The 571,341-nt window shown below is 49.7% G+C and overlaps 8 protein-coding genes, 2 long non-coding RNA genes and 2 pseudogenes across 31 annotated transcripts; 7 read left to right on the forward strand and 5 right to left on the reverse strand.

The window, feature by feature from the left end:
* Positions 1-404: 404 nt before the first annotated feature.
* On the reverse strand, positions 405-48,948 carry MRRF (mitochondrial ribosome recycling factor). Of its 2 annotated transcripts, none has more exons than XM_016155956.2 (7): positions 48,845-48,948; positions 43,390-43,601; positions 40,259-40,414; positions 36,142-36,260; positions 30,251-30,342; positions 10,390-10,549; positions 405-2,714 (listed from the first exon to the last, which is right to left on the reverse strand). In XM_016155956.2, exons 2-7 carry the CDS (start codon positions 43,571-43,573, stop codon positions 2,637-2,639), a joined length of 789 nt encoding a protein of 262 aa, XP_016011442.1. In that variant the 5' UTR covers positions 43,574-43,601; positions 48,845-48,948; the 3' UTR covers positions 405-2,636. The 2 variants fall into 2 exon arrangements, with proteins under 2 accessions (XP_016011442.1, XP_016011441.1); XM_016155955.2 differs by having other exon boundaries at positions 43,390-43,598; positions 48,845-48,902.
* LOC118615027 lies at positions 27,166-29,112 on the reverse strand (annotated as a pseudogene).
* RBM18 (RNA binding motif protein 18) lies at positions 48,936-68,434 on the forward strand. 4 transcript variants are annotated; one of them, XM_036238970.1, is made up of 8 exons: positions 48,951-49,063; positions 51,321-51,428; positions 51,910-52,038; positions 58,955-59,081; positions 61,144-61,170; positions 61,879-61,965; positions 63,619-63,704; positions 66,509-68,434. In XM_036238970.1, exons 3-8 carry the CDS (start codon positions 51,926-51,928, stop codon positions 66,666-66,668), a joined length of 600 nt encoding a protein of 199 aa, XP_036094863.1. In that variant the 5' UTR covers positions 48,951-49,063; positions 51,321-51,428; positions 51,910-51,925; the 3' UTR covers positions 66,669-68,434. The 4 variants fall into 4 exon arrangements, with proteins under 4 accessions (XP_036094864.1, XP_016011444.1, XP_036094863.1 ...); XM_036238971.1 differs by lacking the exon at positions 51,321-51,428 and having other exon boundaries at positions 48,936-49,063; XM_016155957.2 differs by lacking the exon at positions 61,144-61,170.
* Positions 68,435-77,704: 9,270 nt separating this feature from the next.
* LHX6 (LIM homeobox 6) lies at positions 77,705-102,242 on the forward strand. 4 transcript variants are annotated; one of them, XM_016155974.2, is made up of 10 exons: positions 77,705-77,935; positions 79,120-79,191; positions 79,576-79,758; positions 80,102-80,223; positions 88,973-89,193; positions 91,765-91,865; positions 92,079-92,174; positions 92,380-92,554; positions 95,609-95,712; positions 100,126-102,242. In XM_016155974.2, the coding sequence occupies exons 1-10, from the start codon at positions 77,852-77,854 to the stop codon at positions 100,144-100,146; spliced, it is 1,179 nt and encodes a 392-aa protein (XP_016011460.1). In that variant the 5' UTR covers positions 77,705-77,851; the 3' UTR covers positions 100,147-102,242. The 4 variants fall into 4 exon arrangements, with proteins under 4 accessions (XP_016011460.1, XP_016011461.1, XP_036073639.1 ...); XM_016155975.2 differs by lacking the exon at positions 95,609-95,712; XM_036217746.1 differs by lacking the exon at positions 79,120-79,191.
* A 2,226-nt stretch (positions 102,243-104,468) lies between these two features.
* On the reverse strand, positions 104,469-130,748 carry MORN5 (MORN repeat containing 5). Of its 2 annotated transcripts, none has more exons than XM_016155970.2 (5): positions 130,642-130,748; positions 127,349-127,496; positions 125,520-125,631; positions 122,121-122,252; positions 104,469-104,670 (listed from the first exon to the last, which is right to left on the reverse strand). In XM_016155970.2, the coding sequence occupies exons 1-5, from the start codon at positions 130,686-130,688 to the stop codon at positions 104,591-104,593; spliced, it is 519 nt and encodes a 172-aa protein (XP_016011456.1). In that variant the 5' UTR covers positions 130,689-130,748; the 3' UTR covers positions 104,469-104,590. The 2 variants fall into 2 exon arrangements, with proteins under 2 accessions (XP_016011456.1, XP_016011455.1); XM_016155969.2 differs by lacking the exon at positions 104,469-104,670 and adding an exon at positions 116,729-116,994.
* A 128-nt stretch (positions 130,749-130,876) lies between these two features.
* NDUFA8 (NADH:ubiquinone oxidoreductase subunit A8) lies at positions 130,877-143,878 on the forward strand. Its single transcript, XM_016155971.2, has 4 exons — positions 130,877-131,031; positions 136,514-136,677; positions 139,766-139,931; positions 143,558-143,878. The coding sequence occupies exons 1-4, from the start codon at positions 130,879-130,881 to the stop codon at positions 143,693-143,695; spliced, it is 621 nt and encodes a 206-aa protein (XP_016011457.1). The 5' UTR covers positions 130,877-130,878; the 3' UTR covers positions 143,696-143,878.
* Positions 143,879-147,533: 3,655 nt separating this feature from the next.
* LOC118601289 lies at positions 147,534-147,652 on the forward strand (annotated as a pseudogene).
* A 27,615-nt stretch (positions 147,653-175,267) lies between these two features.
* On the forward strand, positions 175,268-386,731 carry TTLL11 (tubulin tyrosine ligase like 11). Of its 8 annotated transcripts, XM_016155919.2 has the most exons (9): positions 175,268-175,852; positions 219,526-219,622; positions 225,802-225,935; positions 257,268-257,843; positions 269,365-269,460; positions 270,238-270,353; positions 343,987-344,235; positions 353,256-353,362; positions 378,595-385,581. In XM_016155919.2, the coding sequence occupies exons 1-9, from the start codon at positions 175,424-175,426 to the stop codon at positions 378,876-378,878; spliced, it is 2,088 nt and encodes a 695-aa protein (XP_016011405.2). In that variant the 5' UTR covers positions 175,268-175,423; the 3' UTR covers positions 378,879-385,581. The 8 variants fall into 8 exon arrangements, 6 of the variants coding, with proteins under 6 accessions (XP_016011405.2, XP_036094290.1, XP_036094291.1 ...); XM_036238399.1 differs by lacking the exon at positions 225,802-225,935 and having other exon boundaries at positions 175,775-175,852; positions 378,595-386,731; XR_004956197.1 differs by lacking the exons at positions 353,256-353,362; positions 378,595-385,581 and having other exon boundaries at positions 270,248-270,353; positions 343,987-344,090.
* Positions 194,114-196,474, forward strand: LOC118614960 (histone H2B type 2-E1-like). The gene has a single exon (XM_036238402.1). The coding sequence runs from the start codon at positions 195,077-195,079 to the stop codon at positions 195,392-195,394; it is 318 nt and encodes a 105-aa protein (XP_036094295.1). The 5' UTR covers positions 194,114-195,076; the 3' UTR covers positions 195,395-196,474.
* Positions 257,945-276,399, reverse strand: LOC118614961. Of its 3 annotated transcripts, XR_004956199.1 has the most exons (6): positions 276,319-276,399; positions 275,110-275,284; positions 270,229-270,330; positions 264,735-264,827; positions 258,908-259,059; positions 257,945-258,207 (listed from the first exon to the last, which is right to left on the reverse strand). It is a non-coding gene; the product is annotated as an uncharacterized LOC118614961 (long non-coding RNA). The 3 variants fall into 3 exon arrangements; XR_004956201.1 differs by lacking the exon at positions 264,735-264,827; XR_004956200.1 differs by lacking the exons at positions 257,945-258,207; positions 258,908-259,059 and adding an exon at positions 263,688-263,764.
* A 14,194-nt stretch (positions 386,732-400,925) lies between the features above and the next one.
* Positions 400,926-518,163, reverse strand: LOC107516304 (DAB2 interacting protein). 5 transcript variants are annotated; one of them, XM_016155920.2, is made up of 17 exons: positions 518,034-518,163; positions 496,789-496,892; positions 477,240-477,385; positions 428,637-428,790; positions 426,918-427,016; positions 425,479-426,033; positions 422,244-422,388; positions 422,012-422,156; positions 419,450-419,686; positions 417,604-417,805; positions 415,521-415,699; positions 412,783-413,671; positions 411,915-412,067; positions 409,492-409,685; positions 404,975-405,062; positions 404,043-404,113; positions 400,926-402,970 (listed from the first exon to the last, which is right to left on the reverse strand). In XM_016155920.2, the coding sequence occupies exons 1-17, from the start codon at positions 518,155-518,157 to the stop codon at positions 402,961-402,963; spliced, it is 3,495 nt and encodes a 1,164-aa protein (XP_016011406.2). In that variant the 5' UTR covers positions 518,158-518,163; the 3' UTR covers positions 400,926-402,960. The 5 variants fall into 5 exon arrangements, with proteins under 5 accessions (XP_016011406.2, XP_036074177.1, XP_036074179.1 ...); XM_036218284.1 differs by having other exon boundaries at positions 400,926-404,113; positions 412,783-413,605; XM_036218286.1 differs by lacking the exons at positions 400,926-402,970; positions 496,789-496,892; positions 518,034-518,163 and adding an exon at positions 496,674-496,759 and having other exon boundaries at positions 403,946-404,113.
* On the forward strand, positions 442,594-443,680 carry LOC107516305. Its single transcript, XR_001598265.2, has 2 exons — positions 442,594-443,135; positions 443,348-443,680. It is a non-coding gene; the product is annotated as an uncharacterized LOC107516305 (long non-coding RNA).
* Positions 518,164-571,341: the final 53,178 nt, after the last annotated feature.

Raw genomic sequence — 571,341 nt, forward strand, 5'->3', positions numbered from 1 at the left:
TTAAAGGGGTATCAGATTTGGGAACTTTGAGGAGTTTCTTTGAAATTTTAACATACTACTTTATTTTGTAATTTCACACACACACACACACACACACACACACACACGTGTGCATGCATGGAAGAAAGAAAACGACAAACAGAAAACAAATTCTTGAATTCTCTTTGGCCTGTGTTTTTCATGGGACTCTGAAAGCTGTTGAACTGAACAGAGGAGGTGGTCACTTCTGGCAAGTGTGAGAATTTCCATACCCGGCTTTCCTTTTTGAAAATGAGAGCGATTGAAGGAGAGAGGGAAAATGAGTTTCAGCATTACTCATTACTCAGCACATCCAAACAGGTAGTCATACTCTCATCCCTGCCACCACCGAAGCCATGACACACAGAGTAATGGAGAAACTTTGATAAATGTCAACTGAAATAGAGCAATCAGCTGAAAGCCATTTGCTGAGCTGTCTGACTGCCCTGGGCCTGAGGTTTTCCTTTATTCATTTATCATGATATACGGCTTTGGCCAACATACACACAGGAGAGAAATTGTTGACATGTGGAACCCAAGTACAGAAAATCTTTCAATTTCCCCCCCGTCTGTTCACCAAATAAGTTTTTGTTTATTTAAAGACTACAGAGGATTTGGCTGTTAAGAACCAAATGCCTTTGGAGTGGAGTTACAACATAATTTATCATTTCCTCTGTTTATTAAAAAATCCTGCATCTTTGAGAAGCACATTTGCAGTGAGTGGGGGATTTCGGCCACTCAGGAAAGACTGTTGCAAAGCCCTCGCCATGTGGTTTACCCCAAAAGAGGCTCCTTGACTGCTCTTTCCATCCCTGTTCTTCCTCTAGCTGACCTCCTGTCATGTGATGGCCACTCAGGGCCGGTGAAAGGAGTCTGACCAAGAAGGACAGGTAAGCAGGGCAGGAGATTGTCAGCTTCTTTCATCTTCAACCTAATTCTGACCGTGAGTGTCCATTAGCTGTCATGCAGCACACTCCACCAGTCCAAGCGGAGGGAGAAGTGCATCCCTTATTACCTCTAGCATGGGACAGAGCCGTTGAGGGGTCAACCAGCAAAGAGAAACTGGATGTTGCTTCGAAGGAACGCGGCCAGGCCTGCTGCCACCAAGGTAAGTGCCATTCTGAAGGTAGACATTTGACAGAACCAGAGCGAACTTTCTCCCTTTCACCTGAGACATAAATAGCAACTTAGTCCAGTGCACCACACCCCCCTCAAAGACAGGGGTCATGTCTTACCCCTTTTTGTATTCCCAGCATGTATCATAGTACCCAACACACACTTGGTGCTCACTAAATGTTTATGAAGTGGCCAGGATGTAGTGGGTAGGACACATGCTTTAGATCAGGCCTCAGTCTGAATCCTAGCTCTGCTACGTGCTAGCCATATAACCCCAGGCAGGAGACCTCACCCTCTCTGAGCACTTCCCTCTCTGTAAAATGAGACAATGAATAATGAAACTCTCTTATTAGCTTTGTTACTTTGGGCAAATTATCTAATATTGTCGAGTCTCAGTTTTCCTATTTGTAAAATGGAGATAATATACATCTTGCAAGTTTACTGTGAAGATCGAAAATATTGTCTAGGATTTTATCTAGTTCATGTTGGCTATATTACAAATGAATGAATGAACTAATAATGAACAAATGAACAAATAAAAGAATTATTATTGTACTAATAATTTGACCTAGTACTCAAAAAATGAGCCACAGCAAACCAGTAACAGGTAGACCCTGGAGGAAGAGTCTCCCATAACCAAGTAAATGTTGAGGACAGAGGCAAAAGCAGAAAATGACAGAATGGCAGCATTAAGACTGGAAAGAAAGGAAAAGCAGCCAGCATTTGTTGAGTAGCTACTATGCATAATTCATTCACAACACATTTGAATGCCTACTATGTTCCAGGCATCATGCCGAATTCTGAGGCTACTAAATATATAGACAATTACCAAAAAGAATAATTAAGGTTCAGATAGAAACAGTAGACGGTGCTATGAGAGCCAGTAATAGGGGTCCTTAGTCGGAGGGAGAAGGAAGACTTCCCAGAGGAACTGCTGTCTCAGCTGAGAGGTGAAGGATGATCAACTGGTCCAGGTAAAGGAGAAAGTCTGTTCTGGTTGCTTTACGCACAGGTCCTCAGAGGGCATTAATCCAGACCGACTCTACTGTTTCTCTTATGGTTATTATTCTTTCTAATTCATTTTGATTTTATTGATGGTAAAAATGGGCCTCTAGCAAAGTTATCCAGTCACAGGCGAAGGTCCACATCAGTCCAAGCAAAGTTTAAAGTTGGGGCCCTACTAGACATGAGGAGCCGTTGAGGCTAAGCCTGCAGTGGTCCTAGTCATTTGGCAACGTTACAGTCACGGCAAATGCCCTAATATCAGCAATAGATATTCTCCGAGGGCTGCCCATACCAGAAGACCCAGAGCAGACTAGGGGGGACAGGGGAAGAAAGGAAGAGAATGAACAAATCTGAGTGTCCCACTGGAAGGCTGGGCCTCACAAGGACTGACAAGTACAGCGATGGCCTTCTGTGTGGACGGGGTGGAGAGACGCCAATTCGCCACCCAGGGAATGCACTAGAAACTGGGCTGAGGTACTGCTGGCCCCGGTGGACTTTCATCCAAGGAGTTCCTTCGTCTTCACTGCCAGATGCCTGTCCAGCTCTGCAGCCGTGGCGTCGGCCATCTGGCTGATCTGCAGAAACACAAAATGAGACAGCCTGATAGCTGGGGCTGGAAAAGGCTGCAGGAGAAATATTCCAGAACAACGGGAAGGTTATCTGGGAAACAATAATGGTGACAAATGCTAACATTCGCTGAGCCCCAGACAGGCACTGTACTAAGAACTTCATAATCGTTCTCTTATTTGATTCCTAACAACGACCTATGAGATAGATATTATTATTATTTCCATTTCAAAGATTAGGAAAGTGAGGCAATTCGATTTCTTATTCAGGATACACAACTAGAAAGTAGCAATGACAAAATTTAATCTGGCTAGTCTGATTCCACCACCCCAAATCCTTAACTATTATTATAGAATACTGAGAAGCCAGTCTTATCTGTCCCTTAACGAACCTCTAGTATCTCCTATGCCTCTGCTATATAAAGCCCTAATTGATAAGAAGACTATTCAGATCCCAATTGTTAGGCAGAGAAAAAAAAGTCTTGAAAAAAGATGAAGTACATCTGGTTAACAAACATGGAAAATTCAATAGACACTGAAGAAATGGAAATTAAAACAAGATATAATTCAGTCATCATAGTTAACAAAATTTGATGTCGTGGTTTTTAATTATAATATTCAATGCCAGGAAGCTATGGTGAAATGGATAAGGTCACATATCATCAATAGGGATTCAAATTGATGCAAATGTTCATACCGTTTTTTTAACCCCAAAATCTCTCAACTGGGAAATTACCACATGAATGGAATCTGAAAAAATTTTAAGTTCTATATACAAAGGTATTTATCCAAGCTTTATTTTTAATAATGAAAAATCAGAAAATCTAAAATGCTAGAACAGGGAAGTAGATGAATACAGACAGCCATTAAAAATGGTTAAGATTATCCATTTGTTATGGAGAGGGTATAAATATGAATAACATTCCAGTATATATTTCTGAAACGTTTGAATGTTTGAATGTTTGATAACAAGCATGGGTTGCTTTTGTAATCAGAAAAAAAGAAATAATGTTTCAAGATATTATTTATAATATCGTGGAAACATGTTCATATTACCCACGCAGTATATAAAATTGTGTATATGTAGCAGAAATGATCTCGAATACGATTTTAAAAAATGCGTATTTTTTAAAACTAGAAGGAAACCTGTCAAATTAACAGTGATTGTCTTTTAGTGATGGAAAGATAGCTAATGTTACTTATGTCACTATCTGTCACATGTCACAGAAGACCTAGTACATAGTAAGTGCTCAAGAAATACTAAATGAATAATTATTCATGTTTCCTATGCTTTTCTATATTTTCCAAATTTTCTGAAATAAACAAATACTTCCTCTGAGAATGAAAAACACAGAACACTTCAGTGAGGGTTGCGGACTTCCTCCCATGTCTAAAAGGGACATTCGGTAGAAGACTCGGGCAGGAAGCTTTGAAGGGGGCAGTGTGGAGCCCAGGACCTGTGTTCAGCAGCACAGCGGCTGCCTGACATCTTTATTTGCAGACCACAGGCTTTGGCCAGGAACTGCAAAATAAAATGCACTGGAAAGGGCAGAAACTAAAACGGATTTGGAGCAATTGGCCCCAGGCACGGAGACAGCCAGGCTCTCGCCATAGCAACAGCTGCACATTTTTTTAGCTGGAAAAGCAAAGCTCCTGGGGCTGCCGGGCACTCTGGAAGAGCAACTGGGCTCAGAATGGCTGCGTGGTCCCTCCTCACGCTGCCAGCAGCAAACCCTTGATATGCTTCTTTTGCCCCCACATGAGAAGCATTCCAGCACCCCGAGGCTGGCAGCCTGGGACTGACAGGAACGAAGGCAGCAAGCCTCCTGGAAAAATGGCACTTGGCATCAATGACGGGGACTTGGGGGAGGAAGAGCACACCTAGGCTAACAATCTGATAATGTGGTTTCGGGGTTAAAGTCTTCTCAGTGCTATGACAAAGTGCAAGTCACTTACCTACTTTAAGTCTCAGTCTCCTTGTCTAACAAATAGGGATGCTTGTCCCTTCCTCAGAGAGTAGTTGGGAGGGTTAAACAAAGCCATGAATATGCAAGCATATTTTAAATTGGTTATTTGCCCTGCAAATACTGCTTGTTTCTCTGATTTTTATATCACTTCCTGACTTCTTTTAAAATCAATTAATGAAAATATTTACTTTTTACCATATTACAGGCACAAAGTGCCCTTGGGGACAGTCTGCCTGAAAGTTCACCTTTTCCATCTTTATCAGACCTCTTAAAATGATGATGATTAACAACAATGACAAGGACATCCACAACATCCCGCACTTATTACCTTCTGGACACTGGGCTAAAAACTTTACCTGCATTATTTCACATAATCCTCAAAACATGAAATACTATTATCTTCTCCCTTTCATATATTGTGAATTTAATTATTTCACCTGACAGTTACGAAGTAGTTCATACTACGCAAAAGTGTTTTGTTCTGTTACTTCGTTCCAACCCAACAATCTCAGGTAACCTCTACAGATGGGTGGGACAGGTACTACACCCATTCTCAGAGGAGTAAACCAAGGCATCACATGTTAACCACCCTGCCCGAGATCACACAGAAAGTCAGTGGTGTGACTGGGTCAAGAACTCAGCCTCCCCAGTTGCCAGCCTGGTGCCACTTACTCCCTCCGGGTGAGTTCTCTGCAGCACCTGGCCTAGTCCTTGCTCCTTCCAGCTAGGCTGTTGGTCTCATTAAAACGGTCAATCCCAATCCCACATTCAAAGTCACAAGGCGGGGAGAGAGAAGTGGGGTGGACGACTAGGCAACAACTACTGAGGACCAGCAACCGTACCGGCTACTTTTAAGTAAGTCGTGTCATTTGGTCCTCTCACTAATCCTGTGCGACAGGCACTACTGCTACCACTTCACAGTGAGGAAACAGAGGCCCAGAAAGGTGAAGCCCTTTACTGAACTTACCAGATGACAAATGAAAGAGCTAGAATTTGAACTCAGGCCTGTCTGACTCCAGAACGAGAGCCCTTTCCCTTATAATATGTGCCTCAAAAAGGTTATAACACCATCATCAGCATTATCGTTGTGGTCGTCGTTGTCATCATCATCATCACATTTGTTCCTTACGAGTTCGGGGAAATAAAAGGCAGACAGAGGAAAGGGAGATGGCAGGAGAACACCCCTCGGGCAGGCCCAGGTCGCAAGGCATCCCTTCCGAGGTCTGACGCAGAACACCCACAACGCCCCTGGGCGCTCCCGCTGCTCGCTCGGCCCGGCCCGCCCGCCCGCCTGCCTGCCCAGGCTGCTGGGAGCCTTCGCCTCCTTCGGCCCCACCAGCACCCAGCTTCACTTCAGAACAGTTCAGTTTCTGAGAAACAGGCAGCAGTGAAAGGATCTTGGCCAGATTTACTGGTGGTTTCTGCCAAGTGCTTTAATGTTCAGCAGGCTCATTTATAGCAAGCTAAAGCGAAGGTGAAACAGCAGGCTGACAGATGTCAGGGTCCTGAGCGGGAAGACCCCGGGCCTTCTTCGGCAGAGCTGGCCTGGGCAGGCGTTTGGGGAGTTGGGGGAAGAGGGTTTGGGGGTCAGATGTGGTTGCAGGGCTAGAACCTACAACAGAATCTCTTCCTTCTTATACACCAAAAATGAAACATTTTTATAATACAGTTTTTAAAAATCTGACCTCAAAAGACTTTTGGAAAAAAATTTTTTTAATTAAGAAAATCTCACAAATTTAAATTGTTCATAACCTTATTACCTTAAATGACTGCCATTAACATTTTGATGTGGATAAGCTGCCAACCTTTTTATGTACATGGAATTCTTCTCTATAGAAATGAAACATTATAATACTATTATGTAATCTACCTTTAAAATATAAATTCCATAAAAAATTTCCCATGCCTGTGAAATACTGTTATAACTGTCTATATATATAGATTCCGGTAAACAGATATAAAAGAACTTATTTTCTCACTGTCAGAAATTTAGACAGTTTCCAGTTTTCTACTATTATACATAATACATCAACAGATACTCTGCAGATAAGATTCTTGACAATTTATGTTGGATAAATTCCCAATTCACTGAATCAGAAATGCATGGACTTTGGTATACACAGCCATACTATCCTCTAGAGAAACTGTTTGGATTTATATAAAGAATAGCTTAATCTTTCTTGTGGAGCATGGAAGTAAAAGCAATATTCCTAACATAAGCAAGATTTTAAGCTCACATTAAAAATTCTATGTTCAAATGTCAGGGATTAGAAAAGGCAAAAAAAGAAATTTAAAAAACATACATATTCTAAAGACTCTGGGAGTGATTTAGAAAGTTCGTACCAAGAACCTAAAAAATATGTGTTCCCTTTGTGCTATAATTCCACACTCGGGACTGCATCCTAAGGAAATCATCACAACAAAGACGTGTGTATAAAAATATTCACTGCAACCTTACTTATAATAACAAAAAAGTTTAAACAAACTAGATATCCAATGAGAGGATTTATGAAAGTGAACTATGGTATAACCACAAGGCGGACTATTTTACAACTGTTGGAAATGACTGTTTACAAAGAATTTTTTAAGACACACGAAAATGCTAATGGTTTTAACACTGAACAGAAAATAAAAAGCTGGATACAAAATCGTATGTACACTATGTGTTCTTAGATCATGTCAAAAACCATGTAGTTTTTTTATTTTTAAAGGGGGGAAAGAATAAATATCTCCAAAATGTTAAGAGCAGTTGCTTTTGCATGTGGGATTATGGTGAATTTTCCCTCATTTTTAAAAACTGTCTTCTGAATTCTACATTTTCTACAATGGGCATATGATATTTTGATAATTAGGAACAAACTAAACACATAAACTTTTAAAAACTGCTTGATAAAGCAACAATCAACTCTTGCCTTATTTATTTAAACAAAACACACACTAAAAACTCCAGATCTGTGCTTTGTGTCAGAAAAAAGAACAAAATAAAGTGTGCACGAGGTTGTCTCTTGAATATTTTCTTACTCAAACTTTAAACCACGACAGCAAATTAAGTTATTATCAATCATGGTAACTAATATTTAAATGATAATACCTTAAATAACAAAGACTGTTGCACTGGATGTATCATGAACTATATAGCGTATGATCTTTTTTCTTGTAATACTACACATATGCTTACAGAGATAACATGAATGGTAAAGATGGCATCTCTGGGTAATGAAATTTCAGTTACTTCTTAATTTAAAAAAATTTATGCTAAACATCGATCAGTTTCATATCAGAAAAAAAGAATAGTTATTTTCATTTTGAAAAAATAATTTAATAGCAATAAGCACTGAATAAGAAAATCTAATATGAAGAGGAAAGTGAAAAGCCAGGTGCTACTGAGCGAAGGCTTCCAGCACAGTCTTTGTCAAGTGGGTTTTATCAAGAGAACTGGTTATCTGATCATTTTTCCTTTTTCAAGGAGTGTGGGCTCTGGTTCCTGAGGCAGATGCCCAGACTTGCTAAGTGAGCAGAGCCTGGCAGCTCTTCCGCAGGCTTACACCAGGAAGCAGTGAAGAGGCCGCAGTCAGCTACAGAGATGGAACCCCTGGGAGATGGACAAGGAGCTAGCCCAGCTGGGGCCCGGGCTTGGACTCTTCCGAGGCCTGATCAGGGCTCCGAAAAGGTCAGCCTAGTCTCTGAACCCCTTTTAGCTGATGCAGGGAAAGAGGAGAGCATGAAGATGGCGAGACGGGAGCTCTGAGGGTCTAGATGGCCGACACTCTAACGGTGCTGCTGGCTGCCCCAGGGCGACCCTTCGAAGGAGAAACGGACTCGGGAGGAGTCAGGTAACCTCCCCGAGGTCACAGGACATCAAGTGCAGAACAGCCCCTTCCTAACTGGTGCCCTTCCAGGGGCACACCGGAAGGATTTTACTTTCTGTGTCTGCTTTTGCAGAATTATCTACTCAACTTTTTAAAAATATACATTCCTGGGCAGACCTACTGAATCAGAGAATGCAGGAGGGGAGCCCAGGAATCCATCTGAAATTCTCCCCTGGGTGATTTGTTTCCTGGCCTATGACTAACATTCTATCTGCCAGTCCAGGAGAAGGGGAGCAGTTAGTAAATTTATGGCTTCCTCAGGTGTGGCCCTAATGGCTGTCCTTGCCTTCTGCTTCTTACCTCTTTACTCCCCATCCTGCTCACACTCCTGTTCAATCTTCCTAAATACTGCTTTTATTGTGGACGAGGTGGCTTTGGCTAAGCCTTTCATATTTATAGTACACTGAACGTTATAAATTCGATCTCCTCAATACTGGTAAATTCATCTCCCTATCTCAATTCTACTTGTACCTTTGAGGTCTGGGCCATCATTTCCTGGCTGGATTTCTAAAACAGCCTCCCTGGCCTCCCTGCTTCCAGTTTTGACCCCTAATATCTGTTTTCTACCCAGCCACATTGTCATTTTTCATAAACACACATGTGATCTCTTCACTGTCTGGGGAAAAAAAATCTTTCGACGTACCGACTCTAAAAATTCAGATCCCTAAGCTCCACTTGAGACTCACGGACTCAATCCCTGGGAGTGGGGCCTCAGATACTTGCATTTTAATAAGCTCCTCAAGTGATTATAATGCTGCGGCAGATTAGATTGTTGTTCCATAAATATTTACTCCCTCCCCCAGACCTGCGTGAATATAAATACTTCCCTGCCCATGTGATTTGCTTGGCCAATGGGATGTGACAGGAACAAGTACTTAAAATGTACTGGAGTGGTTGGGGTTATGCTCTTGGTGTCTGCTGTTGCCATGAAAAGATGCCCTGGGAAGCCTGTTGACTCCAGAAGATTTTTTTATTTCGAAAAAAATAATAATTTAATGGTAGTAAGTAGAGATATATAAAGCACTTAAATCCAATCAAAGATATGGAGCCCAGCCCACTGAGACCAACACAGAACAGATATATCCCAGCTGACCCACAGATATGAGAAAAAGAAATAATGCTTGATATTGTAAATTGCTGAATATTGAGGTTATTTGTTATGCGGCATTATTGAGGCCAAAGCTGACTGATAAAGATGCATAGCCAGCATGGGACTCTCTGGATCTGTTAAAGTCCAAACTCCTCGACCTGGTGTACAAGACCTGCGATGAACTTGGCTGGCCACTCTCTCTTCTCTAACCATTCTGCGGTCTCCGCCTAGGTTCACGATTATCTAATTGCAATGTTCCCTCGCATCACCATACCTCCGTAGTGCCACTCTGCCTTTCCCCTTTGTCTCCCACTATCTCACACCGACAGCTCCTTTAAGACCTGTTTATGCGCCACTACCCAGCACATTAAGAGCGCTGTTACGTCCTCACCTCTCAGCACCCAGACAACCAGCCACAGACAGGAGAGCATTAGCATAGAGGCTCTGATCACTCTGCCTGTGTGTGGATCCCACTTCTACCATTTATGAACAGTGTGACTTTGGGCAAGTTATTTAGCTTCTACGTACATTGCACGGCTTGTAGTGACAAGGGGAAATGAAGTGATGTGAATGCTCGGCACAGAGACCTGCCACATACCGCCTCCACGTGCCCAGGGTGAGACCTGCGTGAGGCCCGGGACAGACCCAGTCAATGAAGAGCTGACCAGGGGTACGGTGTTTTAATTTTCATACCTTCGACATGAATGAGTGAACCCCCGGGTGAGATACGTGAATGCTACATCTGTCGGGGACAGTACCTGTTTTTCTATGAGCCGAATGGTGTCCTCCGAGGCCTTGTCCTTTGACTTCTTCAGTTTATTCATTGCGCTGGTACGGACCTTCCGTAAAGAGTCTTTGGCTTTGTTGGTGTTCTGTTTGGCCAGTTTCACCAGCATTTCCCTGTGCTCCCTGGTTACTCTAATAAGACAAACAAACAAAAAACAAAACAAAAGAACATTCAACAAAATCGTCCTACACATTAACTGCTAACTGAGGATTTAACATACTGTCCACTAGCTCAGTGTTTTGTAACCTTACTCTCCGTCAGGGGATGATGTTCGCATCCCTAACACATGGCCCTGAGTGAGCTCAGGGCCAAGGAAAGTTCCCGGCGAAGTGGCTGAGGAGAGGGCACTGCTTAAAAGCATGAGCCGGGGAGCCTAGGCGGACCTGGGGTCAACTCCTGGCCATGCCGCTTAGGGCAAGCAGAACTGATCTGCTTTCCCCAGAGTTCTCATCTTTACAATGGGGGTTGTCGGTACCTGCCTCAGGCGGTGGTGTGAAGATCACATGACATGATGCTTGCAAGTCATTTAGCTCAGACCCTGGCACATTTTAGTGCTCAATAAAAGGATGTGATAATTAGCTAGGACGCTAGCCCCTTCTCTCCCACTAAAGAAAGCAATGCAAATGAGTGACGATGCGATAGCTCCCTCTTAATCACCACAAATAAGTAGCAACCTTCAGAATCTTAACTATTATTATAGCCCCAAAATAACATGTGAAAACCACTGTACCAGTTACTTTTCCAGCAAGTATCCATGAGAGTGTCTGGCATGTTATAAATGCTTGATGAGTGTTAGTGATGTTTACTATTAACATCATAATCATAATAACAACAGCGAGCACACTGAGGGCCTACTATAAGCCACAAGGAGCGGCACCTTGCATGCTGATCCTTACAACTGTATGAGGCAGTTTCTATTATTCCTGTTTTACATTGAATCATCACGACAACCCAGCTGAGTAGCCCGTGTTCGTCCTGCCTTCATTGCTTCATCATGTGCAAACTGAGGGCCTACAATCTGTCAAAACCGGTGTTGGGCACGAGGTTGCTTCGGTGAACATGACAGACCTTTGTGCTGCTCTTAAGGGGCTTAAGTAGGGAGGGAGAGGAGAGAAATTTACAGCAGAGCATGAGAAGTGCTGAGGTGAGGGAAGTGGGGAAGTGGAAGGTGTCACAGGAACACAGAAGCAGCTCGGCTAACTCGCCAGGAGCTGCCCGAGTTCGGGGAGGGGCCATAAGGAAAGACCTGCCCAGAGAAAGCACACCTTAATGTGGCAGTCATGAGGTCCGCTCACTAGTATTCTGGTTTTAATTTCTTCCCATAGAAATGCATTTCCCCATCTTCTGTCAAGTTCTGTGTGGCTGTATGACTTGCTTTGAACAATGAAATGTGAGCAGAAATGACGGGTGTCACCCTAGGGCAGAAGCTTTAAGAGCCAGTGTGTGCCATACATTTGTTTCCATTGGCCACAGTATAAGTGGAGTGTCCAACAGCTCGGGTCCCAGAGCGACTATGATGAACAGCGCTCTTCATGCAGGATGAGTAAGGAATAAATTTCTGTTGTTATAAGCTATGGAGATTTGGAGGCTGTTTGTTACTACAGCACAGCCCATTCTATCCGAACTAACACATCACACTAGGATCTGAAGAATGAGTGCAAGTTGCCAGTCCTGGCATGGCAAGGACAGACTTCCAGGAGGAAGAAAGAGCATATAAAAAGGCTTTGAGCTGCAAAGAGACCATGTTGAAAAATTGACGGGAGCGCAGATAATGAAGAGAGCGGCAAGAAAAGATGCTGGAAAGCCATATCACGGAGGGTCTTGTAAGATCATCAACTGCATTTTCCAGATTGAGAAATGAGGCCCAAAGAAGTTTGGTACCTTACACGAAGTCAAACCTAGACTGACCTGTTTCAGAAGCCAATGGTCTCGGTCTTACAAAATTCCTCTGCTCCTGGGGCCCTGAAATAGACACCCTTGGCATATGGTTCCTCACATTCAACCATTGGGGTTCTTGCTTAGCAAGGACAACCCACAGACATTCCACGTGAAACAGTGGTGAGCAGCTGTTAAAGATTTAGTGGCATCTACCTGATATTTTTTTCCCTGATAGGATGAGAAAAAAATTTTTATGTTTTTGAGAGGCTAAGCTCTGAAAACAAAGTGGACAGCTGTGTTATAAATAAGTTCTCCTAGATTCAGCTAATTGAAGATGTATTCTCAAGATAAAAATGATACTGATTGCTGCCATTATTATGGCCCTCTATGCCAGGTGAGTACTTTAAGTGTATTATCTCACCGATCCTCATGACAGGTCATCAAACTAGATTCTCATACCCCTATTCTGCCATGGGGAAACTGAGGCACACAGATGTTACACAACTTGCCCATGGGCTTGAGTGGGAGAACTGGGATTCGAATCCAGAGCTTTCTGGCCTGTATTCTTTCCACTACTCAGTGCTGCCTACCCCTTGTAATCTATTTCAGATAAATTATGCACTGCTGCCATTACTTCTGCTTCCAGGCAGAAAGCTTTTCAAAGTCAGTAATTTGAATCTTGGGACTGAAAAGGACAAAACCACCATGTCAGGAGTTTAGGGATTTGGATCAGATCTTGTTACTTTTATGGTTTTTAAGTCATTGAACGAAAATCACGCTGACATGTTTAGGTCTCTTTTTTGTTCTGCCAAAGCATATGTCAGTATAAGGAAGGAACAGGAAAATTAAAACTTGATCCACTGATTCAAAAAACTTAATCCTGCTGAAATACTAGGAGGGGCAGAAAATAAATGCATCTAAGTTTGTAAGAAACCTCTTAAACTTCTCTAACAAGAAGTATTTCATATATAATGAAATCTTACATTTCATATATAATTTGAAATAGGTATCCTACTGTTTAGATAATCTTTAATAAAAAATTTTACCTAATCAACTTCCTTTTCACATTGTTTTATTTATATTTTGCATGAAGAAAAAGCCATAGGTTTAAAAAAATACAAACTGAGGGCTCAAAAAATCCTAAGAGTTAAAGGCTTTATAAAGAAAAAATCATTATATATAAATTGGCCTTAATAAAGTATACTTTGTATTTATTAATGTAAATGTGATGCTACTACACTATTAATACCATATAGTTTCCGTGCATAATAGTATCCAATTATTGATACTGACAAAAATATTTTCGTTTCAGGATGCAAAGACAGAGGCAATAATCTAAAGAAATGGAGAGGGGGATATGGGGGGGGCAGGGAATGGAGAAGGGAGGAAGGGGAGGGGACGCCTGGTGCAGGAAGGGTGGAGTTTGGGGTGTTGAGCTGAAAGGTATCTAAAATCCAAGATCAGAAGCAGTTAGGGTGATGGCAAGGGACTGGTTTTGAAGTCAGACAACCCTGACTCATTCCTGGATCTATCACTCAAGAGCTGACTGTCCTTGGGCAAGTTACTTAATTCTCTCTGAGCCTCAGTTTTCTCACCTCTAAAATGAAGATAATAAAAACACCTCACAGGGTGATTTGGAGAAGCAGACAGAACATCTATAAAGTACCAATAAAGATAGCAGCATAGAGTAGCCTTGAATAAATGATAGTTTACGAATGTTTTAATCAAACACTCTTAATTAGTTTCTCATGAAACATAGGCACATCTGTTTTAGAAAAGAAACATACTATATTATGGAAATATTTTAATTCCTTTCCAAACCAGTGATTAATACATCTGATCATCTCTCTCATTCATGGGGTTCTGAGTACATGCCAGCTTGTATTCCAGGCTTCTTGACTCAACCAGTTGGTTCTGAACACCGCTCTGTGCTTAGCGTGCATTTATTTGTACATCGAGCGCTGGCTGAGGCCCCTGTGTTCCATGCCAGATCCTGGGCCAGGCCGAGGAGCTCTAGAGAGAAGGCAGTCCTGGTCCAACTTCTCTAGAGGCTCAGTCCAGTGCTGGAGACAACTTGTCAGCCACTACTTAGAAAGTGTATGACTGCTGCTAGGGCAGAGAGGCGAACCTGTGAAAGGCGCATGTGGAAAGTACAATTCACCCACCATGAGATCTGGAGAATATCTAAGGGATGCAGAGTAACTTGTCAGCTGCAGAAGAATGGAGAGGGCATTTCAGGGAGAAGCATGGTAGGAAATATAATGGCAGGAGGGTCTGAGGCTTAAAAGGGTGCATCAGGGTCAATTTGTTCTGCAGGCCTGGAGTTTTCAAATTCTTCTTTAGCCACAAAACTCTGGCTTCAAACAAAACCAAGGCAGGGGCCTCATTTATACAACAGATAAAAAGGGAGCTATTCCAGTTAATGAGAGAAAGGGCACAGGGGTGGGGGTGGCCCTCTGCCCCAGGCCTGTGAAGCTGAGCCCCACCTTGACTGCCCTCCACTTCTGGGCCACCGCTTACTGGCTGAGCGACCTTAAGCAAGCTATACTAAACTCTCTGCATTTTGATCTTCTCATCTGGAAATAGAAACTGAAAACAAACAAAAAACAGCATCTACCTTTCAGAGTTATTATGAGAATTAGATGAGATAATACACGGAAAGTATACACTACAAAGCTTGGTAGAGAATAAGCAATCAGAAAATATGAGCTGCCTTTGTTGCGATTGTTATTTATGTTTTGGCAACCACTGAGGCATCTTCAAATCATGAGGAATTTATTCATGCAAGATTTTGTCAACAGAGAAATGACAGGGCAAACTATGCTTCATCAAGATGACATTTTGAGATCTGACTAGTAATTTAACATCTGATGCACGTTTTAAAAATCCAAATGCTCCCAGCACAGAGTCCTGACATTTCCTTTTTAAAGTATTCCTTCCTTCCTTCCTTCATTCATTCATTCAGCTTATAGTTTCATTTACTGGACATCTATTATGTGCCGCTCTGTCAGATACTAGGGATATGGCATTAAACACACGAGTTTACAGTCTGGCAAGGAAGGCCGTCATTAAACAAACGTATACACAATTAATCAATATATCACAGTCATAACAAGCACAATAAAGACATATAGAGTTCTATGAACATAATTAGCAGGAGAAGGGAGCCTGACTAAGCTTTCCTTGCAGGTCTCCAGGGACTAAATGAGAAGATATTTAAGCTAAGTGATATTTAAGTTGAGTCAGAGTGGATGGGCTTGGGGAAGATCATTCCCACCAGCGGAAATGGCCTGTGTAGAGGCGCTGTTCCAAGATGGTGGGTACTGCTCTTGAGGGACTGAAAAAAGGCAGTGTGGCTGCAGTACAGAACACAGAGAGAAAGACTGTCCCCAGCGAGGAGGCTGGAGAGGCTGGGAAGGGCAAGCCCGCATATGCAGGTGCTTCAGCGTCATCCTGAGTCTTAGCAGATCCATCTAGGGATGAACAGACATACAAATGTGGTACATACATACAGAGGAACAGCATTCAGACATAAAAAGGAAATTCTGATCCATGCTACGACATGGAGGAACCTTGAAAACATTAAGCTGAGTGAAAGAATCCAGACTCAGAAGGACAAATATTATATGATTCTACTCATATGCGGTACCTGCAATGGTCAAATTCATAGAGACAGAAAGTAAGATAGCGATTATGAGGGACCTGTGGGGTCGAGGAAAGGGAGGTTAACGGATATAGTTTCAGTTTTGCAAGAAGTAAAGAGCTCCAGAGATGGCTGCAAAACAATGAGAACGTACTTAATGCCACTGAACTGTACATCTTACAATGGCTGAAATGGTAAAATTTTTGTGTTATCTTACCACAATAAAAATTGGGGAGGAGGAGAAGTCTTAGCAGATTGTTCCTAAGAACATGGGATGCCATTGATATCTGAGTGAGGCAGAGGAAATGTGATCGGATTTACATTTTGTGCAGACGGTAGCATACGAGCCAGATCTAAGAACATGGCAAAAGCTGGCCCTGGAGCCTCTAGGCAGACGCATGGGGAGTGAAGACCCACCCTGGAGCAGCTTCTTGGCTGGGGAATGAAGACAGCAGCCTTTTCCGCTAGGGTCAGAGAGCCTCCTAGCACAAGGTAGGGGTTTTGGCTGAGCTGGCAAGGTCACACTTTGTTTGTACAAACTCCACCAGGCAGATCTTCCAGTAACATCCTGGATGGGGGCCTTCCTGCAAAATTCCTTGAGCATGTTCCCATGAACAATAAGAGGAGGGCATGCCCCGCTGGTAACTCACACAGCAGAGAATCCCACTGACTGAAATGATACTTCCTATTGTTTCGGCGAGGATGGGACACACGGACAAAGCTATTCACCAGGTATGTATCAGAGGAAGCTATCTGCTCAGCTTGGCCATTACAGTAAAAATCTGTTATGTCAGCACTTGACTTCAAAAGGATCTCTGGTCACTTAGAGGAGTCTCTAAAAAATAGAATGGCACGCTTTAAAGCCAGGAAGACCTAACCTGGAACCCAAGCTCTGTCACTATTAGTGTCAGAACTGTGAGCATGCTACTCGACTTCTCTGACTCAGTTTCTTCATTTATGGAATGGGAGTAAGAATGTTACTAAGGGTGGAAGGAGTAAGTGAAACAATAGTGTCCAGGGCCTGACACCATGCCAATGTCTATGCGTTAAAGCAGCTCAGTACCGGGGGCTGCATTCTTATTGTTTCCACAGGATCTCCAGGACTTGAGGATAACAGGATGTGAGTGGTGAGAGAGAATGACCAGAAGGATTTAGCTCTCACTCGGAGCCTGGTCTTCTGGGTGGGTGGTGAGCAGAGAGGGAAAGAACGGAGCAGGAGGCCCGAGTTCTGCTCCAGTGGCTGTGGGAGATAAGTTAAGGGAGAAGGGAGCTGCACTCGCAAGGAATGGCCCCTCAAAACACACCACTGACAGCTCCACTGAGAGAAACCTTGCCACCTCCTCGCTGGACTTCAGGGAGACTTCCCCCCAGTAGGACTGTCAGCCTGCAATCAGCAGCAGACACATGCCTCGGTTTATTGTTTATTATTTGCTGGTGGTGTTGCCCAATGCCTTGGAGCTGCTGGCCTAAAGGAAATGTTTTTGTTTGTGTAGCCCAGCCAGACTTCCTATGCTTCTAGGTACACAATTCCCTCTCTCTTTCCTTGAATCTCCACCCACCTTTGGCTCACAGGCCTGTCTGACAGATACTAATGTCTCAGAAGGACATCAGGTGTCCTTTTAGCCCAAAGAAAATCATACACGCAATTTGGAAGGACTTCTATCACCAGAGTAACTGGTTCTCTCTGGTGACATAACTGGCCATGTGCTTTCAAAGGACTGTCCTGGACTAAGGCCAGGCTAACGCCAGCATACCATCCTGAAACACAGCCTGGTAGGATGGACAGAAAGATGGCTGAGGTCAGGGATTACAGCTCCACACTCCCGGCTGAGTGCCCTTGATTAATTCCCTCATCTTCTTCCTTGCCGCCCTAGAAGGATGGAAGTCCAAGTCCAGGCAGTGGTGGAGGCAACTCTTGCCTCAGCTCTAATGTACAGGGAGAGAGCACGGGCTTGGGGGTGGAAGCAGACTTGACTTCCAATTCTAGCTCTGCCACCCACAGAGTGAGTGGGTAACTGTGAACAATTAACTCTTCCTCCCGGAATCACAAGGAAAGATGTCTAGTAAAGCATTTAGGAGAAGTCCGTGAAGACAGACTGCCAAGGTTTGAGGCCCAGATCAAACACTTCTTAGCTATATGGCCCTGGCATGTAATTTTACCTCTTTGCTTGGTTTTCCCATCTGTCAAATGTGTATAGTACCATTAACTTAGTGAGACTGTTGTAAGGAGTAAGAGTTACTATATGTGCTAGCACGCGATGATGTGCTCAATAACATTAGCTGTTATTGACTTTGACCATCAGATGGGGTGGGCAATGAATGTTACCTCTTCCACAATTAGGAGCAGATGAGAGACGGTTAAAGAACTCTGCATTTATGGGTATTATTTTAAAGCTGCTAACCGTAACAGTAATAAAAATAATGGCGATGTCTCCTACTGAGACAGAACACGGCTACAAGCCCAAGCTCTGAGAAAGACTGCCTGATCTTCCACTTACTAACAGAGTGACACTGGACCATTTCCCAACGACTCGTTCAGGGGTAATAACATGTCTACCTCAGAAGACTGTTGTGAATATATTAGTTAATATACAGATAGCATCTGGAACAGCAGTGGACACGTCGTGAGCGTTCACGCTCACCGATTCCGTAAACACTGGCTGCATTATTGCACACTTACTACACGCCAGGATTTGTTCCAGAGGCCAGGGCTACAGTAATGAACAAAAGTGACAAAGCTCCTCCTATTCATATGCTAGCGAAGGAGAGTAAACAAATATAGAAAATAAGGCAAAAGAGGGAGATAAGGAGGAATCTTGCTATGACAGTAGAGGCCCATTTATATCTGCCCAGACATCTGACTCCAGTGTCACCTGCTCCCCCTCAAAGAGTAACATTCGCAGAGCTCTTTCCACGTGCCCGTCTGAGCTGCCACACTCTCCACACATCAGCTCAGTGAATCTGCACAGCACTTCCACACCTGGGGTGCTATTGCCCAGATTATATGGACTAGAAAAGGGAGGCTCGCACAGATGGAGTGACCTGCCCAAGGCCACACACCAAGTTCCCAGTAGAGGGGATGTGTGCCCAGAGCAGTCTGATTCTTGAATTCCAGACCTCCCTTGGTGCTAGGCAGATCTAGGCGACTATTCTTACTCGTGGTAGTAATAAGAATAGCACTGCTCTGACACTAAGGCCTGCTTAGACATGTAGTTTGCTGCTACTCCTCCAGCTCCCCTACAAATCCCAGTGCAGTGGGGAGAAAGGAGAAAGGGAATCTATAGAGGGCTGCAATGGACTAGTGATGTGGCCCAGAGCTGTCAACTGCCAGGTCCTATAGACAGGTGCAGGACACAACGTGTGGAGAACAGAGGAGGCGCAGGGAGAGGAGGAGCCCGTCGTCCTCTTGGATGTAGCTTTTGCGTAGGTGTTGGTGGCGACTTTCTCCCCAGCCCATGCTCTACTCTTGATTCCTGACTGCACTTTCATGTGTTTAAACCAGAACATCTGTGCTGGGAGGGAGGCCCCCCATTCCACACCCTTGGGACCTGAAATAGTAGGAGGTGCTCCTAAAAAGCCACAGACCAGGTGAGAAGCAACACTGAAGAGAAGGCAGGCATCCTGTACGCGCAGGGGCTCACGCAGGCCTGGAAGGCACCAGGGCTCATCCGGCAGTATGACTGGCCCTGCGAAAGCAGTGAGGCACCAGGCGGCGGGAACAAAAGGGCTGGAAAAGCAGCTGCCGTGGCTCAAAGGCAGTTTGTGACTGCCCCAGCCCCAACGAGGTATTTAGGCATTCTCCTGATTTCTTTTTTCTTTCAAGATGGCTAAAGTCTGAATGTATGTGGGTGTTCTAAGAAAAGGGTATTACCAGCAGTTCCGGGAATGTGTACACTACACACACACGACCCCTGGTACGAGATCCACTAGGCAACACAGCAGCTAGATGGGGAGGCTGCAGAGCTGGACGGAGGTAGGTTCCAGGTCAGCAGCCCAAGGAGCAATGCGCTGATGCAGCAAGAGTAGGGGCTTCAGAAACAGCAGACCAGATGGGACTAATGACTCCTCCGCTACTAATCTGTGACCTTGAGCAAATTAGACTGATTCCCAGTTTCCTCATCTGTATTGTACACATCTCGAAAGAGAGTTTATCTGCAGCCACTAAAACAATGAGGTCACCGTGAAAAGATGTATATAAGATGTCGTTATGCAAAAAAAAAGCAAGTCTGCTACTGTAGATATTTAATCTCATTTTTGTAAACTAAATGTGTATGTGTGAATGTGTTTGTATGCACATCTTTTTACATCTGGTAGAATATATACTAAACTTACCAACAGTTACTTCTGGGAAGAATACTTGAGGAACAGTAAAGAATTTTTTATTTTTCTGTGCGATAAATATGTATATGATTAAAAAAATAGAGATGAAATATATCTGATAAGATTCCAGTATCCAGAATACATAGAACTCTTACAATGCGACAAAAGGACAAATAACCCAATTAAAAAATGAGTGAAGAACTTCAACAGACATTTTTCTAAAGATATACATTTGGCCATTTGCCATATGGCAAACAAACAAATGAAAAGATGCTCAACGTCATTAGCCATTAGGACAATGCAAATCAAAGCTATACCACTTCATCCCCAGTAGGATAGCAGTAATAAAAATAATAATAACAATTAAAAAATAACAAGTGCTGGCAAGGAGATGGAGAAATTGGAGCCTTTATATATTACCAGAGAGGATGCAAAATGTGTAGTGCCTGCGGAAAAGTATGGCAGATCCACAAAAAGTTAACAGAGTTATCATGTGACCCAGCAATTCCACTCATATGTATATACCTCAAAAAATTGGAAAACATGTTTGTACAAAAAAACTGTGCAATGATGTTCATAGCAGCACTATTCAGAATGGCCAAAAAGTGGAAACAAGCCAAATGTTGACCAACTTACAAATTGATAAACAAAATGTGACCTAGCCATACAACAAATTTTATCTGGAATAAAAAAGACTGGAATACTGACACATGCCACAAGACGGACGAACCTTGAAAACACTAAGGTAAGGGAAAAAAGCCAGTCCGAAAAGAACATTGTGGTTCCCTTTATAGGAACTGTTCGGAATAGGAACATCCCTAGATACAGAAAGCAGATTAGCAGTTGCCTAGAGCAATGCAGGGTGAGGGAGGGTCAGGTGGGTAGTGAGTGCTGGTGGGTATAGGGTTTCTTTGTGAGGTGATAAAAAATGTCCTAAAACTGATCATGGTGATAGCTGTACAACTCTGAAAATGCTGAAAACCACTGAATTGTACACTTTAAATGGGTGAATTACATCTTAATAAGGTTGTTAAAAATGTCATGTGTCGCTCTGGTTCCTGCCCTCGAACAGTGCTTGTCTCCTAGACGGAGAGCTCGATGGCAGGCAGCATGCCCTTCGCGTCCTCACCTGGGGAACGGCAGAACTGCCCTCCCACGACAGGCAACAATCGCTGCGCAGGAAAGTTCACAGGATCACTCAGTAACAGCAGCTAACGTGGTAATGACAACCTAACAACTAACATCATCTCTCACTGAGTGAATTTCCTTCCTTTCTTCACCAGGCTCAGACCTGTGGCGTGGTCTAAAGGCTCTGGGTCTCCTCCCGCTCCCTCTCCCCTTCATCCTTCACAGGAGTTTCTCCCAGCAACTCTCCACAAACATAAATGCTGCTATTATCCCATTTTACAGATGTGGACACTGCGAGCGTTAAAACAAGCCTAAGATCACTTAACTCTTTTAATCGGTTTTCTTTTTGCATTTTTCTGACTGTAACCCTGGCTCCTCCCGGCATCGAGTCTGGCTCCCCCCGGGCTGCAGAGCCACTATCCCTTCCCATCTAACTAGGCCTGGGACCTTCCTCCTGCCCAACCCAGCTAGCTTTCCCTGGAAAAACCTGATCATCTATGTGGTGGGAAAATACATTTGAGGAAGAGAATTTGGGCTAGGAGAAGTATAACGCAGGGCTCCCTGGTCCCATCCTAAGAATTCTCTTCCAGGCTGGCACTCGGAACAAAGTGTGAGGGAAGGAGCCTCATCCAGGCATAAGGTCTATCATCCGCAACAACGCCCAGAGGAAAAGTGGGAGATGACGGTGGCCATTATCCAACCATTGTGAGGCCGGGGGGAGTGGTTCACGGGGCCAACCAAGGTTGTCTAAAAGAGCCGAGGGCTCTGGGCCTTCCCAGAAACACAAAGCAAGCGTCACGGCCCAGGCAGCACTAGTCATCAGGTCTTACCTGTGAGACACCTTCCAGGAGGTCTCGTTCACCACAATTCGTATTGGAAGAACCAAGTGCTCATTAACAACCAAACCAGTGTTCCTGAGCAGCTTAAATGCCAAGAAAATTACAACATAATGACTCAACTCCTCCCACCCCTAAAAACAGAAGAAAAGATAGAGGAAGAAATGAATGAACATAGGGATCGGGGAGGAGGTTAGCGAGGAGGAAGAGAGGGAAAGAGTATTTAGTGTGAGCTTCCTACCCAATCCTCCTCTTCTTCGCTGGTGGCACACCTGCATCCTGCCTCTTTCCTCCAATAAACCTCCTGCGTGTCTAATTGTCCTGGCATCTGCTTTTCAGAGGACCCAACCTGATGTACTCAGAGTGACAGAACAGGAATTGGAACCTAGGCCTGTCTAACCCCTAAGCTCTTGTGCTTTCCTTTATATCCAGAAATTAACTGATAAATAAATCAGGTTGCTAAATCCAATGATCAAGTCTCAGACCTTTTCTTCCTTGACCTATCAGCCAATATTCATGTATCTGTCAAATATCATCAAAGTATGTCACCTCATATGTAGACAGGTCTATTCAGGCAAGATCCAGTTACTCATGATTTTAGATGAAAGCATAGAGGGCTCTAGACTTTTAATAGAACAGGTATTCTGGAAAGTGTTAAGAACTTTCTAGAATCACAGCATAACTACAAACAGTTTATTTTTGTGACCTTGATCTAAGATATGCCCTGGTTGACTGTATGTTGGAGGAATGCTTTGTTAATTGAAATTTGGAGTTACTTAAAGGTAGTCTGCCCTTTCTGCAAACATTTTAAGAAAAAATTTGAGGAGGGTGAGGCATGTATAGTTTTGCTGAACCTGGTGATGTTTTGGACATTTTCCCACAGAAAGTACAACAAATTTATTTGCAGTGCTTGCCCTGGGAGAGCTGCATGGATTAAAAACTCATACATGCTTTTAAAAAAAACATCCTCATGTACACTTGTAATGGGCTCATTTTTTATATAAGTTATACCTCAACAAAGTTGATTAAAAACAACCAAACGCCTTACATTCCAGAATACCTCTTCCATCAAAAAGTGGCACATAAATTCACTATCAGATTACGCATCCCGATTTGAGCTTTGGAAATTCTGTTCTACATGGTTTGGATTGATATATCATTCATTTTTAAAATACTCCTTACTACAAAAACAAACAAACGGACAAAACAAAAACAAAAAGTGCTAAGAAGTCCCCAGGTGAAGGAATAGACTTTGAAGTCAAAAGGACCCATATGTAAATCCTGCGTGACCTTACTAGCTAAATGAACTTGAAAAAGTTATTTAAACTCCCTTGGACTTGCTTAGCTCGTGTCTAAAAAACATAAGGAATAAGAGAATGAAATGGGTTGAATAATATCGCATAGAGCCTAGAATACAGTTTGCACTCAGTAAACAGTCACTTTGCTTAATATGATTACTGCCATGCAATGAGCCAGATGATCCAGCAAATATCGATGAGATTTCCCATGAGGAGGATGTCAAGTTTGGGTCTGAGGACCACTGGAGGCATCGTGTGGGTGTGTTGTGGATGGCTGTCTGGCGCTGAAATGTCCACATCACTCAAAAGCTCGGCAACACGCAACACGTGGTCACAACGAGCACTGAGACAATCAATGAGCACTGAGACAACAGGTACGCCGAGGCCCCCATGTTCTCTTCACTTCTTTTCCAATTACAGCCCCTCTCCCAGCAGAACAGGAAGTAAGGGTTTAGAAAATCATCATAACACTGTTAGCAAAAGAGAAACATTTTAAACAACCAAGATATTCAAAAATTATGAACTAGTTAATGCTATACATTAAATGCAAACACTATGTATCCTTTAAGAGTGAGGAAGAATTCCAATCAGAAAAAGCAATGACATATTAAGTTAAAAAATGGTGCCGAACTGTATGTATAATATAAGCTCATATCATTACGAGAAAAATGAAGGAGATAAAGACATGTGTTTGAATTTGCATAGAAAAACATCTAGAAAATCAAGGTAGCAAAGTGGTTCCCCATGGAGAATGGAATGGGATAGTAATTTTTTTATTTAATTCTACTTAAGATAAAACCAATGCGGACATTAATCAAAAAAAAAAAAAGCAATGAAAGAGGAGGACAATCAAGGAAGGACGCCACTTCGGTGGGAAATGAGTCATTCTCACGTACTTTTATTTCTCCAGTGAATTCCGGATTCCTTACAGATTTATTTAAAGCTGGACATGAACTCAGTGCTCTCGAACCAAAGCAGCCTCATTCTACTTTGAGTGCTGTTCTCACTGACATTTGGTAAAACAATGAGTAAGGGACTGCGTTTGCTTGTTTGGGGGCATAACGAAGATGCAAACAGGGTAGAGTCAAAAATCTGTCCTGATCAAAATGAACTCCGGCTCAAAACTTTTCAAGGTCCCTGATTCTGATTAAGAAATGAAAGGCTGGAATTCCAGAAAGAACTGAACAGGAAAAAAGGCAGTAGAAAGACCTCAGTTCGAATCCTACTTCTGCCACTTAGTAGCTATGACATTGGGCATTAACCTCTGTGAGCTTCGGATATCTCATCAAATAGGCAGAATAGTTTCCTGACTTCTTGTGACCTCACAGTAGTGTGAGAATTCGGGGAAAAGCTGTAAAGCACTTAGCACAGCACCTCCAGCCACTACACTGCTAGTATAGGCAGTTAATAAATAGCACCCCAAATCTAACCACATAAATAGAAAAGAAAGGTAGAAGGAACTCTTTCAGTGAATCTTTAATGGGAATGTTCAAAGACTCCATCCAACTGACTGACTTCTCTAAATGAAAGAACACTGGTCAAGGAATAAAACAAAAGCTATACATTTGTCAGTGGGGATGAATATAACCAAAGCTTCTGAGGCTCGATGGTATTTTACTAAGAGGAGTCAGGAGAACTTAGCCACATAGAGCTAGATTCCCAGAGGCTGTGAAAAGAGGACATGGTGATAAGGACCACTCAGACCCAAGCCTGACCTGTTATTGATTTAGGATATTATTTTCTGCCCACTTCTTAAAAGAATCAGAGGCAGGTTACAGTAAGTTGCCTACTCAGTACACTCATTTAAATGAGAATATAAGATTCCGAGGAGTGTGACGAGGGCGAGATCTGCTGCAACTGAAAATAAAACTCAGCTCTGGGCATCCAGAGTCAAGGCAGAAAAGCAAACTCGCAGACTATCATTAGGCAGAAGAAATCACAATCAATCAGGAAAGGCAAATTTTCCTAGAACTAAACTCGACATTTTATAATCAGAAACTGATCCTAAGAATTTATGCTTCTGATTCCGTCCCACCTCCCAGCATAAGCTTTGGTGCGTTATTTTTCTCCCTACAGCTTTGCCAATTTCCAGCTGTGTGACCCGGAGCCAAGGCCTCACCTCCCTAAATCACAGTTTCCTCACCCTTAAAATGGAATGATGCTCCTACTTATTTCGGAAAGGGGATGAAAGAACATTTGCTGGCATTAACTGGGTGCCTGCTAAACATCAAAAGCTTTTGTATATATTATCTCACCGAAATCTCCCAATAAACGTATAAGGCAAGCTCTGTGAATACTTCACAGATAAGCTGAGATTCAGGGAGGGGGAGGCAGTTGCTATTGTCACACAGCTAAAAATCAGATGAGCCAGAATTCAAATTCATGCTTCTGTGATACCAAAGCACATATTTAACTGTACTTTTCTAACTTTCCCGAATACGTTAAGCACTTAGCAGTTCCTGGCACATAATTGATAACAAATTAGTTCCCTTTCTCACTCCTTCCTTTTCCCCCAAAGTAAAATTTTACACATATATAAAGTTTACTGAAATAATATTAGTATCTTATATTTATAAAGCTTCTTTTCTCTAAGGAGATAATACAACTTAATCTACTTTCTCTACTAATCCTAAAATCTCTACCTGTAGTTCGGTGTTACTTTACTTACTTTACAAATAAGGAAGTAGAAGGCAGCAAGCTGCTAGGGTGAGTGCCCAGAGTCATATGGAAGTCACTGCCAAAACCAAATAAAAATCTTGGTCCGTTTTACATCTGAATCAACCTTTATCCTCTCACATGACATAGCCTCCATAATAAAGAACAGATCATTCATTTTTTATCTGGAAAACTACCAAATGTATAATTCAGTACAGGGCCTCATGACCTTACCACCTTGTCAAAGGGAAGAAAGTATATAAAAAATGAGGTTTGCAGGAGCAGAGGGTTTTGGTCTATCAACTTTCTCTTGGATTACGCCCATTAACCAACATAAAATGATGTAAAATATAATGTAACAGATTCCCATGTCTTTGGAAATTCAAGTTAAGTTAAACTCACTGATCCTTCAAACATGTACACTGCACCAAGGGCAATCATTTAGTCCTGTGGGGCCGCAGAGGTGCACATTATGTCAAATAGATCTTTGAAAGAAAAATATGATACACAGTCAGGCCACTCTCAGAGGAACCGAAGCCAGCAATGAGCATTTAGCAGCATAAACTCATAGCATCACAGAATCTGGGGCTCCACAGGGACCTGGCAGATCACTGAGAACGACCCCTTCATCTAGTGTATGAGGAAAACGAGGCTCAGGGAGGTTAAGTGGCTTTTCCAAGATTTTACAGACAAGAGAGCAACAACTAAAAAATAAACCTACTGATCACCATCCATTCCACTTGCAAATCTTGCTTCACGTGGCACTTTCCAGAATTACACATCTATTCAGAGAGCGCAGGAGAAAGAGTCTGTACTTTGGTAATAGAAAAACTCAAGATTCAAATCCTGACTGCCACTTACTGACCATGCAATCTTGGGAAAGTCTCTTAATTTTTCCGAATTTAAATTTTTTCACCTATAAACTGTAGGTAACACTAAGTTCCACATATAAGCTGCACGTAATACCAATAAGGGGCCTGGCACGTGAAGGTACACATCAGATCTGTATGGCCCCAGCACCCAGCATCAAGCCTGGCACATGATACAACTGCAGAAAATTTGCTGAGCAAATGATGAACCACCAAGCAAACAGGTACTGGACTTGAACCCAGGTCTATCTGGTTCTTAAACAGTAGGCTATATAGCTTTCAAGTTATATGATTTCAAGGCAGAGTTAATTCTGACTTACAGAGTACTGAAAACACAATGGAATAAGATGGCAATTTTCTGGTCACTAAACAGGAAAAAAGTTCAGCAGGAAAAGTTTCTTGACTCTTAGTGTTGGGATTAATTCTTATTGCTAGCATGGATGCACCATGAAGCTCTGGAAGCAACGAAACCTTGGTTTAGGTCCCAGCTTCAGCATAAGCTCTGTGACCTCAGAGATATTACTTTACCTCTCTGAGCCTAAGTCTCCACACCTGGAACGAGCCCACATTATGGGGATGGAAGCATCTGTAAAGGAATACAGGAATTTGTGCGGCACAAAAAGATTCTGACTCCTTTTCCCTTCCCGTTATTTGGCCACTTCATTCATTCCTTTCACATAGGTTTCTGTTCAGATGTCACTTCCGGAACCTACCTATCCACAATAAAACCCCAATGGACTCCCTCTGTCCCTTTACCCTGCTTGTTTTTTCTTCATAGTCATTATCACTGGACATGATGTGTATTTCTTCGTTTTTGTGTTTACTGTGCCTACTCAACTATGAGATAAGCCCCAGGACAGGGGATTTTTGTTGTTTGTTTTGTTTACTGCTACATTTCAACAGCGAGGAAAGTACCTGGCATGTAGTTAGTGCTCAATAAATATCTGTTGAAGGATGGAATGAATTAATTCAACTCTTACTTGGAACTTGCTATCTATGAGGCACTGTGTAGGAATAGGGACTTAAAGGTAGTTAGGAAATGAGATCACAGAAGGAGAAACTGATTCTGCCTGCTACAGAATCGGGAGAGGATCGATATCTCACCTGGACTACTGCACTTGCCTCCCAACTACTTTTCTTGTGCCTGCTTGGTCCCCCTACCTTCCATTGGTTAATCAGCAGCCAGAGAGACCCCCGAAGTCACATTAGACCAGGTCATTCCTCTGCTTAAGTCCCTCCAATGGCTATATTCTAATTGAATAAAGCCTAAACTCCTTTCCATGGCCTGTAAAGCCGGAACCATCAGCCTCTCCTTACTAGCCCGACCCCCTCTCCTATCATTCTCTGCCCTCCTCACTGAGTTTCAGACACACTCACTGGCTTTCTCTTTCTCAAACATTTCAAGGTCCTGCCATTCCTTTCCTTTCCTTTTTTTTCTTTTTTTCTTTTTTTAATCCAAAGTGTGTTTATTGGGATGGTTCCTCACTCGTCTTGATTCGGGGTGCTTTCAGTGGTGCTTCCTTCTGAAGGAACACCCTTCTGTAAGCCTTGCTTTTCCTTCTGTAGGCTGACAGAAAATAGTGGAGCATCCAACACAGAACACTACCATTTGTGCGTGACTAAAAGCGGTGGTGGTTTTATAGCATCCTGGGCATTTCGCATCCATGCAGCAGACTTGGGGCTCTGCACCAGGCGCTTCTTCTTGTGTTTCCTCTTCTCCTCTTCTGGAGAGGGATGGAGGAGGTCCTTAGCAAGAGGCATGTACTCGTGGGGAGGTCATTACCACAGGAAAGGCCATTTCTTTCCTTTTTTAATTTAAAAATAAACATACAATAGTTTCCCCTTATATGCAGGGGATAAGTTCCAAGAATCCCCAGTGGATCCCTGAAACCACCGATAGTACTAAACCCTATACACATTGTTGATAAAGCTTAATTTACAAAGTAGGCACAGTAAGAGATTAATGACAATAATCATAAAGTAGAACTATTATAATATACTGTATTAAAGTTATACAAATGTGGTCTCTCTCAAAATATCTTATTATATTGTACATACCCGTCTTCACAATTTTTTTTTCCTTCTTCACAATTTCATGGATAGAAGATTTGTTCTTACCATAGATCTTAGCAACTTCAGCATCTAATTTTTTTTTTTTTTACTTACTTTTGAGAACTTTCATCTTTTCACTTAAAGGAGCACTTTATGGCTTCTCTTTAGCATATTAAAATTGCCAGCATCACTAATCTTGTATTTCAGGGCCATTACTAAGTAAAATGAGGGTGATTTGAACACAAGCACTTCAACACCACAATAGTCGATCTGGTAACTGTGAAAGCTACTAAGTGACCAATGGGTGGGTAGCATACACAGCATAGATGTGCTGTACAAAGGAATGATTCACATCTCAGGTGGGATGAAGCGGACGGCTTGAGATTTCATCACACTACTCAGAATGGTGCACAATTTAAAACTTATAAAATGTTTATTTCTGGAATTTTTCCTTTAATATTTTCAGACCACAGCTGGCCTTGGGTAAAAACCTCTAAAAGCAAAACCATGGATATTCATTAAAAACTCTAAGTTCTATATATTTATATAATTAACAATATTCTGTTCTTATGCTTAAAATTCTTCAATAAGCATGGACTAATGCAAAAATAACTCTTCAAAGAACATGGATTCGAGATTGCAAGTATCAAGGTCTTTGCTGACTTGGGACCTTTGTGCTGGCTCTTCACTCTGCCTGGAAAGTTCTTCCCCTAGGCTGGTTCTTCCTTACCATTCAGCTCTCAGCTTAATGGTACTACCTTAAAGAGTCCTCTAAGGCTAAAGTTGTCCCTGACATCATTACCCTCATCAAGTCACTCTCTGTTGAGACCCACTGCCTTTTCTTTCCAGGTAGCATGATGTTATCTGAAATGATGTTATCTGTTTGTATCCTATCTTCCCAACCAGAATGTAAACTACATAAGGACAAGGATTTTATCAGGTGGACTACTGCATCTCCAGCCCTTAGTACATACTAGGCACTTAATAAATATTTCTGAATCAGTAAACTGGACCTCAAAAGATGTTGGCGTTTACCAGGATGAGAAGTACAGGTAAAGTATGCTATCAGCCTAACAACTTCATGGGTATTGGTTTCCTTACAAGGACAACTGCTCCACTGCATCCAAAATATGTAAATTTCAGCCAAACTTACTTGGGAATGGGTACCCGAATTAGCGTCCCTTCCACTTCTGGGTTCAGATTCATTCCACTTTCTCTTATAGCCTTGATAGCTGCAGCTGTACACTGAAAACCAGATCAAAAGGTAAACAGAATTAGTAAATAATTATTACCAGATGCAAGCCCTCTGCCGATAACTGGCAACCCATCTTGCCAGAACATGGAAACATTTAGTTCTGTTACCAGTAAGATCAGGAAGTTACATTGGTGTAGAGTGCTTTGATCAAGCTGAATAGCAAACTATGTCCACTCCTGGTACCAGTGTACTGTGGGGAGGAAAAAAAGCAAAGAGAAGGAAAAAATAAAAAGAAAACAGCTCTGCTTCTTTGAAAAGATTTCAATGGTTTGAGGCAACACAGATCAAAACCACAATAAATCCTCAAGGGAGGGGTCCTGGTCTGTGCAAAGATTGGTGTAAAGACAGATGAAAGATTTTATACGTTAAAAATTCCAGTTGACATTTTACACTGAAAATATACCAGTGCTGATTTAGAATGAGTAAATAAATTTAACTCATTCGCATCTATACTCACACCAACCTCATTCATGTTTTAGAATAAGCAATGAATCTCTGCTGGCGTGTGCTCCAGGATAAGTACCGGCTAAAAGCATGAGGTTTGGAGTCAGAAGGATCTCGGTTCAAATCCCAGCTCTGCTTACCATGTGACCCTGGGCCAAAAGCCTGACCTCTCTTGAGCTTCCCTTTCGTAATCTGAGACCATGGAATCTACACCGTAGAGAGGACTGAATGAGGTAAGCTTGAGCAATGCATCTCACTCTGTGCCTGGCCACAGTAACACCCAGGCAAGGGGAGTTATTATTTACATTTAGCATGTAAAGGTAAGAATGCACAAAACCCCCAAACGAGGCTGAGTTGATGCCATCTCTTAGCTGATGCACTGCTGTCCTGCCTGACATCCTCCAGGGTCTTCTCCACACAGTCCTGGTCTCTACTGTGCCAGGTGGTACACTGGTTTCCCAAAGTGCCTCACTCACCTCAAGCAATATTATAACCCCACCTTGAATGCCATCCTAAAGGGTGAAAGACCAATGTAGAAGAGCGATACTTTCACTGGCATCACAATGTGGAATCCATGAAAATGTGGTCTCTGACATTTTCCTAAGAATTTTAGGTTTGACCAGAGCCAATCCACATCACTTGGATTCAAAGGGCCAATTCCCAGCATTAAGTTCCTCCTCAGACTTTCTGGTTTAAAAGAATGGGGTTTGTTGCATACCTTTTTTATTTTTCCAGGGTTTGCTTTGTTTTTTTTTGAGGGAGTGCCTAAAAAGCTTATCTATTTCATTTTAAAATGACCTTAATTCTACAGGGACATGGGTTGTTATCATATGCGAACTTCCACGTGCAGACGAATCATCTCCTTGGAGGGCTCTGTACAGAATCTAACAGTGTGGCCGCTGCTTAAAACAGTAAATTCCTAAAATGATACCTCTGACCACAGACTATTGGAGCTGGAATGGATCTCTAACATAACCAAGGACACTCCCTACCTTACATATACAGGAACCTGTTGGATAAGGTCACATCCCTAAACACAAACATGGTCTTTCTAGAGAGTCAAGAGCGGTGGAGTGAGGACCTCACCCGTCATGCTTTCGCTTCCCGGCAGAGTTAAGCGAAGACACTAGGCTCCTCAACTGAGTCCAATGACGTCACCGTCTATACTTTCTTCCAGACCCGCTAGCTCAATGTATTTAGTGATTATAGCAGAAGAAATGTGATTTTTTTTTTAATCACTAAAAATTATTTGGAATTAGGTCTGGTGTATAAAGAGTATGGCCAAAGTAAATAAAAGAGCTGGATAAAGAAAAGAAATTTTCCTCTGCAAGAGACCTGCCATCTTCCTGAATTAAAATGACACACAGATTTCTAAAGTTAACGATAAGAGGAAAGTCTCCACTTTGAAGGGGTGGCCTGATCTCAAGTCTCCCAATCCTTTCCCACTCCTCCTTTCCTGACGCTTCTCACTGAATGACTGATAACTCATTGTGGTGACCGACCACCATCACCTCCCTCTCACAGTCAGACCCAAGTGTTTCCATACCACCTTCCCCTACAGGCACAGGAGCTGATACCAAGCTAGGCAATCACCGTTTCAATATTTACATCATCCTAACACAAGGCTCAGTGCCAGGTCCATGGTAAGCACTCAGTAAAAGCTTGTTGAATGAGTATACTAATGAACTGGCTCAGATCTATTAGAAAAACTTATCTCCTTATTTTTACTTTATGTATATAACCCTCTAAAACCTTATTTTAGACTTACTTGTTCTGTATCCTTTCATGTACAGAAAAAAATGTAAATCAAGAGAGGTTTCATTCTGCAAAGAAAACTGCTGGAAGACATAGTTCTAAAATATTCTAAAATATAGATTTTAGTTTGATAACGCTGGATGTAGAAACTCGGGGAATTAGTCATTTTCCCAACATCACTTCTGAACTATTCATGGTTCAGACAAAAAGGCATATATTTCTATCACATTTCCATCTTTTATCTTAGCTTTTATACCCTCACTGAAGGGATGCTCACCAGTATTCCAAGGCAAACAGGCTGTTCTCAAAGGGCAACACTGACCAAGAGGTCATGGCTGTTTGGAGTACTATGTTGAGAAAGATCACAGACCTCACCTGGGGTCAGGCAGAAAGTGCTGTCATCAATTAGCAATGTCTGTTACTGCCATTCTTAAACTAATTTATGCTAAAAGACAAAAGATGCTAAAACTTTTGTTGGCAGGTAAACAAGTCCTTGATAATTTGCGTTCAAGCCAACTTCGTTAGAGATATTTCAATTACTGGTCTTCCATTTTCTTTATGCCCCAATGTCTCCCTGGAATGTAACCTCTATGAAAGCAGGGACCCTGTCTATCTTACTCATTAGTGAATTCTGGCACTTCAAATAAAACCTAACAACCTGCAAGGACTGAAAAAATATTTGCTGAATTAATAAATGAATGGTAAAAGCAGCACAGGCTTTAGTGTCAAACAGATCTATGTCCAAACCTTGGTCTACCATAACGGCGTGAACCTCGGGGATATATTTCACTTCTCTGAGCCTCAGTTTTCTCATCCACAAAACGGAACAAATAATGTTCAGTTTTAGAGAGTACCTGTGTTGATCACATGAAACAAAACAGAAAGTAGTGAACACACTAGACACTCAGTGCACATTAGCTTTTTTCTTCCAGAAGGGCAATAATAAAGCCTGCAGGGTTATTTTCTGGTTTTTTCTTGTTTTTTGTTTTTTGTTTTGCCTTGTTCAAATAATGCTGTGGGTTTTTACTCCCTTCTTTTCTTTCCCATCATTAACTCTAGCTGCAGGCAAGTTTATGGAAAGCGGCAACTGGGTAAATCATTTATCAAGCAGGACACATGTTAAACAAATGCAACAGTTTTCTGTCTTCAATGCATTTGAAAAGATTATGCATGTAAATCTGCATCGTGTCACCACAGTATGACACAGAAATGCGTAGGTTTGGAAAGAAAGCCAACCGCATGTGAAACAGAAAGGAATTACATAAACACAGAGAGGATTAGCTCAGCATTTTGAAGTTATGAACCTGGGTACTCTATGGGCAGCTTCTAAAGGGGAGGAAGGAAATGTTTAGTTAGGGCTATTTGTTTAATATATATGCCAGATGAGATAAAGGAATTCAAAAGACAATGTAACTCACACTTCCTCACTCTGTCCTTGTAAAGAACCTCTCTGAGATGCTGGTAAAGGGTTGTGTTTTTTTTTTTTCCTTTCAAAATTTACAGAATTTCAATTTGGAGAAATGGCAGAGATGCTCTGGTTGAAAAATGAAGACATACTCCAACTTCCTAAGAAAAAATTAAGCTATTAATACCTCCTCCTGCCTCATGAGATGCTCTGATGGCCAATCAGGTGCTTCTTCTGTGAATGCCATTTGCTATTTAATAACAGAAGTGGCTAGCTCTGAAAAGCAATCTGTCTGATGAGGTCTTCAAGCTGTGTAATTAGGAGGCTATTCCCTAAATTGGCCTGCAGTGCCTAAGGGTGTAGACGAACCAGGCTAGATAGAGGCCTCAGTGGTTCAGAGGGAGCCAGAAAGGGAAAGCACCAACCGTTCCCGTTCCCTTTCATCCGTCTCTTTGCTCTTCAGTAGCACCAGGAATGAGTGTCTCCCTCCCATCAACCTAATAGCAAGTATTCATCCATTTGAGGAAAATTTACTGAGTGCTTCCACGTGCCAGGCACTGTTTTAGGTGCTCGACACAATGAACAAGTTAGATGATTTCTACAAGCTTAGATGATTCTAAGCTTACAATCTAGTGAAAATGAGATGCAAAATAAAGATGTAAATAAATATATAACTATTAATAATGTTAAGTGCAATGTAGTAAAAGAACTGTGCTCTGTACGAGAGGTTAATGTGGAGGAATAATTTAGATTGAATAAATTAGGGAAGGCTTCCCTGAGAAACTGACATTTAAGTTATGATCCAAAATACAAGTAGCAACTAGCTAGACAAGTGTTCCAAGCAAAAAAAACACAGGCAAAGGCCCCAAGGATGCGAAGGGCATGGTGTGTTTGAGGAAAGCTCATGTGGCTCGAGTGGGGTGCAAGGATGACGGTGGCACAAGAGTGGGGAGACTGGGACAGGCAGGGGCCACAGCATGCAAAGCCTTCTATGCCACAGTAGCCTTTTTCTTAAAGATTACTTGAAGCCACTGATAAATGTTAAGCATGGGAAAAGCCATAGTTCAACGCCTATTTTTAAAAGTTCACTCTGGCGGCAGTATGGAGAATGAAATGGGGCAGTGGTGAGCAACAGCTCCCCGACAAGTGTGCCTAGCATAGCAAATGAACTATAAGAGGCCTCATATCTGCAAGTGTTCATAGCAGGGGCTTTTCTTTATTCATATCTCTAACCCCGTTTGTCAAATCCAGCAGGCTCAACTTTGTTCTATGTCTTTGGGATAGAAATACTGAAAGAGACAACGGGAACAGATGAAAAAATGGGGGTGCAGAGAGTGAAGCAACTTACACAAGGTAAAATAGCCAGCTGGCAGCAGAGTTGGGACCAGATTCCAAGCCCTCTAGGACTCCCGATCCAGGTCAATTCCCACTGGGCCAACAAAAAAAAAAAACCATGTATCTTCCTCAACTAGACTTACTATCAGACTCAAGGTTGCAATTATCCAATGCAACCCACCTTCCAGCCTTGGAAGCACCGTGCTCTGTGCAATATTCTGCAAATGGTCAGTCTAGTTTGAAAGGAATGTGAATTCTAGGAGGATCTATTCCAAATATTAATGCAGAGGTCACAAACTGGTGGCCCACAGGCCAAACCTGGCCCATTAATGTGTTTTGTCTCGTAATCTTAAAAAAAAATAAATAAAGTGAATTAGTTATCAACATTTAACAAAGATCTTACATTGGATTACTGGCTTCTTCTGGAAATAAAAATCTTAATATCTGGTAACAACGACAACCAGGCCTACATTTCTGCTTGGCAGTGATCAGCAGGAGCTGGGCACAGGCTGCTCCCTGCAGGCAGGGCACAGGCTCTCCAGGCTACCACGGTTCCCCTCTGTGTTGGCCAAGTGCCAATCGCTGCTTCGTCACTGTTTTTTCTGAGATGGGGCCTGTTTCAGAATCCAAATTAATTGCCTGGCTTCTAGTGTTTGCATTTAACAGAAAAGAAATTTAGCAATAAGAAAAGAGTTTTCCCTTATCCTTACATTCCCTTTATTGTACTTTCCCTCTCGTTTCATCCCCAGTAGAAGGAATACTTCCTACTGACTTGACCCAGCCACCTCCATTAAAAAAAACAAAAACAAAAAAAACCCCACAAAGGACCCTTGCAGCAAGGCCACCTTACCTCTGGGAAGCTGGCCATATTCACCAAAATCAGCTGTGGCGACTTCATGGAGATCTGGCCAATCTGGTTTAAAGCTAGCTTCCCATCAGCAGTTACTACAGTGATATGATCTAGGGATCCTAAAAGAAAAGTTATAAAGTCTTAGAATTCAGAAGGACCTTAGTAGCCCCACAGCTAAGTCCCTATCTAATTCAGATTCAGCTAATATTTAGGGGTCCCTTATCAATGTGACAAGACCATTTCAGGGGCTTTCATTGGGGCAGCAGTGTCACGTGATGCAAAGAACTTTGAAACGTTGACAGAACTAGGTTAGAATTCCTTACCAGCAACCAGGGTGGCCAACCATCCTGGTCTGCCTGGGCCTGAGGGGTTTCCTGTGACACAGAACTTTTAGAGTTAAAACTGGAAAGAGCTGGTCACCCATCCAACAACATTGTCATTTACTAACCATGAATCCTCAGGCAAGTTACTCATCTTCTCGTTTCCAACTCAGTCAAAAAATAACTACCTTACAGGATTAAAGCAAGGATTATAACTAACTATAAACAACCAAGTATATAATAAGTACCCAAAATGAGTCTTAAAAAAGGGTACCTCTTATTAACCCTTTAGTTCTTATAACTACTCTAACATTGTATTATTATCTCCATTTTACATGAAAAAAAAATGAGAATTGGGGAGTCTAAATAGGGCAAGATCATAGAGCTAATAAAAGGAAAAACACGCAAGAGCTCTAAGCTCAGGTGCACTTGATTCTGATTCTAATCACACTTCTCCCTTATACCAGTGGAACTCAAATTTGGCTGAGCATCAGAATCACCAAGGAGCTTTTCAATTTAGATTCCTGGACCCCACCCCAGAGATCTCGATTCTGCAGGGGTTTGGGAGCCTGTGATCTGGGGGGAGTCTATAATTATTTTTTAGTATCACCACACAATTATGATGCACAGCCAGGTTTGAAACCATTCCCTTATACCTGCCATGATTTTGGTACTTAGATCTCCTTTAGAAAACAAACACACACCAACTGTTAATGCTTAACTGTTGGCCCGTATCTGATCTTCATCCATTTATGAATTCTAGAAAACCCTGCGCAAAATTTTCAGAAACCCAACAAGGCAAGCAAATAAAGCCACAGTTATGGATGGAAGAGGGGCATTATTCAAACTTTCTGATTTCCCATTCAAATGCGAGCTAGAAGCAAAAACATACCTTTGATAGTAGGAACCACTAGTGGATGGCTCATTCTGAGACACAAAAAGAAAGAGGGGCTGGGGAAGAAAGTGGTCTTTTAAACAAATTGGGTATTGTCCCAGCAAACTGTTGTTAGAATAATACAGTACCATATCATGGCCCACAGATCTGATTTGAACTACTAAAGCACAGTACTCAAAGTCATCCCAAGAGAGAACATGGCTGACACCAATGGCCTCAATCTGGAATAGTCCAGGAGGTATAATAGCAAAAGTTCCCTTGATTCTGAAGATAAATGACCTGGGTGCAAATATCAACTCTGCCACCTCTTGATTGTGTGACCCTGGGCAGATTCCCTCAACCTTTTGTGCATCTGTTTCCTGATCTCTAAATGGGGCATAAAAATTGTACTTATCTCATAGGATTATGATGAGGATTAAATAAAAGAGTTTCTGGAAGGCACTTACAACTGTGCCCTGGCATATCTAAGTGCCCAATAAATGTCAACTATTATTATTACTTCTTGACTTTCTCCTATGTTTTAACCAAACTAACCTATTTACAATTTCTCTGGTAGTTTGAACTTCCTTGCCTCAAGACCTTTAGCGTGTATTTTTCCTTCTACTGAGAATGCCCTTCTCTGTTCAGATAACACTCAGTTGTAACAGCATCTAATCTCAGAAATCTTACCTGACCTCCTAGGCTGGATTATAAACCCTCTCGTGAGCTCCAGAGCATCCTGTGCACATTTCTATAATATTATGACAAATATTTGCTGAACGCTTCCTGTGAGTGAGACATTGTGCTAAATGCTTCTATAATTTATTTGCTTTCATTATCACAATAACCCTGAGATAGTTCCACCACTTTTCAGATGAGGAAACTGAGGCACAGAGAGTAACTTTACCAAGGTCACAAGAACTCTTAATACACAGAGCATGAATTCAAACCCAGGTCTGACCAACTCCAAAGCAAAGGTCTTCACCACTCTGCTTTACTATATGACTTCGTATATTTTGGTTTTCTTGTCTGGCCCTTCACATTAGGCTCTAGGCTCTTAAAAAGTGGGGAGAATGTCTTTTCTCGCTGTATCTATTGCACCTATTAATCAGCACAAAATAAGTGCTCGATAATGCTTTGATGAATAAATGAATATACATATGGATAGATGAATGAGAAAGAACAAGAATGAACAAAGGAATAAACCCATATCTTAGACAACGACTAAAAACAATCATGTACCTTGGAGACAGAAGCTGCTGGTAGACAGATGGAGGTGTAAGAAGAAAAGTGCCTGCTGGTTTAGATAGTAATGAAAGATGATATGGAAGAATTTGGCCAAAAAAGACTGGCTAAGTTCAGCTTTTTTCACCCAGTCTCTTTATGGCCCCAAATTCTACATAGAACGTTACACAAACATAACCCTAAAGAGAAAGAAGCAAAGAGGAAATACCAATGGGAGGCCTTATGAAAATGGATCTTAATTCAGCCTCCCTGGTTTGCCATAAGATCCTCTGCTGCAGAAGTCCCAACATGGGCATCCCAGTATACAACTGTGGTGTTCCCATTCCCTAAATCCATATCGACATAATGCATCAAATCCCTTCCCTCAATCTGTCCCCAGCGAGAATCTCCCTCAGCCTCATTCCTGCCCCTCATTTTCTCAGAGGTTAACATTTAACAAATTACACTCCCAACCTCTTTCCAGGCCCATCATCTTTTTAAGTTCAACAAGAGTGGAGCTTGCTGGCTAATTTTAAGTATCACATTTCTCCCTGAGCTCCTCTCAAACTGCTCTCTGGTTTCGGCTGCAGAATGTTAACAGGCCAGAAAGCACAGGGGAGACAAAGCACTTTATCAGTTTCATACCTAAAATAATAAGCAAGTTTAAAATAAACAGTTGGGAGAGATTGAATGGCACGCTCTACTGTCAGCAAAGGCAAAAATGCCCCAGTCTAAAGGTTGACAAATGATGGAATGGTTTTCTGGTTTCACATCGGATCTCGTCTCTGAACTCAGTATGTTTCTGCTGGTGTTTATAAATGAAGCTGTATATTTTTCACTTGGTTTTCTTAAGAACAAGTTCATGAAATATTTTCTAGTTTCCTTACAAACTATCCAAACCAAAATGTGAGTGGGAACAGCCCAAGCTCCCACAGACACCTTCAGAGGGGGTCCCAGGCTTGACTTTAGGATGATGACAATTTCCAAAAGGCCAATTTAACAGCAATTGGATTTTTCCTGCCTGCCTGCCTGCACCATTAGCTGACAACTCACTTCTTCTATCACATCTGCAAACAGTTTTCCTAGACAGTTCTGACATTTCCCACTTAGAAAAGCCACTTTCAGGAAGTTATTAACCCAAAAGTAATCTTCCTGGTCAAGCTCAGGGGTACAGAAATGCCTCAGGTGGGCAGGTTTGCAGCCAGTTGGTTTCCAGTAAGGGATAAGAATGGTCAAATAGGACAAATTGGAAAAATCAGACCAAAGTTGTCAGTTACTGTGAGACTAAATATCTAGCAGTATATCTAGTAGTTATTATAGTCATAAAAAAAAACTCCCATTATTGAGAGTATAATTCTATGAGAGCAAAGACCATGCCTGTTTTTGTTCACCACTGTGTCCCTGCACAATGCTTGGTTCATAGTAGACAAATTTATTTGATGAATGCACAAATATATGTAGTGTTGACTATGTGCCAGTTACTGTGCTAGAACCATTACACATGTTACCTCACTTATTTTAATAACCACTCCAAAGCTTTAAGGTAGGGATTAGGCAAGGAAACTGAGGACCAGAAAAGTACAGTAACTGCCCACAGTCACCAGTTACTAAGTATCAGCACTGGGATTAAAACCCAGATATAGCAATGCCATTATCTTTCCACTATGCCCTTCCCTAAAATATCAGTGCAGTCACTAACCTGGCGAGGTCCTTATATTGACAGTCTTATTGAAATTATCCTTGAGTGCTTCCATCACAGACTTCATTTCTTCTTCCACCTCTTCCAAGCTGATTATGTCCTCAACCAAGGCAGCATTAAGATTCACTCTGGTTTGGGGCTGTCCTTTCCCTTTGGCTAGAAAGTAAACATTCAATGACTAACAGAACAGCAGCATAAACGGAGATAATAAACAACTAGTGAAGAAGAGCCTCTTACGTGTAGTGCAAAACACCAAGTGCTAGAAAATTATAGAACATTATCATTGCCCTAAAAAAAGGCCTGCATTTACTGAGTACTAAGTACCCAGCACTTTCTCGGATACTAGTGAAGGCATAAGCTTTATCAACAGATACCCAAGGTGACAATCCTGGCTATGATGCAAACTAGCTTTATGACCTTGGGCAAATAAGTCTACTTTTCAGGTTCCTTACCTATAAAATAGAGATATCTATATTGCTAGGTTGCTACGAGAATACAAATCAAATAACTCAAACACCTAAAAGAGCACTATCCACATAGCAGTAACTCCATAAGTGAATTAATCCCTTATTTTGCAGAAAAATAAACAAAAGATAAAGGTTAAATGACTTGCCCAATGTCACAAAGTCATGAAATAGTAAAGCCAGGATTTGGTCCCAGATCTGCCATGAACATTCTAGTAGACTATCTCCATAAAATCTAATTGGAGATGAAGGAACTATATTAATTCATTTTAAAATGAATACTAAGATAAGGAAATGCAAAGTATCTGATGGCCAGTACAGGCAAACGGAACAACAGCAATTCAGAAACATTAAACGCCACTAGTGGTATTGACAACAGCTTATATTTTAGAAAGTCAACAGCATTGGGAGCTGAATAAAATTATATTTTATGTCTAAACCACCATGATGACTTTTCATATATATTCCGTAATATGTATATTCAGTAATATATATAGAACATATATATTCTGTAATATATATAGAACATATATTCTGTAATATATATAGATCACTCCAGTAGGTAATACAAATATTCTTGCATTTCTTTTTGGAGTGTGGGGGAAGGAGAAAAAAAATAAAAACGTTTAAATAATACTATCTTATAGTTGTTTACTTATTAAATGTTCAACAAACATTTATTGAGACTCATTTACAACAAAGTTTATTGAACATCAATAGTGAGCTAGATCCTGTGATATTTGTATAGCATGTTATAACCTGCAATGCAATTTCAAGTATATTCCTCTATGATATTCAAAGCAGCTCTCTGAGGAAGGAAGAACAGAGATTATCATTGTCCACTCTGTACAAACGAGAAATCTAAGACACAAGCCGCTTAAATGTTTTTCCCAAAGTAACCAACCAGTAAGCAGCAGAGTGATTTTTTTTTAAACATTTATTTGCTGTCACCACATGCTTGAAACCTCATTGCTCTAAAGTTAGGCTAAAGGCTTAAAATTTTCAGAACCAATGAAAGATATAAATCTTCAGATTCAGAAACACAAGTTCCAAACGGGATAATAAAAGTAAAATCAGACCCAGACATCTTGCGAATGCAGAAAATAGCTGACCAGAACATATTATCCCTAAAGGATCAAATTTTAGCATAATAGCATACTTTCTAAGAGCAACAATAAAAGCCAGAAACAATGGAAATAATTTTTTCAGCTTTATTTTTAAACCAAGTATGCATGCTAAAAATTTATAGGTAAGGAATCTGATACAAAAGACACCATAAAATAAAAAGCACAGTAGATACTTGTAACACATATGATCAACAAAGGATTAATATTCCTAATATAAAAAAAATTCAAAAAAACTAAAAGAAAAAGTCAAATTTGCACTTTAAAGAGGCAATCAAACGAGACAAAACCTAAACGGCCAAGTAAATATGAGAAGATGCGGCTCACAGGCTGCGGCGAATGTCGCATAACCGAAGACTGCAATGCTGTGGGCGTCAGGAGCCCCCAGTTTCCACCTCTGCCACTAACTAGATATGAGCGTGGGCAAATGTCTCACACAAGTACCCCAGTTTCCTCATCTGCAAAATGGTGAGATCTGTGTTTCACTGGATAATTATAAGAATTTCTTCACTGGGCAATTATAAATTCCTTCGATGGATAATTATAAGGATTAAATTATTAAATGTATGTGAATTTAAGAAAACTTAATACAATACAGACCAAAAGTCATCACTATTGTCACTGTTAACAGAATATAAGTCTTCTAAGCATTAATGCTCTTTTGGCAACTTGTTAATTTTCCTATTAACAGTAAAGGAAAGGTCTGCATGAAACGATAAAAGGAAAGTCAATAGAAAAAATATTCGGCAGCCTATTTCTAGCACCATCTTTGAGAGCGGACGCCCTGACCCACCACTGCAAATAGCAGGTCGGCTTGACAACTTTCTGTTATTCATTCATTCAACAAAATTTTTCGATACATACTATGTGTCAGGTCCTGTTAGGTGCTAAATAAGAAAAACACAGACCCTATCCTTACTGGGTCTGGCATGGAAGATATATAACAAACAATAATCAAACCTACAATTAATTAACTAATTAATGAGTGCTGTGCTAAGTACATCAAAGGTAAAATAACAATGTGCACGAGTGCATGTAACTAGGGACCTGACCCAGTCTCGGAGGTCAGGGAAAGCTTCCCTGAGAAGCGACATTTAAGCTGAGACCTGGGGTATATCAAAGTCTCATTCTTGGATGACACAAACCATTAAGATCATCCATCTAAATCCATGGCTCTAATATCCCCTACCCAACAACCTTCTGGTTTTAATTTTACTTCCAACACAGATCCTCCTATAAAGAGAAAATATGTTGATCCTTGCCTCGAGCTTTCTGGCTTGCTTGGCACTTATATCTCTAATTCTAAATCTAAAAGAAAGAAATTAGGCATGTTGTGAAGCATGGAAACATATGAGGCAGCATGGTAATGAGAAAACAGACCCCAGGTTCTCTGTCGCTGTGACCGTTTAAGCTAGTTAATTGTACTTGACACCATGTCCTCATGTGCCAAGGAGAAAAATTCAGTACATCTCTGAGATCCTTCCAGCTATGATAATTCAAGGGCTGAATATAAGAAAGGGGTGAGGAGGTCACACATATCTACCTTTGGCTTTCTTGGTAGCATAAAGACGAGTTGGTACAGCTGGAGAGGCCATGAATTGCCCATGGATATTTTGTCTTCCACTCACTGCCTTCAGCGTAATTTCTGAAACAGGTCTGGTCAAGGCTGCAAGGGAGCTGCAAAAGGCAGGGTGGACCAGTCGGAAGCACCTCAAACCCAAGGCCATGACTGAAGACAATCCTTGTGAACATCTACTAAAAAGAGTAAGACAAAAAGTAGATCTAAGTAAAAAAGACTCCATTACAACTTTAGAAAATATTTTGTACTAATTATCAAACAACTCCTAGAAACTAAGCTATGTGCCATCCAATCTAAAAACATTATCTTTAATTGTCCCCACAGCTGTACAAGGAAATACAATTAGCCATATTTTACGGGACATTTAAGTAACTGGCCCACTGCCTGTGTCTGTAGGATTCCCAATCGCCATGCTCTTTCCACTGCACCAAATGCTGCTTAATACACAAGGAACACAGAGTTAAGCAAATGTGCAGCAGCCTAAATCTTTAATGATACTAATTAAATCCTTATATAGGAGATAAGGAACAAAATCTTGATAAAGTTATGTTGCAAACAGGGAGGGCAGAGCACTAGAAGAGGACTTTAAATAAGAAAAACATTTCAACAGGCATAAAATGACTGGAAAATTCACATAACAGCATTTAATTAAAAATTTCTTTGGTTCCTTATGCACTGATTACCAATTATAATGCACTTTAATGTGAGTCTGAAGCATGGTTGAGGTTTAAGGTCTTCTGTGTTATAGAACTGAAGTTCTGGAAAATGCCCCCCCTTCTCTGTGTTAACACAAGTTACAACTTCTGAGGTCTTTGACTGTGGAAAGATGCTTGAGCCTACAGCTACTTTGGAGATAGAACACAGTGTTAGCTGAGTGACCAGTGTAGCTCCTGCTAGGCATCTGGCTATTACTCAGGTAAAAATGAAGAACGATTAGCCTCAAATACCTGAAAATTAGTTGCCTACCTCATTAAAAAAAAAAAAAAAATCCCATCCTAAAATTTTGATGCAGTATAATGGACTAAGTAAGAGCATGCTCTCTGTAGCCAGGAAGGCTTGGAATCCAGTTGGCTCTACCACCGACTAAATGCCCCTGAACATTTCAGCACCTTAATTTCCTCAAATGTCAAATGGGGATAATAATAGTTATTCCTTAGGGTTGGGAAGAAGAAAGAAGTTTATGCAGGTAAAACACGTGGCACAGTGGCTAGCAGCCACAGCTCCCAAAAAGGATATCTATTGATAGCTTCGACATCTTTCCTTCCAAAGACTTCCATGACAGGGTAAGACACAATAAACAAATTTTGCATATCATTACTGATGTATAAGTAGCCTAGAGTCAGTCAGATCTGGATGTAAATATCAATGTTGGACAATTCACTCCACTTTTTTGGGCATTACTTTCCTCATCTGCAAAATGAGAAAGATAATCCCAATCTTAAAATGAGATAGTGAATACATGCAAAACTAGTACACTGCCCAGAACATAGCACCTGCTTAATAAAAGCTAGCTATCACTATCATTATCTTTTCAAAGAAAAGCAAATGAGTAGGACAAAGGCAAATTTCTCCTGATGAGATTTTTAATAGCGAGGGATGCTAGGAGTCAGTGATTAGTGTATGAAAGTAAAAATAGATTTGGATTTAAAAAATGAAGGAATATTTCTTCCTATTCTTCAATTATTATCAATAGCTACAATTAATTTAGGTCAGGCCTGAGCTGCTTGCTTTACCCATATTATTTCATTTAATCCTCTTAATAATGTCACCATACAGTATAATAATAATCTCCATTTACAGATGTAGAAACTGAGGCCCTCAGAGACTGTCGCTGTCCCAAGGGCATGGAGCTAATAGCTTGGCCCTATTTCAGTAAAACTGTTCACAAAAGTTTGGCTCTAAGTGGGGTTTCTATATCTAGATTTTCACCTAATATAGCCAATGTCTAACCCACACTTATATCCAAATATGGCTGTGTAATAATGTGGAGGTTTTTTTTTTTAATCTACGGGGTCTCAATCTGGCTACTCCATTTAAGACAGGTTTCCTGGTGTTCCTGTTGCTGGTCATAATACCAATCCACAAAGCAACAGGAAATCAAAATGGGTTAGAAATAAACAACCTTTGACAGAAAATGCAGCACCCAAAAGCAGACCCAGTACACGTGAACCGGAAGCCAACTCTATAAATAAACCACATTGCTGAAATGCTTAAGGCATAGATTTTAATTGCACAGAAGTCAGGAAATTTCAAAGTGGAAGTTCAATAAAGGCAGTCTCTTGGACCCCTTTACCTTAAGGACATGCATGTTAACACTCAGTTCAGCACAGAAGAGTAGAGGAAAGGAACTGTTAGGGGAGCCCAAGTATTATCCAACAAAATTAACCCATGCTCAGAAAAAACATGGCAGAAAGTATGTGGACGTTGTACATAGTCTTGAATTAGAATCTGGGTTCCCTAACTTACTAGCTGTGTGGCCTTGCATAGATCATTTAGCCTCTCCGAGCTACATTTTCCACCCCACACTACATCTTTCTCATGGTGATATTGAACCTTAAAAAAAATAATTATAACAGTAATAATGAAATAATAGCTAATACTTGTATAGTGATAATTATGTGCCAGAAGCAATTCTAAGTGCTGTACTGTATACCTTAACTCATCAGCGCCTCAATGATAACGCTCTGAGATAAGTACTATTATTATACCCATTTTATGTATGAAAAATCAGAGACACAGATAAATAATTTGCCCAAGATTTTACTTCGGGCACTCTAGCTCCAGAGTCTGTGCTCTTAACCACTATATTAAACTGTATACACTGAAACACTCAGCACGATTATTGGCATTATTATTCAAAACTGTTATTTTTTAAAATAATTATTTTAATTAGTTTCAAGTACATTGGTTACACATCTATATAGTTCATAAAACAATCCCCCCAATTGCTCCCTCCCCCCCCCCCCTCCACCTAGCTAACATATTAATGCTAACTGCATTCCCTCTGCCGTGCTCCCCATCCCTATGACCATCTATCAACTACTAATTTGTATTTCTTTAACCCTTCACCCCACTCTCCCAGCACATTTTTTTCCAAAGTTGAGGTTCTCAAATCTTGGATCTTCTTCCTGTTTTTCATAGAAGGTGCATTTTAATTTTGGAAAGAACTAGATGAGGAACACAAAGCCCTGGCTTATCCATTGTCCCAGCAACCTCTGCCAATCCAGCTGTATATTGCTCATAACATGTACATTTCTATAAATGTAGGTGTGGACACATGCAGGCCCTTGTTATATATAAAATACTTTCATATTGTGGACTTTTTTGAAGAAGTGGTTCTACTGAAAGAACTTCACAGGGTGATTTGACCATAAATTCCTAACTGGGCAAGTCATGTGTGTAGTCACATCCAAGGCATATAACTTCTTTAGTAAGTTTTCTTTGCTGTAAGCAAGCCCTGCCCATTGCTTCAGAGCATCTAGGTTAATACATCTTAAAAATGCCTCTTTTTCAAAGTAACCACTCTCAAAAGAGCACATCATCTTAACTATGCTGTAATCCAATCGCTGCCTTGCTTTCTCCCACCCATGTATTCTTCTTATGTTGCCTCCTTAACTCCAAATTCATAAAAGCTGCAATCTGCCATTCTTCAGAGCATCTGAGACCCTGCTTCTCAGCAACTATTGTCATGTCAGTCTTGGTGCAAATAAATTCTGATAAAAATTCTCTACAAGTTTGGCCATTTCTTACATCAACAACATGTATTACCTGATTCCTACAAAAACCAGAGTCATGATTACCACCATTTTACAAATAAGCAAACTGATCTTTCATTTCTTTGAATACTCCTGCTCCAGGGTCTTCTTCAAACATACTGTTGAATCGGCTTGGAATGATCTTCTCGCGCCTCTTTAATGAACTATCTTCCATTTTTCTTTTGGATCTCAGCTTAAGTATCACTTCTTCAAAGGATTGCCTTCCTTGGCCATCTCCTCCAGCCTAGCTAAGTCAAATGTCCTGCAACCCAACTTCAAAACACCCTATACTTTTTTTTTTATAGCACTTACTTTAATAATATCAGTTAATACTTGTGTAGTTATTTGATTACTAATTCCTCCCATGAAACTATAAGCACTACGAGGATTGGTCTATGGTTGTCTTGCTCACTGCTGTATCCCCAGTGCCTAGCAGACTCCCTTAAGACAAAAGACACTGAATAAATGTGATATATACAGGAAAGTCTAGAAAGATTAACCCTTTGCCCAAGGTCACAATGTTGGCACCAGAATTGGAATCTAAATCTAAGAAGGTAGGTCCCGAGCTCTACTTCCCAACACTGCTTCAATTATCTGTTGGTTTGCCAAATTTTCACTTAATGATAACAGGTCATTCTCCTAGAAATTCAGTGCCATGTAAATGTATTTATAGTATCTGACTATACACACGTCCCTGACACAGCCAAAGGAAGGATGAGACACTTTAACAGGTCGAGAAAGAGCCTTTGCCTAAGAGCTTGTTCTGGATTCCAATATCCCTATCTCATCATTCCCAGCCGACCACCCTCTTTAGATTCCTAACCTTCCTGCATCCAAAAAGCATTTGTGGCAGCTATGCCACTGACTTGTGACTTGTATCATCATTTCTCCTACCTAGGTTTTGCTTCCTCAACTATAAAATGAAGGTTCAGATCAGGTTTTCACTCTCTACAACTATAAAACTCTCCAAGATTCTGAGAAATGCAGTAGATTGTGGTGACAGGAAAAGGCACCAAACTTGGAGAAGACGAGAAAGTGTCTTAGTTCCAACACTAACTAGATATGTGAACCTTAACTAGGTCAAACTCTCTGGATCGCAATCTCAACTGTAAAATGTGGATGGCAATGTCATTTGTTGGGATTATCAAGATGATCAAATGAGATGACGGCTGCAGAAGTACTCTGCAAAGAGAGAAGGGCTCTGGAGGTGACAACTGTTTCGCCATTGGACAGCAGCAATTGTTAAAAGTTGAGGCTTTGGAATTTAAGCTCCATGAATTAGCAGGCACGTGACTCTAGTAAAGTTATTTCTCTGACCTCACGTTTCTTCATGGGGGGGGGGGATAATAATACCTACTTCATGAGAATGTTCTGAAAATTAATATTCCTGCCAGGTACTGGGCTCTAAATACTTGCTACAATTTAGTAAGCGACCCGCCCTCCCACCCTGTAAGTTCCTAGCAAAGAGACGAGCCCCGCCCCCAAGCCTTGAGACCCGCTGATGCGACAGGTTCGGCCTCCAGCCTTAAAGGTCAAGCCAGATTCGCAAAGAACTTGTCAGGGAGTCATGGTCAGGCTCCCTAACGTCCCTCAGGACTCCCTGAGTAGACGTCTCCAGCACCAGGATCGCTCGCGCGCCTCAAGGCCATGCGGAGGCCACTCACCAGCTATTGCCCAGGATATTAAGACTCGTACGAGCGCGGCGACGGCGATGGCGCTGACGTCGTGACGTCACGGGGGCGGTGCGGCGGCGCAGGCGTAGTACGTCACCGGCGACCTGGCAGCCAGCAGTGTTGAGCCCGACGCGTCTAGACGCGGGTCGACCGCGGAGACGGTACTTGCCTTGGGGGCATGAGCTGAGGGGAAGACGCCGAGGCCACGAGGTGAGTCTATGCTCCTGCATCACAGCGTCGGCCCCGCAAAGGGCTCCTAGGGGAGGCTGCCCTAGGAGACGGCTTCTCAGGCCCCGCCCCGGATTGTCCCGCCGCTGGCCCGGAAATAACGATCCGAGTAGTGACCCATCGTATCTGGAAATTCGCGGCCTGGATCGGGAAGCTCGGGTTCCAGGCTTGACTCCGCCGTTATTGGTAGCTTTTAGGAACAAGTGCCTTTGCTTCTCTGCACTTCAGTTTCCCCAGATTGACTACTCCTAGCTTCCAGAGTAATTGCAGCTCAGATGGGAGGATAGATGAAAAAGCATTTTTGTGAAAACTCAGTTAACAATCTCAGGAGCGTTCGTCATTGCATACCCAAAGGATTCGGAGTCACGTGCCATCTTGATTTCTTATTACACTTTACCATTCCTCAAAAAGCGCTGTGCTGATCTGTCACAGATATTGTCTTACTGAAGCCTCATAAGACCCATGAGATAGGGTAATTGTGTACATTCTAGGAAGAAAGAAGAAACTGAGGCTCTGAATAGAGGAAAGGCTTGCTTCATTGATTCATTCATTCAGTAAATACTGAGCACCAGCCATGAGCCAGGCAGTGTACTAAGCGCTGGAGGTAGAACCATGATCAAAATTGGCAGTGCCCATTCCCTTAGCAGGTTACATTCAAGTGAAGGAAACAGAAGATAAAACAGTAAATAACACAATGAATTAGTATTAAATGGAAAGAAAAAGGTGACTTTGATGGAGACAAGGAGCTCTGCTCTATCAAGGAAAGCTTTTCTGAAGAGAAGAACCTGAGGGGAGATCATGACTTACTAAAGTTACGCAACTGGGTACAGAAGCCAAGATTTGAATGCATTTCTTTTGGCCACATTTTCTGTGCTCTTCCCACTAAAGATGGCATCCTCCTGTGATACTAAGTAGCTATTGATATTACTGTCATTTTTGATGAGGAAATCAGAAGGGCAATCATTCAAGTCTCATCTCAAATGTCATCTCTGTTAGAGGCCTTTCCACTAATTCTAAAGTAGTCCAACCCCAGGTTCCACATCAATTCACCTTGCTTAATTGTGTTTGCAACACTTATCACAAATTACATCTCGTTTTTTTGTTTTGCTTTAGTCTTGTTCTGTTCCTCTTCCAAATATAAGCACCCTGAGGGCAGAGACCTTGCTTGTTCCCTGCTCTGTCTCCAGTACATGGACAATACTTAGAAAAGTAGAATCTCGATAATTTGTTTTTAAATGAATGACCTGTAAGAAAGTAGAAGTAAAGCAGGGAGAAAACAAAAGGTTTCTCCTCCCCTGTCTTTACTCCTGGGAATCTACGTCTTTTTCACCTTTCTCGAAGGAGGTAAAAGCAAGAGCTACGGCTTATTCGTTTCTCTGTTTTCAGCACATAGGCCGGGGTTTAGCCATTGGTCGTTGTTTGTCACACATTAGTGAACAGATTAAACATGGAGGAAAAGAAGAATACCCTCATGTGCGGGGGTAGATAAACATGTTCAACACTTACCTAGGGGGTACTGTGTGCTAAACTATAGGTTGTGCTGAAGTAAGAAGTGTTGTCAGTTTTCAATGTATGTCAGCTGCTGTTATTAATTAAGACATTCTTGCAGCACTAACCTCCAAGGCACTTCTGGTTATAGGACACGTGTTTTCTCTAGCAGGGAATTCTGAAGTCCAGCACAGTCTGCCATCCTCCCAGCCCCCCTTTTTTTTCTCTACCACGTTAAGTATTTACTAGAGCTTTATTTTGCATCTGTCATCTCCTTCGTGGTCATCTCAGCAACCTGAAGATTTAAGCAGGGCACAAGCTTAGAGACAAGTGGCTTCCAGGGGAAATGCTAAAATTTCAAACCAGGTCTTCTCACACCCAGGTTTTTGCTCTGTCCACTCCTGTCTCCATCATAAGCCTCATCCTTGTTTTTTGGCTGTGAAATGAGACATTTAAGGAACTGAGACTAGTAATCATTTACGCTAATGTTAATTGAATGCTTCTTAGATGTCATGTATTGTTTGATTGCTTTAGGTGTGTGAACTCAGTGAATCTGCACAACTTGTATGAGCTGTTCCCATTTACAGAAGAGAAAACTGAGGCACAGAGTGGTTGAGTAATTTGCCTTAGGTTACAGAGCTAGTAACTGGTGGAAATGGAATAACTAAGAAGGAAGTTAGTCTCTTCCAGTTTCTCCCCAAGTATTAAATATGATAATAACTAATATTTATTAATTACTTACTGTTGTCAGGTGCAGTGCTTAGTGTTTTTTTCATGCACTATCTTCACATGGCCCTGTAAGAGAAGGACTGTTATTTCCGTTTATATATATGAAGAAACGGAGACCTAGACTGTTCAGGTAATATGCCAAGTCATACAACGTACTTTCAACCCCAGTTCTAACTCCAAAATCTATGGCCTTAAGTCTCTTTCATGAGGAAGAGATGTACTGCTGCCCTTCCCTGTCCATCACCTTTAGTGTCATTAAGACTCCCTGGTGGTTTCCAGGGCTTATTTTGGGTGACAGTTGTTGCACTGGAGTGTCATGTAGTAGGAAAGACTTTGGCCTTCTGCCCAGTCAGCCTCTGGCTTCAAAAGAGGAAAACTTTAGTTTCTACACACAGAGCCACGCCCCTTTCACCTTACATGGAAGTTTTTGCCTTCTGGCTGCCAGAGGATCTGTCCCAAGAGAACTGGTGCTGGGGCCCTGGTTGTGGAATAACCAAGGCCTTTGAAGGACTGCCTAGGGCATGCCCTTGAATAAATGTTTGTTGAACTGGATTTGAAGTCTCATTCACAGTGTTGCTTCTCTCCTGTCTGAATGTTCACATTTCCTTTAGTATTTCGTAGAGATTGATGGAAGCAGAAACCAAAACTCTTCCCCTGGAGAATGCATCCATCCTGTCAGAGGGTTCCCTACAGGAAGGACACCGGTTATGGATTGGCAACCTGGACCCCAAAATTACAGAGTAAGTTGAAGTCATCCTGATTCATTACCTATAAATTGGGATATTTCCGATGATGATGATGTTCAGAAGGATTTTCAAGGGATAGTCTTTTACCCTGTCATGATATTTTTCTTACATTGGGACTCTTCTGCAAGGACATAGACTTGGATATCCTTTAAACCTATATACTTGTTTCTACTTGTCAAAGATGTTCTGTTGTCAGCTATTAGAATCCTTGTACCCAGTGACCAGGAAGTTATTCTCTAAAATCAGCTTTGGGCATAATTCCCCCAACATGAAGGAACCAGCGGCAGAAGTCCGAAGTGTCAGTCCTTCACATATAGACAGAGAGGTACCACTTGACGCCGTTCCATGTTAAACAGCTCTGGAAGGTCAGAGCTGGAAGGGATCTTAGTGATAACACCAATCACCTTGGTTTTCATTGATTCATTAATGGTTTGAGTGACTATTGTATGCCAAGTACCATACTAAGCAGTTTTCAAACTTCTTAACTCTGAGGAACCTTGCCTTAAAGTAATTGGGACCTATGTATATAAAATAAGAGCTCAGAGCTGCTCTGATTAAAGCGAGGAAGAGATGCAACCAAGCCTTTTGGCCCCTGCTTTCTCTGGTAATCACTTACAGGGCTCCATGGAGCACACTTGAAAACCTCCAATATGTTCCAGCTCTCTTATCCTACAGTATAGGGAACTGAAGCACAAGAGACAAGTGCCTTGCCCACTGCCACAAAACTAATTGAATTGTCCTGACTCCCCACTCTTTCCACTGTGGATGTTACAGTGGAAAGGAATTGTTTAGCAAAGAGAATTGAAAGGTTTTTTCCTTCTCCCAGTTCAGTAGGGGCAGGCAAGGTGGTGGTTGGTGGCAGAATAGTAAAGGATGACTGGAATGAGCTGTATGTGGTCAGTGCTTAAAGCAAACGAGGAGGATATCATCCGTCCCAGAAGTTACTCCCTTTGTAGTAGTGTTAAAGGCAAGGGGAGAAAGGACAAGAGAACCTTCAGAGTCCGGGATGAGAGGAGATGTATCTAAGGGTTGGGATTAAGAGAGAGAAAAAGGAGTGTAAACTAATGAATCAGGAACGTGACAAAGTTTAATTCCTTAAAACTGCTCAAGCTCAAATCGGCTAAATGTAGATACTATTGGATCCCTCTAGAAATTAGGATGCTGTTTTAGATGTTTTGCTCCATGTTATGCCAGGTTGGTCCTGGGAGCCCTGGAATAGAGACTGTGCATTGATTTTGGTTCTATTTATGGCTCCTGGCTCTGAGGATGAACGTGTAAATCTTCCCAGCCTCTCAATTAATGTTTGTTGATCAAAGAAACTGTTGCCATCATCCAAACCCCAAGCTGTGAGGGGATGCTCCGGAGAGTGTTTTCCGTTCCCACCTCTGCTGATCCGAATGGAAATCTGGAGCATGGAAACAACGTTCATTGTTTTGGCTGCAATTCTCTGTAATGAGACACTTCTAATAGTGTCCTGCTGCTTGACGGGAAGGTTCAAATGGGCATCTGCTACCTCAGTTTATGTCGTACATTGGAAGAGTGTTTTCTTCAGTTAGAGCATTAATAGGAACATTGAATCAGAACTTTTCCAACTGGTTATCTCTGCATTTTTTACATCAGGCCAAGAGTGGATATTAAGTAATAATCTGCAGATTGGGGCCTTGCTGGCTCTTCGTATGGCTGCCCACCTCTATATCACCAGATATCATTTTTATTCTTTTTCCTCTAAGTCCTTGTTTTAAAACATCTTTTCTGTTAAACAAACCAATTTATTAAATGGTAATACATTTATTTTTAAGAACATAACTACTAGTCACAGCTTATGATTAGCGTGAAATGCTTAGTATTACCTCATTTAGTTTGCTTAACCATAGCAAAGAAAAGTAACATTTTAGTAAGGTAGGTCTTATTTGTGGAAATATATAATTTCCTTCCAAGTTTTTGAAATATATAAACTTATTAATCCTGTTTCTCTCAAGGTAATGGTTGACCTAGACTAATTATTAAAATATGGTCATTCCAAAACATTGAAGGATTACATGATAAAACTTAGGGGAACCTGTGGTATCTGGCTTATAGTCCAATTTCAGAAAGTATTATTTGAACCCAGATCTCTAAACTTCTAATGACTTGACAGAGTTTACAGAGCACCTTCTAGTTTTCATAATTAAACTTTCCCCTTTCAACAAAACCTTTCTTATCCCTCTTTCAAGCACATATTCATACTCTTTACCATCCCCCCTTCCTGATATCTTTTATAAACTAATTTCAGTGCCCATCCTATATCAATGCTTTCTTACCTCTTGGTAGAAGACAAAGTATAATATGTATTTACTGTCATTAATAGTTACAGAGATATGTAAAACAATGGCAGTTAAAAACTTTCTCACTCAGTTTTTCAGTTTATTTTATTATTCTAGTCATCCCGTGTGTGTGTGCTTGTGAGTTATTAATCTGTGTCTGGCTCAAGTTATAGTAGGGTGTCCATTCTCTCGACAGCATATGCATTGCTGACTCTCTAGCACTCTATTCTGCTGCTTTTTTATATGCGTTCACTTTGTGTTTGTACTACTGACCATTTTAGGGCCATCCTAGAGGCCAGGAATATGTTATCTGTATGACTAAATAGATTGTAAGGATTGGGTTTTAGGGGAGTGATGATGTACTCTTATTTATGGAGGTAGCAAATGCCAAACCCTTGTTCTTTCTAATGTGTTCTGATTCCTCTCAACTCCATTAGACCTCATGTTTCTTACCTTTAAAGTGAAAATAGTCAACTAAATGATCTGAATGTTTCTTCTAGCTCTAATGTTGCATTCGCTCCTCTTATTTAAGCTCATAACAACCTTGTGAAGCAAGTATAACAGATAATATTTTCCTTGTTTTATAGGAAGAGTTAAGTGAGTTGACTCAGTTTCCTGGAGTAGTTAATGATAAGACTTATTTCCCACAACCTAAATTGGTGCTCTTTCTACAAATATTCTAACAGCCCACATAATAAATTAGTGCTCTTTGTACAATATTCAAATAGCCCACATGATTAAATAGTTATAACCTAAAGTGTCCTATTCTAAATTTTAAAATGTAAGGACTTCTTTTAAATTGTTATGGGACCCAGTCTAACTGTCTAACTAAAGGTAAAACAACACCTCTGAATATTATTAGTGCCTTCAACAGAGAAGTTTAAAAAATTTATGTCCTTAGATAGTTTCTATTTTCCACGTTGTGGTTTCCTCCAAAAGGATTAATACTGTTTTCTTTATCAAATATTAAATATGCTGTATAGAAAGCCAAATTAATAGCCACTGCACCGTGCATAAGTTGAAGTATGAGGAGGAACAAAGCCAGGAGAAAGTCTAAAAGAAGGGACATTCCAAATGGAGGGTGAATCATAAATAAAGTTGTATAGTAGGAGTCAGAAAGATTGTTATGTGTGAGCAGAATGTCAAGAAGACCTTTTTGACTAACGGAGAGGTTGAATACTAAATGATAATGAAAATAGTTGGATAGGATATTATCAGGTTAAGACAGGATCTTTAAAATTTATTCAGACAAGCTTGAGTTTCATATAGAAGAGACTCATTGTAGGTGTTTAGCAGGAGACAGACATCATGAAAGTGATGTTTTAGTAGGGAAGTTGGACATCAATATGTAGGGTGAATTAGAGGAGCAAAGACTGAAGATGAAGATAGCTACAGACCTGCCATTAATATCACCTAGGTCGAGACAGTGAACTTGGAGACCAGTGGTAAGTCTGAGAGATGAAAAGAGTGATTGAAGAGAAGTGGAGAGTTGAAGATGATCCTAATATTTCTTCCCCGAGAAATGTAAAAGAATTATGTTCACATTGACCACTGGGGTAGCTAGAGAGGGGCAATCAGTTTGTGGAGGGAAGGTCATTTTGAGGAATGTTAAGTAAACTTGTAAGCAGTAGAGAGCTCTCCAGGTGGAAATGTCCTTCCGATATTGAATTTCATGGATAAACTAGAACACATGAAAGAACACTGTTAACACCTGAAAAATCCCTTTTTTCTGTCAGCCCATTCATTATTTTTCCTTCGTTGCCTGTGCTCTTCATACCTTGGTTTGCACAAAACAGCCTCTACTGTTCGTTTACATTTAATTAAATTTGAAACACAGTAAGACCAGTCCATTGCATACAGCATAGAACATAAAGACCCGCACATAAAATTTTTTATAAGTTCGGAAAGAAAGTTTTCTTTAGAACAAATCTTGCACCAAAAACCATCTTAAATGCCATTTCGTTGGTTTCCCATTGCCTACAGCATCAAATTAAAATCCCCTTCCTAAGCATGCAGTATCCTTCACAACCTGTCTCCTACCTGCCTTGCAGTCGCATCTCTTACTGCCTACCCCCATTCTCTTCCAGTGGATCAGACTCTTTCCACCCTTATGTTTGTGCATGTGGTATTCACTAACCATCACCTTCCCTGCACAACTGGTCTTCTTCATCTTTATGCTTATGTATATACCTGTATGTGCAAGCATGACCCTGTTTTGTAATTGTCTGATTACATATCTCCCTCTAACCAGAATGTGGGGTCCTTGATGGCAGGACCCTAGTTGTCATCTGAATAGTCCCAGTGCCTAATATAGTTCGTGACACATAGTAGGTGTCTCTTTTAACATTTGCATAGATTTATTACTTCTCTACTATTAGGCGGGAAGGCCATTTTACTAGTGATTAAGTTGCAGAAATATGTATGGAACTGGAGGACTAATTCTCCAGCTCCTGAAGGCCGCAGGGCGCACATTTCCTTAAGTGAAGCAAGGCTCTGATGTGTAGTGAGCTCTCCCTTACTTTAGCAGCAGATGAAAGTGCTTGCAGATGTGAAAGCAAGAGTCTTCAGGCTTTTTTCACTATCAGAGCTTGCAGTCCCCATCTCCAGGAAGCAAAATAGTAAACATTTCATTCCTTTTGTTTCGGTGTTCCGATAATTTTAAGAAATTATCAAACAAGAAAAGTAATCCTGGAGAAGTTGAAAGAAACAGACCTAAGCAGATGTTCCTGGAATCTTAAGGTCGCACTTCTTGGGCAGAACATATTTGTTAGCTTTTCAAAGAATAATCTGCCGGCAGTTTTTTTCCTTGAGTAAATTAAAATTCATTTCCTAGGAAATGCCGATCGCCTTACCTTCCTGCTATTAAGCAGAATGGAGCTAATGAAAAGATGACCAGCCCATAGTAGCTCTTAGATTATTTTTAAAAAAACGGATTTGCCCACCATTCATTGCAACTGGTGCAGTGTTAGGGTTTGAATGGATATAGTAAGTGGAAGATGCAGCTGGGGGAAACTCTTTTAGCCCATCCATCTGTGCATTTGAGAGACTCACCCTTGCTGCAAGCTATTCAAAAAAATCAAGGAAAACCAGAAATTTGCCTTTGAGGTCTCCCTTTCCCTTGAAGAATCACCTCCTACATTCTCACTAGCAGTTTAGGTCTCCTAATGGGAGTTGAGAGTTTGGAAACAAGAGGGTTACAGTGCTCTTCCTTTCAAAACAGGTTTACAGACCAGGCGAATATCCACAACATGCCCCAGGATCTGTGCATCCTGCCCCAGGGTAGGACCTGTATTATGTCTTCCTTGCTCCACCGTGTCAGGCACCTGATCCAGGATAAGGGGCTTGCTTGTTGATGTGCATTAGTGTCAAATTTAGTATAGCTTATGATCCGTTTTATATATTTCTGCCTCCCAAAGGAGATTTTTACTCCAGAATAAAATCTTGATGAGGTTACTCCTAGAAAACAATGTGAATAAAAATGTGGCTATAAAGACAGCTTTACTGACTCCCTGTGGGGTAGAATTCCCAGTAATAACAGATTTAGCATGTGGGCTGATACCTTTTTAGTATCACAGGGACAGCATTGTTTAGAGAAAGCCTTGACTCCGTTTGAATAGCACGGAGGATGCCAGGAGGAAGGCCAAAGGAAAAGGAAACGGGAGAGCTGTTGGTTTGTCTCACCCTTACATCAGATGACAGGAAGTCGGAATTGAGATTGGCCACAGCAACCTGTTAAGGCCACATCTGTTTGAATAACTTAAAAGCTCTATAGAAACCAAATAAGTTTTAGAGAAAGGAATCAGGAAAAGAATGAGGGGCAGAATGGCACACGGAGCTCGGAGAGAACCTCCTGCCAGGAATAAATTTCTTCCTTGGCCATCAATATTTTTTGTTCAGCCATGCTCCAGAGTATAAACTGTGTTAAGCAACTAAGGCTGCATGATTTATGGGACTGGCCGGGTTCCTTTGCCCCGTGTGAGACCAGACTCAGTCATGTTGTGGTTCCACATTGTCTTGACATTCAGTCAAATCAGGAATTGTAACTCTCAAGCCACTAGCTGTGACTTGGTTTTGGGCAGAATTTCTCACAAGTGCAGTTTGGGGTTAATGACTGTGAAATCTAATAGGGAAGTCTTCCAGGGTTGTTTTCTTTGTGTGACTGTATGTGTTTGTTACTTTGTTTATTTTTGAGATAGGGTAGGCTTTGGCTTTTGAAATGTGGGTGTGTCTGATGGAGTTGTAGTTATTCACAAATACTATTTCATTGCCAAGAAATTAAAAATAAATAAATCGACACTATTTTTGAGCTTTTCTCCAAAAGAAAAACAAATGGTGCTTGTGGGCCAGACAGCTGTTTGTTAGGTGTGGTTTTCTGTTTGGTATTTTTGTGCTGGACAGACGCATAGCCATGACAATTCTAGTTCCCATTCCAAATAGAGGCAAACAACTCTGTTTGCCAAATAAACTAACAGTGCAGTTTGGAGGAAGGCAGGGGGCGGGGGCGTGAGATTTTATCCCTGGGGTAAATTATCTCCTGCTTTTATCTCTCTGAAGTCAGGCCGAGTGGCCAACAGATTCCCAGCTCATGGGCTGTTCCTTGTCCACAGATACCACCTCCTGAAGCTCCTCCAGAAGTTTGGCACCGTGAAGCAGTTCGACTTCCTCTTCCACAAGTCAGGTGCTTTGGAGGGACAGCCTCGAGGGTACTGTTTTGTTAACTTTGAAACTAAGCAGGTAACTGATACTTATATTCTCATACTCTCTCATGGTATTTGTTCATCTCTCCTTAACTACTAGAATAGTGGTTCCTCATGGGCAGGGACCATCCATGTCTGATTCGTCTCTCTGTGCCTTGTTCTGTGTCCTAAAGGAGATCCTTGGTAAACAAATGAGGTAGTGAACAGCTTCCAAACTCTGCTCGCCGCCCAGGCTCTCAGACTAGGGCCGCTGGCCTGCTTTCCTGACCACATGCTCAGGGATGCCACGTCCAGCACATGGGCACCCTCCTCTCCGTTCCATTTTGCTTTTCCCTTTCATAGCTGACCAACGGGGCTTCCTTTTTTTATCAGTTTTTCCCGCGGGTGCAGAAGCCTTCCCTGTCTGTGGTGAGCCGCCCACAAACTCTTTCATTTTGATTTCTTAAAAATGTACCCTTCTCAGTGTCTCAGAATAAATGTATATGAATTTAAATATATATGGAGGAAGAAAATGTCCAACCTCAACCACGTTACATACATGTATCTTATATTAAAATTTAGTCCTTAGAATAGATTGCATTAATAAAGGACTTGAATTTGAATGTTATTTAATATAGAAATTCTGCTTAATGTTCTATAACTTTACTGGTTATATGTGAGAACATTGCCTAGTTATTATTTTATTCATAATTATATTTGGATGTTGCTTCTTTATAAAAGTAAAACATCTTTAATTAGGTATCTTTCTAGTCTCTTCACATTCGCACAAACAAAACAACAACCCTGGAAGACTTCATACACACACACACATACACACATCTGTAGTTTATAACACAAATAGGGTCATATGGTTCTGTTTACCACCACTCAGAGTGTACTCAATTTTTTTCTATCACCTAATACCCATCAAGATAACAGTCCGTGTCATGATATTATTGGTATAGATATATATATATATAAAAATTCATTGACCTATATCTTTAATATTTATACATTTTGTTAGATGTAACGGACCTTGGTTTAAATGCTAGTCGACAGGACTTTTGATGACTGCATAGTACTTCATTATATGAACATATAAGTTATTTGACTAGTTGTTAGCTATTTCAGTTCTTGCCAATGATTCATGAGTATAAGTTTAGTAGCAAATATATTTATAGCTGTATGTGCATATTTACTACATTCATGAAAATGGAGTAGTGTCAACAAAGGCCATACGTATTTTTTCTTAATTTGACTGCCAGATTGTCACCGAGCAGTGATGTATCAGTATTTTCTGAGACTGTATGAGAGTGTCATTTGTCCTGACCAGTGCTGGGTTGTTTTTTTTTTATTTCCTCTAATTTTTTACAGATGTGATAGGCAGTAAGTGATACATTGCTGTTCTTATTGTTCAAGTTTTTTGGGGGAAACCGAAGGAATGCCCAATATGGTTAGCATTTTTAAATACTTTATTCTTTCTCAGTCATAGAATGTGATGAGGATTCTTAAAGACAGCTGAAATTAGTGGTCATGTGGGGGCTAGACACTGGTTTAAAAACACTGGACTAGGAGTCATGAAGCCTAGCTTCTATTTTTGACTCTTTTATTTATTAACTTTGGGCAAGTTTCTTAACCTCCTTTGACCTCGGTTTTCATCTGAAAATGGGAATTAAAAACACACATGCCTTTTACCTTATAGAAAGTTGAGAAAATAGATAAGGGTACATATGAAAACATAGTTGGCATTTAATAATAATGTTGAATACATGACTTTTGACACAGGGCACAGAGATAGGAAATTATCTTTTAAAGCATTTGTCTCTTTATGGCATCTTATTACCGCTGATGCTACAAAATTAATAGTGCTGTGTATATTCTGATTCACAAAGAATGAAATGTCTCTCATCTATCCCTTTAACGTCATGTGCTGTAGTGAAGCAAGGATGCCAGTGACTAATGCCTGACACATAGTGGGTACCCAGTGAATATTTGTCTAATGTTATGCTGGCGAGCTCCAGAGGAATAAGAGAATCATCAGTAAAATTAGATTGGAATGCCTGCTAGTCTTATTCCACAGTCTCAAATAGGTTCTCCTGTTTCTCTTCCTGTTCCTTTAGGGCTTCTTCACCTCCAGTAAACATGGGGTACGCTTGGCCAGATGCCTCATGGCTACAAATGGAGCAGAGAAGGCTTGGCAGGATGGAACAGTACAGCCAGGCTTCCTGGGAATGTCCTAGAGTGCCCGTTACCCAGTTTCAGGAATTCCTTTCAACCTTGTTGCTTCTATATCTGATAGGGAAGGGGGAGGGAACTTTTGGCTCTGAAAGCCAGGTGCATAGATTGGCTCACACAAATACCTTGCTCATAATTTCTTTGACTCACTTCTGCTTTTTCCGGCCTAGTTTCCTTCGCTCCCATGTCCTTTGAAGCCATTACTGTTTCTCACTATGGATCCAGGGAGTAGAAGCCTTAGTCCGGGCTCCTTGGTGGGGGAAGTACAATTTCTTGCTGCAGTAGGTGCTGCCCTAACAGAAGTAAGAAAGTTATTACCTAATAGGAACAATATTATTAACTAACACTGGTTGAGTGCTTACCATATGCTCCATGCTTTACATGTACTCCTGTGCTTCTCACAACAACCAATGAGGAAAAAGTAGTAGTATCATATTTTACAGGTAAAAAAGCTAATATTCAGAGAGATTAAGTGTCCTGCCAAATACTACACTGCCCGTAAATGACAGCCAGAAGTTAAATTTTTGTTTTACTGACTGAAGAAAATCATACCCTTTTTTTTATTCTCCCTTTATTTTATTGTAAGCCTTTTGACTAACTGTAGTCCCTTTCCTGGACAGGAAGCAGAACAGGCCATCCAGTGTCTCAATGGCAAGCTGGCTCTGTCTAAGAAGCTGGTGGTGCGGTGGGCACATGCTCAAGTAAAGGTAAGTCTGACATGCTAAGAAGACAGTATCAGCTCTTCCTAAATGAGTCTTTCAAGAGACAGTTGTCCACTTACCCATTTGCATCTCAGTCTCTTCACATCTGGAACAGCCATACTTTGGTCTCCTGTTCGTATTTACCATGTGTGTTGCCAGATTTTTCTTTTGAGAAACATCTCAGGAGGGATTAAGTTCCTTTATTGTTTCTCTCCACATACCCACAGATTCTGTTTTTGATTGATTTTTCCATGTGGCTGATGTGTATACTCAGACCTCTATCATTTTTTTGGTGGGGTGGTTCTTTTGAGGAAAAAAATGTATTTATTTTAAAAATTAGTCGCTTTAGGCATTATTAGACTCTTCCCAGCCTCTCCATTCTGTGAAGAATTTGAATATGTTTATTCTAAATGCTTGGGAAATGGGTAGTTTGCATGAGCACTTAAAGCACTGGCATCTCATTATGCCAGTGATTTTTAGTTATTTTGGGGACTTTGCAGTGTCTGTATTGTCTTCAAGGCCTGAGAAGTAGCACACTGCGTTATGTGTCCCAAGAGAAAATGCACTGGAAAAGCAATGACCATGAAAAAAAAAAACGAATGGCTCTTTGTCATAGGTGGTACAGGAGTGGCGAAGTAGATGTACTGGAGGAATCCCAAGAGTGATTCTCTTCCTTCTGCAGTGGAGTCTTGACATACCTGCCTACGAAAAGATTTGTGACAGTTAAAATGGGAGCTTCATTCTTTAGCTACAGGAGCATGCGGTTTTGATCAGAGACTCCCTACCTAACAGGCTTCCCAGTAAAGAGTCAGAAATTAAACACTTGGGCTCAGTGTCCACGCTGAAAAACTGAGTTCAGATGCTTTGGATCCATATGAGTATTTCAGGTAGTCGCAGAATCTTCTCAATTTCTAGGACACATTGCCTTAAAAATAGAAACAACAAGAGAATTACCAAGTGCTTTTTTGCTCAAAAGAAAATCAAGTCTCATTTGCCAAACTGGCTGTCATTTTCTCATTCTGCATCTCATTGAAAAGGCACGCAAGAGAAATTCCTGTCTTTCATTTGAGACTCTCTGTGCCTCACAGTTCTCTTCTCCTACAAGTCTTTTTGACCAGAGGCTCCTGATTGCTCTTTAATATTATATTCACTTTTTACAGGAAGTATATAATTATCTGACATCAAATTTAACTGCACTTTTACTGGAAAATGTTTTCTATGTCAGTGGCTGCAAGCTGTTTCTACTTTTCTTCTCCACTCAGTCTTGTTAAGAGTTGACTATTGTGCTTTGGTACTTTGCAAAAATATAGTAATATTTTAAAATGTTTTGGAGGTGGCAGTTAAAATGAGAAGGTAAGAGGGTAGTCCTGCTGTGTATCTGTGCCATCTGTGAATTTGAAAGTTGAAATTCTTTCTCTACCCAATAAGGAGGACTAATAGCTAGATGGGAGGTTTCTTCTAAACTCCTTTTTCTAAATTTATAGCTTTTAGGCCAAAAAAATTGGAGTTTTACATTAATTATAAATGTAAAGCAGTCGTAAAATTGTCTAGAAATGCACTGACAATACACTGATGGGGTTGGAATTCATGAACCCACACTTCACAGTAAAGAGCTGGTTTTTGCCCAGGTGAAATAATCTCCCTTTTTCTTTCTTTCAGAGGTATGATCATAACAAGAATGATAAGATCCTTCCAATCAGTCTTGAACCCTCCTCTAGCACTGAGCCCACTCAGTCCAACCTAAGGTAAGATGGTGTACTGTAGAAAGACACAACAGTTATTCAGGAGCTTGAGCCATTTCTTCATTCCCAGCCTTCATTCATACTCTGGTAAATCTTCCGACCCTTAATTTAGGGTAGAATCAACTAACTTTTGACATGTTGAGAGAGGTACTAGCTTTTGTGCTTGGCACTGGGAATACAAAGATAAAGCAGACACAGTCTTTACCTTAAAAACAAGCATTTTAATGAGGCCTTATGTCTCTTTGGTATTTAGCATTGTACAGTCATTCCTCCATGAGTTCCTTTATTCAGAATTTTAGTTTGCAGCACTTTGATTCTATGTACCGTTTTAGCAACTATAACAGTTTTGGTACTAGTAAGTACAAATTGTCAGTTACTTCTTCTGGAGTTAATTCAAAACAGAAGGAACTAAAGGTTGGGTAGAGAAAGGGGAGGTTAAGTGGATGGTTGAGCAGAAGTAGAGTTTGGATAGGAGATGTTTGGGGTTTTGTTTTTTGGGTTTTTTTGCATTGTAGCCTAGGGAGAAATTTTAACAATAACAATAGCCAGGATTTATGGAGCTTACTGTGAAGCAGGCACTGTGCCAAACACCTTACCTGCCATATGCCATTTAATTATCATAAAAGTTCTTGTTAAAGTACTGTTACTCCCATTTTACGTACAAGGAAACTAAAGTTTAGAGAGGTAAAATATCTTGGCCAAGATCACACAGGTAGCAAATAGCAGAGTCCACACTCAAAGCCAGTTCTACCAGACTTTAAAATCCAGTCTTTCAGCTACTCCTTCAGAGAAACTCCAAGCTGTAAATGCAGGAATACAGTTCTAAAGCCCTTTCCAGGGGAGGCGGGGAAGATATGTGAAGTGTCAGTGATTTATAAGGATTTGAAAGCAACACTCAGTCATAAAGGCAGGAACGTAGTGCCAGTTTGGATGGAGGGCCAGACAGAAAACAAACAAAAATCCTTTCTTGTGTATTACCCATACCAAACAAAACAGAGTTACAAGCATCTCATTAAACTATGGGGGAAGGCGATCCTGAGATGTTGTCAGGAGGGGTGAAATTGGTAAAATAGAATTAATATTTTAGTTACTAATTTAAGTTTAATATCATTGATATTTCTTAATTTTGTGCTGCTTTATCATTTTGTTCTACCAGAAATTTTTTTTAAAAAAATTATGATGTCTCTAGATTCACTAGGAGTTTATATCCACTGTGCTATTTTCCCCATGAGACTGAACCTCCTTGATCACAGATTGGTGTCTGTGGAAGTTTTCATAAATCTTAATTCCTATTGGGAAAGGAGTAATGTATTTATGCTTGCTAGTCCTCATGTTACAGCGAAGGTGTCTTTAGTTTCTTATTTTTAGTGTTTGTACTTTTTCCTAGATAACCCAGTGTTTTCTATTTATTTTTTAATCTAGAGAACCTCATAACATATATGATAACATATATGTCCAGTTAGAGAAGGTGGTTTCCCTGTGGCTCACACAGGACGAATGGCTGGCTGTCCCATTAATGAAAGAGTTGCTGGAGTGCATCTTAGTAATACCTCAGTGTTCTTTTTTATTGTAACTTAGTTCCTTAATTTACAGTGCTCATTTAAAATTATGAGTATGTGTGACAGATGTATACCTTTTGAGGATGTCTAAACGACCTTGTATACATTCCCTTCTGAGTGTCTCACTCTGGCAGTAGACCATCGACAACATCAAGAATGGAAAATAAAGGGAACCATGAGCCAAAAAATACCTACTGCCAGAGTGCTTTGCATCCTGGTTCAGGGATAGCAGTGACCTTAATTGGTTGGAATTCTCTACAATTTTTCAGTGTCTCCTCACCCCTTCTCCCTAATATTGGGCTGCTCAGCTCCCATCCTGATGGGGAGGGAAGAGCAAGGGCTTTGGATATAAACAAATTGGGCTTGAATCCTGGCCCTGCAATGCAATAACCGTGTGAACCTGGGCAAATCACTACCTTTCTGCATGTGTTTCTTCATAAAATGTGGATGATAACTCTGGCAGTATTGGTGCAAGGGTTTGAAACAATTTAATGCAAATGCTGGGCACAGTGCCTGGTTCTTTTTAAGCACTTTGTAAATGATAGCCTTTATAACACACAGTTGTCAGGAAAAAGTAACTTTACACGATTTCCAGGATGCATTTCATTATCATTCAGTGATTCAAAAGATAGTACAGTGTAATATTTACTGGCATGGGCTGTGGAGTCAGGTTGTTTTCAGATCTCATCTGTACCACATACTGGCTTATATAACATTGAGCAGAGTAATATTGTGCCTCAGTTTCTTCATCTGCAAAATGAGAATATAACCTATCTTAAAATCATTGCTTTCAATCCTACATGAATTATTTTTTTCTAGTTTCTAGGTATATAGTTCAGTGATATTAAATACGTGCATAATGTTCTGCAACCATCACTAGCATCCACCTCCATAATTCTTTTTGTGAAACTGAAACTATGCCCATTAAACAATAACTCCTTATTCCCACCTCCCCTCTAGTCCCTGACAACCACCATTCTACCTTCTGTCTATGATTTTGACTAAGTATGTCAATTAAGTAGAATCATACAGTATTATTGTCTTTTCGTGACTTTTTTTGTGACTGATCTGTTTCTTAAAATGGCAGCAGCATTTTTTGTGTATATTTTATATGAAATGTTTGAATGTTCATATTTGAGTGTCTTCTTGCTTCTCTGATACACATAAGGGGCACAAGGAAGATGAAATACACTAGTATTTTCCAAACACACCCAGGCCCACTCTGATCCTCTACTATCTTTTTTCCAGTGTCACTGCAAAAATAAAAGCCATTGAAGCAAAGCTAAAAATGATGGCAGAAAATCCGGATGCTGAGTATCCAGCAGCACCTGTCTATTCCTACTTTAAACCACCAGATAAAAAAAGGACTACTCCTTATTCTAGAACAGCTTGGAAATCTCGAAGATGATGGTTATGAATCACGGTAGCAGCAAAAGCAAAATTGATCTCCGCACCTGAAATCCTCTGCCTTTGTACTTTTTCGATGTGACTGGTACTATCCAACAGCGCACAATCAGATGTTAGAGTTTGGTAACATAACATTTTTGGATGTTCCTATGGATGTTTCTACTCTGAAGTATGTGTGGAATTGAGCATCATCCAGAATAAATAGGATTGTATCCAATTGTGATTTGAACACTGGGATGCTCTAGTTGGCTGGTTTGTTTGGATTTGTAACTTCTCAAACATTATATAGTGTGCCAGAGAGAAAGGCAAACATGAAAAGTGTTATTATTCAAATCAGGAAACTAAATTTATTATCGTCTGTCTTAAAAGAAATAGAGCATTTTTCTGGGCTCCAGTGTCTGCAACATAAAAGAGGCAGGGAAAGAAGTGAGATTTTGAATCATGTTCAGAACTGTCCCTCCAACTGGACTAAAAAGGAAAAGGTTCTTGGCAAAAGGGAACTGGTTCGTTGAGCAAATGTTGCAGTTGTCTTTTTAAGAATTGTGCTTATTGTTTTAAAATCCCAAGTAGGAAAACACAGTGTATGTCTTAAAATCGTTTGCATCGACAAAACTATAGAATCAAATTTAGCATTTTATACCACAACAGAAGTTCTATTTGGAAGTCCAACTTTTATTCTATAGTGATCATTTTTAAAAAATCAAAATAATCCTGCCTTCGATAACACCAAATGTTGTTACTAACGTGGAGCTTTTGAAATTGCACTTATTGCATGAGATTGTTTTTATAGCATGAGAGTGTTCTATTTGAAATTGTATCATGGTCAATCTAAATAGAAATGCAAACTTTCTTTGAAAACGTAAACATTTCTATATTGATCTCTATCAAACATATTTATTAATCATTGTTTAGGGTCTGAGTAGAAGAAATTGAATTGTCTTGTGGGGGGTGAAGTGGGGACATGCAGTGGACACAGTCAATGGAGCAGGCACTACCCTGGCACCAAGATTGTAGTGACCTCATGTTTTATGTGGTTTTTAAAGGCTTGAAAGTCTGCATGACTTATAATAATAGGAAAATAAATCGTATTTATTTGGGAGCGTGTTTCTCTCGGCAGTTTTGGTCATTTTGGTGCCAGGTTGACGGACTGTTTCATTGAGCAGGGCCGTTGCTTCTTTACCAGGTAAATAATTTTTTATGCCCTAGGTGCCATTCTTAGTGATTACAGACTTTTTACCATTATCATTCCTAGCAAGAGAAAGCTTTCATTGTAAGAACTTAAGTCTTCCTGTGAGCATAAATAAATTTAGGACACTTGAACCAAAACCTCAGCATATAGCAAGGTTTCAGAATTCACAGAACTGGTTCAGAGAAATTCATATCACCTTTCCCAAGGTAAATCTTTTTAGATATCTTTAGATATTAAATACTTTCCGCATTTATTAGCTCTGTCTATGATGCAAGTAACTCTCCTTCCTTTGGGGGGATAGTACAGGGAGGTGGGAGCAGCATCTCCCATTTTTCTGGTGACTTCTTAAGAGTATAGAATTCACCATTTTATCCTTAAGTCCTCAAAGGGTTGTAGTGGAGTAGGACTTACTTAATGCAAAATAGTCTTCTATTTTTAATAGGAACTTAGGAAATACTTAACTTTGAATTATCTAGAGCTGTTTCCTTTAGAAACCAGAACTATTTATTTGTATTTAAAGCAATGTTTATTATTTGTACTGATTCTTATTACTCTGTGTGAATAAATGTAAGACAGTGTCTGTGTGGTTGTGTCTTCTCTCATCCATTTTCTGGAATAAGGACCGTAGCTCTCTGGTGGCCTGTTTCCCTTCAGAACTGGGGCCAGTGCGGGGGCGAGGGGAGGAGGACTGTTTCCAGGTGCTTTCCCTACCAAAGGCTCTGGCTAGAGGTGACCTCTCGGGCAATTCTTCCCACCTTTATGCCTGCCCACTTCCGTCGTTAGAGGAGAGAAGTGAGAGGAGCTCTTCTTGCTGCAGCCTCACTATCTGAAAAGAAATGGTTAATGCAAGTCCCTGAAAGCTTCATGTTGTGTTTAGTCCTTCTTTCAAAGTAGAGGTTTCAAAAGAATAAATGTTCATGTCATAAGTATGATGAAAAGATGATAAAATATAAGTGTTAACTTGGTACTAAGTTATCTGTACTTTAAAATTATTTGTTGGCCTGCTGTTTTGCTAAGATTATGTCACATAATTTCGATTTATACAAGAGTAAAAAATTGAAGGAAATATTCAGGACAGGTATGAACCGTCTTCTTAACCTCAGTTCCTGTTTTATCAAATGCAAAATGTAACCCTAACCAGTTGATTTTCTGTAATTGGCATCTCAGTTTTGGGGAAGAGGATTGCGTGAGGAAAGACCTTCCAAAGCATGTCAAAAGTCAACAGCAAAAGTTTTTTTTTTTTTTTCTTTAAATACTCTGGAGCCCTGCACCTTGTTTGTTAAGGTGTGCACAGTTAATATTTGAATCATCAAATATCTTATTTTTAGTACTATATAAAAGAATAGGTGCATTCTTGCCTTATAAGTTAAATGTTAACTATTTCCTGTATGTAATCATTTTCTTAAAATCTGATTTGATCCTGTCGTTTTTATTTATGATTTCTCTTTTTCTCTCCTGCTCCTGTATAGTCCTTCAACAAATCCTGTCAACGTTACCTTCAGAATACATCTAGAATCCCAACACTACCGTCCTTGTTCAAGCCATCGTCATCTCTTGCTCGGACTACTCCAGTACCTTCGTAATTATCCCCCTGCCTTCCACTAGTGCCGCCTCAGTTCCACGCGTTCGCCAAAGCAAACGTTTTAAAATCTGAGCATGTCATCCCCTCCTCAGCAGCTTTCCATCACACCTAGAATAAAATGTGAAGACCTACAAGGCCCTATATGGCTCCGCCCCGGCTGCCTCTCTGACCTTCGAGCCTCCTGTTATCCCCTTGCGCACTGTGCTCCGGCCACACTGGCCTTGCTGGTCCTTGAAAACGAGGGAGTTCCCATCACATGGCCTTTACGTTGGCTATTCCACAGAGCCCTCACTTGGTCGTGTGTTTTCAAATATCAATGATCAAGGGGCCACCAGACCTCCCTTTCTTAAATCGCAGCCCTGTCCTGTCCCAGTCTTTTTCCCCTTTTTCATTTTTCTGAACAGCACTTACTACCCAACATTATAAATTCCCTTTTTTTCCATTAGAACGTAAGTTCCATGTTAGAAACTTTTATTCACTGCTATATCCCCAACATTTAAAACAATACCAGGTATACAATAGCGGCTTATATTTGTTGATGAAAAATCAGAATTGTGGGACTTAAGAGAGGAAGGGCCTGGAGGGGCCCATAAAGCCCCCTCATTATCCAGATGGGGAAAAAAAAAAAAACCCAGAGAGACAAAGTGACTTGGCCAGGATCACATAGCTAACGGGAGAGAATTAGGTAGAACCAGGCCTGCAAACACCTGATCTGGCGGGCACTGGCGACAGCCAAGACCAGTGCCCGCTCTTTGCACAGCCCACAAAGCTAAGAATGGTTTTTACATTTTTAAATGATTGAGGGGAACGTCAAAGGAAGAACATTCTTCGGTAGCACGTGAAAATGACATGAATTTTGAATTTCAGTGACCATAAACAAATTATTATTGGAACATAGCCGTGTCCGTTCACTTACATATTGTCTACGGCTGTTTCCCACCTACAATAACAAGAGTTGAGTGCAGCAAAGACTGTGTGGGTCACAAAGCCTAAAATGTTCACCATCTGGTCCTTTACAGAAAATGTGCTGAGCCCGGCTCTAAACTATACTCCATTAGTGGAAATGTCTTTCTAAATCTCTGTGGTATCAAAAAATTCCCGTGTCAACAGCAGAGAATAAAAGCAACACAGAGGTGATGGAATGGTGTGCAGTGAGTATTGTCAGCTCCTTACCATGTCTCTGACCCCTTATATGTCTTTCAAGATAGAGATCTGGCTCGCCAAGCCTACAAGCATCACTGTACTAGGGGAGAAAAAAAAAAACAAAAAACAAAAAAAAACTACCCAAGTGCAAACTAAGGCCCAAAGAGCTTTAGCATCAGGTATGCCTCTGAATTCTGGCCTCAGCTTCGTTCAGATGACAAAAACCCTACCCTACTCCAACTGGCTCTTGGAAAGAAATGTATTGGCTCCTGTAACTGAAAAGTCCAGGTGTTCAATGATATGGTCAGGAATCTGTCTCTTGATTGCATTTTCCTCTGGGTTGCTTTCATTCTCGGGCAGGTGCTGCTTGGTGGTCTCAGGGGAGAGACTTAAATCCCAGGTGAAAAAAACCAGATCTATCAGAATTTATCCCAGGATGTGGTGCTGTATCTTCCTTCCTCTGCATCCAGTCTTACTTGGCTAGGGTTACTGATTATAGTGAATGCCATCTTATTTTTTTATATGCCCTGTAACCTTCTAAACTAGAAATAGAATTTAAAATTTTAGCCTTAAAAAATAAGACAAATCAAGTTTTCCTCTTTTGAAAACAGGCCACTCCCCTTTGAGAAGCTTTCTGGTGGGGGGCCTCGTTAAAAGGAAAGTGGTTCATTCCTCAGACATATAATGAGCATCCGCCATGTGCCAGGCATGGAGGGTGTAAGAGGCTAAGGCGTGGTCCCTGCGCACCATCATGTGCCAGGATAAAGGGAAGATTCGAGAGCTGCAGGAATGCAGAAGATGGGCACCTAACCACGCTGGAAACAGGTGAAGTAATAGATGATTTCCCTGGGGAAGCAATACCTGAGCTGAGTGCTGTAGGATGTTTAAACACAAGCCAGGCGAAGGATTTAAGGAAAGTGTTGGAAGAAGAACAAAGCCCAGTGAAGTGAGCTAATCAGAAGAGGAGTTAAGATCCTTCGAATACCTACACCCATAGATAGAATAAGCCAGATGGACGAGGCATTCTACAATCTGCCCCAATACACTTTCTTCCCTAACCAGACGGAATTGCTTGTCCACCCCAAAAGGATGCAATCTCCCAGCTCCCTATGTCCGTGCCCAAGATGTTCCATCTACCTGGAAAATCCCTTTTGCACGCCTCTACCCCATGCATCTAATAGACATCTTCCCACCCATCCTCATCCCCCTCACTGTAGTTAATCACCTTTCTGCTTCATAAATTCTGTTTTAGCCACGATCACTATATATATGCTTTGTAATTTAAAAAAAAAATGATTTTCATTGAAAATAAGATGAGCCTCAGGGACAAGTCGCTTCCGCCTAAAATCAGAGAGCAGACAAGTCAACTCTCGTGCACGTGAAGTTAGTCCTGGATGCTGTCCCACGGCTTCCCCAGCCATCCCTGCACTGCTGTCTCTGATTTCTGTCTCCAGCTTCAGCCTCTCTTTCAAGCTACAGACCTGTACATCCAGTTCACTCCTGGGCACCGCCACCTGAATATTCCCTTGCTCCATTGCATCAAAACTGAGCTCATTATCCCCCTTTGTCCCCTCCCTTCTAATTGCTCCTGGTTCCATGTCTTTGGGAACAACGTAACGAAGAAAAAAATAAGTAAATAGAAACCTGGAGTTATCTCTGATATTTTCTGCTCCCCAACTCTCCACATTCAGACTCCTAAATAATCAACTTTATATATTAACATTATGGATGATGTTACATAGAATCAATCATACATTGCATATGTGTTATGCATAATATATTATGAATACTAGAATCATATATAATGTTTGAGTCTATATATAGCTTTAATACGTAAAGATGATTTAGGACACTGGATAAGTGTTGTAGATTACATGTAGTTATAAATGTAAATAAATAAAAGATTAATAGGGATTTACTTCAAATAGTGTGGTCAGGGCAGAGTTCTCTGAGGAGGAGACATCTAACCCCTTGAGGACTCCTCACTTAGCTAGTGCCTCCTGTGCCCCTATTATACCCTCTTCTTACAGATGACTGTGGCACCAGATGACAGCACTCACCAGGTCAGTGCCAAGCTCAACTTAGAGATGCATGCTGGTCTCTTGGAATCATCACAGCACTTGTGAGCGGGTTCTCCGTTAAAGCCTGTTTTGGAGCTGAGTAAACTGAAGCTCATAGAACAGGTCTTTCTCCTTATTACACAAGCAGTGTGTAATAGTCAGGCATCAGCTCAGGTTACCTACCTCCAAACCCAGAAGCCCTAACCACCACCGTGCAGCACTGCATCTGCAGAAACAGGGTGCCGCTTTCTGCAGAACTGTTGACTCATAGACCCAGAACTTTCAAGATGACTCCAGACTCCTCAGCTCAATGTTCAGCCCTCCACAATCTGTCTCCTACCTACCTCCCCAGCCTTGTCACCTGACATTGCCCCAGCAAACCATTAACTGGGCACCCACTCTCTGTTCTTCTCCAACTCCCCTCACACTTACTCATCCCCTAAGATTTCACTGAAAGTTCACCTCCTCTAGGCTGCCTTTCCTGATACCTACCATCAGCCAGGTTAAATGCCCCTCCTCCTCACTTCTCTAGCACCTGTGTAGCACCTGTCACACTTTCCTCCCAGCCCACTGAGCTCCTCATGGCCAGGGACCAGGATGGCTTACTCTGTGTTCCCTCTGCCTAGCCCGAAGCCTGGCGTGGAGTAAGTGCTTCATAAATGTCCGCTGACATGAATTGACACAGTGGACATCAGAACTGGTAGGGGATTTGGGATGACCATAGCCGCTCACATTTGCAATATGCTTTAAAGTCTAAAAAGTCCTTTCGCACTGATTGTCTCGTCTACCCCTCTGATGTTGATATTATCCCCAAAGTTTAGGAAACTCAGGTTCTAATACGTGACTTTTCCAAGTTCACTCAGCCAGGAAGTGGCTGAGCTAGGGCTGGACCTCAGGTTTCTCTGACTCCAAGACTAGAGCTCTCTCCATCACTTCCCCAATCATCCAATTCAAACGACACACACGCATTTTACCGATGAGGACACTGAGGTCAGCAGAGGTCAATTTCTTCCCGAGGGTCATGCAGTTATAACCCCACTCCACGCTCTTTCCTCTAGTCAAACAGGAAATGCCCAGGAAGGTGACAGAGTGAGGATGGAGTCCCTAGCAAAGAGGGGTATGCTGCCCGTGTGTCTTCCCACTGTCCCCTTCCCATTTGTCACAACCCGAATGTTTAAATGTTGTATTTAGTATTTACTCTGAAATGGCTTTCATCTGAAAGCCCCCCTTGCTCACCAATTTAGCTGTCAGAGTAAATGAATGTAAAGCTGGGTTTCCAGCCTCCCCCAGCTCACATTACCTTCCTCGAATTACTCCCTGGCGGGGGCAAGACCACTGCTGGGGGCGCTCCCACAGAATTATCCAGTTACTAATGAAGTCTCCTTTCAAACCCAAACCTTGGCCCTAGACTCAGGTGGAGGAAGAAGACAAAATTCACCTCCGAGGATGAGATGACCGCATCCTGTGTAGTGATCGAGAGAGGGATTGAGCTGAGAACTGGATGACATTGTACGTGTAGGATGCTGATGACATTGCATATGTAGACGACTTATGACATTACACATGTAAGGTACTTTTACAGTGCCAGGAATAGAGGCAACACTTTTTAAATATTAGTTTTTAATATATAGTTAATTGTCATCACAATCTTGAGAGGTAGCTGTTGTTATCTCTATTTTGCGAGTAAGGAAACTGAGGCTCGGGGAAGGTAAGTGACTTGCCCAGACTCCTGTAGGAAGAAATCAAGTATCCCGATGTGGTGTAGTAAATCTGCGAATCCCGATTTTGCCAAGGTCACTCCTTCTGGATTCTCTTTCCCGCTGGACTCTGTTGTTGGAAGAGAGATTTCTCTTCCGAAGTAATTTCATTTCTGTCCTCTTTGAAGTTAGGCAAGCCCTGGGTTGGAATAATGGTTCTGCGGCTTCCTTAGGTAAGTTATTCAGGAAAATATTTGATTATTTGGTTGATTTATGTCCTGCCTTCCTCCATAAAATATTTAAAGTGGCACCTAGTGGAATACTAACGGAATAATGCGGCCGGTCCACATTGTAATGATGGCTAATATTTATTGGCCGCTTTCAGCATGCCAGGGATGGTTCTGAGCCCTTTTACATGGATCATTTGCTTAATTTGCACAAGCGTAAGAAGTGAACTCTGCTATCTGCACTTTACAAACTGAGGAGGCTGAGACTGAAGAATGGCTGAATAAACTGTCCATCGTCAGAGCAGAGCCAAGATGGGCACCGCGGCATTCTGGCTTTAGCGAAGCATCTTCGTGCTTCACCACTGGAGTTTAATGCCTCTTATTCCAATTTTGATTTTCTGAGCCCCTAACCAAAATTGAGGAGCAGGATTGTACAGCAGGTAAGAGTTTGGGTTCTGGAGTATGAGTGCTAGAGCTTGAAATGAGGCTCCTATAAGCTTGTTTCTCCAACTATAAAATAAGTATAGTAATATAACGTCCTTGCAGGGTTGCTGGGAGGGCTAGACGATAATGCAGGTAAAGCAGTGGTTGGCACATAAATGCTCAAAAAATGGTAGTTATGTTATTGTTATCATCATTCAGAGGGTGCATGCTTCACAGTCCTTCTCATAGGAGTGCCACAGCTTTTGTCTAGCCTCTGAAACTTTGCAGTCATCTCTTTACCTGGAATACTTCCTTTTCTCCCCTGAATCCATCCAAAGTTCATCTGCCCTCTAGTTACAGCTCAAGCCTCTTCCACATCCCCTTCCTGAGTCGTTTTGCAAAGCTAGTACCATCCTCATGGGCTTCTCCTTTTCTGGAATTCTTCTGCACTCACACATCTGGCAGATGTGCAGCATTGAATATGTCCAATGACCTCCCACCTCCTCCAGCCGCCCAGAAGGGGAGGAGAAGAAGGAGATAAAGGTCGTCCTATGATTATTCCTATTTCGCAGACGAGAAAACAAGCTTGGCCCATAAGTGGTGAGGCCAGAAGTCATACCTAGGTTTTTTGACAAATGAAAAGAAAAATGTGTGTGCACACCTGTGTGTATATACAGAGAATATACATGGTCGTATATGTAGCCTAGAATTCAAGAGTCTAAGGTCTGATGTTAGATGAATCTGGTTTTGAGTTCTTGGCTCTGGTAATTAGCCGTGTGGCACCATTTTGGACATCTCACACGATCTCTCTGAACCTCAGTTTCTTCATCAGTGAAATGGGTACAGCACAAGATAACATTTCATAAGATTATTGTGAAAAGAAAACGAAGTCATGTTTGTAAGAGGCTAAGCCGCTCATGGATTTAAGTACTCAGGAACACTCACAGAGTTTATTATGTGCAAAAGAGACATTTGAGGGGGAAGAGGTTGTTTGTCTGTGGTCATGTGGATATTTGAGGATGTGTGTGCATGTGGATGTGTGTGCACGTGCATGTGGAAATGCACACACTTCATAAGCTTCCACATTGCAATTGTGCTCAGTGTAAAAGATCAGGGTTCAGAGAGAAAGTTCACTCTGAATTTCTGTGTCTCAGAGTCATAAATGACTGAAATGCAGGGGGTGGGGGATGCCATTGGCTGGGGCTGGGGCTGTTTCTGTGTACCTTGGTGTCTGTAAGGGAACATATATCTTTCAGGGATGCTGATGTGCAGACGCCCATGTCTACCTGTGTCTGCTAGGATGTGCCTATGTGTGTACATGACTGAGGCTGTGACGACCGGGACTCCTGTGTCTGTGGATATTGGAATGCCGTTTCTGCCTATAAATGGTTATTTTGGCCTCTGTAGGGGTGTGTGTGCATATCTGTGGGTTTCTGAGTAGGGGACAGGAGGTTTTACATGGCTTTAGAGCACTGTGAGAGTCTGTGCTCTCAAGTATGGATGTGTGTACAAGTGTAAGAACGCTCGTGCGGGGTGTTTACATTTGTAAATGAGGGCAATTAGGGAAGTAATGGTATGTGTGATGGCACAGAGGTGGAGCGTTGTGGTATCTATAGGACGGGATCTGAGTGTGCCTATTTGTTTTTAGAAGAGGATGTATATTTATGCATGTCTCTCTAGGCTTGGTTTGTTTGTGGAGAAGGGGGCTGAGGTTGTGAGTGGCCACTTGTGTGAGTATGTTGTAGGGTGTTAGTGTGTGTAAGGCTCCGTCTTTTTGAGTCTGAGAGTCTCGTGTCTCTGCGTTTGGGGGTTGTGTCTCCTATCTAACTGCCTGGGCCTCCCTGCCTTTCCCACCTTTTTCATTATCAGTAGAACCCTAGAGAAGGTGAGATGGACATTAGACTGGATGGCTCAGGACATCTCAAAGGGAAGAAGGGTGTCTCAGGCAATCCCTCCCGGAAGAATTCAGGGGAACATTCCACCCACCCCCCAACCCCAGCCAGGAACCCTCTTCCCTCACCCAGCCCAATCCCATTCATTGAGTAGGAGCCGGTACACCCTCTGGTTGTTATGAAGCAGAGGTCTCTGTGCAGGTGTGTGAAGGTCTGTGTGGATATCTGTGCTCCTGCAAATGACATGAACGGGCCATCATTCGCCTCAGCGTGTCTACAAATGCACCTACCAGGTGTGGGATTGCATCAACACAGCATCATGTGTGACTTTGTAGGAATCCATCTCCGCTGATGGTGTGTGACCATGGGTCCATCTTGTATCTGTGAGTGGGGCCGTGCCTGAGGCCTGTGGGTGCCCCCTGAGGGATGGGCAGGGTGAGAGCTGCGTGGACGTGTGCCTGCTGGTGCCTTTGTATGTGAGCGTGTCTCAGTCTTTCTGTCAGCGGCTCTGAGTTTCTGTGTGTCTATATGACTGCGTATGAGTCTCTGGGTCGCTGCCTCGCTGTGTGTGTCTCGCTCTCCCTTGGCGGGGAGGGGATTGGTCACGCATGACTCATCTTGAACCGAGCGGGGCTCCAGCGGCAGGGCGGCCGCCGCCGCAGCTGGAGGGGGAGGAGGAGGGAGAGGAGGAGGGGGAGGACTTCAAGGAGGGGGAGGAGGAGGAGAAGGAGGGGGCGGGGGCCTTTCCAAGTTTGTCGGGACCTTCTTCCGAGGCAGCCGCGGCGGCAGCCAGGGAGGCCGGGGCTGCGCGCGGGCCGGGGGCGGGGGCTGGGGCCGGGCCCGGGGCGGCGGGGCCGGCGCCTCCGCTCTCCTCCAGCTCCTGCTTCAGCCTCTGCTGCCGCTGCGGCCGTGGCCCCCCTCGGAGCGGCTCTCTGCGCTGCGCGCCCGCCGAGCCCGCGGCTCTCCGGCCCATGTATTGGAAGCATGAGAACGCCGCCCCGGCACTGCCCGAGGGCTGCCGGCTGCCGGCCGAGGGCGGCCCCGCTGCCGACCAGGTGAGCGAGCCAGCAAGTGGTGGAGCGACCCGGGCCAGGGTCCGGCCGCGGCCGAAACCCAGCCGGGCCGGGCCGGGTGGCGCGGGCGGCCTGGGGGAGGAGGGGTGCGGGGGTGCGCCTGTGAGTACGTGTATGTGAGTGTGTGAGCGCGCGCGAGCACTAGGCGAGGGGGGGGGGTGATGTCGCGGAAAGCGGGAACACATTATGCAAATGTTGGAGGAATTTCTCAAAAAGCGATTTAGCAAAGACACAGGCGAATCAAGAGGAGGCGAGGCGGGCATTGTCCGTCTGAATAGGCGCTGATAGCGCCGATGCGCCGCGTGCCGGGCGGACGCAGCGCCGAGGATCCCGGCGCGGGGCCGAGCCCGGGCGCGCCGAGGGGCTGGAGGGCGCCTCTTCCTCCGCTCCGACTCCTCTGTTTCCTCTTTCTGGTCCCGCATCGCCCCCCGCCCCCGATATCGCCCCCGTTTTGCTCCGGGTTTCTTCCCTGGTGGCCCTCGAAAGGCGCCGGAATCCGTGTCAATATCGCCGCGCCAGTTTCGCCGTGCGCGCCGGGCTTGCGGGCTGATGCTCCCGGCGTTCCGCTTTTCATTTCCCTCGAACACTGCCCCCCCCCACCCATCTCCTTTTTCTTTTCTTTCTTTCTCTCTTTTCTCCTTTTTGCATTTTGTGTAGCGAGGAGGAGAAGGGAGCGAGGAAGAGGGGTGGGGGGTGGGTGGAGGGAGAAAAAATTCGATTTTTAATTACTACCATTAAAAAATCAAATTTGCAATTCTTTGGGCGGCCTGATGGATCTCACTGATTGACAGTTGGAATTGACACTCTGGCTACCTCTTATCTTGGGCATTCACGACAATTTCTAATTGCAGGTAGTTTGTGTGTGTGCGCGTGTTTTTTTTCCCCCTCAGAGGCTTGGATTGCAAGGGAACTAAGCGATTACTTCAAGAGCCACGGGTTAAGTGCAGGGAGAGGGGGAGAGAGAGGGAAAAAATCCAATCCAAATTCAAATTGCTTCATTAGAGAGACACCGCTTTTGTGGGGAAGGGCTTTAAATGCCCACTACAAAGTTAGGACTCATTGTTCGGCGCCGGTTTATATAACTGGCGCGGGGAGGCGCTGGGCTCAGGCTGCGCAGAGCCAGTTCTGCAGCCGCCGCCGCCGACGTTCCCTCCCCCCTCCCCCAGGTGATGGCCCAGCCAGGGTCCGGCTGCAAAGCGACCACCCGCTGCCTTGAAGGAACCGCGCCGCCCGCCATGGTGAGTCCACTCGGCCCTGTCTTCGTACGAGGTCCGGCCCTGGGGATCGGGCCCGGCTTTCCGGCCCCGAACTGCTCGCTGCCCTTGCGGGGCGACTCGCGGAGGGCGCCGCCCCTCTCTGAGTCTTGGTTTTCCGGCCAAGGATGTGGGTTTTGACCGCTCCCGGCACCCAGGACGCGCATGTTAAAAGTTGGGGCCGTCCCTTCCGCTTCGGTAGTCGGTTTCATTCCTGTCCCCTAGCCCATGGCGCGGCGTCTCGGGAGGATTTCGTTGTCAGTTGGTGCGCCGGGGCCCCAGATTTGTCTCTGAGGTCGCCGCAACGCCGGGCCCCGGGATCGGCGCTCACCTCAGCGCTCGGCTCTCCCTCTGTCCCCCGCGCTGCAGGCTCAGTCGGACGCGGAGGCCCTGGCAGGCGCTCTGGACAAGGACGAGGGTCGGGCCTCCCCCTGTACGCCCAGCACGCCGTCTGTCTGCTCACCGCCCTCTGCTGCCTCCTCCGTGCCGTCCGCCGGCAAGAACATCTGCTCCAGCTGCGGCCTTGAGATTCTGGACCGGTATCTGCTCAAGGTGAGACGGGGGGCGGGGTGCTGCGTGTGTGCTGGCCGGCCCTGGGCTGCAGGGAAGCAGCGCCGCACCAGGTCCACTTAATTCCGAATCCTGGTTCAGCCTGTGCCTGACCGCGCGGCTTTGCGCAAGCCTTCGCGTCTCTCTGCGGCCCCGGGGTCCCGTCTGAAAAATGGGAAGGGTTTATTTCTACCTCGCTGAGCCTCACCGTTACAGAAGAAAAGCGGGGGAAGTCACATGCCCCGCCAGCGCTCCAGCGTCTCCAGCTGCAACTGGAGCCGGGGAGGCTGGGGCCCCGCGTGAAAAGAGGCCCTCACTGAGCCGCCCCCACCCCAACCCTCCCCAGGTCAATAACCTCATCTGGCACGTGCGGTGCCTCGAGTGCTCCGTGTGTCGCACGTCGCTGAGGCAGCAGAACAGCTGCTACATCAAGAACAAGGAAATCTTCTGCAAGATGGACTACTTCAGGTAGGCTGCGGCCGCTGGGCCAGCAGTGTCGCCGCAGGCAGGCCCCCGGCGCGCGCGCGGAGGCCGGCTTTGCGACGCGTGGTGTCTGGCTCCGGACTCCCGCGTCTTGAGTGTACTCCGGGTGCGCCGCGAGGGCCCCGCACGCCGGCTCTCAGCGCCATGAACCAGGAGCTCCGGGCTATGAGCCCGGGCCTGAGATCCGCCTCCGGTTCCTGCGGCCCACTCGGTTTCGGTCGCGACTCTGGCTCCGTCTCGGGTTCTGCCTGAGTCTCAGGCTCCAGTTCCGACCTCCAGTGCCTCGGTCGAGCCCTGATGTCCCGGGCTCTGGCCCCAACCCGCTCGGATCGCAGCCACCAGCCATATGGCTGCATCTCCAGTGCGCTCCGGCTCTGGGTTCTAACCCTGCTCCGACTCCAGCCGTGCCAGCGTCTCTCCGGGGCCGGACCCTGAGCTGAGCTCCAGACTTAACCCCGGCTCTGACCCCGGTTCCGCTCGAGGTTAGAGGCTGGTCGGGCCCCAAGCACCAGCCTTGCATCGGTCCCAGATCCGATCCCACATCAAGCACCTCGTCCTAAACCCCAACCTCGATATCCGGCTGCGCCTCAACTCAGAGCCCGGCGTCGCTCTAATGTCTCATTTCGAGTCTGGGGTTCCGTCTGGGTCCCAACTCCATCGTCCTTTCGGACCCGGCTTCAGCCTCTTCCGGGTGTGGGCTCTGACTGTGGGCCGCCGGGATGGGGAGGGAGAGAGCCAGGCGCCGCAGCCAGATCCCTTACTTAGCAGGATTACCCGGGACTTTGCTCTCCGCACCGCAGTGCCGGTCCTGGCGGCTGTTGACCGCAGTGGGGCTCATCCTTCCGCCGCACCGACGTGTCTCCGCCGCCTGCTCGAGCCTAGATCCTAAACACTGCGCGCGGCTTTGGCCCGACCCGGTCATGGGGTCGAGGTCACTGCGAGGTCAGGGGCACAGAGGTCGCCTGCCTGATCACCTCGGGAAGCTTGAACCACATCTGAGGGGGGTCCGCTGGGCCCACGGAGTTGGAAGAGAGTGGAGTGGAATTGGTTCCTGGGAGGGATGCCCATTCCCATGGGCTTTCTCAGAAGCGGAGAATGCTACTCCCCTATAACCCTCTCCCCAACCAGACATCCTTCCCATCCTTGCCTCTGGAGGGGCCATGGCTTCAGTCTTCTTGGAAAGATGCCACCTCAGAAAGATCCCCTGAGAGTCAAGGAACGTGGTGGAAGGGAATTCCAGACACGCTCCCCCCTGGCATTGAGTCTTCTTAGACTTGGAAAGAGAGGACCTTGACTTTAGGGGGGAAGTTAGCAGCATTTTGGGACTGGGTACTGTGGGGAAACCATGGGAAGCATGGTTCAAGAAGCGGACCCTTCTTTTGTGCATGGGTGTGGAAGGGTGAGCATGGAAGGGAGCTATACAAGTGGCTTAAGACTCAGTGTGCAAGGAGTGTATGTGTGCCTGTGTTGTTTAGATCTGTGCAGAGGCACTGAGGGAATGTGTCACTGAGCAGGGTCAGGGGTGTGTGGACAGTGTGTGTGCCCCTTTATGACAAGCATTTGTCTTTTAGTTCATGTATGAGAGTGGAGTATGTCTATGTGTGAATGTTGGGACTGTGCGTGTGTGTGTGTGTGTGTGCGCACGCGCACGCGCAAGGAGGTAAGGACAAGATTACACCTGGACAGGGATCTGGAGGTGAAAGGGTGAGGATTCTGAAATCCTGTCTTTCCTCACTCTACCCCCGGCTCCTCTGAGGGGGCATTCCTGCTTCAGGCCTTAACCCACAGAGGGCTCAAAAATGTGCCACGAATGTGGATTTGTGGGTGTGGACTGCTGTGTGTGTGTATGTCAGAGCAGGGTTATCATTGTGTGGTTCATAACCAGAATGTGGTATCTTCCCTCACTGTTCCATCTGACTATTGGCTGGCCAGGACAGGAAATGGAGATATAGTCCCTGTCTAGCCACCTCCTCACTCTAGGCCTGACTCCAGTTGGTTAAAAAGAAGCCAGCTACCTTTGGGGGGCTCCTTGGGCTCATCGGCTAGCCGGGAACAGGACTTTATGTCTTGCCTGGGGAAACCAGCAGGTCGATATCTCAGCCTTCTTCTATAGAGGAGGGCAGAGCCGAACTCCTCTCTTGGCTCTCCTGGTAACTACAGACCTGGCAGCCCTGTGAGCCACGTGCCCACATTTCTTTGCTGCTTCTCTAGCCCCAGCTCATGCCCAGGCTGGACTGAGCCTCCTTGGTTGCTGTGCTTACTAGATCTACAAGGATCAGTCAGAATCAGATCCTGACCCCACTGTCCAGTGCATTCACTGACTCTGAGTCCCTCTTCCCCCTGCAGTAAGGTAGAAGATGGATGTGCAGCTTTGTCAGACAAACACCAAATCTCTGCATGACCTTGGGCAAATCACTTCGTCTCTCTGCCCCCAGTGTCCTACTTCCAGGGTTGTCTCTCTGAGTTGCCAAGGAAGGATTGAAGGGAGGAAGGCTTGGTAGAGGCTCCCCAAATGGCAGATGCTGTGGGTACCTCGATGATCACCTTTGTCACCATGGCAGAGTGGATGCTGGGTATCATCCTCTGATGGCATTTCCTCAGGCAGTTTGAGGAGCAGGGTCTGCCTGGAAAGATGGGGATGGGACATTTCTGGGTTGCAGGTTCTGAGCGCTAATCCTTTTCCAGTGACAAGAGCCCCCAAAGCAAAACTAAAACAGATTTTTGGTTAAGGAAATGGAGGGAATAAAAGCTCACATTCCCCTGGAGGAGGGAAGACTTGTGGCTTTTTTGATCATTTCTCCCCCAGCCAGGTCTCCCTGCAGGCATAACCCATCCCTGGCAGCCCCACCTGTAACAAAAATAATAAAACCCACAAAAAGAGAAAGGAAAAGCCGGCAGAGCGCCAGGCAGGGACTATTGTCTGCTCTGAGTAGCAGCCTGAACTCCGGGTGCCTGTTGTAAGGGAGGTCTTCCTGGAGAGAGCATGAATGGTGGCTTCGGAGGTACAGTGCCCCTCTCAAGAGCTGGGGCTGAGATTCTCTAGCCCTCTGTTTCCTGAAGCCCAAGGTCAAGGGTCTGGTGAGATATGGACTGGAGCTCTCAGCCTAAGAGAAGCTAAGACTTCGCCACAGGAAGGAGGGAGGAAGTGGCTAAGACCTTATGGAAGGGACAGTGGGGTCGTATCCCTCAGTGAAGGGTTTCTTCTGGGTTCCATCCCCCATCTTGTTCCACCGTGACGTCATCCTGCAGACCCTCTTCCAGTCACCTGTGGCACAGCTAGAAATTATAAGTTAGAAAAGCACTCCAAGTTCACCAGGGAGCCCTGAGGTCCAAATCTGCCTCTGGCTCATTTGCATTATTGGGAAGGGTTGGTTTTCCACTGGCTGTTTTTCCCTTGGCATACAGATTGCTGGACCTTTCTGCCTCAGTTTCTCCAACTCTCCTTCCAAACAGGGACCTCACCAGCCTTTGTGGGTTCAACCAGATTCCCACCGCCCCTCACTTTTTGGGCCCTAGCAGAAAAAAATTACCACCAGGGAAAGATGATATCACTCTTTAATTTCTTTACTTTTTGTTGTTGTTATTGTTGTTAAGACTATTTTTTTTCATTTTCTTCCAAGAAATAAAGAAAAGTCTTGAGGAAAAAAAATAGTGTTCCTTTTTAGGGTATTGATATCTCCACTGCCCTCAGCAACCACAAGCCCAGACAGCTTCCTCTCATCCACTGACCTGTAGCTGCTGCCCCCTAAATGGGGTGTGGACTGATCTTCAGTGCCCTTCTGGCTCTCTCAGACTTCTGAAGCATCACGTCCATTGCATTGTAGGGGAGACTGATGTCCTGGGAGAGTGGCAAGTGAAGAGCCCAGGGTCACACAGTGAGAGTGGAAGAGGACACTGGTCATCAGAATGTTTGGAGCTCATCCCTAAGCCAGAAACCATGTTAACCCTTTACATGCTTCATCCCATTGAATCCTCAGGTACACGCCTGTGATTATGATATTCTCATAATCCCCACATTATAAGAGGAAAAACTGAGGCTCTGAGAGATGAGGTCACACAGGTAATAAGCGGCAAAACCTAGATAAACCCCTTGGCTACCTGACTGACTCCACCATCTTTGAGTCTAAACATTCCATAGGCTTCTTCTATAGGTGAGATATGTCAGCAGTCCCTCTCTACTAGGTGGGGCCTGTGAAATGACAAGGACCCCTCACCTGGCCTTAAGATTCCCTGCCCAGTTTGCTTGTCTTCACAGAAGGAGCACCCGCTGTGTGCTCTGATGTGTGACTCTCCCTAGGTGGGATCTAGGAGCACTGAGGCAGGAGTGACCTCCTCAGAGGCCCTGACTGTATTAACTTTGCCAGGTTCAAGGTCACTGTGGTTCCTGGCCTTGCATCCTGACCATGGGAGTGGGGAGTAAAGGGTTAAGTACTTCTCCTGGTGTTTATGGGGTGAACTTCAGAGAGTGCCTTGGGCTGGGCCAGGGGTCTGCTGCCTCAAGTTCTTGTCCCCTGCTTAGCCCACATGACTTAGGGCAAGCCCCCAACCTTCCTGGGCCTTTGGCCTAGAGCCCAAGCTCCGACCCAGGCTCCAGCGGGAGAGCTCCATCCCCTCCCCCAGAGCTGGGGGTCCCCGGGGAGGCTCGGAGCTGGGAAGCGGCCCCCCACCGCGGCAGAAAGCGGCCCAGTGGCCGCCAGCTGTTGGGGGACAGATGTTGGGGGAGCTGAGAAAGGATTTCGGGGGAGGGGCCTCCGGCCGGGACCTCCGAAGCGCGGGGTGTTTTAACCTCTTAATTGCTGGTTCTGTTTTTTCCGGCTGCTTCTCCTAAGAGTTTGCTTAAAAGAAAAGGAGCGGAAAGGATAGACAGGGCTCCACCTTCAATCCCCCTTGTCTGGCCTCCTAGAGTCTAAGGCCATCCAAGGGAGCGTCGTGAAGATAAAAATGAGTGAACTCGGGTTTGACTCTCAGCACCCTGGCTCCGTAGCTTCGTAACTGACAGGAGCCTTCTCATTCCGAGCTTCGGTTTCCTCATGCAGAAAAAGGGTAGCTTAATAATAGGAAGTGGGGTCTTAGTGAAACTCCGATGGGCTGTTTCGTTGAGGCTCATTCTTGCAACAATTAATTACCGAGCGCCTACTGGCTGCCCAGGGAAAGTAGGCCGGGAGAGTGAGCCTGACTTCGTCAAGGGCGCACAGCTCCTCCGCGCAATCACGAGTACTCAGCTCTCACCGCTCCTTGTTCGGAGGAGAGAGGAGGGCAAGGAGGTGCGTGAACCCCACTCTGCTCCTTCAGCAGTTAGGATGCGCAGCATCTGTCGGACACCTCTCCATCCCCAAAGCGCCTTAGTCCTTTGCTCCTTTGCGCCTTTATCCCACGGCGTGCGCCTGGACCCTGGGAGGGGAGCGCACAAGGCTGGGGGTGGGGGGAGGAGGTAGCCGCGCCCCCTAATCCCTTTGGCGCTCCCTTCACAGCTCCCGAGCACCCCTTTCTTGAAGTTTCGTTGTCTCCGCCGCCAATTTCGCTGCTTCCGGAATCCGGCGGCTCGGGCCTCGCAGCCCGCCTGAGAAGGAGTCAGTCGGTTTGTCAGAGCCTCGATCCGTAAGCCTCCTCGTGCCCCTTGTTTGTGCCACTGACCTCTGCCCTGGGTGGGGAACACGCTTCAGGAGCGGCCCGCAACGCATCCCAAACTGCGTAATGACCCCCTCGCCCCCACCCGAGGATCCAGCGCGAGGAAGATTTCGTTGATTGGGCCGAGCTACAGCGAGCGCGGCGGCGAGATCCGAGGGCTCGGGGACGGCTCTCGGCATTTGGGGGTGACACAGGGGGTGTCGTTCGAGAAAGTTACTGAGAGATCATTCGCGGCGCCTGCTTAGGATCAAGAGGCTGGGGACACTGTGAGCAGCCAGTGTAGGCGCAGAATGCTCTCGGACGTCGCGGACGCGTGGAACCGGAAGAGAAGGGGTGCGGGAAGATAAGGGGCGTCTGGGACGCGTGTCTGGCGGAAGACGAGGAATCCGGCACAGCCAAGTGCGAAGAACACCCGGCGTCGTGCTCTCTGACGCGGCGCGCCGGCCGCAGCGCAGAGACCGCAGCGGGGAGACGCGGCCCCTCCAGCCTGGTCTCTGGAGGCCGGACCCTCCCCTGCCGCCGCGCACCGCGATCCCCGGGAACACACCCTCCAGCCCGCGGGGCCCCAGGACGTGCGCGCCAGAGCGGCCCGGACCGGCGGCCGGGAGTGGGCACGCGACGTGGTCAGACCAGAGCCCTTTCCGGGTCACACGCCCGCCATCCAGCTCTTCTCGTGTCCCGTCCGCTGCTTCTGCAGGTTCTAGGTCCTTTCTGCACCTCCAGGCGGATCTCAGCCCTGCGCCTCTCTCTTCGTGGTCTTGGGCAAGTCTCTTGCCCGCTCTGAACCTCCGATTCCACGTGTGCAAAGTGGGTGCCGGAGTCCCCACGTCACGTGGCTGCGGCGAAACTGAGGAGGCGCGGTGAAGGCGGTGCTTCCCAGGACCCCGGACCGCAGCAAGGGCTCGGCCTTTGGCCGGCCGCCCCCTCCTCTAGGAGGCCAGAAACTGCTCCCAGTCGGGACATTCCCAGACCGGGAACAGAATCTGGGGTCGGGAGTAGAACCGCGGTGGGCAGAGCAGTTTCCCCTCCCCCTTACTGAGAAGGACTGGGAACAGGGCTCACAGGCTGTGCTGGGCTCTCCCCAGGGGAAGGCGAGGTTACGGGGGCTGGGAACCGCCTCTGTTTAGGGGTCGTTTGACCCGACAAAGGCACGCAGCGTGGTTTGAGCGAACCGCTCCTGGTCGGCGTCAGTCGCGTTGCGGTTATGTAGGGGACCCGGGGCTGGCTGAGGCCTCGGTGCTCCCGCACTCGGTTCATTCCAAGACCGTTTATTCATATGACAGTTGCTTGTATTTGCCAAGGCAGGCGAGGCTGTAACCAGTGTGTGTGCATTTGCCGGACTGGTTACAAACTCACAGGCATTTCTAAATGCTCCTCCGGGTGGAAATGTGCCGGCCCTGTGGTCACAGAGGCAAATCTTCTTGGTCCTCTCCCAGGAATGCCAGGGGTGGAAGGGAGAGCCAAGAAACCAGACATCTGCAGACCTTGGCGATCAGTGGGGAAAGGGTGGTTCCCCGGACCTGTGTCACTCTTCCAGGAGGGCGAGGGGGTGGGAAGAGGCACAGTCCAGTGCAGAGGTTGGAGGTGGGAAAGTACTTCAGAGGGGGACCATACAGACCCGAGACTGACCTTGCAATATGGCCGACTGGGACTCAAGCTTGCATGTGGGGTGGATGATCTTGAGGAAAGTGAAGGAGGAGGAGATGAGCCGGAGAGGATGTGGTCTGCTGGGGTTTGTGAATTCCAGGATCTTGGACCAGATTTTAAGCAGGGCAGGACAGGATTCTGTGTGCATGCTGGAAACGCCACTGTGGCTGCTCTGTGGAGGATGGGTGGCCAGGGACGGCCCTGGAAAGAGGGAAACCAGGGTTGAGACTGGCAGAGAGGGGTGCTCGACAGGAGCCTGGCCTAGGAGGAGGGCAGTGGCAGCGAAGAGGAGGAGATGGGTCCCAGAGATACTTAGGAAAGGGACCAATAACACCTTGTGATTGGTTGAATGTGAGGTCGAGGAGAGGGAGGGGCATATGATTTAGGTGTCTAAGCTTGAGAGACTGGATGACTCTTGGCGCCATTCCCTGAAATAGAGCGCGCACCAAAGGAAACTGAGTCCCAGAGGGTTGGGGTAGGATCATATCCACTTAAAGAACAAACTCTCCCTGATGCTTAGGAGTCAGGCCTTCGGCTGACTTCTGGGACAGGGGAATTAGATTCTGCTGCTTCCTGGAGGGTGCCCAGTCCCGTGGTGGAGGCAGCCATATCCGAATAGCTACATTACAAAGTGAGAGGTTAAAAGAGAAAGAGACAAAATAAAAGAAGGCTTAAGGGGGAAGAGGGCATTTGATCTGGGCTTTTTTTTTTTTTTTTGTATTTTTAACATTTTCTATTGGACTGTCACAGCACTCGAGTCTGGCTGATGACTTAATAGACTGCAAAGCACTAACAAATAGTAGTAGTCATTACTGCTGTCATCTAGTTCAGCTCAGGGCAAGGAAAATGAGAACTCAGGTGGTTAAACAGTTTGTTCAGGGTCATCAAGCCAGTAAGTGAATATTTGTCTATGCTTCCAAGAAACTCTGAGCTTTTCTACTGCTGGGGTACAGTTTATTCATCTCAGGTTCCTATCCTTGCAAACCGTGTGACCTTGTGCAAGTTACTTGACTCTCTGGTCCCCATTTTCCTCATCTGCAAAATGAAGATTAATTGGGGTAATCAACATAAAACACTTAGGATCTTCCTGGGCACGTGGTAAGTGCTCAAAGATTTACCTATTATTATTACTATTATTATATATTACCTGATACTTTCGATATATTCAAATGAGCAGATTAATGTTATATACAAATGTAAGTGACCATTGTACAAAATTTGGGAAATTCAGAAAAGCGCCAAGAAGAAAATAAAAACCTCCCACCAGCTCACTTTCTAGGTGGGACTTGTCTACAAGGAGGTGGGTGTGGGGTGGATCCAGACAGAGGGAAATTCATGAGCGAGTGAAGACCCTGAGGCCGGGAGCCTGGGTGCCTGCGTGCCACCACTAGGATTTGGAGGGAAGAGGGGTGGCCTCTCTGAGCCTCGCCATCCCCTTCCCTGCCCTGGTGTCCCGCAGCCGATTTGGGACCAAGTGCGCACGGTGTGGCCGACAGATCTACGCCAGCGACTGGGTGCGGCGGGCTCGCGGCAACGCCTATCATCTGGCCTGCTTCGCCTGTTTCTCCTGCAAGCGCCAGCTGTCTACGGGAGAGGAGTTTGGCTTGGTCGAGGAGAAGGTGCTGTGTCGCATCCACTACGACACCATGATCGAGAACCTCAAGAGGGCCGCGGAGAACGGTACCCAACTCGCCCGCCCAGCACCCGCTGCACCTCTGCCCCCAGCCCTACCCCACAGCAGCACCCCAGGAACTGCCCTCACTCCTCTAGAGACAGGTGCTGGCTTTATCACCGGGAGGCTGCGCACGGAGCCCAGGCTTCTGGCTCCACTGTTTGCTTGAGAGTTGGATGTCCCTGCCTTTCCCTGCAACTGTATTTCCTTTTCTGTATAATGGGGCTAATGGTAGGACACCTACTCAAGGATAGACGAACTGGATGTGTTGTAAAGCCACGAGAGGCTCAGTGAACCCTAGAGATGATTCTCATAATGGGGCAGCCTACTCTACCTTTAGACAGCTCTGGTTGGCCAGAGGGCTCTTCCCCTCCAGCTGTCTGTTTTCCCAATGACCATACTAACAGCTCCAAGCTAGAGGTTTAGGGGTGGTGGTTCATTCTGGAGTGTAAGGAGAAAGGCCTTTGAGTCTGCAAACTGGAGCTTCAGCAGTTTTGCTTCTGGCATGCCGTGCTGAAATATAAAGTTTCCTTTCCTCTCTGGGCCTCAGTCTCCCCATCTGTGCAAGGTGGATGGTGGACGAGGAAGATCCCTGAATCTCTTTTGGCTCAGATACTGTGATTCCCTAAGACACACAGGTTCAGGGATAGGGTCTAGGTCTTCCAGGGATTGTGGGGGCTGAGTCACAGGCGGATTGGGAGCTGGAAAGGGTGAGCAGAGGCTGGGCTGTGGGCGGAGGCAGAGACCCTTTCCATAATTTCCCTATCTAGGTCTGTGAAAGCCGCTCACTTTACTGTAACATGGATTATTTTATGTAATCCTTACAATGACCCTAGGAAGTAGCTGTTAATCCCCATTTTATAGGTGAGGAAACAGGCAGAGGTTACCTACAGTATGTGACTTGCCAAAAGTTACATACTAGTCAGTTTGCCTGACTCCAAAGCCCCAGCTTTAACCACCATCTACCCCATTCCAAGCTCCAGGGTCCTTGAATCAGATCTCATCAAGCAGGGGAGTCTGCTGGGATATGGCTGCCTCTGTGAGTTTCACTTTCTCATTGAAATAAGGGGCACCCCAATCATTGTCTTACCTGCTCTCCTAGGAGACAGTAATACCACAGAGTGTCTGTCCCATCTCCATTTCTAGGCTGGGAACTAGTTGTGCATCCTCAGAGTATTCCCGGCTATGACCATACTAGGGCCATCACTTTCTCCTGCCAGGATTAGGTTAAGTGGGCTTAGGTAGGGAGGAAGGGAAGCTAGGGTGCTACGAAGTTACGAAGTTACTTGCAGTGGTGGCGGGCAAGTCAGCAGTAGAGCTGGCATGGAATCCCCACAACATGGCCCATCAGTAATCTCAGGCTCCATCTACACCTGCACCAACCGGGATCACCCCTATTCATAGCCTTGCCAATTACACTCTTGCTCTCCCATCTAAGCCCCACCCCAGACTTCTACCATGCAGGGAGGCTTGAAGGCTTAGAACCTTGGAACTCCTTTACTGAGCAGTCCTCAGTTTAGGCTACTGTTCTACTTTTAAAACTCACACACACACACACACACACACACACACACACACACACACACCCCACACAAAATTTAGAAAAGATGGTTCGGTAAAAAGAAGAAAATAAAGATCACTCCAAATGCCACCACCCCTCACATTTTAGTGTGTATCTCCCCAGATTTTTTTTATGTCTGTATGTTTGTTTGTTTGTTTGTTTTCCCTTAACATAGTGTTTTTCCTAATTTTAAAAAAACACAATAAATTTTGAACAGTGGTGGAATTGCTAGTGATTTTAATTTTTTTCTTTGTGTTTATCTAAACTTTTTGAGTTTTTGATAAAGAACATGTATTACCTTTGTATTCAGAAAAATGAGGTATTACAAATAAAACGGGAATATATTTAGTGTGATTGTAAAAGTAATATAAGTGGGAAGAGAATAGCTAACATACATCCCAGTGAACAAAATTGAACCTTAGAAAAGTGAGGTGATATGTGATTGTTGTAAAAACCTCTGAAGTTACAGAAATATTGAAAGTACTGTCTTCATAATCGCACTCCTTGGAGCAACCACTGCTAACACCTTCCAACCTTTATCTTCCATCCGTTTGAAAAAATTATATCCATCCAACCCTTTGCTTTCATAAGTTATTACAAAAGTAGGATCACAGTTCTGTAACCTGCTTGCTTCCTATCTCTACAAACCTTTGGTTTCCCCAGATTAGCTAGGAGGGAGCCCAGTTTGGAGTCTCGAGTCAGCCAGCTGTCAGAATACTGGTGAAAGATCTGGAAAAGGGGCCTCTCTCTGAGCCTCAGTTTTGCCACTTTAAAGAGAGGATAGCGTCATCCGTCCTCAGGGCCGTGAGACATAAAGCGTCTGGTACTAAGGGAACGCTCAGAAATGAAAGCCCCTTCTCCAAAGACTGAGCTCAGGGACTAAGGACTCTGAGATCCCCACTCCCAGCCAATTCCGCTCCTGACCCTTCCAGGGACCAGCTCCCCCCATCCCCCGTCCTTTCCAGGCTGCCACTAGAAGAGATGGGGACGCGTGGTCAGCCACTTCTGTCGCCCTCAGGGAACGGCCTCACGCTGGAGGGGGCAGTGCCCTCGGAGCAGGACAGTCAGCCCAAGCCGGCCAAGCGCGCGCGGACATCCTTCACCGCCGAGCAGTTGCAGGTACCAGGGCAGGCCAAGAATGGCCAAGTGTGGGCGGGGCGTCGGTGAGGGCGGGGCTGAGAGGTCCTTCTGGCTCCGCCCCTCCGGACCCGCGGGTGGCGAGGCGGGGCTGCAGCTGTCTGGGGCGTGGCCTGCAGGCCGGAGCCTCTGATTGGGCCAGGGCCCTGGAGACCTCCGCGCGCTCGTGCCTCACCGCACCCCCGCGCCCCGCAGGTTATGCAGGCGCAGTTCGCGCAGGACAACAACCCCGACGCGCAGACCCTGCAGAAGCTTGCGGACATGACGGGCCTCAGCCGGAGGGTCATCCAGGTGGGGCCGGAGGAGGGTGGGCCTTCGGGTCTGGGGAGGGGCCTGGGGGCGTTCCCTCGAGCGCAAGGCGATGTTGCGGAGCCACTGTCCCGAGCGCACGTGGCCGCTTTACTCTGGAGGCGACGAGGCAGATCCTCCTGGTATCTCTCGGCGGCGCGTCCGACCCTTTTCCGCGAGGCTGAGACTGCTGAGACTGTCGTTCCAGGTGTGGTTTCAAAACTGCCGGGCGCGTCATAAAAAGCACACACCGCAGCATCCTGTGCCGCCCTCCGGGGCGCCTCCGTCCCGCCTCCCTTCCGCCCTAACCGACGACATCCACTACTCCCCCTTCAGCAGCCCCGAGCGCGCACGCATGGTCACCCTGCACGGCTACATTGAGAGTAAGTGACCGTGAGCCCAGGCCGAGTGGGGCACGGAGGAGAGCGCGTGGGCGGCAGAGGCGTGGGAGGCCGGCCTTACTGAGCCTCCACTCATGTGGACTCCACGGTCACTCGGGCCTAGGGGTTGGGATGAGGCGTTAAATTCCCTGGTTCTGCCTGAGTAGGAGCAAGCCTTCCAGTCATTCAAAAAGTGTTTTCTAAGCACCCACTGCGTACCAGGGCCCGGACTAGGGAGAGAATAAGATGAATGAGTAAAATCCCCGCTCTGGTGGAGCCTGCTTTCTGGTGGGAGAGACAACACCGAACAATAACCAGATAGACGGGCGTGTGGTTTTACTTGCGCTGATTTGTGTAGGGAAAGGTGCTTAATGGGAGTGTCTGAGATGCTGACTCTCAGCAAGCTGAGACCGGAAGCATGGGTAGGATTAATGAGACACAAGGAATGGAGAAACAGGTGTGCAGGATGGCAGAGGAACCTTCAGCCTGCCAGGGGAGCATGATGGCACTGGGTGTATTTGGGGACTCTGAGGAAGGTCGGTGTGGTGGGAATACATACCCAAGGCTGTGGGGCCATGGGCAAATCACCTAACCTTGAACTTCAGTTTCCTTCTCTGTACACTAGGACATTAATGATGCCTACCTCACAGGGTTGTGAGAACCTACTCACTTATTCAGTAAATATATTTTAAGTGCCTTCTGTGTCCTAAGCACTGGGATACAACTTAGAACACAATGGACCAAACCCTGTTTTGCCCCTGGGGCTCATAATCCAGAGAGGGAGGTAGGTGGAGAGATAATAAACTAATGCGGAGTGGTGGGGGGGGGGGGGACAGGCATGTCAGTGGAGAATGAGCTCTGTGAAGAGAGATGGGGGTTGGTTGTGGAGGAGTGACCTTTGAGCAGGAGCCTGGAGGAGAGAGGGAGCAGCCTTGTGCATTTCTGGGGATGCACATCCAGTGAATCTGCTGTTGATCAGGTGCTTATTACAAATTTTCCTTCCCTTGGATTGATTTTCCATTGATTGTTTCCTCAAAGCTGAGCATGACCAGAAACTTTCTCCGGTTTCAAGTAAAAATAAAAGAGAAGGAAGGTCAGAGAGACACTGCTATTTACTTAGCCCTTGCCATGTGCCAGACCCTAACCTTGTTTCTAAACATCAGAGATCACAATCCCGTTATAATGATGAAGAAACCAAGGGTCCCAGTAAGTTAGTTGGAGCCAGTGTTCCTTAATGATTGACTGTGGGCTTTGATGTCAGACGGTCAGACTTAAAATCCCATCCCTGCTACTTCCTAGCTATGTGACACTGAGCAAGCTTTTCGGTTTCCCTGGATTCTAGTTTCCTTATCTGTAAAAACAAAGATAATAAGGACACTTATCTCAAAGCAGTGTTGTGAGCATAAAATGAGATCACCGACGAAGTTTTCAGCATTCAGTAAGTGCTGGAGAAGTATTAGCTGCTCTTGTGATGGTGGTGATGGTTCTGGTTTGCAGAACCGGGAGTGCAGAGTTCTGCCTGCCCCACCAGGCTGCCAGTTGGAAACTGTGTCCCTTTGTCCTTTTCCATTTCTGAACCATCTGTTCAGTAGGAGGGACTTTTTCTTCCTTTCTTTTCTAAACAATGTCTTATGTTCAGGCGGCACAGAGCCCGTTGAAGATCTGGTTCATCTGTAAAGGCGCAAAGTCCTCTAGGGGCTCTGTAGGTACCAAGAGTCTGGGCTACCAGCTAGCACTTGCTGTGACATTGGGAATGAATCTAAGTGATCCCCTTGGGAGTAGGGCCATGGCTTTCAGAGCTGTGCCAGGACTCTGCCTACATACTTTGACCAAGGCTAGATCTGTCTTTGACTTCTGGAGAAAGGGCTGAAGTGCCCTTTCTTCCTCACTTTGAGGTAGAACCCAGCTTGGGACAGGAGGTGTCAGGATATTTGGACCTGCTGCCTCTTGCTGCATGACTGAAGGTCCCCTCAGCAGTTTGCTTTTCAGTTAACTAAATCCACAGGATCCTGAGTTTCCTAAAGCCTTGGAGCTTAGAATATGATTAAAATTGAGATTAGAATATGATTAGAAAAAGACACAGACACATATAGTTTTCCATGTCATCTCAAGCTGTTCGTAGACTCCTAGAACAACCCAGGTTAAGAGTCCCCAATCATACACAACTGCTTTATTCTACAGAGAGGGAACTGTGGCTCAGAAAGGCACAGTGATTAGTCCCAAGTTACATGTCAATTATAAGTCTCTGTAGAGAGCTTTTTCCTTTTACCAAAGCTGTTGAAGAGAGAGGCTGTGGACTTCTTTCTTACTGTAGGGGTAAAGAGGCCAAAACATGAAAGATTTGGGTCCGACATACGGGTGGACTTCCCCTGCAGTTGTAGATGTCAGATTAGGGCACGGATATTCATTCAACAAACTTTTAAAGAGTACGTACTAGATGCCAGGCTTATTTTAGGTACTAGAAATCCACAAAGACTTAGAGTCTAGAAAACAGACAAAAATTCCCGCCCTCATTGGAGATTGCATTCTAGGTGACAAAGATAGATAATATCAAATAAACAAGGAAAATGTACAGTAAGTCAGATGATGCCAAGGAGGTAAAATAATGCTGGGAAGGAAGACAGGGAAGGGTGGAGGCGAGTGTTGGTATGGGGTTGTAACTGTAAATAGGGTGGTCAGGGAGAGCATCATGAAAAAGGTGATATGTGAGTGCAAAGTCCTCTTGGAAGTATGAAGGTAAAGCGTTGGCGGAGGTACAAGGCCTGGAGGGAGGATCCTCATAGATGCAGTACAGCCTTGTATATAGAAGGTGTTCAATACGTATTCATTTATGAGTGTTTGTCAGTGAGCTGGACGGTTAGCATATAGACTTTATAGATTATATAGACTTTCGCGTAGAGCATTGCAACCAACCCCACTGAGATTTTGGGCAGGGCCAGCCAACTGGTAAGTAGCAGAGGTGAAACTGAGCCCAGGGCTCCAGCCTGCCGAGCACAGGGAAGGTGGGATCCTGCATGGAGGCTGGCTATGGGCTCCAAGGCATCCTCTCGTCCACAGGTCAGGTACAGTGCGGGCAGGTGCACTGCCGGCTGCCTTACACCGCGCCCCCTGTCCACCTCAAAGCCGATATGGATGGGCCACTCTCCAACCGGGGTGAGAAGGTAAATGGAGCCAGGTTGGGTCTGGCAGGTCAGAGCCATCCTGCTGGGGATGGGTTTCCGGCAGCATTCCTCGTTGCCGAGAAGGCACCATGTCTCTTTGTGGCAGACCCTCTCTGCCAAGTGTCCTCAGGCCCCCACTGTGCCCCTGAGGCAGTTATACTAGCAGGTGCCAGTGTGCTCTATGTGCACAGGCACGCCAAAGGCCTCGAAGCCTCTGCACCAATGGCCGGCCTTCCCTTTTTCAGATTTGTGAATTTAGTTCCTTTGCTCAGACTTTGCAGTTCACACACCACTGTGCTTCCCACCATCCCACTGCTCCCTCCTCCTTCCTCCTTTTTATTCCTGTCTGTCGGGAGTGAATGTCCCAAGCTGGTGGGGCCCAGGGAGAGCAGGTCAGCAAGTGACCACGGTCAACCGGCAAGGTCTCTTTTGTGGAATCCAGGTCTTTGGTTGTTTGCAGCATTAGGACTGAATGTCCTTAAGGGTATTTAGACATCACCCAATCCAGTGGCTTGAAAGCTTTGTTTTTAAGCACTGGGATCCTTACTTGACTTTTCTATAACTCATAATACAGATGAAAGCAGATGGAGCTTCTCTGCATGAAACCACAGAAGGCGTCAGCCCCCCACCTCCCCTCTCAGCTCCAAGACACTGAAAGCCCCTGCTCTAAGACCCCCCTCCCCCATTTTAGAAAGGGGGAAATTGAGGCCTAGGTAGCTCAAGGTCACGGAGACTAAATGAGAACCCACGCATTTGTTAATTCACTTATTCACTCATTCAGCTGACGTTTGCTATGTACTCACTGTGCCCAGGATCCCCCAAGTCAGTTACCAGGAGCACTGAGATGAGGAAAGCGTGGTGCCTGTCCTTGAGGAAGCCACAGTCTGCAGGGGGAGGCACACCCCAACAGTTACAACACGGTGTGACCGAACCGTGGTGGGGGAGCCAAGGCAGCTGGGGAGTGGAGGCTGGGGGCGCAGGTCAGGAGACTCACAAGGAAGGCTTCCTGGAGAAAGGTGATGTCTGAGCCCAGGCCTAAAGGCTGAATCCCTGTGTGAGGAAAGGCATGGGCCACCACAGTTGTTGGGGACACTGAGCAATTTCACAGGCTCGGGAGAAGAACAGTGAGGGGTGGGGGGCCTTGGGCTGTCAGGTGGAGGAGTGTAGACTCTGTCCCTGGGCAGTGGGGAGCCCTGGAGGTCTCTTTCAGAAAAGTCACTGCAGCGGTCCTTGGAGAGGTAGGGAGCCCTGGAAGTCAGCAGAGGTGGTGGTCCATGGAGAAGGTGTCCCCCTCCCCAAAGACCCTTGAGTCCCGCAGAGCGTGATGTTGTTGTGATTCTCAGAATCACTTTGGTGGCTTGTAAAGGTGCAGATTCCCCAGGCTTGTCCCTAGAGAGCTGATGGGGAGGTCTGAAGCCAGGCCCGGGGTCCTGTGAGTGTAATACCCAGCCCACGAGATTCTGGCAGGCAGCCAGGGGTGGGGACCCTTCCTCCAGGACAGTCTCTTACTGTGCTTCCTGACTGAGCACCTACTGTGTGCTGGGCTTTGTGCTGGGCACGCAAAGGAAGGTATAGAATGGAGAGATATAGACAACTTAGCTGACCAGATAGGTTTCTAAGTAACCGGTAGTGCTCGAGGCAAAATCCTGCAGCACCCAGGGTGGCTGAGCACGCCCCAGGAGCTTCCGCTTTGGACTGTGATATTCACTGTAAGAGCTGCTGTTTGTTGAGCGAGTCCTCTGTTCACAGCAGGTACTTTATACGCGTTGCCTGAGTGACGCTTCCCAACCACTCCGTGGATGTGAACATGGCGTCCTCATGATAAAGATAAAGGAACAGAGGTGCAGAGAGGCTCAGAGAGGTGACACAACTTGCCTAGGGATGCAACAAGTCTGTGGGGCTCTGAGGTCTGCCTAGTTCAGTAACCACTTCCTTTCATGCAGCACTTTACAGTTTGCACAGTGTTCTCCCTGACCTCACCCTCCACAGCCTCTGTGGGAGGATGATTCTGGTTGACTCCGTTTCACATCTGCAGACACGGGCTCAGAGGAGTAGCTCAGCCAGGGCCACACAGAAAGCATGGCGGCGCTGGCCTTGGTCCTAGGGCTGCCTGCCTCGGAGCTGCCCCCCCTCTGCGGGACACCTTTCATCCCGTCACACCTGGCACAGGGACTGCAGAAGCCAGCTGGCATGGTCCCTGTCCTCAGGGAATGTGTGGCGTAGAGCAGGAGGCGGGCAGCTATACCCCAGGGTGACAGGACTTTTGAGGTGAGGGATAAACATGGCCTTCCAGGACCCAGAAGAGGGAGTGAGATGCAGGGATTGAGGAGAAGGGTGCTCCGTGTCGGGAGAAGTGGACATGCTAGGCACAGAGGCATGGGGGACCTGGGTTCGAGGAACCGAGGGGTGTTTGGTGTGGTCAAGGCCCAGGGAGGCGAGAGGGGCTCACAGGGGTCACATAGTGAAGGGCCTGGACCGCTGGGTGAGGGGCCTAGGTGATATCCGGAGGGCCGGGAGGGCCCTGGAAGTGTTTAGGGCCGGGCTCAGAGCTTGGAGACGAGCCCTCGCCTTCTGGTTACTCAGCTAAGCTTGTGGTTTTGTCTAGTTCATCCTGAAGGATGAGACAGGCTGGGATCTGGCAGCTTTGGCTGCAGGAGGTTTCTGGGTTTGGCTGCTGAGCCAGAGCTCTCTGGCTCAGCTTCACATCTAGCAGCTCTGCAGAAAACTGTCTCCCCCTCCTTCATGGCCTGCCCTCTCACTGTCAGGCCTTCCTGCCAGCCCCCGGGGACATTTTCTGTCCACATCTTGCCAAACCCATGGGGCCTGGTGGGCTGTGTGTGGTCATTTGGCACAGGGCTTTCTCCCAGGTCCCTGCAGGCCTGAGCCAGCTAGCTGTGAGGAGACTCGGTGCCCGCTGGGGGAGACCCATGAACCCACTCGCCAAGACCAGCACTGGCCTGGTCACGAAAGTAGGCTCTGAGCATCCGGGGGTAGCACCTTCTGCCCCCACCACATCATCATTTGGCCACACACGCCTGTGAGTTTCCAGAAACACATTTCTTCCTGGTCATGGCCTCTGACCCTACAATTTTAGAGCTTGGAAGGCTTTTAGAGATCAGGGCCAAGCTGTCATTGATCAGATAGAGAGGCCAAGGCCCACGGAGGGGATGGGACGGTCTTAACAGAGCCACCTCTCCCGAGAGAGTTTTTTTAATAAGAGCGCGAAGCCCGGCATGCCGGAAGCCGGAGGAGAGCACTGCCCGAGGCCGGGTGAGAGGGTCAGGCAGACTCCGGGGCCCAGCCCTGGCACCTTCTCGCTCTGAGACCGGGGAACACATCTGCAAGATGGAGATAATAGGTCAGGTCCCAAGCTTGTTGCTGAGAGCAGATGCAGTGACATAGGGAAAGAGGCCAGCAGAGTGCCTGCTATGTAGAAAGTGCCCCCTGGGTGGTGGTTATTGGTACGATTGCTCTTATGGAGACCATGACCATTGCTTTCCTCCATCTCTTCCTCATGGTAACCAGTCTGGGCAAGTAACATTCAGGATCAAAAAAGTGGGACCGTCCTTTGGCCGTACCCACTTGTTGTTCCTGGACCACTTGAAACCTCCTCCTGATACTTTACTGTGAGAAGGCACAGCTCATTGACCAGACAGCCGGTGATCCTTGACCTGAACTTCAGGAACTGGCTGTGTCTATGGCAATAAGAGGTTAGCCAGATGCTTTAGGTGGAAGAGAGAGGACAAGGGCAGATATTTCCTGATTGCTCGCCGTGTGTCAGGCACCTGGCATGTCTGAGCCATCTGCTCGCCTCTTGGCTTTGCGAAGACTAAGTGCACATGAAGCGCTTGGCCCATCTCCTGGTGCATAGGAAATGTCGATTACTGTTGTTACCGTGGCCTTGGAGAGGTAGAGGCTGTGTGATATAATGAGGAAAGCTTGCTCGGGACCTGAGCCTGGGCTACAGGGCTAGGTCCGCCTCTCCCTAGCTGTGTGATTGTGGGCTCACTAATTTTCACCTCTCTGAGGCCCGGCGCCCTCCCCTGTAAAATGGAGATAATGGCGGGATGCCCTCGGGTGGAAGCGAAGTTTCCGTGCCGGGTCACGTGTGCAGTGCCAGGCGCGGGGTGCGTGCTCAGCAGATGTTTGCCACTGCGCTCGTATCTCACCGAATGCTCCCCGTTCTGAGAGAGAGGTTTTGTTACCCTCATTTTACAGATGAGGAAACAGGCTCAGAGAAGTGAAGTGAGTTGCCCAAGGTCCCACAGCAAGTAAGTGACAGAGCGAGGGTTTTGAACCCAGATCTGGGCCCTGAGCCACCCGCATTCTCTGTGCCTTCGAGGACATCTTGGGGGGGCCACTGAGCGGGTCAGGCCCGAGGCTCAGCCGCCTTCCATGCCCCTCCTTCCGCAGGTCATCCTTTTTCAGTACTGACGCTGCCGGCACTTCCGCATCTGCCCATGGGCACCCCACAGCTGCCCCTCAGCCGCTGAGATCCAGCGTCCAAGCCACTGCCAGGGATCCACCCGCCTCTGCATCCACCCCTTATCTGCCATCCTGCCCACCACCAGCTGGGCCCCCGGGCCCAGCCACGCCCTCTCCTGCTGAGAACCAGAACTGGCCAGGAGCGCCGTGGAGTCCTCCTCTTGGAAGACAGTGCTCCCTAAAATTTGGAAACAGGGTGAACGCGACAGCTAGTTTTTCCCACTTAGACAGGACTCATCTTCAACTTAGGCTGATTCCAACAGCAAAAGGCCGAACTGAATTGCGCAACGCCAACAGCCTTCTAATTTACAGGTTTTCTTTCCCCCTACGTTGGAACCATCTCTGAATTCCAAGTAGCCGGCAACCCCCAATGTGATCCACTCTCTTGCTTTTGTCTGGAAAACTACAGTGTCTGTGGGATGTCCCCAAAGGAAAGCTATGTTCTAATTTTATCATTTCCATCTGTCTGGTTATGTCAAATTAATTCAGAGAGAGAAGAGACACTGACCAACCCTGAGAGGCCCAGCAGGGCAGAGATCGAAGCCTGCCCCAGACCAGGAGGCAGGGGGCTGAGGGCGGGGTGGGTGGGGGTGGGGGGACAAAGACCCCCATTGGTTTGGAGCTCAAGGAGAAGGATATGGCACATTGGGCTGGGAGAGGAAAGAGAAAACTCGGGGTATGTGTGGGAGACCCTCCTCCTCCATATCCAGCACGTATAGTATACAGGCGACAGAGCAGAGATGAGGTTCGATCTGTGCTATGACATTTCACTGTGTTCGGGGCCCTCGTTGGCTACTTGTCGACCCCTGGTGGGGGCGCTCGGGCCATGTCTTCCGTGGGGGAACCACTCATGGGGACTGGGGAACAGAGCCTAGGGAAATGCTTCAGGACACCAGAATGTTCATTCTGATCCATCTCTGAGCAGAGAGAGGGTGCTCGCTGCCTAGGTGAGCATGCCAAGCCCAGGATTCCAGCTGGCACCGCTGGGCTTCCCCACCCGCTCATGAGAACGGGCTCAGCTGCACTCACATTCACCCTGTCCTGCTGCAGCTCTCCACCCCAAACAAAAGGGCTTGGGCTATGCAAGACCATGACTTATGTCATCAAGGGAACGCCCATTTGTCCCATGTTTATCCAGTAATTTTATAAGTACTTGGTGTCCCGATGCATTTTCTCACTAGAGGCTGCTAGTAAGCATGTTTTAGCCCAAGTCCTCTTTCCTGCTCTGGTTAACCTGATATGTTGGCTTTCGAAGGAGACTCTAAGACAGGGAAAGCAAGTCCATGGCACATATGTATTGGCTGTCTCTATTTTCACCCATGGCAGACATTGCTAATCAATTAGAGCACACTCTATCTCACGAGTCTGCATTAAGTTTGCAGAATCCACATGCTTGAAAAGTTGGCACTTAAAGTGAAAGCCTCCATGTCATTCTTGCTTTGGGACCGGGCAAAACGCTAGGCAGCCCAAGAAGAGAACTCACTTCCTTTCCCTTCTGAAGACAGTTCCAGCTGACTCAGGCCAGAGAGAAGTCACCACTGAGAATGTGGTCAGTACAGCTTATTCGGTAAATAACATGTACCCAGCCCTGTGCTGGGGGTGATGTTAACAGAAGTGGCTTGGGCCTGATTCTAGGCCTTGGGGAGCTCTGACCTGACCTTTGATTTTTGCTCCTGTTGTCCCAAGTGCAACCATGTAATCAGTGGCCAGTCGAGCCCTGCCCAGGGTCACCCAGTGCTCACTCTGCCTTGAGCCTCCCGCCAGGGTCTGTTCCTCGCGTGGATCTTGTGGTCATAGCATGTTGCAGTTCAGACATGTCTCCACTAGCCTGTTAGAGCAGCCTGGGAACGTACAGGCCATCAAGACTATTTATTTAAACACAAAACAAAAGGGGAAAATACACACATGGAAAAAAAATGTAAGCACTTTTTTGTAAAACCAATGTCTGTTTTGTTACATACCTTTCATGTTGTGCTTTGTAAATGTCTTATTTGTGTAATAAATAAAGTTAATGCAAGTAGAAGTGCTGGCACTTAAATCCAGAACACGATGGGATTCCATTTCTTTCCCTCTCTCTGATAAAGGGGGCTCAGGCCCCCGGCGCCCAGTGCAGTCCCCTTCCTGGAAAATTGGTACTGTTTCCCAGTGGGTAAACTGAGCGTCATAAAGACACGATGCTGGGTTTCTTCTTGAATCTCAGCCTTGTAGGGAATCAGGCCCCTGTGCTCCCTCCCGCTCCTGAACATGTGGGACCCACCTCCGCCCTAGAGGAATTCTCTGTCTGGCAAACGCTGCAAACAGGCGGTTCCCTCCAAAATGCTGTGGGGGCGGGGGATCATTTGAGCTGGATCTTATCAGATTATAAATTCGCAGAATAGGTGCAAATGAGGAGGTGCTGGGGGGCCAGGCCAGGAAGGGAGGCACAGAGGAGCCTGTTTGGAAGATGAGGGGATATTTGATAACAGTGATGTGTGTCAGGGCCTGAGCTTTGGTACAAGTCTGGGTTTCATGCTGGCCTCGTTGGGTCCCAGAGCCACCATGTAATCTGGGGAGTGAGAGAGAGCACCTTTTTGCTGGTGCCAGATTTTTTTTTTTTTTTTTTTTTTTTTTTTTTTTTAGCAGCAGAAGAGTTTGTTCAAGCCAGAACTCTCGAGAAGGGCAGTGGAGTGGCCCTGCCTGGGGCAGAGGTGTCCCCACACCCTCCCACCTACCTCACGCCTGGCCCTGCACTGAGTTACTTGTCAGCCTCAGCTCAGGGTGGACATGGCCATCGCCCCTTTGGGGCCCCCCCCGTTATTTTATTAGCTGTTGTACCGCCCCCCATCTCTAACCCCATCTCTGCCCCTCGCCCTTCTACTCTTCCAATCCATTTATCAAATGTTGAGTTAGACATATGTGTATCTTTGAATATACTTTAGCTTTGGTTGTGTGTGTGTGTGTGTGTGTGTGTGTGTGTGTGTGTGTGTGTTTCTTTACATGAATGTACCTTCTATTTTCAAAACCCAGTTTGGAAACCCCTAGTGGAGCTCGCGCCTATCATTCTGCTGTTGTCTCAGAGGAGAGAGGTGACCCCCAGGACCCCTCCAGGGCACAGCTGGGTGGGCCCAGGCCTCCGTCGGACTCCGGCTCCCTAGTTTGAGGGCCAGTTTCCTGGCTCTGTAGACCTTGGCAGAGCCCTCTTAGGTCTGACTCCCTCTCCTGGGCAGCTCTTGGTGAGCCAGGGGACAAGGCATGGGGGAGGGGGGCCTGCAGAATCCTGTAGCCTCTAAGGAGGAACAGTTATGTAAAGATGCAGGATGATTCTGGCCCCAGTATGGCCCTAGCACATGTCACCACTTCCTCTTCCGGCTTTTAGTGGACACATGTGATCTCTGGGGAGTGATTTCGAGCTGACACATGTGCTCTCTGGGGTGTGATTTTGAGGAATAATGACTCTGTATGCACAGCTAACAAATTATTCTTTAAAACTTAGGAGGTTCATTGGATACCTGCTAAGTGCCGGCTCCTTGTGTTAGCTCGTTCAGTCCACACAGCTACCCTGTTGTTTTCAGCATCATTTTACCCTTTTTACAGATGAAGAAACAGGCTCAGGGAAGTGCAGTGATTTGCCTGAGATTACGTGATACCTGCGGTTGAGCTGGGATTTGAATCCAGGTTTGTATGGTGCCAGAGCCATGTTTGTTCAATGCACCGTACCGATTCTGTGCTTAGGGTATGAGGCTCAGTGCGGGAGCTGGCAAGGAGGAGAGGTAGTTCGGGTAACCATTCCCGGGCCTACCAGAATGTAGCAGCTGTGAGTGTGGGCAGGCATCCCATCCTACTGCCCTGTGCGACCAAGGCCGGTAAGGCGGGCAATTCGGTAAAAATAAAAAGTCCGGGCTTCGTTCTCAGGAAGACTCGGATGCAAATGCTGTGTGTCCTAGGGTAAGTCACGCAAGCTCTCTGAACCTCTGTAAAAGATGAAGCCAAGCCCTTTCTTGCAAAGCTGTTGTGAGAAACAGAGATAATACACATACACTGCCCACACACATTAGTTGTTCATTCGATTACATATACCTATGACCATAAGGTGATGGTTCTCCCAACTTCCACGTGCATAAGAAGTACCTGGGAATGCAAATTGCTAGACCTCATTCCCAGGGATTTTGATCAACAGGTCTAGGGTGGGGACCGGGAATATTTAGTTCACAATTTTGCCCAGGTGTCGATTCTGATGCAGGTGAAATGAGGACCCTGCTCCAAGAAACAGCCTAGGAAAAGTACACGTGAGGCCACTGAGAGCAGAGAGCCTTTATTACTGAGCCTAGAGTCACGTTCTGGAGCCACGGCCTGCCCCAGGGGCCAGCCAATGCCCGAGGCGCGGGAGGAAACCTGGGAGAGGTGACTGCAGCGCTCACAGCTTGGGCCTGCGACCCACGAACTCGTCCCAGCCCTTCCGACAGGTCCGGATGATCCACTGGTGCTCGTCGTCATCTGCAAGGGAAGAGGGAGAGCTGGTCGTGCCTGGAGCTTGCTGGGCCTCCCCTGCCCTGGGAGACCCCCAGGCGGGGTCTCTGGATGTGGGTGCATTTCAGCACAGCGGGGAGCTGGGGGGTAGCGGGGGTTGGTGGCCAGTCTCTTTAGCTCTGTGTCGGGAAGGAACAGACTTTTTGCTAAAACCAGATCCGTCAGTTGCCTGTGAGTGCCTGGCCTTGGGGAGATTGAACACAAAAGGGTTTATAGATGGTGGATGCCGACGATGGAGGCAGGCGTGACATTGTCTGGCCACGCTGAGCTGGGCACCCCTGACAGGGCAGCTCCTTCCACCTGTGCCCAGTCCGACATCCACAAATGGCACCCCCAGGATGGGCCAGGCCTCGCTGGCCAGTCTTAACTTCCTTTCTGGGCTTTCCATTCTGGACCCTTCCAAGTCTCCATGGTTCCCCAGGGGGCTGACACCGCCTCCCCCCCCAACCCTCCCCCCCCCCCCCCGTTTACTCAGGTCCTTTCAGTGGGGATTGGAGAGGAGCTGGGGTTCATGCAGGCCCTACATGCATTTCTCTCTCTTAATTTAATCCTCATGACTAAATGATGGCAACCATCTCACCATCATATGGATGGGCAAACAGGCTCAGAGAGGTCGAGGCACTTGTCCACAGCCACAGGGTTAGTATGTAGGAAAGCCCAACACTTGAACCTAGGCTAGAACTATAAAGTCTGGGCTGTTTTTCCAACCTCATACAGAGCTGAGCGAAACATTCTTCAGTCTACAGCACACCACCGTCATCTCTCTGTGCCAGGCCCTCTGCAGACCGACTTTATTTTGATTTTTGCCCCTTCTCCTCCAAACTCACACCCAGCCCCTCCCCCAGCCACGACAGAGACTCTAATGGTGGGCTGAATACCCCTAAAAATGCTCGCAGTTCTGCAAAATATGTACTGTTGCTTTGTGTGCAAATGTGGTTTTAATTTACAGAAATGGCATTGTGCTGTGAATGTCATTGTCTTACTTTTTTCACTCAATACTGCATTTTTAAAACCTATTCTTGCTGCTACATGTACATCCGGTTCTTTGCTTCTTACGTGTGTTATGTGCCATTGAGTCGGCTCCGACTCCTGGCAACCCTATGAGTGAGTGACGTCCACAATGTCCCGCCCTCGACAGCCCTGCTCAGCTCCTGTAGACTCAGGCCTACGGCTTCTTTGAAGGAGTCAGTCCATCTCGTCTTTGGTCTTCCTCTTTTCCTGCTGCCTTCTCTTTTCCCCAGCTCTGCTGTCTTTTCCAAAGAACCCTGCCTTCTCGGGAGGTGCCTGAAGTAGGACAGCTTCAGTTTCGTCATTTTCGCCTCCAGTGAGGTTTCAGGCTTAATTTGCTCTAGGACCCACTGTTCATCTTTCTGGTGGCCCGGGGTCTCCGTAGAGCTCTCCTCCAACACCGTATTTCAAGTGAATCTTTTTTTTTTTTTTCCTATCAGCCTTCTTTACTGTCCAACTTGCACAGTAAAGAATGCAAGGGTGTGGATGATCATAACCTTGGTCTCTAATGATACATCTTTGTTCTTGGTGATCTTTCTCTAATTCTCCCACTGCATAGCATTTTTTTTTTTTTCCCTGCTTCTTACTTTTGCCTCATATTCCATGGCGGACTTTTGTCACATTTTACTATCTATCCTCCCAGCGGTGGACATGCAAGTTGCCTCCACTTCCTGTTACCGGGAATAATGTGGGGACAAACGCTCTTGGGCACATCCCCCTTCGTTGATACATGGGAGGATTTCTCTGGGCTTATAGTCCAGGGGGAGGGTCACCAAATCATGTACATACTTCATGCACCAGGACTCCCAGCCAAGCCCAAGTTCTTTTCTTAGCACCACGGCGTCTGCCTGCGGTCCCTCATTCCTGCTTTCCTTCTGCGCCATACCCTGGGGACAAAGAGAACCAACCCAAACCCCTACCCTCGAGCAGTTCTCGGGGCTATGGCCCTGGAGGAGCCTTTGCCTCCTCTCCTTACCCAGTGCCACCCACCTAAGAGATGGGAGGATGGGACTACCCGTCCTTCTTGGGTGACAAGTAGCAGTAGCTGGAGAACGAGGGGGCTCCCTCAGAGCTGAAGCGAGGAGGACCAGCAGAGATCCTGTGCTCCAAATCAGATCCCCCACTGTCCACCTTCCTCTTCTGCGAAAGCACCAGGCCCAAGGGCAGGGAGATGGAGGCTTACGGACAGCCTACTGTGTGCTCCACGCTTTACAAACACCAGATATCATCGAATCTGTGATAGCCCAGTAGGGTAGAAGAGATCACCCCTATTATAGAGGGGATGAGCCTCGTCCCATGTCCACATCCAGGGGAATTCAAACCGAGGCTCACCAGACTCTGAAGCCTGACCTCCCACCCCAGGGCAGAGGTGATGGTGCCACAGCAGGCGAGGCCCCCACAGAGCTGGCCTCCTTCCGTCCCCACCCCCGCTAATTCTTCATGTGTGACCTAAGGAAAAAGGCTCGCTGCCGGATACGCTTTGAGGACGGCCCTAAGTGGCCAGCTGGCCTCGGTTTCCCCTGAGGAGGCTGCCTGGGAATCCGTGCGTGGCTGCCAACCCTGGGGGCTGGAGCGCGGTGGCACACAAGGAGTTAAGCGCTGGTGAAGGCCACTTTTGCCACACCGCGAGCAGCCTGGTTGATAATTACAGTTCTGAAGTCTCCCGGCTATTCGAATCAGTGCAGCTGCAACCTCTTCAGTGGTAACCCCTGAAACCAGACAAACTGGGTTTATTGTGCTGAACCAGTCCTCGGGCCCCTCCCTGATCGTTACAAATTGACAGCAATGGACTTAACAGCCCTCTTCACTACCCCTTTCACTCTCTACCTGGCTGCACAGCCACCAATTTGAATCACAGATGCCGCCCCTCCCCGCAGCTGCTCACCAACCCTCCCTCCGCCTCCCCTGGCCCTCAGAGCCGAGCCTCCCGAGCCTCCCGGCCCTGCCATGCCAGGGTGAGGCATCCGAAGCACATTTCATCAATATTTAAAATGGAATTAAACCTGCCGCTTTGATTAATGCCTCCCAGATCCCGGCAGTTGTGATTACTATTTTGCAAATTGCGATTGTTGGAATATGTTAATATGATTGTCTGAGAACATCTTCACCTTCTCAGATAATTTCTCCCCTTTCTGGCAGGAGGGGAGGGGGAGACGAGGTGGGGGAAAAGATGGGGGAAAAACACCCCACAAACTCTTTAATCAATTGTAAATTATTACTTTCGGCACAATTCTTGGTGGTTCAGAGGAGGAAGGCAAGGGAAATTTCTAGTTTGGTCCATTTATCTTGAAAAGTTTTGGTCCCTGTTGGCCCAGTAATTCCATTTCGGGATGCTATCCTAAGGGAATAATCTATTTGTCTCAGTACCATTTAGAATAATAAAAAAAAAATCCCAAAATAACCTACATTTCTAAAACAATGATTTTGTCAAATATTCATTCAGCAAATTATTTCTAAACACTGACTATGTGCCTGCCATTGAGCTAAGTTTTTTTTTTTTTTTTTTTTTTTTTAGGGGGGGAAATGTTAGCCATGTGAAGGAATATTTAGCAGCTATTGAAAAATAGTGTTATGAAGTCTATATCACAACATAGGAGAAATGTTTTTGATACGATAAGCAAAAAAAGGTGAGAAGAGGCAAGAAACAAAATTACATAGACAGTATAATCTGTGTGAAACTTGTGCACAGAAGGAAAATTAAAAATAATAAATGTGAATAATGGTTGACTCTGAGTAGTGGGAACTGGAGAGGTTCTTCTATTTTTGGTATTTCCCAAATCTCTCAATAGAAAAAATAAAAATAACTACTGGCTTTTTTCCTACCCTCCAATTTAATGCCTTGGTAATTTCATGCATTTAAGTAATTGAAATAAAATATTTCTAGGTTCCTAAAAATGCCAATAGGGTTCCTGAACTTCAAAACAGTAAAAAGACCCGGCATAAAAATTTTGATAAAAATGAATAAAGATCAGAAAACAGTAAAATCTCCTGTGCAGAACAATTCCAAATGATTCATGGGGCTACTCTGCCCTCAAGGAGACGGAGCATAACTCCCCACTCCCTAGGTGACTTCCTAAGTGACCTCCTCCCATAAAGGACACTATAGAAAGGAAGTGAAAAAAAAAACAAACAAAAAAAACCCCAGTAACTTCACAGTGGAGCAACCTGACGAATACATCTCATCCAGGTGATCAAGGTCAACGTCGACAGTGATCAGTTGTGTGGCTAGTGTTGCAGCCTTGATGTGATGAAAATGGCACTTTCTCTCTGTGGTCTTCCTTCCCCAAACTCTTAACCCTAGTCTGATCATGAGTAAAAACATCAGACAAATTCCGATCAAGGGACATTTTACAAAATACTTGACCAGTACTCATCGAAAACAAGGCAAGTCTGAGAAAACGTCACAGCTGAGAGGAGCCTGAGGGGACATGACGGCTACTTGTAAGGTGGTATCCTGGGTGGGATCCTCAGACAGAACGAGGACCCTGGGGAAGGACCGAGGAAGTCTGAGTGACGGATGCGCTCTGGTTAGCAGTGATGTATCGTGACAGATCCACCATACAATGGAAGAGGTTAGTAACAGGGGAACCGGATGTGGGCGTAACCTGGGCACTCTCTCTACTATCTCGGCAGTAGTTCTGTAAATCTGACATTGTTGTCAAATAAAATGTTTATTTAAAAAGGTGCATGAAAATCCAGCTTGCTCCCTAATAGGTGAGAGATTACCATGTCCTCTAACAGGAGTGGAAGCCTTTGTCACGCCTAAGCATCCAAAACAAAGTCCTGTAGACCTTTTCCTCTCTCCTGACCCCTGCACATCACAATTTACGAGCCTGTACTTATTCGTGTATTTCCTTATATGTGTTTCTCTTCCAATAGCCTGTGAGCCCTCAATGCAAGGACCATGTCTGCTTGTTGACCCCTGTACTGAGCATACAGTAGGTGACCAATAACTGCTTTGCCAGACGAAGCCTGGAATAAGCCCACTGTGTTCTGACTTGCCTCGATGGCCGCCAACAAAACTTCTCCCCAGCACCTATTTCGTGGCGCGCAGGTCTCAGCGCGAGCGTCACGTCCTCATCGACCCCCAGTCTAACTGCCTTCACTCCTAGTCAGTCCACCCTGTCTTCCTTTTATCTTCTTCACAATTTTCTTGTTTACGGATATGTTGTCTGTCTCCCCCCATCCAAACCGCAAGCTCCAGGGAAACCAGGAGCCTCGTCTGCTTGTTCACTATGGTGTTGCCAGGGTTTAGATGGTTGTCTGACACTCGGGAGGTGCTTAGTCCACACCTGTTGAATGAGTGAATGAGTGAATGAATGAATGAATGCATGAATCGACAAACCCAAGCCTGTGGTGGGCCCTGAGTGGAGGGACAGAGGGGGCTGAGACCCAGCCGGGAGCGTTGTCTGAAGGCGTGACTCGGGCACTCTTCAGGTTTAGGTCTACCTGCCTTTGGGGCAGAAAGATTTCTTTATTCTCATTCTGAAGCGTTTTAAACTGCCACCTGCATACCCACCTTCCACCTCCCACCCCCAACGGATCTCACCAGTCACCGGGAGAACTGGGCTTCTTACAGAGAAGAAAAGGAACTTGCTATGAGACCCCCGCATCTGACCATGCTCTCCTGCTGAGAAGCCGGCCCTGAAAACGCCCCCCACTCCTTTGCCTGGACTTCAAGGCCCTCAGGGTCCTCCCACTTCCCAGCCTGCCTCTGTCCCCTGCTGGCCTCACGCCGTGAAGTGGTCACCCTGAGGCGCTGCAGGGGCCGCAGGTATGAGCTCACCAGCGCCTCCGAGCCATTGTCCATGCCGTTCCTCTGAGGGGAACACCCTTCCTCCCAGGAGCTAGCTCAAGGGCAGGGCTTCTCGGAGCTGAGAGAGAGGCCCAGGGCCCCTCCCGTTTCTGGCCTCAGTGTGTGTTAAACGTGAAGGAAGGCCTTATACAAGAGCATAACACTGCAGCGTGTTTTAAACACGTACATTGGACCAATGAATGCTTTTAACACAAACAACCAAATGTTACATAAGTGTGTTGTTCCAGGATTTCTTTTAAAGAAGTATAAACCCACAGTGCTCTAAGGCTGCGTGGTCAGGAAAGGAAACTTTAGAGTCGTCTGGTGAGCATGTCTTCTTTCAGTCCTGTCACAGTCCAAACTTAGGGCCCCTCATGAATATGTGTGGCTGGGGCCCCCCGCTCGCCTGGCCGTCCTCCGCCCCCATGGGCCCTGCCTGGATGTCGCCTTCCCCAACCCGGGCCGAGGTCATGGCATCGGTCCCGGGCACCCCCACCAGCCTGGGGCAGCCATGTCTGATTCACATCAGGTCTTCAGGCCCCAGCATCGACCTGGCACTTAAGAAGTATTTAATAAATACATGGTGAACGAATGAATCAAGTAATGTAAATGTGAGTACATGAAAGTAATAGGTTTACCCTGTGGGATTTGGACAAAGAGGGAAGAATTTTTTCCCCTCCCTCAGCAAACGGAGCGCCTCAGAGGGCAAAGCACACATGCCAAGCGCAGGGCCAAGGCTGCCGGCTTCTGTTTCCCTTTCTGTCTCGGGGCCATGGATTGAGCAGCCCCACCACACAAAGGGGATGGGTTGTCTGGGCTCATACCTGGGCACCAACCGCACTCAGAAAGCTCAAAGCCCTGGCTGGTCTGGGGCCTGCCTCACAGTGAGGGCGGAAGGGGCAGGCCAGCACAGGCCACCAAGCAGGGCCCGGGCCACCGAGGGTGTCATTAGTGCAGTCTTCAGGTCAGTGCAGTGCTGGGGGAAGAGCAGATCCTGAAACTCTCACAGTAGATGCGAGGTAATGTTAGTTCCTGGGACAGTTGGCAGGGAGGCAGTGTGACTTGATGGTTAAGAGCACAGGAGTGGGTCTTTAATTCTCAAACTGGTTGCCTTCAAGGGTGAGATCTTGAAGGATTCACCCAGAGCACCCCTGGGACTTCTGGTTCCCTGCAGAGTGGAGGAGGAACAGGGGAGGCAGAAGCCTTTACACAAAGATCAGCATCATAAGGATCAAGGGCTGCAGCTCAGCTAATGATTTTTGTTCAAAGCCAGGTGGGCGGGCTGGGGCAGGCAAGCCCAGAGCGGGCAAACGGGCGGAATCAGGTTATCAGGTGCCCACAAGCTGGGTTCTGCTACCTCTTTGCAGGCCTTTGAGCCAAGCACACCTGCGGTCACCAGTGCTATGCAGCTCCCACCCTGGGGGGTGGGCAGGGAGCTAGGGTGGGGACTGGGAAAGGGAGGTGACCACATGGAACAAGCTGTCTCGCCTCAGGAAGCTCACTCTAGCTGAGTACTGAGGAGGCGCTCGGCTCTGTGGGCTGACGGCCATGTCTGACCTCTCCTCAGTGGGTGAGACGGGGCTGTCCCCCGTTTAAGAGGAGGAAACTGGGGCTTCATTCCACCAGGGAAGAGGGGAAGGGCTCACTGTGTTGGTGAGAAAGTCGCACTCAGTGAGGCCGTGTGCGCACAGGTCCCCATAGGTATGTTTTCATCTAATTGAGTGAGCGTATGAGAACCTAAGTGTGTGAATAGGTACATGCTGTGAGTGTGCAAGTGGCAGTGTCCGAGGCGTGGGGCGAAGAGGATATATGGGATCCTGCATCTATGGGAACGGTCAGCGTGGATGTGATACGCGGTGCGTGGCCGAGCGAGTACTTGAAGTCTGAGTGCGCGTGTGATCAGATGCCGAGGGATGAGATACGCCCAATCTGCGGAGACTTCCCAGCGCTCACCCAAAATGCCAGGCGGGCCAGGCTCTGGAGAAGGCGGCTCGGCAGGAGGGCTGCCCTCTCGTCCTGGGGTCAAAGCCCACTCCTAAGTCGGCCGCTGTGTGAGCCGTGGCTCCAGGCCGGGATGGGAGGTGCATGGCAAACTCGGCGCCCCAGCTTGTGGACAGGTGCCCGTCCCCAAAGCCCGGCCACACCCTCTGTGCAAACGCAGGGCTGCGTGAGCTGGTGGGGCAAGGCCGAGGCCCGAGCGGAGCCATGAACCGCAGTGCGGGCGGCAACGCCCTGTCACCCCCGTCGTGGATCCTGACAAGAAAGGGGCTTTGAACTTTGTTGGCAGTTGTGGTGGCCAGAGGCCAAGGCCATGGCATCACCCATATTGACTGAGGGGTGGTTGTCCAGGCAGATCCTGCCAAAGGGGAGCCCGCCATAGGGAATGGGGGCGGGGGGCTTGGGGCTGCTTTTGCTTTTCCCTGTAAAGGAGCATCTTCTGGGCAGGGTGGGTGGAGGGTTGGGGGTGGATGGGTGGATTACGTCAGGTTGCTTCACCCCTGGGAACTAGAGGTGCAGGACCCAGCACCTACAAGCTGTTCAAGGCCTCTTCAAATGTAAGAGGCTTAGGAAAATGATTGACTCCACAATATGAAAAGAAACCGTAAAGCCAAAATTAATAAATGTCATAATGAATGCATTCAGGCTTAATTAATTATTAAATTTAGAAATCAAAACAATTTTATTACACTCGAAACCAATTTGTAGGCTTGGTTTCCTCATTTTGCAAGAATTCTCCAGTGTGCACGTGGCTCTCCAGAAATCACAGCAATTGTTAAAGACTGGTAGTCAAACAATTTACCAAGCGAAGTTTTAAAAATCCTTTCAAAGTTTTTAAAAGCAAAAAAAAAAAAAAAAATTATATGTGTGTGTGTGTGTGCGTGTGTGTGTGTGTGCATGTGTGTATACACACTTAATGTGGGAGCGTGGCTATGTTTCACATGTTGAAACTGTTAGGGTGAGGCCTCCAAGGTCAGGCCGAGGGCTGGATTAGGGCAGTGACGGGGAAGGGGTGTGTCCTGGCAGGGACTCTGGCTGCCTGGTATTAGGACTCACTTTCATGTCCCAGGCGCCGTGCCTGCGCTCGGCACGCCTGATCTCACGTGATCCTCATACACGCCTCCGTTGTAGACATAGCTGGTGTTGTATCAGGCGGGAGGTAAAGGGAAAACCACCCATCGTCCTAATGGCCCTTGGGAATCTCTTAGGAAGTCCTTGTGCTGGAGGAGGACATCTCATTAAGTGCCACACATTCAGTATTCTGACATTGTTGGAACAGTTTCCCCTGCTATTGAGATCCAGATGCAAATCACATTAGTTAAAAAGTAAATAAATAGGACGCGGTTCCATAGTGTAGCGGTTAGCACATCTGCTTTACACGCAGAAGGTCCTGGGTTCATGCCCCAGTGGAGCCACAGTCCACGGTCTACGCCCATGATACCCTAAACAAGCCCGATGTCTGATCTCAGAAGCTAAGCAGGGTCGGGCCTGGTTAGTACTTGAATGAGAGGCCACCTAGGAAGACCAGATGCTATAGGCATAAATAATAATAATAAATAATAATAAAATAAATAAATATCCTTAAATAATAGAACTACCCTGTGTGTGGCAAGGTGCTCATGTGACAGGAAATACACAGGGCTGGAGACCAACTAATTCGCATCTTCCCACTCTCACTCGAGAGCGCGTGTGTGCTGAGTGAGGGGAGGATGCCAAATCACCAATATCTACACTGATATTACTACTCTTCCGTCCCCAAGCCCCGCTGTTATTTTTTCAAGCATTCATTATTGAACTAGCGTTCGCTAAACATGTTCATGATGCCTAGCCACTGCACACAGGCAGCTCAGGGGAGCAATGTGCCGAGGCCCAGTCCACTCGGGAGGCCTGACTTTCAAAAGTCTTTGCTCTGACCCTGCTCCCTTCTTTCCCTGATCTCCAGCTGTGTGTGTGGCCGATGGACTGAAGCAGACAGGCCTGGCAGGTGGGACCTCTGTCCTTCAGCTGGCAGGCAGATGCAGATGCTGAGGCTGAATTAAGCCTAGGGTAGTGAGACTGTGGTACTTGCAGGGGCTCGGCAAAGGCCTGTGTCTGGGGTGGATCTTGGATGGATAAGAGATGATGAGGATGATGAGCAACACATCAAAAACAATGCCAAGAGCAGGATTGAGAGATCAGGGACCTGCAGGCCTCCAGTCCAGTCTTGAGACTGACATCAGAAGCAAGTGGGAGGAGGCCGGAGGGCAATTTGCTAAGGTGACACTGGTTCCTCCCTCTGGGCATAAAATGATCCCAGCTGTGAGCGCTGACGTGCATTAAGCTTTTCATGGACCAGGCACGGCTCTTACTGTGTCCCCTGCATCAGCTGTAATGCTCACCCCAAACCCGGCAGGAAGATCCTCTCTCTACCCCCATTTTTCAGATGAGGAAACTGAAGCTTAGAGAAGTACGAGACTAGCTGAAGGTCACATAGCTGGCAAATGGCAGAGCTGGAATCTGGTGGCAAATCTGCTATCTCTAACCCTGGCCCCTAACCCTGCATGCCTCTCCGGGCTGGTGGTCAAGCAGGACTCTCGGCTGGCTGCCCTCAGTTCCAGAGCTTGGGCTGAGGAAGAGAGGTGAGAATCCTGGCCCCTGCACTCCGGCCTTGCCCTCACTTCTGTTAAAGGAGACAGAACAAACCGACTGAGGTGCCGGCCGGGGCTGACTCCAGCCACGGAAGGGGAAGCTGTGGCCTTTGGATGCCTCCAGGTGGCTGGCGTGGGGGGCGTGGGGGGCGAGGGACATATTGTTACCAGGATCTGATGTGCACAGGCTGGAGGGGGAATTTCCAGAACCTTTGGCATTGGGGTGGGGAGAGAGCAGGGCGACGGGCAATCCCTGAGGTCAGGCAGGGCGAGGCAGCACGCTGGGGCAGGCAGTTCTGCCTAGAGCAAAATTCTGTCAGTGAGCTCGAGTGTACTTCTCTGGGGAGAAGTCCACAGCTTTGCTCAGATTCTCAGAGAGGTTCGTGACTCAGAAAATGCCACAGCATGTCTCACTGGTTCAGAGCATGGCCTTTGCTGTCAGAGAGACCTGGGTTCACATCCCCATTCCTCCCTTTATGAGCTGCACCTGTCGGTAAATTACTTGCTTTCTGAGCCTCATTTTCCCCAATTGCCAAATAGGGATAATGATACACTCCTCATAGGACTGGGGAGGGATTAAGCCCCTGGCACAGGGGAGGCACTCAGTTCTCGGCGCTTCCCTCTGTACCCCTTTTGCTCGAAGCAGATGCCCAAGTCTCCTGGCAGGATGTATGATCTGTGCGGGCATTTTATTTGGCAGTGACGAGTGTGAGATTATCCCTCACAAGGCCTTCATTATGGTGCTGCTAACAATACCACAGATAAGGCAGGGATGCTCCTGCGTGCCAGCCTCCAGGTGATTATAACATTTGGGTAAATTGCCTTTTGTCTCGTGGAGAGACGATGGCGGGAGGGGCCGTGCAGGAGGCTCGCTCAGCCATGCTGCAGAACCCACAAGGGAAGCGTCATGGTCAGCCTGCCTGGGGCTTCGGGAGGAGGCCTGGCTGGCAGTAGGAAAGCCCCGGGTCCAGCCCTGGCTCTACCACAGACAGGCTGTGTGGGCTCGGGCAGGTGTTTTGTCCCCTCTGGGTCTCCGGTTTCTCACTGGTCAGGTGAAGGCAGTGGCTTCAAGACTAGAGGAGTCTTAGTTTGTCTGCGACATTAAAAAATTCTTTGGCCAGTTTTTGAGCAATAAGGCGGGCAGGGAATGCTCAAGAGAAAAAGAACCCTCACTGCAATCTTACACTCCTGGGGTAATTTTGCTTCTCTGAGCTACGAGGAAGGCCTTCGGTTCATTGTTCCTTTCACTAGTTAACCCCAGCTTTGAATTCAGAATCAGCTCAAATGTCATCTTTAGCTTTGCAGCCAGCTAGACCTGGGTTCCAAGTCCAGCTCTGCCACTTATCACCTGTGTAACTTTGGGCAGAGCATTTCGCCTCGCCTCAGTTTCATCACCTGTAAAGTAGAAATACTGTAATCAAGACCCCCTGTTTCACAGGGTTGCTGTGAGGACCAGAAGAAATAAAACAACATATGCGAAGTGCTCAAACCAGTGCCTGGAACATAGTAAGCGCTCAGCAAATGCTGATCATTCTTATTATCCTGCCTTTTCACCTGAGCTAAAATGGACACCCCGGTACAGTGATAGATCCATTCCTTCACTGCCATGTTAATGGCTGCACTGTATTTTATTGTAAGAAGGTACCATCTATTATTTAATTAGTTCCCTCCTGTTAGACATTTGGGATGTTTCCAGTTTTCAACTGTTTAAATAATCCCAGAGGAATTTCCCAAGACCGAGTGGTCTTTCATTCCTAGGTGTTCACGACGCAGCTTTTGCACAGGTTGGATGGGAGCAGACGAATACCCATGTCTGGGCATGCAGCGGGCCTGCCTCTGTGGACGGACGATCTTGGAGCTGGCCTGGCAAAGTAGGAAGAGGGAAAACTCCGGAAGCAGATGAGCCTGAGTGTGAATCCCACTTCCTGCCAAATGTCCTGGGGAGGCGGAATTCTTAAACCTCTCTGGAGCCTCACTTTCTTAATTTGTCATACAGGGGTCATGCGCATACTTCCTTCCCTCTTAGTCAAGTGTCTAGTGCACGGTAAATGCTCAGTCGGTGTGACCGTCACCACATCGTCACCTTCACCCTATCCGTCCTCATGCTGGCGAAGCCAGAGTCACCTCCCAAAGACTGCGGATCGCGCAGGCCAGGTCACTTTTTGGACCCCCAAATCACACCCCTTCTTCCCATTGCCCATTTAACCGAGCGTGCATTCAAATGAAGCTTGTGATCTTGATTTTTAAATTCTGTCTGGAACCCATAGGTTCAAATGCAAAGGGGCCCCCTCTGCAAATAATCACGGGTATGTGATATTTTTAAGAAGCCAAAGCCATTGTTTCTGATTGAAGGAAAGTTGGTGCTATTTTAAAGAGCAGCACGATTGAGCATGGCGTTATCTCTCTAACCACTGGGAATTATACGCTGTTTGAAAGATTTGTGAGCTCTAGGACATTTGCCAGATGTGCTTGATTCGACATTTCAGACAACAAAGGGGATAATGTTGGCGGGAATCTTGACGGCATTTCTGATGATCAGGATATTCTTTGAGGATGGTACTGAGACCTTTCGGGGAAGAATTTCAGCTTTCACATAAACTAATTTGGGATGCTCACTCTCTGTCTTCCACAAAGCAAATTTAGTTCATTGTTCGTTGTATATGTTAAAATGGTTGCGAGGGTTTTTTCCTTTGAATATTAATAATGTGCCTTTCATCTGAGACATTCGCCTGGGGTGTCATTAATTGCGGGGAGGGAGTAAGGATTAGTGTTGCGGTTATTTTGCACACGATTCCTGCTAGGAACGTTGAGGCAAGCAACAGCTACAGGAAGAGACACACGTACAAGCGGCTAGCGGCGGCTCTGGCTTATCCTGTCTGAGAGGACTGGGAGGGCGAGGCTAGGAGAGGGAAAGGTTGGTGTTATCTCCCAGTTTCCCACCATATTAAAAGCTAATTTTCCCATATATCTTCACAGGCTTCCTTATTGGCCCACGGTGTGTCAAGGACCCTTTATCAAATAAGGTAGCGGTTTGGGAACGGTGGCATTTTTGTCTTACGACTCTAAAACAGACCTTTTCATTTGTTTAGAAACATCACTGAGGTCCCTCTGGGTGCCAGGAACTGTGCTCGGTGGAGAAGCAACTGTGAATGAGGCAGCGCCCTGGCTAGGAGCAGAGATAGTGGAGAAAAGCATAAACTATGACACAAAGCGGGAAGAGGAATGAAGAAACAGAGTTTGGGCAGAGTTGCGTTCGACCCTGATTCTGTCGCAAGCTGTGTGACCAGAAGCAAGTTACTAACCTAACTGAGACCAGGTGTCCTCATTGCAAACTGTGGCTCCTAAAAGTGACCCATTTGGGATGGTGGGAAAGAGTAGAGGAGATGAGCAGGTAAGGCGCTTAGCGGGGACCTGGCAGAGCTCCCCCACAGTGGTCATGCGTGCCCCCTCCTTTGCGTCCCCTTGCTGTGGATGAGAGCCACTGGTTTGAGACCTGTGATGCGTAAGCTTTTAATCTCTGTGAGGTGCAGAAAAACACACCGTCTTGCACTGCATATCGGCATTTCAGTCAATTACAGACCACATCATCTGATGGCAGGCTCATAAGATTATAACGGAGCTGAAAACCTGCTATCACCTAACGATGTCATAGCCATCGTGAGGTTGTAGTGAAACAAATTATACACCTGTTGGTGGCGACGTTGGTATAAGCAAACCTACTGTGCTGCCAGCCTCGTAAGAGTATAGCACATACGACGCTGTAGCGTACACAATACTTGATGATGACAGTAACGACCATGCTACTACTGGTTTATGTATTTGCTATACTACACTTTTTGTCATTATTTGAGAGTGTATTCATGTATCTTGTGAGTACCGCGTGTCACGTTGTTTTGGACAGTAACCTGTTAGACAGGCCTGTAGCCTGGGAGCGATAGGCTGTACCATCCAGCTTAAGTGTGCAGTAAGCTGTACCATCCGGGTTTGTGTAAGTACGCTCTACTATGTTTGCACGATGATGAAATCACCTAACAACACGTTTCTCAGAACGTATCCCCATTATATAGCAGTGCGCGAATGTAAAAGACTGTTTTTATTACTAAAAATAATAAACCGTTTATTATGTGCCTGGGGCTGACTTTTGTATAATTTGTTGAAGAAGATGAAGGACTTGTGCGCAGGTTCTCTGCCTGCCTGCCCTCTTTTATAAACAGTGACTCAGATCTGACTTGTGGAACCTGTGTGAGGTGCAGGGGACCTAGTGACGGATCAGATATAGTCACATGGTCCCTGCACTCAGAAAGGTCTTAGTCTAGTGGGGAGACAGGCAAACAAAGCTACTTCTACTGTCATAGGCTAAGTGCTGTTAGGGAGGCTTGTCGGGGGACAGAGGAGGGATGCCTACCCCAGACAGAGCAGTGGAAGGAGGGGGAGAAGGAGAGGTTGGGGAAGGCTGCTTAGCATAACAAACCACCAATCGCTGGTCTAGACCCTTAAGAGGATTATGAAATCAACTTAGTGTATAGCAACCAGCATGTAAAACAATTAAATAGAATAGAAAATACCAGAGTACGTCATGTGTACATCCATACGAAGAATACATACATGTGTATGTGTGTTTGTGCGTGGTCTGGGTCATGATATAAATCTTTCCTCACTGCCAGCCAGAGTCCAAAAGTTTGAGAGCCACAATCTCAGAGAATTCTTTCTTGCCTGGATTCCCAAAGCCTGGCACATCGTAGGCAGTGAAAGACTTTTTGGTGAGTGGAAGGATGGATCCAGTAAGCAAGTACCATGCTCCCACTTAAGAAAGACTTTCTCAGATACCCAAGTCTAGGAAACCCAGGTTTATCAAGCATGTTTGTTTGCAGTTTGCAGCTTAGCAGCCCACGGTTTTCCAGCCAGGCCTACAATAGGCTTCCCTACCTGGGGAAAAGAAGCCAGCACCAGATGGTGGAGCTGAGGCTCCGAAGACAATCCTTCTTGGTGCCCCAGCCTGTGACCCCTCCTGTAAAACGAGCCTCTCCTGCTCTTGACCCACCAGGTGGCATGTGCTCCATAATAGCAGTGGCTCAGGCCACTGCGTTTACTCTGGAAAGGCCTCGGCCACTCACCTCAGGCCTGAACGGCTAGCTCCCCCGCGCCTTTGGGATGTCAACAGGAAGCACTATTTGTGGGGACAGACTGGAACGCGGGGAGAAAGGGCCCCAGGAAAATCACAAGGCGGACAGATGCCCAAATCAGTCCCTGGCAGGGTGAGCCGAGTAAAGGGTAATGACTAGGTGGCCATGAACAGAGACTTCCTTTTAGTGGTTTGCAGGACACTCTGAACTTGATCCGTCCTATAATATCAGGACTCCTTAGCTACCTTTCTCTGCTGTCACAGACTCCTCAGGTTGGAAGGACCCTAGAAATTATTCAGCCCAATGCCCTTACATCACTTCTGGGCTTTTTTTTTTTTTTTCTTCCTGACCAATACCCTCCATCTCAGCCAGGTGATGAGTTCCTCCTCCTCAATCCCCCCTCCTCCTCAATTTCCCCTCATCCTCCAGGGTGCCCCCTACCCCCATATTACATTATATTGTGATTGTCTGTTTCTGTGTCTGACTCCCCCATGAGACTGTGAATCTCTATGAGACCAGGATGTCATCGCAGTGAGAGGCAAGACTGGAATACAGTTCGAACCTAGAGAGCCGGAAACGAGTCTGTTGCATTATACTGCAATGAAAGAAAGATTAAACTAACACAAAATTCACAAAATTCATGAAACATGTTCCACGGAACCCTACTTCCACGAACATGCTCCGTGCTGCCCCATCTCCCAACTAATTTATACAGTGGGGGAAAGGGGACTCTGCCTTACTGCATAAGTTTCCCAACAGGGAGAGGAGGCTCTCAGCAGCCAGTACAGGCCTTCTGGTCTACCTAGTAGTGTCTTTCTCATTATAGAACAGCATTTCTTGACCTGGGCTATCAGGGGGACCATCCACCTCTTAAGATTATATGCAGCGTGCACGTGTTTGTGTGTGTGTGTGTGTACGTACATGTATGGTTGTGTGTATGCACGTGTGGGCTTTTTTTCTAGGATGGGGGTCTGTAGTTTTTGTGATTCCTAGGAGAACCATGACTCTAGGAAAGAGAAAGGTTAGAAATCACCATGTTAAAGGAAAACATTCATGCCCTTATTTGTATATTGGCTTCCTGTGAGTTAGGTCACTGTCGGTCAGCTTGTGTTCACTCACCAAACTGAGGTTCTGGAACCGCCACGGTGCCCCCCTGGCTGCGGGACCCAGCAGCCTTCTTGCATCGCGTGGTATATCATTCATATCAAGGCCTTTACCTGTGCTGTCTCCTCTGGCTGGAAAACCTCTCCCCATGCCTCGTGGTCAACTCCCAATTATTCCTTACGCCTCAGCTTCACTGTCATTTCCTTCTTGAAACCGCCTCTGAATGTCCAGTTCTGGATTAGGTACCCCTGCTTTGTGCTCCCACAGCATCATTCCCACCTCGCTAGAGGTGCCGTTCCTCCCCCCTCCACCTAGGGCCATGTTTTTCCCTTTCATTGTGCTTATTCTAGGATTTACTCAACTGTCCATAGTATTTGTCTGCTACCTGTCAAATATAAACTCCATGAAGGAAGGGGTTCGTGCCTAGCTTTGCCATGTTTTGGTGACCACATCAAGCATAGTGTCTGGCATACGGTAGGTATTCATTAAATACCAGCTAAAGGGGAGCATGCAAGAGGAAGTGTCATAATTTTTTCAGTGCTATATTCTGTGCTGTCACAGTCAGACCACTAATGCTATAACTAGATTGGACAGTCATGCCAATTCCAAATAGTGAAACCTGCAGATGACCAGTGTTTGTCTTTTATCAGCAAAAGCTTCTTTCTTACCAAACGCATGCATACGTGTGGCCACATGTGCACGAGCCCACGTGTGGATGAGAGAAGAGGAGACGTGTGCCACAGGGTGTCAGAATAAACATACCTGCATTTCTCAGGAAGCGATTCTTATAGTCCCTGACTACCCTCGTGGTCGGGTTATAGAAGCCATCTCCACAGTCATAACAGCCTTCAGGGATTATTCTAGGCGGGTCCACATTGGTGAGTTGAGAGATCCCTTGGAAGAATATAATGGATAATTAATTCACCACCAAGCCCAAAGTCAAACCAAGTCCCTGGCCAAAGTCCACTTTTGGCTGGTTGCTCAGGTGAACATTGGTTCCACTGTTGGACTAAATGCTCCCCACTGAGGGTCCAGAGCAGTAGCAGCAAGAGCAGTGCCCCCTGAAGGAGGCATCCTGCAAATGGCTCTGGGAGAAGGGTCTGGGGAACTAGACCTCCATCCTCTTTCTTTGACCCCCGTCTTCCATTTCTAGGGACGTGATGACCAGGGCACAGTTTCTGGAGTCGAAGAGAACCTGAGGATGCCTCAGAGTTGGCCATATAGATAGAAGGCAAGCCTAGGAGATGGATGGCATTCGAGGTGTGGGCACAGGACAGAGGTGTGAGCCATCGCACCTTACTCGGGAAACCTATGGAGCAGGGCACGTATTGGAAGAACAGTAGGAAGGGGATGGGTCAGGTGGGCAGGGATCGGGTAATGGAGAACCTTGACTTTCACCAAAATTTCACCACAATAGCTGCCTTTGATGGAGTGCTTATTATATGCCAGGTATTGTGCTAAGTGCTTGACTCCTAATATTTCACTTAATTCTCACAGCGATCCTCTGGCCCCATTTTACAGATAAGAAATCTGAGGCTCAGAGAGGTTAAGTAACTTGCCCAGGGTTATCCAGCTAGGAAGCAACTAGATACCCAGTTTTATAACCTGTATGTTAAGCTGCCAACATCAGGGGAGGAGAGGGCCTGGGCACCACCTCCAGGACAGGGGACATTAGAACCACCACGAGAGAGAGGAGTCAGTACGCCTTTTAGGCCATGCCACTCGGTGTGGTATATCTCGAAGTGCTGGGGCCTGCGTGAAGGGTACAGGTTAGAATAAATCACTTCTCCGGTTTTGCCTAATTTGTGGTTCCTGTAAGTCCCTGTCCTCTGGACCGATGGCTGGATGCCCCCTGCTCCATGCTCACAGCTCGGGGGCCTGTACACAGTAGGTGCTCTTATGTTGGCTCAGGATGATAACTAGGTACTCCACTTGATCACGATTACTGAGCACACACCATGCCAAGTGCTTTGCAGCCATTCTCTCCTTGAAGCCTCATGTTCGTGCGCATCTCACAGATGCACAGAGAGGTAAAGGGGCAGCCTTCACCCTCTCCCTGGCCTAACGATGTCTGCCCCAGGGCTGAGAGGTGGCTGTTGGGGAAATATGCAGAGTGCTGAGTGACCTGGGACGGAAGCGAGTGCTCGGGATCAAGTTGCTCTGCTGGGAATCACAGGAAGAGAAGGGAAGGGTGCAGGGAAGGTCGCTGCACTGCCTTCAAGTCTGGCAGAGGCCCAGCTTTGGCAAAATCAGCCACGGGGTGAGATCTCAGGGCCTGCGGCTAGGTGCTCTTTGCCTCCAGGCCTCAGCTGGGCTCAAGAGCTTACGTACAACAAAGCCCAGGCCCTGTCATAACTAACCCGGGGGGCCGTTCACCAGCTTCTCAAGTGGCATCCAGACTGGCAGCTTTCAGTAGGCAGAGACGTGTCCTATAAGCTCTTGGTCCAATGGGACCCAGCCAATGTCTGACGCAGAGCAGGTGCTCAGGAAATGTTAACATTATCGCCTTAACTCCCCTACGTGCACCCCATCGGCCCCCACTGTGATGTCAATATTATTGTCCTTGTCTGATATCAACTCTTTATTAAGCTACTACGTGCCAGGCAATGTCCTAGGCAGTGTGGACACAGTATGAATGAAACAGAGACCCCGCCCTCATGGAACTCACAGTCGGCTCAGGAAGAGAGGTACTGAGCACTCCCAATAAACTCTGGAGGGAAACCATGGCCGCTCTGTGACATGCCATAGGGAGGCCTGGCCTAGTCTGGGAAGGGATCTGAGAAAAATGGACATTAAACTGAGACCTGAATGGTGGAATGAGTTATTTAGGTTAAGAGAGAGGGTTAGAGCGTTCCAGGTACAGGGAACGGCAGGAAAGAGCATGGTCTCTTCGAGGGATAGAGAGAAAGCAGGCATGGCAAGGGAGGAGAGAGAAAGTCCTAGACGGGCAGGCAGTGAGGGATGAGCCAGAGAATGCAAGTCATTCTAAGACTCTGGAACCAACCTTACCTTCAGTGTAATGAAGAGGCACCCAAGGTAGGGCGTGTGTAGGGGGTGGGGTGGGGAGGGAGGGGGTTGGCAATCAGATTCAGGTCGTTCAAAGATCTAAGTGACTACAGAGTGAAGAGTGGCCCGGGGGTGGGGGGGTTGGGAGGGTTGGCGGGGGGGGGGGGGCGGGGCCGGGGTCAAGCATGGATCTTAGGAGACCAGATAAAGGAGGGGAGAGGATGGAGGTCTGGAATAGGCCAGTGGCAGAGAGGATGAAGGAAACCTGGCTTGGCACCTGGGGGTGCTCAGGAGACATTTGTTCACTGGACAAATGAGTGGACTATATATTTAGGAGGCAGAATCCACAGGGCCAGGTGATTGATTGCACGTGGGGGAGGAGAAGGCAGGCTTAGGCTTGTCTAGGAGGATGGGAGTGACAGTCTCTGAGGACACAATCACTGGGGGACAGTGGGCTGGTGGGGAGGTAGTGAATTCAGTGCAGACAAGTTGAGAGATGAGCAAATATAGGTGTTGGGGAAGCTGGATGCAGGAATCTGAGGCTCGGGGGGTTGACTTCAGTTTGGAAACTGATGGTACCTTATGGCTTAGAAGTGAATCAACTTGTTTAGGGAGAGAGTACAGAATGATAACAGAGGAGGGCCTAAGCCAGAGAGCCCTGGGGAACCCCCAAATTAATAATTGGGGGGAGGAACAGGCAAAGAGACTGGGGGGAGGAAGAAAATGGGAGAGTGAGGTTCCCCTGGTCCACTAACTGATCCAGGGTCACACAGCCTGGGTTTGAGCTCAGGTCGGCCTGGCTCCAATACTGGGTGCTTTCTGGTGGCTTCTACCCTCATGGAGGTGGGTGGCCTTGCTCAGGCTCTCCCAGCTATTAACTCAGACCTTCCATTTCTACGCCCTGTTAACCACACCACGGTATCTCTCAAGTCAGTATTCGTTTTTACAGTTTGCAAAGTCATTTTCCCATCTGCTATTTTGGATGTAATGTCTGCTCTTCCCGGCTCTAGAACCTGACTCTCGTGCATTTTGTGGCCCCTGCCCGATTCTTCCTCTCCTGTGGGTTACTTCAAAAAGCCATGGCCCATTTATTTAAAATTGTCTTTTGCTTCCCTCTCAGTTTGAGTGTGAAGGAAAGGAAGGGTGCTCAGGTACCTGTAGGCTTCAAGCCGTGGCAGATCTCGGTGTAAAACCTCCGATCATAGCTGTCGCAGTAATGCCAGTTCTTTCCGTCATACTGCAGCCCGTCCGAGAAGGTGTACGTGCCCTGGAAGACAAGAAGCACACAGGTGGGTCTGAGGAAGCACACAGATGGGCCTTCTTTTGCCAGGAAGGATAGATATCAGGGAAGAGGTGGCTTTCTCGCTGCCACAGTTACTATGGCTGTGATACTCAGAGGGAATGGATATAAAGTCTGAGCTCGGTGCCAGGCACTCAAAAAATGGCAACTCCCTGTGCGACCTTGGGCCAATGACCTACCTCCTCTAGCCCTTGGTTTCCTCATTTGTCAAATTAGGATAAAAATGGTACATATTTAATAGGGTTGATTCAATCAGAGTCGAGGAGATAGTACAAATAACGCATTTAGCACAACGCTTGGCATATCGTAAGTACTCAATAAATGTAAAGTTATGATCATCCTTTTAAGGTTATCATAGTTAAAAAGGTCAGAGTCATCAGTCACTGCCCATTGTCCAAACATGCACATTCTGCTTTTGCTGTCTTAGTGTTAGAGGAAGCCCAGGATGCAGACATCGCAGTGGCCTGAGTGACAGGAAACAGGGGTGGAAATTCCAATACTATTAATTCACAGCGTGACCTTGGGTAAGTCACATTCCCTTCCTGGGGCTCAGATTCTCCAAGCTGTAAAATGAGGAGTGTTTGTTTCTTAGCTTTTTTTCGGTCGTGAGCCAGCCCTGTGCACACTTTGTGAAACGGATGTAAGCTATCATCATTTCCCCGGAGAAATATCATCGATCATTTCCTCGGAGAAAACTAGCGTCCCATACATACATTTATATTTCTATGTAAATCAGGAGTTTTCAATGAGTTCCCAAATTCTATCCATGTCCCACAAATCTGGTTAAGAAGCCTTGGATGACTTATCATGACAGTAGCAGCAGTGGGGGCAGTAACTAAGAGCTGACACTTATTGTGTGAACTGAGCGCTCATGTAGACTGCCTCATTGGCTCTCACAGCCAACCTAAGAGATGCCTAGTACTCTTGTGGCAGGCTGAATAACGGTCCCCAAAGACGCCCACCCCTAATGACTGGAATCTGTGCGAACGCTGAGTATGCATGGCCAAGGGGACTATGTAGAGGTACAGGATTAAGTTAAGGATCGTGAAGCGGGAGATTATCCTGGATCATTCTGGGGGCAATGTAATCACAAAGGTCCTTATAAGAGGGAGGCGAGAGCGTCAGAATGACAGAAGATGCGGTGATGACAAAAGCAGAGGGAGAGGAGGAGATGTGATGATGGGGGCAGAGGTCAGAGTGACGCGTGGCCACGAGCCAAGGAAGGCAGGCGGCTTCTGGAAGCTGGAAAAGGCAAGGAAACGGATCCTCCCATGGGGCCTCCAGAAGGAATGCAACGCTGCTGACCTATTGTAGACTTCTGACTTCCAGAACTGTTAAGATAATAAGTTTCTGTTGTTTTAAGGTACTGGGTTTGTAGTAATTTGTTACAACGGTGCGAGGAAACTAATACAACTCTTGTCCCCAGTTTATTAGACAAGGAACAAGAGTCTCAGAAAGGGGAAGTCATGGGCCCAAGGTCATACAGTTACTGGTTTAACAATACTCAAACTCATCGTGGTCTCTCTAGGGGCCTTCTGGATCAGAGAGAGAGGACCCCAGAGCCCTCGATAGCAAGAGGAGGGAAGAACAGGGCGTCTGATAGAGAAGGCGAGGTGCCACGTGTCGGGAGGGCTCTTCCTGTCCGAGGCTTATCTCTCTGCAGCCCCTCTCCCAGGCCGATCACCTTAATGGCCAACCCGTTTTCCCAAACGGCATCATATCGGCTCCCGCTGGGGAAGTACAGGGTCCCTTGGCCGTGAAACATGCCGTCCTTCATCTTTCCGACGTATCTCGTTTCGGTAGGGAGGATGTATTCTGCATTGCCTTCCATCCTGTAAGGACAAAGGGAAATCACTGAGCCCTGCACGGCAGCTGGAGGATCGGAGCTGGCAGGCACGGGAGAGCAAGTGGGAATCTCATCCTCAGAGTCCTCAGACTTTATTGTCCCAGCAATATTCTGCTCAGAATCAAAACTTTTTTGTTTTTTTCCTCTCGATAGCTCAAAAATAAAAGGGGCTGTGTTGTTGAAAGAGGGTGGGCAGAGTTTGGCCTGTTCCTCCTTCCTTTTTCCTAGAGGCTGTCCTGGAGTCTCACGCTATCCCTGGGAACACCACTTGGTAGGCTCAGAAAGGAGAGGGATGTGCCCAAAGTCCCCCAGTAAGTACCCTGAAGCAGAGACTAGGGCCAGGTTTCCTGGCAGTCGGCTCTGTGTCTTTCCTGCTAAGACCATCCCCGCCTTACCCATTATACCACAAGTGGGATATCTGGAAAACTATGAAACCTGGACAGGATACATGGGTTTGAATCTTACTTCATCATGTCCTAGATGTATCATCTTGGAGACTTTCCTAAACCTTTCTTTCTTTCTGTTTTCCTTCCTTCCTTTGTTTCTTCCTTCTTTCCAACTAATATTTACATGCACGTGCCAGGTGTCTTGTTGAATTTGGTTTGCTGGATACAATGTGGACACAATGTGATTGAGGCAGATGCAGTCCCTGCCCTTGGGGTGGGGCTCGCAGTCCATTAGGGGACAAAATTAAGCAATTACATAAAGGGTGGTAAACGTCATGAAGAGGGAAGATAGGCCCGCACAAAAGCACTGGGCAGGGACACTTCAACCAGTTGACCAGTTTTTTCATGTGTGAAAGGCTGAGATTAATGCCCAAAATTAACCCAGATAATGTGTAACAGTTTCCTAGTCAATGCCCTGACATATAGAATATGCTTTCATTCCAACCTTCAGTAATTCTCCATTCTTCCCCACTAGCTGGAAGTCACGGCTCCTAACTTCTTTAGGCTTTGGTTTGTACTTCTGTTGGAGGCTTAGCGCTTTCTGCTTTGCATCATAATTATATATCTCCTCTCCTATATTTAAGCAACGCATCTTGAGAGGAAGGCTTTGGTATCTTCAGCAATTAGAATCATGTTTCTTCTGAAATAGGTGCTCTATGAACATCTACTGAGTAAGAAATGAAAAAAAACAAAGGCAAGGAAGCTGACCGAATGGATGACAGACACCTTGTAGCCCAAAGCAGGAGAGCGCTGTGGTTAAAGCACAGCTTCTGAGCCAGGCCTGGCCTGGATCCACTTTTCTGTGCCTGTGTGGCCTTGGACAAGCCCCTTCACTTCTCTGAGCCCGAGTTTCTCGCCTGTAAAGTGGGGATAACGACAATGACCCCCCAAAGTTGTTGAGATAATTAAATAAGATAATGGCTGTGAAACTATAGTGGAATACCTGGTATATACTAAGAGCTCAAAAATGATTTTGCTTTTAATCTACTGCAGAAAGAAATCTTTGTTTCCACTACCTCTGCTTGAGATCACATAATTTCTAAGCATAGTTTCTATCTAAACCCTTCCCTGAGATTAGACACCCCCCCCACCTTTTTCTTTACTGCAAATTGGTCATCATTGCCTTCTATAGACCTTCTACAGACATCTCCAGCTTACCCAAAATGGAACTCATTCTTTCCTCCTCTGAAGCAGCCTCTCTGCAAAGTTTTTGATTTCCATGAATAGTATCAGAATCCTTCAGGTTCAAAGCCTGGAGCTGGTCACTGGGCTGAGACTGGAAACGGTCTCTGAGTTAGACTGAGAGCCTAGCAGGTGCCAGGTTCTGGCCATGAAGTCCTCACATCCAAGGTCTACATTTTTCTCCTTCCTGCAACCCCACTGCCTCTGCTATGGCCCAGTGTCCTGCTGCCTCTTACTGAGACAAGTGCGATGGGCTCTGACCTGATCTCCTCATCTCCACTCTGCCTCTCTCCCTCCTTCCTTCCTTCCTTCCTTCCTTCCTTCCTTCCTTCCTTCCTTCCTTCCTTCCTCTTTTCTTCCCTTCCTCTTTGTCCTCCACTTTCATTTTTCTTCAATTTATTCAAAGCCTTCATTCTAAATTCAAGTTAAAAAGAACAAAAATAGAGCTACTTTACCATGAAGACTTCAATCCATAATGAGGATACAATGGTCATATCTCAAATATCATTCATTCATTTATTCTCTTATTAATTTATTCAGTCAACATTTACTGAGTGCCTAGCAGACATGTGCACTATGAGGAGGGATGCAGAGATAAAATAGATTTTCTAATGCCTAGCCCTGCCGAGGATCTTTCAGTGGCTCTTCCTGCCCACAGAATTGTGCACAGTATTGAAGTCTCCCTAGGCCAGAGCACAGGTCCGTCTTTCCAGCTTCCATTCCCACTCTCCTCTAGGCACACCCTCAACTCTGGCCAAACTGAACTGCCTGCTCTTCTCCTTACATGCCCTTTGAGTTATTGTTTTTGCTGTTCCTTCCACCTAGAAATATTCTTCACCTTGCATCTTCACATACCTAAATAAATCCTCCCAGGCTTCGGGGCCCATTTCAAATATGATCTCCTCCATGAAGCCTTCAAGGGTTGCCCCAACTCAGTGTGTCCTCTGTAAGAGCCCAGCAGGAGCACCTTAGAGAGCTCTGCCAAATGCCAACTAGGTGACTTTGGGCATATTATGTAATTACTCTGAGCTGAGCTTCATTTTCCCACCTGTAAAATGGGGATGGGGATATCTATCCCATTGGTTTACAGTGAGGAGGAAAAGATTCAGATAAAGTCACTATCTGAAACAATCATCTCGGTTATTATTTATTGGCAATATGTCAACTAGGTTATAACCTCCCTGAGAACAAGGACCTGGGCATTATTTATATTCTTATCCCCACATCTAAAACTGGCAGATAGCAAACACACACATGCACAAGGATATATGGAATGAGTGTATCTCAGCTATGCCGCTTGAGCAAGTTACTCCACTTCTTTGGGTCTCATTTTTCTGAACTGTAAAATGGGAATAAATTATTCTACCTGAAATTGTTGTTTTGAAGGTTAAAAGGGATAGTTTGTGAAAGTGTCTGGTGCAATGTCCTTTAAAAGGCAAAAAGACCGCTGTCTTTTCTCAGTCACAGATGTTCAAGACATAGTGAATCAAATGAGGCCCTTACCTTCCATCAACATATTCCCCAATATATTGGCTCCCCGTGTACTCCATGGCGCCTGCCTCTAGTTTACAGCAATTGGGATCCTGGAGTCTCAGTTAATAACGCCTCACTATGACAACCAGGAAAGATGGGCGGAGCCGAAGCGAAGCCCCGCCCACAGTCTTAGACTTTCCTGGCATTGCGCACGCTCTGTGGTTCGCAGTTGGTCAGAGCAGTGCGCCTGCGTGTTGTCAGCTGCGCATGCGCAGGCGCCTTGCGGCCCTTGGCGGTCGAAAGGGGAGTTCAAGGAGACGGGGGCGACGCGGCTGCGGGTGCCTCGTCCGGGTCGGGGCTACAGCCACCATGCCGGGGATAGTGGAGCTGCCTACTCTGGAGGATCTGAAGGTGCAGGAGGTGAGGCTCGTCCGGAGGACAGGCAAGCGGGGCATGGGGCTGCAGCTTCCTGGGCCTGGGCCCAGCCCTGCTTCGACTCAGCAGACCCTGGGCCCCGGAACCCCCAACCCGTGTACCCCAACAAAAACACAGGTCAATCCCCGGAAAGCCCCTTCCTCGGCGTCGGAATCGCCCCACCCCAGCCCGCAGTGGTTCTAGAACTCTTTCCCCTTCCCCCAACAGCGACCTGCTTTACATGAATAATAGTGGTACTTTTTACTAAGCACCAACCAGGGCCACTTTACCTACTTTATGTCACTTAATAATCAAACCTTCCTGCGAGGTGACTATACAACTCCGGGTGCTCACATTCGAGGGAGAGACAGTCACCTTAAAGTAGCATCATCGGTGCAGAGTGCTTTAGAGTGGAGCTAGGAAGCTGCAGAAAAAGGAGATAGATTTTGGAGCGTGAAATTGCTAACAGCCCAGGGAAGGTGTTTGTAATAGGACTTGTAAAGCATTCAGTTATTTAAGAGATATCATTTGAATAATTACCATATGAATATACATTGGAAAGTAAAAGATAATGTCCCCGCTCTCACAGAGTTTATAATGTAATCGGGACACATAAAGAGGCAGTGGCAGTACAGTGTTGTTAGTACTATAAGTGAAGACAGTACAATACTAATTATAGCAAACGTGATCAAGCCTTCTCTAGATGTCAGGCAGGATTTACATACGTCGATTCATGGAACCCTAGCAACGCTATGAGGAGGGATATAATTGGTCTCTCCTAAGGAAACAGGCCCTGAGAGAAGTGATTTGTCCAAGGTCACACAGCTAGTAAGTGGTAGAACTGGAATGTGAACCCAGTCTGATTTAAAACCCATGGTTTTAAACCACCGTATTAGCAGAAACTCAAAAGAGTGAGAAGGCTTAGCAGAACCTTCTGTGCTTAGGGAGGCAAGTGCTGTTGGGTGAGATTCTAGTAGTGTTGGTGGGAAACAGCAGTTACAGAGCCAGGAGAGGTACCTTGGGTTGAGGCAAGACTGGGATGCACATTACACAAGGCCAGACTAAGCAGTTTGAACTTTATTCTATAAGTGAGTTGATGGGGAGTGGTAGACGGATTTAAAGCAAAGGAGTGTCGTGGTAGGTCTGGATAGTAGATCAGGCTACACTGGAGGAGAGAGAGGGTGAGACTAAGAATCATGTGCCGGAAATTATATCCCAGGCGCTGTGTTAAGTGTTTTACATGCACTTCTTAATCTTATATGCCTGTGAGAATGGCAGCTGTTATTTTCCTCGGATGAAGAAATTTTTAGTTGTGTTCAGGGATTTTATAATAAAGTGACATTTACTAAACGTTAGGGGTTGGGTACTGTCAACAGTCTTGTTTCTTAGCACTACTGTGAAGCTGCAAGTATTCTATGTCTGGAATAAACTTGCCTTTAGGCTTCACAGAGTTGAGTTGAGAAACAGATAATTACATAAATAACTAAAATACAAGACAAAAGTATGATTAAATACTATGGAAAAGGGGCAGACATGGTTTAAGAAAAGAGTAGAATTTGAAGTCGTATCTAAATTCTAGGCCTCACCGCTCGGTTACCTTGACTAGTCACTTTTAGCATATGCAGACATAGTTATTTTATTTGTAATATGAAGTGATTCCAGTTATATAATTCTATGAGTCTATAAAGGGGACAGAAAGCACTTCTTGGGCATAATGTAAAAATTTATAGGCAGAGATGGAGAGAAGAGCTTTCTAAATGAGAGTAAGATCCAAGCAAAGGTAAGGAGATGGGAAAATGCAGGGGGCCCAACATGAGCTCTGGAAACAGTGAATTCAGTGTTCTGAGAGAGGAGTAAGAGGTCCCTTTTTGAGGTGTCAAGGGCAAAAGGCTGGAAAGGTAGTTTGGATCCAGAAGGCTTTGAATACCCTATAAGAAGTTTAGGCTTTGTGCTGCTATTAAGCCTGAATCTGTCAAGGGTTTTGTTGCTAATTTGTTTTAACAGCAGAGTAAAATAAGAATTGTCTTTTAGGACAATCACTCCAGCAACTCTGAAGAGAGGATTAAATAGAGGACAGGAAAAGCAGGGAAACTAGTCTTGGTGGCTGTTGAAATAATTGAAGAAGATATTAATGAGCTCAACACAGTTGGTGACTGCTTACAGAGAGGAAAGAAAAAATTTGCCTAGAATTGATCAGATTTAGCAACGACTTAGGTATCAGAATCAGGAAAGTGGAGGAATCGGTGTCAGATTTGCAACCTGACAGTGATATTAGTGAAACCAGAAAGAGCAGGTTTGAAAGTCAGGTTAAACACATCTTGGTCCTTGCTGACTCTGGAGTTATGACACTTCTCCAATGGAAAAAGTGTCAGAGCTTTGGCCTAGAAACTCCTTGTACACGTTGACAATTTTCAGTAAAAATAATAGCTAATATTTATGATGTGCTTTCTTATGTGCTAGGCATTGTTCACAATATATTTGTATATATTAACTTATTGTAAAAGTTCTATCATATAAGTACTGTGATTCCCCATTTTATATAAATTAAGTAAGATATAAGGTATAATATAAATTAAGTACTATACAAAGGTGCCGACATGGTTTAAGGAAGAGAACAAGACTAGGAGATTGGTTGTAGCTTGCAAGAGTCTTTGCCTCCCTTTCTACACCTGCAGACTGATTTAAACCTGCCGTGCGGTGAGACTTTTGTCAGGATAAATCAGGAAGGACGTTGAAATTCTGTGTTCTTTGAGACAAAGGGAGTGAATGGATTTGAGAGGGTGTTCACAGTAAGCAGCTGTCAGGGAGGTATCTGTTGGAATTCATCAGTCTCAGTGAAGAAGCAGGGGAAGGGACATGATGACATCTGACGTTCTTTGCCACCTCACTTGATGGTGACGTAATGGCAAGAGGCCCGATTGGAGGTCACAGTCTCTGGATTCCAGTTCTGTGGCTGTCACCTGCCGTGTCATCTTGAACATGGCTCTCTTTTTCCCTTGGGGTAGATTCAGTGTGGTTCTCAACCTTTATTTCCAGGTGACAGCAGATTTCATGTGTTCCCTAACATGGGTGTACCTAGATTTTGATAAGACCTCTACGTTTGGATGAGAGTAAAGCAAAGCAAGCCATAAGGTTTCTTGGGGCATGATAGCTATGAAGGCATTTAAGTTATTAAATCAGTTTGAGTCTTGATTTTTATTCTCCCAGCTTCTTATGGGTAATACAGCAAATAGGTACATAACCACTAATTAACCTAAAACTCTTATTATGGAAAACTAATACAAAATTTTACAGATTTTTAAACAAATTTATTAGAATTGTCATGGCAAATTTCACTTACATCATAAGTTCACCTTTGGTAATTATAACAGTTGTAATATTAATAGACATAGTCACAACTTTATTCTCTTCTTAGTATGTGTAAATGAATTACTCTCTTCATCTTTCCTTTCCTTTTAGTAATAATTCAACCTAAGCTGTATGGAATTCATGAAAAATGAAATTACAAAATTCTTTATTATAATAAAAATAATTATAAAATTGTTCTCACAAAAAACTTATAATAAAATATTTGCAAATCAAATCCAGCGGTATATTAAAGCATAATACACAATGACAGGCTAGATTTTATTCTGGATACAGTGAGTGAGTCAGTTTTAGAAAGTCCGAAAGTGCTCTACATTACATTTACAGGTTAATGAAAAAGAAACCTGAACACTTCAGTCTTTTCCTGGTGGAGAAAACAACAGTAGTAAAATCACTTAGGATTAGAAAGAAACTTCCTTAATGAGGAATATCTAAACTCTGTCCCAAACACCAGCAAGAAATGTCATTGCAAACCATGCATTAAAGATTAGAAAAAGGGTTGCCTGCTGCCATTGCTGTTCGTCTGTCTTATCCTGGAGGTTTTGGTCAGAGCAATAAGATAGGAAATAGAGGAAGAAAAAGAAGAAGATACAAATATCAAAAAGGAAGGGTGGCAGTTTTTATTTGTAAATGGAAGTTTTCCCATTAATTCTCTTAAGTTTCGTATCAGAACTAACAAGAGTTCAGTAGCTATGGCTAGAGAGAAGATACGGTATACAAAAAAGCGGTAACCAATTTGAAAATCTAATAGAAAAAAATCCTATTTCGATAGTATTAAAAATGTTAAAATACCGAGGAGTAAACAAGAAATGTACAGGGTTCCTTTATGAAGGAAACTCATTTCAACTGAAGAACAGAAAAATGACCTGAATAAGTAGAGACACTGTTTTCTGGATGAGAGGGCATAATTCATGTTTTCTTACCTCTTTTGTAACTATTGTATCCCCAACAGCTACTTGTGCTAGACACTATTTTGACTGCTTGGTGAAACATAGTAAGCATTGCATTTAATTATATTTTGGATTAGGGAGAACGGACAGCTTTACAGCATTGGATCTCTGTTGAAAACAATCCATACCCTCTTGGAGCTTAGGTTCTAGTGGTCACACATGGAGTGACCGCTGATGCCAACTTATATAAAATGATTAGAGAAAGACACTCTAAGGAGGTAACATTTCAGCAGAAACCCAATATTGCAAAAGTGCCTGTTCCTTTCTAATTTAATATGTAACTAAACTTAGTATAAATTCAGTGCAGATTTTTTTGGGGTGGGGTGGTGGTCATCTGGAAGGATAGCCACAGCAATTTTGAAAAGGAAGAGTAGTGAGGAGGATGGTCCTCCCAGACCACGGAGTGTTCTGTTAAGTTACAGTAATGAAAACGTGGTGCTCGCCCAGGAAGAGGTGGTGCAGAAGAGGCCGGTGGGACTTTTGCTGCAGCAGCTGTTAGGCCTGGGACTGGGCATGTCCCTGTGAGCACGCTGTAACTGCACCATTTCTCCAGAGTGTGAGTGAGACGGACAGAGTTGTAGGGATGGCTACCATGGGTAAACGCTGTAGTTTTTAAAAATTCACAGATTTTAGTACTTGATTATTAGTAATATATCTTTCTACTATTAGGTATATTTTACTGTTCTAATATTAGATGTGTATTATCTAATAGAGGTAAGAAAACATGAATTATGCCTTCTCATCCAGAATATTCTCATATTCTAACTTATTTTTATGTCTGGAGAGGAGACTCATGAACTCTCCCCAGAGGTGATTCCTCCCATTATGACCCAGAAGCCTCCATTTCTCTCCAGAGCTCCCCTTTCTCTGCGATAAAGACCAAAGGATTCTATTAGGGCCGCCGTCTCCTAATGTCTGCATGAGGATACTCACGTCAACCTAGTGAGACGACCGGGAAGATGTAGAAAGTCATGGATGTGAAAGAGCTTTGTGATCTCTAAGGCACTGTAGGTCACAAAGGCTTATTATGGCAAGCCCCCTCGTTCCTTTCCTCTCCAAAGTCATGATAGCTACCTTTGTGTTCCCTCTGCCTTGACCAGCACGCCGTGACGTTGAGAAAGTGGTGTCCTGGTCACAAACCTGTGGTCTTTCACCCATGTGCCTTTCCCCAGGTGAAAGTCAGTTCTGCTGTGCTGAAAGCTGCGGCCCATCACTATGGCGCTCAGTGCGATAAACCCAACAAGGAGTTCATGCTCTGCCGCTGGGAAGAGAAGGACCCGCGGCGCTGCATCGAGGAAGGCAAGCTGGTCAACAAGTGCGCGCTGGACTTCTTCAGGTGAAGGCCTTTTCACGTCAGTGCCGGTTTGGTTGAAACATCAGGTTTGTGTGTCTCGAACAGCCTGCTAGTTAAAGGGAGGGATCGTTCTAATGAATAATTGTAGTAGGAAATGCAAGGCTGTGAAATCAGATAGACCAAAGCAACCACACAATAAGTGATAGTTATTTTTGTTATTTGTTTTTATAATTTGGCAAGTTCTTTAATCTCCATGAATCTGTTTCCAAATTATAGCGTAATTAATACCCATCTTATACAGGATTGTTATGAAAAATTTGAACAGGCACATAAAAACAACTCAGCTCAGTGCTTGTTAGCAGGTACCACTAGATTGTTATCTTTATCATTACTACAGAACACACAGTTATCATGGAAAGAAAAATGTGTTCAGAGCGAAGTTTTGGGGTAGGCCCTGGTGCTTTGATACTGTAAGTAAAAAAATCTAAATTGTAATTGTAGAGAAACATTTTAACAGCCATATTAGTCAGATCTCTATTAAAAGGGGTGGAACTCAACTCAGAGGGCATTGGCTCATGTAACTGTAGTCTAGAAATAGGACTGGCATCAGGCAGGGCTGGATCCAAGGGCTTAAATAATTTCACAACTTTGCCTCTCCTCTTCTGCCACCAGGCTTTTAGTTCTGCTTTCCCATCAAACTCATTTTCAAAGAGACTCTTTCCTTTCTATAGCAAAAATGGTCACCAGTCACCCCAGGCTGCTATGCTACTTGCTTGGCAGACGTGCACAGGGAGTTCCACTTCTCCAGTGATAGGAGCAGAGCTCCCTGGCCTGGCGGGTTGATTTCATATGTATGTCTTTGAATCAGTTGTGTTTCAGGAGATAAAATGCTTCGATTGGTCAGGCCCGAAGTGGGTATACACTTAGATTTATTTAAACAACATTGCTGACAGATAGGGAGAGTTTGTTTCCCCAAGGAAAAGTAGAAGGACGTTACAAAAGAATAGGGAATGACTGCTGGCTAGGCAAAACCCACAGCTGTCCAGTATAATGATGTCAGGGGAAAAACTCAAGTTTCTTTGCATAATAGCTACTTTCCTTCTTTCTCGCTTCTGCTGTCTTCGTCCATGTGCAGAGATATTTTTGTGGTTAAAGTCATAGTGTGTCTACATTTTAAAATCCATTTTTCATTTGAAACTGTTGGGAACATTCTTTCAAATTGCTATATTGTCTTCATGATCACCGTTTTTATTGGCTGTATAATATTCCATCAGTAGATAAAACAGCCATAATGTACCTGACCAATTCCTGTTATTAAAGGTCATTGTTGATTCCAGCTTTGGCTGTTTTGCATAAATCTGCAATGATCACCTTTGTTTATACATCTTTTTTAATTTTTAATCAATTCCTTGCCATAAATTTTCAGCAGTGAGATTATTTTATAATAGGCTTTTGACATTTTTTATGGCCCTTGAAACTATAGCTGCCAATTTTTAAAGTTCATTCAGTTTATGCTGTTCTCAGCACTGTATCTTCATATACCTCACCATCATTGCATATTATTTAAATATGTGTTAGGTATAAAGTGGTATTTTATTCTTGCTTGAATTTACATCGATTGACTGCTAACAGTTGTTTATTTTTTTTTTATTTGAGCCATAACTAATGACATTGCCAGGCTGTAAATTCTCAAATGACTACACATTTTTTATTCTCTAAGAGAATTTTGGCAAAGCATTTCTCTTTTGGCCCAGAGGTAGTATATTTAAGTGTGAAATGTTTGGATTTCACAAGCCCCCAAGGTGCCTAACTGACTCTCACTGCTGAAGCTTCTTGTTGTAGGCGTTGGTAGATAATGCTTGTTAGGTGTGGGCGCCAGGGTGCCGGGGTCCAGAACAGAGACCAACTACTAGAGTAGTGGTTTGCAGGCCTCCTTCTGCTGCAGAATTTTGGTGGAATGCAAAACACCCATTGGAAACAGTAGCTCACTACCAGAGTGATTCTCACGTGGAGGTTAGGTGGGTACAGTTTTGTGTACTGTGGAAATCCAGCTGAGCGAGGCCAGAGGTACTTCAGAAGAGCTCCCTACGGCTTTGATAGTCCTTCTTCCTTCCTGTTGCACACCCTGCCACCCCCAAGGTTATAATCAGAATACCTGGAAGGCTACATAAGAAACTGGTAACAATGGTTGCCTCCCAGGAGGGGAACTGAGCAGGAATGGAAAGCAGATTTTTCACTATGTATTTCCTTCGACCATCTCTGAGGTTCTTCCTGAGCCATGGTAAATAAGATTTCTATGTCGAGTGTAGTAAGAGTCTTGGAATATGACAAGCAAGCAGTTCGTAATTATTCCTTTTGGGGGAAGGACGTGTTCAGCATTTCTTCCACTGCCTCGAATATGACTTTTACCTAGCATAATGATATTTTATTCTTGCTTTAGTTTGCATTTATTTGATTACTAGGAAGATTGAATGATAGGAGAAGGAATTCTGCAAAATAATTGAGGCTTGTCCTTTCAATACACAGAAGTTACTTTTTCTTCAGCCATTTTTGGTGGTCACAAAATGAATTATGATTTTTACAAATGAATTAATTTACTGCCTTGCTATTTAATAGAGAGCACCAAATATAATTTAACCTGAATTAATAACAACAGTAATCTCTGTTTTTGTTTAGTGCATTAATAGAATAAGGACCTTGAGCTTTTCAGGAGTGTAGGGCATTATGATTCTGTCTCTGTTGCTGTCATTTATCACCTCTGTCAGATTCTGCCTCCTTCTCTTCTAAACTTGCTAAGCTGATAATCTTTAGAATTGGAGCTAAAGACAAGGAAAAATAGGCTCCAAGTGAGTTTTCCTCTGAGCGGAGTATATGTGCCTTAGACCACAATGTTACGGCAGGTCTTTTCATTTCTTATATTAAATTTTTGCTGCATAAAGAAATTAGGTTTTATTCCTCAGAGGTCTTTTTTTACTTATTGATTCTCAACCTGAGGACCTCCAAGTTGTAAGTGAGGTAAGAGCATTTACTTCCATCCTCCTCAAAAAGCAAGGCTGTGCATTGAGGTCTGTACCTATTTTTTACCCACATTTCTGTTTTCATTGTTTTGTAACCTAGCCCTCTTTTCCAGGCAGATAAAGCGTCACTGTGCAGAACCTTTCACAGAGTATTGGACCTGCATCGATTACTCTGGCCTGCAGCTGTTTCGTCGCTGTCGCAAACAGCAGGCGAAGTTTGATGAGTGTGTGCTGGATAAGCTAGGCTGGGTGCGACCTGACCTGGGAGAGCTGTCCAAGGTAAGAAGGTGTTCTGCTCACGCTCCCACTGCCGGGTGGGTAAAGGTGGGAGGTGGTCAGGAAAGGGTCCTCTGTGAGTACAGATGCGATGCGAGAAATCCAAATTTACCTAACAGGTTAATTAGGGAGTGATTATACACAATCCTGAAGAGAGTTTATTTAATAGAGATATCCCTTTAAATAACTCTTCCAGCAGATGCCAATTGATATGTGGTTAATTAGCTAATTGATGAACAGAAGGAAGTAGATGAAGGTAAGCATAAACAAAATGTTAGGGGACACTGTCAGTTGAAAACATTGAGGTTATTGTGGAATTCATTGGGAAAATGAGATTAGAGTTATGGCAGATTTTTCAGGAACATGCCTCAGGTGGAAAAAGTACATGCCTTTCATTTTTCTATTCTTTTGTATTTCCCATCTCAATTGTGATACCGCTATCTGTTGAAACATCAAAGCTAGAAACCTGAATATCTTTTTCTTCACTTCCTAGTCTTTCTTTTATATAGTCATCAATCCCTGTAGATCAGCATCTCCTGGAACATTTTTAAATCCTTTCACTATCTCCGTTTCTTGAACAGGAAACCCTAACCTGGGCTATGTGAATTTCTGGAAGGGAGGTGGGTGGATCAGTTAGACTTGAGAAGACAGTGCGTCCTTTGAAATTGAAGAATTTAGGACATAATTACATCTTCACTGTAAGCATGATCTGTGTGGAAAATAAATCAAGTATGTTTCTTTAAAAAAACTCTGTAGGAGCTCTCTGTTGCTTGCAGGATAAGGCATCCTCTGCATATCCCAGCATATGAGACCCTTTATGATCTGGCCCATCCTTGAGCCTCATTACCCTCCACTCCTTCTGGGACAGCATAGATACGAAGGCATGAAGGAAAAACTCAGGTTTTGAATGGAGACAGATAGTAGAATTGAATCTTGGTTCCACTGCTTAATTGCTATGGGATTTTGAGCAGATAGCTTAATATTTCTTATCCTACCATGTCTACAAAATGGGACAGTATTAATCCCTAGTTTTCTGTGAGGATTAAGCTAGAAGTAACCTATGTGAATCTCCAGTCTGTGCTTGGCACCTAGGTCCACAGCTAATGTCTTCTGCTTGTATGTCTGTGGATAGTTATGTGTCATAAGTAGATGAATGACTTAGCAATTTTTTTTTTTTATATATATCTGGCTTGATTATTTTACTTCAGATACCTTCTTTTGCTACACTGAACAAATTTTTAATAATTGATAATTCTAAGTTGGAACTTATACATTTAATAATGAAAAGTACCTTTCCTCATTTCTGTCTCATGAAAGGAGAATTAGGAAATCATGCTGTTAAGAGAGAATATTTATCATGAATCTTTCTATTAACATTTTAAAAAATCTATAAAATAAAAAAGTATCATCTTAACTCTTCAAAAGCATATTTCTTTAAGAGGATTATCAGTTTTAGTTATACATAAAATCAGTATTCAGTCTCTTTCTAGAAAGGGATAATCAGCTGGATAAAGCCTAACTTTTGGCTTCATTCACTTTTGCATCCTATTTTCTCTGGATTGCCCTGCCCTCCTACGTTCCGCGAGTGCTGTGGTTCCCAACCTTGGCACCAGGGACCGGTGCTCCTGTGAGACTCTAGTGCCTGATGATCTGAGGTGGAGCTGAGGTGGTGATGCTGGCGCTGGGGAGCGGCTGCAGATACAGATGAAGCTTTGCGTGGCTCACTGCTCACCTCCTGCTGTGCGTCCCAGTTCCTAACGGGCCACAGACTGGTACCAGTCCATGGCCTGGGGGTTGGGGACCCCTGCCCTAGTGAATTCGTACTCACTCGTGTAGTCTCAGCTTCTATGTCATGTCCTTCTTTAAAGTTTCTGACTTTCCTAGGCAGAATTGCACTCACTTATAATTCCATCATCCTGATAATATTGATATTGAAAATAACTTACGGAGCACCTGCTATGTATACTTCAGGCACTTTGTATATATTATCCTAATAATCTTGTGGGCTAATAGCCCCAGTTTAGAGATGGGAAATTGAAGGTTAAGCAGACTGCCCGCTGTCATTTACCTAGCAGTTGGCTTGACTACATGCTTCTGCCCCTTTTCTCAAAAATTTGAGTATAGCACAAAAGTTATTTCATTGTTCTTTCCACAATAATTTGCTCTTTAAAGGGGTCCTTTTATTACTTTCAGTTTGGGAACCATTTTTCTTGATTTATTTCATAGATATCTTGAATTTCTTAATGGAGCTTCAGATGCCAGCTGGAGGCATTTGGAATTACTCAGTTGAGCAAGAAGGAGCCATTAGTGATCTCTAATGATCGCAGAGAGATGAGAACGCTGTTTTAAAAACAGAAGACCACTCTGGACCTGTGGTCAGAAACTGTGGTTCCGGCTCCAGCTCTGGCATTTACCAAGTGGGCCTCCCTTGTCCTTGCCTGTGAGCAAGAGGCGATAACGCCTCATAGGCTGGTTCTGGTAATAATTGTGCAACCATGTACCTGAAAGCTCTATTCACAGTAAATATTTTTGAATTTATACATGTAGGAAGATGAATCTGGTCATGTTACATGGAGTGACGTAGAGTTCATACTGCTGGGTAACCAGACTGCTAATAGCTACGGCCTTGTGTCTCTCCACTGTCTGGGCTTGATTGCCTATCTTTTAAAATGAGAACAATTTCTGCCGGGTTTCTGGTGGAGATTTTTGTGGCCATCGGGGGCTAACATGGGTGTAAACACCTCATCTCGTCCCCGTTACCGCAGTTCAGCACGCCACCCTCTGTCCTGGCCTGCTGGCTCAGCTTTGCACTTCCGGTCTCACCGCTCTGCATCATAGACTCCGCGCCCTCCGGCCCGCAGGTGGGACTGGGTTGCTTCTGTGCTTCAGGTTACCATCAGGTTAAAGCTCAAACCCCTCTCCCTGTCATTCAGTCCCCTTCATCGTGTGGCCCCTGCCTGCTGCTGTAGCGTGTTACCGAACAGCACAGGCTTTGGAGTAGGCAGATCTGGCTGTGAGCACTAGTTCCACTATTAGCTAGGCGGCCCCCGTGAACTCTGCAGAATGACCTCATAGGGGTGTGAGAACGAGGTGGCGTGATGTGCCCAGCATCATTCCCAGCGGCACTCGGGCAAGGTTAGGTGCTCATCTCCCTGCACTCTGCCCGTAGCCTCTCTCTTCACGTGTACTGCTCATTTCGTTGGAATGTCTTTTCCTCCCCAGTCATCCTGGCTTCCTCCTGGCTCCCAGCCTTCGGGGCACGCCAGGTGCACGGTATCCTTGCCCCCGAGCGCTCGGTGCGCATCTCCGTTGTGATGATTCGGTTAGGGAGTCTTAGTCCATTTTCTTGTCTTGCTCCTTTGCTGGACTGTGAGCCTCTTGAGAGCAATGTGTGTGTCTTGTTCCCGTCTGTGTCCCTAACTTCTGCCATGTGGAGTCACACACGGTGAGATGTCCTAAGTGTTTATCCGAGGATTAAACGAGTCTAAACGCGGTTTTCTGGGCCTTCAAAGAAGAGGAGCGGCTGGGGCAGCAGGAGCAGAGAGGGACAGTGGGAGGCGCATTCACGGTCACCCACGGTTCCACCTGACTTTCTACTCTGCTTCTTTCCTCTCCGCGCACCCTCGCAGGTCACCAAAGTGAAAACAGATCGACCTTTGCCAGACAATCCCTATCACTCAAGATCAAGACCGGAGCCCAACCCCGAGATCGAGGGAGATCTGAAGCCTGCCAAGCATGGCAGCCGCCTTTTTTTCTGGACCATGTAAAGCTGGGTCCATGGCCCAAAATCAGTCACACACCCAGACAACAACTGACGAAAACTCACATGCGGTTTGCATCGACTGATAGAGAGTTCTTTCCGGGATCACAAACATTAACAAAAAAGTTAATTTATGTGACTTGGCAGTTATTCTATACCATTTCCTGGACATTAAAAATTTTAAAGGAAACAGTTGTATTTTATGATGTTTTATGTAACCTTTTGGCCTTTAAAGATGACTTCCCCTTGCTTTTCTCCCTGTGGTCCTGCCCGTTCCTCTCTCTTTGCTTTAAGTGGGCATTTGCGAGTGTGGCAGGGGAGCCACGTTAGGTCATGGAGAAATGACTGTGTAGAGGAAAGCCTTGGTTACCTGAGACAGCTCCTCGGAGTACGTCTGTTTTCACACATTGTGAAATCTCAACTCTCTTCCCACCCAACCTCTTAGACAAATAGATTTCCCTAAAGGTCATACAAGGGAAGCGTCCGGGATAGAAGTGCAGAGACGTGTGAGCCTGTGACTCAGGCCACGGGAGGGGCCTCCTGGCTAGGTCTTAGGCAGTCTTGCTCAGAGTTTCTTAAAGAACCAAACTTCCACCACTTCCCCCTGATATCCCATCCTCAAGCATTATAACCCAGATGTTTTTCCTGATAGACAAGGGAGGTGGAGGCTGAGCTCTCAGTTCCAAAGCCAGGAAGTCGGGAGGTCTGAGTGTCAATTCCAAGCTTGGGTGTGTTCCTTAACCTCTTAGGGGAGGTTGAATTTGAGGACAAACTAAAGGGAACGTGCTTATCTACCTCCTGGGCAGGTTAAAGCCACAAGTATTTATAAAACTCTGGTTCAAAGCACTATTATGTCTTTATTTTCCCTTTCGTTCAATTCCTTTTTCGCTTCTAGGCTATTTCCTCTACATCTGACTAGGTCACTTTACACCTGATTGTGGCCTTAAATCCCATATGACCCTGCATAAGCTGTCTCAGGTCCCTAGGCCTTGGTTTCTAATGCGCGGAGCTCTGAAAAGTGAAGTCTTTGTCCTATAAGAGTCTAAAGGCTTTTCCAACTTCCATTCTAGATACTCTAAGTGGACAGATTGCTGTGAGGCAGTAGATGTGAGGTACAGGGCCTGCTGCCCAGAGTTAGGACAGTTACAGCATTACATGATCTGCCTTCCCCCTACCCCCACCCTGTTCTGACTCCACAGCCGGGAGCAATTTTGGGTGAACCTTACTCTCACCTGTTCTGCAAATGTCCCTTGCTAGCTGCCTTTGCCTTATTCTCCAATTTAATGAAGAAAAATAATAGGTTCTTACATTTCTCAAACGGCCAAGGCAACATCCTGTCAACCTCTTGGTGGCCAAGTCCCGGGGAATCGCCTCTGGCGGGCAAGTACGATCGTGGCTGCAGATTGGCATCTGCATGATACCTCAAGCTACGTGTTGCTTCCTCGATTCCTTCTGCAAAGGAAGCTGGGGTTTACATAGCTGGAAAATAATCACTGAGCACTGTGCATGTGCCAGGTGCTTTACATATGTAACCTTCAACGCTCAGGGCCCTTTGACAGAAGTTCTGTTTTATGTCATGCCCATCTCACAGACGAAGGCACTAAAGCTTAGGGAGAGGTAAGATGCTCCAGTCTTATGTGGGAAATGGCAGAAATGGGATATCGGTGAAGATTGCTTCTAATGCCATGTTCTTGTCCTTCAAAGTCATCAGTGGTTCCCTGCCTTGGACGCCTGCTGCAATCACCTCTGAAGACCTTTAAGTACTGATGTTCGAATCCCACCCCTGAGAGGTGCTGGTTGAATCGTTCTGCAGTACGTTGGGGGCATGGTGTTTTTGAAAGCTCCCCCGGTTTTTCTAAGGTGAAACCAGGGTGCAGGTCCACTGACTGATTTTTATGTGAAGCAGGTCCAGGAGGCGAAGTGCTAGTCATAGTGGCTAAGCTGAGTTTTAAACCCAGATACATCTGATTCCAAAGCCCATACTCTTAATATATGCCACCGCTTATAAATCGCCGGGAGATCTTATTAAAATGAAGATTCTGATTCAATAGGTCTGGAGTAGGACCTGAGATTTCCGGGAAGCGGCTCGCCGGTGGTCACTTTGCCGGTCTGCGGACCACACTGAGCAACAAGGGGGAAGCCATTGTCCTTCTGAGTGCAGGTTCCGTGTCTGGCTCACCCGCTGCGCTCCGTGAGTGTCAGTTCACTTCTTCAGAATCAGAGCGACAAGTCCTGAACTGTTAACGGCTTCGACTTTCAGTTCTAGGATGTTTTAACTTTTGCCCAAGTTGGACAGCAGTTCTCGCCTCCCCCCGACTCCCCACCTTGCTTTGAATTCCTTGAACAAAGAAACACTTTTTGGCTTTCCTGTATTCTTGATAGAAGTACACCACCTCACAGCCTTCTAGGACCGAAGAATCTAAGGAAAGATAAAATTCCTAAAATCTCTCACAACAAATGCATCTCACAATTTCAGTGGGTGAAAGGTCACAGAACAATTTGCAAGCAGTTACTGTGCAGGCTCCCTGAGCAGGGCTCCAAATGATAGAAAACCTAACTGCTGGTTTGGCTTGAGAATAATGAGACTAATTCCTTGCGTTCCCAAAGGAAATTTATCTGCCCTTTTCCTCGGCCAAGCCTGTTCCTGTCTTCCCTATCTGAATCTATGGTGTCTCCATCCTCCCAGTTTCAAAACATGAGATGCACCTCTGACTCCTTCCGCTCGCTTCTCTCCATGTTCCAATCCAACACCAAGTCCGGTCGAGTTCCTTCTGTAATCTCTCACATTTGCGACTTCCTCTTTTATCTCGCTGTCACTGTCCTAGCCTAGCCTGTTTTTGTTCCCCTGGCTGGATTAATAACACTGCTTCCTATTGGGTCTCTTACCTTCATCTTCCCCTCCAGTCTATCCTCCAGCTTGCTGCATGTGCCTCTGCTGCTCAGAAACCTTCAGGGGACTCCCAAATGGCATTTGGATGCTCCAAAACCTGGCCTTAGCCTAACGCATTTTTTCCCCACCATTACCTTAATGTTTCCTTATCATGTACCCTACAGTCTCCCAAATGTCATTCCTCAAGAGTGTTTTCCCAGTTCCAAATCTTCACTAGGCCACCGTCCATTCACCAAGAAATAATCCTCCCCCCATCTCTGCCCTCTAAAAAGTCAACCCATCTCTTAAGGCAAACACTAGTACTGTCTTCCTCAGGAAGTGTCCCCTTCCTACAGCCAGAAGTGATCTTTCCTGCCCCTTTGTTCCCATGACACGATATAACACGAGAGTTGAGCACAAGGGCTCTGGACTTGGGCTCTCTGGACCTGAATCCAGGCTCTGTCATTTAGTAGCTGTGTGACCCTAGGCAAGTCACTTCACCTTTCTGTACTTTATTTTCCTCATCTGTAAAATGGAGGGGCAAGAATAGCACCTACCTGCCGGGACGGCTCTGAAGACTTAATGAATTACACACACAAAATGCTGAGTACAGTGTCAATAAACGATAGCAGTTGTTAGAGCACCCTGTGTGAGTGACACACGCCATGGCACTGGGTGCGTCACATCTCCTCTGGTCCCAGTTGTGTCAGATCTGGGCTTCTATCTTATTAATATATCTATAGTTTAGTGTCCAGCACATGCCAGACATCCGGGAAACGATTACCTGTACACCAGGTTCATCTTTCCAGAGACCATTCAAACCCTCTCCTTGTTACAGAGCAAACAAATTAATTGTGTAGAAAAGGAGTAGTTCTTTGAGGTTAGGTAGCTGAAAAGTTTTGGGTATAGTAAAAGATGTATTTTATGCCCTGAAATGAATCATGACATTACTTGGTTTTTAAAAAGTACCAGTTGCATCTATGGCCATGCCACCCTGCACAAGCCGGATCCCGTCTGATCTCGGAAGCTAAGCAGGGTCTGGCCTGGTTAGTACTTGTATGGGAGACTACCTAGGAAGACCAGGTGCTGTAGGTATAAAATATAAAAAAAAAAAAAAAACAAGGGATTGTAAGCTGACAAGGTCCTTGCAATCTGTGAGGTCAATCAAGGGTTGCCTTGCCTAAAAAACAAAAAAAGTACTAGTTGCTTCTACCTGATGCAGGAAGGCTCAGTTTGGGGTCACGATGTCTTTGTGTGTCTTGATCATGTGTAATATGTGTCGTATGTAATTTCTTTTAATAAGACAGTAAAATATACATATTTATTTACTTTGAAAACAATAAGTTAGAATAGATTCAAGAGATTAGGGAGAGGTTACCTCAGGCTTCCTATCTGAGAAGTGGTCCATCTGGGAAACAAGTAGGAGTTGTCTGGTTCCAATGGCAATGGCCCACACTCTTGTCCTTTGAAGTCATTGAATTTCAGCCTCGAACGTGTGCTGGAGTCACCTGGAGACCTTCAAATGCTGACGTCAGGATCCTACCCCCAGGTATTCTGGTTTAATTGGTCTGCCGTGTGGCCTGGACATACAGATTTTGTAATAAATAATGTGACTTTTGCTCGTTTATACACGAGTATACTTTCTCAGTGGGAGAAAGAGGCAGTATAGTTGCAGCTGGTACTCGGTAAATTCACCGATGAACCCAGTTCATCGGGCAAATGTTTTACAGCCTCTTAGGTGCTCCTTACGTGCTAGGCACGAGTGATAAACAAGACAGGCAGGGCCTTGCCCTCATAGGGCTTCCAGGCCAGTGGTGGAGGCAATAACCTGGTAAATACAGACACGAGATGATTTCAGGTTGTGACGGTCCCACGAAGAAACCAAAAGGGCTTAATATGAAAGCAAAGAGCTAGGAGGCGAGGATGTGTTTAGGAGGTGAGGGCCCTGAAGCTGTCTCAGAGGAAGTGGTATTTGAGCTTCCTCCTGAAGGGTGGTGAAAAGGAGCCAGCCAGTTAAAGGCTGACAGAAGAGTGTCCCTGCCTGAGGGAACAGTAGGAGCCGAACCCAGAGGCAGGACGGGGCTCGGTGCTTCAGAAAGTCTGGCTGGAGTGTGGTCTCCGGGGTAGACCAGTACAGTTGTGGCTTACTTACTCCCGTCTCTAGCCTGCTGGGGACATTTGCTGACAGGTGTCCCATAGTGTGCTGGGCTAAGCCTGCCCTCCTCGGCGTGGCGGTCCGTTTCTCCAGAGTCTGACTCAGAGCCCTCCAGCTTCGTCTCCCACATAGTCCGCCTGCCACACTCGATCCAAACTGAACTCTCCTCTCTGCCACTTCGGTCATCTGGCCTTTCATTGTGCCATGTCCTCTGCCCCAAAGGTCTCCCCTACCTCTTGCTGGTGTGAACCCTTCTCTCAAGATGCCACTCCATGTCCCTCCGAGGTGAATGACATCCTCCTTGGTGTTCATGAGCCTCTTGTGCGTTATGGCTGTTGGATTCCATGAGCAAGAACCAAATCTCATTTCCCGTGGCATCCGCCCTTTCAGGGAACAGAGGCTGGGAGGTAGTCAGTGCTTGGTGATGATCTGCCGAATGAATGTCACACGACCGTTGGCCTCTCCAAAAGGGAGTAGCCTAGTTAAGCATTAAGTGTGTGTCACTCTGTGCAGAATAAACATGAGGGTGTTTTCAAAGGCAGGCTTGGGTTTCTCCTGCAGCGATTAGCACCACTGGAGAAAAAAAGGAGCCCTCAGGTATTTTTTTGTTTTTTTTTGTTGTTGTTGTTGTTTTTCGAAAAGATCCCAGAAATCTCTGTCACAGGCTCAGGAAAAATGCCATCTGTGTACTGAAAGGAGGATGCAGAAAAGGTCAGATTTGGCTACAGTAACGAGAAATATAATTGCACGCTGGTATTCCTTTAATTTGAGGGTTGAATGCAAATTAAGCAGACATGCCCTTTCTGGAAGCCTTGTTTTAATCCATTCTGCTGCTCTGATGGAAGAACGGAAGCTGAGAAGAAAATGATAGGAATGTTTCTCCCACTTGCCATCCGAAACGAAGGTGTCGGGTAATGTGACAGTAGTTCGATGTGCAGGGTTTATTTCTTTATTTATTTTGGTTGTCGAACTTGCAGCATCTTGGTGTTGCTGGGGTTGTTGTTTTCAAGGATCTGAGGTTCCTTGAATTTTCAAGAAAATTCTTTAGCATCTTCTCTTTCCTATCAGCGTGACAGCAGCAGGCACACCTGGAGGAGAAAGCTGGGGTCCCATTTCCGGCTCCATCTCTGACCTTGGTATGTGGCCTTGGCAAAACACTTTCTCCTCTGGGTCAGTTTCTTTAGCTATAAAATGAAGTATTGGAGCAAGATGGTATTTAGGCTCATTTGCATGCTAGGAGTTATGTGAAACATAGTTTCTCTACTTGCCGTCTTGCCGGGGGAGATGATGGAGTTTTGATGATTTTCTTGAGGTCGATCTAATTACCTGGGCAGTTCATTTTGGAAATTTCATTAAAATAAGAAGGGTACTTCGGACCTTTGTTTTAAATAAATGACTCACACTGACATTTGAAGGACATGACGTGGAAGAGGTTCAGGGATTTTGTCAGTCATTTCTCTCATTAGAAATTGTTTTGTGTAACTTTCTTGTTATGTGAGGCTGAGTTTGTTCAGAGGATTAATATCAAGGCTTCAACCTTAAACGTTAAAGAGGAACACTTTGGAGATCATTCCCTATTTGAACTGCCTTCCGACTGAGCCAAGTCCAGTCTGAAGCCTTTAGCCCTGATAGGTTCAGGCTGGCTGACACTGGAGGCTGGTGCAGCCTGGAGGGCCGAAGTCGGAGGGTTCATCTGTGGGAACAGCAGCACTCCGAATTTTGGAGGGGACCTGAGCATCAGAGGCCAAAAGGGTAGGATAAAATGAATCAGAGAGTGGTCACTAGACAAACATCTTAATAGAAATATCTGCAAAGGCTGTGAACAGGCAGTTTGCAGAAGAGAAAATCAGAATGTCCACTAAACACATGGAAAGTTCTCTAACCTCAGTAGCAGTCAGAACAATGCAAACTAAAGCCACGATGAGATGCCATTTTGCTAGCACAGCAAAAACATGAAAGGTGGATAATATCAAGTACTGACATGCACGTGAGGGGAAATGGGGATTCTCCTACCCTGCTGCTGGGAGTATAAACTGGTACATTGTGTTTGGAGGCCAATTTACTGCATCTATCAAAACAACACACGTGTACCGTTCCACACCTGGAAAAATCTATACTACAGAAGTGCTGATGCACGTATTTCAAAATGTATGCAAGGGATGTTCATTGTGCATTGCTTGGAAAAATGGACACACAGACAAATACAACCTAAGTGTCCATCACTAGTAGCAGAGCAGAGGAATGAGTTGTAATAGAGTCAAACAATGCAGTCCCGGGCAGCCAGTAAAAACTCTGGGTGACTCTCTGTTGACATGAAAAATTTGTGTGAGATATGGCTCTCCTGTATGTCAAATTATATGGTGATTATTTGTCCACGTGTTCACCTCTCTTTTTTGACTTGAGTTTCTCACAGATAGGAGCTGTGTGTATTTTATCTCTGGCAGAAGAGGAATAAAACCGTGGCCTTATTACCTGCAAAACCATGGGTCATTGTTTTGCTCCAGGCTGAGTTGTTGGCTCAGAGTTGGTGAACTGGATGACTGGAAATGGAGGTATGGGGAAGGACAGGAGAGAAAAGGGACAGCGAGGTGACCTGCCCAAAGCCACACGGCTCTCCGTTTACATGGCAAACAGGACCCAAATGGCCACTCTGTCTGGTGACCGACAGATGGTTCAGTCTATGGGACTGGAGAAACATACGTCACTTCTCTGAGGCTTAGCATCCTCCTCTGAGACAGAAGGGTAACAATGGCGTGGTTCTCGTTGGCTTGGTAACGAGGTGATCATACATCGCCTGGCATCACATAGGTCCGCAGTAAATGCGACCCCTTCGAGTTGCCAGGTGCACCTGGCAGTGGGGTTGAGAGACAAGCTGGACAGGCAGTGGAGCCGCGGCTGCCCAGAGGAGTGGGAGGAGGGCCGACGGGACGCACCGCCCACCGGCAGGCAGCCCCCAGCACGGTGCTCCCTGTGAGTCAGCTTTGGCCTAATTGGCCAACAATGGCGCTAATGAAAAGGCCATGTTCCCTGACAAAAGCACCCACCCAGCTCCCAAGCTTGGAGACAGCTGGAACCAGTCGGGTGGCTGTCATCTTTCGGGGAGACTCCAGCCAGCTGGTGAACTGGGGGTGCAGACGCCCTCTTGTGCGGAGTCTGAGCTCCTACGTATTGGCAAGCCCAGTGCCAGGAACCTAGCGGGGGACCAGACCAACTCACAGGATATCAGAATTGGGAAAGACCTTAGAGATCAATACATTCCTGTTACTTTCCAGATGGGGAAACTGAGGGCCACAGATGGGAGGGGCTTAGATGGTAGCACTGAGCCTGGAACATCTGACTCCCTACCCTGGAGTCCCTGCGGGGCGGCCACCAGATATGAAAAAGTCGTGCAGGGCTGGATGTGCGGTCGGCAGAGGGGAAGGGCTTGCCGGCAGGGGGAATGCCGCGAGCAGAGGTGTGGCACTGCGGAGACGCATCGTGGAACCCGATAACCACAGCTAATGTCTATTCGGTGCCTACTCTTGTCGGGCGCTGCTCCAAACGTGTGACATTGATCGGCCTATTTATTCTCACACCGATGCCATAAAATAGGTATTCTTGTTATCCCTATTTTGCTTTATTCCTCATGAGCTCATAAAGTCTATGATGTGTTCCCGGATCACACAGCTCGAGAATGACAGAACTGGGATTTAAACCTAATTTTGTCTGGCTCCAAAACCATAACTCTATTTTTTTTTTAATTTATTTTTTATTGAATTTATTGAGGTAACATTGGTTATATAAATTTCGGGTACGCATTATAATTTGATGTCTGCTTACTCCAACGCATGCTCATCACCCGAATTCCAGTTTCCTTCCATTACCATGTGTTTGACCCCTTTACCCAATTCGTCCTTCCCCTAACCCATCCCCTCTGGAAACCACCATTCTCTTGTCTGTATCTGTGAATTTGTTAGTTTGTTTGTTACTTTTTTTTGTTTTATATTCCATATATGAGTAAAATCATTCAGTTTTTGTCCTTTCCCATCTGACTTATTTTGCTTAGCATAATACCTTCAAGATCGATCCATGTTGTTGCAATGGCAATATTTCATCATTTTTATGGTGAGTGGTATTCCATTTTTATGTATACCACATCTTCTTTATCCATTCATCTGTCGGTAGACACTTGAGTTGTTTCCATGTCTTGGCTATTAAAACAATGTTTCAATGAACATAGGGATACATATATCTTTACAAACTAGTGTTTTCATATTTTTAGGGTCAAGAGAAGAGGAATCGCTGGATCATATGGTAGTTCTATTCTTAATTTTTAAAGGAACCTCCGTACTGTTCTCCATAGTGGCTGCACTATAACTCTTAGCTGGTCTCACCACCCCACACATAGATAATGCGTGTGGAAAAGCTTAACACTTAGTGAGCTTGCACAATGTGAATTGGCAGTTTCCATGATTCAGAGTCAAACTCACTTTTTTCAAATGACTGTTAAGCGCCTGGCATGTCCACTTGCATCACCTACCTGTGGGGTGTTAATTACTACTGTTACTACTACAGCGATTACCTCCTCCTTTGACCCCCGTGCCAGTTCTTCCAGGTAAGGATAAGGTGCCCACGTTTTCGTTGGGGACCTACGGTCCAGAGAAGTTAGGTGGCCGGCTGGAGGGCTGGAGACAGAGCGAGGCATCCGACTCAAAGAGATAAGCATAAAGGACCGCCGGCCAAGTCTGGGAGGTGGGGAGGGACGGGGCAGGACCAGGCACAGGGCAGCAGCCCCTTCCTGGCTTCCTGACAGCGCTATTGTTTGAAGCCCGTTCTTGGACATCCAGGAAATGGGCGACATCACTCCCAACAAAGGAGAGGAAGCTGCTTGAATGTTTCAGCTCCACCTCACGCGCTTGCCCTGGTGGGGCTGGAGATGGGACCCCAGCCAAGGCCACCGACCCCTCCGACCCCTCCGCTCAGCCAGGGCGCCTAACCCCCACCCTCCTGGCTGGCCCGCTCCCTCTCCTCTCTGCTGGGGCCAAATCTGAGCCCCTCAAGCCCTGAGCAGCAGACCTCCCTTCCCTAGGAGGCATGCCCCCAGCTCCACTGATACCCCTCTTTTTGAGGGCCTGCATCCCCTCAAATCCTGTTGGACACAACTCACCTTCCACCATACCCCATGGCGGGAGAGGAAGCTACTCCTTTAACCCAGCTCTGGCTCTGCCTCACAGGGCCTCAGTGTCCCGGTTTGTACAGAGGCAGAATTGGTCAGGTAAGGCTGGTCTGGGTCAACTCAAAGAGCTCTTCCCCCTTGGATGCTCTGGTATTCTTTCCTGCCCGGGTAAGGAGGAAGAACCGAAGTACCCTGGGCAGCAGCTGAGGCCCGAGGAAGAAGAGTTCCAGGGAGCAGAGCTGTCATCGAGAGTGGGACAGGGCAACCGGGTAAAGCAGAAATCGAAGGTGGTCTTTCTACCAGGCTCTGGGATCAGACAGGCCTGGGTTCAAATCCCAGTTCTGCCACGTCCTGGCTGTGTGACCTTGAGCAAGTCGCTCGTGAAATGCACTGCAGTGAGTACCTTGCAGAATGGCTGTGGGAATTAAATGGGGTCATGGGCATAAAAGGGGCATAAGGCACGTGGCAAGCACAGGATGCCTTTTCCCTCACCTCATTGACTTTTCCGGCAGGAATTGGACTGAGATAGAGAAACAGACACTGCAGCATCCTAAGTAAGAAACTCACGGCTCTGGTGGAGCTGGGAGAATAAAGACACTGTTCTATTTCCTGACTGTCCGAGATTGTGCATGAAGCAAGGCCCATCAGTGGGTGCGAGAGGCCTGTGCCTGGCATTCAGCAAGATCATAGGTCACTGTTGTCCAGGGTCATAATGTCCCATGAGTTGTCTTGATATAGAACAGAAGACACAGCCTGCGGGAGAAGGACATGCCCTTGGAGGGTCAACTGGTTCGTCTTCTAATCCAGAGCACAGTTAAGTAAGGCCCGGAGACGGCGAAAAACTCCCTCCTCTGATCACAGAGCCAGTCAGGGCTGGAACCCAGGCCTCCTGCCTCCTGAAGGCCCTGGGATCTGAGGCTCCCCCTTCACCCCCCAGCTCCAGCCCAGACTTGTCAGTGAGTGGAAGGCTGAGAGGCTCATCTGTTTGTGCTGGCAGAGAAAGGATGGTCCTGAACCCCATCCCTCCCAGAGAGCCTTTCTCCTGGGGCTCCCCAGCATTCCTGGCCTGGCCCACCCAGCAGGGGCCGATGACTTTGGCCTTTCTCTCCACCTGGCTGACCTCAGGCTCCTCTTCTGTCAAGTTGACATCTTGAAACCCTGTAAAGATGAGGGGTTGTTTTAGATCTTTAATTTTGGTAACAACATTAGCTGAGTACCTAATATGTGCCACGTCATTGCCCCAGACCCCACAGCATCTCATGGATGAGGACGTCGGGGTGCAGAGAAAGGAAGGATCTATTCAAGGCAACATAAGGTGCCAATCAATGGCTTATTCGAGATGAGAACTCCAGTCCCTGCTTCCAGTCCAGGAGAGCTCTCTCCCAAATACTACTGCTGCTGTCCCAGCCTGGCAACCCTGCCATGTTGGGTGGGGGAGGGGAGGACAACCAAGAGGAGCGGGAGGTTCGAACCCCTCCTTCCTCAGCCTCCCATCACTGGGAACAAATCTCCAGGAAGCCCAGCGGGTGGCCGGGTCCCAGCACTGATTGCAGGAGATGGCACGAAGGCCCGCGGTTGCCATGGCGACTTCCTGAATCCCAGCCACTGTTCCCGCTGAGGCTTTGGGAAGCGGAGACATACCTGGGCAGCTCCTGTGCCCCCGCTGGGCCTCTCCCACGGGGAGGACGGAGGCGGGGCGGGGCGGGGAACGTGGCGAATCCGCGGGCCATAGAATCCGCACCCTGTTGGCGCTCATCTCCAGCCCCAGGGCAAGCGCGTGAGACGGAGCTGAAATGTTCTATGATGGCAGCAGCAGGCATGTAGCCGGCGCACACACTCAGGCCCGGGATATGAAGATCCACGGCGTGGGGCGGGAGGGCGGGGGATGTTGCTGGGCGCAAACCTTCCCGACGGCGAGCGCAGCCTCTAGGGATGAGAACGAGCCAAGGAACCCAGGAATCCGGGAAGGGTGTTCTTGGCAGGGGGAAGGATGGCGGAGGTGCAGGGAGCAGGTCCGTGTTGCTGGGCAGGAGGATGAAGTTGGCAGGGCCAGGTCATGCATGGCTTTGCACGTCATTTCAAGGAGCCTGGGCCTTCACCTGGAGGCACTGCGGAGCCAGAGAGGGCGTTTGAGGCAGGGAGGTGGCTTGGTTGGATCTGAGATCCGGCCAATAGCCCAGGGAAGATGAGTCAAAGAGGAGAGAATGGAGTCAGGGAGGCCCATGTAGAGGCTGATCCTCCCTATCTGGCTCGTTCGTTTTCTTTTCTTTTCTTTTCTTTTCTTTTCTTTTCTTTTCTTTTCTTTTCTTTCTTTCTTTCTTTCTTTCTTTCTTTTTAAATTAGCATTTATACTTTCTAACACATGCCATTTACTTATTTATAATGTCTTTTGCTTATTGGCTGCTTTCTCCACTAGGATATCAGCTCACAAGAGCAGAGGGGTTTTTGTCTGCTTCATTCTCTGATGGAGATCAAGCATCAGGAAGAGCATCTGGTGCATAGGTACTCAATAACTGCCTGCTGAATGAATGAATGAAGCCTGGATGAGAGGCATGGCAGAAGGGATGGAGGGAGGTGTAAGGACTGAGAGATGTAAAAGGTGAAATGGTGAGTCGGATTAAGGTTGAGTGGGTCCATTTGTGGACTTGTGGCTGCGGCCGCCTCCGAGTTGGTGGGTGTCGTTGTCCCGGCAGGTGCTATTTTGGCTCAGGAATGAGGCTGTGAGGTGATTCCAGGTGGGATGCAGGACTCTGGGGCCGTGAAGAACTGGAGGACCAGATGGGGAAACTGAGATAAGCCGCACGTGCTGTGTGCTTGCTGGGCCTGAGTGCTCCGGGAGGGAGCCTTAGGGTCATCGTCACTCCTCTGGGGTTGGGGTCTGCAGCATCTTCTAGACCTCTGCTGTCCAACAGAAGCCTAACGCAGGCCACAGATGAGAGCCACGTATGTCATGTTAAATGTTCTACTAACGCATTATGAAAGTAAAAAGAGACAGGTGAAGTTAATTGAAGAGCATATTTTACTTATCCCAGAATGTCCACAATATTATCATTTCATCAGGTTACCGATATAAAGAATTATTAATGAACTATTTGATATTATTCTCTTGATATAAAGTCTTTAAAAACGGGCATGTATTCCACGCTGACAGCGCGCCTCAGCGTGGACCAGCCACATGTCCAGCGTTCAATAGCGACAGGTGGCCAGTGGTGACCGCGCTGGACAGCACAGCTATAGGGCCTGGAGCTGCCCACCAGTAGTGAGGTCCCGGGTGCGGCCGAGTCTGCAGAGGTGACTTGGGGACACCAGCGGATTAGGGCGGGGGGCAGGGGGGTGGGGGGAAGCAACCACATGAGTCAACACCCAGCTCTCTTTCAGCTGCTGTCTTCGGTTCTCACTCGATCACTCACTCACGCGACAGACTTTTGTTGAGGATTCACTATGTGTGAGCCATTGTGCAAGGGCTAGAACAGTGCCCTGGGCATGGAGCAGTGATTCCTATTATACTGCTGTTCCCATCGCCTGGATGAGGAAGCTGATGCACAGAGAAGTCAAGTGTCTTTCTGGGGGTTACACAGCTAGTAACCCTCTGAATCCCTGTCCCTGCCCATGTTGCAAGGACCACCTAGATATAAGAGAAGCCCCCAGGAGGGAGGAGGTTGGAATGCAGGTGGGATCCACAGAGGGACTACCCCGAGGAAGTCCATGCCTCTGGGCTCCACACCTCTCTGGAAACTGCTCCCCCTGCCAGCCGCCTCGCCCCCCACCTGTATTTCCTGATGAACCTGCATTTAGGCCAGCTCCTTCCTGGATCACACTTGGTCCTGCAACTCCACAGAAGGGACAGTGATTGGTGACCACCGTTGACCTGGTGACAGTTCCAGAGGTTGGACTGGGGCCAGTATGGGTGGCTCCAACCTGAGAGCACTCTTCTTAGTGCTCAAAGGTGTGGGTTGAAGTCCCGATGCCTTTTTAACTAGTTGGTGACCTCAGGGAAGAGACGTGGGCCCTAAGGCTTTGGGTCCTCCCTCCATAAATGAACAGACTAGCCTGCCCCCAAGGATGAGGCCACATGATGGCTTCAGAATCACGGTGTCCATAAGAAGGGTCACACAGGGCTTGGAAAGGGAGAGTTTTCTAAGAAATACGAACTCCTCTGAGTTTTGCTGAGAAACCCTGCATCGGTGGCCGGCAGTGGGGGGCCTGACAGGTTCCTTTGGAGAGCCAGCTCTGAAGCATGCGCCTGGGGTCTGGGCTCCACAGGTAAATCTGGCCCATGGGGCTCTTCCTTTGAGCTCTCCTTCATCCCGTCATTTACAAAGCATCTAGTGCCAGCGGACACCGAGAGAATTAAATAGCTCTTCTTTACAGATGAGGAAACTGAGGCACAGAAAGGTTTGGCAAATTGCCAGAGGTTACCCAGCCAGGAAGTGGCTGAGCTGGGCTTTGAGCCATTGCCTCTGGCCTCTGGCCAGCATGCCAAGGTGCCAAGGGCCATCACTCACAGCAGATGCCTGACGCATAGTCTGTGTCCCTCAGGGCTGGGGTCAGCCATGCAGCAAGACACTTGTGTGGGGCTGAGCACGGCCGGATTCACAGGTTGAAGACTGTTCCTCCTGGCTTCCGGACTCCGTGCCGTCCCCCACAGCCCCTTCCCTGGCCGCCTCCCTTCCTGGCCTGGTGCTAGGGGTGACCAGCGGGTGGGGTGGCATCCGGCTGGGGCTTGAGCTGTGAAGAGGGTGTCTGGGCAGAGACTGATGGCCTGTCAGTTGGCTGCCGGCACATCCTCAAATTCTTTGTCTCTATGCAGAACAGGGACTTGCAGGGGGTGGGGGCGGGGCACTGCAGAAGAGGAGGGGGTGGGGTGGCGAATTGTGGGGACTGGGACATGTCCACAGCTTGCCGCCTCTGCTCCTGCCTAGCCCTTAGGCTTGGTCTGGGGTATGTGTGCGTGTGTGTGTGTGTGTGTGATTGCCTGTGCGTTTGTGTGTTTGTGTCTGGAGGAGGGAGCCCCCTGTCTCCTGCTCCGGAGCCTGGCTCTGCTCCCCATTTGCTGGGGGACCTCGGGCAGGTCTCTTTCCCATTTCCTGTCCTGTGCCTCTGTTTCCCCATCCATACCACGGGTCTGTCCAGCAGCGACTTGCTGTTGTCTCTGTAAAGCTGAGCCGATTAGAACATTTGACCCTGAAATTCTGGAGGCCTTGGGGTTCTCCTGATGGGGGGAGCAGCAGGCGCCGAGTCTCAGAACTATCTGAGAGAGGCGCTGAGGGGGCTGCGGAGGTGAAACCCCTGACCCCACGAGCCTGCCAGTAAGGCAGAAGCTGCCCCTCCCCTGGCCTGGGCGCCCTGGCAGAGGGGCAGCCAGGGAGGAGCTGAGGACAGAGCTGTCAACTGTCTTAAAAAGAAACAGCGCCCAGCAGCACCTGGGCCACTTACATACACAGTACCGCCAAGTCACCTACCCGCCTTCCCCCCACAACGCAGAGCCATGGTCACAGAGCCCTGATCATATAGCCTTTCCTCAAACACATAGTCACATGCAGTCCCATCACCTAGCCAGAGCTGTGAAGCCACCCTCGGTCCTGTCACCTAGCTGTAGCTGTGAAGCCACACTCACCCCACCTAAGCTGGGCAGCCATGCTCAGCGCCAGGGTCTCATAGGGAGGGAGCCAGTACTGCACACGCCGTCACAGCCCACCCCACTCACACAGGCGTGTCTGCGGATAGACTTGTACACACACACACACACACACACACACACACACACACACACACCCTGCATGCGGGCCCCTTTGTGGGGGAGCCCACCCTGTGCCCAGCTCTTTGGAGAACTACATTGAATCCTCATAGACAGTGTCCAAGGAGTCTGCTCTGGGTGGGGCCGGCCACAGAGGAGCCCTCTTTGGGTCCCTGAGCCCCCCTTTTAATAAAAGGAGCTAGACGGACCGCTCCCTCAGCATTCCCCAGCATCCCCCATTCCCTAGCATCCCCAAAGCCACCCCAGCCTCAGCATCCAAAGCATTTGGCATCCTTTTTCTCAGCCGATGCCCCCTCTCGTTCTGCAGGGTAAGTGTAGCGAGCGCCTCACCGAGGGGCATTGCCCAGGGACAGAGCCAGGCGCTGTCAGAGGCAGGATTCTAACCCTGGGCAGTGGCCCCTCAAACCTGGTCTCTCCCCACCGCCCACTCTCCAACTGCCAGGGTGGGGCCCCCGCCTGGTGCCTCGTGCCCCTCCACCCCAGCACCCAAGGGCCTCCGTCACAAAGCCACTTGGCGGCGCTCGACGGGGCGTGGGAGCGCGCGCGCGCGCGCGCGCGCGGGGCCCCGCGCCTCCGGCCAAGATGTTCCCTCTCGGTGTGATTGACAAGCTCGAGTGCCGAGAAACAAAATTGTTTATGCGCTAATGAATAAGGCCCTGATTGCAAGATCCTGTTTGGAAAATTATAGTGCGGCGGCGGCGGCGGCCGCGGCGGCCCAATTACAGCCCGCGCTGCATATTCATTTCGTCTCTCCTTTGCATCGAGATGAACGGGCGGCCCCGCGCCCTGCAAAGGCAACGCCAAATTTAGTCCCAGGTTCCGCACTCCTCCGCGCCATTGTCTGCCCCGGGCCACCTGCCTCCTGCCGCCCTGATTGCCGCGAGCACGGAGGCCCAGAAAGTTCGTCCTACCCCCTCCTCCTCGCGCCCCTTCTCGCTGTCCTCTCCCTCCTTCCTGTCTCCCCGTCTCTCGCTCCTTTTCTCTCTTCCCGTCTCTATTTCTCGCCTGTGTCTCTCTTCCTCTTTTCTCTCCCCGTTCTCCGTGTGTGCGACACACTTCCTCGGACCTTCTCTAAGTCTCTTGTCTCCGTGTGTGCATCTCTCAGGTCTCGAGTGTAAAACACACGAGAGACTCTTCTCCGCCCGTACTCCCCTCCCTGCTCCAGCTGCAGAAATTCCCTGGGTTCCTGGGTCCTTGGGGACAATAGGAGCAGGGATAGGGACCTGCGTGCTCTGGGGAGGCTGTGGAGGTACGAGGTGGATCCCACTCCGGCCATGGCTTTGGAGATGGGGTGTCTTGGCCAGTCCTCCCAGCCAGGCTGCTTGGGAGAAAGGTCCCTGCCTGTCACTGCATCTCCTGCCGCCCTCCTGTGTCACCGACACACATCCCACAGCCCCCGGCGCCTGCCTGGCCCAGCTACGTGCTCTCCCGAGCACCTCTGTTCCAGGGTGTCCCTGTGATAACCGTGGGCAGGGGTACAGCACATCCTTCTGCAGGGGCCTGACCTGTAAGGCCTAGGCACTAGGGCGGAGTCGCCCTGGAGTCCTAGCGCCCAGTTCGGGACCAACCAGACTAACACATCTCCTCTGAGGTACGGAGACACAGTCACCTCATCCTTGTTGTAGGGTGATCATGGGCAGGAGCGGGCCTGAGGCTGGGAGGGGAGGGCGCCTGGGGGTTCCCAGCCCACAGGGGCCACACGGGCCAGGCCCAGCTGTGCCTCCGAGCCTGGCGCCTCGAGTCTGCATGTATGTCTGTATGCCTGCCCCTTCTCACCGGGGTCATTGCATCGGCCCCCAGGAGGCTTTCAGAGTGTTGAGGACCATGTATAGGAGGGTGAGGCTGTGTTCGCCCCTGTCTCTTCAGGGACCCTGGAGTGACCAAGGCACTCCTTCCTGGGGTGGGAATTGGGGAAACCTAGGTGTGAACAAAAATGGGCGCCACATACACCAACTGCCCTAGACAAACACCCTTATCAGAAACATACAAAGTAACACACAGAGTCCCTCTCCCTCTTCTCTCTTTCCCTCCCTCCTTCTCTCTTCCCCTAAAAGACCCGCACTATCTGAGACACAAAGACAGGCTGGTCCCAGGAGCCATGTATGGGGCACCACTGCCCTCTGGTGGCTATTCCAGTAATCTCTCTCCGGCCCAGCCTGGCTTCCTAGAGTCACAGCTGAGCCGCAGGGGGCACCCAGACCTAGGGAACTGAGACTCCCAGGGAAGAAAAGGCATTTTCTGTTCCTGAGGATGAGGCTCTCTAGGGTTCCAGTTTCTTTCCCGTGTCCCCATGTACTCCAGGAGCAGAACTTGCTAACAGTGGCACCTGTCCAGGAATGGTGAGTGGGAGGGAACCCCACACATGGGAGGTATACAAGGTGAGCTGGAGCCACCTGAAGCATGGTGGGCTTTAGTGGCAGAGTGTACAACCTTGGAAGTCATCACCAGCTGGGGATGATATGTCCAGCCTTATGGTACCCCAACCCTGTTCCAAACCTTCCCATTCAATTTATTCATTGGCCATCAAACTCGAGAACTGCTCGGTACCTGGAACATCGACGTGAGATGGGTGGCGGGAGATGAGGTGGCAGAGGATGGCAAGGCCATATCCTGGGGCCCTTCAAAACCAGTCTTAGGAGCATGAACCATATTTGGTGGTAACAGAGATCTGAGGACAGGCTCAGACGGGGAAGTGACGTGGTCAGCTGGGCATGTAAGAGCCAGCACATGAAAAGATACTGAGGGCAGGAAGGCCAGCTGGGAGGCGCAGCGGCGGCCTGGACCAGAGCAGGGGCAGGGAGTAGGTGGCGAGAAGGATGCAGATTCCAGAGTTATTAAGGAGATTGACTCGACAGGCTTTGGTGAGGAGCAACTGAGATGGAGTGAGCAGGAGGAGGTGAGCATGATGGTGAAGCTACCTCTGGGATGTCAGTACTGGATGAAGGATCAGGGGAGAGATGATGAGAATTATTTGGATCTGTTGAGCCCGAATGCCGGAGGGATGTCTAGGGGAGGTGTCCAGAAGGCGGGTGCAATCAGGTCTGATGGCATCCACGAGAGAGTTGGAAGGTTATTGGGTTATTGATTGACAGGTAGTTGAAAGCAACAAATACATGAGGTCAGAGGCAGGGCCCTTGAAGCCTTGAGCACTGAAAAGATGATGGTGCTCACCTTACTTCCGTTATGAAAATTTCATCGTCACCAAGTGGACCGGTTCGTAGAAACCGACATTTTCTTCCCCCTCTTCCTGTTTTGGCATTCTCAGTCTGGTGGGGCCCTGAGGCTGCCTGCCTACCTGCCTGCCAGGTGATCCAGGTCCAAATGCAGGCAAGAGCCAGGAGGTCAGAGGCTCAGGAAACAGGAAGTGTCAGGGTCAGAGGGGGGAGCAAGAAGCTCCCAGAGTGTGAGGCAAGGAGGTGAGGAGGACTGCAGACGTGCCCCAGCTGTGGCAGTGGGACTGCCAGGTGTGCCCTGGTGCAAACACTCGCTCAGTAACACGAATCTGGTTGCCACTCCGGGTGGGTGCCCCTGCCCAGCGGGACTAGCCTTGGGTGAGGAAACCTGGGTGATCTTTGACCTTGAGGCTCCTCTAGACTGAGAAATGTGAGGGGATGGTGCCCCAGGGCATGGGTTGAGGGGAGCTAGCGTGGGATGGAGAAAAGCAGGCCAATACATCTGCAGATCTGCAGTGGGGAGCAGCTGGGCCGCTGGTGGCAGTCCTTTATCTGACCACAAGAGGGCAGCATAAGAACAGGTCATGCCGTGGCTCAGCATTTCGGCAACTAAGGGTTGTATTTCCAGATCTTGCCATGTGATCTTGGGTTCCCTGGGTCTCGGTTTCTTTCCCTGCAAAGTGTGGCAACTGGACATTGTAATCTCTTGGAACCTGTTGGAAATTCCCTTCATTTCTTAGGGAGAAGCAGACCTACACATGTGCACGGATGCTGTGTCAACAGCACGCAGATACATATGTGCACATGTACACGCAAGGTGAGGTGCGCATGGACACTTGCTCATGGGAGTTCAGGGGAATGTGCCTTCCTCAGAGCATCCATCCGGCCTCCAGGCCTCCCGGGTGTCCAGACCACGCCCTGGCTGGGAGCAGATGAGATATGTAGGCGGGGTTGGGGGGTGGGGGGGACGGGGAGGAAATTCACCTATTCTTGTACTGGAAGGCATGGCAATGGAGGGTTCCTTGGGCATCATCTTGGGTGATATAGCCAAACATCTTCAGGTCTAAGAAGTCGTGGCACACATAGAAGATTCTGGGGGAGGGGGAGATGCAAGGCGTGACCTATACTCGGCAGCCACCAGGCCCCCACCCACGCACATCGGGTACCCAGGGGCTGAGGCCAAGCCGAGGGCCCTCAGACCTGTGAGTGGGGTCATGCAGCATTAGGGCCAAGCCCTCATCTACTGGTGGCTCTGGCCTCTGCGGAGAGACAGGGAGATGAGACGGGCCAGGCTATGCCTTGGGGTAAGGGCTGTGGGGTCCCAGCCACCCATGCAGAACACGAACAGGCCCAGGCCAGCTGTGGTGGGATAGGAGCAATTAAGGGACTTCCGAGTTTGCCACGGGGTGGAGTTTCCTTGTGATCAGCGGGAGGTCATCCAGCCCGGCCCCGCTGATAGTCCTTGACCCGAGCCAGGACTGGCTGTGACCTTGGCTTCCCAGGGTACAAGAGCTCCAGCCAGACCCTGGTCACAGAGGATACTAGGAGGGAGGAAGCCAGGCGAAAGGCCAGAAGCTGCCCCAGGTCTTTGAAGGGGGCCGAGCCAGCAGTGGCTGGGGTGCTTAGAACGTGCCTTCTCTGGGTGCCCACTTTGGGCCTGGCCCTTCGCAGCCATTTCTCGTTCGATCCTCGGCGACCCTCATACCAGGTGGCACTGGCACTTCCATCTCGGAATTTTAAAAACCGAGATATAATTCACCTGTCATAACATTAACCACTTTCAAGTACGCAATTCAGTGTTTTTTTTTTTTTGGTATAGTCACAGGAGGGACTGCGAGGTCTGGTGGGCTCATCGGCCCAGGCACTGAGCCCCTCCTCTGTGCACCCCCAGAAACTAGGAGCTCGTGGGGGACAAGCCAGGAAAGAAGCCAGAGGGACTGAGACGATGTGGAGGGATGGCCAGGGGGAGCCGCCGCAGAGGCAGAGAACTGGATCCTGCTGAGTTTCTGCCCCAGCTGAGAGGCGAATATCCCCCAAGATGCTAACCCTGCCAAGGCCTTTGCTTCTGAGTGTGCCGGGGGTGGTAGAGGCTGCCCTGTCCTCTCTGTGTGGTGCCGAGCTAGCCTAGGCCTCTCTACATACCTCTCCCCATCAGGACTCCCTGCTCTGGGCCAGCACCACTAAGATTTAAAGATAGAGAAAGCCATCGAGTTCTTCAAAGCCTCTGTTGAGCATTTATTGAGCACCTACTGCTTTCCAACCACAGTGCCAGCATTGCCTCCTAAAACCCTCTTAACAACCTTACCAGGAACCTCAGGCTGAGAGAGGTTAGGGGGTTGGCCGGGATAAAATTCAAACTCAGGTCAGCCCATCTAATGATCTAAGGGTTTTTTCCATTGCCCCATTCGTCCCCTAATTCCATGGTTTTAAATGCCTCTGCATCAGAATATGCTTCAATTTGTTTCAGTATTTTTAGGGATTTTTTTTTTCTCTTCCCCATCTCCCAGATCTGGTTGGAAGGGGAGGAAGCATGGAGGGGGCAGAGGTGGGTATCAGAGAGGTCTCCTCTGCCTCCCAAATTGCCTCTGGATTCTTCCACCAAAGCCTGTCAGCTTCTCCAGGCACACCTCCCTCCCTCCCTGCAATCCCCTGGCCTCTTAAGAAGCCGGAGGAACAATTGCTAATCAGCTTCCGAGAGAGACTGGAGGAATGAATGGAGGAGTCAACACGCCTCAATTGCTGGCAGCTGGTCCCCTTTCCGAGCGAGCAGAGCCCCAGCGCTGGCTCCTAGCTCCCCTTCTCAATCCCAGTTTTTCCTCCTTCTGCCAGATTTTCTCAGGTCTCTTCGGGTTTCTTCCTTGATCTGAGGAAGCCACAGGGGTCGAGGGACACCCTACCTGAAACAGCCCTTCACGGACCTCCCTGTAGTGAGGCCCCCTAAAAATGCCAATCGTTTTTTCATCTCCGAGCCTTGGCATACCCTACTCCTTCTGCACAGGCAGCCCTCCTCTAGTCGACAAACTCCTACCCATCTTCTAAGGTCCAGCTTACACGTCACCTCCTCTGTGAAGCCCTCTTAGACTTCTCCTGCTCCTCCAAGGCAGACTTCCTCCTCCGGGCTCCCGAAGCCGTGCCCACACTGCGCTGTCCATGGCAGAGCCCTTCTCCGGTGCCCAGCTCAGGGCTTGGCCACGTGGCCAGCACGATGTGGAGGGAAGAGCCCTGGAAGCGGATTCCAAGGCGTCAGTTATGGCTCTGACTTGTAGGTGGGCAAATTACTATGCCGAACCACTTCTCTGAGGCGCCTTGATCCAGCTGCCCGCGCCCCGCCGCCCCCCCACCCCGCCCCGCCCTCCTCCTCCAGGCCTCCGCTTCTCCACGGCTTCTTTGGGTAGCCACCTCCGACCCCTCCCCTTCATCTACCCCCACAGCTCCCTTTCCTTCTCTGTCCCACTAGGAAAGACTCGCCCAGTCTCCCTGGGCTCCTACAGGGTGGGTCTTGACTCGTCGTCACCACTGCGTCTCCGCCACTGGGAGAATGACGGATGAATGAATGAATGAATGAATGAATAGAACCATGACGTTCTCATCTGTAAAATGAAGGTAGAGTAATTCTGCCCTCCCAGGGCAGGTGCGAGCTTGGCTACGCTCAAAGTGTGCGTTTTGCCCACTCTTGGTTCTCGCGCTCTAACTGTGATTGTGTTTATCGAAGGGAACTCCATTCCCAAGGCTGCTCTAATGGGGTTCCTGCAGGCGGGGGCCCCTGGACGGCTCCTCAGGGGAGCAGCCTGCATGCCAATGGCAGTGGGGAGGGTGTGTGTCGGGGGGGGGGGGGACTGAAGGATCTGTGCGGTTAGGCCGGCCGGCCTGGGGCATCTCTCCCCCAACAACCTGAAACTCCAGACGGAGCCCGAAGGAGCAAGATCAGAAAAGGTACGGAGGAGGGGCTGGCAAGCGGAGGCTCCGGCCCACACGGGGTCAGCGGAAAGGCTAGGCTGGGGCCTGTCGGGGCTGGTAGAGGACCCGGTGCATCCGCCGTCACCGTGTGACCTCGTCTCCATGTCCTCTGTCTCCCCACAGGCCCGTGAGGCCCACGAGCCTCAGGCCTGGGTGTTCTGCTCAGCTCTGCACCCTCAGCTTGAAGTCCGGCACACCCATCGTGGGTAGTCAGCAAAGGTCACCTCATGAAAGAATGGGCAACGGAGGAGACCCGGATGCCTGAGTACTGGTGACAGGCCAGTCCGGGGCCAGGAGGAACGGAGTGGCCCGGTGGAGTCTGAGCCCTGCTCCTACGTGGACTCCAGGGCGGAAAGCCAACCTCCCGGCCAAATCTGAAGCGCCCCTCACAGGAAGAGTATGACGTGAAGTGGGAATCAGGGACCAGTAGTATCCCAACGCGCAGCATAATAGAAACATTTATATGCCAGAAAGTCACATTTGCAGGCCACGTTGTAGTTTATTTCCATTTCCTCATTTGATAAGAACTATTTGACCTATGCCCGGCTGTTCTGCTTTGACACATGAAGGGACTGAGGCTCTGGGGGTAAAGGCCATGATGGTGGGAGCCCCGGCCTGAGGAAGCACAGAGGTGGCCCCACTCCGGGGGCCCTGAACCTCCAGCCAGGCCTGGACGGCTGCCCTCCCTCACCCGGCCTTCCCTCCCGCCCGAACTCTGACCAGCGTCCTTGGAAGTGGTGGTCCGAGCTCAGTCTGTACTAGCAGGTGTTTCTGACCCTGGAGCTCAGGCACTTTCTGTCGAGTCATTCCACGGATTCCAGCCAGAGGAGGGCGTGGGGGGTGGGGCTGGCTAGGGTGTTAGGGGTGGGAAGAGTGGCCAGTGGCGTTGGACTGACCGAATTTGAACTCAGGCTCCACTGCTCACTACACGAGCTTGGGCAAGTCGTGCGACCCGGCCAAGCCACGGGCCCCTCATCTGTCTTCTGGGGACAGTGATGGGGCCTCCCTCCGCCCTCTGCCCAGGAGCTCTCTCCTCCAGGGACAGACTTCCTGCCTTGCCCACCTGGGTGCGAGTTCAGATGCCAGTCTGGTGGGCGGCTTTCCTGAGCTTCACTTAACACCGACCTCTCCCTTCCCCCTGGTGTCCTGGAAACATGGCGCTTGGGGGGCCACTGTGTGCCAGGCACTGTGCTGGGCTCAGGGGAGTGACGCAGTGTCCCATCTGCGTGGCGCTCCCTCACGGACCGATGGCGGGGGCCCAGGCTGCTGCGAGAGCTACTCTGGGGTTCAGGGGTGACCTCGCTGCAGGGGCTCCTGTCCTCTGCTCCCACCCTTCTTGACCCTGCTCCCTCCGGCCTCTCTCCTAGCTCTAGAGGAACCTTCCTGGCCTGGCACTGAGGACGCCTCCCCAAAGCCTCCGTTCTCGGGCCTTAGCTCCAATTCTGGGGTCTCACAAGCTACCGAAAGCGGGTGAAAGCAAACACATGTTGCTCAGTCAGTGGTCATTACGGGCTGGCCTCTTGATAAGTGACATGTTGGGAACCACCCCCATCCTGCTCGGGTTCCAGCCCCTCAGGGTCCCCCCACTCCCTGCTGAACTCAGGGTGGCATTCAGACTCCCTCTCCTGGCTCGCAAGGCCCTGAATAACCCGGGCCTGTCTGCCTCCCCAGCCTCCTCTCCGCACACCCTGCTATATATAGAGAGATGTTCCAGTCACAACACGGTGCTGTAGGCGGCCGCCTGTACCAGGCTGTTTCACACTTTTGTCTCTGCACATGCTGGTCTCGCTGGCCGGAAGTCCTCCCCTACTCCATTCCTCCCCCCCCCAGCCCCCCCACTATCTGCCTGGTGAACTAGCAGTTTCAAGAGCTGCTTTAAAGGTCTACCCGGCCAAGAGATCCAACTGGACCCCCGCCTTCCCTGTCTTCCTCTTATATTACTTATGGGTGCGTCTGGCCTCTCCATGGACAGGGAGCATCCCCAGGCCCGGAGTCTTGCCTTATTCATCTCCATGTGGAAAGAAGAAGTGACGAAAGTTTCTGCGTCAGCTAAACCCGAGGCACAAAGGTGGCCACGTCCAGGAGCCCGAGCATGCACCTTGTGCATTTATCTTGACAAAAAGAAGGCTACCCTTTCTGCTACTTATTGGTGTATGCATAAATGACCCTAAAAAGGAGTTATTTAGTTAATGGCAATGTATTATTTTGTCTGGTTTGAAGGTGGGCTGGGCTCTGATGGGAAGGTCTGTCGTTTAGCTGGGGTCACGTGGTGGCTGCATTTGGCTGGGACCTCACCTGGGGTTCAGCTGCTCATCCTTGTGGGCCTCTCCACTACATAAGCAGAGCTGTCACGCATCACTTCTGAGTGAAGGTTTAGAAAGCCAGTGTGTAATTCACCATGTCTCCCTTCTTCCCGCCCATGGTGGTCATAAAACATGCATTGAAATCTGTTAGTCGTGACCTTGAGTGATTACTATGTGCAGAGCCCTTGCCCTGTATACATGGCATGAGTGAGAAATAGAGTTCTCTGTTAAGTTGCTGAGATCTGGGGGATGTTTGTCACTGCAGCATAACATAGCCTATCCCGGCCTATACACAACTCAAGTGCAGCAGAAGGGACAACAGGGCCCTGGAATCACCTGTCTGGTCCTCATAACCAGTTTTCTGGAAAATGTCAAGCCCTTTCTCAAGCTCTTTCAAAATCCATTTAATAAATTCCAGTAGAAGCCAACACGGGTCTTGGTGGCTAATTGGTCGTGGAGGGGTGGGGAAAATGGAGGAGTCAGGTGTCCAGAAACCAGAGGAGAGCCACTCCCTAATTCACCCCTAGACCAACCAGGAAAAGGATTTCTTCTCGAACTGGGCAACTTGGGAACATCAGAGCTCTATCTTCTTCCCTCTCCTCCCTCCCTTCATCCCCTCCCTCTCTATCTCCCTCCCCTCATCTTTCTCCTTCCCTCCCTTCCCCTTCCCCCTCCACTCACTTGCTCCTTCCAAAGTTTAGTTACAATCGAACTCTCAGCAGTGTCCTCTTTTTTTAAGTACAACTCCAACGATACACTCCAACAGCCTACACTCCTGGACCCAGGTGAGGCATCTCTCTTGGTTGCATACAGGTGATGGCTTTATAAAATATTTTTAAACGCTGACAGTTGTCCAAGAGAGGGAAGCCTGTCGTCAGAAGAACGCAGTGGCTTTCCATTTCGCTTGACCTTTTAGGAGAAGTAATTTGAAGTTTGTGTTTGTTTTCTGCCTGCACAGGGCACTTGGGGATACAGGGTGGTATCATGTTGTCGGTTATGTTATGTCCAGCTTACTGCTTCACAAGCTTTGCCATCATTCCATTACCTGTAGAGTGTTGCGCATCTTCTCTCCTCCTGGGGGCTAGGATGAAAGTCTGGCGAGGGAGGTGCGAAATCCATCCTCTAGACTAAATGGCTAATGGTGCAAGAATGCATGGTTGTACGGAGCCTGGACGCCAAGATCTAGCGTTTCCACAACATCTTCTTCGCCAATTTGTAAAATGCTATACTTTCAGCTCTTTTAAGCTCTTATGGAACTTCCTGGCCAATGTCCTCACTTGGCTTAGGGCAGTCAGAAGCCCCGAGGGCACAGGGCCAGGCCAGCGCCTCCCAGTGAGTTCAGATCTACCTGGAGGTGACGACATCATAGAATGGCAGGACAGAAAGGACATGGACTTAGCCCTGGACAGACTGAACTTTGAACTTAAGCTCTGTCACCTTCTTACTGTGTGACTGTATTAAAGCCTCCCTTTTTCTCAGCCTCAGTTGCCTCACTTCTAAAATGGGAATCATAATAATGATCAACATTGATAGCTCACTTATGTGCAGATGCTTTACATATTTCAACTCACTCAGCTGGGATTGTCATTACACACTGAGAAAGTTCTTATATAATCTATTACTTCATTCCTTTTTCTTGCCAGAGTATGCTATTGAATGGATAATACCACGTTTCATTTATCCATTTATCAGTTGATGGATATATTTGGGTTGTTGCCATTTGGGGGCTCTTTTAAATAGAGCTGCTATGCACATTTGTGAACAAGTTTTTGTGTAGACATATGTTTGCATTTCTCTCCAGTCTGTACCAGGGAGTGGGATCGCTGGGTCACATGGTAACTCTGTGTTTAACCAGAATATTCTCTAAAGCAGCTGCACCATCTTCCGTTTCTGCTAGCAGTGTATGAGGTTCCAATTTCTCCACAGCCTCACTAACATTTATCTGTCATTTTTATGATAGCCATTCTAGTGGGTGTGAAATAGTATCTCCTTGTCGATTTGATTCACATTTCTCTGAAGGCATTAACGACATTGAGCATCTTTTCTGCCTGTTTTTGTAAATAAAGTTTTATTGGAACACAGCCATGCTAGCATACTCGTTTATGGATATTTTCTCAACTCAGAGCAGAGAGGAGGGAATGGCAGCTGCTTCCTAGAGAATCGTGAAGTCAAGAGATGCATAATATTCTACTTACAGATGACAGAATACAGAGTACAGATAACAGAATAATGGCAGGCTTGTGAAGCACTAAGCCGGAAGTAACATAATCAACAACATGATTCCACTCTGTATAAGGGAGGGAAAATCCCCTGCCAGTCTTTCCTGAAACGTCACAGAAATGAGCAGATTACCTAATGAAAATAATGTGGCAGTTAAGAGTCTGGGAGTCGGAGTTGGATGTGACTGGGTTCAAATCCCCCTTTTCTGCTAGCTCTGTGATTTTGGGCAAACGACTTCACTCACCAAGCCTCAGCCTCCTCCCCACATAAGACTAATGATGACTAATATTTATTGAGGGCTTGGTATATACTGGCTATTTCTGCTCTAAGTGCTGTATGTGTGATGGCTAATTTAATCCTCAAAGCAATCCTGGCATTTCAACCTTTTTATAGCTAAGGAACGAGAGTCATAGAAGGGCCCAGTAATCCATCTAAGCGTAAGCAGCCAGGAAGTGGAAGAGTTGAGACTTGAACTGCAGAGTTCATGCTCAACCTCTGTGCCAAACTGTCAGGTGGGGAAGATGATACTTTCTTCCCTGGAGGTTTGCTTGGGAGGATTGAAATGCTAGAACAGAGAACAGGGCTTGATATAGAGGTGTGCTCAACGAACAACGGCTATTATTGCTGCTCGAAAAGAAATTACCTATTTGGAAAACAGTTAACCCAGAACTATACATGAAGCCTTTTGCTCATTTATTAAGATTGATCACTCCCACTTCCAGGAGCTCCGGTGCTCCCTGGTGCTCGATCACACCTTGTCCAAGAAGAGGAAGAGAATTAGGATCTGAGCCTTAAGGATAAACAGCTTGCTGAGCGGACAGAGGGTCAATGGGTGTGGGGGGAGGATGCGCCAGGCAGAGCGAGCAAAACTAGTGACAGCCTAGAGGGGCAAAAGGGTGTGTGTTTGCGAATAGAGCCAGTTAGCTGCTGTTTGGTTTCACCCAGATGCTCGTTGCTATGGGAACTTCCCTGCACCTCATCTTCCTTCAGCCCCTTCGAAAACCGGACCTCAGGCGCCACCTGGTGGCGGCCCCTGATACTAATAGGGCAGGAACAACTAACTAGATCTAGTAAATACAAGCTGCCCATACCCCTCTACCCTGAACTGTTGTTTCTTCCTGTTTCTTTCCCGGGAAGCGAACTTGCTGTAAAAGTGATAGAGCAATAATAAAGGAACTTTTTTAAAATTTAAAGATTACATTTTTTCAGTTGTCAAAATAATGCATACTCATTATAGAAAATCTGGAAAACACAGAAAAGAACAAAGATGAAAAAAAGTCACTCAGTTTCATCACCCAGAATAACTACTATTAATATATTGGCATATTTGAATCCAGCGTTCTTTTCTGCATGTAATTTTCACATAGCCGAGGGTTAGTGTGTGTATATATTTAGGTACCTTCCACCATGGTCTGTCTGTATAGAAATCATCTTAGTTTCCTCCATTAGTCTTGCAAGGAACATGTCTGTTTTGATTAATCTCCATATTTTCATTTCTGAGGGCTAGAACAAACACACCCTCATAAAATAGTATAAATGGAAAACTTAGTAAGTTGTCTTCCATTTCATTTTTTAATTCTGGAAAAGCCATTCCATGAAGAAATATTTGTTTTAGTAGAAGGATAGAAGGAGTAACTGTTTCTGCCCATGGGCACTGAGGAAAGCTTGTCCAAGAAGGAGACACCCTAGTGGAGTTTGCTGTAGGCGTTTCCCAGACAGACACAGAAAGGGAGAAGAAATCCAGACTGAGTGTTCAAAGGCATGGAGGCAGGGAGAGGAGGATGATTTCAGAGAATGGTAATTCAGAAGGGTCTCTTAGGACAATTAATGTGCTTGGACTTTATCTGTAGATGGTGGGAAACCAGGGGAGGTTTCTAAGCAGGTGAGTGGCAGATCTGGATGTAATATGGAGAATATATGGAGGTGTGGTGGAGCCTGGAGGCAGGGAGCCCCATGAGGAGGCTGGTGCAAGGGCCCAAGCTAACGGCCTGAATCGGGACAAGGGTTATAAGGATAGATAAGAGAAGAAAGATGAGAGAGAGATTTCAATATAAAACCTGTAAGACTTAGAGATAGACTGGTTTTAGAAGGCCAGGGAGAAGATAAGGCTTTGCAACTTTCAATCATGGATGACTGAATGAAGGCAGTGCTCCTTGATGAGACCAGAGATGCCAGGAGGAGAGATAGGATTTGGAGGGTGGTTTGGTAGAGAGGGATTGAGGGGGCATTGAGGGCGTCCCACTGGTACCATGGACAGCTCCAAGGATCTCCAGCCACCTTGGACTAGAACACGCAGATCAATGGTTTTGGACTCTGGCTGCCTTAAAATCAGCAGAGGAGCTAATTTAACATGCAGACTCTCAGGCCCACCCTGATGTTCTGCATCAAAGTTTCTGGGGTTTGGGTTCAGGAGCCTGCATTCTAAATAAGCACCCTAGGTAACTCAAGCACAGGCGGTCAGATGACTGACTACACTTAATACACTGAAATAAAGCCCTGGTGGCCTCTAGAGGAAGAGATGAGAGCGCCCTCTGCTGCTAAGAAAAAGGTTGGACCTCTAGAGTTTATGACTTCTGTATTTAACGCAGTTTATTCACACAGTGAAATCCTGGACCAAAACAAAGAAACAAGAGACTTGGGATGAGTGAGAAAGAGGGGCCACTTTGCTTGATCCTTTCACCCTGTAATGCAGAGTGCTGCAAAGTTCACCTGTATGCGGTTACAGTCACTGTCTTTAGTTTGGGATTCTGTTATACCTTCCCAACCCCATTCCTTAAAAAACATCATGTGGCTCCTAAAGGTGAGAAGATAGATCCCTCCCCTTGGACTAGCTTTGAAAACATATGGAAAACCACAAGAATTGAAAGCAGGGACTTGAAAAGGTATTTGTGCATCCATGTTCATAGCAGCGTTATTCACAATAGCTAACAGGTGGAAACAACCCAAATGTCCATTGTTGGATTGGACGAAGACAATGTGATGGATACATACAATGGAACATTATTCGGCCTTAAAAAGGAATTAAATCCTGTGATAATTTCTGTACAGACAGACCATGCTACAACATGGATGAACTGTGAAGGCATTATGGACAAATGGAAAATATTGTATGATTGCACTTATATAAGGTACCTAGAGCAGTCAACTTCATAGAGACAGGAAGCAGAATGGTAGTTTCCAGGACCTGGAGGAGGAAGGGAGAATGGGGAGTTACGGTTTAATGCATATAGTTTCAATTAGAGAAGATGATAAAGTTTTTGAAATGGATGTTGGTGATGGTTATTGCACAACAATGCGAATGTATTTAATGCCATTGAACTATACACATAAAAATGGTTAAAATGGTAACTATCATGTTATGTTTATTTTACCACAATAAAAAATGGCATAATAAGAGGAATGGTGGTTAATGCCCTCAACCTGACTGGGAATCTGTAGGGCTTCTCCGTGGCTTCTCCATCCCACAGGGCTTGGAGAACAGGGAAAGGTGTCTCCCCTGTCAGGATGGGGGCCCTCCCAGGAGCGGTAGGTGTTTCTTCAAACCGATAGCCACTTCCAGATGGCCTGGACTTGTCATGTCCGTCATCAGACTAAGGTGCCTCCGGATGGCGGAGTTCCTTAGAGTGAGTGAGGTGGTGCCTCCTCCTTCAGACTGGGAGTTAGCCCAGCTAGTTGGTATGCGGGCGGGGGAAAGTGAGCCTCTTGTTGGAGAGTTTGTCTCTCCTTCCCAGTCCCCAGGCTCAAGAGCCCCACAAGCGCCCAAAGACTTTGTATCCCCCCATTGCATCGCCGGTCTCTCCCAAGTTCTGCGCGTTCAGAAACCCAGCGCAATCTCCAGGCGCGCTGGCCAAGGAGACTCTCTGCCCTCTTCCAAGATGGCCGCCGCTGCGTCTGTGACAGGCGTGGTCACGTGGGCGCCGCGGCCTATGAGGTCGCCGGGGCTTTGTCGGTGATTGTCCCTTTCCGGGCCCCGTCCTGAGGCGGCGACTGCCCTTGTCAACCGGAGCCTGAGCGATCATGGCAACGGCCTCGGGCGGGGAGCGCGCGGCAGCGGTGGCAGCAGCGGCAGTTTGGTCGCGGACCGGGGCGGCGGAGCGGCGGCGGCGGCGGCGGCGGCAGTGGCGCTGGCACCGGCCTTGAGCGCCATGCAGCGACGCAACTCCGAGAGGGAGCTGGCGTCCCGGTGGGGGACGGAGGCGGTGGCCGCGGCCAAAGCGCAGGCGGCGGAGCGGGTCCGCGTGGACGCGGGCGCGGCCGGGGAGCCCGAGCGCAGGGCGCGGGCGGAGCAGGCCATGGACCCGGCCGCGGCGCAGCCTCGCGCCACCGAGGAGGGGGACGCCCGCGTTTTTCCGCGGCCGCTGCCCGCACTGACCGTGGCCAAGCCCAAGCCGGCGCCCGCGCGGGGTCTCTGGACGCACGGGAAGCCCAGGAGCAAGGGCCGAAACTGCAAGCGGAGCTCGGGCCGTCGGTCGGACGAGCACCGCTCTCAGCGGCCTGTCACCGTGGACAGCTCTAAGGCCAGGACCTCCCTGGACGCCCTGAAGATCAGCATTCGACAGCTCAAGTGGAAGGAGGTGAGGCGCGGCCCCGCCGCCTGGGCGCAGGGGGGTGGACAGGACAAGCTCACAGGGGTCGGCCTGGCCCCGGCCTGTCTGAGGGCTGAGCTCCAGCGGGGCGCCATCCTTGAGCCTGCAGTTGCTCATCCTTCAGGCCTGGTCCCAAAAGCGCTTCCTCCAGAAGGTTTCAGCCCTCTGCAGGTCAAGTTAGACACTCCTTCCCGTTGCTCTCCTACAGCGCTGTGCTCTCCAGCCCTCAGCACCTGTCCCGCCACATTGCAGACATTTGTTTATGTGCCCGTCTCCTCCGCTGGCTGTTGTGAGTCTGGGAGGCCTAGGACCCTCCCTCTTGCACTTCATTTAAGTTCTGTTTGTGTAGCACTAATGTGGGCTCTTGGGCAGTTTAACAGTTTGTACTTGGGATTCAGACAGACTTAGGGTCTCACCATATCCTGCCACTTAGCCATGTGACCTTGAGCAAGTTGCTTTGCCTCTGAAACCTATTTCCTCTGTAAAATGAGGCTAACGATACCTTTCTCATAGTTTTTTTTTTTTAGTAGTAGAAGACTCACTGCTTATTGTAGCATAGCACAAGACTGCAATAAATACCACCCTCTCCTTATCACACGCTCTTCTCCATCTTCCTCCATTGCTGTCCTGATCACCACCATCACCACCACCACCATCACCATCACCATCACCATCACCAGCACCAGCACCATCATCATCACCATCCCGATCACCAGCACCATCATCATCATCATTGTCAGTGCAGGCAACGTATTTTATGTTTCAGGGCTTAGCATAACGTAGGTGTCAGTAAGTGGTGGATGAAAGCGTGAATGAAGGAATGGGTTACTTGTCTCTGAACCCGTTTTAGAACTGGTGGGTTGAAACGCCAACGACATCCAGAGGTGTCTGTTGCAGTTGGCTGAGTGGGTAAAGCCATTTGTCTTTTCCGCAGCTTCTGAGGCTATTTAACTTAATTTCAGGAGCATCAGGATTGTGATTTAGGGTAGTTGAGTCCGAAGACTTAGACCCAGATGGTCTGCTGCTGGGACCGGATCTGCAGCAGGCAACCTGAAGACTCAGGTACTTAGCTCTGGGCCTTGGCTGTGGTAGATGTCTAGGAATAGTTTTATGAAGTTGGAACATGCAGAGAGATGGCCACAGAAAGGACTGATGAGGTCAGTCCTAGCTGGAAGGAGTCATGTGATTTGGAGAGAAGTCAAGAATCAGGTAGGGCAGACTCCCAGGTAGGTAGGGTTAGCCACTGGGCAAGTCCAACTCCAGGTGTCAGGGGCTCCAGCTTTTTGGCTCAGGATTCAAGGGGGGGTACTTCTGAGCCTATGACACCCAGAGAAAGTGTAAAAGGGCTTCTTGTTCTGGACAGGATCCCAAGTCCAGGCCAGAGACATGAGGGCTAGCAAGATAAAATTGGAGAACTCATTAGTGCCATGGTCCTAATGAAGGGAGAATCCAGGGCCTGAAGCCAGGCCACAGAGTTAGGCAAGGCTCATTGGCCCAAGTAGGGCCTGTGCTTAGCTTAGGCCTGTAGGAGGAGAGAGACATGAATGAAGCTGGCTAGATCTTGAGAGATGGAGCCAGGTGGACTCAGAAATCAGCAGGCGTACATGCCAGCCCAGGTTCATTCACTCTTTCCGTAAGTGTCCATTGTGGATTCTGGGCCCCGCAAATCAAAGATGCTTCAGATGTAAGTAACCCTTGCCCTCAAGGACCTTATAGTTCCGTAAGGGATAAAACACAAATGAATAAATCATTGCAGTTATTACAGGGCCTCTCACGCTGCTTTCTGAAATGCTCCCCCCCCCCCCCGTTATGTGTATACCTTGCTCTGTCACTCAGATCTCTGATCAAATGCCACTTTCGCAGACAGGCCTTCCCTGTTGATCCCTCTATTGACCCATGCTCTTTATTATTTTTTTTTCCCCAGAGCACTAAACTCTACCTGGTACTGTATTATGTATTGTTTGTTTATTGTCTGTTTCTCTTATTAGAATGTAAGCTCCAGGAGGGCAGGGGCTTTGTTTTATTCCCTTCTGTACTCTCAGGTGCTTGGCACATAGAAGGTGCTCAATAAATCTTTGTTGAATATATGAAGACATTATGTGATGAGTGTTTCTCTCTTTTTATGTAAACGTGTACGTGTTGTGGGATGTGGAGGAGGGCCAGCTCAGGGAGGGCTTTCTGGAGGAGAGAGACCTGAGCTCAGTTTTGAGTGCTAAAAAGGAGTAGGCTTACTTAGGGGCCGTCGACTTTGCAACCCTTGTAGAGGGAGTAGTTTGGGCAAAGAGGTGCGTTCAGGGTTCAGTATGGCTGGATCATAGCATGGGCAGCAGAATGGTGGGAGAATGAGGGTGGAGAAATGCGGGGGGGAGGGGGGGTCGTCATATCATGAGCCATACTGTGGGGGTTGGTCTTTTTTGGAAGGCTGTGTGGGCCACTACAGAATTTTAAGTTTCTTCCATTTATTGGCTGTGCTACCTTGGCAAGTGTGTTAAACTCTTTAGGCCTCAGTTTTCCTGTCTGTCAGATCGGGGTGGGTCGAGCCAGTTCCGTGGTTCCCAGCCCCTCCACTGCTGCAGCCACATGATGGTGCTGTTAGTGGGCACGAGACCCTTGCACTGATGAGCCCAGTGGAATGGGCAGTTTCTAGGCTACTAGTGTATTTTCAGACTAGTATATTCTAGTATATTTCAAAACATGATTCACAACAATAAAACTTTACTATTAGATGTATGATTATTCTTAATGCTACTCTGTCCTATTGGTCTTTGAGGTCTAGGACAGCAGTAGTGTCTGAATTGTGTCCCCGGTGCCCCGAATGTTGAAAGTTTTCAATAAATATTCACCAAAGGAATGAATGAAACATTCGCAACAGAGCCCACTTCTCATCTCGACACCCTAGAATGTGGAGTTTGAAAAGTGCCAGACTAGGCAAACTTGAAAGTTCCTTCCAGCTTTAAACTATGATTGTAGTTTAAACCTGCTACAAGGTTGACTTCATGACAGGTAACAGCTGCTTAAACCAGGTACCAACAAAGTGCAGAAACAGGACCGCTCCAGGCTTCAGTGTCAGATCTGCTGCAGGGGTGATGTTAGACAAGATCATCTCTAACACTCAGCACTGACCTTCTAGCAGCGGGAACGTCTACTGAAGTTGAGCCAGTGTCCCTGGGCTACTGCTCTAGGATATGGGAGTGCCCAGCCGGCTGGCATTGGCAGGGGTGGGTGGCTAGCCATGCTAAGGAATAGAGTTATGAACGCCAGATGCTCTGTGTCTCCTTTTTTGAGTGCATCGTGAGGGCTACACAGCACAGTCCACTTAGCAGGGCGGCGCTCAGCCAGCAGGGAGATTCGGATGTTCGCTTGGCTGCAGGCACAATCCCCCTTCCTCCTCCACTTTCCTTTCTTCCACATACATTTAACAACAGCAACAACAGTAACAATGACAATGGACAGCAACTATAATGGACTCTTACATAGCTCTTACCCCATGCCGGGCACTCTTGTGTTTTACACACACACAATGATTTGATTCTCCCAACAACCCAATACAGCAAGTGCCTGATTGTCCCCATTTTGCAGAGGAGGAAATCGAAGTACACAGAGGTTAACTTATCCAAGGTCACACAGCTGGTAAGTGGCAGAGCTGGCATTTGAAACAGATATTTCATTTGAAACCAGCTGTCAGCTCTATGCCCTTCCCACTGCTCCCATCTGCAGACCCTAGCGTAGGGGTTGTGGATGTAGATGTGAATGAGATTCACGCTCTGCCCTCCAGAAGCTCCAAGTGTTGCGGGACAGGCATGCCCACAGACAGTTACAGTCTAGTCTGGGGGCGGAGTGGTTTAAGCACGTTCCATACAGCGCTGGGACAACAGTGGGGAGGACGGATCAGGTTCTATATGCAGGGTGGGGTGACGGCAGCTGAGGGAGCACGTGGGGGAGGAGCGAGAGAGGAAGAAGGAGCCAGATCACAGAGGACATTGAAGACCATGCCAAGAAGCTTGTGCCGACTGACTGTGATCACAGATTCTTGCCATACATAGACCAAGCTTCCTTTGCCCACTCTCTGTCAGCGCCAGGTACACCATGCCAACCGATGATTCAGTTTTCAGTCATACCCACCCTGGTCAGGTCTAAGGCAGCTGCGTCCACAGTGTTAAAATTGGTTTCAAAAAGGAAAATTCCCAAATATTAGTTCTACAAAATTGTAAATAAGATGAGAGTTTATTCTAGCATAGCAAAATTGTGTTTACAGGGTCACCCCTTTAGTTATGACAGGAAAAAGAGGGATGTTTCCTGGCTCATAGTAGATGCTCGATAAATATTTACAGCATTGGATGGTCCACTTCCACTCGCACGAGCTTCTCTCCTCATCTCCGGTGTATTCTTTTGCAATCTGGACACCCTCATTAAAGAGAACCTTAGGGAAAAGACGCCGTGGAGAATAGACGCCACTATTGTTGTGAGCTGTCCTCCTTGGAGGTGTAGCTTGTATATATGAGCACAGTGGTACTACGGTCACCAGCTAATGTGAATGACAGATTTGACAGAGGGAACGTGTTGGTAATAGTTTGCATAAGCCCCTGTCCCAGGATCTATTAGCGTGAGCTCTTGGTTTCAGACGCTCCATGTGTTTTTTTTTTCTGAAATTTATCCGGCCTTTCTTCAGAGCATGTATATACTTGTTATATGGTCCTACTTATAGTTACTGTTTATTAAATATCTGTTATGTGCTAGGCATCATACTAAGTGCTTCATGCTCATTAAAATTGTATCAAACATTTATTATGGATTATTTTATCCATAATCCTCACAGCAACCCTCTGAAGTAGATTCTATTATCATTTCCAATTTACAGATGAGGAAACTGAGGTTTAGAGAGAGGCTGGTACAGGGCTAGACCAAGGCCACGCAGTAGCAAGTGGCAGAGCCTCCCAGGGCCTGTGCTTGTAGCCAGTATACAATCCTGTACCATCTTCTTTGCTAATCCTTTGCTAAAATCCACTCTGCAAAGAGTTATTCTATTATTATTTCCAGATAATGATTGAAAAAACTGAGGTGGGCACAGCAAGTAAGTGAGAGAGTCAGGGTTCTAACAGCAGTCGATCTCCGTCCAAAGCCCACTTTTCAGCGTGTTTTATAATTCTCCACTTTTTCACCCTCTCGTTCCTCATCTGACTCATAACTCTCAAGTGACAGTGGAATCACTCGGAGCCAGGAGAGCAATGTTACAAAGAGGACTTAAAATAAAATGCATTGAAATACATCCTGCCTGGCAGAGGGAGCATTTGGTGCTCGTACCTTCCAGATCCTCTCTCGTTGCCTCCCACGGAGGAGAAGCGATTCTGGTGCCATTGGACTAGCTGAGTTGCCTCGCTCCGGTGTGCAATGTGAGTCTGCTGTGTAACTCGCTGGCTCAGACTCCTTCTGGAAGACTACAGAGTATAAAATGAAAAATTGGATAGTTTAACATTCCCTCCCTCTCTCGTTTTAATGATAGTCCTTACGATTTGCTTTCTGTATTTTTGAAAATAGCATTCTATTTAAGGATGGTTTATATCCTACTCCATGAAATGTTCTTCTTCAAAAACCATGTTATTTTAACATCTAGTCCACCAGAAATTTTCCTTTGTAAGTTAAACCTGTCATACCATAAAAATCACAATTCACTACCACTGTTATCTGACAATACAATATGAGTAATAACTTTGTGAATCCACACAAACACCAATAGAAGACAATAAATTCCAAAGGCTCATATTCAAATTCTATAAATACTACAAATTAAACAAAAAAAAATGTTTAAAGCAGTGTTGTGATTGCTAGACTTGATTTCCATATTATATAGACATCCTCTCTCTTGTAAATAGCTTCGGTTCTGGTAGCATTCTCGATTCTGGTTTTGTATCAGCACAAGTTGAATACAGAAATTCAATCACACATTTCCTTTTTCTTTTAAATCTACTCCTTGAAAAGAACATACAGTATTAAAAAGTTATTGGCCACTTTTTGAGTGCCTTCTCTTGAAGGCAAGTATTGTTTCATGGAGCTAGTGTGGATTTTGGATTCAGACAGATGAGTCTGAAATCACTACCACTTAAAATCCTTGCCACTAACTACTCGTGTGACCAAACCGCCTCATGTACTAAATACAGAACCCCTCTGAGCCTCAGCTGTAGCAATGAGCTAGTGATACCTATCTTGCAGAATTTTTGTGAGTTAAATGAGAGAATGTGTGTAAATTGTCTTAAGTCCATGCTTGGTACACTGTAAGTATTCAGTCAATGTTAAATCTTTTCCTTTTATTGGGTAATTATAGACATTGGTTATTGGATCCATTTTAAAAAGTGAGAAAAAACAATTATAGAACTTAGTCTGCATATACAGGTTATTGGTTAACCAGCTCAATTGAATCATTAACGTATATTTTGAGACCTACTTTGTGCCAGGCTACATTTGGGCTCTCAGGATACAGCAGATAACCAAAACACAGAAAGATCTCTTCAGGATAAGGGACAGTTACATTTTGAATCAATGTCAACGTGATATGGTGTAGGTTTTAAAAATCTTAAATAACACTGATTTAAAGTTCTTTTCTTTTTAAATCAATTATATTTTTAAGGTTTTGTGAGTTTAATTGAATTTTTAAAGCCACCGTAACTGGACCCAATGATATACATCATTATGGGAAACTTATTTTAGCTATTTGAGTGACATCAGGATCTTAACTTTTGTGTTCACAAAATAAATAAGGTGAGGCATTCTCCGGGGAAGATTGAAGTTGTCGCATGTGAATATACTCATTGGCTGCATGGGAGGTGCGAACTTCCTGAGGTGATTTCTTTACTCTTTACTTTCATCCCAAGGCGGCTCTCCCCACTGACCCTGAAAAGACCATGGCCCGACACAGGTTCGAATCTTGGCTCTGAGACACTGGACTAGTTGCTTTACCTTTCTGAGCCAAAGATTTCTCGTCTCTAAGAATGAGCATAAGATACTTGGTAGGGCTGTTGTGAGGATTAAATCAGAAAATCTTTAAAGTGCCTGGTGTTTAAGGTCAGAACACCTACTGATCTGGCTTACCCTCTGATGAATTTCTGTGACATCTTAATTAAATTCTGTGACAGAAAATTGGTGGTATGAATAGGCAAATAACCTTGCTATTTCTTCAATTTGTTTTGGACCCCTCGTTTCCTTGCGATTGCTCCAGTCAAGGAATGTCTCTGAAATTCCCCCCTCGAAGGTTATTGTTTTGCTGGAGAGAACAGCGATCACGTTTCTCTATTCTGCATGGACTAATATCTCTCCTCCGCATCAGATTGGGTCGTGCCTTGCTCTAACAGCCGCCTCGACTACCATTCGTGTAAACGTTTGTTTCCCTGGGTGTGTTTGAACCATTATCTAGTAATTTGTAAGTCCTTAGAAGGCATTGCTGATGGTGCCTTTTCTTCTTCCGTCTGCTTCTATGTCATCTGAGTAAAACCTCCTCAGCCTTAATGGAGCCGGGAAGAACAGGGCAGTTTGTCTCTGGAGCTGTCATCCCTAGGCATAGTGTTACTTTTCCCAGAAGTCCTTCCGTCCATCTACTTGGAATTCTTTCGAAGGCCAGTTTTCACATTGGCTCTTGATGCTCACAGAGGGATTCTGTTTCTCTTTGTGTTTACTGGACTTTTAAAAAGCAACAATAAAAATTTTTCTGGGATCGAGTTATTTACAAATGCATTTGTTCAATTTCCCAAAACAATACGTGCTTATAAAAATGTATACAGTCCCCAAGTATGTAAAATAAAACCTCAGATTCCTACTCCACGCTCTCCAATCACCCCCTCTTTCTTCTTCTTCTCTAACTTTCCTTAGAGGAGACACCAGTTTGGTATATTTCTTTCCAGATCTTTTTCATATATATATGTATATAAAATCAGAATAGCTAAATTGGACTATAGTAACAAGCAACCACAACGTATCAGTGGCTTAACAACACAAGTTTATTGCTTGTTCACATTTAGGGGTTCAGGGAGGGTTAGTGGGGGTGGGCAGGGCAGGGAGCTTTAACAATCTTGGTTATTCAGAGACCCAGGCTTCCAGCTCATCACCCGCTTCAATGAATTACTAAGGGGAAGGAAATGTGGGAAATTGTGTCTTTTAAGGCTTTGACCCATTTCATTCACCAAAGCAAGTTACATGGCATGGCCAACTTTGGGGGTGGGGGGCGGGGCTGTGCAGTCCTACCATGAGGGCATAAAGAGGAGAATCAGATTATCTGGGCCAGTGATGACTCTATGAGTGTACTAAAAACCGTTGAATCGTATACTTTCCATGCATGAATTTTATGGTATATGAATTATACTTCAATAAAGCTGTTGGAAAAATGCCACATGCAATATTGCCCATTATTGGTACATGGACTCCTTTGTCATCTGTACCCAGTGGAATCTTGTCCTGGTGACATAAAGTAGTGGCAGCTGTTACAGCACAAACTTGCATCATGAGAGTGAGTTTTGTTTTTGAGGAGGTTAACTTGAATATTTGCCTGAAGAATAAAGGTCAGACTCTTTATAAAGGCTCCTTATGAAGCTGTCTACGTCCTGAGATGCAGTATAGCATGATGGGTGAAAGGATGGGCTTTGGAGCTACAAACAACTCACTATGTAACATTGGGCCAATTATACTTCGAGTCTGTTTATTTATAGAATAGAATGGGCATAATACAATCAGACCTCGTGGAATTGTTTGTTGCCAGCATAAAAAGATACAATCATGTAAAGCACCTAACCTATAATGCCTGGCATATGGTAAAGACTTGGTTGAACATTTTTTATTAGCATCCGGCCCTAAACTTCTCTAGACTACTAACTTCTCATATTCCATGCCTTGAACTTTATCCATTCTTTTAAAAAAATTTATTGTAATTTATCAAATTTATTTTAATTAGTTTCAGTACATTGGTTAGACATCTATATATTTCATAAAATGATCCTCCCAATTGCTCCCTTCCTCCCCTGACCCTCCATATTAATGCCAACTGCATTCCCAACACCGTGCTCCCCATCCCCGTGACCATCCATCAGCTACTAATTCGTACTTCTTTAACCCTTCACCCAATTCTTATAGCCACCCCCTGCCCCGCGTCTGTCACCAAATTGTCCACTATATTTGTGAGTCCATTTTGGATTAGTTCTTTTTATGCCTTAGATCTTGCATATAAGTGAAATCATATAGTGTTTACATCTTTCTCTGTCTGACTTAAGTATCTTCTAGGTCCATCAAAGCAGTATTTTTTCCTATCTCCTTCCTTTTAGTCTCTGTGTGTCTTTTAATCTGAAGTGATCCTCTTGTAGGCAATGACATGTAGGGGTCTTGTTTTCTTATCCATTCAGCCACTCTATCTTTTCGTTGGAGCACTTAGTTCTTTTCCATTCGAGGTACTTATTGATAGGAATGTAGTTGTTACCATTCTTTATTCCTGTCTCTGATACATGTTTTTTCTTCTTTAAGAAGTCGCTCCAATTTCCTGTAATACTGGCTTGGTGGTGATAAATTCCTTTAGCTTATTTTTGTCTGGGAAGCTCTTTATCTGTCCTTCAACTCTAAATGAAAGCTTTGTTGGATAAAGTATTCTTGGTTGTAGATCTTGAGTCTTTATCACGTCAAATGTTTTGTGCCAAACCCTTCTGTCCTGCATAGTTTCTCTTGAGAAATTAGCTGCCAGTCTTATAGTTGTTCCCTTAGAGGTAACTATCTGCTTTTCTCTTGCTGCTTTTAAGATTTTTTCTTTGGCATTTTAATTATGATGCATCTTGCTGTGGACCTCTTTGTATCCCTGGTTTTTGGGGTTCTCTGAGCTTCCTGGGGTTGTATGTCCATTTCCTTCACCAGGTTAGGGAAGTTTTCCATTATTATTTCTTCACATAGCTGTTCGACATCTTGTTTTCCTTCAGGTATGCTACTCAGACGGATATTTTGACCCTTAATAGTGTCCCATATGCCCCTTAAATTTTTTTTTATAGTCTTGGCATCTTTTCTTCTTGCCATTCTGATGGTGTCCTTGGCTTTCCCGTCCTCTAGATAGGGCATTTGATCCTCTTCTTTATTCACTTCGTTTATTCCTTTGTTTATTACATTTAATATACTTCTCATTTCAGATAATGTGTTCTTTATTTCAGACTGGTTCCTTTTTATAATTTCCATTTCCATTTTTATGTTTTTTTTTAATCTCTTTGTTGAGGTTCTCATTGAATTTATCTGTACTTCCCAAAAGTTTATCGAGCATCTTAATAACCAGTGTTTTGAACTCTGTATCTGTTAGATTACTTGACTCCATTATTTCTAGGTCTCTGTCAGTTCTCTCATATGGTTTCTGCTTCTTTGTCTTCCCATTTTGGCTGCCTTTCCATATCTGTTTCTATGTACTAAGCAAAGCTCCTAAGTCTCCTGGTCTTATTAGTGTGGATTTGTGAAGTAGATGTCCAGTGGCACAGTCCTGAGAAGGGTTCAGCTGCAGGCCAAATTTAGCCCAAGCCTCTGCCCCTCCAGAGTCACCTATTAAGATTTAGCAAGCAATCCACAGATGCTGTGCTTATAGTTGCCTCAAAAGACCACACTAGAAACCGAGACCAGCTGCCTCCAGTGTGAGTCTAGGCACTGCTCAGCAAGGAGCACATGACTTGCTGAGTCTATCCCTGGGTGTGGCTTGGGTGAGGCTGTGAGTTGAGAGAGGTGGATTTCAGGGAATCCTCTGGGTGGAGTGACCTCTGTTATCCAGTTTGATGACGTCTCTGCTATGGTGGCACTGTGTCTGTGCACTGGGAGGGGGGAGGGCTCATCAAGGAACACTGGATACCGCCGGCACTTCTGTACAGAGCAGGTCTCACCTTGGCCCTCGCCCTGATGAGGTCTCCCTGTAAGTCCCTGGTGCTCTCTGTGCACAGCCGAATGGGCACTGGTGCTCAGAGCGAGCAGGTCTGTCACCACGAAAGCCCACTCCCTGACAGGGCCCCTTTAAGAGGTGTCTGCCACTGCTGCGGCCTCCATCTCGCTAAGCTGCTGGAGACCGGGCAGCCCTGCATCCTCGCCCCGTCCTACCTTCTGCCATTGCGGGGTGATTTCTTGGATTTCTCCCTAACTGTATGGCTTGTTCATTTAGATCCCAGGCGATTTTCCCTTGCTCTTTGCTCCTTGTTTCCTGCACAACTTTGATTTGGTCGCCAGAGGGATGAACAGAGCCTCTATCATCTATGCCACTTTTTTTCCTCCCAAACTTTATCCATTCTTAACACAGTACTGCATGTGGTTCTCTTGGGCCTTCCTGCGGTGACCTTCCTCTTTACCTTGGTTCATGTTTTTCCTTCTCCTTAGAATGTTCCCTTCCTTTCTTTACATCCTTCCTTCAAGGATCAGCTCATGACTCCTCTTACCCACAAGTCTTCCTTGACTCCCACACATACCCCAGTCTAGGTTAAATACCCTTCCTTTATTACTCACAGTATTTTATACAGATCTTAATTTTATTAGTTTTTTCAAAGAAGCAACTTTTGGCTTTATTTTCTATTCCATAGCTTTCTGCTCTTTATTATTTTTTAATTCTATGTTTTGAGCTTTATTTTGTTGTTCTTTTTCTGACATTAAGTTGGATGCTTTATCATCTTTTCTGATGAAAGCATCTAAGACTGTAAACTTGATTCTAGGTACTGATTTGGCTATATGTGTACATTTTGCTATGGGACATTTTAAAAAATCTTCTTTTGTTCATTTTCGTGAAGATTTCTTTGACCAGTGGGTTAGGTTGGTAGGTTTTTTTTTTTTTTTAGAGTTTCTAAACATATGAGTTTATTTCTACTTATCTTTTTATTATTGAATTTTAACTTAATTGCATTGGCTAGAGGATGTTCTTTCTTTCCTTCCTCTCTTCTTCCTTCATTGTTTTTACTTTTTTTTTTTTTTTGCTTTATAGACTAATATGTGGTCAGTTTTTGCAAATGTTCATGTGTGCTTGAAAAAACTGTGTTTTCTAGTTGTCGAATGTTATATTTTACATATTTACATTAGATTAGCTTGTAAATTGCCCCATACAAATTTTACAGTCCTAATATTTTTGTCAGATCTATTAATTACTTAAAGAGTTCCGTTAATGTTTTCCCTCTATGATTGTATATTTCATATCTTTTTCAATTAATTCTTTTTCCATTTTCCCTGGTTCTAGTCTAGAAGTTTTACATTCTGTTTTTATCCTAGTGGTTACAGTAGAGAATGTAATAGGTGTTTAATTTCAGAAAGTCTAGAGTTATAGTAAGTAGCTTTTCTCTCCACTTAAAAACTCAGGGATGTTATATTGCTTTCATTTTGGTCACATCCCTTCTCGCGTACATGCTTTTATTTTAGTTCTATCTTACTTTATCCTTTTTTTTTTGAATTTCACAAATTAGATGTTATTATTATTTTACATAGTCTTAGTGTATTTCAGTGTATTTTAGTTTTACCCGCATATTTACCATTATTCTGTTTTACAACCCAGACCTTCTTTCTGGGATCATTTCTTTCTACTGGCAGTAATCTTTTAGAAGTTCCTTTGGTAAGGGACTATTTGTAATAAACTGTCAGTTTTCACTTGTCCAAAATTACTTTCATTTTTGCCTCCATTCTTGAAAGATAGTGTTGCTGTGACTATAGTTCTAAGTTGATAGTTACACTTTGAGTATATGCCACAGTTTACTCACTTTACTTTTTCTGCCAAAAAGCCAGCTCTCAGTTTACATTTGTCTTTTGCTGGTAAAGTGTCTTTTTTTTTTTTTTTCTGACTTCTCGAAAATCTTCTCTTTGTCTTAGATGTCTTTAGCATCATTATGATTTTCTAGGTGAGGATTTAGTATTTATTTGGTTTGAGATTTGTTGGGACTCTCCTCTTTGAAGTTTGGTATCTTTTATAAATTCTAGAAAATTCTTTCAATATTATCACTCGCCCAACCTTTCTCTTCTCTTTTATTGGGATTCTGTTTTTGATGTTTTCTCAACTTTTTTTTTTTGATAATGAACTCACATTCCTTGAAACTTTAATCTCCGATAATTCTTTAAGTCTTAGGTTTAAAGTAGGGGTTTTATCTTGTGCATATGCTTCAGAAGGCTCCACTAATCCAGAATACTTAAAATGAAATTTTTAGGCTTAGGCTTTTTAGGTTATAGGTATAGTTGAATTCTGACTCTGGACTTGACTAGGTCAGGTGCTATGGGTAGGAATTTTGAGAGGACATTTTTTTCCCTTCTTTGAGACAATGCCAAGAGAAGGCTGTTTTTGTTATTGTGGTTGTTGTTGTTGTTGTTGTTGTTTTTGAGTTCACCCACTAAAGATTTGGCCTTACGGAGGGTCTGGCTTGATATGAGAGTTTCCAGCTGATGCTTGCCTTGCCAGCAGGCATCCAGGGATACCACGTGCAGAGGCCAGACCCTTCCCTACGTTCAGGGAGAAATGAATTATACTTGCCCTTTAAAAAGATCATTCTGGCTGCCCAATGGAGAATAGTTTAGAGAGGGGTTCTAGAGTGGAGGCAGAGGTAAATTAGGATGCTATTGTAGACCTCGGGGGAGAGACAGTGCTACCTGGGGCAGGATGGTACTCAGTGGAAAAGGTTATTGATTGAGATGGTCTATCTTTTTCTCTAGATTATAAGATATTCAGTAGTAGGAAGCTCATCTTATCTATGAGTCCTTCAATGCTTGGCACAGAGAAGGCATTCAGCAAATATTAATTGAATTGAACTGTGTAATCAGTAATAGTTCTAGTGCTGTTTTTCAGGACTACCTTCAAAGAGACTATTTTCTTTAAAGGGAAATGACATAAAGAGGTTCCAGGCAGTGACCTCATCCTGTTTTTGGCATTGCAAAGTTCAAGCCAGAAATAGAGAGCCAACTGTTAGTAAGCCCCTGCAAGTCTTAGGTTTTGGTTGGGTTTACTTTCCATGATAATATAGCTGTCTTTAGGCTGTGTGCTTGTTTATTTCTTAAGGAGAATTAGGCTCTATTTGAAACTGCCTATGCAAAGCCTTACCATCTTACTGGATTTTTTTGACATTTTCTCAGAAATTACTAAACGTTATGACTCTCTAGGCAGGTTGCAAAGGTGTTCATCTAATGGTATAACTGTGAAAACTTATTATTCCTAAGACATTCTTCTCAGAAAAAGTGCCCCATCTCTAGGGAACAGAGGGGGAGGCAAATGGACCCTGCTGGGTGACAATTTAATAAGCTTCGGGTGGTCACTGAGGACTGTTGTTTGAAGGAGTTATGCAATACTTTTCCATTAGAATATGCAGAAGAATTTCTAGAAAGTATGGTGAATAGAGCATACATATATGATTTTAGGTTCTGAGGTCTCCTAAGGTCTTTATTATTCATTTAGTAAATATATGTTGAATGTCTACTGTGCCCCAAGCCCTGTGCAAAGCACTGGAAATAAAGACAGAGTCAGACACCATCCCTGTCTTTGAACCAGAGCCAGTACTGGCCATACTGCCCTTTTGTGTGAATTAGAAAAAGGCGCCTCTCCTCCCACTTAAGGAGAAAATATTAAATTAGTCAATATATTATTTAAATCTCAATAACAAATTTGTTACAGCATATGGATTTTTAATGAAAAGTGAATGTTAGTTATTAAATAATATTTTCCTGATATAATGAAGTACTCATTGATTTAAACTTGGAATTCAGAAAGATTCCGGCATAGTAAATATCAGATGATTGAACTTCAATATGAAACTTCAGATTTAACTAGTGCATTAATACCAATGAGGGATTTTTTTAAAAAAAAGTTAAAAGTAGTCATTAATTATACATCAGATGTAAAAGCAGATATTATTTAGAAACAGTATTTTTTAGGTGTTATCAGATCAACAAAGTCTTGATAATCCAGTTCGTCAGAGGGGAACAACATATATTGTCCTGTTAAAATAAGACATTCAACTACCACGTGCTAGAAAATTCTCATTACAAATATAAAATTGCCCAAACAAAATCATCTGATCTTTGCTTACCAAACCAGAATACTTCTGAATTCCCAGTTTAGGTCAGCAAGTACTTTTATTATGATAATATATAAAAACTATACAATAACCAATATTTGTTATCAGTAATCCCTTTGTTCTTGAGTAAAAAATGTCATTAGAAAATATAAAAAGTGTTCCAAATATTAAAGGTGCCTGTATGTGAACAGCATCATGACACCCTGTGTATGACCTAAAAAGCCACAGATGGTGGCCCTGGAGGCCCCAGTCCAGGGGAGCAGATACAGCTGGTGATTCCGATGTGAGATGCTAAGAGCTTTGTTAGGAGCATGTACACAACGTGGTGGGAGACAAGGCAAGCTGAGGTGACCCTGGCGGTGTTGGCGAAGGCTTGTGTGTGAGAGGCACCCGGGCAAGTAAGGTGCATGGTCTTTTTGACATATTTTGGCTGTTAAGTAGTCTCTAAACCTTCTTTTTTTGGTTCTTGCTACTTTCTGGAAAAGTAGGATAACTGAGTTACAGATTGGGGAGGTGTTTCTCCTTTCAGATATAGATCGTTTTATATTTTTCTCCTCCTAACTGCATCTTCCTGTGTCTTCAGGTATCTGCTGTCATAGCACGAATCAGCTTTATTGTTATGGCGTGTTTAATTTTCTTTTTTTCCCACCAGATTTTAAATTCAACTAGTGCATGGTCACATCTGTCTTGTTTATTATTGTTTATTATTGGGTCCTTACACTCCAGCGCACAATGCCTGGCATACTGTGTAATAAGCTTTTGATAGATATTGGCTGAAATGATTTTTTCATTCATTCTTCAAACATTTCCTAAACCCTTATTTTGTGCCGTGGACTCCACGAAGCACTGACCCCCTGTGAGTGAGCCAGGGCGCTCACTGTCTGGTCAGTACGACCCAGTGGAGGAAGCTCAGTGTTAAGGAGAAGAGGCTGGGTGGCAGCTGACTCAGGTTCAGGGCTCAGAAAGGGCCTCTGAGCTGGGTCTCCAAGGAAAAGAGGGTTGAGCAAAGTTTCTGTGGGTGGAGGCAGGACAAGTATTTAGACAGGGCTCAGCAGGCAAGGTAACGTGGCGGCAAGGTAGATCACGGGGATCTGGGGGACTCAGACGTTTGGCTCTGGCTGGAATCCAGAGTTTGAGTTGGGGAGAGTGATGGATGATGCGACCTGAGGGGTAAGCAGGAGCCAAGTCGTAAAGGTCTGGACTGCAAGCTGAGAGCTCTGGGGAGCCGCCAGGTTTTAAACCGTGTGTGTGTGTGTGTGTGCTTGTGACAAAAATCAAATTTGTGTATTAATTAAACTCCTCTGGCTGCACTGTGGAAGGTGGATTTAGGGGTTGGGTGGTGAACTAGAAGTCGAGAAAACCTCAAGGGCAGAGAAAGTCACTTCCTGGCCAATTTCTAGCATCTGACAAATGACTGGGCTATAGTCAGCATCGAAATGATACTTTGCACCAACCTGCAGAGACCAGCAAGGTAGGATCACAAGTCCTCATTGCAGAATGACAGCAGAATTACTGCTGTCACTTTATTAGCTTCTTAGCTACCCTCTGAGGGAAGTAGGGTATATGTCATTTACTCTGCCTTACGGACGAGCCAGCCAGGGCCAGGACTGACCAAAGGACTCAGACCCAGACCTTTGTTAATGCCAGTCCAGTGCAGTCTCCCCGTTTCATGCTTAAGGGCAGGGTCAGTGGGAGTGCTGGGGAGAGAACTGGCTTCTGGTGTCTGTCTCCCCAGGGACCACTGTCCCTTCCGCCACTGAGTGCCATCTCATGTGTCCCTCCAGGTCCTGGCACCCCCTTCCCTGAGCTTCCTTTCAGGCCGAGAGAGAGGGAGGCCCAGCGGCAGCTGCTGCCCTTGGCAAAGCAGTGGAGAGAGCTCCGTGGCCGCCGGCATTCTCACCGCCTGGGTGTCGTGCTGCTAGTAATAAAGGCCTCATTGCTTCATGGGCCATTAAGAAACCAATGATATATTTCAACCTCATTGAGGAGGAAGACAGCAGAGTTAAATCAAATTCAGACTGTGAGGAAACAAAAGAATAAAGAGGCTGTTGGCATGCAGGTCCCTCCTCCAAGGTGACGGGGAAGGGGACAAGCCATCATCCAGGGGCCGTGCTGAGCCCGCGCAGGTTAGACGCTCTCGCAATGGTTTTCTTACTTGGCGCTTGTAGAGACGGTGATGTGCGTTCTGCAGATGAGGAAGCAAAGTGCCAGGGACACCAGCTACAGAGGTGGCCTCGAACCTCGGCCCTGGGTTTGTCCGCACGGCACTGCCCCTTCCCTGGGCCATGCTGCTTCCCCTGTGCAGTCTGTTCTCTCCGCGAGACAAGAGTGATTTATTTCTGTGCAGAGGGCGCCCGGTGTGGAGGTCGGCAGCCTGTGCTAGTTTAGGCGGAACTCTCCCCGGAGGCAGGAGCTCGCCTGTCGGCCTCTGCCCCGTGGTCCGGGCGGCCGCCCGCACACGCAGCGCACGAGGCTGGCACGTCCTGACCGCCCCGGGCATGTGTCGCCGGCCTTCCCACCGCCCTCTCACTCCTCCCCCTTTTGCCTGCCCTTCCCTCCGCTCTGCCTCGCTGCTCCTCAGAGACAACTCGTCTGGTCCTCGCAGATGCTTTTGAATCCATCCCGAGGCCTTTGCTGGTTAGTAATGAGCAAGCTGATGGAGAATTAGTTGTGATTCCTCCTCGGGTGTCATATTTAAGGAGACTTTGGAGGACAGCCTCATCTGCAAGAGCCAAGGGGGCGAGGTGCCTCTGGCGTGATGCCAGGAGTGGGGTGATATGCGCTTGTGTTCACAATCCCTGCTCCTGTCCGGCAGACACCGAAGACCCTTAGAATCTCCCCTGCTACCAGTTAGCCTCACCCCTGCCAGGCGTTCCCCTCCCCCTCCCACCTCAACTATACTCTATCCCAGCAGCCCAGGTTAGCCTGGTGCTCCCACCCTTTGCTCACACTCATCTCCGGGCCTGGAATAGTTTTTGTTCCCCCCACGCCCTGACTCTGAACTCAGAGCCCCAAGGGGAGGAGTTGTGGCCTGGAAGGATGGAGAGTGTGGGTCTCACCGGCCTGAGCTACCGGGGGCAGAGAGAGAGTTATGTGAGGGAGGCAGTTCAGGCCTATCGCCCTCCTCCCCCTGTCCTCTGTCTGGGGGTCAGGATGCCGGATCTTCTCTGGGGTCACCCAGCAGGGGGCTCTCCCTTACCCTCACCTGGGAAAGTCACCGCCCCTCCCCCTGCCCCCTCACTCCCCACCCCCTGCCTCGCCTCTTCTGTCCTGACACCCTGGCTGCCCAGTAGTGGAGAAATGAAAACTTGCTGTGCTCTCGTTGTCTGAAATGTGCCTGACCTGGCCTGCAGAGACAGGTCTCAGACACTCAGGCTGGCTGATGTCCAACGGCTCAGGGACGAGGGACTGTTTTAGCTAGCCATCGCTGTTTTCCCAGCTCCCTGAAGGGTACCTGACTCATCATAGGTGCTCAGTGACCGTTGTTGAACTCGAAGTGGTTTTGCATCTCTTGGTCTCTCTCTCTCTCTCTCTCTCTCTCTCTCTCTCTCTCTCTCTCTCTCTCTGGTTCATGGCATGTATTCATTAGACTAGGCTAAACTGTTGTGACAAGTAGACCCAAACATGTGAGGACTCCACATAATAGCAGTCTATTTTTTGCCCTTTTTAACAGCCTGGGTGGAGTTATTCAGTTTGGTGGGGTGTCATTAGGGACTTAGCATCCCTTCCATTTGTGGCTCTGCCATCCCTTGGTCTCTGTGTCGTCAGCAGCCAGGCAGCAGGAGAGGACAGAGCGAGGCAGAACGCACACAGGAGGTCTCCCTGCGAGTCCTGCATGCAGCACATAGCACCTCTGCCCCCATGCCACTGGGTGGAACCCAGGCACGCGGTCCTGCTTAGCAGTTGTCAGAGAAAATCAGAGCTGGGCAGCAGTGGTAAAAACAGACTTTATTCAGGAACTGTCGTAATAGAGAAAAGAGACATGGGTATGGAACTGGGCTCAACCCCAAATATAGCAGGACAAGTAGGGGTGTACGTGAAGGGGCAGGGTGGGGTCATTGACAGAAAATTCCTCAGAGGAAACATCTGGAGTAACGGGAGCTCTGGCTGAGGGCAGGCTGGGGAGGCCAGTTGCCAAGGGTGGCGGGTGAGGAATTTGGTCATATACTGAGGGGAGCCAGACATAGAGGGGATTCTTGCTAAAATGACTTTAGCAGAATTCTTGCTAAAACCGGGCAATACAAAGATGAACATGGAAGCCCAAAGGGTGAGGCCTACCTGGCAAGCACACCCCGACATCGGCATCTCTTCCAAGGCCATGAGCGTCATGAACTCATTTGTGAATGATGTGTTCGAGAGGCTGGCCAGCAAGGCTGCCCGAGTGGCCCGGTTCTCTAGCCGAACCACACTGACGTCCCGCGAAGTCCAGATGGCTGTGTGTCTGCTGCTGCTTGGGGAGCTAGCCAAGCATACCATGTCTGAGGGCACCAAGGCCATCACCAAGTACACCAGCTCCCAGTGACCCAGGGCCTTACATAAAGGGTGACCTGTTTTAAAAAAAAAAATTTTAGCCTCAGCGTCCATCTGCCTGAATTCTAGTCCTTCCCAGGATCCAGAGGCCTTGCAACCAGCCACAGGGACTCGGGCTCAGAGGAGCCTGACTTAAATTGTGGTCAAGGAGAGAGCCTGCCACTTGGGGAAAGACCAGAACATATCGTCCAGTGTTGTGCCAGGAAGAGGCGGAGGAGGGTCTGGTGACCAGCCTGCAGTATCTGCACCACGAAGCCCAGAAGAAGGACTTGGAGTTTGTCAGAACTGGGCTCAAATCCACGCTCGGCTCCCTGCTAGCTGTACGGATTTGCATCAGTTATTTAACTCTTTTAAACTTAAAGTCTCAGTTTCCTTAACTGAATAATGGGGGGTAATAACCCCACCTTAGAAGATGGTTGAGAGATGATGGAGGCAGGGTACATCACAGGTATCTAATAACCATAGCCGTTATTCCCTTTATTATTACCGTGCATCTCAGTTATATTGATAGACTAAAATTTTGATAGCATGCACACGATAAAAAAAAAAGTCTACGTGGCATAAAAGTATAAATGCTGAAAACATGTCTCTTACTCATCCCACCTTCAGTTCTCTTCCTCAAAAGCAACCAGGATTAGCAGTTTGTTGGTACGTTTGCAACGATATGCCCACACAAGCACGCGTGTGCAAATGGCCCTTTTTATTTACCTGATCTTTCCTATGATGCGCTCTACTCTGCACCTTTTATTTCATTTAACAGTATAGCTTAGCTATTTCATAGCGATTTACTGCATCCTTTTTTTTTTTTTTTAAATGGCTGTGTAACATTCCACAGCACGAGTGTGTAGCGTCACTTACTTCACTGGTAACCCATGGATACACATGGATTGTTCACAGGGTGTGGCCACTCTGTAAACCTGCTGCAACCATAACCCTGTGCATATATGTCTCTGTGCACGTGTGTGTGAACATCTGTAGGATAAAAAAAAAATCTGAGATTAAAACAATGCATGTAATTCTCTTTAAAATTAGGATTTTCATGAGATGAAGGACCTCCAAAAAAAAAAAAAAAGGAAAAAAAGAAAACTAGGATTTAAAATTTGTAATGCTTCATTCCGGTAACTGTTGTGGAGAGAAAGGACTGGGAATTATCCAGACTTGGCTTGTCATGAGAAGGTGATAAAGAAAGTACATCATTACTTTTAAAGCCATTACTGAAACACATTCTTGTTGCCTCTTCCCATGATGCCTTGGATTCCAGATTCCACAGCAGGAATATTTGGCAGATTTATAAACCAATGCAAATTGGCTTTTAGCTTCAGAGTTTATTTTCCCACACGAACAAACTGTCAACCAACTCTCTGAATCCCACACCCATCAGAGAAGCTGGATTACGATAATAGACGCAAAGTCGACTTTCGTTGGTAGGTCAGATTGTTTTTGAGTGGCAGAGAAGCAAAGTGTTGAGTGCTTTCTCTGTGTTAGGTATTTTGCATAAATTATCTCATTTGATCCTTGCAAACCTCTGAAGTGGGAATATTATCCTTGTTTTCCAGACAGAGAAAGGGATGGGTTCCCAGACGTTAAGTAACTTGCCTAAGGTCATATAGAACCAAGGTTTGAACTTGGCTTGATGACTGTGCTGCCCTGTGAGCCTCTCTTGTTCTTAATTAGGGGATTCAGTGAAACTCCCCTGGATGTCATGCTTGACCTATTGCATAAGCATCTGGTGATTAGCAGTGCCTCTTAAAGATTTTGTGGCCTTTCTGAATTCAGTAGAGAAAGAGGGTCTGTTATGGCTGCAAACTAGGTATCGTCACTCTTAGACCTTACATCATTAATCCAGCAGCTCTCCGGCGACTAGTTCAGTCTACACTGTCAGCTCTGCCGGTGTATTTGGATGGTCTCTACCCCTCAGTTCTAAGGCAAGATTGCTCTCTGCATGACCTTGGCTGGATCTGCTCTGTGATTTGTGTCCTTCCCTGGTGTCTTCCCTACACCCTTTGTCAAACTCCTCTTACTGTGTTTTCTGTCTCTTAGCAAAGAAAAGTTATTTAAAGCACTTTCTACATCGCACGGCATTATTATCAGCGATGACTCAGCACCCACCACCACTCCACTTCCCAGTTCCCCAGCCTCTGGGCTTGCGTCATTTCAACTTGAAGTCAGTGCTCTTTTCTGGAACCTGGGTTCAGGTTTTCCAGTTACCAGGAAATTTTTGTTGCCCACAAACAAAAGTGAACACAGTAAAGCTCCCTTCCATTCCCACATTTTAAAATATCATGTCGAGAGAACCACATTAGAATTCAATCCACTGTGTCCTGGGAAAGGCTGTGGTTCCACAATATAGCTTAGAATCAGTGCCTCGTGCCTGTGAATCTCTCTCCCTTTTTTATTCACTTCATATATCTTATTAGCTATTTGTTCCATGTCAGCACAGTCCTCCTCTTTTTGGGCTATACATTCAGTCTTGTTTTATTATTTATTAACAAACATTTGTTAAGGGCCTGATAGCATTAGGCCACCACCTCCGTTACCACACATACTTCTCAGAAATAATTCTGCAGAGGGTGTTTTATTAACCCCCGTTGCAGTTGGGGGAAAATAAGGCTCAGAGAGGTTCATTAAGTTGTCCATGTTTCATCTAGTAAGTGGTGGGTCTGGGATTTGAACCTAGGTGTTTGGATTCTAAATCTGTAACCTCTCCCAGATGAAAGCCAAGGCTTGCCGTTTCTTATTATCTTGCTGCTTGGGTTACTCTACTCAGCCTCTTAATTAGTGATGACTCCAAATCAGTAGCATGTTACTGAGCCTTCAAGCGTGGGAATGGATTTTGTTTTGACAGCAGTCACATAATCCACACTGAGAAGACATTACTTAATCCAGAATGAGAGATAGTAAAAGTCCATAGGATATCTGGATTATAGGCAGGGGAACATTTTTATTTGACTTGCTGGCTGATTAATCTCTAGAGAGTTTTTTCTCCCCCTATTCCCTTTCTTCTTGGAAGGCTAAATTACTTAAAGGAGCTCCACCTATTTCTTAAAAATTTCCAGGAGATGGCAGTTAAGTCAGTTCCTAGCATGTTGGGTTTTAGGTTTTCTGAAGCCTTAGCTCAGCATATCCCAAACTTGTCTGATCACAAGAATCACCTAGGGCATTTGTTAAAATTTGATTTCCCAGTAGGAGTGGGACCTGGGGACTCTTTATTTTTTTTTTTTTAACAAGCCCCCTTAGGCGATTGTAATGATCAGACTAGCTTGGGAAACACTGAGTGTCATCATGGGGAATCAGATCCTCTTTGTGCAGTATCCTCTTTAGATTTCAAGCACAGTTGGTCATATTGTGTTGCAGAGGAGAGAATGTGATTTCTGCAGCCAAAAAACACAATATTTAAACTTCCCCATCTGACCACTTAGAATTTGTGTTATCTTGGGCACATAACTAAATGTTCTCATCTCCAGACCTCTGCCTGGAAGCAGGATACGATTTTCTTTTCTCTCTCTACCTCCCCTTGCCCCCTTTGTCTTCTTATTCTTTAGTTCTCAGGGGTGCGTCCCTGATTCCCCCCAAGCTGGGTCACTCATAATTATTTTTGTAATAATGTGTCTATTATTCCCAACTAGACTCTAAACCCCATGAAAGCAGAAACCATGACTCTTGTGTTTATTATTTATGACTATACTGTTTATTCTTTATTATTATGACTCACATATTTATTATTGCATGCCCAACCCCTAGCACAGTGCAGTGTGGATGAACTCTGGGCTTTGTTTTCCTCATTTGTGAAAGTGGATGAACACAATCTATTCACAAGGGTATTGGGAGGTGGAATGAAATAGTGAACATGAGAGCAACTGGCATACAGTAGGCATCTAATAAGTGTTTGTTTTTGCCTTCCTTTGGAGAATTGTAAGTGTATGATTATTATACTGGACAAAATAGGTTATAAGTGAAGTTTTACGGTTGTTTGCCTGGCACACTATTCTAAAAAGTTTCTAATATTCTTAAAGTTTTAGAGTTTAGTCTTTTTCCCCCCAAATCCAAAGAATGTCTTCCATCCATCTCTTCACTTTGTTCTCGTGACCCACTTTGAAGTCTAATAATTTTACCTGATTTCCTGTGGATAGCATATCTTTAAGTTTTCTTTATTCAATTTGGTGCTGAGAATGAAAATAATATAATTGTAGAGTGAACAGAACATTTAAAAAAGATCGTAGGTGGTAGAATAGGCTTCAAAGTTGGCTTTATGGCATCTCTTCCTGGGATTCTTTAGAAGATAAAAACATTGACTTGTGAAGATTTCTTCTAATCCTTTGTGAAGTTCAGGCTGATATTAGGTGAACCAAATTCAGAATTTTATCTTGTTTTCCTACCTAGTTAGGAAGAACTTTTGGAGATATGATTGCCATTCAGATTTAAAGTATAGGAGGAGGACTTGCTCTTCCTCCCACACGCTGGCACGTGGAGCCGGCCCAGTGCGAGGGTGACCAGCTATCCTTGTTGGCCTGGGACTGAGTTGGTTCTCAGGGCACTAGACTTTCAGTTTTAAATCTAGGACCGTCCTGGGAGACTGGAATGAATTGGTTGGCCATCCTACACTCAATGCGCAGAGTAAACTGTTGAAGGAATTGGAGTAATAGTGAAGTAAGCATTATCATACTTTTCTGTTTTTTTTTTTTTAAGAAACATAGGAGCCAGAAAGTTAAAACTGCTTTAAAAAAAAAAATTTTTATGAAAGTTTTTTGAAATTAACATCACTTTTTAAACCACTGAACTAAATAAAGGGTCTTAAATAAATGTAATTGCTTTTGCACCATTTAAAAACTCAGCGATAGTCATTTAGAGATGAGTAGTATTGGGTTGTAAAACCTAGTCCTGTCTCTACTGAAGCTGAGGGGCTACGGCTAGCCGACTTGTGTAACTCATTTTCTAGTAGTAATCATTATGACTGATATGCTGTGAATAGTTATTTTTGAAGTATTTTTTTCTAGTTAAACATCAACAATAGAACTGATATCACTGATTAATATTGAAAATAGGTGAGTTTTGAAAGAAGGACCTTAACTCACATAAATTGTTTGTTAGCACTTAAGTCTCACAAGATAAAATTCAAAATTATTTAAAAATGTATTTATGTCCATCTTATTCCCCCCAAAGTAGGTAAAGTGGCTTTCAAAAAACATACATTGTTATAAGTTTTTAAAAAAGGTTTAAGTCAGAAATAAGTAAAAAGTTTATTAGGAACAATAAAAATAGTATAATAAGATGAAATCTAGAAATGCGTAATCTAAAGATCGTACAGTTTTTATGATGGGACTCAGATTTGATTCTGAGCTTTCTGGTTACCAGGGAAAAACAGAAATGTACCAAGGTGAAAGTCATGGTGCCCGTAATATAAAATAAAAGACATTATTCAAGAGATGTGAAGCTTTTCTAGTGCAGAAGGCTGGGAGCAATTCCCCCAGATGGCCTTCGCCAAGGAAACTTCATGTGATTAGCATCCCTCCAACACCCTCTAATCAATACAGTGTCAAGGTTTCGTGTGAGCTCGTGACCCTCAGTGCACTCTCGTGGTATAACAACCAGTGCCATTAAGACCAGTTACTAGCAATTAACATGGTGGTCCTTCCTGGGGGCAAAGAACCCCCCCCCCCCACGGCAAGCTTTTTAGCATTCAGATTCCTAGGGCCAAGGCCATCTCCACCAAATTCGTATCTCTGTACTTTTGAAATGTTCCTAAATCTTGATAGAGAATTACCTATTTAGAGTAAAAAAAAGAAAGAAAGAAAGAAAGAAAGAAAGAAAGAAAGAAAGAAAGAAAGAAAGAAAGAAAGAAAGAAAGAAAGAAAAGAAAGAAAGAAGATATTAAAAGAGGAAACCCAAACATCCAATAAACATTTGAAAAAAAAATTCAGTCTCACCAGTATAATCATGAATATGTATATGGAAACAATGATGAGATGCCATTTCACATCTATTGGATTGGCAAAAATATTTAGCAATAGCTGACAGGGTTGAAAATGTGTGTGCTCTGCGACTCAAACAGTTCTGCTTCCATAGAAATTCTTGTCCATGTGCAAAAAGGGATATAAAGAGGATGTTTATTTCAGTGTTCTTTGCGATCAGGAAAACTTGGAAAGCACTTATGTTTCATGAATGGTACAGCTTGAGCTGTGCCCCACCCCGAAAGGTATGTGCAAGCCCTAACTGCTATCTGTGAATATGACCTTATTAGGAAATATAGTCTTCGCAGATATAATTAAGTTAAGGATCTTGAGATGAAGTGATCCTGGATTAAGGGTCAGACCTAAATTCAGTGATGGGTATTCTTATAAGAAACAGAAAATAAGGAGACACACGGAGGTGAGGGTCATGTGACGATAGAAGCAGGATTAGAGCGATGCATCTGCAAGCCGAGGAATGCCAAGGTTCGCCAGTGTCCACTAGATCGGGAGAGAGGCCTGGAAAGGATTCTCTGTCAGAGCGCTCAGCAGGAACGAGCCCTGCTAATGCCTTGATTTCAGGTTTTTGGCCTCCACAATTTTTGTTGTCTTAAGCTACCCAGCTTCTGGTTACCTGTTACAGCAGTCCCAGGAATCTAATGGAATGGAGGTCTTTCCCTAAATCACATCGATACTTGGAAGAGGGTGTAGTTATAGGGTTCTCCTTCACCCAAGAGAATGGGAACATGAAAGTAATAATCTTCCACAGTGCAGCTGAAGTAGTTTTGTCCTGATTTGAGGCAGAAAGAGAGAGCCCCTGAAGACAAGATAGTGTAGCTCCCCCTGTATTCAAGATGAGGATGCCCAGACAGGGGACGTGACTTGCCCAAGACTCTACTGCTAAGAAGAGGCAAACTTGGATGTGAACCCCTATCTACTTCAGAGGCTGTGTTCTTTCCACTTCAGTTGCGGCATTGGCAGCATGTATCCGGTCCTCTCAGATCAACATGACAGCATAGGCTAGAGGAAGGGGCTCAGATGCTGGAATCAGAGACTCGAGTTAGGGTCTGCTCTCCCATGCTCTGCCAGCATGACAAGGAAAATGGTTTTATTAATTTCTCCAACTCTCAGATTTCTCTTCCTGACAGTGAGGCTACTCTTTGCTCCCAGAGCACCTGAATCTTTGGCTTGTAAAGCTCAAATGAGATAGTATATGTGAAAAGGTCTTTATTAAATTGTAAATCATCATGCAAACAGTAGTTCCATTACCATCTAGTATAGCCTCAGACCAGGAAACTGAAAACTCACCAAGTGTGGTAAACAGAATCCTAAAATGACCCCTAATGACCTTCACAGGTGTGTAATCCTCTCCCTTTGCATGTGGGTGGAACCTGTGGATCTGATGAGATATCACTCCCATGATTCTGTTCCCCTGCATGGCAGAAGGGAGATTTCCCTGGGCGAGGGCAAAGCATTTTCTCTGGCTGGTTGCAGAAGAGGAAGTCAGACAGATGTGCTCTGGCCAGTCTGAAAGAAAGCGAATGTCCACATTATGAACCACCGATGGGGGTCACTATGGCAAAGAGCTGTGGGCAGTTGCTGAGTGTGGTCCCTGGCCAATAGCTGGATGGAAAATGAGGATGTCAGTCCTACTGCTGCAAGGAGACGAATTCTTCTTAAGAGTGAGCTTGGAAGTTGACGCTGAGCCCAGACAAGAACCGCAACCCTGACAAAGCCTCAATTTCAGACTTGTGAGGAGAGTACCCAGCTGTACCATGATGGACTCTGAACCTAAAAAACATGAGCTAATAAATGGATATTGTCTGAAGCCACTAAAATTCTGTTGATTTTTTTTTTGTGCAGCAATGAAAAGCTAATACAGAGAGATCGAAAGTGTTTCCTTGGGTCATAGAGCCATCAAGTGCACATGTCTGGTTGTTCTTCAAGAAACTCTGCACTTCCCCAAGGCTGAGCTACCTTTCGTTGATCTCGGAGTCAGACTGGCTGGGCCTGTGGCCTGGTTCCGCCACTTATAAGGTTGAAAACTGAGGCAAGTTGCTTACTTCTCTGTGCCTCAATTTCCTCATCTGTAAAATGGGTGTGATAATGGCACGTGGCCCTAGGGTAAAGGGGGTCAGGTACATGGTGATGGAAAGGGACTTGCGTTTAGGCGGTGAACTGTTGTTAGCAGTTTTAACTTTATATGTGTGAAGTGCTTAGAATCATGCCTGACATGTAGTAACACTCAGCCAACTTGGTGGTTTTGTTGTATCTCAGCCCTTAGCCCAGTAGCTAGCACATAATAGACACTTAATGTTTGTTGACTGGATGAACAAATTAATTAGGACTAGAATCTTGATCTCCTGATTCTTAACTCTATAATATTTCTACTAATCATTATTTGCGATAAGATACAGATTTTTCCAAAGCTAACTTTACCGTCCCAATTTCTTCAGAATGCACCATAAAGTGCCAGAGTTATAGCACCGTGAAAACACAGAGGTATTTAAACTGGTACCAGAGTGCTTAAAAACCTGAGGGCTGGGGAAGCTGACCGCAAGCCATGAACGGTCTGGCTTTGCCTTAATAGACCACGTTAGCTGATCGCATACACTTAATACGATTGCTTAATTATCTGGTCATCAGGGAAATGCCAACTGTCATCACCAACTGTGCTAGGCCATCAGTCAGTTTGTTCTGAGGTTATTAAGTAATTTAAGAGGTATTGCTTAAATACTTAGCAGAGGAATGACAACTCTCATCTCAAGGAGCTAGTGAAAGCAATGGTTTTTGCCACAGCTAATGGCTGTGCTAAACTGTGAAAGATGAGAAAATTTGGAACTTGCCAGTCAACACTGAAAACAGAATGAGACTCCAAAATTTAATGAGGATGCCCATACTCTCCCCCTCGTTCCCATCACATTTGGATTGTTATTGTTGATCATTCCTTTTAAAATTATAAACAGAAGGGGGCTGCAGCTGTGAACTAGCCCATTGCACATTGAGGGATGTTCATTCCTTTGTGAGAGCTGCCTCATTCACCTGCGGAGTTATTAAACCCTGGGCTGGAGAAGTGAATGACCAGAGCCTGCACAGGTTTGCTGTGTGCCTGAGCAGTTTCACATTAAGATTTGATGTGAGGCTTATAGATTCTGGTTCTAGTCAGTTCCCATTCTGTTGCAAGGCCCCACAGTGATGCAGTATTCCCTCCACGCCAAACGCCATGACGTTCTTTCCTCCAGCATCTATTACTTGCCGCTCTGCCTCCCCCCATGCACTGGGCAAGGCCCTGGAACACAGAGAGGATTAAGATGTTCCTGCCCTGGAGAGACTTTTAAAAAATACTTTATTGAGTTTATTAGAATGACATTGGTTAATAAGATTGTATAGGTTTCAAGTACACAGTTCTATAATACATCATCTGTATGATGCATTGTGTGTTCACTACCTCAAATCAAGTCCCCTTCTGTCACCATATATATATTTGACCCTCTTTACCCTGTTTACCCCCCACCTTCCTTGTGGGCTGGAGAGACTTGTGATCACATCCCCTCTCGCTCCCGTGCCTTTGCACACGGGGCTTCTCCAGCCGACACTGCCTTCCTGGCCTCTGGGATAGGCATATTCCAGTTAATCAAGTTTCGACCAAGCCACCCCTTTCCCCCCAGAAGAGGGACTCATGTCCTGGTTTGTGCCCCCATAGCCCTCCGACCCTCATCTGCTAGAGTGTTTGTCGCTTTGTGTTGTGTGATTCATTAACAAGTTTACATCCTAAAGATAGTGACTGTGCTTTATTCTTCTCTGAGTCTCTAGTGCCTGACATTGAGTTGATGCATAATATTTACTTGAATGAAAGACTAAGTTTATGAAAGAGTATAATAAATCTTATGTAAGGTGTGTAGGAGGGTGGAGGTCGGGATGGAGTGAAGAATAAATGTGCTAGTCTAGTATCTCTGTCACCAGCAGGGGGAGAAATGTGTTTATAAATATCCCGTCACATAAGCCTTTGGGTTCTACTATCTGAAGCGCCGAAGAGAGACTCAGGGTCTTTCTGAGTGGCATCTCAAATTTATAAGGAGCCATTTTACTTCAAGCGAGAGTGGTATGACATTGATGAACTTAAATCATGTCACCTTATGGCAGGCTAATGTCTATTATTCCCTTGAATACTTTGTCTTTTTTTTTTTTTTTTTTTTTTTGGCGGTGGTGGGGGAGGCGGAGGAGAGGTGGTGGTTATTTATTCACAGGTTCAAAGTTATAGGCAACAAAATCCTGTCCTTTCTGAACACCATTTAATGTAATATTGGGGCTGGAGAGTTTAGTAATTTGTTGCTGATACCCACAGTCTAGGACAGGTTGGAAGGGGTCCCCTTTCCTCCTCGCCCTGACCCTTTGCTTTTGCTTCTCTGAAATCACCCTAAAAACTCACCCTTTCTCCGGTTCCCTCCTCTATGACTCAAGAGTTTGTTCTTCCTGCTTTGACTTTTCTCCACTCCCACTCCTGTGTTTCTAACCCCTTGCAGGATAGTCTCAGTTAGATGCCCTGCTGTCCCCTCAGGCTCAGTACTTCTCTCCCAGCTCTGCTCCCATTTCCCTTCACTCCATTCTTTAGTGGCTCTACTGGGCTCAGGAGTCAGGGTTCGGATCTGCAGGCCACCCAGGCAGATAGATTGTGGGTGCCCTGTGTCAGAGAACCTCGGCAGAGGCGGTTCAGCACCCTGGAGAGCTCCCAGTGGGGGCAGCTCCTGGCTCTGGGCCCTTCCCTCCCTTCCCCGCCTCCCCGCCACCAGCCTTAGTGTACCCCTCCTTGTCACTGGGATTCTATGGTGTTAAAGAACCCTCATCCTCTTTCATTTCTCCTGGGCTTAGTCCTCTGGGGATTGAAGACATAATGGGGCTGGGTTCTGTCCCTTGCTCCACCATGTCCTGGACGCACTACCAGAGACTAAGTCATCTAATTGCTCTGAGCCTGTTTTTTCATCTGTAAAATGGAATGGCAACATACTGGCCTGCCTGATAGTGCCGTTCTGAGGAGAATCGAGACAGCACATGTAAAGTACAAAGCAAACAATATAAACAGTCAATAGTAGCTACAAGTTTTATTATTATAGAAAATATTGGTGCGATTGTACTAATTCTTCGTAGTAACATGGGATGGCATGGCCTGAGGCAGGGGCATGTCTCTGGGAGATTACAGGCTGGTTTCAGGGGTCGGAGGAGCAAATGAGGTTAGGGGGGCAAAGCCCATCCTTTTTCACATAGTGGGTCCTCTGGGAAACCGCTTCGTTGTTCCTTGGGCATGTTGCTAAGACAGCACTGGGTGCTTTAGGACCAGTACGTATCATAATCGATTATCGTAAAAGAAGAGCAGACCCTTACAGATTTGCAGAATAGGAAATACCCTGCGTGTGGCAAATGGGGAAACACACTCGAAGGTGACACCCAAGGTGACTCGGATGTCGCGGCCACAGACAGAGGTGGACTGGATCTCCAGGCTCTTGCTTGCTCTTTGCTTGGTCTTTGCACATGCTCTTGCTTCCTCCCGTGGGAACCCCTTTCCCTCTCTAGTCTCTTTCTCATCGAGAGTTGGCTCAAATGTTACCTACCTCTCTGAGCCTCAGTGGCCTCTTCTGTGAAATGGGGAAATAACAGCTCTTTGTGAGGTTGTGTAGCAATTAAACATGGTAACGTGGTTAAAGAGCCTGGCTTTGAGACAAGCGTGTAGGAGATGCTCAGTAAGATGGTGGCTTCAGACGTTCCAACCACCTGTTCATGTGTCTGACTCCCCCTGCTGCACCGTGAGCTCTCGTAGGGTCAGGACTCTTTCATTCTTCCTCCTCTTTTCACCTCTCCAGTCTTATCTCCCACCACTAACCCTTTGCTTCCACACACAGAAGCTCTTGGCGTTCCCCGAGCACCACCTGGCTCAAAGGCATGACTTGCTTGCGTGTCGAATGAATGAACTGATGTCCTGGCTGAGCCACGGTGCCCTTAGAATGGCTTTCTATGGTAATGAATCCCATGGGCGTCAACATTGTGGAAAGTACCGAATTGGCCTGGGTATCTGGTTAGCCGGGGATGGGCTCGCATAAGGGGTGTCGGGAGTAACTTCAGGAAAAGCCGTTTGATATCCTGGGTGGGGAGGAACGTGCTGCTGGAATGGAAACCTGATTGGCTTTGTTTCCATTTCAGTTAATAACCACATTTAAAGTTTCGATGTGGAAGAGACTGGGTAATTGGAGGCCTAGTGGTAAATTGATATAATTTACCCACAGTGAGGGCGTAGAGAGCAGGGAGATTATTGTTGGTAATTTTGCAGAGAGTAATGGAGTTAATTTATAATTTATAATTGATATTGGAGCTCTTTTCCATAAGCTGAATTATGATGGAATTGGGAAAGAGTCATTTAATGTGGTTGTTTTGCTGTTTGTGTCGCTCTTAGAATTGGAAAGAGGAAAAAGAACACGGAGCTAAATGGGTATCTAACCTTTTCGAAAGCTATTTGCTAAATAAACTGGAATTTTAATTAAAACTGCAAGCCGAGAGGTAAATCATCACTTTAGAAGTTTGTAAAGTTTTTTTTTTCTCTCTCTCTCTTTTGCCTAATATAATTTCTCCTAATAAAGATTCTTTACGGGTGGGAAATCAGACCCCAGAATAAATAACTGGAGGAGATCTCTGTGGGGCATGGGAACTACGAAAGGGGCCAGGTTAGCAGCCTCTCCTACCAATGTGGCCTTTTCTTCTGTAGTCACGTTGTTTGGCAACAATTTTGATCTCATTAAAAGTATTGCGACCCGAAGTAGAAGCAAAATGGACGACAGGCCTCTCTGCAGCTTTTCCAGCTCTAATTCATGTGAGTCCATAATAATGAATGGATTTAATAAAAAATGCAGCCTTCGGTGATTAAGTCAGTGGACGACGAATGGCAAACCTGGCCAGAGTATCGTATTTGCAGTAAGGAAGAAGTAGTGAACAGAAAAGGGAAACTTCATAGATCACGAGAATTGCAGCAAAAGGTCGTGAATTACTTATCCGCTACTGTATTTATTGGCTCTATTAGAGGATGAGCTATTATTGGCTTCCTGGGAAACCCACTGGAGCCAGCCGGCACCTTTTTTGAATGGGAAGGCTCCTCAGAGTGCGAGTTGTCCCCGCGGGGTCATCTCCATCTCCAACGACCAGGAACCTGGAGTAGGGGGACAAGGGTGTCAGCCCATCGGCAAAAGAGAAGGGGCGTCTTTACAGTGCGTGGGCTGTCGGAGGGGGTCTTACACACTGAGCTGGGGGTTGCTCCTCCTCCTCCGTGCCTTCCCCACCCCTGTTCCCAGTGCGTTCTTTCTCTGCCCAGTCACCAACCCATGCCCTCTCTGCCAGCCGTGGCCAGCTTCCTCATGGGTCTGGCTGCCCTTCGTCTCCACCTCCCCTCCGTTCTCCATTCCAGCCTTGCCCGGCTTGAGCACTTTCCATGGCTCGTCTCCATCTGCAGAATCGAGTTCGAGCCCCTCAGCCTGCCCTGTGAGCCCTCCATGATCTGCCTGGGCCGTGTGGACCTCTCCAGCTTGGTTCCAGGCACGTGGAACTTGTGTGTTCTCCCAGACTCCCTGCCTGGCAGGCACCCTTCCCTCTTCATCTCTGCCTGGCAAAACGTCTCCTTCACACCGGCTGGGAACGGAAAGTTTGCTCCTCCTGGGCCCTCGCTCAGCGCTTTGTCACGCAGAATGTGCTTATCTGTTAACACGACTGCCTCTCCCCCCAGGCTGGCTCCTGAATCCCTGGAGCTGTGATTCACCACTGTTTGTCCAGAGGTGGGTTCGTCGAGCGCCAGTCTCTGCTTTCCCTACCATTGGAGATGTTTGGAGACTCCGCCTCTCTCGCCATGGGACTCAATTAGGCGACGAACGATCCAGGAGGCTCGTTCTCAATATTCCATAACTGGGCTAATTTAGCTCCTACCACGTGCCAGGCCGTTCACAAACATTCTTTCGCTTGCTCAGTTGTTTTTAATGTTCACGACACCCCTGGCAAGGAAGGCTTGCCGGTCCTCTTTCTCAGATGATGAAACGAAGGGCCTTCGCTGGCAGGGCTGAGATTGAATGCAGGTTCTTAAGCTTAAGTCAGGGAGCTGTCAAGCAAGTATGGGCTTTCCCAAGAGGCTAGCTGCATTTTTTTCCCAGGAGACCTACATGGCTTCAAATACACTGAGTGCACATTAACCTGAGGCTGGTTCTAGAAAACACCCCAACTCACCAGCTCCTGTACCAGCCAATGGGTACAGGGTGAAGGGTGGTGGGAAAGAATGGGAGAGGAGGAAAGTAGCGTTTTTTGAACACCTTCTGCGCGCTAGGCATTGTGTGCCAGGCATGATGCTAGGTGTCTCAAACACATTATTAATCCATCTAACAACCCAGTCACATTGCCATCACTGTTCCCGCTGAGGACACGGGCTTGGAGTTGCCCGACGTGTGGGCTTTTCCCCAGCCCCATCCAGAGATGCTGCGTTCAGGGAGCTGGCTGGTCCCTCACTGGCACGGGGAGGTCTTTTCTCATCAGCCCCACTTCGCGCAAGCAGGAGGGAGCCTGGACTCTCCTGTGGCCCCTCGGATGGGGGGCTGGCTCTCCACAACTGTCTGGGAGGATAGCGATGCCATTGGCTGAGATGTGAGCTCGAAAGGGGCACACCTCCTTTTGCTGCACCCACATTTGGCAGGTTGAACTGTATTCCACCCGGTCACACCCTTCAGGATCGAATGGATTCCCACCAGTCTTTTCTCTGTCTGCTTGCTTTCTTGATTGAAGAAAAGTGTTAAATTTCGAGTTCATCCTTGAAGGGCAGTTTCTCAGAATTTTCCCTGTCTTAACTGGCTTCTCTGGACTTTTCTGTGCTACATTCTTTGAGGTGTTAACCACAGCTCATTTTGTTTTTCATAAAAGTATTTGCTCATCCCTCCCCCCTCACCCCCAGATTAATCCGTGTATCTCTCCATCTTAGTGGAGTTGAAAGAATGGTCTTTGGAGACAGAACAGTGTGACTTCAAATTCTGGTACTACTTATTAGCAATGGGATTGCATTTTTTTGTTTGTGCAAAATGGAGGCATGTAGATAAGATACCTGGACATAATTAAGTGCTCAATAAATAGTAATTATTATATTCATTATAAAGACGTATTAGTCTTAACTTCCTTCATTCTCAGAATGCTTTCTTTCTCTGTGACCCTGTTCTAAGACTGGAATGGTATGTTCATGATCTACTGCTGTGGAACAAATTCCCTAAAACTTAGTAGCTTAAAACAACACACAGTTATCATCTGACACAGTTTCTGAGGGCGGCGTATCTGGGAGTTCTGGCTCAGGAACTCTCATGAGGCTGCTGTCAAGCCGTTGGCCATGACCGCAGTCTGAAGACTTGATGAGGGCCGAAGGCTCCACTTCCAAGTTCATTTCCATGGCTGTTGGCAGGAGGCCAGGAGGCTTACTTCTTACCTCTCTCCCTGGGCTTCCCCAAAGCAAGTGATGATAAGAGAGAGAGGCTGAGAAGGGAGAGGGTAGAAGGGAGAGGGGCGAGGGGAGAGAGGAGAGAGGAGAGACGTCACAGGATTTTATAAAGATCTCCTAATATCAGAAATATCATAATATCTCATAATACCTGGATATCACTTATGCTGTAGCTATTGGTCACATAGACCAAGACTGTGACAGAATGAGAAAGGACTACACAGGGTATGAATTCCAAGAGGCAGGGATCATTGGAGACCATCTTAGAGGCTGCCTACCACAGATGGGTGGGTGGGGGAGAGGGTGGCGTTCTGTCTGGCAGGGAGGGAGTCGTGTAAACATAAACATCCTCGAGGTGGTGGCTGTGCTCCAGACATCAACCGAGTGCAGAGAGAGCCCTGGAAGGAAATCCATCAGCTCTGCGTGAGGGTACCAAGGAAGGTGTCCCAGGTGCAGGCACACCGCGGTGTTCTTGTTCAAGGGCTGTCCTAATGATGCTTGCTTGATATTTTGGTGGCATCTTTTCAAATTGAAGTTAGTCATTGAGATGATTTCCTTGGACATTGAAATAATAACCTATCCTTTTTAATAGCAATTTACTGTTTATGAAGTGCCTTTTCATGCATGACCTGAGTCCACGTACACAGTCCTGGGAAGCAGATAGGTTTTACTGCTGTCATTTTCCTGCATCGTAGATGAGCTTCTGAGGCTTAGAGGGGCAAGGTTCCAGTGTCAAGGTCTCCAGGTGGGCCGTGCTGGGCCGGGGCTCAAGCCAGGGCCTTCTCGGTCCAGGCACGGTGCTCTGGCCGCTACGCCTAGCTTGTGCTCCCCCTCAGTACTTCGGGCCTCTCTTTTTAAGGCAATGATTTGGGCCATTTTCCTCTGTAGACGCATTACACATATGTTTGTCCGTATTCAAGCTTATTGACCACTTTTATGCCCAATCACTTGAAAGATTTTCTGTCCATGAAGAAGCTCTAAGAAGAAAATCACTCACAAAGTTCAGAAATGTGAATTGTGCTTTCATCAGCATGCACTGTGAAATTTCATTTTGCAGAATCCCTCGGAGGAGTTTGGACTTGTTCTTTGGGCCATTAGAAGAGGGATCTGAACATCAATTTCTTGCACGCAAATGTGCCGAAAGGACATTTAATGAATTCGGTTCTTGTTTGAGCCTGGCTATTTTGCAAGTGCGTTTTAATCCCTTTGGGCAAGCAGGGAAGGGATTCTGGGTCCACTCAGGTATATATGCTGAGGGAGGAACTTCCTTTGTGACAAAGGCGGTAGCGTGTGGGGTAAGGGTAGGTTGGTTACTGTAGTTCATACGTGACTGATAAATTCCACTACAGCAATCGGTTCAAGATCAGTTGTGTGTAGTGGCTAAGTTCATGGGCCTTGGAATCAGGCAGACCTGGATGTGAGTCTGACTCTGCCCTTACTGGTTATGTGACCCTAGGGAAGCTATTTAATCTCTCAAAGCTTTGGCTTCATCATCTGTGAGGATTAAGTGGGATAATACATATCAAGTGCTTAACACATAGACATAGTAATAAGCATTGCATCAATGTTAACTTTAATGATACTGATGATGATGGTGATGATATATATCTGACTAGCTGCTACTCATACATCCTCTTTATTCCCACATTCGTTCACGGAACAAACTGCAAATGTTGCTAGCGATGGTGTCTGTGAATGACTGGAGGCTTTGGGGAGTCTTCGAATCTCCTAAAATCATATGGAACCTTTTGTGCATGTGTGTGTGTGTTTTCTGGAGAGAATCTCAGTGATTCTTCACCCCAAAAAGGTTAAAAACAAAGTCTACAGTGCACTGAAGACTTGGTGTTAGGGACACACAACCGATCGAGACTGTCTTTATCTTGAAAGAGTTCCCAGAGGTGAGGCGGACAGACTTACAGACAAGATGTTGCTGAATGGCCTGTGAAAGGTGTAAGCGACAGAGGCCACGTAGAAGGCAGAGCTGGTGAGGCCGCTTCACGTGAGGAGGGAGCAGAGGGTCAGCCTGAGTCCGAAGATCCAGGCAGAAAGAACAAGATGTAGAAACCTGGGCCGCAAAACAGTAAAACGTCATATACTTAAATATCAAAAGTAGTCTGGTGCTGACAGTGCAAGTGACTGACGTGTAAGTGGCCCAACCTGAGGCACACCTGTTGGCAAAGGGGAGTTTGGGAAGCGTCTTTCAGGCCAAGCTTGGAGCTTAGGCTTGATCTCGTGGTCCGTGGGACGACATTGGAGAGTTGTAAGCAAAGGAGTGACATAGTCAGAGACATTAAAAAAAAACAAAAAACAAAAAAACCACCTTCCGTGTGTCGGGTAGAATGGAAGGGGAGCCCCTGGTGGGGAGTGGGGGGAAGTTTGGGGGAGACTGGTGTAATCCTCATCGAGGTGAGAGATGAGGCCCCAAACTGAGGCAGTGGCAGTGGGATTGAGGAAGGAGAAGAAATTTAGAAATACATTAGGAGATAACCCAGAAGGCTGGCTGACCTATTGGCTATTAGGGAGGGAGAGGGTGTCAGGGTGATGCTCAGGACTGTGGCTTCTAATTTTCCTGTGGGCCGAAGACCTGTGGAACACCTGATTAGACATGATTGGAGGCCTGAGAGCAATATGTCTGATTACTCCTGGTCCTAGAAATTTATAGTGTTATGAGGGGTGTAAGGGTTACACATGAATACACGTATGGACCGAGGGGGTCAGGCAGGGGATCGCTGGGGTCTGAAGTGGTTCCGAAGCTCTCTGTCATTATGTCTGATGGGCAGCTGTTAGTTTCCATCTTGCTTGACCACTCGGCCATAGCCATATTCACACTGCTCACCACTCCCTTCGACTCGACACACTTTCCCTCTTGCCTTTCCTGGCTTGTTTTCTCTCTCTCTCTCTCTCTCTCTCTCTCTCTCTCTCTCTCTCTCTCTCTCTCTCTCTCTCTCTCTCCCCTGTCTCCCTTTCCCCTCCCCCCTCCCCCTCCCTCCCTCCCTCCCTCTCCCTCTGGTCCCTCAAGGTCTGCTCCGCGGGTTCGCCCTCCTCCCCCTTGCCCGCTGTTCCTATGTTCCGGGTACAGCCCAGCGCCGTCTGCCTCTGCCCGAGTCTTCGGCCTTGTCTCACAGTACTTTTCTCTGGCCCTCTGTGCTCCCGCCACCCCGGCCCTCCCTCCTTCAGGCTTTTCGGTGGCCATGGCCAGCCCAGCCGAGTGGCTTTCGTGCTCTTGTTCTCTCTGCCAGAACGCTCTTCTTCCCTCATCTTCTACCTGTTCTTTCTGCCAATCTCAACTCAAGTAGCCCTTTCTCAGGAATAAGGCGACCGTTGAATTTTTTGCCCAAACTGGGATACATTTGAAAAGAGGCGCTATTAATAGCAACACAGGACAACGGGCATAAGCCGGAGCTGTCCCGAGCTAATGATGGTGTGGTCGCCTGACTTCCTGGGTGCGATCGGGTTTCCTGTGCTGTCATAGTAGCCTGGACCTCATCCCATGGCGCTTTGCATGGGCCGTGTAGATACCTTGGTGTGACCCCTCCAGCTCTTCCTTCCGGATGGACCGTCCGCTGCATGAAGGTACACGTGTTCCCATGTGTCTTCGGCACCTGAGACACAATAATAAGTTCCACATTATAGGTTTTTAACACAGAATGAGTAAACAGATTCACAACGAACTCAGATTTGTATAGGTCTGCGGAGGGCACAAAGCGTCTTCATTTCCATTATCTTATTGAGTTCCTTTTGTTACTTCGCCAGGTTTTCTCATCTCAGCCTCCTGAGGACACAGAGGTTTGGGCTGCCTCAGATCTCGTAGTCAGTAGGTGACTGAGACAAGTCTAAAGCTTTTGACCCCCAAGTCAGTGCTTTTTTTTTTTTTTTTTCACCAAAAGAGTTCGTAGAAGAGAAAAAGGAAAGTTGACTTCCAGATTTAGAACCCGGGTAACTGGGAGGATGGTGCTGACCTTGAGAAAAGTGGGGGTGTCTGGGGACCATGTGTTCATTTTCAATTGCCCCATGAAAACCCAGGACGCATTCCAGGCTACAGGAACTCTGAGTAGAGCCTCAAATGGCCCCTTATCCTCCGGGGGCGTAAGCAGACAGTTTTTGCTATTGTCTTATTGGGGTTAAATATGCGTAACATAAGATTTACCATCTTCACCATCTCCAAGTGGACGGATCAGTGGCAGGCAGTACATTTACACTGTCGTGCAGACCTCACCGCCATCCAACTCCAGAATGTTTTTCATCTTCCCAAACTGACACTCTGTACCCCGTTAAGCAAATAACCGCCCAGTTTTCCTCACCCCAGCCCCTGGAAACCATTGTGCTTTCTATCCCTATGAATCCGCCTACTCTAGCTACCTCATCGAAGTGGACCTATACAGTATCTGCCTTTTGTCTGGTTTATTTCACGTCACGTAATATATTCAGAGTTCATGTATGTTGTAGGAAGTATCAAAATTTCATTCCTTCTTAACGCTGCGTGATATAAAGCGTACGTATGTACCACATTTTGCTTATCTGTTGATGGACAGTCGATGACACCTGGACCGTTTCCCCATCTTTTGGTGATTGTGAATAATGCTGCTGTGAATGCTTCTGTGCCAAAAACTGTTCGAGTCCCTGATTTCAACTCTTTTGGGTATACACCCAGAGGTGGAATTGCTGGATCATGCAGAAATTGTTGTCCACAGTGGCTTTTATCATTCTCAATGCACAAGCATTCCAATTTCTCCACGTCTTCATCAGCACTTATTTTTACGATTAATTTTTGTAATAGCCACCCTAATGCGTGTGGAGTAGTATCTCATTGTGGTTTCGATTTTCATTTCCCTAATGATTAGTAATGTTGAGAACCTTTTCATGTGCTTGTTTGCCATTCATATATGTTTTTTGGAGAAATGGCTATTCAAGTCCTTTGCCTGTTATTTAAATTGGGTTGCTTTTTGCCGTTGAGTTGTAGACGTTTTTAAATATATTCTGAATATTTTCTTATCAGATGTATAATTTTCAAAAAATATTTTCTCCCATTCCATGGGTGGCCCTTTCATCCTTTTGCATCAAAGGATGCAAAAAAGTTTCAATTTTGACAAAATTCAATATACTTATTGTTTCTTTTGTTTCCTGTACTTTTGTGTCGTATCTAAGAAGTCACTGCCAAATCCGGTGTTATGAAGCTTATTCTCTATATGTTCTCCTAAGAGTTTTATAGTTTTAGCTCTTATAATTAGGTCTTTGACACCCATTTTGAGTGAATTTTTGTGTATTGTCTAAGGGTCCAACTTCATTCTTTTTACATGTGGATATCCAGTTTTTCCAACACCAATTGTCGAAAAGCCTGTCCATTGAATAGTCTTGTCATCCTTGTCAAAAATTATTTGACGATATATGCAAACATTTGTTTATGGGTATTCCATCCTATTCCATTGGTCTATATGTCTGTCTTTAGGCCAGTACTATACTGTTTTTTAAAACTTTATTATTATTATTTTTTTTATTGAGGGCTGTTTGAGGTTCATAGCAAAATCGAGCAGAGGGAACAGAGGTTTCTCATATACTCACTGTGCAAATCCCACACCAGAGTGGCATATTTCTTACAATTGATGAATCTATACTGAATATCGTCATCACCAAAAGTCCATAGTTTGTATTAGGGTTCACTCTTAGTGTTGTACATTCTGTGGGTTTGGACAAATGTATGACATGTATCCACCATCATAGTACCCTACAGAGTAGTTTCACTGCCCTAAACTTCCTCTGCGCTCTACCCATCATCCCTCCCTTCCCCCTAACTCCTAGTAACTACTGATCTTTTTACTGTCTCCATAGTTTTACCTTTTCCAGAATGTCACATAGTTGGAATCATACAGTGTGTAGTCTTTTCAGACGGGCTTCTTTCCCTTAGAAGTATATATTTAGGGCCTCACCCCAACCCCTGCCCATGTGTTCTTATGGGTTGATAGCTGATTTTGTTTTTTTTAATGCTGATTAATATTCCATTGTCAGGATGTCCCGCAGTTTATTTATCCATTCACCTACCGAAGGCTATCTTGGTTGCTTCCAAGTTTGGGCAATGATGAATAGAGAGAGCTGTTATAAACATTTGTGTACGGGTTTTTTGTGGAATAAGTTTCCAACCCATTTGGTTTTTATACCAATCATTTATATTAACAATTGATATCTTAGCAATATTAAGTCCTCTAATCCATGGACATGGAACTATTTTTTACTTATGTGTGTATCTTTAATTTCTTTCAGCAACATTTTGTACTTTTCAGTGTACAAGCATTTTGCCTCTTTGGTTACGTTAATTCCTAAGCATTTTATTTTATTTTTTTTGGATGCTATTGCAAGTAGCATTGTTTTATTAATTTCCTTTTTGGATTGTTCATGGTTTATACATAGAAAAACAATTGATTTTTGTGTATTGATTTTATATCCTTCAACATTGCTAAATTTGTTTATTATTTCTAATAGTTTTTTTTTGTGTATATCATCGTTAAGTTTTTTTTTTTTAAAACAAAAGATCATATCATATTAAAACAGACGTATTTTACTTCGTCCTTTCCAATTTAGATACCCTTTATTTCTTTTTCTTGCCTGTTGTTCTGGCTAGAACGTCCAGTACTATGTTGGAGAGAGGCGGAGAAAATGGCCATCTTGGTCTCATCCTTGATCTTAGAGGAAAACCTTTCAGTCTTTCACCATTGAATATGAGGTTAGCTGTTTAAGCTATGTTTAAAAGATCTTAAAAGGAGGTGGGGTCACGAAGTCCTGTGACCTATTTGAAATTGTGTTTCTCTGTTTTCTTAGCACCTAGCACAGGGCCTGGAACATAGTAATCATTGAATGAATGGATAAAAAAATGAAAAGCAGTTTTTTCCAAATGGAATGAGCTAAAGCCACTTGTGAATGAAGGGTTGATTTAGGTTTCATGAGAGTGGCAAAGATTGAAGGGTGACCGTAAGGTGGAGTCATCAGTTGTCCACTGACATGGGACAGGTGCCGGTCTCACACTTAGAGCAGCAGAGTCACTTGGATCTTGGCAAACTTTGCTTGGATAGTCTGCTTTTCAGAGCTATCTCCCTGGTTAGTTTTCCTTTATCTATATCAGCACTTAACAGCTCGAAGAAAATAACATATGTCATATCTCTTTGTATTTATGACTACTGAATTAATGATTTCAGTCCACTGGATGCAAAGAAAATGAGTGAAATGCTATAAATTATAGATGTAAGTGTTAACGCTAATAGAGTGTGTAACATGTGCCTCACTCTGACACAGCTTTGAAATAATGTGAATGATTTAAAGTGCCCGAGTCTGTTTGCCTTCGTTTTTATTTGGAATAGTTAGAAGCACTGACTCACCACCGTTTCATTAGTAATGCATTGGAACATAGCCTTCTCAACTTGGAGTAGATAAAAATTCTCATTAACTATAATCTGAGAGTGGGAAAATCAAATGTTTTTATTTTATGTGTTGGCATTTCTCTTCATCTGGACTTCAAACAATTAAGGTTCTAAATATGAACTAACATGTCTTCAGTTATTTCCTTTAACAAGGGTCATCTGAGTTACAGGTTAAAAAAATATGTTCTGCCAATGCAGAATTTGATCAAATTTGATTGATTTGGTATCCTAAGCTTTGCAGAAAGAGCAGGCCCTTCTGTCTCTGTGAGGGGAACCCTAGAGCTTGTGCAAAAATGGGGTGTATCCTCAGAACACAAGGCTATCTCACAGGAGCCATGGACCAGAGGACAGCTAGGCTCAAGAGGGTCTGGACCTAAGCCCTAGAAGCCCGAGGAACTGAGGTCACTCAGTCTGTGTCTGCAGGGCCACAGGGTCTCCTCTTTATCTTTTCCTCTGCACCTGCTCCTTTCTTCAGTCTCAGCAGATGGGCTGCCTTTGCTTCTCTGTGCTCGGCTCTAGCTTTTTATCACTTCCAGTTCAAAGGCCAGCAGGGGCTGCCTGATCTCTGGTTTCCATAGGGAGAATCTGGTTCTCTCATCTTGAGTCAGATGACCGCTCCTGGTTTGTCCATGTTCTTATTTAAAAAGGCTTTATTGAATGCCAGGAACTGTTTTAGGCCCTGGGGATGTATCCTGCCCCTGTGGACCGTGTGTGTGTGTGTGTGTGTGTGTGTGTGTGTGTGAGAGAGAGAGAGAGAGAGAGAGAGAGAGAGAGAGAGAGAGAGAGAGAGAGAGAGAGAGAGACTGTGAATTCTTTTGGCCTGGGTTGAGAGTTGCAATTTTCAGAAAGAGGGAAGTATGACTGGGGAATTAGATGGACCTGGATTGAAATCCTGATTCCTCCCCTTCCAAACTCTCTGTGACCTGGTTTAGATTACTATTAGATTAGATGACCATTCTCAGCCCCAATCTTCTCGTCAGTAAAATGGGAATAAGCGTTTCTAGGTAGTTATGAGGGCTAAAATGAAAGAATCAGAACTCCACCAGCCCGTCGCCCAGCTGTGGCCCCGAGCAAGTCCTTTAACCTGTCTGAATCTGTTTCTTCACCTATAGAATGGGAAAAAGCATCCACTACCTCATGCGCTCATGTGGTTACGGTGAGGACTGAGTCATGGGGTGTATGCCAGGGCACCCGGAATTTGTGCATAATAGACACTCAGTGGGGTCACTGTTCCTCTTGTTCTTGTTATTAGTCACATTCTTTCTCTTTCCTCTAGTTCCCTTTTGGCCGACGCTTGCCTTGTGACATCTACTGGCACGGGGTTTCATTTCACGACAATGACATATTCTCCGGTCAAGTGAACAAGTTTCCAGGTATTTGCTGTGATTGCTGGCATTTAAAAATGTTTCCAGGGATGTGTCTCAGGGTACGCTCTTCTGTGAAAACATGACAGTGCCTTAAGACTAAGCTCGAGGACTCTTAATTGGGCCTTGCTGCCTACGCTCTGCCCTGGCGCCCGTGACCAGGGAGGGGCATTAACATGGAGGAGTCAGGACCTAACTGCCAGGGGTTTAGAGACCGGGCCCCAAAACAAGAGAGACGGGCTCTCCCGGCCTGCGTCCACGGGTGAGAGAATGTGATTTCCACTTTCTGGGGTATAGATATAATGTGAGAGTGTCGTTAGGGGACTCTATTCTCAAAATGAGAAAAATAAAAGACTATTTTACTTAAATAATCTGCAGGAAATGGAAGCACTAAAATTCTAGGACTGTCTCACAGAAACGGGGCGAGCGGCTTTCCTTTGCTCAACGTGTCACCTTAGGAGGGACCATTTTTAAAACCAGTCTCCATGTTGGGAACTACAGGCTGCGGGCAGCTTTGGCTTTTACCTGACGGCATTCTCCCAGGGACACTTACCTGCAAGGGGAGCTCGGGGCCGGAGATGCGACGGAGCTCGCACCTTAAGACACCCCCTTTCGCTCCCCTCCCAGCCGCCCCGCGTACCCCTTCGTTTTATTTTAATCTCTACCACCCTCTTCTGCCGTCATTGCTATTCATTATCTTTAATGGTCAAGGGAAGAGGGGGTTACGGTGAGCAGGATGCTTAGAGGGAGGGGAAAATTGGCTCAGCTGCGTCTGACCGTAGCCAAAGGGTCTTCCACTAACTTTGAGAAATTTTAACTTATTGCTCAAACTACATGATAATACAATAACGAATAACTTTTTTTAAAAAAAGAACAGCGCCCGGAACGCTATCTCTTATTTAACAAAACAGCAATGTCAATATTTCTACATTTCCTCTCAAACCTTAACCACATTTGTGTGTCATTTGTATGTAGTTCCAGTGAGAGTATAGTTGCCTGAATATAAGGTGTTATCTCTTAGTGTTATATTATTTATGCTTATTTTTTAAAAGAAGAATTGATTTCCTCTTTTTCTTGGACATTCTATGCCAAATCTTTAAGAAAACACGTCTCAGAAAACACAACATCCACACGTTATACATTGGCTAGCTGTGCCACGTCCACTAGGGGATTTTCAACTAAGCAGACCGCCACAGGCCACACTTGGCTCAGATTCACTGAGAAGGATATAGGGCAGGGAACACAGCTTGCCAGCTGGTCAGTGTCAGGCTTTTTTCCCCAGTGGCATCTTTGCAAGGGTCCCAGGGGTTGGTCTCTGCCCCCTCAAGTGGAAGTTCAGGTGCCAGGAGACGGCACCCACATCGATGGGTGGATGTGAGCTTGTCTTGGCTACACACCCTATAGGAGCCAATATCTCACATGGCTACTTCATAGAGTAGCTTCCAGGGTCCCCGCCAGGATCATGTAAGTGACAAACATCACTACGTTCAGGAAAGCCTGGGGGTGTGGCTTCCCACCTGGTATTTCTGCAATTTGCCCATCAGGAGTCCTTTTAACCATATGCCTTGTCATCTAGTAACACAGCTAACTTTCCACCTTTACTGGTTTCCAGGGGAACAGAGCTAGAAAATTAACCCGAACTCAAATTTGTCCTGAGAGAGGAGAGAAGATTTTGTTAGAGAACAAGATCTATTCTGGCAGCCGGGGTTCTTGCACATTGTCTAATGGAATAGTTATTATTTTCTGTCTTGCTGCTCAGAAAAGGTGACTTTTTGAAGCCACTCAAGGACTTCTGCGGTATCGGGAGAACAGAATTTGAAGGAGAGCAACTCTTTAAATGAGGACAGAGTTCCTAAGACATAAATCATCAAACGAGGCTTTGTTTACATTTTCCCATTTACTCACACGCCTCATCTAATGGCTGAGAGAAGGAAAGTAGTGGGTGCTAGAGCTTTACATTGGGAACACAAATTAGAAATGTAGAGAAAAACACCCCCAAAGGGCTAGTTTCGTTCACGGTGATGTAGGAATATTCATTTCAAAGACGCAGATCTGTCCCATCCACGTGCCAGAGATTAGCACAGACCATTTCCCACTTTACTAACAGCTCTGGTGACGAGGCGGCCTCTCGAACCGCTGGGCGGAGGAAGGGGAGCGGTCCGCCACGGCCCCTGCCCTGTGGGACGCAGCGGCCCTTCGCGGTGGGCTGACCACAGAGCGCTCCGTCCTTTGGCTCCAGCTGGTGCCCGAGCTTCTCTTCTGCCTCTTCTACATCCCATTATTTAAAGAAATGCATTTCATATGCATTGCACGTTACTTAGAATAAGTTCCAGTGAATGTGTCAGGAAAGTCTAAAATTCCCACGCTGAATAAATTGAAAACGTTTGGATACCCATATGGAAGGAATTTATTTTGTTTATGTCAGCATATTAGATCTTAACTACTTTTCCGAGGGGAATTTCCTTCAAGATACGTTGTTATATCTTAACTGATGAATTAAGACTTTCTATAAAAATCATCTGATTTAGATGTGTCTCTGCTTTAAGAACGTCCAGAACTGTCAATTCTCAGTTTACAGACAACTTTTGGTGCATTTCAGGGTCTGAGATGTTGGCGGCACATGGCGGGTGGCGCCTGAGAGTCCACCATGAGGAAGGGACTTTCTTGTAGAGAGAGAGAGAGGGCTCCAGTGTAGAATCTATGGGGGCAGCCATCTGTCAAGTGCTGGTCTGGGCTGGGGATACAAAGATAAGGAGAAAGGCATGTAGAGAGGGAAGTCAGATACAAACTTAGTGCTATGCCGTAGGAAGCTTGGGATGCCGTGGGAGTTTGGAGCCAGGGCCTAACCCAGATCGTGTGAGAGATCCTGGAGAAGAGGATCGACATGTGAGCTGAGCCCCCAGGGATGAATGGGCCTGACCCTCATGCAAAACTAGGGTGCAGAGTTGGTGCAAAGACATAGAATGCTGAGAACACACCGCTCACTCGGTGGAGGGCAGGTGGCCCATCATGGTTAGAAAGGGAAGGGTGTGATGGGCGATGGAGAGGCGATGGACAGGGACAAAAGGTCGTGCGTGGGAAGCCGCAGAGGAATTTTTAAGTCAGAGAGTGACACAGACCCACTTGGATTTTAGAAGGACCAGCTAGCGGGGTGCATTGGAGGTGGGCGGAAAGGCCGAGAGAGGGAAGAGAGAGCTAAGAGGCCTCTGCAGCATCCGGGCACAGGGTGGGCTCACTGGTGGTGATAGGGGAATAGAGAGAAGAGGAGGGATCCGAAAGCATTTGTCGTTTGATGGTTGTAATGTGTCTTTGCCGAGAACTGCAGTTACAAATGGTATTTGGATTGAACAATGCTCCCAACGTAACTGAGCTTTTATTTTATTTTTTTAATTGGACAAGCCCAGGACCAAACTGTTACCCTCTTGGGTATCTCCACGTGGGTGAGACCCACCAGGCCTTGGGACTCTGGTGCAGCAGACAGAAGAACTCACGCTCAGGTGTGCCAGGGGGCAAGTTCTTGGTGTGAGAAGCTCTGACCTGAGTTAGGGTTTTTCCCAATTGCTAGAGGAACTCCTACCACAGGGACGTCAGGGGATAGACCTTGTTGAGAAACCCAGGTAGGCATCAGCCTCAAAAGAACCTGTTGTTAGGCACTGAAGTCACGGGCAGGAGGACCCCAGCCCTCGCAGGGCGGGCTCGAGGGGTGCAGCGGAGAGAACAAGGCCAAGGCATTGCTACGGCAGCCGCTCAGGCACCAGCAGCAAAGGACAGAGTACCAAAATTTAGGGACAAAACAATGGAGGCTCAGAAGAAGTTAAAATCCTCCCTATTTAAGTGAAGAACTAAGTTGGGATCAAAGATTGCCTAATATTGGGAGTTAATGGTTAGACATAGAGCCCTCATTTCAGGTCAGAATGGGTGGCAGAGCCTAGCGCAGGGGTCACAGGTAGGGTCAGGTCTGCAGCTCCTTAGAAAAGGGCGGCAGAGCCTGGAACCCGCAGAGCCTGGCAACGACCTCCCTTTTCACATATTTACTCTGGGACCGTGTGCTCTGGTTCAGCGAGAAGCCCAGCTACTCTGTGAGCATCTTACTGATGTGTCTGAGGCACCGCCAGAGGCAGAGATGCCAGCAGCTTCCATGTGGGGTCAAGCGAGGGGTGGGAGACACTCTCTCTGGCAGCATCGGGTGGAATCACAGACCAGATATAACGTAGGAACTAAAGAATTGGTGTTAAGTAGATTGAGGGAGGTCTACACTGGTGCCTTCTGGAGACGGCATTCAGGCAGAGTTAGGGGTGAGCTGTCTACAGCCGGCAGGCTGGACTGTCTGGGAAAAGTAGCCATTGGCTTGTAGGGGTGCTTCTGAACCTGGCTGGTTTTAGCAGAGAACTACCTGGGGACAGATGCAAAGGTGAACTTGGAAACAGATCCCTGAGCTGGCGCGGGGACTACCGAGTCACAACACGAAAGGAGCCATTGCTGAATGTTTACTCAGTTTGCTGGACCCTGATTTTCACAGAACTTTTCAGGAGCATTCAGATCGCGCTCCTGTACTCACGACCCTCTCCCTGCGTCCGAGGGTCCTTCTGACTTGCCAAGGGGCTTTCTGAACCTTCCCCTGTCACAACACCACTAAAACCCAGCAAATACCACAGCTGTTTGGTAGGGGGCATCATCTCTTTGATGTGAGGTGCTGTGTTGCAGTTAGTTATGAAGGTTTTTAGTTTCATACTGTCACTAAAACGTTAGTCAAATACACATGAAGAGGTTCTGAAAAGCTATTTGTGTATGTGGTATTCAGCTCCAGTGTTTATAACTCAAAATTTCTAATCTCATAGGGGAATAAAAAGGAATAGCCATAATTTTCCAAGCTCATACTTATTTTTTGGGAAGCTCAGAACAGTATCTTCAATTTTTTTTTCTTTTTTTAATATCGAAGAGTCCATGTTAGAGCACAGTTTATAAGTGCTTTTTAGGCTCCTTTATTTCTTACTTAGTCCTTCTCTATATCCTTCTAAACAAGGGCTGAGAACCTGGACATTGACATCTTGAAGCTGCAATCTTTATACTTTTTAATATGCCGAGGGAAGTAAGAAGTAGGTATCGAAACCTTTATTCTCAGATGTTTATCCTTTGCTTCCTGTACATGGGGGTTTAGAGAAAGGTCATTCATTCTGATCATGCCCATTTAGAACATGTGATAATTCGGACATGTCAAGCTGACGTGGAACTTTGTATTTTCTATTAAAAATAACTTTGCTAAGCAAATTTCTAGTGTGAGCAATAAAACTCTGTAGCCTCTTTCAGGGTGGAGATCATTTTTAGTCTCCATTTTTAGTGGTGATATTTGCCTTAAGAAATAAGCATGTTAAAATGTAAAATAATTTTTACCTATGTGCTTAAAATTTGCTAAGCTATATACTCAGTTTCTTCTCTTGTCAGAGTTACTAAAGATATGACAAGAAAAAAGTCCACCATTCTTTTAAAATGTTTTATAAGTGAGACATTTCAATCCCCTCTGGACAAATTTATGAAATCTGATCAATTTCAGTGTCAGTACTTAGAACTGAAGAACTCCTACAGATTCCATTGTTTTTTCTCTTAAACTATGAATTATGCTGACATCCTTTCCACTTCCTGTCTTTCTTTCAACAAGATAGATTTTTTTGCTGAAAGGTGTATATTTTTCTCTCTCGTACCTTTTTTAAAAATTAATTCTCATGAAAGATTAAAACAAAGCAACTTAATTAAGCTTCTCGTGGTGTAAGCAGAGTCCGCTAGATAATCTTCTGTAGGATAAATGGAAGGGACTCCAAAAGTACCTACGGTGGCCCCAAATTAAAGAGGATAATACATTTTAAGTGGAAGATATAAATGCTTCTCTCTATTTATTATCTAGGGGGCTGACAAAGAATGGAATAATAAGCTAAGTAGAAATGCATTTCTTCGAATTGATGCTTCATTTTTATAAGGAAACAAAATTCACCTATTGCTTCAAGTTTTTCATTAATTTGGTAGGTCTTTACAAACCACAAGTCATCGCTGTGGGGAACAACTCATACTTTTTTTTTTATCTTGTCTGCAAAAGTGAATATGTTGGATGGGTGGTTTTAAAAGTCCCAGATAATGGCTGTTTTATAGCTAGTGGCCCACTGTTGTTAAAACCTCACAGCTTCTCTTCTCCCCAGGCATGACGGAGATGGTGCGTAAAATTACTCTGAGCAGAGCGGTGAGAATCATGCAGAATCTCTTTCCTGAGGAGTACAACTTCTACCCTCGCTCATGGATTCTGCCTGACGAGTTCCAGCTCTTTGTTGCTCAGGTAGATGCACTCCGTCCCCATGACCCTTGAATTACATCACGGCTGCAACTGCGTCCTGAGTCCTGTGCTGGGAGCTGGGACAAGGGGCCCCCAGAAAGCTGAGTCTGGCCAAGGGAGTGTTTAACAGTACACAGTAGGTATTGACAATGATCATGGCAGCTTGCAGAGTTGAACAGGTAGAGTGACAGGTAGGTAATCTAAAGAGGTACCTCTTGACACTAGGAGACAGGCCCGAGGCTGATATTGGGAGCTGGATCATGGGGTTGGCATTTGGAGAGACAGGGGGACAGAGCTGGAGCAGGTGGCTGAGCGCACAAGAGGGCTGGGACTATTTGTTCAATCTTAGAAGGGTGGTCTCCCCAGCATCCAGTGGTGTGAAATGTGGGATCGGGCTACGCTTCAAAGCCAGGGACCAGGTCTGACAAACTGGGGCGGGGAAACCTTTTGTGCCCCGCTTTAAATTTGTACCAGAATCAACTTTTAAATTACCCTTTCTCTATCGAAGCAGTGTGTTTGAGCATAAAATACTTCAGAGCCTTCACCACTAATTGTGAAACAGAACTAGTAGGGAAGCTGAATTCAGAATTGCCATTTCGGTTAGTATTTTAATGATGTCATTTAGGACCAACTCAAAGCCTTTGTCAGAAGTTTCCATGGTCCATCTCATACCTCTGAGGGGAACTATACTACAAATGCCTGTCTGATTGTGATAAGGCTACATCCATTTGTTGGTCCTACTGTGTTCCAGGCACTGTGCTAGAAGCCTAACATTATTTCTTTTGATCCTCACAGCAGTCCTCGAAGTGAAACTAGTTGTATTATCCTCATTTTATGGATGAGGAAACTGAGGCTTTGAGAAATTAAATGACTTGCTTGAGAAGTAGGATTTAGACTTAAAGCTAATTTCAAGGCCTATGCTTTTTATAGTCTGTCTTATTGCCTGCATGTTGTTTTGGTTTTAATATTAAATTATAAAACTTATAATATAATTATGTTTTATAAAGCACAAAATAAGCTTGAAGTGGTAATTTTTAAAAGGAATCCCTCAATGGGATGGTGGTCTATATACATTTCTTAAAACGTAGGTCTATATACATTTCTTAAAAATGCATCAAATCATTAACTTAAAATGAGTGCGTTTTATCATATGCAAATTACGCTTCAATAAAGTGAATTTTAAAAAAATACACTAATCCATCAGCTGCTCCCCACACTGGCCCCACCCCACCACCCCCATGCCAACTTCCCATTTCTGGGGCTCTGCTCATGCTATCGTCCGTATGTGGAATACCTTTCCTTCTTATTTCTACAACTCTATGTCTAACAATTCTGCAATTTAAATGAGGTATAACTGTGCCTTCAAATTCAGATAAGTGAGAAAAGTGGTTCCATCATCCTCAAAACCTACTCTGTGCCTCCTTGCAGTCAGTCAACCCACTCGACCCCCAGCCAGGGACCTCTGGATCTGCATTTTCATTATAGATAACTCTTGCCTCTTCAAGAAATTCATATAAATGGAATAGTATAGTATGTACCTTTTTGAGCCATTTTTTTTTCTCCAGAATTACATTTTTGAAATTCATCCATGTTTGTTGTGTGTATCCATAGTTAGTGTTTTTATGGTGAAACGCGTTCCATTGCGGGAATACGCCACAATTTGTTTATCTGTTCGTCAGTTGATGGGCGTTTGGGTTGTTTCCACTTTGGAGACATTATAATTAAAGCTGCCATGGCTAGTCACGCCCAAGTCATCTTGTTGATATGTTTTCATTTCTCTTGGGTAGTATACCCAGGAGTGGAATTTCTTGATCGTGTGGTAGGTGTATGTTTAACTTCATAAGGAATAGCCGAACTGTTTTCCAAAGGGTTATGACACTTCACACTCCCATTGCGTGGACATTCTTTGTTCCACATCATTGCCAACACTTGGTATTGCTATCGGACATTCTGAGAGATGTGTAGTTGTATCTCTTTATGGTTTTAATTTACACTTCCCCAATGACTAGATGTTGAGCATCTTTTCATATGTTTTTTGCCCATTTGAATATCTTTTTTTGTTAAGTGTATATTCAAAATCTTTGTTCATTTTTATTAGCATTTTAAATTGTAGGTTCTTTATATACTCCATGTGTGAGTCTTTTGTGTATATACTGTGATGTATTTAAATATGTATTATGAATATTTTCTCCTACTTGGCTTTTCAAAGTCTTAACCTTGAATTTTTCATTTTAACTGTCTTTTGAAGAGTGAAAGTTATTAATTTTGATGAAGTTTGATTTATCAATATTTTGTTTTATAGTTTATGCTTTTTGTGTGATATCCAAGACATTTTTGGATAAATGGTTATGAAGATTTTATACTTTTTTTTTCCTAGAAGTTTTATAATTCTAGCTTTTAAGCTAAAAGCTATGTCTATGATCCATTTCAAGTTAGTTTTTGTATATAAGATTGGGGTCAAAGTTTGATTTTTTTCATATGGCTATTCAATTGTTTCAGCATCTTTTGTTGAAACAATGGCCATTCCCCACCTCAATTACCTTGACATCTTTTTTGAAAACCAGTAGGCCGTATATGTTTCGGTCTGTTTCTGGACTCTGTCTTGTCCCATTCATCTGTATGTTTACTCTTCTGCTGATACGCCACATTACCGACAGCTTTATAGTCAGTCTTGACATTAAGTAGTGCAAGTCTTCCTGCTTTATCTTCAGATCGTTTTGGCTATTATAGGTCCTTTGCATTGCCATATCAATTTTGTAATCAGTTTGCCCATTTATAGAAAAAAGATTGCTAGGATTTTGGTATTGCGTCTGTAGATAATTTGTAATGCTGAGTTATTTAATCCATGACTCCATTTATTTATATCTTTTTAAATTTATTTCAGAAATATTTTATGGTTTTCAGAGTATAAGTCTTACATATATTTTATTAAATTTATCCCTATATATTTTCATTTTTATGCAATTATAAGTGATATTTTTTGAATTTCATTTTTTAATTGTTGCTAGTATATAGATATCCAATTGACTTTTTAATTTTGAACTTGTTTCATATGACCTTGCTTAATTCTCTTATTAGTTCTAGAATTTTTTTTGTAGATTTGTTAGGATTTTCAATGTATACAATTAAGTAATCTGAGAATAAGTATATTTTATTTATTCCTCCTAATCGATATGCCTTTTATTTGTTTTTCTTATTAAACTGCACTGGGCTAGGACCACCAATACAGTGTTAAGCAGAAGCGATTAGAGTGGACAACCTTGCTTTGTTTCCCATCTTAGGGAGCAAGCATACAGCCTTTCACTGTTATGTACGAGGTTAACTAGAAGTTGTTCACAGACGTCCTTCGTCAGGTTGAGCATGGTGTCTTCTATAATTTGAAGAAAGTTTTTCATCATGAATGGGTGCTTAATCTTGTTGAATCCCTTTTCTGCATCTGCTAAGATGACATGGTTTTTCTCTTTATTTTGGTAATATGATAGATCACACTGTTGATCAATTATATCTAAATGTTGAACTAACCTTGCATTCCTGATCCAAATCATACTTAGTTATGGTGTATTATGCTTTTTATATACCGCTAAGCTCTATTTGCTGATACTTTGTTGGGAATTTTTATATCTTCGTTTATGAGAGATATGGGCATGTGATGTCTTTGGTTTTTGTTATCGGACAAGCCTTATTAAATGAGTTGGCAAATGTTTTTCTTCTACTTATTTTTTTTTTGAAGATTTTGTGCAAAATTGGTATTTCTTAAGTGTTCGAAGGCATTTACTATGAAAGGTATTTAGGCGTGAAACTTTCTTTCTGGGAACATTTTAAGCTATGAATTTTAAAAAATAAATATAGATAATTTGTCTTTAAAGGAACTAGTCCATTTCATCTAAGTTGTTAAATCTGACATAAAGTTTTAAAAATAGTATTCCTTATTTTCTTTTGATACTTATGAGATATGTAGTGATCTCTCCTATTTTATCGCTGATATTGGTAATTTGTGTTTACTTTTTTTCATGTTCAGTCTAGCTAAAGATTTATCAATTTTGTTGATTTTTTTTCAAAGAACCAATTATGATTTTATTTTTTTCTCTATTGTTTGTCCACTTTCTACGTCATTGATTATGATTTTTATTATTTTTTTTCTTCTACTTTTGGGTTTATTCTTCTCTTCTTTCTCTAACTTTTGAAAAAGCAACCTAAGTTTGATGATTTTAAATATTAAAGCAATAAATTTCCCTCTAAGCGCTGGTTTAGATACGTCTCAGAAATTTTGTGTATTACATTTTCATTACTATTTGGTTCAAAATGTTATCTAATTTCCTTGGAGATTTCTTTAACCCATGGGTTATTGAGAAATGTGTTGTTTGATTTTTAAATAATTTTGGAATTTTCCAAGTATCTTTTGTTATTGATTTCAAATTTAATTTCGTTAACATGAGAGCATATGTATTCGGTCTTACCTAGATCCTTTTAAATTTATTGAAAGTTGCCTTATAGCCCATATATTATCTATCTTGGTGAATGTTTCTTGTGCATTTGAAAATACTATGTATTCTGTAATTGTTGGAATAGCATCCTATAAATCTCAGTTAGGTCCAGTTGACGCTTGGTATGGTTCACATGTTCCTTACTAATTTATCGCTTACTTGTTCTGTCAGCTATTTAGAGAGTATGTTGAAATTTCCAACTCTTACTGTGATTGTCTTTTAATTATGTCAGTTTTGCTTTATGTATTTTGAAGCTCTGTTAATAGTTTGACGATTTGACCCTTTTATAAGGTAACTTTCCTTGTCCTGAAGTCTTTTCTGTTTGATATTAATATAGCATGTCTAGCTTTCTTTGGCTTAGTATTTGCATGGTACATCTTTTTACCATTCTCTTACTGTTAAATCCATCTGCATTCTTAAAGAGTTCTTCTTGTTGACAGCTTGTAACTGGGTTATGATATTTTATCCTGTTTAACAACTCCTGCCTTTTCATTGGTGTGGTTAGCCCATCTGCACTTAATGTAATCATCAATACGACTGGTTTCAAGTATACTATCTTGCTATTTTTTTTTCTATTCACTATGTTTGGATTAATCGAGTATTTTTACTGTTTAATTTTATCTCCTCTTTAAGCTTATTTGCTATGCTTCTTTAAAAATGTTATTAGTTTTCGTCCTATCCTATTCTATCCTATCCTATTCTAGAGTCTAGAATTTACAATGCATCTTTAACTTAAGACATTTACCTTTAAATAGTACTTTAAGTAAAATATAAGCACCTCACAATAGTATACTTGTATTCCTGCTCTCATCCTTTGCACTATTGTCATATATTTTACTTCTACGTTATAAACCCCATAATACATTGTTATTTTTCTTGGAAAAGTCAATTATCTAAAAAAGAAACTGAAAAATGAATATATTTGTCTTCTATACTCACCCAAATATTTATATTTCCAGCATTCTTCATTCCTTTGTGTAGTCCTGGGATTCTATTTGGTCTTATTTTTCTTCAATTTAAAGAATTTTCTTTAACATATTTATTGTAATGCGGGTCTGCAGGTGACAGATTCTCTCAGCTTTTGTTTGTTTGGAAATGTTCTCATTTTGCCTTCAGTTTAAAAAATGTTTTGAAATAATTTTGGACTTACAAAAAAGTTGCAAATATAGTACAGAGAGTTCTCATATAACCTCCATCTAGCTTCCCCTATTATTAGCATCTTATACAAATACCGAAACTGGGTAATTAACATTGATATAATATTACTAAATAATCTAAACTCCTTATTACTAAATAATCTACATTCCTTAAATGCAAGCTACACTTGCGTTTTTCCTATTGTCCTACTAATGTCCTTTTTCTGGTACTGGATCCACTTCATGATCCTTCATTGCATTTAGTTGTCATTTTTCCTTGGTCTCCTCTGAGCTGTAAACTGTTCCTCAATCTATCTGTGTTCTATGACCTTGACTCTTTTGAAGAGTACTAACCAGTTATTTCTTTAAGAAAGTGTCCGTTAACTCAGTTTTGTCTGATTTTTCGGTTGCTTAGATTCGGATTACACATTTTCTGGTAAGAATACCACAAAAATGATGTTGTGACCTTCTCAGTGCAACAGGTCAGCAGGTACAGATGTTTTAATGCTGGTGACGTTAATTTTGATCACTTGGTTAAGGTAGTGTCTGCTAGGTTTCTCTCCTATAAAGTTACTGGTTTTTTTCTCCCTCTGTAATCACTAAGTATCTTGTGGGGAGATATTTTGAGACTGTGCAGTTAGCCTATTTGTTTCATACTTTTAAAAGAAAACAGCTTCAATTAAGGCATAATTGACATATAATAAACTGCAAATATTTAAAGTATTCCGTTTGACATGTTTTGATATATGTAAAAACCCACGAAATCATCACTGCAATCAAGATAATGAGCATATCCATCACCCCAAAATGTTTCCTCGCATCCCTTTGTAATTCTTCCTTTCTTCTTCTCCCTGACTTCTGCCTTCCATCTCCAGGCAACCATGGATCTGCTTGCTGTCAAGATGAGTTTGCACCTACTAGAATTTTATATAAATGGAATCATACAGCAGATACTCTTTTTTTGGCGGGGAGTGTCTGGCTTCTTTCACTCAACATAATTATTTTGAGATTTCATCATCTTGTAGTATTCACTAATGGTTCATTCCTTTTTATTACTGAGGACTATTCCATTGAATGTATAGACCACTGCTTGCTTATGTCATTAACTACTGCTGGACATTTAATTGATTCTAGATTTGAGCTATTACAAATAAAGATACTATGAACATCCATGTATAAGTCTTTGTGTGGACACGGTGTGTTTTCATTCCTCTTGAATAAATGCTCAGGAATGAAACATGTGGATTATATAGTAGATATACATTTAATTTTAAAGAAAGTATCCATTTTTTCCCAAAGTGGTCATACCATTTTGTATTCTTAACAGTGTAGCAGCATTTTAGTTCTACCGCATCCCTACCAACACTTGCTAATAGTCAGTCTTTTAAATTTTAAGCATTCTAATAGATGTATAGTGGTTTCTTATTGGTTTCGAATTCCTCCAATGATTAATGATGTTGATCATCTTTTCATGTGCTTATTTGTCATCCAAATATGTTCTTTGATGAAATATATATTTACATCTTTTGCCCATTTAAAAAAATTGACTTGCTTATTATCATTATTTAGTTTTGAGAGTTTTTTTTTTTTAACAGTATCTTCCGAAGAGCAAGTTTTTATTTCTGATGAAATCTAATTTACCAATTTGTCCTTTTATGAATCATGCTTCAGTGTCGCATATACAGAATCTTAACGAACCCAAACTCACAGACATACTCTCCTATTTACATCTTTGTCTAAAAGTGTTGTAATTTTAAGTTTAGTTCTCTAATTTTGAGTTAACTTTTGAATATTATGTAAGATATGGACTGAAGTTCTTTTTTTTTTTTTTGCATGTATATATCCAATAGTTTCAGAAACATTTGATGAGAAGACTAACCTTCCCTCCCTCCCCCAATTGCCTTTGTACTTATGTCAAAAATATTCACTGAAGTATGTGTGGGTGTATTTCTGAATTCTCTGTTCTATTCTATTGATATGTTTCTCTATGTTTATGTCAATACCTCACTGTCTTGGTTACTATAGCTTTATGATTGGTCTCGAAATCGTGTAGCATAAGTCTTCCAACTTCGTTCTTCTTTTTCAAAGTTGTCTCAGCAGTCTTTTGATCTGCCATATGAATTTTAGGATAAGCTTGTCAGTCTCTATAAAAAAAAAGTCTGCTGGGATTTTGTTTGGAAATACATTGAACCTATATATCTTATATATCACTTTGGGTAAAATTGACGTTTGAACAAAATTGAATCTTCTTACCCATGGATATGGTATATTTTTCTTTTTCATTTAGGTCTTCTTTAATTTCTTTGAGTAATTTTTTTTTGTTTTTGTTTTTAGCTTTTAATGTACAAGTCTTTCACATCTTTTGTCAAATATATCCCTAAGCATTTCAAATTTTTGATGCATTGGTAATGTTTTATTTTTAAATTCAGTTTCTAGTTATTTATTATGAGTATGTAGAAATACAATTGATTTTTGTGTGTTAATCTTGTATCCTGCAACCTTGCTAAACTCACCTAATAGTTCTAGTAGTTTGTTTTTTAGGTTCTATGGGATTTGATATGTAGATTATCATGTTCTCTGAGAATAGGATGGTTTCAGGTCTTGCTTTAAAGTCAATCCTTTATTTCTTTTTCTTGCCTTATAGTACTGGCTAGAATCCCTGTACAATGTTATGTAGGCAAAAGAAATGCTGAGGGTTGTATCAAGACATTAAGCGAGGAGTCTTGTGCAGAGAAGGACGGATGCGAAGAATATTTAGAAGGCAGAACGTATCGGACTTGGAGACAGATCGGGGAGGAGGATGAGGAGGAAGGCCGAACTGGCACTTCCAGGAATCTGGTGGGGATGCCATTTGCTAAGATTAGAAGCCCCAGAGGAGAAGGAGGTTTAGTGACAAAGATGCAAAGCTGAGCAAAGGCTTGTTGCTCAGCTGCCGGCTTTCTGAGGTTAGCTATTGAGAGAGACTCTTGTGGGTAAAATGGGGCGGTGGGGTTAGGCGATAGCTCTGTCTCTGCCTATTTCAGCTTTCTAAGCACTCATGTGTCAAAGCCCATTTGACTGATGCTGAGGGAACTTAAAACTGGATGGTTCTCTACTATAAAGAAAGACCTTTGTCTCGTAAATGACAATAATTTAGAATCTGCTGGTTTGGCGCCTGGCCCATGCGTAATGAGACTATGAAGACTCGCCCATAGTCGCTTGCTGGAAAGGCCTGGCATGATCGCTTATTCCTCCTGGGCCGTCGGACAGGTCCCCTCTCCCCTCGGCCCCATTTCTCCATCTGTTAAATGGGAAAATGATTAAAACCTCAGAGTGATTGTGGGCATCCGGTGAGTAGTTGCTTTATTAGCCGCAAAACTGATAAAAATGTGACATTCTTTTTTCTAACGTCTCCTTTGTTTTAATACAAAACAGTGCATTCACATTAAGAATTCAAATAATACAAAAATGTGCAAAGGAAAAAGTGAAAAAAAGCCTCTCCTCCTCAGAATAGACTAGACACTTTAGTGTATATTCTTGCAGATTTTCCTGTGTATAAACAAATACACACTGTAACACGCAGCTTTTTTTCTCGAAAAATGGCATTATACTATACATTCTCTTCTTTAGCTTGCCTTTTCCCCCACTGAATAAATTTTAGACATCTTTCCATGTCCATGCTATACAGTAGTCCATTGTACGAATGCATCGAAACTTTTAAAAATCATTCCTCTGTTGATGGACATTTAAGTAGCTCTCACATTTCTTGGTTTAATAAATAATGCTATCAGGCATACACACATGTAGGTATCTTTATACACCTGCGCCAGGATTTTCTTCAGATCGATACCTCAAAGAATATGTGCATTTACATCTTTGGCAGTCAAAGCCAAACCCAAGGCTTTATTAAAAATGACGCCTTTGAACAGCAGGGTAAGCTGTCTCATGAGTGCCGTGGCCGTGAGCTCTCAGGGCTGTGTGTGTGGAGGGGGCTTTGCCTTGCGATGCCTGGCGACGACAGGAGGAGGTGTGAGTCGCTGTAAAACATCTTACAACCTGACATTCTGCGGGTATTTTATCTCACACATTAAATCAGATTAAATTTACTTTGTTAAAGAAGTTGGGAGATCCAACATTCCCCCTGCCATAAGCGTTTGCAAAACTGGTACCCAAGTACGATCAGCAGGTGGCACTAGGAAGAAGCAAGTAGGATCTGCAGTGGAAATTTTCGTGAAGACTAGAGGAGGATGCAGGCTTTCTTTCCAATTTTAGCAGATGGCCAATAAAAAAATTCCTTGGAGTTTATTTTACATATGGTCTCCCATCTGGGTATTTGAGAAAAGTACAGTTTTGTTATCAAAACAGTATTTATTATGGTGAAGGAGTTTGTATTTCGTAGCAGAAGAATTTTTCAGTGAATAAAGCCAAAAACCTGTTCAATAACGTTTTGCAGTTTCTTGGAGGGAATGGGGGAGCACGGGTCCTTCTATTTTCCTTTCCAGTTACCACCCTAAGTTAGCTTCTATCGACTCAGCTCCTCACGGTTGGATGAAGTGCATTATTTGCAAGATCCCCAGAGAACAATGTTCTCCACCGGGTTTAAGAACTAGGAACACGTGGAGGTATAAGTGGGTCGGAGTCAAGGCAGAAGGAGAACCTGCCATGTGAGGCATATATTCCTCATCCTCACTCCAAACGCATATCAAACAAACTTCTGGTGAGTTACCGTCCGTTTGCGTCATTTTCCTTCACGTAGGCAAGCGAGCTTGTTTGGCTGACGCTGGCTCACCCAGCGGTTGACGCTCACCCAAAGGATGAAGTTTAAGCTCCTTCGCGTGCCTCGCAGAGCCCTGCGCACCTCTGCAGCCTCGGCGCTCACCATTGCCGACCTCCTCCTCTGGGATCCTTCCATCTTCAGATGTTGCAGACCCTCAGTGGCAGCCCCGGCGCCCCCGCACACGGCTCTCCTTTTGCCTGGAGCACCCCTCGCCACCCTTCGTGCCCCTGTCCCACCTCCACGGCTGCCTTTTCTCACCTGATCAACTTGGCTGACTCCTCAGAGCCCTGCTCATCTTTCGCTTTCTCTCTAAAGCCTGCTGTGCCCCTCACGTCTGGGGGGCACTTTGTGTTTTTCTCTCCGTGGTACTTATATCTGTCACACTGCGTAGTGACTGCAAGGTTAGTTGCTTTTCTCTCCGACTCTGAGTTCCACAAGGGAAGTGAATCTCATGCACCGTTGGAGTCCTAGTGCCTTTCACAGTGCCCGGCACATATTGGGAAGTCAAGTATGTTTGTTAAATTGAATTGCAATTGAACATGCACATTCGATGGTTTAAAATTTTTTGTCCCCTGTGAGTTTAGCCATCCAAAGTTAGCTTCTCCGAGGCCAAAGGTATCAGCCTGACCCAGCCTGTCAAACGTGATGAGGGTGTGGGCCAGACTTGGGCCATGAGGAACTTACCAAAGTGATGCCATCCAGTGACATGGTGGTCAGGTCGCCAATCTTTCTGGTGATGTCCCAACCTCCACCCCCACACGGAGCTCTTATACGTCTGCAGCAAACTTGGGAGCCATCATGGAGTCTAGAGTGCCTTCTGCTTATGCAGCATGGCTCCCCCGGAGCCCGATGCAGTGGCCCAGGGTTCTGGTGCAGAACAAGCAGAAGACTGAAGACAGCAGCGAGGGGACTCCAGCTGTCAGAAGGCGGCAGATGAGTCAGGGCCGCTGGCAGAGGCGCCGTAGGAGCCGCGCTTTCACCTCCCCATCTGCTTCAAGTTTTATTGCCTTCGTTGCCAAGAATAGAACTTCGCCTCCTGCTTAGCTATATCATGCTGTTCTTGTGCCCCTTGCTTAACAGCTCAATTTGTTTACTGGAAAAATGATAGCATCCGAAACTGAAGATGCTGTTCCTCTCTGGAGAAGCCCACTTAGGTCCTGTTCACTAGGAAGTCCTTTCAAGCAGCCCGAGTGACAACTGCCACATGCGTAGTACTTTGCAGTTTGCCATGTGCTTTTTATACACATGGCCTGTTATCCTCCCTCTCTTGATTCGGGGGAATCATCACTGTCTCCAGTTTACAGATGAGAAGACAGAGGTTCAGGATCAAAGGTCCTGGCGCATGGTTATGCACGACTCCACACCGGCCAGTGCACGCCCATCTCTGACCCGCTTTAGTTCAGACATTTCCTGTGACCTACTAAGTGCCAAGTGCTAGAGATAACAGAGCGGGTTAGATGATTTAATGTGAAATGAAACACTGGACCTGGGTCAGGAAACCTGGGTTCCAGTCATGGCTCGATTTCTTTTTTTTTCCCCTCCAGCTTTGTCGAGATATGATTGAGATACAACATCGTGTATTTCTAAAGTATACAACATAATGGTTTGATACATGTATATATTGCAAAAGGATTACCACAGTAAGGATAGTGAACGCCTCCATCACCTCACATAATCACAATTTTTTTAATAGTGAGAACATTTAGGATCCACTTTCTTAGCGACTTTCAAGTATATGGAACAGTATCATTAACTGTAGTCACCACGCTGTGTACATCACCTCCTCAGAACTATTCATCTTGTTTGTACACTTAGTCCAACATCTCCCCATTTCCCTCATCCCCCAGCCCCTGCCAACCACAATTTTAATGTTTCTATGGGTTTGGCTGCTTCTTATTCTTTTTTTTTTTTTTTAAGATTCTGCACTTATATGATATAATACAGTATTTGTCTTTCTCTGATGTATTTTACTTAGCATACTGCTTTCAAGGTCCATCCATGTTGTTGCAAATGGCATGGATAATACTGTGTGTGTGTGTGTGTGTGTGTGTGTGTGTGTAACATTTTTTTAAAATCCATTCATCCATTGATAGATACCTAGGTTGTTTTCAAGTGTTGGTTATTCTGAATAATGCTGCAATGAACATGGGAATACAGGTATCTCTTAGAGATGGTGATTTCATTTCCTTTGTACAGATACCCAGAAATGGGATTCCTGGATCATATGGCAGTTTTACTTTTAATTTTTTGAGGAAGCTCTATACTAGTTTACATTGTGACTGTACCAATTTATATTCTCACCGATAGGTGTGAGGTGATAATCTCACGATTCTGATTTTCATTTCCCTGATGATTAGTGATTTTGAGCATCTTTTCACGTACCTGTGGGTCTTTTTTTGGAAAAATGTCTGTTCGGGTCCTCTGCTCCCTTTTAAATCAAATCATTATTTGCCATTGAGTCGTATGAGTTCCTTATGTAATGAGGACAATAACCCCTTATCAAATATATGGTTTGCAAATATCTTCTCTTATTCTGTAGGTTGCCTCTTCGTTTTGCGGATAGTTTCTTTTGCTGTGCAGAAGCCTTTTTAGTTTGATGCAGCCCCACTTGTCGATCTTTGCTTCCGTTGCTTGTGCTTTTGGCGTCGTATCTTGCTGCCAACTCTGAGCTGGCTGTGGCCAAGTCATCCGCCCCTTCCCTCGAGGTTTCAGTGCTTCCTCAGCAAGGAAAGAAGATTATAGAGTGTCACTAAGGTTCCTTCCGGTTCTAAGCTTTTGTGGTTCTGTGAGTTTGGCTTTCCTGGACTTCCATACAACTCCCTTGCTGGAGTTAAAATTCTGCACAAATTTCTGCTGCCGGGTTTCAGCTGGAGCACAAAGGGCCTTATGTAATCAATCATCTTCTTGCTAATGCTGGGTCAGTGTAGCCCGGGGCTTAGTGAAGCGCTGATAATGAAGGCTCTACTCCAGCTGCTTCCGGAGCAGCTCCGGGGGCTGGCGGTGGCAGGCTCCTCACCTCCTCACCGCCGCCTCACCTGCTCCCAGGAGGGCGACAGAGCTGTGACTGCACATTCTGTCCTGAGCACGCCTGCGGTGTGGTTGGCTGAGGATGGCGAATATTGGCTAAGGCAAGACATCCTTCCTGTTGGTTCCCTCTAAAGCCCATGTGGAAAGATTCGCACCTGCCCAAGTTCTTGCACCTCTTATCTGTTTCTTCTGCCAGGGACGCCCATCCTGCACTCGTCCTCCTAAGTTAACCTGACAAACTCTTCCTAAGTTAACCTGTGTCAGAGTTGGTGCCACCGAATCTATGAAGGCCTTTTCTGAACCCCCTCCCACTCCGCCTCCCACTCCCCCACTGCCCTGCCCCACGGGCCGTTCCTTGGGGTTCCAATTTTACACGCCGCCTCTATTATAGGGGCCTCAAACATGGTTTCTGTTTGGCGCGTTTCTGGTTGAGAGACAGTGAGGCAAGGGTTTGGGGTCATTACACACCTGGGTGAAAATCCTTTTGTCATCATTTTCTAAGTTACCTTGGGTAAGTTACTTAATTACTCTGAGCCTCAGTTTCCTCACTCGTAGCACAATAGAGATACTATAAGAATCATACTCTGTCCCCTCGGCGAATGCATACTTACTTATCTGCTGCTCCTGCTAAACTGGGGGGCCCCAGGGAGCTGGGAGACTCATTTCCATCTCCCCAGTGCCCAGCACAAAGGGGACCCACAAAGGGGACCCTCGGGCCTATGTGTGTGAATGAATGAATATTGAGAAGTTTTGTGGTCTTAGATGGAAATTTACGAAAGCTTACACAAAGCATTCTGGGTGATTCCGGCTTATTGGAAATGGACTTATTTTAATTTTTCATAAAAATCTAATCTCGAGACTAATTATCTCATTATTTGATGATAGATCATTTCGGAGAGGAAAAGAGCTGATATTTTCTCTTTGACCCAATGACGTCCCAGCTCGGCTTAAACTTTTTTTTGTCCACCTTAGATGTTTTTCCCACCTCCCAAGGACAGCCCTGTGCAATAATACTTCAAAGAGTAGAAACTCTATTGTTTAATTTTCTAAACTTCGATTTGGCCCGACATACATTTAGTGTTTTAAATCACAACTATTATAATCTCACCACTTTGCAGTGCTGATTTTCTATGTGGAATTTCGAAATAAATGTGATCGTTAGAGGCCCATTGCTTTAATGGGCTCCCTCTCCCCCCGCCCCCCATCCCCAACCATAACAGCAAGCTTTGCAAAAGAAAAAGCGAAAGAAGTAAACATTTTTCTGGGAGACCGTTTTAAAGGTCAAGAAAACCTTGCTTCTGAAAGCGAGGAAAAGGTCATCTTTCACCCTTCAATTTTTGTCCTTTCATTTCATTTTGCAAAAGTTCTTAGTGATGCCACCTTAGTCGCTTGAGTAGAGGTGTCTAATTTTCTACAAGAAAATAGTGGCAGCAATTTTGAGTTCAGTGCCTGTTTCAAAGGGAAATTATGAAAATTGCTCTGCCTATACCTTCTTTCCTCAGCTCCAAAGAAATGAAGAAACCTCTCCTATTCTTTTTCTTGCTCAACTTCTTTTCTATATAATTGCTTCTTGGAGGAGTTCTCATTGAAAGACGAAGCGAAGTCGAGGTTTGGATTTAGAAAGATGTCGTAATCGAATTTTCTGGCCTCATTAATGAAATATGATTCTCTTGTTCTTTCCTCTCTCCGAAACACACAACCCCTTCTCCCGCCCTCTGTCTGGAATTAACCCCGTACATTTTCTAGAAGGCTTGTAAGAGTAGGATAAAAGGATTCGTTTGGCTAGAATGGATCTAATAACAGTGCTATCCTATCCTTTTGAAACGAATGGCTCTTTTGCATTTTAACTTTTTATTTTGGTATAATTTCAAACTTAAAAATTGTAAGAATAATACAAATGATTTCTACACATCTTTCACTCAAATAACCCCCAATATTGACGGTCTTCCACATGTGCTTTCTCCTTTCTCCTTTTTAAAAGTAGCATACCTGACACCATTTTACCCCAAAACACTCTGTGCATATTTCCTAATGATGCCAGAGCATCATTATCAAAATCATGAAATTAACATGGATCCAATACTATTTTCTAATTTAATCCTATTCAGAATTTATTCAGATTTTGACAACTGTCCCAATGATACATAGCAAAAGAAAGTTCCGGATCACACCTTGCATTCCGTGGTTGTGTCTCTTCGATCTCCTTTAACCTGGAAGACTTTCTTAGTCTGTCTTCGTGTTTCAGGCCACTGGTGCTTTTGATGCATACAGGCTCCTTAGCAGACTGCCTCCCAGTTTGGGTTTGTCCGGGGTTTCCCTGTTATCAGATTCACGGCATGTGTTTTTGGCAGTAGCAGCACAGAAGTGGGGCTGTGTCTTTCTCAGGGGTGTCCTCTCCGCAGGCACATGATGTCGGTGTGTCCTACTAGCACGATGTGGTTAAGGTGCGCCCGCAAGATCTCCACCGAAAAGTCGCCACCTTCCCCTTTCTAAGGGATCAGCACCTTGTGGGAAGGTGTTTTAGGACTCCATAGTATCCCGCTGCTCCTCAAGCCTTCAGGCCTAGCTTTAACCTCCGTTAATGATTCTTGCCTAAATCAGTTAGTATTATTGTGATTGCTAAATGGTGACGATCTCACTCCACTCCCCCTTTTGTTAGCTGAGTTTCTGCTGCAAGGAAAACTTAGCCTTTCAATATATTTATCTGCTGTATATGCATGCGTGTCAGCGTGGGCTCTTGGGTTCTTATTTTATTCATGAGTTATAATCCTTTACTCTCGTTATTTCTTCTGATGCTCAGATTATCCAAGATTTCGCCAGTGGAGCCCTGTGTCCTTTTAGCGGTCCTTATTTCTCTTCCAGCACTGTCTACTTTTGCTACAGTGAGATGCTCCAGGCTTTTCTTGTGTTTTCCCTGCTGAGCCTGGGACTCAGCCAAATTCTAAGAAGCCCTGTTGTTTTTTTTTTTTTTGGTGAGTGCTAAGTGCGCTCATTGCTACAGGGGTGTCATGTCGATGCCCTCTCTCTTTTATAAAAAATATTTTGTGACATTCTGTTTGCCATCCTGAAGTGAAATATAATCACACATAGTTCTTAAAACAAAAACAAAAACAAAAAACAAAAAACAAAATAAAAACCCTACCTTAATGTTCTTTAAAGGAGAAAATAAGGAAATGTTCTTTATAACGTAATTCTATACATCTTAATAAGTAAATTCGTTACACCAAGTAGACATAAATGAAGTGGTCATATACTCGTACCTACTTATGATGAATAAATTTGGTTGTAAGAAAATTAAGACAATTCGATTAAAGGTTACTCATATTCTTTCACTTATGTATATGATATTATGTGTAATATATATGGTATTTAAAAATCATTGACATTTTAAACTCTTTTTTTTTTTTTGTATATAATCACTGTGATTGTATGGGTGACAGCTACCATAAGCTATATGCCACTAGTCATGTGATACTTCTGAAATATTGAACAACTCTCGATAAAATTCCAGGAGAAGGCAAAGTATAATTTTCCCTCTATTTACATGATTGTTGTACTCCTGGAAAATTGTGGTACTCAATTTAAATCATGTAGAACATTCTTTTTGTTTCTATGTGACGTGGAGCTGGGTTCTAGGCTATCGCCATGTTATGTATAAACAGGTCTTTCACTTTACAAAGTGTGACAGGACTGCCTAGTGTGGCATTCAGGCGTCTGCCTACTAAATGCCAGCAATACTCTCCATTCACTGTGACGACCAAAAACACTCCCAGAAATGTCCCAAACCCTCCCTAGGTGGCAGGACCAGCCTCACTGAGAATCACTGATTGATTTATGTGGCCCAGGGGCATTTTCTATCTTTCTTCCTTAAGGAATACAAATACTGTTATGTTGCTTAATGGTGTTTAATGTGAACATTTTCCAGATTTAGGTCCAACCTTACAGGTCTGCCTGATTCCCACTTTACTTTTGGAAGGAGGATGACCCTGTCTGTCTCCCGGCCTGGGTGGTGAAGCAGCCCAAGCTCATGGCCTGAGGTGACCAGAGCTTGCACACAGGGGGGGCGTCCACATGAGGGAGGATGTTTGTGACCTCTCGGAGCACAGTGCTGTCCTGCAGCCAGTCTTGTCACAATCCTTGTCCTCCAGAGAGTCTGTAGAAAGAATCCCGGGAGCCCTACGCAGACAAATGCCTCCATCAGATAGACGAGGAAACTGAGACCTGGAGAGGGAAAGAGACCTGGCCACAGTGCAGTCGAAGTTGGTACCAAAGAACAAACACGTTAGGGATCGAAAGGGCCTGAGAGACAATCCAGGCCACCCCACTCTGGGCGAAGCCCCTCCACACCTGGACAGGTGGCCAGGCTTCAGCTTGTGCTTGGCCGTCTTCAGAAAGGGGCAGTTTAATACATTTCAAAGTAACTCATTCCACCGTGGGACTCCTCTAAATTTTAAAATATGTCTGAGTTGAGACTTTTCTCACCCTTTCTTCCCCATTCTCTGCGGTTTGTTCCCTGCAGACCCTATGACGACAACCCTTCAGAAATTTCAAAATTTCTCCTGAGCTTTCTTAGCTCCAGGCTCTGGCATTGAACGTGGCACTGAGATTGTGCGATGAACAAACCTCGTAGGTCTTGTTCCTACGGAGCTTTTAATGCGGCGGGAAGGCACATACGACCCGACGAGCCCCAGGCTGAGGCTCAGTACCCCCCGCTTCCTTTTCCAACGTGGCGTCGTGGGAAGAGCTTGGGTTCTGAGCCGACTCTGCTGGGGTTGACACTTCACCGCTACACGCGTGGCCTCGCTTGATTTCTTCCACTCGCTGAGCCCGTTTCCTTCTCTATAAACCCAGGCAACAACGGCCTCATCGGGCTGACGCACGCGAGTTAGAGTGTTAAGTAAGGTCACCTTACAGCACCCCGCACTGCGGTGCCAACGAATGGCCGCTTCTTTCTCTTGCCTTTTCCCCACTCCCCTTGTGACACGTTTGCAACTTCTAGATATTCAGAAAGTGCTTAAAGCTCAGAATAAACAGATTTCTCAGAGTAAAACCACTCAGACTTATCTCTGCTGCTCTTGGATTCGCCCTTTGGTAGATAACCAGGGGCTGCTTTAAAAATTTGACGGGCGAGACACTAACAAGGACATTGTGGCCATCTGGATTTGAGGTGAAGGCAAAAGGGTACGTGGCCGCTCCGATTAATTGTTGTGTGTTGAATGTCATAATACATACTGACTCAAGTCCCCGTGGACTCATAGCACCATATCACCCTGTCTAATACGCTGACATCATAATCGGTCCACATTATTAATGTGGTTTTTGTGAGCTCCTGTGGGCACTCTCCAAGTGCATTATACTTCTATAAGTGTCCCCTGGTCGTGCAGGTCTGGGGATGCTGAGCCAGAGGGGTTTATTATAATCCCCATGAGATGGATGAGGATCTGGTGCTGTCCAGGAACAAATACTCTTTCTTGGACATGTCTCTCTGTGGCTGCTAGTTTATAGGGTTGCATCCTAATATTCTAAAATGCTGTCTTGAGGTTGTAGTTCAGCTGTCCTGTCTGTATGGGTCATAGGCGAGGCGTCCCCTAGAGAGGACACACTTTCTGACGTCAGCATCAGGGGTCTCTCAGAGCTGGCCGGGGATCCCTAGCTGAGCCTCTGGGGACTCTGGATGTGCGTGCTCCTCGGCCGTGGGAAGACGCCGTCTCTCGCCATCTAAGGGCACACTGAGGAGCCCTGTCATGCTGAGATGAGAGTATGTATAAACAGAATGATCTTGCTGCACGCTCTTCTCCGTGTTTATTTCCCTTGCGCTCTCCCGAGCCATTAATAAAGTCTTTTGAAGCTTGTTTGCATCTGGGCCACGGGGAACTAAGGAAGGAGATGGAGCCATGCTCTGCTCAAAAGCATTAAAAGGGCTCGAACGCCCCTCCTGTCCTAAGTCCATTGCATGGGGACAGTGACTGGTGAGATACCCGCCCCTCCCCACACACAGGGAAGCAGATTTGGGGAGCGGACAAGACAGCCTGCTTCTACATGGAGAGATGGCCCCCACTTTCCCTCTCTGACTTGTTAAGGGGCAGGGACATTTCCTTACAGGTGACCACCCAGGTCAAGTGACTAGGGGCCCCGGGCTGACATTTCCTGCGAGCCCATCTGAGAGCTTAGCCAAAGGTCTTATCCAGGGCCACCCGGTCCCATGGAAATAAAGGGGGAGGGACATGGACGGTGTTTATTTAAGGGACAGCGGCTTGGGGAGCTGGCCTTCAGCGGCACAGTCGGCGTTCCTGCGTAAACCTCAGCCCGGCTTGGCTTCCCACCTGCACGCAGGCTCGTTTAGAGCATCGCAGAGCTTCCCGGGGTTCCTGACTAGTCAACACCTCGTGCTTCTCCCTGAGATTTAAACCAGTGGTCGAAATCCAGTGCTTGCCGCAGATCCCGTCCTCACTCTGCTGGTGTAAAGGATCAGGCGAACGACGGTCTAGTTCCCCGGCAGGCACTTGGCTGCCAGACCTGGTTCTCAAAAGTAGATTGGTTTCTTAGTTCATTGGTTTCCATCCAGTGCTTTTCTGGTAGAGACTGGAGCTCTTGCTGAGAACCACCGGCCCTGCACCGCTCTCCATGCCCCGTGACCCTGAGCCAGGCCGGCCAGCCGCGGACCACGCCACCGGTACCCAGGGCAGCAGGTGTCCAGCTTCCGGTCCCAGGAGTCATCGCAGACTTTGCTGCCTTGCCACACTCTGCTCTTTACTGTTCCTGCCTTCCTGACTTGTCACTTCTTGTGTGACTCACAGGTCACCTGACTTTTTTGAACCTCAGATCCTTTATTTGTAACATTATTAAAAATATCACATCCATACACAAAGGACACTGAAGAACAATACGAAAAGTATTTTAAAAAGTAACATTGAATAAGCAGAAAGGAAAAAAACGATGTCGGTAGCTTTCTCATCGTAGCCGGGAGGATTAAGTAAAATAATAAATGTAAGGCACTTGGAAAGTGCTCACGCACGGTAGTTATTATACGTTATTAATTACATCTTAAAGTATTAAGCTGTGAGCCTTCCTCTAGGAACTGGTTTATGAATCCTGAAAGATAATATGATTTTGCGGAAAAAGTAAGACCTTTGGGAATTTGAACACACACCTGGGTTCAGATCCCGGCCCTTTGGTGTCTGACTTTGGGGAAATGATTTATTATCCTTTAAGTCTCAGTTTCCTCAACTGTAATAGCATTAGGCTGAACAATATGAAATTGCCAATATCTATATGACTGTTTTGACCTATAAAAACAGCGGTTTCATAGAGCTCACCCTCTAATGCTTTATAAGGATTGAAAATTACGTATGGGAATGACCCGACACAGCGCCTCTACTTCGGGCCTTCAGATCTCTTCGGGGGTTATCGCAATAACGTAGGTGAGACATGCCGAGAGGAACAGAGGATGGTCGGAGGTGTTAAGAGGGGGAAATGTCAGAATCTGGTGACTAGAAGAGGCTGGATAATGCAAGAAAAGGTAAAGGCAGGGTGACTCCCAGAGTTCTGGTTTGGGGACATAGGTGGATGGGGCTACTATTTACTGACAAAGGAGGCACAGGAGGGGAGATTTGAGGACGTGGACAATGGATTTAATTTTGGCCATGCGGATTTCTGACGCCTGTGGAGACGTCTCATCATACGGGTCTGGAGACCGCGAGGGAAGTGTGCGCAGACGTGGAAGGCGGGGGAGTCAGCTGCGCTCAGGGTGCACCTTAACTGAAGTCCTGGGAGCGGTCGAAACCGCCCAGGATTAGCACTCAAAGCACTGTCACCTGTGACCCGGGACAAACCGTAACAATGTTGAGCGAGTGAGACAGCGAAGTGGGTTCCGAGCAGCGTTTGCTGAGTCCCACCGCGTGCGGGGTTCCATGCTAGGCGGGGACAGACAGATGTGGGGCAGCCTGGGGTATTTTGCTGGGATATTTTCCCTGCCTTTAAAGAATTAGCAACTGAGTTAACGCAGCCTCTTTTTTTTGTAGGGTCTTTGAGTATGGGGGGAAAACCTCTAGCTACAAAGTATATAAATGAAAATGCTATTATTACTCATCTTGTAGGATTCATCGCATGCATACAGGTTGACAAGACTAGCCCAGTGCCTGGTGCTCGTCAATACTCCAGACGGCGGGAGAGCACTGGGAGGGAGGACACCTGGTTTGACTGTTGCAAAATATGACATCGATATTCTTGTATTTTTTTTTTTTTTAAGCTCAGTGGGTAAAGTATGGTGAGAACATTGGAGGCACGTGAGGACTGGGAAGGGGGAAAAGCTGGGGGGTTGATTTTAATGTAGTCGACACCTTTGGAGGTGGGCTAAAGATTATTCTGCCAGTTCGTTAGCAGGAAAGCCTCAGTATAGGAAAAAATGATTGTAGCTGGGAGGGGAGTGTTCTCAGCAATTCAGGGTCGCGTTCAGATGGGATCAGCTGCGGTGCCTCCTGGGATCTCAAAAGGAGACCGTGGGGGAGAAAGCTGGGGAGGGAGGCCTGTGAGGCCAGGGAGGGGAGCCCGGCTGTGGGTCGGACGGCGCCGGGTGGCCCAAAGGAGTCTGGGAAGCGTGAGGCTGCCACCCAAGGGGACCAGGAAACAGCCGAGGGTCAGGAGACGGGCCCAGTCACTGAGGGGAGGGCTGGGCGGGCGTTCGGACTCCAGCCAAGCCGGCTGGGACGAGCCTCCACAGAGAACCTAGAAGGTGATCAGGAAACCAAGGCAGAACAGGAAATTCTAAAGTAAAATGAAATAACAAAAAATAGTGCCATGTTAAGTCCAAATGTAAGATATTATTTAGTCCTCGCAGCAGCCACAGGAGCTGGACGCTTGTCCCGCTTTTGACCCGGGAGGATGCTGAACACAAGCAGGTTAAGGAGCTTGGCCAGGGCCCCCCGGCCAGGAGGCGGCCGAGCTGAGCTTTGACCCAGGTCTGTCTGACTCCAAGGCTGCGCCCTGCACCCTGCTGCTCCCCACACACTCAGATACGTGGCCCCCGGGGAGGCGAAGGGGAGCTGCAGCCTGGTCAGAGCCACCTTGGGAGAGCCGGGAGCGGGCGGAGGGGGCCGGGCGGGCTGCCTGGCCAGGCTGGTGCCCAGCGTCCGTGTGTTCTCAGGCCCCTCCCGCGGCTCCCGCGACTGCTTCCCTCCTACTGAGCAGGATGCATCACCTCGGGTGTGTTGTAGAGTGGCTCCCCGCTCGATTGTTCACCGATAATGGACAGGTTACGTCCACATAAAGTCTCTGTGCACCAAAAGTGGGACCTAGCAAACTGCCCCGATGACAGGCGGGGTGTGGGGCAAAGCATGCGGAGAGCTGCCTCTTCGCTGCTCAGTTGTCGTGATGGGCAGGGCCGGCTTCCTTGAATGGCCCCCATGCCACTGTGTCACCTCCCAGGTGAACGTGTGACAGCATCTTCAATGAAAGGGCACCTCACGCCCTGGACTGCTGACCTGGTTTCCACCATCCAGCTGGGTGGCTGCGGGCTTCCTGCTTTACTCTCTGGGCTTCAATTTCCTCGTTCTCCTTACAATGGAGGCTGGAACGTTAAATACGGTGATAGCCGAGGAGCACTGAAATTTATTGTAACACCAAATAAATGCGATGTTATTATTCAAAACGAGGAGAGACTAATTCCCAAGGTCTCTTCTGAATGCCCTCTTCAGACGCGTGAATCAATTATGATAGAAGAACATTGGGTCAGAAGTCTGGAGATTTTGTTTTAGTTCTGGCTTTGCCACTAGCTGTGTGGCCTTGGTCAAGTCTCCAGTTTTTTTGGTTTTAGAGTGTGTGTGTGTGTGTGTGTGTGAGAGAGAGAGAGAGAGAGAGACAGAGAGAGAGAGAGACAGAGAGACAGACAGAGAGAGACAGAGACAGAGAGAGACAGAGAGACAGAGACAGAGACAGAGACAGAGAGACAGAGAATTCCTGGGCCTGGCCGGGCAGGCCGTGAAGGCAGAGGCAGCCCTGCATCCGTGTGAGTCCCTCTTACACTGCTGGCCTTAGCTGGCGAGGTGAGCCCTGGTTGGCTTGCCTATGACTTTGTGCTCCCACAGCTATCTTCCTCCTTGTTCTGCCATTAAACAGCAGTTCCTACATCTCAACTGCTTTGACTTTTCCCAAAGAACACAGCTGTCATGGAAAGATCACAGACTTCTGAATCTGATCAGCTTGGTTTCACAGGATAACTACTGCTCCTTGGCCATGGGACCTTGGCCCTGGGACCTTGGCCCTGGGACTCCACCTCTCTGAGCCTCTGCTTCCCTGCAGGGCTGTTGCGAGGATTCGGTACATCATGGCTGTAGAGCACATAGCACAGAATATGTGTTTCGCAAGTGGAGTTGTCCCTTTCATCTTATTTGTTAAAATAGTTTTGTTTCTATAGAAGTTGGTTTACCTGGCAATCTCTCAACTGGGTATCTAATTAAGTAATGTTCCTGGGGTTCATGATTGCTGTAGTAACCAAGTTTTGTGATAATTTTATTTTGGCAAATATTTATTGAGCACCCACTCTGATATATATATATATATATATATATATATATATATATATATATATATATATATATATAAAATATGTGTGTGTGTATATGTGTGTGTGTGTGTATACTGGGCGAGTATAAATAAGGCACGGTCTTCATCCTCGGTGAGCACGTAGTCAAATGGGCGAGGCGCTGAATCATAACAGCCGCACACCCTATGATAGGCCCAGCACTTCCCGGTCTTTAACGTTAGTGACCCTCACGCCACCCCTGGGGCGAAGGCATCACTATCACCCCCATTGTCCGGATGAGCAAACTGAGGCACAGGGAGGCGAGGAGCCAGTTGAAGTTCACGTAGCCGCGAAGTGGCAGCGGCGTGAGGCTTTCTCGCACTGGAGCCAGTCCAGCTTCGGCGCTGTGTCCTTGGCTCTCGTAATAGACTTGAATGCATAGCTGTAATACAAGACAGCTCTCAACTTAAAGACACAAGCGTGGTTAGAGCACAGTGTGATGGAGGTGTGCCGCAGAAGGGTTAGATGCCCTGGAGCACAGAGGATGGGAGTGGCCGTTCTCCTGGAGGTCATAGGCCAGGAAAGGTTCTCAGAGGGAATCTCTGAGCTGGGCCTTAGAGGATAAGTAGGAGTTCTGCAGGCAAAGAGGCAGGAGAGAGGTCTAGGTGTAGGGGCACGGAAGAGGGACCGAGGGCAGGGGAGGAAAAGGCAGGAAATGAGGCTGCGGAGAAGGAGAGTTAGCCTGCCGAGGAAGGGGGCCTTCTAAGCCAGCTGACGTGTTTCACATGAGTGGTCAGCTGCAATTCCTTGGGAATAATTAATGTTAAATCCTTTAAACTCAGAGGTCCCCAACCCCCGGGCTGTGGACCAGTGCCTGTCCATGGCCTGTTAGACACCGGGTCGCACAGCAGGAGGTGAGCAGTGGGCAAGTGAACGAAGCTTCATCTGTATTTGCGGCCGCTCCCCAGCGCTAGCATCGCTGCCTCGGCTCCACCTCAGATCATCAGGCATCAGATTCTCACAGGAGCACCGGTCCCTGGTGCCAGAAAGGCTGGGGACCGCTGCTCTAAACTGTTTGAGCAAACCTAGGGAAGTCATCACTGACAAAATGAGCAGGCGTTCTGTTTTGTTTTGGTTTGCCACTTAGGCTTTCTTAACTGGAATTCTTAAAAGCCGTGGAGGGCGAAGCTGTTTGTTCACGCAGTGGCTGGTCGGGCAGGTTGACCCGGGGCGCGAGGTGACCCCGCTGACCGTCGGGCTGAGAGCTTCTTTGGACACCCTTCCTCCAGTTCAGCATATTCCGTGTCTGAGTTTAAAATTCGAGTCTCGCCCCTGCCAGACAGCGGTTCCTATTTTCGCTAGTACTGGGAGAGTTGCGTATCAAAATCAATCACGTGTGAGATACTGGACAACAGGGCCAGGTTCCAGCGGCCAGTAAGGGGCTCGAGGAGTGAGGCCGTGGTCCTCAGTTGGCTCTGTGGCTGTAGGTGCTCCATTAACATTCAGTCAACGAGGCGGAGCCCTCGTCTCCCCGCCCCAACCAGACCTCCTCCTCTTCCTGTGTTCCCTAAATAGTAAAGGGTACCACCCCCCCACACCGCTGAGTCCTATTCTTTCTCTCTTCCCCTCTGTCCAGTCGCCAGGTGCCACCAAATCTACCTGTGTCACTTCCCATCCCGACCCCATTGCCACTGCCCCAGCTTAGGCTTTCGTGACTCTGCGAAGCCCCCGTACCTTCCTGCATCGAGTCTCATCCTTCCAAACCATCCCTCATGAGGGCCAGAGGGATGCGGGTGCCATGTCACCTGCCGGGTGAAAATCCGTCAAATACAAGGCGTTGGTGGTCCCTTCTGCCCGCCCCAGCCTCCCGTTCCCAGGCGTGCGCATCTCCCTCTCTTCACGTTCCCCGTGTAACGTCGCCCACTGTGGAGGCTCCAGCCGCTGTCCAGGGGCCTGATGACCCAGATCTCTCTCCCAAGCTCCAGACGCACTCTCCGGGCGACTACGGGACCTCTCCAGCTGTGTGTCCTCTGGGTTTCTCTGTCTGGCTCTTCATCTCCCCCAGCCTCCCCTAAACCTCTCCACTGCGAGGCTTCCCCATCCGCCGAGACATTAGGACGTTGTCCTGCATGCTCCTGTCCGCCTCACCTGGTCACCCTTCAGCGACTCCTCCTCACTTTAGGACGTTGTCTGGACTCCTCCAAATGATCTTCGAGGCCCTTCCCTGTCAGGCCCTGCCTCACGCCCAAGCCTGGCCTTCCATTCCCCTTCCGCACATCCGTCCTTCCTTCCTGCCAGACGTGGGCTCTGGAACCTGAGGACTTGTGTTCGGATCCCGCCTCCATGTCTTATTGGCTGTGTAGCCTTTGGCAAGTCGCTGAACATCTCCGGGCTCCCATTTCCTCATCTGTAAAATAGGGTCGTTGAGGATTAAATGAGAGAGTACATGTAAAGTGCTTACGATAGTGCCCGACCCACACTTAGTGCCCAGCAGGTGCGCGCTGATGATGCAATTGTCGTCATAGCGATCTGACCCCCGCAGATCTCACGAGGGAGACCGCGCTGCTCTCCCCTCCCCACTCTGCTGTCCAGCCGTGGGGACTACTCGCAGCTCCCCAGACGCACCCCACTGTCTCCTGCCTTCGTGACACCGCACTGCGACAGCATGTTCCCGGCTCGGTTCTTTCTCTCGGCCTCACCTGCCTGTCTCCCACTTTGCCCTTTCCCGCCTGGCCCTCAGTCACCTGACCGCAGACTGCTTCCTTCTCGGCTGACCCAGAAGTCGCCTTGAACTTCGGGAGCAGGGATTTGCCCTGGGTGCGAGGCTCGGTCCACTGACGCTGGAGGGGGAAGGGGCTGGTTCCCGCACCCTGTCCAGCCAGCGTATGCTTTGGGGCATTTCTTTGTCTACCCAGAGGCTGGCTTTTGCTTAAGATCTGCTACCTGTGCCTGTGATACCAAGGGTCTCGGTTGCTAAGATTAGATGCAAGTCTGCCTGCCTGATGGAGGGCCGCTCTAACTGGCTTTGACTTCCCTGGTATTGCAGACGTAGTATTTCTTCGGGAATTGTCCTCTTACCTGCCCCCTCACTGCTAATAATGCTTTGCGGCTTGGTATCCCAGTTGCTGAATTTCCCTCTCAAAATATTTTAGCTTGCTTCGCCCAGGTGCTCAGCCAACTTCCTCAAGTGCATCATCAATCTCTCCCCCAGATCTCCTGCTCGCGTAGATGATCCCAATGCGCCTATCACAGTGGCTCGGCAAGAACTCTCCACTGATTAGTCACTTGCGTATTTGTAACACAGCCTTCAACTGTGGTGATGTCAGGGTAAATCATTGTTCAGGACCTGTTAGCTGGCAGAAGCCAGGGACCTTAGTGTGACCCCTTCATTTTATAGGTGAATTCAACAAAGCCCAGGAGGTTAGGTGACTTTCTCAAGGTCACACAGACAGAAATTACCTGATTAAATTGGGACTAGAGTCCAGATTTTCTGCCTTTTGCGTCAGCACTCTTTCTAACTCACCGAAAGTGATTTATTTTTTTAATTAAAAATTTTTTTCAACTTAAAAACATATGCATAACATAAATTTTACCGTCTTAACCATTTAAGTGTCCAGTTCAGCGGTGTTAAGCACATTCACACTGTTGTGTAACTGTCACCACCAACTCCAGAACCCAGAATCTTTTTCACCTTCTCCAACTAAAACTCTACCCATCAAATACTAACTCCCGATTCCCCCTCCCCCAGCCCCTGGTGACCGTCCTCCTTTCCGTCTCTATGAATCTGACTATTCTAGGTCCCTCATGCAAGGGGAACCGTACAGTGTCTGTCCTTTCACGCGATGGCTTATTTCACTTTGCATAATGTCCTCAAGGTTCAGCGATGACGTAGCATGTGCCAGAATTTCCTTCCTTCCTATGGCTGAATAGTATTCTATTATATGAAGACACCACATTTGGTTTATCCGTTCATCTGTCAACGGGCGTGGGTTGCCCCCGCCTCTGGCTATCGTGAACAATGCTGCCATGAACATAGATATACAAATATCTGTTCGCCAAAAGCTATTCCTTATAAAAATCTTTATGTTCAGAGACACTTGCTGCTGCTGCCTACTATGGTGACTAATATTTATTTTCCTAATAGAAACTAGAAAATACAAGAAAGAACAGTAAAGAATATAAAAATCACTGGCTTTTTGTGGCCCATAGTTCCAGGATTTTATTTTCATGTTGCCCATAATTTAAAAAGTTTTATATAGACTGAGAGAATTTTAACAGGTAGGCCAATCTGTGTAGTAGGGAGAGCACTTGAAATATTTAAGACAGAGAGAATGAACTGAATGTGACCTTGGCCAACCCTGGTATTTTAGATGAGTTCATTCAAAGTATGATCTTACCTGAACAGTACCACAGCTTTGTAGGGGGGCTTCTTTAAGACCATTTTAACATCTAAAAAGAGAATTTTGAATAAGGGTCTTTCCCAGTTATGTTTCCTAGGTGTCCACTAGGGGGCAGTAAAAGACAGCTATTTTTGAATGGGCCGGGTAAGTGCTAAGCAATCAGGCCACCGCATCTCTTCTTACCTCGTTCAGCCATCCATGCGTACCGCGGAGTGCACGTTCCACAGCAGGTTTGGGTAATAATGGAGATGCCATCGGCTGTAGCCTAAGTGCGGGAGTTCAGGCTAACGTCAGTGCACAAAACTTCATTCAATACATGTTGATCCCAAATTGTATTTTTATTTAATTCACATTAGTCCAGTGATTCACAAACCGAGTGAATGTCAGAATCACCTGTCATGCTTTTTGCAAAATACGTATGCTCAGATCTCCTCCCAGATCTATGAAATCAGAATTTCTGGAGTCGGGGCCTCGTTACACAGACTATATTTAGATCCTCGTCAATGACTTCTTGCTAAGAACCAATGCATCAGTCCTTAACTTTAATAATATTAGTAGTTGGGGGGAAAGGGAGGAGAGTGAATATGAAATTCTGGAAAATCGATCTCCCTTCGAAAAACAAGTCGCCGAAGGGTCCGGTGACTACGGGGACCACACCCGGCACAGCCATGAGGTTTCCACGCAGGCTGCATGCACCAAGAACCCCGACGGGCGATCTGGAACGGGAGCCATGCTGGCAAACTCACGGTCTGTGGTTATAGTTCCAGGAAGGCCATGCTCAGGGGCCAGACCCTCTGGGGTGAGGACAGAGCTCAGATACCAATGCCGTCTGCTATATTCAGAGGTTCTTTCCTATAGTATTCGGGAGAAAGAGACCTGCGATTTTTTTGTATCCAAGGTAAAAATGGCACAGAAGACCTCGGTTCTCATCCTAACCATGCCTCTAGCCAGCTGTGGCACCCGAGGCAAGTCGTGTCAGCTTCCACATTCGAATAATGGGAGGATTTGATGATATTGAACTTTGAGGATCCTAATGGTTCTAAAAATTCAATGATTCTGTTAGTATTAATAATCCTGATTTTTATGATACTACTCCAGCAAAGAGAGGAAGAAATATTCAGTAACACAATGAATGGCAGAGACTATTGACTATGTAGTTTAATTTATTTAAGGCATATACGCTGAATTCAAAGGAGGAAAAAAAGATTGCTTCTGAAAAAAGTATTGAACTGTTAGTATCTTCGGCATAGCAGAAGCTTTCCAGAGGGAGAAATTACCCATCAGTGCAAACTTGACATTTTTCGCCTCCTGATCCATAACTGCCATTTCTCCAGAACATTTATATTTACTGTAAAGGACCAAATGTATGAATGCTCTGGATGAATATTAAGTAACTACATAAACGTCAAGGTCGCAGTTGCAAGAAAGCTCTGTGGATGGCCTTGGGAAGCTTGCATTGATCTCCAGTGAGGTTTCCTTCCCGAATCCTGCTGACAAGGGGAGACAATTGATGTGGACCATTATTAAGGCTTTAAGTGTTTCTCCATTGTTAAAGATCTTTTACAAGCCTGGAGTAACTGATAGTGCCCAAGGAATTGGCAAAAGCTTCACTTAGAAATATAGGCTGGTCAGAGAGATAAGTGAAGCCCAGAGTGCAGGCGTCCTGAGCTGGCTTACGCAGCAAAGGTGGAGGCCAGGGCGAGCCCAGAGCTGGGGCCCGAATCACACACTCCAGGAGGGAGGGAAGGCCTGCTCTCTGGCTCTTTCACACCAGAAGCTGAGAGAGTGGCTCCTTCTTTCAAATCCACCTTTACGTTTCCTCCACCTTCCGTCCCCACCTCCGCGAAAACCTCCTGTCCTGCCATGGAGTCCGTCCGTCCGTCCTCCATGGCTGCATGAAAGATGTGACAGGCGTCCAGGAGACTTGGGTGCATGTGAATTACGCAGACCTAGAGACCCAGACTGACTGGACTAGGCGAATGTGTCCTGCTCGCCTGGAGCCGGGAGGAGAACAGATATCACAGATGACAGACTCTAGGTTCGAAAGGATCCCGACACACTGGCGGGTCGGTGAGATCTGCTAGCTGAACCTTATGAGAGACACAGATGATAAAACGAACACTTTCAGTGTACTGGCTCTGTGCTTGGCCCTTGCACATGTTAATTTATGTCTTCCTTCCTTACGATGGCCCGGTGAGGGTTGGTTTTACAGCCCTGTTATTGAGACGTGGAAACCGAGGCCTGTCAGTCCAGGGGAAGGTGCATGTTATATCCATGACCTAGAGTCCAACCCCAGTTCTGCCCCGACTTAGCCCACAAGCTGCGCCATCCCTGAAAAACAGCAACAGAGAGGCTTGATGGCGGCCTTGCATGTGCCAGGCTCTGGGGCTCAGCCCTTCGCAGTTATTACCTCATCAATCCTCAGAATAATCTTCCTCCTATTTTGCAGATGAGGAAGGCACAGATAACTTAAGTAACTTGCCCGGGGTCACACAGTAAGTGGCAGCGCCAGGGTTTGAGGCCGGGCAGCCTGACACTGCGCTCTTAACAACTGCCGCACCTTCTCCGTTTCCTTTGTGATGAACAGAGAGAACCGCCGTGTTGTCTGAGAGGGTCAGATGCGATAACTCGTGACAAGGGCCTACTCTAGTGCCTGGCACCTAGTAGGCACTCACAAATAGTCCTAGGTCATCATCACCGTCGTCATCAGTTTACATGACTTGCTCAGGGTTACGGCTAATAACCAGCACAGACCTGGGATTCGAACCCAGGTCTCGTGCCTGTAAATTCACTGTGCTCTCTCTCCATCTCCCCACTGGAGGACTGAGGTCTGTCCTTAGGTCACTGTCTCAGTACTGGGTACAGTGTCTTCTCCCAGCAGGTGCTCAGTGAGTGCTCACACAGATACGGCTCATTTTGTCATTCATTCACCAAGCATTTGCCAACGTCCTTGGGGGGCCAGAGAGGAAAATAACATAACACTAACCCTTCTTTTCTTGCCCCCCCACCCCAGGTTCGAATGGTGAAAGATGGCGACCCCTCCTGGAAGCCCACTTTTATTGTGAAGCCTGATGGTGGTTGTCAGGGTGACGGAATCTACCTCATTAAAGACCCCAGTGACATCCGCCTGGCAGGCACCCTCCAGAGCAGGCCGGCGGTGGTCCAGGAATACATGTGCAAACCTCTCCTTATCGACAAGCTCAAGTTTGATATTCGTCTGTACGTCTTACTGAAGTCCTTAGACCCCTTAGAGATTTACATAGCCAAAGACGGACTCTCTAGGTTCTGCACGGAGCCATACCAGGAGCCCAGCTCCAAGAACCTGCACCACGTCTTCATGCACCTGACCAACTACTCGCTGAACATCCACAGCAGCAACTTCGTCCACTCGGACAGCACTAGCACAGGCAGCAAAAGGACTTTTTCTAGCATCCTTTGTAGGTTGTCTTCCAAAGGCGTTGACATCAAGAAGGTCTGGTCTGACATCATCTCCTTGGTGATTAAGACCGTCATCGCCCTGACGCCGGAGCTCAAAGTTTTCTACCAGTCGGACATCCCCGCAGGGAGGCCGGGGCCCACGTGCTTCCAGGTAGCGTCGCCCGTCCCCACCCCCAGCCCGAGTTCTCAGTCTCGAAGGAGCCTTGTGCGGGACGGCGGGTGGGGGCGGGCCGGCCAGAGGTGAGGAGGGGCGGGTGCTCGTGTGGGTTTTGGCGTTAACGCGGGATCCCACTTGCAGCTTTCTATTTGCTAGCTGTGCGATTTGAGGTAAGTGACTTCCCTCTTCTCATCTGTAAAACGAAATTAATAGGACCTCCCTCTGAGGATGAGACAGCATATGGGAAGCGCGGTGCCCGCCTTCATGTCTTCATCCCCCCTTGCGGCAGTTTTTACCGCCTGCTTAAGGTGGGGGCCAGGCACTGTCCGAGGTCCTGCCGAGACCGGAAGTCAGGTCCCTGCGAGAGACAAATGATTTAAAAAGTAATTAGTGTGAAGTGTCACAAGTGATTAGAGGGGCAGGAAATATCCTGGGTACTGTGAGATTGTGGCGCCATCTAATGTCTTCCGGGTGGAAGTAAAGGTGGTCTGGGAAGGCTTCCTGGAAGAAGTGACAGGTAACTTGGACCCTTAAGAGTTAAAGGAAGCAGGCAAGACTGGGCAAGGTGGGGGAGACAAGGTGTTTTAAGGGGAGGCATGTTTGCAACCCTTGGAAGAGGAAAACATGAATCATTTGGGGAACCAAAGGAGGTTCAGTGCAGTTGGAGGGGGTTCTGGAGGCAGGGGTTGGAAGGGAGATGAGGGGAGATGAGGTGGGAGAGGTAGGTGAGGGCCAACTCCCCGAGACAAGGGCAGTGAGGGCCGCTCGAGGATGTCAGCGGGGGACCGATGAACTCAGATTTGCATGTTACAGAGAACAGACCAGCTGCAGGGAGGGGACAGATCGAGGCGAGGCTGGAATCGGGGAGGTGACTAGTGAGCCAGTCGCTTTCGTACTGGCAAGAGATGCTGCTGGCATGGTGGAGATGGGGAGAGGAGGAGCGAGGGCCAGCGAGGAGGGAGAATGGCTGGACTTGGTCATTGGATGGGGCTGGGAGAGAGTGGAGAGTGGCAGTGAGGGAGGAAGGACCGAGACCGAGTGGCAGGTGGCTTAGGTACCTTAGAAGCCACGGGCAGGGGACCAGGCTTGCGGAAGACGGTCAGGAGTTGGACTTGGACATGTCTTCGGTATGCCCGTGTGACAGCCATGTGGGAAGGTTGAGCAGGCAGCTGGACCTTTGGGCTTGGAGTTGAGGAGTGAAAAGTCTGGGCTGCAGAGAAAGATCAGGAACTCATCAGTGTTCGGATGGTGAAGGAAGCCACGAGGGGCTGTGGAGAGAGACGAGGCCTGAGAAGGTCTCAGCCATGTAAGTAAGAGACAGCGGAACAGGGGGACCCCGCAGAGGAGGCCAAGAAGAAGCAGACCGAGACGTAGGAGGGATGTCAGGAAGGCAGACGCCCTACCGCCCAGGAAGACGTACTTGGAGCAGCAGCAGGCGGGAGCAGCCTCGCCAGTGCTGCTGAGATGCCACACGAGGCCCCATCTGAAAATGTCCCTGTGCTTCCTGACTTCAGCGGTACTTGTTTTCAGTGGCATGATGGGACAGGGCTCAGGGTACAGTGTAGCGAGCCAGAGCACGGGCGGGAAGGCCATGCGAATGCGCGTAGAGCATTCTTCCGGGTCGTTCGGCTGCGCAGGGGGGTTGGGGTGGCAGGACATGGAGTCCAGGCACTCAGGAGGCTCACAGCTTCCTGCTACCAGAGAAAGCAGAATGGGAAGGAGGCGATATGACGGGGTACCTCTGGGACCCTCAGCATCTGATCTTTAAAATTATTTCATAGCAGTTGTATACTAAAAAAAGAATGCCTGGAACATATGTGTAAGCTGTGAAGCAGAACAACAAAGGAACCATCCCAAGCCCCCCTCCCCGCCTCAGGGCCCCATCACTGAGCCGCTCCAGTCCCATTCCCCCCCCTCCCTGCCAGGCAACCATTTTCCTGAATGTTATGTTTATCGTTTCTTTGCTTTAAAAATACTTCTATTACCCATGAATGTATCCCTAAACAATACATTGTTTTCTTCTGCTTGTTTTCGGGGCTTTATAAAAACACAGTTGTAAAGTGTGTCGACTTCTGCAACATTCTTTTCCACCACGGGTTCATGCGGGTCGGCAGTGTCAGGATGGTTTCACTGGCACTGCTGTATCCTCTGTGGTAAACATGCACAATTCGTTGATCCATTTTGGGGGTTGTGTCTGCTCCTTTATCTAAGACTGTGGCAGGGGAGTAACCGTACTGTGCGGGATGGGGAGGGAGGCAGGGGGCAGCAGAGAGGAGGCAGGTACTGAGGTGCGGCCCCAAATTCCGGGCGGCTACCCGGGGGGCTGGGCACCAGCCATCAGGGTCTCCAGGCAGGCGGGCAGGACCCTTTGGAGGGGAATTCGGGGAAGGATAGTGCCAGGAGGGGCTAATCGTCATCCAGAAACCTGTCCTTAAGCACTCGGACCCCATGTTTTGGGTCACAGGTAGGATGTCCAGCTCAGCCACCAGGTGTGCAGCTAAAGGCATTGGAAGGGGGAAGTGAGCAGAACCCAGAGGTAGGACCAGAGAAGACAGGCCCTGGCCCGAGACAGCGAAAGGTTAGGGTGAAGGAGACAACTGCAACGTGGGGGCATCCAGGGGTCACTCCGGGGGACAGTGTGGTCACATCTGTTTGACAGTGACAGCTATTCCAGGGGTCTCACGTAGGCCTGGCGCGCATGGCCCAGCCACGGCGCCCTGGCACAGTGAGGGCGTAGGGTGGAGGGCCAGGGCGGTTGTCTTGTTACGGACAGGCTGCCTGGGGCAGCCATCGGGGTGGAACCGGGCCCAGCTGTGGGGGCCTGCAGGGCAGACAGGGAGGCAGCCTCTGGTTTGGACAGATCATGCCTGGCGAATGGAACCACGGCCCTGTGACCATTTCCATTGCCTGACCGCACTAAATGCTTCCAGGCCTGGGGTCAGGGGAGGAGCTCGGCGCTAGAAGTAAGTGCAAGGGTCTCTTCCTGCAGAGCTGTGTGACCTTGGGCAAGTTTCATCACCACCCTGAGCCTCTGTTTTTTTTTCTTTTTTTCTGCCTTCTGAGGAGCTTGCGAAGTAGTGTAGGCGAAAACGCTTTGACAGGGTAGGAGGTGTTCGAGGCTTGAAATGTGTTTCACCATACATTTCAGATGCACCATGACTGAGAAAATATTATCCTTTCCTCCTTGGAGGCCCCTCCTGCCTTCTCTGTTCTTGTCACTTGTTAAAGCACTTGTGAGGTTGCGTCTCAAACACCTGAACTAACTTGGAACCAAAAGACATAGGGACAATGTATGGTTCTCGCACAAGTCACTTAATTTTTCCGTGCCTCAGTTTCTTCACCCATCCCACAGGGTTCTTGAACTCACATGAGATAAAGTTTATGAAGGGCTTTGCAAACTGTAATATTCTGCACATATGTAATGGATTATTTCTTTGCTACGAAGCTCCTTTTTGCTTGTAGCCTGGGCCTGGCCCAGATGCCAGCATTCCAGGACATAAACCCTAAACAACAAAATTACACTTATCACGAACACGTGACCATGACCCCTTTCCCCTCATACCCACAATAACTGCTTGGGAAATTGTGATGGCCCATAGCAACTGCTGGCAAGGCCCAGACTGTGGGCAGGTTTCCTATAATCTCTTGCCGAGGAACGTGGCTACCCGGTCATTTTGGCCTTTCTCTCTGTCATTGCCTAGGCAGCCCCCAACAACATAGCCTCACATCAGTCTTCTTGAGGGCAGCCGTGTGACCTTGGCTTAGACAGTGAGGTCCGTCTGGGTGTAGATGATTCATGTGGCAGAAATGCACATACAGAGGAAAGTTTCCCAGCTCAGCTTTAAATAACATTCATTCCAGTTCCATTGCTTGGTCTCTGTCTTCCTCTAGTCCCATGTCTAATTCTCTCCTTGACCAGGACCCTTTCCCCAAATGTCTGGAAGAGACACCTTCCCCGAATCGTTAAGATGCTTCTCCTCTTTCTTCATTGTTCTTTAACCTCCTCCTCCCCATTCAGCCCCAGACACCCATAGGATGGAGGCGGACAAGCAGCCCAGTGGTCGTGTGAGGCTTGGGTTTCATTCTCAGACGCCCTGGCTTTGAGCTAACCCCAGCTCCTCCTCCCAGCAACTCTAGCTGGTGAGCTTGGCCAGTTTACCTCTCTAGACTTCATTTTCCTTGTCTGCAAATAGAGATGATATTTGTATCTACCTCACTGATCTTTGTTTCAAGATCAAATGAGAGAAAACCATATGGAATTTTGGACACAGTGCTGAGCACAGTGATCATGTAATAAATGTTAGGGTTTTTTGTCGTTGTTGTTATATGGTTTGTTATTTGTAACAACAGTTCTTGAACTTGTCCATGAGGAAGTGCCTTGAAGTTACAGGAATCTATGAAATGGTCATATTTTAAACATAATGGAATGCCAGTGTTCCCAGGAACAAGGTTTGAGAACCACGTCCTGAGCCTGGCATTGGTCGCCTCCCAACCTGGCTCCAGCCTCCCTGCCCTGTACCCGCCCCGAGCCCCATGGGCCTGCCAAATGGAGCCAATTCTTGTCTCTTGGACATAACTTGGGCCACTTCTGATATTTCGGCTTTCTTCTTCCTTTGGACTCTAATGCATTCCCTGGGCACCCGCTGAGGCGAACTCCAAGCTGACTGTGGGGCATGTGGCTACGGATAAGACACAGTCCCTGTCCCTGAGAGGTGCACAGTTGAGCGGGGAAGACCCACACATGGGGATGAGAATTCCTTGTAATCAGTGCTGTAAGACGGCGTATGCAGGACGTCAGGGGGGGACAGAAAAGGGAGCAACCGGCTTCACCTGACCCAGTCGGGGAAGGCGTCCCAGACGAAGAGGTGCTTAAATGAAGCTCAAGGCATGAAGAATTTGGCAAGCAGGAAAAGGTGAGCGAGACACCACAAGCTCCGGGTTTCCCTCCTACATCCCCGGACGCCGCTTCTCAGTCCCTCCGTAGCCTCGGCGGTGCTGGACATGCCCAGGACTCAGTTCTCGGAAAGCTCTCCTGCTACCCGCCTCACTCCCTAAATGCTCTCATCTGGCCCCACGGCTTTAAGTCTCAGCTGTGAGTCATTGACTCCTAAATTTGTATTTCCAGCCTCGACCTCTCTTTGAGCTCCAGACTGGGATATTCCAACCGCCCACTTATCTTTCTACTTGGATTTCTAGTGGGTATCTTCCACTTGACATGTCCAAAGTCAAACTCTCGATTTTCCTCCTAAACCTATTCTTTCGTTGTCTTTCCTGTTTTCAGTAAGCGAACAGCATTCAGTCCGTCATACCAAAAACCTGACTCATCCTTTTTTTTTTAAAAAAAAATTTTTTTTCCTCCTTCCTACATCCAATCCATAAGCAACTCTTGAAAACAGACGTTAAAGCACGTCCTAAATGTAACCACTTCTAACCGGCGCCACTGCCGTCTCCCAGCCCAGGCAGCCATCAGTGGTATCTGTCCCCCCGCAGTGGCCTCCTAATTGATGTCCCTATTTCCACTCTTGCTGTTTATAGCCTATTTTTTCCTCACTGTAGCCAAAGTGGCTCTTTTAAAACATGTCAGATCAAATTACTTCCCTTGCTCACACTCTCCAGCGGCTTTCTCATTGCACTTAAAATCCTGGCTCCTTCCCGTGGCCTACAAGGTGCTGCACGATCTGTCCATTGTCTTCTGTCTGACCTCATCTCACACTGCTCTCCCCCTCTTGCTTGCCCCTTGCCGTTCTTCAAAAGTGGCCTTTGTTCTTGCTGCCGTTCCCTCGGCCTGGAATGCTTTTACTTAGATCTTCAAATGACTTATTTGGTCACTTCATTCAGTCCCCGTTCGAATGTCACCTCCTGAGACTTTGGCTTCTGGTCATGATGGAGTAATCAAGATGGCACTTAGCCTCCTTCTGCAAGCAAGTATAATACCAGAAAAGATACATGAAATAAATGTTTTTCGGACTTTGAATAACAGATAGCTCGGCACTGTGATCCCTGAGGAAGAGAAGGAGAATACTGAAGGGGAGTCTTATGGTTGCCTCGGCTTCCTGTCGGGCAGTTTCTGGAACATGGGCACTGGGAGGTGAAACCTAAACATCCCTGTGACCTCAGCGAGTTTGAGAATGCGCAGGTGGCTGGAATTCCACCGGCAGAATGCCGAAAAGGGCGGGGCGGGGGGGCTGAACTATATAACTGTGCGCAAAATTTTAAAAGGAAATATGAACTTAATGAAGAGAGAAATGGAAGCTATTAAAAAGAATCAAGTGGAACTTCTAGAGAAGGAAATACAATACCTGAAATGAAAATTTCACTGGATGGAATTACAGCAGATTACACTGCAGAAGCAATAATCAGTGAACTTGACGACCTAGCAATAGAATCCATCCAAAGTGAAACAGAAAAAGGAAAATGACAGGGAAAGTGGATGAACAGACCGTCAGTGACCTATGGTACAATACGAGGTGGTCTAACGTATGCGTAATTGGAGTTCCTTGAGCAGAGGAGATACAGGAAAAAATTTGAAGAAAGGCCGCAATTTTCCAAATTTGGCAAAAGCTATAAACCCACAATTTGAGAAGCTTAATAAACTCAAAGTAGGATACACACACATACACACACATGCACACATCGAAGCTTATCATAATCAAACCATGGAAAACCAGCGATGATAAGAAAATCTTAAAAGCAGCTGGAGAGACAACACACATTATTTTCAGAGGAACAAAGAATAACCAGAAAGTTTTCATTGGAAATTGTGCAATCCAGAAGACCACGGGGCGACAAATGTCACCTCCTTAGAAAAGCCTTCCCCGATCATCCTGTCTAAACCAGTAACCCCTCCCTCCCTTCCACCCACTGTATCACGCTCAATGTTCTTACCTTGCTTCGCTTATTAACTTGCATGTGGTCTCCCTCCTCTAAAATGTAAGCTCAGGAGGCAGCATGTCTCGTACACTGCCTTGTCCCCAGCGCCTAGGACAGTACTAGGTAGTTAGTAGGTGCTCATTAAATATTGGGTAAATAAAATTGTCTTCCAGGCAAAATCGTATAAAGACAGAGAGGAATAAAGCATCCTAGACCTGATAACGGTTCAGTACGGTTGGAACCCGAGACGTGCAGTCGCGAGTGGGAGGAAATGGAAGTGGAGTGTGAGACAGACGCCAGGTCACAGAGGAATTTGCAGGACGTGCTGCGGGACTTGGGCTTCATTTCACAGACGGGGATCTTAGGCAGAGGAGTGTTAATGTTCCATCTGTGTTTCACAAAAATACTGTCGCAGCCCCTTGGGCCAGATGAGGGGTGAGGCTGCGAGCGAGGAGGTGAATGCGGAAGCTGTGGAAGTCGTCCAGGTGCAAGATGGCGGAGACCTGATCCAGACTAGGGGCGCTGAGGTTGGGCCAGATCTAGCCAGTTCTTTGGAGGTAGAGCGCACAGGAGCTGTCATGCAGGTAGATGTAAAGGATGAAGGAGGAAGTTTTGGCTTGTGTGATTGGATGGATAAGGAATACTGGAGGCAAAGTAGCCTTTAGAGCAAGATGACTTGCTAATTATCTTTTGCTGTATTACAAATTATCCCCAAACATGGCAGCTTAAACGAACAAATATTTATTATCTCCCAGTTTCTGTGGGTCAGGAATCCAGGCTTAGCTGCCTGCCTCTGGCTCAAAGTCTTTCATAAGGCTGCAATGAATGTGTGGGCCAGAACCGAAGTCATCCCAAGGCTTGCCTGGGGAAAGATCCTGGTCCAGGGTCACTCACATGACTTGGCAGGCCTCATGTCCCCCTGACTATCATCCCACCTGGGCCTCTCCTTTGGGCAGCTCACAAGGAGGCTGGCGTCTTTTAAAATGAGCGAGTGAGAGAATAAGAGACTGTATCCCAAGGTGGAAGCCACGGTCTTTTTATTACCTAATATTGGAAGTGGCATCCCATCATTTCTGCCCTGTTTGTTAGAAAGAAGTCACTAGGTGTAGCCGATGCTCAGGCAGAGGGCATTACACAAGGGCATGGACAGCAGGAGGGGAGGACACCATGGAGATCATGCTAGGGGCTGCCAGCCACAGGCGGCGAGCTTGGACGTGTTGAATTTGGGGAGCCTGGGGCCTCCCACTTGGGCGTACCGTGGATGCAGAGAGTCGTGTAATTCTGGAACTCAAGAGACTATCCCTGCTCATTGGAATGTAGCTTGGAGCCTTTGTGTGAATTTACAATTAATGGCTCATGGCCCTGGTCTCCCCAGCTTGTTTTGGAAGCTTCTAGAAGTCAGGGATAAAGAACAGATATCTTTGAATCTCCATGGCACCCTCAACTAGGAGGCACACAACACATAATTGCTGATTGAATTACTTGGAGGAGGGCTGAGCGTCACATGATTGAAAAGGTCTCTCTCTCTCTCTCTCTCTCTCTCTCTCTCTCTCTCTCTCTCTCTCTCTCTCTCTCTCTCTCTCTCTGTTTGACAATTCCTGCTCTGCAACCAGAATGGAGAGGGGTTTTCCTCTTTCTAAGTTGCAGGTTTCTGGTCTACATAAAGTGGGTGTTAGACTAGACTAGCTGCTAAGTAACTGACCTGTAGGTATATAAGTTAAAGGCAAAACTAAGGTTTGAAATGAGCTCCCCTGGACTCGTTTAAAAAATATATAAAAGTTTTCTCCCTGGGAACCCCAATATGTAAAGGAGGTAAAAGTTGATCTGATCTGGCCTCTGCAGTGCTTTTCTAGACAAGAACCCCATTTTGAAAAACACTGAACCAAGTAAATTCCTGATTTTCTACCAGCTCTGTCATTCTTGGATTTTATGACAACGGCAACTCTAAACGCCTCCCAGTCCCGTGATTGGTAATGGAGGTCCACTGGTGCTACATATTTTACTGAACTTTTGAAAAGAAAAACATTTGTATTTCTTTGAACTTGTGAAAAAATATAATAAAGTTGACCTTCATGAACTACTATGTTTCAGATACTGTACAAAGTGTTTTCCATCACATTATCTTTATTTGATTCCGGCTCCCCTACTAGATTGTAAGCTCCATGAGGGCAGGGACTTTGTCTAGTTCACCACTGTATTTCCAGAAGCTAGAATAGTGCCAGGAAAAAGGCTACATTTCAATAAATATTTTATGAATGAATGAACTAATAAGGTAAGGACTATTCTTATTCCCATTTTACAGATGAGGAAACTGGGGCTTAGGGCTGCTAAGTAACTGGCCTGTAGGTATATAAGTTAAAGGCAAAACTAAGGTTTGAAATGAGCTCCCCTGGACTTCGAAGCCACAAATGCCATTTCTTGTTGGTGAGATTAGTAGGAAACTGGGAAGGGAGCCAGTGTACACTGAGTACCTCCTATATGATGAACATGATCCTAGGTGCTTTTTGCTTCTATGATAATTACCCTTCAAGGTAGCCTTCGTGAGCTCCCTTTTTTTAGATTGGGACATGAGGCTCAGAGGCTGAGCACCGAACCTAGAGTCATTTAGCTGGTATGAGAGACTGAGCTGGGACCACAGCCCAAGTCTTTCTAACTCCAGAGCATCCCTGTGCAAGATCCAGCATAGTCAACTACAGGCACAAAGTTTAGGTTCTGGAAAATACGCCACTGGCGGGTGCAGGTCGACGTGGCTGATGAGGTTTCTCCACCCACCTCTGCAGCTTTCCTGTAGCGTCACCTTTACAAAACCATGGTGAGCTGAACGTGGGGGACTCTACAAGGCTGAGCAGGGAGAAGTCCAAAATCATAGGATTGTAGCAAAAAGCAAGCACCGATGACTAAGGACGATGAACGTTGGCCCTGCAGCCCACCGTTCTCTGTAGCCTCATCAACATCACGTGTCTCAGGCCAGGTCCGAAGTTGGACTGATGATGTCACCGGAGTCTCTTAAAGGCCTCATCACTCATATCCACGTGTCATATATTATTAAGCGGCTCTATAATACATGTGACATTTTCTACTGAATTTCCATTCCTTCCTTTTCATGATCAGAGAAAGAAAAATAGAGCGAAGATGACTTTTCCCAATTTCTCATCCTTATTGCCCTTATTTGAAGAATAACCTTGTCTTGAATTATCCCCCCAAATGGCCATTTAGGCTCTGATCTCATTAATAAGGATGAAGCTACAGTTTAATAATTATCATTTAACTAACGCACATTCTATAGAGACAAGTAAATGGACTTCCTCTCATCTTTTCTACTTGAGTCCACCACAGAGGGGCTACAGTTATATCTTCTCTTCTTTATTCTCCACCTTATTTTTTGAAACTTTAGGATTATATCGGTTATGGTAGAAGCTTTCTACCTTATTACCTCCTATGGAGAAAATGAGAGTCTTCTCAAGAATCTGACAGCCTCAGAGTTGTCTGAGTCAGAATCTAATTAGGCCCTGCCATCTCGAGGAGGAGGAGGGATCATCGAGGCGAGGCGTAGTCTCAGGCAGAGGGAATGAGGCGCACGGGTGGCCGAGGACTTGTGAGTCCAGAAGAAGAGAAAGCCTCACCTGAGGCAGCCCGCTGGCTTCGAGAGCAGGCGTTCAACAAACGGTGTTTGATTTGGCTTTGGGCGTGAGCCGGCTTCGTGGGCACGTGGTCTGTACGGTCCCAGTGCCCGATGTTCTAAAGGCCTCCATGCCTGGGTTGGTGCTCCGCCACCACTATTATGACACTGTTAATACTTTTTGAACAAGGGGCTTTGCATTTTCATTTTGCACTGGGTCCCACAAATTTTGTCGCCTGTCCTGCTTGGGTGTGGAATCCAGCTTGGACTAGCTGGATCTCACATCCCGGCTAGATGGTCTTAGGGAACTCCACTGGCCTTTCTCATACTCAGTTTCTGCCTGTCTAAAATGGAGAACATAATCTCCACTTCAAATGCACTGTCTCGAGGGTTAAATGGGATTATGAATAATTGGTGCCTAGTAGGTTCTTAATAAATATTCCCTTCTCCGTAGCTAAGAGGGTATATCAGAATCACCCCGGGGGATTTGTTATTCACAATACATTTGCCTGAGTTCCACTCTGAAAGAGTCTGACTCATAGATGTGAGTTGAGGATGAGCAGTGGTTTTGCAAGGGGTCCTTATGTGACACTGATGTACACCCAAGGTTAAGAAGGGTAGCATCGGGTTTTCAGAGATCTAGCTAAGAGACAACTTATGAGAGGAGAGTGAATGGAGAGGGAGAAATTGATGGGCTACTACCGATCCTTAACATAATAAAAACCCTGTTAAAGAAGAAAGAGGTCATCATCTTATAGCACTTCAGATGATACGGTAGTGCTGAAATGCACTGTGGGAACTCATCCCATTATCGAGGCCTCTTTAACACTTTCTGCTGTCCATTTGGCCTGACAAGTATGCCCAGAGGAACAGGGGCTGTGGACAGGAGAGGCCAGGGTCGAGGCCCAGGTTGGGGACCACATTTGAATTTTTATTTTCACTTTCCTGACCCTAATAGCATCCTCAGCTCCTAAAAAGAAATTGTAGCTAGAAGGAGTAATTCTGAATTATGTTTATCCTGCCCAGATTTTAGGCTTTGACATTCTTCTAATGAAAAATCTGAAGCCTATACTACTTGAAGTTAATGCAAACCCCAGCATGAGAATCGAACATGAGCAAGAAGTAAGTGTTTTGAGTATCTCATTGACTCTGTTGCCATCCAACTGAATGTTTCTGCTCTCGGGTTTTTCACTTGGCTAAACGAGATTCGACACCCCTAAATTTGCACAGCAAAGTTCTGTTCAAGTCTAAGTAATTTCAGTTTTGGTGAGCTCTGAACATAGTCTATTAATATAAGACCCATCTGACCTATGGTAATTTCCCGGCATGCTGTTCTTCCAATTTTTTTTGCGATCTGCAAATATAGAAGCAGCTGAGCCTTTCCATCAGTTTTGACATGAACTAATTAGTTAGCCTCGGGAGATGAACTAATTGAAATTCTATGAATATGATTTAGCCATGTCGACATGCTTGAATCACTAAGATAAATAGTACATTTAACAGTGGTTATATTTCCCCCCCTTGGAAAAAAAAAAAGCATAAAAAAGACTGGAAGGAAATACACCAAATACTAATAATGGGTTTTAAGGGGATTTTGTGGATTTTTCATAGTTCTTACCTCCTTTTTTCCAAATTTTCTACAATGAGTATGTATAATTTTGATAATCAGAAAACCAGTACTATTTTTTCTCTTCATGTAATTTCTTGATTTGTAAAAGGAAACTGACATTTTTAAGGTAGTATACAGGGAGCCTTTAAAATATCCTCATCTCTAGATTAACGTAAGCAAAGTCTAACGGTACAACCACCGAAACTAGTGGGAAGATCGGATACTGATAGTCACTTGGCCCTGAATCCCTGAATCTCTCTTCTGTAACATGGAATTCTTACCCATTCAAGCTTTCTCCAGGGGTGTTTGAAAACGTTCCCAGCCTTGTTGATGAAGAAGTGAAAGTGGCCGTCATCAGAGACACACTGCGCCTCATGGACCCGCTTAAGAAGAAAAGAGAGAGCCAGTAAGTATTTTTTTTTATATTTACTTATTTTTATACTTATCTTTATTTTTTATCAACTCTGCTGCCCGTGTCCTACACAGGTAAGTTAAATTCTTGAAATGTGTTAACATCACAAGTGAGATTTATATATTAAACAACCTAATAAATCGTATTTTCATTTATGAATATCAGCCTCTCAATATAGCGACTCAATCAGGAGATGGAGCCTATACATGAACCTGACATTTGGGGTTCAGCTGATGAATTTCCAGCTGGTTGTTATCTGAATCTGGAAAGTCTCTTCTAAAAACCCACTGTCCCCTAGGGACGGGGTCTCCTCTCGCCCGTCGGTGGGCGCATGGTGCACCTCTTTGAATCCTTAAACAGGGAGAGACTAAAGCAAAATGAAGGAGAGGGCCGCAGGTCATGGACGTGGTAAGGACTGCTTCTCTTTTATTTCCTTTGTGATATTTACCCTCTTGCAATATAAGCTTTTTGTTTCAACATTTGCAGAGCCAGTTTAATGAACTTCTGGTGGTTCAAATATAATATTTCCAGCAATTCTAGTTCCCCTTAGTACCACCCGCCCAGTGGACGTCACACTAGGATGTCGATTGGGGTGTGCGCCCCATCCCTCCCTCCACGGAATCACCCCTAAAATCAATGACGTTTCACCTGGGGATTTTTTTAAAAACCAAATTCCTAGCTCTCACAAGTTAAGGGTTGAGTAAATATCCTTGTGTTGCTTTTACGCTGAAAAATCAAAGATGAACATTTTAAATAACATTTCTCATACCCTGGACAAATCAGAATGAACCAAATGCTCCCGATGAGTAAAGCTCTTGTCCGCTATGGTTTAAGACTGAGAGACATGCTGACTTCCCTCAGGAGGTGATGCTTTTCAGGTCCTCTACTGGGACCCCTCACCCCCTGGGCTGGAAGCCTGGCCATTTTTAGGTTCCCTAAGTGATGCTACTATGCAGCCAAGGCTGAGCACCACTGCCCTGTAGGAAATGCCACTCTGAAGGAGTCATACTCCGAGTTCAGGCTGGACGGCACCCGCTCTGCTGAGTTCTCCACTCTGTGAGGCACGGATTGTCATTCCTGGCAAGACTCGGCTGAGAACATTCACTGGTGGTTCGTAGGGACTTATCCCGCCAGATGCGGCTTCCACCCATTAGAGTGTCAAAGTGATGGCAGTTCAGGTCTGGCAAATCCTTAGAGCAGCTCAAACACCACGGCAGCCGGATAGTGTACACCTCTATCTATGTGCAGGCAGCCGCTTGCTTTAGTCAACACTAAGGAAAAAGCAGTGGATTGATGCAGCTTGGTCAGATTAACTGCAATATAACTCATTCCTCAAAAATCTACTACTCCCTAATGGTTATCGATCTCACCGTAGAGATTAGATTTTGAGAGACTAATCTCTGGGGAGATTTTGGTGGCTATCCGTGCCCGTACAGCGCGGTGGTACAGCTCTTTTAGGATGACCTTGGCGCATTAGCGTTCTGATTACTTTGGTGGGAACGAGACCAAAGGCCATCGTGTGGCTTGAGCCCTTAAGGTCTGCCACCAAAAAACATAAAAAGATGTAAGGATCTCACTGTATTTCCATACTAAATGGTATCAAAACATAATTTGCTTTTTTTTTTTTCTTTTCTTATTCTTGCTGTCTTTATGTACTCCTGGTAGTCTGTATAATCCACATGAGCTGCAGATCTAAAATTTAATAGCAATGGGGCACAGGACTGTTGGGAAGGATAGGAAAGGCATTTACAACTTATTAAATTGTAAGTAGCAGCACCTTATCTTTAATTTAAAAAGCGTCGACTTTTTTTTTTTAAATTGATAACCAGGAACAAGTAGAACTTTGAGAACCTGACTTCAATTCTAATATAAAAACCCTTTCATCTCACCCTTTCCTTACCGACAATATTAAGGGGATATGTTAATAGCTAAATGCCATTACTGGTATTTTCTTTTAATGTCACCTTTGTTTTTAAACTCAGCAATAATTGTCCATGAAAGCACTTTATAATTTGTAAAGTGCATTTATATATAACAGGTTATTATTATCTTTTTGATAACTTCATCACACAGAGAAAAAGGCCGAATTATTTTCAACTCCTTTGTGTAGAAATGTTTCAGAATAATTTGGGGAAAGCACCATATTTGTGCCCACAGAAAATGCGACGTTTCAGTGCTGAGTCATACATGTCCAAATCTGAGACCGTGTCATTCCACCTGCAGAAAATGGTGTCGCATAGACTTATCGGATGGAAGTTACCTTTAGAAGTGAGAGTTTCTTGCATTTGTACAGGATCTGACCTAAACCTTTTAAAACAAATGGTATGCTAGCCTTTCCCTTCAGCTCCTTCTTGAGTAGAGTTTGTCAGCCAGATCACTGAAGTGGTAAACAGAGGCCTGCAGGCCGGGGCCAGTTTTGTGGTGGGACTGAAATCAGTCTCATGCCTTTGGAGAGAGGAGCTTGCGACTCTGCTGATACCCATCTGGCATAGTTGAAAAAGTCTTAAGCTGGAGAGACTGAGATTCAAGTCCTGACCTTGGGGATATTGCAAAGCTATTTTGCACCTCGGTATCTTTTTCTATAAAATGGGTATAATAACATTAAATGAAACAACATGAAAAATTTTTATTATATAGTAGGTACTTAAAAATGCTTAGTTTACTACTGAACAATAAAACCATCTACTAAAATGCGAAACAAACAAACAAACGAACAAAAAATAGCGTTCGGTTACCATTATTTTTCCTGGCATACTTAAAGTAGAATTTTGAGTTTAAAACCAACGACATATCCTAAAATTGAAGCTGCTAGATCACTGCGGACTAGAATTGCCCTTGAAGCTGGTCGCCAATGGGAAGTCCTGTTTCTAAGTAGCAAGACGTCATTGGCCCAGGCACATTTGTTTGTTGGGTTAGGAGAAAACACCTTTGGCCCCTGAAGGAATAAAATAGCTATCATATGGGAACTATTTGGAACTATGCGTGATCACATGTTGTAATATCTAGTGACGATCGATTCTCATTCCAGGGTTCTTTGGTGGCACTTAGGGACATGGGAAGGGGGAGGCCAATGGATTAGGGCTCTGGAACCGTCATATATCCATACACAGAGCTAAATGGAAGTAAAATTCACATAATACAAAATTAGCCACTTAAAAGTGTACGGTTCGGTGGCATTTAGCACATCTGCAACGTTGTGCAACCATCACCCTTACGTAGTTCCAAACGTTTTGTCACCCCGGAAGGAAACCCTACACGTGTCAAGCAGTCACTCCCCAAATCCCCCCCTACACCAACTTGCTTTCTGTCTTTGAGCTGACCTATTCCGGACACTTCATATGAATAGACTCATACAATACGCAGTCTTTTGTGCGTGGCTTCTTTCACGTCGTAGCATAATGTTTTTGATGTTCACCCGCGCTGTAGCGTGGATCAGTACTTAATTCACTTTTATGGCCAAATAATATTTCATTATATGGATATACCACGTTTATTATCCATTTGTCACTTTGTGGACATTTGTTTGGGTGGAAACCATCCCTTTTTTCAACCAAGAGGGAACTGCAATGATCTGTGTTATATTTTGGCATTTTATAATAGATTTCATTTGAGGGGAAAGGATCTCCTCTGCTACAAAAAGTTTTTAAAACCCTCGGTTTAATCCAACGCCCTCATTATATCGATAGAAACACAGACTATTAGGATTGAGAAGGACCCTTGGCACCAGTCAGATCGGGGGTGACGTCCTCAATTTCTGATCATTGCTCTCTGAGCTTGGCCTAGTGGCTTTGTTCTCTGATCTTGTCTTTGAAATGGGGATCAAAGTATCTCTGTGACTGGATTGTCGTGGTCATCGTATGAAATGACCCATGTGATAGAGCCTCATGACACCTGAGCGCGTCAGACAAATTCCTGTTCTTAGAGTCACCCAGTGGTCAGTCAGGCTTTAAAGTTACGCTGATGGCGGCACATCGGTCACTACCTTCTGTGGCAGCCTAATTGAACTGTGTGTAAAATGGCGCTGAATCATCCGACACGAAACTAAGATGAAGGTCAGGTGTCTCTGCGCCGGATCACAGAGCTGGCTCGAGGCAGCGCAGAGACCGGACACTGTGTCTCCGGGCTGGTCCCCTGCTTCTACCTCAATTCGGGAAAATATCAGGAAAATCAACAGAAATGTTTCCTTTTTCTCAAGAGGTGTGGGCAGCTTAATTCTATCTTCTTTAAAGATTCTGTCAGAAGCAGAAGTGAATAAATTGCCTTTCCTGATTATTTTTAAAAACAATGGATTAATTTCGAGGAGCTCAGTTTACCCGTGGGAGAGCCATTTTGCTCCTGTTTTTCTCCTTTTCCTGAATGTAGATATTTCCGGTAACCAGATTCCTTTCTTGTTGGGAATCATAACCCGTTAGGCCCCCAGAGTAATAACAATGAAGCCAGAGACAGGCTCGGAGGACGGTGAGGGAATTGTCTTGATGTCATATGCCACACAGTACCCTAGAGCTGGCATGTAGCCTGCTTGCCTCTTATTCAAAAGTGTATGTTTGGAACATGCCTTATATAAGGCACAGAAGCCCCTCTGCCCACAGCAACATTTCACCATCCTCTCCCAGTTTCCTTTACCTCCTATTGCCATAACAACGGGGTCTGGTACGCAGGCAGGAGTCAGCCTACCAGGGCAGCTTTCGCTCTAATTCAGAGAGGTTTGTCTTCTGACGGCTTCGCTGAGAGCTCAGGCTGCACTTCTTACCTTGACTCCAAGCACGGAATTAGGAGAGGAGAAACATTCTAAGAGAACAGAGATCAAGGAATCTCTCGGTGGCTCAGTTCCAGGGCTGGGGGTTGCTTCCTCCACCAGAAATGTTCCTCCATCCATTGTTTTATTTCAGATCCTTCTCATCCGAGGAGTGTAACTCTGTCAAGTCCTGAAGAGGAATATTGAAAACACATTAATCAGAGGTCCTCCAAGCCCACACCCCTGCCCCTGAAATCAGCAGTACCTGCTACTGACATCTCCTCAACACTAGGGAAGAGAGGTTCCTAAATTATCTAGATTAAATGTGCCTTCATAAATGTAGAACATTATCTTTCTCATCAGAGAGTATTCTTCTGGAAATCATTCAACTCTCCTGCCGAAGGGCATGTCCATGTGTGCATGGCTGACATTTTATTGAAATTCTTGGGTTTCGTTGATTCCTAAGGATTCCTTTGTGGCAAGACCCCAAAGACCAGCACCCACTGACCCCAAGCACTTTTGAAGATTTCACGTAAATTAGGAGTCTGGGTCACAGAGAGATAAACATTTGCATATTCCTTTGCATTCCATTTATACCATATGTAGGTTAGAGAAATGGACATTGATTTTTTTAGAGTTTATTGAGCACCTACTGTGTGCTTGGGAGACCACGGAAGTGAATTAGCTTACAGGCCAGTAAGGGAGGCAAGACCCCCACATAAATATCTATAAGGTGGAAAGTGCGAAGTGCCTCATGCATAAAGACACAGTGCCAAGAGAGGAAAATGTAGGAAAAGATTATTCCCTGAGGAGTTAAAAAAAAAAAATGACAAGGAGGAGGTGGCACCTGAGCTGAGATGAATAGGATTTGAAACACCGTGATGGACGGATGGACATCCCCGAAGAGGGAGCAAAGACACAGGGCTCTGTGGGAAGAAACGTAAGGAGTTTAATTCAGCCGGAGAGGCTGGTGCACGAAGTGGGTTAGCGTAGGGGAGGGAGGGGCTTCTGGGGAGGTGGGTGGAGACCCCGAGGTCAGAGGCGATGCCTCGAATGTCAGGCTAAGGAAACCAGAGCTCGTTTTCAATCTGGAGTACACAAAGGCTTTACGGGTGTCCGTGAGCCCAGGAACAACACAAACTTTGTGTATTTGTGTGTTTTTCCTGGAGAAAAGGCCAGAAATGTCATGATGTTTTCAAAGAGTTAAGAACCCGGCGCTCCTACCATCATCAGAGGCTGCAGGAAGTTGAAGCAATTTGTCCAAGGTTGGGGTGTCGTGGCTCCGCTGTGCCCCGTATGCCTCGCAAGGTCTCACATTTCACATGGCAGTCAGCAGACTAGAAAAGTGTGCATGCATTTTTAAGTAGGAACAGACAGGAAATGACTAATGATAAGTGCATCGTGTTCTGTGCAAGAAATAAAACCAGACAACTCTCTTCCATTTGAAAATGTTGAAGCATTAAGGCAGACGTAACTAGTAAAAGACTCTTTTGCATGAAGTTTTTGGGGCAGGAATCACTTCCGAATCTTATGGGGAAGGTGGAATTTCCTGAGCTGACGCGAGTGTCATTTCAGAGACCGTTAGATAGGAGCTGAGCATGCCTCCCTCTGTCTCCCTTGCCCGCCCCCCACCCCACTGCTGGCGGGCAGGCCCTCTCCCTCTTGCCTGTGCAGGGAGCAGGTGAGAGAGTAGCCAAGCATATGTCCAGTCAGTCATTATCATGGGGAAGCGGCAGGAAGGAATTCTGCATGGGCCCGTCCAGAGTCATCCCAGGTAGTGATGGGGCAGCAAACGCATTTGGATATTTCCTTACGCGTTGTTGTAGTGAGGCCTAAGTGTCCGCGTGCTTTCCAATCAGGAGCGTTGGCTTTTTGGAAGGAGGCAGTGTGCTCTGGGATCAGGAGACCAAGGTTTCAGTACCTGTTCTACGCGGCCTCGGTTTAGTCACTGTACTTTGCTGAGCCTGGTTTCCTCATCAGAAAAAAGTGGGAGTGCAGGGAAAGTAGTTGCAACTCTGCCTCTTTCATAAGGAACTGCTTCTTGAGCACTTACTGTGCATGACCCAGCGGTGATTTCATTTATTCCTGTTTTGGCCTCACGGCAGCCAAATGCAGCAGGCGCTGTTACTACTCTGTCTTACAGTTGAGGACACTGAGATTTGGAGAGGTTGAGTGATGTGTCCAAGACCATATCACTTACAAGCAACAGATGGAGATTTCGGGCCGGGTCTGTGTAGCTCTTGCCTTGAGAGAGAATGGATGTGAAAGTATTTAGTCTACCAGAGAGATGTGTGTAAACATCATCCTTACCTGCTTGGGTTCCCACCTTCAGTTTAAACTTTGGGACAGAAACTCATCTCTTTGTCTAAGCACCGAACATGAGTAGATGCCTGTGGGTGATTGATTATCCCCTGGGAAGAAGCTTTGTGGCTAGGTAGGTGGTCACTTCATTTTCAATAACTTTCAAAACCAGAATGAATAAAACACACATGAGACAAAAGAGAAAAGTAGCGGGTAGAAAATCATTCATGTCCGGTGTGCATCCCAGGCTGGGAACACCCTGAAAGTTCAGAAGAAGGCAGAGTGAGCCAAGGAGGAGGTCAGACCATATGATATCACCAGTATAAGACTGGTCTAGGAGCTGTAAGAATGGCATCTTATATGATTCAACCTGAGAGCTGGCCTGGAGTGGTAAGCAGGCTGTCTTTTGGAGGAGGTTGGGGTTTGCTTTTGCTGGGGCTTGGTTTGGTGAGGTAAGTAGGTTTGGGGGAGGAAGGATGGAGGCAGGAAGCTGGGACGGGGTTACCAGAGTTGGGGGGCAGTCCATGGCAGGCCAGGACTGCCAACTGTGCTTCTAGTCGGGTGCTTTGGGGGTGAAGAGGAGGGATGCTCTTTTTTGCTACGTGCTGCTTATTACATTTTTCCTTGTATAAGAGTCATATGTACTTATTGTACAAAAATTGGAAGAGACTGAAAAGCGTGTAGCATGAAATAAAAGCCTCCCTCAAATTCAACCGCTAAAGTTAATCTATATGAACTTTTAGTTCATAAAAATAGTAAAATTTTCCTCTGTCGATATTGTTTTAGAGTGAGGCCATGCTAGCTACATAATTTTTGTATGCTGTTTTTATTTTCCTCCATTTTATGTGACAGTAATTTCCCCCTTTTTATTAACAACTCTGTAAACATCATTTTCATCAGTGGCTGGGCCAGAGTGTGCCTCCCTTATTGGTGAATGTTTAGTTTACTTCCGGCATCTTGCACTTCAAGCTCTGTGTGCAATTTTGAATGTCGTCTCACGATGGCAAGAGCCCCCGAGGAGGCAGGGCTGGAGGTCCACTCAGGTGTTTAATGGGCAGAGTGGGACAGCGTAGGGGCCCTCGAGTCACGTGCTTCGGAGTGAATCCTGGCACTGCCATCACAGCCAGAAATGGTACAGTTTCCTCTTTTCTCCGTACTTTGCTTTCTTCATCCATAAAAGGGAGTTTGCGGTTGGGTGTTTTTAAACCTCCAAAGCAATGAGAAATTCTTAAATTGGAGGAAGGGGGAATGGTGCTTATTCCCAAGAGAGTATTGTTATGGGAACTGTCCAACCTGGATGAATTTAAATAAATCAAATGATATATGTAACCTGGCATCTTTTTTTTTTTTTTTTTTTTTTTTAAAGCAAAAAGGTATGAAGCAGGAAGTGGTAAAGTAAATGGGAGGGGAACTCGAGCAGCGACAGGTTAATCTTTGGCTGTGAGGATTAGTTTGATTTCCCTCTAATTATCTGCTAGATTAAAAGAAATGAAAGATCAAAATTAAAGCCAGTCTTAGTAATCATCCGAAAGCTCTTGGTTATTACACCGAATGGTGGGCAATATTCTCCAGCTGCTTTCTTTCCCTTTCTTTTGACTCATTTTTTAATTTTTTCCTTCGCTTTAAGGTGGCATAAGAACCCCGGCAATTGTCATCACAGAAGCTAATGTGAGGGGTGGGAAAGGGCAGAGTCCGACCAGCGCAGAGTGGGGTGATCCGCCTCCATGCTCATCCTCCGCTGGTGCTCGCATCACGCGCGGGAATCCGCAGCCCTCCTCGTCCAGCCGTGGAGCTGGTTTTTCGACCTGTGTACTTCCTGTCAAAGTGGATGTCTTCATTCTCTTAAGGAGGATGGCTTTCTTCCTCCAGACTGTCCGTGCCTCCATGGCACCTCGTGCATGCACAAAGGAATGAATGAGTGCTATGTGTGGGCCCCAGCCTGGTGGCTGGGTCAGGCGAGACTCTGAGTCTCCGTGAGGCGCAGGATGCAAGGGAGCACCATCGGCAAGGTGAGCAGGATGGAGGCAGTGAGAGGGGCCTAGGCAGAGAAAACAAGTACCCATGAGAACCGCAAGGCAGGACAGAACAGGAGGCTCTCGAAGCACAGAAAGAACTCTAGCTGCGTGGCTCATGAAAGCTCCGAGGTGGAATCAATCCAACTGTCCACTGACAGAAAAATGTGCTCATCACGGCTATTCACTCACTGGAACTACTGTGTGATCATGGAAATGCACGAACTATAGCTCTGTCCACTGATGTGAACGTGGAGCCAAAGCAGCGAATCACAGGAGAAGCTCTCCAGTGTGGTTCCAATGAAATAAAATCCCAAACAGGCCACACAAAACTTTGTTTCGTACGGATGTAACTCTAAGTGGCAAAAATATGAAGCAAAGCAAAGAATAAGGATTGATCAGAGAGTTTAAGATGGCAACTTCTGGACCCAAATAAGGAGGGGGAGCTGTGACATGCCAGGGGCACAGAGGGACGGTCGAGATCCTGACTGTGCTCTCTTTTTTAACCCGGGCGCTGGCTGCATAAGTATTAGAGTTATTCTTTAAATGTGTGCTTCCGTTTTTGACGCTGTTCTGAATGTGCAATGTATCACGATTTTACATGTAAAATAAAGCATTCCAGCCTGGCAGTGAATAAGCAGGGAGGGTGTCAGATGCCGCGGGATCTACTGGGCCAGGCCAAGCATTGGGCTTTTCATCCTAAAAGCCACGGACGAGTTTTAAACAGCGGGGCACCACGGCGAGATTTGTGTTTTTGAAAAGATCGCTTTGGCTGCCGCAGCGTAAAAACCAAAGTGCAGAGAGGAAAGGGCGGGTGCAGGGGCAGCAAAGAGTTTTGACAGGCAGTGGCAGGGATGGAGAGAGCGTTGCCTTCAGGAGGCTTCGAGGAGCATGAGGGATAAGACTTGAGAATGCATTGGATGTGAGGGGCGGGGGTGGAAGAGGCGTCTGGAAAGAGGCCGGTGGGTGTAGCAGCTGTTGGTACCGGGGAGCCCGGGAGGCCTGGCGAAGCAGTAGCTTTGTGGGGGCATGAGGCAGGGTCATGAGACTTCCAGGTGTACTACTAGGTGGCTGGGTACATAGGCCATCGGGGATGCATGAGGGCATGGGGCCCGTTATGAGAATAAGTGTTCTCCAGATTAGACCCAGGCATCCACGTGGGCAGACCAGACACTGTCACCGAGTGATTTAGGGGCAACTGGTGAAGTGGGGTGAGAAGGGACTGGATGTCTGGCTTCAGACCCTGATCTGCCCCTCTTTCTGGCACGTTCTTTAACCGTTCCCAGCATTTACTCTGCGGCAGCACGCTCACGGGGCTTGCCCTGCTCGCTGGCTCAGTTGCCGGCCACAGAACCCTCCTGTCTTCAAGGCCCCTTTCGCAGATCACCGTGTTGTCTTAATTTACTTTTAGGCTTTTGGAGTTGGGCAGGTGCCTTGGTACCCTTCACAAGCACTTGGCCTCGTGCCTGGCAGGACGGGTGGCGGAGGAACTAAGCTCGTGAGGCAGGCAGAGAGGGTTTCTCTACAGCACCCGCTTCGGGGCGGGGGGCAGGGCTTTCCCCAATCGCCCTCCTCTTCTGCTCCTTATCGTCACCCCCATCCCCACCCCCATACCTGTGCCGTGTTCTGCAGTTCACACAGTCATTTCCAAGCCAGTGATCTGACATAAAATAATCCTCACCCAGCCATGCAAAATAGGCAGGTGCGAGTCCTTAATCCCATTTTACAGGCAAGGAAACCGGGACTCGGAGAGACGTTGCGGTTGTAGGGGAGGGGTTTGCCGGTGATGGGGACGTTTACCTGTGCGTGCAGACCTACTAGCCGAGGCCTCCGGTGGGCCATGTTTTGGCACGCCCCGACCCCTTCGAGGTGCTGCGAGGCTCATGGACTGGAATCTTTCCTCTTAGGCCAGATCGGGAAGCGGCACCGGGATCCTCTGCTGCACGGAAAGGCCGAAGGGGAGGAAAGGACCCCAGGGGACGTTTACAACCATAGCTTCAAAGATTGCTATGCGGGGGTGGGAACAAGCGCTCCACAGCCCCAGTGAGCAGAACAAGGACACATGGCAGAAATTTGCAGAGAGGTTTACGCTCAAGGAAAGAAGGAACCAAAAAAAAAACCCAACCTTACATTGCCTGAAATATTGAAGGTTGGGTCAAAGGAGCAGTGAGTTCCACGTGGCTGGAAATATTCAGGCCGAGACTAAATGGCCGCACATCAGGAAGGAGCGCCAGCTCTGGGATCACAGACCTCGGTTCGGTTCCTGGTCCTGGGATCCTGGGCCAGTCACCTAACCTTTCGGAGCCCCGGTTTTCTCATCCGCTTGGTGGGATAACAGTGAGTTAGTTGTGAGGACCGACTCGGGGCCACAGCACATCTCTGGGTACTCTCACTCCACAAGTATCTCTCGAGTTCCTACTAGGGACATGACATCTGTCATCTGGTTTAGTGGTCACTAGTTTGCGTGCAGGCCTGCTCCTAACGTTTGTGGGGCCTGAGAAACCATACACATCGCAGTCCCAGCCTCCTGCCAGCCCCTCCCCCTCTCCCAACTCCATACGCACTCGGCAGCACACCCAAGCCTGGTGCACACCACCCCTCAGAAGCACCAGTCGCTCTTGGGAGGGTGGACTCCGGCCACTGAGGAGGGCACTTCCAGGGTCCTGCATACCTGGAGCCGGTGTCTGGAGGGCATGGGGCACGGCCCCCATGCGGGTATATCTCCTCGGCCTAGAGGACTCCTTGCCCCACAGACAGGGAGCGGCCAGGGTTGGGCTGAAGCAGGACCCTCTCAAATGCAGAGCCTAGGGCAGTGCCCAGTTGCCAGGTCTAAGTGCAGTATTTTCTGCAGGGTTCTTAAGTGGTGCTGCTTAGTTATCATTGGGTGCTGGGCCGAGAGCCGTTCTGGGGCCTCAGTGGCAGGCTCACAGGAAAGGGCAAAACCAAGAAACAGGGGAAGAGGAAAGGGGAGTCGGGACGGGTTGGACAAGACCAGCAGCTCAATCATAATCAGGGTTCTTATTTCCACGGCAGTGGAGGGACTCTACGGGCCGGGCACTGCGCTAAGAGTCCCTGGGCTGTGGCAGAAGGAGGCTCCTGACTCTGGGTATCCAGCCAGTTTCAGGGAGAGCTGAGAACACAAGCGCTTCCCCCGGGAGTGGGGCTGGGGCCGGGGCGGGGTGAGGGAGAGAGCGGCAAGGACATGGCCTCAGCAGTGTAGCCTGGAGTTTCGGATGGAACTGCAGCCTGAGCAGAATAGCCAGCATGGTGGCTGGGATGGCACCGCTGGCATCAGACTCTGTCTTTGAGTCAGCAAGACCACCCTAGATCCCCTTTGGTGTCTGCTAACGTCCTCCTGGCTGAGGCTAGCACAGGCCCTGGGCTGGACGGAGGCAAAGTCCTTGGATGCAGCTGAGCAGGGCCAGAGGGATGAGGCCATGAAGGCTGTAGATGGGAAGCTCCCAGACCTTAGTGGGTTGTTGCTAACACGGGATCACCTGGGAGGGGAGGCATGGGGCGTTGTTAAAGCCCAGATCGCTGAGTTCCGCCCTGGAGTCCTGATTCACTAGCATGTCTAACAGGGCCCCAGGTGATGCAGATGCTGCTGGTCCGGGCACAAACACGACACTTCGCGAACCACCTGCCTGCCAGCCGCCTGTCCTTACATCTGTCCCAGACCACCAGAGGACTTGACCTCTGAGCCCCTGTGGGGGTTTGGCACTGTGCTCTCGCTTGGGTTGTCAGTAGGACTCATTCTTACGCCAAAGAGATGGCCGACGCCCCGGCGAAGCAGGCCACTGGAGACGGTTTGCCAATAACGGAGAACAAAGACGCCCAGTGTCATAGAACTCTGCCCACAGGGGTCACGTATACTGCATGGGGTCACAGAGCTGAAAAAGTGAAACAGGGCCGCTTCATAAATTCATATTTTTATTAATCTGTTTCCTTTCCCTACCTTTCTGTGCGGGTTTCTTAAGACAAGTGAAATATTAAATGATTGTAAAAATCTAATCTTTAAGGCACAATCAAACCCTCAAAACAATTTTGCTAATGAGGGGAAAGTTTGCATGTTTTTCCATCACCGCGTCCTCTTCCAGCGGTTTGCAGAAGTCCTAGACGCATCCTTAATTTTCTCTCAGCCTTTCTCCACAGCAGAACAAGTGGTGGGGAAAATTTTTTCCCTAGGCAACAGCAACATTTCTGTCTCATCCGTTTGGTTTTCTGCTGTAACGCGACAGCGTGTGGGGCTGCTAATTTGAACTTCGGTCCTTCCAGGAATGCAGCATTCATGATCAGTAAATATATCAGGTTGCAGATTTTAGCCGTTTAATTACCGAAAATGGGGATGCTTGCTTGCCGCATGAATATTTTAAAATGGAACAATAGGCAAATTGTATTTCACTCCCAAATTTCGCCGTAGTTCTGAACCGCTTCAGATTTCAGCATCTTCTGCTCACCGGATGTTGCAGGGATGTTTTTCTTCAGGGAACTTTTTCCCGAACCATGGATAAGCCCAAGATGCTTACAGGGAACAGGTCATCTTAGCACCATGAGTTTGTCCTTGCATCTCTTAATCTCCTTGATGGAAACGGAAGGTGAACCAGTGCTTTTTATAAAGGAGGATGTAGCATTGAATAGTGGAAAAGACAAAAGGTCCGGGAATCCACTGCACCCGGCTTAGAATCTTGACTTTCCTCCTGCTCAAGGTGACACGTGGGCAGGTACTTCTCCGAGTCTCCATTTCTTCATCTGTGAAACGTGAATAATAGTAATAGCTACTTAGGATTATTGTGGTCCTTCAATGAATTATTAAAGTATTTAAATAAGTAGCATAATGACTGGACATGATGAACATTTAATAAGTGGTAGTTATTTTATAATTATCCTTTCTGTTATTATATGAAGTACCTATCACAGTGCTGAGCGGATTGGAGTTCAGTAAATGGTAATTATTGTCAATATCATCATAATTATTACAGATGGACAGATATTAGAAATACATTTTTCTACCATGCAAAAATGTGTTTTATATTTTAAGATTTTTGATCCAACAGGAATTTATATGAGTAAATGGACAGCTTAATAAAGTTTATCAAGATCGAAGTAAATGAACAGTGCTCGCATAAATAGTTTAATTAAGATAATCCCTCATGCAAAACATTTGTTCAATTTGTGCCTCAAATTGAAAATGGGTCCCATAGATTTTCAGGAACTCCTCTCTGCTGTACCAGAGGTATCAGGAGCTTAAGTAAGACCGTCTTCCATGGAAAGGCAGCTCGGACCATGGGGATGACCTGGTCTGAGAGTCAGGGTCCCGGGCGATAAGCCCTGCAGTGGCCTCTGAGCTTGACCTTGGACAAGTCCCCACACTTCTCTGGGCTGTGGTCGCTTCATCTCTGGAGTCTGCTATGGTGCGAAAATGCTGCGATTCCCTAAGTGCATGTGATTTATTCCCTTTAAAAAGAGATGTAAAAAAATTAAAGAGAAGATTTCATCTTTTAAAAACCCTCAGACTCTGCAAATTTTGCCAGTTGCTTTTAAACCACCAGGTATTAGGTGCTAGATATTTGCGGGTGGCTTAATTGGAGGTTGTGTTCATTATCTGGAGCGTATGTGCTTGCACTAAATGTGTTTTTGACAGTCTCTCACCATCCGGCTTCTTGCTTCCAACCAGAATGATTTGCTTCTCCATCGCATTCAGAACACTTTAGTCCTGGTTGCGAACATTAATTAGTTGGAAGAAAAGAAACAAGATTGTGTTGCTAAAAGTAGTTTTGATAGAGTAGGCCATTTTTTGATGCTGTTGTAATGTGAGGGCTTCATGAGAGTGATATTATAAAGCTTTGCATTTATTCTCTGCCCAAGTTCATTGCTGGTATCTTTGAAATTGAACAGCACCTATGATCCGGGACAGAAAGGTGCTCATCTCTGCACTTAGCTAGTGCAGTGTCTCCCGTGGTTTCAATCTTAGCACGTATTCTACTGGTTTTTTGTTGGTGGGAAATCTTTCCTCTGGCCTTGGAAGCCTGTTGGCTTGGCCCGTGATAGGGTAATAGTGTGAACGCATGATATCGGTGGAGGGGACAGACAGATATCACCACCGGATAGGGAAGGGACGCTGGCGTGGGAAACCTGGGTCCTAGTCGTAGCTCTGCCCCCCTTGACTTGCTTTGCTCCCCGACGCTGTCAGTCAGGCACTGTGCCGGGGCCTGTGGATGTGAAGGTAATTCATCATGGCTCCTCTGCCCAGCTCTGTCACCTGGGCTCTTGCCATCTCCTCACTGAAGGCTTGAGCTTGACTGCCGAGGAGCCTTTCTGTTCTAACGTTCTGTTGGCTCAATTATTGATCGTAATAGTAACCAGTCTCAGGCGTGTTATTTAGTAGGCATTTTGCTAGAACTCTGGCAGCAGGCAAATCTCTGGATGAGTTCCAAATTACAGATGGCCCCAAAAAGCGCGCTTAGTTTTTGAGCATGGTTATACCCCACATAGGGTTTCTTGTTGGCTTTTGTGTGTTTAGGGGTGGGGGGAAAGGTTAGTCTTCATTCACTGGTTCTTGGCTCTTTCTTAGAAGTTGGGAAATGCTTTAGTTAATTTTCTATTCTGGGCTCTTATTGGTATTCAAAAGGCTCTCTGTATTACCTCAGATAAAGATCTCGGGACGGTAGGGCATGCACCTACAATCCTCCTGATTTACGATGTAGTCACTTGAAGTTGTGCTTTCTCTGCTGGTTCATTTACATTTGAGTTATTTTCGGGGCTCTCACTCCATTCATCCATTTTTCTTCTTAAACTATGTGTCCTAATCTGAACTTAAAGGGATTACATTCATGTAGCGTAATAATGTTTCGGTCTGTTTATCACATATTTGCTGACATTGAAACTTCTTTAAGAAAGAGCTGTGCCCCTTTCTGAGATTTATCTGTGCAACGGGGATCGTAATCGTCAGAGTCTTTGGAGGAGGCCCAATCGGCAGCTCTCTCTTCTGCCTAAATTCTGAATTGAGAATAAGACAAAGGAATAAAGAGGATAAGGGCCAAAATATCACCTTCATTATGAAAAAAAAAAGGTGATGTTGGAGAATGTGTCTTATGCCTGTGAGCAAATGAGCCTCCTGATGTTGAATCCAGAGTGAGACTCATGCAGGCAGGGGTTTCCCCAGGCAGGGCTGTGGGAACCGGAGCCAGGCCCCAGTGAGCAACAGGATCTGCGCTCCCGAGAGGAAGGGAGGGAGGGCTGAGCTGCTTTTGCCCAGTTCCTTCCTCCAAAATCACCCATCAAAAAAGGCATTTTCTTTCCTCATGGGTAGCGCTAGGATGGGGCAGAGAGAGGATGAAATTATTATCTTAAGGGGGCAGAAACATCAAGAGCAGAGAAACAGGGCCCACCCCCCGAAACCATCATAGTCGCCTCACAGGAAGCAGAGTCACAGGGGTTAAAGGGAGAAGCTTTCGAGTCTGACAGACCCGGGTTTCAAATTCTAGTCTCCACGTCCAGGCTGTGTGATCATGGAGGAATTCCCCCACCTGCTAAACCTCACCTGTAAAATAGGAGTGATAATCGGGTGTTATGAAAGTTAAGTGAGATAATCCATTAGAATGCTAGGCATATGGTAAGTGCTCAATTTAAAAACAGAAAGTCGGATGAGATTACATAGAGAAACATCCTTTGTAAATTACGCAATTTTATATCAATGTAAAGAAGTATTATTATGGTAGTGGTATTAGTGTAATATGGAATTCTTCTTGCTCTACGATCCTGTTAGTGCCTCCGATTTTTGGATTATTTAAATGGCTGAGGGTACCCAGTGGCTTGCTAGTCATCTTTTTTCTATCAGGTCTTGCATAGGAGATCCACAAGCCAGAAGGAAGGAAGAAATTAAATTAATTAGACACTTCCGTGCACCAGAATGACCATTCCTCTGATCTCAGCTATTTTTGTAGACTCTCCTGGAAGCTGCTGTGTAGTTCTGTAGCAGCCATTAGAAAGCGTTCACTCCATTTAATTTATGCTGAAAAATCATTAGCGGGACTTTGACACAGGTGTGGAGTGTTCACAAGCGGCTACCCGGCTGTCAGGCTTCAAGGAACAGCTCCATTTGCCGAAGGCAGCCCTTGAAAGTGCATTCAAGAGAGAAAGGGGGGTCGTGCCAGTGCGATCGTTTCCCTCTGCCTCCTCTTCGTCCTTCTCTGTCATCGTCCTCGACATCACACTCGTTGAGCGTTGCCGCGGCCAGCTGCTCTCCCGTTTAGTCTGTACCACGCAGCTCTAGGTGGTTTTATCATCCGCATGTCACCGTTAACAGCGGCAGAGTCAGGATTGGGAGCAGATTTGGATCCTTCCAAAGCCCTGGTCTCTTCGCTGGGAGCCTTGGTGACGGACTTCTCAAAGCCGGAAGGAGGCACATGTACGTCATGGCAGCTTCCCCGTCACTGATGTTTGGTACGAACCAACAGAGCGCCCATTTCCTTGGCAACTTTTGTTGCTAATATCCAGCGTCTGTCTAAGCCTCTGTTTCTCATCTGTAATATGGGGGTAATTGTAGCTACTTCACAAAGTTATCGAGAGGATTAAATGAGATAAGGTACTAAGGGCCTGGGATAGAGCTGGACGTGTAATAGTTGTTCAATAAATGCCAGTGCTAGTGCCACATGTGAAAGTGTCTAGCTTAGTGACTCGTTGTAAAAGTAGGCTCTCCATAAACAGTAGTTTCCTTTATTCCTTTTCACTTTACAATTCCTTCAATCCCTTGAAAGCACCGTTTCAGCATAACTAGGCTTTATAGCGGTGGATGCATGCTGATACAGGAACCACGCTGTGAGGGAAAAACAGGGCCTGGAGCTCTGCAGATACTAGAGACCACAGAGGGCGAGTCCCTTCTGTCAGCCTCCCCTGTCCTTGCTTAACGGGCGGCTCTGATCAGCCGTCCAGGATTGGATGGCGACACCTCCATGCAGCTAGACAGAGACAGGGCTGCCTGCCCGCCCTCTGGTTTCAGCAAACATTTTCTCATCTGCTCCCAGTGGTGGAGACAGGGAGTACCTCCAAACGCCTTGTCCCGCACTTTTTAAAAATTGAATTGATTGGAGTGACGTTGGTTAATAAAATTATACAGGTTTCAAGTGTACAGTTCTATAGTACATCCTCTGTGTATGGCCTCGTGTGTTCATCGCTCAAAGTCAAGGCTCCTTCTATCACCGTATACTTGACCCCCTTTGCCTTTTTCTTCCTCCCCCGCACCCCAATCCCCTTTCCCCCGGTAACCGCCTACTATCGTCTCTATGAGTTTTCGTTTGTCTCGTTTGTCCGTTTGTTGCTTTCATTTTTATATCCCACATGTGAGTGAAGTCATATGGTTCTTGACTTTTTCCTTCTGACTTATTTCACTTAGCAGGATGGTCTCAAGATCCATCCATGTTGTCACAAATATTTCTCATTTTCCTTTTCCACTGCAACTAGGTGACTCTAAGTCACACCCAGCAAATAGCGACATACGAAATGCACTTGTATTCATTTGTTATCTTAATAAAAATTATAGGTGTACATTTTCCCCATATTTGAGGTTTATCTCTCCAAACCCCAAAACTCCTTCCGTTTTAACTGTTTGGAGTTGAAATCTTTCTAAAATGCATTACACACCTGCTTCCTGAAATTGAAGAAACAGAATTTGACATTGTTTTCTCTTTTCTTAGTGCTTTGGGGTTAAGAGATGTGCCGGCAAACAGGCTTTCGAAAGCAAAACAAACAAATAATCTCCCTTCCAAAAAAAAAAAAAAAGATCCAGAAAACACAAACCCTGATTTGTATTGTTTTCCTATTTCCTTTGTGTACATATTCCTACGATAACTGATTTCAAGCTGTCAGTGATTTTTAACCTCCGGCTGGAGAGCTCCCTGCTGCAGGGGGCAGCGGAGCACGGGGGAGGGGACAGGGCCATTTGACCTGGGCACACCTGGCATTGGCTTCACTTTTCCCCCCTTGAGAGCTGGGCTACCCGGGTCAGGGGTCCCAAACTCAAGTGCTGTAGGGGACAAGCAGGTGACATAATGAAGTTAGACTGAGCGGACACTGGTAAACACCTAAAACAGAGATTTTCGAGCCTGGCCAGGGAACTTTGCCCCAGCCTCGGCCTCGCCTCAGATCAATTGAACCAGAACTTCTGGGCGAGCCACTAAGTGGAATGTTATTGTCATTTCCAGAAATCCCACAGGGAGGACAAGTCTGTGATAGGAGTTATTCATGGTGCTTCATAGCGGACTGCTTTTTTAAAAGGGCTTAGACATTCACTTTTAAAATAGTGTTTCTCTGGTATGGTCCTAAATGGAAACATTAAAGTTAGGGTGCGTTTGGGAAATTTTAAGTAGTTTAGTGTGGGTGGAGGGCGGGGGGCATAGGAAGCAGCAGGATCAGGTAGAGGAACTTGCAGCACTCAGATTACAAAGGATCTTCAGTGCCAAGCCAAGGAGCTTTAGATTTGCCCGTGGGCAGAGGGAAGGACCCTGTGGGCGCTTTAGGGGTGGGACAGCAACGACATGATCAGCTGCCGGGCACCAGGATCATTTGCGTTTGGTCCATTGAACAGATCATTCAAATTGCTCATCCTTCAGAGCAGACCCCCCTTCCCCCCTTCTTGTGTTCCTGCCCTTTCCACTGGCATATCTTACCTTTAATTACCGCTTTCAGTATTTTCACAGCCTAAACGGGCAGGAATGGTCCGATGCCTGGCGGCATTAAACCGAGGAGACCTCGGAAGACCTCCTTGGTTCACATTATTAACCTGAGTATTTCGCAGAGACTTTATTAAAAGAGATCATCTGGGATTCGGTTTCGGCTGTATATCCCGGAGAGAGCGCGGCCAGCGACTGTCCTTGCCCCCGACTCCCCGCCATGTGCGCATCTCAAGCAGGTGTCACTCAGAGCTCAGGGAGAGCCGGTTTCTAATCAGTTGCTTGTTAAACCACAGGCTTCCAGATCGTGCTGCTAAAATTACTAGTTTATTCAATGAAGAATCCCTGATGGTGTTTTTTTTTTTTTTTTCACCCTGAAAACAAGCATATCCGGTTCTTTGCTGCTGCCACATCTTTCCGAGACCGTTGTGGTTACTGTTACACGTAACTGTGTATGGTGCTGGGGGCAGAGCTGGGTGCTTTGCAAATCTTGTCTTGTTGAATTCTCGCAGACTCTCTGCAAATCCTGGTTTTTAGAAGAAGAAATCTGATGTCGAGAGGACCGGGGCACTACCCAAGGTCACACAGCGGTGCGGTCTGGCTCGGCCCTCGGCTGGGCCCATGACCGTATTCTTCACGACGCCCTCTCCTCTGTAATGTGCTCATTTTATCCACTTGCCTGTGGTTAATTGACCATGTTTTATGACATAGGAATTTGTATTTTACTTAAATAGCATCTAGAAAATAATAAACATAATTTTAAAAAATAGCTTTAAAAATATAATAGAGATGTAGATTACATACCGCTAAGACTTCCCCTGGACAATTGTCATTCCGCCCGAGTTCACTTAAAGGAACAAATTCAATATTTTCTTACTTAGTATAGCAGTGATGTTCCAAATTCTAAAATTACCCCAAGGACAAGGGTTCAGTTCTTCAGTGATTATTCGTGGTGTAACCAGCCTTCCCAGGCTAGATTTATCATTTCGTTAATTTGGTCATAGTTTGTTCCTCCTTCTGGGAAAATGATAATTGTGTAGAGAATCGCTTTTGATTAGGGAGTTTTAAAACATCACATTACCTTGGTTTTTTACTCTCATGGTGAGCTTTTTATGAAGATAGATTTTTATTCTTTGATCAGACATGAAAAAAAAAGAGATGAGCAGGCTCATAGAATAATTCATTCATTTCTTCAACAGACATTTTCCGAGCACCTGCTGTGTGCTGGACGCTTTTCTAGGGCAGGGGACAGAGCTGCGAAGCAGACCCATGAGGTCTGCTGCTCTCACGGCGCTTGCATTCCAAAGGAGGGGCAGACGCTAAATAAGTACACAAAGAAAGAGAAAGTAGAGAAAAAGTGCTGCGGTACCAGCGAGCGCGGTGCTGGGGTAGCGAGGGGGACAATGAGACGTGACCCCTTCTCTGAGCTTCTCTGTGGATATGATATACAAGGGGGACGCAGACGCTTCGACAAATAGATACGAGCTCTGGCTTCTGGGCATTAGTAGGTTTATTATTTACTATTCCGACTATTCTCTAGCAATGCAAAGATCTGTGAAATACAGCAATTTGTCATTTTGCCGAGGTGTAAATTTTCTTCTATTGTAAAGCAAAAAGTTTTTGCCTCCAGATAACATAACTTGGGTATCAACAAATAGATGAGGCAAGTGTTTAGGGGAGTAGTGAGTCTTTCTATGCCCATGGAATCAATCCATGTGGGTCTTATTTCATTTATTAATTCAATAAACCTTTAACTTAGTGTCTGTATGGTCTGCATACCTAAGAAGGAAAGCTAGGCTACTCAATCTCTGTGTTTGAGAAGGGAGGAAAAGATGCATGAATAATTAGAGTACAATTGGTCCTAGACGGCCTTGAGGGATGCAGCCAGAGACCTTTGTGAATCCTTCAATTGACTACTACTTACTGTTGTGCAGAAACAAACCAGCCCTTCATTGGTCAGCTGGACTCAATCATCAGTTAAGTGATTTGCTAATTCATACCTGCCTCAAGGAAAGGGTGATTCATGGTCATGCAAAGTACTTTACATGTGCCATGTACTTTAATTTCGTCCTGGTGACAATCATGTGATCAAGATTATGATCTCCATTCACACTGTTTCATGCTATGACCTTCAAGACTGCCAGAACCGAGGGCCTCCGGTGCCCCATGCCAGGTTCTGTGACACGGCCGTGAGAGGATGGGGGAACACTAAACAGTTCGCTTGCCCGAGGGGACTTAGATGCATGCGCCGTCTTGACATTAGACAGCGTCTTTCAGGATGAGAGAAACTTTGCAGTCAGAGAAAGGGAAGGCATCATCAGGCAGAGGGAATCACATGTGCAAAGGCATGAAAGTCTGAGAGCACACACTAAATTCAAGCAGAGCCTGGAAACTTGGGGGATGGGGAGTTGGTGGGAGATTAATTTGGAAAGAAGATGAGAGCCCTGAGTGCGTTTGTAGGCGGGGTTGACAGGATTCCTGCTGGTTGTTACCGTGGAGGAAGGAAAGGAGGGAGAAAGGAAGCAAGGGTACTCCTGGGATTTCGGCCTGAGCAACCAGTGGAAACTGGGGAGACGGAGTTGCTGATGGTTACCATGCACATATCCCTCGGGGACTATCTTGAGGATGGACTGGAACAGTGAATACTAACTAGGGCACCACATGGCCAGGTGGCAGATGAGAGATGAGCACCCTGAACGGAGGAGTTTGGCAGTGGGGCTGGAGAGAAGGGATCTACTAGCGAGACCACTCCTGGCTTGACTCAGCAGGCCGGGGACCACTGGGATCTGGCGAGTGAAGCTATTGGAGAACTCACTCATGATGAGGTCGAGAGTGAAACAATAAATTTCGGTCAGGAATGCAGCAAGGAGAATAGATTGCAGGGAACGAAAAGAAGCCCAGTTTGGGACAGGTTAACTTTAAGTTACCTGGGGGACTTCCAGGTGGAAGAAGTCTAGAGGCCGTCAAAAAGGTGAGACGAGAAACACCTTAGCATCGCTATGAAGCCAGACCTCATGGGTGCAAACTCCAGCTCTGCCGTCCGTCAGCTCAGCGACCAGGGCAAGGTACTTACCTTCACTTAGCCTCAGTTCCTCTGTTTAAAATGAAGGCATTAGCAGCACCTACACTACTGATCAAGAGATATACATATATTAAATTAGCAGGGCACCTGGCATATTGTCAGTGCTCAATAAATGTTGACTATTGTCATCATTTTGCCATCGTCATTACCAATTTCATAGCCATTAGCACCTCAGTGGTTGTCGAGGCCATTGCTGGAGATGAGACCCAACAGGGACAGTGTGTGGATAGAGCATGAGAAGAGGGTAGAGGAAGAATATAGCTTCCACCTCCAGTTCTTTGAGAAACAGTGCAAAAGGCATGTGCTAGTATTTGAGGCTCCATTTTTTAAAATTAAGTTTATTGAGGTAACATTTGTTAATACAATCATATAATTTTCAGGTGTACATTATCATTTGACATCTGTATATTCTATTATATGTTCACCACCCAAAGTCCAGTTTCCTTCAGCTACCATATATTTGATCCACTTTACCCTGTCTACCTCCTCCTCCACCCCACTAGTAACCACTACTCTACAGTCCTCTGGTAACCACTAGTCCATTGTCCATGTCCATGAGTCTTTGTTTGTTTGTCCTGCTCATTTGTTGCTTTTAGGTTTATATCCCTCAAATAAGTGACATCAAGTGATTTTCAGCTTTTTCCATCTGGTTTACTTCACTTAGCATGATTATCTCGAGGTCCATCCATTTTGTCATAAATGGCAGTATTTCATCTCTTTCTATGGCTGAGTAATATTCCATTGTATATACGTACCACAGCTTCTTTAGCCAATCATCTATCGTAGGACACTTTGGTTGCTTCCATGTCCCGGTCACTGTGAATAATGCTGCTATGAACATTGGTGTGCAAATATCTTTATAGATATGAGATTTCAGGTCTTTGGGGGTAAATACCCAGTAGAAGCATTGCTGGATCATATGGTAGATTGATTCTTAGTTTTTTGAGGAAGCTCCATAGTGGCTTTCCATAGTGGCTGTACCAATTCACAGTCCCACCAGCAGTATATGAAGGTTCTTATTTCTCCACCTTCTCTCCAACATTTGTTATCGCTTGTCCTATTGATTATAGCCATTCTAACAGGTGTGAGATGGTATTTCATTGTGATTTTGATTTGCATTTCCCTAATAGCTAACAATGTCGAGCATCTTTTCATATATTTGTTGGCCATTTTTTGTCCTCTGGGAAGAAGTGTCTGTTCAGGTCTTCTGTCGGGGCTCACTTTTGTAATGAATGTGGCTTGACTTGAAAGTTTCTTAAAATTAACTGCAATTTTAGAAGCTAAAGAGTAAGCCACTGGTTGTATCTAGCAAATGTAAGGTCCCCTTTACATGAACGCTCTTCTGAACACACGAGTAAGGTGATGAAAGGCTCAGCGCAGTTAAAATGTTTTAATGGGGAAAAATGGATGTAAATGGCAGAATCTTAAATGCATCAAGTTTCAACATTGTGAAATTAATTGGCTCCCTAATATATCCCACTTCTGTGGCAATTGGAATTCTGATGAGCTTCTGGTTTCCCTGTTACCTTTAGCCAACATTTCTGGGTTCAATGGTGAATAAAGACCTCTTTGTTTAATTAGAGCTGAATCATGTTTCAAGAAATTAGTGTAATTAAAATTATATTTCCAGTTTATATGAAACAGGAAAAGAAGAGATAAGCAAATGTTTTATGGAGCCTGCTCTATACTTTGCAGTGACATAGAGTCCAGAGAAGAGGAGTAAGATATGGTCCCTGCCCTCAGGCAGCTCGAGGTCTGCAGTTGGAGGTAGCCATGGAAACAATGAAATCAACTCTAAGTGATAAATGGTGATAGTCCAAGGTGCTGTCAGAGCTCAGAGGAGAATGTGACTTCCTCTGCCAGGTGGTTCTAGAAGCACTCTCCAGAGAAGGTGACATTTGAGGTGGGCCTAGAAGGAGGCCAGGAAGAAAGGTGAATGATGCCAGTCACAGGAGGCCAGTTAGGAGAATGTCGCAATGGTCCAGGGAGATCCGAGGAGATCTGAACCAGACACTGACCCTGGGGACAGTTAGTAGAAGCATTTTACCTCTCCTGTGGTGGACAATGGGGTGTGAGCACGTGAAAGAGAGGGATAATCAAGAAAGAGAGAGGGGTGTTAGATCACATAGGGTTAGAACTCCACGAGAGGAAGAGATGGAGAAACGGAAAGGGAGGATAAAGGAAGTGGCTGCAGGTTTCCCAGGAATGCATAATTTTATGTCTTTTAGAAGTAGAATTTATGACCATCAACTAAACACATAATCAAATAATCTAACATGACCATTCAAGCCCTTTGCTGGTAAACTGTTCTTTGAGAGACGGGATAAAGTCTGATCTGTGCCGTTGTTGGAATACCCGAGAACGCGCTGGTTGTCAGCTCCAGGAGTGAAGGGAGATGAGCAGCTTGTGTTCCCCTCCCACAGATCTCTAGATTCTGTCATTCTCTCCATCTTTACTGACACCACCCTTGTCCGGGCCACCATCATCTCCAGTTTGAATAGCACTAGGAATCTCATAACTTATTTTCTCCTCACTTACTCTTTTCTCCATCCGTTTTATTCTCCTCACAGTAGTCTGAGTGATCTTTTCAAAACGCAGATCTAACTAGGTTAAGTTCCTGCTTAAAACACTTTGGTGGCTTTTCACTTCCTCATCGGCTAAAAAGAAAACCAGTTGAAAGCCTGACGAAGCTTTATGTTGATCTAGTCTAGAGCAGCAGTTCTCAAAGTGAGGTCCTCGGAATCCCCAGGGTTCTCCAAGATCTTTTCAGGATACCTGAAGAGTCCAAACTATTGTCATCGTAAACATACTAAGACGCCGTTCGCCTTTTCATTGTGTTGACTTTTGCGCTGGTGGGATAAAAGCGGCGGTGAGTACAACCGCTGGCCCCCTGGCCCTGCTTAGGACAGCGGCGGCCGACGGTGCGAGTCGCCGGGCCGTTCACTGCCAGTTTAAAACAAACACAAAAACAGGTTCACCTAAGAAAGTCCTTGCGGAAACAGTGCAAATTATTAATTTGTTCAATCTCAGCCTTCGAATACACTGCTTTTTAATATCCCGCGTGACAAAATGGCAAGTAAGCTAAAGCACTTCTGAAGCATGATGCTTGTCTCATGAAATGTTCTTGTGAGATCTTTTGGGTCGCCAGGGGCACTGGTCCCTTTTGTCCTAGAACCATTGGAAGTTTTTTTTTCATCGACAATGATCTAGTTATTCAGATGTGGGCATTTGGCAGACCTTTTCTTGAAATTTAAAAAAAAAAAATGAGCTTTTTTTTTTAAAGGAAAACAACCAATAGTATTTGCCACCAATGATAAAGTCAGACTTTTTAAGCAAAAAAATTAAAATTTTAGACTATTTTACCAGTCACCATGAGTTTAACAGCTCTGCAATATTTTAAGATTTTTCCAATGAGATCGGTGGTGATATTAATGAACATAATCTTCTGGTATTGTATAACGAACTGCAGGACATTTGGAAGCTCTGAACAAACCAATACTTTCCAAATGTCCTGTAAATGATGTTGTAACACTCTGCACTGGTGCAGAGTGCAAGAGAGACTGGTCGATTTTCCTAACAGAGAGCGACAGTTTGTTATCATAGTTTCAGCTTCCACATTGGGACTGGCCTTTAAGGAAATGCCACGTGACAGGATTCGGTGTGTGTCAGACTTTCCTCATGCACTTCAACCCCAAACATATCACAGCAGATTGAATGTAGAAAGAGATATGAGAATCCAGCTATCTTTTATCCAGCCAGACATTAAAGAGGTTCGCAAAAAATATAAAACGGTGCTACTCTCTTCATTGTTTTATTTGTTGTTACTTTGGGGAAAACATCACGAAAAAGTGTTATTTACATTACCATATAATGAATTTACTAGTTATTTTTAAATGAATTTTTAAAAAATTGTCCATTTTAATTTCGATGACACTAAATCGGCAGATTGTGAGAGTATACTGAGACCAAAATGTTGGAGAACCACTGATCCAGACCTCAATCTAGAGATCCACATCTCTAGCCTCATCTTACATCACTCCTAATAGTCCCTGAACTCCCCCCAAAACTGCCTTCTTTCCATACTCCATCAGTTTGTGGATGAAAAGGGGGCCACACACTAAACCTGAGAAGCTCAGAGGAGGCCTGCATGGCAGGCCTTAAAACTTAGAGACTACACAGGATGGTCTGAACATAAAAATTCCTGACTAGAAGCGGGTCATGGCGGGTGGTCAGATCCTAGGCACGTAGCTTCCTTGACAGAGGTCAATCCTTACCTTAAGTGAGGCTGTCTATTGTCTTTCTGCATCTAAGATAACATACCTTTGAAGTATCAGAGGGATCGTCTTTTCCAGACCCCTCAGGGCACCACCGTGGGCACCAGAGCAGAGAGACCGCAGAACCCCTCGCTGTTATCCTGTTCCCGAATCCCATCTCTATACATCCTGCCAATGTTAATTATTAACTGCCCCGTACCCACCAATGTAAAAGAAGTATGTGTCTCTCCATTTTACTTTTTGTCCAATCCCAGAGACTCCCCTTCTTGGCTTTCTCCCTCCCCCTTCATCTACCACCGCGGGATTTCACGTGACCCTCCTTCTGTCGCCTCCTTTTATTCTAAGGTACAAAATAAGCCGCAAACCCGCCATTCTCCGGAGCATTTTCTCAGTCCGTTAAGATTTCACTTCCCGGCAATTGAAATCCGTTTGGCCCAAATAAACTCGTAAAAACTCTCTACATGTTTGGACGTTTCTTACGTCAACCAGTCCCCCCAGCCCGTCTCCGTTCTGCTTCAGGGCCTTTGCTCGTGCGGCTCCCTCTGCCTAAAACACGCTCGCTCGCCCGTGCTCCAACGTTCTCTCTCTAACCTCCCCTCGCGCTTACCGTCGCAGCTCAGGAAAGCCTCCTCTGGGATCCATCGTGTCTGTCCTCGTTCTCTCCCCCGCCACAGGCTCCGCGTTAACATGTACGCGTTCTGCCACTCCGCCTCAGACTTAAACTCCTGTTATGTCCCTCCTTTATCATTTCCCCTTCGTGCCGATCTTACAAGTACCACCTCCTCCGTTGTCTGTTGTATTATATTAATCACCACCTGTCTGATACAAGAGAGAGGAAAAATTAACTGACATTTTCAATGCTAAGGGAACCAGTTGATCATTCTTTTCTTTGAGATTTCATACATTTTTAAGAGGGTACTTACGTACCTCTTTACAGGCTCCGGTGCAATTTACTCTTTTTTTTTTTTTTCCCCAGCTCAGGAAGAAAAAAGCATCTGCATTTTGTCATTAATGAGGCTGATTTTCTATTTCTTATAGTTGGAATTCCCTGCAGTGTGTGCTGACTTTTTGTCTCTGCCGAACTGCCCATTTTAATGGTATATCGTCTTTTCTCTGAGCCCCAACCCCTTGAAGTGTAAACTCAGACCTTGCCTATCCTCAGGATCAGTGGGAATTAGCCTTATTATTCAATTTCCCTTTGCAAAAAAAAAAAAAAAAAAAAAAAAGTGGGTTATCTAGATCTATCAGCCTGCCATAGTACTCTAAAAGGTTTGACAAAATTTTCTTTTTGAACTGCCAGAGGAAGCCTTTGCAATAGCTCAGGCTGTTTGTGCTGCCGTTGAGAAGGTCTGGGGGTGAAGCGTCTCCTGGCCGCTGTGATCCTGGGCAGGCCTCTTTCCCCCATCTGCGAAATGAGGGGCTGGGTGTTCACGAAAGCTCAGCCTGCTCTGAGACCCTGACCCATGTGCCTCCTGAGAGCCGGGTCTGTGCCCGGGCCATGCTTGTTCCCAAGCAGGGCTGTAGCTGCGGCAGAGACGGGCCTGTTTCCAGGGAAGAGGACAGTCAGTGTCCTCGGAAACCAAACGTTAAATCTATGAAAACATTAGGTGTGGTATGGAACGGTATTCATTTCCTAATATAAACATATACACACATGTGTCTCTATGTTTATTTAGATACACACACACGTGTGCGTGTGTGTATAGGATGCTCACTTTGTGCCAAGCCCCTGGCTGCATCCCTGGGGCATGATGGAGGCAGGTGAGAGCCGTGCATGAAGGTCGGCTCTCTAGAACTCATAGGCCCGTCGTGGGGACGGCAGGGTATACAGCCCCCTGGAAGCCAGAGCGCCACCGGCAGGACACGTGCTGCAAGGAAGACAGAGCAGGAGGCCCTCGGAGCGTGCCGACAGCGTGGAGAAGAGTGGCGAGGGCGAGGGGGGACGGCGAGAGAGCAGCCGGGGCTGGCGCCCAGATCTCTCTGCTGAGAGTACCGTGGGACCCGTGACACCTCTGGAAGATGGGGGGAGGTGGCTGGCCGTATGGGACCGCGTTCTCTGGAAGTATCTCTGCAGTGTTTCGAAGCCTATTTCTAACATTCACCAAACTGCTTATATAGTCCGTGGGCATTTCGGTTCTCTCTGAAATGGGGGATTGAATAGTATAAAGGCTGGAAAGACAAGGGTGAGGTGGCGTGAGGACGAAACTTGAGGACATACTATTCCCCCTCACACAAGACGTCTGGTAATATCACAGCTAATTTTAACCTTTCAGCCGCTTAGCTTCCCCCCACCTCCTATGCGGGAGAGGGTGGCCCTCCTGCAAGGGGCTCTGAGGGTGTCAGGTGGCTCATCGCCATTAGCACATGCTCTCTGCCCCTGGCGCATTAGAGCATTACCGCACGCTCTCAGGGTTTGACAAATGGGACAGCTGCCGCTCAGGCAATTTCCTACTGAATGGCTGAGCCAGGTGGAGTGGGTAGATAGCTGGCCTCACCGAACAGGGAAAGCTAATCCTAATCATTAGGTCTTTGAACCTTGCCATGTTATCAATTAATGGTAGAATAAGATGAAACGAGTAATTAGATGGATTCCAACACACTGGCTGTGCTTTCCTGCTGGAGTGCCTCCCAGCCCCTTACTGTGTAAAGCCGAGCACAAATTCAATTAGTAGGAAGAGGGGCAGTGCAGGATTATAATACCTATAACCAATGACCGCCGTCTACAGACAACGCAAAATGAGCACTTACTATGTGCCTGAAAACATTTATCTGCAAAACTGCCCTGTGAGGTGTGGATACTATCTCAGCTCCATCTCAGAGGTGCAAAGGTCAAAGCACAGACAGGTGTAGTGACTGTGAGGGGCAGATCTGGGATTCAAACCCAGGTCCTCTGACGACACCACAGACCAAGCCCTAAGCAGGTCCCTACTGTTCACTCTGCATTTTATTTTATCACATGCACACAACGCCGCCCTGCGAGGTGTGTGTGTGTGTGTGTGTGTGTGTGTGTGTGTGTGTGCGTGCGCATGTGCATGTGGTATTCATTCTGAATTCACCCATGAGGGACCTGAGGTGAGAGAGGTGACTTGCTTGCTGGACTCTGCTTGCGGAGTCACAGGACACAAATGCCCTCTGCGCTCCCCAGTGCATCTGAGCCTTGTTCCCACTGGGGCCCCGAGGACTAAGACATCTTGGCACCCCTGTAGCCCATAAGGCCCAGCAGCAACTGGGAGTGTTAGGATCTCCGGTCTTTCTGAGTCCTGACCCAGGATTCCGCCGCTGCTGGCCAGCTGGCTGGCCCTGGTGCGTCTTTTCCTCTCCTGCAGCCAGTAATCTTCCAGGGCCAGCATTCTCTGCGGCTGACTGATACGGGGTTGAGTTTAATTCATCACTAGCTGTAAATTTTATTATTGAATGGCATGTCTTAAGATGTGGGACATGGTTTTAGTCGTTGTGGAACTGAGACTTTGAACCAATTTGTATCCGTATTTCCCCCAAATCATCCTTTTTGTTTACTTTTGTAAGCCCTAGAACTACTTGAGAGAAAAAGCTCCTAGAGGGCAGGTGCCTTGAAGGACTCAGCACTTTTCTCTCTCACCTGGAGCCCAGTGACTGCTATGGCATGTTTTACCCCAGGATGCGCCAATCACGGCAACGTGGGACACCTGGGACTTTCATCCTGGTCCAGCTAGGAGCGTTGCTGCTCCATTCTCTTTTGTCTTGAACTTATTACTGTGTGGTCAGAGTTGGTCTCCCTGGGCCTCAGTTTTCTTAGAGGATAGAATTAGACTGGGTCACCTTTAAGGACCTCTTCTAATGCTAGGATGCTATGATTTTCTATTTATGGACCTCTCATTGCCTTTCATTTGGGGAATGCAATATCCTGTCAGTGAATTCTTTTCAAATGGCAGGCACTTACTCCAGCAATCACCAAGATTTAACAATTTAAATTGGAAATCTTTACAAAAGCTTACGCATATTTGTTTTCTTATCTACAGTAATATTAAACTTTTTTCTTGACGAGTTAGGTTCATCATCTTGAACATCAAACCATAAGACCTAATTGCCCCCAAAGAACTGTGACCCACCCCGTTTTTCTACAAATGCCCAAAGAAACAAAGTGGGCTCTGGGGGGAGGGGGGTCACACAACTTGAGAGGGGCCAAAGGTGGGTCCTCAGACCCTGCCTCCTGCTTTCTGTCCAGCACACCTTCCGCTTACCTGTTGTGCTGGGATGAATCGTCGCCCTGGAGACCTTGCTTGCGTTCTCAGCGCTCCGCCCGGGACCCAGCATTGAATGAGCATTAACTCCTATTTGAGGAACAAATGAATGAACTCGTATGCCCATGAATGGCTCTGCTTTGTAGCGTTGGCGTCTGATTTTAATGTTCTGTTCACCGCCCCTCCCCAGCCCATTTCTCATGCATACTGCTTGGCCGAGAGAGAAGCTACAAATGCCCCCTGGCTCTCCTAAAATAAAATGCACGAGTTTTATGGAAACGCTCTGTAGTTCTGGGGCCTTTGGGGCTCACTTTATGTTTGGAGGCTGTGTTTTGATAGCTGAAATTGTCTAAAAGCGCATGTTCTACTTGAAATCACAGAGGTTGTTTCTGGTAGACTAAAGATTAATTTTTTTTTGTCAAAATGAGAAGAAATGAGTCATTTTATACTAGTACAGCAAATATATGTTGTATGTATACATAAAATTGAGTCAAATCTTTAATCTATCATGACTATAAAGAAATAGCATCACATTTTCTAGAAGTAGTAGCCTTTACCAGGGAGGGCCTGATGGAGAGGTGGCTCTGACACAGAATGCTTGGTCTTTCTAAATGACAGACACCGTGTGTCCCCACACTCCTCCCCGCCCCCTCTTCCCTGCTTCTCAGTCATCTGCCTGTCACACTTCAAGACTGTGGTCCCTGGAGCACGCCCACTGAAATCACCTGACTCCGTATTCAATCATCCTAAAGTCTTTGGGCCTGAGGCTGGAGAAGCCCATTTAAACAAGCTCCTGGGGTGATTTCCTAAGCACCAAAGTCTGAGGGTCATTGGCCTCTACTGTAAGACCCAAACTCAATACCACAGAAAATGTACGATCTTCCAGGACCAAGTCTTGTCACCTTGCCAACCGAACCTTCCACCACCTCCCGCCTCCCAGTTATCCCGACTGCAACACCCAATAAATTACATCTGAAGACAGTGCTCCAGCTGCCCTTCCTTCAATTTGGAACATTCGCTTGACCCTTTCTATGCCAGCTAGCTCCTAGACTTCCACCAGCATCCTCCCCGCCCCCCAGCCACCCCGAATTCTTCCCCGACTTCTCCTAACTTCAAAAAATGCCCATTGTGTTCTGTGTTCTGGTAGCACTTACCATTTTATTTCAAAATTACGCATCTACACCTTCTCTTCACCCAGATACTATGAACTTCCCGGGAACAAGGAAGAGGGCCTCAAATGTCTCTAGATTTCTTTACCTGGCAGTGTCTGGCACTTAGTAGGAACTCCATAATCGTTTGGTGTTGTTTTTGAGATTCACCGACTCAAAAAGCTGGATCAGAGTTCAGGGGCAGGCAATTTATAGAGGATCATGGTGCTGACATTTGTTGGACAAAGATAGTAACTACCCAGATTCCAGGGGCAAGTGTAAAGCTAGAGAGGGTGATGGCACTCCCCCTCCCCCCAGGGGCACACGCACAGAGCATGTGCTCCGCCCCAACAAAGAGCTTTGTAAATGCTGCTTCAATTAATTTTCACAACAGTGCTATAGGGTGCAGTACCAGTATTTTCTCCATTTGATGGGTGAGGAGACTGAGGCTCAGAGACATGCGGCCATGCGCCTAAATACAGCTAAGTCCGTAGGATCCAATGCCACGTCCGTCTGACGCCAAAGCTCTTGCTTCAGCCTGAGCGGAGAGAAGGACTGAGGGGAGGTATGGCAGGTGACGGGGGCAGAGGAGGGTCAGTCTTTGCTGACAGGAGATTGGGCCTGGGAACCCCGCTCTGCCGCTGACCAGCTCTGAGACGTGGCACTAGCTGCCCTTCCTCCCCCGCCTCAGACTCCTGGCCTGTGCCATGCTGTGATAAGGGGGCCACCTGGGAAGGCCGGGTGGGGCGAGCCTCCTATCTGTGACATCCTTAGCCCAGTGCCTGGCACCTGGCCAGCGCCCAGTAGATGCTGGCCATTGTTCCCTCCCCAGGGTTGTTCTGAGAATGAAAGGAATTGATGAATATGAATAAATTCTTAGTAAAAGGTATGGCACTGAACAAGAGAGGAGTTATTTTCGGATTCTAAGCAAAGTGTGGGCCGGCAGAGACCAGGAGGCCCAGCGGAGAGAGCTTGGGGACAGCAGTGAGGGTTGGAAAGCGCCTGGCCCTCTCGGCCCCAAAGCCTTGTGTCGAGAATGGGACATGGGCAGCGCCAGGCCTGCCCAGGGCCAGCCTTGGCAGTGGGCTCCGGACCGGGGCTCCCTGAAGCAGAGGCTTCACATCTGAAACATCGTGGCCACTTCCTGGCAGACGCAAGTAGAGGGGAACTTCAAAGCGTGCGTCAGGATGCCCTTATGGCTCTAAAGGCTTAATAAAACACCCTCAAAGAGCACATAACCTCAGAGCCTTCATGTGGGTAAACTGAGAGGAACACAGAACCTGGAAGAGATTGATATGGCCGGATTTTCAGAGCTCCCGTGGCACAAGAAAAGTGGGAAGAAATGAACGCTTTATCTTCTGAAGAGCGGCCTGCGTCTTTCATCCTGAGATTAGAGGCCCCGGGTGCCAGGCTCTCTCCCCGTAATGGGGATGTTCTTTAACACAGGGTGAGGTCGGAGGAGGGGCGTGGGGACTGCCATCCATTCATTCACCCCACAAACCTGCCGTGAGCAGACACTGTTCCAGGCTCTGGTCTAGGCCCTGAGCACAGAGATTCAAAAGGCCAGCCCTTGCCATTGCGGTGCCTGAGGCCTGGCCAGGAGGCGGCATGGTCGCCCCAAAGCCAGAGGAGGAGAAGCCGTTGCAACTGAGCGAGGAAGCGTGGAAGCGTCTGGAGGGCCTCCCTGGAGGGAACCCATGAATTTGAACAATGAGTAGATGTTTATGAGAGGAGGAGAGAGGGGCTCTCAGGGGGGAAGGGCGGGGAGGAGGACGTGAGCAAAGGCCCAGGGTTGAGAACAGCTGGGGAGGGGTCGGGGCTGGAGACTGGCAAGGATGAAGGAGCCAGGCAGAGGGAAGCCTTGCCCACCGGGCCGGGGGGCCTGGGCCTCTGAGCAGCTAACAGGCACCCGAGTGACAGGGACTCACTTTCTCTGGGCTTTAAGTTGTTGTTGTTTTTTTTTCCTCTAAGCGTCAGCCTTAGGAAAAAACCACACATCCTCTGCTTGTCATGTTCTTTGGTACCTTGGTCATCCTTTCAGAAATGTCATGGTAGAAGATTGGAACTGAAATTCTGCCGGTGATAATAGATATCTATAAAAAGAGCCTTTCAGAGGAGAAATGAAGAGCAAATTGCCTGAGCCTCGCTTCTCTCTTTCAGCTGAGCTCGTTTTCCTTGCTGCGATGAGAGCAAATCCTTACAAAAAGATGATATAGTTGGATTAAAACGGGTTGAAAAGAAACAAAATCAATATTTTGCCATTTGTTTTATTATATAGAGCCCCAAACTTGCTTGCAGACATTTTGGTTAGCTTCCAGCCCCTCGTGACAAATGACTGTCTCAGGGACAGTTAGAATATCTCTCACGAGCTGGAGGAAATCTCCAGAACGAATTTTAGATGATAAAAGTAGCTGGGCTTGAGGATTTTGTGCAGGTTAAAAAAAAAAAAAAAAAAAAAAATCTTGTTATCCCCACAGGTATTTCTGCAGGAAATTGCCTGGGCCTGTTTTTTCCCTCTTCTTTCTGGAAGAGCCCAATTTCACGCCGACCCCTGCCTTTTCGTCAGGGCTCTCCGCCAAGCCGTTCTCTCCACCTGTCATCTCCCGTTTCATTTTTAAACGTCTCGTCTTCATCCGCGGAAACCTCACCTGCCCCTTCCCCCACGTCTTGCTCTGCCAAGTCGTTCTCATTTTCCCCTCAAAGGCTTCCTCTCAGCATCTTCCAACTCTAAATTCACGTTATGATTAAGACAAACAAACCAGCAAACAACATGAATGTAATATAGAAAACTCAGGGAATGGGTAAATACCAGGCTGGGGCTCTCGTCTCCTCTCTCTGCCCCACGCTGTAAATCAGCACCGTTATGGAACTGGGAAGGGAGAGAACCTTCTAGAGTTCAATTCACCGGCATCACTACGGTGCTGAGCACCTACTGTGTGCCAGGTCCTGTTGAGCAGTGGGAGCGTGAGGGAGGCAGGTGCTCACTCCAGTTGGGGATCTCTGGGGAGACTTTGTGGAAAGCCAATTTACTCCTTTAGTGTGAAAGCAAACACCACTGAAGGATCAGTTCTCTCCTCTGAGGACAAAAACTGGAGTGTCCCCCCCCCCCCCCCCGAGAACGAAAGGGAACCGCGAGGCTGGAAAGAAGGCTGGGCCTGAACCAGATGGATCAGGGTCAGAGTGCTGAGTAGCTTCTGTTGGCCACGGACTCTAAACACCTTGGGCTGTTGGGAGCATTAAAAGCGCCCAGAGCAATGCCTGGCCCTGAGGATGTTTCCGTAGATATTGGTATCATCTGTTTCCAAAGGATGTCCTTTGCAGGTTTTGAACAAACAACAGTAAAAAAAAAAAAAAAAAAAATTAATACAATGGTAAAAACAAAATTTTGAGAAAAACGAGAAAAAAAGCGAACCCCAACCTCTCCCAACAAAGTGATGCTTCTCTAGACCCCGAGTCCTGGCAGACGTGCCTTTAATGCTTTCTCCTGATGTACCAGCGGTTCGAATTCCGCTGGTTTTAAGCGACTGGGCGGCGTGAACGTTCCCCGACATTGCTCCGCAGTCCTTGTGGTCATGCTCAGTGACAGAGGATATCCCAGGGTGCGCCGGTTCTGCGCGCATCCGTCGCTGGGTGCTTACGCGGTGTTCAACTTCATCTTTTAAGTAAAAACCCAGCTCTGGAGCTCCTGAGTCAGAGGGAACGCTGGTCTTTAAAGATTTTGCTGCAAAGCGCCACTTTGCTTTCCCAAAGGGCTGTTACTGCTGCCTCGGCCGCCGTCCTTGCCTGTGTGTGCCCCTGCAAAAGCATTCGCTGGGTGCCACCTCTTTAAAACTAGCTGCTGACTTAGGGTATGTAAGGTGGTTTTTAAATGTACGTGTCTTTGGCTGTTAGTGAGTATGAACATGTTTCCACACAGCCATTTCTGTGTATTGTTTATATTTTATTCTATGGAATTTGGAAATTCTCTGTCGATATGCCTTGTCCATTTAACCGTTGGAATTTGGAGGTTACACACACACACACACACACACACACACACACGTGCGCACACACACAGTACAGATCTTGACCCTGTACCCCGAATCCTTATTTGAATGTGACCAGGCAGAGTGACCGCAGTCCCCATTGATGAGCACACCCCCACAGCAGAGGGTAACAGGGACCTGTCTGGGACACCAATTTCAGGGCACTGCTTCCTCCCAGCCATTCTGAGGGTGACCTTCCCTCCCTGTCACTATCACCGGTGCTGGCAGGGCCTGCCTGAGGCTGCCAGAGGGTTTCTGATCTCGAAGTCTCTTCTCCCAAGAGAAAAAACCATCCTTTCCAGGCTCAGTGAGTCTCAGACTCATGGTTAGCAAACGAGGCTTTCTACCGACCCTAGGGAAACTGGAAAGTCGCCGTGGGCTTCGTGTCTGCTCTGGCCCAAGGTCAGCCTGCTCCCAAGGTGGTTTCTGATCTAATGTAGCATTTCGCAAGCTTGAGGACTCCCAGGCCCCAGGAATACCTTCAGGACTCTAGTAAGAAATGCCATGTGAAAAATTCAACAGTGACTCTTAAGGAGATGGCTTGGCTCCAGGGCCACAGAGGATAAACATCGATGCACACGAAATCATGGAAATCTGGGACAATGACACACTTGTATTAATTATTTTAAAAAGGGTATCGATAAGGTGAAAACAGAGAAGGGTCAAATCCTTGTAGAGAAATCAGAGATCTCAGGGGAAACCCTGGCCTACAGGAGATTCCGTAAGAGTTAGCAATACACTGCTCAGTATAGATAGATACACAGCCGTTCCTGCTTGGCCGGTTCAGCCCAGTGGGGTAGGTTCCTGAAATGTCCTCTGGAACCAAGAGGTGGAGTTGAAGAACAAGAGCCGCAGCGGCAGCTGACATTCCGAGTGCTGGCTGTTTGCCAGGTAGCACGCTAAGCTCCTTGAAGATGTTATCTCAGAAGCCTGGAAACACAGCCTGTGACTGTCAGGCTTCCCAGGCCCCTCTGTGGGCTCGGAGGTGGCTCTCCGCGGCGGGCCATCGGCCCCTCACACGTTTCTCAGCTCTTCTTTCTCCTGATGGAGGAGGTGGCCGCGAACATCTAAAGTTTAGGATTGTTTCTCTATACCTGGCCCCGGGATTCAGGGCAGGACCCTCCGCCCTTCTCGGCCATCTGCTTTGCTTTCCTCTCTCTATCCCTCACAATCCCGTGCTCCCCCTTTGTCTAACCATCCTCAATTGAAGTGCCTCCTCACTGCGATTACTAATGCAGAAATTCTCAAGGTGCTGAAAAAGTACGAGGAAATAAATCAGCAGGTGCCAGAATTTCTCCTAAGGGGGACTCAGCCCCGGGGAGGGATTACTGAGGTTTAATTTACACAACAGATGTGCTTCTAAAAGGGTGCGTAAATCAGTCCAGGGGTAATTGAAAGGCACTAGGAAAAAAAATTGTTGCTTAGAGGAATCCTGTGGCGAGCTCTTTTGTAAAACAAATCTCACTGATCCTTCGAGGTCCGGCTCTGACGTCACCTCTTCCTTGAAGCTCTCTCTGATCACCCGCCCTCCCCTGCCTGGACCGATTCCTCCTTCATCTGAGCGCCCTTAGGACATTGGTCGTGCCTCTGCCTAGCTCAGGATCCAAACTGCCTTGTGATATAAATAGATCTTGGCACAAAAAAAAAAAAGGTGTGAAATGAATGTTTGCTGAGTGAAGAAAGAAGAAACCAGTGAATTAGACTCAGCTCCCTGTAGGAAAGGTGTATATCTGATTTAACTCTTTTTTTGCATACCGCCAGCAAGGGTCTTCCACTAGGATGTCCCTCTTCCATTGGCCGGACCGATTTGGATGAGTAAGAAGCTGAAAACAAATTAGCTTCTCTTAATTTATCCCTCATGTAAACCTTTCTGTTAATAACAAAGAGACCATTCATTTTAAGATTATTCCAAATTTGTTAGCAAAAGCCAAAGTAATTCAAATGTGTTAGGATGCCTTTCAGGCTGTTCACACATTAACAGGACATCCTTTTTCTCCTGACCCGCCCCAGGCAAAGGGGTCTTTGGCCCTGTAGAGGGTAAGGGTGCCCCTCCCTCTTACTATGGGGCTATTTACATTCATATCATTCATGGGACGGAAATGGCCATGGCCATATTTGGTGGCATGAACTTGGGAGCTACAATTTTAGCTACTAGTCTTTGTGTTAGAGCAGGCGCACAACAACAGTGTCCAGAAGGAAATCCTGACCTTGGCCCACTCCTATCGAGATGAGCTGGCCATCTATTTAGGCATGCCTTGTTAGGTACTCCAATTTAAGAAATTTAAGGATTTCAGCACCACCTTTGGCTTAACCGAGGACCAGAGAAAATAGCTTGGGTTTAAATTTGCAAGATTTTAAGATTTAGGCTATCTACTTCCCGACGATGGATCTGCTGCCGAGCGATGTCCACGGTAGCGTACTTCCTGGAAGGATACGGGGTCCATGGGGTCTAGATTGTCGGATCGAGCCTATCGAGCCGGACCGTGAAAGACCTTTGCTCCTGTAGAACTTATTCCAGCTGCCTTTCCTGACGTCGCTTTGACGCTTGCTCTGGGGTAGGTGACATTATGAGAGTCACCGATTTTAAATTTACATTGTGTACATAAAGAACTTGAAACAATGCCTGGTACGCAGTTAAACAGTATTAAAGTGCCGGCCGTCATTTCTTGGACCATGGACACCACCGTTATGTTAGGACGCTGTTGAGGACATCCTGTCCTACACCACACGCTGTCTCACTGCAGGCGAGGTTTTTCTCTGGCATCAGTTCCAGGGAAAGCCGGGCTTCTCCTGAGCAACTGGTGTGTCTTCTGTATGGCAACGGCTTGTTGTCAAAGTGAATCTTTCAGCTTCTGTTTCCCTCTTTCCTTTGGTTATCAGGAAGCTTGGAGGCAAATCTGTGACCACCCCACCCCCACCCTCAACAGTACCGGCCATTGGAGCTTGTGCCTCTTCCTGTTTAGTTCATCCTTAACCTTGTGTTTTTATCCTTACCCGTGCTCTTCTTTTGCCCGTATTCATATGTGGATCCATTTTAAAGCACGTATGTATGTATGTATGTATGTATGTATGTATGTATGTATGTATCATTCTATCTATCTATATATCATTCTATCTATCTATCTATCATCTATCTATCATCTATCTGTCTATCTCTGTAAGCCACTTAATACCCTTTTTTAAAAAGAATATATCTATTTCTTTTTTAAAAAAATCAATATTTTAAAGTATTTCAAAGGATAAAGCAACCTAAGTGTTCATCAACTAATGAATGAATTACCAAAATGTAGCATATTTATACAACGGGATATTATTCCACCTTAAAAAGGAAGGAAGTTCTGACACATGCTACAACATGGATGATCCTTGAGGACATTATGCTAAGTGCAATAAGCCAGTCACAAAAGGGCAAATACTGCATGATTCCACTCAGATGAGGTACTCAGCTTAGAGTAGTCAGATTAATAGAGACAGGCAGTAGAATGGTGGTTGCCAGGGGCTGGAGATGAGGAGAATAGGGGGTTATTATTTAATTGGCATTAGAGTTTTAGATTTACAGTCGGAAAACCGTTATGGGCTTAGATAGTAGTGATGACTACAAAACAATGTAACTATTTAATGCCACTGATCTATATACTTAACAGTGGTTAGAATGACAAATGATTATAAAAAACAATATTTTAAAGTACTTCAAAGACACGAAACTCTTAAAGTTACAGTGCCATCTTTAAAGTTGTCTAATACTGATTTTATTAAAAAGCACAAAAACGGATACTTTTAAATTTATAGTTAATTAAACTCACCCCCATTTTCTCCATCATTTAATCTAACTTCCAGTCTTTGTAAAATATTCTAGTTAAATTGACTTTTACTTTTTTATCAACAAATGTCATTCATAGAGAAAACTATATAATTTATACTGCATTGTATACTGCTCAGGGCATACTGTATTGCTCAATGAATTATAAAGTGAACACACTGGGGTAGCGAAATCCAGGACAAGAAATGGAACATCACGGGACCTGAGCTGTCCCCTCCAGATCCCCTCCCAACCACCTCCCACTGCCTCCTCCCCTCCAGGTGACCGCTGTCCTGATTTCTAACACCGTAGTTCTTTTTGCCTGTTTTTGAACTTTATATGTAAATGCAACTGGACAATATAGATTCTTTTGTATCCGGTTTCTCTTACTCATCGTTATGTCGGTGATAGTCGTCTGTATTATTGGATATAGTGGGAATTCACTCATTTTCATTGTGGTATGGAATTATATTTTATAAATATGCTGCGATTTCTTTCTACATTCTATAACTGATGGGCTGTTTTCAGTGTTTGGCTATTATTTCATGCCTGTTTGTGGAACAAGATGGATAATAGAAGAAATTAAATGCATGCATGCATGCATGAATGCATTTTAAAAATTGTCCCAGATAATGCCTCTCCATTCCCAGTGGCTTGGCCATAGAGTCTCTAGGTCTAGGTCCCTCTCCCATCTGAGCTTCTTGGAGAGCCCCTATATTGTCCTTAAACGCCATCTGTCCTAGACCTAGCTTGGGCAGCAACATTAATTAATTCATTCAAAACATAAGCATTAACATCTACTATGTACATGCGTTGCTCTGGAATCTGGAGAGACATCAGGCATGAAAACAGACGGTAGTTCCAGCCCTCGGGGAGGATGTGATCTAATGGCTTAGAATGCCCCCACCCTCACTGTGACACTTCCCATCACTCCGTGACCTCTGGCCAGCGCTCCGCCCTGCCTTGGCCCCTCTCTGTTAGGGCTCACGGAGTCGGAGTCCGGCCTTGCACGGTTTAGCCCTAGGCCGAGGCCGAGGACGCGAGCAGTGCCCCTCCACCCCCCGCCCCACACCCAGGCTGCTGCTCTCTAGTTACCTGCCCCCCACGCCCCGGGCGCCTCCGCTCCCCCAGCGCTGCTCTGTGCTTCAGCGGCTCAGAGTCCACTGCTCTCTGCAGCCCCGGCCTGTGGTCTGCGAGTAAGGTGCCTGGGAGCGGAAAACCGGGTAACGGGGGCTCACCTCACATTTCCCTCCATTCAAGGAGTACAGGCCCACGCTGCCTGTCGTCCAACGCTCGAAAACACTCTCCTCAAAAAATCCGTCGAATTTTACGATTGTTCAGGGTAAGAGTATAAGTCCGCTGTCACTCTGTCACGGCCCGAAGTGGAAGTATGTCCTTGTCTTTTGAACGGCCCCAAATAATGGGCAGAACTCGATTCTAGCAGGTTTTTCCAGTGCAGTTTGTTTCCCACAGAGCAACGAGGAGTTTCTGATTTCGAGGTCACACGCGCCCTCGCCCCGAACGCGTGCTCGCCTCGCCAGGCGCTGTGTGCTGCCGCTTTGTCTTTCTGTTTTGACTGTTGTGAAATAACATAACATAAAATTTACCATGTTAGCAATTTTAAAGTATGCAATTCAGTGTTATTAAATAATTCACAGTGTTGTACGACCGTCAATTCTAGTAGATTTGAAGTCAAAATTGACTTTTGGCACACAACGGAAAGTATTTGGTAAACATATGATTTAATCCTGTGACTGGAAAGAATATTTCATATTGTTGGAATGCATTTGGTTACGGGGTAACTGAAAAAAAAAAAAACTTAATTTGGCATAATTCATTCAGGGAATGAATTATCTTCCAAAAAAAGATGTCAAAAGCAAAAGTAGCTCCGTGGCATTCCAGTGCAGTGGCTCGATGACGTCATTGAGTCTCCAGGTTTTTGCCATCCTTTGCTCTCCATCCTTGGTGCAGTGGCTTTGTCCTCAGATTTGTTCCCCTTGTCATGAGGTGGACAGCAGTTTCAGGTATCACATCCAAGATCAGCAGCATCTCAAGACAGGAGAGGGGACCACTCCTACTCATGTGTCTTTAAAAAGTGGAGAAAACGTTTTCAGAAGCCCCCTTATAGATTTTTCCCATCACATCGATCGGAACTGGGTTGTGCTCCCAAACCTAAACCAGAACTGTCTATCATGGGAACGGGCCTACCGCACGATTGGCTTAGACCAATCAGGACTCATCCGTGGCTGGGCCTTGGGTTGGGGTCAGCTTCCCCTGAAGCCCATGGCCTGAGGAAGAGGAAGAGCATGGATATCTAAACAGAATGTGAGTTCTGTCAGGGAAAGGGAAGGGAGGAAATGGATCTTGGACGGACCATCAATCATGTCTGCAACAGTTTCCAAACTCCGAAATAAATCTGCCCGGGTCCCAAGTAAGAGACATTTACCTGGTGAGAAATTAGGTTTATATGAATGAAGCAATATGAATCTTAACCAGAGATCAAGTTTCCTAACAGTTTTTCCAACCATCTGACTGTCATTGGCTACGGATCTAAGTCTGACGTGGTTAGCCATCCCCAGGGCTCATGGGAGCTCAGGATTCCTTCAGGCAGGATACCATTTCTTCCATTTTTACTTTTAGCCTTTTTAAAGGTGCAGCTCAGGAAGCCCCTCCTCTGAAATCCTTCCCTGAACCCCAGATTCAAAATGAACTTTCCCTTTTTCTGTATTCTTTTTCATTCTGGTTTGTATAATTATTATATATCCAGGCCTCCCCATTCCACCTCTATTCTTTGCCTAAAAGTTATAAAAGTAATAATACATCTTTCTTGTAAATAATTCAAATACTATGTAAAGTATATAAATTGAAAGGCAAATCTTCTCATTTTAGCCTTTCCCTCAATCCCAGCCCTGCTTTCCAGTGACAACTTTTATAAACAATTCACTTTTATCCTTCCAAACTCCTTTATGTGATATTTTAACCTCCAGGGAGTGGTAAATTTGTTTCGTTATTGTAAGTTTTTAAAAAATGGAATCATGCTACGTACTCTACGATGGGTGTGTCGTTCTATGACATACTCTTTTTTCTTATCAGAATAGTGAGGATATCTTCTCGTATCGGTAAGTCCAGATGTAAACATTATTGTTTCTGTAGCCTGAGAGTTATTCCAGTTTGAGGCCTCACCATACTTTCTATCACCCCTGATGATGGGGATTTAAGTTATTTCTACTTTTTCACATTTCAAACAGTGCTACCAGGACCCACCCTTGCGTATATGTGTGTGCATCTTTATCTACACATACCAATATTTACACAGGATAGATTCCTAGAAATAAAATTGCAGGGTCAAAGAATAGGTGATTTTTTAATTTTGATAGGTCCTGCTAAATTTTATGAGGGTGTTTTGGGGCCAGTTGCTGCTGGTATAAGATAAGCAATTTCCAGACTTTCAGACTTTATAAACCAATAAAATTTTAAAATGAATTGTGATGATAACATAAAGAAAGTAGCCAACATTTTATTTTTCCATGTAAGGACATTGAAAAAAAAAATCAAATACCATTCATTAGCTCGAACCAAGTGAAACTGACATTTTAAAAATGTCAAAATAGTCTAATATGTGCAGTTTCATATAGTTTAACTAAATACTGCCAGCATGAGTTCATAAAAGAATGGATAACGCTCACCCATTCGCCCACGCACACTTTCTTTCCTTTTCTCGTCTCACCCGTCACATGGGCGAACACTTAATCTCACGGCCAGGAATCACTGGTATAGAATCATTGACCGGCAACCACCTCCCTCCACCGCCATTAGCGCCTAGTCTGTAACTGAGAGAGAGGTTTGGTCGTGTGAAGAGCAGCATGGCTGTGGGAGGGAATGGAGAGACGGAGCGGCATGTGTTCCTGTCCTGCGTCCTTTGCACTCATTCGACGCCCCCGTGGAGATGGGGCGAGAGGCCAAAGGGGATAAATCTGGATGAGAAGAACGGTGCGACATTTGGCAGGAGCAGGACCCCAGGAACCGCAAGTGCCACAGACTCTCCCTGACCTGTGCTCTGGCCATAGAATCTAGCTCCATTCGAGGGCCAGGGAGCCCTCTTGCTGTGGTGAGGCGCTCACCTAACAGCCTAGCTCGGAGCTGAGGCCACTTCCCGCAGCCTTGTGGGCGGTGGACACGGACACTTGGGAGTCTGTGCAGGAGAGGAAGAACGGGAAGGTGCTGCGTGATGAGGTTACGATGCTGGTGCTCGTGAGGTCTCCTCCGGCACCCTCAGTAATGCCTCGGCGATCTGCTCGGGTGGGCAGAAGCAGGGACTCTGGCTCTGTCACTGGGCAGGTTGAGGGCTCCTGAGAGAGTAAACGTTGGGGCTTGCCATTTTATTTGAAACTCCTCCCTGTAGACTAAGTTTCATGAAGACATGGACTGAGTCTTCTTCAACTTTAATTCCATGTTCCCACCCCAGCCCAGTCCTTACAGGTAGTAGGTGCTCAGGTAATTTCCCTGTGATGGCATAAACCCTATTCCAGGGGCTGGTAAACTTGTCCTGTAAAGGGCCTTATAGAAAATATTCTTGGCACTACCTCTGTCGGATCTACTCAATTCCGCCATTGCTGTGTGAAATCAAATAGATATGACCGTGTCCCAATACAACTTTATTTCTAAAATCAGATGACACTTTGGTTTTGGCCCAAGGGCCATAGCGTGTCAACTCCTGCCCTATCCTATAGAGGAAAGAACAAGAGTAGACCGTCTGAGAATCGATTGCTTGTAAGCTGTACTTAAAATACCTGGATAAGCCATTTCACTTTTTTGAACCTAGTTTCCCCAGATGTAGAGTGGGTTTAATAGTTGCTACCTCTAGGATTGGCGGGAGTTAAATGAGATCGTGTATGCAGAGCATACAGCAGAGCGCTGGCACGTAGACGGAAGAGAGGGCCCAGAACCGGGCGTGAGTGCTACATCCAGGGCCCCACAGCCCGGCCTCCTTTCCCCAGGCCTGTCCAGGGAGCCACATGAAAGAGCAGGAGGCAGGACTTTTAAGGACTGACAGAATAAAATGCCTGGGACTTTGATTTTATTTCCACACAGGCACTGGGCAGAGACGTCGTGTCCCTGGTCCTCCTCACACACAACCTTCAGGTGTCAGTTCAGGAGCATCCTGGTTTTATTACATCCATCACAAGTGGCTTAAGGCTTCAGAAAAAATAGTCCTAGACAGATGCTGAGCCTGTCTGGGGATTAGAAATATCCTTTTCCATTAAGCATAAATTAACTTAATCACCAGGTATGAAAGATAAGCAACATAAACAGTGTTCCCTGAAGCTTTCATTAAAATTAAAATTCTATTTAAAATTTAGCTTGTATTTTCTAGGACTTGCGCCCCTTCAAAGAGATACTATCTGCTGTAAATTTTTACACTGACAAAGAGGCAGAGATGAATGGGCCGAGGACGGTGATGTACTATGCAATTTAGCTTTGCCTCCTGGCCTTCTTTTCGCCACGGATGGATCTGTGCGTCTTAAAGAAATAATTAGTCTCGGTAAGATCTGGTCTTTGACCATTTTCAGAAGCCGTCGGACTGATCCAAAAAAAAAAAAAAAAAAAAATGAAACTCTGAGTCAAGATTACTAAGAGCAAGGTGCGGCAAGTCTTGTTGTTCAGATCCGTGTCGTGGAAAGTACTCTTAGGATAAAACAGGTGGAAAGAGAGGCGTTGATGATGAATCATCAGGAGACTCATAAGTGGACCCTTCCTTGGCTTGGCGTCTGTTTGTCTGGGGTGGACCCGGTGAGTGGAGGATGGGGACAGTGGTCAGGGCTCACTGCATTCCCTACCAAACGTTGCAGGAGAGGCCACTTTGAGGGAAATTCAGCAGAGTCGACGTGATATTGTGGACCGAAGTGTTGAAGCCAGACAAACCTGGTTTCAGATTCTGATTCTCTTTATCTGACTCTGGTCTTGGGCAAGTTTCATAATCTGAGGAAAAAATACCTGCCTCATGGGGTCGTTGTGAGGGTCAGAGATGATCTTCCTGCCTAGAACTCACCACACTCACTCTAGGTGCTTACTGAATGCTTAAGGTTATTTATCACTTAAGAAACAGTTATTGAACATGTGCCAGATTCTAGACTAAGTGCTGAGGATGTAGAAAGTCATAAGATGCAGCCCCTACTCTCGAGATGCTCACAGACCTGATAGAGGGTAGAGACATAGAAACAAGAAAATCACAAGTTAGGGTGATAACTCCAGTAGCAGAAGCATGAACAAGATGCAGAAATGGAAGCGATATACCCTGGAGCAAGTGACACTAAGGGACATCCGTTGGGTTTTAATGACATAGAGAGGCTTGCACGATATGTGGGCGGAGAAGGACCTCCCAAACAGAGCAGCTGGCTTATGCAAAGGCAGAAAGGCAGGTAGAGGCCTTTCCTGAGGCTCATAAACAGTGTGGTGTTTCTGGTCAGGGGGGAGGGGCGGGGAGGGAGAATCATAATGGTAAGCACATCCTCTGAGGACCTGGATTTGAAGTGTTCCAGATGATTCCTCAGCTTGGCCGTAGAAGCCACGTGGTACCAGCCAGCCCAGCAGGGTGCTTAAGATGGTCATACCAGAAGGTGTCTCTTCCAAAAGGAAAGCCCACTGTTGACTTTGACGGAGTCGCAGGTTTGAGAGGAAGCAGGTGGTAGAACGGAAGATGCGCTGGATACGGAGGCCCAGGTGGCGAGACCCAGCCCCCGCTGTATCCGCCGGCCCAGGACCTCAGGTGAGCTCCCTGGGAGCTGCGGCATCATCTCTTAATTCGGCTCTGAGTCCCCAGTCAGAGCCTGCCGCGTAGTCGAAGCTCGAAGCTCGTAAGTGTTCGTTGAGTGAATGCCCAGATTCCCCGCTGACCGGCTTTATCCTGCCTCCCTCACTGCGCTTGCTGCTCTGAGGACCAGGGATGGAACGGGGGTGAACACCCTTGGCGAAGTCTCAGGGTTTACTCAGATATAGGTGTCTGATCATCATCATTATTGTTAGAAACAGGTGCATACCAATTAGAATCTAAACCAGTGTTGAAAAACCAGCTTTCCCACCCATTAAAAAAAACCTCCGTGTGACTATATCACTGGCTTTCATTTCATAAAACCCTGCCTGTGCCCTTTAAAAAAACAAAGAAATGCAAACCACAGAGTTATATTTCATGACGTGCCTTTTTAGCATGGTGAAGTTGACTTATTAGTCAAAACAATAATTATTTTTGAAACTATCAAAGACATCCAGTTTCTTTCCTATGTAATCTAAAAAATGCTAATTTACAGGTGAAAAAAAAATTGAAATTGTACCTACAAAGCGAGCATTAGCTCAAAAAAAAAAATGTTTCCCCAAACATTTTCAACTGCCTTGACAGCTCAAAACATCAGTTTCTCCCCAAATCGCACCCCTTCGTTTTGATGATAAAGGTGTTCTAAAGAAAGCCGCTGCCTACAGGGCTCGAATCGGTGTTTGGTTTGAAGCTGTCATGATGCAGCCCTGTTTTCCAAACTGTTACCCTCAGCTGATGAGGAAACTGTGAAGGCACTTGCACGGGGAGACGATCCCTGAAGTGGCGGAGTGTGAAATAACTAGGATGGGGAATCACATCTGAAATCACGCCACGCTCCCGATTCTCTGCGAGTGAGTGACGTGCTGTGATCCAGACGACGGCTGAATGATGTCAGATGTGCCTCACGAGAGCGTGGCAGAGTATGAGACGTCCCGAGGTCACGCGCGGAAACCAAATACGTTTGTCTTCCCCCGGAGACCCACCGCTGGGGCTTTTCAAACCAGCGTCCGGGGCCTGCGAAGCGTGGACCGCGTTCTGGTTCTGGCCCTGCAGCTGCACGCTGCACGCACGGACAGGCCCGGCGTCTCCTCCCGGGCCTCGGTTTCCCTGCCTGAGCGTGGGCATAATAGTTTCTGCTCCGCTCAGTTAGAGCATCGCTTTGAGGGTCCAATGACATAATGGTGGGAATTGGAGTGCCGCACCCCGGGAAGGGTGTCATTGGCGGTCCCGACCCCAGGGCCTGCCGTGCCCCTCGCCTGCTTCTCCACTGCCCCCAGAACGTCGCTGTCATTTGGAACCATCGCAGGTCACGCTTTCGCAGAGCGTCCCCGGGCTTTTCCTAGCCCGCTCCTGTCAAGGGATGACCCAGGGGACGGGGTCCACTCTGGCTCTGCTCCCCTTATGGGTGGCTCCGGGCAAGTCTGATTCACACACTGGGCCTTATTTTCTTAGACCTAAAGGCAGAGTTTGGCCTAAGTGATTCCTGAAGTCCCTTCCAACGGGAACTGAAAGTCCAGAGCGCTTCCGGTTTGGCTGAAGCTGGCCTGATCAATACAGGAACCAAAGCTGTCGGAGGCCCTGGTGGGATGAGAGCTGTTGGATTCCTCTGCTTTCTAATCGGTCTTGTGTTTAACCTCCTAAGCGCCACACCCTGTCAGCCTAATTTGGAATCTTGGCTTCTTAAACACCTTTCAGTGACTCCGGCTTATTCAAAGGATAATTCTGCAAACCAGGTTTAGATTGCTCTGTGAGACGTTGGTGTCCCTGAAGAGCTCAAGGCCCTTGGGTCAGCTTTGGGGAGTTTTTGTTACTTCCGCCTCTGTTTTCAGACTGACAGCTGTCAATCATGTCCTGCAGATGGCATGGCAGCGGCATCTGTCTCATCCTTTCAAATTTGCTGGCTGTACTGGCCTGAAAATCGGATCCCCAAGTTTGTGAGATGTCTGGGTAAAGTAGGAGTGTGCAGGTGCGAAGCCCTCCTTTTGCCTACAGACATAAACTTCGGGGCGTGAACTTTGTGACGTTGATTTTGGCCCCCAGAGGGCTTCTCCCTTGCCTCTTAGTTCTCAGCTGCATTCAACTTAGACAGAGGAGGCGGTTGGATGCCTGAATTCTGACAGGGGCGCGATTCCTCTCCTACTTGATGGTCTCGTGGCAAGCGCCTCTCCCAGCCCTTACCCTTGACCTCCCCTTTCTCTCCGCTCTTCCGCACGCCTTGGGCTCCCTCCCATTGCTGGAGTCCAGAATCGCGCCCTTTCCTCCCACGCCCAGTTGGCATGAAATGCAGGCATTTCTCTCTTCCTCCCTGCAGGCTCTCCCCCTCTTCCACGTCTGTCAGCCCCAACGTCAGAGTCGCCAGAAAGGCTTTTTCTCCTTCCTCTTAAGTGGCCCACGGGCCCTACCTCTGGGCGCTGGACGTTCCCGTCTAACCTGCAGCGACAGCCCTCTTCTGCATTCTCCCACTTTCTTTCTTCTCTAGGAGGTAGGCGTGTATCATTCTTACCTTACGGACGAGAACGCTGATGCTCAGGAAGGTAACTTATCAAGGTCGTAGGATTAAAAACCAGCTGAACAGGAATTTTATCCCTAGCTGTTTTTACTCCCAAACTTCCCACCATTCCACGCTTTTCCTAAATGAATCTTTACCCTTAGGCCTTAGATTGCTTTTCCCAATGATGTAGAACATATTTTAAAAGATCCATTTAGTTTAAAAGTCACACATTTTTCGTGGCTCGCCGGCGAATGTGTGGGAATCGCTAGAGAAGTTCGTAGTGAGGCCGAGCAGATGTTCAGCGGCCTTACCTGTCTTTGGAAGGTGGCGTCCAAAGGGAAATGAGTGAGCAGGGGGTGTAGACCCAGCAAGGGCTGGCTCGTGCTGACCACGCGAAAGAATCTGGAATGCTTCGTGGACAATGATCGCCAGGTGGTGGTCTCCGGTGAATGGGAGACCAGACGGTCTCCTCTCCTCTCCTGGTTTTGCCACGCATACTTTTTTCCCCTCACCCGTGGATAACCTTTGAGTAAGATCACTGAAACGTCTATCTGGCATCGCTCTTGAGCTCTGGGAAGGCAGAAAGGTCTTCTTACAGCAGCCCCCACTTACCCGTTACACCAGATTCCCAGCAGGGCACAATCCACGTGCCTACCAGCAAATCGAAAATCAGCCTGCTTCCTTCCTATTTGTTATTCGTTTATCTCCATGCTCACAATTGGGACCCACACTAGGTGTGCCTTTCGGGAGCTCCCGGCCCGGTGGGCGACTTGAACAAATAACTCAAATCTGATGAAGACAAAAGTAAGTGTTAAGTGAGGCACTCACTGCCGATGAACTATGGGAGGAAGGGTGATTAATCCAGCCTGGAGGGATCAGGGGAGGGTTCACGGAGAAGACAAGTATTTAAAAAAATATGTTACATACATGGATTCTGAGCAGCTGAGATCCCAAGTTCATGTTCTACACAAGAAACTCAAAAATAGAGTTCACTCTTTCCACTAATGGCTGTTTGGGGTGCTCACTCAAGATGCCGATGTATAACTTTGAGAAGACGATCTAAAAAATAATTAGAGGTACAAACCAATTTCCTATTGCTATTGACTATTTCTCATTGTTAAGGAAAGTGACCGTGGGTTACTTGAAAATATTGCTTAATCTCATTACTTCTAGTTTCACCTACTCCTATGTGAAATGTTTTTAAACTCATATTTATGTTGAAATTAATAGAAAAATGTGTTGCCCTATTTTATTGTGATCTCAGTAGTTAACTTCAGGGCAAACAAAAGATTATAGGTAAAAAAACTTTGAATCGGTGACTAAGAATTTATAATGTCATAGACTAGAGCCAGATTATATACCAAGGGCCTTAAAAATGTTAGTGTCTGTTGACTCAGGAATTTCATTTCTGGGACTTTACACCCAAGATATAATCCAAAATTATTAATAATATTTATTGTGTAAATGTGTTCATCCAAGTAATGAAAAATCAAGAACAATCTAAATCTCCATTAGCTTGAGAGATCGTTATTGTCATTAAAAATATTTATAAATAATGTTGGCGATATGGTGAAATGCTTATAATAAAATGTTAAATGTAAAAGCAGGCTACACAATTATATACATACTATGATTTCAACTCCATGAAAAAATTATATTCATAGAAGAGGACTGGAAAGGAATTTTCTGAAGCAATACTGTATTCACCTGGGTTCGTGGCCGAGGGTCCAATGATGTCAGGAGGAGGATGGAAGGCCGGCCACTAGTCCACATTGGCAGCCAAGCACTGGTGGCCTCACGGTTTCGTGAGCTCGGTTAATCCACAGCATGAAGGAGTGTGGAAAACAGCATCTGCTGCCCGCGTGGAGGGAGCCAGTGAGGACTGGGCAAGGGGGTGCAGTCGAATGGGCAGGGATCACGGTCAGGGCGACCTCCTAGTGGGCGGCTCGTGGAGTACCAAACAGGCATGAGGCAGGAGCCCTGTCGGGTGGAAGTGACCGCCTCCGTGAGGATGGCGTGGTGGCCACCAGAGGCAGGCTCATCTGAAGCACGAGGATTCCCAGTGTAGGCAGAAGGAGCAATGCTGGGCTAAGGCGATGTGGTTCCACCTGCCGGGCTGGGCGGGCTCAAGGCTTGGACGGGGCTGAGCAGCCTGGAAGAGGCCTCAGGCCTCTGGGGCCCCAGTTGTGAGGGGCTGGCCGGCGAGGCTCCAGGTGAGAGCTATACTAAAGGCGTGATCGTGCTTAAAACTCAAACAGTTGTAGATGCCCCTCTGATGGTCATTATCGAACTGGGACTATTTTTAGTTGTTAGTATTTTCTCCAAAGAGACACACTGTTTCCAAAGGGAGCTCTGTCATGAATGTGGGAATTCAAGCAATTTGTGTTTCGTTTTTAGACTTAGTGTGTGAAGAGAAATTGGCCTATCTATTTAACCCACGCTGTACGTAGTGTCCCTGAGCTGTGCTGGAAAAAGCTGCACGCTCCCTAGCTGTAAAATGACAGGATGCGCATCATTCCATTCAAAGCCGCCTCAGGATTGTCTTTAAATACTTAACATTTACTAATCCTTTCAGTTACATCACTGTATTTGTTCTTCATGACAGATTTATAAAGTGTAGACACAGCCGGTCCAGAAAGGTTGCTGATTGCTCTATGCCGGCCACTGCTTATACCTAGGGGTGTGTGTGTGTGTGCATGTGTGTGTGTGTGTGTATATATAAAATGGGTTTTAAAACATTTTACCAAAAAAAATAGTGATCTCGTATTTTATTTATATGTGTATATTTATATTTATGTAAAATGTCACTTAGTCTTTACGACAACCTTGCAGGGGAGATATTTCCATTTCAAGGATGAGAAAACAGGATCAGGAGAGCTCAGTGACTTGCCCAAAGTCACATAGCGTCAAAGTGGCAGAGACAGGGTTTGAACCCTACCCAGATGTGTCTTCCTTTTCTCACGGGCCTCTGTCTCAGCGCTGGGGTCCGCACAGTAATCCTCGTGGGTCCTCCAGGTCCCATCGCTGAAGTTCGAGGATCTGCAGGTGTCCTTCCACATGCCTTTCTGTGCGACCATGAGCATTCCTGTTCCCACATATGAGAAGCGTGAGTCACTCGCGTTGGCAATGATTAAGAAGAGAGGACCCAGGAGTTGGGGAGTGAGGAGGGAGGAGGGAGAGGAGCAAAGCAGCACACAACAGGTCGGCCGCCAAAGCTGGGAGGGAGATGAGGGAGCTGAGCGATGGCCGGGGCTTCAGAACCGACTCCCACGAGTGTGGACTGGAGAGCGGTTGCCCGGCTGAAGGGGGCTCATGGGCTGGGTTCCCTGGCCTGGAGGTAGGAAGTGGGGCTGAAGCCCTTGCCACCAGTAAGGGCGGGGGAGAACGAGGTAGGCACGTTAGGGGAGGCCTCTGTGTCTGAGCACCTGACTGATGCTGGGAGCATCCAAGCATCTCACATCCACAGCATCCGGTGACTGGTAGGAGGATCCAGAAAGCAGGATTCAACCGCTGGTTATTCAGTTACAGATAACCGAATCTTTAGGTGGTGGAACACACACAATCACACGCATACACACAACACATTCACACAGACACATATACGTACACACACATGCACACACACGCGCATTCACAGAGACACACACACACACAGAACCTTTTCTGCAGCAAAGGAGAACATATTCCAGACATTTCGTTCAGGCTTCGAGGGAGAAGAAAATGACTAGGGAGCAAAATGTGGCAATGTACTGTTCCTAAATTTAAGATATGTAAGGTGAAGACGAGATACATCATCTAGACCCTGTCTTTATTGTTCTATTTCGATGAACACAGAACTTTTATAAAGGGCTTTAATCAGTTCACTCCTGGCCTTGGTCCCCCTAACTTTTCTGCTCACCCACGGATTCTCTCACCTGAAAGGAATCTGACTTGAGCTTTTTTGAACAAAAAAAGAGGTCTCCGGGTCTGCACCTCAGCACCTCCCGCATTCGTATGGAGGGAGCGCTTCCTTCGGGCGGCTCCCTGCACCGGCCCCGGGCTCCCGGCCAGACGAAGGCCCTGTGCCCAGGGCTTGACATATGCGAGGTGGCACTTGTTTATCTGCTTGGTGCCAACTTAAAGATGTTTGGTACCTATGGCTTTGTCAAACCATTTGAGACAACGTGGGACTCAGAGTCTCACTGTGCCCTCCGCATGGGAATCTGTGGTGTCCTGGCCCTCTCACTGCTTGGCCGGCTGTGTCAGAGGCCTTCCGGGCCATCCTGCGGCTGCTCTGTAGAAGTTACTTATATTTGTCTCATGCAGAACAGCTTGGAAAAAAGTAGTTCATTATGCTGTCTGATGTCAGCTTTCCAGATAACTACATGGACAGAAAACACACATGCCCTGCAGTTTCTGACAGGACATCTTCATCGAAGCTTCACCTCCCGAAGCTATCCGTAGTCAGGTACCAGCCAGCTGAGTCCACTAAGCTGGAAACTTCTGCTTCTCCTGTACCTGTAGCTCCATCTCCAGTAGGGTGTGGTCCAGCGGATGTGGACAGGGTGGTGGGGTAGGAGAAGCAGAGGTGTGATCCCCAAGACTAGCCCCCTTGAGACTATCTTCTTTAATGAATGGGAAACGGCCTGGAAGAGGGTGGGAAGACGCGGGTCTCTGTCCATCCATTTATCTACTGTGTGACTTTGGACAAATTATTTATACTCTCTGAGTCTCATCTGTAAAATGGAGATAATCATACCCAATTCATTGTGCATCTTAAAAGTAATTTTTTTTGTGAAAGCATTAAATCTCACATACCACACACACACACACACACACACACACACACACACACACGATATCCTGGAAAGAAAACACCAACATGTTAGCAGTGGCTATAGATAGGTGATGAAACAAAGGATAAATTTTTTCCTTTTTTTGCCTTTTGGTATCTTTAAGTATTTTTTCCATGTACGTATATTGGCTTGATAATTAGAGAAATAGAAAATAAACTAAGCAGCATAAAACAGGGAAAAAGAAATAATATGCTTTAAGTACCAAGCATAAGTTGGCACTTGGTAAATGGTAGCTATTTTTACTAATTAGTCTTTATGCCTAATAATAATAATTAGGAGTAATGATTTCCTCTGGGACCAGAGGTTATGAATTAGTCTGTTGGTGGCGGCGGGTGACTCACAGCTCCCTTCCTGGTGAGAGGGAGTTGCGGGTTCCAGCTGGGGCCACCCCTCACTCACCTTGCTGATCCTTCTGCCAGCACCCTGAGCTCCGGACCCCACATCACTTGCTGCTGCCCCCCCCACCCGGCCCCCACACAATGCAGCCCACAAACAGCGGTCCTGTGCCCATGCCAAAGGGGAGCGTGCCTGTGGGCAGGCCGTGGTGTTCTCCACGGAGGGGCTTGTCAGAGGAGAGCGGCAGTGGCCATAGGAGGACATTGCCACCCTTCTGCTGGTGGCAGGCCATTCGTCTAGGGGGACTGTAGCAGTGAGAGGGTCGAGAGTTGCATTTATTTCTTCTGTTTGGATAGTGGAGAACTTGGTGCTGCTAGTTGGAAGAAAATGGAAATTTAAAATGTGTCCCTCTCTCTTCAGTTACTGCTATTGTGGTGATAATGGTCAAGATTTAGTCCAAGTGAGAGTTTTAGACTAAACTATCAAACTCCTCAGGGTCCAATAGGTTCAAACAGAGAGAACTGAAATCCTGCACCAAGGAAAGAGAAAGTGAAAGCCCTGCCTACCTGTGGGACTGCGAGCGAATCGGTCAACCTCTCTGAACCTGCGTCCTCAGATGTAAAATGAGTTTGTCCCTGAAGTCCCGGAAGCTTTCGATTCTGTGACATGCACATTATAAATACAGCCGGTTCTGATCAGAAGGAGGACTTAGAGGCCTTCCCCGCTCAGTGGGCAAGCTGCCAAACTGTGATGGCCAAGGCGGGAAAGGACAGGATCCGGTCTGGAGCCAACCCTTATCAGTGTGGCCCCAGCGGTGACACAGGATGGCAGGACTTCAGCCGGTGGCGTCTCCATCAGTGGACAGCAGGTCTTCCCCAAGTGCTCGTGGCCCCTCTGTTGCATCTGAGTGCCGATCCCGAGCCACGTGTGAAATGCCTGCCCCGCGCCAGGCACGGCGGCAGACGCTGGCCATACTGCACGGTATCCCTAATCCTCGGGCACCCTGCAGGAGCAGCATGGCCAGTGTTTCACACAGGAAGCAGCTGAGACTCAAGAGGCTGGCTCATCTTTTCCTGAGACGTTTTCTGCTCATCTACAGTGTGCTCAGCACCTGGCACTGAGAATGGAAAGTGGGCAAGACGACTCTGCTCTCGTGGAGCGGGCCGTTAGGAAACGGCTACGCACAAGTAAGTGGGCAATGACAGGGCTGTGCGAAAGGCTCCGAGAGAGGTGACAATAGGGTGTCGTGGAGGAGAGTTAAGGGGGCCGTTGGTCCGAGCAGGAGGGCGAGGTTTGACATTCTGGGCAGAGGCATGCTGATGCGCGAAGGCCCAGGGCTGCTCGGCCGCAGGAGGACTCGGTGAACAGTGCTGTCTGGCTGACGTTCGTATGGGAATGTGGTGTGACATGAGGCTGGGGAGGGACACAGAGCCAGAGCACGAAAGGACTTGACCGGGCTGGAGAGCTGAGTCTTCATCCTGCAGGCGGAGAGGGGCCCGTCGTTCAGGCGATTGCGTACTCAGTCAGTCTTCACGAGCAGCGACTTCGTGCCAGGCCCGAGAAGTCAGCAGTGAACGAAACCCCCGCCTTCGTGAAACTGACAGGCTTTCCCGGGGCTGGAGGGCGAGAGAGCAGGAGATGGACCGTGAATGAAGTGTGAAAGAGCAAATCTGTGTACACCATGAGTGATGGTGAGTGCTAAGGACAATGACGCACCGAAGGGGCTCGTGTGCTGGGTGGGGTGGGGGGTCACAGCTGTCAGCAGAGCCTCTGAGAAGGGGGCACTGCCCTGAGCACTTGAAGGAGGTGAGAGCAGGAGCCGGGATGAGGTCGAGGAACGCCAGTGGCCGTCAGATCTGCGGTTTGGCTGTGACATGGAGAGCATGTTGGAAGGGGAGGTTGGAAGCAAGGAGCCTGGTGAAGGAGCTGTCGAAGCTCAGGTGGCCCACCAAGGAAGTGGCCGGCGATGGTGCCTTGGATTATGGGGTGTGGCAATAGGGATTGGGAGCCGTGGGCGAACTGGGGGTAGAAGGACCAGACTCAGTCACTCGATGTGGTGGAGAGGGAGAATTAGTGTCTTCTCGCTGGTTTCCGGCCCAGGTACTGGGTGTGGGTGGTGAACCTCTCCTCTGAATCAGGGACAAAGCTGGAGGCTGAGGTTTGGGTAGAAGATGATGAGCATAGAAATTCTGCCACGTAAACCCATGTTCATAGCGGCGCTATTCACCGCAGCCAAGGGGCGGAAGCAGCCAGGTATTCACTGACGGGAGAATGGACGGACCAAATGCGGTGCGTACACACGGCGGGACGTTATTCGGCCTTTCGATGGAAATGCCGGCACTTGCGACAACAAGGATGAACGTCGAGGACATCGTGCTGAGTGAAAGAAGCCAGACAGCAAAAGACGAACAGGGTGTGTTTCCGCTTCTGTGAGGTACCTAGAACAGTCGAACACACAGAGACGGGCCGTGGCATGGTGTTTGCCGGGGGCTGGGGGAGGGAGGGACGGGGAGTTAGCGTCTAATGGACACAGAGTTTCAGGGTGAATGGAAGATGAAGTTCAAGAGACGGACTGGTGGTGACGGCTGCACGAAAATATGAATGTACTTAATGGCACTGAACCGTACCCTTAAAATAGTTAAAATGTGATGATATGCATTTTATGAAAAAACTTTTTACAGTAATTTGCCCAAAGTTACACAGCTAGCAAGTCCGGCCCAGCTCTCACAGGCCCCTCGGACCCCTTATTCTGAGCGCTCTCTGCCTCTGGCTCGTCTCTAGCTTCCACACTGGCTGGGGTCACCTGGTGACATCACTTTGCCACTCTGGATCTATTCTCCCTCCCCTTGTCGGCGGTGGAGACTGTACTTCGTAGGGTTGCTGTGCGCATTAGATGACTTCCTGCACATCGCATGCCTGGCACAGAGTCAGCACTCATTACCTCTCATGACGTTTGAGTACACCCCGACTTTGAAAAAACCACACAGACCCAGACTAGAATCCACACCCCAGGACTTGTAAATGGTGCGACTTTGGGAAAACTGCTTAACCTGCCTGAGCCTCAGTTTCCACCTATAAAGAGGGGCTGATAAATCCTACCGAGCAGGGATGAGGGCAGGACTAAATAGGATCCGTAGTCAAGGCCCCAGCAGTGCCCGGATGCCATAGCCATGGACACAAGATCGCAGTTGTGCAAGGCCAAAATTAACACAGTAACATGACAGGCGCGTTTAGGCAGAAACAGCACCTCCCTTCTGCTCGTTGAGGTGTTTGCGGAATTCCGAAATTACACCTTTGCATTGGCTTCAGCTCATGTCTGTATCTGATGTGTTTTACAACAGAGACCTATTCAGCCAAGTCTAAGTGACAGTCCCTGAGCCTGCTCTTGGCCTGGCCTCAACCTTCTGTGGGAGAGTCGGAAAAGGAGCCAGACAGGGCGAAAGAGCTGATGTCGGTCCAAGGAAGAGCCAAGGACGCTCACTGTCACAGCAGACTGCACCGGGAGTCGAGAAACCTGGGTTCTTCACGAGCCCCAAACCCAAGTGCGAGGAAACCTTGGGCGAGTCGCGTCCGGTCTCCAGAGCTCAGGCCTTGTCTAAGCACAGAATGAGGGCCTGGAGCTTGCACTTCTCTCCGACCGGAAGCTATTTCCTTCCTAAGTGCATGGATTCCTTTGTCACTGTCTCTAGGAACAGTCTGCAGGGCATAGGACACTCAGGGGAAGTTGGACCAGAGTCGCTCTTGTGCTTTACACGCCTGGCCTTGGGAACTTAGAGGTCACCAGGATGGGCTTGACCCCACGGCATGCTGGACCCTCAACACAGACTGCTGAGGAAGGGGACAACGCTGGGGCCAAGCTGGGCCTGAGCGGCAGAGACCTGGAGCAGGGGCCGGAGGCCACGGCTGCCGGGATGAGGACCGAGGACTCCACGGCGGGGAAGCTCCGGGCCGAGCGGGAACTGGGCATGGCTCGCTCCAGACCCCTGCTGCAGGCCGGGGCTGCCCAGCGCCCCCAGGCCGTTCGGGTCTGGCAGGAGGAGGCTGTCTGGGAAGGCAGGCATGTTCTGGGCTTGATCCGCCCACCCAAGGGGTGGGAGCCCCTCTGCTCAGACCGCACCTCTACCGCACGGGGGTGGGTGGGTGGGGGGGAGTAGCAGGCCGCGTTCTGTGTTTGCTCTCAAGGAGCTTCTGCTTGGAGGATCCTGAGGAGTTTGCTTCTTGGGCCCACGTCCCCCGCTCACCTGTGGGGCCATGGGGAAAGCATCCCGGCACCTCCCTAACTGCCCGTCTGCCTTCTGGTTCTCTCTCCATCTCATGCCAAGGCGCGGTCTGCTCACTTCACGTGGGGCGCTACACCCGCGCCCTCGTCTGAGTCAGAACTGAGTCAGATCCAGCAACGCCGGGTTCGGGTCCCAGGCGTCATCGGTATGTGCACCGGCAGAGCGCAGTCGATGACCGTGGGGAAGAGAAATTGCAGCTTATCACTCGACCACTGCTGCCATCCATATGCATGAAGCCTCGGGACCCGACTCCCTTGCAGAATTAAACATCGCTTTTAGAGGGACCGATTTCAGACAGCTCGCTACCTGCTACCCTCACCTAACCGCTACCCTACCAGCCAGAATAAACGTCGCTGCAGGTCTGCAGCCCACGTGCTGTATGTGTTCTTGAAGAGTGTGATGGGCTCCTGCCACTTAAGAAATTGGTCACATTTAGAAATATTCAGCTTCGGTGAACATGTCATGCCCGCGTATAGGAAAAACATACTATTATCTCTAGAGCTTGCCTGAAACAACAGGCTTGTTCCGGAAACAGATGTTTTGTGAAACCCACCGTGACAGGCTCATCAGAGCTGGAGATGGGCCAGCACTCAGTTACCAGCCCTGCAAGGACACAGACGTCCCTGCCGACTCCCCGTTTATCCCCCACCTGAGCCCAGAGGATACTCTCTCTACCTGGGGCTCCTCCTTCTGGCTTTTGGGTTCTGAAGTTAAACATTTTACAAGCCCGATACTGCAAACAGGCAGTCAGCCAGGTGGTCCCTGGGGAGAAGTTTCCGGGGATAATGACCCGGAAGCCCTTAGTTTGGTTCAGCTGACGTGTGTTGAGGGCCTACTGTGCACCAGGCACCATTCCAGTTGCTTTCGGTTACATAATCTCACAGACAGACACGCTCTGAGGTTACCCATTTCAGAGACGAGGGGACTGAGACCCTGTGTTGGTTTCCCAGGGGTGCTGTAACAAGTCATCACGCACTGGGGGGCTTAAGCAGTGGAATCGTGTCTTCTCACAGTCTGGAGACTGAAAGTCTGAAATCAGGGCGTCGGCAGGGGCCACGCTCCCTCCTCGGGAGTTCTCCTTGGGGAGACTCCTCCCTCTCTGCCTCCAGCTTTTGGGGGGTTCAGGTTGATGGTTCATGGCAACATCACTCCCCCTCCGCCTCCGTCTCCACATAGCCTCTTCTCTGTGTGTGTCCATGTTGAATCTCCCTCCGCCTTTCCACGCTAAGGATACCCGTCACGAGGTTTAGGGCCCAGTCTAATCAGGATCATCTCATCTCCAGATCCTCAACTTGATTGCATCTGCAAAGATGTGTTCCAAATAAAGTCCCGTGGATGGAGTCCGGGGGCGAGGGCCCCTCTCGGACCTCTACACACCCCTAGCTGTATCTAACTGTTTCCCCCAAGGACACACGGTGAGAAAGGGTCACAGTGGAGAGCAGACGCCAGGCTGGCTGGCTCTGAGCTAAGACTGTGAGGCAGGTCCCACCATCGGCGCCGAGACATGAACACGATGCCATGGTCCCCCGCTCTTAAGAAGCCTATGACTACGTGGGAAGGAGCTTTGTGAGCTGGTAATGAGTGAGAGCTCTTGATGTCCTTGGGCAAATTATGTCACTACTCTTGTGTCTCCTAAGGAAAATGCCTCATATGGGAAACGGGACTCTTACTAAGAGTGATGGTGACCTCAGAGGGCCGCGGCGAGGATCGAATGGGAGAACGTGCTTAGCTCACGGTCGGGCCATCAGCGAGGGCCCAGGCACCCGACCCCACAGCCTCCGTGGTCAGCCGCCGGGCTCGCCGCTTCCGCCGGCTAGGACTCCCCAGAATATTCGAATCGGAGCCTCTGAGTGGAAAAGGGATGGTGGGGGACTTTTGCACAGGTCCCCAGAAACCAGGGCGAGGAAGAGAGAGAAGCCAAAGCCAACTTCGGGGTTTCGAGCTTGGCTCGTCGGCAGGATGGAGTTGCCAGTAACGATGTGAAGCGGTGGGAGGCGGTTTGTGGGGGGCTGGGGAGCAAACGGCATGCAACCTGGATGCAAGTGGGACATCTGGGTGGACGTGACTGGCAGCTGTCGGACGTGGAAGGTGACTTTTAAAAGCTACACAGAGCTCGAGAGTAAAGGACAGAACTGAGCTCATTTGGCAAATTTCAGTGCTGTCACGGATTAGGCCTTTTAGGGGGTAGAGGGCACACGAGAAGAGAGAAGATGAAAGCGTCGGCTCCCCCTGACTCGTGGTCGCAGCGCTCGATTTGCTTGCCTGTGAAATGGGCACAGCGCTTTTTCCTTCCCAGGCCGTCGTCGCTCGGCCTGCATCGGAGCACGGACGGGAGGGAGATTCCCCCATAAACTGGGCGTGAAGCCGCAGCACGCGGCAGCTGGTACGGGCGTCTGCCACGTTTCCGCAGATGCCGAGCGTGACAGCGGGAGCACGAGAGGCACTTTCTCTGTCTCTGCGTCACCGCTGAGCGAGTACTGACTACTCACTCGCCAGGTCTGAACTGGCCTTTCCAGCGGCCTCTCAATCTGGTCATGGTCGTCAGAGGACTGTATAATAAAAACTGTGGTTTCTCCCATCCCCGGCGAGGGGTGTACTTTTGCCAGCGGGTTTTTGTTCTGCGTAGAAACAGGTGAGGGTGCTTCTGTCGTGAACCCCGCGGTTCATCCCTCCACCTTCACCTCCCAAATGTCCCCCTTGCTCTCCGGCCTGTGCGTTTCACGGGACAGGGTAGGCTGGGCAGTCGACGCTGCCATGACAACCAAGGAAGGGGCCCGCTCTGTGTTCACATCCCTCGAGGAGGGGGTAGCGAGCGTGTACGGCAGTCTCCAGACCCCATTCTGCATGTCTCCGAACCTCGGGGTGTTTAAGCTGTCTCGTAATGAGAACCAGCAGCATGTCTGGCATTCTTCAACTTTCGTTACATTTGGTATTCCATTTAGTGCTCGCTCGAACCCTGTGCATCCGGTATCAATGTCACCACTTTGCAAATGAGGAAACTGATGCTCAGAGAGGTTAAGTACCTTCCCCAAGGTCACCCAGCTGGTAAGTGGCAATGTTGGAGCTAAAACCCAGGCCTGCTTGATAACATAATCCCTACGGCTCTTGCCATTCTGCCACCTTGCCTTAACCTTGCACTTGAACTTATACAATCTCTCTAGAGTCTCGAGAGCCATCAGGGAGACATCATCTGAAAAACGTACCCTGATAACTAAACATTTAGTGCTTCTGTGAGAAACGCCACTGCACACTGTCTGGATGTCTGCTTGGGGAATTGTGCAATGACAAGTGAAATTAAATACTTTAATGGATTTTGACAACAACTCTATGTTGGGGGAATTCAAATTACATAAAGAAAAAAGTTACACTTTCTCGTTGGACCTGATTGCTAATATGCATGCCTAATTTATAAGCCACATTTTTAAAAACCTAATTTTGTTAGGACCAAGGTTCTCGGGGAAAAGAATGTTCTAGATTGGAGGAGGCAGTTAAATCTTCCTGGAGCGGGCTGGGCTTGAGCTGACCTGACTTTTGAGAGACATGCTCAATGAATACATGTCCAGTGAATGATAACAGCTACCATTTCGTTAGCTGTCCAGCCAGGACGCTAGCCTCTGGTGGTATGTCATCCCGTTGAATCCCTTGGCCCATCTATGAGGTAGAGTCCCTTGTCCATCTCCGTTTCACAGAAGAAAAATGGAGGCCAAACAATAACACAGCTTCCCCAAGGCCATACAGTTAGAAAGGAGTGGACCAGGATGACTATTCTTCCTATAAACGATTACCGTTGTATTATTACTCTAAAAAATGGCTTCGCGGAACCTTACACTGAAAAGGACACTCACAGGTCACCCACCCGTTTTCTTGCCTCTGGGCAAAACGACACCAAATTCCTCAGTTATTTGTCTTAAAGAATGCTTTTCTTACGCAGTCCTTTATCAGCCTGTCTTTTTTGTCATCACCTGTTAGATGTAGATTATACTATGAGGGGAAAAAAATGGATTTAATTTTCGGCAAACTCACATTCTACAAGGAAAAGAAGCTACAGACGTGAACGTCCATGATACAACTTCAGAACATGACAGATCCCTCAGAGAGGTGTAAATGAAGTGCTGTGGGAAATCGGAAGACTCCTTCTGGGTCAGGGAAGGTGTGCGGGCTGGCTGGCCTTCGGAGTGAGCTTTCGCGGAGGAGCAGGACTCAGGCCTGGCCGTCGGTGAAGGGGTGAGCAGGACGTAGGCACCCAGGCCCAGGTACCTGCAGCATAAGCTCCTAGGCATGAGGGGATCTTGAGAGACCGTATAGGGCAGGAAACAGGCCAAAGACAGAGCCTTAGAGGACCACCTCCCACTAAGGATCCTCAGAGGAAGAAGAGCAGAGAATGGACAAACTCTAGGAGAATGCATGGGCACAGAATGAGAGTTTCAGGAAGAGAGTGACCACCTGGTTTGGTCGATATGAAGAAGCCGGACTGGAGAAAGATCGAGGTGGTCAGTGGCAGTTAGGGGGTTCATTGTAACCCTTAAGAGAGCAGTAAGTTTGGGACGGAAACCAGTGCGCTCATACTGAGGGAAGGCGGAGACTGGGCACACAGGGTGACATTGTCTAGGTCACACTCCCCTGGGCAGGGCTGTGATTGCAGTCTCCTCGTGGAGGGCCAGCAGAGAACCGCCGACCTCACTGGAAGCCTAGAGAGAATAGGGTCACGAGAGCCAGGTGGTCATTACCACCTGAGGAATGTGACCTTGGGCACTATATTAAAGCTGACTTTCGCTTTGTTTGTCAAACAACAGCTGTCACTTATTGAGTGCTTACCTCATGCCAGGCATGGTTCTAAACGCTCTACGTATAGTAAGTAGCCCATTTAATTCTCACAGCAGTGCTGCGACATAAATAGAATTATAATCCCCATTAAACAGATAAACACACCAAGACATGAGCAGGTTAAGATACTTTTTCCAATGTCTCCAGCTGGTTAGGGGCAGGGCCAGGATTCCAGCCGGGGCATTCTGGTTCACTGAGCATAGGTTAATAGCTCTGTCTTAAGATCTTCGGTGTGGCTTCACCGGGATCAGTGATGTACTGGAGAGTTCCTGGCCCATAGGAGGGGCTCAATAAAAGTTACTCTCCTGTCTCCCTGAAGAGATGCCAATGCAAAATCCGGGCGGCCTCGCCTGAGAGAGGTCTGTGGGACCGGCGTCACAGGCCTCACTCACATTAGTGAAAAGCCCATGCAGAATGACACACACAAAGTTGCCCTGGGAAGTGGAATGCAGATACCATCAGCCCCTGGAACACAGTCGAGTGAAGATGGTTTTACGTTCGACACCCATACTGTGTGCGGTGACTGACCAGCTGGCCTCACCGGCCCCCCTGGGCCGGGCACCCTCGAGGCAAATCAGTGACAAGTGAAATTTACAAAGTGAGCAGATTTCATCTAAAATCTGAGGGGGAAAGGTATTTGACCGGGGATATGCCTACCGAATCCCCGGATAAGGATTCGCTGGATGCACAGTTATACAAAAGAGAATTAGGATTCCTGTAGAAAATGAACTGGGTTTGGAAGAAATTGAATGCCAAAAAGAATTACAGTCTAGGCAAAAAATAACTTCTCTACGTGGCTTTCCCCCTTATTGTCTGCATTCACACAGCCCTATACTTTGGTGCAGAACTGTGTTTAAACACTAAAATGCTTTGTGTTGCAGATAGGCGCTGAGTATGTAATTAAAAGGATCCCTTCATTAGCAGAACTAGACAATGAAAGCTTGAGTTGGCCTTCTCTGCTAATTTTGGAGGTTGTAAAACAGAGGCTAATACAACCACTGATTACAATTGTCACATAGACAGTGCCTGGCTGTCCTCCTCCCAGAGATAGACAGGATCTCCCCAGTAACTAGGAGGGAAAAAGAGGAATAAAGATTCATTCTGGTGACCAGCAGTGGAGGGTAGGGGTTAGGAATGTGGCCTCCGGAGGCAGGCCCTGGGGTTCCTGTCCCAGCCTTGTCACGTAGGCAGCTGACTTAGCCTCTCTGAGCTTCAGTATCCTCAGGTGTAAACCCAAGCTAATAATTGTGTCTAATCAATTGGATTGCCATAAGAACTCATTGAAACAATGACTGTATTCACTGTCAGATGTTGTGAGCACCTACGATGTGCCAGGAACTGTGTTGGGAATATAGATATAATCACAAACGAGCGAGCGCAGTCCCTACCCTGGGCTTTCAGAAACAGGCGTCAGAGAGTCGCACAGATGACTCTTTAGGTATGATTATGATAAAGACTATGGAGAAAAAAATGATGATGATGATGATGTACAAAGTCTGAAAAGTTATATAGAAAAGGATGGTTAATTCTATCTCTAAAAGCCGTGGAAAGCTTTTTGGAAAAGGTGATTTGAAGGATAAGTGTTTTTCAAGTGGATAATTTGGGAGAGAGCATTTACAAAGGGAGGGAGCATGTGCAATGTGGAAGACAAGGCAGGCAAGGCAGGTAAGGCGGGCAGTGACCGGCCCACGCAGGCCCCGCACTCTCTGCTCGAGCGAGGACCCCGTCCGCTGTGCCTTGGGCAGCCAGCATGGCAAGGCCTGTCATTTGAAAAATCTTTCTCCAGCATCCAGTGAAAAGCTAAATGCAAGCCCAATCATCCTCAGAAAGACAGCAGCCAGCTACTCTGTTGGTTTAAAGAGAGACTCTACAACCCTTTCAGGCAAGACGTCTCCCCGCCTGCCTGTCAGAGTGACGGGAGGAGTCCGAAGCCTCTCGTACGGTGTCAGAATTGTGGCCTCTCCGGCGCTTCAGCTCAACAGAGGACAATGCCGTTCTTTTCTTTTTTTTCTGTTTTTAAAAGGCTCTGGACAGGAAGTCAGGAGAACTGAGCCTGCCTTCGCCAGCACCTCTCACTTGATGCCTCACCTCAAGTGAGTGACTTTGCCTCAACTTCCCCATAAAGCGACGTGGGATGAGACGATCGCTGGTCCCCCTTCCAAGTGTGGGGAGAGGCGATTATTTCGTGACGTTATCTTGTGCATTATTATGTGACATCAGTAACCCTCAGTAGAGAACCAGGGTATCGGATGAGGAGCGGGTCTCCAGTGAGGCTCAAGAAAATGAGACTCAGATGAGGGATTTATTTAGGTTGGGACAAGCGGCAGGTTCAGTGTGGCCCTGGGCAGCCTGCTGTGGGACTCCCCAAGCCGAGGCATGAGAGGAGCAGGAGGACAGTCTGGTGTCTAGTTAGTTACACAAGTTGGGGGCGGGGCAGAATGTCAGAAAGTAGTTAAAGAAACCCCGCATTCTCCTGAGTTCCCAGAGGTATACACCGACCTTTCCCCTTGAGGCTGGAGACCAGACAGCGAGCCTCTCGAGATGATGGCACCTGGGAGATAAAGATGTTGGTGATTATAATCCAAGTGGCTAACAGGTATTGAGGGGCTGTGCTAAGCACCGCGCATCCATTTTCTCTGTAATTACATCAGTTCTAAAGGTTAAGTACCATTATTATTCCCGTTTTGTATAAGTGGGAACTGAAGCTTTGAGGTTATCTGACTTGCCTGAGGTCACCCGGCTCCAGAGCACAGAGCTGGGATCCCAACAGTGCCTGGGTCTACTGCCCAGAGCCCCTGTGGGGACCACCAGCAGGTGCCCCGTGGGGCAGAGCCGCCAGGCAGCTCCCCTCCCTGGCCTGTGTGACCGTTCGTTTCACTGGCCAAGTGCCTGTGCTGCAAGACAGAGAGGGCAAAGGGGCCGGGGGCGAGGACACAGGCTCTGTGCAGGGGGCTGAGCAGGGAGCCCTGTGAGGTGCAGCGGATCGGGGAGGTCTTTGTAAGAGGAGCTGTCAGTCCCTTCGTCGGGAAAGCGAGAGGGCTGCGCCCCACGACCCCGAAGGCCCTTCCAGCTCTGCAACGGCATGAGTTCCGGGTCTGCGGAGCGAGGGGGCGGTTCGACTAAGTCCTCGCGCTTGTCCTTTTGTTAGCTCGTCGCCTGGTCTGGCAGGAAGGTGCTGGCCACTCTGGGCATTCGCCCCGAGCAGGCACCAGGACCTAGCCTGCTGCCATTGTTAATCCATACATGTGACAAAAGTTGTGTCAGTGATTGGCGTGAGCCCATAAATAGGGGTTGATTTGTTTGGCAATCGAAATGGAACAGCCCCACCCTGATAAGTGCCGGTCCCTCCCAGGCTGTCACATTTACAAGCCACCCACACTCCCTCCACCCCCCCGCCCCGCCCCGCCGCCAACACCACCCCCAGCCCCAGCCCCAAGCAGATTCATCTGGATGCTTTCTAAAGGCTGTATTTTTGATCCTAAACGAGGCAAGAATTGTGTGCTAGGCTTAGTTTAGGTGCCTCTCAGCTACTCTCCCTTGTAAGTCTCATACCCCAAAAGTAAGAAACTTCTGTCCATTGTAAGGAAGGAGAATATGAGTTCACAGGAAGTGCCTGGGCTTTGAGCTCAAACAGATCCAGGTTCAAATCCTCACTTTCATCCTTTTAATAGCTGAGTGACCTTGGAAACTAGGTTAACCTCTCTGAAGCTAATTTTTCTCATCAGCAAAATGGGGCCACTTAACAGTAGTCAATTCAAAGGATCATTGCCAAGGTCACGTGAGATGTGACAAGTGACCTACCTGACCCTCAGATGCTCTGTGCCTGATAACTCCCGTGAATGGAAGTAGCATAGTACAGTGGTTAGAAACAGGGACTCTGCCTGCCGGGATCCGCAGCCTATTAGTGTGTATCTTTGTGCCTTGGTTTCCTCATCGATAAGATGGGAGCAATGTGAGGTGGTCGAGTGAGGCCGAGGTGGTCCGGGGAGTGTTCAGAGGCTCACGGCGTGAAGGGGAGCGGGTGGGAACAGACCGAACGTGGGTGTAGGTCTTATGGGGACTTGAACATCAGACAAAGCTCCGCGTCATTCAGTCCTTTTCTTCATGAGTTCGGAAACACACGTCTCACCCGTTTTTGTCCTCTATCGCCATCTCTTCAAATAGCACAGCAGTGCCATCAAGCCAATGGGGCCTCCGTGATGGCGGACATTTATCAAGTGGCAGAGCCGGGCTACATGGTAGTTATGTTTATTTTTAGCGACTTCTTCCTCCGACTCTCTAGATTAGCTGCTGAGCTCATTTAAGGGACTTGGGCGCACAGTGAGCAGTATCTTTAGGGATGCCAGTGTGCATTTGAAATCCCCAAGTGACTAGGGGTCAGGCCTTGGCCAGGTGATGGAGAAGGAAGCCTGTGTACCTCCCTCTGCCAGTGTAGCACCAATGCCCGGCCCCCCCCGCCCCCACCCCCAGGCTCTCCTGCCAAACTCCAGGATTTCCGGACCACGAGGCAGGGCATTTGCTCCTTTTCTGTTCCCCACATCAAGCAGCTGCCAAATTTATCTTTTATGTGGACTTTGGCCTGCATCAGAATCACTGCAGGCTTCCTAAAACAGGTCGCTAGCCGCTTATAGGTTCTGAGTCCATGGCTCAGGGGCCAGGCCAAGAACTTGCATTTCTTACAAGTTCTCAGGTGATGCCGATGCTGCTGGTGCAGGGACCATGTTTTCAGAATCATTAACCCAGAGCGTTCCAGTGACTTCCTAAATTCAGCCACTCCCTCACCTCGACTCAAAATACATACCACCGGCAGGTTCATTCATCCTTACTGTACTTCCGATTTTCCCACCCCGCCCCCGCCCCCAATCCACACATTTATCCCACCTCTGACACTATCTAACCCAAGGACCTTTGTCTGACATTCAAGATCCTATGAGATCCGGGCTTCTTGGTCATATTCCTACCTGTCTGTCTTTAGGCATACTGCCAAGACCCAGCAATCTACTCCTTCTGTAGGCTCTGGGTCCCACCTCTGGACGCTCACCTGGCCACTTCTACCTCACTCAGCCATTGTTACGGATGGGTCATGTCTTCCCCCATTTGGTCATCTGCTTCTAGGTGGCAGGGATTGTGCCCACCTCACCCCACCACCAACAGGCCTTTGGGGCAGTTAAGTGCTTGGGAAGTGGTTCCTGAATGAATAACTTATTGAAGGTATGCTCAACTAAAAGTGGAAATTATTTCTTCAAGATAATTCGAGCACCCTCTCTGCAACTACGACTTGACCTTGCTTTATCTACCTTCCTATCTTGTTAATTTCCAGGAACACGTACAGCTTGTGCAGAAGAAGAAAAGTCTTTAGTTTGATCGCACAAAGCGTTGAGTGTGTAGTGAGACGGTCCTGAGTCTAAGTTCTGATTCTACTGTCGATTTGTGATGTCGAGCACGTAATTCAGGTTCTCTGGGAACTCAGTTTCCTAATCCGTAAAATGGGACTAGTTTGCACCCACCTCCTAGAACTGTTATGAGGAACAAATGAGATAATATGAGTAAGCTGCTTGACGCAACGTTTGACATGTATGGAGCAGGTCCCCGATGAATAGTGGTGATTTTTAGCAGTAGGCTTTCCAGGCAAAATGGAGACAGGTGGTTTTTCACAAGCATTTTAATAAAAAGGAATTCCATTTTATTTGAAAAATGATAATAGATAAAACATTCCAAGATTCTTTCCCCTATCAAGGGCTTACCAAATTCAATTTAAAAAATTACCCAAAGGACTAGTAAGCTTGATTTATATTTTCTTTACCAGTCACTTTTATTTCATAAGCCAGCCCAACAGGTCCATTAAAATGCGATTAAGTAAAAACGGGATTTGGCAGTATCTGTGATAACTTGGATCTCAATGTGATCATTGGAATTATCTCGAGCAAAGATATCATTTCTCATTGTTTTATTTCCTCTTACATATCGGCTATATCTTTACTGCCTTCTTCCAGTTGACTAAAACCACTTCCTCCTGAATTTGTGGTTTTGAGTCCATGAAATGACATCTGTGGCATCGAAAGCCCTTTTTATCTTGAGATTCTTAATTGGGATTCAGGAAGGAAGGGAAATGGTTGTCACCCAGTAAGTGCAGCAACCCTTGAAAGAATTGTGAAGGGCTGTCACACAGAAGACCCCATTCTGTGTGCTCTGGGGTCAGGATAAGACGCAGGCAGTGGACATTGGAAGGAGACATCTTGGACTTCCCAGCCTGAGAGGTCCCCTGGAGGTGGCGGGTCACCATCACTTAGCTTGGGGCAATCTAAGCTAAGGCCACCACCCTGGACATTCTGCCGATTAAATGACCCATTGGTGCGAATGTCCCTATCGTCTTGGGATTCAGGTTTCTTCTCTAAAATGACTTCATTGTGAAAACGTTCCGGAACTAGAGATTTGACAACACTGTGAATGTACTAAATGCCCCCTGAATTATACTCTTTATAATGGTTAAAATGGTGAATTTATGTTACGTACATTAGACCATAATAAAAGAAAGTGGATGACATCGTTGGACGGAGTGATCTCCAAGGCTGCTTCTGGTTGTCACGTGTTGCTTCTGGGAAGAGCGCGCATCGTACAGGGGACTGATCTCCAGACTCTGTTTCGTCAACGACGGGCGATGTGGACACCCAGTGTCTAAGCGAGGGGGAATGGCTCATTACGTGATGGTTCCGGCACAGTACAGAACATTACCTGTCCGTGAGGAATGATGCTCACGAAAACATATTCAGTGCCATGGGAAGATACTTGCGATGTAATTGAAAATGTGAGAAGAAGGATTTTAACTGCCATGTAATACGATCCTAACTTTCTAGATAAATCAGAATGGTGATAGTGTTCATCCCTGAGTTGTGGGATTACAAATGGTTCTGGTTCCTTTATGCGTTTCTCAAGCTGTCTACAAAGAGTATGAATTATTATCAGACTCTTTAAAAAGCTATTTAAAACAAATAGTAAGTAGCGATGCTTACGGTTGTATATCCCCCTGACATGAATCATGACGCATCACGATGAGCGTACCTGACCCCCCAGCACCCAGAGTGATGGCAGAGTGGAGAGAGAGCTGGTTAGAAGGACACACTTATAATTCCGGGTCAGCCAGGGCAAGGAGGTGCTCCACCCTGCTGTGCCTCAGTTTCTCCATGCAGAACAGGGGTGTAATAATAACAGTCGACTTCGCGGGGTTGTGTGAAGAGCAGACGAGATAATGAACATGGGAAGGTTCTGCTGATTGAAGGGTCCTCCGAGCTGTTGTCGTTGTCATGAAGTATATCCATGGTGTGCATTTCCAAATCTTCCCTTTAACAAAAACTTAACGAGTGCTTATAAAGTCAGTGATTGCCACTTATCCAGTAATTTAAGAGCTAATTTCCAGTAACAGTGCTGCTTCCCAACCCCCCACCCCCATCTTTCTTCCTATAACCTTAATGGGAAAACATTTCATCTTATCTGCAAAAGCAACCACCTGACTTTTATTTACTGGCTCCAGTTGAAGGAGATGATGAGAAAGCCGCAAACCAACCCCCACCTCCCACCCCCCGGGAGCATGGCCCTCTCCCGAGGAATCGGGCCGCTCCTCCAGAGCCATCCGCACTGCTGAACTTTAAAGTTCTGGTTCTGGTCGCTGCTCTGGTTGTGCCGTTTGCCTGTCCTTGCTTTGAGACCAACGTCAAGACCACCTTAGAAGGAACCGTGAATAGAACTTAGAGGACTTCCCGTTCACGCAAAGGGGTTCTCTTTTTTAGGGACTGGCTCCTGGGACCAGTGTGACGAGGGGAGCATTTTGGGGGGCTGCCGAGCACCCCTCTCCCATTTAAAAGAGCGTATGGGGTACAAACTGCCATAACCTTGATATTTTATGTGAGGCTTACTTTGCTATTAAAAGCAAACTTTCCCAATTCGACAAATTCAATGAGACACTCCCACATGCACCTCGTATGTGGCCAGGTCCTATAGAAATAGAGTTATTATCAGATGTGGTTCTTGCCTTCAAGGAGCTCACAAAATAGAGGGATTGGCATATAAACAAACGCGGTACAGCTTGACGAGGGAACAGAGAAGCGAGTCCCAGGAAGAGGACGTGAACAGGAGAGGGACGTGGAAGAGCCATCAGCATGGTCGGGAGACATCCGAGCCGGTGTTGACAGTGGCACAGACGTATGTCGGGCAGCGGGGCCAGGGGCCGGTCTCAAAGGCAGAGAGGGAAGTCCATACGAAGATACCGGCACGGTCCAGCTTGGTCCTGACGGCGTGATCGAAAGCGGGAGCACCGAGGACGAGGCCATTTAATAAAGGAAAGAGTAGAAAATGGCCCTGGTATTGGACTCCGCACTGTTAGTTAGTAGTACTTACTGTCCACGTACACCGTGCTCGGGATTCCATCTCCGGGATGGACACGCAGGCGGGAGAGGGTTGCGCCGGGCCCCGGATCAGCTGTGGGCAGGACAGGAGACAGGAAAGCAAGACGAGCTACAAGTGCGGAGAGAGGCACCGAGCAGGGAAGGGAGATGGGTGTCCAGTGAGCACCGAGTGTCTGGTTCCAGGCCGGACCGATGGACAGCAGCATGGGGCGGCAGGGAGTGCTCAAGGCCTTGAGGGATATAGTGTGTCCGGGGCACTGACAAGAAATGAGGAGGGGGCAGGAGAAATCGGGAAGTGCCTCGAGTGCGGAATGAGGAATATGACTGTATCGTGCAGGCTCTCGGGAGTCACCCAAGAGCTGTAGAGAGTGGGTGAGCCGACCAGCAAAAGGGGTGCCTTGGGTGCCAGTGTGCAGGGTGGATCCATGGAAGGCAAAGGCTGGAGGCAGGAGGCCCTGTTGCTACAGTCGGGCGAGAATCAACAAGGCCCTGGGAGGGAGAGAGCGGAGTTCCGGGGAAGACTAAGGAGGTAGGACTGGCCGCGGAGGCAGAGGGAGGGGAGGCGCTGGTGTTTTCTGGCGCCTCCCACCCTGGTGACTAACTGGTGGTGGCATTCGAGGAGACGGAGACGGGGAATGAGGGCTCGGGGTGAGGGTGAGGGGTCATTTCAGTCGGAGGTGCTCGTGGGCCATTCTGAAGGTCGCTAAGGGTAGTTAGATGTGAGGGTATGGAGGTAAGAAGCGTATTCCGGGATGGAGGTGGAATTTTCAGAGCTATGAATTTTCTTCAATATCAGAATAATTTCAGAATAAAATATCCAAACTAAGGAATCACAACACTATAATCATTTTTTTTTTGTATGAGTTCCAAATAAGAAAATAGTTAAGCTAGAAAACGTCATTGTGCCTACCTCTAGAACTGGATAACTGATATATCTTTGCAAATTGCTCATTGAACTGTGCCTATGGCTTCTTGCCAGCCCTCAATGAGATTTTTATATTTCTTAATTATTCAATTATTACCCATAAGTAGGAGTTTGAAATCAAACCAGACTGCTCCATAATGGAGTATTCTCTTGAATCACAAGTGCAGTAAAGGAAATTGTCCATATTGGGAGAGCAGGAGGGTAGAACGGAGGAAGTATGCGTTTCCAGCCCCGGCTCTGTCCGGGGGTCGGGTCCTGGTTTGAGCATACACTAGCTCTGTGGGCCTGGACAGGTCACTCTTCTGAGGTCCATTTTCTGGTCCGTACAGTAAAATTACTAACAATAGCCGCCTCCCGGGGGTGCTATAAATCTAAAGGAAAGGAGAACATGCAAGAGAAAGCGCTCTGTCTGCTGTAAAGCCCCCTCCGGATGTTGGTTCAATCATTAATTCCTTGTGTGCTGCAGGTCTCAGCAGCTTGAGAAGCCATTAGCCGCAAAGGACGACCCTGACAGCGAGCTGGCCATCGCCTCGAGCGGCAACGCCTATTCCGAAGCCCACCTGCCCTCCATCTGCCTCAAGCAGGTGTTCCCCAAGTATGCAAAGCAGTTCAACTACCTGCGCCTGGTGGACAGGATGGCAAATTTGTTTATCCGGTTCCTGGGAATCAAGGGGTCCATGAAGTTGGGACCAACAGGCTTCCGTACCTTCATAAGGTCAGTGAGACCAGTCCCCTCTGGCTGGGGCTTCGGGCAGGGTGGAGACCAGCACATCCGGATGGCGGGATCTGCCTGACTGCTCCTGGGAGAGTCTGCGATGCTGGGTCACTGTCCCCTGTGGGGTTGGATTGGCCCAGTATCTGGTGCTGGGCCTCGCACATAGCAGACTCTTATTTGTTGAATGAATTAAGGAATGTAATCGAGGTGACAGCATTTGCAACCTTACCCTGTGGTTAAAAAAAAAAAACAATTCTGTGCTATCTTAAACCACATATAAATAATTGCCCCTTGGACCCTGTGCTTCTTAAGCTGGGCTGATGCTCTCCCAGTGGTACGTGGCTGTGTGCTGAGCATTTATGAAGCCACAACGGAGAAGCAAGGCATATCTTCCCAAAGTGTCACTTTCAGGAGAGAAAAGTTAAATAATTCAGCTGATAAATAATTTAACACACTTGCTCTAATACAAAAATAACATGGTTATATCATAGAGTATAATACAAAATTTGCATGATTTTAAAGATAAAACATGAGATTTTTGCTGCACCCTATAAAATAAGCCATTGCTGCATAATCTTCTGAGATTATTCATTAATTTGCCTCCACCCTCTGGGACACTTCAGGACAACACAGGAGCACTTGCTAGCTGTGTGACCTGTGGGTAAATTTATGACTGTCTCTGAACCTCAGTGGTCCTATAAAATGGGGGCGGAGCTGCCTATACCCCAAGATGGTGTGTTCTATGCTTCAAAGAAACTATCTGCCAGCATTTGATGTTGCTGGGGTTTTTTTCTCATCATCAATTTTAATATTTCTGCCTTGCACCTCAAAGTCACGCTCTTCATGCTTTTATTCACTAAAGCAAATAATTAGAAGTCTTGAACCAGAAACCGTTTTTGCCATAAGCTTTTCTCTAAACGACTTTTACAAATTCTAACTCTAGCTCTCTGATATCCCTGATAGGGCGGTAAACAGGAGTATCAACAGGAATTTTTGTCATTTCTGTACCCCCAAACTAGTGTTTGCACCTCGATTTTGAGAAGGGCTTGGAGTTGGTTTCCGCTGAGTAGGAAAGCCCAGTGGATAGGGCACAGCCTTTGGGGTCTGGCTTCAAAGCCAAGCACATCACTTAGTAGCTGGGTGGCTTTGGCCAAGTCCCGTGTCCTCCCTGAGTCTCAGTTCTCTCATCTGTCAAATGGGAATGATCTCTCCTGCCTTGCAGGGTTGCTAGGAGGTTGGGATGTAACATGTCATAAAGCACCTGGCCCAGTGCCTAGTTCACAGGAGCTGTTTGTTAAATGGGAGTCTTGTGATTATAATTTCCATCAGGCAGTGGACATTTTCAAGCAAGTCAACGGACATGTGTTGTTATTTCCCTGAGAATACCACCTCACATGATACCCTCTGACTCATTCAGGGATTGTATCTGATGTGTAGTAAGCGATAGCTACCTGCAAATGGTTTCAATCATGCAATTAGTTTTCTCCCATAGACGGGAGGTTTTGCAGCAGTGGTCTTAGGGCTGGTTAATGATGCCACGTGGTGATCAATACCCCCACTTTCTGTCTTTCTGCTCATCCGTCCTAAGCATGTGCTTCCAGCTTCAAAATTGCCTTGTGGTCACGAGATGGCTGCTCAAAATCTAGCCATCACGGTCAAGTTCCAGGCAAGAAGGAAGAAGGGAGGAAGAGCCAAAAGCCTCTGCCAAATGAGTGAGACTCCTTTACAAAGCTTTCCAGAAGCTGTATTCAGTGACTTCCACTCCCATCTTCTTGGCCACTTCCATCTGCATGAGAAGCTGGGAAATAGAATTTGTCTGACTTAATATACTACCGTCCCAATACAGTGAAGAGGAGGAGAGGGAGAGCAAATAGGTAGCCATTCTCTACCCCTTTGTGATTTCGGGGCCTTGGGATATAGGGAACCAGCTCAGTGACAGAGACCCTGAGTCATGAGGACACTTGAGGTGCTGCGGAAGCGTGCGGGGACCCAGGGAAATGGCAAGGGTGAGCAGTGTCCTCTCAGCATGACATGCCCAGAAGTTCAGACCTTCTGGGGCAAAGGCAGGAGCCTTCGGGGCCCTCCCCAGCCCCCACACCATTGCACAGAAGAGTCCATTCAGGACCTGGGAGAGTGAGGATGGCTTGGCTTGATGTGCTGCAGGGGACCTTGGCCTTGGGAGGTCTGCTCTGACCTGCCTGGTTTGACCCAAAACTTTTCCTGAGCACCTGGTAGCCATAGGACAATCAGAAATAAATAACAGAATCCCACCTGCCCTCAGGGAACTCTCGGTCTAACAGACAGCACACACACTGCACAAATAATTAAATGCAATTCTTTGGCAGAGTCATACAGCGGTGGCCTCAGGTGTCCCCAGGGGCCTAAATTGAGAGTGCTGGGACAGAACAGAGGTCGCTCTGTCCGCCTGTTGGAATCAAGGCAGGCCCCAGGGAGGAGGCAGGGATTAGACTGTCATAAGCAGTAGTTTGCCTGGCAATAAAGGGCTTCACCCTCCAGGCCATGGCGAGAACCCAAGAATGACTCCCACGGGTGGCTCTTGTTTAGAAGTCAGAAAAGGCTTAACTGATGGCAGAAACTGAAATGCTTCCTTTTTATTCCTAATAAAATTCTACTAAAATGTAAGAGAGACGGGGAGATTAGAAAAACTAGTGTACCATAAGAATCGCAATCTCGGTTGCCTCTGGGGGCAGGCAGGAAGCAAAAACAAGTGCAATGGGCTGGATCTGGAAGGATGGGGGCGGGGGGGGGGCGGTGCTGACAGCCTGGAGGGCACCTGCCTGCTGGACGGACCCTGCTGGGCTAGTAGCACCAGAGCTTTTGGTTTTTCAAGAGAAACTAAAAATGCTGATTTTTATATAAAGTCATAATATGTGTATATGAATATTAGTCATTCCGAAAATAATTTTAAACCTCGAGTGGGTTCAACTGAAGAGTGACTACCCAGAGAGACCACCAGTGTGTGACTTCTAGTATGAGAAGCCAAGGTGCACATTAACGGGGCTGCTATGTTCATATGCGATCTTGAAAAGAAAACAATTGGGAATGGTTCTAGCGAAGATTCCTCAAATGCTCTCCGACTGGACCTGGATGATGTCCAAACTATTGCTACGGATCTGTCCCTCCGTAATCAGCTTTATGCTTCTCCGTCTCCTTGTTCTCTATAATTAAGGACATTTGCATGAAAAATCAATTTTGTGATGTGAGAGACTATTAGGTCTTGCGTCTGTCATTTCCGACCTGTGGCCAGGTTCTTAGCGGGAGCGATGCTGACCGTGAGAAGGGGCACAATGTCTTCAGGTGGGGAAGAGGCAGCCGAGCAGGCGGACTCAGACAACGAGGCTCTCCCATCCGTCCACGCCCACCCAGCGACTGACCTGAGTAATTAAGGAGGCTGGAAGAAATGAAGAAAACGTCACACAACCATTACTAGATTTTTTTTTCCTTTTTAAAACGTACCCAGAGATTCCCAGCAGCAACTTCATTGTAAAAGGCGATCCCCTCTGCTTTTAGATTTATCCGCGTCTGCTCAGTCTTGCCAGCTAAATTTAACAGCCAGCATTTTCTCTTGCTAACAAACTCTTCTCTGTCTCCTTTGCACTTCGGTTTAAATTCTGCTTCATTATGAATTAATAATATTTATTCCGTGTGTTAAATCAAACCGAGTGTCCTTCTCTGGCATGCCGCACAGGAGATGTCTATGCCAGCTGGGTAGATGCTCCCTTCAGAGCTCCCCCACACGTGGCAGAGGTTGAACTTGGCTTTCATCTCTACTACCCACTCTTTCTCTCCAACTTCCTCGAAAAGAACTGGAGGGAACAACATAATAAGTATTCCGATCGCATTTATTTTCAGTGGCCATCTCTCATACTGCGCTGCATAGATCAGCAGTTTTAGGAGTGAATTATGCTAATGCCGGCCTGGCCATAACCTATTTTTCTCTTCCACCAAGAAATGAGAAATAATGAACTGTTGTTCTCTTGTCTAGTTGTCTAGACTTAACTCTATCTAACTGGCTTTTCGTGTCGTTTCCTCAGGAGACACGTAATAGTAGGACATATTACCGTGAATTAAGTGCCTCTTTTTTTCTGTCTTTTTAAAAATTATTATATCATAATAATTGCTGAGGTGTGGCGACTTCTCTGTCTCAGAAACAGAGATGATCTGATTCTTCAGTTTGACAGCTTCCTTTAAGGGAAATGCATTTGTGTTATTTTCCAGAACACTGGATTACTAATTTGGGAGGCATCCTCTGTAATTCACTAAGAACACATTTTCTGAGTGTCTCCTACATCGGAATTTGACATTGATGTGAACGTGCTGCATTTTCCATCTCTGTAGCCTGAGATTTTAAACAGTTTGCCAAAACCAGGTTCATTTCTAGGAAATGGGGGCAGCTTCTCCACACCCTGAGCATCTTTGCTTCATGCGAGGCCACTCCACTCGGAAGTCCCTGCCCAGCCCCTCTGTAGCTTCTGATCTTGGTCTCCTTTTAAAGTAGAGAATGGTTTCCTCTTTTTTCCTTTTTTGTCCCTTCTACTCTCTTTTCTCATAAGGAGATATTAACATGCGTCACGATGGGTAGCTGTGGGAGGGAGGTTATTCTCTGAGAGGCAACATGGTATGTTAGAATGTTCTGGAATGGCAGTATAAGGGGCCTTGACTTCCCTTCTGTCATTAACCCCTTGGTGACTTTGAAAATTCCCCTTTTCTGTGATGATCTCTATCCAGCAATATTGTGAGTCTGTGCCTGGGATACCAACAGCCTTTCGAATATATACATTACAAACTAGAGTTGTCTTTTTCTCCCCTTAGATGTTTAGACGGTGGCTTGGAGTTTTTTAAAACAAATATTGACCGCTTGTTAGCTTTCACCTGATAGACACCTATCAGGGAAAATGAGCTCCTTTTTCTGCACAGAGAAGGATGAACACAAAAGAAATTCTATCAATAGAATTTTATGGAGTGGAAAAATTGGTGTCTAAATTTTCCACGAAGTGTTAGTAGTTGTTGAGAGGAAATGGGGAAATGTTTCTATGCTTGGGATCCTAATGAACTTGAGTGATTTGTAGTTCTCGCCCATCCTATGTGCCCGAATTCCTTTGATTCTGAAAAACAGACAGACAAACAAACAAACAAACAAACAAGCCATTTCTTCAAATTGGTTCTCCATCGTGGGGGAAGGCTGGGCGCTGTCATTTGCCAGGGGTCCTTACATTCCTGGCACTGAGCTGGCCCTTAAAGTAGCTTCGTATGGTGAATAGCCTCGTTCTTGCTTTACAAATAAGGACATTTAGATTCAGAGAGTTTCAGCGGCTTGCTCAAGGCCACACAGCGAAGTCAAGATTCAAACTCATGTGCATTTGGCTCCTCAGCTCATTTTTTTTCCATGTCCGTTTCTAGCCTGTCCTTTCTTAGGGATCTTCCTGGCTTCTCGTGTTACCATATTTCTTGGATTTCTCTTCTACTAAAGAACTTACGCTTCCACCCATTAGTCATTTGAAGAACTGCATCCCAGAGCATAAGGAGAAACTTTTCTCAATGATTAAGAGCTACATTTTTATCCCAGACTCTGAGATCACTTCTACCTTCCAAGAATGATACCCAAGACTGATTCAGCTCTGCATCATTCAAGGCCCCAGATGCCACCTACGTGGAGTGGATACAAAATAAATTCTGTATTGAGCGGAAGGATGGGTGGATGGATGGATGGATGAAGAGTCATTCTAAAGTCTCGACCCTAGGAGGCATTCCCTGTTCGAGTCCGTTGAAAATGTTTGGTGACTACGGGGACAAACCTGGGAGAACTTGCCTCCTGGTTGTCTCGCCCACCCTTACATTCCAAAGCTTCCCACAGACTTCCTGGGTTCTTCGATGGCCCCGCCTGAGACTAGGCCTTGAATCCTGGGATCTCCCTGTGGCCCTGGGCTGGGCCACCTCCCCACTTCTCCCCAAAGCTCCCGAGTCCACTACTCTATCCTCCAGGGAAGGACTGGATATGAATCCCAACTATGTGATCTCGGGCAAGTCGTGGCCCTTCTCGAATCTCGGCTTACCACGTCACTGAAATGGGACTAAGAATACCTCCCTCGCAGAATGGTTATAAAGATCCAGAGAGCTAATGGGCAGGAAAGGGCCTGGCATGCAGATGGTGCCCCCAGAATGCCTACAGAATCAAAATCCTTTCAAAGCATTTCCTGTCTGCTGCAGCCAGCGCGGGTCCCTCCTTCCCGTCCCGTGGCAGCTGTGGCAATCAACGGTACTTGCAGGCGTCGCGAGGGAGGATGAGTTTCCTTGGAAAGGGGATGAATGGAGAATTCTCCGTGGTAAATTACGGCTCCTGCTAAAGGTTCGACACTTCCATTTTCCACTCGTCAGGAAAAAAGTAACTATAGGCCAGTGGTCAGTTTGGTTTCCCGTTTCATACTCTGTTAACCCCTAGAGCAAGCCAGCAGACCCCTTGTCATGTGGGGGAGCAGGTAGTCGAGAGGATACTGATATGATCATTAGAAAAAGCCGTGACCGTTCCTAAGGAAGCTTTGGAAGGGAGCGGCGCAGCTGGTTCGAATACCTTAGGAGAGGCTGGAGCACCGCCCCGGCGGAACCCAACAGAGATAGCCATCTTGGTGACAGGGGACGTGAAAAGCTCTGCGTCCACTGACATGTTGTTACCGGGGCTCAATAACTGTGCGCTGATGTGCTTTGAAGTCTGCCACAGTGACTTGTGATTGAAATACTGAGCAGGAGGCCAGGAGGAAGCACAATGTGAGGTGATGGCCTGAGAAATACGCACGGGGCGGAAAGGCAGGGAGAGGCGGGGAGCGAGCGAGGGAGCGAGTGAGCCAGCATGTACGGGGCACCAGCCTCGTCCCGGCCGCGTGCTGGACGCTGTCCCAGCCGCCCTCGTTAGAGGGGCGCTGGGGTGTCGAGAGGGGCCTCTGGAATGCCCAGGTCCCGCTTGCCAGTCAACCCCCGGCCTGGCGGGTTCCTAAGGGAGCTGCTCACACAGGGGATGATGACAGATGGGAAATCAAAGAACCACTTTGTCGTCAGCCGGGGTGATGGATGCGGACACGTTCGGAAGATCGAAAGCAGCAGGAAATGTAGTTGAGCCAGACGGACAGCGGGCCCAGAGATCTAGCTTTCGGGACGTTCAGGGCAAGCCCGGCGTGTGTTAGGACTCATGTCGCAGCACAACCCCGGCGTTCAGGAGGGTGGTGCACACGGACAAGCTGAAGCCAGCCCGAACCCTCGCGCCAGGCACCAGCTGGCGAGCAGGGCTTCTCCAGGATGGACCGGGCCACTTGCTGAAAGGCCAGCCTCGGGCAGCCTCTGATGGGGCTAAGATGGTTCTGGTGCTCGAAGAGGAAAAGAAAAGGAGGGAGAGAGAGCGGTAAGGGAATCGACAATTGTGGGGCCGACCAGACACCAGGCACCGTGCTGGGGCCTCGTCTCGTCTTCACAGCAGCCATGTGGGCGGGTGTTATTGTCTTCATTTAGAGACCAGCAGATAAAGGCTCGGCGGTTTAACTAAATTGCCCACAGTCACAGGACTTCAATCCTGGTCCATTCACTTCTGGTCTGTGCATGATTCAAATGCCCAAATCATGCTCTTTTCAGTGTGCCAGACTGCCTCCCTACATTTCCAGACCAAAAATAATAGTAATAACAACAGAGAAAGTGGGAAATCCGAAACACCCCTCTGTGACCGGACAGGGACCACCACTGCCAACATTGGACTAAAAACTTAAACCAGGGGGGCATCCAGAGCACCGAAGCCTCCACGTCCCCCCCCCCCCGCACCCCGGTTTCCAGAAGACTCCCTTAAAGTCAGGAAAGAGCTTCCGGGGGACTCCTCAACGATGCTGCCCCAGCCCGCAAAGGGGAGTGGGCCAGCCTGTGCCTTTCTGCTCCGGGAATCTCGGCCTCACTGTGCCTGACTCGGGGCCTCCGTAACGTCTTCAGGTGACAGGTCAGAGGGTGAAGTGCAGAGGCCTCGAGCTCCTGTCTGCGGATCTGGCCCCTGGTGCGCGTCTCCAGTGAGGAATCACTGTGGACAGGGGCGCCGTCTTCCGCCTGCACCCGTGACGGTGCTGGCGTCCCTGGGTCACCTGAGAGCGCCGCCGTCGGCCTCCTGGACACCGGCGCGAGGGCGCGGCCCTGCAGTCCGGCTCCTCTTCCTCCTGCCAGAGGCTAATGGTGCGGAGGGGAAGACGTGCCAGGGCGTGCTTGCGGCAGGCGGCGTGCCCGTTTTTCTTCTGGAGCAGGCAGACACCCACATTGCCTTGTGTAAGGACAGGCTGACTGCCTGTTCTACAGTCGAGGAAACTGAGACCAGGAAGGGATGATAGTTTAGCCAGGACCACGCAGGTCTAAGTGGCAGAGCCGGGTTCAGCTTGCAACTCGCCATCATGGGGGTTGAAGTACAGCATAGGGAATACAGTCCACGGTGTGGTAGTAACTGCGTATAGTGCCAGGCGGGTACTAGACTAACCAGGGCGATCGCGTCGTAAATTATATACATGTCTGACCACTGTGCTGTACACCCAAAACTAATATAAAATACTGAATGTCAAAAAAAAAAAAAAAAAACCCCAAAACGTTCTTTTTACTGCACTTGGAGCTTTTCTATAAATGTGAGATTGAAAAACTAAAAATCTGAGAAAACATACAAAAGAAAAACGTATAGGGAATTTTTAAATGTATGTTTCAATAAAAATTTTCTTACCAAACAAAAAACGACTTGCCATCATGAAGTTTTTGCTCTTTTTAGCCCATTAGAACCCCAGTTAACCAAGTTACAGGAACTCGCCTAACCTAACCTCAGCTTACGGTTCCGGCCCTCTCTCCCACTATTCCCTGCCACACGCCTTCTGTTAGTGCCAGCTACGGGGTGGGCGGGCCTGCTGGGCAGGGAGTCCGGCCCAGGCAAAGGCACGGAGGCGAGACCGAGCAGGACTGGTTCGGCCCATCGGTAACGCACCCCTTCCCGTCTCCGGCAGGAACTGCAAGCTGAGCAGCAGCAGCTTGTCCATGGCCGCCGTCGACATCCTCTACATTGACATCACGAGGAGGTGGAACTCCATGACCCTGGACCAGCGGGAATCAGGTACCTGGGGACTGGCCTCCGGCATGCCCTGGGGAGTCCAGGCAGAGACGTGCGGGTCACTCTCCGTTCCTTCTTGTTCAGGGTTGAGGTGGGGGAAGGAGGGAGGGATTGAGCTGAATTTGAGTTCAGGGGCACTACCTGCTGCAAAGGCTGCGTCCACCCCAATTCGAAATTCCCCATTAGAATTCCCCTTGTCTTTGCTTGGGGCTCCAATTCCATTGACACTGGGGGTACCCCATTGCCCGTTCATTCGTTCACCCCACAGCACACACTGAGCAGATGCCCGGCCAGGCCCTGGGCAGACTGGTGTGAAAAGCGTTTGGTTCTCGCCCTGAGGGAACTCCCCGTAGAGGAGGCATGGCGTGATGCATGCTGGGATGGGGGGAAGCGCAGAGAGGCCATCGGGGAACCCAGAGAAGAGCTTCTAGTCACGCGAGGCCCGAAGAGGGCGGCCTGGAGGAAGAGGAGGGGCATCGGCCGGCGAATGGGGCGGGACAGACCCCTCCAGCGCAGGTGCTGCCTGGTCTAGACGTTGGCGCTTGTGGAAGGTTCAGGAAACCTCAAGTGGCTTAGACGGGCCGGCACATGATTGGAAGGGCCGAGGGGCAGAGACGGAGGTGCAGGAGCCGTCGAGGCCCTGAACGTCGCACAAAAGACTTTGCTCTTGATGCTCTATGTTATGTGGCGTGAAGCCTTTGGTTGGAAGGATCCTCCCCTGGGTGGACATGTTTCTGATCTTTTGCCTCCTAGAGGGTGTTTTTCTACAAAGTCGTCGTAACCATTTGTACCGCTGCTCGCAAAGTTAGTAAGTACGATCACGCACATTCCCTCGTTCAACGTCCCTGTGGGCCCGGGCGGAAGGTATTACCAGCCTCATTTCACAGACGAGTAGACTGCACTCAGGTCACCTGGCAGCTCAGGTCACCTGGCACCCAGGCTCCCCCCGCCTTGCTGCCTCCCTGCAGAAGGAATGCACAAAAGAGGGGGCCCTGGGGAAAGCCTTCTCCTGCGATGCCTATGGAGAGGACATGAAGCCGGGGCTGGAGAGATCCAGATTACACCTGACCATGCCATTTCATGTGGTGTGAACATGAAAAGCCATTTCATCCCCCGATCTCCATTTCCTCCTCTGTAAACGGTGCCAACAGTGCCTGCTCTCCAGGGTGCCAGCTGGAGGTGTCCCGTGTCAGTGGGGATGAAAGCCTTTGGAGCCCTCACTGGCAATGCAAGGCAGTTAATCTTTTTTATGGGTGCCACTTGAGGGGCACCCTGTCTGACACCGAGGTGCTCCCTGCCAGGCCCTGGCCATACCTGTGGTCCGCCCTGGGCCACAGCCTCCCGCCCACAGGGACGAGCGGCCGTCCTGCAGGCACGGAGCTCAGGCTTCATTCACAGATTGGCCTCGCGGTCGATAATGATGCTCCCTGGCTGCCCGTTTCGGGCCGTTTCCTGCGTGCCAAGCCCTCGGCCGGGCCCGTCACACGTGTAGCACGGCTAGAATCCTCCCAGAGGCAGGCATCGTTATCGCCACTGTACAGAGAAGGAAACTGAGGCGCAGAGGCGCGGCCGATGGGTAGGGCTCTGACACCACGCCGCCCCCCCCCCCCAGTCCCTTTTCGGTTGCTTTGTCCTCCTAACTGGTCCTGGAGTAAGATGACCACCAGCTCCCAGCCTTCCAAAGCCAGACTCGGGGATACCGACAGTTGTCGCGGCGGCAAGGTGAGGGCCCCTGTCTCATCTCCGCAGCGAGTGCCCCCTCGCAGCCTTCCCTGGCAACCCGGAGAGGCGGAGCTGGCGCGTTTTCAGGAGAGGGAGGCAGATTAATTATCATCTCGGGGGCCTCGAGCGAGCTGCCTGTGACAGTCGAGCAGCTCACTTTTTGCTGACGCCTTCAGAAAGCGAAGAAGTGTTTGCTCTGTGAGTTGACTGCGGGCAGTCATCGCAGGATCCCGCGGAGGGGGCCAGATGAGGGGGTGGGGGTGGCAGCGGAATGATTAAATATTGAAATTGATCAGGAGTAGCAGCAGGAAGCTATTTATCATGTTTTATTGCTTCAAACTAGCATTGCCATCTGGCCCATTGTTAATTCCGAGTAGTTTCCCGTGTTTTGTTTGCCTCTTCAATTGCTCCCTGTAAGCAGAATCTACAGGGGCTATCCACAGTACAGGCTCGGCGAGGTTTTCTGGGGTCTGCCAGATTTCTGGGCTCTGCTGACCAAGCTAAGGAGAAGAGAGAAATACTCTTTAGCCCATACTGACAAGCGAATCCGGGGCCAGGATCTTCCGGGCCTTTCACCCCACCTCAGCCCCTGGGTGTGTGGAGCAGTAACAGTAGTAACCCCAGTTTTCAGATCACCACCTTGGCTAATTCTCACCCCGGACCTTCGAGGTGGGTGATCCAATCCCATTTCACAGATGAGGATCCTGAGGTTCCAAGAGCAAAAGGGACTTGTCTAAAATCCCATAGCCCGTGAGTAGCAGGGGTCAGAGTTGAACTCAAGCCTCCTGCCTCCTGCCCAGGACACAGTCCCTAATCCGGGGCCACACCAAGCAGTGCTCCGTCATTTGACTGACTGGGAAGAGGGAGGGGCTTGTGAGGCAGGGAGGAGAAAAGTCAGGTTGCAGAGCGCAGGACCTGCGGAGGAAGGCGCTGGAATGGGAGGCGGTGCCTCGCCCACCCGCCTGTGCCCCCTCCTTTCACCCCGGGAGCTTATACCCCTGTTTCTATCTCTCCTGAAAGGAAATAACAAAGTCCAGGGGTAGAGGTGGTGTAGGCTGGACAGTAAAGCCAGGAGTGAGAAGCCCATCTGTGCCCGTGGTCTCAAGGGCCACTGCCGCCTCACAGCTGGCGCCAGCCAGAGCCCAGTCCTCGCCTCCCAGGAAGGCCGGTGCAGTCCCCTGATTCTGAAGGAGGAGTTTGTGAAGCCAGCCACATTCCTGGGACCACGCAGGAAGTCGCTGGCTGGCAAAAGATGACGTTCGTGGTTGACTGGTGGTTCTCCCTTTTGGACATGTCAGCGGGAAGACCAGAGGGTCCTTCTTTGCTCCACGGTGCTGAGCACAGGACTTCTCAGTTAGGTGCTGGCCAGAGGGGTGGTGCAGTGACCACGGGGGGCAGCTTCGCCTGTCCCGGAGCTGCTGTGGGTCTGGGAGAGAAGTCAGAAGGGGGGGACATGTGTCCTCATTCTCATGGGGCACACGCTTGCTCGTTCTTTCGTTCATTCAAGAAATGAGATGAACATGTTACCAGGTATTGGTGCCTATGGGAATATAAAGACAAGTTATTTATAGGTCCTACACTCAAGGAAAAAAAATAATAATAGAGACCATTTCCTGAACATTCACTATGTGGCAGAAATCAAAACTGCTTGTTACATGAGTTATCTCATTTAATTCTCACGCAGCTTTGTGAGATAAGGGTGGTTAATCCCATTTGGCAGATCAGAATCTTAAAAGGGTGAATTTAAATAGATGTGGCAAGTATTCCAGTGGGCACCCCGGGATTTGAACCAAGAGCAGTCTGCCCTCCAAGCCCATCGCCTTTTCATTGTACCAAGTTTCCCCAGCTGTACAAATGGAAAGGACAGTCGACAACCGTAATGGGGCCCGGCCAGAGCTCAGACGTGGGAAGCAGCAAAGGAGAGTTAAGACAGAGAACGCACACGAAGCCCTTAGCACGGTGCGTGACCCAGAAGGGCCCCTCGCTGTGTGTCCTGTGTCCGTGAGGACGTAGCACATGGCCCAGAGCACGCAAGGGGCTCCCGCTCAGTGCCCAGTGAATGTTCGACGCGCAGGCGAATGCCAGAACGAGGCATGCCCACACCGCACAGGCAGGGAGATCCGTCCGGGTGTGAGAACCACGCCTGAGAGCTGCGGCAAGGCACTCGACGGGGTCCTCCATGCCTCGCCTTCCTGTGGGCATTAAATGCCAGCCTGTCTGGGTGAGATCCACGCCCAACGCCGAACGCCCAGCTCCAGCTGCACTAAGTGCGCACGCCTTGTCCCCTTCTAGAAGCCAGCCCAGCCCTTCCTTCCACCCTACTAAGACTTTGGTGCCCACGAAGGCAGTTAACCAGATTCCTGATGCTCAAGACCTTTGTGAGCCAGTTCTTGAAATGAAGAAGAAAAACGGTGTTTAAAGAGAATAGTGTGAGTGGGTGGGTTGGGGGCGGGCGCGGGGAACTAGTAAGAAAAAGCACACGTGTTATAAAATCCAAATCTCAGGCCATCCTTTTAAGTAGGTTTGTTTTCTATTGATTTGTCTTTTATTGGGCCAGGGACATAGGATTGGATTAATTATAATCCTTGGTCCATGAGACGCTTCCATCCTGGTCCATGCGTAGCCTGGTTTTATTTAGCTGGCTTTTTGAATTAGTTATTTTTAACATGAAATGAGCATCCACAAACTCACCACCCAGAACAAGAGCTTGGACTTGACAATTACTCACATCTAACACGTGGCTCTTCCCGGCACCAGCCCATTCCTTGCCTCTCCCCACCCTCATCTGCGTCCTGTGCTCATCGTCTCTAAATAGGCTTGTCTTCCTCCCCGTCAGAACGTCAGCGACTGTTCAGCAGCCGGATGGAATGCAGTAACATGCACTCTCACACCCTCAAGCAGGCCTGTGTCATTGTCGTTTAGAAAAAAGTAAAGATTCCAATTTACAACTTCAGAATTTCTAGCGGAAGACAGAAATCCAAACGAGGGCGTTATCAGCAGAACTGGGATGTGGCAGCCCCTCCCGCTGCCCAGACTCAAAATCAAGAAACAAGCGTGTCCGGGAAGACGCTGTCATCTCACGTGAATTGCGCTCTCAAGCCGCCGCTCCTCACGGAGCCCCCGCTCTCGACTCTTCCCAGAGCAGAGCTTCGCTTCCGTGTGATGAGAGACGGGGACGAGGCGAGGAAGGGCGGTATCAGCGGTGTCACCTTCGAGAGACAAATATTTCACTTGCAAAGGGTCCGGCACCGGGGCATCTTGTCCATCTAGCACGTGGACCGACGTCTGTGGGCTGCCGACCGCTGACAGCGCTGTTCGCTTTGCAGCCAGATATTCGGCTGTTTTAAGATATAACATGAATGTCCCTCCCCGTAACCAAGGGAAATGTGACTGCGAAGCAAGTAAAAATGGATCAGAAAGTTCCCCCCCCCACCCACCCACCCGTGCGAGCACGGGCCTCGCACACACAGACGCGTGCACGGCTCACAGGCACACACCCCTGGCTTGCAGAGGGACGTCTAAGAATGGCATAGTTTAATGTCCAACATATGCGACAGACTCTTCGGCAAAAATAAGAGAAATTTCTTCCACTGCCTGAAGAACGCCTGAGCTACGCGCGTGCCTTCCCTCCTGGGACTGCCTTGGCTCGACTAGCAATATGACCAGAGCCCCGGGCTCCGGGAGCAGCCAGACCCGCCTTCGAGTCTGGGCTCGATAACTCGCTGGCTAGGTAGCCTCCGCAAGTTACATAACTTCCTCAGAGCCTCGTGTTCATCCTCTGTAAAGTGGAAGTGATGATGGTGCCACTTCATCAAATCATCGATGCGGATGAAGCGAGACAGAGCAGAGGACGCGCTCAGAGCCGGGTCTGCCGCAGGAAGTGCTCAGGAAGTGGGGGCCGCCGCTGTTATCGCGCTGCTCCTCCTGCACCCCTCTCTCGGGAAATACTTTCCGGACACCGACTCAGGCCCGGTGCGCTGCAGGCGCTGGGAACAGACAGGAAGAAGTGCCTGTCTCGAGATGCTCACAGCTCATGAGAGGGACGGGACAGGTAGCAACAGACTTCCCCTCGGGGCCTGGCAGAGCGCCAGGTTCTCCTCTCCTTTCCCTCAAGCATGGCCGTTGCCCACCTTGGCCTGGACCGTTGCTGCAAACGGCCTGTTGCCTGGCTGCCCGTTTGTCTTACGCCATATTGGTGGGCAGCAAACAGGGTCTCATCGGTCCGGCTCAAGGAAAATGGGGGTGGGTGGGCCCTGTGAGGCCGGGGAAGGCTGAAGGCAGCAGGCAATGGAGCACCGAGGCCTCAGGGCTGCGGGCCTAGACACAGGACCAGTGCGTGTCCGCGTTTGCCCTGCCGCGGTCTCTGATGCCGGCTTTCGCCATTCCTTTGAGAGTCCGCTCTCACACCGGTGGGTGCTCGCTGCCGGCCCCGGGACGTCTGTGCTGGCCTCCAGCCCTCCCTCTACATCGCCTTTCAACCCAGAGCCAACCGTCCGCCGTGCCCAGTCTCTGGCCTCACAACTCCGACTCAGGGCAGAGCGCCTGCGTGGGCCCGGCCTCGCAGACCGGACCCCTCCCCACTCACGTCCACCCCGCCCCTCACTGGCCCCGCACGCTCGTGCCGCGGCCCATCACGGAGGTCCTCCGCTGCGGGCATCCGCCTCTGCCGGAAACCCTCTCCGCTTGCACACACTGCCCGGGACCTGTCCTCGGGGAGCCTCGGGCCGTCCTTCTCACGGGCTCCGACAGCGTTCGGCCCTGCTCCTTGACAGCGCCGATCACAGCACTAAGGAAATGCGAGCATGGCATCTGCGCCGCGAGCCGGACTCACATCCGTGAAGCAGAGCAGTTCCGCCCTAATGACGCTCGTACTGTGCCTGGAACACAGCGCGTTGCAAGCACAGCCCTCACGGAGGCAGGGTCAGACCCTGACAATCAGCGGATCCTGTGGGTGTCCAGGTCTCATTACTGTCTCTCCCCAAATTTCCCTTGTCAACTTAATGCAAATCGCCCGCCTCCTATACTGTCGTCAGCTAGACTGGGCCCCACTGAAATGTATTTGGTTAACAAGGTACTGAAATATTTAAAAGTATTTTAATTTGGAAGGTTTAGCACAGCCTCGCTTATACATATACATGAACGGCCGGCCTCCTCTCTCTGAAACGTGGGGGCCGCAGATAGCTAGGCAGGGCACACAAAGCGCCTCGCACGACGTGTCTGGCACGAGCGACATTCTTCAGCCTTGAAACCGTCTTGCAGTCAGATGGGCCTCTCTGGACGTGTGCCCTACACACCTACGAAATAGTAGGCATCAGAAAGAATTATTGTTAATAAAAGTGAGCGAGCCGACAGAAACGCCAGCTCCTCTCCCCCTCTCGCAGACGCCCATCTTCGGGGCCTGCTCCCCTGCAGGCTGTACTTTCTGTAATTACATCTCCCCTGGGCGGGAGGGGCGGGGCGCCAGCAGACACGCGTTCGCACCCACGGCCCCTTTGTCAGGCGGGCGAGCGCCTGCTCATCCTCTCTGGCACTTCAAGGTGAAGGGAACAGGATCCCTACCCTTTGTCTGGCCCCAGCCTCCCTCCGCAAAAGACGAAAGGAAAACAGCAGAATGATTTTCTATGCGGCCTTCCGCTTTTCTCGTACTTGTCTCTTACCATTCCCAGATCTTGCACAAACGGCAGCAGCATGGAGCGTTGTGGGAAAAGCGTGAGCAACTGAGTCAGACAGGCTGGGTTCAATGCCCTAATCCCTCCCTCTGGGAACCCCCAGGGGGCACTTTAGCTCCAAGAGCCGCCGTTTCCTTTAGCACGGGACAGATGACAACCGCCGGGCCTTGTCGTAAGGACTTTTAGTGAGGGAGCATATGCCTGGCTCGAATGGGAGCTCGTTTTGTTTGTTTTAACCATCGTCGTTCCTGCTGTTCGTGTGCAGTTTACAGATTACGAAACAGTTTCCCAGTCCACTGGGAAACTGCGCCGTGAGCTCAGTCTTATTCCCAGCACTGCATTTAGGAAGGAGGAAGCGAATGCTCAGAACAGTAACGGGGGCGGCGGTGAGGGCTCAGAGCCAAACACCGGTCCTGAGCTCTGTCCTCTGCTGCCTCGGGAAGGGACAGCAGTCGCAAGCTCGTGAGGGTGGAAGGGCCATGCCAATCTCAAGATGTCCACAGGCCCAAGAGCCCAACTCAGTGAGTGAGGCTCCTCGAAGGATCGGGCAGAGCTGAGTTTGGTATCACTAAATAACGATCCATTGGATGGGTGTGCCGCAGTTTGTGAATCCATTCGTCCCCTGAAGGCCATCTCGGGTGTTTCTGATTTGGGGCAATTGTGAATAAAGCTACCGTAAACATTAGTTTGCAGGGGTTTGATGAAGATAAGTTTTCAACACAAGTGAACAAATACCTAGAGACGTGATTTCCAGATTGTATGTTAAAACCATGTCTAGCTTAAGAAATGGCCACATTGTCTTTCAAAGTGGGCTCACCATTCCCATTCCCACCAGCAGTGCACGAGGGGCTCCTGCTGTGCCCCGTCCTTGTCGGCACTTACTATTGTCGACATCTCTCTGATAGGTGTGTACCGTGTCGTGGATGTTCTTCACCAGGTGGAGGAGGTTCCCCTCTAGCCCTGGTTTGCTGAGACACTTTATCATTGTTGTTTGATAGGTTGGTTGTTATATATATATTATATAATAAATGGGTGTCGAGTTTTGTCACATGCTTCTCCCGAATCTATTGCTGTGATCATATGATTTTTCTTCTTTAGCCTGTTGTTGTGAAAGCTTACATTATTTGACTTTTGAACGTTGAAGCAGTCTTGCACACCTAGAATAAATCCTACTGGTCAGAACGTGTAATTCTTTTTATACATTGTTGGATTCGATTCGCTAACATTTTGTTGAGGGTTTTTGCATCCATGTTTACAAGAGATATTGGTCTGTAGTTTTCCTTTCTAGAAATGCCATTATCTTGGCATTAAGATAACGCTGGCCTCATGACATGAGTCAGGACGCGTTCTCTTTGCTTCTATATTCTGGAAGAGATTGTAGAAAACTGGTATTGTTTCTGAAATGTTTGGTAGAATTTATCAATGAAACCATCAGGGCCGAGCGCTTTCTTTTTAAAATGGCTATTAATTCAATTTCTTTGATAGTTATAAGCTTATTCGGATTTTGTTTCTCCTTGTGTGAGTTTTAGTAAATTATGTCTTTCAAAAAATTAATCCATTTATCTAAGTGACCAAATTTGTGGGTATAGTTGTTCATAAAATTCCTTTATTATCCTTTTCATGTCCATGTGATCAGTAGTGAAGATCCTTCTTTCATTTCTGATCTTAGTAATTTTTAATTACTAATTAGTAGTCCAGTAATTTTCGCTGTTCCTTGGTTAGCCTGGCTAGAGGTTTATCAATTTCATTGATTTTTTCATAGAACCACCTTTAATTAATTTTCTCTATCGATTTCCTGTTTTAATTTAATTGATCTGTACTCTAATTTTTATTATATCTTTTCTTCTGCTGACTTTAGATTTAACTTACTCTTCTTTTTCTAGCTTCCTAAGGTAGAATCTTTGATGATTGATTTTAGGTATTTCATCTTGTCTGACATGTGCATTCAATGCTATAAGTTTCCCTGTAAACACTGCTTTCACTGCACCCCGCAGACTTCGGTTAAGTTCTATTTTTGCATTTATTTAGTTCAAAATATTTTTCGGTTTCTCTCGAGACTTATTTTTTGACCCACATGTTGTTCAGACATGCGCTATTTCATCTCCAACTATCTTTTGGTTATCGATCACTAGTTTAATCCCACTGTGGTTGGAGAGCACGCTTTGTACGATTTTTCTCCTTTTAGATTTCGTAAGGCGTGTTTTATGGCCCGGAATGTAGTCCGTCCTGTGAACGTTCCATGTGGACTGAAAAGAATGTGTGTTCCGCCCTTATTGGATGACATATTTCATATATGTCAAATAAATCCAGTTGATCGATGGTGCTGTTCAGTTCAACCCTATCCTTACCAGTTTTCTGCCTGCCGTGTCTGCCAATTACTGATAGAGGTGTGTTGAAATCTCCAGCTACAATAGTGGATTTATCTATTTTCCCTTGCAGTTCTATCAGTTTTTGACACTCTGTTGCTAGCTATATACATGTTATAAGGCTCGTTATGATTTCTTAGGGAACTGACCCCTTTATCATTATGCAATACCCACCTTTACCCCTGATAATTTTCCTTGTTCTCCGGTCTGCTTTGTCTAAAATTAATATTGCGACTCCAACTTTCTTTTGGCTCATGTGAGCATGATCTGTCTTTCTCCATCTCTTTACTTTTTAATCTATGTCTGTGTTTAAAGCGGGTTTCTTATAAACGACATAGAGTTGTGTTTTGTTTTTTTTTATCCACTCTCACAAATTTTGTCCTTGGGGGTGTCTTCATCCCACTAGACTTGGGAGACTCCCATTGGTCAGGTGTCCTTGACCTCCATGTATTCCCTGAGGTCTAGATAGACCAGTGATTCTCAAGGGGGGATGGAGGGGCACTTTTGACCCACTCCTGCCCTCAGTGACATTTGGCCATATCTGGAGACATTTTTGGTTGTCACAACTGGGGCAGGTTGGGATCTAGTGAATAGAGGCCAAGGATGCTGCAAAACATCTTTTAATGTATAGTGCAGACCCCCATAACAGAATTATCTGGCCTCAAATATTAAAGGTGTTGCAGTTGAGAAACCCTGAGGTAGAGAACACCCCCCTTCAGGATCTCCGCAGTAGCTCCATGTGTACTTTAAATTGACACATTTTCCCTTTGCTTCCCTAAAAGACAGCTCCCGGAGCTGTGGGAGCTGTTCCCTGTACCCCACCACGGTCACGTGATGCAGCTGCCAACCAGCTCATGGCGCAGGATAGCAAGCAGCCTCTTGGGAAAGGGAGCACACCTGAACTGTTCAGGGAGACCTTACATGACTGAGGTGCTTTCTTCTTGGTAGCAGGTGGGTGTCTCTGCCCACACTTCCCCACTGATCACGTCTGCGAAGGGAGGAGGAAGCCTTATGTAAGCGCAGCCTCGTGCAACCTTCTGTCATTCTGGCACTCCTGGGACACCCCCTCCCTCCTGAAGTCTCAGGAGAATGTGTGGTTCTGTTCTGAACAGATCCGACAGGGTCTACTTGTCACCTGCAGGATAAAAGCTGAGCTCCTCGGCCTTCGAGATCGGCCTGGCCAGCCCCTTCTCCATCCTTCGCAGCAGCCCCAGCCCGGTCTCCACCCCACTCCCCTCCCACACGCCCTGGGCAGCAGTCATAGGGCTACTCCGGGTCAGGCCCACACGCTCTTTCGTGCCTCTGCTCATGCGGGTCTCCCCGCCTGCAATGCCTTTCTCTATCTTGACCTCCTGGACAGAGCCCACGTGTGAGCCCTCCTTTGTGACGCTTCCAGGCCCCTTTTCTGCCTTCCCGAGGGTCAGTCATGCCCCCTTCTGTGCTCTTTGCCTCTTGGCACACCCCTGCAGTAGGTCTTATCTTGTTGGATCGTAAGAGTTTGCATAAGTCTGTATCCCCTCCTCACCTGCCCCCGGTGGATGCTGAGCTCCTCGATGCTCATACCTGACTCGTGTCTGGGGCCCAGGGCCTAGCACAGTGAAAGCTTTATTGAGCGAACGAGCGAGCGAGCGAGTGAACAAGCAAATAGATAGATAGATGGAATCTCATTGGGCTCCTTTTTCTCAGAGTGGCTACATCTAGGAGCCCCAATGGTTCCCTGTCGCTCACCTGGTTAACTGAGACACCGGACACGCCACCTGAGCTCTACCTCTTCTCCTGCCATTGACGCTGTTTGATCTTGAACAAGTCACTTGCCCTCTACACTCCATGTGCCCACGGTAACCAGCTGTGACACTCCAGTGTGTTCCGTGCGTGATCCCAAGCAGAGGAGGTAACAGAATCCTAACCGAGTTCAGAACTCTCCCCAATTCTGCGTTCCCACTGTAGCCCCCACTGGCTCCCAGACAGCACTGCTGCTGAGCCTGAGTACAGTGAAGAAAACATTTTCCTGCACTAATAAAATTACCTTCTCTAAAGAAGGCAATTTGCATGTTAATGTTTTGGGTGATTCTGTGCAGTTCCAATGCCCTGAGGGCTGCAATTTCTCGCTGACAAAGTGACAAAAATAAACTCCCGCATAAAAGAGCATTTCTTTTCTCTCTCATTTGTACTCTAAAGTGACATTCTTAATGGGAGTCAAGTTGAAATGCACTTCTCTGTCTTATTTTTGACACTGATCTGCCCTCTCATCACCTTTCCAAGTGACAGGCCGGTTCCTCAGAGTTCCTCAAAGCTCCTCAAACTGGTCTCTCCTTGAGGACAGGGCTTGGTTCTCTTGGTAGTGGGCACGCCCAGCCCCACCCCCAAGACTCCTGACTCTGGTCTTCTGAGCAGTCCAGAAGGCCCAGCCAGTGACCTGGAGGGAAAGATTGGGGAACAGGAAAGCACCTGCCTTTGGCACAAGTTGGGGGTAGCCTAGCTCCCCCCAGGCTGTCTATTTAGGAAGCAAAGAACAGCTACAATGGATGAAGATTCTGAGCCTCTGCCCTCCAGGGCAGCAGACTGTTTATCTGCCAGGCCTGTCCCTTCCATGACCTAAAGACAATAAAGAAGGTCATGTTTACAGGGCATCTTCCTTATGCTAGAACTAGGCGGGGCCCCTTATATCTATGTTCTCTTGTTGTAAGAGCTGGCCAACCTGGTGAGAGCTGAAGATATGGAAGATCTTTAAATATGAAAGGGATTTAAATCCCAGGGTTAAGTGAATGAGCCAAGGTCATCTAGCAGCTTGTAAGAGTCAGATTCTTGATTTGAACTTAGGTATGTGTGTTATAAGACTGGGTTCTTTCTACACTGCGTGGATGCCGAAGGCAAGCTCACAAAATCCGTCAATGACCCAAGCAGGGGAAGGGAGAGGAAAAATGACATTTACCGAACACCTACCGTGTGCCATGCACGACGTCCATAGATTTCATTCAGTTAACCAAGTCAATGTTCGGTGAGCACCGACCCCATGTCAGGTACTAGTAGTGATGGACACATGCAGTGACCAACAGGACACCCAGGCCTCACGCCCCTCCCACTCTAGTAGCAGAGACAGACAGACATTCAACACAGATACACAAAAATAAATGTTGTGGTGAGTTCTATGAAATAAAAGTTTTAAGGAAAATAGCAGAGAAGACCTAAAGGTGGGTCAGGGAGATCCGTCAGTAAAAGTGACATTGGCGCTGAGGTCTAAGCGCAAACGAGGCGAAGTTGGAGGGGAAGGCTGTTCCAGCAGAGGGAACGGCTGGCTGGCGACAAGGACCCTGAGCTGGGACAGTGTGCAGAGGCTCCTAGGAGATGAGAGAGGGCGAGGGGTGCGGGGGTTGGCGCGCAGGAAAAAAGGGGCGCACCGGAATGTGCGTGGGGCGAGGGGCTACAGAGCCGGCGGGGCTGGATCCCACAGAGTGCTCGGAGCAGGTGAGGGAATGTGGACCGTGTCCTGAATGTTGCTGGGAGCGGAAAGCAGGGGAATCTGTGGCTTGATTCATGCTTCTAAAAGGTCCTTCTGGATGCGGGGTTGGAAGTGGGCAGCGGCGGCAGTGGGGAGACCGGAGGAGGCTGTGCGGGAGTCCAGGGCGGGCTGGTCTCTCAGCGCTGGGTGGGGTGATGACGGTGGCAGTGGAGAGCAGTGGGGAAGTGGAGAGCAGGCGCATAACGTACTTGGGACGTTGCGGGAGGTAGGGGCTGTGGGAGGGGCGCGTGCACATGGCTCTCAGACTTCTGGCTTGAGCGATGAGGTGGGTGGAAATATTATTTATTGAAACGGGCGGGACTTAGAGAAAAGCACAGTTGGTAAGGGAAGTTCTCCCAGATCCATTGCTAACAGACTCTTTGAGATGCTAATGAGATAGCCCAGTGGCAAAAAAAAGCAGGTTGGCGTGGAGATAAGGATTGGACCGCATTGATTCATGGAAGATATTTAAAGCCTAGGGAATGAATGACAGGAAGAGAGAGACAGGAGCTGGGCCTAGGCGGCGAACCCTGCAGGACCCCAGGCCAAGTAAAGTGGAGAAAAGCCAGCAGAGGACAGGAGAGCCTGAGCCAGAAGTGATCAAAAAGATACATAGAAAAGCAGGAGAGTGGGGTGTCAGAGGAGCCGGAAGGGAGCCTTTCAAGGAAGGAGGCTTCACGTTGACGGACGCTGCGGAGAGAGTGAGCTAGAAGGGAATGGGCGGTGCCCAGTCTTCTGGCAAAAGCAGTTTGGCGGAGAGGTAGCAATGTCCGCCCTGAGCAGCAGGCCGGGAGGCTGTGGGGACAGGGTGAGTGCCAGCATCTCTTTGAGAAGTTTGGCTGAGCAGGGAGCCGTGATAGAACGGTGGCTACTGAGACGACTCGCCGAGGCAGCCTGTTAAGCAGCGCAAGACCCTGGGTGCGTTTGACTGCGTTCGACGGCCGATGGGCCCAATTCAGGGGAAGGGAAGAAACCGATGAGCTGGGAGCAGCAGGCCCCGACTCCAGACTGCCTCCCTTTCCTCCCTCAGGCGCCTGGAAGCTTCCCTGCCTCTCCCGGGCAATTGTCTGCTTCTTCCTTTGTGTTCTAACACTCTCCCCTCTTCGGTTCCCTGGCCCTCTCTCCCCTCCCCTCCATCAGATGGGGGCTTGCACATCCCTGTGTCCACCCGATAGGTGGTCAGCGAACGGTCATGGGATCCACTCATCCTGGCTGCTGCCTCACTAATCCTCTGGAGCAATGACATCGTGGGGAAGAAGCGTCGGATTTGTTCCGCGGCAAAGTGGGGCCAGTGGGGATGCTGCGGCCATGTCAGCTGGGAGGCAAAGAGCCCACAGTGAGAAGGGGCCTCCCGGGGAGGCGATGAGCATCCCTCACTAGAGACGGCCACGTCGAGGCCAGACGGCCCGTCAGCAATGGCAGGGAGGGCGACCGCAGCTCAGCATCTCACAGGGAGGCTACGGGAAGCCAGGTGAACCGTGCTGGAAGCCGTCCCGCTAACCTGTGGCTTGTGGCGTCTTCCCCGCCTCTCCTAGAATACCAGATGCAGGGAGGGCAGACTCACAGAGCCGGCGCCCGAACCTCCACCGCCACCCCCGGTCTGTGGGGCTCTGGGTGAATGTCTTTACCTCCCTACGCCCCCGAAACTTGCAGTGCCCAACTACCAAGCAGAACCCCAGACAAAAGCGAAGTTCCACTGTGTCATTAAACACAGGCGAACAACCAAAGCGTGAAATGGGAGTTGGGGACACAAATGATTGCCACCCAGATGTTGTTTTGAGGACTGAATGAGAGGTGCCCGTCAAGAGCTCGCCGCAGTGCCTGATGCAAACTAGGCATGTGCCACGCGCCAACGAACCTTCTTAATTCTTATTATTCCGAGTGTCGGTATAATGGCGTAAGGGCTGGATTGTGTTGTCTCTGGGGTCCTTTCCGAGCCAGAGATGCCGATCGCTTGCTGAGGAATGTGTGTTGAGCCTTGGAAGGCCCCGTTAGAGCCGTTAATCCCACAAGAGATGTCTAAAACAGCATGGAGGAGTTTCAGGAAGCAGGGACCAGCCCTGTAGCCTGTCCTCTCAGACCATGACTCAGGAACTTGGGTCCGTGCCGTGGCGGACTCGGGTGACACCAGATGGGACTGGAGTGGGACCTGTGGCCCACTGTGCACTGGCCAGCGGTATGACCTGTGATTGATGAAATGATGGCATAGCTGCCTTCGTCTTTGGTTATATTTGTTATTTCGGTGCTGCAGGCTTCTGGGGGTAACGATTTTTCTGCAAGGTCTATTTATGGTTCTTTCCTGACCCTTATTAATTTTCTCCATCTGGCCAAGGACAAAGGCGATAGTGACTTGCTGCTGTAGCGCTCAAATACGATGGCCGTGTGTATGCGACTTCCCTTCCCCAGCTCTCTGTTTCTCCCCCTAAAGGGTGGGCCTCGAGGAGGTTCCGCCCGGTGCCGGGGAGAGGCCGTGTGCAGCAGTGGCGGCCACCCCAGCACCACCGCCCTGCCGCGGTGCGACCTCGAGCCAGTGAAGTGTGGCATTGGGCGAGTGGCCGGGGCCCTCGGGGTGGCCGCGAGATGAAATGCACTGCGGGCGTCCAGACGGGCGGCGCGTCCTCGATAAACGCGGCGTGCGATTTCAGTTATCACCATTTTTAAAACATTCGGGAGCTGCCACCACCTCCCGTGCTTCTGGAATCCTGAGAAATCGTCCGGGCTCATTTTACAGGAGGAGGAAGTGCGGCCAGGAGCGGGGAGGTGACCGGCGCAAAGCCACGCCGCGCACAGGGGCAAATACGGTCCGAGGGTCCAGGCCCCCTGACCGGCCTGCGTCATGTTTCCTCCTTGCGTGACCCCAGGCGGTCGGCTCGTTTCTCCCACCGGCACTTGTCGAGAGCCTGCTCTGTGAGAGCTGGAGATGGGGACGAAGGCTCCCTGGCCTTGTGACAGTCTCATCCTCTGCAATCAAAGAAGGAAATGAAGCCTGCGCCATGACGCGGCACGCCAGGCACAGCGAGGAGAGAGCGCAGAGCCAAAGCGACGGGGGCCGGAGCTCGTCCCTGCTCCTTCCGCGGCACCGCGCCGGGCTTCTCCTGGGCAGTGCCTTGTAAAAGCCACTCGAGGCAGAGAGTGCTCCTCCCACTCCACGAAGAAACGAAGAAACGGAAACCTCGAGCAGTGCAACCACTCGCTAACGACTAGACAGACAGCTCCTAAGCAGCAGCGCTGGGACCCAGACCGGCCCGTCTGACTCCCAGTCACTCTTCCACAGAGCCAAATGCCCAGGTCCGAGGTCCCCTAATGCAGTCCTCGAGACTGGGGCAACGTCTGAGGGGCCCGTGGGGCAGCAGACAGGGAGCCAGGCTGCAAGGTGCCTCAACTGTGGAGGGCGGACTGCGATTCTTGAGATTAACCACCCCGGAGAGGGCGCAGCCTTCACAGATAGCCCTTGTGGGGGACATTCCCCTGCACAGACAGGAATCGCTAAGCTAACCCTAGTCAAGATCATTCAGCTTTATTTCCTACAGACAACTGCAAGCAGAAAGCTGGTGTACTTACACATTTAGACTTGCACTATGAGACAGAAACATCTCTTCTAGGTGAGTAATAAGAAAGAGATTTAAAGGTTGGAGAGAGACAAGGAACTGGAAGGAGCTATCCCAGCCCAGCACACCGATACCTTGAAATAGAATCACCAGCAAGAAGCTCAGGTATATTTGAAAGGTAAAAAAAAAAAAAATCTCATTTCAGTCTGGGGTAATATCCCTGGCTGTCAATGATGATTTGGATTTAATTGTATCATACCTGCAAACGTGCTCCGTAAACTGTAAAATAACACATGGATGTAAGACGATAAGGGGGTGCCGTAGGAGAGAGTGCGGGTTCGGGAGCCAGGCGTGGGTTTAGGTGCTGCCTCGTCCGCGGAGGGGGACCCGGACAAGCCACCGGGCCCCTTGGGGTCTGCGCTCCTCAACAGGAAACGGGGGATACTTGTGACAATGTCCTCTCCTGAACACTCCTCTGCGTGCGGACGAGAAAACAAACACTCATCCCAAATTGGCAGGCGCTGTGTACGCTTAGGAATTGTCCTTGTTTCCATCCCAGAATATATGACGGGATTATCGGAGAGCGGCCACCAGGGCTCTCGTTAAGTCCCCTGGGCAGCGGAGAGGAGCAGCCGGCCCTGCGGGCCCGGCCTCGCCCGGCAATTGACAGAACGAGGCCATGGTCGGTCAGGAGCCGCGTCCCAACCTGCACGTGGCAGTCTCGAGTGAGGAATGCGCGTATGGCCATGACGGGGACGTTTCAAGGGCTGCTTTCTCCAGCGACATCCGTCAGCTCAAATGCAGTTTCAAAAACTACGCAACGGCTCATCTTCAGGCGTGGGAGACAGGTGGGGACGGCGCGTGCGCAGAGACCAGCGGATCCGAGCGCACCTTCCTGCTGACGCCCGCGGAGGCCGAGGGAGCCCGTCCCTCATTCACTCCACCGCGGGTGCCGTTTCTTCCTTCTCAAGGACCGGAAGTGACACTAGGACTCGGCCATCTCTTTGACGGCTCTCGAAGCAGCTTGAAGTGAAGAAGTTACGAGAATGGTCCTCAGGGTCTGTCACCAACGACTGTGTGACTTTGATGAGTCTCTAACGTGAAGTGGGATTGATGGTAACACCCAATTCATAAGGTTTCTGTGGGATTAAGTTAAATAATGCACACGAAGCCCTCAGTCCAGGGCCTTGCACTTAACGAGGGCTCGAGAAACATTAACTACTATTGTTTCCTTGCGTTACCGTCATGGTAACAGGTCACTAAAGCAGTCTTACCAAAAAGATGCTTCCAGCTCCTGTTGGAGCCTTACGGGTTTCCTGGGGGCTGGCGGAGGAGCAGGGAAAAGGGGCAGGGTTTCTCTTACTTCTCCCCGATGTTCAGACAATCTCAGAAACTCGATTGGCAGAAAGAGAGCGTCCTTGTGTGCTGGGTACAGCTCAGCAGAACCAAGCCTGCCAGGTGCTATGGACTCATGTGCCTGCCACATTCATGTGTTGAAACCCCTTCCTCCCCCCTGCAACCCTCCACCGATTGGGGTCGGGGCTTCTAAGGAAGTAATTGAGGATAAATGAGGTCATAAGGGTGGAGCCCTGTCCCTCTAAGAAGAGACATCAGAGAGCTGGCTCACTCTCTCTGCCATATGAGGACATAGCAACAAGGTGGCCGTCTGTAAGCCAGAAAGAGAGCTCTCACCAGAACCAAACCGTGCTGGCACCCCGATCTGCGCCTGGCAGCCCCTAGAACTGCGAAAATACAAATTTCTGTTGTTCAAGCCACCTAGGCTTGATATTTTGTGACGGCAGCCCGGGCAGAGGAAGATGGGGGCGAGGGGGGGGGGGGCAGTGGAATTTCAGAGGAGAAAACTCGTTCTGTGCTGCCCCAAAGGCTGGGTGGCCGCAGCACAGCTAGCCCGGCCCCGGGCTTCCCAGAGACCATGTTCTCCCTGCTTCTCTCCACTGCCTCCTTCAGGGCCGGTAAAGAGATGGCCAGGGGGAGCGTTTGTTCCACAGGTTCCTGAGCACCCATGGGTGCAGAATCCCCCACCCTGCCGTTGTAAGCGCGGTTTCTGCGGCTGCATCGCCAGTGGGTAGAATTCCAAGGCATGGGAACAGGAAGCTACACGTCTGGCCCGGGCCCCAGATTATTTTAAGCATAAAATATTTGAAAAACACAGGCCTCAAGGGGAGGCCAGTCAGTCTCCTCAGCCCAGTGTGTAGGGACCTCATCTCGCCTTCTGCCACGTCCAACCCACCGGCACCTCGCAAACCCGCCGGCTCTACCCTCCGACTCTACCTAGAATGCCGCCGCCCTTGTCACCACGTCCACCACTCCCACCCGGGCCAGGCCCCCCTCAGCCCTCCCCGCGCATGGACCTCCTCGCTTCCCTTCACACGCGTCCCTGCCACCACCTCTCAACACGGCAGCCGCCGTCCTGTTCTCGTCACTTCGAAACTCCCCAGGGGGAGCCCATCTTCCTCAGCATGAGACCCAGAGTCTTGCCTCGGTCCGCAGGGCGCTCCGTGGCCTGGCCTGCTAGAGCCGTTCAGGTCCAGCCTTCCTCAGTCCAGGCAGAGGAGGGCAGGGCTTCGGAGAGGACGGCAGAGCTCTGCCCTGCTCAGCAGGCAAGCAATGACGCTAGAAGGAGCCAGGGACATGGGGTTTCTCAGGAACCAAGGGAGGGCTTAACGCAGAGGCAGACGCTTCCACGGCTTTTCAGCTCTGTCTTCTTAAAAATTCCTGATTGAGTCTGCTCTCAATCGGAGTGTCTTAAATGCAGACATGTTCAGCTCAAAGTCAAGCATCTTGCAGTTCAGGGGTAGGACCTCGTACAAACAGGCCCCTTTCTACAGATGGGTGTTCAGGGTGGATTGTGTGCCCACTGGACTCGGCAGTGGGGAGGAGGATGCAGGGACGGTGTTCTCAACGTGGGGTCACCGTCCGGGAACTTGGTGGAAGTGTAAATTCACAGATCTTTGGAAAGGGGACCCCGGGCTGGGCCCCAGTCTGTGTTTTCACAAGCCCTCCAGAGATTCTGAATGTTGAGAGTCTCTGGTCCACATCATCTTGGTTTCGAGAGGTCTGCTCATTGTCTGAGAGGAGTTTTCACAGGTCGTCTTTCCTCCTGACCTTGGCTCGCCTCCGTACCCTCGGCTGTGCCGTGGGAATGACAGCTGCATCGTCAGGTCATCGAAGGGTCGCAGTCCACTCGGGTGCATCACAGGGGTCTTCACTGGTCCTGCTGTGCACTAGGCTGCGCTGGGCACTGAGGACAACATTGTCGCCTCCAGGAGCACAGACTCCTCCTGGGGAGACAGGGTGGGGGCACTTACAAAATATAGTATGCACTTTTTCTAATTGTTATCAGTAATGAGTGTGCAGTATCTTAATTGGAAAATACAGAAAAATAGGAAGAAGCATGCAAAAATATGCTACGAGTCCAGCACACTTCTCCCCTGCCCCTATTATAAATAGGTAGCAGTGAATACCATGTGCGCATTGTGGGATTTGGGGAAGAAATATTTTGCAACACTTGAACAGCTAGCTCTTAGAACTTTTGCCAAATTGCTTCTCAAAAGTCCATAGCAATCTCGCCACTACCTCACTGTAAACGGTATTTTACATTTTTGTTAGTTTAATGCCTGAGGAATAGCACCTGTGGCTTTGACAGGACTGGGTGTTTTATCTCTTACTTGCTGATAATGTACGTGAACTATGCATTCGCATGCTTTGTCCATTTGGGGATTCTCTAAGGTTTAACGTGAAATTAATTACCAAACCTAACTTACCTTCCAAAAGAGATTCCTAGGGTCTTATCTAAAAGAATAAATCAGAAATAAAAACAGTGATGTACCAAGGGTTTGTTACAGTAATCTCAATCATAGTGTCAGTGCTTAACTGCGTGGCGAGATTTGATGCAACAATTAAAATACTGTTATGAAGGTTGCCTGGCAACATACAAAAATGTTTATGATATAATTTTAAGCAAAATGAGTACAAGGTTCTGTTCATGTTGTTACTACAACTAAGTGAAAGCATCTTCCGAGGACGAAGAGGGGCTGGAAGCTCAGTCAGCAATGACACTCGGGTTCCAGGGGGACAATGCATGCGAGTCCCACTCTGTTTCATAATAAGTAATAACGAGGAAGGAGAGAGACCCAGAATGAGCGTATCGACTCTCTGCAAAGGATCCGAAAAGGCGGCGGGTGCCAGGCAGGTGGGAGCTGCTCCGTCACCTGCCTCAGCCCCCAGCGCAGGTGCGGCCCAGCGGCTCTGCTCCTGGAGCGAAGCTGAGGCCGTCGGAGCCCACTCGCTCCGCCAGTCACCCTCCTCCTCCTTAGGAAGGTTGAATTCTCTGAAGCTCAGTGAAGTTTGACCTGGGTTTGGCCACTGTTTCCTGGGCCACCTGGATGAAATGAAGATCAAGAACAATGTCTTGTCAGACTCACTCACACTCACACACAGCCCCTTAGAATAGTCATTGTGGAGCTAGAGACCCATGTGTGTGGTGTACAGTTTGGGGTGTCCCCTCTTCCCAACCCTTGTCAGCATTTAGACATGCTCAGCAGGACTGAGCCGTGACCGCAGGGCTGTTTGCCAGCGTACAGCCCTCTTCCTCCGTCCCTGGCCTGAGAAGTGTGGTTTGCTCTCTTTTCAGTAGTGGTAGTTGTGGGTGCCTTTTGCAGTCAGGAGACCTGGGGGTCTCATCCTGCTTCTGTCAGTTACTGGCCGTGTGACTTGGGGCCCGACGTCATTTACCTCTCCTCTCTTCTGTAAAATAAAGACGCTAGACGAATATTCTAGGGCATTGGAAGCGACAGTGGCTTTGCCGGTTATGAGGAGTCTGAAGTGGGAGCGGGGGTGGGCAGAGCTCCAGGCTGCCATACACCTCACAAGGTTTCATTCGAGGACTAAAACAAACCAAGCCAAAATAATTAAAAAAAAAATCCCACAAAGCTTCATCACTATGTTATAAAGGAGGAATCTCCAGAGGAGAAAACGTGCTCCGACTGTTAAGCGTGAGACGCCCCAACACCCTCGGTGTCCCCCCACTCACTCCCCCTGGCCTTTCAGCCCCGTCTGGAGTCGAGTCCCCTGGCCGCTTCCCCAGCCCGTCCTGCTGCAGGCACTAGGGTTATTACTGAGCCACACACATGCCCACCTCCCGCCATGCTCTTCCCCGTCCTCAGCCCAGACCACCGCTCCCAGCTCACCGCTGCCCTCCAAGCCCTATCCATTCTTCAATGCCCAGCTCAAATGCCCGCTTCCCCACAAGGCTCCTCTGAGCCCCCAAACGCCCCAGCCTCCCCACCGTTGGCTTTGCCGTTTCCTACAGGTTCTACATATTTCCACTGAAGCCTGTCTGTGTCCTTACCCCCGGAGTGTTCTTGGTAGGGATGCCTAGGAGGGTCATTCAGGAGCGAGGTGCAGAATCGACAGTGCATGAGGCCTGGGTTCGAATCCCAGGCCTGCCCTTACTGGTGTGTGGCCCAAGGGCAAGTTAGTTCATCTTTCTGGGCCTCAGTTTTCTCATCTGCACAATGGGCGTTGTAGTGAGGAACAGAGCACTTGCCGTAGAGTATCTGGCTCATGCAGGAGCGAATAATGTCCATTCCCCTCTACTTCCTCTTCTATTTTCCATAGATAATATAGATAGATGATAGATAGATAGATAGATAGATGATAGAAAGATACATGTATATCTATATACATTTAACTTTTTTTAAAATCAAAGTAGAAAAGAAGTAGAAAGCTTGCATTGTGTTTTTTTTTTCAAAGTAACACATGTGTAACTTCAACTTTAAATAGTAGCAAAGGGTTCATAATTAAAAGCAGCTGCCCTTGATCGCCTCTTTCCACCCGCTAGAATTTTCCATTGCGTATTTTAAAACTTCATACATGTTTACTATAGAAAATCAGAAAATGTAGACAAGCAAACCAAGTATAACACATTTAAATCCGACTTCTTGTTTTTAGACCGTCTTCCAAATCATTTAGCCACGCATGCTTTTTTTTTTTCCTCCCAAAAATGAAGTCCTCAGTGTATATTTCTGTGCATTACAGCTCTAATCACAATCTGCCTTCAATTACGAAAAGGAAACAAATATTTGTTGAGTGAGAGATGCCCAGCGTGCGCCGCATGAACCAGCAGCCTGGGCCCCACCGGAAGCTTGCCAAAAACGCAGCGTCCCCAGTGCCACCCCAGAATCTGCATTTTGACAAAGTCCTGGTGCCCGGCAAGCACTTTAGCGCTGGGAAGGGTTGTGTAGAGCAGAGCTGCTCCAAGCTGCAACCCACGAACTCTTCCTTACGGTCCTGGACAAGAGGCTTGAGCCGGAATGTAAACGTGTGCCGCTTCCTGGACGGAGAGAGGCTTGCTGCAAAATACTGCCAGCTGAACTAAATAAACAGCGTGATTGATGAGGAGGGCGATTTACATTATGGCCCGAGCTCCTTATCTTGTCAGGGACCGGGGGACGTGCAGTTCCTGGACTTGGCACCCGGCCTCTGATCACACTTTGAGTGGCACTGTTTACATCACCAGTTGGGAACTCGGGGGCTGGGACCGCCCTGGGTTTCTCTGGCTTTAGATCCTGGCCTCTTACACTCTGCATGTGTCTGACCCTCCCACTGACTGCAATGCACACACACACACACACACACACACGCACACGCACGCACGCACGCACGCACGGACATGCACACACCCTCGGAGAGCCCTGGCCCAGAGTTTGATTAGGAAACGTCTGTCTGAGTCAGACAGAGGCCCCATTTCCCTGTGTCCCTGTCCACACCAGGCTTCCATTTACATTAAAGGGGCTTGACACCAGGGTTCCCCTCCTCTATCGACTCCTCCTGGCAGAGCCAGACAGAGCAGGGGCCTCGCAGAGCATCTGGGGTCCAGAGAAGCCGAGCGAAAAAGCCCTGATGGACTTGGGAAGAGACAAAGGAACGTTGCTGCTCAGCTGGAGTTCCCAGCGCAGAGACACTCCCAGATCTCGGGGCCCACACATAGCCTCGCATTTATAAAGCCCAAGCCAGGCTTCTGCCTGAGGTGACAGAAGCCAGAGAATGATGCCTCTGAGCGGGACAGCAAGGCCACCGGGAAGGCGTGGATGAGCAGGGCCGGAGCTGGCCTCCTCTAGAGTACCGTGTGGCATCGGGTCCAGCCTTAGTGTTGCCTTAGTGAGCCCAGGGAAGCCCGTGGACTTGGATCACGGAGTTGTTTTTACCTGGACATTGGGAAGACTAAGCACCTTTCATGCAACACAACTTAGTTAAAAGAATTGAGAGTCAGCTTGAATTTCCAGGCCGCTATTCCCTGGGTATGTGACCTTAGGGAAGCTACTCGACCTCTCTGTTAGTTTCCTTGTCTGTAAAGTGGAGTATAATAATACTAACCTCGAAAAAGTGTTGTGAGGGTTAGTGATAATGTCTGTAAAGGGCCTAGAGCCCACTCATTCATTCATTCATTCATTCATTTGTTCACTCACTCATGTATTCAGCATGTCTGTATTGAGAACCTTCTGGTATCTAGCACTGGGGGTGAGCTGGAAGATAGATGGTCAAAAAATAAAAATAAAAACACACACACACACACACAAACGTGCACTGGGCAAGCTGCACTATGTGCTACAAAGACGAGGCAAAAAGCCTGTGCCAGGGGCCAGACCTAACCTGGAGATCAGGGAAGGTTTTGTTGAGCAAGTGTTTTGGAGCTCAGATCCTAAGGACGAGTAGGAGATTATGAGGTAAATTAAGGAAAGAACATTCCGGGGGGATAGTAGGGACTCCTATTAATACATTCCAGGATGCAGTTTTAGAGAAAAAGAAGGAGTCAGGCGTATTTTACCTTTTGATGTGAAATTTGCATATAGCAAAATACACAAATCTTAAGGTACAATTGGATGAGTTTTGACAAATGCACACACCATATAGCCATGACCTCCACCCAGAGGTAGAGCGTTGCCATTGGGTTGTGCTTAACCTTGATAACTCCTTCCCTTAATACAACATGGAGGGCTGGGGTTCAATGGGAACATTTCACCATGGTGCAGAGGGATGAGGCTTTGGACTAGGCTCAAATCTCAACTCCACCACCTTCTACCCATAAGACTTTGCCCAGGTCTCCCCACTTCTCTGAAACTCAGATTCCTCATCTGTAAATCTGGGCCACTTAAACCTACTTCATAGGGTTGCTTAAGGAATGAACTTCGTAGGGTTGATTAAGGGATGAAGTTTGCTCTAAGCGCCCAGCTGGCGCGGTGCCTGGTGGGCAGGCCCTCTGCGTGTGAGCCCTGTTTCCCTTAGTGAGCGGAACTGGAGGCGGGGGAAGTGGGAGGAGGCCCAGGGGGCGGAGTCGGGCCTTCCCAGGCAGCAGCACACTGGGCAGCGGCTGCGCACACGCCCCTAACGCTGGTCCCTTTGCCCACAGGGATGTGCCTGCAGGCCTTCGTAGAGGCGTTCTTCTACCTGGCTCAGAGGAAGTTCAAGATGCTGCCGCTCCACGAGCAGGTGGCCTCTCTGATCGACCTGTGCGAGTACCACCTGTCCCTGCTGGATGAAAAGCGCCTGGTGTGCAGCCGGAGCGGCATGCTGGGGGGCCGGCCCGCGTACATCGGCAGTCCCCAGGAAGCCACCCCTGCGGCCCCGCTGGCAGAGGGCAACCTTCCCCCTTGCACGGATAAGCTCTCCCATCCCAGACACACTCTGTCCTGAGGGCCACTCTGCCCTCCCGGAAGAAGAGTGAGCCGCTCAGGGCTGCCAAGAAACCCTGGCCTTCCGGCCCGTGGAGAGGCGGAGGGCGGCCGAGAATTCCCGCCCAAGATGCTGCTGATCGTGTCTCCCTGTTCTGCTGAGCTGCGCGTCGAAAGGCCGACTGATTCTCACCTGCCTTCCTCCAGGGCCTCTCGGTGGTCCACCTGCTTGCAAGTCACCAGTGGACGTACAACATCCCGAACGTGACAGATGGCGTCTTCTATGCTGCGCCCACGGGAAGCAACCGTCGGAGTAAAACTTGCATTTGGGGCACCAGCGGCCTCGAGACTGAGACCTGTGCTGAGGAAAGAACTCAGGGACTCCAAGTCCTGGGTCTGCCGGGCCCCAGCAGAGAGTACCAGTCAAAGCCCCCGATCATCATGTCAGATCCCACCTCCCACTCTGTGAAAACGAAACGGAAATATCCAAGCAGGCGCCGTGACCCCCCCCCATCCCAATCATGTGCTACATGGGTGTAATGAACAGATTAGCCTCATTCATTTCATTAGCTTGCCTGTTGCTACAGTGTTCGGTTTGTTATTAATTAAGAAATAATTAAGAAGTCACTAAATAAGGCTCCTAGAGTCTTGGAGCTGTCAGGGGACTCAGAAGTCACCTTGCCTGATTTTGTTTGACCTTGACCCTCAGAGCAGGAGTCCCATGGTCACGTGGCCTTTGACTGGAGCCCTCCATCGGGTGGGGTGCTTCCATGTGCCCACCGGGCTCCGGAAGCTCTGGGTGAGAAGTGGGAAACTTCTGGGGGGCGGGGAACAAGATCTGGGTGAGGATTAGGGCAAGAGGAGCATGGGGCCAGAAGCCCAGGTACCAGGTGTGGTGCCAAGAGACAGGAAGCCCACGCTCTCTCTTCCACAAGACCCTTCCCTCGTCTCCAGCCATGTCCCCAGGCAGCCCCTCTCTCGCAGGAAAGCCTGAGAGGCAGCCTACGTGGCACTGTGGAGAATGGTGCTGGGCAAGCCAGGGTCCAGGGCCCACTGACCACGGGCGGACCAGAGACTGTGCCTGCACCGCCTAGCCCTCCACGGTGTTGTTGAATTTGGGGCTAACGTGGCCCTTTCCCAGAGTGTCCCTTTCAAAGGACCCCGGGTGCCCTGGGAAGAGCTGACCATCATGCTCTGAGAGAGGAGGAAAGGCCTGAGGGCGTTAACAGTGCCTGGCACACGGGAGGACTCGGAAAACGCTCGCGAAGGAGAGGCCAGTGCAGGGCCGTGGGGTGGAGTGTGCCCCAGACAAGCTCGCGTCTTCCTTCTCTGGCTTTGCTCTGGTCCTCTGCCTCCTAACATCCATCCAATGGGAGCAGCTGACTCCAGCTCCAGCCCAGAGCCTGGTGCACAGAGCGGATGCTCAAAAAGAGTCTGTTGCAATGAGCGACTTGGATCCAGCCTCCCAGGAATGTTTTTTAACCCAAAGAGAAGATTGTTAATCCAAAACTCCACCAGCGCCTGGCAAGGGGGCCCTCTGTTAATCCTTGCTGACCCCCAGAAGCCCACTTTCTAAAGGAGTAAAACCTGCTTCCCCCACATATGGCTCCCATGCACTGACCCCATCCTGCCGTCCCCTCCCACCTGCTCCTCAGGGTACAGGCCGGAGCGCAAGGCCACTGCCCTCCCCCAGCCCAGAGGGCCCCGGCAGTACCGAGCCCTGCAGAGCCCACTCTGGGCTGTTTGTTCAGTGACAGGAGACACTCGTAGTGTCTTTATTTTCCCCAGCAAAAAGCAGGCCAAGTAGCCTAAGGTGAGAGGGACAAGAGGACCCCGATGTTTGTGCCACATGGGGACATCGTAGAGATGTCATCAGCTCGGCTCTCCAGTCACCTTGGGCAGTTCCGTAATGCGGTTCCCGTTTCCGCAGGCGGAAGGAAAGGCCTCGAAGGTCGCGTTGTGGAGTCGGGCCTTGGTCCAGGGCTGTTGGTCAACTCCCCCCTCTCCTCTGTGTTTCTGGATGAGCATACAAACAGCTCCAGATACGGACCTCTGGTGGGTCCTCCCTGCTTCAAGCCTGCCAGGGTCCCTCAGGGCTCTGCTCACTGTCACACAGTTTGGTGGCACATGCAAGGGCCATCGATGTTCCGAAAGTGGCCACCGTGAGAAAGAGAGTCTGAAGGCCCTGCGCCCGCCCTTCCGGTGCCCTTGACAGAGGAAACGGACTTCATGGTGAGAGACCCACGTAGATTCGCCCCGGCACACTTACCAGCTGGGCTCAGGAAAGAGTCTTTTAAACAAAGCTCGAGTTTTACTCCATTTCTTGAAGCTGATTTTCAGAAAGCATTCATCTGCCAACAGGGAGTGCAATTTTCAGGTCTAAAACCAACTAAACATGTTAAATATTAGGGGACAGATTATCAATAGGTTGAATTCCAGTCCCATTGTTTGTGGGGATATAAAAATGTCAGCTCCCATGGTGAGGAAGTCCTCTCTCATCCCTTGCACGTCATCTGGTGGAATATTGCTCAGTGGCCAGGGTCACTGTCTAGAAGGAGTCCCACCCCCCTCTGCAGACCCAGCAGAGTGAGCCTGCACCCCACAGTGTTAGGGAAATGAGGCTGCTGGTTTACAGGAGGCCAGCAAGTGAAAGGCTGGGCCCTTTTTCCTCAATGCTATTGAACAGAGGAATTGGAGGCTGCTCCGTCGTCAGAGTGAGTGATAGGGGACGTCCCCACCTCCCCGGTGCCTGCTAGGAAGCCCCACTATGTTCACCCCCTCTGGTAACTGGCCACTTACTTTGCAGGGGGTAACTGAAGGGGTAGCAAAAGCAGAGGTTGCCTGCCTCTTACGAGAGAGGAGCTGGAGAAGGGAGCCCAGCCAGGGAGAGCTTGTGCTTTGCCTATGGGATAAGACCATTCCTGAGATGGCCCTCAGCATCCACCTGGCCTCTTCCTCCCCCTCCTGCTGATCCCCCGCCACCCTCCCCGCCACACACACACAGTCCAGCCACACCACATCTCACATTATGCTGGCCGAGTCCCTGAAGGGCTGGCCCTCCAGCATGGGTTCAATGAAAGGTTGAGAAGATCAGGCTGAGCCTGTCTCAATTTGGGGCGCATGCATCCCAGAGCATGTGTATTAGGTCATCAGGTCCCCACGTCCCCACGACCTGACCAGAATGCAGCCGGCAGAAGGTGCTTGTAAAGACGCATTGGGTTCGATGCAGCTGTTAGCACGGCTGGTCCCCGAGCCCGCAGAGGCAGGGCCTCCTGGAAACAGGTGCCTCCATCCCTCAAACAAGCCTCCCCTTGCCCCCTCTAGTTCCCGATAGCACCCTAGCAGCCTGGCCCACATGCCTCAGGTGCAGCCTCTGCGCCCTGCCCCTGACCCCATGCTCCCACGGCTCTTTGTGTGTCTTGCTACCAGCGGGACGAGAATGTGCCAGATCCTGCCACAGTGGGAAGGCCGTAGGGCGCGAACCTGCTCCGTGCTCCCCGACCCTGCGCTTGCTGTCCCCTGCGCTTGCCGTCCCTTCCGCCTGCATGGCCTCCCCTTCCGTCCAGTGGAAACTTACCTTTCGAAGTCCCTGCTTGAATGTCGTCACCCCGCAAACAGAGTGAACTGCTCCCTCCCATCCATGCCTGCGAGAAACCTGGGAAGCTCCTTCATTAACACACCTGCGGTCAGGCATCACAGTGTTCGCTCCCCGCAAGCCGTGAGCTCTTTCAGGGTCAGGCAGAGGCCGAGCTCATGCCAGCCCCTCGGGCACAGAGCTGGATCCAGCGGGTGCTGCTCGAACTAAGCCAGGGGTCCAGCAGGCCGCAGACGAGGAGCGGCCATACGATGCTCATGCTCCCTTCGCGTGGGTGCCCTCAGGAACGCCCAGGCACAGCAGCTGTCCCGTGGCCTGGAGCAGACAATGGTGCCTCTGACCCTGGACGGTCTCTCCATGTCCCTTTGTCCCAGGCTTGTGTCTGGGCTGCGTCCCCCCAGGGACACCCGCCCTCGTTCAGCCTCGGAGACCAAGGCCTGCCGGGCTGAATGGTCCTCACCGTGGCTCCTCCGCCAGTGTCAAGCCGTCTGTATTTGTATGGGGCTCCCTTCCGGGGTGCATACAGGCAGTCAGGGTGACCGGGACCAGGTGGGGGAGGGGGAGCCTGGACATTTGGAATCGTGCTCCGTGCCTTTCCAGAACCAGCTTCTTTTCCCCTGCTAATTTAACATCCATTCCATGCTTTGGAGTTTACAAAGCACTTATACAGTCGGCTTTTCATCCCATCCTCCCATCCTCCCCACACACCATCGAAGGATGAGGCGTTTCATCGCCCTCTTTTCATGGATGAGCATACTAATAATACCCAGAAGGTCGAGTGACTTGCCCAAGGCCTCGTGGTTGGTCAAAGGCAGAGCCAGGACTCACAGTGAGGCCCCCTGGCCCCAGATCCTTTCTCGGCACTATAACTGTTCTACACGGTGCCTCAATGTCCCCATGACCCAGCGGGGAGAGGGGCTTTGGCCCCATTTTGGAGATGTGGGAAACCACATCTCAGAGAGGCTGATGACTCTGGGGGCAGGGGGCTTCTCAGGGCTCGGCTTGGGGCCACCTGACCTGCTCTTCTCTGGCCGAGCATCCCAGAAGGGTTCCGAGACACAGACGCTCTACGGGCTCCGGGTCCCTCCGCCACACGACAGGCGGGGGAGTGACAGGTCGTGTCTCATTTAATCTCTGGGAAACAGGACGAGAAGTGGAAAGCATAATATACATGAAAGTGTTTCGTAAACCAAAGTGCTGTTCACATGCCATGTTATCATCGGACTGCCTTCTGGCTTCCTAAAAGTGTAAATAAAAAGGTTCCTTCCTGAACGTTGCAATCCATCAAGACAAATGAAGCCACAAGAGTCGGCTCCTCTCCCTCTCCACGTCCCCGCCGTCCTCACACACTTGAAGACATCCAAGGGTTGAAAAATGGTGTCTACCGCTCCTGCGACACCTGGAATTTGCCTTGTGATTGGCAGAGTATTAGGCCAAAATAGCTTGATTTTAAAAATTTTCTCGATTAATGCCCCGAACTCCTGGGCCCTGTAATTGAGAATTGGGCTTGAAATGTTCGGCCTCTGAGCACCTTCCCTTGAAGTTCAGAAAGGACATCTCCTCCCTGGGAGCCGTCCTCCCTCAGCATGCCTTAACCCACAATCCACCTCACCAGGATGGGTATTTCTGCCAATCTCTTATTGGTTTGATGAATGTGAGAGAAATTTTCCCGAACGGCGTATGGATTTCTCCCACACAGAATAAATCCAAGTTGTTTTCCGTTCCCAGGGACAAAGGAGTCTTGAAGAACAGCCAACATATTCAATTACCTCCATCTCTCGTAACCAAAAGGAAAACCACGCAGCATAGTGTTTCTGTATAAGGCGCACACATACACACATGTACACATAACACATGTACACACACACTCACACTCCCACTCACATACAGTACCATTGCGCTTTGGCATAAAATGGCAAAACTACTGATGTTTTTCTCATTTCTGGCAATTTGTCCCTGAGTCTCACTTAGAGAGCAGAGGAAAAGGGGCTCTTTATCGCCCCGGGGTTAATATACTGTACTCCCGGAGAGGCTCACGGGAACCATTTCCCCGACGGAGAGGCTCTCATTGTGATTCTGACCAGGGCTGCGGTGTTGGGCCCTCGGACACTGCCAACTCCTCGCTGTGGCTCCCCCAGGCCCCTCTCCCAGGCCCCTCCCTCCAGGCCCCTCCCTGGCAAGGAGCTGGGCTATGAAAGAAGTGGGCGGGGATATTTCCCTTTCTGAATGGAGAAAATAAGGGCCGAGACCCCCAGAGGAGGCCCCGAGCTGAGATGGAAAGAGGGGGTGCCTGGATTTTGCTGTCTGTCTCTCCTCTCTCTACGTGCAAGACCGGACTTCACCTCTCTGCCCTAGACGTGGCCCGGACAGTGGAGACAGTGCCACAGCAAATGCGAAGAGCCTGGCATGGGACCCGGCACCCAGGAAGTGTCTAAACAGATGTCTGTCGACGAAAGGACCAGTCTCAATGTCCCGAAACCAGGTAGATGTGGGGGGACACTGCCCACCTCAGCGGCTCTGACGGGAGGCTCCTCCAGGTCTGGAGAGAGGCCCCTGGTGCTGAGCCCTCCTCCTTCCTCCCTCCTCCCTTGCTGCTTGCTAGGCTACAGCTCTTGCCTCTTAAAAGCCTTTAAAAATTCTTTATTAAATTTTCATGGCGCGTAAAGTCAAGGTTCCATTACTTGGCCTCAGTTGTCTTGGTAACTTCGTAAAATGCAATAATAAAATGAAGCTGAGTGTTGCTAACACGGGCTCATTGTATGAAGGGCTGCAAAGTATTGATGATTTTTTTTTTTTCTGTGTGATAATTCTTGACAGTAAATCCAGCAGAGTGGACCAAGTTTGTTCATGTCGGGTCCATTGGTGAGAAAAGGGCTCCTTTTAATTTTTCCTTCCCTTATAGCTCACGTTTGCCTGGGAAGCTAAATATTGCCTCAAGGAAACTATCAGATCCTGGGGGAGATGGAGGGATGTATTTGGAAAATCCCCAAACCCTCGGTCTCCTGGGGAGAGTCACACATATGGTGGGAGTGACGTGTCCTGCAGAGACTCTGTGGCAGGAACGCCTGCCCTAGGAGAGAGGGGGATCCCTCCTCACTTTGTCGGGGCAGCCGCCACCGTGCACAGCTCTGCCTCCGGCAGGTGTGTCCCCCAAGCTTCACCCTCACGAGGAAGCTCGAGGCAGAGCACCTCCCAGCGAACTGAGCTGGCCAATCCCAAAAGACCCAAAGAAGCCCTTTCTGGTGCTGCAGGCACTCCCGGTGGCTCCATTCTTGGGAACAGAGGCCCTCACCCCTCCCAGCACCTCCTCGCCCCCTGACCCTTTAGGAGCAGCCTAGGTCTGTTCCGAATGTTCCCCGGACTCTGGACTGTGTAGTGGAAAGTAAAATGCAGACGGCCTCGAGTCACAGTGGACCTCCGTCCCCTGGAGATCACCAGCTCCGCGGCATTAGAGGGGTGCTCCTCCTCCGTGAGGGGCCGCTCAGGCAGGCCATTACGCTGGTACCCCCTTCGTTCTTTGCACCCCTCAGGTTTGTCATTTTATGAAACGTTCTCTGTGCTCCTGCTCTGTGCCGGCTTCTTGGTCCTAGACTCCTGTGTCTGCAGGTCACAGCTCAGTGGTACAGTAGAGCTGTCCCCCCACTCCCTGCTGAAGAAACCGGGGTTTGCCAGCCCAAGATCCCACAGCCAGATGGGGAGGTGGCTCTAGCAGCCTGTGGGGTTACAAGTGCCTTGAACTTCTGTGGCAGGGCCAGGTACATCTTCGGAGATTGAGTGGGGACTGTAGGGGACCACAGGGCTTCTCTAGACAGCTGCCTCCCCGTGGACCCCTGGGCATTTGATAATGCCCCCAAGATTCAGATCCCACCTTTGTTTTTACACCAAGCAGCTCCAGCTTCATCTCTGATATGGAATAGTCTTTGTTATAAAAACCGAAGCCACAGCTGCTGCATTCCAACCTGTCGATTTTACAGACGGGGCAAGGGAAGCCCAGAGAGGAGAAGGGTCTTGCCCCAAATGCCCAGAAGTTACGGATGTGAGCTAACACCTCTTCAGTGAGGGAGTCTGAGAGCAGAAGCCACCATCGGCTCAAGGGTTTCAAACATAGATTCCACACAGCAGCTCAGCTGTTAGCTGTTTTATACATTGAGGTTGCATATAAGAAAAAAGCTTCAAATGCCATCGTCATCACTTAGAAATTTTTACCTGTGACAAAGCTGGGGGCCTGGGAGAAGTAACTTGTTCAAAGCTATGACCACAGCAGCATCTCCGTCAGCCACCTGAGCCCAGCTATGACTCCTGACACCGCTCTAGCCTCTCGGGCCCTAGAAGATGTGTGCATCATGCTGGCAAGTCACTGAGCTGGTTCACCCCAGGCCCAGGCAGGAGCTGGCTCCCCCAGACTGGGGACCCTCAGAGGCCAGCGCTGGGCTCATTTCTCATGGGCCCTAATCCTCAGATATTTGCAATGTGATCTGCTGAAATCCTCTACCTCAATAGCCCCTCACTGGTCACTTAAACAGACCCACTCTGAGGTATTTCTAGAGCCAGTTACTGTGACATCAGTCGGGTCTGTCACTATCTGTGCTGGGGTAAAATAGAGCCCAGACTTTGGCAGGCCAGAAGTTGGTGGCATGGCCCTAAGAGGCCAGCTGCAAGCAGCCACTTATTTGAAGCTCATGTTTTAGTTGTAAAAGTCCTGTAAATATTGCCTCTGTTTCATAGTATATCCACATTTTTAGTTAGAATAGGCTAAGCAATTCTGAGATAACAACAAATCTCAGTGGCTTAACATATCAGAGGTTTATTTCTCATTCAGGCAAATCTGACATAGGCCAGGGGCTCTCTGGAATGTCTCTCCATGCAGGATCTGAGCCGCTTCCAGCCTGGGCTCTTTCCTCTCAAAGTCCTCCCAGTTGCCTCTGGGAAGAAAATGGGAGGATTACAAGGATGGTTGTTCAGGGGGCAGCTGACTTCACCTCTCCCCACATGACCTCGAGATGTTGGGAAATGCATTCTTCCTGTACAACCAAGTAGAAAAATTAAATAGGACTTAGTAAGCACATACTATCATTTGTACTACAATTCATATTTGCTTTAAATACAAATGTTTTTCTCCCCTTCAACCTTCAAATAAAATTGCTGCTCCAAGAAAGATGACCATGTTTATCTCGCAGCCGAAGGAACGCCCCACCCCCATCACACGCTCTCCACTTGAGAAGCACAACACGAAGGGGGCACGTGACTTTCCTAAGACCCTGGAGCCTCAGGGGGATACTGGGGAGATCTCGTATCTTCCCACCAAGAAAGCCAATCCTAGGCTCTGGAGCTTGGCTGCAGCTCAGCTCCGGGCTCCTTGGGTAGCTTTCTCGTCATCTGGAAAACCGGGTCCAAAGTGGGTCACCACTGAGGCTTCCCCTTGAGGGGCATGGGGGCCAAACCTAGTTCCAAGAATGGCTGAGGATCCCAGAGTGTCTGCCCTTCCCAGGGCTCTCTGGCCTAGGGACAGGTGTTCCAGCCGAGCCTGGTCCAGCTGCCCCTGCGTGTGGGCCCAGGTCCCTTACTTAGCCTGCCCAGGAGGATGGCCTCTGCACAAAGCGGCCTCAGTGCACTGAATCGAATGGCGTCACGGTTCCTCCTTGTAGCTGGCCGCAGCTGTCATAATTAACATAGGGCAATGGGTGCGAGGAATGTAAACCACATCCTGATTCCCATTCCCTGAGCACATACAATGGCCAGACCTTGCCGGGCACGGTATGTGTGTGAGTTCATTTACTCTGAGAAACAGGCACAGGAAATGGATAGCCGGGCTGGCATCGCGGCCTCGTGGAGCTGGACTCCAGACGCTCCTCCCTGCTGCGTGTCCCTCTCCCACTCCAAACAGTGGGCGAGTCCTGCCGGGGTGGTGACCGAGGACACGTGGAAATGGGGCGCTCCGGGAGAGGCTTTGAATAAGCACCATGTCAGCAAACGCTTCTCCGGAAAGCCCTCGAGTGTACTAAAGTCCTTGAGAAGAGGCCTCGCCCGCCCCTCCTTCCTGGAGGCAGCCCCAAACCAGCCAGGTTTTCAGAACAGGGAGGCCTTGGGAATCGCTCAGCTTGGCAGCCAAGTGACGGCAGAGGGGGACACGGGGAGGCCACATTCCGATCACTGAGAGTCTCTGTGTCTGGCTGGAATGCACCGGGCGGCGTGGGCAGGGGAGGGTGGTGGCGAGTGCGTTCAGAGGAACGGCTTTGTCCCAGGTGCCAAAGGCACCCCAGCCATGGTAACGGGGTGGGTGGCATTCCTTCTACAGCCAAGGAAACTGTCTTCCTCGGGCCCACGATGCCGCCACAGAGGCTCTGGTAGGACAGTGGGGAGATGGGAAGCAGCTGCCCACATTACCACAGGTCAGAAAGTCCCAGGATCCCAACCACCCAGGGCCACCGATCTGTGAGCCAACAGCATCGTCACATCTGGAACGTCTGTCCCGAAGCCCAGGCTCCTGGCTTCACAGCCCGGGAAGAGGCGGGTGGAAAATGACACTCTTGTTTCAGTCCTTCCTCGGTGCGCACACACTTCGCGTGAAGTGCCACCTGACAGGAGGAGGAAGGACGAGAGCCTCATGATGGCAGAAGGGGGCCCTCGGTGCAGCAGCACAGAGCCAGCCAGGAAACGTTCCCACAAATTCCACAGTCTTTACTTGATAAATATGGAAGAGTGGTAATACATTTTACATAGATTTCCTTTATTAAAAAAGCTTTTAAAGAGGTTTCAGTCTTGTAATCTATCTGGAAAATTCACTTTCATGGAAATTCATTCTTCAAGGACACTGGGTAAAATGAGAGCCCACTGCATGGCAAAGATGCTCAACCATTCGGGCTTCTTGTTCTCATCATTTAAAAAAAAATGCATACACACACACACACACACACACACACACACACACACATGCACATGGTGTCGATGCATATCTATGGCCAAAACAAACAAACAAAAAAACAGCCCAGAAAGACGTACAGTGACAAGTCACTTCCCCACGCCTGTCCCTCAGTTCTCCAGTCTGTCCCCGGAGGCAGCTACTGGGTTTTGTGTGTCCTTTCAAAGACAGCTGTGCATATACGAGAATTCTTACATATGAGTGATACCCGTTTTTTTCTTTTTTACACACGGACCTACACTCTGCTTTTTTCACTTAACACCGTCGCTTGGAGATTGCTGCATGATACACACGTGTCGGCCTCAGTTTTTTAGTGGTGTCGTGGCATGCCACTACATACAATTACTCACGATACTTTGGTTTACTTAACTGGTCCCCAGTGGATGCATTTAGATTGTTTCCAGTTTCCTGTTACAATATACGGTTCTTCAGGGACTGTTCTTGCACACGCATCTTTATGTACATGTACGAGTGTGTCCTAGAAGTTGAATTACTAGGTCAAAGGGTACTTACGTTTTAAATTGCAATCGATATTGCTAAATTGCCCTCCAAAGAGGCGGAGGCCATTTCCAGCCCCACCAACGATGTGGGAGAGGGCCAGTTCCCCCATCCTCCCCAACACGGCATATTGTCAAAATGCTATCCTTTGCCATTTGGTGGGTAAAAATACGGCACGGTCTGGTTATAGATTTAATTTTTGTTTCTCTCACTATAAATGAAGTGGAGACTTTAAAAAATGTGTTTAAAAGCTGTTCGTGTTTCCTTTTCTGTGAACTGGTGGCTCATGTTCTTTGTCCATTTTTCCACTCGTCTTTTTCATGTTGATTTGTAGCATTTCTTTGAAGATGAAAAGAATTAGCTCTTTGTCATATTTTTGCAAAATACGTGTTCCGTATGGGCCAGTTTTCGGCAGCCAACTGACTCTGCTTCCAGCACATTCTCCACAGGCCGCCAGAGTGGCTTCTGAAGTGTCGATCTGATCACGTCACTGTCCTACCTAAAGATATAAAACGGCCTCCCGCCACCTGGATCCAGCTCAAACTCCTCACTTGGTTTTGGGGCTGCTCTGTTTGGGGCTCACCTTTCTCCCAGTGGGGCCAACAGGGCCACCAAGTGCAGCCAGGAAGGTTGCGCACAACCCCGGGGGGCAATGACACTCAGAGACGATCCTCAGGGGCGCCCCCTAGAGGTGAACAGTGGGGTAGCCCGCCGAGCGGCTGCATCCCGCATAAACCTTACCTCGGGACTCACCACATTTTCTTTACCATTCCCCAGAGCCCTGTCCTCTTCCATTCCCCCCAGGGCTGCACCCATGCTCGTCCTTCTGTCCCCAACGCCCCTCCTCTCCCGCGGGCCTGGGGAGCTTCCTATTCATTCACCCAGCAGCTGACAGTCAACTCCTCTGCAAAGCCGGCTCTGTCCCTATAGGCTGTCTCATCCTCCCCGCCCCTCGGGCCCCCACGGCCCTCCCGTGTCCCTTTAACTAACCTCAAGGTGATTCTCACTCTAAAGAAGGGCCGCGCTCATCTATGTCTGGATCCCACCCCGCTCAGAAAGTGTGTGCGGAGTGAAGGAAGGAAGGAAGGCAGCCCGCTCCCCGCCAGACCCGGCCCAGACCCTGCCAGTGCGCGTGAGGAGCGAGGGGTGAAGACCCAGGCTCGCCTCAGCTTTCTCAGCCTAATGTGAAGTTGTGCGTTTACCCGATAGGCTGTCCTCTTGTGTGAATATCTCTTAAACCCTGTAAAATGCAAATTTGAAAAAAGGTAGCTGACCAGTTCTTCCCAGGTAATTATAGTCTGCCCTGTGAGTCTGCTGCGGAGGCCTTTTTATTTAGTAGGTCTTTTGCTCTTTTCAGATTATAAAGTAAGGCCCCGTTCCGGAAGCAGGTGCTCCTCCCGCCCTCCCCCACCCACTTCCCCACCCCCCAGGGGCGGGTTAGGAAGATCGCCCGGGGGGCGGGGCCCCAGGGACCTTCCTGGTCTGTAGGGGCTGGTGGGATGTAGGCACTAAAGCAGCTCCTTCTCCCCAAACACAAAACCCCCAATTCCCAACCGCTACCCCACGCTGGGCCATCCCTCCTCACAGCCCATCCCTCCTCAAATGGGGAATGCGCCCTTAGCTCTCCAGCTCTGCCTCCTGATGTTCTCCCTGGGCGGCTGCAGGGCCTCCTGATACTCAGCCCACCTCCAGCCCTCGGTCAGTCATCCGCCCTTCCCCTGCATCCTGGGGAACCCTTAAAAGGTAAGTCAGTTGATGGTCTTCCCAGCTGCTCTCTCTTCCCTGGTTTTCCCTTGCTCTGAGGAGCAAGGCCACAGTCCCAGCTTGGCCCCCTGGCCCCCCTAGCCTGCCAGGACTCTGCACCCCGCAGGGTCTGAGCCTCTCCAGCCCCTCCAGGCTCCATCGTCTTACTTGGCTAAGTCCTGCTCAGAGGACAGGACTCGGTGCCTCGGCTCCCTTCCTTTCTCTCCCCGCCCCACCCCCACTCAATGACTACTGATCGCCTTAAGTGCCAGCACCAGTACTGAGGTAAACAATGGGGGAGCCTGCTGAGCAGCTGCGTCCCCCACATGTGAGCAGACGTGGTGCTGCAGCTGAAGGTCGGGTGGGGGTTAACCGAGTTCAGAGGGCAGGAGCCGAGAGCAGAGAGGAGGGCTAGGAGGGCCTGGTGGGGACCACCAAGAGAGGCCCTGTGTGTGTCCAGCTCACAGAGGCCGGCTGGGGGCCGGTGAGGGGTCCAGGCAGGAGGCGATGGCAGCTGGAACCTGGCAGCAGCTCTGAAGATGAAAGGCACAGAGTCAAGAGGCTCGTAGGAGGAAAATTGATGGCACTTCTCAGCTCAGTCATTTAATGCCATCTCGCCTCCCTCAGTAGGGGTGGGTCTGTCTACCCTGATGGCAGCACTGGGAGTATCCAGCCCATGGCTCCATACATAACGGGTGGAATGTTCAGGGAATGAATGAATGAATGAGTGAATGAATGACGGGGAAACCGAAGCGCTATGGCGTGCGTGGCGTGTCAGCTGGAGGAGTGGCGATGACCCCGGTGGGGGGGGCAGACCCGGCAGCAGGCCCAGGAGAGGGGCCACAGGCCGTCCGCCCAGGCCGTGGGGCAGCGTGAAAACCCCATCTCCCCTGCGTCACTCACAAATACCTGTTTTCATAACTCGTCTCTTCCCCACACACCCACAGGCAGGAACACACACTGTCCCAATAAATAAATCTGGGCCACTTTTCAGCATCGTTTAACGTCCCCAGGAAGGTCGGATCACGTGGTATCCAGGAGCAGCCCATTAGCTGACAGGCTGAAGCATATCATATTGAATTCCACGGCCCACGGAGCCCGCAAGCCCCCGTGCTGCTCTGAAACCTGTGCTGATTTATTAGAATGCAATCCTGCTGCTTATTTCCTGTAATGAACACGTTTCCCCCTCCTCTTGCCAGGACCATTTTCCCAAACCTCCACTGGGGAAACAGGAGTGGAAGGATCCCGAACTCACTCCCTGTCTACAGCTTGAAAGCAAGAGGGGATGACATGGATGAGGAACTGTAGGGGGCAGGTACCAGTGTTGAGGCTGAACTCGGATGCTATTGCAGAGAGTTGGTCTCAAGGCATTCCGCTGGCCTCCTGCCCCTGCCCCTGCCCTCTGCCCTGTGTTGCCCTGATCACCTCCTGGGAGCCCACAGACCTGGGCTTCTGCCTTCAGCATGGCCCATGCATGCTGACCACAGCTCTGCACAGACTAAAATGGGACACATCCCCACACTGATATGCAAGCCACACCTGGACAGAAGCACTGGCAGAAATACGCCCACGATACCCATTCCCATCCCAATGTGCAGGCTTTACCTGTGGACGCCAACACACGGCACACCCATCACAGCTAGTACACCTGATTACACACACACACACATACTCACCTCCATTCACATACACACTTCTCCATGCATTTTGAATTTCTAAGCAGCAGATGCACTTTTATTATTATTATTATTATTATTATTATTATTATTATTATTCCGACTTTTATTACTTTGTGGTCAAGAAATATGGCCTTTTCTTTTTTGCATCTATTATGTGCCAAGCGTCATGTTAGGTGCTAAGTATACAAAGTTAAATAAACTTGGACCCTACCACCTAGCAATGGAGAATACAAGTAACTCCACACTGACAAACCGATGTGACATGTTGTGGCAGAGGGAAGCCCAGTGCCATATTTTCTTTAAAATATCTTTATATTTTTCTCGGCTTTTTTGTTTCTGTTACTTAAACACTGCTGGACAAAAAAACAAATGGCTATTTCATTTCTATAGTCATTTGCTTTTTTTTTGAACCATTAGAGTAAGATGATCGTATTCTCATTTATTTTTTGTCCTTTTCTATTCCTTCTTTGCGACTTGTCATTTCATATCTTTGCCTGTTTTCTTGCTAGGATGATTGGTTAATTCCTCCAATTTCCAATTATTTTGTCTTTTGCGATATTGTTGGATAATTCTTCAAGTTGACGCTCTGGAATGGATCACGACTTTGACTTTTCAGCACACGTGTTCCGTTTTCCACTCTCAGCAGTGATATTTTTTACTCCCAAGCGTTTTTCGGGTTGCTCCTTTTCCTTAGCGTGCACTCCTGTTTGTTGACGAGGCATCGTCTGAATTACTCCAACATTCATTCAAGACCCCTCAGGGGCTTCTGCAGGCCTGACACGCCAAGGCTTGGTGCACTGTGGGAAGCAAAGCAACACTCGCCATTGCCCTGTGGAGATGATGGTCTGAGACAGGATCTTCCTGAGAATCTGTGTTCCCTCCACTCAGTCTGCGCCTGTGCCCCCTCCCGCCCCACTCAGGGCAGGGGGCGAGGGCAGCTCCACCTCTCCCTCCTTCGGGTAGCTTTCTCTTCCTTTGAGCAGCCTACACCTTGCCTGATGCCGGAGTCGCGCATGTTAAATATTAAATTCCATGAAACTGGAGGCATGTATGCACACTCAGGATTGCTAAAATGCATATACGTGCATACATATAGGTGTATAGATGTAAATTTGTATACGTGTGAAGATGGATATACGTACATACGTTTATTTCCTAGCTCTGTCTGCTGAGAAGATAAAGAATAAAGGGCATTTTAGTTTCTCTCAGATCTTGATCTGTCATTCCATTCTCCGGGGTTCCTCAAAGAAATGACTAATTCCATAGCTGGGGCAAGGTAGGTACAAGGTGAGCCTGAGTGAGACACCTTGTAATGCCAGAAAGTAACACTGGGGGCATGTCACTAAGACACAGGGACCAATGTGAAAGACTTCCTGTGGCCAGATCTGGGACCGTTTGAGCACAAAAATAATCAGGTAATGAATCCTAAAACCTTAAAAATGGGACTTCATGAGTCCATTCCAGTAACAAATATATATAAACAAATACGTGGGGAGAAGGGAAGAGCTTTGCTGATGGTGAAATTCTGAGAGTCCACTGGTAAAGTGGAAGGAATGCGAGAACTGAGAAATCAGCTTCTGCAACCATCCTAGTAAAGCCTGAATGGATGAAGAGTCGTTAACAGTTGCTAAATGTAGGGGGACGTTTTGATGAGGAGTAGGATATTTTTATGATCTCAATGTGTTCGCCCCTCAGACCGCTTCTTAGTCGCAAGCAAGGCAAAAGAAAAAAGAAAAAAAAAGAAAAAAAAATCAGAACTATACAGGGGAGAAACTGGACCAAACCTTGGCCAGGTGATCAAAATGAACATCACCAGCAAGGGACAGGTGAGTGTCATGTACCCCCAGGTGTGCTGCTCTGAAGAAGGACACAATATGTTCTCTGCGGTATTTTGGCCAAGAATGAATAAGCAGAAACTAGTCACAAGGAAACATCGGACAAATGCAAAATTATAATTTTATTTTTAAAAGGGGCAGGAGGAATTCTTGGTTATAGTCCCACAAAATGGCAATGCCATAAAAGACAAAGAAAGGCTACAGCAATGTTCTAGATCAAAAGAGGTTAAAAGAGACAGGACAACTAAATGAAACTTCTGACCTTCGCTGGACTCTGTGCTGGAAGGAAAAAAAAACACCGTGAAAAGACATTATTGTTTCGACGAGAAAATTGTATGTACGATCAGAGAAAAGTATTACCAATGTAGAACTGACTGAGCTTGAAAACCATACTGTGATTATGGAAGAAAATATCCCTAATCTTAGTAAATACATGCTAAAGTAGTTAGGGTAAAGGACGATGACACATGTAATTTAGCTCTATTGTCTCCTAATCCAGACCTATTTTTGCAAATAGATTTTAAAAATGAAACCAGAGTCCTCTTGGACCTACAATTCTGTTATCTGCTTTTTCAGCTAATATATTATTAACACCTTTCAATGTCACTTGTCGTTCTTCTACAAATTTAATGGCTCCTCCATAGCGTTTCATTATATGGATATATTTTATTTATTTTTAAATGGCTCCGTATCAAAACAAGGAAAACTGGTTGTAAAATATTCAAACAATAATAGGGAATATAGAGTAGAAAGTGTAAGTTTTCCTTCTCTATCCCACTGATCCCCACTCCTCACAATCATAGTTATGTGTTTGCTTCTACATAGTTCTGCTATGTAACTTATATGTAATGTAATTTATTTTTCTTTAAAGGAATGGGGGGGCATACTGATCCACCGCTTTTCATATACAATATACCATGGACACCATTCTGAATCTATCCATCCCTTTTTAATGCACAAGAATCAAGGAGTCACATTTGGCTCTTGGCTTGAGCAACTGGGAGGATGGTAGAGCTATTTTGGGGAATTCGAAGATGCGAAGAGAAAGAAGCAGGTTTTGGGGTTTTGGAAAAGTCAAGGGCTTCATTTCAGACTCATCAGACCTGACGCCAAGTGGCAATGTTGCGGGGGCGTGTGGTCTTGTGAACGTAGAGCTCAGGGAGCAGTGGGGCTGGGTATAAAATCGCAAGGGTCAGCAAGAAGAGAACAGAGGGGATGCGAATCCCCAGCTATGGTCCCCGCTGCTGAGGAGGAGACGTGGCTTCAGAAAGGGTGTGATCTTCAAGTCGCCCCAATCCTCCCCCAACTTCCTGATGGCTCCCGGCACTGGGTCTATACATCATCTACACTGAGTCTCCACGTCGTCTGAAATGGGCCTGTTTCAGTCACTTGCATTGCCTGCCAGGCCACTGAGGCTTCGTGCTTTGTGACCATGGTGTATTGTCAGGAATTATTCAGGAATATAATCTAAAGCTTGGAACCAAAGCCAAAGGAGGGCAGCTTGTCACTCCCGTGTCCTACTGGAATATCGTTTAAGAGGCCTGCACCAGGACTGTTACATCATCCGGGGGAATAGATTCATTTGACTTACCATTTACAGTGTAGGTATGTATGTATGCAGCGTGTGAAAGTACGTGCTAACTTGCAGATTTGGGGCAGGTAAAGATGCAACTCCATTGCCTGTGGTTTTATAGCCCCGTAGGGCATTAGCTAGTTTTGAACGTGGCCCGAGAAAAGCACACTGTGATGCCTATTGGTCTCACCGTAACTAAACTATTCCTTACCAGGGTCTCTCACTGAGACTCCCCACAAGGAAATCTCAGGAACATCTGTCCCTCTCCACATTCTGGGGCCACCGTTCCCCAACATCTCCCCGTTCGGGCCCATGAACCAGGCCTCCCTTTCCTGGCTCTGGGGTCCTGGCCAGCCTGGATCAGCACAGCTCTGGCCATGCTGGGGAGCTGCGTGATCCTGGAGAGAGATCTTCCCTCTTGTGCTAGGTCCTTCCTTTGGCTCTGGAGAATGTCCTTCTAGTATACCTTCGACCATTTTCTCTCTTCCTTTTACTCTTTTTCCTCCTTCAGGAATTCCTAAGAGATGTTGGATAGCTTGGATGTTGAGCTCCTAGTTTTTTTTTCCTCTCTCCCGTTTTCCATTTGTGTATTTTGTTCTGCTTTCTGAAAGTATACACCGACTTCGTATGACAGCACTTTTATTGGATGTTTTATTTTTGTAAAAAAACTGATAATCAGGAGCTCTTTTTGATCTTGTTTTTTGTTGTTTTGTATTTGTTTTTTTGTTTTTCCATAGCATCCTGCTGTTTTATTTCCCTGGGGATATTATAGTTGGGAGTTACTATTTTTAAAAAATGTTCTCTTCTTTCTTGCATTGTCTGTATTTCTTGTTTCCTTTCTTGGACTGGCTGACTTGTCCTCTCCCTTTCACAATGAAAGTTTGCTTTCTTTTTTTTTTCTCCTTCGTTTTGTTCGTTTGTTTGTTTGTTTTTGAGTCCATAGGAGCTTTGTTATCACTAATGAAGCAAAGGCCTGGGGAAATTCATATCCAGTTTCTATTATTTGTTGGAAGCTTTCCTCAACTGTCCAAGGGGTCCTGGCCATCTGTGCTTTTGCACGTGGGTGTGCACACGCGCAGGACACGCTGATTGGTGGATGCATTCTTTGCATTCGAGAGATATCTGGAGGTCTTTTTTCCAAAGCCAGTTTTTCCAAAGAAGGATGTTCCAGTCAGCTACTTGGAAGATAGCCGCCTAGCTCTGGGCATTCTGGGAGCAGTGAAGGCACTGTGGGGTAGGCACTACTGAGGACGGAAGCTCACTTTACCCCCGTCCACCTGCTGACCACCCCATACCTCACAGGGCCCTCTCTGCTCTGCCTGCTGTCCCCGAGTCCGGTTGATAGCTGGTTCTATTCCTCCAGAGAACGAATGTCCAGTTCCTTAAAAGAGATGAGGGGTAAAGAGAAGTTTCCTGGCTGTGTATGCAGAGTGGGGGCAGTGCGGGGGGGAGGCTGGGGTGTGGTTCCCTCATGTCCAACCTGGTGCCATGGCTCTGTCTCCCATCATGCTGGACCTCCCAGCCCTGAGCCTCTTGGGGTTCCTTGGGGCTGATCAGTTCATTTCGGATTTAACTGCCCCTCTGCTCTGCTATTGTAGTTGACACTCCTTCATCAGCTTCCATCTGCCAAAGCCTTTCAAAGTTTCTTATTTACCGATGTCTCCTCCCACATTAATTTTGTCCTTATAGGTGATAATCTTGTTAGTTCTTTCCAGACAGTATAGTTGTGTTTGGGGAGGAATAAATAAACGTGCGAGGTCAATATTCTTTGTTTAATTAGAAGACTAGTTTGTTTTAAAAATCTAATTCTATTGATTCAATATTTATTTTGTAAACTGCCTGATAGTAGGATTTTTTCCTGATTAAATATTTATTATCGATCTCTAGTTTTTACTGCTTCGAGGCAGAGAACGTGGCCCAAACTATTTCTTTGGGCAACTTGCTGAGGTTTTCATATCTCATTATAGCTAACTTTGGGTAATGTTCCAAGTACTTGAAAAGAAGGCGTGCTCCCTAGATCAAGAGCTTGATGGATCCCTGTTTATTAAACCCTATTAATTATTAAAATCCTCTAGGTTCTTATTGCCTCCTGAATCTGTAATATACCAACACTGGTGGTGTGTCTGGGTCAAGCGCAATTGCATTTCTGTCGATTCTTTGCGTTTCCAGGTTTTGCTCTCTGTTTGACGCTTCTTGATCCACTTGCGGAGGTTCACGGCTTCAGTGCCTTTGTTACGAATGTCTCCTGTCCACGTGAGATTCAATCCCTGTCATTGCTATCTCCGTGGATTTTGTGGATTGTGTGGCATCGCCCCAGCAGAAGGATGACAGTCCCTGATCTTGGGAACGGGGGACGGCGGTACAGAAGCACCGAGGGAGCCCGCGGGTCTGGCAATGGAGTGGTGGGCTGGGGGAAGAACGGGAGGTGAGGAGGGGAGATGGCAGGTACCTGGAGGCAGAATGAGGCTGGCTGAAGGGGACGGAAGAAAACCCAGCCTGCAGCAGGTGAGGAGCAGGTGGCGGCCTGGTACCCCGGGAAAGAGCAGTGAGGCTGAAGATTTCGGAGTGATTAAAGCAGCAAGGGGTGAGAGGGGATGGCTCTGGCCAAGGGCTGTCTTGGGGAGCAAAAGGGTCACTTCTATTCCTGCAGGGATGAGGGCTGGGGTGGTAGCCCGGTTGGTGGGGAGCCAGGGCAGGGTCAGGGGGTCGTCTTGAGCATCCTCCCCCGGAGGGGTAGGAGGATGGCTCTCGGAGCGGGGAGATCTGAGAAGAGGTCCAAATCTGCCTTAGCCTCCTTGGCGCAGCAGAGAATGTAGGAGGCAGGAACCCACAGGGGCATTGTTGTTCTCTGGCAATGCTTAGCCACCCAGAGACTGGGGGCCATTGGGAGGACCCAGGGCTGATGTGGTCAAAGTATAGGGTCCAAAGAGGGGCCAAGGAGGCAGATGCAGGTGGGGAAGACATGAGCCTGGGAAGGAGAGGGCCCATCTGAGGGTGGACCACGGCATTAACGTGGTAGATGATCGGGAGGGGTCCTCACAGGAGACTGGAAGTTGAGAACCCAAGGGGCTGGGGCGCTGGGCAGGTGGCTGAGGTCACCGGGCTGATGGTGGGAGGTGGACTGGAGGGTGCAGAGGGCAGGCAGAGATGGCCATGTGGGGCAGGGATGGGGAATTAACACGTCCTAATGGCTGAGTGTTGAGCACTATGGGTTTGGGGAGCAGGATGACACCCTACCACCCCTCAGAGAACCGTATGGGGTTCGAGCTACCTCAGGGCTAGAACGAGGGGCACTGTGGAGTGCTGGGGGAGGCTGGAGCAGGAGCAGGCTGGTGAGGGTGAACAGATGCCTGTGGCTCTGTGGCACCCTGCCACCCTCCCCCCAAACCAGCCCTCCTATTGGTTTCAAGGAAAAGCACAGGAGCAGCCCGGGGGCTCCTGAAAATGCTGGACAGCTGGGGCCCAGGTCCTTGGCAAGGAGCCAGAGACACCTGTGCAGATGACAGACCAGGGTGTCCATCTGGCGATCTGACCAGACAGCCCTGCCCTCCATAGACTCTCGGCCCCTATGTGTTGTTTCTGAGGGGTTGGGCTGGGGCTGGGGCCTGGACTTGTCCCCTCTAAGAGTTACTGTGTGGTACCTGGGACCTGCTGAGTAAGACGCAGGGCTGCAAGGTCACCTGTGCACAGGTGCAACCCAAGGGGCTTAGGGGCAGATTTGTTCCTAGCAAAGGCCCTGGGTTCAGCCTTGCAGGTGGGTAAGGCTTGAGAGAGCACCAGGAGCCTAGGCTTAGTCCAACTCAGCCATGACCTGCTGGGGACTCTGGGCCAACCTCTTCCCCTCCCTGTCCCCTCCTGGAGGCAGACATCAGCTGAGGGGACAGCATCTAAGCAGAGCCTGGCAGGCGCTGGTCTCTGCTGCAGGGAAAGTGAGGGGCTGTGCTCCTTGAAGGCTGCGAGACCAGCAAAGACCTCACTTCCGAGCCGGTCGGAGCCAGTGGGGACGGCCTAAAGGGCTCATCTGCTCCACTTCCTGGAGCAGAGGGACCCCGGCCTGGAGGATCACTTAGTGAGCTGAGACCACCAGCGCCACCAGCTTTGAGGGTCCACAACTGCCACCAGGATGAACTCAGTGCTAGGCCCCTTGGTAAAGGACAACATCAGCCCACGAATTGTCACCCTTGGAGAATCTCCTGAGACACCGCTGAATGGAGAGGCGAGTCAGGCTTAAAATAGCTAAATAAATCTTTAATATTTCTAATTGCAAATGTACAGAAATTGCACAGCCACACAGTCTTAGAACACCAACAACTTTCTCTGTACATTATTACATAGTTAAAAGTCGCAGCTGGAGGGGAGACTCCGGCCAAGACTCCAACATTTGTAGTTTTGTCCTTTTTCACATACTTACAAAAGGGGGCACAGGGAGGTGGAGTGGGAGCTGGGGAGGCTTTGGGACTGAGTGTGTAGAAAAGAGAGGGGCTGTTTCCCCGGACGGTCTGCCTTCCGCGGACAGATGGGGCGGGAGGAAGAGGTGCGCCCCAGGCAGACGCGCCGTGGGGCCGGGGGGTGTGGCGTTCTGGCCTTGGTTCCCCACCCCCCGTACTGGGCAGTTGGAAAAGAGAGTCTTCACTTATAGGAAGTTTGGCAGTTTCCTTCACCTTAAATGTAAAAGTTAAGCAAAGAAGTCAGGCCTCTCCGCATTGGCAAAGGAGGGGAGAACCTTTTCCAGCCGAGTCTGGGGTTCTGGGGACCGTGGTCCTCCACGAGCGGGGACTGCCTTCCCTCACTCCCCCTCCTGCCAGGCCCTCGGGCGACCCGGTCCTGCCTGCGGGCGGCGTCTAACACTGGGACACAGGTTCTAGGCGGCCCGAGCAGGAGCCCCCTTTGCTGGGACACAGGTTCTAGGCGGCCCGAGCAGGAGCCCCCTTTGCTGGGACACAGGTTCTACGCGGCCCGAGCAGGAGCCCCCTTTGCTGGCCCAGCCCGGGCCCACGTCTCCATTGCCCCCACTCAGGCAGCACCTCTGCGAAAGCAAACGAATAAATGCACGGGCAAGGAAAAGACCCCGACGCCCAAATCCCAGACCTCTTCCTCCTGCCCAATACTGTTCTCTAGATTAAAAAATAAAATACAAACCATCGGAGAGCAGCGGTCCCGGGCAGCCCTCGGCAGCACCAGGACGGAAAGACTATGTACAACCATCAGGTGAAGTAGTTACATTACAGTCAAACACCAAGAACATTTACAAAAATTGTCAGACTTGCAATGCAGATAAAAATCTGTGAAGAGTCTGTACACTTTTACAGTTTTTGCACTAGGTTAATAAGGTTCTCGGCCTGAGAGCTCACGGCCCAGCCAAGGGCCGCCAGCACCGGCCACCACACTGACCTCCTGTGCCCTGTGGGGCCCTGGGAACCTCCCCTTGTATTGCTAAGAGGTGCTCAGTCCGAGGTCGCTCTACGAGGCATCGGGCGGGACAGGAGTGGGGTGGGGAGGAGGGGAGGGCTCCCTGGGCAGTGGGAGTGGGGTGGGGGGCGGGGAACCAGAGGACTCAGTGGGGCCAGGCCCTGCCTGTGAGCCCAGGAGCCGGAGCAGGGCCTCAGCGCCCGTGGCCTGCCTTCCTGAGGTCTGTGACCCTCGGGGGCTGCCCTCACCCCGCCAGCACGTCTCTGGCCTAAGTGATCTACAGGTTGTATCTAAGAGGCCATCCTCAGGGCGCTGGCCCGGGACAGGGTGCTGTGTGGACGGGCCGCCCCTCCCGCATGCCCCCTCCTGGTGGGCTCTGTGACTGCGGGAAGGGCGCAGCATTTTCCCCAGGGTCTCCTCAGCTTCCTGAGGCTGAGGCAGAGGAGTGGCTCTGGCTTGGCCCTGGCTCGGCTGTGGATGCCCTGGCTCTAGTACCCAGGGCCAGGGCCGGGAACAGGGAGGGACCCAGAGAGACCCTAGCTCCTGTCCCTCTACATCCCGCAAGTGGGGGGCGGGGAGGGCTGCAAAACTACAGAGCAGCCTAGAGCTGAGGAAAACCGGCCCCAGCTGCGGGGTGTGCCCCTCGCCTGTCTGCAGTGCCTGGGTCCTGGGCTGGGGGCCCGGGAAGGGTGAGGAGGAGGCCGGCCGCACACACGGGGCCTGGTGCAGGCCGCTGCTGTCTTGGAGAGGGAGCAAGTCTAACATCCTCCGGGGCCGCTATTTCCCATGCAGTGCGCACGCTCAATTTAAAAGGCCCCTGTGTTCCAGCAAGCGAGCAAGCGGGCTTTTGTTTCTAATGCATACTGTGAAAGGAAAAAAAATCACAGTTATCCACCTTCTCAGGGCCCACGGGCATTAGAATTTTTTAACCATCAATCAGGAAAGACTAGCCTTTGTCTCAGGGTGAGCACCAGCGGCCACTCCCTGCAGGGCCACAGAAGGACAAGTGGCACACACAGTGCCATCTGGGCCAGCTCTGCCCGTATCTTTGGCTTCGGGAGCCCCAGAGCATCAGCCTGGGCCTGGGTGGCAAGAGAGGGAGGCCCAGATCCTCCCCACAGGTGTGAGAGCTCAGAAGACAGAGCCGTGAGCCTCGCTGGGTCTTTTTGGCAGAACAAATAAGGTGGGGAGGAAGAGGAAGGCAGGAGTGTGTAGACAGGTATGGGGTGAATCCTGGGCTCCTCACAGCGGGCAGGGACCCCGACAGGCTGCATGCAGTGGCAGGAGCTGAGCGGGGCAGGGGACACGGAACTCTGGCAGCTCCATCCTCCCCACCCTCTCCCTGCCTGCTTACACACCTGTCAGCTCCTGGAACTGAGGGGCAGGTCCCACAGGGCAGGGGCCTGGCTGCCAGGGAGCCCGGGCCCCTAACTCTTAATCCCCCACGTCTCCGGGCAGCTCCCTCCCTGGGGAGCACGGGGGGCGGGGGATACATGCACTTGGCCGGGCCAAGAAGGAAGGGTGACACACACCAAATTCAATAACCAACAGAGACATGTTTTGGCCGGCCCCCTGCTCCCACCAGGATGTCCCACTGCCCGAGTGCAGTCTCTTCGGCCTGCACCCAACACGCTTCTCAGGCGGAAGCGGGGGGCGGGCTCCCGCTGCGATGGTCTCTCGGCTCCCTCTGTGGCCGCCTCCTGGACCGTGGGCGGAGGGCACGGGGAGACGAGCCTCGGCCTCTTTGCCCCCTGCGCTGGGGCTGCAACTGTGGGGTGCTCCTCCCCAGGCTGGGGCCCTGCCCTGGGCCACCACAGTCCTCCCTCTCCTCGGGCAGGTTAACAATTGCTGCTGTTTCTGAACTCGCCGTTCTCAGTAATCTGCAATTTGGTGGGGTTGGTGGGGGAGATGCCGTTACGGGCCTGCATGCTGTACCTCTCTTTCAGCTGGGTCAGGGCGCTCATGAGGCGGGCGTTGGCAGCGTCCAGGGAGGCGATGCGCTTCTCCTGCGGGCAAAGAGGGCGTGAATCGGGGTCAGGGGGCCTCCCTGGGGCTGTGTGTCCTACGAGAAGTGCGGGGACTTGGGGGGGTGGGAGGGGAAGGTGGCCTGGACGAGATGCCGGGATGCGGGGAGCACGCCACATGCGAAGGGTGGGTAAGGCGCTGAGGCTGAGGCGCAGCAGACGAGTTTGGGAGGAGGTGGCCTTGCCATCGTGGGCCACCACCTCCTTGAGTCTGCCTCCCCAAGATCTCTGTCCGACCCCCTGCGTCTCGTCCCAAATAGAGAGCATCTCTAGCGGTCATCCGGTAGCCACCCGAGGACCAAGGGCAGGTGCTCTGTTCACGTGCGTGTACACGTGACACATAGGTAACAGCTCCCGGTCAGGGCGCGCCATTTACCGTCTGAGCAGAGCCTGGCCCTATTCTAAAGCAAGTAAGGAGAAGAGGGCGCACCCCTGGGTGAAGGAGAGCGGAGGCCAGACTCTCTAACGTGTCTCCCCTCTCAGTGCACTTGGGAAGATCAGCTCTGAACGAGAGATCCCCTTCCCCTCTGCCAGCCTGTGTCACCCCCAGCCCTCCCAAAAGCTTCCACTCTTTGGTAAACAGCCCTGGTGAAAGGTGATACCCATCGGGTTGCCCCAGGAGGGGAGGGGTTGCCCCACCCCTGTCAACAGCCTGTCCTAGTGAGCTTGTGGTCCACCGAGACCCTCGAGTCTGACTTCTTGGAGCAGAGATCCTGCTTTCTTATTCCTCCACAGCTTTGGTAGTGGGGCATGACTGAAGATGGGGAGAAGCCAGAATCACCCCCACTCCTTATCCCACGTCTTTTACCACCTGTGGCTGACCAAAAGGCCAGCGCCCCCCACCTGGGCATCAATGATTTTCTGCTTGGAGTCTACAGCTGCCTGCATCTCTGCGTGGTCCTTCTTCAGCTCCTCCTCCACTGACATCAACCTGTGACCAGAGACAAGGGCAGTCAGGCTGGCACTTAAGGGAGCAGATGACGAGGTGGGTGTGGGGCCTCGTGGGCCCAGGCCATCGTGCCTGCACAGAGGCGACATGCTAGGAGAGCCTCTCCTTGGTCCCCGGAACTCCTGCATCTGCCTGGGACAGACACCCCTCCCCTGGCCCCCGGCCACGGACATGGGCTACATCTACTGCTTCCTTACACTTCTCCCTTCTCCCGCCTATGCTGTTCCCAAATCCCCAGAAGCCCCTGGAGCTGCCTCTTTCCTGACGTTCTTCCAGGAGCCAAGGCGGGTGGGAGTGGGTGTTGGATCCTTTCCATCCCCCAGTCAGGCGGGTGGTATAAAGTCATGGGTCCTGGGGCACGGATGGGAGGACAAAGGCCCTGGAGGGCGCTCGAGCGTCTCCCTGCCTCCGCATTCACGGAGGGTGTGCCAGGCACTCGAGGTAGAGAGACGATGTGCAGTCCTCTCCCTCGAGGAGCTCACGCAGCAGCAGGGACACAGGCAGGCAGGCAGGCAGACAGCTGCCACGCCCTGCATGGGAAGCTCAGGGGCCGTGGGGACAGAGAGCGGGAAGAAGCTAACTAACCATCCTGGAGGGTGAGGTGGAGGCGTGCACACACGAACTGGACCTCTGAAGGACAAGCAAGGTCTGCAGGTGGGCAACGAGCAGAGAAGAGGAGGAATGCTGCCTGCCGAAGCTCTGAGCTAAGGCAGGTGTGGGCCTGTCACCAGCTGCTCCTTGCCTGAGACCCTTCCTGCCCTCATCCTGCCTGTCTTTCACACACCCGTCAATCACTCTCGACCACGCCCATCTTCCAACTCAATTCTTTTAGCTTCGGGACCCCACATGCTCTCGGTTTGCCTGCTAGCTTCTAGGCCTTGTCCGGTCTGTCCCTAGGATGTCGGGGCTCCATGAGGCTGCCTCACCCTCCACAGCTCTCACACTACACACACTGCTCAGGCGGGCTTCATTTCCATCTCTACCATCACAGCTTCTCCAGTCCAGCAGAGCAGCCCCATGGCCCTGAGTGAGCACCTGGCCCACAGCACAGCAGATGCACAGGGAGGTTAATGGTGCGGGGGCGGGAACCACACAGGGCTGCTGCGAGAAGTCAGCGGGGTCAGGGGTCAGACGCACTAATCAGGAGGAAGGGGTATGGGGCCGTGCCAAAGGGGGTTCCTTGTTATAGGAACGCGGACATGGAGCAAAGCCTGTGAGAAGGGTAGGGGACAGTAGGGGAAGACAGGCAGTAGATGGTATTGTCGGATTTACCCTCCTGCCATCAAGGAAAAAACAAACAAAAAAACTAGAAAACCAGGCAACAGGTGTGAAACCAAGGCTTCCAGACACCGAACGGGCAGGGCAGTGGTGACCCCTGGGAGACCGGAACACGCGAGGTGAGCCCCGCTGTCTGGAGTGTCCACGCCACACAGAAAGAGAGAAGGGACCTCCCGGAGCTGAGGAGACCCAGGAGGGCAGGGAGGCAAGACGGGTAGGATTTGTGGGACCAGGCTGGAGAGGAGGAAGGTGCAGAGAGAACACCCATCTCCTGAGGGGCCCTCCGGGTCTCTGGCTGAGGACTGGCCTGCAAGACTCAGAGAACACAGCCAGGCCGGGGCACGAACCATTGGGAAGGAGTTCGCACAACCCCCTCGGGAATACTTCTGCTGCTTCCAAGCACAGTGGGAAAATGTGCTAACGCCAGGGGCCTCAAATAGAATCCCCAGAAGGAAAGTGCTCCAACGGCAGAGCCACATTAGATCTGGATTAAAGGCTGTCCAGGACCCACCCAACGAAGCTTTACTGTAAGCCTCAAAAGAATCTTTAAACTGGTTCCAAGGAACCTCACTGTGACCAGGACAAAACCCAAAATATGAGAAGGGACACAGAACAACCGGCATCTAAATTTCGCAATGTCTGGCATCCAACCAAAAATCACCAAACACGCAGAACAGTAGGAAAACAGAACCCATAACAAGGAAGAGGATTAGTAAAAACAGACTCAGAAATGTCACAGATGACAGAATTAGTAAACAAGGACATTAAGACAACTATTATAAATATATTTCAAGTGTTCGAGAAAATCGAGGAGAGCAAGAGACTGATGAGAAGAAATGGATGGGATTTACACCCAATTTAAAAGAATCTAGAGGCAAAAACGCAATATCTGAAATGAGAAAATACTGGATTGAATTAACAGCAGATTAAGACACTGAAGAAGTGATCCGTAAACTTGAAGACACAGTAACAGAAATGATCTAAGACTGGGGAGGTGTTGACTATAAACCCACAGATCCAAGAGCTCAACAAACCTCGAAAACATCAAGAAAACCACACCAAAGCACAACATGATCAAGTTATCGGCCATCGGATATAAAGAAGTAAATCTTTAAAAAGTCCAGAGGAAGAAAGGACATTACGTATAGAGGAACAAAGGTAATGACAGGGTGCCTACTACTATAGCCAGAGTGACGGCCACGTCACAAAAACGGTTCAGCTGTCACAGAAGAGCTGACTCGTTGCAACAAACACCGTGTGGCCTGAAAAGCTTAAAACACTCATTATCTGCAACTTTATAGAAAATTTCCAACCCCTGTCCTAAAGTGACGACAAAGAAATAGAGTTAGTAAGCCAGCGGAGGAAATAAAATGAAATCGTAAGAAATACTCAATATAAAAGAGGGCAGGAAAAAAGGGGAACAAAACAGTACAAAAAAGACGAAAAGCAAGACAATAGGTTTAAACGTATTTATATTGACAATTACGTTAAATCTAAGTCGTCTCAACATTCCAATTAGAAGACAGAAAAGTGTCAGATGAAAAGCAAAAACAGCAAGGTGTCTAAACGAAACTCACTTTATGTAGAGACACACGGATGGGTTAAAAGTGTTAAGTATGAGGAAGGATATACCTGACTAACACCGTTTAAAAGGAAGTGAGGGCAGCTGTGTCAACATCAGACATTTCAGAGCAAGGAGGGCTCAAAAAGGGGATCTGATGATGATAAAGAGAACAGTTCGTTAACAGTATTCATCGCAACCCTAAATGTGTGTGCGTCTAACGACAGTGTTTCAGTGCGTATAAAACGAAAACCAACAAAGACAGACAAATTCGTACTTTTGACTAGAAACTTCGATATTCTTTTCTTGGTAAACAAGTAGGAAAATCAGTGAAGATACAGAAATCCTTGAACAATACCATCAACCAAATTGCCCTAAGTGGCATTTACAATCAGGGAGGAAATACAGCAGGATTGGTTAGTAGAAACAAACGTGCTAACTAAGCCGCTGGAATCAGAGCCTGCACCTCTCAGAGGACAGACACAGTGAGCGGGAGGCGGTTAAGCTGGAAAACGTTTTTCCCTTCTCAGAACCACACATGCGGAGTTGGCCAAGAGCAGAGCGGGCGGCCAAGTGAACAGTAGGTTCCTAGTCACCCTGGTTATAAGCCTGCTGCTTACCATTACCTATGAACAAACACGCAGGTAAACCAACCAAACAGCAATTAGAAGCAGAAAAGCAGGCATTCTGAACAGGGGGGCCGTGGGAAAGGTTTCTGCAGTGGGTAAAGCATGAGGCCAGGTGGCGGAATGTCCGCACCTGTGAAATCTGTCCAGGTGACAGGCTCTTAGACCATGTAAACAAACAAGCTTTAAATTGACACTGTCTCTCTTGTACCTGGTATTAGTCATAAGGAAGTAAATGCCAGGATTGGGACTGTGGGTTCACTTAGATGGTACACCGTCAATAAAGAGCATTAAAACCAATGGTCCCCCTGGAAATCTTCCTGCGTAACCCACAGGCACCTTAAAACTCAACACATTCAAACCTGGCATGGCCACCCCCTCCCTCCTCACCCAAACTGCTCCCCTTCCCAAGTTTCCCATCTCAGTAACTGGCACCACGATACACCCAGACGCTCTTAGTAGAAGCCTAGAGGTTATTCTGTCTCCTCCTTCCCTCTCGCGCCTCCCATCTTCACCCACTGAACGTAACAGACATTCATTCTTACTTTTCCTGCCCCGAACTTGGCATCCCAATCCTGCTTCTAAACTCCCCAGAGAGCATTTACCAAGGAAACGTGACCCCCAACAGGGCCCACAGGCCCTTCGTGAGCTGGGCCTGGCCGACCTCACTTCCGCCGGGCCCAGCTTTGCCTCTTATTGTCCATGCACACTGTGACGTGTGGGGATCCCCACACTCCGGCTGCCCCGTACCTCCCAGGCCTGTGCCACGCTGTCCCCGCCTCCTAGGGCACTCACTCTTTCCCCTCCTGTAGCCACACTCGGCGCACCCTGCCGCTGATGGGCCCCTCCCCTGACCAGGAGCCTCCTGGAGGGCAGTGGCCAGGGCTGCCCGCTCTGGGCACGCGGGGCCGGGACTGGCTCCCGCGCAGGGACGGGGCGCCCTCACCTGCTGATGATGCCCTTCATCTGGATGTCCTTGTCCTCCTGCTGCCGCCGCAGCCGCTCCTCGCCCTCCTCCAGCCGCGCCTGGTACTCCAGCACCAGCTTCTGCGTCGTCTCCTCCTGGCACTTGAACAGGGTCTCGTACTCCTCCAGCTTCTTGTTGGAGATGCGTAACTTGTCCTGCAGCACTGCCAGGTCCTGCCAGGAGGGCGGCGTGCCAGGAGCACAGCGCCCAGGACAGAGAGCACAGCCTCGTGAGCCGGAGCAGCAGCAAGCACGGCGTGGGAAGGAGCCCAGCCTGAAACGCCCCCGCGACGGTCAGCACCCCACAGCTGGCTTCACTCAGCGAGGAGGTGCCGAGCACTGCCCCCCATCTGGGGCTCTCTCCACGCCAAGCTCCCCCAGCCTGACCTTACACCTACTGAGAGAGCATGAAGACTCAAACCCAGATCTCGGAAGTAAAGGTTTAACTACGGTCCTGACCTTTTTATTAAAAGGTTAAAACGCGCTTGAGTATGTTATGGAGATCTGACCGTGCCCCGTGAGGTAGGAGCTCTACTAGAGGGGAAACTGAGGCCCACAAGGCAAAGTGACCCAGTCACACAGAGTAGAGTGACTGACAGGTGAGGCAAGATCCCAGCCTCCCAGCCTCTATCTGACCCTGAAGCCGGGGTGGTGGTGCAGGGCAGTGAGCACAGAGAGGTTAAGGGAAAGGTGGTCTTGGCTTTGTGGCTCTGATTCGGCCCAGCACGCTCAGCCTCTGGGGAAGAGAAGGAGACGTAAGGCAGCAAGAGAAGAAGCAGGCCAGGGGGCTGTGCGGGCTGGACAGAGGGCGAGGCAGGGTCAACGCCAGAATCGAGGACTTGGGGCCACGGTGCTGTGAGAACATACGGTTTGGGGAGGCAGGAAGGGTCTCTCCTTGAGTCCTTGGTAACAGGAACCCAACTCACTCAAGGGCAAAGGGCCACCCAAAATCAGGGGGCAGCAAAGCCAGAGAGACCCAGCTCAACCCCGAATGTAACCGCTGAAACAAAGCTGGACCCATCAGGCAGACTGGCTCTGTGAGAAATGGCCCTGACCCCATCCTAGGTCTTCTGCTTAGCTGGACAGAGGGGTGTGGGAAGGGCCTGACAGGCAGGACCAGGTCTCCAAGGAGCTCAGGCAACAAAGGCCTCCTAGATTTGCCTGTGAGGGTCAGCAGCAAAGATGGCGAAAGAAGCAGGAGCACATTCATCCAAGGGACAATGAGGAAAGAGGACACTCCAGCTGCAGCCTGACTTACAATCATTCGGGTAATCCCTGCCATTCACGAGTGGGAATTTGAGTCTCAAAAATGCAAAGCTTGGCCCCAGGTTCACGTAGGGAGCCTGGGGTGAGGCTGGCCCTCCTTGCTCCCCAGCCAAACCCTGGCTCTTAGAGCACTGTGCCCCATGTCCCCTGGTCCCCTTCACATAATTATGGTGAAAGCGGGTGGATGTGGTGGACCAAGGGGATGGTGGAGGGTGGCGGAATGCAGCATGGACATGAACCTCGCCCTAGGCCAGGAGAGGGAGGCTGCCACCCTGCCCACCCCCCATGCCCTTGCCGGGAGGCTGCTCCAGGCTTTCCTGGGGCTGAGAGGGTGAGCGCACCAGCAGTGAGAGGGGGAACTGTCTGGGGGACCTTGCACTGGTCCTGGGTTGACCTTGGCTTTGGCCTCCAGGAATAGACAAGAACCAGCCACAGAAGCAAGGCAGCTGTCACAACTAGGAGAATTCTGGAGAACAGAAGCACCCTACTGTCCCCCAAATGCTGGATGTGTGTGGTGGGGTAGGATGTGGATATTTTATAAAGATTTTTTTTTCCCCTGGGGGGAAGAAAACATTTCGGTAGCGATCTGACCCCTCACCCTAGCTCTCTCTCTCTCCCAGGCCCTGGTGGAGATGGGGGCAGGAAAAGAGCCAGGCCTCGGGCAGGCACAGGCCCAGAGTGGAGGAGGCCTGGCTGGGGGTGCTCCTCCAGCTGTCTCGGGGACCCGCACCTCCACCTCCTCATGCACGAGGCTCCCTCAAGGGTCTCCATGTGCCTCTTTGACATCCCCTACCCTCAAGTCCCAGATTCTCTGAAGCTCAGCTGCCCAGTCACTCAGGAACAAGGCCTCCCTGAGGTCCGATGACCAGCTTCCAGAGGCCTGGATTCACTATGAGTCCCAGCTGAGTCTCACGTGCAGCCCGTATGGGAAATGTCACGTCTAAGCTAAATCGCTCTTGCTGCCCTTCTTCCAGATTCCACTGACCACTGTCCTCACGTGAAACCAGGGGTTGAGAGGGGACTGGCCATCTGCGGGACTGAGAAGTGCCCTCATTCGGGGCTCGAGGGGAGAGAATCCTGCCAGCTGCCGAGGGAGGCAGCCCCGCCCTGCCCCGACCTGCCAGGGTCCATCTTTACCTTTTCTGCTTGGCTGAGCTCCTCCTTACTCCTTAGCCTATCCCTGTGGGGGGGGTCTGGGCCCAGGCCCTCGTCTTCTAACAACTGCGCGTTCATGGTCAAGAGCCAAGCGGCCGTGCGGTCCAGGGCATTGGGGCTCACGGGTGAAGGGCCCTACAATGAAACAACAGCTGTGAGGGGCTGGAGGGAGGCAGGGGAAGGGGTGGGAGTGGCACCTGGCGAGCCACAGGGACAAGTGGCTCAGAGGCATGGTGGGGAGGGAGGGGACCTTCAGCTGACCGGGCACCTAGTGATGCAGCCCCTAACCCAGGAAGCACCACCTCCCGGACAGCAGCCTAAGGCAGAGTCAAGAGCCCAGGTGGCCTCCTGAGCTTTTCTCTGCTACGCAGGTGAGAATGGGTGGTCTGGCCCTGGCAGACCAGGAGGTCTACCCAGAGCACTTCAGGTTCACATGCTGCGTGTGGCCCCTGGGTGACAGAGGACACCTAGGTTCCCTGGAAGCCGGCTCAGTGCAGGGCGGGGGCCTGTGGGGGGGCCGGTTTACTCCTACCCTGGATGGGGCTGTAACTCGCTTGGAAATGGAAATGGATTGGCCCCTCCTCCCTCCTTCTCCCTGATCCGGGTGTCTTAGGGAGAACTGACAGAGGGACCGTAAGGCCAGTGTCCCTGGTTCCCCGCATTTAGGCAGGGGCCAACGAGGCAGGCGCCAGTGGAGCTGCAAAGAGGGTGGAGACACGTGTGGCAGGCTGGTGGATGGGCGTCACTCAGCGTGGGATGGCAGCCGGAGCAGCGGCGGTGGAATGACCGGGGCGGGGAGCAGCGTGAGTGGGCGTGACGACCCGGCCCGCCCTCCGCCTGCGGCACTGACCTGCTTGTGCAGCGCGCGCGGCTTCAGCTCCGGGCTGTCGCCCTTGGAGGAGGAGGACTGCTGCCGGAGCCGGGCGCCAGGGCCCGCCCAGTCGGGAGAGGCCGACGCCAGGGTGCCGCTTGAGGGCCGCGGGTACTGCAGGGTGCTGAGCAGGGTGGGCGGCGTCCGGCCCCGGGGGGCTGGGGGCGGCGGCGGAGGCGGCGGCGGCGGCTGGTCGATGCGCCGCTGGGGGCCGGCGCTGTTCTGCCGCGGCACGGTGGGCGGCCCGCCCTTCTCCATCAGCGACATCTGGCGCCGCGCCAGCTCGCCCGGCCGTCGCCCCAGCTCCTCGGTGGCTCCGCCGTAACTTCCCAGCTTGGCGGCGGCCGCCAGCTCCTCACTGTTGCTATGGGAGCTCAGCGAGCTGTGGCCCTCGGAGCCCGAGTCGCCAAGGCCGCGGGGTGACAGCGGCAGGCCGGCCGCCATCTGATACACAGGGTTCTGGAAGGAGAGCGGGGCCAACAGCTGAGGCCGGCCGGGCGCGCCCTCGGAAGTGCCCGGCGTGGTCGGCGTCTGGCCTGCCCGCCGCACTGTGGCCAGCCCTGCCAGGCTCCCGGGGGCCGCCCGGGCCGGCCACCCGGCCACCAGCTGAGTTGCAGGGGCCTGCCCGTCGGTGGCGAGGGCGTCAGGGCCCGCCGGGGAGCCCGCCTCCCCGTCCAGCGTGCGGGCGTCTTGGAGGTCCATCATGGACAGGCTCTTGCCACCGTTGGCCATCTGAAGATCAGGCTCGTTGGCTTCCGAGTAACTCGAGCTGCGGGCAGGTGAGGGCTGGACCCCGGAGGACCTTGTGACAAAAAACAAGTCCTTGTTTTCGGGGGTTGGAGACGGTAACCGGGTGAAATCTATCAGACTGCAGGGAGACAAGCACACACAGGGAAAGAAGGGGGAAGAGAAGAACTGTGAATGCGGCCGAGGCGGGTCCGAACCGAGAGCCCCCGCCGACCTGCCGGGCCCGGCGGCCTGCGCCGGGGCTGGGGCGGGCGAGGGAAGGTGGGGCGGGGAGGGAAGGCGCAGGGGCAGCGAGGCTGGGGCAGTCCCGGGACCAGGGGCCCAGCGGCAAAACTAAACCCGAGCCTGGGCAGCTGGCCCTGGCGGAAGCCGCCACGGGGCCTGAGTGGCTGTGACGGCTGATCCTGAACAAAACCTCTGCGCTAGTGGCCAGAGCTGCCAGTGCCAGGCCAGGCTGCTTGGCAGGGCCTTTCCCTGCTCGGCTGCAGCTTGGGATGATGGGTGCTGAAGTCTGGAGTGTTCTGGAAAATTCCCCCCCTTATCTAAACCCGCAACGCAGTGGCTCTCGGCTATCCAAGGGTCCTGCGTGGAGAACTCCCGACTTCAAAGCCACGGGGGCTCCCTCTGCCTCTTGCCTCTTGCTCCTAACCAGACTGATAAGCAAAGTGGGGGCCTGGTGAAGCCTCCCCTGCCCAACCTCCTGCTGCCACCCCCTTGACTGACTGGCAGGCGGGGGCTGGCGTTCTTGCCAAAAACAAAGAATCAGAGGAGGATCCTCGGGGCATGACTCAGGCAGGGAGAGTCTGCGCCTGCAGTGGCAAGCTGCGCCCTGCCCTCCTCGGGTCTTCCAGCCTCTTCCGGGCCCCTCCCTGAAGCCAGCTCCTTGGAAGAAGGCACAACATGGCAGAGCCAGCTGGACTTGGGAGGGAAGAAGGTGGGGGTGAAACGGGCTCTGAGGGGGCTGGAGGCAGCCCAGACTTGGGGGTCTGACATGGGCTTGGAATGTGGCCTTAGCCTGGGATGGAGACAGGAAGTGCCAAGCCCCAGCTGGCGGAGCTGGGAGAAACCCAGGCCAGCCTTGAACCTGGTCAGGTCTCCTCAAAACCCACGTGCCTCTCAGCTACACTGTGTCCCCACCTGAACTAAGATTTACCTCACTTGGCAGGCTGTATGCACGAACGCTGGGACGCAGAGGGACCTGGAAGTGGCATGTGGCCTCTTCCCGGGCTTCCAGTCCTATGCACACCCCCTCACCCCGCCCGCCCCGAGTCTTGATCCCCATGCCCTTGAAAGAGTGCCCCTGCCACCACCGCTGGCTGGTCCGAGATGGCCCCTGGCAGGGAGGGGAGTGTGAGGGAGGCACAAACGACTCGGTATAAACCCCTATTTTAAAGAAATATCCTCATTTTGACATCATCACAGAACATCTGCCTCCTCCTCCACTGTGTGTGTTTTGTTTACAGGGCACTTGTCCAGGGGCTGACGGCTCAGAGCGAGGGCTGGGCCCCAACTCTCTTAGTTTCCTGGAGCTCAGCCTCAAAGCCTTATAGTCACCTGAGCTCCTACTAAAAACACGTGCTGCCCCTGAGCACCACTTCTGGAGACTGATTCAAGGCCAGGAAATGCCAGAACAGGTATTTTTAACATACATCTAGGTAATGATCTGGAGGTATCAGGGACCAGTCATTGTTCTTCAACAGAACATGCCATCTTTGTCCAGGCCTTTGTTTGTGCTAGTTCCTCTACCCAGAATGCCTTTTCCACCAATGGAAATGTTTCCTAAAAAGCTCAAAACTTTAGCCCTACCTCCTCCAGGCAGCCTTCCCTGATTTTTCCCCAAATGGAGGTTACCTGCCTAGGGCCTGCACAACACATTTGAGTCTCATCCAGGTTGTTTTATAGACCGCAGGTGGGCTGTACTTTGTCTGCACATGCACCCCGCAGCACCCAGCACACCTGGCAGCTCTTACCCAGAGAGATCATTCTCAATCACCATCTTCTGCAGCCCAGCTGAAATGCTACTGCTGCCAGAGCCAGGAGTGGAGGCCAGGTCGTTGCTCCCTGTGAGCGGCCCACTGCCCGGAGTGCTCAGTGCTGTGTGGACGTCCCTTAGGATTCGAGGCAGGGGCCCCAATTTGGATACGATGCTCTGCAAAGACACAACGAGGGGCAGGTGTAACCTGCTGGGGCCACCTGGGGAGGCCAGGCACACTACAGCCACTGTGGTTCAAAACCCCAGAGCACGCAGGCCCTCCTCCCCCACCAGGCAGCTCCGACAGGTCCAGGGCGGGGCAGGGGGGAGTAGAGCCCAGGAATCTGCAAAGTACATATTCATCGGCTCCCCATATCCTTCTGGGACAGAAGTACAAGGCCTAAAGGGACAACGCTGACCTAGTCCAAGCCTCTGACCCTTGTTCATCCTACTTTGGTGCCTCCCTAGACAGGAAAGCTCATGTGGAATCCAGAACTTCCCACACCCGCACCTCCCTACCCGAGGGGCTTCTGGGACGGCTCCTCCCACATGACCCGCTCCACAGGGAGGGACAGGGCCTGGCCCGCTTTGACACCTGAGCCCCACTGGCAATGGTCCGGGCACACAGCAGTCACCACATGCCTGTCAGACAAGTAACAAGTGGACGGTCAGGCAGAGGGTGACACCTTGGGCCCATCTTAACCTCACTGTCACAGAAAGACAGTGCCAAGGGTTCCGGGCTGCAGGGCCCAGCTGAGGGCAGGGGACTCTGCCTCCGCCTGCTTATGCACTGGCCTCCACACAGGACTTAGTACAAAAAGGAAGTGTGAGACTCATGTGGTCAACAGAGCAGAGACTCGAGGCTAACACAGCTCAACTTCACATCCTCGCTGCTACATCGTCAGCTCTGATGGCTGCTGACCATTGTGCAGATACAGAGGCTGGTGGCCGGCACAGGGCTCAGTCAGTGGTGGCAGCTGGAGTGACTGGTGTTGGCAGCAGTGGAGGGAGAGAAGGTCTTGGCCCTAGTTTCCACTCCCCCCCACCCCCCGAGTCTCTCGTAACCAAAGGGCAGTGGACATAAACGGGCAGAAATGACTACGACAGCATCTGTTCGTAGTGAAAAGCTGGAGTAACCCAAGTGTCCAGTAACAGGGGGCCGGCGAAATAAACTCCGGTCACATGAAGGGACAGTCTCGGGCTGTTAGGCAGGTCATGGCGGGGACATACGGGGTGCCATGGAAAGATGGCCACAACAGAGCGAGACATGCACACTGCAGTACACACGTGTTCTCACTTCAACGCAAACAAAAGAGGAAGAGGACCCTGTGCTGTGTGTGTGCTCCACACACACGCAGGTGTTATCTAGAAGGCTGCACACCAGAGTGACCTGAGTGGTCGTGTCCGGGAATGGGGCGGGAGCAGGGAGGCCGTCCAGCCCCGTTTCCGCAACAACTGCTTTCGTAAGGCGGTCTCTCTCAGATCTCTGGGAAAGCAAAAGATATTCTGGAAGCAGACTGCAGCCGGCCTCACCCTTGCTGCCAAGAACATGTTCACTGTGTGGGCTGGGGCTGCTGGGGGTACACTGGACCCCCGGGCCACAGAGGGCACACTCCAGATGGCTGCAGCAATGTCAGAGGTGTCTAGGGAATAACCGTTTCAACTGATGGTCCAGGGCGATTCTGGGAAGGTTTGTAACTTCCTGCCTGACACGTGGAGGTGGCAGCATTCTGTCTATCTCGTTCTTATCAGTGGCCTTAAAACCCAGAACGAGGACATTTTTGGAGAAGGAGCTAAATCTGATCACATTTCTCACAGGGGGGGAACACGCCTTCGTATGTGGAATCCACCCACACATCGCCGAGTGCATGGAACACAACTGAAGCCCCAGAACCCAGAGTGGGCTCCCCCGGCAGGTGCTGGCAAGCGAATGTGGCAGTCCCCAAAGGAACGGGGCCGGGGTCCCTGCGCGTGCTGACAGGGCCTGGGTTGGAACCCTGGGCTCTGGCACCGGGCAGGGCTGCCGATCTGCCCCACGTGGGGAACCCTTTGCCCGTCCTCTGTCCCATGGGCACAGGCACCTGCTCGAGCTGGCTCACGGCCTCCCAGAGCAGCGAGTGCAGGCTGGAGAGCTCGCGGCCCAGGTCGATGTAGCCCTCGAAGCCGGCGGTGTTGGAGATGGTCTCGGGGTTGGAGATCTCCAGCAGAAACCGCTGCATGTTGGTCCACTCGTGTTCCAGGAACTGGTTCATGAACGACATGTATTCTTCCTTGCTTCCAAACCTAGAGAGAGCAGAGAGGGTGAGCGCCTGGGTCCGAGGCAGGCCCGGGAAAGCCAGGCCCCACTCAGGAGCCCCCTTCACCGAGACACCTCCACCTTCTCAGCTCCCATCCTTCCTGGAGCACTGTGCCTGGCTCCTCTATCTCTCACTCCTCCCGCCGACCAATCTGCTGACTCAGGGCCCTCTTTCCTCATGGCCGACTCCATAGACTCTATCTTGCACCTAGAATGTTCCCTGGTCCTCACTCCCTCTCACTGCTAATCACAATCTCCTTCTTTTCCCCCTCCAAGTTTCAATGGCCTGGTACGCAGATGATTCTCAATCCACGCTCGGCCAGGCCTCTGCTCACATGTTACGTCCACGGCATCTCCCCTCCTACCCACCCTGGCCAAGTCTGAGGTCGTCGCTATCACCCAAACCCATGCTCTCCTCCTGGGCTCCCTATCCTAAGTGGAGACACCACCGTCCACCGGACAGCCGGGCTAGGAGCCTGATGGGCCATCTCCTCCCTCACCCTCCCCACGACTGACAAGGCCTGCTGCCTTATCTTCCTGTCACCCCTTGACCTTGCAGCCCCTGCCTCCTGCATCGCCACCCCATCAACCCAAGACTTCTACCATTTTTCTCCTGCTGGAACCACAGCTGTGCTCTCCTTGCGGTCTCTCAGCTGCCAGTGCTGCTCCAACACCCTGGCCCCACTACTGTCAAGCTGACCTTTTCAGGACCCAGAACAGATGAGAGCCGTCCTCTCCCTTGCTAAAAAAGCCTGCTGGTGGCTCCCACCACCCTGCCTCGCCTTCGAGTCCTTGCTGTGCCCCTGGGTCTCGTCCCCCACTTCTTCCAGCCTGGCACTTGATTCAGGAATGCCACATCGTCTTGTCCCTCCAGCACACGGCCGTCCTGGGCCTGCCCCACCTCCGCTCATGCTGCCCTGCTGTGAGTGGATGAACCCCTCGCATCCCTGCACGCGGCTGGGAGCCCGTGCTCCGGGAAGCCTCCTGGCAAGCGGAGGTCAAGCCTCCAGCCCCGCCCTGCTGCTCACTCCGCGTCCCCCTCCCCTGCTGAAGGGCTGGCTCCAGGGAGCCGGGACCTGGCACGATTAAGAGCCCAGAATGGAGGTGGCCCCAGAATAGGGCTCTATCTATGCTTTGCGAATGAGTGACCAGATGACCCAGGCCTTCCGTTTCCGCCCCCTTGCTCTAAGGTACAGTCAAGAACATTTTACGAGCAAGGGCGACATTAAACAAGGACAGTCTGAAACAGCCTGAGCGCCCAACCACGGGGGACGGGCTAAGGAAATATAGGTCCTTCTCCCTTGAATGCGCATGAGTCATTCATTTCAAAATGAGGCTTATGAATGTTAAGTACACGGGAGAATCCTCATGATAGAATGTTAATTCAAAAAAGCAGCAGAAAAAATATCTTGTCTTCTTACCTTTGAAAATTAAGGAAACATACCAAAATGGCATGTACTTTTAGTAGGGGGAGGATGGGGCGTAGAGAACATATTTTGAAAAGGGGACAGGACAAGGACTGAGGATAACGAGGACCAAAGCGGGGCCCACTGTGCAGCCAGCCCTGTCCCTGTGGGCTCCGGCCGCATGCTCCCACCCCGACTCTGCCCGTCAGGGGACAAAGCACTCACTTGGCGAAGTTGGCCAGGTTCTGGGTAACCTTGGCGATGAGGGTGAGGGTGCGGGCCGTGCGGTCATCGGGGTACTCCTGCAGCAGGTTGAAGAGCGAGGGTGACATGATGGCCGGGCAGAGGAAGCGCAGAAACAGGGAGGCGCTGATGAGCCGTTCGCTGATGTCGGGCCGGCCGCGGCTGCTGCACTCTTGCCTCCACGAGGCAAACACCTCCTTCAGCTCCCGGGGGAAGACGCTGCGTGGGCACAGGCAGGAGTGGGCCCAGTGGTCAGGCAGGGGCCCAGGACAGGAGGGTGCAGAACGGGGACCTGGGTCTGGGTCCGACGGGGACCTGGGTCTGGGTCCGACAGGGCCCTGAATCCCACCCTGACAGCTGTGAGCTCCCTGGGCCCTTACTCAGCGACCTATGACCTTTTGGGCAGGGATGCTACGGCACAGCTCAGTGAAGGCACCGAGGGAGTGCTCAGCAAGCTGAAGGAGCCGACGCCCCCAAGCTCCAGGCAGGGCAGCGGGTTCTCCACGAAGGGGCCAAGGGGGGTGGAACGCAAGCCCGGAGGCGCCGGGCCTCTGTCCCAACAGGAACCGATGGCAAGGGCCAGCTCATGGTCCCACCTCCCTTCAGCCCTCCTCCCCAAACTGCAGGCATCGGGGTCCAGGAGAGGGTGAGGGAAACGACCGCGATGGACCACTGCTCCTTCGTTCCCATCGCTGCCTCTGGCGACTTAGTCCCTTCGCTTGAATGACACTGTGGGAATCAGGTTTCCAGCAGAGCTGGGAGTGATCACGATGGGGCTAGCCTAACCACAGGGTGAAGACACAGCTACTTCCTAGAGGGGATGGGCAACGGAGGGAGTGACCTCCCTGGGGGACCCAGTGAGTGTGTCCCCCGCTCCCAGCTGGGGGGCTCTCTTCCCTGAGCATCCCCAACCTGCCATGACAAGGCCCCACCACACCGACCTTTAAGTGGCTTTCTTATCTTTTTACCCTAAAAGATGGGCCTCCCACCCTGGGCTGCCGAGGACCTAGGACTTGCTGAACCCAGGCTATGCCTGGCTGTCGCTAGCTCCGGATGCTCTGACCAAGTGCCGGGTCCTCCTGGCTGTCAGTTCCCCTACCCTTACACTGAGAACAAGGCCTGCCTTGCCGAGCTCACAGCGCCATGTTAAGGCTGAGATCCCGAGGCCATACGAGGCCTCGATCAACTTGGAAAGCATTTGCCCATCAAGCTCAGCGCCCAGCCCAGCGGGCTCTCAGCGGGGAATGCGGTGAGTACACAGGCACTGGCTAGAGAGACTGTGAGGGCAGGCAGCCTCCAACCCTGGCCCTGGAGTGCCTGGCCAGGGCTGGGCAGGAGGCAGGCACTGAGTGGTGACATCTATCGATGGCCTTGTCTAGAACTGAGAGGTGCCTCTGGGTCTGACAAACACCAGAAAGAGGAAATGGAAACTCATTGTCCCCGGGCATGTTTCCCTGCCTCCCACACCCGGCCCACCCTGGGAACAGCAGGGCAGGGTGAAAACAAAGCCTGGCCCCAGGGCGGGAAACGTATTCCCAGAGAGTTCCGGGCTCTATGGTCACCCCTGCCCCCCTGCCCCCATGTCAAGGATCATTTGTGACCCAGGCCCAGTGGCCAGGCCGGCCCTAGGTGAGCACCTTGTGCAGCCCAGGAGGGGAGAACTGACTGTGGTGACAAGGAGGGCCACCAAGGCGGGCCAGGCGTAAGGCCGTCAAGCAGGAAGGCGAGCAGTGTGACCAGAGAGAGGAAGGACGTGTGGCTGGGGGTGGAGTTGTGGGGTCAGGAGAGGGGCTCCAGGGGAGAGTGACATGCCCGTCACGAGCTCGAGTAGTGACCAAGGAGAAAACCTGGGCAGCTCCTTCGGTGTGAAAATAACCCCACTGCTTGGGGCTGACAGCAAGGTCCCCGCCCCGGACAGCTGTGCGCACCACACCATAACGAGGCTGTGCTCTGCACTAGGTCAGGGGCCCACCAGACACATATGCCCCAGGAGCAGGCAGGCATGCGGGCCACCAGCCTTGGAGGCAGCGGCCCAGCGACCGATTCCGGCCCAGCCGCGGTCCTGCCTGAGCAGCCCGCTCCGCACGGCCCTGCTGCCCTCAGGGCCGGCAGCACCTGCAGGCCTCTGCTCCACTTACAGCCCAGTCCTCTCTTCTCGCTCTCCGCAGTGCAAGCGGGAGGCCTGCCCGTGGTCCGGATTCCCGCACAGCCCCTCCCGGGCCCGATCACAAGCCTCCGATGAAGCGTCAAGCTCCCACGGGCAGATGCGGGGGTAAGCGCTCCTCCCGGCCCAGGCAAGTGCCAAGCAGGGCCTAATCGGTGTCACCCCCCAAGCCGAGAGGCAGCAGGCGTGGTACTCCCTCATTCAGCCTCAGCTCTCCTGTTCGTGAGTCAGGCACAAGGCAACAAGAGGCCCCTCGCCAAGCTGTCCGAATCAAAACACCGCACGCGTGCCTAGCGCAGCGCCTGGCTCACTGCGGGCGCCCTGACGTCGGGCGGGTCAGAGGGCAGGCGCTGGGCAGCTGAGCCCGAGGCAGCACTGACCAGTAGGAGTTGATGATCTTGCAGAAGGCCAGCTCGCAGCACATCTTGAGGTTGCCCTGGTGCTCGGGGAGGTCGGCGGCCGAGCACTTGCTTGGGTCTACTTCGCAGTTCTCGTCCGACTCGTACAGCGCTTTGATGAACTCGCCTGTGGCCCGGAGGGCAAGGAGGGGGCAGTGAGGACCTGGTGGGCACGCCTCACCCTCTCCCCACCTGCCAGCCTCACCCTCCCTACCTAGCGCATCCTGAAGGTACTTCTGGCCCACCAGCTTGAGGTACTCCTCAATGGCCTTGGTGGCCAGGGTGTTCTCCCGGAAGATGAGGTGCTCATTGTCCCCACAGCGGTCCACCTCCGACATCATCAGGTCCGTCAGGAAGTCCTGGGAAGGCAAACAGTGAGGAGACTGGACCTGAGCGGGCCTGGCAGGCAGCACCCCAGGATTCCAGAGCCGCTCCCTGGCCAAGAAAAGGCCCTGCCTCTCGACACTGCTCCATCGTCAAGACGCTGGTGCCCATCCATGGGGGCGGCCATAGAGTGGGGGCAGGGCAGCCTGGTCGGGGGAGATGCCCATCACTGGCGACATCGAAGCTGGGTCCAGGGATCGGGAAGCAGACCTGGGCAAAAGCATGCCACGAGGACGGGTATCATGGCCGGACCGGCTGGACTCAAATCCCTGCTCGGTCCTGACCAGGCCTGGCTGGAGGACGGGAGCAGAACTCCTCCAACCACCGCCATCACCATCGGGGCCAAAGAGGATAAACAGGCCACTCTCCCTCCACTGTATGAGCAGCTGCCACTATCTATCTGTTACTCCGATGGGGTCTCCCACACCAGACAGACTCATTCTGTGTGGTCCCTCGAAGAGGAACAAGACAGAGGCAGAAGCTGTCCAGCTGCCCCGGAAGGCAGGCCTGTCACCAAGCAGAGAGCCAGTGCTCAGATGGTGAGAGCAGGGACCTTGACCTGGGTGGGCAGGCTGTGGCACCACTGGCCACCTGGCAAACCCAGAGCAGCAGCTCCTCACTGCAGTGTGCCCCAGACTTCTCTGGGGGGGCAGCTGCTACGCTGATGAGCTCGCCGGTCCCACGGGCAGGGAGCCTGAGCCCACACCTTCCCTCCTGACTGGGAAGCTGGACTGCCCAGGTGGGCACTCCCTCCCTCTGAAGCCCCCGCCTCCCCTCGCCCGCAGCCACCCCTGGGGTTTGGGGCAGAGGAGGAGACGGGCAGGGAGCTGGAGACCCCAGGGAGGGTGAAGGGCAGGGCAGGGACCACCCGGCACAGAAGCTGCAAGGCGGCCAGCGTGGGCCAGGGTTTCTGGTGTGTACAACTCTGGGTCCCTCTGACATCACAAGTGGCCCTTTGAAATACGGAACAGAGATCTAGGTGCAGAAGACCCTGATGGCCAAAGGAGGGACAGGAGGGTCTGGGGAAGCGACTGCTGGCTCCTCTGAGGACCACACAGCCTGAGGAGCCCTTCCCGACATGCAGATGACACGCAGGGTCCCCTTCTCTGGACGTGCAGAAACAGAGGTAAAACTGCACATCCTGCTCATGCCCACGGGCCTCTCCAAACTCCTGGGTGGGTGCTGGGCCCTGGCGGGGATGAGGTGGTGCTCCCCTTAGAGCTGGGACTCGACGTGGGGAACAGGCGCAGAACAGGCTGTGGCCTGTCCAAGGCCACGCAGCTGGCCCAGGTCTCCTGCTCTCCAGGCCCTGTTCCTCTCACCATACCTCAGGGAGAGGGGGTGGTAGAGAGAAGTCCAGGGACAGGGACTCTGCAAGGTCACAGCCCAGGAGAGCAGAGTCTGGGGAGGGCAGCTCCGCCCCTCACCAAGAACACCCCATGGTTCCCAAGTTCTGTGAACGGAGGGAGCGCCAGACGCCAGTCACCCAGCAGCACGAGCTACTTTCCGTCCTTCCGCCCGCTGCTCCGCACTCCGCACTGAGGGCCACAGGGGAGGCTGGACCCTGGCTGCCGCCTCCCTCCACAAGCACCTTGATTCGCCTCTCGTCTAGGCGGGGAGCCCTGAGAGCAAAGCCCCTTCAGACTGGCATCGGTTTCCCAGGCCAGCCCGGCCCTCGGGGGCCAGGTACTAAAAGAACAGACACCGCAGTGGAAAAGGCCCCGGAAGCCTCGGGCCGCCCTCGACTCGCTGTCTCCCAGCACCCCTCCCACTGCTGACCGGGACATGAAGGACAGTGCAGCCAGAGGGCCACCTCGCGGCCTGGCCCAGTCGGGCTGGAAGGCTGGAGGTGGGGGAAGGAGATGGGCTGATGATGTGGAGACCGAGCGCACGCTGTTTCTCTCCCTGGTCCCACACTCGCTGCACACCTCCGGCCCAAAGGGCAGTGGGGCTTGAGAGCAGGAAGGCGGCCAGGGACCTCCAGCCCCGGCCGCCCCTCTCCAGGGCCTCTGGGAACAGGGAAGAGGCCAGCCCGATGCAGTCATGTGCCGTGGGCTCTGCCCTGAGGACCCATGGCCTGGCCCCCACCTGTGCCTCCCCTGACCCCCGACCCTAACCCAGGGCAGTCCCTCACACCACAGGCCATTCGGCTCTCAAGCCACACCAAATCCAGAGGGCAAAGGCCCAACTCCTGAGGCCAGCCCTCAAGGCCCTCTGCAACGCGAGTAAACCTCCGTCTAATCCTCCTCCCTGGCACCTCCAGGCAGCTCCCCCCAAGGAAGGAGGCAGGGTGGAGACGGGGGAAGGTCTGCCTTGGAAGCCCACAGAACCATGCTCCACTGTGCTGGGTGGGAAGGTGATGGGGAGCATTCCTGAAGGAGCCCACTATCTCTAGCACTAGGTGGGTGGGGGCTACGGTGGCCTGGCTTGGCGGGGAGTGGAGGGTCAGAGGTGGGGAGAGGAGAGCTGGTCCCCCCTAGCCCTGCAGCATGGCCTGCCTGGATGGCTTTGGACAAGCACTGTTTGTGGGCTCTGGACCTGGGGACAACTACAGCCATGGCTGGCTGACCATCAAATGGCTATAAAAGTGACCATGTGTCCGTGTGTCTTGGTGTGGCAGCGGTGAGGCTAGGGCTACGATAGTGGCTGTACCCTGGTGGTCATCGGTTGGGGATGTCAACCAAACTCAATTCCTCACTGGACACGTGTGTCTGGTCACGGGGTCCCCCGTGCTGAGAAAGGCTGGCCCCGTGACCTACTCCCTCCGAGCCTCAGGGACCAGCCCAATGGGGCGGCGAGGGGGGCCCTTAAAACCTACTCCTGACTGCGAGCTGCCATCCCATCCACTGCTCCATACCTGTGCCCCTGGGATCAGCTGAAGCACGGGGCGCAGGGGCATGAAGTCCCGACTCTATGATGCGACTCGGGTTTAGGGGGCCCACTTGGCTTTTGGGGCTGAAAGCCACGACGTGAACGTGGGGAGCCGCAGGTAACTGCGTGCGTCACCGGGCCCTTCTGCAGGGCCACGCCACGTGGGGGGGCCCGGCCTGGGCCCGAGCACGTACCTTCACCTTGCCCGTGCTCTGCAGGATGTGCACCAGGGCCGACGCCATCTCTTCCTTGGTCTTGGCACTGAGGATGGGCTCGAGGGCCGCGCACAGCCCCAGGTAGTGGTTGGTGATGTGCTCGGCAAACTCCTTGTACATCTCCATGGGCAGGATGGTGATGGTCTGGTAGCGCGCCTTGATGCGGATCATGGGCCCGGGGCCCTTGCCGCCCTTGGGGTTCGGCGTCACCACTGGGTACCACTTTTCCACGAACTGCCGCCCGGCCACCGAGGCGGCGGGCAGGCTCACCAGGCCCAGGTAACTGTTGCGCTCCTTCTTCTTCTTCTTGTCAGTTTCCCGGTACAGGTGGACGGTGACGGTACGCAAGGGCGGCAGGTTGTGGAACTCGAAGTGCTCGCCCCAGAAGACGTTGTCCGTCTTGAGCTTGCCCGTGGTGCGGGCGTAGAGCACGTCGTCCAGGCACAGCTCACACAGGTACTTCTTCTTGGCCGGCAGGTCCTTGGCCTCGATCACCCACAGCTTCAGGACGTGCTCCACACGCCGGCTGTTGTCCTGCACGGGCACAGGAAACCCTGGTCGCAGCGGGGCCAGCTACCTGCCCACCGTCCAGCCTGGAGCCGGGGAAGTGCTCTTAGGTCCGGGGGGACCCTGGGAGCTGGTGCAGGGGGCCCAGGCACCGACACGATGGTGGGGTCGGCCAGGGACAGCTCTGGAGTCTGACGGACGTGGGGCTGGGTCTCTGCTCACTGACCCTGGGTAAGGGACTTAATCTAAGCCTCAGTTCCCTTCTCTACAAAACAGGAATAAATAGTGAGAGATGAAGTAAGAGGTTCGCACGGTGCTTGACACGTGGCAGGCCACTGTGCTATTCATAAGCTCTTCTGGAGTTTGTAAAGTTGCTTAAGAGGTAATCACTGCTAAGGCCCCTTCTGTAGTGACTGGGACTCAGCCCGGGCCCTCGTGTCAGCCAGGAAGGCAGACGCAGAAGCAGATGATTACACCCGGGGTCCCTTGAACCTGATGGGGGAAGCCCAGAGGGCAGTGGAAACAGAGAGGAGGGGACCAGCCTGGGCCAGTGGTGCTCACCTGGAGGTCAGGACAGATGTCTAAGCTGGTACTGGATAGGTGAGCAGGGATTGGTCAGGGGGGAAGGGGGTACCAAAGAGATCCAGGCAGAAGGACACCAGCACCCAATTCCCAAATCGCCTACATTGCCCAGCCTGCTGTGTGCGCTTTGAGCACGGAGGCCCACAGCACCCGAGCCAGTCTGGCCAACCAGAACCCCGCTTCCAGGGCCCACTTGGGCCCTGTCTCTACACAGACTGCCCCACCCCCACTCCAGCCACCAAAGACCCCCGCCCCTGTGCCCTCATGTCGGAGTCTGAGTGTAACCTCAACCGCGCCCCCGGCTTTGGCAAGAGGGGGTGCAGGCCTACCTTGTTGGGGTGCACCGCACGCCGCAGGTTCTCCATCCACTTATCCCGCTCGGCTGCCGACCGGCAGGAGAAGCACTTGCTTCCTGATGATGTTGTCACCTGTGGGGGACAGAAAGGACCGTGTCACAGGGGAGAAGAACACGGCCAGGCTGGGCATGACCAGGGACCTTTGAGGCTTGACGGGGCTTCAGCCACTGGGTCTGCAGCACAGCCTCAGGGAGGCAGGACGAGGCGCAGAATGACCCCTTCATTTCGTGTTTGCGGGCGGTGCGCTGAGACCACTGTCCCAGGGACAGGAAGGTGGCCCAGTCCTGCGCCTGGTCCTGGGCTCCTCGCCCCTGCCTCGGCATCCTCTCGTGGTTACGAGAGGACCTTTCTGACTCCAGCCTCACTCTCCCAGAGACGAGAAGTGAGAAGGCTGGGGATGCCTGCCGGGGTCAAAGGGCAGTGCTTAACCCGAGGCTCCCTCTTCAGGTGGAGCCACAGGTAAGCACAAGGATCACCCATCCCTTAGCTGATACCTTCTGACAGTTCTGTTTAGCTAAGTGACAGTGCCAACAGTGATGGTCGGAGAATCTTAACATTTTAGGGCCGGACTAGAGAAATGAGAATTGGGCTGTCTGGGTGTGCTGGGCCCTGGGGTCCTCCTGCCTGGAACCCTTACCCTTACTCCTCCCCTTGCTGTGGGACTCTCATGAACCCTCGGGTCCCCTCCAGGTGAGGGAGCCCAGCCCAAGCTGCACCTGCTCTGGTCTGCTGTCCCGGGCACCACGCCGAGAGCTCGACAGTGAGAACTATACTCCCCCTCTAGCCGCTCAAGGGCCTGCACAAGCCCCCTGCTATGGGTACCCCAGCCTTCCACGCCCAGGCACTATCTGCAGTCCGTCCCAGGCAACGAAGCCAGAGCCCAGATGGAGCCGGGCTGGACCGGGAGTCTTGAACCAGAGACAGAAGGCACGGGGCGGGGCGGATGCCAGGAGGTTGCCGCGCCAGTCCCCGAGTGGCTGATTTTCATTAGCAGACTCAGTCCTCTATCGGAGAGCTCCCCTAATTATGCCAAGGTCCTTGTGGGTAGGAGTGGGGGGCAAGGTGGGAAGAGAACACGAATAATGAGAGAAGCAATGAGCAACTTCCAGGCACACCTGCAACCGAGTCCTGGCTTGACTGCAGGTCTGAATGACCTCTCACGTCTTCTTGCCTTCTCTGGACCTCAGATTCCCCTCTCTACAGTGAGGGACCAGACAAGTGGTCCCCAGGTACAGCCCTACCAGGTTGGGTTGCTGCCCCTCTGCTTGCTCTCAAGTCTTGGGTCACAGAATGCTAGGGCAGAAAAGGTTCTGGCTCAATTGGAGCGGGGAGACTGGCCCAGAAAGCGGGGTACTCTCCACCATCATACACTGCATTTGGGGGCCTTCTAAGGAGGGTGAGCAGGCCTGAGACATGGGCCCTGGGGCTGGAGCAAGTCTTGTGGGCTTTTTCCCCCTTTCGCCTCTCCCAGAGTGTCCTGCTGTTGCCAGTATAGAGGACGGTGTTGGTCCATCTCCAAGGCCCCCACTTCCGAGCTCCACCTGGTCTCTTGGGAGTCAAAAGCTATGAGCCAGTGATAGCCATTGTTCCAAAGCTGAGGTCACCAAATACTCCATGAGGGTGCCTGGAGGAGACCAGGCCTGCCTGGCCAGGAGAGGCCACCGGCGTCCAGCGGCCACGAGCTCGACCCACCTCGAAGCAGTAGTCCTGGCCCAGGATGCTGCTGTGCACGGGCTTGATGACCACCTCCTCCTCCATGCTGAGGTCCAGCGCCTCCACCGCGCTGCTGGGGCTGAGCAGGGACTCGTGGGAGCGAGACTCCTTCAGCCTCGGCATCAGATGGGACCTGCGGGGGGGGGGGGCGCCAGGTGTGTTAGGCTGGGCCTGCCACTCCCCTCCCCTGCCCTGCTCCTTCCCCTCCCCGCTCCTCCTCTGGGCAAGGACTCCCCTCCCAACCCCCACCCATCCCTTTCAGCTTAGGCAGCTGTGGGGGAGGGGGCAGTGGGAGGGGGCCTCACCAGCCCCTTTCCCCTCGCGGGACTCTGGGTTAGCGGTTCAGACTCTAAGGGAATAAGTGGCCGAGGACGAGGACACTGCTCAGAAGCTGAGTTGGCACTGAGTGTGGGGACCCAAGGGAAAGAAGGGACCCCACCCAGGCCGCCTTCCCCATTCCCCTCCCCTCAGCCCTCCCTGTCCGTCTGAGATCAGAGCAGTCCTCATCGTCCAGAACGTCACTGCCAATGAAACCCTTTCTCATACACCATCCCACTCCACCCCCAGCCCCACGTGAGGCAGGGAGCCCCCGGGATCTCTGCTGCACCCATTTTACAGATGAGGACAGTGAGGCTCAAGCCGGAAGGGATGCGGCAGTCTGCACAGCACCCGAGGTGCCGAGACGCGGGCTGGGGCCACGTGCCAGGGTTTCTGGGCCCAGGCCAGGGTCAGTGGGCTCAACGCAGGCACAAAGGGAAGAAGAAGTGAACACCACCTGGTGCCCAAAAGGAGCCTGAACCCAGACTGGCTGACAGACGTGGCCCCTCTGCCACCTGCTATGTGGCCCTGGGCAAACCACCGCCATCTCTAAGCCTGGGCTTCCTCAGCACGTGACATGGAAAGTGCCTCGGATGGGATGGGCCCTGCACCAGTGCTTGGCAGAGTCTACCTCAGGAGAGAGAGGTCTGAATGCCCCTTTCTAGAACAGCACACCGCGGTGCCCCCTGGAGCCCCCTCCCACAGCTGGGGCACAGGAAAAGCCTGCGGACCACCAAGGCCTACGCCTGCCCCTGGCACAGAAGCTGCCCAGGCCTTGCCCCTACTCACGCCCATGGAACCCGGCCTGGGCTTAGCTCGCCCAGCCCTCCTCCCCCCAACCCCTCTGCCTTTCAGCTCCTGGCCTCCAAGCCCGAGCCTCAGTCCATCATCCTCTCCTTGCCTCACTGAACACCCCAAATCTCAGGTCAGGGAGGCCTGGCAGGGTTACCACACACTTCTCCGTAGGGCATACACCCTGTAACTTGCTTCCATGACCAACAAGGGTAAAGCAGACTGAGAACACTACGTACGTGTGGGCTCTGGAAAGCAGAGACAAGCAGACAGGCCCTGCCCAGAGGCCACCCACCACCCCAAACTCCACATCTCCATGGCAACAGCGCACACCAACATGGAGTCCTGTGCTAGGCACTGCATGGGAGTAAGAACTAGAACTGGGACCCCACATCCCAACCCAAGAGCCACAGTCAGTATCCCCTCAACTGCGCCCCCCATGCCTAGCACAAAACTAGCACATGGTAGAACTCAGACCACTTAAACCGTATTAATGGCCTCAGGCGGGACTTCCGAAAGCCCTGAGGTAATGGACAGACAGACCAGAGGAAGGCTGTGAGGGAAGCTGAAAGCAGGTCGGAACCAGCCCGAACTCCCGCAGGGCGCACGTGCGGAACTCCTCAGTGAGGCCCGGAGCCCCGGCATCGTAGCTGGGTGCCTCTGTTCCTTTAGCGGCCTCTCTCTGGGAGGCAGCGTCTCACACACATGCACCGAGGCCCGCCTACCACGTCACCCCACGCTAGGTGACGACAGGCTTTTCCCCGTGATGAGCACCCTCCAAGCCCTCCCGGCACTAACCAACGCCACAGGTGGGTCTGCCGTCCGGCAGCTGAGATTCCACCCTGGGCCACCCACCTCGCAGGGCAGACTCCAGGGGCCCAGATGTGGCTTCACACCTCAGTGCGAGAGCAGCCCTGCCTCAGGTGCTAAGGAAGTCACCAGCCAAGGAGCAGCTGCGACCCACAGTCCTGAGGCCTGCCACCCAGGGCTGAAAACCCAGGCTACAGGTCGGGATCACGCTGCTTTCTAGCCCAGCCCAGAAACTCCTGCTGGGAGTCAGGGCGGGTGGAGTAGGCACCCAGGAAGTGCAAAGGTAGGAGCTGGCACGCTGGGGCCGCCTCCTGCCCAGGGCACCTGAACGGGCTGGCTGAGGACAGGAAAGGGAGTCGCAGTTCAGTGGGCTGGGTCTGCCCGGGGAGACCCAAGGGGCCCCGGTTCCATAGCCATGAGCCCAGCAGGCCCGGGACAGACCCCAAAGCAGCCAGAGCCTGGAGCCTGTGGCTGCAGAATCCTTCTCTTCTTCCTTCCCCACGAACATGCCCCAGCTGGCCCAGGCCTCACTGGGAGGGTGCCTGGCTGAACAGAGGGCTGAGGCAAGCTCACGTGAAGGTATCCTGGCTGCGGCGGGGCGGCCCGGCCCTCCCCATCTCCCGGCATGTCTCCACGTGGGAGGGTGTGGCTGCTCCTGCAGAGTGGAGGGCCGGGCTCTGACCGCTGCCCTGACCGCTGCCCGGTGTGTGTGGCAGCGTGGAATCCTCACGCCTCCCAGGAGCGGGGAGTGCCATGACTCCCCGGTCACAGATGGGACAGCCAAGGCCACGGGGTCGTGAGACTTGCCCTGCACCTAGGGCAAAATCCCTGCTGCCCTGCTACTGAGAGCTGTCTTGGCCAGGGCCTGGGCACAGCCAGGCAAGGGTACCCCACTGGTCTACTCCGTCCAGGCCAGAGCAGCACCCTCTCACCAGACTGGCCCCTCTACCCAACGTGGCCTCTCCAGCACGAACGTCCTCCCCCTCTGGAGGCCTATGTCCACGCTGTTTCCTGAACCCGTACCATCCTCCCTCCCCGCCTCCCACCTTCTCGACCTAACAAAATCCTTCTTTCTCAGTTTTCGAAGTCCAGGCCGAATACCACCACCATCTTGCTGCCCTGGTCTCTGCAGACAGACAGGAGCTCACACCCAGGCTGTGTGGCTGAGCCCCACTCCACGCCATCTCCCCAGCTGTCTCCTCACCTAATTCTCATGACCACCCGTCTGGACTGAGGCTCCACAACCTCAGAAAGGCCAGGTGGCATGCCCCAGTGGCAAGCAGCTGAGGGGGACTGAACCCCGATCAGCAGAGTCCTAGACCAACTCCATCAGCGCAAGGCTCGCCTTTCCATCTGCCCGCAGGTGACGGCAGGGAAAGGCCCATACACAGCTGACGTGCTCACTGTGACCCACTCATTCCAGGTCCAGGAGGAAGAGCCAGGGGGGCTGGCTGGGGCAGAGGGCCCAGGAGCCGAGGAAGCGTGGCGGGCGGGCACGGGCAGAGCTGCTGTGGGAGATACAGCCAGGCATCGACAGCAGCTCATTGTGAGGGCCGGGGAGCAGAACAAGGGGACATTGTCCCAGCTCCTGGGCCATGGCCTTATCTGATAGCCTTCCAGCCAACCCACGAGCTATTTTTCAACTCCATCTTTTTTTCTCTTAAAAGGTTAGTGACACAGAAGTTCAGCAAAGTCCCCATTATTTTAAGGAGGGAGGAGACCAAAAAACAAAACCTGCAATAAATAACCAAAAAGCCCTGATGTGGAGAGGATGCTCTCAGCTATGGGCGGAGTGAGTTAAGAGGGGTTATATAGCCTGGAAAGTGAGGCTCAGAGTTACCCGCCAAATCTCAAAGGGGCAGAGGGGGCTGCCCTGCATGCTCCCAGCAGGCGGGGCTGGGGCCAGGAGAAGCCAATTCCAGCTCCGTCACAGCTGTCCCCAAAGGGGCCAGGCTAGCTTGGTTTTAGAGGGAGCAGGCACCCGTCTCCGGAGGTGTGCACACAGGAGCTGGGAGACTCTTTTAAGCGTGCTACAGAGGAGATGCCTGCACTGCTAGGGTCACAGTGCTGGAGTCACAGGCCAGGCACGCAGCACGGTGAGCCCCAGGAGTGTACGCACACGCGCACGCAGACACGCACAACCCCCCACCCCCACCCCTGCAGCTGGGAACGGGCAGGAGGGCCTAGAGTCAAGGGTGCCCGGCTGTAGGAGTAAAAACCGATCTCCATTCCTTGTAAAACACTCGGCCTAGAATGCTCTTAAGTCTTTCAACTCTCCAGGCCTCAGTTTCCCCATCCGTGGGTGGGGGACAATGACATCCCTTCCACAGAGGGCTGCTGTAAGCATCAAATGAGACGTGGGGGAGATGCCCAGGAGGGGAGGAATAAACGCCGGTGACCCCCATCAGTCACTCGTGACGGTTCTAGTCCCCTCTGATCTATTCTAGTCACTTGCCTCATTGCCAGACATCGCTGGAGAAGTTTTTTTTCTTCTTCTTTTTTTTTTGCTGGACTGTGGGTGTGTCCAAGAAGAAATAAATCTGTAGGCTTTGTCTGATAATAGTTTATACACTTAAAAAAATGGGGTACAGCTGTGGACAAGGCTGAGGAAGAATGTACACCCTGTCATTGCCACTGACATTTCTCAGGGAGGTGACACTCCTGCCATCTGGGGTGACGAGAAGGACTTCCCAGGCCATTCTCTGTTCCTTTCCTCTGACCAAATTCCTTACCTTCTCCATGCCTCAGTCTCTCCCATCTGCAAAACGAGACAAACTACGTCTACCAAAAATCCCTTAACTTCCTGAAGTGATGAGAAGAAGAGGGTCCCTGTGGCTCCCCCGACCCAAACTCCCAGCCACAAGCTCGTGTGGTCCCATGCCACTGCCCACTGCCTTCGCCAGGCCTGGAAGAGGTAGAAATCCTGGATAAAGCTGGTCTCTGCAGAGGAGATGCCCAACGGAGGGCTGGCAGCACCTGCGGACCCTGGAGTCAGGTCAGAACGTGCTTTTGCCCGTCACAGCCTGGCGGGTGCAGAGAGCTGTGCTGGAAATCTGTCCACAGGAGGAGGACCCGGGTCCTGGCACTGTCGGGGCGAGGGGACTCGCGTCCTAGAAGCTAGTGGCAGGACACACACAGGACATTGCCCCACGCGGAACGTCCGGCAGAGCCATCTCTCCCCAAGCCCGGCCTTGCCAGGCTGGCCTGGGAACCGGTTTGCTGAGAAGGCCAGCGCTCGCTCCTGGCCCGGCTAGGGTCCCAGGGGAGGGGAGAAGAATGCAGCCGCCTGGTGGCTCCCAAGGCCCTGGAGAGACGTGGCCTGTCCTTAAAAGGCAGGGAGGTTGGCCACTATGCCTGGGAAGTCTTCCTGGGATGACAGGGCCTGGCCTGGGAGCGTGTTCCCTCTTGGCCCAGGGCTCTCTCAGTCCAAGGCAAGGGGGCAGGTCCTAGCAGTCACCGGAACCAGTGTGACCCTGTCCCCATACCCATGCTGAGCCCTGGGCTGGGAGGGGCCTGGTCTCCTGCCCTCACCCTACCCCTGGGAGCCTGTTTCCCCCTTGACGCCGCAGAGCTGATCTGGCAGAGGACCCACACCCTGGCAACCAAGACAGGAAGATGGGGCAGCTCATCGCGCGCTATGGCTCCCAGAGGTGCCCCACATGTGCTGCCTGAATGGCCGGCGCTGTGACAGCCCGGACGTCACAGCCATTTACCAGCACGTGTTCTCACCAAGGTACACACATCGACGCACCGCCTTCTCCCGGCAACCCCGCACTGGGGCAGCATCGCCCCAGTGAAAAGGGGGAGCAGGAGCGCAAAGAGGTCTGATGAGCCCTGGCTCCTGGGACGCCCCTTCCACCAGCTAATTTAAGGGATTCGATGAAGGAAGCTTTAGGAAACTGAGGCGTGGAGAAAAGAGTGGCTTGGCCGGGTGATCAGGTCCAGAAGTGAAAGCCGGGATCCTAATGGCCAGAGGACTCTGTGGGACAGTCCTGGAACCTACTTCGGGCTCCTGTCCCAGTACGCCCTTAATCTGCATGTGACCTTGGGCCCATCCGTCGCTGCACGGCCCTGAACAGGTTCCCTCCTCTCTCCAGGCTGCTGATCTACTTCAGAAAGCACCCGCCCCCCACATCGACTCCCTATAAATGTAAGGGACCATTGGTTAACTACCATGACTCCCTATTCCCACCACCGCCGCCACTGTAATATGGTCAGAGCGATACCTCGTTGCTGCCTCCTGGCCACTCTGGCCACAGGGCTTGGGGAGAGGCCAGGGGTGCAGGGGTGCTGGCTCTGGTCCCCGGACAGGAGAGGCACCCTCAGCATCCTCACCAGACCCGTCGCCACCCTTTCCATACAATGCTGCAGCCTTAACGGAGTTTTCAAAAGACATTCTGGAATGCATTCCCCTCCCCACGACTTATCTCTCTCTCTCTTTTTTTTTTTTTTTGCACGGGGAGCAGAGAGGGGGCAAAGGGCACATGGAAAGAGAAGAAACAAAAAAACTTTCCGTCTAATCCCCCAAGTCCTCCTGCAACCTGAATAATTTTGGGTTTTTAATCAATAGCTGTCAGACTTGTCAAATTACTTTGGGGACCGCAAAGCAGTTTTTAAACATTCATAAACCTCAGTGGAACAGCAAAGTGCCCTGAATTTTAAAAGAAGAGAATCTGAGGAACACTTATTGAATAGGATGAGACTTGGGCACAGCGAAACTGAGTTGAGGGCCGTGTGCCCCTCCTGCTTCTGAGCAGGGACAGCTCTCCGCCCCCTTTCGGTCCCCGGGAGAAAGCACCAAGCCTGGCCTGTCGGCTCAGAAAAACTAGGGAGGGCGACGCCCCAAAACCCTAAGTCCCCCTCAGTCGCCCTGAGTAAAGGCCACCCCACCCCCAGCCCCAGGGGCACAGCACCTAGAACTCAAACCCCAGAGCGGCCGCACTACACCCCACTGCACAGTGCGGGCCCTCGGCGTGACTGCCCGTCCCCAGCTTCTCCACCGGGACAGCTCCGGAGAAGGGTTCGAGGCCCTGGCGGAGGTGTTCCCTCCCTGCAGGCTCCCTACGCGCTGTCTCCTCTTCACACGTGAGAACACGCCCGTGCGCTCCCTGGGCCCCGGCATGTGACTGGTTTCTGACTGCTTCCCCCACCCCCACCTGGGGCCACAAACACCTCCAACAGCTGTTCCAGGCCCCGGGGACTCATGACTCAAGTGGGGAAGGATGATGAAATCAAAAAATAAATGCGCTGAAAACCAATGACTTCCTCTCCCCAAGCAAGCCACTGCCCCTCTCCTCTGCCTTACCAATTCCTCCCAGCGCTCCACCTCCAGGAAGCCTTCCTAGGCTCCGCTGGCACCCCCACAGAATGTGAGGGCGGGGGGCAGACGCGGCATCTTCTTCCCTGCGGGTGAGACCCGGGAGCCATGCCATGTGGTCTCCTGGGGCCGTGCAGGCATTCATGTTAGGGCGACAAGGTGATCTGGGGACTGCCCTTCCCCTATCCCTGGGCACTGGGCTTCCTGCCTCAACGAAGGACCAGTCACGTGTCAACATAGTTCCAGCTCCTGGGACCGTGCTGGTTGATGACTGAATGCGGAGAGGCCTCCCCTTCCTTAGAAACACACACAGATAAACACAAGGCTGTGACTCTGGTCACATTAACCAGTATGCCTCAGTTTCCTCACTGGGAAAATGGCGATGACAGCATCTTCGATGCGACAGGGGGAACCTGCCACACAGCAAGCCCTGTGGCCAGCCCTGGCCCCGCCTTTCCTGGGCATTCTGCCCCATCGGGGGTCACTTTCCTGGATGCTCCTGGCCCACGAATATTTCTAAGACACCTTTCAGGCCACCCGGCAGGCAGCCCTCCAGACCCGCCCCACCTGGGGGCTCTCCAAAAGCCCCTGCCAACTGACCCGGAGAACCTCAGCTGCTCCACCCCACCACAGCCCAGACCGGGCTGGAGGGAGTTGCCATTTCAAGTAGGTACCTCAAAGTCCCTATTTAAGGAAAAACAGACACATCTGGGAACAAATGTTCGCACCCGTGGTTCCGGCCCCAGCGCTCATCTCCAACTCTGCTATTTCTTTAGCTCCAGCCACCACCTCGGACAGAGGGGCTCTGTGGCCGCAGGGAGACAAGAAGCAGAGACAGAAAGGGGAATGGGCTCGTGGCCGAGGGACTGTACGCTTCTGGTTGGCCTCTCCTGCACCTCAGCTTCCTCGCCTGACAAATGGGCGACGCTTACCTCCTGCCAGACCTCCTGGAGCTTCCTTATACTAACCTCCCCCTGCCCCCACGCCTGGGCCACTGAGTCCAGTGCCCCGGTATACAGTGACTGAGTACCTTCAGTATGCCAGCACTGAGCCTGGGGACCTTGGAACCCCCACCCCTCATTGCTCCCAAAGCCTGGTATCTGCAAGTCCCAGTGGGGCCTCAGAGCTCTGCTTCCCAGACTGGCAGGAAGCAGAAGACAGCTAGGGACACTCGACAGAGATAAAATAGCAGGAGAGGGTAGTGTCAGCGAGTCACAGGCTCTCGGGCCATCAGCAAAGGCAGAAACTCAGAGAGGTGATGTCAGAGAAAGCGGGCGTAACTGGTGAGTTCCTCCTGCGCACAGAGACTGTGCATCAAAGGCCCCCGTGGCTCTCCAGTACCTGCCTCGCTCGGCACACCCGGGATGTGCACGAGGCGGCCGCTGGCCCCACATTTAACAGACCGCACACATCTGACCCTCAGGTGGCCCGGCCACCCAACTTAGTTAAGAAAATTGAGGCTCCGAGACCTGGAGGGCCTTTCCACAGCCCAGGGAGTGTGACAGATTCCAAGAGCCCATGCTCTTTTCCCGCTAGTCCTGTCTGTCATTTGCCACCTGGCCCATGGGATTCCGACCAAAAAAGCCATACACTTTAAATACAGCTTCCAAGGTACAGCCCACCCTAGCCACACCAGTCCTGCTCAGTCCCATCTGGCTCCGGTCACACTAGGCGGCCCACCTCCACTGAGAACGCACCCAGCAGCTAAGTCCTCCTTATCTGTCAAACCCTGACCACCACCTCCGTGGCTCGTGCCCCAGCCGAACTGGCAATTCCCTCCGGGGTTTGCCCCGATGCACCCATTCCTATGTACCCCGGGAAGTGGAGGCTCAACGGAGGTTCAGCGAGGTCCAGCAGCTTGCCCGAGGTCACAGTTCACAGTCAGGGCTGGTGGCCTGGCATCTGGGCTTCAACTAGAAATGCTCTGCACTGCCTGTCAATGCCTCGGGGTTTCACCAAACCTACAAAATGCACCAACTTTCAAGCAACTTACAGGAACCCTGAGCCACCAGAACTATACCGAGTCCTGCCTTTGTTACCTCCTGTGTAACCCCTGGGCAAATATTTCCCCTGTCTGGAAAAGGGTGAGAAGGATACTTAACTGGCAGGAATCAGATCCAGCTCCCAGTAGTGAGAGTGAAAGCGGCTAGGACCAAGAGACACTTGCAACAGGCCAGGCAGCTCATTCATTGCTCCTAAGCCTTCCGCAACAAAGTCTGGAACCAGTCAAATTCCTGACCTCCCAGAGACGGGGTACTTCCCCAGTACTGCAGCAGCATCACAGTGACCTGGCTCCTGTTGACTGGTTTCAAATATTTAAGCTGGAGCAAAACACACTCCAGGCCCAGACACAGCCTTCCTGGTCTACCACTGCCCCGCCGCAGGCCGAGGGATCAGGGAGCAGACACAGGCGGGGAAGGAGGAGGGGGACCAAGGAGACCCACTGCGGGGCTGGAGGGGAGAGTTCCCGGCCCGAACCCCAGCAGAGCCTCGCCCAGCCCAGCCCAGCGCAGCGCAGGGCTGGGTGACTCAGAGCAAAGGCCAAGCTCCTCCAGCAGTGAGGGCTCCCCAGCAGGTCCGCCACAGGCCACCCGGGCTTGCTCTCAGACAGCAGCGGCTGACAGCGATTTCCTCTCTTTTCAAAAACTAAAAACAGCCACTGCACTTTTGGTTTCTTGTTTTTTGGCGGTACTACCCTAATTGCGTCCACATTCCAGGCTGGCCATAGATGTCCGCAGAGGCGCAGAGACACCATCCCTGGGAATTCCTGAGCCCCTCCCAAGGCCCGCATCTCTGACAGCTCCCCTTTGGCTGGCAGCTCCCGCCCATCACTTCGATCTCCCGGGCCCAAGAGACTGGTTGGTGGCCCTGAGGCGGGCGGCCTCCCTCCTTCCCTCTTTCCTGACCTCCCTCCTTTCAACCTCCATTCAGGCCACTCACCATCCCTCAGTGTGCCCCAAAAGTTCACCAGGTCCTGGAAACCACAGGGCCAGGCCAGCCAGCTGGCTGCCTGCTGCTCCCTGGGCCCAGCCAGTCCAACTCAGCTCTGGTCCTGGACAGACCACTCTGGCCCTCTCCGCTGGGACTATTCATGACTAGTTAAACAAAGGCTAAGTTCCAACTCTCTGTAATGTGCTTTTAAAGGGCCAGTGTCCCGCTCGGGCTAGCTGGGGACTTAAAGGCACAGATTCCTTTTTCTGTACAGGTAACGGGACCTAAAACAAACAAAAATCACGTGAAATCATGACCAGATTGAAGGCACTGGGCTTCCAAGGAAGACTTTAGATGAAATGCACAATAGTAAAAACCTAAATTTCACTCGAAGGTCCCAAAGATCCACAAAACAATGGATCTTAAGAATAAGAATAGCCATTTTTAAGCACTCACTCACTCTATGCCCAGCGTAGCGCCTGACACTTCATAGCACCATGTCACCGTTCCTCACAACCATTCCACGAGACAGGCGTTATCTGACCCCACCTGAGAGAGGAGGAGGCTCCCAGCTCGCCGGGGATTTCACACACGAAGTCTGCATCAAAGCTAGAACCCACCAGGTGAGGTCCCCTCCCCTGCCTGCTCCCTCCCTGTCTCAGACACTCAGCTTTCCCCAGCCTGATGTCCACGCCCTACCTGTCCCTCAGCCACCAGTACCTTTCCTTCATAGGGAAAATGAAGGTGATGAGGAGGAATCATTTGTCACAGGTGCCCCAACACTAGGTTTTCATCTGGGCCTCAAAACCCTGTAAGGGCGGTTCTATCCTTTCCCCCTTCTTAGATGAGAAAACTGGAAATCATGACATCTGGCTAGACGTGAGAGGAGACAGATGACTCCAGGTAAAGGGGAGACTCGAGAGGAGGGAAGGGAGTGGGCAGGGAGAGAGGCAGGTCTGCCAGCCTTGTAGGACTGGAGGATGTCACACTCAGGCCTTCGGTCCCCTCTGGGAGGCCTGGCGAGGGGAGCCCTGGCGAGGGGAGCCCTCTTTCCAAGCCCAGGGCTCAGGCAAACTGGCCAAGGCCCTTCCACTGTCCACAGAATGGAGGAGGCAGGCGTAAGGGCTCTCCTGGGGCCCCTAGGCTCTAAGGGTGGGCAGAGGAGAGGAGGAGAGACTTGGCTGCCTGTGCTTCAGCACCTGGTCTAATAAGCCCTCCAAGAAAGATGGGCCATTTCCTGGCATCTGGAAGGGTTGGGCAGGCAGGAGGTGCTCTATGGCCACCCTCTATCAGAAACGCCAAGGCCAGGGGCAGTGCTCAGGCCTAACACTGCAGGGGCCCGGTCATTCAAAGATGTATCACCCTCATTCTGTTTCTATGGAGCCTGGCAGTCAGGTAAGCTTGAGACCATGTAGCCTGGTGGTTAGGAACACGGACTCTAAAGCCAGAAAGAGTTCAAATCTGGGCTGGGCCACTTGCAATTTGTGTGCTCTTGGACAAGTCACGTCACCTCTCTGGGCCTCTCAGTATCCCCATCTGTAAAACGTGCAATACTAACAGTACTTAACCTCACTAGGTGGCTGTGAGGAGTTCAGTGAGTTACAGACAAACCCTGGCTCAGTGAGCACTTAAGAAAGACCAGTCAGCGAGACTGAAGGAGGCTGCCCAGGGTACGCTGCCCATGAAGCTGGAAACCGATGTCCTGGAAGTGACCCTGGGCAACTCACTTCTTCCTCTGGGTCTTAGTTTCTTCTTTTAAAAAGGAAGGGGTTCAACTGGGAAGCTCAGTGACTGCTAGGCAAGACCACCCTCGCAGCACCTTCAAGATGCCCTGCCACCCCCAGAAAGAGCCAGGCCAGAGGCCATAAAGGAGGAGAAAGGCTGGGCTATGGCCCAAATCTTTTGAAACCTAAATAAGACTTGCCTCGGCCCCACCCCCAGGCTAACTGGGGTCTGCTGGACGCAGGAAGGGAAGGAAGCAAGGGCACAAAGCCACACAGCCTGTCAGGAGGCGGCATAAGGCGTCAGCTCTCCAGGTGGAGCCCAGCCCCACCCTGGCCTTCTCTGGGTCTCAGTCTCCCCACTCCCCACTGTGGGGTGGGCCTCTCCACCTCACGTGTCTCCCAGGGGTTGTGATGCAGCTGAGCTCACTTCCCCGTGGGGAGCTAGCTGTGCAGCAGCCACACAAGCCACCTCACACCTGCTGCACAAACAGCCTCCCTCAGCCCCAAGAGCCCCCAAGGCTTGATCAGGTGCAAGGTCTGCCTCCTCCTTCTACCTTCCTGGAGCCTAAAGCCACCCGCATGTGCGCTGAGGGGAGGGAAGGGGTGTGCAGCACCAGAAGAAACGGGCGCCAAGCAGTAGGAGTGCCTTGTAGCCCTGGCAGAGCACGTGGCCGCTGTTCCTGAGGGGCGGCGGGACACTGGGGGCTTCGGGAGCACCCACGGGGCTAGTCAGTGAGAGGTGGCCTGATGTGGTGCTTTGCAAGCCTGAGTTGAAATTCCAGGTGTGTTACTCCGCAACTGTGGAACTCTGGGTAAGTCCTTTCACTTTCCTGAGCCTCAGTTTCCTCATGTATAAAATGAGAAAACACACTACCATCTGCAGATAATAGAGGTAAAAACACCAGTTAACCAGTGCAGAGAAAGTATTTAACAAAACCACCTGGGAGCCCACGAGGCTCAGACATCTGAATGTTATTCATTCAGCAGACACTGAGAATCCATGTGGAGTCCATCGGACTTAGGATGTCCCCAGTTCTACACTGCCACCCACAGCCCCAACCAAACAACATTCTACTAAACTCCCACAGCCAGACAAGCCTTAGGGGAGGTCAAACACAACAGGGAGCCTTCCAGAGCAAAGCCATTAGTGTACAGGAAACCTAGCTCTGCTGGGGCAAAGTGAAAACACCCTCCCCATACCCCCAGCTCCAGGATGCTCTTCTTAGGGGCCTTACCACAGACAGATGGGGCAGGGAGGGGGAAGGATGTGGGAGCCAGAAAAAGTGAGAGGCTACAGGGCAGTCCGCAGGCCCTGAAGAGAGGGAGGAGGAAAAAGGGCTCAGAGCATTCCGATGCATGACCAAGGCTGAGCCCCACTAGGTGAGCTGGTGAACCGTGACCAGGGGGACGAGAGCATCTGAGGCCCTCACGGCCCCTCCTCAGCTCCCTAGGCTGGCCAGCTCTCCCCGTGATTCGCTGACTCTGCTGCCTCCTCTTCCTCACCTCCTTTTGCTATTCCACACACCACACCTGACCCCAGTGACTCCCCTGGAGGCCTTGTCCTCTCCTTACTACATGGAGGACAGCCACCTCCCTCCCTGAAACCCAGGCCGCCACCCTCTGTGGCTACCGTCCTCTCTCACGGGCCACTGCTCTCCACTCCTTTCCTGGTACTGCACGAACTTCCCTCCAGGTGTAGTTTCTCAGGCTCAGATGTGGGGCACTCTCCTTCAGTAAAACACTTTCCTTTGGTGCTTTCATGCACTCCTTAGCTTTAAACAGCTCCAGTGTGCTCGAGACTCCTAGGTTTCTGTCTGCAGCCCTCCCCTCCTCTGAGTTCCGCTCCTCTAGGATGCCTCCTAGCAAGCACCTCGAGCCTGAAATGTCCAATGTCCAAAGTGGAGCTTCCATCTTAGAAGTTAAAGCCAAGCCTCGAAAGCCAGGAGCCCTCCCCTTCTTTGGCCTTCAGAATCTATCAGCAAGTCCAACTGATACCGCCTCTAAAACCCTCACACCCGGTCCACTCCTCTGCATCTGCCCAGGCGGCCTCGCCCCACCCCCTGCTGCCTACCAGGGAGTCACAGGGACCCTTTAGAAATGCAAAGCAGATTATAAACGCCTGGGCTAGAAACCCTTCAATTACTCCCTACAAGCTCTCTGAAAACATCCAAACTCCTCCACAGATAGAAGTAGGCAGGAGTGGCCGCCTCCCCTCTGACCTCATCGGGCAACCCCCACCCCCACCAGCAGCCTGACTTTCCCGCCTTGGGGACTTTGTCCTGCTGCTCCCTCCCTCGGCTTTTGGTGTCTTCTGGAATTCAGCCCTTCCCCAACTGCCCCACTCCGACAGGTCTCGCCCCACCCCCATGACTCCCAACTAGAACACCTGGTTCATTTCCTTCACAGCCTTGCTCGTTTGACCAGCAAATATTTATTAAGCATGAACTATGGGCCAGGCACCATTTTAGTCACTGGGAATCCAGATGCTGAACAAAACAGACAAAAACCCCTGTCTTACAATTCAGCGGGGGAATGTGTCCACCCGACCTGCAACTACTTCTGATGACCCGTCTCTTCTGCCAGAAGGTAAGCTCTGTATGGACAAGGGTAATGTCTGCTGTGTTACTGAGTCCTAAGGCGGATGGGGGATCCTGGCATGGTGTAAGAGTGTGAAAGCCCAGTAAGTGTTTAGCACAGAAATATGTAAAAACTGGGAGCAAAGGAATCGACCCCAAAAAGACACTAAGGAGAGTCCGGCTTTTGCTGCCTCCTAAGGAGATGACTCTTGCTGTTCCCAGGGTCTCCGGTGAACGAACGTGAGGCTTCTGCAGTGCCCCAGCCCTTCGAGGGGACAGACCAGATGCACGAGGGGTGGCTCTGGGTAACTGCTGGAAAAGAGGGGTGACTGCAGCCTGCGCAGTCAGGGAAGGCTCCCTGAAAAGGCGACGGCTGAACAAAGCCGATCCCTGTGGCCCCCAAATCTAGGGCGACGGAAGAAAACAAATTTGTGTTTTTGGGCTCTGATGTTCTTTGCTCTAGTAAGAAAAAAGAAAAAGAAAAAGAAAAAACCTTGTTCGAAAAACCCTTTACTTTTTATTAGTGTCTGGATCAATAAAAGTTTTAGGAGTAAAGCTTCTCTCCTGCAATACTAACCGCCAGAGAGCCAGGCCAAGATTATTAAATCTCTCTCCAAGAGCCCCAGCGGCCGGCCCCTCTCCTCACCTGTGCTGGCAGCCCCCGGCTAAGGAACAGCAGGCCAAGGGCTCACTGGCAAAGGAGCTTAGAGTCAAAGCCCCCTCCTCGCAGCCTACCCTGCCAACCCCACCAGTTCCCTGGACCCAGATCACTTTCCAGGCTCCTCACAGTCTTGTTAGCTTGGGCCTCCCCAGCTCCAGCCCAAGACTTAAAGCTCCCAGAGGGCAGGGCCAGATTCCAAGGAAGAGAAAGGAGCCAGCCTAGCAACCTCAGCCTCGACCTTCACTCCTCTTCCCAAGCCCCAGAGGGGGTCTTCCATTCAGCTCCCCAGGACCAGCTGGGGACTGAGCTGGTCGTTGACCACCTCCTCACGCCAAGGGGGCCCTGGCCTGAGGGCGGGTAGGATCCCAGAGCTGAGCCTGATGCCCTCCACCAGTCTCCCATCCAAGGCCCAGCCACCCACCGGGGAGGACCCTTCCTTCACCCCTTCTCCCACAGAGCCACCCACAGACCTTGGCGATGGGTGCCCTGGCCTCTCGGCTGCCCCAGGTCTGGGCAGCAGGTGCCCAGGAGCAAGATCCAGCTTTTGAGGATGGCGGGGCCTCCACAGAGCAGATCCTCTGGCCCGGCCCAGGATCTTGCCGAGGTTGTCACTGAGAAGTCCGAGACCACAGAGGCTCATCCCCAAGGATGGTGTGCACCCAGGTGCCACTCCTGGCCAGATCGGGGGACTTCTCAGCCAGGGCTGGCATCTAAGAGGCGTGCCCAGGCAGGCTTCCCCTTCCCGCAAAGCACACGTTGAATCTGTCTTCCAAGTTGAAATTTCACAAATGACTTAAGAAAAACAGCGGTGACAACATCTAGAGATTTCCGGGTCCTCCAGGGAACAAGTGGAAAATTACAGTCTTCCATACAGGTAACCACATGGCACAACCTCCAGGTCCAAAAAGTCTAGAAAGACGCCTGGAAACAAAGAGTCGCTTTCAGCCACAGGCAAGGGTCACTCCCAGGGCAGCAGGACGCGGTACAGGCTCACGGGCTCGAGGCTCTGGGTCTGGCGGAGCCTCAGTCTGGAGAAGTCCCTTCCAGGCTCCTCCCCTAAAGTGGTGGCCCCGCCCACGGTCGTAGCCGGCCCGGAGTCCCGCCTCTGGGCCTTTGCACTGGCTCTAAACAAGGCTGGTTTTGCCTCATTCTGGTCTCGGATCAAGTGCTGTCTCTTAGGCCAGGCCGTTCCTGAGCACTCCAGCTTAAGGAGCAACTCCCCCGCCCCCAAATTATCACCCGGCTTCATTTTCTTCATAGCACTGATGTGAAATCACCTTGCTTGCCCGCCCCTTCCCCCACCGTAAGAATGTCAGGTCCGGCACACCTCCGGCCAGTGCGTGGCACAAGGTAGGCACGGACAGAAGTGGTGAAGGAACAAACCTTTATCTTTCTGGCTGATCTGAGACGAGATGGCTAAAGCAGTGTAGGTGGGAGCGGGGGTAACGGGAAGAGCTGGGGGCGGCGCCAAAGCCTCCTCCCCCAGCGCCGCTCTGGAGCATTCCAGGCTTCCCTGGGGCGGCGCCACGCCCCACACGCTCTCCGGGCGGGAAGCTGCCGGCCCCGCCCCCGCACCCCCAGAGGCCGGCCCACCTGCAGCCGCAGGCCCTTCCCTGCCCAGGCCCAGCGGCCAGCGACATTCCGCAGCCAGCTGCCCCCAGATGCAATCACTTTCCACTCGGATCACGGGGAGAGACAGGCCCGGCCCACCCCTGCCGCCTGCTGCGCAGGCCCCACCCGGGTTCGTCTGGCTCAAAGCGGCATCCGGGGAGCCCCGCGACGCCACCCCCGGGACAAACACCCTCCTTCTCTGCACTTCCATTCAAATATTTTAAAAATGCGGAACAAAGACGGAAGTGCAGACCTTGCCGACCACAGTCACCAGGAAGCAGGGCCGAGAGGAAGCAAGACTCAGGACTCCCCGTCCCCACTCGAGACTAGAGAGCGGTCCTCTTGCTGGGAAGAACTGAGTTCCCAGATAGCAGTCCTGGGTTCAAGTTTCTGTGGGCCAGGTCTCCTGCTCTAATGAAGCACCTATATCCCAGGCTGGGCGGGCAGGGAGAGGGGGAGGGTTAAGCGCTGGGACACAAGCAGGGGACCGAGAAAGCTACCCAGGTTTGAAAACACCACTAAACCATTATGGGGCAGACAAGTACCCAGTCAAGCCACTGGGCCCAAATGCCACCCATCCAGCCTGGCGCTTCATTCTCCAGTTACACTCACCTGGTCCTCACCGAAACACATGGGAAACAGCATACCCAGCCAGCTCTACATTTTTGGCTGAAGTGGTCACCCCCTTTCCCATCCCAATCAAGGCACAGCAAAGTCATATAGCCACCACCTGGAGAGGCTGATCAGACGGAGGGCCTGGAAGCCTCCACTGGGGAGGCTGCTGCACTACTTCCTGAAGCAATGGGAACATGGAATCCAACCCCTCAGATGAAGAGAGGCCTTGGGAGCATAGAGCCCTCGCCTGGGATCCTGCCTACTCCAGTCCTTCGGCAAACAACTGAGCTCCTACTAAGTACCGGGCTGGCAGGCACCTACTGTGTGCAGCAGGCAGGACTCTGGCTGGGGCACCTCAGGGCTGGTGAAGAGGTCTTTGGTCCACAGCAGCCCCCAACCTGGCAAGTCCATAACTCACTCCATCCCCTGCTGTGTCCTTTCTTGGGCTCAGATGTTCTGGGCACAGGTGATCCTGACCACAGGTCATCCAACAGTCCCCACAGCCCCCACCCCCCAATCCCAGGGGCCTCCTAGACAGAGGTGCACTTACTTAGAGTGGCTCCTTTCCTTCTGAGGTGAGGTTACCCCTCATAGCCCACACGATGTCTTAATAAGTCTCAAAAGGGGAGAGCTGAGGCTGTAGTCACAGGGAGAGGCCCTAGGGCAGAAGAAGCCCCTTTGGCTCTCAGAATAGCCAAGACAATGGGGAAAGAGGAAGCAAAGCACATCCTGGAGCACCTCCTCCAGAGTGCAGGCCCCAAAGAAGCCTCCTCCGTGGTCTCAATCATGGCAACGAAGAGGCAAGGCAGATGCTGTGACTGCTACATAGACGAAGAAATCAAGTCCACAGAAGTTCAATCACTTGTACCAGTTAACCCAGCCTCATCTGTAAGTAAATGTGCCTCACTCCTGACAATCAATCATCTGCACCTATCACTCATCCCCTCTCGTCTCCCCGACCCCAATTCTAATACCTCTTTCTCCTGGAAGCCTTCCCAGATTTCTCCCAGCAAGAAGCCATCTCCACTAGTTGATCCACACAGTTCTAATATCTTGTTATAACAAAATGAGTTCCAATGACAGGGTCTCTCGCTCTGCAAGACAGCTGTCACAGGTTGCAAGCTAAGAAGAAATAAGCCTGGATACGTGGTCAAAAGATGAACATCCCAAGTCAGGCTCTCACACTCACTAGCTGTCTATGAACGAGCTGCTTTCTCCATACCCTTCTAGACTCATCTCAGAGGACTGTGACCTCTTGCAAGCTCCTTCCAGAGCCATCTTGAATAATATATAAAAGCACAGAGGGAGTACAGTGACTGTCCTTGCCCACGTGTAGCTGAGGGAATTTCGGAGGCTGATCCAGGCACTCCTGGTTCCAGCGCCTCTAGTGACCGAGGCCTCCCTAACCCTTAGGTCCCATGCACACCACATGCTCTTCACCTCTACACCCATCGCATCCCATCCAGCCGCAAGGACCTCCTTTTCTATTTTCCCCATGCATGCCCAGCTTTTGCTCAGGCCACACCTTTGCTCCCACTGATCTTCCCTCCTGCGCCCATTGCCAATTCTCATTCGCCTTTCAAGGCCCAGATCAACAGCCTCTACCTCAAGGAAGCCTTTCACAAGCTCCCTCTGTCTTCCTGAACTCCTGGCCTGCCTCCCCTTCTCCTGGGTGCAGCTGGGGGTCTACTCGTCTCTGGTTCTTCAGGTCCCAGGAATGACTCAGTAAACGTGTGATGGACATAGACACCCTTTGGGTCAGTCTTTTCTCCAAGCTCAGAGCCCAGAGGTCTCAACATCTGTGAGATCTGAGAACTGGGCTAGGCTCTCTGGAACCCTCCTCCCTCAAAAGGTTCCTATTTCCCGGAAGGCAAGAGAGCCAGCCCCAAGACTGTGGAGGGGCACTTCCAGGCAGTGCTGGGGAGAGAGATGCTCATGTCTTGGGAGGGAAGACCCTTCCTGTGACCATGGCCCTCTTCTTTCTAGAGGCTGTGGCGGGGCGGGGGGGGGGGGGGGAGGCGCACAGAAGCCCTCTCTGGCTTGCCCAGAACTGCCTGAGCTGGAGGAGGGTGCTGCTGTAAGCCTGGCCTCAGGAGGAGTCTGCGGGACTGAAGTAGCCACGACCTGGCTGTTCATGGACCAGGGCCTCTGAAGAGACCGTGGCTGTACTTAGCTGAAGGTGAGAAACACATCTGCTATTAGACTGAGGGCCTGCTCCGGATAGCAGTTTCAAGGCGCCCCAGCTGTTAACTTACGTGAGCACATTTATGCCCGTGTGGTTTTATCGTCGACAAAGAACAAATGTGTCCTGGCACCTGCGACACGCCAGGCCTGGTGCTGGGTATTTTACATACATTACCTCGGTTAATCCTCCAAAGAAACATTCACTGTGCATTTTACTAAAATGAAGCTGAAGCACAGAGAGGTTGAATAGTTGCCTAAGGTCACACAGCTAGTTACTGGTGAAGCTGGTATTCGGGCCCCTCAACAGTCCAGCCCCAGCCTATCTTCCCGGTCCGAGCTGCCAGTTTCACCATTCCAGGGCCTCTGTTCTCTGCCTGCCCCACTCACCTTGTTTCCCAGCGTAGGAAGTGATTAATGTTTATCATCGGCCCGCAGCCTCCCAACTCCCTCCGTCCTCACCTGCTCAGATAGCCCCCCCTGCTCACATCCCCTACTCCCTCCCATTAAGCCAGTCAGGTTCCAGCCCCTCCGGCCACCTCCTCCTGCCAACACCCTCCAGTCTGAATCACCCCCACGGTTTGGATCACCCCCATCTGCCAGGCCCCCGACCAGTGTCTTGTGGTAATGACTTCAGCTGGCAGAGGATCCTGGAACCTTTTCCCCCACAGTGACAGTGACACATGTTCGCTTAAAAAGCATTCAGGGGGAGTAAATTCCCACCCATGTGACGCCTCCTTGGAAAAATATAGAGTAAATTTACTCAAACAAGCAGTGAGACATGGTCAGCGTTTCTCTTTCTTGGCTGTCACAGTGCCAAGAGCTGGCCAACACCTGGTATGGTGTTCCAGGGACTGAATGCTATCAAGGGGCAAGGGAGCGGGGAAGTTCCCCGCGGATGAGCCTGTGGCTACTGGTCTCTACTGTACAATACGCTGGGCTCAGCTGGGGGTCAAGCTCCCTCATCCCTAAGCCCTGCCCCTAGAAATGCCACTTCTGTGTTCTTCCCAGGATGCAAGCAGGTAAACAAGACACACACGGTCTCCGCCCTCAAGAAGCTGGCAGTCCGGTGGGGGAGGGGTACGGACAGACATCAGTGCCCAACAAAAACACTTAACGGGAGGCCAGAGGAGGCCGTGGAAAGCATCCTGTGCAGGGCCTGGCACAACAGGGGCCCTGGAATGGCTGCTGGGGCAACACTTCCGGTTTGGGTGCAGGGCTCTGGGAGAGGTTTCACGGAGAGGAGGACATCAGGCACATCCTCTTCCTCCTGAGGTTTGCGTCCCCGCTGAGCTTTGTCCCGGGCGCACTGTGCAAGGGAGTAAGCAGACGGGCTCACCCCGGGAAGGGCCCTGGCATAGCGTCACGTTTATATCACGACAGCCCAGTCCTGAGAGGTGTGTCGATTTCTCCTGCCTCCTATACAAATGAGGAGACAGAGTGGTCCAATACTCTGTCCCAAGTCACAACAGCTAGCGATCGAGGTCCTGGTCATACCTAACTCCAAGGCCTGCCTGTCCTGCGAGCACCTAATTTCTCTGAGGCTTTATCTTCCGGTTTGCAGAAACTCCACCATCAGAAGCACTCCCACCGCAGACTGGTGTTGGACATTAAATGCCCCACCTGCAGCCTGGGCCTGGGACCCTGCTCCTGCAGCTTGTTGGGTGGACGAGCCGAGGCCAATCCTCTGTTCCTGAACCCAGCTTGCCAAGGAATGGCCGCCGATATGGAGTTATAATTGGTGAGCTTGGCGGCACAGAGCCCAGCAATACACCCGGTGGGTGATGGTGTTGCAGGGGAAACAGCTGAGCACAGCAAATATAGCATTGACCCAGTTCAGTTCTGTTCTGTCTTCGAGAAAATAATTGAGTTTAAATGAATAGGTTTCCCACGTCCCCTCCGGCCTTGAAGAGGGTGGAAAGGGAGAGGGGGAGACAGGAGCAGTTCCCCGGGCTCACTGTTGGTTATTTTTGAGTCGTTAGGCCTATGAAAGGTTTCCTTCTTTCCTTGGCGGCCAGTGGGGGTCAGACACGGCTGGGAGGCAATGAGGTGAAAACCACACAGAGTGGACAGTGAGGATGGAGGTTTAAGTCCTGGCCTCACCAGGAGCTCTGTGGAGTGGCCCAGTCGGTCCCCTCAGGCACCAGGGCCATCGTCTATAGAAGGGGAATACTCCCCACCCTGCCCGGGGGTAGCTGGGAAGAGCTAATGCAGGCTGAGCACACTGGAGGCCTTTGGGGGAGTAAAGGGATCTGGGGTGAACTGCAGAGGCCAATTCCTTGCGCTCCAGGAATATAAGCCCAATGCTGCCACATCGATTTTTTCAAGAAAAGCCAGAAACACAATTTTTCAGGTGAACGTCTCAGGGAGTATTTAAGTATCAGTAACCAATTTTTTAAAAAATACCAAAAAACACCTCTCCACCTTCTCAGACCACATGAAACCTGCCTGCGGGCTCCATGTGCCCACGAGCCACTCATGTGCAGCCTCCAGTTTAATGACAACGCATGGAAAGCAATTTACGATGTGGTGTCCCTCACACCTGTTTTATTGCCTGACGCTTTCCTTTGGCCAGGAGGCCTGAGCCCAGCCCTGCTTGAGAGGGAGAAGGAGAGGAAGCCTCGCCTAAAGGCGGGACCTCTCAAGACTTCAGGGAGGACTAGGAGGGGCAGCTCCCTCCACTGTGGGAAGGTGGGTGGGGACGTTTTGCTGAGAAATTAGGAGCCTCCATCTCACCTCCTGTACTGCCCTCGACTCCCTATTAGGGTCTCAAGCTTCCTCTTCAGCAAAAAGGGGGTTTCTGAGAGGACCGAATAAGAAAGAGAAAGCTTCAGGAGACAAAGAGAAGCTGTATCAAGTCTCCCCGAGAAGTAGTGCAAGTCGGCCAGGCCTCAGGTCATTCCCCTAAAGGCCGGCTCCGTGGCTGTGAGCCCAGGGAAGTTACTTGACCTCTCTATGCCTCAGTCTCATCCTCTGTACACAGGGAGAGAAGAATCTTTGAGACACAGAACTGCCCTGAGGTTAAACGAGATGATGACTGTCAAGTGCTTGGTAGGATGCCTGGCACATCGCAAGGGATCAAAACATGACAGGCGCTATTATTATTGTTGTTGTTCTCGTTGGTGAAAAGCGTGCCAGGGAATCCTGGCTGGGTGATGACAACAAGGCAGCACAACCAGGCAAACTTGCCGTCAACAGATGAGGCCACCTATAATCCACCTATAATCGGCACAATCGTTAGGCATGCAAATGGTGTGGCTGAGATGTTAGAAAAGGGTGTTCTTTGAAGTGTGTTTAAATAACCTCTCTCCCTTGGCTGCCCGGCCCTCCCCAAATCTTGTTTACACTGTTGGTTTCGTTAGCGTTAGCGAAGGCTTTCTCAATAAAGTGAGACATATTCAAATCAAGAAGGTTTTAAATCACAGGAGCCCCTGCCCCGCCCCACCTGGAATTATTTGTGGGGGCCCATCCTACGGCTCCTCAGCCTCCCTAGCCTGTTTTCCCAGGAAGTTGGGCTGGAGGCCCCCACAAACTGGCTGCCCTCTGCTCCGTGGACCCGGGAAGACAGCGGGAGGGCCTGGGGTGCGTTGTTCACATGGAGCAGACGCTGTATTTGGGAAGAAGTTCTCAGCAGCATTAACATGACCGGTGAGTTCCCTGGGCACCAGGGCATACCCATCACACTCACTCACATCGGACAGGACCCTGGCTCAAAGAGATTTAAGGAAGAAAGGTGCTTAAAGTCAGAGATAGTAGGTTGGAGAACTGGATCGAAACCGGGGTCCATCTACTGCCCCTGGAGTCTGCTCTCCTGGCTCTGCCCTGAAACTGTACTTAGCACAGGCCTCCATCGACCTGGAGAGGACAGAGAATGTTAATAATCCAAAATTGATCCCAGAGCCTTTGAACAGGAAGGGATCATCATAGACTGACCTGGGTTTTAAGCTGAAGACATTGAGGCTCAAAGCAGTCCTATAATTTGCCCAGGGTCCTACAGGCAAGGCTTCTCGCCCCAGGCTAGCTGCTTCTGCATTCAGATCTTTAAACACAAGACAATTCAACCACCTTCCTTCCCCTTAATAGCTGTGCCAGTATCTTAACCATGCCTGTACCTCCTGGGCCCAACACAGACCCAAGCAGACAGAAGATGCTTGGGAAATGTTTGCCCAACTGTTTTCTTACCAAAAAGACAATGGTAAACAGCTGGAACAGTGAAGGCACATTTAAAAAGATGGGTGCTGGCTTGCGGACAAGGGAGAGAGCAGACCCTCCTCTGTGGGAGAACTTGGCCATCCTCAGCTTGGGAAGGGTCCCTTTCAAAGCATTTCCCTGCCAGATGCTTGCTGATTCTTCTCAGTTTTGGAGGAAATGAAAATAGAAGTCTTAACAGATATGTTAGCCCCTCACCCGCCCCCTGCTGCCTTGGACCACCACCTGAGCAAAATGAAATGTTTGCTTTTCTCACTCCTTCCTGGGACTGAGAAATTGAGGCTGGGAGAGATGAATGGATGACTTCCCTGAGGTCGGGGAATGGTGGAGCTGGGACCCAGACTTCTTTGCTCTTTCAACCAGGCTTCCCATCACCCCTTCCCGCCTCTGGCTGTTGGAAACCTAAGGGAGCCTTGATAATGATGGTGGAAGATAATGGCCCTCCCCCTTGCCGGGCCCCCAAGGCCACCTCTGACACAACTCAGGCCCCTCCTCAGTCTGGACGCTTTGCTAAGTCCCTCCCCCTTTAAATAACAAACAATCCTCACAAATCTCCTGGGAAGGAGGTACAATCATTGTCCCCATTAACAGACATGGAAACTGAAGATTACACAGGTTAGGTATCAGCTGGGAAGAGCTGGGAAAAAGTGGAGCTGGGATTCAGCTCAAGGGGCCTGAGCTATTAATGGCTCTGCTCCGAGTGGGGCCCAGGGAACCCCCGGGTGAGGAGCCACTGTGGGTAACAAGTGTCCTGACCACGAGTGTGACACGATGTATTACTCCTCACAGCACCACACCCTGCCAGGGGTCGGTCATCCTCACCAGGCAAGGCTGTAAATAAACCTGGAATGGAGGGTCCGGGGCCTCCAAGAACTGCCCAAGTCCAGCCACAGTGTTTTTCAGAGATCACCCTAAACTTCGACTCCCCATCACCTCCCATCCCTACTCTGCCAGCATTTCAGGGCTGGGGACTGGAGCTCCTAGGAGTATCTGGGAGGGGCCAGGAGAGGAGACCCTTGCCCTAGAAGACAAGGGGAAAGCAGGGCCTGGCCCTGAACGGAAGCTCCCTCCAACTCCTCCTGGAAGCCCTCCTGCACCTACCCTCACGCATGGCCAGGCGGCTGCTTCTAAAATCCCGGATCTGACCAGTTCCCACTCCCTATTGAAATCCTTCCCACTTCCAGTCACCTTAAGGATCAGGTCCAAACCCTGTCCACCTTCCGGCCACCTTCCAACCCATCCCAGGCCACCCATCCCTGGGTCCAACACGTAACCAGACGCAGGAAGCAGCGCACGCCTGCCAGGCCTGCCAGCCCTGCCAGCCAGCCCTTCCCCTCCTCTCTGCAGGGAACCCTCCCACCAGCTGTCACCTCCAGGGGCCAGACCACCCACTCCACACTCCCCCCAGCCCCTCAACCACAGGGTCTGGTGACCCATCTGCCTCTTCCGACAGCCAGAGGGGGCCCTGGAGGGCGGAGCCTGGGTGTGCCTGCCCCCTCCCCTCAACACAGCGCCCTGGCTGGCTGGAGCTTGCTGCGTTGGGCTCCCCAGGGACAATGAGGCCAGCTCTAAGGGTCACCGCCGGAAGGGGAGGCTCCTGGAAGCAGACCTGACCGTAAACTCCCGAACCAGGTCAGGTTCGGGGACATTGGCCGAACGAGTTAGGGAACGCGGATGGTGCCAGCCCCAGTCCTTCCATGGACGCCTGACGATGGCTATGTCGAGACTCTCGGATGGATGACGTCATCACTCCCAGAAACAGGCGGATTAAGAAGCCGTGACGACAAGGTAAACAGCACGGCTTGGCGCACGCGCGTGCCCGCACGCCCCGCCCCCACCGTGTGTTCCTCCGCCCTGCGCTCCTCTGGGACACCGACGGTGCCAGCAGCCGGTGCCAGGAGCCAGAGCCAGCACGAGGCGTCTGGATTCCGGTGACACAGGTAGCGTCTGGGGAGCAGTGGTGTCCCAGAGGGATACTCTTCTCGGGGACCCGCTTGCAAAGGCTCCCTTGTCCTGACCCTCACTACTGTCCCCCACCTGCCCCTGGCCCTCTCCGATCCCCCCTGGTTTTTTCCTCGCTCCCTCCTCGGCCCCACGCTGAGGTACAATCCCACCCACATTTCAGACCCTCACATTCTGGGCCTCTCCCGAAGGGCGGGCCTACCTAGGTTCTGGGGAGGTGGGGACATCTCCAGGCTAAGACAGGGCTCTGTGCTACAGACACCAGCCTCGATGCCTGGCTCTGCCTTGTTCCAACTGTGTGACCATGAGCTGGTCAGTCCGTCTCTCTGGGCTTACTGTCCTCATCGGTACAATGCGGGTGTGGCCACGGGCCTGCCTCATGGGGTAAGATTAAATATGTTGATTTGTTCATTCACCAACCTTTTGTCAGGCCCCATTTTAGAGGCCAAAGACACATTAGGAAACAAGACATCAATTTCCTGCTCCCCCGGGGCTCAGTCGAGGCTCAGTCGAGTGTGGGAGGACACGAGTAGATGTATGTTAACATCGGGTGACCGCGAATGCGGGGAAGAAACACAGGGCAGGGCCGAACGAGAGGCGGGGGAGGAGGCTGTGCCGGCCGGTGCGGCTGGGCAAAGTGAGAAGACGGGTCACAGACGTGGGGCAAAGAGCGATCCAGGAAGAGGGAACGGCGAGGGCAAAGATCCTGATCCGCAGTACCTGAGAGACAGGGACAAGCGGGGGCAGTAAGATCAGCACGGCAGGCAAAGGCGGAGTGGAGCCGAGGCTGAGGATGGGCTGCAGGGTCCAGGTGGGAGGTGACATGGTTTGGACTCTGTGGTAGTGGTGGCAGTCCACGGAGCACGTGGCATGGTGCCTGGCATTCGTTCTCCTTGTCCCTATGCTCATCACCATCAATATCCTCATCACCCCTGACGCTGGGGAGAACCCCGCCGGTCCCAAAGCTGAAAGACCAGCAGGCGGACCTCGTCACCCTCGTTTACAGAGGACCAGGTTCCTGGCTCAAGGTCGCTGAGGTGGTGACGGGCAGGGCCAGACTGGGTTCCACGGCCTCGGATGCCAGATCTCCTCCACATGCCCTTTCCCCCAGGCAGGGCCCGGTCCTCAAGCAGCTGTGTGTCTCCATCCACACTGGCCTCCACTGGGAAAACGTCAGACGCCAAACAAAACAACAGCACCAGGTTTGCATCTCACCGGTTTCTGAGTTCTTCCTATCCAGTTTCTCACTTGCAGACAGGGTGGTATGTCAAGCCCCATCAGATGATGGACTAGGATTCCTTCGAATCCTTGCTAATTCCACCTCCTCCAAGAGCTTCCATGAGCCCAGGCAAACACTCTCGCCTGGGCCTGGATCCCCCGCAGGCCCCGCTCAGAGCCAGGCTCCAGGGCCTCGGCAGCCCCAGCCCCAGAGGGAGCTGACCCAGTGAGAGCCCTCAGGTAGAGACAGTCTCACTACTGCAGGCAACTCTCCCACTCCAGACCAGGAGCTCCTCCAGGCAGGCAGGGACCGTAGCTGATTCCTGTCCCTGTCCCCAGGGCTGAGCACAGGTGAGCAAAAACAGAAATAACTCAATCCCGAGGGTCCCCTGGGGAGTCCTGTCTGCATGAGAAACCCTGAGACAGCCACCTAGCCTGCCTCCTTTCCCCTCTCACCCCTGGCCTCCGAGTTTGGGGAAAGCTGCTAGGGAACTCCCTGGTGCGCACCCCCATTGCTGGGGGCTAAAGGGGGCGACTGCTGGGAGGAGGGGGTCTGCGGCGACATGCCCCCTCCCCAATGCGGCTGTGAGCCAGAACAGCCCGTCTTCCCCTCCGCTCTTTGGCGAGGTTAGATTAAGCTGGACAACATGTTCTCACGCACACAGATGTAGATCATTTTTTTTTATAAGCCACAGAAAATCTGTAGCAAAAACTCCCAACCACCAGTCAGTGATAAGGTGGAAGGAGAAATTCCACTCTTTGCTTTCCACTTCTCTTTGTGGCTAGAATCTGGTACTCTACACCTGCACTCTTAATGACCTTTACGTTGAAAAAGACCCTTAAAAGTAAAGTGAATGAAAGGGCATCTGGCCAGTGTTGGCCCCTTCCCTCTGGGAGTCTAGGTGCCTGCCTTACACCTTGTTTCTTCTGCCTGGTCCCCATCCAGGCCAGCCGGCCAGGCTGGAGAGAGCGAGCATGGGAAGAGGCAGGGCTAGGAACCCAGCCAGGGGCCCCTGCCTCAGACCCAGGCACACGGGGATCGCAGTCACCTCATCCCACGTCCTCTCTGACCGCCCTGCCCTACTTTGTGCAAACTCTGCTGCTGTCCACGTTGTCTGTCCCCTCCATCAGTCCCTGGCCGCCCCGGGCTTCGGTCACCTGCGTATCCCTGGCCCAAGGCCCTGCACAAGCAGGTGCTCAATGAAAGTTTGCTAGACACACTGCCAGGACAATCTGAACGGCTGTTTGTGCCAGGTGATCATTTAGAGAGAAACTCAAATCTGGATTATGGAGGGAGTGGCAGGTAGGGTGGAGAATTAAAGGAAAATGATGCCCCAACAGGAAGACACGCAGACAGGCTTTGGCCAGAGCAGTTCAAACCCTGTGAAGAAGGAAGGACCCCTGCCAGGCAGGAGGACAGGGAGTGCGCCGCCCTCTGAGGGTTCAGAACCTTCCTGCCCAAGGAGCTGCACAGCCAGCAGCAGAGCAAACACAAAGGGCAGGGGGAGGCCACGCGCGTCACGGACACACAGACGGACGGACAGCCCCCAAAGCCATGAGGTCACACACACCTTGGCTGAGGATCAGGATACCTGTGTGTCCCATACGTCTCTCTTAAATACTTCTGGCCTTTCCTCCCTGAGTGCTTCCCGACCAAAGCCTCCCCCGTTCACCGTGCCAACGCTGGGCAGAAGCCCTGGCCAGGGGTGGGGGACAGAGCTACAGCAGGCTCGGCGGGGATCTGGTCTATCCAGAGCAGCTTCTCACACCAACTGTAGTCGGCCCCTCAGCAAGGCATGCGTGGCTTCCACAACGGGGCGTGGCCCCAACTGCCCTGCTGTTCCAGTCCCCTTTGCTCCAGTCCCAAAGACCAACCGTCCTGAAAACATTTATGCAGATTCCCACAGCCACACCTTTGCGCAGGTGGCTCCCGCAGCAGGAGACCTTGCCTACTCCCCTCTGCCCACCTGGGTTTTATCCAACCTATGTGAAAGGTTTCTAGCTGGAGAGGATGGGCTGTTATTTGGTCAACATGCATGTTTTGTTTAGCCCACACGGAGTCTGACATTTTTAAGTTTTGAATCAATTGCCAACATTTAAAGATGTGAAATTTGAAAATGTCACCGAAAACTCTTAGATTTCTGCTTTCTCTTACAAATCCAAAGACGCAGTGCCATGGCTCGGTGGCTGCTGCCCCCCCTTAGCAGGACACGCGCTCTCCAGGTCGCCTGGCACACCTGTAACCGCCTCACAGCGGTTCCTGTGTGGCGGCTCGCAGGACACAGGACAAGACCTACATCTCCCAGGGACGCACTCAGCACCCGGCACGCAGCAGGGACAAAAGAGACGCAATGCCTCACCGTGCCCAGGGTCTCCTGATTGCTGTCCGCTTCTTTGCGAGACCCCAAACAGGGCCAGGACAGTGCTCCTCGGTCGTGGGTCCCCCCCGCCCCCACAGCGGGGCACACCTGCCGCAGGACCCTGGGCTCGGCCTTCGGGCCCGTGTCACGGCAGTATCTGGTCTTTGCTTCAGTGGATGTGCCTTCTGGGGGCCAGGCAAAGCAAGAGCAGGGATCCTGCCATCTCCCCGCTTTCCATCCCCCGGACTTTTGTCAGACGGTAAAGGAGAAATTCGCAGCAGGAACTGACAACGCCGAGGCTTCCCAGACGCTCGCCTGCGGCCAGTAGCCAACTCTTCCCTTTTTCTGGGTTTTCAAGGTCAGGGTCACATTGGCAGGAAGGGTCCTCTTTGTTCTCCTGCCTCTGACTCACCCTAACCACAGTCACTATCCAGGTCCTCGGCAGTGGCAGAGGAGGCCCTGCTCCTGCTGGGGTGGAGTGACGAGGGTGAGCCCCAGGGGCCCTGCTTCCCGGATACGGGGCCTCTGTGGGCCTGCGAGCGCCATCTCTGGTGGGAGAGAGAGCTGACAGCCCCCACCCAGAGCCGGTACCAGGCTCAGAGGACGAGGGGCTCAGTCTGGCTCTGCCCCTGGCTGGCTGGTGCTGTGACCTCAGGCTACTTGTCTCCTCGCACAGAGCTTCAGTTTCCTTATTTGGAAAACAAGGAAATAAATACCTGATCCAATGATCGACCTCCTAATGGGACCTGGAGGAGCTTTGTCAGTCATGAAGTGCCATGCCAAAGTTAATTATTCCAGCGCCTGGCGCAGCGCCCACGCGCAGTTGGGGCTCAATGTACCGTTCACGGCGAAAACACCTTCGGGTCCCTGCTCTGTGCCAGGCTGTGTGCAAGGCTCCGGAGGCCCAGAACGGAGGCCTGGGCCCTGTGCACAGGAGGTCTGTCCTTTAGTGGGACATGGACACAAGTGTCACACTGTGAGACCTGCGGTGGGGTCCTGAGCTCCTTAAGGCAAGGGCAACAGACCCAGGTCTGTCAAGGGCAGCAGAGGCCAGAGTCTGGGCTGCCTGGCCACAGGCTGCCTGCCCCTCCACCCATTTTCCAACAGCCTCGTTTAAACAGAGTTGTCAGGCCTGGGGAACGACCCAGTTCCATGTGCACGTGCACGTCTGGGCCACGTGCACCTGGGCGTGTGTGTTGGAGAGCTGACAGCGACCCAGCATGTTAGTGGCAGACCCCGTGCCATACCTTTTCTATACATTCTGTTCATGGCCTCCACACCTGCTTGGGGAGTAGTGAAAATAATCCAGACTCATGGGCCCCACCCCAGAGAGGTGACGCCGCCCTATCCCCAACAGGCAGTGGTCTTCAGAGCCTGGAGTCACACTACCCTGGGTCCCCATTCTTATTGTGCCCCCCACGAGCCTGTGAGACCTGGGCCCAGGTACCAAACCTCGCGGCACCTGGTTCACCCATCTCCCAGGCTGCTGTGAGCACTCAGGAGACAAAGCATGTGGCACGGCAGGTGTCGTCTTCGTGCCCGTCCTCTGCCTAATCCAACCCGACACACGCTCGCCCCTCTGACTCCGGCTCTTCTGACCTGCTTTCGCCCAGCTGAACTACTGTGCTTTCCACTCCCAAAGCGCCAAGCCCTCTCCTGCCTCCCAAAGCAGTCTCATGTCCTCGAAAGGACAGAACGGTTCTGAGCCTTCGAGCACGGGCTCACTCGTGGGGTTCCCACTGCCTAACTGCCCTCCTCCCCGCTTTGCCATCTGATGAACTCATCCTCTTTCAAGCCGCTACTCGTGCCGCTCTGTGAAGCCCTCCCTGATTCCTGGAGAGCAGCCTCCACTCCTGCCCACCCCAAGCCAAGTGCAGACCGAAGCGGGCGGGGCCTGCGACTCCTTGCCCATCCCAGCATACGTCCCTCACCCTCGGCCTCAGCCTCCCTCCTGTGAGTGACTCTCCACGGGTCTCACTCTAAGGCCCCATGAATGGGCTTGGGCACCGCTCTGTTTGGAGGGGGAGGGCGTCTGTTCACCGGAGGTTCTGGAGGGCTGGGAAGGAGCCAGACACTGCCCTGTTCTACCCGAGAGGACAGGCTGAGCACAGCTCAAGAGACCCCCAGCCAGCACGCACCCTCAGGCCGAGACCGGGGAGCAGACCCAATAACGAAACACAGAAAACCGGCACAGAAAATGTGGAACAAAGGGAAGTCCACCCGGGACTGTGAGGGGGATCAGGGCAGGAGCAGCGAGGACTTGAAAGGCAGGAAGAGCAGGGGGAAGAGAAGGAGGCGCTCCAGATAGAGGGAAGACAGGAGACAGACAGATCCATCTCGAGTGCCGCCGTACATATCTCAAGGTGCTTTGCTAAGCATTTAGCTACAAATCTCATTTATTCCTCTCAACCACGCTTTGAGATAGGAATTGTTTTAGAGAGTTAAGTTCCCCAAGTCACAGAGCTGAGCGGTGGAGCTGGGACTTGAACCCAGGCACGCTGGCTGCCTCTGTGTGAGTAAACAGGGGTGAGGAGGGCACAGGGGCTCAGGGGAGTGGGGAGGCAGTGAAGACGAGAGTCTGAGGACTCTTGAGACTCGTTAAGATCTCAGAAGCCAGGCTTTGTTTGCACCTGTATCCTGATCTGGAAGGGCACCCAACCCAGGGCAGTGTTGACAACAATCCCATGAGGGTGACCCCGCCCACACACGGAGCAAGCGTGGCAAGCTGACACAGGGCTGAGGCCCCCAGCCTTGCACTTCCTTTGCACGCTCTGCCTGAAGGACGCAGGGAGCTGCTCGTAAGAGTGCGCCTGAGCAAGCGGGGGAGGGAGCTGGGAGAGGGCAGCCAGTCAGGAGCTGCGGCTGTCGGCGGCCACACCGACAGGCTGGCGCGGAGCTGTTGCCAGGGCAGCCCGGAGATTCTGCCTTCCCGGGCAGAGTGATTTAGAACTGGTTGCTCCGTCTGGGCCACGAGCTCGGCGGGCCAGCTCCTGGCCCTTCCGCAACCTTAACACAAAATGTTAGGGCCTGGGCCACTGGTATGAAAGGCCATTAAGACAGAAAGCATGGGCATGCCTCCCACGTCAGAAACAAGTTCCTTGTCACGGCACATACAAACGGGAACCACGGCTGGGGGCTTGAGGCTTTTGGGCCAGGAGTTTGGACAACCCAGGCTCATCTTGAAGGACACACGCTATTATTAAGTGGTACCTGCTCCTCCCACGAGGGGCCTGGACCTGCAGTAGCAGGCAGCCCACGGGACTGGAGGGGAGAGGGGAGGAGGAGCCCTTCAGGGGTGGTGTGGCTGAGAGGAGGGTGGTGCGGGGCGGGCAGGACCCGGACTGGACTCGCCCCGGCCTCCTCACAGTGCCCAGCACATGGCTGCCACGGGGCAGGGCCAGACGAGAACGAGACAGCTAGAATAACTCTGGGTAGGGAGAAGTGACTGCATCTGGAGAGGCCAGGTGACAAGGTGAAGTCCAGTTCAGAAAGCTCGGGGTGTTGTAAGTCGTATGTCAGCCACACTGAAACATATTAAGGTAAATGATTGACAGTTTGATAATCACGTGTGAAACTTAAGAGACTCCGCCCAAGGCCTGATTCGCAGGCGCCCCTAGTCAGGACCACCACTCGTGGGTGGCCTCGGTAGCCCGTTAAGTAGTTTTCCCTCCTATTTAATGTGCCCTCTCATTCGGAAATGTGCTCCCACTGGTGTGATGAGTGGTTTCAAATGTGACCAGATGAAAAGACCATAGGGCATCGCCATCCTGTCTGAACCAGCCCTAAGATGTAGGCAAGCTCAGCAAGCCAACCCTTCACAAGTGGCCTCTTGGGGTCCAGAGCTCTGTGTGCCCCAAGCCCTACCACTCAATGGAAGACCCTGGCCCCCAAGCCAATGAAGAGGCTGAGAAACGGGCATCACCTGGGAGTGAACCTATGGAGCAAAGTGCTTCCCCAGGGCGAGAAGACAAAGTGGCGGGCCGCCCCGGCTTAGGAGAGGCCTTGGGGCTGCCTGAGAGCTTCCTAAAAGGTGTGTGCACAGGGCAGGGCCTGGCATGAGACTGGCCTTTACTGAAACTTCCTGGTAGTTGCTGAGGGCAAAGGAGACAGAGTCCTACCCAATGCTAACCATTAGAGGCTACAGATATTTATGGAAGGAATACAATAGCCAAGCAGCAACCTTGACCTAGGGCAGAGAGAAAACAGGGATGACAAATCAGAAACACACAGTGATGAGTCACCAGGCTTTCTGCTGAGCAGCCTAAGTTCCCCAGGTTGGCCAAACACCACGGTGGGAGCCATGGAGCCAAGCTCAAGGAACGGCCCATTATCTACCTGCAAACCATGAGTACCTGTGAACACAGGCAGGTGCCCAGGGTGCCCAAGCTCAGGGAGAAATTGAGAAAGTAAGACCCTGGAATCCATCTGCGACCCAGGAGGAAAAAGTGAGGCACGAGCCTTGACCTGGTCCTTCTGTTTCACATCTGCCTGGGCTCGCGGGGCAGGGACTACCTATGAGGAGACCCGAGATTCGGTACCCAGAGTCGGAGCTGTTGTGATGACCCTGAAACACGCTCTGAGTGCGTCTAACCTGCCTGGCTTTCCGTCTCAATGAGGCGCTGGCTCCCCGAGAAGCAGGAGGACACCAAAAGGCTGGCCTCGGGGCACCAACCCCAGGATGCCACTGCTGTCCCCCTCTGGCAGCACACTGAAGTGCTGGGACAGGGCTGGATCCCCTCTATACCTTCAGGGCCAGCCCCAGACCTGCCTGGAACCCCACCGGGGATGCCCCGCTGTTTCTCTGAAGAACTAAGCAGATTTCTTTTGGAAGTGGAATCTGAGCAGGACAAAGGGCCCTCAGCTAGGGCTCTTCAACCAGACCAAATAAACACTCAGCTACTCGACAGGGGGCTGCGGTTTTTATTTGAAGAGGGGCAGGGAAGAGCCAGTCCAATCGCAGTTTGAGCTGAAACTGGCTTTCAGCCAACGGCAGTAGCACAGCACCCCAGGCTGAGTTCCTGCCTTGTCTGGAGTTTAGCTGCCCACCTGGCTCTGTCCTACCAGTGTCCCTAGGGGCCCGGTGAATCCTGGTCCCCTAAGCTACAGCAAGCAACGGTACATCTGCCGCAACATGACTCTGCGGCCTGATAATCCGGCACTCCACCACCATCCCTCAGAGGCATGGGACCCTTCCAGAAAGGGGAGAATCCAGGATGGAGGTCTCAACACTTGAAGGAGTCTCAGAATCACCCCGGGGCTTGTTGTGAATACAGACTTGGGCCAACCCTACACCTGCAAATCGGACGGCCCTTGGTGGGGCTCTAGAATCTTTCAGCCAGGTTCCCGTGGCGCCATGATGCTCAGCTATATCCAGGCACCAAGACAAGATGGGATGACCCCTGATGCCCCTCAGTGCCCCCTTCCCAGTGTCCACAGGAATGCTTGGCCTCGCCCCATCAGCTGCTGAACTTCCTAAAACCCTGGGGAGTCCACAGGTCTCTAAGCACCCTCAGCTGACCACACCTCTACTCGCCTCTGTAGGCAGCTGGTAGGCACCACGGGTAGGCCGGCCACACCAATGACAGGCCAGCAGGGATGTACAGCGGAGAATAAATCAACTCCCTTTACTGGGGGAGACATGTGCTATTTACAAAGTTTTTTCAAAGAGGAGTCATTAACTGACTTGTGTTCTGATCATCAGAAAATTACCCAACTCACGTCGCTGTTAAGAGGAAGCAAAACCTCAGCGAGGCAGACAGGCTTGACTTTGGGTTGGTGGAGGCCCCCTCTGGAGGCCCATGCTGCCCCAGCTCAGGAGATTCTCAGGCTGCACTCCACAGAGCCCTGCCCTGAAGGAGTGAGATCCCTGACACTGGCTGCAGAGACTCTGGCAGGATGACAGGTGCCACGGCCAGCTCCCCAGAGCAGGTGGGCATGCATCTGGGCCTGGAGTTCCACGGGCCTGGGTTTAAATCCAGACTCCCCCTTTAAAAAGTCATATGCTCTCAGGCAAGTCTCTTAACCATCTTCGGTCTGGGTTTCCTCACCTGTAACTGAGGAAGTACCCACTTCCTAGTACTGCTGTGAAGGTTAAGATCACAGGAGCCCCACGCTCCCAGACCCACAGGGTCTGCACAAGCCCGTCCATCTGCTCAGAAGGCGCTTCCTGGAGATTTCAGGTGGCTCCTCTCTTCCTTGGGGAAGCTGTCCCTGCCACCCCACACGCCAAACCCTCCTGTTCTGGGCTCTCACTCCCTTCAAGACACAAGTCTCAACTGCGATTATGCATTTCCTGGGGGAAAATTCATTGCAGCCTGTCTCCTCCACTAGGGGAGGGGCCTGGCTTGACACTGTACCCTATTAGCTAGCACCATGCACCTAACAGGCCCTGACTCAACAGTATTCCCTGTCCTCAGGACCGGGTCATCGGAGTTCCCTGTCCCATCGCTGGCTCCAGCCTTGACTCAGGAACTCCCACTCGCAGCCCCTACAACAGTCAAACCGGTGCCCTGTCGGATCAGCTGGCTCCTTGGGAGCCTCTGAGCGTCGGCAGCTGCTCCTTGGGCCTCGGCCTTGCACGGCTCTCCGGATTTCTCGGAGTAACACCTTCTCGGAGTTTCGGAAGCACACCAGTCATTTGCCAACTATTTCCTCCCATTAATCTCACAATGCATTTGCTATTTTCCCTCCATAATGACTCATTTAGCAGCAACAGAGCAATTAGGCAGACCACAGAATATTGATTTTCTAAGTGGGAGAAATGTCCGCACAAACGGCTCTTCATGCCTGTCTTGGGCTGTCTCCTGGTACATGATGGGGTGGACCCTGCAAGGTCTGGGCTGGAGGTGCTGGCAGGATTCTGGAGTCTCAAACGGAAACTCAAAAGCATCATCTGTGTAAATCTGAGAGACTGTGTGTGTGTGTGCACAAGATAATGTGATATAAATGAATGTGACCAAAAAAAAAATAGATTGTGACATACATGACCCCATGCAGACTACAGAGCCCGAGGAGGCGGGCACCATTTTCACACCCATTTTAAAGATGAGGAGACGGAGGTTCAGAAATTAGGTGGCTTGTCCTAGATCACACAGAAAAGTCGAGAACCAGATTCAAACCCAGGTCCATATGTCAGCAAAAGAATTCTGTTCTTCAGGGTACCTGTGTGGCTTGCTCCTGTGTGTGGACCCAAGGAGGCTCCTGAGACATCAAACAGCTGGTCTAGGTCCTGAAGTCACCCCTCGGCCTGAGGCGGCCTCCAAGCCCAGCTGCTATAAACATATTCACCCCAGGCGGCCCTTGGCCGTCTACCAGGCCTGAGCAGTGGCTCTCAGAAAGGCCTACAGAAAGACACAGCAGCTGGACACCCACTGCCCTCACTCTCCGCCTCCCCATCTCCCAACCACCTTCACCGGCCCAAGTGCCTACCCAACTCTGGGGCACTTCAGACATAACCCACCGTATTATAAGAGAAGGCAGGAGAAAGGGGTGAATCAGGAATGCTTTGATGAGCGGGACGTGGTCGTTTTATGCCCATTATCTGTGTATGGCTTCAAAACTAGACCCCACAGCCGGGATACTTTTAAACAGGGTTTTAACTTACCTCCTTCCTCCCACCCCCAGAAACTTACTCCAAGCAAATTGGGATGGGGGCTGTAGAAGCAACAGGTCCCCAGTGTGCCAAGGAGCAATGCCAGCCAACATGCTGACCTTTACCTAAGGAGTAAATGGTTTCTTGGTGGCCAAGGGAAAGAAGTGAAGATCCAGACGCTGGTTTAAATGCCAACTCTACCACCATCTCTGTGCCTCTGGGTGAGAAAATTACCCTCTCGAGCTTCAGTTTCCTTATCTGTAAAAAGGGATGATCCTTGCCCTGCTACTTCCCGAGCTAGTATGAGGACCAAGTGGTAAAGGATAAAGTGCCACATAAATGCTGGCTACGGAAGCCCAGTAAAGGGGCAAGTTTCGAAGAGCTCGCACTGACCAGCAATGGCCTGGACATCTCCCCGTCACTAGAGATGTACCAACAGACCTTGGACAGTCCATGTGGGTGGGAAGCAGAGCAGCCTGCGTACACATCCTCTCCTACACTCAGGTGCGCATTAGCATATTAAATCCTCCTAGGAGTCAAGCACTGAAGAAACTCACTTGCTTTGGCTCGCTGGATGCTCCCCTTAATTGTTTGGGCTACGGAATCCCTACGTGGTATTCCATGGAATCCAGTTTGAGAAACACTCCCATGGGTGCTTTGGACAATGACTAGGGGAGACAGGGAAGAGAGCAAGACCTTTCAAGTACACTCTGGCTTGAAGAGACTAGAAGATCTTCCCCAATATCGACTACATGCCAGGAGCGGACCCTGCCTTCAACCTCCTGTTCTAGCATGACAGGGAGACAAGCCCCTGTCTCCAGAGAGAAAATTCCCTTCAAGAAAACACCACAAAAAGGGACTTAGAAACTTCAAACAGGAGTCACTCCCAGGCTATCCTTGACCTTAACAAGGCCAGAAACTTGGAGGGACTAAAGAGAAAGGCCTCCCCTACCTGCTCTTGCGTGAAAATGCTCCATCACCGTCCTTATCGCCAGGGTCAGGAGTGCTTCTCTAGGCTACCCAAAACGTCTCTACAATAGGGGATCACATTTCAGAGAAGAAAAGCTTGTGGAACCACAAAGAGCAGGAAAATACAGAATCTCAAGTCTTCTGTGTGCTCGAGACCCCATTTATGGATCCTGGAGGAAACAAGCATGTACCACCAGCCCTGCCCAGCATGATGCTACCTGGACACACCTCCTCCCCCCACAAGTGCCCTCTCCTCTCTCTGGGGGGCACATGCCAGGAAAGGCCAAAGTGCGCAGAAACCATGGGCTCCCTAGAAGAGCTCCGAAGGCAAACCCATCCATAAATGGTGCAGACTTTGCTCCCAGCAAGGACAGAGCTTTATTAATTATTCAGGGGACAGTGCAATTATGCAAATCAGTGGACAGCCTTTGCCTGATTGCTGCCTTCTACAGGAGTGGGGTGGGGGAGGATGGGGACGCCCAGAGCCCAAGCTGCTGGGTGCCAGAAGGGAAACACCCAGTCCACAAAACGAGAAATACACCCCTAGGCGCTGGCCCCACAGAGGGCTCTACCCAGAGCCAGGCCCCACCCTATCTCTATACAGGAGGGCTGGTTGCTGCTCTGAAGAACAGCTCAGAGGACTTGAAAAAAAACACACCCACACCTGTTGCTGGGCCAACAATGCCATCATTCCAGGCTTTTCCTGAAGGTCCTAAAGGCATGGAACACTTCCAAAGTTCCCTCTGGAAAGATCCCTTCTGAGGAGAGGTAACGCTTCCAATTAGTGTTTACCGAAGAACTCTGCAGCACACTGCTGCTCAGCAGATGGGGACGGCTGCGCTTCGGGGGCTGGGGGTAGGTGGGGACAGGAAACCCTGCGTTAAACGAGGAGAGACTGCAGGACCTCGCAGGGGCGTCAAGGTCCCAGACCAAAGACCAATTCGCTCGGGTGAGGCCGTCCACACGCCAGTGGAGGAAAACACCCGGTCTCACTCCCAGGAAGGAAGGGAACCGAGTTTGAGAAACTCTAGACAGACCGCTCGTAAATCCCCTGCCAGCTCCATCACCCCTTGACTCTGAACGCCCTGGGAGAGGGTTTTCACTACTCTCACGAACAACTATCATCAAAAATACGGACTCCACGTGCCCAGGGCGACTGGACAAGTCCGCCTCGGGCAGGCTGGAGGGGGAGCGTGGCAGAACACCTGGCCGCAGCACTGCTCCTGTCCTAAACCCACTTCCGGTTCCCTCCCCGAGGCCCGGCAGTTATGCACGTGCCAGGTGTGCCACCTGGGGTCCGCAGAGGGTGTGTCGGCCAACAGCCTGGCTGCTCGATCCCAGTCTAGCTAGAGGTCTCGCTCGGCACCAGATTCGCCCACCTCCCTCAGGTCCAGACAACGGCGGCTCTGGGCAGTGCCTGCCCACCACCGGCACTGCTCTCCCTTCGCCCTCCTGGGCAAGGATGAAGGTGACCCCTACACGCCGACCTACGAGACTGGAACCCGGGGGGAGCTCACAGGGAAAGACAACTTATAATCACGGATCAACTGCACATGTGGGGGGCGGTCACTCGGCCAGCCCTACTCTCATATCCTGGGCACCCCGCCCACTGAAACCGGGAGGAAGGCCCGCCTCCGCTGCCACCCGTACCGCTGCAGGACTTCGGCACCCACGACTGCCACCTGCGGAGCCCCTAGTGGCCCCAGGACACTCCTCCACTCCCACTGGCAGCTGTCATGTTCGTTCTGGAAAGATCCAGGTGCAAATCCCGTCTCAGCCACTCACCGGCTGTCTGGCTCAGGGAAGTGGCTGTTACCTGCTGGAGCGCGTCCCTCACCTGTGAAGCAGAGAGAAGGCAGTACCGTGCAGCGGCTGAGAGCGCAGACCCGGGAGCCAGGCTCCGTGGCTTTGAACGCCAGGTCTGCCGAGCCGGTTGTGCGCCTCACGTCTCCTGGGTGTAAACCGGGGATGACAACAGTGTGCGGCACACCGGCTTTTGTGAGGAAGAAGCGAGGCCCTCTCAGCGACGTGCTGAGAACAGGCCTGGCCCACAGGAAGCGCTCATCTCCTTAGCTCTCACACTCCGGGTCCACAGAGACCTAGATTCCAAATCCATCCTGAGGGCAATCCCTGGTAAGTGATTTCCCCCGAGGCCAGTCTCGTCCCCTGTAAATGGGGTGACGGGGGTGGGGGGGGGCATAAAACAGGAATGGTCAGGAGCAGCGATGACGCCCATACAGCGCACAAGGCCTGGCCCGCAGGAGGCGCTTCCTGCGCAGCGGGCAGTGTATCGCTGTGACTCCTGACAGGGCACGTCCTGTGAATCAGGGCAGATGAACGGAGGCCACGTGGAACGGCGGGTGACGCCAGGGCTTCCTACGTACAGCCAGACCACCTGAGTTCCAGTCCTCGCTCAGCCACTTTCGAGCTCTACGACTCTGGCCGGTTGCTCGGTCTGTCGGCTGCGCCCCAAGCTTCTCTGTAAAACGAGGGCGGCAATGGCACCGAACCTTCACAGCGACGTTGCGAGGACGAACACAAGGAGGCGCACGAAGGCCGGGCGTGGGGCCTGGCCCATCGTGGGTGGCCGCTCAAGGGCAGTGGGAGTGGCGTTACCCAGATCTCTGGGCCTCAGCCCCTCACCTGTACAATGCAGGTCCCAGCCATGAGTGCCTTAACTGCTCCAAATTCCCCTGGGAGCCCTGTGTGAGCACAAGAGGGTGCTACTGGCACTCTTCCAGGATGGAAGGTTGATGTCAAAAGGCACCACAACCATAAAAAGGGCCTGTATGCTAATGGGGGGATGTGGGGGTACCCACCGGGGAGTGGATTGCCTGGGCATGGGGTCCCCCAGTGTGTAACTTTGATCCAGTCACGTTCCCCTTTTTGAGTTTCAGTTTCTCTGTCTGTGAAATGGGAATCAAAAACCCCCATCACCATGAGGATTAATAAGGACTCAGCGTGGGCAGTGCCTAGGCGAGTCGCTGGTACACAGCTAGGGCACAATCCCTGCCCCTCTGTGAAAGAAATAAACTTTGGGCAGTGGTTCTCAAACCTTGGACAAACACCAGAGAGTCTAATTCGGAAGGTCTGGGCTTGGGCTCAAGAATCTGCATTTGATCAGGTGTCCGAGGCAATCCCTCTTCATATGGGTCCTCCCCGGGCTGGGCTGGTCAGTCGTACTCAGTGGCCAGCCTCTGAGCTTCCAAGTCAAGAGAAGGGTTGTAGTCAGAGTCAATTCCGGGACTGAGCAAGCTGATGAGATCTTGGGAAGTTAGGCAGGGGAAGAAGGAGCAGAGGGGGTAGGGCTGTGAACAATCTATTAACCAGTGCCCCACCTCACCAGAAACAAGGATTGTTGAGGCTCACACATCCTTCACATGCTAACAGTCTGCAGCTGCAATACGGCGCTTTGATTACGAATGTCAAAAAGACAGAGCATGAAATTAACTTCCCCTTAGTCAGTGGGCACAGGAAGCCGCCACACTAATTCACTGCCCTCATGTGAAAACCCCCCACGACACCGTCGCATTAAATCAGGGCCTGCACGATGAGGGTGGCGTCTACATCTTTGCCCAGACTGCAGACGAGGGCTCTGAGGGCATGAGAAAGGACAGGGCAACAGGCAGGTGACAGTCTAAGGGTTAACGAGGTGGTGACCAGGGCTGGCTGGAAACAGGGGCCCCTCTCATGGGGGCTGCCCGTTCGAATAGGGAAGTGAGGGATCACTGTGACAGGAATAACTCACCCCGCAAGGCATCTGATGAGGGGAAACGTGTAAACCCACCTCTGGCTGGGCCAACTCCTGCCCCGCCCAGGCCCGCACTGGTAAGAACCTTCCTTGGCATTTGGAAGGCAGGTCCTTGTGGGAGCCGCCAGCTGGTCTCCCTGGGATCGGTGAGCAGCCAAAGCTGTGCTCCTGGTACGTGTGAGACGCTGCGTACCCACCCACAAGCTCATATCCACACATGCCCACAGAAGACAGAGATGCCCTCTATCTCAGGAGGGGACAGGAAGCGAGGCCACCCTTCCTGGCACTCCCGGCTGGAAGGGGAAATGTCCACGTCATTTCCACGATAAACTACTTGGGCTCTGAGCCTGTCCTTTGAGGTAGGTGGGCAGGCATGACAGCAGGTGACTCCACACGGAGCATGGAGGGGGAGCACGGAGGAGAGAGCTGGCTCCAGGTGGAGATGTGACCTTTCGAGAAGCTCCCTCAGGCACTGGGGTCGGGGTAGGGAGTGGAGGTCAACTCAGGGGGGTCTATAGACAGCAGCCCAAAGGCCTCTGGAGGGGAAAGAAAGAGGTAAATTTCATGGTAGAGTGGCGAGTGGCTGTCCCTGCCATAGCCTAGGCCTTGGGCATGTCGCCTGGCTACTTGGGGGCCTCGGAGGACCAGGGCGTAGGATGCAGGGGATACGGCCTCACTTCAGCACAGGCTTACTTATCCACAGCTACCCACACACCCCACCCGAGGCTGGGAATGCAGCCCAGACCACTCCTCACAGATGGATGGACAGACTAAACACCAGAGGCTCCTCACGCAAAGGGCGCTTTCTCACTCACCCACAGCCAGCCACCACAGGGGAGTGGGCGGGCACTTCGGCAGTGGGGAAGCCAAGTGTGCTCTGCAACCTGGGAAGGAGCCACCTAGCCAGTCGGGGGAGCTGGATGTTTCCCTTCTCCCCTTTTTGGTCTCCCTATGATCTCTTCTGTGGCCTTCTAAAATAGCCATTAATTAGAACCTGGTAATTAACTTTCTGCTTCAAGTAATATTTTGCAAAGGAATTCCATTAAAGAGTCGATTTGCATATCCTTAGACACAGGGCAGGGTTACTCGGAGAGAATGTGATAGGTTCCTTGGCACCCCAGGCTTGGCTCTGCTGGCCCCTAGGGATTAAGAGGGCTGCTGTCCTCATGGCCCCGGCATACAGAGCCCTGGAAGGTTCTCCCAAAGAAGGCGGGCAGTTTGCTCACAAAAGTGGCCAGCTCAGTGGCCACACACCTAGACAGAAACTGCAAAGATATGCACACGAGAGCTCAGCTCAAACACGGAACACGGTGTACATACATATGCACACGGAGAAAAGACACAAGAATGACGGTGGCCAACACATACCGATCACTTACCAGACTGAACCGCATGTCCACATTCAACCTACAAAAACAGTCACTTTGTATGGTCCAACCCAATATGAAGTGCCAAGTACTGTCCAAATGCTTTCCATGTGATTCCATGCACAGGCATGTACAGGTCATTTATATGTAACGCACACACTCATGAGGACAGGTACCCATTTGCAACACATACAAAAACACGCACACGCCTACAGATGCTTGCACAAAGACAGGCTTCTCCAGCCTCTGAAACCCCAGCCTGGGGCTGATTGCATTCTCACTAGCTAATTTCCACCGTTCCTAAAAATATTGCCCAGCTCGGATCTCTGGAAGATACACAAGGGAGCCGCAGATCTAAAAGGAGGGTGATAAAAATGAGAAAGCAAAGAATAAATGGGTTCTTCTCTGAGTCCAGGTCGTGTTCTGTGGCTTTCCCCTCCCTCCCTGGAGACGAGGCTCAGAACTATGTGCTCACGTGTAGGGCCCTGGTCAGCCCTGGTCAGCCCTACCGCCAAAGGTGCCCACAGGGCTCCAAGTACGATGTTGAAGATGGGTCGGGACCTAGTCCCAAGGCCTGGCTTCTGTGATGGTCTCAACTCCATGCCATTGAAAACGTGCCTCAGTTTCCCTGTATCTAACAGCACCTTCACTGCCCACCTACCTGGTAGGGCGAAAGACCTCTCTAAATCCTGTGTAAATACCAGGCCTCCTTATGATAATTATCAGATTAAGAATTAAATCTGATTCCCTTATGGAGAGGAGGGGAGGGGAGGGAAGAGAAAGGAGAGCTGGGAAGTCTTCTTTGCAGGTAATTAATGAATTACCTGCCACACCTCTGGGAAAGCAGAGGCTCCCGTTTAACAAAGACCCACCTACGTGGGGCCTTTCCAGCAGAGGGAGGCCCTAAAGAGCAACCTCCAATCCTGCAAAGGGCTTGTCAAAACATTCAGAAGGCCAAGGATAGGAAAAGCACACTAAAAAGAAAAAGCACTACTGGCCATTAAACTCAGAAAATAATATTCAATTAGTAACAAGAAATGCAAAATGCTGTTTTTATTCCTGCCTATTCAAATCACAAAGATTGTTTAATGATGGCGCCCAGTGTTTTCAAGGGTGTGAGGAAACAGGTGAGCACTCTCAAAAATCATTGGGGGACTCAAAATTATTACAGGCTTTCAGGACATTTTTATCAAAAACTGGAAAATGTTTATATTCTTTAACTTAATTCCATTTCTAAGACTTTATCCTAAGGAAACAATCAGAGAGGTAGACAAAGATAAAAAGCAAGCATTTAAACACCAGCATAATTTTTAATAAAGAAAAACTAGATAACCTAAATGCCAAAATGATTAAAAACAAGTATGATCCACTGAGGCTTACTAAGATAAAGTGACTTTTCCCTACCAATATTAACTACCGCTTACTGAAAACTTACAACATGTTAGTCTAGCCTCTTTCACATGTTATTACTTACTGAATAAAATTTTAGAAATATTTAAGAAATATGTAAACCTGGTGTTAGTTGCTAAGGAAACAGCACGGAAAAGGACAGATACTTCCCATTAAATACATGCTGAATATATTAATATTAATGATTCCACTAACATTATCATAAGGCCCATTTTGCAGATGTGAAAACTGAGGCTCAGAAAGGTGAAGTGACCTGCCCCAAGAATGCCTGGCTTCAAATCCAAAGATCACCTACTTTCCATTTACACCCAGAGACTGTCCAAACTGCACGGTCACCCAGGGGAGGTGGAGAAGAACCAGGCCCTCACCATCTATGGTGGCAGAAAGGAGAGCGGGCAAGGAATGCCAGGCCTGGATACCCAGCCCCTCCTGCAGCTACTGTCAACAACAAAAGCAGAAAAACAGATCTCATCTGCCATTTTCCCTGCTCCTTATCAAGCTTCCTCCTCCGCCCCGTCCCCGCACCTCCCCCCCACCCATCCCTCCCGGGAATGCCTCACCCAAACGGGAAGAATTGATTCCCGCCTACTCAGGGCCAATTAAGGGGGTCTGTGGAAGCACTCCGCCCCACCCCTCCGCAGGACCAAATATCTCCCTTCCTCCTCCCGCACTGCCTGGAATCCCACCATTAGTAACTTTCAGGTGTAGAAACTCCGGGCAACACACATAATCCCTGGGAAGGTAATCCATCTCTAACTCTGCTCACAGCAGGCTTGCTGCATCCCTGCACCTGGGTTGCCCACATTTATGTGATAAGCTTTGCAAAGGAAGACTAGGAAGAATGAGAAGGGCGGGGCGGGGGGGGGGAGGGTCGACGGTTCAATCACTTCAGAGTAATTACAGGAGCAGGGGTACAGGTAGAGCGCCAGAGCAGACATACTCCTAGCACGTGTGGAGGACCAGAGTCACCCAGAAACAGTATCAGAGAGAAAAGGGATGAAGAAAGTACAATATTGCCAGCTGACCCTCCTAGCTACTCAGGTACATTAATAAATAAATGAGTGACTTGGACATTATCTTCTGGGAAGGCAGAACCACCACATCCTGGACTGCTTTTACCCATACTAAAACAGCCTTGTAAATGAAGAGGCAACGTTTCCAGCCTGCAGAAGGAAAATGCTTTTGCCAGCACACCCTTCCACCTGGAAAGCCTCTGAGCAGCGTTCGTTATCCAGGAGAAATGATTACTGTCCTTGGTGCTTATTTCCAAAACCTCCAAAGCAGCAATGAGTGTCTAGGGGACCAGAGATTTTGGAGAACAGCTGGGAACCTCCCCCAGGCCACTCCACAGGAATAAGTACAAAGGCTCAAACCTGCCCTGGGGTCCTGAGGACCCTCAGAGCCCAAATGTGCCCACCGAGCCCTGGCTGACCTGACGCCAGCCTCATAATCAGGCACCGGCCCTCTCCCCTAACCAGTCGGCCTCAGCATCACCACACCGGGGGCAGACTCCTTTCCTACGGAGCCCAGAACCAACTGGTTTCCAAGTGAGAGAATTCCAGCACAAAAAATAACTTCCCCTACACAGCAGTTTGCAGAGCACGGCCGACCACATGCAACAAAGCTACTTCAGCAACCATAACGCAGACAGGTTTCTCCAAAGTCAGAACCCAAGTGGCTGCCCCCGAGTGCCCTGCGCTATCTACAGGCAGACCAGGGCTAGATGCCCCCACCCCTTCCCATCCCCATCTCCCACCCCTCACTGAGGCTGGCATCTCTGCACTTACCCCCTCCCCAGCCAGAGGCATGGCAGCCCAGAGGGGGTCCCACGGAGCCGGGGATTCTACCCCCTCCTCGCTGCTAAGCCAAGCCAACGGCAGCCATTCTGTCCTCCCAGCCTTCAACAGCGTAACCACACCAAGTCAGAGCAGGCGGAAGCACTTCGTCACACCCAGGTTTGACCATGAGCTCTGGCGGGGTTGGGTCACAACAGATGGTTCTACTCACTCAACTCCAAACAGGATGACTCCAGGGGCTACCCCAGAGAAACATCTGCCCATCCATCCAAGCAGCAGCCGATGAATCTATCTCTAAGCAAAGCAGCAAATCAGGAGACCCCAGTCATAGCAAAGCCTCTTTCAGCTCCAAGGCTGGGAGATTTCAAACTCAGTCTCTGCCTGTCCGTGGGAAATCTGGGCTCTCTTCCTGTGCCAGAGAAGCCACCAAGCCAGATTTTGTTTATAGAAAATTAATAAGACAATTCCACACCACTGCCAGTGCCGTTCTGCTCTAACTGCTACCGTTTACCAACGTTTCTAGAAATGGGCTTATAGTTTCCCTCCCAACCCCCACTCCGCACCCCTTCGGCATATGGCAAGGCTGACCTGAGGCCAAGCTGGGCAGGACCTGCACAAGGTCATCTCAGCCATGCCCCAACCTCCGGCCAGGGTTGCCAATCAAGCGTTCGCAGGCTACTCGGTGCAGGCCCTCCACTGGAGGGAGGTAAACATGGCATGCACGCTGTCTGCTCCCGGGAGGGCAGGCACACTTGGAGGCTGGACCGCCTGCCGTCTCTCCTGCTCCCCAACAACCGACACATGCACACAAAATGGGGTACGTACACAAGCCCCCGCATGCGGGTGCAGAGGGTCCTGACCCCCGCCAAGGAAAGCGCAGAGAAGGGCATGTTCCTGGGGGAGAAAGCCGGAGGCGGGGCCGGGCAGAGGGAGGAAGGCAGCAAACCGGGTGGCCTGCTGCCCAGACAATAACAAAGATGGGAAGCGAGATTTTCAAAGACGCAGTGGCTGCACCCAGCGCTGAGCTCTGGCCTGGCTGCATCTGCCTGCCAGGGCACGCCTGGTCCCCTGGGGCAGCACGGCCATCAGAGAAAGGCTGAGGGTCCTGCCACGGGCTGGGCTTGGCAGCTGGTGTAGGAAACCAGCTGCAGGCAGCGGTGGAGATGCACTAGAGAGAGCGGCTCTGGACTGGTGGAAATGAAAGGTCTAGTAATTCTATCAGGGCTACTCTCCGGGAAGATGTTAGGGGTCAGTTAAACAGTCTCTCAACCTTGGGCAGGAGTTGGGCTGTAACTTGTACTCCTTTGCCTGCTAGAACCAAGGGGGAGCAGAGAGACATCGCTGTTCTCCCTGTGCCTCCCCTTCTCGCCACCTCGCAGATTATACACAGGGGCACAGCCTTAGGAAGCTAGATGCCAGGGGCCTGAGATGTCAGGGCTGAATGCCGAAAAGGCTCCTTGGTGCCTGCCCGTTCTTTCACCTCTACTAGCTGAGCAGGGGCATGTTCTAACTGGCACTGGAATCCATCAGTGTGCCTATGCCCAAGTGGAAAGGTGCCGTGGCTGGCACGGCTCAAGGAGGGGGACTTGGGCCCAGAAAGACTTGGGCCCCCGGCACGTGGACAGGATGGTTTGCCCTTGCGAGCTGAAGCCTGCTCCGTTGCCCGTGACTCGCTGGGCAGACTGAACCACCTCCTCCCTCTCCACCTCTGCCCCACAAACCACCTCCCCCTGGAATTTCCACACCCTGCTCCTGGCCTGCCTAGGAAAACGGAAACGGGGGACAGGAGACACCCCTGGGAGTGGAGAGGTAAGGAAAAAAAGCAGCTGGCGGGCTGGAGAGCATAAGGCCCATCTTCTCCAGCCTCAGGCAATGCCCCTGAGCTCAGGGCAAGGCACTGCCCGCTCTGCACGTCCCAGCCCCCAGAGGAGCACGCGCCCTACTTAGCGCAGATGTGCCCCCTAAGCGGCCCAGCCCCTGCTCCTCCCCTCCAGATGTTCACCCTTTTCCTCACCAGTGGGTCTTAGCAAAACCCGGCAGAAAATGCCTTTTGCATCGGACACGCAAGGGCTCCAGAGGCAGGGGGATGGGTCTAGGGGGTGGAGGCGCCACTTCTGTCCCACGCTCCGGGCATCGCACTGCCCAGGAAACAATGCCCACCTCGGCAAAGGCGAGGCAGGACTTCTCGGCGAGGGCACTTCCCTCCCGGCCTGACCGCCGCGGGGGAAGAGAAAATGATCCTGCCGTGGTGCTCCCCCGTCCGAGGTGGCCCCACAAGTTGCCGGAGGGCGGCGCGGGGTGCCCTCCCGCTCGCAGCGCACCCCAGCGCCGGCTCTCGCTTTGTCCCTCCGGGGCGCATCCCGAGGCGGCGCGCGGAGGCCGGCCCGGGCGGCGGCGGCGGCGGCGGGCTCACCTCTCATTGTCCGCGGCGGAGGAGGCGGCGGCGGCGGTGGCGCTCCGGAACCCCGGCAGGATGTGGCGGAAGCTGTGGTTGCGGTCCAGCTTGGGCTGGCTCTTGGTGCGCTTGATGGAGCCCTTGAGGCGGCGGCTGAGGAAGCCCTGAGCGCGGGGCGACAAGAGGGGGAAGGGGAGGCGGGGTTAGCGCGGCGGCGGCGGCGGCGGCGGGCCCGGGACCCGCGCCCTGGCTCGGGCGGCCGCGCGGCCGAGGGCGGGCGCGGGCTCGGGCTCGGCCCCAGCAGCTCGCAGCCCGCGCCGCCCGCCCGCCGACCGACCGAGCGCCGACGGCCCGGCCCGCGCAGCGCGGCCCAGCCCACCCCGCGCCGCCCGCCCGGCCGGCCGGCCCAGCCCTGCCTAGCCCAGCCCGCCACGTCGCCCCCGCCCCCTAAGCCGCTGTTGCCATGGCGACGTCGAGCCGAACCGCGCCGGCGGCGGCCGAGGCGACCCGAACCCCCCCCGGGCGCGGGGGCGGGGACCAGGGCACGAGGGGGCGGGGCTGCGGAGGGGCGGGGACCCCCGGTGGCTTGGGCTGACGCGGCCCCCTCACCTCTTTTCCGAACGAGGTCACACCCCCCCACCCACCTTGAGGAATCCACGCCCGCGGTGCGGTCCCAGATTAACAAAACTCGTTCCTCCAACCTGCGAGGTCGGTGTTCTCAGCTCCCGGTTGTACAGTTGTACAGATCGGGGAAACTGAGGCTCTCAGAGCAGGCGTGTGGTGGGTCCTCTGGGGGCCGGCCGGCTACCCTAGCCATCTGGACCATTAACCTGAGTATCTTTCCTTCCGCAGGCAACCATCACCCGCCCTCAAGGTGGAGCCCTTTGCCCGGAGCTGGTGTCTCTCAGCAGGGACAACCACCTAGGGGACAGGGTGCTTAGTGCTTAGCTCAGGGAAGGGTCCAAGGGCTGAGAGTTTGCTGAGTAACCCCATTGTGTGCTTCAAGATTTGGAGCCAGGTCCAGGGAAGTCTGGGCCTTAGCTGGAGGGACAGCTGCTTGGCCCCATTCATGACTCCTGCGAGGAGTATGGCAGGTCTCAGCTAGCAGGGGTCCCCCATTCAGGCCACTGGTCCATCTACCAGGCTGCCCTGGACTCCGAGGGGAGAGGTTTATCCCACGCCCAGCCCCAAGAACTTCTAGCCCAATGGCGGGGACAGGCGTTCAATACATGCAGGGCTGAACCAGTATTCCCTTTACAGAGGACGGTGTAGATTTGGATGGAGACTCAAGGGACCACAGCCTGGGGTGTTCTGGACTTGGAACCCAAAGGCTGCTGGAAGGAGAGGAAAACTAAGGGGGAAACGGATACCCTGAGTCAGGAGTTATCTCAGAAGGTTCTGGGAATTCATCAGCCCAGCCTCAATTCCAGGCGAATGAGATATTAAATTATTTTTAAATTAATGTACACAATCTGAACATCACATTTCATCCATCACACAATAGAGGGTAGGCTCATGGACCCTTTCTGGCCCAGGAGAAAAAGTGGACGTTTGCTCTAAGTCATGCCCTGTGCTGGGTTTTTCCCCTTTATGGCCCCAGCATCCTAGATGTCACAAGGTCAAACGGCTGTACACATCATCTCATCACCCACACAAACAGAAAATGACAAAGAAACATTCTTTTCTGCAAACGAAGAAATCTTGCTCAAATATTTAGGTAATGACTCTCTCCCAGGGACACATAGCTTCCAAGCCTACCTAAAGCCAGAGCTTTTCCCACAGGACCCCCCTCTTCTGCCCACCCTCTTGAAACTTTCCCTTTTCCTATCTTTCTCCCCGTTTTTAATTCCCACTCAATCTCTCACATCCATAGGAGGCTTATCCCTGTGACCACCTGTCAGAATTCTGCACATCTTGCAAGGCTTAACTGAAATGCCACCTCATCCAGGCCTTCCCAGGCAGTGCAGTCCATTGCCTCTTACCTCTGCAACTCAGCGGTACCCGTGAAGGTGCTCTGATCAGCTGCAGTTCAGCAAATATATCTTACGTGATAGCTATAGGACGGACCCTCCTCCAGAAGGGTGACCCGTAGGGCAATGCCTGATGCAGAGGAACCACAAATGGTGGCAAACCAAGGGTCAATGAGCCCTCCGGCAGACACAATATGAAGATAGGAACCTGCACCTCTACATAAGCTCTGGGCTCTCCCAACCTTGGACTCTTGCCAGGGAAGGGGGAAGGGGAGATGCACCTGGCTAACTTGGATGAGTTCTCTCACAGGTGTTGTTGTCAAACAAGTTCCCCCAATGGGCTTGTACTTTTTCTTGGTTTTTATTTTCTACACTGATGGAAATTTCACAATTTTTACATTCATGTAGCACAAAGAACCATGAAGCATGTTTCACAATTTATGTAGCTCGTTATGTAGCAATATTGACAGCCTTACCCTATTTCTGAGCTAAAATAATTTTTTCTTTCTCCCTTCTAGGAGGCTAAGTGAGATAAGTGTCACTTCCTCTCTCCACCCTTCTTCCTAAGGCTACACTTAATGCCCCTCAGACAAGCGGCCTGCTCCTTGAAGCCTACTCTGACAGTACCCACCACACCCAAATTGACCATGACCTTGGGGACTCAAACTCTCTATAACATTCACTCATTCATCATCTATTGTTAGACACAGTGACCAAGAGGACCATGACCACTACAGTGAGCGGTGTGCAGACTAACAATAGGCCAAAGAGCACATAGATCATGGGGAGAGTGATTTTTCAGGAAAATGGGGAGGGTCCCCATTAACTCCCACCACACCACACATGTCCACCCTGGAGGACCTTGTGTCCCCCAGAAGACCCAGCTCAGGGCCCTGCATATGGCAGGCTCAGCGAATGCTCATCATCCCAGAAAGCCACAGCTGGAAGGGGACTCGGATCGAAAAGACTGCAGTTCGAGGGTGAATGAGGCCCCAAGGGAAGGGACTTTCGCAAGGTCATACAGTAAGGGCCAAGGGTGGGCTCCGTACTCAGCCCTAGACGAAGGACCTTTTCTCCTGTTCCTTCATGGGCAGGTCCCAAGACAAGATTTCTAGAGGCAGCTGTAGCCCAGAACTCAGGAAGAGGGACTGACTGGTCTTCAAGTCAGAAAATCTTGTTCTAGACCCAGGTCAACCTTTAACGAGGGACAGTAGGCAAAATCATGCCCCTTCTTTAAAACAGGGTTTTTGATTCTCACTTTCTAGGACTGCGGTGGAGACGGCTGATAGCTGATAGCTGGAGGCAGGCAAACGGGGCTCAACTCTGGCTCCACAGACAGACCCGTGGTTGGGAGATGGCCGGCAAGGCTCTTCTCCTTCTCTGCTCTATGAAATGCGTGGGGGCCGCAGTGAGGATTAGGTAGGACAAATAAAGCTCTCAACTCCCATGGCCTGACTTATCCTCCTTCTCCAGGAGGCCAATCCTGACTACATAAGCCAGCTCTGCCGATCACACCCCCTTGGGCCAGCTCAAGTCCTCTCACACCACCTGTATTCGAATCTTAATTCCGATAAAGTGTGGGCAAATTACTAGACCTCTCTCGTTGAGCCTCAGTGTTCCTATCCATAAAATGGGTTAATGGTGATATCTACTTTCTGGGGCTGTGGGAAGGATTAAATGAGGTAAGATTCATTAAGCAGCTAAACACAGCAGTTGTCAGCTTTATGATTACTGATGTTGCCTTTAGCACAGCCAGTGATTTTTGCCCTCACAAAGTATGTGACCACCACAGGTAAGATTCTGTCTGGGTGCTCTGCAGAGCTCGAAGGCAGCCTGCCAGTGGGGACAGGCTTTGTGTCGTACCTAGTGAATGAGTGAACATGCTTGCAAAACGATGGCAGAGTCACAGACTACCCCGTTTTGTAGTTTTGAACTCTTTTAAACAAGCACTTTTTTTTCTAAAACGACTTCACAGAGAGTCCTGAGGTACAAAGTGCTGGGGGGAAAGCTGCTCAGGTGGAGGCCTCAGCTTTCATTCACTAGAGCAGGGACTGATGTCTGAAGCTCAGTGAGCAGCCCGCGTCATCCGTGGGGACCGAGACTGCTCCCTCCCCAGATGGGGTGCACGGCCTCCACTGACGTAGCCATGTTCCGGGTTCTGTGTGCTCCTCAGGCAGCTGTGTCACTGCCCTTAGGGCAACTAAGGCCCCAGGGGCTTTTGGACAAGGCTGCTGCTTAGGGCCACCACCCCCAGCCCATTCCCAGGGATTGGGGGAGGACAGCTGTGCAGCCTCTGTCACTGTCTGTGACGGCCTGCTGGCCATTTGGAAGTCCTCCCACCCAGCTGATCCACAGGCCCCCTGGGCTTCCATCCATGTCACTGACCAAATTGCAGGGCAGTCCCAAGCAGAGGACCGAGGCCTGTGGGATCTCTGGTTGGAAGGACCCCAGTTCTCGGCAGCTCCCCTACCTGTTCTGGCCACTTCGCCACCATCCTAGCATGGGACCCACATCCCTTCCCCTTCTCCAGGATGTTCTGAGACTTTCTCAAGGGCCTTTCACAATTCCAGACGCATGATTTCTTCATACACCCATTTCAATCAATTCCAAGAGATGATGATGATGATAAATTATTAGTTATTGTGCTTCTGCTCTGCCAAGTCTCTCTGACCCTGACATTCGCTGCACACATCCCCAGAGGGCCCGATGCCTCTTACCAGGACTCCTTAAGAAGGTGCGTGCCTCGGAATTCAGAAAGTTTCAGGTTTTCAAATGGGTAAGTGGAGGCTCAGAGACGTTAGACTACTTGCTGAAGGTGGAAGAGCCGGGAGTGGAGGAGAGTGCTAGCCCACGGGGTGGGCGGGGTGGGCACCCCCTCTACACATGCATGTACGCGCGCACACACACACACACTTGCATGTACACACACAAGTCAAAGGCCAGAAGAACTCACAGCTCAGATAATCTTCCCCGCACTCAGCCCCAGGCACTACACTGGGCCTCTGGACAGAGGAAAGAAGGAAGGTGCACTTTCTCCCTGAGTGCAAGGGGTTCACAAGTAAGGAAGTGGAGGCTCGGGCAGGGGAAGCCTTGCCCAGTCCCATCCTCACTGGGGCCTCATTTCCTGCCCAGGCGGCAGCACCGAGGGGTTTGCGTTCCAGCACCACCACGTGGGCACCTGGGAGCCGCATGGTCACCGCAGGTCTCTGAGCCACCTTCTCACCTGAGTATAAAGAAGGCACCATGCCCGGCACATTGTAGGTGCTCTATGAAGGGCAAGTTCCTTCCCCCAACTCCACCATCAACTTGGTCTTGCACCCTCGATCCTGCCTCCATCACCTTCTCCCCTTTTAATGAATGGGCCCCGGGGCACTGCAGACGGGTAGGTGGGTCCGACCTGCCTTTGATGCCCACCGCGCCCTCGGGTGCTCACCCTGGGCCCCTGAGGCAGCACTCAGGATGGAGGCGGCACCTCCCCTCGTGGGCCGCCCCTCTGCCCAACCCAGCTCCTCCTCCCATGACCATTTTTCAGGCTGGCACTAAAACAGAGGTCCTTCAGGGAAGGAGCCTATTTTAACAAGCGCGGCTCTCAGTACCTTCCTGGGGCTTTGTGCAAATGCCAGCAGCACACCTAAATAAACAGGAAAGGGAGGAGACGATCCCATCTAGATATCACCCCAAGAGATGAGATCTGCTGGGCATGCGCACTGTCAGGCAGACTTGACACCCTGACAGGATGGTAAGGACACTTCACCCCGCCCTGACACAGGCTCCAGGAAGGGACTCAGGGCAGTGAGGGGTCCTTCTAGAGTCACAGGGTGAGAGCCAGGAGGGCCGACAGAGGGCTGCCAGGCCAATGTCCATAAAGGACAGACAGGGCACTCGAGGCCTAGAGGGCAGGGGACCTGCCCAGAGTCACCAAGGCAGGATCCTCTCTCCTCAGCTAGCTAGCATCCCATGCTTCAAGAACCTCCCAGGCTCCCCGTGTTTCCTCTCTCCAGGCCTTAGTCACATCTATATAATGGGGGCTGGGCTGGGTGATTGCCACACTCCTGTCCAGCGCTGGTATCTGACCACTCTGTAACGCTAGAGCTCCCCCCGCTACGGTACTAAGAGTGCCAGCAGATCCGGGGGCTTTGCTGGAGTCCTTCGGATGCACTCCTCCTCCTCCCTCCTTCCCTATCCCTTGGGCTCTGCCCTCAGCAAGCTGCCAGGCAACCCTAGCACATCAAAGAGGGTCCCAGATAGGGAAATGACTCACCAATGGTGGAATGTCAGACACTGTGACAGGTGAAAGAGGGATGGCATGTTAAGCCAGGATTAAGTTGGTGCCTTGCTGGTGGCGACCCACTCACAGGCCACCCTGTGCCTACAGAACCCTCCCTAGTCCCTTGTCAGTGCTCCTTTGCATGTACGACCTCCATACTGCTCTTCACCCAAGGAAGGTAGACAGATACCTGGGTCATACAGAGAACCAACTCATGGGCCACAAGAGCCAGAGGGGCCTGGGCCCTGACACTCAAGGATCATTCCTGCATTAAAATAGTACCCAGATAACCAAACCGAAACATGTTCACATGAGAAACACATAGAGACAGAAACACAAGTTCAAGGACATGCACGCATACCGAGACGTGTGGAAGGGGCATGCCCACCAAGAAATGCATGTGTAAACAAACGAGGTTCCCAACCACCACTGTGTAAACGCATGTGCACATTGACCAACACACATACGCAACCTTAAAACACAAATCTGTGTACAAATACACTGAAACAAGCTCACAAATATACACACACACTCAGCTGTTATCAGGCACAGAATTACATTGCCAACAGGCCAAACACACTGACTCATATGTGCTGACATTCACAACCACAACAAGCAGGGAGAGCAGCCCACTGAGCTCAAAGAGCTGAGAGCCCAGATCTTGGGCCCCAGGGGACAAAACAGCTCCAAGTTGCTGGCCCCACAAGCTCCCTGCTTTGCATGAAGGGCCTCACTCTGTGTCCCCTCCAAGAACGCCCTGTTTGCTTCTCTCACACCCGGAAAGCTTGTCTTCACAGCTCTCTGAACGTGTGATTTCTCTGAGTCTTTCGGCCTAGCAGGTTGTTCTGCAGGGTCCCACCCTCATCTGGAGCCGGAGATCCCCGCCTCAAAGGCCAGAGACCTCCCCTCCCCCGCTCCAAAATTTCTCCTTCTGTCATCATCACACCTGAAACATCGCCATTTGACACACCCCTTTAGGTCCTTGGGTTACCTTGAGCTCTAAGAATCCCCAGGTAAAATGCAAAGGTCTTTCCTCCCCACTTTATCAGGCATGGTAGCAGAGGGTTCCCAACACCTAAAGGCTTTGGGCCTTAGACCAGCGACCTAACCATTAGAGCCTGTTTCCTCTTCTATAGAATGGGGACAAAAGTAGCCACCGCAGGTGGTCGTAACAAGTCACTGAGATCACTCGTGTAAAGAACTTAGCCCATTTCTCGGAACACAGTAAATGTTAGCTACTGTAATCATCACTGTCATTGTCATTGTTTTTTATTGCTCACGCTTTGACCACCAGGGGCCAGCCGAGCCGTTAGCCAGAAAGAAACAAAGGACAGGAGTTTACAGAAACAATCTTTAGGACCCAGATCTCCTTTGACAGAGAGGAGTGCCGGCCCACAGCTCACTGAGGGCGTGTTCCCTGAGCCTGACCATGCGCTGGCCCCTGGAAAGGCAAGATTCCTGCCCTCAAAGGTCTCACAGTCCACCTGGAGAGGCAGCCCGGGCCCTTCCTAGACACTCACAGGAGCCTCCTTGCTGCTTTTTCTGCCTCCAGCCTTGCTGTCCTCCCCACTTCATTATCCAAGGGCATCTGGAGGGATTTCTCAAAAAGTAGGTCAGGCCCCACCATTGACCAGCTCCGCCCCCTTCCACAGCTCCCCAGGGCTCCTGGAATGGAGGTCTAGCTCCTTGGAGAGGCCTGGAGGCCCCTCACCACCCGACTCCTGTGTTCCAGCTCCCTTGGCTCCAATGGGACTTTTGAAATTGCCAACTCTTTCTGTCACAGGGCCTTGGCACAGGCTGTTCCCACTGTCTGGTACGGAGGCCCTCTTCACCCAGGGGACCCTGTACCCTCTTCAGTCTCTCCCCACAGTCTCTCCTCAGGGGCCTTCCTAGTGCCCTCGGATTAGGCCAAGTCTCCTGGCAGATTTGTCACAGTTGTAATTATCCATGTATTTGTTTAATGCCTCCCTCCCCCGCAGGATTGTGGGGGCCATGGTGGCCTGGGTCCCTAGTGCTGGATACCTGGCAGGTATTCCACAAATACCTCCTCAATGAATTAACAAATATTTGATATATAAAAGAGAAAGGAGAAAGGCGGAGACTGTGATCTGGGAGGCTTTTTAAGATTCCACTTGGGGTCAATCTGGGTGGGCTTGCTGTGGTTTTCTGAGGCAGAGCAGTCACACACAGGCATTCCGGGCAGAGTCACAACAGGGCAATGGGGAGAACACTGGCAAGTCTGGCTGCCTCGGAGGCCCCTGCAGTGACCACAGGTCCCTCTGACCTCCAGTGACACACCAGGGCCCAAGCTTGTAACATGGGGCATAACCCCCGCCCCACTGCAGAGGATGCCCAGGTTAAGGGGGCCCCTAAGGAACCCTTAGACCCTGGAGGAGGGAGGAGGGGGCATGAAGGTGGGAGGGGGTAATAAGGGCATGGAGAGGCCCTCCTGGTACCTGCCAGTGCCCAGGACAGGGCTGCATCAGCGAACAGAAATAAGACACACCTTCCTGACGTCTCACGCAGGGATGTGATAACCCAGAGTAGCCAGGGAGGGACTCGCTGCCCCATAAATCCTCCCCCAGCAACACCTGCCTTAGCAGAATAAGCCCATCCCAGCAGTCTGGACAGCCACAGGCACTTCGACAGCCCTTTAAGCCCTCACCAGCCCTGACCTCGCTGTGGGGCGTCCAGCGCAAAGGGCCACATGGCTGCAGGGCAACTGACCCCATGAGGGGACCTCACCCCTGAAGCAAGTCTTTGACTTCCTCTCTCTGCCGCCCTCCAGGCCCTGTCACTGAAGTCCCTGCACCAGGCCAGTCATCCCGGGGCGGCTCACTGACTTCAGTGCCTGTTCCCCATCAAAACCTCCCCTGCGCTCTGCGCATTCTGCGTGAGTGAATGCTCTCAGCAGAGGCCACCCCGCAGTGACAAGAAAACCATGCTCAGAGTCAGGAAATCTAGGTTCAAAGCCCAGCTCTGCTAATTAATAATAATGAAGACTGTTTCCACGTGTTAAAAAAAGTAAGCCAGATATATTTATGAAGCCCTGACTAAGCTTTAGGCACTGTTTTAAAGCTTTACGTGACTTATCTAATTCTCACAACCCAATGTGCAGATCAGAGACTAGAGGCTCAGAGAGGTCAAGCAATGTTTACAGGGCCACACAGCCAGGGAGTGGCAGAGCTAGGTTCAACCCAGGTGCAATTCCAGTACTGTACTACGAGACTCTGAGCAAGCACCTTTGCCTCTCTGACTCAGATTTTCCATCTGTACCATGAGGGGATTGGTTTAGCTGAAAACTAAATTTTTTCCAGCTTGGGCGTGGCTTATTTTCCCTCCCAGGTGACAACAACTGAGAAGAACCTCCTGCAGACAACACTTTGGTGAAGGAGACGTACAAATGGGGGGACTTCAGCTCTACGCTGGGCCAGAGGGAGCTTTTGTTGGATCAGACGGCCCCACGCTGCCCTCCCAGACACCCAGCTGGCCTGCGGCAGACCTGAGGCAGCAAGGCAGGGAAGAGGTGTCATTTCGTTTTTCCCTACACCAAGAGTCAAAGGGGGAGCACCAGGACCCTAAGGTGCTCCAGCCCAGGGCACCTGTAAACACCGGTGGGAGGGAGAGGTGAGAGGCGGGCTGCAGCCCCATTAATCCACCTGAGTGAGCAGTGCTTTTAAAAGCCCTTTTCACTGGAGGATACAAAACGCACTGTTAGGGGAGAGGATTTTATAGGCTATTTCTTCTCTTGGGTGATTTAGCATCCGTAGGCCAGGCTCACCTGGGAGTCTTGCTCCTGAGGGATCATGGGAGCCCATAGGTGGAGTCAAGGTCAATTTCAAGGCAAGGGCTGGTGTCCTTGCTGGGCCTTGCCATCGGTGGTCTGGATGACTTGTCCTGACCTCTCCCCAACACAAGGAGTGGGACTTTTGGAAACTGGGAGATCAATGCTCGTCCTCTCCTCATCCTAGAAGGAGCTCTTGAGGCAGAGAAATGGGGAGGAACTGTGGGCAGCAGGGCCAGCTGTACGAAGACATGGCAGCTAAGAGAAGCCTGGTGGTGGTGGTGGTGGTGGCGGGGTCCTCAAATGTGGCTGGGGAACCAGATGTCCTCCTGAAAGCCATCTAAGGCACTGGAGCAGGGCAGTAACAATCACAGCCCATTTTAAACATTCTTTAAACAATTCCACAGGAAAAGTTACTCATCCCAAAGCAGGGCCTTGTGTCGGAAACAGATGTCATCACCGCCACCTCCAAAGATGGCTTCCTGCCTTGGAAAGCAATTCCCACCCAAGACTCAGATGTCATTATGTCTGCAATCCAACCCAAATATCACTTGATGTGACAGAGGCAGTCACTTCATTTTTGTACCACGGAGGGCAGGGAGCGAAGGCATCTGAGCTTGCCCCTCGCGCCCAATCTCCTGGGTGCCCCAAGAGAGGGGAGGGCCTACAGGGTAGGATAAGAAGAAGGGAACAATCCCCTCCTGCCCCAGGTGTCCACCCTGCACGGCTACCTTCTGGCCAGTGGAAGCTGGGACAAGACGAGGCAGGGAGACGGGGAGATCCAGGTCCAAACACCAGCTCTGTCCCTGACTGGCTGTGTGACCTCAGACAATGCACCGCCCTCTCTGGACCTCAGTGTTCTCCTCTAGAAAGCAGAGAGAATAACAACACTGGCTGGCAGAGGCTGGGCTGCGTGCTGTGGGCCAGGTCCTACGAGACCCTCCACATGCGGGCTCGTGAGCTCAGCGATCTTCAGCAAGTTCTTCACTCTCCATCTGCCTTGGTTTGGTCACCTTAGGAAAGTGGGATTTGTGTTATCTGCCCCTCGGGCTGTGAGGACTAAATGCGATGATGCCTGGAGGTGATGGCTCGGCACAGGGCCTGACCCAGAGGACTTTGCAAAGCGGGACTTACGACTCCCCATTGTACAGATAGCAAATTGCTCGCAGAGCCGGAATTGGACCCCAGGTCAGCTGGACATCAGTTCCAAGCATAGACCGTGACGCCTGCAAACCTTCAAAGGACAACCACGATGGAGGATCTATTGGCCCAGCCTGGTGACCGCAGTGCAGGGACTGCCTGAGAGCCCACATGTTGGCCTGCCTCAGCCTGTACCAGTCTCCTGCAGGAAGGCTGCCTCTGCCCCCCCAGACCTTGCCCTAATAAGGGGCCCCTTTCAGGGGTCCCTCAGGTCTCTGGTCAACCCAGTTGCCTTGAGGCACTCCACGATGTGAGCTGTTCCCTCCATCCAGTGGAGGGCTCTGGGCTTATTTAGCTCAGCTGGTCCCTGTGGCCCCTGGAGCAGGGGAGGGTTGGCGGGGGCGGGCGGAGGGGGGGCGGATGGAGGGAAACACAGAAAACCCTAGGACTTCCTCCTCTGGGAATAGCCTCCCAGGCGGCTACTCACTGCGCTCTGCTGCCCCCAACTGGTGGGAAACCACCCTGCGCAGACACCTCCCGCTCCATTCATACTCACCCCCCTAGTGGGAACTTGGTCTCTGGCCCCTTGGGTACCGCTTCACACCCCTCCTCCTTCCAGGGCCAGGGATAAGCCCTAGAAGCTCTGTCAGTAGCGACAGCACTTTGGAGCAGCAGATGAGGGGTGCAGGAGGGCAGATCTGAGACTCCAGGGGAAGGATAGGATGTGAACACTGGCTGAATGCCTCCCTTGGGCCAGGCACTGAGTCCTAGGGCTGCCCTGTGAGCAAGGGGCTCCTGCGCCCATTTACAAAGGAGAAAAGGGAGGCTCAGAGTTGGGCAACTTGTTGAGCAATCCCACAGAGGGAATCCACAGGGCCACGGTTAGGATCCTGCCTCGTCCCAGGTGTACTGCTAGGAAGAGCCAGCTCCACATTCCTAGGACCCAGGGAGGTGTGCGGAGAGGGAGCAAGGCCCCCCAATAGGATCCCGCCTGCCAGTCACGGAGCCTGACATTTCATCATGAGAGACCGAAACTTCCAATTGGTAAGGCTCCTTTTGTGCAAACAATCTGTAACAAAGGGATTGGGGAGCAAGCCACTAGCACCTTAGTGGGGACCAGTTTATCTGAATCCTGCTGCCCACCAAGCTCAAGTGCAGGGCTGGGGAAACAGAGCTAACAGAGATGGCCTAGAGGTACCTCTGGAGGACCCCACGGCAGAAAAAAAGGTGGGGTGTAAGGCTGTCCTTTCCATCCTCCCCACCCAAGCTGCCTGTGCCCAGTTGGCACCTCCTGGGATGAGGGAGGAAATGCCAGGGCTCACTGAAGTATGGTGTTCCCTCCACCCCTGCCCTCAGGGACCCCCACAAAGGCATTCGAAGTTCAGGTGCTGGGCAACAGGGGCAGACAACCTGCTTGAGAAAAGCTGTTGGCTTGCTCCCCCGATCCCTCATCAGCCACCCCAGTCCTGGTCTCTGCCCACAGAAGGAGCTCCAGAATCTTTCAGCTTGGGCATGTATGCTGCTCTGAAGAACACACTGCATTCCAGGTCTGCTCTGGCAAGCTCCGGCCGGCCCACCTCACCTCCCTCTCTGAGACCTCCATACTCCTGTTAATACAGCCTCAGATTCCATTTGCTCTGTGCACTGCCAAGGGTCTCCTGTTCCCCTTACTCCAAATGCTTCCTCACACTTCAGCCCCCCAACCTGCTCCCAGTTCCTGCCATCACTTTGTTCATGCTGTTTCCCACCTCTTGGCCTTTGCGAGGGCTGTGCTGGCTACCTGGAATGTTCTTCCCGCTCATGTGCCCGGAAATTACTTCTTCAGGCCCCAGCTGACCCGTCCATATCATCACAGGTAGCAACTACATTTTAATCCTATTTGTGTTAGTGCCCCACACAGGCCCCGACACATAGTAGATGCTGATTAAAACGACACGGATGAACCTAGAGGTTATTATGCTGAGTGAAATAAGTCAGAGAGAGCAAGATAAATACCATATGATTTCACTTACATGCAGTATCTAAGGAACAAAAAGAACAAACTAATCAAAAACAGACTCACAAATAGAGTGGACAATTTGGCGACAGAGGGGAGGGGGGTTGGGAGGCTGGGAATATAGGGTAAAGGGTTAAAGAAGGAGTCGATAGGTGGGCACGGGGATGGGGAGCACGGCAGAGGGAATGCAGTCGGCATTAATATGATGGCTAAGCAGAGAGCCAGGGGAGGGAGGGAGCACCTGGGGGGATCCTTTTGTGAACATTATAGATGTCTAACCAATGTACTGTATTCTTGAAACTAATTTAAATAAATAAACTTATATTAAAAAATTTATTATAAGAAAGAAGGCGGGCAGGGGAGGGAGGGAGGGAAGTCAGTCAGCCCACGGTCACGGGAGGAACAGCACCTCTACCGCACACCAGCTACGTGACCCGGGCCAGTCCCTTCTCATCCCTGAAACTCGCTTTCCTGATCTGCAAAACGGAGCGAATGAAACCACCCTCCTGTTTCTCAATGGGGGAGCAGCCTCCCCGCCCTAGCGACTTCCACAGCCTGCCCTCACTTCCGGGCCTCGGACTCTGGCCTCACACTCCTGCCTTGAAGGCCGTCTGGGCCCACCCTGGACAGCTCGTGCGCCGGGGTTGTCTGTAGCAATGTTCCCACTGCAAGGAAAGGGGGCCTCTCTCTGTGGAAAGTGGACACAGACCAAAATGATAATAATTTTCCTTTGGGGTTTGAACAGCTTGATAACAATTAGGCTCCATGAAAGGCAGAGGTGGAGGGGGCCTGCTGCCTTCGCCAACCCTCTCATTCGGGGAACACTGGCCAGACACCGGGTTAGGAGACTCCAGCTCACATGGCTCAGTGGAATGCGGGACACCAGGCTCATGTGCAAATTCCTGGTTCTGTGAAGAGGAAACCAGGGTGCCACTCTCCTTCCCCCCAAGTCACCCCTTCTCTAGGCAGCCTCCCGCCTAAATTGTGGGTCTGGCTGTAGCTGCCGGGTCCCATTGGCCAGGAGGTGGCAGTGCGATGATGAGCAGGAGGGAGCAGGCAGGGGCCTCCGAGGGTAGCTGGACCCACCAACGTCCATTCCTTTAAGCCCCCTCCCCCAGGACACATGATGGAGGCAAGGAGAAGGTGCAGGGGAGAGGGGCCAGGAAGAGCACGGACTCAGGAGCACTGGACAGGAGGACAGAGATCTGGGCTTAATTCCAGGCCCTGCCCCAGGTGTGCTGTGTGACCTTGGGGAAGGACCCTCCCCTCTCTGAGCCTCAGCCCCTTCTCTGAACAGGGAAGGGTTGGACCAGGTAATGTCCAACATCCTTTCCGTGGTGGTATTGAGGCGGGTCGCCCACAGGCCTGCAGTTTGTGTTCATGCCCCTGCTTCTGTGTGTGAGGGAGAGAAAGATGAGCAGTGGAAACATGGGAAGGTGCTGGGAAGCTGCACACGGGGAAAGAGGGGTGAGCAGCTGGGGAAACTCCAAGTCCCCGTCCAGAGACCTCCTGCTGGCTCCACTCTCGCCCGTCAACCCCTGTGGTTCCTGTGTCCAACAGGAGGAAATTCAGTCTTTAGTCCAAAGGCTTCGCCCACCCACATTTCTCTCCAGTCTCCTCTCCTTCAGGCCTCCAACTCATTCAACACGGTAACCACACAGGGCCATTGGCTTCTTCCTATGCAGTTAGATTCCCCTCTAACTGGAACACTCCTCTCCCTGACAAACTCCTACGCACCTCTCAAAGCCCATCCCCAAAGATCCCTCCTCTAGGAATTCTTCGCTACCCTAACTACTACCCCTTGTCCTGGGTTCTCACAGCACCCGACGCACACCTCCATCACAGCTTCAGAACCACCTAGGGTGTGTGTAATTCAGCATCCCATAAAAGCAGGTGCTTGAAAGGCATGGACTCCTAGAAGTATCTGCACTCAACCTGATACTGAGTTGATGTGCGGCTTCCGCCAGCCCCCTGAGCCTTCCCCTCCCTGACACTTCTCCTCCATCTTGCAAAAAATAGCCGTGAGACCTAATTTCAGCTAAACCTTCAAACACGACTCTCCACTTTCAACTTCCCGAGAAAGAATCAATTGGCTGTCAAGTTTCCCAGAGCCTCTGCCACCTCCCACAGCCTCGGCCCTGCCAGCTCTCCTCAAGGTCGATGGGAGGGGTAGGGGCGGAAGAAGGAGGGAGGAAGGACCCAACTCACACTCTACCCAGGAAGTGTGCATCAGGGGAAGGCGGTGGGCTGGGGGGACTCGTGGGGACACCTGTAACAGTCGCCATCTCCCTACCTCCCAAATAAAACCGTGAACTCCTCTAACATGGGGTGGCGGGCGACGGGAACACCGCACTGCTGAGCCTTAGGAAGGGTCACACAGAGCCTCAGGCCCCAACCTGGCAGTCTGTACAGACCCAGGGTCCCCAGCTTGCTACCTTCTTTCCCTCCCTCTGTCCCTCTTTCCCTTCCAGGATTCCCTACTGATGCAGAGAAGACAGACCTGGGTTTGAATCTCGACCTTACCACCTCTTTGGGGCCTGGAAGGTGAAGGCCAGAGATAAGGTCCCTTTGGTCACCTGCTCCCAGCTCCTTTCTCCATCCTGCCCTCATCCAGGGCCTCCTATAGCTCTCAGGGCACAAGCACCACACTGGCCTGGTTAAGCACCATGTGGCCTGGAAGTTGCACCGTGTGGGCAAAAGGTTCCATAGCTCACCCAAGCAACAGTGCTAGTGTGAGGCTCAGCCCCAGGTCCGCTGACTTTACAGCTCATTTACTGCATCAAAACATTTATGTACCTATTACATGCCCGAATCTCATGCTACTGCCTGACAAAGTCAGCTCCCCTCATTTTACAGAAGGGTCAACTGAGGCTCTCTCCCAGGGTTCCACGGTCTCTCAGAGGTGGAGGTAGGACTAGCACTGAGCCCCTGACGTCCCGCGGGGTGGCTGCAGTCCTAGGCTGACCCCCGCAATGGGGAAAGGCCACCTATGCGGATAAGAACAGTACAGACTCGGAAGCGCTCCCAGTTAGGTGGTGACCCTGGACAATCCAGCCCCTCCAGGACTCCGCTGTCATAAGGGAAGTGAACAGAATGAGTCTTACAGACTCATGTGGATTCTCCATTAAGCTACATCATCGCAAAGGGGCACCCCCTGTGAGAGGGGGTGACGTCGTCTCACCCAGGTTTGAAACAGCAACACAATGAAGACAGCAGTGATTCAGGTATATCCTGCGGTGGCTCCCCTGCCCCCTCCAGGCAAAACCACGTTCCCCAGTTTCCCCCGGGGGGCTGCACAGAGCAAGGTTGGCGGAGCCCACGAGGATGTGGCTTGTGGGAGTGTGCTGACCAGTATGACCTCAAGCTGTGGGCGAGAGGTTGTGCTTCTGGTCCAGCACAGCGTCTGTGTGCAAGTCTGTCCCCAAGGCCCAAACCAGGTGCACCTCTGGCCTTCCCCCAAACACTCTGTCCTATGGCCTCCACTCCAACCCTCCCCAGATTTTTACTGTTGTAGAGCCAGAGAAACATAATCAGACAATAATGATGGATTTCATCTATTAAGCACCTAGCATGGGTCAGACCTGGGTTGGCACAGTCTTGCAAGGAAGGCACACCACACTCTACTGGCAAGGACGGGAACCCCAAAGAGGCTGAGTGACTAATGAGATCACGCAGGTCACTGAAGAGCTGGGATTTGAACTGGGATACCCACCTCCAAGCTCTCTAGCTTCCCGCCCCCAGTTCTGAGCAACAGCCCAGGATAGAAACTCAACTCATACCCCTTTCCTTATCTGCTGCACACAGGAAAGGACCAAGGTGCCCAGAAAAGGACGCAAAACATAAATGCCGGACGGTCCTAGCATCCCCGCCTGGCTCCGTCGCCCAGGAGCTGCGACACACCGGGCAAACGACTTCCCCTCTCTGAGCCTCAGTGCCCTCATCCGAGGAGCAGGGAGACTGATGCAACCTCCCCTCAGGGCTGCCGTGAGAAGTGGGTGAGTGACGGCCGAACACACTTTCCATCCTGCAGACCTTAATTGGGCAGGCGGGACTGCGAGTCCCGGGTGCCCGGCAGTTCGGAAGAAGGCTGGCGCTGGCTCTGATCCACAGGTGGTTTCCATGCCAGGAAACACCGCGAAGACACCACGGCAGGAAAAACGCCAAGCCTAGCTGGCAATTAAAGAGCTGAAAATTATAGCAACTTCGAGGTGTGATGACACACCTATTAGAGCAGCAAAAGGATGGGAAACGGGTAAAAAGCAATGCCGACGGGAGGGTGTGGGGACAATGGGGTTTCCCCCGTCGCAGCCAGAGGAAGTGCATGCTTGCGCTCCGGGCTCAGAGAGACCTGGGTCCAAATCTTGGCTCCGCCATTTATTAGCAGTCGGAGCTTTGGGGACTTCATCTCTCTGAGCCTCAGTTTTCCCATCTGTAAAAACTGGGTGATCGAAGTCTTAGCTTCAGGTTTGTCTCCAGGATTAAGAGAGATCATACAGATATAAGGCACAGTGCAGGTGGCTATGCTACTATTAGTCATCGTTCCCTGAGGCCCCCTGAAGGCTCTGCCCCTGTGGCCATGGCTCCGGGGGTTCCGGGAGGGCAGGACTCCAGTTGATTTGAGTCGGGGTCACCCAGGTGCTAGCCTCCAGGCCCTGCCTACAGGCTGGAGGCCATCTCTCAGGGGACTCTGCGTCCTCTCTCAACACGGGCTTCCCTTTCCTCCTCACTACCTGGAGGCAGAGGCTGGGGCTCAGAACCCCCTCCCGGGGGAGCTTGTTAAAATGCAGGTATCCAGGCCCTGCCCCTGGCCCAGTGAAATCTTGAAATCTTGAGCCTGGGAGCCTTTGAGATCTGCTCCCTGGCACATGTCATCAGTTTGGCTCAAATAAACTCTTATAACATTAAAAACAAACAAACAAATAAACAAGCTTGAGGGGGCTCGAGAGTCTATTTTGAAAGCATTTTTATGACACACAGCCAAGTGGGAGAATCAGTGGCCCAGGCCTGGCACTCAAAGGCCCTAAGCGACCCAGACTCAGCCCAGCTCCCCGGCCTCACCGCCCACCTTGTCCTCCAGACCCCCGAACTCTAGTCCCACCAAGCACTTCACCATTCTACAAACATGTCAATTCCTAGTATGACCCCACGCCTTTGCGATGCTATTCCCCCTACTGGGAACTCCCTCTCACTGTCCCTGTCTACCCAATTTCTAGTAACCCTTCAAGATCCAGCCCAAAAGTTAGTTCCTAGGGGACACCTTTCCCAGCCCACCAAGAACAGTTAGTCACTCCTAGCTCACCTAAAATCACAGCATACTGTGCTAGCCAGGCCTGTGCTCTCTCTGTTCCTTCCCCACCCCCCAAACTCTCTTTCCCCTGATCCCCATAGAGCTGGCTCCTCAATTCCTTACACCTTAGTGCAAATATCACGTCCGGACCACACTACCTCGAAGAAGCCCTCCTGGTTTTCTCTGCTTTTCTCCTGCATAGCACGTAGCTCAGACACAAGAATGTGAGCTCATGAGGTCAGGGGCTTTATCTACTTGGTGCTAACTTAACCAGCTCCCTCTGATAAGCTCCAATCCCAAGAATGGCACCCCATAAAAACTGCCGAATGAATGAATGGACGAACAAATGATCAAACATCCACGTCCCCTACAGATTGCGACCTCCCAGGGGAAGAGGATGTGTCCACCTTTCTGTGTCTCCAGTGGCCAGCAGAGCACTGGACAGAGGGGCACACGGTACTGTGCTGAACGGGGGCATGAAAGGGCACAAAATTGCCTGGCGGGGACACAGGGAGCACAGAGAGTCAGGCGTTAAGGCTCACTGGGCCTCGTTTCCGTAAAGCCGTGTGGGTTCGCGCTAGTGGGACCACTAAAATCAATAGCTGAGATATATGCGCTGCGTTGTTTTAATTCTAAAAGGTCATCAATTTTAAGACGAAGCATTATTTTATGCACCACCAGGAAAGAGAAAACACAGCAATTAAATTATGACACACTGTGGATGGTACCATGAGAGATGTTAAAATGTGGAAACAAAAACTGCATCTCGAGAGTCGAGGAAGCACGTGTGTGTGTGTGTGTGTGTGTGTGTGTGTGTGTGTGTGTGAGACAGAGAGAGAGAGAGAGAGAGAGAGAGAGAGAGAGAGAGAGGGTGCATCTACCTGACCTAATGCTAGCCTCTCTTTTCCCGGCTGAGGTCTGGGCCCCTGGGCCTGCTGTCCGCCTGCCCCCTCCCTCGCAGGAGTGGGGCTGAGCCACAGAGAGGGGAGCATCTGAGTGATCGGATACCTAGAACAAGGGAGGCTGGATGCTCTCCCGGTCCGTGAGGCTCCAGGAAGGGGGGCTGCGGGGTCACAGAGCAGCACCCTGAGCCAGGTGGCGATGGTGACGCAGAGATAGTTACCGTGACCCGGAACGGCGTAGCGGCGGAAGGCTCCATGCTGGGGCTCTTCTCGGAGAGGCTGCCGGGCAGGCTGCGCCGCGAGCCCGGCCTTTCTTGGGGCGACTCTGTCAACAGAAGGAGAGACAGGGTAAGTATGGACCGTTGAAGCCACCGAGGCAGGCTCTCCTGTCATTCCCATCCTGGCCAGGACAAACTGGTCTCCATAAAATAGTACAGCCACTTTGGAAGAAGGTTTGGCGGTTCCCCAAAAAGTAAAAGACAGAAATACCACACGACCCAGAAATTCCACTCCTAGGGATACGCCCCAAAGGACTGATAACGGGAACACAAATACTTGTATGTGAATGTTCCAAGCAGCGTTAGTCACAGAAGCCAAAAGGTAGAAGCAACTGAAGCGTTCATCAGCAGAGGAACGGATAAACACAGTGGAGCGTCCACTCGATGGAATGTCACTCCGTCGTAAAAAGGAATGCAAGCCGTGACACGTGCTACGGTGTGGACGAACCTTGAAAACAGGCTGCGTGACATAACCCAGACACAAGGGGACAAATACCTCGCGTGCGTCCACTTATATGAAATACCTAGAGTCGGCAAAGGCATCGCGATAGAAAGTAGATTAGTGGTGACCAGTTTCTGGGGGCACGGAGCGGGGGATGGGGAGTTATTGTTTCACGGCACAGAGTTTCTGTTTGGAGTGATGGGAAAGATTTAGAAATAAACAGTGGTGATGGCTGCACGACATTGTAAATAGATCTAATGCCACCAATTTGTACACTTAAAAATGATTAAAATAGCAAATTTTATTTTATATATATATATTTACCACAATTTTTTTTTTAAGAAAACAGGTGTCCCCGAATCCACACATCCAGCCATACATCTTATGACACATGAGCTTCCAGTTACTGGATGTGTACAAGAAGCCCCTTCGAACATGAGAACCTGTGATCTCTGGTTTCCAATTCAGACCTTCTCCAGAGGCTTTAAACTTTAGAGAAGTTCAAGGGCCTGGCAGGTTATGGTATCAAGGGTGGCAGCCAGCTGCTCAGTTCCAGCTGCTTATTTTGGCATGGCAACGGGGGGCCCAGTGCAGCCAGAGCTTCCCCCAGCTCAAGAGAAGCTGGAAATCTTTTTTTTTTTTTTTTTTTTTTAGTATGAAATACTCCGATTTTTAAATGGTGACAGCTCATTCAAAACTTCAGCCATGGCCTGAGCTTGCCTGTTTAAAAGCTCCCAAGTCTTTCAATCTGGCTGCTTTCCTTGCTGGTTCCCCGACACCACGCTTGGCTCCGGCTGCCTCTCTTCCACTGCTCCAGCTGCAGCGCCCACAGGGGACTCCCTTCCTCCTTCCTCCTGCCTGACGCGCCCCGCAGGCCTTGAAGGAGACCCTTAGTAACCCCCTGCTCTCAGCCCCCTCTGGCTCCTATAGCAACAGCCAGGCATAAGTCTCTCCTAGCAAAGCTCTCGATTTGGAGAGAGAAACAGGAAGAGACAGAGAAAGGGAGAGAGAGAGAGAATCCTACACTTATCTGTGGAACTTCTACCGCCCACACCGAAGTTGGCTGATCTCCATGTCCCCAGTGCCCTGCATGGAGCCTGCTTCCTGGTGGGTGTTTGGGAAAGGCCTGTTGACTCGAAAAAGAAGAAGAGGGTTTCCCTGGTATGTGCGAACACGCAGAGGTGCAGAGTCAGAGGCGCACGCCCAGCAAACACATTCACGTGCTCACATTCGTGCAAACACTCCCCCAGGTACACGTCCATGCGTGAACGTGTGGATGCGTGGATGTGTACACATACACAGAACACGACGGGGAGCGGGCTTTCCCAGAAGACAGAATGGGCTATTGGGGGTGACGTCTACGCTTTCCGGTCCCTTCCCTCCATGCAGCTGATTGGACAGGGGGCCTCGGAAGTGTGCAAGGACAGAGCTGAGCCCCTCACTCCACCAGGACAGGCTCTAGTGCTGAGCCCTGGTAACGGCCAAGCAGACAAAGCCATCCTGGGCCTGGAGGAGGTGTGTCGCCTACGGGGACAGGTTTGCACACCTCCTCACTCTCCCTCCACCGTCCCTGCTCATCTCACTCTAGGGAACACCCACTTTTCTGGGAATTTCCCTAGGAAATCTCTTCCCATGCTCCCCAATCTGCCTTCACCTCTCCCCTTACCCTACCCCCAGAATCCCACCCCCATCACCTCTCCCTGGGAGTCCACCACAATGACTGTGTCCTACCTGTGTGTGAGGCAGACGTGCTCAGGCTCCAGAAGCCTCTCAGGGACTACCCTCCCTCCCCTCACACACACACACACACACACACACAGCACAGAGCATACTCCTGGCCACAGCTTCACTACCCCTTCCTGGACAGGCAGGCCATCATGGCTGCAGACAAGAAACACGTGGAGTCACCCGGTAGGACACAAGGAGCCCAACAAGGCTGCCTCTACTCTGAGACCAAGACTGATGTTCCCTACGACCCGCCTCTTGCTTCCTGGGTCTGAGCAGGAGGTTCTAAGAGGTGGCTTGGTCCAATCACCCACCTTACAGATGAGGAAGCTGAGATCAAAGGCAGGAAACTTGTCCATGAGCCCCCAACCCTGTAGGTCTATAGCAAAAACTGCCTCAGGTGCTCCCAAAATAGCCTTAGACTTCAGTTCAGCAGCCCCGGCTATACCCCATCTATCTCAAAAGGTAGAAACACAGCAAGGAGACTGCAGGGCAGGACAGGGCAGATGTCCACTGCCCCTCCAGCTCAGAGCAGCCAGCTCTGCTCCCTGACTTCTCAAGCCTCCCCATCCAGCTAGGCCCAGTGCAGGAACCAGAAGGGGAACCTTGGTCCCTTCCCAGGTGGCTTCTGCTTGGCCCCAGCTCCATTCTCTACCCTTCTCTGGCCTGCTTTCTGCCCTAGGGGCTAACGTGTATAGACCACATCAAATGAGCTTCTGAGCTAAGCTTCCATGGGGTGTGGCCAACAGGGAGCCCTGGCAACAGACCAGGGGAGGAAAGAGATTTGCCTGGACTGTCTGCCTCCATCCACTGATGATCCCAGCTAACATCAATGACCCTGTCTCCTGGGCTCTCCCTCTCTAGTAACCACGCTCTCCTCCCCTCCTTAGGGCCTCGGTGGATCAGCCCCAGCCATCACTAGCTCTGGGGTCCTGCACTACTATTCATGGTTCCCTGTACCCGCCCACGCCTCCGATTATCCTAGTGTAGGTACCATCTGCTTCCTGCTGGACCCCCACTGATCCACCAGGCGGCATCTCAGCTGCTGAGAACCAGTCCCCACAAGCGCAGCTGATGGGACCTCCTTTCCATGTGAAAGGAAAACCAGGTCCTGAGAGAAGCTGTGACGGGGTCAAACTGAACATCAGGGCAGAGGGTGTGCCCGGCCAGGCTCTCTCCCAGCCCCACACCCCAACTTTGCCAAGCCTGCCACAGGCTCTAACCACAAAGTTCGTAATCATAACCTCATCGGTCCTTGGGTTCTGGACCAGCATTTCTCTATTTTTTATTTTATCTTTTCCTCTAAAGAGTCTTTTTAGATACTTTTTTCTTAGTTTCCCCCCACAAAAATTTAATACTACATACACAGTAAATACCTTTTATGGATTATACATAAATATATATATATATACATATATATGTGTGTGTGTATATATATATATAAAATATTAATCTTTATACAGAAAAAAAGTTAGATTCCCACCCCCATTGAGAAAACAAGTCCTGACCCATTCGAAAATAGTCCCCACATGACAACTTGAACAGCTGTGGTGAGATCCATTTCCCGGATGAGGAAATTGAGGTTCTGAGGGACCAGTGACTTCTCTAAAGTTCCCCCAGCTGGGAAGTGTGAGTCTATGCTGAAATCCCCTTAAACTGTCACCACCCAAACCCACACTTCGGGCCTCGGCGAGGGCTGAGGGTGCCTGGGGCAGGAAGTGGGGGGAAGAGCCCAAGGCTGACTGACACTAGGAGACATGACCCAGCCCTGACTCTGCTGTGTGACTCCGGACCACAGACCCTTTTCTGTGTCAAGGTTCCGGATTCATCAGCAATCCAGCAAAGTCAAGGAGTCAGAGCTGCGACTAGCTCTACTCCCCACCACCAAAACTGAAACAAAACTCTCTTATTTTACACAGGCGAAGAGGCTGAGTGGACCTGCCTGAGTCCTCACTCTGCCTCCAGGGATTTCTAGCCCGAGTCCTTGACAAAACCACGGCTGCCTTTGGCCTTTGATTTAGCTGCACGTCTCTCCTAATTTGGAGAAGCACACACTGAGAGGCTTGGGCTGCATGCCCCTAGAGGTTTAAGCAACACAGCTGGTGGAGTGTGAAGGTGGCACCCCCAGGGACAGACCCCGGGCAGGGAGAAGCAGCCAACCTTCTAGAGTCTCCCCTAGACTTTGGAGCACTGGTCCAGGAGTCTTCCCTCAGCTCAGACTCATTGTATGACCTCTACATGACCTCCCAGACTTCATTCTGCAAAATTAGTCCACAGGACCAGCTGATCCTGGATCCCCTTTCCACTGAGAGACTCCATTGTACCAGAAGGCTAAGCCGTCTCTCAATTATTAGGAGCCATACCAGAGAAATGCATTTTAACCTTCATATGTTTGCAAAAAATAAATAAAATAAAATCAGTTTCATTCAAATGCTGCTGGCTTGGTTGCCATGGATACCACCTAATCATGAAGGATGACTGTTACTTGTTCCCATGGAAACACGCAGGCCTAAGGAACATCCTGTAATTTCAGACAAGACACCAAATTTCAGTTGTCGGGGTTGCAATGACCAGATCTTACTGCTTAAAAAGGGGCAGAGGCAGCAACCTCTGGCATCAGGAGAAAAGCAGTTGGCACAAGCTTAAAAAGAGGAGGGGGGTGTGTGTGTGCTGGACCTCAACGGTGATGGGGAAAATGCAAATTACAACCACCAGGTACCATTTCACACCTTTCAGGCAGGTGAAAAAGAAAAAGAACAGTGATCTCGACTGTCAACAGGGATGTGGGGACCTCTCATAGCAAAAAGGTTTTGGAGAACGATTAAACAATGGCTGGTCGAAACTGACCCACGCACTTACTCTAGGACCAGAAATTCCCCTCCCGCAGTTCCAGCCTAGAAAAACGCTTCATCCTTGTACGTGGAGATCCGCACACAAACGTCTGCTGCATCAGTCTTCGTAGTAGCAAAATGTGAGAAGTGACCTGAATGTCCACTGATAGGGGAATGAATGACTGTACCTTGGAGCAATCATTTGGTGGAATACTACACAGCAAGGAAGAGGGAACTACCACAGGGGACACTGTTCAGAGCTACAACAGAACATAACAGTGCTACAGAGGACCCGATTCTATAAGATCAACATAAATAAAACTCAGAAATATGAAGATGAGCGAAAAAGTAAGTTCCAAAAGGAAACAGAGTACAGTCCATACATATATATATATTTTTTTTTACAAGAATGTGCATAGCAGCTTTATTTGCAATAGCCCCAAACCAGAAACACCAAAAACATCCTTCAATAGGTGAATGGTTAAACAAACTGTGGTACGTCCATCGCATGTGAGGCGGAATAATAGTCCCCAAAGAAGTCCACAACCCTAATTCCCAGAACCTATGACTATTTTATTTAACATGGCAAAAGGGGATTTGCAGATGTAATTCAGGTTAAGGACGTGGAGATGGGAGTTTATCCAGGCAGGAATAATCCTAAATGTGGATGAGGAAGGTAGAAGGATGAGTCAGAAAGATGAGCTGATGAAAGAAGAGGCAGGAGAGATTCCAGCATGAGGGGAAGGATGGAAGAAGGGGGTCACAAGCTGAGAAATGTGAGTGACCTCTATCTAGAGACTGGGAACAGCCTCAGCGTACAGCTAGCAAGAAAATGGGGACCTCCATCCTATAACCGTATGGAACCGAATTCTGCCAACAAGGAATAGACAACGAAATGAACACAGAAAGGAATACAGCCAGCTAACGCCTTGGTTTTAGTCCTTCAAGGCCCATGTCAGACTTCTGACCTACAGAACAGGAAGATGGCAAATATGTGTTGTTTAGGCTGCTCAGTTTCAAGTTGTTATAGCAGCAATAGGAAACGAATACACATACTATGGAATACTACACAGCAGTGAAAAAGGAACGCGCTATTGCTATACACAACTTGGGTGGATCTCAAGGGCATTATTCTGATGGGAAATGGGCAATATCAAAAGGTCACATCATGTACGATTCCATTTATATGGCATCCTCAAAGTGGGAAAGTTTTAGAGATAGAAAATAGACGGGTGATTGCCAGGGGTTAGGGATGGTGGGTGGCAGGCAAGAGGGTGTTAACCATAAAGGAACAGCATGAGAGAGAACTGGTGGTGATAAAACAGTCTTGTGTCTTGACTGTAGAGGTGGTTACATGAACCCAGATGTGATAAAATGGCAGAACTGTATGCACGCATCTCGCCAACGTGCAGAAAAGGTGAGAAAGACAGGACTGGAGCGGCCGCCTTTCGGAAGCTGGCTTGGCACTCACAGCTCTGCCGTGTTGTTCTCCTGCTGAACATAAACAAGCTCCCAGGATCCCAACCTCAGACAAGGTCACCACAATCAAGCGAGACAAAACAAGGCCACTTCATAATTGTATCCAAGCAACCGACAAAAGCCAGGTTACTGTGCCACCCACCAAATCCCAAACATCCCCCACCCTTGTCTCAAATGAGTGACTGCCGCTGCTTTACCAATGACAGCTTTATCCTCGTTGCTTGCCTCCCTTTCCTAGAGATAAGATCTGAGATATCCCGTCATAGAATTGTCCCTGCTTTCTGACAGCAGCCAATCTAACGTGAATCCCGCTTCCTTAGACTTGCCCCAAATCACCCAACCAAAGCCTCACATCCTATTGCAAGTTCTTTCTACCAGGCTCTGACTGAGATGCCCCATAGTTCCCCACGTTCTCCCTTGCGGTGATGTGTAATAAATCGGACTTGTTCACGAGAGGCGTGTTCCCGGCGGGTCTTGGCCCAGAGGGCACAGACACCGGAGGCTATCGTGCCATAATCACAGGGAAACTAAGTGACGGGTACATGGAAACCTCTCTGTGCTGTTTTTGCAACTGCCTATTCATCTGTAACAATTTCAAAATCAAAGGTTAATAAATAGCCCACTGAAAGACATAGACTCGTATCTGGGTGTCAGCAATTGCGATTTCCCTCCCGAGAAACTAACTGCAGAAATGTGTTGGTATCCAGTATTAGCCGACTGGAGAGCGTGCCAGCCATCTAGAAGCGAGAGGCACAGGGGTATGAAAATCACTGCAAAGGCTGAAAATACATGTGCTATTAATGTGATTAAACTAATAGGATGTTTTACTTTCTGTTCGCACAGAAATGTGCTTACTCTCATCAAGAAATGTTATGAACAGCACTCATAAACTTGTTATCAGAGGTTCTCTTTGGAGAATGGGATGGGCTATGGGGTGGGAACAGATCACTTGTACCGTTTACTGAATGACGAGTAATTCGAACTTCCCAAAACTAATTGTAAAACTGAAGTATAAACAGGCGCTGTAGTGAATCAGTACAAATTGTGCCCTCTGAATATGTCTGAAGAGGGAAAAGAAAAAGCAGCAAGAGGAAAAACAAAACGTCAACATTGAGAGCAGCCCAAATGGCCAGACAGAGAAAGTGGACCAGGAAAATCCAAAAATGGACTTAGGAACAAACCTGTGAGTAAAGGAACAGAGGTCCCCAAGGGCACCAAAAGACTAGTATCCTCCTGCCCCTCAACCTCAGGAGTGGCCAAAGGTAACCTCGCAATGGCAACAGGCCATGGAGTCTTCGGATTGTTAGGATTTACGGACACAGCAATCCAGCCGATGCCTGTGTGTGTGTGTGTGTGTGTGTGTGTGTGTGTGTGTGTAGCACATCCACACTGTTATTATCTGCTCTTTAATAGTTAGCCAAATGAAGAGTGAGTTTGCCAAGACATTGCATTGATAAGTTGGTAGGTCTCTTGCCTCTCGTTGCACACTTTTTCCTGGTTAGCCGTTGGTTGTCCACCTAAGGTAGGCAAAATAATGACCTTTACAGAGCCCATGTCCTGACCCCCAGAACCTGTGAACATGTTACCTTACATAGCAAAAGGGACTTCGAAGATGAGATTAAATTGAGAATCGTGATACGGGAAAGTATCTTGGATTACTTCGGTGGGCCCAATGTAATCACAAGGGTCTTCGGGGGGAGACGGGAGGGTCGGAGAAGGCAGAGGTGGGAGTGATGTGGGGCCACGAGTCAAGGGATACGGGCGGCTTCTAGAAGCTGGAAAAGGCGAGAAAACTGATTTTCTCCAGAACCTCCAGGAGGAGGTTCTGGATCCTAGCCCTTGATTCTAGCCCAGGGAAACTGATTTCAGACTTCTGACCTTCAGAACTGTAAGATAATAAATCTGTGTTGTTTTAGGACACTGAATTTGAAAGTAGCAATAAGACATCCATATCCCCACCGATGAACCACAATGTCTTCTAATTACATTAAAGTAGAGATAGCAGGGACAGCGTTATCAGATCACTGGCCGATGTAGGACTGTGTGTTCTCAACGTCACTCTTTCAAAGCTACGGCTGCCTCAGGAAAAAAGACGAGCTTCCTCTTAGAAACATAACATTCATCACCATATATAATGTAAACGTCTTTATTTCTCCACAATGCCCTCATTATCAAATGACATACGTGATAACCACATATACTTTAAAACCACAAAAGTATATGGAACCTATGTTGGTTACGTTGAGATGTTTTCACATCTGTACATAGAGAACATTTCACCTTTTAACACTCATCGCTCAGCACCCTATGTATTTAGCCTTAGTATAGATACTGATTATGTCAATAACACTTCTTCAGGGTACATAAGTTCTAAAGACAGTACTCCAGAGGGGGCCATGATTATCAAAATCAAATATCCGTATGTGCTATTACATGCATTCTATTTTTCATTCATTCCGAAAACATAAACCATTTCTTTTTGCACCAAAATTCCACTTCAGGACTTCATGTTCTGCACTTTTGTTTTAAAACTGTATTATTAAAGTAGAACAACATAACTATATAACAGCCTTATTTTTTCTAACAAATTAAAAAGGGCATAAGTTTTAAGTGTGTCTATATTTTCATAGAGAATTTTGGACTCTCTTTCCTTTTCTGTATTTGACAACTTGGAATTCAAATTTTAAATTATCTCCAAGTTTCTAATTTAACGATTTAATACTAAAGCAAACGGAATTTCAGTTCTTTGTGTAATTTTCAGCCTAAGGAACAGCCGACCCATAGCTCTTATGGTATATCAGATCCTATAAGGGATATGGAGTTGTAATTTGGAAAGACAAGGCAGATCAGTTTATGTTCTAGAATAGACGATTTGTGACTGCCCTAGGAACTTGGGGGTAATGGAAATCGATGCAAAAATGAAGCCCATGCTACCTGCTGTGCCATGTGCCAAAAAAGAGTCCTTGGTCTCTGACCCAGGAGTTTGATGTCTTCAGTCAGTACCCGCGAAACTCTACCAGGCTAGGTTACTGGCCTGTGAGTAGCGTAAAATCTTCACCTTTCACAGTTATTAATGAAGGGCATCAATACTACTTAGGAATAAGTACACGACTAACTCCTAAAAAAGTATTGCTGAGAGCCATTAAAGAATATCTGAATAAATGGAGAGATGCGTGGTATTTGAGGATAGGGAAGTCTCCATCTTGTTAAGATGGCATTTCTCCCCAAACTGATGTATAGATTCAATGCAATCCCAGTCAAAATCCTAGCAGGCTTTCAGGAGACACTGACAAGCTCAATTTTAAATTTATATAAAGCTAAGGACCTAGAATAGCCAAACAATCTGGAGAAAGAAAAAACAGGTTGAGAGTCTTGTATTACCTAGTTTTAAGACATACTTTATAGTCTCGAAATAATAGCTGAAGTAATCGAGACAGTGTATTAGCATAAGGATCGGCACACAGATCAATGGGATGGAAGGGGCAGCAGAAAGAGCCCCACACAGATATGGTCAATTGATTTTTAGAAAAAAGTGTCAAGTCAATTGATGGCGAAAAATATAGTTTTTTCAACAAATAGTGCTCAAACAACTGATTTCTGTATGTAATGAAAATAGACTACCAGGAAGTAAGAAACATCAGCTCCAACTTTAACTGGAAGAAACAGAGGTTCAGAAACATCAACCGGAAGGACCAGGACCCCGCAGCGAGGAAATGCAGAGGCAGGATTCAAGCCCGGGGACCTCTGAATCTAGGGGTTACCCCATGATGAGAAAGGAGTATCTGCACCCAGATGAGTGAGAGGAGAACGGGTCCCAAGTCACCCAGGAAGACGAGTTTCCTCCCTGCCCTCGGCTTCTCTTGACATTTCCAGGTCCCGCCCCAACCCCAGCTACAAGGGAGAAAAGGATGCTTCGCCTGATTTCCCGTTTTGTTTCCGTGACGTTGGGTGTGAGAAAGGGAAGGCGTCGTGAGACTACGGAACTGTGATGTAGTCCCTTGTCTCTCAAATGGAATTGGATCAGAGTTCAAGTTACCTTTAGGTTCGGGACATGGTTCAGAGGCGGCGGAGGCTGCCCACTGCTGCTGGGGGTGCGGTCTGCTGGGAGAGAGGCATGGAGATGACCGTACAGGGCTGGGGTCTGGGGCACCCCTCCCCGGCCTGAGAATCCTCGACGTAGAGCATCATGGGGCACAGCAGCTCCTCAGAGGGGATGTGGAAGGGTCAGGCTGCCGGTACTCGGGGAGAGCCAAGGAGATGTGTTCCCCCCAGTTACCTCCCAGGATCCTCTGTAGCCTCTTGAAAAGGACAGAGCAAGGGTTCGCTCCCTGGTCCCTACTGGCCTCACTAATAGCCCAGTGTCAGTCCTGCAAACTTTTCAGCCTCTGTAGATACTGTCAGCAACTCTTCTCCACGCCCCTACCCTGGAACCCCGAAACAACCGCCTTTGACAGCACATCCTTCCCATTCCTCATCCTGACACACACCTCGCTCTCAAAGAATTCCCAGCCTTCCGGAAAACTGCGACTCTCCTGGTCACTCCAGAGATCGATTAAGCGGCCTGAAGGCTTCTCTCCGTCCCTGCGTCTCTTTTCCATCCTCCGCTTTCTGAGGAGTTCTAGGAACTAGTCTGCGGGGTCACCTTCCTCATTTTTATTTCTCAGTTTTCTCCTGTGACTCTCTGCTCGGCAGCCACGGGGCCTCTTCCAGGGCTGGCAGAGAGCTAGCATTTATTCTGAGCTCCTGAAATTCAGGAAAATAAGGAGATCCCAGGGTGTGCGCACGTGTCTGCTCCTCTCCGCGGTGCGCGGTTTCTCTATGTTCATTTTTTTTTTTGAAACATACAATGCGAAACGACACATTTTGAAGCAGTTGCCTATGTAGTAAAAGCATAAAAGCACACGTGGGCAGGACACACACCACTTCCAGGAGGCTGGTGGCCCCGGCGGGGAGTGTAGGAGGCGTTAGTGCTCTCTCGGGGGGGAGGGGGGGGGAAGAGGGGTCAGCAAATTTTTCCCATAAAGCGCCAGAGAGCGAGTATCTTAGGCTCGTCTCAACCACTCAACCCTGCCGACATGTCAGGAGGGCAGCCACAGACGATGCGTAAGTGAATGAACGTGGCTGCGTCCCAGTAAAACTTACGAACACTGAAATTTGAATTTTATATGATCTTCACATGTTATCAAACATTATTCCTCTTTCGATTTTTGTTTCAGCCCTTGGAAAACGTTAAAAGTTATTCTTAGTTTGCAGGTCGCAGAAAACAGGTGACGGGCTGGCTTTGGCCTCTGGACTGCACTTTGCTGACCCCTGCTGTACTGAAACCATTTTATTTCTAAGAAAGGAAAGAGAAGCAAGCATGGCAATGTTAACATTTGTGAGATCTGAGAGGTGAGTGCGCAATATTATTTCCTATACTTTTCTATACTTTTGAATATCTTAGAATTTTCTGAAAATTCAAGAAAGAAAGAGCAAAGTCTAGAAATAACCTCTGAATGCTCCCAGATCAAAGATGATTTATATCTTCTTCTCTTCTATAATGGCTATGTATTGCTTTTTTTCATCCTAAGAGTTGGAAGAAAAGGGAAACAGTATAAACATTCTATGTTTTTAAAAAAACAAGAGATGGAGGGGTTTGGCCCATAATTGGTGGTCTCCCCTGGGGACCGGGTGTCACCCATATGATTCCCATGAGGGGCTGCCGGCCCCCAGCCCCAGTGCTCCTGCTCCTTAAACTGGCCCTTCCCTCTTCCAACAGCACTGTCTGTGGGGGTGGGACCCCAGAATCACAGCCTGGGTCCTCTGAAGCTCAGGGTCCCATCCCGGGAGAACTGAGGCTGCCGCCGATGGGGGACGGGGGCCAGGTCCCCAACGTGCTTGACACAACTCTGAACAGCTGCCTAGACACCAAGTGAAACTGTGACTTGCAGATAATTAACGGGAAGCCCAAGCTTCTCTCGGACCTGCACTCTCGCCAAATTTCTCCTACACTGTCCAGGTCTGCACACCACCCCACACCCCCACTATCTGGCCTCCGGTGGCCTTTACACCTTTCTCACCATTCTCCTGCGGCTGATCTCCAAAGGCCCGCCCTACCCAGTCTGGCTCCTCTCCCCGATCAAACCCTCCCTACGTGCCTTTCCAAAGGCCTTATGCCGCCATCAGCTCTCATCCCTCTCGTTGTAAGGACCTCTCTCTCCTGAGTGCCAGGCTCTCATCATTTTGGAATTTCAGGAACCAGTTCAATTGTCCCAAATAGAAACTCTAGGGTGATGTCACATGGGGCTGGGCGACATAGGACCGCTGACGTCTCGCCTTGCCAAATACGATGTGAAAACAAAACAAATATGTCCTTAAAGGAACGTTCTAACCTGAAAAAGAAGAGTCCCAAGACCATCATCTCCGACTAAATGAGGGTGACCGAAACGGACGCCAACGGAACGGACGTCAGGGGAAACCCCCTGCACTGGCCTTGCTGTCCTCATGTTTGCCACCAGTCAGGGAGAAAAACGTGTCAGCCCTGCCGACGCTCCTTTGTGTCACCTCCTCCAAACCTGTCAGCTCTTCTCCACCTGCCCTCTGCCTGCCGGGACCCCTCGCTCGCTGGATTCCCTCAGGATCCCCTAGGAAGTACCTGGCCAGGCCTCCAAACCTCATCATCTCTGAGTCCTCTCTGTCTGGGATACCGCCTCACGGGCCCATGGCTGCCCCAACGCCCCAAAACTGCTCTAGCCCTCCCCGCACTCCCAGCTCTGACCCACTGCCCCCAGCGCTGGGACGGCCCACGCAGCCGCCTGCGATCGCGGACCATCGCGGATCGCGGACCATCGCGGATCGCGGACCATCGCGGATCGCGGACCATCGCGGACGTCTCTGCTCTTCTCCCTGCACCACGCCAGCCCAGCCTGCTGGCTGCTGAAAGTCATTCGCCTGAACCACAGCTCTGGTTAAATATCACGAGGGTCGAGCAACCTGGACTCTGCCGCTCTGTAGCTGGGTCATGTTGAGCTAGTCTGGGCCTCAGTTTTCTCATCTGTAAAACGGAGCTGGTATCTGTTAGGATGAGGATTTAACGAAATGATACATGCAACCGACTTAGAAGAGAACCTGGCACTATGTTAAGTGCTCAAAAAAAAAAAAAATCGAAGTTGTTGTTATCACAATTAGTGTTATTTTCAAAATCCTTCTTTTGATTCCTTGTGGGCTGACGGAGGGAGTCCCAGCCTCTTGGCTCACCATCCGAGGCCCTGTCTACCCTTCCAGCCACACCATCTGCTAACCTGATTACAGACTACCTTCCCCTAGGCTGAGCTCCCTGACGGTGGGGGCTGACCATGTCTTCCAGGGCCACCCCCGGCACAGGAACTGCAAACAGGACTTGCTCAGTAAAGCTCTGCTGCTCTGAACAAGTACAAATGACACTTGTAGCAGCCTCTGGGGAAAAGGGATGCCAACGAACCATCTGGGTGGTTCTGATCCCCACCAGCATCCTATTTTATTTCTAGATCAGCCCTAACGGAGCTGCAATTAACCCCTTAGGCTTCGCATGAAGAGATAACGACAATCCACCCAGCCTGTAATGGCAGCCTATACTGTGCCACATCTATCTGTTAGAAGTGCTTCTGAGCCCAGAGACACCGAATGACTTGTCTGAGGTCACACTGCATTTATGGTACAGTTGGGACTCACCTAGCCACACTCCTGGGCCAAACCCAGGCCCTAGAATAGAGGTATAAATGAATAGAAAGCCACTTTTTCCTGAGACCATCCCAGGGTGCCAATTGGTTGGTTTCCAAGTCATCAAGGAGCCCCATCTCTGGCAGCCCGGCTCCCTCCAGCGCTCCTTTCTCTTCCTCTCCCCTCTGCTCCCTCATCCTCCCAGGATTCAGAGAGGGGGGCAGAGCCTCACAGCCCCCACGCCTTCCTCCCCGAGTTCTGCCTTTTTCATTTCACAGCTATGTCAACACGTCACCTCCGAGGGCCAAGAAAAGAGATATAACACAGCCCAGATGCCGACGGTACTCTCCTGTCTGTCAGGGGGAAGAGAGGAGGGAAATAAAAGCTAACAAGACTTCCAAAAGCAAAATCTCCAAACCTCCTCTCTGGTACCTGGCAGCTGTCAAAGTGAACACAGGAACCTAGCGAAGGAGGGGAAAAGCATCCCAGATAAAAGCCGGGCAGTCGTAGAGTCTGGGATGCATAGACCAAGCAAGGCTGCATTTCCAAGGGCATGATGGACGTCCTCGCAGGCTTGTCTATTTTGCTAACATACAGGTGGTCTGTCTAGACTGCAGAAAAAAAAAAAAAAAAAAAAAGCCAGTCTTTTCTGAGGACTGTGTCTACTTTTTTTTTTTTTTCATTATTATTATGTGGAGGGCTATTGAGATTCCCCTCGCTTCCTCATTTATGCAATCAGAGGAAATCGCAGCTCAGAGAGCCGCTCCCAAACTCGAGGCCACGTGGGCCAGTTTCAGATGGGTAATTAAATATTGAACAAACGCTGAAATGCCTCTACTGGCGCGGGATGGCTAAAAATAACCACCCCGCCACTCCACGCGCACACGGACATCTCGGCTGCTCATTCTCAAATCCTTCCTCCCAGCAACTGTCAAAGCCAACCTTCCTGGAGATGAGTGGGCAGGGGGGTCGAGGGAGAGCCGGGAACTGACTCCCCAAATACCCCCTTCACAGAAAACAAAACTTCAGCTCCCAGCAAGCTCCGAATGTTCCTGACCAGGAAATACTCTCCCTTTCCTGACATTTAATCAAGTGGCCTCAGGAGGAAAGTGCAGGGGAAATAGCACAGCCCGCTCATACTTTTCTTTTAAAAATAGTCAAGAGGCTTCATGTCATTTTTTAAGCGAAACACAGATGCGATCTGGGATGTGAGCGTGTTTGTGTCAACTTACTCAGGAGTCCCTCCTCCCAAGAAGACCCAGAAAGGAGCCCAGCTGCCTCAGTTTCCCTATCTAAACTAATCTTAGGAAAAGCAACAAACGAAATCGATGCCAAAATAGAACGCAAAGGCGTCTGAACTCCAGACCTAGATCTCTCATTGACATCTTTACATGAGCTTGGGCAAGTGGCCTTGGCTCTCTGCTTCTTGGTCTCTCTAGTTGTCAAGGGGGACAAGTAACTCCTAGTGCTGAGCTGAGCTGTAAGAGACTTTAAGGATCAGTCCCTCCAATGTCCCCTGTGAGCAGCTGAGCAAAGCAGGTTCTGGTCCCTCTCTGTACCACCAGATTTCAGTAAGTACAGATGCAATGGGACAGAGATAGACGGGAGTCAGGACTCTAACAGTGATCCCCTGAGATCAAGGGCACATTCTGGGCCCACCCAGTCCTCTCTGAATCACACCAACCAAAGAAAAGAAGCACTGGGCTTCTATGCTTGGTTCCAAGTGTCAGCTTTGGAGTCCACTGGTCTCAATTCAAACCTCGCCTCTTGCAGCCAGGGACTTCACCGCCTGGAGCTCGGTTTCCTCACCTGGCAAAGGAAAGTGACCCCTACCTTCTAGGAGGGTTGGAGAATTAGAATGCGATATGAAATACTGGGTGGAGCACAAGGCCCTGCACACATTCAGCTAGGTAACAGGAAGCTAAGATCTTCCTTATAATTAAACGTGATGAGGATAGGCCAGAAACACTAAGGCCAAGAGGCCGACATACAGCAAATGAACTGGGACCTCTGGTCTTTCTCTAGGACCTAGACAGCTCTAGGAAGAGAGGCCTCAGGCTGGCTGCAGAGACTTTGTACTAGGGGATGTTGACTCCTCAGCACAAAGAGACTTGGTGAGAAACAGGGCTGAGGCCATAAGACCTGAGACCTGGCCAGGTAGTGTACATGGCTGGAAAACATGACAGCGAACAAGACCCGGGGGTTGTGGGGATACGGGAAGAGATCAGCCTGGGGGGGTCACTTGAGTCAGCCTAGGCAGGAAGAGGAGCCAACCAGGAGGACTGAACCCTCACAGATGCTAACAGGGTCATTCCCCTGCCTCCCTCCTGAGTTACGGCCAGGACTATAGGAGATGATGGTAGAGAATACTTGGAGTCACTGATTGTTCAAATCAGATGGGAGGAGGCGGCCTTATCTAAGGCCTAACTGAAGGAAAACGTGCCTGTCCACGGGACAGCAAGGTGCTGCATTGACAAACTCAGGATCTGGAGGCAGGCAGAGCTAGAATCCACTGTTTCTGACCTGTGTGATATTGAACAAGGCTCCCACTCTCTGGGACATAGTTCCTCACCTATAGAACGAGGATAATACCAGCATCCATCTCACAGCGTTTTTGCAAGCATTAAATGAAATAAGGCAAGTACAGAGTTAATCTCAGACACTGAGTAGGCCCTCAGCAAACAGACGCCATTCATACTTTTATGACATGCCACGATAGGGAGTGAGCCTCCCACTCCCTGGGGTATGTAAGGATAAGAAGGGCCTGGAGAAGCTGGGGTCAAGCCCCAGAGGAGGGATCGTGTCTCAGCAGGAACAGAGAAAGAGACGCGGCAAAAAGGGTATATATACAGTTTCAGAGGCACATCCAGGTTGGGGGTACAGAGCCAGGCTTTGGGCCCTGGAAGACATTTAAAGACTTAGCGGGGAGGCATGCAAGATATGACCAGTCCCCCTCAGAGCTGTTCTCAGGCTTATCCAGCCCACAGGGTCCGAGCTGTTGGCCAGCAGCCATTCAGCAGGTCTCACTGAAGCCAGGGTCTCCATGGAAAGATCCCAGCCTCGCCCTTCCTTCTGGTGGCACACAGGCCCTTCCCGAACCACTGCTACCAGTTAGGAAGCCGCTGTGTCAAACCGGCACCCTTCCCAACCATGTCACCATCCTCCTGTGGGCCAGCAGCCCTGAGTCCATACCCTGCTCTGTAATGGTGGCCCCTGTGTACCTCAGTGTCCCTATCTGGACCCCAGGGGTTGGATCACTCAGCTGTCAAGTTCTCGGCCCTGAGCAGGGACCTCCACCTCAGGAGGTCAGCCGTCCTGGGTACCTCCATGAGGCCCTACTGCCTTCATTCCTCAGAGTGGAAGCCCCTCCTGAGACCCCACAGACAGACTCCAGCAGATCCTGAAAGGAAAGAGGAAAGAGGCCCAGGTGGAGGGGAGGGGACCGCAGAGAAGCCAAGGTGGAGGGCCATGCAATGGGGTCTGTCTGTATGGGGTGCAGAGGGGGAGCTGACTGTCCCAGGCAGGCTGGACCCCTGGAAACACTCTGATGAATACACGAAGAGAAGAGTCAAAACCTTCCATGAGTGTGGGCCTGGGCATTCCAACAGGTCTCCCGAGTAGCCTGTTTGACAGATGGGGAAACAGAGGCCCTGGGATGTGCCCAGGGTCACACAAGCAACTCGTGGCTGAGCTGGGAGTAGAGCCTGTATCTCCCCAGCGTATCTCAACAAGCCAGCCTCCCCAACAGACTGGGGGCTTGGCGAGGGCTGGGAGCATGTTCATCCCCACGTGCCCCCAGCGCCCAGGCTGGAGCCTAGCACAGAGCAGGTGCTCAAGACTTGTTTGCTTGCTGAATGAATGCTCTAGACTTTAACCAGAGTGAGAGGGAAACGTGCATTTCCCCCAGCAGCCCAGGGGGACAGACAGAGGAGACAGACAAAGCTCTTCCTGACCTTGGAGGGGGTGGGTGGGAAGGCACCCTGACTGGTGACACCCTACTGGGGACAAGACCCCCTCAAGTCCATGGGTCATGCCTAGCCTTCAAGAGGTCTTAGAGTCAGAAAGCACAATGTGAAATGGCCAGATGACCTTTGCCATCCAAGGGTCGCTGTTTCCGTCCTGCCTCTGTCAATTGTCAACAGCAGATGGGGAAACTGGGGCCCAGAGGAGGGAAGACCCGGGCTTAGTGCCCCACAGAGAGCTACAGACACTGCTCCTCACTTGGAGCCCTGCCAGAGACAAAGTCCTGCTCTCAAGTTCGTAGTGAGACCCCTGCTACCACTCAAGAAAGGCCGTGGGAGTGGAGGGTAGGGAGCCCACTCAGAGGCAGCAGCCTGGCCCCAAACCTTGCCCAAGCCAGGCCAGCTGTGGGCCTCCTGCCGCCAGCCAGCCCTTCCCAGCACTTTCCTGTTTCTGAACAAACACACCCGCCACCCCGAGTTCTCGGTCATTGTCCTTCCTTTCTAGTGGCAGAAGCCAGAATGGGTGTGGAGCAAGGGCCTGACTGGGGATGGGGTGCTGGTTACCACCACCTCCTCTGGGGCATGTGACCAAGCCCCCATGCGGCTGGGGCTACTGTGGCCTGAGGTCCGAAGGGATGTGCTCGAGGCCATGGGGTGGCTCTCCCAGCATGAGTTACCACCTGGGTCAGGGTGCTGCCCTCAGGAGGGGTGGCCCTGGGGGCTGAGTCAGGGATCAGGGGCTATAATAGAGGGAGGTCAGTGGCTGCGCCAGCCACCCCCTACCCAGGTGAGCAGTGGGCCTTCTAGCATCTACCTCTCAGACAGCTCCCCCCAACCCGCATCCATGACTTCACATCACAAGAGCCGCTTTATTAGATCCAAACTACTATTCTCAGTTCTTTCCCATTTCACAACCCACACCCCTCCCCCACCCCAGGATGAACTCTGTCTACAACACCCTAACATTTTCCCTCCCCCTGTCTCTGCACAAGCTGTTTCTTCTGTCCAGGGTAAGGACAACAACAGCTCGCACTCGACTGTGGGCTAAGTCCCAGGCCACACTCAACTGTGGGCTAAGTCCCAGGAAGCACCGGCTTCTAGCTTCCCATGTGTTTACCTTCTTTTCCTAAACAACCCTGCCATCATTTCCCCCATTTGCCAAATGAGGACGCCGAGGCTTGGAGAGGTAACTGGCCAAAGAATAATTCTGTGCAGAGCTGTGGGCTTGAACCCAGATCTGACTTTGCAGAAGGAAATCCTATCCATCTTCTGAGACCCAATCCAAATGTCACCTCCTCCGTGAAGCTCTCCCTGATTTCCCCGGAGGTAACTTCTGTCAAGCAACAGTCCCCACTCCCTTGCAGGGTTTGAGCTCCTTCGATGCTGGGACACAAAGCAGGGACTCATGCATGGGAGGGGCCTGAAGCTGGGGCTCAAGTGCTCCCTGGACACACTGATTGTCTCCCACCCAGTCAGCTGAACAGAAGGAAGAATGCCAGTCCTCTCTGTGCCTCTGTGGTCAGGGGCGGAACCAGGTGAAGGCTGGAAAGAAAGGTCATGCAGGGCACTGAGTGGGGGTGGGGCAGGTGCAGGAGGAAGACTCAGGGTGGCTTGAGCATTACCGGACATTCTTACTATTGCCATGTCTCACAGTGTGAACCCATTTCTTCACGGATTCCTCCTTGTACTGTTAGTCCCCTTTTACGACCCAAGAAACTGAAACTCAGAAACGGAAAGTGACTTGCCCAAAGTCAAAGTGCTCAAACCCAGATCTCTGGTCTCCTAGGCCAAGCCTGGAGGAAGAGACTAGCCTCAGGCCAATCAAGACGGGCAAGGGCAGGTGGTGAATCACAGGCCCTGAGAGACCCCCTGAGGATCGAACTCCCAGCACACACCTGTGCCCACGCCCAGCCTCGGCTTGAACCCTTCCACACACGGGGAACTCACTACTGCACTTCCTGAGGAAGCCTGTACATTGTTGCTCAGACCCGACCGTGGGAAAAGTCTTCCCCATTCTGAGAGGAAGCAAACGAACTTAAACCGCTTGCCTGCGTTATTTACACTCACACAGACAACAAAACTGGCATTTGAGGCAACACTACAGGGCCCAGGCAACACGACCAGTGACAGGAAAGACAGGGATTCGACCCCAGGTCTGCCAGATTCCAAGTGCAGATTTACTCAGACTCCTCTCTGATCAGGCACCATGCCAGCCTTCCTCATTCCCAAGACAACCTGATGGTCCAGGTCCCTGCCAACCCGCCCCCCCTCTCCCACCATGGACACCTGGGTGGGCCTGAGCCCTCACTCCAAACTCTGGCTTCCTGGGGCCCCTTTGAAGACCCCCTCCCTCCCGCCCAGCCAGGGAAGGAAGTACATTCCCATCTCCCACCACTAACACCCGGCCCAGAAGGCAGCCCCCTGGATCACACCCGTTTCCAGCTGGGGATCCAGTTACTGGAAAAAGAAAATGCTCTGCACCTCCCCCTCCTCCCTGTCCAGCTTCCTAGGCTTGAAAGAGAGAAACTCTTTTTAAAGGAGGAAGGGTCACTACAGATAGATCACTACAGCCACGGCTCCTTTGAAACCAAGGATGCCTGGGGCAGGGCCCCTGATCCACACACCTGTCCCTCCACCGAAGCCCGATGGAAGAGACTGTTAAGTGCCTGAGGGGTGGGGGTGGGGCTAAGCTGAGAGGCCAGGGTGGCGGAGGCAAGCAAGATGAGGCAAAGCCGAGATCCACTCAGTGTTGCCTTACCGCCCGGCTGCTGAGTAAACTGAGGCACAGTGGAGCAGGAGGTGCAATCTCAGAGATGGATGAAAAAGAACCCCCAGACTGCAATCTCTCTTTCCCGGCCCATGGCCTAAGGGGAGACACTAGAACCTCAGTTTCCCCACAAAGGTGGAGGGTGAGGGAGAAGATGGGAGAATGGGGATCAAGCAGGCAGTAATGGGTAACTACAGGTGCAGATCAGGGGGTCCCGGGTAAGCAGAAGGATCCAGGGGCCCTGGCATCAGGTGGTGAAGCGGCGGTAGGGAGGGCCTGGGGGTCAGGGGTCGGGTGGCGCCTACCCCTGGAAGGCCGGGTCCGGCTGCGGGAGCGGCTCCTCTGTCGCTGCAGCCGGGGCCGCCGCAGCAGCCGGTAGTAGTAGGAGGGCCTGCCGGTGCTCTTCCTGGAGCTGCCGCCCGCGGACATGCTGCCGCCCGCCGGGCACCGGGCCGGGCCTGGGCGCGCTCACACGGGCCCCATCACCCGCTCCGGCCGGCCCGGCGGGCGTCCCTGGGTTCCCCTGCGCGCTAGTGCGGCCGCGTCGGACGAGGCCAAGGCTGCCCCACAAAGTCGCTCAAACTCCTCCCCCAGCCCCCGCCCTCCCAGGAGCAGCCGGCCCCGCCGCGGGGGCCGGGGACCGGGGCCGGGCTGGCACCGGCCCGAAAAGTCAGTGCGGGAGAAATCCCGGCCTGGAGTCTGCGGGGCGAGGCGGCCTGGAGTGCCCCCCGGAACCCCAAGTAAGTCCCCAGTAGGGTCACCGCCTCCACGCCCGCGCCTGAGCGAAGATGCCTAACCTCCGGGCGCACGGGGCGCCGCATCCCGCCTGCGGGTGTAGATGGTGCACACCATCATGCGCGCGCTGCCCAGCACCGGGCAGGGCGCACGCGAGGCGGCCGGGCAGGCACTGTGTACCAGCCGGTCACCTTCAATTAGGATCCAAATGAGGCTGACGCCTTGGGGCCGATTCTGCCATAAGTGCACTGGGCTGAGTATCGACCTGCAAACACACCGTTCTGCTGGCCACTGCCCTAGCCAAGCTAAAAAACAAACAAACAAACAAACAAACAAAAAAACTTCCTTTCACGCAGGATACGTGCCTCGTCTTTACTTTTTTTATATAATTAAAATTATGGTGTATACTTCAAACACAGAGAGAACATAATGAACACCTGTATATGCAGCTGGGTTTTGCCCAACCTGAACATTTTGCCCACTTTGATCTAGACCTTCCCCAAATAAAACCCCGCAGATGCTGTGATGTCGTCTCCCATTCGGCATTTACAGCAGCTCTGGCAGGCCTGCCGGCAGGGCAGAACAACCCCCACCTTACTGTAGGGACAGGACGCCGAGGCTGGCAGAAGGGAGGGTGCCAATTCCCGCTAGAGTGTCCTGGCGATAAACTTCATCCAAGTAAGTCTCTCACTTCCCAGCTCAAGCAACTTCCCAGGCTCCCCGGAGTTTAAAAGCGACAAGTCCAAACAACCTCCCTTAGTAACTGAGCCTTCAGCAATCGATCTGTCCCCCCAACCAAACCACCTTCCCTACTACTCCCCTACTTCTCACTCCGCTTTGCCCTACTCCTAGCCAGGACTGTCCCCCACCCCCCACCTACTTTCCTCCGCCTGGCCAAAGTCCGCCCGATTCAGCCTTCCCTAACCATCCTCGGCGGTTTCTCTGTTTCTACTCTCCCTTCGCCCGGCAGCACTATTTATCTTTTAAATAATTCAGACGACCACCTCCCTGAGCTTCATCCCCTCGAGTGCCGAAGGGGAAACGGAGGCCCCTATGGGGAGGGTCGACTTGCCTCAATCACAGGGAAAGTAATCAAAGCAAGTGGTCTTAGCCGGGGTTTCCCAAAGCACAGTCTTAGGGGTGTGTTTGTGGCAGACTCACACGTGGGTGCCTGAGGCGTTCTGGACGTCCTCCGGAATAGCTGAAAGGTGGGGCCCTGGAAGGGGCGGGGCCATGTGGGCGGGAATCCAGGCCGGGTTTTGCACCTCACAAGGGAAGCCCCCTCCCTGGCTCCCTTAGCTAGGGGGAGGGCCCCCAGGTCAGGAAGAGCCTGGATCACAGCTGGAAGCCAGGCGCCTTCCCAGGACCAGTGGGGGAGGGGCAAAAGAGGTGTTGCTACCCCGAGCCCAGTCTGGGCTGTCCAAAGCTATCAGCCCCCTGGCGCCTCTCCCCAGAGTACTGGCCAGTCCCTTAGGAAGATACAAAGCCACAGGACCTGCAAGGACCCTATTAGCCCTCTTTAGGATAGGCATTGATCTGGCTCATTCTCAACAGCAGACATTGCCAGGTGCATCTTTTATAAGAGCAAAGGCCCCTGGGAAGAGCTGGACCTAGTCCCTCAGCACAGAGGCAGGCTCTGAGTCTTCTCGGCATGCATCTTCCTCCCTAGCTCTGAGCTTCCCACTCAGGTGGGGCTCCTGCAGCCACCTACCCACCCTTTGGCACTTCCAGAAATGAATAAGCTCCAGGCTAGGCCACCCAGTGTTGTGGGGTGGAGGACTCCCAGGAAGTCTAGCTCAGGGTAGGAGCAGCAAGTCCTCTTCCCAGGGCCTGGAGTTCATCTGGATCAGTTTCCCTCCCAAAGCAGGAATCCCCCCATCAGTCAGGTTCTAACCTTCCCTGAGGGGGTAAGAAGCTTCCTGACAGCAGACTGATCAGCGGCTAGGTCAAGTGATCCTGACCTAGGTCCCCCATCCAGCAGATTTAGGTGTATGTATGTGGACAGAGGTGGGGGAGGTAGCCACGAACTCAGGACCTCATTTGTAAATACAGTCGGGCTCCAAAAGTCTGACATGGTCTCTCTGCTTATATTTGGGTTTCTCAAGTCCTCTATGCCTCAGTTTCCCCACCTACAAGGAGAAGTTATGGACCTCCAACCTATCTGCCTTGTGGAGGGAGGAGAGTAGAGTCAGCCGATGAAGAGGAAAAAGCTTCTGCATTCCGGGCCTTGGGATGGGGTGGGCATTGCCAGCCACCCAAGCTGGCCATTTCCACAAGCCTCGGGAGGTACCAGCTGGGAGACTGAGTAGGCAGGGCAGGAAGTAGGAGAGAAGGGGCCTGGGCTTCCTGCCCCTCCTCCTGGCCCAGGACCCCCAGGGCAGGCAGGCAGACAAAGGCTGCTCCCTGCACTCCCAGCAGAGCATCTGGAATCAATCCTGCTGAGGAACCAGCCACCCGCCCCCTCCCGCTGCTCCTGTGGCCTCCTCCCTTTCAACAGAAGCAGCCCCCCTTTGGAGGCTGCCTACACCAGAGGAGGGACACCTGAGGATGCCCCCCCCCACTTCCTGCAATAGACCCCTCCCAGGCCATGCGCAACTGTAAGTCTGGGCCCCCAGGGGTGATTGTCAGTGGTCTTCTTCTCCCACCTTCTTGCCTCCAGAGGGGCTCCCACCTCCCCCATGTGCTGTTTGAGGTGGGGGTCAAGCCTGCAGCCTCTATGCCCCTTAGCTTCCAGATCACTCCAGCTCATTATAAGTGGATACTTTTGGGGTTCCCCCAGGACTCTTCATTCTGTGGGTCTGGGTGGGGCCTGGAATTCTGCTGACTAAATAAGATCCAACCAGACCCCAACCACCATCTTCACCAACAAAAAGCCTCCCACAGTATCACAAAGGACCCAGCTGTCACCTCCCCTAGTACCCCCACCCACTCCACCCCACCCGATCTGTCTACTCAGTCTCCAAAGGCTATAGGCTCATTCCCACCTCCGGCCTTTGCTCTGTGGGTCAGATGGCTGCCATGAAGCTCTCCCTCTGCACCCACCTGGTCAACGGGTCTGTGTCCCTCAGGACTCAGGAAAAACATCACCTCATTAAGGAAGTCTTTGCCCCAGTGAGGGACACCCTGCCACACCCCACCAGTTGGTTTGAATAATGTAGACACAGGAGATCAGGGGAAAATGGAGCCACAGAATTTCCCTCAGAACACAGAGCCATCAGCATCTGGTGTCCTGAGGAGAATTACGCCCCGCTGGGAAGGAGGTGGCCGGTGGCTGAAGAGTGGGGCTGGAAGTCCAGGGAAACCACGGGCCAGGCCAGGGCTGGCTCAGGAGGGGCACCTGACACAGGGGAGGGGGCCGCCTAGGACAGTCTCGCATCCTATTGGGGGTGTCAGGTTTACAGTCAGTGAGGAAGACGCAAAAAACACCTGTTGTCAGAATTACCCTCGAAGGGCCTTAAACTGCCCGTAAAGGACAGTTTTTCCTCCAGATCACCCATCCCTTCAGCTGAGCGCAAAGCAGAAGGGCCTGGCCTTTCCTGAGGGGCCATGTTGTGCGGGAGGAAATCAAGAGCAAGAAGCCTCAGTAATGCAACACAGGACTGCCCCCAGGGAGAGGGGACCACGGAAGTCCAAGACTTCTAACATGGGAAGGTTACAAGTTGGCCTGGGAAGTTCGTCTGGAGGTAAAATTTGGTTTTAATACTAAGAAACCATACTCGGCACCTCCTGTGTGGCAGACCCTGACAATCCTATGAGGCAGATGGTTACCACCTTCATTTTACAGAAACTATTGGAGGCACAGAGAAGGTAAGTAAGTTCCCTTAGGTCACACAGCTCAGACTAGGAGGGAAGATTTGAACCCAGGTGGGCTGGAGGTCTTAAGGTTGAGCGGGACTTAATGCAGAGATGGGGGAGGGGCAACAGCCTGTAACTTTTCCTAAAAGCCAGCTCTGAGGAGGACCAGGAGGAGGTGAGAAGGGACAGGAGTCCTGACAGAGGAAACACTGGAGCCCACGTCGTGCCCCACACAATGGGCGTCTGGAGGTCCCAGACCTGTCAGGTTTCCTGTCGGGAGGAGAGTGAGCAGTGGTGACCAGAAGTCCCCAGGCAGCCAGCCATGCACACATCCGCCTCCCGGGCCCTCCTCAATCTCGGAGCCGGAGCCGCTGTAGCCCTAGCAGAGGTGTGGGTGGGGTGCTGCGGAATCATTTATGGTTAAGATCATGGGCCTCTGCCCCAGGAGGTGGCCTGTCTGGCAGGCAATGATAGCTTCCTGCATCCGCTGTTCATCCGGGAACGAGGCTAGACCAGGAGTAGGACCTTCATTCAAGAGATGGGAGGATGGAGCAGGGCTCGCCCCATGGGGTGGAAGGTGCAGACAAGCCCTGCGAGGTCACACTCAAGCTCTCGGACTCAGCAAGGCATCCACTGCCTCCACTGCCTCCCTGAGATTTCCTCTCTAAAATCACTGGTGAATTTGATGACATCCTTTGCAGAAAATGGCCCAGTCAGGGGCGCGATGACCTGGGTTTCGATGCTCTGCCCCTCTCAACACAGGTGGAACCGGGGGACCAGTCAAGTGTGGACATTGCAACACAGACAGACAGAACCTCGGGGAGGTGACTGTTTTTAAAATCGAGGCACCCAAAGCTAGGCTGAGGGTGAGCCCAGCGTTCTAACAGGGGCAGAAGGCCACTTGGCAGGGTCACTGTTTCTTTGGGTGCTGTGTGACTCAAAGAAAGCGCCTTGACATCTCTGCCCAGCCCACCTCCACAGGATTCCATCGGGATCTAGAAATATCCCTCCATCCAGAGAAGAGGACATATCTTCCTCGTACAGCCCATCATAAAACCCTGGACTGTCAGACCTAAAGGACCCTTGAGAGTAGATGACGAAACCAGGGATGCCGAGGCCCCACAAGACAGCCACATGCCTGACTGATGCATTGCAAGCCAGATCTGGCATCAGCTCCCCAGTCCTTGAAGGTCCGAGTACTCTTCCCACCCAGCATAAAGTAGCATCACTCCCTTACAGATGGGAAGTAAAGCCAGGGGAGGGAGCGACTTGCCTGAAGTCACACATGGGGGTCACAGGTTAATCCCAAACATTGCTGCGGAGACCTGCTTTCCCCCTAAATTACCTGAACCATAGGCATCTTGGGCTTCTTCCCCAGGCCGACTGCCCCCAAAGCTCAGGGCCCTGACCCTGGGGAAGACTAGGATCCAGGATCCAGGCCCCGGCCCTGGCTCCTCCTTCCGCACCCCCACCCTAGCAGCCGGCATTTCAGCCCAGATGGCCAGGCCTGGAGCCACTCTCTTCACGTACTTCCTCTCCCTGCCCTGACCCAGAAATGCTGCCAGGCTCCAGGTGGACCCGCAGCCCTCCTTCTCCCTCTCGGGCCCGGGGCTGAGAGTCCAGGTGTCCAGGTCTCCAGGCCTCCTTCTCCCCTTCCAGTTGAGGGGCCCAGACAGCTGTATACCCACTGGGCCACCAGAGCAGGTGGCATATGGTCCCAGCATGAGGTCAGAGAGCCCCCCCCCCTTCCCTTCTGAGGCAGGCCTGCCTGGTCATCTGTGAACCATTTCATGGCTGGCACTGGCCTGGGCTCCAGGGGGACAGGCCTCACTCCATTCCGGCAGATCCCACTGAGGAGGACAGATGAACAGGCCCAGTAGCCAGCTCCTAGGAAGGGACTGAGGAACCAGCACTTCTTGGGTGCGTGACCCCAGATTAGTGCCTTTACCATTCTGTGTCCTCAACTGTAGGATATGCATAATGATACTTACACTTAGTGAGGCTGCGGAAGGTCAAATAGCACAGTGCCACTGGGCATCACTGAATAAAATCCTGGCGAGTAGGGCCAAGGATTCTGTGTTCTTAAAAGAGCCTTCTAGCAGCTTTTTAGGGGAGCCGCTGACTAAGATGGTTCTAGATTCTGCCGTGTATCTTACCAATCCTTGAACCTGCCAAACAGAGTCTCATCGCAGGGCCTCTGCGTTTGCTGTTCCTTCTGCCTCACACGCTAACCCGAGGTCCTCTGATGGTCGTCCGCGCCTTCCTGTCGGTGAGGCCTCAGCTCAAATGTCACACACTCTCCGAGGCCTTCCCCGGCCACCTTATCTCAAGTGCCTCTCCCCAAACCCCCACACCTTCTCCCATGGCCCTGTTTTATTTTCTTCAACTTATCACTTCCCGAAACTATCTTATCTGCGTACTGGGTCGTTCACGAATTGTCTTCTCCTAAACTTTAATGAGGGCAGGGGCCTTGTTAGTTCCGGCTTCACAGCCGTATCCCCAGTGCACAGAGCACACTGCTCAATAAACATTTGATGAATGAAGTGAATGAAGGAAGCTGGGCTCAAAGGCCCCCATTCTTTGTTCAAGAGCAGCTGTGAGGCCAGGGGCAAGTGACTTCACCTCTCTGGGCCTGGGCTTCCTTCCATGTGACATGTGGAGAGCAGGCTGCAAAGATGACTTTCAAGCAATGGCCTGGGGCTGGTCAAGAGGCCAAACTGTAAGTCTTGACTCTATGCAGGAGCTGGCACAGAATAAATGAATGGATGCATAAATAAATGCCTTTGCTTTGCTGTGTGCCTTTGAGCAAGTCCTGCCCTGTTCGTGGCCCCGGCTTCCCCTCTTGTAAAATGGGGTTGGCCTGGGCAGTCTTTCGGGACCCTTGGGCACTGACACTCAGAGCCTCTGTGCCCATTTGGGAACATAAATGGGAGCCACAGCAGGTGTTAGAGGAGGAAAAGTCTACACCAGAGCCATGGTCTTGTACTTACTGGCCTTTCCTGCAGATCCCACCCAGCCCATAGCTGGCATTCTCAGGCTATGTGGCTGAGGATTAAAGGTAGCTTCTGCCATTTGTCACCCCTCAGCTCCTGTTAAGAGTAAGAACAATGCTGGCCCTGCCCCCACCCTGGGAATAGCATTTTGTCTGGAAATTCCACCAGAGGTAGGAGGAAGGGCTGGGGCCCTAGAATTTCTGCGCCTGCTTATACAGGAAGTAGCTGAAAGTTTGGGGCCAAGGAAAACAAGTTCAAGGTCATCCTGGAAATCAGCAGCCCAGCTTCTACCCTGTGGCTGAGAACTTGCCCCTCTCCCCAGGTGGGGCTCTCCTGGTGATTAATAATTAACATAGAGAGAGATAATCAGGGCATTCAGAAAGGATGGCCGAGGACCACAGACAGACGAAGGCCTCAGAGAAAGCAAAAATCACTCAGCCTTGTCTGGCATACCTTTAATGACAGGGAGCTCACTGCCAAACAGCCCCTGTCCTCAACAATTCTGAAAGTGAAGCTGGTTTCTCACAATTAAGAATTGCCGAAGGCCTTTAGAGATCTGGTGGTCATCCCGTCCTCTACCCAGGCCTCAGGGGGGCTTGGGACTTGCCCAAGGTCACTCAGACACACCTGGGTCTTCCCAGATGCTGCTGCTACAGGCACAGTAAGGAGGAACCAGCAGGAGGGCTGGGGCTGGGCTTGGGCTGCAGCCCTAGCCCCATACCCACATCCCTCCTGGCAAAGAGGCCCTAGTTAGGGTTCGGGGGGCTGACCTTTACTAGAAAGCTCGGAGGACATGGGTGGGGCCCCTGAGTCTCTCTCAGTCCCACTGAGAGCCCTGGGGGAGCAGCCTAGGTGACAGTGGCCTCTACACGGTGCTGCTGACAGAGCCTTCTCCTCTCCCCGTGTCGCCTCGGCCCCAAGAAGCTAGCAGGTGGCTTCAGAATTCTCTGGTCCCGCTTTCTCTGGCCTCGTGTTTCCTGTTCCTCCTAGTGCTCCCCCTCTCACACGTCCCTCCCGTCACACAGCACCCCGCCCCCTCCTGCCCCCACGCACAGACCTGCCTTCTAACACAGACCCAATGGTGGGCTCTTTCCAGGCCCACAGAGTGACCCGGAGGTGCTGGCCGGTGCTGCCCCCTGCCGGTGCTGTGGAGCCCTAGGACAAAGTCCTTCCTGGCCTCGGGCCACCATGAGAAGCACAATCCTGGCTGGGGAGGCCCAGGACTCTACAGCTCCCAAGGCTGTGTCTGTCCCATCAAGACCCCAGGGTGGAATGGCACAGGGTCCTAGTGTGCTGAGTGACTTGGGCAAGGCTTCCATGCCCGCCTGGGCCTCTGTTCCCACTAGTGCAAAGGGGATAGCCTAGAACCTCAATTCTCAGACTTCAAGGCACTTTTGTTGCCTGAGGGACATGGTCGGATGCAGACGCCCAGGCCTGCTGGGGAGAGTCTGGTTTAGCCCACCTGTGGAGGAGCCTGGGAATCTGCATTTTAACCAACAGGGGCTTAAGGTGGCCCACCTGTTGCTCTCTCTCAGGACTCTCTGTCTCCGTATGAAGACTTCTGGGACCCTAGTTCCTGACAGTGTCCCAAGCCTCTTACAGCCTATAGCCTGTCCCCTCCACGTGTGGCAGGCAGGGATTCCAAGCCCCACAGTACAGTTGGGCAAACGGGGCTCAGAACGGATGGAGAACAGGTAGTTGGCCCAGGTCCTGTTCCACAGTGAAGCTCCCAGCTTCCCTTCCTTCCCCAGGGTCCCAAAATGCGGACTAGATTCTGGGGCCCAGCGGGTCGGCTCAGGCCGGGCGGCAGCACTGACTGGTCCCCTTTGTCTTGGTCCTTGTGCCCGCTGACCTCTCCAAGTCCTGGGCTGATTAAAATATCCCCTTACAGTCCCGATAGGCCTGGTGTCTCCTTACAGGGCTGTGAGGGACACTGTCCCGTCGGAGGTGACACCGCCAGCTTGGTGCTCCACTCTGGCCGCCCCAGGGAGCCGGACAGAACTGGACCCTGCCAGCGCGGTGGAGACTACAGAACCTTCCCCCACAGTGTTTGCACAGACCAGCCGGGAGAATCCAAGGTCCAGACAGGGCAGAGCCTTGCCTACGATCACATAGGACACAGTTCCCAACCCCAGTACGGCACTCACTCTCCGCCAGGCAACATTAATTCAGTGGGTCCTTATAACAACCTCAGGAGGTAGACGCTGTTACTCTCCCATTGCGCAGGCGCAGAAAGGTCATTGTGGCAGAGACGGGACTCATTCTCACACAGCCTGGCTCCTAATGCTGTCCCCTCACCTGTCCCAAGGGAATTAACCCACCAGCCTCTTTTCAGATGCCAAGAAGACAGAGCTGTTTGTAGCAATAAAGCTGGGGCCTTGGCTTCTAGTCCCAGCCTGAAAAGTGGTCAGTGGAAGCGGCCCCAGCCCCCTCCCCAATCTCACCTCTCGCCACTTCCTGTACCTACCTACCCCTTCCTCAGCCAAGCCCCTCACCACTTCCTTCTCTCAAGTCCTTGCTCCCACTGTTCCCACTGCTCGGACACAGGACGTGGACATGCTCCCTAGACCCTGAGCCCCCTCTGAGCCCGCTCTGTGAATGGCTTATCGCTAGCTCCCAACTCCAGCGGGAGTCTACCCACCATTCTCCATCTCCGCTGCCATTACTCAGATCCAGGTCACCACCATCTCCAGCTGTGGGGACTCCCACAGCCCCTAACCGGTCTCCCCAAATCCTCTCTTGACCCGTGAGTCTATTTTCCACAAAGGAGCCAGAATGAGCTTTTTATAAAGAGCCCCCTGTCCCAGCTACCCTGGCCTCGCCGGCCTTCGGACACTGGCTCATCTCTGCCCCCTGGCTCTCTTGAGCCACCTGGTACTCCCACTCACTCTTCCTTTCCAGAAAAACCACTCCCCCTCCAAACTCCCTCTCCAAACTCATTGCTCCCCTGCCCCCCTCACACACAATGACCTTCCTGCATCTCTCTGGGTTCCCTACACCTTTCCTCCAGGGAACCCATCACGTTGTGCCACGTGATCCCTATTTTTGATGGATCATCTCACATCTGTCTCTCCTGGCACACCGCCGCCCCGAGGATTGGGTCCCGTCTGCCTGGCTCAACGTCATAACCCCGGTGCCCAGACCAGGGCTGTCACATGGCTGCTGCCAGTCATGAGGAGAAGGAAGGCGTCACAGTCATGTTTGCAGGAAAGCACGGCACACGTGAATGCACACCAGAGCTTCCTCCTCTCCGGTCCTCCACGCACGGTGAGGCTCCTGAGCTCACAGCAAAACAGGGCCAATGCCCTCCGCCCCGCCCCAAACAAGTCACAGCTCAGGACTTATTAATTTTCCTCCCCGCAGGTTCCAGTGCTTTTCATTCTGTGATTTATAGCCCATCCAATAAATTTCCCCCATTATCTTTCACAAGCAGTGCACTGCCTTTCTGCCATTTAATAATACATTTGGCTCCCTGGGACTCTCTCTGGAGAAATCTCAGGGTTGGCTCAAATTCAGGAGCGGGCCCATAAGGCCACATGGGATTCTGAGGGCCCCTTTCAGACCCAAACCTTGAGCAGGTCCAAGTCTCATACTCAGGGCTAACCGGGCAGGGGCCCAACTCCTCTCCCCTCCTTCCATCCCTCCCACCCTCTGGCAGGGAAGTCTGGCAGAGAAAATGTAGGCTGAGATGTCTGGAGCTCACCAGGGCCCCGGTGGCCAGTTTTAAGTCTGGAGACTCTGGTGCTTCCCCATCCAGGCTTGATGCTTTCCGGAGGCTCCACAGCCATGATCCTGACCTACCTCTCTTACTCCCTGGGCAAGGCAGGAACTCATGAGACCCCGTTTCACAGATGAGGGAACTTCTCTGCAGTACGGGGAGGTTGCCTCCCAGCCCCAACTACTCAAATGTGACAGAAGAGATTTCCGAGCGCGTCCTCTGTGCCAGGCGCTGTGCCTGCATCTGCTCGCTGCATCCTCGCAGCCACCTTTAGAGGCAGAAGGCACTGTTATGCCCATTTCACAGATGAGGAAATCAAGTCTTCAAAGAAAAGGAAGTTCCCTAAGGTTATACAGGGAGCAAGTGGCAGAGCCTCAGAGGATGTTCAACTGGTTGAGGGATGAGAAGGGTCTGTAGGCTACTGAGAGTGCCCAGCTCCAGGAAGGGCTACCCGCTCAAAAGCAAAAAGGGGCAGGGAACCAGGCAGATCTCAGGGCTTTAGGGGCTGATAGCCCAGGGGCTGCGAACTCACACTTGGTAGTCCTCAGCTGTGCGATCTGCAGCAAGTCCCTTAACCTCTCTGGGCCCCATCTCCCCATTCTGTCCTCCCAAGATGATTACAGAACTTGCATGAGCCAAGACGTGGGAAGCTGCCTTGTAATCTGTATGGTCCTGGGCCACATCATCCTCGTGTGTTAGAACAATGGGTGAGACATCATGCAAAGACCTGCAGGGAACAACCCCCTGGGCTGCTCCCTGTGAAGTGTGGCCCGCAGCTCCTAACCTCGCAGGGTTCTGGGCAGAAGACATGGGCTCCTCCTCAGACCACAAGCTGCTTACCTCACTCTGGTACCAGGCACCTCACGTCCAGGCTTGGGAGCAGCCAGGTGGCCCTCCCACTCCTGCCGGCTAGGGGGGTTAGGCGGAGGGGTATTCCAGGCCTTAGTGCCCGCCCTGGCCAGGTCGCCCCCTTGCCCTCGGCCCTCAGCCCTCAGTCTATTTTCCTCCCCTCTTGCTCCTGAAAGTTTCTGCTTCTGCTTTCTCGTTTCCGTGGCAACCACCTCTCTTCCTTTCATTGTTTTCCTCTCCTCAGCCACTTTGCCATCTTAAGAAGCAAGTCTCTCTCTTCTTTATGCTAATGAAAGAATTAAAGTGGGTTGGGGCAGAAGGTCCGGCCAGGAGAAAGAGGACAGAGCAGGCCAGGGATAGGAGGGGAGAGGTGACCTCTGGGGGCTGGTATAGCCACAGTTTGCCTGAGATTGCCTACAGGGTCCTCCACCAAATATGATCCTCCAGCTCAGAGTGCCCACTGGCCCTGCAGGGGATGCTCAGGCTGGGCAGTCAGGGCTTCACAAGCTGGCTAAGCCTGAATCTGCTTCCTGTCTTGTCTTCACTCACAGGCGCCCTGTGTCAGGCGGCTTCCAACCCCCTGCACCATTTTCTCTGCATTTATGCATCTTTTCTTTCCCCAGGCTCAGCCCCCCACAGGAAGTCCCTACTGATGCCCTGCCCTCACCGCCACCCCCACCAGAGTGCCACTCTCTTACTGAGCCTGTTTCCCCACATCCTGACCTTTCTCCCAGGTGGCCGTCTGCCCTACAAGCAGGGCATCTGGACAGCAAAGCCAAGGCTCCCTCACTCCACGTCCGAGCAGGTCCACACTGAACCTGCGGCCAGAAAGACTGGGGCTCCAGTCGGGCCAGCAGAGGCCCTTCGAAGTTTGCTCTAGAACTTGATGTTCTCCGCGGTCAAATGAGGATGGAACTCGCTTTTTCCCAGGCCATCGGAGACTGAAGGGAACTTGTGGGTTTGAAAGAGCTTAAAAAATTCTGAAGTGCAGGGCCGAGACTGGGATTATTTTTAGGCACCGAATTAGTGCCATCCACGGAGTGGCTCAAAGGCCTCCTTGAGCCCACAGGTCTCATGGCTCTCTTTCTCCACCTGCTGACCTCCAGTGGCACTAGCTGCCTGTGTCCGGCCAGCTCCACGCCAAGGCCCTGCCTCCCTAGCCAGTGCTCCACAGGGCACACAGGGCAGGACACCCGCCACCATCCCCCGCCTCCCCCCCCACACACACACTGACATGCTTGCCCCCCCACCCACAGGCCCCACCAGGGGGCCGAGGGCACCTCTGAGGCCCAAGCAGCCCCAGTCCACGTGGTAGGGATTGGAGATGGAAGAACAGCTTCTTCCCAGCCAACCAGGGGCTGGGGCTGGGCCTGGGGCTGGCGGTAGCCCCAGAAAGGGCTCGCCAGCGGACTGAGCTGTCCACTGCCTTCTCCACCCGCTTCCTTTCCAGGCCCGCTCCTGAGGCTGGACCACCAGGATTCATCCCCTTCCCTTATGGTCTGGGTGGGCTACCCAGTAACACTTTCCAAAACTGCTCTTTCCAGACAAAGGTTTCCTCATTCCACCCCCCGCCCCCACAGCCTCCACCCCTACGCCTCAACCCGTGCATCCTCCTCTCTCTGGCGGCGGCGAACTTCACCCTCACTGCCCGCCCAGCCTCAGACCTACACGTCAACCCTCCCGAATTGCTCATAGAGGCTGCACCTGCTCAGGCTTGCGCTGGAATGGGACTCCTAAAACTATGGCATCTCAGGGGTGGGGGGATCCTGTGTATACTTGGGGACCATTTCACCTCCCTCCAAAGACCTGCAGAATCGGAAGGCTTTAAGGAGGCTCCAGGGGAAAAAAAAAAAAAAGACTTGCAAAATGTCAGAACCGAGTGGGTAAAGACAGGGCCATCTGTAGCCAGTTGGGGACTGCGTCCTGTGTCCCCTCCTCTGCCCACCTCCTGTGCCTGCTCTACTGATGGTGCAAGGACCCAGGATTCCCACAGCTGGGGCACATGGGGGACTCTGCTCGGGGGCTGACATTTGCAAACCCATGCAAGTACTGCCACAGTCATGGGAGGGACACCGTGTGGGCCCAAGGAGGCTCCGACACAGACCCTGTCCTCAGTCTGGTGGGACACAGGAAGCCACCAACAAGGGCCCAAGGCGGAAGAAGCATGAGGAAGTGGGTAACTAATTCTGACTGATAGGGCAGGGGGACACCAAGGAAGGCTTCACAGAGGAAGTAGCATCTAAGCCAGGCCTTTGGGTAGGATTCCCACAGGCGTAAGGAAACGGTGGCAGCCTCAGAGACAGACTCAACTTGACTTCCCTTTTCCAAGTGCCACGTAGTTAGACCACAGTGAGGGTTTGGGCTTAGAGGATGCCGGGCGTGTGTCTAATTCGTTGGGCCTCTTAGGCCAGGCAGGTGATAAATCCCCCGAGATGGCCCAGAAAGAGGTACTTTCCTAGCTGGTTCCTGAGACCAGACCCTGAGGCTGTGTCTGTTCTGGTCACTGCTGTCACAGGGCAGTGACTTAAGAGTGCCAAAGAGGAACAGAACTCCTTGAGTTCACTGAGCAGCCCATTCCAGGATTTCACGCCACCCTACGGTCTGCCAGGAAGTCCTTCCCCCTATCTAACCTACATCTCTCTTGCTGAAATGTATCCCCACCCTGCTTTGGAGACAGAGGAATTACAAAGCACAGAGGCTGAAATGCCTCGCCAGGCGCTCTGTTTGCAGCCGAGGTGGGAGTGAGGGCGGGTCAGTGGGCACAGACACCACCCCCGGTCTGACAGGAGAGGACAAGGCCCCTTTGTGTACATGATTAATTTATAGGCCTGGGGAGGGCCTAGCGAGCCGGGGCCTCGGAGGCTTCCCTGACCCAATTTAGAAGCTGCGTTTATTGTGTTGCTCGTGTCGAACCTTCTCGATGAGGTCTCTATTCCCAGCGTGCTCATGAATTTTCCAGGGGTTTAATAGTGTACAATCTGAGAACGATTTATTAAGAAGATTAAACCCCCAAAATATGCTTCCACATGCTCTACAAAACACGGCAAATTTATTCTCCCGCGTCAGTGGGCTCCACTGCCCAGAGCAGAGCAATCACTCAGCAGAGTTAAAGCTGAAACCCCTCAGCCTGAGGTGTGGGAGCCCCAGGCAGGGACCAGGGTGAGTGTGGGAAGGTGCACATGACCCCACGGCTCAGTGCCAGTGTGCGCAGAGTCCACATCTGAAGACTCTGCCTTCGTCCCTCAACCGCCACCTTGCCCAGGCCATCCTGGCTCAGCAAGGACTCCGGGACACTGGTCTAGACACTTCCTGCTCTAGGACTTAGAAACAAAGAAGGGTGCCTGATGCCACTGTGTCTGAGCACCCCCTCTCACCTCCGAAACCTCAGCTTTGGCCTCTCTTCACCCTGCGGCCCCTTCCTGTCCAATGCGCCCCCAGGACCAGCTGTTTTATTCCTGGATGAAAACGGCCACAGCTCTGGCGTGTCCCACCATGTGTTCTGTGTCGGGCACTATGCTGAGCTTTAAAAGCATCGTCTCATTCCTCACTCACAGCAACCCTGCCGGGCCGGCGCTGTTATCACCGCACGTCTCAGACGAGGAAATGAACCTTGCAGAACATAATTGAAGTGCCCAGGGCCATGCAGCTAATAACCTACAGAGCTGGGATTCGAACCCTGGCATTCAGACTCCAGCACCCAAGGTCTCGTGGACCTTCTACCCTCCTCATTCCATGGCTGGGGAGATCCCCCCCTTCGGGGACCCTCAGTTTAGGCTCAGTTCAGGTCTCTATGTCCCCTAGTGGATGACTGCTCAGATTCCTTGCTGGACAGCCAGATGTCCTTCCACCCAGCAGCCAGAGGGACTGTCCCAGAAGCCAGACCTGAGCGCCCATCACTCTGCAGCTGAGAACCTTGGCGCAGCTCCCTGGGCCGGACGCACAAGGTGCGAGCTCCTTCGCCTTACGTTCGGGGCTCCCACCCTCATCGACCCCTCTGCTCTCTCCCCCGCCGCTTCTCCCATGTGCACGGCACGTGCCCCAGCCTTCTGGTCTCCACGCTTTTGTTCACGCTGGCGCCTGGGCCAGACGTGCTTTCCCCCCACGTCTCCTACTTCCAAGTTCTCAATGCGAAAATCCAATAACGCTTTGTCCACAAAGCTGTCTAAGGATCAGTTAGGTCCCCGCAGGAGAAGTGATTTCTCCCTCCTCAGAACCCCGTCGGCACTGGGCTCACTGGTCCCTTGTGCAGCTATGTAGGTATACCTGCCCCACACACCCCTCAAAAGCCCCGGAGCCCCGAGGCTCAGCACACAACTGGGTAAGGGAGCAGATGGGTTCAATGCAGACGGCAGTCCACTAACTCCAGGACACCTTGACCCTGAGTGAGGGCGGTCTCAGGGCCCGGCATGCGAGTCCTTCACCCTTCTTGGTGTTATGGATTCCAGATGTCTAAGGCCCCTGCTCAGAAAAGTGGTTTAGAACGTATAAGATAAAATGCCGGGGATTACAAAGGAAACCAATTACACTGAAATATGGTTATCAAAATATTTTTTTCAAACATTCACAGCAATATATGTGCTTTTCTATCAATACCTTAAATAACGAGATCTAGTTTTAATAACTACTGTGATTTTGAAATATGATGAACAAAAGTGTTATTTCAGGATACCCACAAAACTATATTATGACAGAACAACTATAAAATCGCAGAACAGCTAATGCCGCTGTGGGTTGTCACCTACATTTGTAATTTAAAAAAATTACAATTTGCAATTGTAATTAGAGGTTAGTGAAAATAAAGGTGGGACTTTTTTTTTTCCTGTCTAAGTCTGTGTACACTCTGGATTCTACCTAGAGATTCCTGGGGTCCCCGGTTAAGAAGCCCTGGCTTAGAGTGGGGGTCACAAGCGAAAAGAGCAGGGTTTGCCCTGGACCCCAGATCTGGCTGTGTGCTGCCTGGCCTGTCCCCCGCCTTCTAAGAGTCTCTGTCTCCACCCACCTGCCTCAGTCAGACTACGGAGGAACCAAACCCCATGCCCACATGCTGGCTGCTCTGGCTTACCCAGAAGCCCCTCAGTGGGGAAGGCTTGGCAGAGCCCCTGGAGAATGACCCTTGGAGACTTTGTGCCCCAGACAGCCCAGCTCAGGGCCTCAGGGTCCCTGGTCGCCTCCCAGGGAAATTGTTTTATGTCCCCGAAGAGCAGGGCTGACAGGTGATAAATTGTGAAGGAAGGATGGAGTGGGCTCGGACCGTCTGCCCGGCGCCCGCCCAGCCACCCTGCTGTACCCACCACCGCCCTCGGGAGGGATAAAAACACCATTAATTACCCAGAAAGAAAGGGCGCCGTGAGGACGCGCCCGAAGGCTGCTCAGAGATCGACTCTGGCCACATTTTCTGAGTGTAGCACCAAGCCTGGCAGCCAGCTGTCAATCTTCACCTCCCTCTGTCGCCCGCAAACCGGGCTCTCCTTCTCCCAAATCCTCCAAGGCCACCTTTGAACCTGGGCCCTGTCCCCAAAGACTCTTGACCTATCCGCTGACCTTAAAGGGACCGCTTTTTGCAGACGGGGCCCCCAGACAGTGCTCCCCTGGAGGGGGCGGGACCTGAGAGGGAAAAGGGAGTTAACACTGCCAGCCGTGTTGCCTTCACCAGCACGAACCCATCACCTGTGAACTCCACGCAGGAATCGTCTCTGGCTTCACTCGGACCCCACTGCCAACTCTAGTCATGATCCCACGCCCAGGTGATTGAGTTACTCGCATGGTACTCTATACCAGTTACCTTGTACAGGTCTGTGCTGACCACTATGCACGCAAGAGCTCAGGCAACCCTCCCGCCAGCTCTGTGGGCAAGGCACTGTTATGATTCCATTTTACAGACTAGGTAACTGAGGCTCAGAGAGGTTACGTGACTGTCCCAAGGAAGCACAGCTGGAAACCAACAGAGCCAGGGTTTGAGCCCAGTCTGTCTGGTTCCAGATCTCATTATTAACATCTTTGTGGCCCTCAAGTAGGCCTCAGAGCCCAGAGCCTCATCTCCAAACCCCACTGTTCCCAGTACCACCTCCTCCAGGAGGCCTTTCCTGACTGCCCACCTTCTGTAGAGTCTGAAGTCTTCCAGTGCCTCCTGGCCCGTAGCAGAAGCACCCGGGATGTCCACTAGCACTCACTGCCTGTGGCTAGTGGCTGAATGAATCTTTTCCTTATCACCCCACCACCAGACCCCCAGCCAGACCCAGACACTTCACAAGGGCTCTTCTAAAGGGGAAAGATAAGGAAAATCCCACTGGCAGATGAACGAGTGAGCCCATGGCTCGATGCTTGTACCAACCATCCACCCAGAGGCAGGTCTGCTCACATGCAGGCAAGGGGCTCCGGGGCGCTAGGAGTTGGCATTGCATGGGCCAGAACCACAAAGTCAGCAGATGCACTAGACCTGCACGTCACTCAGGAAGAACCCAGAGAAGTGCCAGACCTGAGTTCAAGGCCATGGCAAAACCACGACTTCTGCTCCAAGCTCACGGCAGGAACAACAGTAGTGCCATTCCCAGCAATAACCACTATCCTAGTAAATGTGCTTCTGCTGGACAGAGGGACACTAACACCTGAGCCCGATGAGGTCCACAGGATGCTCCTGAAACACCGGGGGAGGGTGGCTAAATCAAGTGCCACACCCTCAATTACAGAGAGCACCATGCAGCAAGAGACAGCAAGACAGAGGTCCAAGTCTGACTAGGAAAACCTTTCCAAAATCCCTTACTGAACTAAAAAAGGCAAGTTGCAGGATAAATGATTTTTATAAATTGTTAGATTCATAGGTTTCGTAAGGATTCATAGATGTATGACAGCACAAAAGAGCACTGAGAAAAACACACTCGAAATGCCTCCTGAGGGTCCCTTCCTGGCTGAGTCCTGCCCCTGGGAGCCCGCCCCACCCCCATCCCAGCCCTAGCCCAGGCCGGCTCTCGATACTGGAGAAGTTCACGGCCTCATCAGCTTACCCACAGTAGGCAGGAGCAGAAACTGTCACAACCTTTGTGGAGGGTAACTCAGCAACGTGTATCAAAAATTAAAATCCATAAAATGTCTGTTTTAAATTTATATGCCGTCCTTCGACATCCTATCCCTCAGATAAACTCTCACAAGCACGCAGGAGCAGATGTACAGAGGTGTTTACGCAGCCCTGTTTGCAGAGAAAAACACCTGTAAACCATGCTCATGTCCATCACTGGGCCCTGGCTGAATAAATTACAGTCCGCTCTGAAAACGGAATCCTGGCGGCCGTCCTGCGGCATGAGGCGGTGCGCGGGCTGACGCCGAACACTGAGAGGTGACCTTGCAGGGCATGTGGGATGACCCTGGATGGGGAGACCCTGGAAGCAGGCTCTCACAGGTCCTTCCAAAAAGCAGACAGTGGTCAACCTGGGGAGCGTGTGTGTGTGTGTGTGTATAAGTATGTTTATGTATGTGTTTGTGTGTATAAGTATGTGTTCATGTATATGTGTATGTACGTGTTTGTATGTATGTGCTTATGTACATGATTGTGTGTATAAGTATGCGTGTATCTGTGTGTATGTGTGTTTGCGTATGTGTTTTTGTATGTATCTGTATAAGTGTGTGTGTATGTGTGTATGGGTGTGTGTTTGTGTATATGTGTATGTGTGTGTATGTGTATAAGTGGTGTATGTGTGTATCTGCGTGTTTGTGGGTACGTTTATGTATGTGTTTGCGTGTACGCGTATATGTGTATGTGTGGGGGGGGTGTTGAGTGGGGGGGGCAGGGAAGGGGAGAGGTTTTGTTTTTACTTTAGGCCCTATGATAATGTTTGATTTTATTTTAAATCATAGAATATGTTGTTTCATACATCGGGAAACGGATCACAGAGCGGGAAGTGGGTAGTGGAGGAGGCCGGCATGTGGGGGAGCAGGAAGTATAAGGGAACTCTCTGTTCTCCCTGCTCAATTCTGCTGTGAACCTAAAACTGCTGTAAAAATAAAATCCTATCTTTTATAAAAAGAACAGATTACAAGCCTTTAGGAATTAAAACACACACATAATTGGGTCCTCCAAAGTCAGTGCTGCTCCAGGTTAATGGCCCTATGACTCCCTCATTCTTGGGCAAGTCCTAAGTCCCAGCCTGGCTCCCCAGGGGGAGAAAGGTGCAGTCACCTAACTGCAGCTCAAGCTGGGAGCCCCATTGAACTACCAGCTTTGAACTCTGCTTACCCTCTTTCCTCTGCCTAGAAAGCCTCTGCACTTCATGTACCTGTTCAAATATCATCCTCCCTGCCAACCCATTTCAGGTACCCTCACACCTGGAAACGCAGGCTCTCTGAGGACAGTCGGGATCCCAAATATCTCTTTGTAGGCTCGGCCAGTGCCTGGTACAGAGTAAGTGCTCATTAAATATGCACCAAGTCAGTGGGTTCCCTACTGAACACATTAACATTTCTGAAAGCCCCAAACACTGTCCGAACCTCTCTCTGGGGCCACTCATTTTGCCTTGAATTATGATGCTGCCTGCCCTTAGCAGCAGTGAGCTCCTGGAGGGGCCTGCGGGGCCCACATCCCAATGCATGCCCCAGCCCTGTCACTCACCCGACTCAGGAATCCCCAACGCAAATGCCAGCCTGAGCCGGGAAGGGAAGAGAATGAGCGAAGCAGGCTAGCCAGGCTACCTGGAGTGTGCACACCCCACCCGGCCCAGGTGCTACTGGAAAGTAGGCCCAGGGCGACCAGATGATCCGATTTCCAGAGCAGTTACCAGAGTTTAATGTAAAAACTCTTGACTGTTCAATCTGGTGACTAATTCTCCTTTTCAAACAAGTGAATGACCATCACATAGGTTAAATCACATAGGGCTGTAGGCAAAATTCAGCCCAGTCCCCTGCCTCTGATAGCCTCACGGAACAGCAGCTCAGAATTCAGAGTATCCATAACTGAAAAAGAAAAAAAAAGGCAAAAAGCTCTCCTTGATCCTGCCGTCCCATCAGCCCCAATAGCCCCAGAGCCCACACCCAAGCCTTAGCACCACAAGGGACTCAGAGACCAGCCAGTTGGCTCTGCAACCACCAGCTGTGCACCCCGGGCCAAATGACTTCACCTCTCTGAGCACCTGCTTTCTCCTCTGCAAAGCGGGGGGGCAGGGCATAATAACAGTACCTGCCTGGGTGCCAGGAGTGTTGTAGGGATGCTGGATAGTCATAAGGGAGAGGACCTGGGACCCAGAATAAGGCCATAGCCTGTAAGGGCTCATTCTTATCATGACAAACAGATACAGCTAGGCCTAGAGGAGGTGAGGGGTGCAGACACATCACAGAAGTGCTGGGTGTCAAAGCCGAAGGGCTTCCTCTCCCTCGGCCCCCCATCCATGCCTTTGTTGGGGCAGGAAATGATGAGCCTCAGAGCTGCCCAGAAAGGCCAGTTACAGAGGCACCCTTTCCTCCGAACCCACTAAGTACCCAGAAGACAGAAATGAACTCTTATGGTGCACTTAGTGTATGTCAGGCACCATGCTAAATGCTTCAAATAAGTTCCTGTCGTTTAACATTCTTGACAATCCCAGATGGTAGTTATTTTTACCTCCCCATTGTACAGATGAGTAAATCGAGGCTCGGAGAAGCGACCTGACGTGTCCAAGGTCACCTAGTAAATGCCGCAGCCCGGCTTTGGCTGTAGACCAGCTCTTCCAGCACATTCAGCAGCCTCCTCGGCCTGCTCCATAGACACCTTCCTGCCTGTGTTCCACAGACCTTTGTGATGACTAAGTGTGCCAGCTGCTGACCCAGTCCTGGGGCCACCAGGAACAAGACTGGCTCCTGCTCAAGGCAGCCTCACTGGGAAGCATGACCTCTGCCCGGAAGAGCTGCTTCAGGGAGGGTGGGACCCCTGTGCCAGGGCCAAAGGGTGAGGAGGAGCAGGGTCAGAAGTGCAGAGGCGATCGGCGGGCTGGCTGCACCAGGAGGGAGCCCAGGGCACCCCCAGAACTTGAGGCCGGGGGCCTGAGAACTACCGTTCAGACAGATCCAGCCTGGCTTGGCCCAAGGCAGGTAAGAGAACAGATGGACGGTTTCTCTCCAGAGAGAATACGCAAATGTAGGAGAAATGGAAAGAGACAAACATTATGGAGGCAAAGAAAACGTGAAACCTCAAAGTTTAAAACCCGCCCTTGCGGTTCCCTGGTCCCTGAGAAGTGGAGACCTCTCGCTCCACTGGTCCTGCACCACCGCCCCAGATGTCACGTTGCGGGGAGGGCGCTCAGGCCTAGGGTGCTGTTATGGGCTGAAATGTGTTCCCCTAAAATCCACATGTTGAAATCCCGATCCCACAGTCCCTCAGAATGTAACCATGTTTGGAAAAAAAGGTCTTTAAAGAGGTGATTAAGTTAAAATGAGGCCATTAGGATAGGGCCTTGTCCTATCTGACCAGGGTCCTTTGGACCCACAAAGGACACCAGGGGCCCAGGAGCGCAGAGTACAACCACGTGAAGAGGCAGCGAGCCCGTGGCCATCTTATAGGCCAAGGAGGGGGGCGGCTCAGAGGAAACCAGCCCTGCCAACATCGCGATCTTGGACTTGCAGCCTCTGGAACTGTGAGAAGACATGTTTCTATCGTTTAAGCCACCCAGTCAGTGGTATTCTGTTATGGCAGCCTGGGCAGACCAACGAGCATGGGGACCAGTTGTGCTGTGTCAGACAAGGACCCTGGCTCGGCCTTCTGGAGCTGGCCTTGGGCGTGCCAAGCCAATCTCCTCTGCAAAGTCAGGGTGAGGAGAGCTGGCCACTCACGTACGAGGATGGCGCAGGTCTTCCCGGGCACCCCCATGTGTACATGTGTACCCTCAGGCACCCACCCACTTGTCCTCAGGAATGCATCTACCCTAGACTCCTAAGGCTGTGAACATTAAACAGCATGTGGGCCTTGAAACACCCAGTCCTCCAGGGATGGCCACTTGGGCCAGGACCGTCACCTCAGCCGATTTCCCGGCAACCATCTTGGTTTTAAATCTGAAAGTCCCACATCCTGGAAACCCCCTTAGTCCTGAGCAAACGGAGCTGGTCGGCCACCCTAGATGAGGGTTGGGCCTCCTGAGGCCTTCATTTACGCATTCGTGCATTCCTCTGACAAATATTTGCCAGAAACCTACGCCGTACCAGAAACCGTGTCAGGTGCTAACTGTAAAACGCCAGACAAGGAGCCTGCCCTCGTGGGCTTTTCGGTCCAGTAGAAACACAAAAGCAAGCATTAAAAAAAAGTATAAACTTATATACGCATGAAAGGTAAAACTGTGATGCACGCTATAGAGGAAAAAACAAGTCTCAAGGCAGACGCGACCTGGGGAGGGGTCCTCCTCTGTTACATGCCGAAGGTGAGAGCTGAGGCTGTTCCAAGGAGGGGAGGAGTCCAGGCCAAGGAACCGTCTGGTGAGGTCCAGATGTGGACGAAACGTGCTCGTATGAAAGGAACCGAAGGAGAAGCCGGCGTGGCTGAGGAGCCGTGAGGATGGGGAAGGGGATGTGAGCCAGGTCCGGGCGCCACGTGACTCTAAGATCAGTGGGAGCCAGAAGCAATTCAAACCAATCAATGCTAAATTAAAAAAACCGCAGGGGCACTGGCTGCCGAGTAAAGAACAGACCGTACGGGAGCGCACACGGGAGCGGGTCCAGTTTGAAGCATCCTGCAAGCCACACAGGACAGGAGGTGGCCGCCTGGATCTGGGTGCAGCAGGGAGGCGAGGACAATGAACAGATTCGTGGCGTTCCCCAAGTGCCTCTCCGATCTTCCCCTCTCACTCAGCGCCTCAAGAAAATACCCGGAAGTCAGAGTAAGTCGAAGCCTGGTGGCCTTGGCGGTGGCACTTACTCCCCCGTCCCCCTCCTCCCCACACCCCACAGTACCTGTCACTCTCTGGACAAACCTGTCCCAAGCTGGTTGTGAATCAATCTCTTCCAAGGGCTCAAGTGACTGTGCACCCTGGGGGTGGGCTGCTAGTGCTTTTTTTAAGCTATTAACAATTGACATCTGTTAATTATTAGTTGGTCTACTTCTGTTTTGCTCTGCCCCACACCATTGCTCAACCCACCAGCAGCCCTGGCCCTGAAAAGTGGAGATATTACACCCCCCTCCACACCCCCACAGTAGCCCTCCCAAGCAGGTAGTAGGGGGCTCAAGGTCTCTCGGCCTTGTGGCCTTCTAGATACCAGATTACAAGGAGTAGAGTAAGCTCTGAGCCATGTCTTGGGGGTCCCCCTCCTGACCTCCCTCCAGCTCCACACTTCGGAGGCATCCACTTTGTCCCCGGAGAGGTAGCCCTCCTAGGCAGGCCAGACCCTTCTCTTACAGGCTCCAGAGATTTCCGGGCTGAGCCCCAGCAACCGAGCTGCAAATGTTATAGATTCTACAGATGGAACATTCCACAGGAGTCAAGGGAAGGGTAAGTAGCACAAATAGCCATGCTATTCTGGTTGGAGGCAGGGGGCTGAACTGCATGGACTTTTGCCTGTCCTCTGGCTTTGTGAATCTGATCACACAAGGGTAGGATCGTGACAGGCAGACACAAGGCTGAGCAGATGACATTCCAATAGGCAGGGGAACCTTGAGGACAAAAGCATGGCAACGGGGCGGGTGGGAGGCCGTGGAGCATTCAGCTGGCTGAGCTCCTAGGCACAGAGAAGGAGCTGTGGGCAAGGAGGCTCCTACCTGAGTTTGGAGGTCCCTGAAAATCAACCTGAGATGCCCGGACTGTAGAGAACATAGGGAGCCCCTTAAGACCCCGAGCAAAGGAGTGGCCCCATCAGACCAAGGTTTACAGTGCTCCCCTAGGGCAGGGTGGCAAGGGATCAGGAACTAGGTGGTGGCATGCCAGGAGGCTATGGCCAGGTTATCCCTGAAGAGACAGACAGTGGGGACAGGGATGGAGGCAGGAGTCAGCCTCAAGGGGAATCACCAGTCCTGCATGAAGGAGGAAGGAAGGCGTGGAGGGTAACCACTGGACTGGGGCTGCCCAGGGAAGTCTTCACTTGAAAGAGAGAAGCCATGGTGCGGGAGGGGTGGTCAGGGTTGGAGGAAGTAGTTTTAGTGGAAAGAAAAGGACTTTCACGTTGGACCAGTCGATGTGCCTTTAGCGCTTCTGTTGAAAATCGCTTCTTCATCTGGTACTTGGAGGAGAGGATTAGGGTAAGAAATTTATAATTGGGATTGAGAGTAGCCCAGGCTCAGGGGTCACTCTGGGCCTGAGTGGCGGGGGGCTCCCAGGTGAGGACTGATAGGTGAGAAGAGGAGGCACCTGGAGCAGGACCTTCGGAGACCAGGAGGCATCCACAGAGAAGCATGCAAGGGCCCGAGAGGGTGCGGAGTGCGGGAAGGCAAGGTGAACACCCAGTACACACCCTGGGGAGGCTGACGGAGGCCCCGAGCAGTCACAATACCAGAATCGGCAAAGATCTCATATGTCGAGTTTCTTTTATATGCCTGACCTGCGTCATCTACTTCACTGACACCTCCAAAAACCACCGGGGTTAGCACTGTGATCCCATGTTATAGATGGGGAAGTTAGCAAAGAGTAGTTCAGTCACCCAGCTAGTCAAGCCTGGTCCCAAACCCAGTAGGGCTTCACTTGTACTTTTAAACACTGTACGGGATAGGGGGAGGGTCAGTCAGTGGCTCGCCTCTTCAGTGAGGAAGAGCTTCCTAGGGGCCAGATGGCGAACAGGTAGAAGCAGACGACTATTCTTCCAGCTAGGAAGTGTGGGAGGGTAGCTCTGACAACTTCTTCCAGCAGCTGACCCCAGGCAGCCAGAGAGGAAGCCACCCATCTGACCGGAAGGATCTGGAAGGCTATAGAAGGCGACCAGAGCCGGGAAGGACTTTTAGTTCTTGTTTTGCTTTTAGAATCCAAACTGGGAAAACAATGACCGCTAAGAGCAATTCGATGACTAAAATTTTTGACTGTCGCTAAATTTAGCTCTCAGGGTGGGGTAGGCACATGACGTACGATGTGCAAATCTTGACTTCCACTACCAGCCCAATGTTGGAGCCTGGTGCCCTGTTTAATTCCTCTAATTCTACATTTCCAAATGATAACTTCCAACCCAAGGAGGGCCGAGAGATGAACGAGATTCCCATTCAGTACCTGATTAGTACCTAGCATCAAAACAAGAAAGGGCAGTATTTCAGCCAAAGGAATCAATCACTCATGGTGGAATTTCAGGCACCAGAGTTGGTTTACAGGAGCTCCCAAAATCATACTAGTTCTCAATCTGTACGAAAACAGTTCCTGGCACATGGCAGGCACTTGATAAATATGTGTTGACTCTAGGTAGGAAGGAGTCAACTTGACACATGGTAGGTCCTCAGTAAATATGTACCCCTCCAGTCAGGGGCTGTGCGGCTCCCTGTTGTCACAGTCAAAAGACTGGAAGGCCTCCCTGGAGCCTCAGAGAGCCGGGAGCCACGCTCTCCCACAATCTCCCCTTCATCACATACCATCTCATTAAAATTTATCCATCAGTTCTGTCGGATAGTATGACATTGGCCAGAAAGAGCTTCCGAGCATATATATTTGGCCCTCTAAAGCTTGTGGGAGCCCTTCAACGTTATTTAGGTTCGGCCCAGTTGTTCTCAATCCTTAAAAGCATTTCCATAACACTAAAACTCAGACCAGACTAGGAATGGTCCCTGCCACCCCCACCAGGCCTGGGACCAAGTCTTAGAGATATATCACTAAGCGCATGTAACTGCTCAGCCAAGTCGTGGCCTCGGATCCTTCTCAGTGTCTGCTTCGTTTTGCTTATAGGAGATAATGTGCATGCCATCTGGATATTGTGCCTCCAATGTAAATTCTTCCTTTGGAGCTAAAAAAAAAAGTTTCTACAAAAATCCATTGAATTTACCAACTATTCATGACATGCTCATCACATGTTTATGGATGGGCCTTCTGTTGCTTTTGCCTGTGTTTACTTACCCCAATATTCCTCGGGGACCCCCTTTCCCCACTCTCAGTCTAGTGCAGAGACAGTTTAGAATTGGGGCAAGTGGGAGGTGAGAGACAGAGTTTAGAATTGGGGGAAAGTGGGAGGAAAGAGACAAATATCACATCCTAACTCACTCATTGGCTTCCTTGGTTCTTCAAATATTTGATGCCATAAGATCTTTTTAACTTTGGCCAATTTGAAGGGTGTTTTTGCCTCTTGTACCTGAGAGAGGCCTGGCTGACCCCTGAGTAAGCACTGAGCGGGGCACTGAGAGGTAATGCCAAGGTGACAAAGGGTCCCTGTCTTTCGGGAGCTTCCCAGTTGAGCAGGTGGTTGGACACAGACTCAAGTAACCAGTCACGGTGCCAAGTCCACCAAGCAGCTGAGAGGGAACCAGAGGAAGCACCCCCTCCCCCAAGCACCCACCGCTCCTCCACAGGACAGCTGATGGGCTCCCCGTCCCCACTAGAGCCCACCGAGGTCCTGGACCAGGAGTCAGGAAACTCGGTTGTGAGGCAGGAACTCGGACAGGTCACCCTGGGCCTCAATCTCCTCATCTGTAAAGTGGGGATGAGAATGCCACGTTCAGACCCAAACAGAAGGCAGTGTCCAGGCCTCACAGGGGTGGGTCACGAGACAAGGACAGGCCACTTCTGGGGCTGGACCCAAACCGGTGCGCCCACGGGTCTGGCGAGGGAGGGCTCGGGGCCGTGGGGAGGAGAGGCTCGAGAGAAGCCACTGCTGCACTGGGCTGCTTCCTCCAGACAAGCCCCAGACGAGAGAGACCTGAGGAATGTTCTAGTCCAAGCTTCCCCTCCCCCCAGGCCCAGAGCATTCATTCATTTTAGATCGGGCCTTCTCTGGGCATTTCCCGGGGTGGGGGTACATTTTGGGGAGGAAATCCCTCACACTGCCTTTTTATCCACTAAGCAGATCAACCTCCCAGGGTCATCAGGCCTCCCCATGCTGGGCTCCTCTCTTCTTGCTGTTCTTCACCCCCATCAAGCCAGGCACCCCAATTTGCCCCTCCTCCTAAGGGACAGCAGTGCCCTGGGTGGCAGGGTCCAGAGCCAGCACCTCGGTCTGCCCAGAGGAAAGGTCAGGCTGATTTACAGCGGCTGCTCTCCCGAAAGGCTCTCCAAGGAGTTTTCAGTGCCTCCCTCACCCTCTGGGAGGGCTGGGGCCAGGGTCAGGGTCAGGTCAGGGCCAATGCCCAGGACTGACCTGCCCGTGGCGAGGAGCAATCAAACCCATCAGACCTTACTCTTGCCTTTCAGCTCCTCATTTCCTACAGCAAACCTGCCCCAGTTCCACAGTCAGGAAAACTCCCATGCAACCCACGCACCTTCCATACAAGAGGGAGAAAATTCAAAGGTAAGAAATACATTAATTCAGTCACTGCCCCGCCCCCGCTGTCACCATCACCAGCAGCGCCACCAGCTCCACCAGCTGCCAACACCTTGGGAGATGCCTTCGTGGGCATCCCCCTGCCTCTGCAACAGCACCCTCTCCTAAAACAACATTCAATTCCGAATTACCAAAATCAATTACTCCAAGAAGGAACTCAGGCAGACAGGTGCTAGAATAAGGACAGCAGATAATTCCCACCTTCAGGTAATTGCTCCCTTGAGAATTTCAGATAATAAGAGAAGAATCTTAAAAGACAGCATTTTCCCCCCAGAAAGGAAGGGAAGACTGTGCTCGGATAAACAGAAGGCCCTTTTCTCCCTTGCCGCCTTCTCTCCCCTTCCACGGCTGTGCCCCTGCAGGACTAAACCACACTGGGATCTCAGGAACCCATGGGGGTCGCCATGGGAGGCAGGGGGCCCTCGGGACAGTGCTGGGCTCTCAGAGGACACTGGACTCTCATGTCCTCCCTTGGCGGGGTACAGACAGGCCTCCTGTCGTACTCAGACTCAGGCACACAGGATCGGCAGCTAATCTCTCTCCCTCTTCCACAAGTCCATCTCATACCCTCAAAGGCCATCAACTCTTTGAGAGCAGGTCCTTGGCTGTCACCCCCAGCGCTTCCTCATCACCTGGCCCCAGACATCCCCAGAAAGGACCTGTCGGTGGATCCCAGAGATGACCAGGGGCACACAGATTCCCCAGGGGCCGTTACTGAGCCCTCTGAGCCTCGGCTTCCTTGTTATAAAATGGGAGATAACTTTGGAATACTATATAGATGCTACAATGCCACATCCCCAAGAATGTCACAAAGGCTTGTCAATAGGTATTCCGTGAAGAAAGTGTCCTACGGTCAGAGGTTTGGAGAGTTCTGGGGTAAACCCAGTTCAGCAGGTTTCTTTACTGCAGGGCTTCTCAGGGCCTTTAAAATGGCTAATGTGCATTAATAGTGTACAATGGGTATAAAGAACGCAGACTTTTCCCAAATTCCTTTTCTACAAAGCTTCTCCCTAGACTGCCACGCCACGTGAGGCATACCAAGGATGTAACGAGGCATTGGAAGGGGACTGGTTGGGGAGAGGGGCCACGGGGAAATTTCACGGAGGGTGCAGTGCTTGAGAGAATTCTGAAAGGAAAAGGAGGCGCAAAGACGGAGGAGGGGGCTTGCCACGTAGGGGGACTGCCCGAGCCGGAGCCCAGGGCATGCTGGTCCTGGTTGGTCCTGGAGGGAAAGAGGTCAGGCTGGGAAGTCAGGTTGGGGAGGGTCTTCAAGTAAAGAAGAAAGTGAGGGTTTTTGTTTTTTTTTTTAAGGTCATTGAGTGGAAATGATGGCTTACTCGTAGGCGCACTTACCGCACGCTGGAACCGTGCGAAGCGCATGCCTTAGAATATTCCTAAGAAGCAGGTGCTGTCGCACCCTTCGCTTCAGGACCAAGGACAAGTTCAGCGTCTGCCCTAATTCACGGGGCGACTGAGGGGCAGGGCAGAGACTGGAGGCCCCGGCTTCAGAATCCAGGCCCTTAACCGCCACACTTCCCTCCCCAGAACCCAACGCCAGAGACGCCATCGCGGCATGGAGAAGAGCGGACGACTCCTCACCGTGGGAAGCCCTCTCCCTGTACCTTGGTCACTGATTTATCTGTCATCGGCCAATACTCCCGCTACGTACACATGGGTCGTTCATTCTAAATCTTTAAAAGGAGTCTTCAACCATCCCGCTGGGAATGGACAAGGTGCCAAAACAGCACCGACAGAAACACGTGGCCAAACCCATCAACATCCTCAACAAGATTTATGTTTCCCAAGCACGTTGCCGCTGCTTGATTTATGGGGCCTCCGGAGCTATTCTAAGAGAGAGAGCAGGACATCTGGGGGTCGGGGGGGAGGCACCATCATCACCAAATATTTCAATAATCACCTCGATCACAGTGAAGAAAGCACCAGGACACTTCCTGCTCCTGCACCGCAAAGGAAGGAAAATTGTTGGCCTTAATTCAATCAGGTAATTAACTAGACAATACAAAGAGAAATTCCAGCAAGGATATAAATACTTAAAAATCTCTGCACTAGATGGTGAGGAGGATGTCAACAACAGGAACTCGGCGACGAGGGGAGAGGTGAGGGTGGAGAGGTGTGTCCCTAGCTAAAAACAACAGTGATGGCGGCAGTTTATAATGACAGGCCCTGGCCCTGTGCCAGCTTTGTGATCAGCGCCTTATACGCATTACCTCACTTATGCCTCAAAACAACTCGATGAGGTAGGTGTCCCTATTATCCTCATTTGACAGAGGAGGAAACTGAGCCCAAGCAGTGAAATGACTTGCCCGAGGACACACCATGGAAGTCGCAAACTCACCTCTGAATTCAAAGTGCTGCTTCATCCACACCCCTCTGCTCCCTCTCCAAAGGCATGCCGGAGATAAAGGGGTACTAGGGCTGTTCCCGTCTAAATGGGGAAACTGAGGGAGGATCGTCATGATCGTCATGTCGGGAGCCTCCCAGCCAACCTGGCTGCAGGCCGTCACGGAGAACCAGGCAAGCTTGGGAGAAGGGATTTTACAATCCTGTTTGCAGAGATCTGGGCGGCTGTCCTCCTGGGGCCGGCTCCAGCCCCACGGCCTCCAGGAAGCCCCTTCGATTTCTCACCCTCCCCCCACACCAACCTGTGGCCTCACCAAACAGTGAGCACACTTTCTCCCTGAAGGTGAACCCCGAGGTTCCCGAGTGGGACAGAGGGAGGAGCCGAACCTCACACTAGTTTGAGTCACCGTCCCCACCTTCACCCTGCAGGCCTGCTTCAACAAACACTCGCCCCAGTGACTCCAGCCTCAGGAACAAGTGCTGGTGGCGTGTGAACGCCGAGCGAGAGGTAAACTTCAAGCGCCTGAAAGAAATCTTTTCCTCTATTATCCCCTCTCCCTATGCATCGCCGTAGCTTGCTTAGAAACCACACTCGAAAACCTTTTTGTTTGGCCGATTTGAATCACCGTGTATCGTTACAAGAAAAATAAGCGGTTCGTACAGTCTCTTTAATTCAGATTTTTCCATACCCAGAACTTCCTTCACCGGAGGCCTGCTTAATCACACCTAATTTCTCTGTATTTATACTTTCGCATTCCCGCAGGAGTTAGCCCAGCAGTGAATGACAGCTGGGGCTGTGGAGTGCAGAAGACTTTCCTTCAAACTCTCGCTCTGCCCCTTCCCAGCTGGGTGAACTCAGGCCGCTCTGGGCCTCAGTTTCCTCATCTGCAAAATGGAGATGATAACAGGACCTCGCGGGGCCGTTGTGAGAATCAAATGGGCTAATTCTTGGAAAGTCGTGAGTGTAGTGTCTGGTCTGTGGAAAGTACTCGGACAGTGTGAGCTGCTAGCAATTATTATTATAGCCCAGAGAGGTCGTGCGTCTTGCTCAGGACACAGAGCCAGTGTGAGGCTCTGGGAACAAAACTCACAGCAGGTTCTGGCTCCTGGTCCAAGCTCTTTCTCAACACAGAGCCACTCTCCTGGGAACCTGTGAGATGGCACCGCCCAGGGACTTATCATGGCCCAACAGCTTCCCCAGGCCTGCAGGACAGAGGCCAAGAACAAAGTCCCAACCAACGGGTTTGTTTTTCTTACACGCACACACACAAAATCGACAAGTGGCTCAGAGTGAAAGTTCCCAAACCTTGGCATCCTCCCCCATCCAGAGGTGAGTAGTGATCTCATCCCGGTGACTAAGCCGACGCCCGCCGACGCCAAGAGCCCTCTCTGAGAAGCCACAGGCTTGGCGCTGCTGGCTCCCAGCCCCGGGAGGAGTCGAGGCTATAGAATCGGGATTCTCGCAGAGCTGGGAATCCCTGTTCCTGGAGCCCAGAAAGGAGCAGAGGGGCTCTGAAAAGCGGGGTGGTGCTGCAGCCAAAGCCCAGGGTGGAGCTGGAAGTCCGGGTTCAAGTCCCAGCTTTGCCATGAGCTTCTCATGAGTTTTAGGCAAACCCAGGCCTCTGGCTGCTTAACTTTGAAATGGGTGGATTTCCAATTGTCTGTCCAGCTGAGATCTGTTTAGCCCCATTCCTGCCCACCAGGGGCCTCTGGCCTCACTGAGGAAGGAGCAAAGACCTAATAAAGGTATGGATTAGAGGACAATGAGGCAATGGGCACTGAAATGTGCAGGAGAGGCCAGTGTTGCTGACGTGGTCCGTGCAGGCCGCCTGGATGAGCCGGGGACTGACCGGGGGTCCTAGTGGGGGAGGGGTGGAGCAAGGAGAAGAGAAAAGGGATTCTGGTGGTCTGGGAGTTTGTCAGGGGCAAGAAGCCCAGTGTCAGGGCCAAGAGAGCAGCCTGTAAAGGCTTCAGTGAGTCAGGCCAGGAGAGAAGAGCCTTCCCTCAGCACTTCGGCCACCACCTCCTCCCTCCCGCTTAATTCCTCCCATCAGGGCGAAAACAGACGGACAACCAGGAGAACCTAGGTTACATGTTGGAAAAAGCCAAGAAACCCAGGTAGACTTTGTCCAGGACTGGCTCCTCCCAGAGCCCAGAGGCCCCGGAACGCAAGGCCCCTCCCTCTTACGTGGTGCCGGGGCCCAGAAGGAGAGACACGGGTGTCTTCCGAGCATTCAAAAAAATCTGCTCATCCGAACACCACCGAGTGATACCGATGCCTGCTGCACAGCCTGGCGGTGGGGAGGGGGCGGAGGTGGGAGCGGGAGGCGGGAAGGGAACACCCCTGCACTGCCCTGTAGACGAAGCAGGGGACTGCCGTGCTCCGTGCTCCGGGACTCGCAAAGGCTCCCCGCTGCCTACAGCATCCCGTTCACACTCCTTATGATGGCGTTTAGGTCCCTGATTCGGGTTCTACTGCTACTTTGGCGCTTCATTCCCATCCCTGCTCTGCCTCCTGCTCCAGCCTCTGGCTGGTCCCCATCCCCAGCAGGAGCCTATGTCTCGTGGGGCCTTGAACCATCCTTAGATCCTTAGTCTCTCACTATCCTTGCTGCCTGCTCAGCGTCATAATCTGCTCCCATTTTTTCAACTAACCCCTTCCCCCGCTGTAGCCTGTAGACTTCAGATTTTAATCGAGCTCCTTGTAAGAATAAAGAATGTAGACATAAGGTGTTAATGGGGGGAGGGGGATAGATCTAGGTTCTGCCACCAAATTTTGGGTACAGCCTCGAGCAGGGAATCGGGCACACACCTCCACGCGCTCATTTATACGGTGGCAGTTCGACCGCTTCCAACGTCAGCGGCTGCCGAGCCACTCAGGCAAGATAATGGAGCCAAGGGCTCTGCACGGCCTCAAGTACGACATGAACTCAAGGGATTAGGATGGCTATTTTTAACTCCCCACATCCTGGCTGAAAACAAATCCCTCACACACCCTGCAGATCCCTATCAGGGGGGCCGGCAGAGACTTTTGGGAATTCTCTCCTCCCAGAAGCAGCACTAACTAGTGTTGATGGCTTTCCCTCTGCCGGGAAAGGCTTGGAGGGCCCTGCTCCGGCCAGGGTCAGCTTCCATTATGTCTGGCCAGCTCCTCACTGCCCCTGTCAAACAGCCATTTCCCGGTGGACTTGGTGTCATATATTTCCCGGCTGGTGACAGCCAGACAGAGTCATCAAAGATGCTGAGAAGGGTCATTCATTCGTTTACTTACTCATTTACCCCCACACTCCTTCCTGCTCCCCATCTAAGGAGGTGGGACTTGCTACGAGGTCACCTAGAGAGGTCAACCATGAGGCTTGTATGCTAGGATGCTCAGTTTAGGGGCAGAGGCTGGGGCGGCTACAGGTAAACTGAGAGAGTAAAAGTGGCTAGGACAGCCAGTGACAGGCATCGTGGAGGCTATGGGGCTCCGAGAGCCCCTGCCAGCCTCCGAAGGGGCGAGGGACCAGGGCGCCATCATCGGTCTCATTGCTTTCCCTCCAGCATGCCCAGCAACCCTCAGAATGTACTCTAAGGTGGGTCCCTAATAGGTGGCAGTTACTGTGACCCACATCCAGGGAGATGGGAGCTTCCCACCTGGTCACCGGCCCACCCATGTTGAGTGTTGACTAAATTCATAAGGACGTTGCCCTTTCTCCTGAGTCCCACCTCGCCACTACCTGAGTTCAGTGACGCTAGTGAGAAAAATGCCTCCAACGCAAGACTTTCGCGGAGGAAAACAAAACACAACTCATTCGACTCTCCTGGCTCCCCACTCTGCTCTGCCACCTTGGAGGCCCGATGGGGTGCAGAGAGCCCTGGGCCTGGAGGAAGAGGACCCAGTGCAAGTCCTGGGGGGCCTCCTTCTGGCTGCGTGAGCTTAGCCAAGCGTCTCCTGTCTCAGAACCTTGGTGTCCACAGCGGAAACTCACACGGGGACTGAGAGAAAGAAGACGTTAAACAAGACTGAGAGAAAGCACTTTACAGACCCGGAAGTGTTACACGAATGCTTTGTGTTTTAGTATATATTCTTTGTCCTCATTTTCGCCCTTTCAGTCCTTTGGCCTCTGGGGCTCAACGACTCTCTCTGAACTTGGGGACAGTTTTCCTGGAGGTTCTGGCCACAAATGCTGTGCGGCCTTACACAAGTAACATGATTCCTGGGTGCTTCTGCGGCCAAGTCTGTGGGCCCCCAAGCCCACGCCAGTTACCCGCCAAGACCCTTCCTGAGCACTTTGCAAACTCTCATGAATTCTGAAGAATAGGGCGGATTCGGGCGAGCTCGTTTGGGCCCTGCAGTTCGGCTTGCAGACCGGGCAACCGACAAGGTGCCCTTTTCAGACGTGCTTCCAGGCTGTTTGGTCTTTGATGCCACAAAGCCAGAACAGATTTTTTTCAAAACCAGATCAAGAGCCATCCAAAGGAGGCAGGAAAGTCCTTCCGCACACCAAAGGCATCTCTCCATCCACCCCTCACCTGGAGCCAACCTGGCCTGGAGCGCACACTGAGAGGACCCCCCCCCCAAACCGTTTGCCTTAGAAAGTGGGGTGCGGGCGAAATGCTCTGAGTCAGGAGCAGAAAAAAACCCAGGCCGGGTACAAGCCGGTCCAGCTCGATGAGGCTTTCCAAGCATTTCCTAGACCGAGGAAGGCCATCGCCAAGCCCTGCTCACTTCGCGGGTGCTGAGGTAAGAGGTAAGGCCGAGGCCTTGCCTTCTAGAAATTCAGAGCCCATCTCGGAGACGGGCAAGCCAGTGATGAAGTGTAAGGCAAGGTGACTGATGAGAGCTATGGGCTAGGACCGTGCAGGGAGACAGCTCGCCCTTAGTGGGGTGATGAGACCGAGTAGAGTGACATTTGTGCCAGACCCAGAGGGGCAGGAGGAGTCTGGGCAATGAAGCAGCGGCTGAGGGAGAAGGGCACCCGGGAGTCACAGGCAGAGAGCAGGAAACGGGCAGCCTGCAGAGCAGAGGGAGAAGAGGGGGCAGGGAAGAAAGCTGAGTGGGCGTGGGGCCCTGATCGCCAGGCCAGGGAGCATGGGTTTGATCTCGTGGGTGGGTAACAGGGAGACACACCCAGGGAGGGAAGAAGAGACATGATGGAGGAGGCAACTGAGGGCAGGTGGGTGGCAGGGGCTGCTGCAGGAAGCCAGGCTGCCGGGGGCCACCCTGGGCGCGGAGAACAGACAACCGGACCCCCTCAGCCAGCTGCTCAGCTCCAGGGAAAGGTTACAGCCATCCCAGCACAGCTACCATCTGGGAGCTGCCGGGCACAAGGAAGGCCAGGCAGGGAGACAAGAGACTAATACACATCCTCCTGGTCTCTTGGCCGAGGCTGAGAGAGGGGCTCAGCTGGGTTGGTCTCAGACCCCATGATCCCCTTCGGCTCCCATCCACAACCCCAATCACCTGCAGTGTTCAGAGTGCAAAATACTGTTCAATTCCAAGCAACCCCATCCCCTCCTGGGCTGCCTTCTGCTGCCCCCCCCCCTCTGCCTCAGCTCCCCAAGCCCCCTGGACACCGAGCCTACACAAGCCTTTCTTCCTGGTTTCATAGTCAGCTCCCCAGTGTAACACTCTGCCCCCCAACCCAACCCAACGACTCGCATGTGCCTGGAGCCCATCATGAACCCCCTCATCCCTAGAAGTGCAAGAAAAACTGCAACCTGTAAATGCCAAGGTTGGAAGGTATCTCAGGGGTCTAACTAAACACCTCCTCTCTCTCATTTACAGACAAGAAAACTGAAGTTTTGAGAGATGACCAGCCCTGCCCAGGATCACACAGCCTGATGGTGGCCCAGTCAGAACCCAGGTCTTCAAGCCCCCGGGCGAGGGCTCTGGCACCAAACCACCACCGGGTGGGACAGAGGAACGACAAGGTTGGGATGCGGTGCAGAAAGGCCCGTGCTTATTGTCAAGGGTCCTGGGTTCAAGTTTGAACTGTACCACCTTCCCCATACACACATGCACACAGACCTTAGAGCTTTGGGAATGTCACTGCAGCTTCCTGGCCTCAAGGGACCTCTGCCATGAAATGAGCATTTGATACGTCCGTGCCTTCAGCAGGATCAGACAGGGTCAGGTGATGTGTGCGCAGAGGAGCTGGGAGGTGGGGACTGGGAGAGCTCAGAGGCCTAGGAAGGCCGATCCTTTACTCCTCTACTCCTCACACTCCTGGCAGCCAGCACAGCCAGCCCGCCTCAAGTCACACATTCCCCCAGAGCCACCCAGGGACCAGCAGCACAGCCCCCTGGTAGGGGGCGGGGAGGGCGGGGGATGGACTTCTACTAGATTTTATAACATGATACACACATGGCAGACCCGTCCCACTCCCCTTCCTGAGAAGTAAAGGCACAGCACCTCCTGTGTGAGAGGTCAGAGGCCATGATGGGGTCACGAAGGATGAAGCGGTATGTGTGTGTCGGGGGTGAGAGGGTGATGCCCACTTCTCTTGGGTCTCCCGACTGAGAAATCTGAGCACAAGGGCCTCATCCAGAGTACACCAGTTCTCGAAACCAGAGGCCAGAGACCTTTGGGAGTGAGCGAGCGAGCAGGGCCTTCTGGAGCCACAGGTTTGCTGCTATGCACATCCTCTTGTGGCCAGAGAGGCCTTACCTGGCCAGCCCTGTCCTCCAAGGGCCAGCCTCGCAATGCCTGCTATCCAGCCACGAGACTTCCACAGCCATCCACAGACAGCGGCACCCTACCAGTGGGTGTAACATCATGCCCATTTAACAAATGGGAGAAAGCCCAGACAAGAAAAGTAACCAGCTCAAGAAAGCGAAGCCGAGACTTGAATTCGGATCTCTTGAAACCCGCATCCCACATTTTCTTCCTGGGAGTATTTCAGGGCTATGGTTCTCAAGCTGTGGTGCGCATGAGAATGGCCCAGGGAGTGTCTAAAAGTACAGATTCCTGGTCTGGATTAGAGATGAAAAATCTGTATTTCAACAAGTACCCAAGTGATTGTGATAAAAGCATTTGCCAGCACACACTGTGCATGAGCACGCACGCACGTACACACACACACACACACACACACACACACACACAGGAACCCATGACGGCACAGGAGAGAAGTAACAATTAGAAGCTTAGGCTTCAAAGGCAGATGCTGGGTTTGGGATGTACCCAGCTCCTTACGGGGTATATGACTTTGGGTAAACCCTTTAACCTCCCCAAACCCGTTTCTTCATATGCAAAATAAGGATAAGAAAAGAATCAACCTCATAGGGTTGTCTTAAGGATGGAAGAAAATAATATGTGAAAAGCCCTCAGCCAGGACCTGGCATATAATAAACACTCAATAAATGGTGTTATGATCGTTGCCAAACTCAGTTTAATGTGTTAAATGCCTAAAGGAAGGAACAGAATGCCAGGCGCCGGGGGACTGCAGTGAATAATTGAGCCAGTAAGAGATGCCTGCAGGGCTGTACTAGAACCAGTGGATAGAAGTAACAGGGACACAGATTTCCGCTCCAAACGGGAAGAATTTTTTAACAGATTGAAGCTGCCCAATCATGAAGTCAGTTCGCCTAGTGGGCCTGACCGTCACTAGAAGATCCTGGCTAATAAAGACTAGATGTTTTCACCAGGTGAAGATATAACACCAGGGAAGGAAGATTGGGGAGGGGGTGGCCTGGATGGTCTTGAAGGTGACTTTGGACCAGATTCTGCAGGTCAGCCCCTCTCCCTGTCATGCTGGTTAATTAGTGCATTTGCATTTTCCTGATATTTACAACCTTTACCTCTAAGCATCCAAAAGGGATGGGGAGAGATCAATTGTAGATGGAAAGCCTATCCGTTATGAATAGTTCATGACAAGGAGGGGGACGGAGGGAGCTGTCTTAAATCTGAGGCTTACAAACCCACCGAAATATGCCTCAGAGGGCATATGCCTCTGTGCACTTTCCGAAAGAGTTGGTTGAAAGGGGGGCGGCCCACACCAACTTTTGAGAGGAGGGAAACTTGAGGCACAAGAGGGCTGGGTCCCTCCGGCAGCTACGAGGCCCAAGCTCCAGGATGCAGACTGGTAGCCCAAGGCTGTTGTCCTATGAGCCAGGTGCCTTCCATGCCTTACCTCTCAAAGCCTCACTAGAGTCCCCTGAGGTGGGACCTTTGAGCTCAGAGAGGTTAGGAAACTGGCCAAAGGACACACACCTAGTGAGCGGCTGGGCTGAGGTTCCAACCCAGATTCTCTGGGCTCCAAAGCTGGTGTTTGCTTTGCTTTTAACTCTCAGGTGTACTGTCTTCGGTCAAGAAAAAAGAGGAAGAAGTTTGGCTTTGACATTGAGGGAAAATAATGTTAAAAATGATGATCCTTATAGGTGACAAGCTATCTACTCATCTGCCCTCAATTAAAATTAAAGTCAAGTCAAAATTAATTTCCTCCTAAGCAGCAGGAGGGGGCTGGGGGAAGGGGTGCAGTCTCTGTGTGACTCAAGCCAAACAGCTCAAAAGAACGGACCATCCGGAAACCAGAAAACCTACAATCATTCTCATCAGGCTAGAAACTGGGACCTGGATGACTCTGGTCGCTATTCCCACTCTGCTTAGCTCAAGGTGTGTTCATGGAGGGCGGGGCTCAAGGAAGCCCAGGAAACCAAAAAGAGACTTCACTTCAATGACCCCGCCCCCCTGAAAACTGAGGAGTGGCTACGGGTACAACAAAACAACACTCAAAACTTGGGTGCCCTGAGGTGCCTGGCTATGGGCAGAAAGGAGGGGCTACCAATCCCCAACCCCCCAGAATGGGCTGAGGAGGATCTGAAGTTTTGGGGAAACCCCTGGAAGCATTGGAGTCGGGAGCTAGAGAAACCACCCACCGACCCAGCTCAGGCTGCGAGTCCCAGCTAGGGGTGCCCTCCTTCTAACAGTCACAGAGGCTCTTCCCCCAAGGACCCAGAGATCCAGGCAGGGCGTCCAGGAAAGGTTAAAGGAAGAACGCACTAGGCGGCAATCCTTGTGGCATTGAGGGCTGTAAGGTAGAAGAGGGTGGAGTAAAGCAAAGTCGCAGCCTACTCGTCTGTGGGGTATCCCCATACCTTACATCAGGCCCTCCAGGCCCTTTCAAATCCTGGATACCTCCGGGACCGCTACTAGCCCCCGGGTCCCCTTCAACTTGATTTGGGAGACCTAGATCTTACCTCTACCCGCCAGCGGCGCCGCTGAGCGCTGCCATCGCAAAGGCTCCCGAGCCGGCCCAGGGCCCGGGTCACGAGGTGGTGGGGTCGCGGTGTCGCCACCCGGCCGGGAAGTTTCCGTAGCTCCAGCCAGGCTGAGCGCAGCGCGGCGGGCCGAGCCGGAGGCGGGCCGGGCAGGAGCGCGCTCTGGCGGGCTCCGCGCCGCCGCCTGCGCCCTGGTGCTGGAGCTCCCGGGCTCCACTGGCCACCCGGCCGGGTCCAGGCCGGCCAATCGCAGGCCCGGCCAACCGCAGCTCCTCCCGCCCGCTCGCTCGCCGGCACCGCGCCGGGGCCGGGAGGGGAGGGAAGGGGAGGGGCGGGGGCGCACCTGTTTGACCAATCGACCCCACTTGGGCAACCTCGCTGGGCCGGACTGGGCAGGGCGGTCCCCCTCCGCTCCTGGCACACGCCCCCTGTGCCCCTTTGGCCCAGAATCTAAACGTGCCACATGCCCCCTCTCTTGCACCCCAGAGCTAAGCCGGGCCACACGCCCTCCGCTCCCCAGGCCCCGCCGGCCCACCGCGCGGGCTGTCTCGCCTCGCCCGCCCGGGCCCTCCGTGCGGCGGACCGCGCTCCTCACCATGCCCCCGGGACTTTGAAAGATAAAACCCCAGCTTTAGCCTGGGGGTTCTAGGGTTACGCGACTGAAGAGTGGACGGCGACTCTGCTTTGTTCACCCCTATCCCTCTTTACACCCTCCTTCCCCACAAGGATCTTCGCGCGCGTCCCCGACCCCTTAAACTTGGCTGTGGGCCCAGCCTCGCGGTCTCTGACCGCGGAGGCCGAGAACCGAGATCTGATGCTAGGTCCAGAGCTCTGAAAGATAATGGGGGGGGGGGGGGGACGGGGTAGGGATAGGAAAGGCACCTCTAACCCTCCCACCAACATAAACTCTCGAGGACCCCATCTGGGTTCCGGCAAACTTCTCCAGAATGTTGGCGATTCGCTTCAGCGGGTTCCTCAGCGTCTCTTGGGGTCAAGACAAATATTAAAGCTTAACGATTTTATTGTCCCATTTTCCAGATACGAAGACTGAGGCCAAAGGGAGGCGAATGCCTCCCGGACGCTGGTGGCAAGACCGCAACTTATTCAAACTAAAGAGGAGTGTGCAGGGCTCGCCTGGCACTTACTTCTCCACAAGCCCTGTGAGGATGCCTGGGGTATCCTCCCTCCCCCGCCCCCTCCTGCGGACCTGGGGCTGGGAAGGAGAGAGAGAGAGGCCCCAGCCACGGCCTGGGAAGAGCGAGAAGCTCGCCCGCAGCCGGCCGGGCCTTACCTCGGCAGCACAGCGTGTCCTCGCAGAGCGCGCGGGCCGGAGGCCCCAGCAGGGGCAGCGAGGCCCAGGCCAGCGCGCGGGAGGCCGCGCCGCCGGCTCCCATCCCGGACCGGCTCGGCCGCGCCTCGGCCCGCGGGCCTTCCACCCTCCGCGGCACCTGTGGGGTCAGCGCTGTACCCGCGGAAACGACCTCGGGGGTGGGACCTGGGCCAGGCCTGGGGTTGGGGCATGCGGGGGCTCCCCGGGCTCCTTGGACTGTCGCGGCTCGGACTCCCACAATCGCGGCACGGGCGCAAGTCGTGCTGGGCAGGGCGCTATTTTTAGCGAGAGCTGCTCTCCCAGTTGGGCAGACGGAACCAGTTAATTCGGCCGCTGGGGAAGGGCCTGCACCTGGAGCTCCCCGGAACGGCAGCCGCAGCTCTACTGAAAGCTGATCCTTCGCATTCCTGCCTCGGGAGGCGGGAGGGCGGGAGGACGCCTCTAATTCCTGGGGGAAGCCAGCGTCCTCTCTGAAGGCAGCGACTGAGACCCAAGAGCACGCCCAGGATGAGGCTCTTAAAATTGACTCTGAAACCCCGCGCGACTTCCTCCTGCTGATCTCAGGCCTCAGACAACTTCCCATAAGATGCCCACCTAAGGTAAGCTCTCACCCTCCCTACTGGTCTCCACCACTGGGAAGAGCCCCCCACCATCCCCCCCACTCCTGCCCCGCCCCGCAGACATGGGGTCTGGGCCCCAGCGCCAACAAAAGCTGACACACATACATCACTCAGGAGCTACTTATTGAAAGAAAGGAGGAAGGAATGTAAATCCTGGACCAGTGAGTGGGAGGGTCAAGTAGAGCTGGACAGTATAGGATGGATGCACAGGGTGGCTTTGAAATCCTGCAGGACCCCTAATCCAGCACTTTCTGGCTGCGTGATCTTGGCAAGTTATCTCATCTCCGTGCCTCAGTGCCTGCATAAGGGAGTCTTAGGAGCCCAAGAGACAGTTTGAGAAAGTCTTTGTAAACAAAAGCATGACATGGATGTCCACATAATAAGTGAGGACAAGGGTGCAAAAATGTATGAGATGGGATCTACTCTCAGGAAGCCACTGGCCCTTCCAATTCAAGGGAGGAGGTTCCAAGGGCTTAACAAGGTACAATGAGACCATATGACAGTAGCCTGAGGATGGACAGATAGGTCAAAGGACTGGAACAGAGGCTGGAGAAATAGACCCACATGTATATGAAAACCTGATACACCCCACAGGTGGTGCTGCAGGCCCCTGGGGAGGGGGTGGGCTGTTCCACAAAGGATGCTTTTCTAGAGCGCTAGAGCGATTGGCTGTCCTTATTGGGGAAAAAAATGAGGTGGAATTCCCTACCTCACACCACGCAAAAAAGAAAAAAAAAGAAAGAAAGAAATCAATTCCAGGTGGGTTAAAGACTTGAGCGCAACTTATAGTATGAAAAGATTTCTTAAAGACCTTTGTGTCTTTAAACACAAACTATTACAAAAAAAAAAAAGATCAATACATTTAATAAAGTGTGAAAACCCTTGTTTATCAAAAGGAGATATTTGGAACACAATATCCAAAATATACTAAGCTCTCCCACAAATCAATTTCAAAAGAAACAAGATAATTGGGCAAAATACACGTATAGGCAATTCAAAGAAGGGGAAATATGAATGACCAATAAACATATGAATAGATATTCGGTCTCACTCAGAATAAGGGAAATGCAAACTACAACCCCAGTAAAGTGCTATTTCACACCTGCGAGACTGGCAACCAGCAAAGAGGTAGGAATAGAAGAGAGATCTCTCAAACCCTGCTGAAGGGAGGGGAACTGAGTCCGGCCACTTCTGAAAAACAATTTGATGGTATCTAGACATGTCAAAGAGGCACGCACCCCAGTGACCCAGAAAGTTGGCTTCTGGGGTAAACCTAGAGCACCTCTTGCTCATTACAGTAGTATTTATTCTAGTAAAGAATTCAAACAGCCTCAATGCCCATCAGAGGAAGAATGCATGAACAGGCTGTGGAGCCCTCAGGGAAATTCTATACTGCAGTGAAAATGAATGAGTATAGCTTTCTTATGAATTGTAAGTGGGGGACATGGGGAGCAAGTTGTAGAAGATAAAATTGTACGATATCATTCATATAGATTTTTAAAATGTGCAAAACGAAATGATGCCATATATTGCTAGGAATGCACATACATAGTAAAAGTATAAAGAAATTCAGGAGAATGATAAACACGCCATTCAGGGAAGAGTTTCCCTGGGCGGGAGAGAGGTATAATGGATGATCAGAGGTGCTGCTCGCATATGGGAGGGTTTTATTTCTTGACCTGGGCTGGAGGTGCAGAGATTGTTGGTTTTTTTTTTTTCTTTTCAATTCTTCATAACTTTTTTTAAGGGACAGAGCAAGCATGGTGAGATGAGAGTCCACATAAAATCCAGTCCTGCTCCGAACTTCGGTTTCCTTATTTTAATAATGTGATCATTGTGCCTGTGAAGTGCTCAGCACAAAGCCTGGCTCATGATGATGAAGTACTCGGTAAATCGTGAGAACATAAAGAGCCTGCTCCTCAGTCTCCACTGGGGCTCTTCACATCCTGGTCCCAGCCAGCTGAGGCTCCCTCACCCAAGCACCGCCATGCAGCCAGGTCTCCCACGCCCCCCACTTCTGTCATGCCTTCACGCCTTCCCACTGACAAGCCCTTTACTCTTCCTGGAATTCCCGTCCTTTCTAGCTCTGCAGGCCCAGGACCTGTTTTTCCTATTTCCATCCAGCTCAGCCATTTCAGCCCATGGGAAGCCCCTGGAGCCCTTCATCTGCTCTCCCACAGTGCCCCCTCCGGCCCCCCACCCCACTGTCCCAGCTTATCACATTGCGAATTGTTGCACCTGGTTGTGGAGCTGTCTCCTCCCTGAGTAGGCTGTGAGCTCCTTCAGGTCACAAACCTTATCTGAGCCACCACTGCTGCCCCACCACCTGCATAGGGCATGGCCTCGGGAAGGTTTGCTGACTGAATAAAAGGGCGAGTGGACCCAACTATTCGGAAACAAAAGGGGTCGTGCCAAACTCTCAAAGGGAAAACAGTCCTAACTACATGGATCTTCGCTGAGTGTTCTTGGGAGGTAGTGTGCGCTCCAGGGTCAGGGAGACCTGGGTTCACATCCGGGCTGAGCCACTTGCCAGCCGTGTTACGTGGGGTACGCTACGACATCCCTCTGTGCGGCAGGTTCTGTGTCTGCACAACCAGGATGTGACTGGGGCTTATCGCAAGGGGTTCTCGTGAGGGTTCCATGAGGTAATAGAGACAAGATGCATGGCCCCATTTTTGGAACAGGTAGTAATTATGCGAATGTTGGCTAAGAGGAAAATGTTTGCAGGGGAGGCTGGAAGGAACTCGATTGGGTCATTATGAAAGTGGGAGGCTGAAAAACTATGCCGGGGGTGTTCTCCAGTTCTGAACAAAAACATGCACCTGGAGGCCGGCCCAGAAGATGGGAGGATCAGTACTGTGCTCTGACTTAGGCATCCTGGTGCTCCGTGCTCTTGCTATTGGTCCTGTCCCTGGCTGAGGGGCTGTGTAGCATTTTAGAACCACAGACAGAACCCTGTCTCCCCATATCCACTCTGGCCCCCTCCAATATGTTCTCATACACAGCCCGGGGATCCCAATCTGGACCCATGTTTTTCTCGCCAGCTTCTATCTGTAGGGGCGACAGAGCCTACAGCACCTTCCCCAGGGATGCGTCTAAGGCGATTCACCAAATGTATCGTCTGAAATATCTATGCAAAATCCACATATGTCCACTTGTCGGGAGCTTCCATCAAGGCAACAGAAGGATGGGAAATTGCTTATGGTCCAGGCTCTCCAAGATGAATTTGCCAGTGTTGCATGTTGTACAAGCAAACAAATATGTCAAGTCGCCAGGGCCACGTGGTTACGGAAAAAGAATGGCAGTGTGTGCTTTTTGGGGTCAGAGGAGGTTTTCTGAACTAATGAGCTGATCCTCTTTGACCCATATTGCACTGGACAATGCAATATTATTCTGGTGAAATCCACATTAGCCTCAGTTGGCCCTTTGTCCCATGCAAATGGCCATGTAAGGCAGGAACGCTGCCCACCCTAAGGTCTGCCACTTCAATGCTTCTTAGAAAGGTCGCCAATGACCTTCTTTCTTGTTGGTCATGCCAAGGGACACCTTTCCACCCTCTTCTCACCTGACCTCTTGGCCATACTTCACCCCCTGGACACTTTCTGATCTTTTCCGACTCTCCATCCTCTCCCACTTTTTCTCCTGGTTCTCTGGTCCTCTCTCAGCTCCCTCATTTAACTCCACTGGGCTGCAGAAGCTGGAGTTTGAGACTGAGTCCCTCTTATCCTTCCAGACTCTCTCCATAGACAACTTTCACTGTATCCAGGCCCGTGGCTTCAACTGCTGTCCTTATGCTGGTGAGTCCCACATGTTTATTTCCAGCCCAGTCCAGACACTGTCAACCGTCTCTTGCCTGGACTTCAGTAAGAACTAAGCTGGCTCCCTGCATTCAGCTGGGCCCTCTCCCTGTTGGTCTCTGTCTCTGGCTTCTCCTCATGAGGTTTTCAAAGTGAAGACTCAATCGTATCACCCCATCTCGGCTTAAAAGCTTTTGGTGGCTTCTGGCTGTCTTTATGGGGCAGAGCAGGCCCTGGGTGGTCCGGCCCTGCCTACCTCTCTAGCTCGCCTTCTTGTCACCCCCTCCTCCCTTTCTGCCTTCAGCCACCCCAGCCAGCTTCCAGGTCCCCAGTGATGAAACGCTCCTTCCCCCTGTACGACCTTTGCACACACCAGGTTCCCCTCTCTGGAACGCTTTCCTCTGTCCCCTCCGCTCCTTGGTCCAGTTCACTTCTTCCCATGGCAGCTTAGGTGTGACGTCCTCAAAGAAGCCTTCCCCGGCCTTGCACACCACACACTCGTGGCCTGAGTCACGTTTCTTCATGGCATTTATCACAGCTGGTGACCGTGCCTTTGTCGTGTGATCACTGGATCCATGTGCCGCCTTCCCGGTGCCGGACGTCCCTAAGCGCAGGGAGCATACCTGCTTTCATGTGCACCTCCTCCCACCCCCAGCAAAGGCCTCGACACACAGTAGGTGCTCAATGAGTGTTGAATAAATGAGTGACTCCGAGTCTGCTTGCATACCTCTAGTGCTGGCCTCTGTGTATCATCGTTGGACACTATTAATTACCAGAAGTTTCTACGTAGATATGTACCCCCAAGTATGCGTGCATTGCCGGGTGCTTCACGTATTCTCTCATCGAATTCTCGCAACCAGAATCTGAGGCGATTCTGTCATTTTTAACTTCTGTTGGACAGATGAGGAAACTGAGGCTCAGAGAGTTTAAGCAATTTGCAGAACATCGCACAGCACGTAGAAGTTTGAGCCTGTGCTCAAACTGATGTCCGTTCGACTCCAAATCCTAGGCTATCACCACCCTACAGTATTCATGCATATGATGTTTCATAGTCATGCAAACTAACCAATGACTCAATCTCTAATTGGCGTGGTGAGCCCTCACTTGATGAGGTTCAACACCACATGGACTGAGGCGTCATATGATGATGACCGAGGCTCACAGGAACCCCGGGACAGGGATGACATGAGTGAGGAGGGAGGCGAGGGATCAGACAGAAGCAGTTACTTCGGGTTACTTGGAATAAACAGAAGAAATGTGCATACCTTGCTTTCGGTTAAGGTGTTTGAGAATTAAACACCCAGAGAGAATGAGGCTGCATCAGACACTATGAATCGAGGAAGGATCAGGCGAGAGCGAGTGGGAGGACGGCTCTGGTTCCCACGGCCGGCCTGTTTTGAGGGGCGCAGCCCCGCCTGAGTTTAATCGGTCCCGGATGCTTTGATTCTGCCTCTGCAATTTCTCTCACGCTCACCTCTGCTGTCCCTGGATTCCCCTAAGTGCCTAAGTCAATGTTGATGGGGGTCCCCTCCATGGGCTTGGTGCTGGGGACACAGACAGTCAACAGCACTGCCAGGGCCCATGGTGCGCCCCTGGGTGCTGGCCCCATGTGCTCATGACCAAGAGGGGGTGGCTGTGGGGGCCCTGAGGCCAGCCTGGGCTGGTGGGCCAGAGTGGTGGCTCCAGGAAAGTCTTTCAAAGAGATAACCTCTGCGTATCTTAAAGGAGCAGGGGGAGAACTAACTTCACCAGGCAGAAAAGAACCAGCCCATGCAAAAGCCTGGCAGGGCGAAATGGCCCGGTGTGCTCAGGACGCCAGTCAAGCAGCCGTGGGAGACGGGGCAGGACGGAGCCTGGGCGGGTCAGCAGGTGCCTTGAATGCCACAGCGAGGAACAGAGTGGGGACTTTGGAGGAATCTACCAGGAGACCCACGTAGGGGAGGGATGGTCAATGCTTGAGTTTTACAAAATCCCTTCGTCTGGAGGAGGAAGATGAATTGACAGAGTCGCAAGAATGCGATCCGAGGAGAGAGGTGACGGGGGAGTGAGGAAGAGAGGACGGACAGGTCAGAGGGAAGACCATGTGAGCCAGAGGGGGATGTTTTGGGTCGGGGGTGGTGGCGGACTCTGTGATAAATTCCAGACACCCTTTCGAACACTGGTACTCCCAGCTGCCTGTGCCTAGATCAGCATCTGGCACCCAGTGGGCACAAATTCACGTTTACCGAATTGACTCAACTCCAAGGTCCTGAGCTTTTACAGTTTAACTTGCTTCTTGGAATTACCATGCCCAATCATGGAACTTAGACAAATTCAATTTCCTCTATTAAAATGGTCTGAAAAGAAACGAATAATGAAGTCACTAAAATTCTGATTGCCTAACGAGTTTCTCTCCCAGTTGACATGGGACCGAACCAGAAAGGGGCATTTTGGAACCAAACATGGTGCCTAGTCCTTCCAGCTGGAAGCGGGGAATATCCACCACACACATTTCTATCTCAAACCCTCCCAAGCCCAGACCACGAGAGGTGATTTCTTATAACCATTAGCATAATCGCCCAACTACAACACTACGGAGAAGCGATTAGATGAGCCTGTGATTTTCGCACAGTTATTCGTCTCAAGTAAGTCACCTGAAGTTCATCTGCCATCAGGATTCATGGCGGCATTCTGTAATCGTAGGGAATTATTTTGCTAATAACAGAGGTACCTTGATCTAATTTAGTTTTAATGCCGGGAGGTGCCCTCCCAGAATAATCAGCTCCAAGGCCATTCCAATTTCCAGGTTTGTTACACGTTCTGGAGAGAAGATTCAATTCGAGGAGGCTGAAGTTACTTCTTTATCACCCAAAGTCATCTAGGGGCGAAATGGAATCCTACCTCTGTGCTGGCAGAAAAATTCAGGGAGAGGCCCAGTGACAGGGAGCTGATGGGGGCGGGGTGTCCTACCGGAAGACAACACTGATGGGCGAGGTCCTGCCTGGGTTAGGACCGCAAGGCGTTCTCTGGGAGAACCCTAATTTTCCTTCCAGTTTATCATCTCATCCATTCCTTTATTCCACTTTTGGGGTCTCTCCCCAGCGAGACCTGTTATTCGAGTACAAGTACTGATAACAAACACGTGGTACAGTCCTGTCCTAGGCACTTTGCACATATTAACTCACTGCATCCCACGAGGCAGGTGAGTGTACTGGTCTCCCCATTTTATAAATGGGAAAGCTGAGGCAGAGAGCTTAAGAAACTTGCCTCAAGTCACACAGCTAGTAAGGGGCATAGCTGGGAGGTGGGTCTTATAAAATTCCCTTTGTCCGGAGGAGAATCTTAGACCACGAACTTCAAGTTCATATACAAAGAAGAATCCTGAAGCGTCCAGGATTGTTCAACCCCGACTCTGTGCTCTCATTTACTACCCGTCACAACTACTCTGGGATGGGGGTGTTGTTAGCCCCGCTTTATCTGAGGAGCTGGGACTCGGACCCCGAGATTCTGGTTCTATACCTAGTGTAGCTTTAGCCAAAGTCGCGAAGTCTGTGTGGCTGTTTACACGGAGCTTTGGAAGCAGGCTGGGTATACTGGAGTTAAAGGAAGCGCTGGGCAACCTTAGCCACCCCGCTCTGCTCTTCCCTGCCCGCTCTGGGGCAGCGCCTCTTGCCCATCCCCCACCCCTTGCCCCAGAAACCAAGCGTTCTTTGTTGTCATTCCATGTTACCAAACAAAACCTACTTTCAGATTCCTATTCATCCACTCATATGTTTATGCCTTCAGCAGAGGGCTGCGGTGGTGTAGCAGAAGGGCCAGGAGGCCCACGTGGCTTTGCCACTCGGTTCCTCTCCGGGCCTTGGTCTCCCCCATCTGTTCAGGAGGAGGCAGGTTAGACCAGTGCTTCTGAAACGGATGAGTGAGCCACAGAACCACTTACCTGAAAAATTTCAGGGAAGCCCAACAATTTACATCGGATAAAAGTGGGCTGGTCTGGGCAGAGCTCTGTTATGGGAAGGGGGAGTCTTCCCCTATTGGGCAACCTCTGGGCATCTGCTCGCCGCCCTAGGGCTCCTCTGACACCGACAGGAAACCACTGGCCCGGAGAGAGCATATCGGCTCTCGGGGTTCTTAGAGCCAAGGAATCTGGGCTCCGCTGATGGCCGGTGATGCCCGAAGTGCAGTGTGGGCAACTAAATGCCCCCCTGGGACCTTCCACCCAAGCTCCTACCCCACCTCGTTGGTAATGTCAAGGGGCAGGTCTGAGAGTGGCCTGCTGGCAAGGCCAGGCTGTGGCTGACACCCCGCCTGGGTGGGCGTGAGCTGTCCAGGCGTCTGGTCACAGGGAAATTAAATCAGCTTCTCAGAGCAGGCCGTGGGGTCGGTTTGTCCTGGCACATTTCTGGTGGCCAGAAGGACAGGCTACTCCCTGTTTCTAAAAACACGTTTTTTTTAATCCCTCCTGCTCTCCCTCCTTCCTTCTAGAAATGCTCACTAGTCTCCAGCTTTCTGTTCTGGGCCTAAAGCTGCAGGGGAAAGCAGAGGACATGGGTGGTGTCCTCCGGACAGACCACACGCAGACGGTTGCATCTGGGGTGATCTCCCTCGCCGGGGCTGAGAAGGCTTCCTGCAGGTGGCGATGACCAAGGGGCACCGGCGTGTGAGTAGGAGTTAGCCCAGTTTGGGGGGGATTGCAAGTGGGGAGGAGGCAGCATTCCAGGCTCCAAAGAACAGGATGGAACAGCACAGAGGCCTAGAGAAGCCAGGTGTTTGAGATGCTGTCAGCCACTTGGTCAGGCTAACATGTGGGGTGGAGTGGGGGGATGGCAGGTAAGATGACATATGCGCCCTTGAAGGACTGTCCACAGGCTGTGGACCTGACCCTGAGGGTCGTGGAAGCCAGCAGCGGATTTAAACAGGGGAGGTAGGGAGGCCAGGCATGTGATTTAGAAGCTCGTCTGGCTGCACATAGTTGGGGGTGATGAAAAAGGGGCTCCCCTTGTCCCCTTCCCAGCCCCCGTCCTCAACACTCTCCACTAAGCCCTGCATCACTGACACACAGCACATGGACAGAGGGAAGAGAGGCTCTGGGCTGCCAGCCTTCCCACCCTAGCCTGGCCCCGGCCTGGAAGACGGCCCTTGACCCCTTTGTCCCCAGGACCACTGGTCAGGACCAGTCTGAAACTCCATCTTACGAGCTGAGATGCTTTGATTTCAGGGCCTGTTTATGAACAGGAACGCAAACAGTAGGTTAGCTTCCTACCCCCTTCCAGCACCTTCTTTCCAAATCCCAGCTCTGACAAGCGCCTGCCCCGGCCTTGCAGCCCCTCTTGGCCCTGGATCACTGCCCAAGGCACCCCGCCACCATGCTGGGGATGGGGAGGGGGAGTCACATCCCAAACACAAGCTCTTTTGTTCCGCCCCTCAGCTCAGCCCTCAGCCCTGCATCTGCGTTGGTGGAGGTTTTCCTGGCACTCCGTGAGCCCCAGGTCAGCTGAGGGATGAGGCATGGTGTGGGCATTGAGGGGCTGGGGACAAGGGCTGGAGCACAGGCCACTTCAGGCTGCGGCTTTGCAGCCTGTCCCTCCCTTGCTCAAATCCCTTCCACGGCTCCTGTTTCCTCTGGGACAGTGGTTCTTAACAGGGGCGGTTGTATCCCCCAGGGAACATTTTGCAATATCTGGAGACTTTTTTGGTTGCCACCCCTTGGGCTGCGGGAGGAGGGTAGGTATGCTACAGGCATCTGGGATGCTGATAAACATCCTCCAATGCATGGGACGGTCTCCCCATCAAAGAGTTATCCAGCTCCCAATGTCAGGAGGCCCAAGACTGAGAAGCCCTGCCTGAGGGTAAAGCCCCCTCACGCCATGTCCTCATCTGCCGCCCCAGCCTTCCAGGCAGCCCCCCCCCCAACCCCCCATGCTACGGGGCCGGGCCGGGACACTCCGCACCGTTCTCTGCCGGTTCCCTTGCTGGCGCAACCCTCCGCGCTGCCCTCCACTTACCTAAAGCTCACGTCCCTCCACCTGCTTCCACCTGCCGGGACCCTCCCCCGCTGCCCCAGAAGAGGAGGCACGGCCTCCCCTATCTCACCCGCCGCCGCGGAAGTGGCGAAAGGAGAGACCGAAGGGTCTCAGAGCAGGCACCCTCTTAGGCGGCCTGGCTCCCAGGCCGTGGAGTTGGCACCGCCACGTGGTCCAGGGCCATCTCATCAGGAGGGAAGGATCTCAACCCCGCCCCCAACCCCGCCCCCAACCCTGGGGTGGACACCAGGAGGGAAACCAAGGACAGACCTGGGACAGCCCCCAGAGGGCTCCTGAGTGGGGCCCTGACCTTGGCAACCTCCGGCTTCAGGAGGCCAGAGACCACCCGCCCGCCCCTCCCCGCTGACCTCAATGGCTACTTTCTAGTTCGGCCCTCCACTGCCACCTCTGATAGCTGCGGCTCTCCACTCTCAGAGCCTGACACTCCACCATCAGCGAAGGCAGGGTGAGGCCATTTATCTGAGATTTGCACCGAGAGAGAGTGTGTGTCCTGGGCAGAGGACAGGCACCCCCAGCCATCACACAGCACTGGGTCCCTTGGGCTGCCTTTCCTAGAGCACCTGGTTCCGATGCAGTCTGTGGAACCACAGGGTGGGGGAGCATGGGGCCCTCACAAGTGCGTGTGCGCACACACACACACACACACACACACACACACACAGCAAGCTGGGATGTAGGTCACCCACTGGAGCGCCTTGGGCCGGGGATTGTAAGGATCCAGCCATCCAGACACTCGCTTCCAGATTGGACAGAAACGCACCTCTCCCTCCGCCTGCCTCTCCCTGCTGCTCGCCCGTGTCAATCTGACCCAAAGCCTCCCCGGGCTTCTGTTTGGTTTTCTCCAGAATCCCGCTGGCTGAGGCCGTTCTGTGCAGGGCGTATCTTCTGTGTGTGTCGGTCCCTATGTGGGGTAACGTGGAGTCTGCCAGAGATGGAGGAGTGTGGCCCCACCTTGAAGGCTTCCAAGGCACAGCCCATGGGGTGTCCTAGGACCAGAGGTGGCAATGACCTCGAGGGTGCAGTCAAGGAGAGACGAGAGCCGCCTCGGCCCGGCCCGTCGGGGCTGGCTTCCTGGGCGAGGTGGCAGGACCTCGGCCTGGCAGCTGAGTGGTGACTTTGAAATCCCAGGAAAGGGGGTGCTGCTGGCACAGCTGAGAAGGCCACAGACACTCGCGTCCTCCGCCCTGCAGCTCGGGTCTCTACCGAGGTCACGTCTGGTAGGACCGTCACAGACCCATCTCTAGAAAACCCCTGGCTGGCCTTGCAGGCCCCTCAGACACAGGAAGCCCAGGACATCACTCCCCACTCCCACCCGGAATCTGCTTTTCCATTCGTGTCCCCCTCTCAGTGTGGACATCGACATCCCCTGCCAGGTCACCCTGACCTCTTTCTTCAATCCACCCCTCCTTGGCCTCCACGTTTTCAGTCTGGCTCTTGGAGCAGCTCACAGCCCAGAGGTGGAGACAGGTGCCTGGGGAAGGTAGTCAGGGGAGACTTCCTGGAGGAGGTGACAGCCGAGTGGAGGCTTCAGGATGAGCAGGAGTGGCCAGGTTGGAGGAGGAGTAGTGGAGCGAGCTGTGGTGGGGGAATGTTTCTTCCAACAGGGGGACAGCAAGTGCAGACGTGAGAGAGGAGAGAGAGGATGACACCGGCAAGGCAGGGATGGATTCCTGATGGGGGAGCGGAGAGAAAGAAGGGGTGTGGCCGGGTCAAGGGCACAGGCATCAACCAGGGGGCAGATGGTGGATCACCTGAGGCCATGTCTGTGAGTTTAGACTTTATCCTGCTGCAGCGGGGTGTCCTGTGGG

The sequence above is a fragment of the Rousettus aegyptiacus genome, unplaced genomic scaffold (genome assembly GCF_014176215.1).
Source record: "Rousettus aegyptiacus isolate mRouAeg1 unplaced genomic scaffold, mRouAeg1.p scaffold_m13_p_3, whole genome shotgun sequence".
NCBI lineage: Eukaryota > Metazoa > Chordata > Mammalia > Chiroptera > Pteropodidae > Rousettus > Rousettus aegyptiacus.

Excerpts from the sequence above, each read along its gene's own strand:
- MRRF (XM_016155956.2), bottom strand. The coding sequence starts at position 43,573 with ATGGCCTTGGGTTTGAGGTGCTTCCGACTGGTCCACCCTGCCTTTTGC. Across the intron at positions 40,415-43,389 it reads TGCTACCAAGAAAGCCAAAG|CCAAAGGGAAAGGACAGCCC; the intron begins GTAGATATGTGT and ends TTTACTTTCTAG. Across the intron at positions 36,261-40,258 it reads CAATATAAGGACCTCGCCAG|GATCCCTAGATCATATCACT; the intron begins GTTAGTGACTGC and ends CTTTTCTTTTAG.
- LOC118614960 (XM_036238402.1), top strand. The coding sequence starts at position 195,077 with ATGACTTTAGCAGAATTCTTGCTAAAACCGGGCAATACAAAGATGAAC.
- LOC107516304 (XM_036218284.1), bottom strand. The coding sequence starts at position 518,157 with ATGTCCGCGGGCGGCAGCTCCAGGAAGAGCACCGGCAGGCCCTCCTAC. Across the intron at positions 419,687-422,011 it reads AAGATCATCAACTCCTACTG|CGTCTTCCCCCGGGAGCTGA; the intron begins GTCAGTGCTGCC and ends GTGCCCACGCAG. Across the intron at positions 405,063-409,491 it reads ATGAAGGGCATCATCAGCAG|GTTGATGTCAGTGGAGGAGG; the intron begins GTGAGGGCGCCC and ends CTCTGGTCACAG.
- NDUFA8 (XM_016155971.2), top strand. The coding sequence starts at position 130,879 with ATGCGCAGGCGCCTTGCGGCCCTTGGCGGTCGAAAGGGGAGTTCAAGG. Across the intron at positions 131,032-136,513 it reads AGGATCTGAAGGTGCAGGAG|GTGAAAGTCAGTTCTGCTGT; the intron begins GTGAGGCTCGTC and ends GCCTTTCCCCAG. Across the intron at positions 139,932-143,557 it reads ACCTGGGAGAGCTGTCCAAG|GTCACCAAAGTGAAAACAGA; the intron begins GTAAGAAGGTGT and ends GCACCCTCGCAG.
- TTLL11 (XM_016155919.2), top strand. The coding sequence starts at position 175,424 with ATGCAGCGACGCAACTCCGAGAGGGAGCTGGCGTCCCGGTGGGGGACG. Across the intron at positions 344,236-353,255 it reads GGCTTCCGTACCTTCATAAG|GAACTGCAAGCTGAGCAGCA; the intron begins GTCAGTGAGACC and ends CGTCTCCGGCAG. Across the intron at positions 353,363-378,594 it reads CCTGGACCAGCGGGAATCAG|GGATGTGCCTGCAGGCCTTC; the intron begins GTACCTGGGGAC and ends CTTTGCCCACAG.
- RBM18 (XM_036238971.1), top strand. The coding sequence starts at position 51,926 with ATGGAAGCAGAAACCAAAACTCTTCCCCTGGAGAATGCATCCATCCTG. Across the intron at positions 59,082-61,143 it reads TTAACTTTGAAACTAAGCAG|GGCTTCTTCACCTCCAGTAA; the intron begins GTAACTGATACT and ends CTGTTCCTTTAG. Across the intron at positions 61,171-61,878 it reads TCACCTCCAGTAAACATGGG|GAAGCAGAACAGGCCATCCA; the intron begins GTACGCTTGGCC and ends TTTCCTGGACAG.
- LHX6 (XM_016155974.2), top strand. The coding sequence starts at position 77,852 with ATGTATTGGAAGCATGAGAACGCCGCCCCGGCACTGCCCGAGGGCTGC. Across the intron at positions 92,175-92,379 it reads TCAGCCGGAGGGTCATCCAG|GTGTGGTTTCAAAACTGCCG; the intron begins GTGGGGCCGGAG and ends CTGTCGTTCCAG. Across the intron at positions 95,713-100,125 it reads TCTCCAACCGGGGTGAGAAG|GTCATCCTTTTTCAGTACTG; the intron begins GTAAATGGAGCC and ends CTCCTTCCGCAG.
- MORN5 (XM_016155969.2), bottom strand. The coding sequence starts at position 130,688 with ATGGAGTACACGGGGAGCCAATATATTGGGGAATATGTTGATGGAAG. Across the intron at positions 125,632-127,348 it reads AAAACGGGTTGGCCATTAAG|GGCACGTACACCTTCTCGGA; the intron begins GTGATCGGCCTG and ends CTTGTCTTCCAG. Across the intron at positions 122,253-125,519 it reads CCACGGCTTGAAGCCTACAG|GGATCTCTCAACTCACCAAT; the intron begins GTACCTGAGCAC and ends TATTCTTCCAAG.